Source organism: Pongo pygmaeus, chromosome 2 (genome assembly GCF_028885625.2).
Source record: "Pongo pygmaeus isolate AG05252 chromosome 2, NHGRI_mPonPyg2-v2.0_pri, whole genome shotgun sequence".
NCBI lineage: Eukaryota > Metazoa > Chordata > Mammalia > Primates > Hominidae > Pongo > Pongo pygmaeus.
In genome coordinates, this window is record NC_085930.1 from 160,688,077 (window position 1) to 161,122,140 (window position 434,064).

General features: G+C 36.8%; 2 protein-coding genes and 2 long non-coding RNA genes across 5 annotated transcripts; 3 read left to right on the plus strand and 1 right to left on the minus strand.

Annotated features, from left to right (window-relative positions):
- Positions 1–9,878: 9,878 nt before the first annotated feature.
- On the plus strand, positions 9,879–24,281 carry LOC129033809 (arylacetamide deacetylase). Its single transcript, XM_054482844.2, has 5 exons — positions 9,879–10,130; positions 13,199–13,421; positions 16,227–16,296; positions 20,495–20,666; positions 23,372–24,281. Exons 1-5 carry the CDS (start codon positions 9,993–9,995, stop codon positions 23,966–23,968), a joined length of 1,200 nt encoding a protein of 399 aa, XP_054338819.1. The 5' UTR covers positions 9,879–9,992; the 3' UTR covers positions 23,969–24,281.
- Positions 24,282–70,104: 45,823 nt separating this feature from the next.
- SUCNR1 (succinate receptor 1) lies at positions 70,105–78,304 on the plus strand. The gene is made up of 3 exons (XM_054482846.2): positions 70,105–70,172; positions 76,296–76,351; positions 77,006–78,304. Exons 2-3 carry the CDS (start codon positions 76,337–76,339, stop codon positions 77,957–77,959), a joined length of 969 nt encoding a protein of 322 aa, XP_054338821.1. The 5' UTR covers positions 70,105–70,172; positions 76,296–76,336; the 3' UTR covers positions 77,960–78,304.
- A 63,100-nt stretch (positions 78,305–141,404) lies between these two features.
- Positions 141,405–263,892, plus strand: LOC129033900 (uncharacterized). 2 transcript variants are annotated; one of them, XR_010125780.1, is made up of 8 exons: positions 141,405–141,540; positions 171,934–172,015; positions 173,099–173,285; positions 174,651–174,835; positions 183,962–184,098; positions 190,784–190,883; positions 241,333–241,451; positions 261,888–261,970. It is a non-coding gene; the product is annotated as an uncharacterized LOC129033900 (long non-coding RNA). The 2 variants fall into 2 exon arrangements; XR_008501703.2 differs by lacking the exons at positions 171,934–172,015; positions 173,099–173,285; positions 174,651–174,835 and having other exon boundaries at positions 261,888–263,892.
- LOC129033901 (uncharacterized) lies at positions 239,765–405,271 on the minus strand. Its single transcript, XR_008501704.1, has 5 exons — positions 405,208–405,271; positions 374,889–374,963; positions 266,843–267,176; positions 264,578–264,711; positions 239,765–239,780 (listed from the first exon to the last, which is right to left on the minus strand). It is a non-coding gene; the product is annotated as an uncharacterized LOC129033901 (long non-coding RNA).
- Between the last annotated feature and the right edge of the window lie 28,793 nt (positions 405,272–434,064).

The following is a 434,064-nucleotide window of genomic DNA, read 5'->3' on the forward strand; positions in this document are numbered from 1 at the left end:
AGTAGTAACGGTATCAACTGGTGGAAAATTTATTTAATACAATTTCAATGTTACTTTGACTACTCTTTTATCATAATCTACAAATTAAATATCATGTTCCTGCTTCCTAAATTTATTTCATTGAAGCAACATGAATTAATTGAATTTTTGAAATCTCAATCTAAATAAAAGTTTAGTAACAGTTGAACTTTGAAATATTTTAATATTTTTTTACCCTACCTAAGAGTTTCTGACCCTTCCATTCACTGACAGAAGTTACAAATTTCACAGATTTACCAAGCTCCTTTGTGAGCTTGCCAACATACTGTTGCATTGTGAGCTTGCCAACATACTGCTGGAAATGACTTATTTTTCCTTCACAGCTCAAATAAATAATTCTTTTCCAAATATGCTTTTCTCATGTCCCCAAATAGAGGTAGGAAAACTGCAGAGTTTCCATATACTAAAGTTAAACATTGGCTGGGTGTGATGGCTCATGTCTATAACCCCAGCACTTTGGGAGGCCAACGTGGGAGCATCACTTGAGGCCAGGAATTTGAGACCAATCTAGGTACAATAGTGAGACCCGGTCTATATAATAAATAAAAATAAACAATTGAATATTAAAGCATAGTTTGCTTTCTTTGAATTGTTTCCTGCCTAACATTATAGGATTAAATAATGGGTTGTATCTTCCTTTCAATTTTTTCTCCAACAAGATTATTATCCTTTCCAAGATTAAAATGTACTCCAGGAAAAATGCTTCAGTTTTCATGTTTAATAAAATAGGTAGTATTTTTTTTTCATGTGGAATATTTCAATGAACAAGACAATAGATTAAATGTAGAAATACTGTTCAAGGCTCAAGGTCCAGGGTGCTGGGAGTATGGCTTAGAAGGGAATGGACATGCCCCCTTGCTCTGCTAGTCTATGCCCTATAGTGAAGCCAACAATCAAAGGAAGGCCAGACAGTTCTTTTAAGTGTAGGGCTTGGGATGGAGGCCTCAATTGCCTAGATTTAAGGAGGGTTCTGATTGCCAGTGTTACAGGTTTGGGCTTAGAGAGTGCTGACGTGAAGCAACTTGCAAATGGTGAAGAGGGAGGGTACACTCTTAGGTGACTGAGAAGGGCTACAGATCTATGTGAAGCCAAGAGAGGAGAATATCAGGAAAGAGGATGGACTTATTAATTTTCCTTTTTGCATATAAATGTTTTATAATTTTATACAACAGAACATAAGATTTCAGTAATGTAAAATGAAAATGAAATGTTAACTTGAAAAACTATATAAAATTGCAAAAGTAATGAAATCAAGACAATCTTATAGTATTAAATTTAAACATCATTTTAAACTCATATTTTCAAAATCTATCTTTTCTAGCTCTGCAAACTAAAATGGCTTAGTACCAATGGGTACATATAATGCCAAGATTTTTTTCTCTAACATTTGCCACTAAAGGAAACCAGGACTCCTTGAAGAAATTATTTACTCTAGGATTCAGCCAGGAAAGATTTACATATGTATAAAAAAAGTTATGACAGTAAATATAGGAAGGTGTCAACATCAGTGAGCTCAGCAATGTAGGAATATGATTTATTATTATTGTTAGGGTTCACCCAACTGTACTGTTTCCCCCTCCCAAAGACCTAAGCCCCAAAGGCCAAAAGTAAAACCTCCTACCCCAAACCTGCCTGTAACTGTCTGACCAGTTCCCGGATGCAGTCAAGACGTCTACCTTACACAACAGAACTGGCAAGAAAAACATCCCCAGGAAGCGGTCAGACACCTGGCACAAAGGACCCCACAACTCTTTTCTTTTTCCTTCACCCTGACCCAGTTCTACACCCTATAAAACCTTGCTATAGCCTGTAAGCAGGGCTGCCTCCTCTGCTTTTGTCAGGAGGTAGCCCGGCAGGACTGACAATATATCAGCTTGCCTGAACTTAGGTCTATTGGCCTCATTCCTTTCTCGGCTGTCCTTCCAATTATCCCTTACATCTTGGTGCCGAAACCCAGGAAGATGGTAGAGCTCGGCCTCCCTTTCTCCCTCTCTCCTTCCCTCCCCCTTCCCCTGGCCAAACTCCCCCTTCCAGAACCTGCTGGAGACCCAGAGGATTTCCTACTCCTTTCCATTGCTGGCAGACACATCCAACACCAGGGCCACCTCAGGGGTGAGTAAAGGAGACTTCTGCCTTCTGTCCGGAACCCTTGTCCACTCTTTCCTTCCCAAAATATGCAGTGCTGGGCCAAGGGTTTTCTCCTCCCAGCCTCCAGGCCCTTGGTATCTGCCTTTCAGGGATGCTTGAATGGGGAATTATCGCACCTCTCCGACTTGAACCGTAGGACAGGAGATGCCTTCTCCTATCATTCTAGTCTCTGGCCACGTCTCCCATCTCCACCTGTTCCTCATTCATTCTACCATGGGAGCCTCTCAGTCCAGTCCCTCAAAGACATCTACCGTCTGATGTCTCCTCCGCAATCTTAATGCCCTTGGCCTCCATTCCGAAATTCGACCAAAAAGGCTCATCTTTTATTGTAACACAGCCTGGCCTCAGTATAAATTGGACAATGGCTCCCAATGGTCTGAAAATGGCACATTCGATTTTAACATCCTCAGGGACCTAGACAACTTTTGCCATCGCAATGGAAAGTGGTCTGAAATCCCTTATATTCAGACCTTTTTTGCCCTCCATAGCTGCCCCTCCCTTTATCAGTCCTGTTCCACTTTCCAAGTCCTCCTCGCCTATTCCAAGCCAGACTCACCCTCAGCTCCCCTGCCTTCTGGCAATTCCTCCTCCTTTGACCCTGCTGACATCTCCCCCCACTCCTCCCAGTCAACATCATAATGCTCCGCCCAATCACCACGACCCTCTGCCCTATGCTCCAGCTCCTGCCCTCCCTCTTTCCCCCTTCTCTCCAACCACCCAGCTTCTGACTCTGATTAATCCCCATCTCCACCTCATATCCGCTCTCAAACTCAGCATGCCCAACAACCAGCCCCCATACTTCCCCTCCGAGAGGTGGCTGGAGCTGAAGGCATCATTCGAGTACACGTTCCCTTCTCCCTCTCTGACCTCTCCCAAATTGCAAAACGTCTCGGGTCATTTTCCTCTGATCCCGACACTTATATCAAAGAATTTAAGTACCTTACCCAATCTTATGAACTCACTTGACATGATCTCTACATTATCCTCTCTTCTACCCTCCTTCCAGAAAAGAAGGAAAGAGTGTGGCTTGCAGCACAGGCACATGCCAACGATCTTCATCGGCAAGACCCTACTAAGCCCATAGGGGCTGCTGCAGTTCCCCTGGAGGAACCCCCCTGGAAGTACCAACCCACAGACCCTGGCCGGGCATCTCATAACCATATGATTACTTGCCTCATCGCAGGCCTTAACAAAGAAGCCCATAAGGCCGTAAATTTTGAAAAGCTCAAAGAAATCTCCCAAATAGCTGATGAAAATCCTGCTGAACTTCTTTCTCATCTTACAGAGGCCCTCCAAAAATATACTCGCGTAGACCCCACCTCCCGGGAAGAAACTATCATTCTTAATACCCATTTCATCTCTCAGTCTGCTCCTAACATACAGCACAAACTTAAAAAGGCTGAAGATGGCCCTCAAACTCCACAACAAGATCTCCTTAACCTGACTTTCAAAGTCTTCAATAACAGGGAGGAGCAGATTAAATTAGACAAGTCCCAAAGAGATTGTGCTAAATACCAGCTTCTGGCAGCAGCTATCCATCAACCTAGCCATAGTACCCAAGGGCACAAAAAACCCAATGGCAGTAACCCTCCTGGGCCTTGTTTTAAGTGCAGCAAAGAAGGTCACTGGGCGTGGGAATGTCCTAACCCAAGGACACCAAAAACTCCTTGCCCAGCCTGCCAACAGACCAGCCACTGGAAGTCTGATTGTCCTTTTAAAAACCAGGCTAACAGACCAACTCCTCAAAGCCCTGGCAAGGCAGAGAGTGAAAGATCACTCACCCTACCGCAGCTCCTTGGTCTGGCTGCTGAAGAATGACAGAGCCCAGGGCCCCCGGTCCCATCTGTCATCACTGCTTTGGAGCCCAGGGTAACTCTGCCAGTAACAGGTAAGCTGATCTCCTTTTTAATCGATACTGGGGCCACCTACGTGGCTTTGCCTGAATTTTCAGGACCCACTCATCCCTCTCAGGTCTCTGTCATGGGGGTTGATGGATTCATCTCTCATCCACACGCCACTGAGTCCCTTACTTGTTCCTTGTTTAATACTATTTTTTCACACTCCTTCCTTATCATGCCTCATTGTCCCACCCCCATTCTAGGCTGAGACCTTTTAGCTAAATTCAAAGATTCTATCACTTTCTCCTGTCTCTCTCAACCAGAGTCCTTTCTGCTCCTCTCCGCTAGTCCAGCCCCTGACCCTTCTCCCCAGTACCCACTTCTCTCCTCTCTCATTAACCCAGTGGTGTGGGATACCACCACCTCTTCTATTGCGGGATCTGGCCAGCAGCCCACAATGCAACGGGGCTCTTTCTTTGTTCCCAGGCAGATCAGCATGTCGAGAAATAATAGACACACACAAGATAGTGAAAGCCGGGTCTAGGGGGGTCACTGTCTTCTGGTCCTGCAGTGCCAACAATGCACTGGATATACCAGCATTTATTATTAAGTTTAGTGAGGGTGGGGGTAGGTTACTGAGGGATTTAGGGTCATTTGATTATGAGATGAGATGGTCACATGGGGATGAAGTAATTCTTTTAACATAACATCTGTATGCAGAAGTACAGTATGCAGAGATAAGAATTTACAATACAGTGTGTGCATCAGTAATTTCTAACAGAGCCTTGAAACAGAAACATAGTCTTTCCATAACCTATGATTAGCCAGATATTAATCAGCAGTAACAGTTGCAGCAAAAACTGGTTGCAAACAATCCATAGAAACAGGACATGAAGGTAGACAACCAGTTAGACCAGATATTCTCAGAAGGGAGTATGCCTTAACCCTAAAGAAGCCTAGAAGAGCTGTGGCAAGATAAGGGCAGTTATAGCCCTATCTTACCATATGGACAGGTGCCCCTCCTGCATCCGTTTATAGGCTCTCCACAAGGGTCACATTCCATTCGAGAGCTATGAACATCTGCTTTTCTGGGATAGGAATCTTGGTGATGTGAAACCTCCCTGACTGCAAGTCCATTCATAAGCTTTCTGCATGGGGAAGCACATCACGTGCTATTGGCTCATTCTGGCAGTCCAACCTGGCATTGTCTGTACACAATCCTACATGTAATTTTGTATTTACAATAATCAGGAGCATTTCATCTTTTATTCCATAGCAATAGTTTCAGGGGGTCTCCCTACACTCTTCCATAGCTGCACACCATAACCCCATCAAAATCCAGTTAAAGGACCCCTCCAAATTTCCTAACGTTCCCCAATACCCTATCTCCCTAACCCACCAAAAGGTCCTCCAACCCATTATAAACAAGCTGTACTCATGTGATCTTCTTAGACCAACACATTCTCCATATAACACCCTCTTCCTCCCTGTTAGAAAATCTGACAGCTCATACTGACTCGTTCAGGACCTCCGAGCCATCAATCAGGCTGTACTCCCTATTTACCCCTTGGTCCCTAACCCCTGTACACTTCTCTCCCTCATCCCTTCCAACACCACCCACTATACAGCAATCAACCTACAGGATGCTTTCTTCACCATTCCCTTACACCCTAATTCCCAAGACCTCTTCACCTTCACCTGGACAGACCCTGACACTCTTCAGTCACAACTCACATGGACTGTCCTCCCTCAAGGCTTCAGATACAGCCCTCACATCTTTGGACAAGCTCTAGCCCAAGACCTCACCACCTTAAACCCCTCCCCCAGCTGCCTCCTCCAATACATTGATGACCTCCTTCTTTGCAGCCCCTCCCTAGAGAACCCCAAACTCACACCATCACCCTTCTAAACTTTCTTTCTAGCAAAAGATATAGGGTCTCCCCCTCCAAAGCCCAGCTATCTGCCCCGACAGTAACATACTTAGGAGTCCAACTCTCCCCTGGGGCCCAAGCCATGACCCCGGCACAAGCAACCTTAATAAACAGCTTGCCTCTGCCTTCCTCAAAAAATGAAATTCTCTCTTTCTTAAGACTAGAAGGTTTCTTTAGAATATGGATTCCCAACTTTGCCCTCCTGGCTCAACCCCTCTACGAAGCAGCCAAAGGCCCCCTCAATGAACCCCTAAGCCCCATACACAACATACTTCCCAGTTTCTGTAAACTCCAAACTGCTCTCATCACTGCACCTGCCCTATCCTTACCCGACCTCTCCCAACCCTTCGTTCTCTATACCGCCAAAACCAAGGAATAGCTCCTGGGGTCTTAGGGCAACAAAAGGGAAATCCTCCTTCCTTTGACCCTGTAGCATATCTCTCTAAACAACTAGACAACACTGTCAAAGGGCAGCCAACCTGTCTTAAAGCATCATCAGCAGTGGCCGTTTTGCCTCTGGAAAGCAAAAAACTAACATTTGGCCAAAGCACCACCATTCACAGCCCTCACAACTTACAGGATCTCCTCTCCTCCTGGGCATTAAGCTCCCTCTCTCCTTCCCAAATTCAGTCACTCTATGCCCTCTTTATCAAAAATCCTGAATTCAGCCTTGCCAAAAGTGCCCCCCTCAACCTGGCATCCCTACTCCCCATATCCTCTTCCCCTCCTACTCATTCTTGCACTGACATTCTGGATCACTTGCAGCCACACTTCCCTAACATCTCCTCCAAGCCTCTCACTAATCCAGATGACCAACTATTCATAGATGACTCCTCTTCAAGAGCCCCCGGCTCTCCCAAAATTGTTGGGTATGCAGTAGTTACCTTAAACCATGTAATTGAGGCTAAACCCCTACCCCCAGAAACCTCCTCCCAGAAGGCAGAACTCAGCTCTCACAAGAGCCCTAACCCTCTCCAAGGACAAACAGGTCAACATATACACAGACTCCAAGTAGGCCTATCACCTTCTTCATTCCCATGCCACCATCTGGTAAGAGAAAAAATTCCTTACTGCTAAAGGAACCCTCATTACTAATGGCCCCCTTATTTACCAACTCCTTCAGGCTGCACACCTCCCAACTGAAGCAGGAGTCATATACTGTTGAGGACAGTAAGCAGGATCAGATGAAATCTCAAGAGGAAATAGGCTGATGAGGCACCAAAACAGGCCTCCCTTTCTCCTATCCCTGCCCCCATCCTCCTTGTCACCCCAGCAGTCCAACCCGGATACTCTCCCACCGAAAACTCTTTGCTACTACAGCAAGGAGGCTCCCTTCAAGGGGACTGGATAATCAAAAACCAAAAGCTCATTCTTCCCCAAGAGCAAACCAAGGAAATTCTAACATCTCTTCACCAATCCTTCCATATCGGTGGGCGCCCCCTGTACCTACTCCTTCACCCTTATTTCTCCTCCCCCCATCTATTCACCTCACTAAAGCACATAACCTCAAACTGTCATATATGCTCTGTTACTTCCTCCCAAGGGGCCCTCCACCCTCTCCTCATCCCTACACATCAGCTCAGAGGAACACTCCCAGGGGAGGACTGGCAACTAGACTTCACCCACATGCCTCCTGTCAAAAAAACTAAGTATCTTCTTACTCTCATAGACACTTTTTCAGGTAGGGTAGAAGCATTTCCTACCCCTTCAGAAAAAGCTGCAGAAATCTCTCAAATTCTCATAACCAAAATCATCCCTAGATTTGGTGTCCCTTGCTCCATACAATCAGATAATGGGCCTAGCTTCATCTCCCAAATTACCCAACAAGTCTCTCAATCCCTTGGTGTTCAGTGGTGCCTCCATATCCCATACCAGCCCCAGTCATCTGGAAAAGTCCAAAGGATAAATGGAATTCTCAAAACTCAGTTAACCAAACTCACACTTGAGGTCAAAAAACCTTAGACCTCCATTTTACCCACAGCACTGGCTCATATCAGAGCCAGTCCAAAGGCCCCCTCCTTCCTCAGTCCATTTGACTTAATGTATGGATGCCCTTTCCTCTTACAAAACAGACCCCCCCCCCGAGTCTCAATTAGAATACCTCCCAACACTCTCCCTCATCCATCATCTCCTCCGCGAACAAGCTGACCAGGCCCCCCCAAAACCCCACCAAGGCACCACTGACCAAACACTCCTTCCAGGAGAATATGTCTTCCTAAAAACCCTTACTCCAACAAGTCTCACACCAAAGTGCGAAATCCCTTTCCAAGTCCTTCTCGCTACCCCCACCACAGCCAAACTTTCAGGACGCAACTCTTGGTACCATCTTTCCAGGTTAAAAAGAGCACCTGCAGCTGACCCACCACCAACTAACCAACCAGCTGTTCCGTGTAAATACTCCAGCACTCTTCTTGGACCAGTTCAACTCTGCCTAATGCCCATCCCTGAAGACCCCACTCTTCCCTCATGAACCATAGCAGATAAGTTATCACCCCTTACCATTAAGTATCCAAACCCATATTAATGGAAATCATCCATTACGCTGCCCTTGCAGGAATCACCCTGCTTACTCTACTCTTTGCCATAGGAATATATACTGTCTCGCCTCCTGGGTGGAATTTCAGACAAAAAAATCTCAATATTCATAACCTCTTGCCTCATAATCCTCCTCATAGCAGGTATAATAGCCACCACTAACAGATAGTGGCCTCTCCTAAATGTCCTGTCTTTGCTCATCCTGCCATTTCACACTCTTCCTTCACTGCATCACAGAAAACCTTTCATGGTCCTGCCTAGAACATCCCACCCTCACAGCATTCCTTGATTGGATCACCAATCTTATATTTCAAGGGGATTTACAGGAATTCACTCCAGATGAAGCCGAATTCTTTACCTTTACACTCGCTCTCTATTTACTCCTTCTTCCCTCCTCCTCGTTACCGCTCCACCTACAGCGCACCATTCAACAGGCACATATGATACTCAGTCAAACTAACCCCTCCCTGGCCAAGGCCTGCTGGTACACCCCTCAGAAACCATACCAAAAGATGTCTTCCCAGTTCCCCTCAAAGACTGGGTTCTCAGCAATATGACCCTCCACCCCCCGATACCAAAGTTTTGGAGAAGTAAATGCACTCAAAAGTTACAAACTCAATCTTACCACACGTACTTCAGAACACAAGGTTATCTTAGGAACACTTACCTCAGACTCAGAACTCAGCCAACCAGCATCCCTACACATAAAACATGAACTTTCCTCAGGAGTGCCCCTAGGCACCCTCTCCTCTAGCTTATGCAACTATACCCTAACACTCACTCCCCTGACAGACATCCAAACAATAACAGAAAAAAAAACCCACACAAACTCTCAAAATCTCCAACCCCCGTCAGACCCAAGTCACGGGAGAAACATCAGGATTCTGCAATAACTGACACAGGCGCTGCATAGAAGTCGCAGGGTGCAGCACTTGCCTAAACCGTCCCCACTTCCCAATGCATGGAAATACCACTGCCTAACACACTCTCAAACAAACTACTTATTGACACAAAACGCTTCTTATTGACTCAGCCTGGGTGACAGAGGGAGATTCTGTATCAAAAAAATATATATATATATACACACACACATATATGTATATATATAATTTGTTTTTTCCATGATAAGCTATTTTAAAACAAAGATTCTGAATTCTGTGTGTTTTCTATGGATAATTTTGTTAGAGTTAAAGAATTTGTTCCCGAGTTATTACTCAATACATGCTGTTTATTGGAATACAGATAACAGTATGATCATTGACAAACTTTGCCCTAGTTTCCTATTACTCATTAAACCTTGAAGTTGCACTTAACACGACTGTATCTGGATAACAGATAAAATTTTGACCTTATTATGCCAACCCTTAAACTAACTGAGCAACTCTATTTTCAAAGCTTTTGGGTGGAGCTGAAGCACACTGCTTATTAAAGTACACTATTCAGGCATATTGTGTAAGTTTACTTTCTGTGTGTCTAGAGACCAAGAAGCAGGAAGTACATCATGGGAAGAAAATCGCTGTACCTTCTGATTGTGGGGATCCTCACAGCATATTATATTTATACACCTCTCCCAGATAACGTTGAGGAGCCGTGGAGAATGATGTGGATAAACGCACATCTGAAAACTATACAAAATTTGGTAAGTTTGGAATTTTATGAATTCAGATGTGCATACACCACCATTTGACCCAGAGAATTAAGTCTTTCAAGATTCTATTCTTTTGATTTATTGACTTATTCATCTTTTAAAATAACTGCTGTGGCCTCTGACAATGTATTACTTAGAAATGTTGTTCGTTTTCTGTCTTATGTATTGAAATCATGTTAAAAAAATATCAAGAAGAGCAAGCAAGGAGTCATTTGAATAGGTTTTGCTAAAAAGTACTTGGTTTAGGTAGCTTTAATGTCATGATAGTGGCTCTCCTTTGAAATTCTTATCTTAGGTATGGTTTGTTACTTAAATTTTATACTCAAATTAGAGATCATCTGATTATGCAGCACTGTGTTAGTTATAGATCTTTATGCACTTATCTTTGGGATTCAGAATATAGACTAAGGACACGTAAATAAGTTCTCAAGAAAAGATTCAATGGGCAGGCTGGTTGGCACATGCCTAGGGTTAACCACGAGAGGCACAATATGCACAACTGAGAGGGGGAGGGAGACCTGGGTGTTCTGGCAACTGGGCAGCTTGGATGCTGGCAAATTAAAAAGGTGTAGCTCTCTCTGGATCCTTGAGGATATTTTACTATTACTTCTTTGGTTATTTTATTATCTTCATTAAAACAAATCTCTTTTCAGAACTTAAACCAGATGAATGTTGTAACTCCTGGATTAATCTTTTATTTTGCATTTATTCAACAATTCAACTGTCTCAAATCCTATTAGGCAAACAAGTAGTCTGTCCCCACACAGTTGACATTCTAGTGGTGGAGAAAAAAATAAATTAGAATTAAAGAATAGATGATTTTAGTTCATGAGAAGTACCTTTAAGGAGGTAAGATGGAAGAAAAGAGAGTAATTTGGGTAGAAGGCAAGAGTGGGCTACTGTATGCATGGTGAGAAAAAGCCATTCTGAAGAGGAAACAGCTACTTAGGGACCAGAAGAATGAAAAGAAACCAACCATTCTAAGTGCTAAGAAAAATGTTTTCCAGCAGAGACAGCAACAAGTACAAACACCCCAGCTACAGAATATTGACAAGTCCAAGAAATCATATGAAACATTTGGGTTTAATGGGGAAATTGTTGCAATTAGTTTGGAGAGGTTAGAAGCCATATCATACAGTGCTTTGTAGGCACTGGTAGTAAGTTTTGATTTAATTCTGTGATGCAGAGCTATTAAAGAGCTTTAAGAAAGGGACACATTTTTTTCCCTCATATTTGCTGTCTGTGCTACAATATGTGAGAGGTCTTTGATTTTTTTCTTGGAGTCTTTATATTAATTTTTATTTATTTAAGCAATTATATATATATTCTTCTCTGGTAGCCTTTTAATTCATTCATTCATTCATTTACTTACATTCTGTCCACAATTTATGAAAGTAACGTATTTTCAGAGCTCTCAGTAGATATACCTTTTAAAAGTTGTTTTAATGCCCTTTCTTATTCCTGAATTATCTGCTTGTTTGTTTGCTTGCTTTTTTGTGATCGTTTATGCTTCTGGTTTGTCCCTTTTTTCCTGATTAGTTTTGCTGGCTTCTCTGAAATGTCTGGCAATCTTTGAGTGTTCATACCCTTTATTAAAGGATTATGTTATGAACATTACATCAAGAATCAAACTACTGGATTGAGAATCCTAGTAAATATCATTTACTAGCTGTGTAGGCATGAATGACATATTTAACCTTCCTGGGCTCACTTTCCTCATATCTGACATGGATAAGAAAATGTTATCTTCCTTCCATATAAGCAAGTTGTTAATATTACTGAGATGACTACAGTAGAGTGCTCAGAACACTGACTCATTCTACAGTGAAAGGATGGGCTGCAGGCAGGCAAGCTGCCCTCCCTTTTTCTCCCACTCATGCCTTCCCTCCCAACCCTGACTCCCAGCTCCCATGTGCAACCAGCTCCATAGCCACGCCTCACTGCACCTCCCTATTTCTAAACTAGACCAGTTTCTCGACCTGCCAGGGTTTTTCCTTTTCTTATTTGGTTAGCAAAAGACTTAGGAAAAGGTATTTATTTCAAGCCTCAGACAAAATTGCTTTTCCAGTTTCTACTCCCAAGTAGCTTTTTGTAATCACCTGCTGTTTGCTCCCAAAGTACCTTGTACAGAGCTCTGTAATAGTATTTACATTGTTTTGTAACCATTTATTTGTCTTTCACACTTAACTCTGAGATTCTTGAGAAGAGCATTTGTCTGGTTCATCTCTGAAACCCTAAAGCTTGGTAGACAGCCTGACACATTTTAGTGAAATAGGAACTAAATTAGTAGCAGGGGTCAAAATAAAACTTCATCTTTGCCCTCTGAAGGTTGCTGAAAGTCAACTGACAGGTCTGGTTAATAGGAGAAAAAGGCATATACATTTTTAGCATACATAATAGACTTACAAAATATAAAATCTCAAAGAAATGGCCAGATGGTTGACACTTTTTTTTTATTATTATCTTGAGGTTACAGAAAGAATGGTGGCTTGGCCAAAAAATGATATGGTGGCAAGACAGGTTATGGGAAGGAGAGAAGAGAAGACATAGGTAGCAAAAGTGGTCTTGTTATATAGATGGATCCTCACAGGTAGCAGCCCTCAGAGAGAACAGATGGTAAAAATTTCTCTCAGACTTTTAAAGGTGTCAGATTCTCAGTTGATTTTTCCTAGATCTGGACAAATGAAGGCTCTCAGAGAAAGCCTGCATCAATGCAGATTTTCTCTACAGATGCAAATCACCTCCACAAAAGAAAAGCTTTCCAGCTATTCTTGTATTTCCAGCTCTTCTGAAAAGCCACCTTGCAATATGTCAAGGAGATATATTTTGGGATGAAATATTTTTATTTCTTTCACAGTATATTCCCTCTTTTTTAAGAACCACCCTAGGCATAACCTTTGCATTTCTGGTTTCTTTTAAAAGGACCAAACAGGATTCATGCATGAAAATTTAGTTCATTCCATTTGAGTTTATTAAGGGTTAATGTCTATCTGTAAGTCCATAGATCTCTTTGCCATTTGATACTTGAATTTCAAGATGTTTGTGAATTTCATTTTTAGGCTACATTTGTGGAGCTGCTGGGACTTCACCATATTATGGATTCCTTTAAGGTTGTCGGGAGCTTTTATGAAGTCCCACCAACCTCAGATGAAAATGTCACTGTCACTGAGACAAAATTCAACAACATTCTTGTTCGGGTATATGTGCCAAAGAGAAAGTCTGAAGCACTAAGAAGGGGGTTGTTTTACATCCATGGTGGAGGCTGGTGCGTGGGAAGTGCTGGTAAGTGAATGCTTTGAAAAATCTCTGTCACTGAGGTAATTCGCAAACATTTTACTAAGTCTTCAGTGGGTACACATGCCCTTCGGCATGGACATTACTGCCTCTTTTATCTTCTCGTGCTTTGTTCTGCTGGCAAAGTTTTACTTTTCCTTGAAGCTTTATATCACTCTTTTCCACATATGCATTTCCTCATCAACCCAGGTAGAGGTGAGAAGAAACTTTTTTTTTCTATTTATCACAATTACTCTAAGAAAGCCTTGTTATTTCTATCATTCTCCACTTGATATTACAGAATCATTTAATATTTTCATCCATTTACTCATATTTACTATATGCCTGGTAATATTTTTATATCTTTGAATATATTTTTGAATAGACAAAATTTCCTCACGTCTGTAATCCCAGCACTTTGGGATGCCAAGGCGGGTGGATCACTTGAGGTCAGGAGTTTGAGACCAGCCTGGCCAACATGGTGAAACCCCATGTCTACTAAAAAAACACAAAAATTAGCCGGGTGTGGTGGCGGGCACACATTATCCCAGCTACTTGGGAGGCTGAGGCAGGATAATCGCTTGAACCCAGGAGGTGGAGGTCGCAGTGAGCCAAGATTGCACCGTTGCACTCCAGCCTGGGCAACAGAGCAAGACTCTGCCTCAAAAAAAAAAAAAAAAAAGAAAAAATTCCTGTCTTCCTGTGTTCTTGGAGCTTACATTCTAATGGAGACAATCTTTAATCAACTGATAAATAAGCAAATAATACAGTGTGTTTTAAAGTGATAAATGTAGGAAATAATAGGCCAGAATGTTAGAAGAAAAACCTTAGACAAATTAAATTTAACAGAGTATAATTGAGCAAGGAACTACTTGCGGATCAGGCACCCTCCCGAACCAGAATAGGTTCAGAGAGTCACCAGCACTGCCTCATGGTCGAAGAAGAGTTATGGGTAGAAAAAGGAAAGTGACATTCAGAAAACAGAAGTGAGGCACAGAAATAGGCAGATTGGTTACAGCTCAGCGTTTGTGTTATTTGAAACTGGTTCCACAAGTTGGTTACCTTTGGCTGAAACTCAGTGATTGGGACAAGAGTTACACATCCAACTAAGTTACAACTCACTGTGTATCAAGAAACCTTTAAAATATGGAAAGAGGCAGCTTTAGGCTAAACTTAGTTTATTTGGCAAGAGTAATCAAGATTGGGTGTGAAGGTTGTATATTTCTTGATGTACAGAATTACAGCAGAAAGAGAAAAACATTTAGAAGTGGAAACACTGGGATAAAAGTCCCAATTGTGTGAGAAAATCACCTAACCCACCTGAGTCCTAGGGCTCTTGATATTCATCTGTTTACCTCCAATGAATATAATATAGATTCAATGAAGGAGTCAAGATTGGACTGGGCCTACTAAGTTAAGAACTCTGAACTCTAGAGAGGAAGAATAAATTAGTCCTGAAAAGAAAATGTTACAGGCTTGAAATTAAGCAAATTTGTCCATTGATGTGGGAAGTTAGAGGAGAAAATGACAGAAAATTAAAAAAAGAGAGAGATCTGAATGAGTGCCTCATTTCTGACAGGATGACTGGGAGGGTGAGGACAGATTTCTGGGGAATGCAAACAAAATTGTTGAGTGAAGGAATAAGCAGACAGCAAAGCACTGAGGTGGTCAAAAATGTCAGAAAATGAAAAGAAAGCCAAAGAAGGTGAGAACCTCAAGAAAGAGGAAATAATAAAAGTCCTGGATGGTGTAGAGATGTCAAGTAAGCAGGATGGAAGTATGTCTCTTGGATGTTGAACTTTTTATGTTAATATTGTTGAGGAGAGACTTGCTGACATGATGGGATATTCACAGAGAAACACATTACAGCAAGCAAAAAGTGAGAGGAAAGAAAATAAAATGGTTAGAATAATTGCTGGCCTTAAAAGGACTTAGTTGTGAAATAAATAAGCAAGAAAATTATAGATTGAAATGAGAGTTAAGTAAGAGCATTTTTCTTTTATTTTTGTGCAGGAGAAATATAAACAAGTTGGTAGACTGAAATAAATGAAGGCAATAAGTAGAAATATGTTAGCCAAGTAATGGGCTGGGAGTGTTGACTGACAGATAAACATCCCAGAGGAAATGAAAGGGAAGAAGATTTAGAGCACTAGTAAAATAATTGGATATAGATAGGAAGGTTGGAAATGGAAAAAAAAGAGCATTACGTCTTCCTCTTAGACAAGAGAAAAGAGGCAAAGACAGGCCTCAGCTAGATACATTCTTAAAGTAGTAGTACAGATGCGAGCAGTAAGTTCCAGTGTTTGTTTAAGGGGACCTAGATCTATTCCACTTATATTCAGGTGCCTTTTCTAGTGTCCCATGCAGACTTAGGTGATCCTTCTATGTTGCTACAATTCTGTCTATAACTCCTTGGCTCACATATCTGACAACGTATTGCTCAAGTTAGCAACTTGTCTTTTTATCTTTGTATACCCATCAACTAAAACAGAGCCAAATCAATACCTCCTTCCAGTATACACAGCTGGGTTAATCTAGAGAATGAGTCTGACACAGAACGATCAATGGCAAAATGTGCAGGACAAAAGATAAAAGGGAGGAAGAGCATTAGGAGGTTCACTGGGAAACTTGAATTCCACTGAGTCGTGGATGGATGGCTTCTTATAAATACAGTGTTAAATTTGTCTCTCGTATTTTAAGGTAAAATAGAACTGCCAGAATGTGAAAGAAGTGCAGCAGGATTTTTGTGAAGGAAACAGCCTTGTCTTCATTTGTCTATTTTACTAATATGTTGCTTTTATCCTTTTATTTCAGCTCTAAGTGATTATGACTTGCTGTCAAGATGGACAGCAGACAGACTTGATGCTGTTGTCATATCAACCAAGTAAGAGCTGTGCTGTTTGGTTTTCTGGCCAGATGTCTGACATGCCAAGATTTTCTCAGCTTTCTTTTTTTTTTTTTGTGACGGAGTCTCACCCTGTCACCTAGGCTGGAGTGCAGTGGCAGGATCTCGGCTCCCTGCAACCTCCTCCTCCCAGGTTCAAGTGATTCTCATACTTCAGCATCCCGAGTAGCTGGGATTACAGGTGCGAATCACCACACCCGGCTAATTTTTTTATTTTCGGTAGAGATGGGGTTTCACCATGTTGGTCAGGCGTGTCTTAAACTCCTGACCTCAGGTGATCTGCCCTCCTTGGCCTCCCAAAGTGCTGGGATTACAGGCGTGAGCCACCGCGCTCAACCAATTCTCTCAGCTTTCTCAGCCGATGCATGATTATGCCAAAAATAAATGTTTCTCAGATGACACTAAGTAGGCAATTGCAAGTTAGTGCTAGGCCTAACCTGATTAGAGTTGAGAAAAAAAAATCTGTATATGTGTGTACATGTGTTATTTAGGCAAAAAGAAACAGCAAAAAGTAAAAATCTTTTTCACATAAATTCAAACTGTATCATTTATGGATATAATTACCTGGACGGTATTTCCTTTCAACCCTTAATTCACAGTCTTTAAAAATGAGTGCCCTGGAGTCACAGGATCATCCATAAAAGTGCATCATAAATAATTTCCATCTCAGATGGTTATTGTGAAGAGTAAATGATAACATCCTTGAAACGGAGTCCAGTGTATAGCACTTGGTGAGCCTAAAATACAGGCTATATAATTTTAAATATTTAAAATATAGCCTATAGTTTAGGCTCAACAAGTGTTATACACTGCACTAAGTATATTAAAAAATGTATTATCAAATTAAACAAAATAGATGAGTTCATATAAAATTATGCTAGATAAATAATCCACTTATGGAAAGAGCACTTAGCGACAGTAAAATTAGGGGTGGATTGTTGGGTAGACCCATGCCAGAGCAGTATATATTTAAATTGAAATTTCAGAAAGTAAATGAACAGTTAAAAAATAACATACTCATCACCATTTGTCAAGTTAAATCATTATTATAAAGTTGGGACACGATCAATATTTGGTTGTATGTGGTCACTCATAAATGTAGTGGCTAGAATAATATTTTGTAAAATGCAGTTAGAAAATCCAGGCTTATGCTATTTTGCATTCCAACTTTATACTCAAAGAGAATTTTCTTAAACATGGCAAGTCAAATTACAGTATACGACCTACACCTGTGTTTGATTCATTGACATGACTAATAAATCACAAGTACATGAAAGATAAAATATACTTTAAAATATTTATGCAAATACATGCCTTGCCTGCAAATATTCTCATTTTATTTATATTAAAGATGAAGAACTCCAGTATTCAAAGATAGATAATTTTGGTTATATTTAAATTAAAATGGCCAATGAGCACCTTTCATGTACTTAAAAGATAAAATATACTTTAAAATATTTATACAAATACATGCCTTGCCTTCAAATATTCTCATTTTATTTATATTAAAGATGAAGAACTCCAATATTAAAAGATAGATAATTTTGGTTATATTTAAATTAAAATGACCAATAAGCACATGAAAAGATGCTCAATATCATTAGTCATTAGAGAAATGCAAATCAAAACCACAATGAAATACCACTTCACACCCACTAGGATGGGTATAATACATATATTTAAAAAGATAATAACAAGTGTTAGTGGGGACATGGAAAAATCAGAATCCTCTATACTGCTGGTGGGAATAAACACTTTGGCAGCTCCTTAAAAGGTCAGAGTTACCATATTGACCCAGCATTTCCATTTCTAGGTGTATACACAAGAGAAATGAAAACATGCCCATATAAAAACTTGTATGTTTGTAGAAGCATTATTCATAAACCTTAAAAGTGGAAGCAACCCAGTGTTCATTAACTGATAAATGGATGAATAAAATCTGGTATATCTATACAATTGAATATTTAAAATTCAATTGAATATTTAAATAAAATGTGGCATATCTATACAGATATTCAGTTGTGTAAATATACCACATTTTATTCATCCATTTACCAGTTAATTATTCATTTATTAATAAAAGGACTGCTACAGTATGGACAAATCTTGAAAATATTATGCTAGATGAAACAAGCCAGTCATAAATGGCAAGTTTTGTGATTCCATTTATATAAAATGTCCAAAATAGGGCAATTGAATAGAGACAGAATGTAGATTAATGGTTGCCTATGATTGGGTTTGGAGGATGGGGAGAAATTAGAAGTGACTACTAATGGGTACAGGATTTGCTTTTGGCATGAGGAAAATTTTCCAAAACTGATTGTGGCAATGGTTGCACAACTCTGAATATATTGAAAATCACTGAATTGCATACTTATAATGTGTTAATTTCATGGGTTATGAATATCTCAGCAAAATGGTTATATTAAAAATTAAGGGCATACTTTTAATATGTTAGTTTTATAGGTTATGAATATCTCAGTAAAATGGTTATATTAAAAATTCAGGCCGGGTGCAGTGGCTCAAGCCTGTAATTCCAGCACTTTGGGAGACCGAGGCAGGTGGATCACAAGATCAGGAGCTCAAGACCAGCCTGGCCAACATAGTGAAACTCCATCTCTACTAAAAATACAAAAATTAGCCGGGTGTGGTGGTGGGCACCTGTAATCCAAGCTACTTGGGAGGCTGAGGTAGGAGAATTGCTTGAACCCAGGAGTTGGAGGTTGCAGTGAGCGAAGATCGTGCCACTGGACTCCAGCCTGGGCGACAGAGCTAGACTCTGACTAAAAAAAAAAAAAAAAAAAAAATTAAGAAATTATGTTCATTGAAAGACATTAATAGAAGTCTTAAAGTTTGTGTGTGTGTATATATATGTGGGTATAGACATATGTATACTATAAAAATTTTTAAATACATATATACTTTTTCAAATCCAAAATATAAAAACACCTACCAATTAATAGAAGTATAGGGGAAAGACTTAGAAAGACAATTTACAGAAAAGGATATCCAAATCATCAAACAATATATGAAAATGTACTGTATACATCAGGAAAATACAAATTGAGACTATTACAAGATACCTTTATATACTCGAGATTATAGGTAAAATGAGAAAGACATAAAATACCACGTGTTGATAAGGTTTTGAATCAACAGCACTTCCATTAGTTCTGGTTTGAGAATAACTTGGTAGACTACTTAGCAAAACTCTTTGACATTATTAAGTAAAGCTAAGCATATATGCGTACCTCTGTTACTATCAATAGCACAGGTATATATCAACAGGAATACAGCCATATGGTCACAAAAAAAACATGTACTAGAATATTCATAGCAGCACTGTTTGTGCCCAAGACTGCAAGCAACCTAAATCCCCATGACATTTTTTTACTTGGAAAAATATTTATTTAGTATTTATTGTTTGTTTGATTATTTATAAGAACATTTAATATGTGATCTACCCTCTTAATGAATTTTTAAATTTGTGTTATTTTTGACTATAGGTACAATGTTGTACAGCAGATCTGTAGCGCTTATTCAACTTGTTTGACTGAAACTTTATGCCAGCTGATCAGTAACTCCCCATTTCCTCCTCCCCACAGCCCTTGCGACCATCTTTTCACTCTGATTCTATGAATTTGACTATTTTAGACACCTTATATAAGTGGAAACATACAGTATTTGTTCTTCCATGACTGGCTTATTTCACTTAGCCCATCAACATGTTAATGGGTAAATGATTAGTGGTATATTCAAACAATACAGTACTATACAGGAAGATAGAAGCAATGTGAATGAGGCTCAAAAACATAATGTTGAACAACTGAAACCAGATACACAGGAGTATATGCTATATGATTTTATTTATTTAAAGGCCAAAACTAGGCAAAATTAATTTATGCTGTTACATCAAATTAGTGGATACTTCAGGAATTAAGAGAGTAAACAAAAGGTTTCTGGGATGCTGGCAATGTTATATTTCATGATCTGAGTGCCGGTTATATGGCTGCGTTTAGTTTGAAAATTAAAGAAATTATATACTTATGTGCACTTCCAGCATGTATTAGGTTGGTGCAAAAGTTATTGCGGTTTTGCCATTACTTTTGCACCAATAATATATTACGGTCTAATAAAAACAAACAAAAAATGTGTAAATTATGTTTTCTCTCTACAGCTACAGATTAGCACCTAAGTATCATTTCCCAATTCAATTTGAAGATGTGTACAGTGCCTTAAGGTGGTTCTTACGTAAAAAAGTTCTTGCAAAATATGGTGTGAACCCTGAGAGAATCGGTATTTCTGGAGATAGTGCAGGAGGGAATTTAGCTGCAGCAGTGACTCAACAGGTATGTCAATAATTTCTATGGTTTTTAAAAATAGTCTACTTATAAACATATTTAATGCATGTATTAAAATATAAATGCAAATAGGAGATATTAATTTTTTGAAACTATTAAAGAGAATATTGACAAGAAATGACTAAAACATTATAATGTCAACCTCTGCTTCTGTCATAGATTTTTTTCTTTCTTAAGGGAATGTTAATTCTTTGGATAAATCATTCATTTAAAATTATAGCCTGCATGTGGTAGCTCAGAACTGCAATCCCAGTGCTCTGGGAGGCCAAGGCAAAAGGATCACTTCAGACTAGGAGTTTGATAGCAGCCTGGGAAACACAGTGAGACCCTGTCTCCACAAAAAAAAAAAAAAAAAAAGAAAGAAAAAAAAAAAAAAGAAAAATTCGCCTGGCATAATAGTGTGACTTTGTAGTCCTAGCTACCTGGGAGGCTGAGGAGGCTGAGGCAGAAAGATCTCTTAAGCCCAGGAGTTCAAGGTTATAGTAAGCTGTAATCGTGCCACTGTACTCCAGCCTGGGTGACAGAGTAAGGCCCTGTCTCTTAAAAGCATAAAAAATAAAATAATATGTGTCAGTAAAATATTATACTAAGTAGGTGAATGAGATCAGATAATTGTGAGACTAATGACCCTATTACCCTATTAGAGGTTCAGATGAATTCATATAATCTTCAATGGCGTATTCCTTTATTACCATAATAATCATCCTATTTTAAGAAAATTATCAACACATTCAAAGATTCCCATGCTACTTACAAAGAAATATGAAGAATTCAAAAGATTTTTGTATGTAGATGTAAAATCAGATCTTTTTATCTGTCATTTAATAATGGCAATATAATAATCATAATAATAATAATAAATGGCATTTTTGCCCCAGATTGTATGTAGATTAGATTTTGTTTTTATGATGAAGGAGAAACACTGCTATTGATTGTTTAAACATCTATTGTTTACACATGTATTTTCCCATGGAGTAGCAGTCAGGAGAAGAAGCTACCTAAGACCTTCTCTCTAATGTTAATTCTTTGGATAAATCGTTCATTTAAAATTATAGGCTGCATCTGGTAGCTCAGAACTGCAATCCCAGCACTCTGGGATTATGTGGAAGTTATGTAGAACATATGTAGAAGGTTAGATTTTATTAGTTGACTTTAGTTACAAATGAGTGTTCTAAAGCCATTTTAAAACATTGCTGTTGTTTGTTAATTATATTTATTTATAATTTTTCACACTAAAAGCATTTTGACTGCTAGAATCTGTTGGACAATATTCTCAAAAGTAAAGAATTATAGTTGCACTTTGTTTCAACCACAATATAGAACAAGTATTTGAAACTTCACAGGTAGATTTCTAATCATTATTATGGATTTCATAATGTAGCAGCAAAAGCATTAGACTGGACATCAGGAAACTTGGAGATGCAGTAATTTCTAGATTTGATATTGGCTTAGTCTCTCTAAATAAACATTCATTTCCTCACCTGTAAGAAAAATGAACTTTTTCAACTTTAAAGAGTTGTTTGAGGGTCATATGAATAAATTTATATAAAAATACCTGGCAACTTGTAACAATCTTTACAAATAGGCTCCACAATGGTCTATTTTGATAATTATAGTTAAAATGTGGATAAATACCACAATTTGCAAAATATTTGAGGTTACATCTAATAATATCTGTACTTTTATGGAGAAGTTCTATACATCTTTTATAGTATATTATACACTTTGAAAACATAAAATTATTTTTTAACCTATATGTTTTCACAATTTAAAACATATTTTGTAATATTTCATTCTTATAAGTCTCCTTTTTTCCTACCTGGTATTGGTATATCCCTCTTTACAGACCACTGATTATTACAAATATTAGCACAACAGACTTGATATAAAAGATGATGTTAATAGACCATTTCACACAGAAGGCTTGCCCAAATCTCCTAAAGTAACATGTCGCTTTAGCATCAAAGCCATGTCAGAAACCTCTATTAAGTGATCCTTCTTCTTCATGGTAAAGCTTATTGATATACTGGTATATTTTAATAAAATTCTTTTTTGAGACAGTGTCTCACTCTGTCTCCCAGGCTGGAGTGCAGTGGTGTTTTCTCAGCTCACTGCAACCTCCACCTCACGAGTTCAAGCAATTCTTGTGTCTCAGCCGACTGCGTAGCTTCAATGACAGGTGTGTGCTACCATACCTGGATAATTTTTGTATTTTCGGTCGAGACAGGTTTTTGCCATGTTAGCCAGCTGGTCTCAAACTCCTGACCTCAAGCAATCCACACTTCAGCCTTCCAAAGTTCTGGGATTACAGGAATGAGCCACCATACCAGGCCTATTTTAATAAACTCTTACATGAACAGAAGATAATATTTATGCAATTCTTCTGGTTATCATTCCTAGCAGAAAGAACAGGAGATTAACTTTCTAATGATCACTTAGATTTTTTGCATTATCCATAAAGCATATATGACAGATGATTTTCCTTAAGTTGAAAATATTGATGAACATCTAGTTCTAGAAACCCATTCTGAATGTTAGAAAGTTTGTTGTGATGGTATGTTTCATTTATTACTTAAGTCCTTTTGAGATCATGAATAGATAAGAACAAGATAGATAGACAGATAGATAATCTTATTAGGGATATTTTATTGTTTTAAATGAAAATGATTTGTGCAAATCATCTTGTTTCTCAGCTCCTTGATGACCCAGATGTCAAGATCAAACTCAAGATCCAGTCTTTAATTTATCCTGCCCTTCAGCCTCTTGATGTAGATTTACCATCATATCAAGAAAATTCAAATTTTCTATTTCTATCCAAATCACTCATGGTCAGATTCTGGAGTGAATATTTTACCACTGATAGATCACTTGAAAAAGCCATGCTTTCCAGACAACATGTACCTGCGGAATCAAGTCATCTCTTCAAATTTGTTAATTGGAGTTCCCTGCTCCCTGAGAGGTTTATAAAAGGACATGTTTATAATAATCCAAATTATGGCAGTTCTGAGCTGGCTAAAAAATATCCAGGGTTCCTAGATGTGAGGGCAGCCCCTTTGTTGGCTGATGACAACAAATTACATGGTTTACCCCTGACCTATGTCATCACCTGTCAATATGATCTCTTAAGAGATGATGGACTCATGTATGTCACCCGACTTCGCAACGCTGGAGTTCAGGTGACTCATAACCATGTTGAGGATGGATTCCATGGAGCATTTTCGTACCTGGGACTTAAAATTAGTCACAGACTTATAAATCAGTATATTGAGTGGTTAAAGGAAAATCTATAGTAAAACATGTAGCTATAACATATTTTAAAAATAAAGTAAATCTCAAAACCTCAGAAAATTTGCATTAGAAATTGGTCTTTCTTAGAATGGTCTAGTTAAGTTCCACATGTAGCAAAATTCTTAAATAGTCACTTTTCTGTTTTTTTTCTTACTGTGGGATTTCATTTCAATTTTCTACATTGTCTATCTGCTTTTTCTGAGATTTTCCTTCTTACACTGTTACTTATTTTTAAAAATATTACATTCTTGTATACTTTATTTTTGTGAGTTGGCTACTACTTACAATGCAGGAGAATAAATGTGAGCAAATATTGCCTGTCTGAGTAATGTCAAGATTTTATTCAATGTTCATTTACAACGTGAAACATTCCCAATCACAGATATGAATTAAGTGCCAACTCTTTTCAAAAGCAGTTGCCTCAGTGAAATATCAATTTATTACCACTGTAAATTTCTTTATGAAACACTTTTAGAATTTAGGTACCAAGTGTTAAACTAACCAATGCTAAAAAAAAAAAATCACTGTGGTACTTTGGGGAATTAGCTGCTTTTTATTTGAGGAAAGGTAGAGAAACTGAAGTTTAGTAAAGACAGAAGAAATATTTGGGATGAACACTGACCTAACAGCCAAAGACTACAGATGTGGAAGTCACTGACCAATGATAGAAAAATCAGAGAAAATTTTAATCTCTGAAAAGCCCATCCCAATATTGCAGGGAGAAAAATAAATAAAATGGAATATCTTTAAGGCTGGGCAGAATTACCTGTATTAACTATGAACTATGTAGTGTATTCTCATTATAAAGAAGCCCAACTACAGGCCGTCTTCAGATGGTACAGAAGGTCCACACCATTATCAGGGACTAAAGCTTTTTCTATCTTTGTACTCACTGATATGGTTTGACTGTGTCCCCACCCAAATCTCATCTTGAACTGTAACTCCCATAATTCCCATGTGTCATGGGAGGAACCCAGTGGGAGGTAATTGAATCATGGGGGTGACTCTTTCCCATGCTGTTTTCATGATAGTGAATAAGTCTCACAAGAACTAATGGTTTTAAAAATGAGAGTTTCCCTGCACAAGCTCTCTCTCTCTTTGCCTGCTGCTATCCATGCAAGACATAACTTGCTCCTCCTTGCCTTCCACCATGATTGTGAGGCCTCCCCCGCCATGTGGAACTGTTAAGTCCATTAAACCCCTTTTGCTTCCCAGTCTCGGGTATGTCTTTATCAGCAGCATGAAAACAGACTAATATACTCACCATCCTCAGTGTCTGTTTGTGTGTGCATACTTATAATTCTATTTTTGAGTACCATCTAAATATTATATCTAGGCAGAGAAGGGATATGGCAGAAGAGCTGTATTTGAGGTAATTTTATTTTATCAGGAAAACAGTAGTAATCTCAGAATATCCAACAAAAAGACTTCTTGTATTTCATTTTCTAGGATGGTGTCACAAGGAATTTTGCAAAATAGAATTTTAGTAGTTGGGCAAATTGCAGTTTCTTATTTTAAGAAATAAGGCAATACCCTAGCCAGAGCAATCAGACAAGAGGAAGAAATAAAGGGCATCCAAATCAGTAAAGAGGAAGTCAAACTGTCACAGTTTGCCAGTGATATGATTATATGATTATATACCTAGAAAACCCTAAAGACTTATCAGATCATAGATCTGATAAATGAATTCAGTAAAGTTTCAGAATACAAAATAAAAGTACACAAATCAGTACCTCTGCTATACACCAACAGCGACCAAGCTGAGAATCAAATCAAGAACTCAACCCCTTTTACAACAGTTGCAAAAAGATAAAATTAAATGAGATACTTAGGAATATACCTAACCAAGTAGGTGAAAGATCTCTACAAGGAAAACTACAAAACACTACTGAAAGAAATCATAGATGACACAAACAAATGGAAATACATCCCATTCTCATGGATAGGTAGAATCAGTATTGTGAAAAGGACCATACTGCCAAAAGCAATCTATAAATTCAATACAATTCCCATCAAAATACCATCATTATTCTTCACAGAACTAGAAAAAAAATTCTAAAATTCATGTGGAGCCAAAAAAGAGCCCACATAGCCAAAGCAAGACTAAGCAAAACACAAACAAACAAACAAACAAAAAACAAATCCGGAGGCATCACATAACCTGACTTCAAACTATACTACAAGGCTATAGTTACCAAAACAGCATGGTACTGGTATAAAAACAGGCATGTAGACCAATGGAACAGAATAGAGAACCGAGAAATAAAGTCAAATACTTACAGCCAACAAAGCAAACAAAAACATAAAGTGCAGAAAGGACAACCTATTCAACAAATGACGCTGGGATAATTGACAAGCCACATGGAGAAGAATGAAACTGGATCCTTATCTCTCATCTTACACAAAAATCAACTCAAGTTGAATCAAAGACTTAAATCTAAGATCTGAAACCATAAAAATTCTAGAAGATAACATTGGAAAAAACCTCTTCTACCTATTGGCTTAGGCAAAGTGTTCATGATGAAGAACCCAAAAGCCAATGCAACAAAAACAAAAATAAATAGGTGGGACTTAATTAAGCTAACACACTTCTGCATAGCACAGCAAATGAAAAAATCAGCAGAATTAACAGACAACCCACAGAGTGGGAGAAAATCTTTGCAAATTATGCATCCAGCAAAGGACTAATATCCAGAATCCACAAGGAACTCAAACAAATCAGCAAGAAAAAAATAATCCAATCAAAAAATGGGCTAAGGACATGAATACACAATTCTCAATAGAAGATAAACAAATGTCCAAGAAACATGAAAAAATGCTCAGCATCACTAATTATCAGAGAATGCAAATCAAACCACAATGCAATACCACCTTACTCCTGCAAGAAGGCCATAATTTAAAAATCAAAAAATAATAGATGTTGGCATGGATGTGGACAAAAGTGTAAAAGAAAACACTTTTACACTGCTGGTGGAAATGTAAAGTAATACAACCACTATGGAAACAGTACGGAACTTTCTTAAAGAACTAAAAGTAGAACTACCATTTGATCCAGTAATCCTGCTACTGGGTGTCTTCCCAAAGGGAAAATAACTCATTATATGAAAAAGACACTTGCACACGCATGTTTATAGCAGCACAATTTGCAATTGCAAAAATATGGAATCAGCCTAAATGCCCATTAACCAATAAGTGGACAAAGAAAATGTTATACACACACACACACACACACACACACACACACACACACACCATGGAATACTACCCAGCCATAAAAAGAAATGAAATAATGGAATTTTCAGAAACCTGGATGGGTTTGGGGACCATCACTGTAAGTGAAATAACTCAGGAGTGGAAAACAAAATATCATATGTTCTCACTTATAAGTCAGAGCTAAGCCATGAGGACACAAAGGCATAAGAATGATATAATGAACATAGGGGACTTGGGGGGAAAGTTGAGAGGGCGGTGAGGGATAAAATACTACACATTGGGACAGTGTACACTGCTCAGGTGATGAGTGCAACAAAATCTCAGAAATTACCACTAAAGAACTTATCCATCTAACCAAATACCACCTGTTGCCCCAAAACTTTAAAAATAATGAAAAATGAAAAAAAAGTCCAGGGGATAAAAGTTGGAAAAAGATAAAAGCACTTAATCTGTAAAACAGGCAAAAAATAAAGAAAGAAAAGAAAAGAAAAGAAAGCAATAATATAGGCAACTAGTAGAATATGCCACACATATCTACAGCAGGAATTTGTTAAAAAGCAATTGTGGAATAATGATTTTCTGAGTAAATAAGGAGAGTTGTAGGTTAATATTAAAGGTAATGAATAGAAACATAAGTTGGATTATGGTCCCAAATTGACCGTTTCTGTACCACGTACAAATAAAAAATGTGTTGGCTGCTTTGAAATAATCTCTAGAACTCATCCATGCCTGGTGTGTGCTATTGTTTTATCTGATCCTTCTTCAAGGGTAGAAAGCAGTGACACTAACATGGATACTAACAAGCAAACACCTTCTTGGCCAGAAAGTTGGGTTTTTAACTGTTATCTGTGATATTTGTACATTAAGCAAATATTTTCTTTGACACTTTGATATTCTGCTTTTTGTCTTAAAGGCAAAAAGCAGACAGGAGAAGCAGGTCAGAGTGTCAGCCTACCAAGATCTGTGAAACTAACATCCTGAAAGTTGGAACTTTATCTTCATAAAGGTGATAATGTTTTTAGATTAGTTTAATTTTTAGTAAAATTGAGTGGCAGTGATACGATTTCAAAACAGGGGGATTACTTTGGGAGAAAATAAAAAAATTCCAATGATCTGGCAATTCTATTTCAGGTGTTTTTCTCAAAACAAATTGAAACATAGGTCTACAAGACAGACTGGTACACGTAAGTGTATTTTGGCTTTATTAGCATCAGCAAAAAATTAGGGGGGTGGTGGAATTCTCTAACATTTTCTATTTTCCTCCTCTTCAACTTCTAACAACTGAAATTTAGTACTTACTTGAGGACGCTGCTTTCTCTATATTACTTACATCACAAGGGCTAGGAGTGAGGTAGGGATTTGCCTTACTTACTGCTCCTTGAAGACCATTCCTTCTACCTCCAGTTTTGTTCAGGGGTTAGCAACCTACAGCCTACTGGCCAAATTCAACCTCTTGCCTGTTTTTGTACAACTCTAAGCTAAAAATGGTTTATACGTTATAAAGCACTGTGGAAAAAATAAGAAAAATAAGAAGCAGTGATGGTAGCAGTGGAGGAGGAGGAACAGGAGGAGCAACAGCAGGAGGAAGAAGAGCAGGAGGAGGGAGGAACAGGAGCAGGAAACAAAGACTATATGTGACTGGCAAAGCCTAAAATATTTATTATCTGACCCTTTAGAGAAAAAGCTTGCAATAGACCTTACCACCACTATGCAGTCCTTTTTGTAGTCATCTCCCGAGCCCTGAGTTACTCTCCCTCATATCTTTAAAGATTTTGAGCTCACTGACAATATCTCACAATTACATTGATAATCTCAGTATTTATCTAGATGATCCATTGAGCTACCTAGAATCTCAGCTGTTTGGCATTCTCTCCCCTAATAATCTTGTTCTTTTCGTGGATAAAAGACTCTCATGGTCAATCCTAGAATGTGTTATGATCAATTACTGTGCCCACTCTATAATATCAATACCAAACATTCCAGTTCACTCCAGTTGGGTCTCTGATTTTAATAACATTTAAGAAATAATAGAAGTTAAAATTCATTGACTATATCCAACACTTCACTCTTCCTCATTGCCCTAATGTAATTTTTTCTCTTCCTTACCCAGAATATGTTCTGTGGTCAGTTGGAGCAATGCCTCCCTTGCATAAGCCATCAACCGTCAACCCCCTTGGATCTCTACTAATGTACTTGTTTATCAAAACTCCAACCTTGAAGACATTCACCCACTGCCTACTCTTCACATGTACCTATGCAGCTACACACGGTTAAAGAAAACCAAAAAAGTGCTGAAATTTCCCACTTAAATGAAGTCTGTAAACATCGATTATGCCTTTAATAATGCCTAGCAATCATACTATAATTTTCCAGTCCCTTGAGTCTTCTGTCCCTAACTCTCATCAGGTCTCCAATACCTCCTCTGCCATCTTTTATCACAACTGATGACTGTGCTTCCTATTTCACCTAGGACACAGAAACAATTGAAGAAAATTTCCACAAGTTCTCACCCTATATCATCGACCCAAGCACCAATATCCTCACCTCTATAGTCTATTTCATCTTTTATTACTATAGATGAACTAAGCATTTGTGCTTCTGTGTAAGGATCGTTCCTCTCAATACACGCACATGTAAATGACTCTTGATTTTGATGTTTCTTCAAATTTGGTGTGTATTAAGAATCATCTCAAAGGGTTCTTTTAACAAATGAATTTTGAGATACCACTACCCAGAACTTTCCTTCATCAGGAAGCCCTTAGATGATTCCAAACAAAGAACATTTGAAATAAAACCAATCTGGTGACAGAGAAAGATAAATATATTAACCACTTCAATTGATAGAAATAAGAATTTTGTTCTTCAGACTGGAAAGAAGGAAGGAAGCATACTGCCAAGAAAACCTTGACACTCGCCCTGAATTTGGAGGAACAAACAGGAGTCCCCAGTGAAGAGGATAGCTATGGGAAAGCATTTGAAACAGGAGAAACAATGCTTTGGAGATCCTGGAGGCAGTAAACCACATAGTTCATTTCATCCTTTGACATCTTTCCTGGAGAGTAGAAGGCAGGGAAGCTGGCTGGAGAAGTGAGGTTCTGAAGAGCCTGGGCTGCTGAGCCAAATACACTGAAGGTTGCTCTGATTGATGTGCAGAGACACTGCAGAGACACTAAATGGAAACAGAATGAGGCCCTGGCTATACCTGCAGTGATTGTGTGGCCTGAGAAGCTGCAAAAAAAACTAGGGGAGTGTCTCTGAGGAATTTGTAGGGACATAAGAATTTCAAGAGGAAGGGGGTAATTGGTTCTGTCAATGCCAAAAATAAGATGTGAAAAAGTGTCAGATAGTCTCCTAACAACCTGTGGCTCATGCAGTTACTTTCTGTATCTTCCTTTTTCCTACCCTGAGCTTAAAATACAAGGGTGAAGTCAAGTAATTCCTTTATGACATAGGGCAGTGGTCTCATATTACTATCACACGAGAGTTTTAAAACATCATTTGCTGAAGCCACACCTTGAGCTATTATTATGTCTCAATCTCTGAAGGTATGGCCTAAGCATCAGTATTTTTTTGAAGCTCTTCACAAAATTTCAATGTACAGGAAGATCAAGAAACACTGACTTAGAGAGTGAGGAACATTTCTTTTCACGTACAGAGTTCCAACACCATTTAAGTGATTCAATTTCCCAGTAGTAATATTTATCACCCACCAGTAATATTCATCAGACTTTACTTTAGGAAATATATATCTTAGAAAATCCTACACATAGATAGATAGATAGATAGATAGATAGATAGATACAGATATACACATACATATATGTATATATGTATATATCATAGAACTAAATGAGTATATAAATATGTGTGTGCACACATTTAGTTTTCACAATTTCATTAGGTAAACAATATATGTAGTATATATAAAAACATACATATATTTTTTGACATATATATACACATATATAAAATATATATATAAGTATACATATATATGTATTTTTTTTTTTGAGATAGAGTCTTGCTCTGTTGCTCAGGCTGGAGTGCAGTGGCGCAATCTCGGCTCACTGTAACCTCCGCCTCCTGGGTTCAAGAGATTCTCCTGCCTCCGCTTCTGGAGCAGCTGGGATCACAGGCGCCCACCACCACACCCGTCTAATTTTTGTATTTTTTAGTAGAGACGGGGTTTCGCCATGTTGGCCAGGCTGGTCTTGAACTCCTCACCTCAGGTGATCCGCCCTCCTCAGCCTCCCAAAGTGCTGGGATTACAGGCGTGAGCCACCGCTCCCGGCTGACAACAATATTAATAGGTATTTTGCAGAGAAGGAAAAGGAAGACATTGAATTTACATGGGTTTCCAAGGTCCCATGTCTAATAAGTGGCAGAGCTGGAAGCCAACCCCCACAGGCCAGCTTCAAAGGCTTTGCCATCCATTGCTTAAGGATTTTGGAGACTACTTTTTGCTTTCTTAGAAAGGGTGGTAGGAAAACAAGGGAATCTGAATCATAGAAATACCAGATTAAGTATAAAACCACTAACTAGGTAACATCGGGAAAATCTCAAGATTCCTGAGACTGCCGCAAAGATCCACAGCTCTGTTGTTAATAGTGTGCAACGTGGATAATCAAGAGTTAATTATGCTTAGTTTCTTTACCATTTAAATAAATCAATACCACTTCTCATGTACCTCAATAGTGGAAAAAGCATTTAACATTTTGCAACGAATCACTGCAAATTGGTACGTTGCTTTGGCCCTAAGTGTATGTGTTGGGGAGCGGCAGGAGGGAATTTGAGCTGCACAAATACCCAGTAAACCAAAAAGGTGCTCAGGCATTTAGAAACTCACCAGATGCCAGAGGGGGCATGACACACAGGATCCAGGAGAAGATTTTGATTTCCTCTGTGCTCTGAGCTCTTTAACCTGGACCTGAGGAGTATCTGCCTAGCAACCCATCAAAAGGAAGCAGTGGGGAAAAAAGCACACAGCTGTGGCTGGTGACCATTTTAGCTCAAAAAAACCACAGCTGCTGTTTGTTACCAAATGCCAAAAAAATCACTAAACCTTGTTGATTGTTTCACATAACTTATGTCTAGCCTTCTAGCCTTTAATATTTTTCATTTACAGGAGGAGCAGGATTGAAAATAAAATTAAATTAAAAAATAAAATAAACTTTTCATAGCTTTCCCAGAGTTTTTCAAGTTTATTTTATATTATTGTTAAATGGGGTCTAATCTTGGTACCAGTACTTTAAATTATTCTCTTAGGATAAGTATTCACAATTTCTTTCTCTTGATGCCAAAAAGAGATTAATTAGGACTGGAATTATTTCCAATGGCATTTCAAAAATTCTTAGCTCCTCCCTCTCCCTAGGCTTGAGCATTGTTATAAAATTAAAAATAGCTCTTTTTGGAAAGTCCAAGATTCTTTAAAACTGAAGTCTCTTATAAAAAATCAAGAGGAGGCTGAGAGGAGGCTTCTCACTCATTTGCCAGTTTCTTTAAAACAAGAGGTACCGTTGTCAGTACTTTTAAAGTGCTGAAAAAGACTACATGCCTGCAAAAGAAGGCTGAGTGTTTCATTCTAGAGCTGTTTTTTCTCAGTGAACATCCATTGACTTCATTTGGAGTTTATATCTGAGTGAGACCTCTTTCTCACAAGTAAAGTAAAACACCAGTCAGCTGAACTCTTTGTCAGACGTACTCTTCATTTATCTCTTGATGACACAATGTCACTCTTCCCTTTCAAGCTGAGCCTTCAGATTCTCCAAAGGCTTCGACCTCCCACAAAGTCTTCACAAGGTGACTCGCTTTTCAAGGAGCCCTGCTATTATGCCATATGGTGTTATGACTCAGCAAACCTGCAGTCCCTTCTACTTCCGAGACCTGGAGAGACATGTTCTAACTGCTTCTGGATGAGCCAGGCATACCAGTATTAGTTCATGCCATCCAAAAAGAAACTTCATGTTCTTTTTAACTCTAAATTACTAAAGCTAAAAGTTATAGTCTTCTGATCTTCAAGAGTTCCCGGAATTATGCTCTCTGGTGATTAAATTCCCTTCCCTAAAAAGTGGCTCATCCTAATAGTGCAATGTTCACTATGTGTCAGCTTTAAAATTCTATGCCTGTAAAATATTCGAAGTTTAGAGAATGCATCTTTTTTCAAACACTTCTTCTTAACTTTCTGAGGGTGAGGACCAATTTAACAGGTTACATGTAAATTGGCCTTTCAGCTATGACCATTTCAAATCTTGGAAAATTTTTCTCCTGCATATGCTTTATCCTTAGGTAAAGATACATAGTATCTATTTAGAGATCTAATCACAACTTTATAACCTTTAAAATATTTATTCTATAAATTAAATACCAAATATGAACATATAGTGTGTATACATATACATATGTGTACATATGTATGTGTGTGTATATATAGGTATACACATATACGTAAAATCTCAAACAAAGAAATTGTCAGTAAGATTAAACTGTGGCTCCCTGGAGTATAGGAGAAGTTATACACATGAGCTAGAACTCAATCAGTAATTTGGAATTGAAGATTGGCTTAGGAAATAAGAAACTTCATACTTTATACTAATTTAAGTAAAACACTTCGCTTGAATATATTTAAGTATATAGACTGTTAGATGAATTCTATTTTTAATCTAATTAAATTAGAAGTAACATGCATTAATATATTAGCTAAATCTCACTTATTTACAGTGAATCGAAGTTGGACATATTCCTTGAAAATATTTTGAACATTATTTTAATGATTAAGAATTCAATTAAAAAGTGACTTTACTTTTTTTGCTAAAGAATGACTTTCAATAGTTTAGTCTCAAAATTGTTACACATGATTACCAGTGTGAAATATATGAGCAAACATAAAAATAATACCTCCCTGCCAAAAACAGCTCCTGTTAGAAAATATTTTATTAACTAATCAAATAATCTTCTGGTAAATATAGAGAGATGTTTAAAAGTTGCAATCAAATTATAAAGACACAATAAAACTAAAGGAAATGCAAGAATGCCTGAACCGTTTATTAATAAAATACTGATTTATACAATTGATATTAAAAAATGACAGCTATTTTGTCATTTTCTTTTGAAAATAAGCAAATTATGCCTGTAATCTCAGCACTTTGGGAAGCCGAGGTGGGTGGATCACGAGGTCAGGAGACTGAGACCATCCTGGCTAACATGGTGAAATCCTGTCTCTACTAAAAATACAAGAAATTAGCCAGGCATGATGGAACGCGCCTGTAGTCCAGGCTACTCGGGAGGCTGAGGCAGGAGAATCACTTGAACCCAGGAGGCAGAGGTTGCACTGAGCCGAGGTTGTGCTACTGCACTCCAGCCTGGGCAACAGAGCGAGACTCTGTCTCAAAATAAATAAATTAATTAAATAAACAAACAAACAAACCATTATTTACAAATTAAGTAATGGAAAATAATGGATAAGAAATTATTACAATTTACTCCTTCAGCATAATCATGTATGACTTCAGTACAGTTTTCTCTTAGAAGAAAATAAGACAGAAGATGGGTATCGTCAAATGAGTTTAGATTTTTAAGTGCTCAATTTTCAAGACGGTGCAAAGAAACTGAAATGGCTTTCAGTCAGAAGAAAATAAGATAAAATTCAGTAAAAAGGAAATAAAGCCAAATGCATTCAGTTGGAACAGAACTCCACCAGTTAGTGACTACAGCCTAAGGATTGTTTCCTTTCATACGTTCTTAGTCTGCCCCCTTGTGGGCGCCAGGAAGCTGTTACCCAGCATAAGCAAACGTGATAAAGTTAGATATCCAATAAAATCATGTTTTAATAATTCCTTTAATGTGGTTTAGAAAAATGTCTAAACTTGCTTTAGTTGATCAAACAAAAGCATTTAAAATTATAAATAAATATCTCAAAACTTACACCTCTAAATAAATTGAAAGAAGATATTTCTTTTAATTCCTAAAATTATTTTTAAGAATGGAATTATCCATCCTGGGCAACATAGCGAGAGTCTGTGTCTAAAACAATTAGCCAGGGATGGTGGCATAGTCCCAGCCTCTCAGCAGGCTGAGGTGGAAGGATCCTTTGAGTCAAGGAGTTTCAAGTTGCAGTGAACTGCCATCATTATTAATGCCACTGTGCTCCAGCCTGGGCTGAGAGAGGGAGGCTCCATCTCTCAAAAGAAAAGAAAAAGAAAATAAATTACTCTATAAGCCTCACAGAAATTGGAACTATAAAGCAATTGTCAAAAAATGCTATCTGAAACAATCAGCTGAGGTTTTTGTTTTTGTTTTTTTGCATTTATTTAATGTTCCATGTATAGAATGGAAAGCATTTATGACTTCTTTGTAAAAATAAACTGCATTACTATTATCGGAGAGACGAAGAGGCACATTAACTACAGTATCTTCTTGTAACTGAAAATTGCTCCGATGGAGATACTGCAGGTTTGAAGATCTGAACTTCATTGCCGATGTCATTGTCATTCCTTGATTTGCCTAAACTTAAAATTTCAACATTTGTAGATTAAAAGGTACCCTGTGATAACCATCTCCTGGCATATTTTATAACTAATAGGTAAATATTGTTGATGTGTTTTAAATTAAATTCTTAAATTTTTAGTATTTAAATAGGCAATCACTAGGTAACTATAATCAATATGCTTGATTTTGTTTTTTATTACATATTCCATATGTTTCATTTTATCTTCTGCATTACACACAGTTCTTCCATGAATTCAGGCATATGTTGTTTTTTCATTTTTGGCAGTACAATACACTTTTGGCTTTCCATGTTTAATTGGATGAGTAGATTCTTACACAAAATAAGACAAAGAATAAACATTAACATTTCGATTAATTATAATACCATTTTCTCTAGTAGTGTTCCAGGATTCAGTATGACCATAACCTTTAAGTAAAGTTCACTACATTGTTTCAAGATAGAAAGCAAAGTAAAACCAGGTGGTACAAACTATGTTACATGCTCATACAGTCCCACGTGTGTGCGCGCGCACACACACACACACACAATTTTCTTACCAACACATCTCCCTATAACCCTTTGGCGATCCTGGACAAGGTTCCCACACCTCTTTGGATTTAGTTTTCTCGCCTATGAAATGGTACTATATCAGCTGGTCAATATTTTTTTGAACTGAGGTCTACAGATCTGCTTCTGTGTCCACAAGCGGTCCAGGAGAATTTTAAAGTACAGTTTTCCCTCAGTATCTCTAGGGAATTGATTCCAGGACCTCTCACAAATACCAAAATCCATTGATGCTCAAGTTCCTGTCATAAAATGGCATAGTATTTGCATATAATCTAAGCAAATCCTCCTCTATAGATTACATGCAAATCCTCCTCTATTCAGTCATGCATCACTTAACCATAGGGATACATTCTGAGAAATGTTGTTAAGCAATTTGTTTGTTGCGTGAATTTCATAGAATGTACTTACACAAACCTAGATGATATAGCCGACTATACACCTAGGCTATATGGTATAGCCCTATCACTTCTAGGCTGCAAACCTGTACAGCATGTTAGGGTACTAAATACCACAGGCAATTGGAATACAATTGTATTTGTGTATCTAAACATATTTAAACATAGCAAAGGTAATGCCATGCACTATAACGTTAAAATGGCTGTGATATCACTAGGCAGTAGAAATTTTTCAGCTTCATTAGAATATTATGGGGCCACCATTGTATATGTGGTCCAAAACATCAATATGTAGCACATAGCTGTACTTTAAATCATCTCTAGGTTACTTATAATACCTCATCCGATGTAAATGTTATGTAAATAGTTATTATACCATGTTGTTTAAGGAACATGACAAGAAAAAATGTCTGCATATGTTTAGTGCAGATGCGATTCAAAAAAATGTATTTTTGATCCAGTATTGGTTGAATTTACAGATATATAACTCATGACTATGAAGGGATGACTGTGCTTTGTTTTTATAATTATAGTAATATAAACACATACACAAATGGTGGATAATTTAGATGACCACTTTATACCTGGGCACAGCCATGAAACCAAAACCTAAAGTTGAGGTTTTGAATTTTTAAAATTGAAAAATCTTTGTAGTCCTCATAGGTACTCTTGATAGTCCACAAGTGCCCAAATTTGAGAAACGTTTCTCAAATTCCTTTCAGCATTTAATATTGATTTAAAAATATGATGCTCACTTGCTTTAAATGAAGCTACCAGCAGAAAGCAGCACACTGAAAAAAAAAAAAAGACGAAATTGCTTTTCCTCTATTAGGTTTGTGTGCTCAACTCCTACAAGCATCTTGAAAGAAGTAGAGCAATTTAGACGATAATGCATGTGATGTCTAAAGCCAAGCAGTAACAATGTTTGTGAAGGAAAACCTCCAGGAAGAGCTTGCTAAAATTTCTAACAAAATGATGTTAATCTATAGTGCTCTTTGTCAGCATGTAACAGAAGAGATGTCATAAACTCTGAGAGAAAAGAAAAGTCAAAACATTAAAAGGATTTGTGACATCAATGATACAGAAGCAAAGAATGTTAAGCATTTCAAGGAAATACACTCCACAAACACAAAAGTCACTCCCTTGTAGTTTCAAAATAATTGAACCTATGCAAAAATGAAGTTATGAATGAATGGACTGAACATTATTAAGAGCAATTTATCAAAAGAAAGATAGATTGCTGATCAGTTGCAGAATGAACATACTCCAAAGGTAAAGATGGTTCAGAGTATTTGGACTAATCAATTGTAATAACTCAAAGCAGAAGGAAATAGATGGCAAGTAGAAAGACTAACATCTGTTGAGCTTCTAACGTGTGTTTACTTTAATCAAATAATTACTACGATCATCTACTAACAATAATCATGGGTTCAAACTCTGTCTCCACTAACAAATAGTTCAAAGCCGACAAATTTGTAAAGATAACTGAAAAAAAAAAGCAGAATTCAAAAATTGTCAAATACAGAATTCTTATTTTTAGGAGCCAATATAATTAGTTACCAGTATTTATTTTTTGTTTATTTTTGGGGTTTTTATTTCATTTTATTTTTTGTTTTTTGGGTTTGTTTTTGTTTTTGTTTTTGTTTTGAGACAGGGTCTCACTCTGTCACCCTGGCTAGAGTGCAGCAGTGCAATTATGGCTCAGCCTTATCCTCCCCAGGCTCAGGTGATTCTCCCGTATCAGCCTCTGGAGTGGCTGGGACTACAGGCGTGTGCCACCATGCCAGGCTAACTTTTCTATTTTCTGTAGAGACCAGGGTTTTGCCATGTTCCCAGGCTGGTCTTGAACTCCTGGGCTCAAGGAATCCTCCCACCTCTGCCTCCCAAAGTGGCGGGATTACAGGCTTGAGTCACCAGGCACAGCCAGTTACCAACACTTAATTACTATATTGATGCTATTTTTGTGATCTAATTATTTGAGTTTTATTTAATTTGATCTGATATGTTGAGTATAATACAGACAATCATGAATTTGTTACCAAAATATTTAATGATTATACTTTTTCATTAAAAAAACTAATTTAAAATTCATAACTGAATAAGCATTTGTCATAAAATACATCATTATCCTATAATTACTTCTTTCTTTTTAGCATAATGTGTTATTTCTAGACATGTAACAGAGGGGATATGTTTTAATATTAAAATTATAACTTTAATTTTTTTAAAAAATCATATTTCTTTATGAATCACTCTTTAAAAATTTTGGACTCTTTATGGCCCCATATATTCATTTCTGATCAAACACACCGAAAATAAAAACAAAAACCCAATAAACACCAAAACTGCCCATCTAAGTTAGATCTGCCCCTTTCTCTCTTGCCAATAATGGAAAAATCACCAGCTTTCACAACTTTGCAGAAAAGGTCAAAAATAAACAAAAGAACAGGCCATGTGTTTTATTATGATGTTAACACAAATAAAAGAGAAAGCAAACATTTCTCCCTCTGCTTTCATAGTACACAAGATTAAAAGCAACAGCTGGCTTTGCCTTCCTAAAACTATCTATCATGTTCACAATTGCCTAACACTGACTTAGAGATAAACTGAGCTGAAGGTATAAGGAGAGAAGGGTACTATCGTAATTGTGCCGCGACTTCTGGCTGACTGAATTCTGTGAAACCTACACACACCCTCTGATATTCTCCCTCACCTCAGAGCAGTGTCTCAACACTTTACTAATTAGTGTACTAGCCTTGTGATTTTGCCATATCTAGGTGTCATCCATACTATTAATTTTCTTAATGTTTTCTATTAATTATTATAAAATTAAATACATTTGTTCTTAAGAAGCCAACTTTATGTTATATCATAAATAGGAAAGCAGTGTCTCCTGTCATTAATGTAATAGAAACAAAATACTAGTACATACTATCTGAATACTCTTGCCTATCAAGACTCTGAGCCTAAGGCCTCATATGTCTTTTATAAAGGATAACAGCAAGTGTTACAGAATACTAAAAACTTGAAATAATCAAATAAGAGTTTCTTTCTGATGTATTTCACACTGGTTGAAAGGTAATTGTAAAAAGGAAATGCAAGATGAGTTTGGTAATAAAAAATCAGGACTGATAATGTTTTAGATTCTTACCTTTCCAGGCACTTCAGAAAAATATCAATTTTATGTCAAGCTCCAAGACAACCTAGAATATCCCATCAGGCTTCCCCAAGGTTGGAGTGAAGTCCGCTGGAGGCATAATAGGTTTCATCCTCCACAGACTCAGCTCTCCATCTGTCCGTATCATTCCTTTCTCCTGATATACAATTCTCTCACCATGTTTCCTTCAAGTTAATAGGCTGGTAAATGTATACTGGCTACTATATTAGAGTAAGAGCAACTTATTGGGTATAAATAAAACTATGAAATTTGACAAAAATATAGTTTGGAATTTGCTGTTGTTTTCAGGTTTACTTCCATCCAATACTACGCTGAGGTCAGTTATGTTTATTTTGTTTGCTTGTTTTCTCCCCAGTTGTATCAATTATTGAGCATTTAAGATCCAATTTTGTTTGCTTCCAAAGTTTGCCATTGATCAACATATAATTCAATTTCTACAAACAAGTGATAAAACTTAACCGAACCAACTATGCCCAAACCACATCAGTTAACACCACTTGTCTGAATATAATTCTTTTCATTCTCTAAAGCTCAACCCCAAAACATTTTCTCTTTACTTTCTCAATAAGAAATTTATTTCATTGTTGCAACTCTCAGTTTTTGTCCTTTTTAAAACAATTATTTTAAAAATTGTTTTTTTATTTCATATTTCTCTGTAGTACCTATTATAATGTTTTATATTAGAAACTAAATAATTGCTGAATTCATTTATGAATAAATAAATAGGAAGTGATTATATTTGAACCAAACACTATTAAAGACTTCCCAAACAATTATGTTGATTATATTAAAGAGAATATATATCTTGTTTTTTGCATAACAGTATAATGAATCTCTAATGAAAACAAGCTTTGAAAATATATTTAGGAGATTAACTTTACATTTTAAAATCCAATGTGTAGAATTTTTACAAAGATGACAGTATTTTGTATAGAAATGTGCTCCCTCCCTCAAAGGAAGAATGGAGAAAGTCATTGCTTTATCCTGATTCCATTTAATAAAATTTATATCGGTCCTCAGAGAATTTATTTATTTATTTACTTAATTTATTTATTTAATTTTATCTATTAAAACTAACATAACTATGTCATATAATAGCAACTTATAGTCAATGTAGAGACTAAAGCTTTTAGAGTTGTTTTATAAAAGCAGATCTAACAAATACTTTTAAAATGTTTATCTTTTTAACAGCTATAATTTATTACTGAGTAAGATATAAATCAAAGTTAATCATTCTCTGTATTTTTATTGCTTTAAAAGGTATGTCTGAAATGGTGAATTATTTTCTCATTAGAATTTTAATCAATTACTAAAGTTCCATTTTATAATTTATTTATTTTTGTAGTCAATATTTAATCTGCTATTATGTGTTAGGCACTTCAAGTGAATAATGATTAATCAGTTTTCGTCCTTTCTGTTTAGTTGGGACTCTTGTTTTTAAGTAAAAGAAACACGTTTAATCATCTAAATAATAAAGCAGTTCAGTGGGGATTTGAAGGAATATGGGAGAGCAATTTCTAAAATACGGAAAAACAGCTCATAGAAAACCAAAGGCAGAAACTGCCTAGAGCCACAGCTCATGGAAAAGTGAAGGAACAGCTATCAGGGACCCAAGCTCCAGTATCTCCTAGAGGGTGATTCCTCTACCTTGCTCTGGATTTCTGATTTAAAATGGAATAAATGACACAGCAACACCCTTTACCTCATAGAAATCTTGATACATGCTTTGACTTCTGCTCTTGATGATGCCTCATTTTCTCAGTTACACCGTTTGAAATTTCCAAAGAGAAATCTAATATCTAGGCTTACTTTTCCAAACCAGATTATTTAATTCAGAGGTCAAACCATGAGAGCTCACCCCTAAACATCCTGCACAATAAGGGCTTACTTGCTCAGCACACTCTGTGGGTTAGCAGGATCTCTTAAGTGTGACTGAGATTTCTTGAACATTTTCCCCCAAAAACTTTGGGTTTCTTGAGGTAGATAAGTACATCATCCAAAGTATTCTTTGCATATTCACAGGTAGAACCTAATTCCACTTTCTAGTTTTTCAAATAGTATGTTAACATAATCATATATGTTTTCTTATCTCACTTTACAAGTAAAATTCTTGTCAGATTACATACTAAATTCTATTCCTTAAGATATATTGCTTTTTTTCTTTTTTCTTTTACTTTAAGTTCTGGGATAAAAGTGCAGAACTTGCAGGTTTGTTACATGGGTATACATGTGCTAGAGTGGTTTGCTGCACCTATCAAGCCATCATCTAGGTTTTAAGCCCCACGTGCATTAGCTATTTGTCCTAATGTTCTCCCTCCCTTCGCCCCCAAGCCCCTGACTGGCCCAAGTGTGTGTTGTTACCTTCCCTGTGTCCATGTATTCTCATTGTTCGACTCCCACTTATGAGTGAGAACGTGTGGTGTTTGGTTTTCTGTTCCTGTGTTAGTTTGCTGAGGATGATGGCTTCCAGCTTCATCCTTGTCCCTGAAAAGGACATGAACTCATTCCTTTTTAGGGCTGCATAGTATTCCATGGTGTATATTACCACATTTTCTTTATCCAGTCTACCATTGATGCCATTTGGGTTGGTTCCATGTCTTTGTTATTGTAAATAGTGCCGCAATAAACATTCATGTGCATGTGTCTTTACAGTAGAATGATTTATAATCCTTTGGGTATATACCCAGTAATGGGATTGCCGGGTCAAATGGTATTTCTGGTTCTAGATCCTTGAGGAATCACCCCACTGTCTTCCACAATGGTTGAACTAATTTGCATCCCCACCAACAGTGTAAAAGTGTCTCTATTTCTCCACAGCATCACCAGCATCTATTGTTTCTTGACTTTTTTAATAATCATCATTCTGACTGGCATGAGATAGTATCTAATTGTGGTTTTGATTTGCACTTCTCTAATGATGAGTGATGTTGAGCTTTTTTTCATATGTTTGTTGGCTGCATAAATGTCTTCTTTTGAGAAGTGTCTATTCATATCCTTTGCCCATTTTTTGATGGGGTTGTTTGTTTTTTTTCTTGTAAATTTGTTTAAGTTCTTTGTAGATTCTGAATATTAGACCTTTGTCAGGTGGGTAGATTGCAAAAATTTTCTCCTATTCTTTAGGTTGTCGTTCACTCTGATGATAGTTTATTTTGCTGTGCAGAAGTTCTTTAGTTAGATCCCATTTGTCAATTTTGGCTTTTGTTGCCATTGCTTTTTGTCATGAAGTCTTTGCCCATGCATATGTCCTGAATGGTATTGCCTAGGTTTTCATCTAGGGCTTTCATGGTTTTGGGTTTTACATTTAAGTCTTTAATCCATCTTGAGTTAATTTTTGTATAAGGTCTAAGGAAGGGATCCAGTTTCAGTTTTCTGCATATGGCTAGCCAGGTTTCCCAGCACCATGTATTAAATAGGGAATCTTTTCCCCATTACTTGTTCTTGTCAGGTTTGTCGAAGATCAGACAGTTGTAGATGTGTGGTGTTATTTCTGAGGTCTCTGTTGTGTTCCATTGGTCTATATGTCTGTTTGGGTAGCAGTACCATGTTGTTTTGGTTACTGTAGCCTTGTAGTATAGTTTGAAGTCAGGTAGCATGAGGCCTTCAGCTTTGCTCTTTTTGCTTAGGATTGTCTGGGCCATACGGGCTCTTCTTCTTTTTTTTTGGTTCCATTTAAATTTTAAAGTAGTTTTTTCTAATTCTGTGAAGAATGTTAAGGGTAGCTTGAAGGGAATAGCATTCAATCTATAAATTACTTTGGGCACTATGGCCATTTTCATGATATTGATTCTTCCTATCCATGAGGATAGAATGTTTTTCCATTTGTTTGTGTCCTCTTATTTCCTTGAGCAGTAGTTTGTAGTTCTCATTGAAGAGGTCCTTCACATCCCTTGTTAGCTGTATTCCTAGGTATTTTATTCTCTTTGTAGCAACTGTGATAGCGAATTCATTTACGATTTGGCTCTCTGCTTGTCTATTGTTGGTGTATAGGAATGCTTGTGATTTATGCACATTGATTCTGTATCCTAAGACTTTGCCTAAACTGCTTATCAGCTTAAGTAGTTTTTGGGCTGAATCAATGAGGTTTTCTAACTATAGAATCATGTTGGCAAACAGAGAAAATTTGACTTCCTCTCTTCCTATTTGAATACGCTTTATTTCTTTCTCTGGCCTGATTGCCCTGGCTAGAACTTCCAATAATGTGTGGAATAGGAGTGGTGAGAGAGGGTCTCCTTTGTCTTGATCTGGTTTTCAAAAGGAGTGCTTCCAGCTTTGCCCATTTAGTATGATATTGGCTGTAGGTTTGTCATAAATGGTTCTTATTATTTTGAGATATGTTCCATCAATACCTAGTTTATTGAGAGTTTTTAACATGAAGGGATGTTGAATGTTATCGAAGGCCTTTTCGCATCTGTTGAGATAATGTGGTTTTTGTGATTGGTTCTAAGTGATGGATTATGTTTATTGATTTGTGTATGTTGAACTAGCCTTGCATCCCAGGGATGAAGCCAACTTGATCATGCTGGATAAGCTTTAGGATGTGCTGCTGGATTCGGTTTGCCAGTATTTTATTGAGGATTTGCATATCAATGTTCATCAGGTATATTGGACTGAAGTTTTATTTTTTTGTTGTGTCTCTGCCAGGTTTTGGTATCAGGATGATGCTGGCCTCATAAAATGAGTTAGGGAGGAGTCCTTTTCAATTGTTTGGAATAGTTTCAGAAGGAATGGTAGCAGCTTTTCTTTTTACCTCTAGTAGAATTCAGCTGTGAATCCATCTTGTCCTGGGCTTTTTTTGGTTGATAGGCTACTAATTACTGCCTCAATTTCAGAACTTATTATTGGTCTATTCATGGATTCAACTTCTTCCTGGTTTAGTCTTAGGAGGGTGTATGTGTCCAGGAATCTATCCATTTTCTAAATTTTCTAGTTTATTTGCATAGAAGTGTTTATAGTATTCTCTGATGGTAGTTTGTATTTCCGTAGGGTCAGTGGTGATATCCACTTTATTATTTTTTACTGTGTCTATTTGATTCTTCTCTCTTTTCTTCTTTATTAGTCTAGCTAGTGGTCTATCTGTTTTGTTTTTTGTTTTCATTAAAAACAGTTCCTGGATTCATTGATTTTTTTGAACTTTTTTTTGTGCGTGTGTGTCTGTATCTCTTTCAGTTCTGCTATGATCTTAGCTAATTCTTGTCTTCTGCTAGGTTTTGGATTTGTTTGATTTGATTCTCTAGCTCTTTTAATTGTGAGGTTAGGGTGTTGACTTGAGATTTTCTAGCTTTCTGATCCGGGTATTTAATGCTATAAATTTCCCTCTTAACACTGCTTTAGCTGTGTCCCACAGATTCTGGTACGTTGTGTCTTTGTTCTCATTGGTTTCAAAGAACTTCTTAATTTCTGCCTAAATTTCATTATTTACCCATGATTCATTCAGGAGCAGGTTGTTCCATTTCCATGTAGTTGTGTGGTTTTCAGTGAGTTTCTTAATCCTGAGTTCTAATTTGATTGCACTGTGGTCTGAGAGACTGTTTGTTATGATTTCCATTCTTTTGCATTTGCTGAGGAGTGTTTTACTTCCAAGTAAGTGGTTGATTTCAGAATCAGTGCCATGTCCACTGAGAAGAATGTATATTCTCTTGATCTGTGGTGGAGAATTCTGTAGATGTCTATTAGGTCCACTTGATCCAGAGCCTAGTTCAAGTCCTGAATATCCTTGTTAATTTTCTGTCTCGTTGTTCTGTCTAATATTGGCAGTGGGGTGTTGAAGTCTCCCACTATTATTGTGTGTGAGTCTAAGTCTCTTTTGTAGGTCTCTAAGAACATGTTTTATGAATCTGGGTACTCCCATATTGGGTGCATATATATTTAGGATAGTTACCTCTTCTTGCTGAATTGATCCCTTTACCATTATGTAATGTTCTTCTTTGTCTTTTTTGAACTTGGTTGGTTTAAAGTCTGTTTTGTCAGAGACTAGGATTGCAACCACTGTTTTTTGTTTTTTTGTTTGTTTGTTTGTTTTTTTTGCTTTCCATTTGCTTGGTAAATTTTCCTTCATCCCTTTATTTTAAGCCTATGTGTGTCTTTGCACATGAGATGGGTCTCCTGAATAAAGCACATCAATGGGTCTTGACGATCCAATTTGCCAGTCTGTGTCTTTTAATTTGGGTATTTAGCCCATTTACATTTAAGGTTAATATTTTATGTGTGAATTTGACCCTGTCATCAAGATGCTATCTGGTTATTTTGCACACTAGTTGATGCAGTTTCTTCATAGTGATATTGGTCTTTATATTTTGGTGTGTTTTTGCAGTAGCTGGTACTGGATTTTCTTTTCCAAATTTAGTGCTTCCTTCAGCAGCTCTTGTAAGGCAGGCCTGGTGGTGATGAAATCTCTCAGCATTTGCTTGTCTGTAAAGGATATTATTTCTTCTTCGCTTATGAAGCTTAGTTTGGCTGGATATGAAATTCTGGGTTGAAAATTCTTTCCTTTAACAATGTTGAATATTGGCCCTCACTCTCTTCTGGTTTGTAGGGTTTCTGCTGAGAGGTCCACTGTTAGTCTGATGGGCTTCCCTTTGTAGGTGACCTGGTCTTTCTCTCTGGCTGCCCTTAACATTTTTTCCTATATTTCAACTGTGGACAATCTGATGATTATGTGTTGTGCAGTTGACATTCTCATGGAGTATCTTAGTGGTGTTCTCTGTATTTCCTGAATTTGCATGTTGCCCTGTCTTGCTAGGTTGGGGAAGTTCTCTTGGACAATATCCTGAAGTGTGTTTTCCAACTTGGTTCCCTATCTCTTTCAGGTACTCCAATCGATCATAGGCTTGATCTTTTAACATAGTTCCATATTTCTCTGGGTTTTGTTCATTTGTTTTCATTCTTTTTTTCTCTAATCTTGTCTGCATGACTTATTTCAGCAAGATGGTCTTTAAACTCTGATATCCTTTCTTCTGCTTGGTCCATTCGACTGTTGATACTTGTGTATGCTTCATGAAGTTCTCATGCTGTGTTTTTCAGCTCCAATAGGTCATTTATGTTCCTCTCTAAATTGGTTATATTAGTTAGCAGCTCTTGTAACTTTTTATCAAGGTTCTTAGCTTCTTTGCATTGAGTTAGAACATGTAGAGCTTATTATTAGCTCAGTAGAGCTTATTATTACCCACCTTCTGAAGCCTACTTCTGTCAATTTCTCTATTTCATCCGCTGTTGAGTTCTGCACCATTGCTGGAGAGGCACTGAGATCATTTGGAAGAGAAGATGCACTCTGACCTTTTGGGTTTTCAGTGTTTTCTCGTAGATTCCTTCTCATCTTCATGAGTTTGTCTAATTTCAATCTTTGAGGCTGCTGACCCTTGGATGAGGTTTTTATGGGGACATTTTTTTTGTTGATGCTGTTGTTGTTGCTGTTTGTTTTTCTTTCAGTGGTCAGGTCCATCTTCTGTAGGGCTACTACAGTTTGCTGGGGTTCACTTCAGGCCCTATTCACCTGGTTTATTCTTGCGCCTGGAGATGCCACTTGAGGAGGCCGGAGAACAGCACAGATGGGTGCCCGCTCCTTCCTCTAGGATCTCTGATCTCAAGGGGCACTGACCTGATGCCAGTAGGAATGCTTCTGTAGAGGGTGTCTAACAACCCCTGTTGGAGGATCTCACCCAGTTGGGTGCCATGAGGAGAAGGACGCCTTTAACGAAGCACTTTGACTGTCCCTCGGTGGAGTGGGTGTGCTTCACTGGAGGAAAAACCATTCATCTGGGCTGCCCGGATTCCTCAGAACTAGTGGGAGGAAAGACTAAGTCTCCTGGTCTGTGGAGACTGTGGCCACCCCTAACCTAGGTGCTCAGGCCCAAGAAGATCAGGAGATCAGAGTTCTGTCCCAGAGCCCCTGGCTGGAGTTGTTGGAGTTCCTGCAGAGAGGCCCCACCCAGTGTGGAAGGAAGAGTCAGGGTAAGGCCCAAAGAAGCACTCTGGCCGCAGTCTGCCATAGCTGGTGTGTTGAGCTGTGGGGGATACTTCTTGGGACCAAGCCATCCAGCCCTCCCTGGCTCCACCAGGGGAAAAGCAAGGCCTGGAGCTATAGAGATGGCTGCTGCCCTTCCCTCACCCTGGGAGCTTAGTGTGTGAGGCAGCTATCAGTCCCAGTGTTGGCTGCTGCCCCTCCCACAAGGAGCACAAATGGCTTAGACATCAGGCAGCCGCAGCTGTGGTCCTGGCCGCCCCTCCCTCCAGGAATTCGACAGGCTTAGGCAGATTGTAGCTGACTGGCTGTTGAGAATCTGTGTGACTCTGTGGTTGGGACCCTAGGCCCCGGTGGCATGAGCTCACAAATTGGATCTTCTGATCCACAGGTTGCACAGTGCTGTGGAAAAAGCACAGTTTCCCAGGCTGGGTAGCATACTTACTCACCACCTCCCTTGGCTGGGGGATGGGGACTCCCCTGCCCTGTGTGGCTCTCAGGTGGGCCGCTGCACCACACTGCTCTTCCTTCCTCTTTGTGGGTTATGCCAGCGTCCTAGTCAGTTCTGATGACAGAGCCTGGATACCTCCATTGCCGTACAGGATTCGCACGCTGTTATGGTTCTTTTCGATAGGAGCCTCGATCATCACTGCTTCTAGTTGGCCATCTTGGCCTCGCCCCTCCTTAAGATATTTTTCTACACTTTGTTATAAAAAGGTTTAAACTGTTTTCTAAGATTTTATTTCAGTTTTATGTATCTACCTTTATGTATCTACCTTCATAATATACCAGTGCTAATGTTTTTCTTTCAGTTATGCTCTAGTTAAGACTGAGAGCTAAGACCAGACGGTTTTTTCTCAATAAAGAAAATCAAGCAATACACCCTGATTTTTATATTTTGGAGAAATACTTGTAACATAAAAGTTATTCATCCCTAGAAAGTTTAGAAAAATTCCATGCAGTTTATTTTTGAGGTTTCTTTTTTATTGTTCTTGTCACGTCCTCTCTTTGACGCTGTCATTTTTGCTATGTTGGGTTTTTTTAAACTAGTTTTCCATTTCTAGTTGGAAATAAACTTTGTATTTCTTAAGTATAGTATTTTGCCTGTCTATTGTATAACCTTTTTCTACCTCTTATTTAATGACATATCATATCCTATCTTTTATTAATTAGGTGATTTTTGTCTAGCCAGAGATTTAAATAACCTGATTTCATTAGCTTTCAAATTATGTTTACTTCTGCTCTTTTTTTATCGCCTCTTTCTGGGTTCCTTTTTTGCTCTTTATTATAGATAGAAATACATTGGCAGTGTTTACACTTCATCTGTTTTACAAATGGAAACACCTTGTCAATACACTACTCCTTAAGGAAGATTTGGTGAAAAGGCCTACCTTCTGTGTAAGGTTATGTTTTTATTTTTAGTTTTTGTCATTTCTTTTCCAACATTTAATATGACAATTTTCAAACACTCAGAAAAGACTTTGAAAGAATTTAAGATAAATACTCATATACCCACCACCTAGATTCAGCAATAAACATTTTATTGCACTTGCTTCATCAGCTCTCTGTTTGTCCATCTATTCTCTATCAAATCAATCAGTCCATCTTTTTTTTTTTTTTTTTGAGACGAGTCTTGCTCTGTCACCCAGGCTGGAGTGCAGCGGTGGGATCTTGGCTCACTGGAACCTCTGCCTCCTGGGTTCAAGTGATTTTCCTGCCTTAGCCTCCCAAGTAGCTGGGATTATAGGTACCCAGCACCACACCTGGCTAACTTTTCTGTTTTTAGTAGAGATGGGGTTTCACCATGTTGGCCAGGCTGGTCTAGAACTCCTGACCTCAGGTGATCCACCCGCCTCAGCCTCCCAAAGTGCTGGGATTATAGGCGTGAGCCACCATGCCCGGCCCCATCTTATTTTGTTTACATTGCAGACATCAGTACGTTTAATCCCTAAACATTTTAGCATGCATTTTAGTAACCAGAGTACGGTATTTATTTTTGCTCCTGCTCTTTTTGAGGTAAATTTATATACAATGAAAGACAAAAATATCATATATATAAGTATATATCATATATATAAATATATATCATATATAAGTATATATCATATATAAATATATATCATATATATCATATATATCATATATATCATATATAATATCATATATATATCATATATATGATATGATATATATCATATATATCATATATATCATATATATATCATATATATCATATAAATATATATCATATATATATCATATATATCATATATAAGTATATATGATATATATAAATGTATATATCATATATATATATATAAAGGGGAGTTTATAAAGTACTAACTCACATGATCACAAGGTCCCACAATAGGTCATCTGCAGGCTGAGGAGCAAGGAGGGCCAGTTTGAGGTCCAAAACTGAAGAACTTGAACTCCAATGTTCAAGGGCAGGAAACATCCAGCTCAGGAAAAAGATGTAGGCTGGGAGGCTAGGCCAGTCTCTCTTTTCACATTTTTCTGCCTGCTTATATTCTAGCCATGCTGGCAGCTGACTAGATTGTGCCCACCAGATTAAGGCCGTGTCTGCATTTCCCAGCCCACTGATTCAAATGTTAATCTCCTTTGGCAACACCCTCACAGACACACCCAGGATCAATACTTTGTATCCTTGAATCCAATCAAATTGACATTCAGTATTAAGCATCACACTTAGGCAACCCCAACCCTACCTCTATCAAGTTTCAGAACATTACTATCATCACCTCCCAAAAAGTTTTCTGCTGCCTCTTTCCAGTAAATCCCAGTCCCATGGCCACAGATCCAGCCTTTGCTCAAATGATTCCACAATAAATTTGTGTTTCTAGTAGTCAGTAATTAGAAATCTTTTAATTTGCCCTAGTTTTCATCACAAATCAAAGTGTTGTTTGATAAAATACTATTAAATTTCAATAATAGGAGCAATGTTATAGTAGTTTATAGCCTAAAGCATTTCAAATGTCGTAAACTATCTGATTTGATACTCCCCTACCCCCACCAAGCAAATTTATTTTACAGGTGAAGACCTGATTACAGATGAACATCTGAGGCTGGTAGAGGTGGAAAAACACATTTGAGTGCAGTCAGAACCTAATCCCAGATTTGAAGATTCTGAAGCCAATGCTCTTTTCTGTTATTTCATATAGTGTAGTGTTCTAATTTTATTTTATTATGAAATGAGAATGCACAGATTGGCTGTAAAATATAGAAACATAGATAAAGTTTCTTTTTTTTTAACAAAATGAACCTACTTATTTTTCTCCATAATGTGCCAAAAAAGAAATTTTACTCAGTAAAAATGTGACACATGATGTGAGGCAGCACATCGCAGACACATGTGCAGGTTTGATGGAAATGCTGTGTGGATGGACTGTCTTCACAGTGGTTTTGCACAGCACCTTGACCTATGCATTGCTAGTGAGGCATAACGCACAGGACATGTCACTAATGTTATGAAACATGTCACACATTACAAGGTGATATCAATAATTTATATATATATTTGAATCTAAGTTTCACAGAAACTCTATAGCATGTATACCTCTGACTATTAAGATTATATTAAGAGCAACTTTCCTTGCCATAATATAAATAATATTTATAAATAATTTTTATAAATAAAAAATGATTTTACTTTACAAGTATCAGCTATATTCCTGTGTCAACCCAAATAAACCTCTAGAGATGTCTACCAGTGGCTAAATTTTGTATCTTTTGTAGAGCCAGGGTTTCATCATGTTGCCGGGGCTGGTCTCCAACTCCCGGTCTCAAGCGATCCACCCACCTCTGCCTTCCAAAGTGCTGAGATTACAGGCATGAGCCACTGTGCCTGGCCCAATTTGATTAATACTGATTTTAGTTTAAAACATGGTAGAAATGAAGTATATAAATGTTGACTTTGGCTTACAAGTAAATTTAATAAGCTACTTCTCATTCAGCATATGATTGGAAAAGGTGATGTACCTTCCCCATAGATCTATGATTATTTTACTTTACACAGAGCATTGAGCAAATATAAATTTCTCTGCAACTTCAAGAAATACCAGTAGATGAGGATGAAGAAATTGCATCATATAAATCCCCAAGAGAAGGATAGCAGAAATGGAGAAAACAGAGTTCTACATGTTTTTGGAATATAGTAAGACTTGAGAAAGCTGAAACAGCACATGCCTATTAAAGGCTAGAAAACATGGCCATAGAAAAACCAGATTGTCTTAGGAGTTTGATATGCAAGGTTTTTTGAAATTCAGTGGCATTCAGACAGTGGGTAAGCTACTTAGGAAAAATCAATCAATGCTGTTAACTGTTGGCTTGGTTCCAATATTTTGCCAAAATGGGCATTTCTGATGCCATGGTATTTATAAGCAAGCAGTACAAGTAGCCTGGAGCTGTGGTGATTCAGCACATACATTCTCAGTTAATTTTCTGTTATCTGTCTTTCATGGGCCTGTTGTCACCAAGACTAGTGACTACTTATTTATTTTAATTTATCCTGAAAATTCATATCCAGTCTTCTGTAAATTTAATATCTTATGAATGTTTTCATCAAATCCCTATGTCTTTACACCCTGCCCCCTCCACCTAACCATTGTCTCTGTGTGTGTCAGTGTCCTGATCACCTCTTCTTATAAATACTACAGTCACATTGGATTAGGGCACAACCTAGTGACCTCATTTTAACTTAGTTTTTTCTTTAAATATTCGCTGTCCAAATGCATCACATTCTGATGTACTGGGGATTAAGAATTCAGCATGTGAATTTGGTGGTGGCGGTGAATTCAGCCCCTAACAGGAAGAAAAGATAATCAATTCACCAATGAAAGTAGGGGTATTTCCACACATAAAGGCCCTACTAAGTGCCCATCACATTCAATAAAAAATACTTACCCTAAGGTATATTAACACCAAACTTAAAACCAGTAGGGGAAGAGAAGCTAGATGCAAGGTGCAAAAATTATTGCTTGTAAAAGACCGAATGGTATTGAACTTTTTAATTATTATTAGAGATGAGGGTCTTACTATGTTGCCCAGGCTGTTGTCTTTTTTGTTTTGTTTTTTGACACAGAGTCTCCCTCTGACTCAAATTCCTAGGCTCAAGTGATACTACTGCCTCCCAAGTAGCTGAGACTACAGGCATGGACCACTGCACCCAACATGGCATTGAACTTAACAAAGGTTTGAGAGCTTAAATACAATGGAAGTTGCTTTTAAAATTCTGAAGTAGAATTATTTTCAATCAAACATTTACCTTCTGAGGTAAGTGTATATATATCTATATATATATAATATATATATACACACACACACACATTGGTAGTTAGTTACAATACATTGGTAGATACTGAATGGAGATCTAACAAAAATTGCAATCTAATTTTGTAGGGATGATGAAAGAAGATGTGTTTAAATATCTATAAAAGGGTATATACTTATCTTGAAAAGAAAGTCAAACAATAGCACCTAAAATTGAAAAATTAACCGAGGCAGGTGGATCACCTGAGGTCAGGAGTTCGAGACCAGCCTGACCAACATGGTGAAACCCCCGTCTCTACTAAAAATACAAAAGTTAGCCTGGCATGGTGGCGGGTGCCTGTAAGCCCAGCTACTTGGGAGGCTGAGGCGGGAGAATCGCTTGCAGAGGTTGCAGTGAGTTGAAATTGTGCCATCGTACTCCAGCCTGGGCAACAAGAGTGAAACTCTGTCTCAAAAAAAAAGAAAAAAAATTAATTTTCAAATTTAGAATTAGGGAAATACATACTAGTGTTTTCTTATCTACACATACTATATATATAATATATATATATAGTCCTATTCAAACACATTTTGAAATAGTATCTGTGCAAAGTACTCTTCTGGCCATGACCAGGGGCAGGGTACAATATAATATATGTGATATAATCCTTGGCATTAAAAATGTCTATTCACATATAGTTATCAATTGTCTTAAACCAAAAATTTTTGATTGTATAATTGTATTTAGATGTCTACATCAGTGTTACTAACATAAGTATTGGCATTTAGCAGCAGAAGATATTATCGCCAGCTAATATTCCAATGTAGGATTTGAAACTTGAAGAATAGACAGAATTTTGACTGGAAGTAAGGGAGAAAGAATTCCCCATTCGTGAGGGGAATTTTATCATGGATTAAAGAAAAAAAGAGTGTACCATCCAACATGTAGTTGAGACTAAGTATGCAAAAGAAGAAACATAGTTGGTTAGAAAGATGGAGTGTGATAGATTGGTTGGGCTTCTTGAAAGTTAAAGGATTTGTACTTAATCCTCATATAGTAGGTAGCTGCTGAAAGTTTTTAAATAGGAGGATATATGATAAAAGGGGTTGCTTTAAGTTTCTTAAAATTTATTTTGAGGATAATTTGAGCTAGAAATGATAATCTTACTAATTTTTCATTAATACATGATTGCCCATATTTGGGGATACATGTGATATTTTGATACATGCTTATAATGTGCAGTGATATGAGAAAATCTAAATCAAAATGTGAAAGTGGAAAAAAGGTGTGTGTGAGTGTATTTGTGTGTATTGAAAGACAGATTCTTTCAGAATGCAAATATCATTCTATCCCATTTTTACTTAAAACACTTCTATTGTTTCCTCTGCCTTCATAATATGAATATCTTTAACTGTTCCCACATGGTCTTGCACTAGGCAGCCCTGTATGTGAGAGCTCAGTCTCTCATAAACTGCTGTACTTTGAAGAGTGAATTTCAAAATGTTATTTCTAACCTATGTTATTTCTTATATTCAGCCAATAGAAAAGCAGCACCAACAGAAACAAATTTATTACTTGAGGAATTAAATAGTATATTTAATAAAGAGTTTAAATATATCGTTTTTTGACTGTAGAGTTGAGAGTTTAACATAAAAGTTGTTTGGAATGTTATGTTGCAGTTGATATAAAAACATTGGTCAAAGTTTTTATTTTTGTAAAATAAATAAAAATACACAATGCTTTAAATCAATATGATTTGCTGAAGTTTATCATATGTCCTTTGGAACTTCTAATTAATGTATCCAAGAGTTTAATTCTGAAACTTAAAGAACAAGGAAAAATGCTTTTAAAAATATGAAACAGAAAAGTAAACCTAAGATTCAGTTTAATAGCATTTCCATTTAATTCAAGTAACATTTATTGGGCTCTATATGCCCATAATATGAGAGGTGCTCTAGAACTTTAACAATGACAATATGAAACTTACTATATTCATACAGCAGAATGTGTTATTTGCCCTATTAAAAAGTGCTAAGAGAAGGCTAAGCTTTGAATTAGTTAAGAGGAGGAAAGGTTAAGAGTACAGTACAAAACAGTAGCCAATAAGACAATTATTAACACATTTCCTCTAGAAAATAAATAACAGAGTTCATAAATCAAGGTTCTGTAATGTTGAATGGAAAATAATTTGTATGTGCAATTCCGTCTGTGTGTGTAAATATATTGCTGCAAAATGAATCAGAAAAGTGGGACATTTTAAAACAGTTAATAGATTTCTCTATGAATCTGGCCAAGAATCAACATCAAATAAATTATATCTTGGGCCATCAATGTCTTAAGAACAAATATGCACGAATTATGCACTTGTTGCTCAAGCTGAGCTAACAGGAGCTCTGCTCTAGTTAACATCTTCCACACTTCCCCACCCACACACTCTGTATACAAACATATGCATGAAGACTTGGGCCACACAATTATCATGAACAAATATTTATAGAGAAAAAAAGACTTTTCTACTCTAGATATGGAGAAAGAGATTGCAATGATTAATCCAATTTGAAATAAGACCCAAGAGGGATAGGGAAAAATTGAGTTAACAGTATAAAACCAAAATTGTAAAAGAAAAAAAAATACAATGACCTGCCCCTACCTATAAAATATTTTTAAATATGGGAAAGATTAATCAGTTGTGCCTCTTTCTCTGTGTTTTATTTCTAGGTAGCAGTACTCATAAGTTTACTTTTTAAAAAGGTTAGATGTATTTAAATTCTCCTTTCAACAGCCCTTAAAGTATAGAGATCAAACAATGAAGACAGCCAGACATTCTGGGTGTCAGGGATGGTAAGAAATCCCGTCTGGAAAAAGGAATGGAGGCAGGAAATAACACAGACATAGAGTGGAGTAGGTGTTCATTTATCATTGTCCAGCTGGCTCCCTTGAAGTTAAGTAAGGTAAAATTAATCAGTAACTTGCCCATTAAAGAGTTAGCATTAGGAGTAAAATAACTACAGCAAGTCCAGATGTCCTGAATCTCCTGGTTATAAATACTCCAATTTCCTGTTAGGCTAGGCAGAAACTATGGTAGTGATATTTCTGGAAGCAGAGTGCCTAGAACAAAAACCCAGTTCTATCTTTTACTGTCTCGGTCACTTTGAGTAAGTTACTTAAGCATGCTAAGTCTCTGTTTCCTTATCTATAAAACATGGATACTCTATTAAATTTGAACTTATTTTCAGAAATTAAAATATTGTAAATAAAGTGAACGGCACTTAAGTCATAAAATGAAGGAATCATAACAATTTAAGAACTGATTGAATGTGCAGGGGAGATAGGGAAGAGAAATCAATAATGTCTGCTATCCTCTTAGATTAGATAACCAGATAAATGATGATGCCATTCATCAATATAAGGGAAACAAAGAGGACAAGTATGGTGTGCATGTGAGCTGAGGAAGGATGTGGAGAAGAGAAAGATGATTCTAGTTTTAGGCATATTGTGATTAAGGTGCCTGTTTATAAGGTATACTTTTAACTACCTACTTCATCCATATCCCTTTCTAAGGAAAACTACATTCATATACCATATTACTCTATGCCCTGCCTACAACTTACTCAGAGCCACAGAACTAGCTGTGAAATGTAAGCTTGAACAATTAGACCACTCATTCAAAAACTGGGAATTAAGTCATTTAAGCTAAGAAGTGCTGAAGGAACATGCAGTCCTATTGGCTAGGAGAACCATTTGAAGCCCTGCAGAAATGGGTAAGCTAAGAAAGCCACTAGAGAAAGAATAACGAAGTAAATATTGTGATGATAGATGAATGATAGATAGATAGATGGGGGGGGAATATACAGACAGGCAGGCTAGATAGATAGATAGACACTGGTTTCCATTCATTAATTGCCAGCTTTTAAAATTCTAGCTTTTCAATGAAGTCTAAATGTACTTACATTTATGTTTTCATTCTTACGATAAGCCTCTTTTGTGAATAGATATGTCCTGACTATAATACTGTGGGTGAATCTATCTATTTAGTTGGTATTTCTTATTTTCTATAATCCCAACACACTCTAATACAGTTATTACTACATATGGTCAACAAAAATCACAGATGATCAATTTTAGCAAGCTTGGAATGACGATATTGCAGAGAAGTTCATATCACAATTATGAACTTTGGGATGATGATATTGCAGAGAAGTTCATATCGCAATTATGAACTTTATACTTAGATATGTATGTTCCTCATATCAGAGTAGGCCTGACATGAAGGGCCATGTTTATTTCACAGATCAGAATTTTTTTTTTTTAGACAGGGTCTCATTCTGTCACCCAGGCTGGAGTGCAGTGGTGCAATCTTGGCTCACTGCCACCTCTGACTCCCAGGCTCAAGCGATCCTCCCACCTCAGTGTCCTGAGTAACTGGGACTACAGGCATATACTACCTGACTAATTTGTGTATTTTTAGTAAGGACAGGCTTTCATCATGTTGACCAGGCTGGTTTCAAACTCGTGACTTCAAGTGATCCACCTGCCTCAGCCTCCCAAAGTGCTGGGATTACAGGTGTGAGCCACCGTGACCAACCAACAGATTAGAAAATTATATGTCACTGAGTCTAATCCCCCTACAAGAAACCCAAGAAATTGCATCACTAAACAGACACTTTGCTTCTGAAAACACAATATAATGCTATATAAAGTTTAATTAAAAAAACACATCAAAGATATAAACTATAATGTTCTTGGAAACCAAGAGTCACAGAATGATTTTACATTATTATAAGTCCCATATTTAGTATTCCCATGTCAATTAGTCTTTGAGAAAAGGTGAGAGTCTTCTATTAAAAGTCTAACTACATTTACACCCTCAGTTCAATTCCTCTGTGGGTGGAAACTGAGAATTTCAGGTACATTATTAAGGAAATTTTTAAGGCAGAGACTTGTTTGACTTATCTATCTTTGCCTCACGACAACTGGCATAGTACTTAGCCATAACAAGGATAATTCAATGTATCAATAATTTTTTCATTAGTTATCAAATGCACACGAAAGGCAGTACCTTTCCATTTCCCAATTTACTGGAGGTGGTATGTAGTATGCTATAATTTACTAGAGAAATGTTAGTGTGTTTTGTAAATAGCACTCACTTTTAAGAACTTTGCTGGGCCCAGCACAGTGGCTCACGCCTGTAATCCCAGCACTTTGGGAGGCTGAGGCAGGTGGATCACAAGGTCAGGAGATCGAGACCATCCTGGCCAACATAGTTAAACCCCGTCTCTACTAATAATACTATATATATTAGTCTGGCATGGTGGCATACGCCTGTAATCCCAGCTACTAGCAAAGCTGAGGCAGGAGAATGGCTTGAACCCGGGAGGCGGAGGTTGCAGTGAGCCAAGATTGCACCATTGCACTCCAGTCTGGGCGACAGAGCGAGACTCCATCTCAACAACAACAACAACAACAACAAAAAGAACTTTGCCAATCAAATACACATAGTCTACAATATACATCTTTGGTTCACGTATTTAGGCAAGCCATTCCAACACTTGCCTTACTTGGAACTCAGATTTGTGAGAGTAACAGGAGTCCCAGCCTTCATGGCCTTGGAAGGAGAATATCACAGGGTGTGAGCTTGGGAATTTAAAGATATTAGAAGTTAGAGAACAGCCTCTCACAGGACATGAAGACATAGCAACTGTGAAGTACAGTAAGATAAACTTTGTTAAAGAAAAAAGATAGAAAGAACATGAAAATGCAAGTGAATAAAAGATCTTTGAAACTTTTATGCAAAATTTCAATTATTGGTTGATAATATTACTATCTGAATGCTATTATTAAGAAAAACTCAAAAGGCTATTCTACCAGTAACGATGGATCTTTATCTTGGTCATTAACAAGAGTTGCAATTTTTAGCCTGTAATATTATATCTCAGAGATTTTTAAATCTCAGAGGAAGTCTGCGGGTCCAAAAAGAAACATCATATTAATAATTAAGTTCATTCTATTTAGTATAATTAACTCTAATCCAGACTTGAAAAACATTATGCCCATGGGACTCCACCACATAAAGCTTGACCTCTGGTACATGAGAACTGTGTAATGGCCTCTGTGCATAGACATGTAGATATTGTTTTAGATAAAGGTTAATTAGCTATTTTGAAATATCTTGCTGATTTATTGTAGGTCTGATAACATCCTGTTTTATAACTAAATATGGCCTAATACAATTTTTGTAAGGAAAGGGCATTGAGAGGTTGGCTGGGTATGCAACCCATGTTCTTACCATTGGTCATTACATTACTGGCCTGAGCCACCCTGGCGAGAGGGCAGAAAAAAATCAAAGCATTTATCCCCTTTATGAATGAAAGAATGCCTGCAATATGACACAGAATAGTGGAATTTCTCTAGTTCAGGAAACACTTGGAATTAAACATAGGCTTAATTTAGTGCTTCAAGACAAAGACTACCAATTTTTCAAAATAAAACACCCAATAAGGCCACCATCATTTACTCCCTAAGATTTTGCCTGGACTTAGAGGAACAAAGAAGGATTTTTCTTTCTTACGTGGGCACATTTGTAAGCACAACAATGCAACATCCCTTTTCTAGTTTGAGTCAGCCCTATATAGCACTTATAAGGCATTTGTGGCCAGAGTTATCAGGCCAGCTCATTTTACATTTCATTTCTTTTTCCTCACAATACTCTCACAGTTTGAAATGAAACACATTAAACTGGCAGACATTTAAGAACACAGCCATATAAATGACAGTCTGTACATTAAACACTATTAAGATAATATTGTATTTGATATTATGATTACATCTAACAGCAATATGTAACTTTAAACTAAACTAAGGCAGGTGTGAATCTGGATGTACATAATTTTCCTTCCAAGGATGGTGCAGCAGTCATTTACATCATGACATAAACAATACTCTTAAATTTCATGATTCAAATAGGCAACACAATTTCAAGTCATTTATCATTTAGTTCCTAAAAGGCAACAATAAGGCACTGAAACAGAATTATCACTTTAAACTTAATGATCCCAATCATGAATCATGTTTTCTTATTTGACAGATATTTTATTATTCTATATTTAACTTATAAATGTGCAAAGGAAACAAGGAATAAAATAAATCAATACTCAACACTTATTTAATATAGCTTTTTCTCCCTTTAGGCCTAGATAGGCAGTTTAAGTCATCTGCATTCAGAAATTTAAAAATTCATTGCAGTCTGGGATGAGGGAAAGGGTTGTCTTTGAATTTAATGAGCCGAAGGATTAAATAGTATGATTTCCTTTGGTTTAAAAGGAAAGCCATTAAGAAGACTGAGGAGTGTGCTACGTTGAGGTACTGTAGAGAAGAGGAAGCAGGGTTCTCTTTAAAGATTCCCAAACCTTTAACATGACTCCTTCTAATGTCCACAGCCATAATTGCACAGATCCACCTGAATCCTCTATCCAAATAGGAAATATTCCTTATTCCTTGCTCATGAGTGCATACCTGTGAGAAAAAGAGGACTTCTAGATACTTTTAGAACATATGCTATAGGGCTTAATATCACTATTATTGTTTGTAATTTACTGCAGGGAGAGAACTTGAGTGAACTCACCAAAGGAACTAAAGAATTTTTCAGCAATCGTTTCTGCAAATACTTGCTTAATTACCAGTCATTCTCAAGAAATATTTGTTTCATGACTCACAGGAAAAAATGAGGCAAAGATAAGGGAAAAATTTCACAATATTGTTTTGTTATTTTTTTCCAACTAGATACTCCCTTGCAGATAAGGCAGGGTACTTCTTTAAGTCATGTTCGTGTCCCCTAATACTAGCACAGATTCTGCCAAAGAGTAGTTCTAAAATGCGCGCTTGTTGGAAAGGTAGTCTTTGTGTATGTGTGTGTGTGTGTGTGTGCGCGTGCAATGGATGTGTTTGTCTTATATACATATTTCCCATAGGCAGTAATAATGACAAATGCAAGGATTTATGGAGTGGTGTACTGATAAATGTTTAACGACCAAGTCTTTGTAAAAAGTAGGGTCTGAGGAGAGAATGGTGCTGTTTATAGGGTTTTAAAACAAATTTGCTTCATATATGAGAAAATCAAGGCTTAGATAATGACATGAATTTTCAAGACGTCATATTACATTTTATTTGATTTAGCAAATCAATAAAAAGGGGAGACTGTCAGCCAGGAATTATGGAAAGAAAAAGGAGATGTTTCATGTGGTAGGAGAACTTGTTGAGAATTGTTAAAAGTTTTTAGTATAAAAAGGTTGTAAGTTTTCTGAGGTCAGGTTTTATGCCTATTTATCCTTTTATTTCACGTGTTGCCTTGAACACAGCAGGTGATCAATATGTGTTTTTTTGGAATTGATTATTGAAAAGAAGGTAGGATGTGAGACAGATAATGAAATATTAACGTCTGAGTTAAAACTATGGAAGAGAAATTAGAAGAGAAATATCAGATATTGCTTTGTGAAGGGCTTTTTTAAAATTATACTTTAAGTTCTGGGGTACATGTGCAGAACATGCAGGTTTGTTACATAGGTATATATGTTCCATGGTGGTTTGCTGCACACATCAACCTGTCATCTACATTAGGTATTTCTCCTAATGCTATCCCTCCCTTTTCTCCCCACCCCACAACAGGCCCCAGAGTATGATGTTCCCCTCCCTGTGTCCACATGTTCTCATTGTTCAACTCCCACTTATGAGTGAGAACATGTGGTGTTTGGCTTTCTGTTCCTGTGTTAGTTTGCTGAGAATGATGGTTTCCAGCTTTATCCATGTCCCTGCAAAGGACATGAACTCATCCTTTTTTATGGCTGCATAGTATTCCATGGTGTATATGTGCCACATTTTCTTTATTCAGTCTAAAATTGATGCACATTTGGGTTGGTTCCAAGTCTTTGCTATTCTGAATAGTGCTGCAATAAACATACGTGTGCATGTGTCTTTATAGTAGAATAATTTATAATCCTTTGAGTATATACCCAATAATGGGATTGCTGGATCAAATGGTATTTCTGGTTCTAGATCCTTAAGGAATCGCCACACTGTCTTCCACAATGGTTGAACTAATTTACACTCCCACCAACAGTGTAAAAGCATTCCTATTTCTCCACATCCTCTCCAGCATCTGTTGTTTTCTGACTTTTAATGATTGCCATTCTAACTGGCATGAGATGGTATCTCATTGTGGTTTTGATTTGCATTTCTCTAATGACCAGTGATGATGAGATTTTTTTCATATTTGTTGGCTGCATAAATGTCTTCCTTTGAGAAGTCCCTGTTCATATCCTTCACCCACTTTTTGAGGGGTTGTTTATTTCTTGTAAATTTGTTTAAGTTCCTTGTAGATTCTGGATATTAGCCTGTGAAGGGCTTTTCTAATCACTGCTTCTCTTCCTCCTCTCATAATGCTTGGTATTTAACATTCCAGAATCTAGTGCTATTGGAAACAGTTTTGTTTTATTTTCCCTGTATTCTAATCTCTGCTATAAATTAGTATTTCACCAGTTCCTGATAGATAAACGTACACATCTTCGAAAAATGTTGAGCGAAAAGGGGGGAAATAGTAGAATAAAGGGAAGGGCCATTTTCACTCAAAAAGTATGCTTCAAGTTTGAGGATGACAGGCTTTTTCAGTGGCAAAACAAATTGATGCAGCTGTTGCATTTTACTGCCTTCACAGTGAACAAACACAGACTTTTGTTTAAAGTAAATGGTCTTTGGGCAAAAGTTTCTGTGTTTCGAGGTCCTTTGGCAGGGACAAGGCTTGTTATATCCCTTTCCCCAAGAAGGGTGCATGGTGGAAGGTCAAACTGCTGTATTCTCTCTCTCAAGCTTGCTATTGTTTTTCTTTCCCTCTTTTTTTTTTTTTTTTTCATGTTTTTTAGAATAGACATTGTTAGGTCCTAGCCTGGGGATGGGTAAGAGTGATTTTCTCCTTTAACATCAGGAAACAGTGTATACATACAGCTGTCAGGGAGGGTTCTCTGCCACTCTCTCTTCCCCTAGGGTGAGTCCTCGCATTTCCATTGTGCACAAGATATTCATTTTTCCCAGAGTCAGCCTTCCCAGCCATATCCCCTCTAACCACTCTGAGGCTGATGTCCTAGTTCTGATGATGAGGGATCTAGAGTGAATGATTTAGAAGCATTTTTCTAGATCTGACAGTCCACGCATGGCGTTTTAACTGGCAATAATTCTTTCAAGTAGTACAAATTATGTTAGGATTTAAAGTTAGATTAATGTGAAAAATACAACATATGGACATATAAATAATAAATATAGGATGGGAAGATTTTTTTTAAAGCAGAGAATGAGGTATTTCCTTAACGCTTTAGATTGCTTATAATTGTCAGACTGCTACATTCTGAAAATTCTTTATTTGCTTTATTACAATACTGACCTAATGGTGAAGCCAAATTTTATCAGCTTTACAGTAAACAAATCAGCATAAAATATAAGTTTAAACGTAATAAGTACATTAATATTATATTATAGCGATAAAGATACTAATACAAAGGAATCATACCACTAAGTGTGTTATTAACAGGGGCAGGTAATTTTCTTTAATTCATAACACAGTCACAAACCACTTAGCTCACTTAATGAACACGTACTCTTGTACTCTAGCGAATTTTGAAAACCTCTCAATTCAATTACTAGGATGCTCAATGAGATTCAATCAGACTGACTTCTTGTTCTTATTTCAAGGGCAAATAATATATTCAAGCAAGTAAGATGAAGAGTGGTTAATTAGTAGCCAATTGAAAAAGTACATCAAGACAATAAACTAGCTGCTTTTTTGTTTTTATAAATAATGTAAAATATTCCAGGAATCAAGCAAATTTGTACAAAATACAGTAAATGTGACTGGAAGAGACTGAGTAGTCGAGTAACCAATTAGCAAATTAATAAATTACTTTAACAGTTTAGGCAAACTCTTTTCTTTAAATGAAAAAGATGCCTTGATCAGCAACAGTTAAGAATGGAATCCAGCCTGGTGTGATGCCTCATGACTGGATAGCAAAGTGCTATCCAGTACTTTGGGAGGCTGAGGTGGAAGGATTGCCTGAGCTCAGGAGTTCGAGACCAGCCTGGGCAACCCTTTCTCTACAAAAAACTTTAAAAAATAAATTAACCAGGCGTGGTGGTGTGCACATGTAGTGCCAGTTACTCAGGAGGTTGAGGGTAGGAGGATCGCTTGAGCCCAGGAGATCGGGGCTGCAGTGAGTTATGGTCGCGCTACTGCACTCCAGCCTGGGTGACAGAACAAGACCCTGTCTCAAAAATAAATAAATAAGTAAACAAAGACAAAAAGATAAAGAAAGAGAGAGAGAGAGAGGAAATGAAATCTGTCTGTAATTGTACACAAATGCCTGAATTTCATATACTGCTATTTCTATTCAAGGAAACAAAACAACATTATTTGTATAGAGAAACACCTGTGATTAAGGTTCAGCACATATTATTAAAAATGAATTAGCTGTGGAATTTGAGTATAAACTGAAAGATAAAAGGTGAATTTGCTGTGTTTCTAGGTTAATTGTTAGTACTTCAAGGAACTTAGAATATTTTAGCTGTAGTCAGATGCTTTTAAAAAATAATGTGTTTTAATTTAGCAGAACAATTCCTTTGAGTTATGCCCAGTACCAACAGATATGACACATATTTTTCTTAACTGTATAACCAGAAAAAAGTCAGTAATGCAAAAATTTCCATTAATAATGTAGCTCTTAAATGACAAGGATTTTCATAGGAAAAGGAAGTAGATTGCTTGAGTGCCTATTTTGAATAGACCATTTTCCCTGGTAAAGTAAATTTGGTTAATATAATTTATTGATTTCTAGAAGCCGGAAGAATTTTGAGACATGCACAAATACCTTCTGCTGTGTTTTTCCTTTTGCTGTTTGTCCTTTATTATTTTGCTACATAAAACCATTCATTGCAAAAGGAAGTAACCATGTAATCTTGCTTATATCTATCCAGAAACGCCAAAATATCCTCCCCAATAATCTTGATTTGTCTCAACTTCTGGGGGTTGTTATTATTATTATTTCTCCTTACAGGTTTAGAGGAAAGTCCTCGAATTAGATTAATTGCCCTCCTCTTTCTCTGCTTGTGACCCTTGAAGATTAGCATGACCCTTAAACCAGTTTTGTTTTCCACACAGACTTTTTGGGCTGTTAAATGTGGCTTGTAAACATTCCCAGAGACGTTGCTAGGAGAATCTTTCTATACTTTAACTATTTATTTTTAACATGTTTGATTTCTTATCTAAAATGCTCTATTCTTTTTGGCAGTTGGAAGATTTAAATTATTAAATTTGATAATCAATAAGCTTTATAGCTAATAATTAAATTTAGTGTTAGTTTTAAATTTATTTTACTAAACTATATAAAATTGCCATATATAAGGTAAAAATGTTCCAATATCAATAATTTTATGTTTCAATCTAATATTTTCATCTTTACCATGAGTGACTCAGGAGAATAATGGAGAAGAGTTTGGATTCAGGAGTCAAACAGATAAGGCTTCAAATTATATAGCCAAATCATGTATTAGCTGTGTATTTGTGGATCATTTATTTAATCTTTGTTAGGCCTTGATTTCTTCAACTGAAAATTAGTGATATTAATAATATCTACTGCATTAAATTATTGTGAATATTAAAAGAATCATTGCATACACTGTGTTATTATAGAGTGAATGCTGAAAAAATGTTAGTAGAAGTTATTATTATTAATTTGTTTTAGACAGGATCCCACTCTGCCACCCAGGCTGGAGTAAAGTGATGCCATCATAATTCACTACGGTCTTGACATCCTGGGCTCAAGTGATCCTCCCACCTCAGCCACCTGAGTAGCTGGGACTACAGGTGTGTTCCACCACTCCCAGCTAATTTTTTCAATTTTTAGTAGAGGAGGTCCTGCTATGTTGCCCAGGTTGGTTTTGAATTCCTGAGCTCAAGTGAACCTCCTGCTTTGGCCTCCCAAAGTGCTGGGATTATAGGTGTGAGCCACCGGACCTAGCAGAAGTTATTATTAGCATTGGATTTAATTAATATTTATATTATATTTCCCACCATTTTCTCTTTCCTCTTGAATTTCCTGATTAGTTTGCCTGGTTTACATGAACTGCTCTTCAATTTCAAGCCCATTGCATTTTCAAACATTATATAATTTGATACTATGAACATTATGAGTTTGATGGGTAGGAATTATTATTCCCCTTTTCCAAACAAGGAAATCAGGTTATGTGATTTTTTTCAAAGATCATACAAACTAGTGAAAGGCAAAGCCAGGATGAGAACTCACTAATCTTTTTATCATGTTGGCTTTTATAAGGACCTTTTAAATGGATATTTCTGGGCAGCAAGTATTCTAACATCAATGGCATTGGATTACCATTATCATTTTAGAGAAAGTCTTCTCTCATTTGTTATAAATTTCTATAATAGCCAACAATTATTTAGCAACTAATATGTACCTCATATTATATAGCATATGTATATACTAGTACCTCACACTATATAGCATACGTACTTCTGCTATATACATAACAACTCATAAGATTGGTAACTCTCATTATCCTCGTTTTACAAACACAAAAACTAAAAGCTAGTAAGTAGTGAAGTCAATATTTGAAACAAAGCAGTTTGCCTCCAGGACCTATGCTCTTAAACACTGTGCTATACTACCTCTTAGTAAACAGTACTGCAAGCTTTTAAAATATATATATTTTAAAAAGTGTTCATTGTTGTACTTAACTTTTTTCTTTTTTTTTTGAGACAGGGTCTCACTCTGTCTCCCAGGTTGGAGGGCAGTGGCACAATCATGGCTCACTGCAGCCTCGGCATCCCCAGGTTCAGGCAATCCTCAAGCCTCCCGAGTAGCGGAAACTAAAGGCACGCACCACCATGCCCCAGCTAATTTTTGCATTTTTTGTAGAGACAGAGTTTTGCCATTTTGCCCAGGCTGGTCTCTAATTCTTGGACTCAAGTGATCCGCCTGCCTTGGTCTCCCAAAGTACTGAAATTACAGGTGTGAGTCACCATGCCCGGCCAGTACTGCAAACTTTCACTGCCTTTCAAACTTCCATTGATTCTCAAGCAGTGCATCTCAACATGTTATATGTAAAAAAAAAAAAAAAAAAAAAAAAAAAAGACAAAACAAAAACTTTGCCCCCTCAAAATGTGATGTGCTATACTGAATAGAAATAGTTTCTGAGGAGGTTTCTACTCTCACAGGCAGAACTGGCTACATGTTTAGTAGGGCCCAGTGCAAAAGAAATATATGGGGTCCCTTGTTAAGAAGTTATGAAACATTTTAATTAAGAATGTGACAGTATACCCAGTAATGGGATGGCTGGGTCAAATGGTATTTCTAGTTCTAGATCCCTGAGGAATCACCACACTGACTTCCACAATGGATACCCAAAGGACTATAAATCATGCTGCTATAAAGACACATGCACACGTATGTTTATTGCGGCACTATTCACAATAGCAAAGACTTGGAACGAAGCCAAATGTCCAATAATGATAGACTGGATTAAGAAAATGTGGCACATATACACCATGGAATACTATGCAGCCATAAAAATGATGAGTTCATGTCCTTTGTAGGGACATGGATGAAACTGGAAATCATCATTCTCAGTAAACTATCGCAAAGACAAAAAACCAAACACTGCATGTTCTCACTCATAGATGGGAATTGAACAATGAGAACACATGGACACAGGAAGGGGAACATCGCACTCTGGGGACTGTTGTGGGGTGGGGGGAGGGGAGAGGGATAGCATTAGGAGATATACCTAATGCTAAATGACGAGTTAATGGGTGCAGCACACCAGCATGGCACATGTATACATATGTAACTAACCTGCACATTGTGCACATGTACCCTAAAACTTAAAGTATTTAAAAAAAAAAAAAAAGAATGTGACAGTAGAGCATTAATTCAACTGTGTGATCTTTTTGAGTGTGAGGCACTGTGAGACTATACAGTAGCATACCATGAAACCCACCCTGCTCACAGGGTCATAATCCTGAAACCAGCCTTGTTCCCGTGCAGCTATCATTTTGCAGACCTTCATAAAGCTTTGTAGCAGAAATACTGGTGACCTTTTGGTAAGTCTCTCCCAGAAACACTGTAGTATCTCAACTGAGAGCATTCTGAGGAAACAGGAAGTAGGACTTGGGAGGGAAACAAGGCTACCAGGCTACAGTCTAGATGACTTGTACTATGAAAAAGGAGAAGCATAGACCAATTTTTGTCTTAGCAGCCAGAGTGAGATAGTAGTCAGGAAGTGGGAAGAAGAAAGAGGAAGCTCTCAGGAACTCCCACCACCCCACAAAGGGGGAATTACTCTTTTCTTCCATCAGAATGGTTGCAGAAACCTGTGAAATACATCCATTTGTTGTATTTCTTGGAAGGGGTTTCTTGGAAGGGGTTCATGTTAATTTATGTCTAAAATTAACAAGCCTGGCATTGGTTATTCAAATGCTTTTTGCCCTTTTAAAAATATAGAGAAAAATAATGTTTTAACCTTTCTTCCTTCTAAAAGTAGAAAAGAGTTGCATTACTGAAAAATACCTGTTATTAATTCTTAGACTTTGTTGTGCACAAGGGTATTGTCATTCAATTCTGTAGGCAGTCAAGAATCAGAGTTGGTGCTTTTAGAATCCAAGTACATAGGCTTAAGCTCTGGTCCCTCCCATTATTGATTCTGCAATCTTGAGAAAGTTAATTAACCTCTCTGAGCCTTAGCTTTTTAATTTGCAAAATGAGAAAAATCTTAAATCATAAGAACCTCAGAGGATTACTATATGCATTTGATGCATAAAGGTACTTAGTGTAATACCTGCCTGGCACATCACAAGAACTCAACAAATTATAGACATTTTTATTTCATGTAAATGCACGTTTGCATACATAAATATTCATACATGTATAAATATATTTTACACATGTATATACTTTAAAGTGTGTAATATAGACACATATGTATGTATATATGTATGTGTATATATACATACATATATTTTGAGTTTCTGAGTTTTTAAGCTGTCAGATATTGGTGAGGGGAAATGCTTAGTTAGGAGGATGCCTGTAACAGAGCTTCTTTTTGCGCTTCTGCCTGTCATTGCTAACTCAATATTCAACTTACATAGCATTTAAATTGAATTACTGCTGCCTGCACAATTATGGGCTTTCTTAGTATAATCCCTATGCTTCACATCAAGAAGACTGAGTGTTTACTTGAATCTAAACCTAATATAATGCTTGGAAAAAGCCAGGTGTGCTTCCTGTCTGAAATGGTGGTAATGTACTTCCAGATGTTTTTCAGAGCATTGATTGGGATATATAAATTGTCATCTATTAAGGTTATCTTACTTAGCATCTCTCTCCCTAATCCCTAGCTATCTGATGTATCTTTTACGTGTTTCTTGATTTTAAGCACAGAAAATAAAATGGAAAATAACTTGAAGCTCTAGTATCTTTTTGCTAGTACACCAACATAGCATATATCCAGGTTTCCCTTTAAAATTTCAGTTTTATAGTTCCCTCAAAGTTACTGAAAACAGAGGTTTCATTATTATATTCTCAATATAGAATTCACCAAGAAAATTAATTTTAAAAAAGAAGAAAAGCAGAGGCAACTGTATTCCCAATATAAGCAGTATTTACCACTTCTTATTGTGTAAATATGCAAATAAAATGAAAATAAGGAATGCTTCTCTGTTGCTTTGGTAGTGGATAAAATAATTTCAACAGTGTTTTTCTAAAAATCTATTTGGTAAATGTGTTTCCTGTGAAATGAGTTACTTGTTTTTTGTCATTCAATTGCAAAATTGCATGTGAAAATAAAATAAATGTGAATGTGAAAATAAAAGCCTCACAAAAATTCCTCTGCATGAACATCTCTGACTGGGAGGTTTGACTGAATAAATTATTACTGGGCTTTTGAATTATTAATCTTGGCTGCAGGATATGCAAATAGGATATGCAAATAGGACACTGTAACAACCATGTCCAGTGGCACAGCACTGGGTCAGAAGCTATATCCAGCTGCTGGCAGAGTTCCTGTCAAGGGATCAGGTCTTCCAACAGAATGGTAAGCTACATGGCAAATTGTGCCTCTCAGTGTATAAAGTAAGGCCAGATTTCCTTCTAAAGGTGACCTGTGAGCAATTAAGGTTTTCAGTATAAAGTGTTTAAATTAATTCTTTATAAATAGATGTAAAACAGCAAAAGAATTGAAAAAAAAAGTGATTTTTATCTCTACGTTTATTTTTCAACAAATTAACTGTCTTCTTTTAGTTGTCAAATACTAATTTTATTTTATGTAAAAGGATTTATTATATTTGCTAACATCTCAACAACTTATATTTCAACAAAATAGTAATTGGATTTACCTAAATAAATATAACTACTTATGGGGAAAAATTAAAGTTCCTAAATGATTTGAAACAATCATGTATTTTATACACACACACACATATATACATATATATATATATATTTATTTATTTATTTTTAAGACAGAGTTTCACTCTTGTCACCCAGGCTAGAGTGCCTGAGTGCTAGAGTGACACATTTACAGCATGTGTTGGCTCACTGCAACCTCCGCCTCTGGGGTTCAAGCAATTCTCCTGCCTCAGCCTGCAGAGTAGCTAGGATTACAGGCGCCCACCACCATGCCCGGCTATTTTTTTTGTATTTTTTTAATAGAGATGGAGTTTCACCATGTTGGTCAGGCTGGTCTCGAACTCCTGACCTCAGGTGATCCACCCACCTCGGCCTCTCCAAGTGTTGGGATTACAGGCATGAGCCACTGTGCTGGGGCATGATATTTTTATGTTTAGAAAATAATGTATTTGGGGGAATTTTCAGGCATCCTAAAAATTAAATTTAACATTTACGTGTGTAAAAATGATATTACCCAATAATTAATTTACTTAGGAAAAATGAAAAATTGCAGAAACCATTTCTAGTCTACCTTCCATAACTTTTCAAAATGTGTGTGATATTCTTAAAGAAATTAATACACAATTTGTGCCATACTATTACTTTTTAACATCTTAATTTCTGGTGTAATGTATGGAATACATAAAAATAAAGTTACAAATGTTAAATTATTATATCTTTTCAGTGTGAATATATATTTTTGCTCAAATTGTTTAGTAATCAAAAAAGTAATTTGTTAAAAAAATTCTCATGTTACCATGTAAATTTGCCTTAAGGTAGCACTTAAAAGTAAACATTTTACAAATGTTATTTGTTTAATTGTGATGACTATAAAAACAAACAATTAAAAAGCTAATAAACTATCACATATATATATTTTAAAGTAAATTTCAAAAATGCAGGTTTTCAAAAGGCTGAATATAAAGTAAAAAACATTTTCAAATTAAAAATAAGTATTATTGGTCTGCTTATGTGAGTAAATTAGATATTGCTTCTAGTTCAATAATTCTAACAGTTTTAGATATATTTTTGGACTGGAAACTAAAGATTTCACTATTATTTCTGCTCTTAAAAGAACCTGTTCAAAATAATTCATCCAAATCAGTTATAATTTATTTATCACTATTTCCATTTCCTAAAAATTAAGAATATAGTCACTAGATAGCAGAAGAGTGAATATGAATTTTTCATGAGGGAATTTTCTCTTTAATTGGGAGTTTTGCTTAAATGAGCACAGCAACTTACTTCATATGTTTATAGAATTGTGATGCCACACTAAAAATATACTCAACTATAAATATATCCAATTTGAAATATAGTATCTTCAAAATTTTGTATCCTAGTGAAGTTAAATTGGTCTGCAAATATTGGACAGCTCATATTTATAAAATCATAATCTATTAGAATTATGAACTTAGAAAAAATGAAACAAATGTATCAAAAAATTACAAAACATCATAAAAAAACATAATCTCATTTTTATGAATAAAAATTCAGGTAAATATTAAAATGTAAAAGGGTACCCAAATATTAGGAGTGGTCTGTTTACAGACCATTTTTATTTCTCATTTTTGCCTATTTGATTTTATGAGTGTTACACCTTAACAATAATTTTACACATACATTTTTAAAAAGTTGTCTCAAAAAAATGAAGAAACAACTCTATGAGAAGCAAGACAAACATGATAATTTAGTCATTCATTTTTCTTATTTCAGCTCTACTCCTTCCCTACTACTCCTTCAATCCCTGACCTTCTGGGCTACTATAAAGCAGAATGCTCCTTGACTTTCATGTGACCCGTCACTTGCCTGAGTGATAGTTGCAGGAAATCGGGCTCTAGTTGCACAAGTCTTTGTGGCTATCTTTTCCTTCCATTGCAGTCAAATCTTTCTGCTGTGCACAATACACAAATTATTAACATTACCAGTGGTGACTAGGCAGAAAGATAAACGTTATGACCAGAAAAAAAGGAAATGCAAAAGTGAAACAAATTTCTTGTGTCAAGGAAACTTTCTATACCTTAATTTTCATTGAATTTGTGCACCAGCTTTTTGAGTACCCCCAAAATAACAAGAGCTCAGCAATAAGGCCTGAGAAGGTCCAACATTTAAAACTTGGGCAAAGAAGGATTAAGCCACAAAAGAGCTTGAAAATGGAGAAAGGAGGAAAACAAGGAGATTGTTGTGTCATAGAAGATAGGAAGAGAGTGCTTCCAGAAAGTGTGGACTTAAAAGCTACTGAAAATAAATAATAATAGTAAAAACTGACCATTGAGCTAAAAAAATGAAGTTTGTTAATATGTTAAAGCCTATTGACATTTTTGCTATATTTCTAGAAATTTAAAGTTTTTAATATTATCAAATAGATGCCAATTTTGAGAGAAAAAATGATAGGAAATTTAGATAAAAGGAGAAAGGAAATAATAAAAACTACCTGAAATCTCATCATTAGAGATAAAACTATTAACATTTTGATGCACGTCTTTCTAGACTTCTTATGCTTATTAATTTCAGGTGTCATTTCTTAATTAAATGCTTCAGTATTAAAATTTATCCTGGAAGATAGATATTTAATTTTGCCTTATACAAATGTGTTTCTAAACTACAGCTACTACTACTACAATTACCAATTTTTAATACTTATCATATTATATTATATATAGTGTTGACTTTCACAGTGAAATAAGCAGTGAGCTTAATCTGATGGTCTTGCTGCTTATCTGTCCCTGGAGAAAATATTTATAAAAATGCTTGTAAACAGTCAGGTGTTTATATTCATCTCTTTACTCAACAAAGATTTATAGATCACCTACTATCTGCTGGTCACTGTGCCAGATGTGGACAATAAAAAATGAGTAAGACAAAGTTATACAAAATTCTAATAAGTTTAGTATACAATGAAAGCATAAATGGGAGGACCTAGTTTAGACTGAGGGTCAGACAGCCTACCTTGGGAAACCTACACTTGAACAGAGGCCTGAAAGAAGTATAGATATAAGACAAATATGTGATGGGCCAGGAATCGCAGGACAAAAACAGCAGTGAAAAGAGATTCAGACAGAGGGACTGCACGTTAAGAAGGCTCTCTGTGCATTCAAAGAGCAGGAAGAAAGAAAGATGAGTTAGGAGGAGAGTAATGCCAAGCAAAATTGAAGTGGGTGCAGGGGCCAGATCATGCAGACCTTGATGTCCCCATTAAAGATTTTAGACTATATTCCTTGGATAGTGGAAAGTTAATTAAGGGTTTTGATCAAGGAAAGCTATATGATCTGATTTTGAGTTGTAGTTTTTCAAGACTGTTTAGCTATAATGGTAAAGATGAATTGATGAGGGCCAGAGACAATAAAGATGAATTGTGAGGAGACAATAGGAGAATATGACATAGAGCAAGAGATGAGAGTAGCCTGGACAAGAATGATAATGAAAGCTACGGAGCAGTAATGATAGATTTGAGAAATATCCAGACATTACAGTAAACAGACTTGGTAGTTTATTCATTATTGGTGTTGAGTTTTAGATGACTGAGGATATTGCTTAGATTTTCGTGGTGAGCACCTGGATACATGGCAGAACCATTTACTGAAATAGGTGGATATGCTGCAGGCTTGGTAAGGAACTTGGAGAATTTGGTGTAGGATTTCTAGAGGCAGAGATACCTGAGAGAAATCAATCAATGGCAATAAAGAACTATAGTTTGTAAGGCAGATACAAGCTGGGCTGGAAATCTGGGAGTTGTTGATGTATAGTTGGTCATTAAACCTCAAAAGTGAATGAGATCATTTAGGCAGAATCTATAGAAAGATGGAGCCCAGAAATTAGCTTTGAGGAACTCAACATTTAATGCTTGAGCCAAGAAGACTTGAGCCCCAAAAGTGCCTGCAAAGAACAACCAGGGAGAAAGAAGAGAAACTAGGATATTGTCATGTCTCAGAAGGCAAAAGAAGAGTGTTTCCGGAAGATAGAGTATGAAAAACAACAGATAAATAAAATAAGATTAGTGAAAAATGATTATTTGAATGAGCAATGTGGAGGCTACTTGGAGGACTGGTAGGTCCGAAGCCAAATTGGAGTAAGTTGAAAGGGAATGGGGTGTCAAGATGTCAAAACACTTGAGATGGCTCTTTCCAGAAATCAAACTATGAAGAGGAGAGGAACATGTGAAATTAGGGAGAGTTGTTTATGTTGCTCCTTATTGTAAGACTGAAAAGATGAGAGTGTTTAAATTCTGATGGAAAAGAGGAGATGAAGACTGACAATGAGAAGAAGAATGCTGAAGAGTCAGAAAAGAAGAAATAATGGTACCATAGGAATACTGAGAATTTGGGAATGAGTTGGATCTAGAGTAAGCTCAACAAATGCTCTTTATCTCAATGAATTAGGAGGTAAAACCATTTGCTAATAATGAGTAAGGTAGAGTAAATGAAAAAAAGTTTTAAGAGATTAAAAAATATGATATTGAGAAATATAGGAATATGCTGGCAATATGAGAGAGCGGTAGAATTAGGTGACCTCAAAGACAGAGCAAAACCAATCTCCTTTATTCTTCAGCAGCATTCATGTGTCTGCTGCTTGAGAAAGTTCCCACTCAGCTTTGTCTGGAATTGGACTTAGTGGCAGGTTGCCATAGAAAGATTCGAGAGACTCCAAAAAATGTATAATGTTTTAAAGTAAGTGATTAAAAATAACTTTTCAAAATATTAAACTTATGATCTACAATTCTGTGACTTATTTTCATAAATAAAACACTCTCAAAATAACAATGTTCTTCAACTAAAGTAAACCACTTGAATTTGACAAAAATACATGAGTTTTCCAGATGCCTTATCATAGCAAATTCTACTGAATTTTGCATGCTTCTCATAAAAAGCAGTTTAGGTGCATTTATTCTTATTTTGTTCTATTTACCAAAATTCTATATTGAAAGAATTGTTTGTTTGCAACTAATACTCAGAAGCCTACTTGACAAAGAGGTTTTTAGAACATTTTGTTTTTAACCTTGGTTTTCCTCACTAGAAATAAGTAACATTTAATGTTTAACAATGGCAATCCAGTACATTTTTCAGATAATTAAAGTTCTTGAAATACCCTATCCAATCACAATCTGGCCTCATGACAAGAGGAAAAAACGGTAGGTTAGCAAGACTCTTGAGGTTAGAGTGAGTCAGGTTGCTTATTTCCATGGTACATATGCAGAAGGCATTACAATAAAGGTCTTTTACTAAGCATATGACCTAGGCAAGTGCCATGGTCTTAATATTGGTGTCTCCTCAAAATGTAAGTTGGAACCTAATAGTATTAAGAGGTGGGGCCTTTTGGAAAGTGATGAAGCCATGAAGACTCTGCCTTCATGAATGGGATTGGTACTCTTGTGAAAGAAGTTTAAGGGAGCTGCCTTGCCCCTTCTGACATTGTTGTGAGGACACAGCAGCCACCATCTTTGAAGCAGAAGGTGACTTTTCATCAGACACCAAATCTGCTGACACCTTGATGTTGGACTTTTCAGTCTATAGAACTGTGAGAAATAAATTTCTATTTTTTATAAATTACCCAGTCTGAGGCATGGCATCTTTCAATAAATCATGACCAATGTTAATATTACTAAGATTTTCAGTTTCATATTTTGAATTTTTAAAAATTAAGTTTTAAAACTGAAGTTGTATCATGGTTTATGAATTTAATACAATAAGCAGAATTCTTTGGCAATATGGAAACAAGTAAAAGCTTAAAATAGTGAGACTGAAGTTCTAAAAATTCTTATTTCCTCTTCTAGGTTATGGTTTAACTCAGCAGAATTTGTTGAACAACTACGATATGCTGGGGACCATGGTATGTTTAGAGGCACAAAAGTGAATTCAAAATCTTCTCTTCAATTATTTTATCACACGTTCCCTTTGTTTCTTTGCTATTTGTCAAGCCCTCTATTTGTGTTTCCACCTTAATGCCTTCGCATGTGCTCTTTCTTATGCCTGGAACACTTCCTGCAAATATACATATGTCTCTTTCACTTTCTTCATTGAGGTTTTTGTTTAAATGTCATCTTGTATAAAAGCCTCTCCCTTATCACCACATATCAAAAATAACTCACTGCCACCCTCCATCCCAAAACTTTCTAATATTTTTACCTTCCCATATGTTTTTATTCATAGCACTTATCATTATTGGTATCATTCATTGTTTACTTCCTCATTATTGTTCCCAAGAGAGTATAAATTGTTAGAGATTAGGAGCTTTGATTTATTCACTGCTGTTATCTCCCATACCTGAAATTATATTCAGCACATAGTTGAAAGGTATTCAAAAAATTTGTTAAAATAATACATTAATGACATATATATGTATATGTATGTATGCTTTCCTTACTCATGTAACCTACTTTCTATAGTTCACCATTCAAGTGTTTTTCATTATTATTATGTTCTGCACAGTTTTGTCATTAGTCACAGTCTAGTGTTTAATCCTTATATTTTCTCTCTTCTTTAGGCATGGAATGCAACTTGCAAAAACTGGCTGGCAGCAGAGGCTGCCCTGGAAAAGTACTACCTTTCCATTTTTTATGGGATTGAGTTCGTTGTGGGAATCCTTGGAAATACCATTGTTGTTTATGGCTACATCTTCTCTCTGAAGAATTGGAATAGCAGTAATATTTATCTCTTTAACCTCTCTATCTCTGACTTAGCTTTTCTGTGCACCCTCCCCATGCTGATAAGGAGTTATGCCAATGGAAACTGGATATATGGAGACGTGCTCTGCATAAGCAACCGATATGTGCTTCATGCCAACCTCTATACCAGCATTCTCTTTCTCACTTTTATCAGCATAGATCGATACTTGATAATTAAGCATCCTTTCCGAGAACACCTTCTGCAAAAGAAAGAGTTTGCTATTTTAATCTCCTTGGCCATTTGGGTTTTAGTAACCTTAGAGTTAATACCCATACTTCCCCTTATAAATCCTGTTATAACTGACAATGGCACCACCTGTAATGATTTTGCAAGTTCTGGAGACCCCAACTACAACCTCATTTACAGCATGTGTCTAACACTGTTGGGGTTCCTTATTCCTCTTTTTGTGATGTGTTTCTTTTATTACAAGATTGCTGTCTTCCTAAAGCAGAGGAATCGGCAGGTTGCTACTGCTCTGCCCCTTGAAAAGCCTCTCAACTTGGTCATCATGGCAGTGGTAATCTTCTCTGTGCTTTTTACACCCTATCATGTCATGCGGAATGTGAGGATCGCTTCACGCCTGGGGAGTTGGAAGCAGTATCAATGCACTCAGGTCGTCATCAACTCCTTTTACATTGTGACACGGCCTTTGGCTTTTCTGAACAGTGTCATCAACCCTGTCTTCTATTTTCTTTTGGGAGATCACTTCAGGGACATGCTGATGAATCAAATGAGACACAACTTCAAATCCCTTACATCCTTTAGCAGATGAGCTCATGAACTCCTACTTTCATTCAGAGAAAAGTGAGGTGCTTGTGAAACAGATTGTTCTACAGATGAATCTGTAAGCCAGTTACAGTTTGCTTTAACTCATAGACATCAATCAGAGAGTGTCACAGATTTAACCTTGATCTAAAGACAAGTTGTACCCAGAGTATGTGAAAAGAATGGGACGACAAGAATGTACTGGTTTCTTCCTCTAAGAATTGAAAGGACTTGGACTGCCTTATGTTTGGGCATGTAACTCCAAAATACTAGGTATTATAAGGCTTTCTCAATCAGTGCAAAAATGGAAGATATATAAAGCAACAAGTTGTCTGCATTTGATCATTGGTCAGATTGTAAAAAAAAAAAAAAAAAAAAACAAACATTGTTTTGGCAACATTCTCTATGTTATTCTTATTCACATGATCCTAGAACTTTATGTGAGAACTGAATAGCAGAAGATATATTATTAAATAGTTTTTAGAAGTTGTGCTATTAAGCAAATTTAAAGTCAACAGTAACAATGATTAAGGAAGGAATATAATGAGTTCAAGGATATCTATCTGATATATTTTTTATATTCATCATGAATTGGGGTAGTCTTGTAATTTATCTAACCTTTTTTGTTGTATGGTTTATAGTGGAAAGAATCTTAATTTAAATAAAAAGAACCTAAAGAGATAATTCAACAAAAGTAGAGAATATGTTTGAGCTCGTCAGAAAATTTAGATATCAAAATACTAGAGAGATACACCAAGGATATCTGAATAAAAAAAAAATTTGTACAACACAAAAAGCCTATCAGGAAACCCAAAGCAAAACAGAACAAAAGTGACTACATCGTTTTAAATGATGATTTTGCCATCTGGCATTTTATTATCATAATTTGACCACCAGTGCATGAAAATATATTAAAGTTCATTAGCCTTCTGCTCTTGATTTAATAGTGAACTTTAAAATATATTAATATCATAAACAAGCAAATAAGGAGAAATAAACTGATAATACTAGATTCATTGGGATAGTTTTCCCTTTTGGAGGGAAAGTCACAATTTTTCTCCATGATCCCCCATTTTTTGTAAACACTGGAATAATTTACAAGGATAACTTTATTGTAGCGAGAGCAAATCACATCTGGAGTGAGCCTTGTTTTCATGAAACATTACCGTCAGACCATTGGAGTAAATGTTTCAAACAAAATGTACTTCATGAAATTATAGAACATAAAAATATTTATGTGCATATTAACCTGTATTATCCCAGGAGGGTTAATGAGGCCCCATTTCCTGCACAGAACAAATGTAGGGGAAAAAATAGGTGCTGCATTAGCTTTTTAAAGTCAAACAACGATCACATAATAATTCCCTGATGTGCAACATAAAGTACCTATGGCCACATATCTAAGTTCCTTTCCTTGATGTCATTAGCTATAAGGAGTGAGTAATGTGAAGGATAAAATAAGCATTATGAATACAGAGACATAAAATTCCACTGTCCTTCCTTCTCTTAAATACTGTGGGAGGTATTCTGATATTTTTAAATCCCCCAATTTTCCCAGTTAATATCTCTAGACTTCAAGCAACCAAAATATTATAAAAATGCAATAGTCACAAAAGATTTATTTTCTTACATCACACTAGGCTTTAAGATATTTTCTGCCATGCCTTGCCTTTAGTATCAATATTTTAAAAATTTCACTGTAATTTTATAACTGCCTAATAACAAACTGAAAACAGAACTTCTGAGTTTCCTTATCAGAAAGGGCCACAGAAAAGGCCTTAGGAAAGAAAGATTCACTTACTTCTGCAAACTTGGCAATCTGCAATTTAACTTTAATTTGTATTTTATGCATGAATTTTACTTGTAAAAACAAAATTAAATTTGCTTCCCCTACATCCCAACTCCAAGAAGTCACAGGAATGGACTCTTTCTAATAGTGCAGTGAAATATGTTTTCAAACCATAAACTTATATGTGTGTATATATATATATATACCTTGTAAACAAGAGGTTAAGAAATTTTATAGCACATTTTAAAATTATTTTCTTCCTCAAATCTATCATGTGGTAACTTAATCTTTAACAGACTTTAGGGCCCTAAACTAAAATTATAAGAGCTATTTCATTTGCTTTTTGTACTGGGTAATTGTAAGAATCACAAACAATAAATCATGAAAATCCTTTCTGGGTTTGTGGTTTTTAAAGGAAATAATATTGAGCTTTTGTATTTTGTCTTTTAATTGGCTCCCTGGTATCTTCAGAATGATGTCTAAACTATTTGGTCCAGATTCTTCAATCTGTACTCACCTACTCTTCTTACATTATCTCCTATCACTGTTGTCACAAACCATACCCTACAGCTAAAGATTGCTACTTTAGTTTATTATATTCAGAACTTTCTTCACTTGGTTCACCTGTTGTCCATCTTTGTTCCATCATACCTGCATGGTATAATAATTCTAAAGATCTTTCAAGGTTCATCTCATCTGTCCTTCTTTGTTGAAGCTTGCCCTTATATCCTCTCTTCCCCAAATCTAAAAGTAAAACTTTCTACCACTAGGGCTTCAAATACTTTTAATACTATTTATTTGAATTTCATTATTTTTATTACAGTTTATTATTGTCTTCATTGCAGAGTACTTTTAAAATTACGGTTTATTATAAGTGAATGTCTTACAGAACAAACTCAAAGTCAATGCTTCTTTTGCATGTGCATAATCAAGCTATTTTTTGTCATCATTACTTTAATAAGTAACATTATTTTATATGAAGAATAGAGTGCATATACATAAACCCATGTGCCAGCTGCCATCGCACTGCCTCACATTTTCCTCTAGATGTTTGAGCACAGTTTTAATGACTGTTTGAAATCTCTGTCTCCTAGTTCCAAATCTGGGTCATCTTGGAGTTGGTCTTCATTGGTGCGTTTTCTCTTAAGTATGGGTCATAATTTTCCTGTTTCTCTATATGTCTGGTAAATTAGAATTTTATTTCAGATGATGAATAATGTGTGGCAGAGATTCTGGATTCTGTTACATTCCATCAAAGAGTATTGATATTCTGTATATACATTTACAAATGTACATGTACACAATAATAAAAATAATTTTTTTCTCAGACCTGCCTGCAATCATGAAGGGTTTCTTCTTTATGTGCTTATAACAATGTAGACAAAGGGACTCCCAAGCAAGATGGCCAAGTAAAAACGGCTCTGGTCTGCAGCTCCTAGCGAGACCAATGCAGAAGGCCAGTGATTTCTGCATTTCCAACTGAGGTACCCAGTTCATATAACTGGGACTGGTTAGACAGTGGGTGCAGCCCAGGGAGGGTGAGCAGAAGCAGGGTAGGGTGTCACCTCACCCTGGAAGTGCAAGGGGTTGGGAACTCCCTCCCCTAGCCAAGGAAAGCTGTGAGGGAACTTGCCATGAGGGACAGTGCTATCCGGCCCATATACTACACTTTTCCCAAGGTCTTTGAAACCAACAGAACAGGAGATTCCCTCAGGTGCCTACACCACAAGGGCCCTGGGTTTCATGCACAGAACTGGGCAGTCATTTGGGCAGACACTGAGCTAGCTGCAGGAGTTTTTTTTTTCATACCCCAGTGATGCCTGGGACACCAGTGAGGCAGAACTGTTCATGCCCCTGGAAAGGCAGCTGAAGCCAGAGAGCCAAGTGGTCTTGCTCAGCGGATCCCACCAGCACGGAGCCCAGCAAGCCAAGATCCACTGGCTTGAAATTCTCCCTGCCAGCACAGCAGTCAGATGTCAACCTGGGATGCTCAAGCTTAATGGGGGAGGGGCGTACACCATTAATGAGGCTTGAGTAGGCAGTTTTCCCCTCACAGTGTAAACAAAGCTGCCAGGAAGTTTGGACTGGGTGGAGCCCACCGCAGCACCACAAAGCCACTGTAGCCAGACTGCCTCTCTAGATTCCTCCTGTCTGGGCATGGTATCTCTGAATGAAAGGCAGCAGCCCCAATCAGGGGCTTGTAGATAAAACTCCCATCTCCTTGGGACAGACACCTGGGGGAAGGGGAAGCCGTGGGCACAGCTTCAGCAGACTTAAACGTTCCTGCCACCCGGCTCTGAAGACAGCAGTAGATCTCCCAGCACAGCGCTGGAGCTCTCCTAAGAGACAGACTACCTCTTCAGGTGGGTCCCTGACCCCGAGCCTCTGGAAGGCGTGAAACCTCCCAGCAGGGGTTGACAGATTCCTCATACAGGAGAGCTCCAGCTGGCATCTGGCAGGTGTCCCTCTGGGATGAAGCTTCCAGAGGAAGGAGCAGGCAGCAATCTTCACTGTTCTGCAGCCTCTGCTGGTGACACCCAGGCAAACAGGGTCTGGAGTGGACCTCTAGCAAACTCCAGCAGACCTGCAGTAGAGGGGCTTGATTGTTAGAAGGAAAACTAACAAACAGAAAGGAATATCACCAACATCAACAAAAAAGGACATCCACACAGAAATCCCATCCAAAGGTCACCAACATCAAAGACCAAAGGTAGATAAATCCACAAAAGGGAGGAAAAACCAGCACAAAAAGGCTGAAAATTCCAAAAACCAGAATGCCTCTTCTCCTCCAAAGGATCACAACTCCTTACCAGCAAGGGAACAAAACTAGACAGAGAATGAGTTTGACAAATTGACAGAAGTAGGCTTCAGAAGATGGGTAATAACAAATTCCTCCGAGCTAAAGGAGCATGTTCTAATCCAATGCAAGAAAGCTAAGAACCTTGATAAAAAAATCACAGGAACTGCTAACTAGAATAACCAGTTTAGAGAAGAACATAAATGACCCGATGGAGCTGAAAAACACAGCACGAGAACTTCATGAAGCATAAACTAGTATCAATAGCCGAATCGATCAAGTGGGAGAAAGGATATCAGAGATTGAAGATCAACTTAACGAAATAAAGCATGAAGACTAGATTAGAGAAAAAAGAGTGAAAAGGAATGAATAAAGCATCCAAGAAATATGGGACTATGTGAAAAGACGAAACCTACATTTGATTGGTGTACCCGAAAGTGACGGGGAAATGGAACCAAGTTGGAAAACAAACTTCAGGATATTAGCCAGGAAGGAGAACTTCCCCAACATAGCAAGACAGGCCAATATCCAAATTCAAGAAATACAGAGAACACCACAAAGATACTCTTCGAGGACAGCAACCCCAAAACACATAATCATCAGATTCACCAAGGTTGAAATGAAGAAAAAAAAATGTTAAGAGCAGTCAGAGAGAAAGGTTGAGTTACCCACAAAGAAAATCCCATCAGACTAACAGCAGATCTCTCTGCAGAAACCCTACAAGCCAGAAGAGAGTGGGGGCCAATATTTAACATTCTTAAAGAAAATAATTTTCAATCCAGAATTGCATGTCCAGCCAAACTAAGCTTCATAAGTGAAGGAGAAATAAAATCTTTTACAGACAAGAAAATGCTGAGGGATTTTGTCACCACAAGGCCTGCCTTAGAAGAGCTCCTGAAGGAAGCACAACGGAGCACTAAATATGGAATGGAAAAATCTGTACCAGCCACTGCAAAAACAAAGCAAAATGTAAAGACCATTCACACTATGAAGAAACTGCATCAATGAATGGGCAAAATAACCAGCTAGCATCATAATGACAAGATCAAATTCAGACATAACATTAAATGTAATGGGCTAGCAGAAAACCTAACACCACATATTTTCACTCATAAGTGGGAGTTGAACAATGAGAACATATGGGCACAGGGAGGGGAAAGTCACACACTGGGGCCTGTTGTGGGGTGGGAGGCAAGGGGAGGGATAGCATTAGGAGAAATACCTAATGTAGATGACAGGTTGATGTGTGCTGCAAACCACCACGGAACATGTCTACCTATGTAACAAACCTGCATGTTCTGCACATGTATCCCAGAACTTAAAGTATAATTTAACACAAATCTAACTAAATTTTTCCCAAAGTCAGCTTGGTCTATGCCCAGGAATGACCAAGGATAGCTTGGTGGTTAGAAGCAAGATGGAGTCAACTATGTCAGATTTCTCTTACTGTCATAATTCATCTATATCCCTACTTCACACCATTTTATTCCTCTGTTAAAAGCAGGTAGTGTTTGCCTTAGTATAGATATGAACCTAAGGGCATAGGGCAAAGAAAAGAGTCTTGAGCGCAGGAGCCAGGCTGTGGAGTGTGTGTGTGGGCCTGCATCTGGGTCTGGGTCTGAAGCTGGAGCTGGGGCTGGGTCTAAGGCTGGAACTGGGGCTTGTTCTGAAGCTGGATCTGGGTCTTGGCCTGGGGCTGAGGCTGAGTGAGACATGATCCAGGCCTGAATCTGGTCCTGGGTTTGGGACTGGGCCTGGGACTTAGGCTGGGTGAGCCTGGGGCTGAGCTGAGGCTGAAGTTGGGACTTGGGCTGAGCTGGGCTAAGTTTCCACTGTAAGAGGAAGTCAGGGCTGCTGCTGAGCTCCAGAGGCCTTGACCCTGATCAAAGCAGTAGATATCAGGAGTCCTATCTATACTTTCTCTAATAAGGTCACTGAACTATCAGTGACAGAGAATTCTGCTCCTTTCATATGCAAACTTTCCTTTAAATTCAGAAATCTTGATATCTGGATTAAAATAAAAAGGTTTATCAAGAGAAGAACAAAAGTGAAGATACAGCTTCAGTTTGGGCAGAATATTAACAATTAGTTTGTATGCAGAACACATTTAGGTTTTTTAGCTTTTTTGAATCGTGAAAACTTTCAGTTACTAGGTCTTACAAGTTTTAAAGTAATATTTTTAACTAAATATTCCTTTTGTTTGTTACCGATATTTTTGGAATCGAGGGATTATTTCGGTAAACTTTTGTTTCTAAAACTTTGTGGATCTATGATTCTATAAAAGTAGTTAATAGTTTTTAGTTATCTATGTTAGAGGCTGGGTAACATACGTTAAGAACAACTTCAATTCCAGCTCTGCCTTTAACTTGATTTTGAATGAATCAGTTAGCTCTCACAACCTCATTTTTGATATAATAGCATTGCCTCAGGGAATTGTGAGCAGTCCATCAGCTAATAAGAACAATATAGGAAATAGATAAGCTATAAAATATTCATTCCCTTCATAGGTCAAGGCATCCCCATCCTCCAGGTCTCACTATCAGAATTGTGTTCCCAGAAGACACGAGCTACTTTCAGCTGAGTTGCTTTCTGAGTTGAGTAAAAGTGGCTATGAGATTGTAAAATATCTCATGCTAAGTTGTTGAAGTATAAGTTACTATTCCAATGTGGACTCATTTTGCTTCTTTGGTTTGGTCTTGGTAAAAGAAAATAACCTTTATTTATTTATTTATTTATTTTTATTTATTTATTTTTTTTGAGACAAGAGTCTTGCTCTGTCGCCCAGGCTGGAGTGCAGTGGCACGATCTTGGCTCACTGCAAGCTCTGCCTCCTGGGTTCACACCACTCTCCTGCCTCAGCCTCCCAAGTAGCTGGGACTACAAGCGCCCATCACCGCGCCCAGCTAATTTTTTGTGTATTTAGTAGAGACGGGGTTTCACCATGGTCTCGATCTCCTGACCTTGCGATCCACCTGCCTCGGCCTCCCAAAGTGCTGGAATTACAGGTGTGAGCCACCGCACCCAGCTGAAAATATGTAAATTTTCAGAATAGAAATTTATCTAAATAATGCCCAGGTGTACTATGTTTATAGGAAGCTGGCTGCTTCAGTGATGCAATAATATATCTTATGGCACAGAACACTATATGTTACAGTAAGATTATCAGACAGAGACAATGAGTTTTGGTCATATTTTGTCTAAATATCAATAATATGGAGAATATTTTATTAGGAAATTTGCTCTTTCGTAACTTTCTATTGAAGTTAATAGTGTATTCAAATACAAACTTTGCTAGATTATTAATTCTAACTGTAAAAATAGTAATTTGATCAGATTTCTAAAGATACCAAATTATTGTCCTTTCCATGGCACATTTAAATCTATATAGACCAATACTTGAAAGATATAATGCTACATGGATATGTGTGTATAGTTCACATAAAGAAAAGGAAGAAGAAATGTGCTGTACAAAATTATTAGCTTTGTTACAGTAACTCAGGCCTGTCTCTTGGTTGTATTATTATTATCTCCAATGTACTGATGAGGAAACAAGCTTTATGAGATCTAGTAGTTGGGTGTACTGTCTCATGGCTGTAATCCAAGCACTTTGGGAGGCTGAGGCAGGAGGATCACTCAAGCCCAGGAGTTCAAGTCCAGCCTGGGCAAGAAAGCAAGACCCCATCTCTACAAAAAATACAATAAAAAGAGAGAGAGATGTAGTAAAGGAGTCCTCAAGGCAAGTGTCAGAGTTGGCTTTGAAATCTAGATCTATCTGGCTTTAAAGAAAAATGAACTCTCTGTAACAATCTCTTTTGAAATGAAATCCAAGTTATCATTCAAAAGTTTAAGCCACAGATATATAAACAAGAAAACTATTTATAAACCATAGAGGAGTATAATTTTCTTTTCTTTTTTTTTCTGAGACAGCCTTGCTCTGTCACCCAGGCTGGATGGAGTACAGTGGCACCATCTCTGCTCACAGCAGCCTCTGCCTCCGGGGTTCAAGGGATTCTCCTGTCTCAGCCTCCTGAGTAGCTGGGATTACAGGTGCTTGCCACCACTCCCAGCTAATTTTTGTATTTTTAGTAGAGACGGGGTTTCACCATGTTGATCAGGCTAGTCTTGAACTCCTGGCCTCAAGTGATTCTCCCACCTCAGCCTCCCAAAGTGCTGAGATTACACGTGTGAGCCACTGTGCTTGGCCTGAAGCATCATTTTCAGTGGCAAAACACTGATATGGGGAGGAGAAACGTTTTTCCTTCTGAAAATGTAGATTTTTTTCATTTAAGATTTAACTTTTTGACAATATAGAGAGTTTGAAATTAATTTAATGAATGCTAATTTCCGAGCTTTCCATTCAAAGTGTAGTAAGTCAAAATATATAAAAGTGCATATTTTAAAAATGCTCATTCCAGTTCATTTGTGGTAAACTTCAAAATTATTATCATAGGGTGAAAGAATGAGAGGGCAGGTGTTGAAACAGCTGATGTCTCAGCTTACATTGTGCACACTTCCTGTGGTTTTTTAACGGGTCAAAATAAGAAATAAATATGGTGTGTTTGAAAATTGGCACATCCTACCAGACTTATATGTGTACACAGTACACTATTACCTCAACTTTAATATTCATTGTGTCCACAGCTGGGATAAATACTTGTGTTGGGTGACCATGGGGCAGAGCAGCCTGTGCTTTGTGTATACGAAGAGTTTTCTAGAAGGTGAACTCATCCCAGTAAAAAACTGAGTCAAACAGGCAAGTTCAGCCTTATCTTATGTAAGAATAAAGCCTCAGATAGAGGAGATGGGCAATTCTGAGTGTAGCACAATGGAGCAAAGTGATTGTTCAAAATGTTTATCTTTGGCAATCTCAGGAAAATGCCATGGAAAAGAACCTGGAGCAGAAGAGGGGAAGGAAGCATGAGCATGTGATTGTAAATGAGACATATCCCAGTGGCCTTACATAAATATATACCTAGGTAGAACTGCAGACATGCTGAGGAGGTGGACTTGGAAAATTATTGACATACACAGAAAATTTGCTATTGTCTTTGTCCATGATCTATTACAACTGAACATCTGAGACAGGGTTAGTTATAAAAAAAATGAAGGCTTATTTAGTTCATGATTTTGAAGGCCAAGAAGTCTAGAATCATGGCACCAACATATGTTAAGGGCCTTCTTGTTCCATCATAACCCGGCAGAAGGCATCACAAAGCAAGAGAGCAAGAGCATGTGTGTCACGTATGTCAGCTCGGATCTCTCTTCCTTTTCTTATGAAGCTGCCAGTGCTAGCATGGGGGTTCTGCCTTGATGACTTTATGTAATGCTGACTGCTTCCCAAAGGTCCCACCTTCAATCAAGAATTTGGGGATTAAGTCTCCAAAGCATGATATTTAGAAAACATATTCAAACCAGAGCATTATGTATAGACAAATATGCACATATTCAGTACATTTTAAAAGAAAGTAAGGCTCACTACATCAATCATACAATCATTTAGTTCCTATGTCACATTTGCTCATTAGACTTTGTCTATAACCAAGACTAGTGAGAAGTAAATTAAGTTGCTGAGATGTCTTTTTGGTTCTAAACACAGTCAAGATAAAATGATTTTAAATAAGTAGAATTGCTTGGCAGCTTGCCACTTCTGCAACTATTCTACTTATTTAACAAATATTCTTTGGATGCTCAGTGTTTGCCAGAAATTTTGCTGTTGATTAAACTATAAATAGCAAATATTTTCCTCCATTAATTAACTCACGGTCTTTTAGGGAAATCAGGTGTGTAAATACACATACATAAAGTGGTCGGTGAAAAAATAGAGATGTGCCCAGGTTGCAAAAGAACAGGAAGAGAGGTTGCAATTCTTGCTCATTATGGCAGGGGATGATTTGGAGGTGATACTAATTCTACTAGGGCTGGCAATGGAGGGAGCGCAGCAACAGAGATGGAGCTGAAGCATAAAGGTGGAAGGTGGGCATTTGTAGGCAAACCAATGAGGGAGCAATTTTTGTGTCACTGTGCCTTTTCAGATGAGAAAATTGGTAGTTAGTAGAAAAGTAATACATATATGTAATACTGTTCAGTTTGCAATGGAGCATACCTGGAACCATTCAAGAGTTTCCAAACAAGGACTTTTTTTTTTTTCATAAGGAAGGCTTAAGCAAAGACAGAAAATAAAATCTGATAAACTTTTAAATAATTAATTTTACATAGTTTGTCCTGCCAGCTTTCTTTGAATGCCCTGCCAGCTCTGTCATCCTTATTCCAATTCCAGCCATCTCTTAAATATTAGCATTCTCAGCTCCATTTTCTTTTCACTCTTTTTTCCCTCAGAAAATTTTATTCTCATACATGGATTTACATCTTATCTCTGAGTTTGAATTGGTTTCTATGCTACCTGCACAGATTTTCACCTGCCTTTCTGTGCACCTCTACATGAAGATAAATTCATGGGTTCAAAAGAGGGAGCTCAGTGTCTCCCTCAACATATTTTGTGCCTTCTGCACATTCTCTTAGGAACAAAAATGCCATTTCTTTTGCTCCCTCTCCCTCATGTCTATATCCCCTTATTTGTCTAGCCTCTAATTTAGTTTTTATATTCTTACTTCAATCCCTCATCATGTTTCACCTGGATCATCTTTTTTTTAATCAAATAAACATTTATGTGCATTTATTTATCTAATATCTATCCATGGCTTGGGAATTGTGCTTAGAACTAGGGGAGCACATGAAAAAAAAAAAAGGAACAAATAAGTGATCCAAAAAGTCAAAAGAAACAAACAGAGAATTTAAAAAATATGAAAAATTATTGGATGGGGCATAAGAATGGCTTCTATAGCCCATATGATGTCTTTGTAAGAATTAGTAAAAACATACCCTATGGAGAATGTAACCCCATGATAGGTGCAAGGCTTGGCTTGCAGAGCACTGACCAGTTTCCAGGCCCACTCTCCCCTCAGTTGGGCATGGACTGCACAACCTCTGTGAACCTTCAAGCATAGGTTACGATGGCAGCCTAGTGAAGGGATACTTAATGTAACTTCAAGATATGCAGAAGTTTGATTTTATCTCTAAATCTCATTTCAACATTTTATAGATAGTAAAAATAAATATTTTTGAAATATTTTTTATCATTCAACTAGTGTACATTGTACCCAATAGGTAGCTTTTCATCCCTCCTACCCTGTCCCCAATGTTTATTATAACACTCTGTATGCCTTTGTGTATCCATAGCTTAGTTTCCAGTTATAAGGGAGTCATGCAGTATTTGGTTTTCGATTCCTGAGTGACTTCACTTAGAATAATGGCCTCTAGTTCCATCCAAGTTACTGCAAAAGACATTTCATTATTTTCATGGCTGAGTAGTATTCTACAGTATACATACATATATATATATCTGTATACACATACGTATATATCTGTATACACATATGTATATATCTGTATACACATACGTATATATCTGTATACACATACGTATATATGTGTATACACATACGTATATATGTATACACATACGTATATATGTATACACATACGTATATATGTATACACATACGTATATATGTATACACATACATATATAATCACATTTTCTTTATTCACTCATCAGTTGATGGGCACTCAGGCTGATTCCACATCTTTGCAACTGTGCAATATGCTGTGATAAACATATGCATGCAGGTGTCTTTTTGATATAAACACTAAACACCTCTATCAAAGAAGGCCCAAAATGGCAGGAGAAACATTTCATATAAAACAACAATTATCAGGATAGTCACTTGTTATTGAGTACCTATATTGCATCTGATGTTGTAAATATATTCAAATATTTAATCCCCAAAGCAACCTTTAAAGTTAAGCATTACCACTCTGAACTCCAGATGAGGCAGTGAAGTGTCCAAGGGATCTAATAAACTGTTCAAGTTACACACATGAAAATTTGATGTACACTTATTCTGATTCCAAAGGCCAGGCTCTTTTAGATCTTAGCACTGCTCTTATACGAGCAACAAATGAAAGAGGTTCAAGGAAAGAGAAATTTCACCCAATGTATTGAGGAAAAGGGTAAATATGGATGCTACTGCAATAAACTGAATGGTTATATCCTCTCAAAATTCATGTGCTGAAACCTAATCTCCAAGGTGATGGTATTAGAATGTGGAACATTTGGGAAGTGATTATGTCATGAGGGTGGGATGGGATTAGTGTCCTATAAAAGAGGCCCCAGAGAGTTCCATCATCCTTTCCATCATGTGACAATACAGTGAGAAAATGGCTGTCTGTGAACCAGGAAGTAGGCCCTCAGGCAGACAAGGAATCTCCCAGCACCTTGATCTTGGACTTCCCAGCCTCCAGAACTGTGAGAAATACATTTCTGTTGTTCATAAGCCACCAACTCTATGGTACTTTGTTATAGAAACCTGAATGGACTTATACGCTATTTAAAACTGTTTGAGAGATTTTTATAAAGAAGAAGAATTAGCTTTAGTCTGTGTTGCTTTACAGCTTAGCCAGTTGGTAGAAGGGAATTGATGTGATGTTCAGCTCCACACAATAACAAACTCTGTGTTCCTATGACTGTCTGAAAATTTCATGAGCTACCTTGAAAAGTAATGTACTCCCCATCATTTTCCATGTCCTGAATTGTTGAAAGTGCTGTAAAAAGAGTGCAAATCTTAGACTGGCCTGAATGACTTCTAGGTTCCCTTCTGCTTGAAGATTCTATGTCTGCAAGTACTGCTGGAAGCACAACAGAGGCTTGTACATAAATTAATTCCCAATTTTCATGCACCTGAGGTCAGTTTGAACCATTACTTTTTTAAAAAAAGGCCATGCGCGGTGGCTTATGCCTGTAATCTCAGCACTTTGGGAGGCCAAGGCAGGTGGATCTCAAGGTCAGGAGATCGAGACCATCCTGGCTAACACGGTGAAACCCAATCTCTACTAAAAATACAAAAAAACTAGCCGGGCGTGGTGGCATTTGCCTGTAGTCTCAGCGACTTGGGAGGCTGAGGCAGGAAAATCGCTTGAACTCAGGAGGCGGAGATTGCAGTAGTCTAGATGGCGTCACTGCACTGTAGCCTGGGAGACTGAGCAAGACTCTGTCTCAAAAAAAAAAAAAGCCTTCTCATTTCTGTTCAAATTGCCATCGATCTTCTATTCAAATTGCCTTAGCTATTTACACTACTTAAAATGCTACACATGGAATATTAACTAACATTTATTGAGTGCTTACTACTTGCAGGATCTAATGGTTTTAATAGCTCCACAAACATTAAACCTTTGTATCCTCTTAACAAATTCATGAGATAGGTATTATTATCTTCATTTGACAGATAAGAACAACAAGGCAATTTGATGGTAAATCTCCTGCTAAGAATTACAGAGTTAATAAATGAAGGAGAAACATAGTAGGAATGTAGATTTCGGCAATGTCATCCTCTCTCCCCTTCCTCTGTTAAATCAGCATACTTAGGCTCACTCACACTACCCTGCTGAGTTTCTCCTTTAAGCAACTTTTGTACCAGATACTTGTGCTGTATCTTGCAGGTTGAGTTATCTGCATTTGTTAGAGTTCAAAACTCTAACCTTAGGGAGAACAAAGATGGTGAGAGATTATAGGCAGGAGATAACTTTTTCTTTTACTTTCTCTACACCACAGAATTTATAACAGGTTAGCATTTAGACAATTTATTATATATAAATCTAGCTCTGACTGTCAAGTTCCTTTTTACTGCTATGTTCATAAGACTTGATGATATTTATTAAATCTCTCAAGTCATCTTTCCTTTTCATCATTCTTCAGCACTGTTTTTAATAGCCAATGCTTAGTCAAGTTAATTTAAAGATTTACTGTCCAGAAGTTACAGTAAATTTTATTTTATTTTATTTTTTTTTTACCAAAAATGGTGTGAGTAATGACCTATTGTTGACATATCTTTCCTCCAGATTTTCTTTGCTACATTAACTCTTCAAGGTCATAACTAATGACTTTCTCATGACCTTGAATTTCCTGGATTTGTTTACTCAGAGCAACTGAACAGGTCATTTTTATACATATCTTAGAATCTCAATAATTAAAACTGTCTCTATTGACAGTGCCAAAGAATAGGAATAAAATTGATAAAGAATATTGAAAAATGTGGAGATATAAACACATTTTACCATCTGTGCTACTACATGAAGCAATGCCACAGGCAATACTAATCAAAGTGAAATACAAATGCAAATTAAATAATGTGACATTTTAATAACACATTTCCCTTCCTTTAAAATGCCTTACCCCAATACTAAACTTAATTTGCATTCTTAAAAAAAAAAAAAAACAGACTGGTGGAGCCAGCAGCATAGACAATAGGAAATTGCCTCAGGATTTGTAATTTATCTTGAGTAGCACAAACACACCCACACACACACTCTCTCTCTCTCTCTCTCTCTCTCTCTCGTGAAAATCAAGAAAGAATGCTATATTTATTTTTCTTGGTTTATGTATCATATATCTTAATTTATTTATCATTACATAAGTCAAAACAATTTTTGTATGCATTAAAAACTCTAGCTTTAGGCACCATACCAAAAGAATGGTTGACAGTGACTCACAGGCATAAGGCTCCATTTAAGACAGAAAGAGCCAAGTCACAATACTGAAAAACAGCCAAGAGTCAGGGAATCTAGGAAATATCAGAAACCAGAAGATAGGTATGTGGTTATGACTCAGAGAGCAATCTACTGTTACCTATATAGGCACCACAGCAGTCAGAGAACTGGAAGAAATCAGGCAACATCCTATTGTAGGATCAAAGGGCAGTACCATGCTCTATATCAAATCAAGGCTCTCTCCAGTACAATTACATAACTGGGAGCAAGTTATTAAACCTCTTTCAAACCCATATTCCTCAGATATTAAATAGGGAAAATAATTCTCCTTTGAAGGTTGTTGTGAAGATTAAATGAGAAAATGAGTCTCAAGTGCTAGACACATCGTATAAACTTAATAATGGTTATATTCTGCCAGGTGCGCGAGAAAATGAGTCTCAAGTGCTAGACACATCGTATAAACTTAATAATGGTTATATTCTGCCGGGCGCGGTGGCTCACGCCTATAATCCCAGCACTTTGGGAGGCCGAGGCGGGCGGATCATGAGGTCAGGAGATCGAGACCATCCTGGCTAACACGGTGAAACCCCGTCTCCACTGAAAATACAAAAAAAAAAAAAAAAATTAGCCGGGCACAGCTGTAATCCCAGCTACTCAGGAGGCCGAGGCAGGAGAATGGCATGAACCCGGGAGGCAGAGCTTGCAGTGAGCCGAGGTCACACCACTGCACTGCAGCCTGGGCGATAGAGCGAGACTCTGTCTCAAAAAAAAATAATAATAAAATAAATACATAAATAAAGGTTATTTTCTTTTACCAAGACCAAACCAAAGAAGCAAAATGAGTCCACATTGGAATAGTAACTTATACTTCAACAACTTAGCATGAGATATTTTACAATCTCATAGCCACTTTTACTCAACTCAGAAAGCAACTCAGCTGAAAGTAGCTCGTGTCTTCTGGGAACACAATTCTGATAGTGAGACCTGGAGGATGGGGATGCCTTGACCTATGAAGGGAATGAATATTTTATAGCTTATCTATTTCCTATATTGTTCTTATTAGCTGATGGACTGCTCACAATTCCCTGAGGCAATGCTATTATATCAAAAATGAGGTTGTGAGAGCTAACTGATTCATTCAAAATCAAGTTAAAGGCAGAGCTGGAATTGAAGGAGTTGCTTTTAAGGTATGTTACCCAGCCTCTAACATGGATAACTAAAAACTATTAACTACTTTTATAGAATCATAGATCCACAAAGTTTTAGAAACAAAAGTTACCGAAATAATCCCTCGATTCCAAAAATATCGGTAACAAACAAAAGGGATATTTAGTTAAAAATATTACTTTAAAACTTGTAAGACCTAGTAACTGAAAGTTTTCACGGTTCAAAAAAACTAAAAAACCTAAATGTGTTCTGCATACAAACTAATTGTTAAGATTCTGCCCAAACTGAAGCTGTATCTTCGCTTTTGTTCTTCTCTTGATAAACCTTTATTTTAATCCAGATATCAAGATTTCTGAATTTAAAGGAAAGTCTGCATATGAAAGGAGCACAATTCTCTGTCACTGATAGTTCAGTGACCTTATTAGAGAAAGTATAGATAGGACTCCTGATATCTACTGCCTTGATCAGGGTCAAGGCCTCTGGAGCTCAGCAGCAGCCCTGACTTCCTCTTACAGTGGAAACTTACCACCACAGGCCCAGCTCAGCCCAAGTCCCAACTTCAGTCTCAGCTCAGCCCCAGGCTCACCCAGCCTAAGTCCCAGGCCCAGTCCCAAACCCAGGACCAGATTCAGGCCTGGATCATGTCTCACTCAGCCTCAGCCCCAGGCCAAGACCCAGATCCAGCTTCAGAACAAGCCCCAGTTCCAGCTTCAGAACAAGCCCCAGTTCCAGCCTTAGACCCAGCCCCAGCTCCAGCTTCAGACCCAGACCCAGATGCAGGCCCACACACACGCTCCACAGCCTGGCTCCTGCGCTCAAGACTCTTTTCTTTGCCCTATGCCCTTAGGATTCATATCTATACTAAGGCAAACACTACCTGCTTTTAACAGAGAAATAAAATGGTGTGAAGTAGGGATATAGATGAATTATGACAGTAAGAGAAATCTGACATAGTTGACTCCATCTTGCTTCTAACCACCAAGCTATCCTTGGTCATTCCTGGGCATAGACCAAGCTGACTTTGGGAGAAATTTAGTTTACAGTTTAACCTTAAAGCAAGGATGATAATAGCCCTTCGCAAAACTAAATCACCTTTGTAAAATGAATGAAAGGCCACAAGGTTAGGATTCTGAGAGAGGCCTGGACTCTGCTGAAATGTGGGCATAGTTTCTATAATCCCTAATGCTCAGGAGTCATGTGTCCAGAGGTTACAAGATTTGTGACTTCCCCAGTTACTCCTACAGATAAGATCACTGTTTTGGAACCTAAACCTGGTTTTTTGAGATGTCTCTCAGACTGACGCCACCCAGACTCCTGGCTCTTGACTCAACCAATCCTGTGGACTCAGCACACAAGGACTGTTTTCCATACCCCTACGATTTCATCCCCAATCAGTCAACATTCCCCATTCCCTAGTCCCCTGCCCACCAAACTATCCTTGAAAACACCTACCCTCTGAGCCTTCAGGGAGATTGATTTGAGTAATAACTCTGCCTCCTGCAAGGCATGGCTGGCCGCGCATCAACTAAACTCTTTCTTTACTGTTAGTACCATGCCATGGTCCCAGAGAATTTATTTTGTCTGTGCAGAAGGCAGGAAGAACTCATCTGGCAACTATAATTTTTAAAAACCTAGTAAAATTAGGTGAGTCTTTAATTTTCAGCAAATTGTGGTAGAGGGAACACCACTATCTTTTTGTTCTCTGTATTATTTTTCTTTTTTCTTTTTTTTTTTTTGAGATTGAGTCTCACTCTGTCTCCCAGGCTGAAGTACAGTGGCCCGATCTCAGCTCACTGTAACCTCCGCCTCCCAGGTTCAAGAGATTCTCCTACCTCAGTCTCTTGAGTGGCTGGGATTACAGGTGCACACCACCATGCCTGGCTAATTTTTGTATTTTTAGTAGAGACAGGGTCTCACCATGTTGGCCAAGCTGGTCTCAAAGTCTTGACCTCAAAAGATCCACCTGCCTTGGCCTCCCAAAGTGCTGGGATTACAGGTATGAGCCACTGAGCCCAGCCTTCTCTGTATTTCTTTTCTACATGTGAAAACTTCATGACTAAACTTTCCTCATGGATGTTACATTGTTTTTACTCAGCTTTCTACCTGACTCTCTACATAGGTGGTGGCCATTTTCATAAGCCTGGCCAACCAGACAGAATACGTAGTTTATACCACTCCAGAGGCACTAATTATTTTCTGCTTTATTTACTGCACAGTTTTGGGATCCACGCATGTGATGAGGGAGGCTGAAAGCTCCCATTTCCAGGCACACAAACCTTGAAGGTCCAGTCCTATGCTGTGTAAGTCTCCTCTTCCTTGCCTCTAGTAAAACTCCTCTCTTTTGACTGAGTAAACTACCCTTAAATCATCACGTGTTCTTTCTCCTCAGTTGTTAAACTCAAAGTTTGGTGATCTTTGCATTTAGAAATGTGTTATGTAAATATCTTTTATTTCTCATAACTCTGGCTCTTGCTCTAATAAACTTTCGCTTTCATTATTTATATATATGAATGAATTGACTTTTTTTTTCAACTCTATCAATTCCTCTCTTGAGGCAATTCATGCCCACACTACATGATGAGCATCAAGACCTTTTGGGAAGATGGTAGCAAACTTCAGATATCATCCCCCACATTTATTCTATCACATTTGTCCCTCAATTTCCCCTTTAAAGAACATTTATTTTAATCCATTTCTAACTGTTAGAATTTGGGATCTATTGTCTTTGTTTAGAGTTCATTTCTCTAAAACCTCTCCCATGACTGGCTAAGAATTTGTGGATAATTGAAGGTTTTCTCACCTCCCTCCACTGGAGTTCACTGTGTATTTATGCAAAAGGCTCTCTTTCCTCCCATTGCTATATACCCAAACTTTCCTAGTTTATCCCAACCTCAGGATGTTTAACCTGGGCTGGGCTTTGCAAAAAGGTTAAGATAATTTATTTTTTGTTTTTTAAGTCAGGAGTTCATTTGGGTTGATGGCTCAGCTCAACTCTCCCATTTTGTTTTGACAACACTTATGATTAGAGATATCACAGCCAGAATTGGCTTTCTTACACTTAAAAGAGGTTCAGTGTATCTAGCATGCAGATTCTACAATATAAACATTAAAATCAACTTCAGTCTCTCTCCTTTTGCCCAGGACATCTTTCACTTCCAAAGATAAGTTTGCTCTAAGCAAACTTACAAACTGCAAGCCATGTTACAGGTGTGTATGGTGTAGGGAATCTTTGTTATTCTGATTAGATCATCCAGGTAGAGTTTGAATTTTCAATCACAGTCAGTGGTGCAAAAGTGGACATTTTACAATTTCATCATCATCAGTAACCTTACTCTCCACTTCTCCACCCTTCCTCCTGCTCTCCAGTTTCTACTAAAGGTCCTGAATATAATCTGAACAATTAAAACTAAACTCAGTTGCTTATGAGATTTTCTGATTCTTATGAGTAAGTAGCCAATTCCAGACTGTTTTCATTCCCTTCACCTTTTTTCCTCTAGGAGATGACATAAATGATTTTGGGAGAGGGGGTTCAATTTCCATCAGTATACACTGAGAAGCAGGTGCTTCTCTTTCTTTTTCTCACTTTCTCTGGGTCCTGTAGTGGAGGTCTAATGCTATGTGTTCAGCCTCCAGCCTGCCTGCGCCCACTGCCACAGCATCCACATCCCCCTCTACTTTTCCTCTGTCGTGACTAAGCAGGCCACTCTACATCCTGCTTATTTTACCTATAAAGTCTGTCCAAACCACTAATCAGCTCTCTTGTGCCTCTCTCAAGGACACAGAAAACTTTCTGAAATTCTGTGCTAGTGCAAAATTGTGAGAAACTTGAAATAGGTTGTACTCTCCATCTCTGATTAAACATCTCTGACTCTACTCTTCAATTGCTAGACAATGATGACTTTGGTTGACTTTATACTGAGATTTACCTTCAAGGCTTGTGCTCCCTCAGGCTTCATAGAAAACTTGTATCCTTTGTTTCAAGATCTCTGCCAAATCTATCTGGGCTCTGCATTTTACACTATCCAGAGCTTGGCTGGGAGTGAGGGTAGGACATAATGTGCCCTCTCAGTTACTGACACTTTCTAAACTCTATCCTCTTCGCCTCTGCTAATGCTCTTCCCTCTCACTTATTAAACCTCATCGCCATTGGTGTGGGAAAATACTCTTATCTCAGCATGCATTTTTTTTCCCCTAACTTTATCCTCAGGACTCCATCTTCAGCAATCTCCAGAGGCTTAGCCTTTTGTAGCTCGAAAATCCTTTGTGTTCTCAAAAAGCTTGGCTCTTACAAGACTTGGCTTTCAAAATGCCTGGCTCACAAGATTTAACAGATTTCCTAGGAACTCAATTGATTTCCTCTTTCTCAGCTGCATTTGCCCTCCCTGGAGAGGATAAAAGCCATTTAACTTGAAGGGTGGAGATCTGAGCAACAACCTAAAAGTATAGAAAGAACAAAACAGTTATTATCTCCTCCAGGTTTTATCCCACAAGAAACACAGAGTGTCAGGTACTTGGTAGCTGCTCAAAAAAGTATAGTTTCCCCAAATTTTCCTCACACTATTAAATAAGACATCTGCATTATTCTTAAGATCTCTAATGCTTATAATAAGAGTCAAATGTCCATTCTTTCCTAAACATTCTCCCAGAAAACAGGGAATATCTTTTTCTACTAGATGGTCATGTATCCTACAACTCCTAAGCTTATAAACAAACAAATTAAAAGCAATAACAACACAGAAAAAGATAAAAATGCATATTCTAAATGTCACAACTGAAAACTTACAGTAAGTTCAAATCCTACTATGTCCAGTATATAGTTCGTGTGATCTATGGTTAGTTGATGGCTACAAAGGCTACAGTGCATAGATAATATGGTCTCTTTTGAGGTGTGGTCTACTTCCTTTTGTCTGTTATCCCCATGTATTGATCAGTTTTTATTACTCTTACTTACAGCATTCTAAACCAAGTGACAGTAGCTGTCTATCTCCTGTAGTGCTATGTATTTCCAGTCATCATCCAGAACAACAAAAACTGTATCTGGTTTGTATTAGTTAGGATTGAAGCTCAGTTGCAGTCACAAAGGGTTCAAACAATACTGTGGTTCAAAGGAGTTTGTTTCTTACACTACAGTCCAGCAAGAAACAGGCAGGGCACTACAGGTAGGTAACTCTGCTCCATGAGGATGCAGGGGAGAAGGGAAATCTTCTCCTTTGCCCTCTGAAGGTTCACTGAAAAATCAACTCACAAAAAGGCAGAATAATTGGAGAAAAGGCAAACAAATGTTATTAACATGTACACAGGGAGAACCACAGAGTGACTACCCATGCCGCCATCTATTTCAGAAGCTTATATACTGTCCTGGCAAATCAAGTTATGGAAGGCGGAAGAAGAGGAATGAGATTGAGAAGATTTCTAGGGAGAATGAATGAATCAGGGAGCAGACATTAATTTGCACATTATCTTATGAAAGGGTCTGTTCAAGCGTGGCTACATTCTTGGTCTTACAGAGAACAGGGGAGAAAATTGTTCCTTTTGGTGGGTCTGGATGTTACTTAGGCAGATAAAAGATTTGGGGAAACAATGGTGGGGGAAGGTCAGAGAGACCTTGAGGCTTCTTCAATTCAGCATGTCAAAGCGCCATACTTTGGGGTATGGTTTCTGACACACAACAAGGTCATTCAGGGACACAGCTTTCTTCTGAGAACTAAAAATAAAATCCTACATCCACCCCCTAACCCCTAACCAACTGATTAGGCTCACCCTCAGCCAAGGGGACTCCAGAGAAACCTTAAAAACTGAGTTCCTGGCCATAACTGGACAGGCGGTTGGATATGCCTATTTATAGCCCCTTCCTTTTGTGATTTAGACATACAACTGAGCAGCATTAATGTAAAAATAGAGATGATAAGACAGGCAGAATGGGCTCTTTCTGACAAAAAGACACCAAATTATAAACAAGACCTAAGGCCATTGCAGGCAAAAGTTACATCATGCACCCCTACACTTAAAGAATAAACTATGTACTCACTGCCACGAGGATTTTCTTTTTCTCTAGCAGCTAAATAAGCACTGGCCTTGAGATAAACAGTATTGAAACAATTGCAGCTCATCCACTTCCAGGCACCGACTCACTGATTCCCCTGCTCCACAAGCCAGAACTATAGCTTTGATGAGACCAGAGACTGATTTCAGTAACTTTCTCCTGATAAGAGACCACCCACAGGGACAGGTTCTGGCTTATTTACCGAGGCTTTGCACTGAATGCCTTCATGTCCCCGCTTCACATTTTGACATATAGGGCCTAATTGTCATGCATTTAAATGTTAAGTCTCTACCCCAAAGTGAACATGGGACAAATGTAACATATATGTTTGTTCAGTTTGCATGTGTTAAGACCCCCTTCATGAATATTCAGAGCTGTAACCTGTTGGATAGACTTGATCAAGGCATTCTATATAAATTACTATTTCATCCTTCCCTCCCTCAAAGTGCCTGCCAATGGCCTCTGCCAGGGGCTATGCTTTCCAGCCTATCAGAATGGCCATCTTGCAAGCTGTAACCCTTTATAAGAAATAAAGTCTCCTTTCCAAATTGATAGATATTGTGATTTATAGATTTTTTTTAGTTCATGCTTCTATCCGATTGCTTCACCAGCCTATGCAATTGTATCCACATCTTAAAGGACAAATATTATTTACATCCTTTGATAGTTTGGATACTTGTCCCCGCCCAAATCTTATGTTGAATTGTAAACCCTAATGCTGGAGATGGGGCCTGGTGGACATTGTTTGGATCATGAGAGTGGATCCCTCCAGGCTTGGTGCTGTCTTTGCTGTAGTGAGTGAGTTCTCCAGAGATCTGGTCATTGAAAGGTGTGTGGCACCTCCCACAACCCTACTCTCCCTCTTGGCCCTGCTTTTACCATGTGATGTGCCTGCTCCCCCTTCACCTTCCACCATCATTGTCAGCTTCCTAAGGCCTCCCTAGAAGTTGTGCAGATGCCAGCACCATGCTTCCTGTAAAGCCTGCAGAATTGTGAGCGAATTAAACCTCTTTTTTTTTTTTTTTGGTGGTGGTGGTGACGGGGAGCGTGGGTGTTTGTTTGCTTTTATTTTCCTGCCTTCTGCCTTTTGAAACCTCTTTTCTTTATAAATTTCCCAGTCTCAGGTATTTCATTATTGCAATGCAAGAATGGCCTAATACACCCTCCACATCCACATTATCAGTTTCAGGAAGGAGAGAAGGGAGAGTGCAAAAGGCCTCCTCTTTTAACCACATGAAGCACATGTCCATTCCACTCCTTTCCATTTGCTAGAATTTAGTCCCACCGTCAATCCTGACTGCAAGTGAAAATGAGACATATAGTCTCTAATTGGTAGCCAAGGCCCCAGCTAAAACTCAGGATGTTCTATAACTAAAAGAAATAAGAGGAAGATTTCTATAGCAGGACAAATAGAAGCCTCCGGCCCCAGCTGTTGGTGTTAACAACTGAAGTCCAGAGGTTTTCTTCCTGCTTCACTCAGCAAGAAAAGGTCTGAGCACAAAAAACTGTAGCTCAGTATTTGTCACCCTGGTACTATTGACACTGTAGGTCAGATAATTCTTTATTGGTGGGCTGGAGGATATTCTGGGCATTGTTACATATTTAGCAGCATCCCTGGCCTCTACCCACTACATGCTAGGAGCACCCCCTATTCCAGTTGTGACAACGAAAAATGTCTCCAGATATTGCCAAATTCCCCCTGGGATTAAACTGGTTCTAGTTGACAACCACTATTCTACCTATAAGATGCTATCTCAGGGAGTCTATTCTTTTAAGGAATCTCCCCTTTGTTTTTAAATATGATGTCCCTGAATGCTAGTATATTCCATAGGTGTCAAGTTAATCCTATTCCCCTAGCCTTTTGACTCACTCAACAAATAATCTATTAAACACATACTAAATAAAGACTTCATGCTGATTGATGAGAAGATATGGAGAGGAATTAGGAACCACATCCTTAGAGCTTCATAGTTTCATAAAGAAGATAATACATGCAAAGAATTATATGGGCTATAAAAAAATAGATATTGACATATAATAGCAATAATACATGACAGAAAGCCAGACATGCCCCTCACATTACTAACTTCTTTAGAATGTTCCTAAGTCCAGTGTGGGTCAATGCACAGTTTTTATTTTATTTGCTGTTGGGATGATTAACACATAAACTTTGTGTTTTTCCTATATTTGCATCTTAAGATGTTCATCTTTAACCCTCTGGAAACTGGTCTCATTAATCCAGGTATTCCCTCACTGCTGTTACATATTGATTAGTAAAATAAAAAGATGTGGTTGTCTGAAGATCTACTTAAGGCTATAATGCTTCATATTTTAGTCTGGGGTCATTGGTTGTAAGTAACAGAGACTCACATAGAGTATATTAGGTAAAATCCAAAAACCTATTAAAAGAGTATAGGGTCTATTTTTCACTATATATATAGATCTTTAAAATATAAAACAAAATCCTTTCATCTAGTATCAGGATTTTTTTTTTAACTAACAGTAAATGTTAATTACTGTAAGAAACTTCCATCTTTCATTTAATTTTTATCACTTTAGAAAATCTAATCAGTATCTTTACACTAATTTTACTTGTCTTGTTAGATGAGTTAGTAAGGCTGGTAAAGAATTTATAATAACCAGGTCTTATTAAAAATCTAATCCCTTTAGGTATCTAAATTTCTTGTTTTTTCTCTTCTACCCTGGATGTCTGTATTTTGAAGAATTCGACTTTGGAAGTACAGTGGACATGAAATCACTCTTTTCCACTCTGCCTCACTCAACCTTAACAAATCTGCCCATGCCCTGTAATTAGAGATTCTGTTCCCAGATAAACTCCTAAATGAACAAGGACCACATGCTATGTTCTGAATGTAGATTTTCTTTCAAAATTCTTATGTTGCAACCTAATACTCATTGTGGTACTATTAAGAAGTAGGGCCTTTATGAAGTGATTAGGATAAAATTGATGTTCTTATAAAAGAAGGTGGAGGAAGCCTCTAGCCTCTTCTGCCATTGGCATAATCTATAAAAAATGAGCCTTCACTGGACACAGAATCTTAATTTTGAGCTTCCCACACTCCACAACTATGAGCAATACATTTCTGTTGTTTATAAATTATTCTGTCTAAGGTATTTTGTTGTAGCAGCCTGAACAGACTAAGCTATCACACAATCCATCTCTTTAGCCACAGCAGATAGAATAGAATGAGGGTTTAATACCAGACCAATAATAGGGCAATTAATTAGTTTCTTTCACAAAGGAAGTTCTTGAAGATTAAATAAGGATGATCCCTTATTTTCTGCTATGTAATCAACAAAGAAGATGTCAATCTAAAGGACAGAGCAACATAAGAGACTTCTTAGGGGACCAGGCATACACTCCTGGAAGTTTGAATGTATATGTAAATGTAGTGACTCAAACTGTTTCTTACCCAGAAGACTGAGAAGACTAAAAGCTTGCTAGATTACTCCATATCAGCAAATATATAAGAAGCAAAAGCAATGTAACTTTTATTAGCCTGGCAAAGACATGCAAGTTTTTCATTGATCAAGTGGAATTAGGCTTGAACCATTTTACTAGTCCTCAGTCCAGAGACCCACCACCTAAGTAAGACGATCATAGAAGCAAGTTGGAGCTGCTGAGTGGCTCAAAAACATCTGCTTGAAAACACAAGACCCAGATAACTGCATCAAGGAGACTTCCTACAGGTCCTCCAAGGAACTCATACTTCTTGCCCATGCAGGCCACTGTAAGGAGACTTATTACCTACATGACGTCAAAGACCAGGGACTACAGCAACATGAGTTAAGTAAAAGATAATTGCTTCTTTCTTTTAATCCCATCTCTCCACAATCTGACTTTAGAGGAATCTGAGAGCAGAAGAGAAAGGAGGGTATAATCTTAAGGCAGAAAAGGCTTTGAATTAGAATTTTCAGTGAAGTTTTTCTAATAACTGAATATGACCACACTTAGAAGACTTACCCAAAGACGTAATTTCCAACATGTCCCAGCTAGTAATTTCAAATGGAAGCAGCCTGAAAGCTGAGTTTAGACAATTTTGACTTCAATAACTCCTTAGAATTGTGCATTAGAAGGAGAAAAAATAGGGATCTACCTGACAGGGATGCAATAGCCTCTAAGACTGGGATGGGTTGTTGGAAAAAAGAATAGTATTAAATACAATTATAAGACACTAGATCATTTATAAAGTATGGTTAAAAAATCATGATACCATATGAAAGACCTTGTAATCATCACAGAACTGACTTTTGGAGTCCAAATGACTCCTGGAAAATCTAGAAATAAAATAGATATTGACTATTATATACTAAACAAATGGTCTAAGTCTGACAAATATACCTTGTTGTTAGTATGCCCTGGGCTTTCTAGTAGAGACAGTAGTTATTGTTAGTTTTAAAGAATGGTTATTAGGAGGCCAGAACAGGTATGAAGAATTTAGTATTCATTTGTTCAGAATAATTTTTTCCTATCCTAAAACAATGGATTGGGGTTTCTCCAGATACCATTTACTACCAGTGACTGATTTACAAGTGTTAGAATATTTAGATAATGTGATTGTATTTGGGAAGACTTTGGAGGAAAAAAAAAAAACTAAATCCTTAGAGTGATAGACTATCTCAATGAGTCAGAATTGAATATGTTCCCTAAGAAGTAGGGTTCTGTTCTGTTGTGCCTGCGCCTATTCCTCTGTTACTTTTACAGTAGGTATAGTTTCTCATCAGAGCAACTGTTGTCCTTATCTGCTGGCCTCCTTTCAGGAGATTGAGAAGTAAAGATGCTTTGAAAGTTTAGCTGGTGTTTCATGCTGTCAGTGAAAGATTACACCTGGATCCTCATTCATTTGACTTGTAAGCATTTGATTAGCACAAAGCTCCCTCCCATGTGTTCAAAGATGCCCATAGTGGCTGTGGGAGAGAGAGGAGTGACCCTACCACCTCCAGGGAAGCTTGGAGGAGGTAGTCTAAACCCTCAACCAGGTGTTCTCCCCCTTAGCTGACTATTAGAACAACCCGGTGAGGTATTTTTTTTTTTTAATTCAGAAATTCCAATTCAAGTAATCGATTTTCCTTTTAAGGCTTCCCCAGGTGATTCTAATATTTAGTGAGATTAAGCATGCTTGTCTTAATCAAACATCTCAATTTAAATTCTGCTGACTTTAATAACCATTGCACATCACACACTGATGGTGGCTCAGAAGTTGAAAGAGCGGCAATATACTTTTAAAAATTTAATAATTGGAGAATGGAAACTCTGGCATTTGCTAGTCCTTGACTAAAAGCTCAACCTCTTATTCACAAAGTAGACTTTTTATCGAAGAGGTGGGCTACATGAATAAATTTAAGGTGTACGTGTTTGAAAGACCATTTTAAGAGTTGACCAGTAACAACACTCTTACTTCTTATTTATGTCCTAACTGTTCTAAATTGGGTGGGACAGTACTACAAGGTTCACTGGCTATGAGAGTTGTTGCTGGCCAAGGTTAAACCAGAGAAGGCAAATGCTCTGTTAGGCAGGTATCACCCTCAGACACTGATACCCTCTTTAGTGAAGTAGTAAAATCTATTTGGGATGATAACTGAATGAGCCTCACACAGTTGGGGTGGGCAGAGACATGATTGATAATCTAGTGCTTCCACCAGAGATTGTACCAACAGCAACTGAGAATTATGCAACTTGAAATCTGGCCTCCTTCTAGGTGGAAATGAAGGACTGATAATAGGGCCTTTGAGGCAGATTTGGAGGTATGGATCAGAGTGGAGTGAGAAAGGTAAGCATTCTAGCAAAGTGTATCTACATCTTCCTCAAAAGTATGAGAACCTTATTCTGAGCATGAGATAAATGATCATCAATTAATGGTATATGATATAGTGTCATCATGCCCAAGGCAATAGTTATGGAAGCAGTTGGTCTTGGCCAGAAATACTGCTCCATTGTGCAGAGAATGAGGCATAATAATTTCCTCTAGGGAGGAAACATGCCAGAATCAATAATAATGTAGGATACAGCAGCTAATGTTCACACAAAATGTGACTATTTTCTCAGAGAAAAATATTATCCAGCAAATCAGTGTATCTGGGAATGACTCAGCCATTACACTCTATAATCAGTATGCATTGACTTTACTGTGTTTAGAATCAGAGAGACAAAATCTGGACAACTTTCTCCAAGTTATGAATCAGTTTATAATTTCTATGCCCAGATAATTCCAACCTTAAATTTTCCACTTGTTTTCTTTCCAACCAAAGCAATTTTATTTTATTTTTAGTCAATCTGGAAATATTTTTATCAATTAATCTCCACCAAGTTTATACTTGGTGGAGATCAAAAGTTCCTATCATTCCATAGGAGGCCCATGCCAAAGAGACTTAACAAGTTTATTAATCATATGGGAACTCTCCTAGGAGGCAGAAAATACTATAGGTTTTCAAGTCAGGGCATCCAATGTCACTAAGAGTGTTGCTACTAGATTCCCTCTTTGTCTCTTAATGGAATTACCAGAGCCTTATGCCCCTCCATGGCTGTTTGTAGGCTGCTTCTCCTAAGTTGCAGGAGAAGCTATAAGGAGTTTGTCTACCATCTTTTATGTTGATTTATCACAGCAATTATATAGAAAAAAAATAAAAATGCCCTGTTACAAAGCCTGTAGAATTTAGTTTCAAATACGCATAAAATACTCAATAGGTAAAATGGAATCCCATGTCTGAAAGTATATCAGCTGGGTTTTCATCTTGCATATATGGTGGAGCCAGAGACCCAGAGACGAGGAATGGAGCTATCAAGCAGTTCTTAAAAACCATTTGTCAATCAGGAAGCTTCACAGAAGAAGCTCTGCAACCCCACTCCCCTGACTCCCTACCCACAAACTCCCAAAATTTACATAAAACTCACGACTCAATGGTCCAAATGAGGGCAAGAAGAGTTCCCATTTTCTTCTCCATTAGCAAGGAAGAGGAGAAAGAAGGTGTTGGCCTCTCCTTAAGAGTAGTTCCAGTGTATCCTCTACTTTGAGTAAAGGTGAGAAACATACTATCATAACACCAAGATGTCATGAATGCTCCTCCAAAGACCTTATTCTCCAAGCAGAAGAGTTGAAGCCCACTGGATCAACCCATTGCATGCAGGACAACAATGAGAAATGCATCACGAGAAAAAATTTGGCTTCTCATGTAGAAGGAATCTGGATATTCACCCAACATCATGGTGGCAGCAAGAGCTCTTTGTGTCATCTCATGTTTCCATGCTGCCTGGCATGCTATTCATGAGCACTGGTTCTGTGTAAGCAATGGTTGCAGACATTGGTGATGAGTAGATAAATACTTGTTAAGTCCCTGACTACTAGTGGATCACATTATAGAGAGGAAAGAAGTAAAAGTTATTATAAAATGTGCTATACCAGCTATAGCAGAGGTATTGAAAAGACACTAAAGAGAGCAGAGAAAAAGGGAGATTTAACTGTATATAGGAAAGAGGTAGAAAGGTTTTACAGGGAATGCCTCATGATGTAGCTGTCACTTGAACTGAGTCACAAAGGAACAATGAATATTTCCCAGATACACAAAGAGAATAATATTCTATGTCCAAAAACAAACAAGCAGGATTAATGTGCAGTAAAGAATTTGGCCTTGTCCTAAAACAGGCCTGGCTTTTGGGAGATAATCTATGTTGTAGCTGATAGGAGTGTTTTTCTTGAGGATAAAAGTTGATTTCCATAGTCTTACAGCAGAAGCTGGCTATGTCAGAACCAATCATTTGATTTAGGATAGGGACTTTGGGTTCATGTTATCAGTCAACCCAGAGACTGAGATCAACTACATAGGCAATTGACAAGCATGCCTGCAGAATGAAGCCCCAGTAAAAACTCTGGGCAGCAGAGCTCTGGTGAGCTTCCCTGGTTGGCAGTATTCCATGCATGCTATCAAAAATTGATAATGAAATATGCATCTTGAGTAAAACAAAAACTTGATGTTTGGAATTCTTCCAGACACTGCCCTATGCACCTCTTCCTTTGCTTGATTTTTATCTGTCCCCTTTCCCTGTAATAAACCATTAATGGCATAGCCTTCAGTGAGCTTTGTGAAAACTTCTAGTAACTTTTCAAAACTTAGAGTGGTTTGGAGAACCCCCAAAACTTGTATTTGGTGTCAGAAGTGAGGGTGGTCTTGTATGGACTCTTCACACTAACTCTGTAGTTGGACTCTAGCTCCTTTAAAACTGTGTCAGAAGTCTTGTGCATACATGGTGGTATGTGGACTGTGCCCTCAAATCTAACAGTTTGGCTCATTCTGAATAAATATCCATGGTAATTTTTGAAAATTCTGAATTATCTCAGTACTTCAATTTGGAAGGGAGGAGTGAGACATGTAGACTAATGATGACAGATGAGTCTGGAAAGGAAAGGAGTGATTATTTTATGAAAGGTCTGACTCACTGTAATAACTAGTTGGAATATATGAGTCCCGAATTTGAAGTCAAACTTAGGTCAAATCCTGACTTTAACACAGGATTAACCAAGGAAAATTATGTATCCCCTGTTATAAAGTGGTGATAAGGATGAAGGGGAAGGTATGGATTAGTCAGATAAAGAGCCAAAAGTATTTCTACAAATGGGATACTTGGATCTAGGACTAAGAATAAATCACCAATAAAGAGGAAAAATTAATATCCAAGAAATTGGTTAATCGTGATGTTTTAATAACAAGTATATACCTCTCCATTATGTCTCCTATGGACTTCTCATATTGCTAAAATTCATTTCAAATAAATGTTCCTGTTCTGGTGGATTGGGAGTAAGCTTTTAGAATAGTTTTGAAGGAAGATTCCCAGGAAGTTCTAGTTTTATAGCCTTTGTTAGAAAATCCAAGAAGTTTGCCACCCACTCTGACTATTATTATTATTAATTTTTTTTGAGATGGAACCTCACTCTGTAACTCAGGCTGGAGTGCAGTGGCACAATCTCGGCTCATGGAGACCTCCACCTCCCAGGTTCAAGCAATTCTCCTGCCTCAGCTTCCTGAGGAGCTAGGACTACAGGTGCATGCCACCACGCTGGGCTAATTTTTGTATTTTTAGTAGAGACAAGGTTTCACCATATTGGCCAGGCTGGTCTTGAACTCCTGACCTCATGATCCTCCCGCCTCGGCCTCCCAAAGTGCTGGGATTTCAGGCGTGAGCCACTGCACCCAGCCCACTCTGATTATTTAATCATGTTATTGATAAATTATTTTGCTAATCTGCATCTAGCCACTTTAAGATAGGTTAGATCTATGAAACGGACTGCATTTCCTAGTTTCAGAGATAATCATCTATTGTCGTTTTCACTCAGATTTATTTGCCTGTAAACAAATGCCGAAGTATTCTCTCTGTACATTTTCTATACAACATGCTCTTATTTTTTCATTGTTGTTCTATTCTATGATTGCCCTTCAGTATATGTTCAACTGTGAGCTTCCTGCTTGGCCAATTGATGATAGCAGAGCCCAGAAATACTTAAGTCTTTGCAATCAATAAAGCTTGGAGACCTCTTGGATGGGTAAAAGGAGTGGAAGTGTGTGGATAGAGAGTCTGATAATAGGCAAGTAAAGAAGCTTTCCTTGGTTCCAGCTTGTATGGTTGAGTAGATGGTGAAGCCATTAGCCAGCAGGGGTAATACAGGATGAAGTGCAATCCTGGGTGCTCCATAATATGTTCAACAGGCTACATGGAATTTGAGGCATCTAGGTGAAAATTTCAAAAAAGTGGTGACAGCACAGAACTCAGGTTCTATCAGAATTTGTTGGTAGATAGATTGAGCGCTCTCTCTCTGTCTTACTCACTCTCTCTACCTGCCTACTAATTATCTATTCATCTATCTCTCTACCTACATACCACATATCTTTAGTAGTATATTATGATTAACAATCATCATTACAGTTTCTCTTATAATTCTAATAATACCAAAAGCACTACTAGTAAATAGCCAATTTTTATTATTTTTAATGACGTATGACTTTACATATAGCAAAGTGTATACATGTGTACTATTATTTTTTTAAATATGTATATAATCCCTAACCACTTCTCAGAGAAAGATATGAACTACTTCTACCATCCCAGTTCCCTGATGCCCCTTCCAATTCTATACACAACCCCTAAAAAGAGGGAACTCTTAATCTTATTCTCTCCTCGTCATCTGTTTCAGGCAGATTCTAAGGTGGCCACCCATGATCGCCACTTTCTTGTATTCAAATTTGTGTAATAACCTCTACTGAAGTATAGGAGCAACCTGTGACTGCTTTTCAACCTAATACGGCAAAGTTGAGGAGACTTCTTCTCCAGTACAATATGCTATATTAAACTGTCTTGATAGCAGGCTTATTCTAAAGTCTTTCTTTACCGGCTTGATGAAGTAGGTGGCCAAAGTGAAAAAGCCAGCTTGGGAAGGAAATGCAGATAGCACTTAAAAACCGTGAGCAGGGGCTGAGTGCAGTAGCTCATGCCTGTAATCCCAGCACTTCGGGAGGCCGAGGTGGGTGGATCACGAGGTCAAGAGTTCGAGACCAGCCTGGCCAACATGATGAAACCCCATCTCTACTAAGAATACAAAAATTAGCTGGGCCTGGTGGCATGTGCCTGTAATCCCAGCTACTTGGGAGGTTGAGGCAGGAGAATCACTTGGACCCGGGAGGCAGAGGTTGCAGTAAGCCGAGATCGCGCCACTGCACTCCAGCCTGGGCGACAGAGCCAGACTCCGTCATGAAAAAAAAAAAAATGTGAGCAGGATCTAAGAACTGATGGTGGCCACTAGCCACTAGCCAACAAGAAGCCAGGGCCCTCATTTCTACAACCAAAGGAAATGAATTCTGCCAACACTCTGAAAGAGTTTGGAAGAGGATTCTGTCCTAATCAAGCCTGAATAAGAGAAAATATCCTGGCTGATATCTTGATTGCACTCATGTGAGATCCTAAGCAGAGGACCCAGGTAAGCTGTTGCCAGACTTCTAGTCCCTTTAAACTGTGAGACTATAAAACTGTTTTGTTTAAAATCACTACGTTTAATTTGTTACTACAGCAATAGAAAATCAATACATCATTTATTAGTGTTACTTGTTCTTGAACCTCATATTGAAGGTTCTGTTATATAGTCTTTGCTCTTTTGTGCCTAAATTTCATTCACACAACATAATATCTATGATGTTCATGTCCATGTTGTTACATGTAACAAGTTTGTTCACTTTTGTTGTTACATAGTATCCATTGTGGTATTGTTTGGCTCTGTGTCCCCACCCAAATCTCATCTCTAATTGTCATCCCCATGTGTCAGGTGGAGGAACCTGGTGTGAGGTAACTGGATCATGAGGGCTGTTTCCCTCATGATGTTCTCATGATAGTGAGTTCTCATGAGATCTGATGGTTTTAAAGTGTGTGGCAGTTCTCCACTTGCTCTCTCACCCTCTTGCTGCCATGGGAAGAAGGTGCTTGCTTCCCCTTTGCCTTCTGTCATGATGGTAAGTTTCCTGAGGCCTCCCAGTCGTGCCTCCTGTTAAGCCTCTGGAAACTGTGAGTCAATCAAACCTCTTCTCTTCATAAATTACCCAGTCTCAGGTAGTTTTTTATAGCAATGTGAGAACAGACTAATACACATTGTATGCTAACAAAACAATGCATTGTTCATGATCTGGTTTATTATCCAATCTAGTTTTTGGTTATTGTGAATAAAGCTTCAGTAAACACTCCGATCTTTTAGCAGATGTGTTCTCACTTCTCCTGAAATAGGATAAGTATATGTTTCTCTTTACTGAAAACTTCCCAAAAATCATTCAAAGTAGTTGCATCATTTACATTCCCACCAGCAACTCACACAGCATACAGTAAACATTTTTGAACTTAATTAAATTACTTTTGCACAAACTATACTGCAGTTTTGGACACAAAGTAGTTTCTTCGTTGGATTTTGCTAAAATCAACTTACCTGTCTACATGATGTTCCTGGAAATTTAAGCAATAAGATTTTGCAAAGAGAAGGATAGTTACCACATCCAACATTGGCTATATTATATAAAACAAATGCTCAATTTTAAAAAGCACACTTCTACTGTTTGATCATTGAATTAAAATGAATCAACATGTACTTATATACAAAAATGATACATTTTAATACACTATTATTTTTATATTTAATACTCCATCTTCTGCAAGATGGTATTTTGAGATTTTTTTTCCTAGAATTATTTTTCAGCTCCTTTTTCTTCCTCATTTAATAGGCCAATAATTTCTCTCATTTCTACCACCTACTTATGCTTCTTTTCTTTTTCCCCCAAGAGACCCTGATTTAGTTTAGGCCCTCATAACATTACTTGGATTATTGCAATAGCCTTTGAACAAATCACTGTCTCTAGCTTCGAAACTATTCTCCACATTCTGCCCACCATCTTCTTATCTTTTTATAATCCAAATCTAATTTTAGTTCTGGTGAAATGTTCTCTTTTTTCCAGAGTTGTATTTGCTCTCTTTCCTGTGATCTTATTGCATTTGTACATAACTTTATTATTACTCATCTTTAGAAAATTGTCTTTGTGTTTTCAGTTTCTAACTGTGAACTCCTCAAGAATGTGGAGGCTTTTGTTAATTTGCATATTAGCTCAACTTATTACTGATTCCTGCATAAAGGAGATGCTCAAAATATTTGTTGAATTGATTCCTTCTACTAATGAAGATATTAATATCTTAAGGGAATTGAGGATATTTAAAATGTTCTTCAAATAAATATTTAAATTTCAAAATATCTAATGCCAAGTAAAAGTTTTCCCTATAAATGATGTGGTTGGGCATTATATTGAGACTCTTTCTGTCTCCGTTTCTAGAGTTTCCTAAAGGCTGAGAACAAAACAAAGAGAGCAAGAACTTGCAACTTCCAAAGTGAGGCTAAACTCACTGTAGAGACCTAAAATAGGAGGGGCCCAAAATTGACGTTTTGACCATTAGCTTCTCACCCACCTTATGGGTACAAAAGAGTTAAGTCTGAAGATGCTAGGGATTTAGGGAAAGAATTGGTTTGTTGACAGTTATCTGGAGGAGGAAGATATGATGCTCCACCTCACTCAAGCCCAGTGAGAGGACTAAACTCCACTTAAGACTAAGTGGAGAGCCTACATGGGTCTGGTGTTGCTTAGGAACACAATCAAATTACCTGATTCATGTCTGAGAAGAAAGTAACTGAAGAGAATTGGCTGAGATGACTTCTGACTCTAGCAGAGAGAGTTTTATAATAGCCATGCTCCCAACAAGTGCTTGCTTTTCTGGAGCAAAAAACCTAAGCAGAGACATTGGTGTGTGATCTTTATTCATGGGACCCTGTCCAAGGGGGTTCCTGCTAGGGGCAAAATCTGACCCGAGAGGCAGAGGGAGATTATAAATTATCAGCTGAAAGAGAAGCACTGTCCTGCAGTAAAGCTGCTGTTGAAGGGGCTCAGTCAAAACCAGCTGTATTATTTCTGGGGCCCAATGAAAAATGAAAATGCAGGGTCTCTTGATCAAAAATTATTTAAAAAATGCAAAGAGGCAACAACAGAGCATTAAACCAAGCCTGGGACCCCTCTAAGCCTGTGGTCCTGAGTTTCTATATAGGGCTCACACCCATGAAGTTGGCCCTGACCTGGTTGTGCAGTCGCACAGCTCACAAAAGCCCTCAAAAATGACCACAAGAGAAATGGGCAGATTTGAACTACTGCTGCAGTGTTCCCCAACCCACCAAATGAATGTCAGATTGCAGAGGTATTGGTGAAAGACAACACCTTCTGCTCTTTACCTCTTTCCTCTTCTTCTCTTGAACCCTCAAGTCAGAGGCAGCCTGGTGGGAAGAAGAGTAGAAACTTGGTAGGGACATGGACCAGAATGCGTGTAACCACCTCACCACTTCTCCCCACTGCAGACTTCTGGTGGGAAGCAGACAAAATAAAGGGAAGAAGTTTAACTTTAGGTGAAGTTAGTAATTTTCAATATTACACAGAAATAGGTGATTTAATTATTGAAATGAAACAATTTAGGGGGGAAAGGTAACTAGAAAACCTTTCTTCTTTTAATTTCTGAGAATTTATGGGACTTGCCCAAGATTTTTTTCAAGGTGGTGATGAAGAAGATGCCAAGATAGTGGATTTGCAGGGCTGTGATGGGAAAGAGTAAAGTACCTTTATAAATGTGCCCAAAAGAGTTCTTCTTATTCACTGTAATGATAACAACTATTTTTATTTATATACTCAAATCTCTCTGGGTAAACACACACATATATACACACAAACATTCATGCTCACATACATGAATTGACGTTGAAATATACATACATCTGAGGTAAAGAAGTTGAACTTGTGACTTAATTGAGCCATGTCTCTAAAATACATCAATTATAAGCCACAGCAAAAATATTGCTGATGAAAGAAACCAAAAACAGAATGTGTGCTTTAAATTTTTGTTCTTGTTCTACTTACATTTGAGAAACTAGGAATATAAACCTGGCAGATGGGGGTGGGGGCATAACTCTAGACAAAGTTAGAAATGCAGATAAGGTATTCTGGCCAAGTCTTTAATTTTGGAGATTATAGTTAAATCATCTGCAATGTACAGTTAAGAAATGTGCTTTTACTGCCCTCAAGTGGTTTTAAAATTGTCACTGCAACATTTCTGACGACTTCAAAGTGAATGTTTCAAAACCCTAAGCAGTCTTCACATTTTCCAGGCTATCTGACAAGGGAATCTGAAATAATAATCTTTTATTCTGAAATAGTTTCTAAATAAGCAAATAATGAAATGGGTCAGGTAGGTTTATGTTGTTGTGTTGAAATATATGCACTAATACAGATTTGTAAAATTGTTTCTCTTCTTTTTTAAAAATGTAACTGTAGCTTATACATGAACTCTCAGTCAGCTGGTCAGGGTTTAAGTAGGAAGATAGTATGACAGTTACTTCTTCTTCTAAATTAAGCAGCTGAAAATTTATATAAATATTCATAGAGTGTAAGCTTCAACATCTTTGTAAGTGCTGTTTCTCTTCTTCCCTTTCTACCTCACAGGAGAACACCTGAGTAGAGCAGAAAGCTTGCTGGGCCAGCCCTGCCTGCTGGCTCTTTGCTAGACTGGGTGGGTGGCCCACCGTGTTGCTGCCTTGGCCCCTCCTTGTCGCTTTCGGATGCTGCCAACCCCTTGTGATATTGTTTGGCTGTAACTCCACCCAAATCTCACCTTGAATTGTAATAAACTCCACGTGTCAAAAGTGGCGCCAGATGGAGATAATTGAATCATGAGGGCAGTTTCACCCATACTGTTCTTGTGGTAGTGAATAAGTCTCACGAAATTTGATGGTTTTATAAATGGGAGATCCCCTGCACAAGCTCTTTTACCTGCCGCTATGTAAGGCATGCCTTTGCTTCTCCTTTGCCTTCCACCATGACTGTGAGGCTCCCCAGCTATGCTGAACTGTCAGTCCATTTAAGCTGTTTCCTTTATAAATTACCCAGTCTAAGGTATGTCTTTATTAGCAGTGTGAGAACAAACTAATACACCTTGAGTCTCAGTCATGCTCTCCTCCACCAGCCCGTAGTTTAAGTGATTACTTGCAGTTTCTGCTCTTGGCACATTTACTCCTCACCATTGTGGGCCATTCCAGGCCTGCTGGTTCTTGGCTGTCATCAGCCTTCTTCAGCACCCCCAGGGAAGCAAAAAACATGTCTATATATGTTCACACCAAAAGACAGCCCATGTTGGTGCAAGGTTTCTATCCTGAGCTTTCCTTTTGCTGAAACCTCCTACTGTTCACATGTTCGCTTATCAGAGTCCCCTGGAAGTCTTCTCAACACACGTTTCTGGGCCTATACCCAGAGTTTCTGATTCAGTAGCTCTGGGTGAGTTCCAATGACTTGATGTTCTAGCAGGTTCCCAGATGACAATGCTACTGGTTCTGGGACCACTTTTTAAGAACCACTGGCCTAAACCAGTACTTCCTCCAATTGTTCACACAGAGTTACATGTAAAATATAATAAAATAGCTCATATTTTTGGACCACAGTTGACCATGAGTAACTGAAACAATAAAAAGTGAAACAAGGAATAAGTGGGGACTACTGTAGATGGTTCAAATTTTTCTCATGTGTAGAAAAAAATATAGAGTAACGAGTTTCTCTTTCATAGACAACCATGCGCACATTTTTGAGTGCACATAAGTTTGTTCAAACAAGTTGGGTAAATACCTAGGAATGTGATTGCTGATTGTAGAGTAAGAAAATATATATGTGTTTTGTATATACATATAACACATCTTTCTCCATGTATTTAAGTCTTCTTTATTTTATTTGTTGATATTTTGTCATTTCCTACACACATTTTCTATACATATTATAGTAGATTTATATCTGTGTAGCTGAGCTACTGTAAATGGTATTGATTTTTTTTCTAATTTTAAGGTTTAGTAGTTTATTGCTGGTATATAAGAAATCAATTGACTTTCAACCTTCTATCCTGTGACCCTTTTATATACACTTATCAGTTACAGGAATTTATTGTCATTTCATTGGTATTTTAAAATAGAAAATTATATCATTTGTGAATATAGACAGTTTTATCTCTTTCCTTCTGATTGGTGTCCTTATAAGAAGAGGAAATTCAAACACACAGAGATACTAAGGATGCACACAGACAGAGGAAAAAATCACATGAGGACACAGCAAGAAGGTGGCCATCTGCAAATCATGGCGACAAGCCTAAGAAGAAGAAAAACCTGAAGGCACCTTGAGCCTGGACTTCTAACCTCCAGAGCGAAATAAAATTCCCTTGTTTAAACTATCCAGCCTATGGTACTATGTTATGGCAGCCCTAGCTAACAAATATAGAACCCTTAACATATTTATCACAGGTATTTTAAATTTTCTGTCTGAAATTCAAACATCTGTGTTAACATTTGAGTCTGGGTCTTATGATTGCTTTGTCTCTTCAGACTGTGTGTAAGTGTGTATGTGCACGCACATGCGGACATGCATATTTTGCCTTTTTGTATATCTTGTAGTTTTTGCTGAAAGCCAAACATGTTGCATTGGGTAATTATTTTACTGAAAGCCAAACATGTTGCATTGGGTAATTATAACTGAGATAAATTGTCCTTTACTGTCAGGATTTACATTAATCTGGCTGGAATCTAGGCTGTGTTTAATCTCAGCTGTAGCTGTGGGTGCCAGAGGCTTCATGTTCTTCTAGTCTCCTTGCTTTTGTCTTCTTTCTTGACTTTAGGATTCCCTAAGTACTCCTCCTCACAGAGAGCCTGCATCTTGCAGCTCTTTCCCATGTAATCCACTGTTACTATATTGTAGTCCTGCTGGTGTGGTGGTAAAGTGTCGGTGAGAGGATGTCTTCTATACACTTAGGATGAAAACGCACTCTTTTAGTCAGCCTGTGTCTGTGGGCTGTGACTTTTACAAGCATTTCTCCAGTTGTATAGTTTTTGTACCTTCTTAGTTGAGGCAGAAACACTAGAGGGAACTAAAGTGGGAGGAATGCTTTTTTCCAGTTTGGATAAGGCTCAGGTAAAGTCCTTTTCTCTGCAGAGTAGTCCATTATGGAGGAGGCTGTGGGTATGTTTTACATTGACTAGTTTTTCTTTCCCCTGCTAGTGCCGCAAGGGAAACTTTCATGAATATTTACCATGAGAAACTGGAGGGGTTCCCAGAGGTAAAAACCCATGAAATTGTTGAAGCCTCTATAAGATTGTAACCTCTAGGAGTTTTTTGCTCTCAAATAATCCATACTCAACCTCTAGGAATTTGTTAAAATTAATATTTTAGTTTTTCTGCCAGCTTATGGTGCTAATGGCTTCTGCTCCAGATAAGTTGCTCCACTGTGACTGTCTGGATTCACGTATGTATTATTTTTCTACTGACCACTATAGCAAATTACTACAAACTTGGTGTCTTAAAACAACACAAATATATTATCTTAAAGTTCTGGAAGTCAGAAGTCTGAAATCGTTTACACCAAGCTAAAATCAATTAGTCAGCAGGGCTATGTTCCTTCTGGATGCTCTAGGGGAGAATTCATTTTCTTGCGTTTTCCATGCATTAATATAAGGCCAAGGACTTTTCAAACTGGTATCACAATAGTTCTCTTCTGCTACCCTCTTCCAAATTTGAAGACCCTTATAATTATATTGGGTCCAACTAATATTGCATGATAATCTCCCTCTTTAAATATCAGTTGATTAGCAACCATAATTCCATCTACTACTTTAATTCCTCTTTTCTTTGTCATACAGCACATTCATAGAATCCAAGGATTACGATTTGGATTTCTCTTCAGCCATTATTTTGCCTACCACTGCCTGTCCAGATTTCAGTGGCAGGTTGCTCTGAAACCTTAGTTCTTTGATAGGTCTAAGAATAGTTGTTGATTCTCAGTTTCTTCAGCTTTTTGTTACTTAAGGATAGGAGTGATGACTTCTAAGCTTTTTTTTTTTTTTTTTTTTTTTTTGAGACAGAGTCTCGCTCTGTCACCCAGGCTGGAGTGCAGTGGCATGATCTCGGCTCACTGCAACCTCCACCTCTCAGGTTCAAGCAATTCTCCTGCCTCAGCCTCCTGAGTAGCTGGGACTACAGGTGCGTGCCACCACGCCGGGCTAATTTTTGTATTTTTATTAGAGATGGGGTTTCAGCATGTTGGCCAGGCTGGTCTTGAACTCCTGACTTCAGGGGATCTGCCCACCCTGGCCTCCCGACGTGCTAGGATTACAGGCATGAGCCACGACGCCTGGTCGACTTCTAAGCTTTTTAGATGGTGGGGCTAACACCAGAAGTAGTAAGTACTTTTTCATACTAAATCCAGAGTTCTTAAATAGCAGTAACTGAATCTCTCATCTTTTTGTCTCTGGCATTAGATGGATAAGTTTTGAGTGAGAGGATGTGGAAGGAAGGTAATCTCTCCATTAAAAACACTTTGCTTTAGATTTGAAGAACTTAGAGCAAAAGATGGAATATAATAGATTGACATTTCACAGAGGTGTCTAAGTAGTCCTTTGAAAATAAATGAGGACAATTACAGTAGATACAAAGAAGACTGTCACTGGATTATGATGTGAAAGCTGTGCCCTGTATCCAGTGAAGTTTCTCTTTAAAGACATTTTGTGCTTCATCAAAACCAAACCAAATCTAGTCAATCCTATTTCAATTAATTTGGTTAGCCATGAATTTTTTTTTAAATAATACCTGGAACACATTATTCTAGGGCTACTAAAATATACATGTACATCACTTAAACTACTTTCTTTCCATCATCAAAGAGTATGCTTAAATACAACTCCAAAGCCAAGGGTTTAATCCTAATCTTTTAGAAATTTTTTTTTAAAGTTTTGAAAATTACCTACATATTACGATTTCCTAGATATCATTGATGAAATGTAAATGATGGGGAGGACAACTGCAAAATGTCATACAAGTGTCCTGGAGGACTCCACATGACTTTATCCCAATATATGTATGCATTATTAATCACCAGGATCCACAATTTTGTGAACATAATGTTAAGACTTTTTTGAATCTTTCGGGCGAAAGTTGATATGCATTTTTTATTTCCCTCTAACAAAAAGTCTTAAAGTCTCCTCTCTCTTGTCTTTTTACAGTATAACCAGAGTAGAATGTGGACTTACGAAACATGATAAGTTGTGTACCATCTGGTTCTTTACCATAGACTATTTCCCATGCTATTATATCAGAGGGCAGAAACTGGCAGCCTCAGATAAAGTTTGTTCTGTAGATACATTGTTTGGGGGGTCAGATATTTTATTAGAAAAAATTAAATTAGCTTTTAACATTTAAAAATCAAAAGATTTTCAATTTTAAAAATCTACATTTTTGGCTTTTTTAACTGGGAACATATTTCCACCCATCAAGAGAAGACTGATCTTAAGAGAAATGTCTGTCTTGGGGAGGGGTGCAGGATGGCAGACCTCTTTATTTTGGCAAAATTCCTACCACACTCTATTGTATTACACCCCGTATATGCATGAATTTTCCCTATAGACATTTGAGTTTGCACTCCCTGACACTTTCCTCTGCTACTTCAGTTACTGGCTCTTATCACTGACATTTAAGAATCTCTTTATAATGGCCTAGAGAATAAAGTTGCATAGGATGCCTATCCATGGAAATTCCAATGTTCACACAGAGCTAAATCTGTTCATCAGTGTTTGTAATAATTGCTATGCTTTAAAATTTGTAAACCATAGTTGAAAGGAAGTCTTGTAGCCAGATGATATCTGACTCATTTTTGTAGTATGATTAATTGTGCTATAAAAAGTATTTTTTAATCTAGTCAATATTCTTTAGGCTCAAGAGACAAAGAATACTCAAGTACAGATGAATTTAAAACTAAAAGTTGAGTGTTATGGTTGGAATCTAGGAGACCTTTAAGAAACCGGTAGTGAGACTAGCAGAATTAAAAGATAGGCAGGGGCTGGCTGGGTACTCTGGGCTCTCTTACTAAGTGTCTCTGTTTCTTAGTGATTTTTTTTTTTTTTACAGTGTCTCTTCTTTTTCACTCACTCTTCTTTAAAATGCTTTTTTGCCTTCCAATTTTAACCTTCACAATGCCACACAATGTCCATCCCAGCCTATGACTTTTTTTGGCCACAATTGGTTGGTTTTTTGAGAGGATTCTGGCCTAGCTCATCTTTTGCAACCAGCCACAGGAATTGTAAGACAACATGCAGCTTCTGGATTGGTAGCCTTTGGATAAAAGCATTCCTTGTCCAGTCAGTCACAGCCAATGATGTGTTAATACCATCATAATCACCATCATGTCATCTCTTATCATTACTGTCAATATCATTGCTAACACTTCTTAGATGCTTACTATGTACCAGACAATCTCCTAAACACTCTAGACTTGATTCATTTAATCTTAATTACAATGTATGAGGCAGACACTCTTTTGACCGTATTTTATGGATAAGGATATTGAGTATGGTTGTGGTGCTCAGCAGGGACTTGAAGGCAAGGGCAGTTTCCCTTATTGCTAGCTGAGGGTGGGACAAGCAATAATAGATGTGTCTAGAAAAAACTATTTTCCCTTTGGACTTGCAAAATAGGAGGTTCACAGAGAATTACAGGGTAATGTCTTCATTGAGAAATTACTAAAACTAGTTTGCAATTTGCTTTGTTTGCACAGTTGTGCATCTCTCTAAATGTATTACAGGCTGGTACAGTCAGCACTCGCAACAGGACAAATCCAGGGTCAGACTTTAAAGTATATAGAGCTTTTTCACTCCCATTCCCTTTTCTGTGCTCCCAGATTCCACGAATCCTTTCTTTCCACTCTCTTCCCCTTTAGTCAGTCTCTGCTGTTGCTAGCTCCTCATGGGTGAATTCTTTAGTTCTTTCCTCTGAAGACTCAATCTCACCCACAGGTTTCAACAACATTGTGAACACGGGACTCGGCAAGGTCAAGCAGTGACCAGACTCGGGGAATACTTGAGAATAAATGTTTGCTGCCCAACGTGAAACACCTAGGTAGTCACAGATTTTGTGCAGACTTGGTGCTTAAAGGCCAGTTGCAGGCCCTGTGGTAAATTTCAGGAATAAAGGTAGGACCTCAGTTGAGAACCAGCAGCCAAATACAAGTCAAAGTGCAGCATAATGAGAGATGCAGAAATATCGAAGCAATCCAAGAAGGAGAAATTAAGTAGTGGCAGGTAAATTAAAAGTCAGAGAGAGCTTTGGAGAGAGTGAGCATGTTGGGATAAACTTTGTCAACCTAGAGGATGTGGCTTCGGTGATCTCATAACCATGTGCCGTTGGGGTGTTATGAATCTGTACACACCACAGGTGGAGGCTTAAAGACAGCTATGTGCTCATTGAACTACTGAAAGCCACACAACCCAGATTTTCTTCCCCCGGGGTGTCTCAATGGAACACCGTTCCTTCTCTGTTCCCTCCTTCCCTTTCTCCTTCCCTCTCTCCCTCCCTTTCTATAATTGCCCTTTTCAGTGCTTTTCAGGTACCAGGTACTTTTCAGGTTCTAGGGATCTAGTAGTGAATAACACCGTACCCTCGAGGAATTCACATACTAGAAGTAAAGAGAGACCATAAACAAAAGTCCTACTGGAATTTCTATTTGCCAAGATTTCCCCGATGTATTTTTTGGATGTCAACCTAAGCCTGACCAAGAAACCCTCATTAAAACAAAAGTTACGGCTCCAGCCTCTGTGTGGCTAGTGGATAAGCCTCAAGGCAGCTCACAGCTCCCTCCTGAAAGACTTGTTTCCCTCATGGTTTTTTATGGATGAATCATGCTTCCTGCCAGACTCCTGAGATTTTTTTTTTAAAACTCTTGTCTTAATGTTCTTTTCTTTTACCTCTTTTCTTTTTATCCTAACCCACCTTCAGAAAATAATAAGATACAAGTCATGTATAACTTTATGTAAAACTTTAGTTTAAATAAATGTACCATCTTTCAGGGACACAGCCATCTTACTTCATAGTTTGAAAAGTTGAATGAAAGTATTTTTTCCCTATTAGAAACATTTTAAAAGTAAGGATCTAAATGAAGTAACTACTAAGAATAAAGCCTGTCCAAATATACACCTTTTTTTATTATGTGGAAGGCTGGAATTTATTCAATGTTTCCTTTGGTTTTAACCAGAAACAAAAAGTACCTGATGCCTGCCAAAAATGCTCAAAGGTAACAAGGAATTACGCTGCCTCATCCTAATTCTCTCAAGCTTAAATTTCTTAATTACAGTTATTTGCCAGCAGTTCTTTATTAGTATAGAGTCAGCTTCCAACAAAGGAGGAATCATTAGTGCAGCAAGATAGCTGGCCTCTTCGGGAGGAAACAGACAGCTGGAAGTCCACGACCCATTCTCGGTAAAGGGACGCTGCATGGGTAGGAAAATGGTTGAAAGTAAACTTAGGTAGCTGAAAAGAGCCATGTCTGCCATGGCCTCCTGTTGAAGTTAGAGCAGAGCACACCTATTTATTCTGACAGTTTAAGACCTCATTAACTAGATACTGCTTAGGGCAAATTAATCGTGTTGAAAGAGAAACACCATCAATACATTTATTAAGTGTACCCTTATTATTAGAATCTTTATATTTTATATTCTGGGTAGGGTGGAGACAGCGAACTTGCTCTATAAATGATTAGTAAAGTGTTTTTTGTATATTTGAGTCAGACTAAAAAGTGTCCAAATATGTGCTAATGGTAACCCAGTCTCTAAAAATAAACTATGTGCCTGTTGCTTACAATGCTGGCTTCTTTGAGATCTATTTTACATGGTTTTTCCATGCCCAGAAAAAAAGAGGTGCGGCCCTTACTGCAAACACATTTGAAATCTATCTGATGATTTTGTAGGGCCCAGAAAGCACCTAAACATGACTCACATATTACCAGCTTCAGAGCAACTGAAGTGATCGTAGCGATTGTTTTTTAACTCCCCACAGATGTTGGAAAATTACAAGGCTTGTGCTTCATAAAAATATCACTCTACCTACGCCTAGCTTCTGCCTTTATTTTAATGAATGAGAATGTGTAAAAATTTGGAATTGTGCATGTTTGAATTCCACAGGCAGTGATTAAGATTAACTAATTGATTGTGCAAAGCTTCAGAAAATTGAAACCAACTTGCTGTATTTCATGGGCTTCTATCAAAACAAAATAAAGATTTGTTTGGCCTTTTTTTTTTTTTTCCTTTTCTGCTTTTATTCCCTCTTCCTTCTCCTTACATTTTATCAGAAGACAAATATTTTGGGGGCTTGAGGAGAAAAGGGCAAATTTTTCCATGTTCTAACATTTTCTTATAGAATCTGACTCTGCAAAGCAGAGAAGTGATTCAGCTAACCTCCCTCAGGTTTTCTTTCCTAAATTTTATGCATGAGAAACTGATGCTCAGAAAGATGTTCACTGGTTATTCCCAGACCCAGAAAGCGAAGTATATTTTCTTTATTCGAGCCATGTAACTACTACCAAAATTTTTCACTGAGTATAACCAAAACTAACTTCAGATGAGTTAAATCCAAAAGGAATTGTCAAAGTTTATTGTATACTCACAGAATTTCCGAAAAAGCTGGAATGTTAGACTCTGAAAATGACCAGGAACCACGAAAGGCTGAGTACCAGGAACACGACCAAAATTATTCCTCAGGAAACATTGGGATGGGCGTTATTGAGAGGTGACAGCGTGCCGGCAGTCCTCACAGCCCGCGCTCGCTCTCGGCGACTCCTCTGCCTGGGCTCCCACTTCCGTGGCACTTGAGGTGCCCTTCAGCCCACCGCTGCACTGTGGGAGCCCCTTTCTGGGCTGGCCAAGGCCGGAACCCACTCCCTCAGCTTGCAGGGCGGTGTGGACGGAGAGGCGCGAGCGGGAACCGGGGCTGCGCGGTGCGCTTGCGGGCCAGCTGGAGTTCCGAGTGGGCGTGGGCTTGGCGGGCCCCGCCCCCGGAGCAGCGGGCGGGCCCTGCCGCCCCGGGCAATAAGGGGCTTAGCACCCGGGCCAGCGGCTGCGGAGGATGTACTGGGTCACCCAGCAGTGCCAGCCCACCTGGCGCTGCGCTAGATTTCTCACCCGGCCTTAGCTGCCTTCCTGCGGGGCAGGGCTCGGGACCTGCAGCCCGCCATGCCTGAGCCTCCCACCCCCTCCATGGGCTCCTGTGCTGCCCGAGCTCCCAGACGAGTGCCACCCCCTGCTCCATGGCGCCCAGTCCCATCGACCACCCAAGGGCTGAGGAGTGCGAGCACACGGCGCGGGACTGGCAGGCAGCTCCACCTGCAGCCCCAGTGCGGGATCCACTGGGTGAAGCCAGCTGGACTCCTGAGTCTGGTGCGGAGGTGGAGAACCTTTATGACTAGCTCAGGGATTGTAAATACACCAATCGGCACTCTGTATCTAGCTCAAGGTTTGTGAACACACCAATCAGCACCCTGTGTCTAGCTCAGGGTTTGTGAATGCACCAATGGACATTCTGTATCTAGCTACTCCAGTGGGGCCTTGGAAAACCTTTGTGTGGACACTCTGTATCTAGCTAATCTGGTGGGGAGGTGGAGAACCTTTGTGTCTAGCTCAGGGATTGTAAACGCACCAGTCAGCGCCCTGTCAAAAGAGACCACTTGGCTCTACCAATCAGCAGGATGTGGGTGGGGCCAGATAAGAGAATAAAAGCAGGCTGCCAGAGCCAGCAGTGGCAACCCCCTGGGTCCCCTTCCACACTGTGGAAGCTTTGTTCTTTCACTCTTTGCAATAAATCTTGCTACTGCTCACTCTTTGGGTCCACACTGCCTTTATGAGCTGTAACACTCACTGTGAAAGTCTGCAGCTTCACTCCTGAAGCCAGCAAGACCACGAGCCCACTGGGAGGAACGAACAACCCCAGACGCGCCGCCTTAAGAGCTGTGACACTCACCGTGAAGGTCTGCAGCTTCACTCCTGAGCCAGCCAGACCACGAACCCACCTGAAGGAAGAAACTCCGAATACGTCGGAACATCAGAAGGAACAAACTCCAGACGCGCCACCTTAAGAGCTGTAACACTCACTGCGAGGGTCCGCAGCTTCATTCTTGAAGTCAGTGAGACCAAGAACTCACCAATTCCAGACACATTATGGCCACACTGCAGAATACCAGGTATTGCCCCTACCAACCCCGGACATTGCCTGTCATTAGCGCTGTCACCAGCACTGTTCAGACTCTGGAACTCTTGTCTCTGCTACCTGCACTGGGACAAAAATTTCCTTTGTCCCTGTATCTTTGCATCACTTGCTCCAGAGTGGATTTCCTGGCAGGTTATATGCCTTTATGCTAGGTACTGCAAAATCTGTAAAAGCAAGCGCCCGTCATTTCCTACTGTTGTGGACACTGAAAGTAATGAATAATTCCTTACCCCATTCCTTGCCCAAGAAAGGAAGAGAGTGCATGTGATAGGCAGCCAACACCACCAGTGATATCAGCCTAACATATCATGTTTATATTATTCAGTTAGAAAAGGAAAAAATGGCCACTTTTAAACAACATTTATATAATAAACGGTTAAAAAAAAGAAAGAAGCTGCACAACCCAAAGAATGTTGAAGAAAGAGCCCCTCTGCTACATCTAAACCAAACCTGTTACTACTTAACCATGTTACCTTGAACAGGACCCTTCACCTCTCTACTCCTGTTTCATTGTCTTACAAATGACGGGTTGGACCAAGTGATCTTAAGGTCCCTTCTTTTTTGATATTATCTAACTAAAACATGACAGTATCAAAGGGGGAGACTAGGTGGCTTAGTCTGTGGCTTTGCCAATCAGATCTCAAATGGAAGAAACAATCATGAGGCTGAAAGCAGGTTTGTGCAAACAGACAAGAAAGAAAACCAAGGTATTTTTTAAAAATTGTATCATTTGTGCTCTGATTCAGAAAGGGAAATTTTTTTTTTTTTTTTTTTTTGGAAATGGAGTCTCGCAATTCTCCTGTTTCAGCCTCCGGAGTAGCTGGCACTATCGGTGCACGCCGCCACGCCTGGCTAATTTTTTGTATTTTAATAGAAATGGAGTTTCACCGTGTTGCCCAGGCTGGTCTCAAGCTCCTGACCTCAGTCAATCTGCCCACCTCGGCCTCCCGAAGTGTTAGGATTACAGGCGTGAGCCACCGCACCTGGCCAAGGGAAAGATTTTAAAATTCATCTCAAGGGGTAAAATATTTGTCACCAACTAGAAAGCAGAATGTATCAGAAAAAAATCACTCTCACCTTTGTCCATATGCTGGAAGGCAACTGGAGTAGCCATCTGGATTCATTCATAAAAATTTGCTCTGTTAAAGCAAAGTGGATACAAGAGCACTTGGTAAGCCAGGACTGTATTGTTTCTACATCATTAAGGTTACTCCTGTTGTCATTTTCATTGAAATCATAGGCATCATCTGGCAGGCTTTTTTTGGTTTTTTTTTAATTAAGGGCTAGGGTTTTGTTGTGTCAACCAGGCTGGAGTGCAGTGGCATGACCATAGCTCACTGCAGCCTCAAAATCCTGAAACAATTATCCTACTTCAGCCTCCCGAGTAGCTAGCACTACAGGCGTGCACCACCACACCTGGAAATATTTTTTCATTTAATATTTTATAGATACAAGGTCTTGCTGTGTTGCCTAGGCTGGTCTCAAACTCCTGGCCTCAAGTGATCCTCTCACCTTCGCCCAAAGTGCTGGGATTACAGGTGTGAGCCGCCATGCCTGGTCTGGCACTGGCAGGCTTTGGTTTCTAATGCCTAACTTGCCAGCTACTTCCTCTAATCTAATTTTTTTCAAACCCAAGAAGCTCTGAAGATGAGACAAAATAATTTTTTGAAAAATTTTCTTTAGAAACACATACACACATATCAAAAACAGAGAGCCTGGTCATGACATAACATTGTATTGAAGGGGTTCTTTTTATTTTTCTCAGATCTTAGGTTTATTCATCTTTTATTTTTCACCATGGAAATCCTATGACTCATAAAAACACAGGGCCAGGAGTCCTGTGACTCTGTATTTTCATAGAGAGAACATGATTTGGAAGACCAGACTTAATAATTTTACTCTGTCTCAAATTTTGAATAGTGTTTGCTTTAAAAGGCATCTTATCACTGAAAGCAAAGTGAGAAAAATGAAGTCAACATTCAGTGACAATTCTTGCCACTCAACCCTTTAAAAAGATAACCAACCACATAGTTACTGAGGGGTCCTTCATTATTAGGGAGTAAGGGGAATAACTTTCACATCTCTATAGTATTTATGGATCTGACGTCTGGATAATAAGTTGTTTTGTAAGTAAATCTTTGGATAACATTCTTTTTTCTGAGAAAAACTCAATCTTATTATCAAAATGTATTTCACTTGACTATATTTTCCCCAAATATAAAATTTACCAATAGGAGCAATCAGTCAGTACATACTAGGTCTTACTCATTAGTATATTAATACCAGTTTCACAACACTGCATAAACAAATCAGCTTCATAGAATAAAATTCTAAAATATTCTGATGTAAATTAGTAAATATATGCAGGGAATTATTTATTTACATATTAACATTAAAACATTTGAAAAGATTACACATCAACTTGAAGTACAAACACTGCAGATCATCTTACATTTTCTCTTGTGCCTTCTCAGGCTAAATGTTCTTAATGAAAAATGACAAAAAAAGGTGTGAATAGTCAGCGTGTTAATGCTAATTTTTGAGGTAAAGGAGACAACTAGCTTCGAATAATATTTGAGTGAAAATGACTATTTCCTCAATCATTAGTCATAGGGAAAGGGGAATGAGAACACTAAAAAAAATTATTTAAATAGCACTTTATATTCAAATATTTTAATTAAAAATTCATTAAATATTTAAAACCAAAGAAGTAAAGCATTTGGAACCTAAGCTCCAGGCAACTAAAATTTGTTCAAAGTATTTCATGTACCTGTCAAATTGCAGATAAAAGTTGTAGTTTCTTTTTCTTTTTCTTTTTGTATTCATCTTTGGCATTTAAAGTAGATTAGCTAGTTGTTGGGTGTGGACATCTGTGCCTTGAGCTTTTCTCCTGGAAATCAATATTTATTTAATAAACCTTTTTTCTTTAAAGGCAAATTATCATCTGTTTTTTCAGGGTGGTCCCGGTACTTTCCAGTTATAAAATAAAATCGGCTGAGATTCAAGAAGTTCATTTGGCTTGAGGTTAAAAAGTAAATTTTGGTCCTTTTGAATTGAAACTTGGTTAGTCAGAACCTCTAATCATTTCCCCCTAAAAAAAACCTAGGGTTATTTTATTTTAGAAGGTGACGACTATTGAATCCATGAGTCACTCTAAGGCAAGTCTTAATATTAATCTTTAATTCTTTATATTAAATCTCAAAGGGCCGGTCACGGTGGCTAACGCCTATAATTTCAGCACTTTGGGAGGCCAAGGCGGGTGGATCACTTAAGATCAGGAGTTCAAGAGCAGCCTGGCCAATATGGTGAAACCCCGTCTCTACTAAAAATACAAAAATTAGCCAGGCATGGTGGCACGTACGTGTAATCCCTGCTATAGGGAGGCTGAGGCAGGATAATCACTTGAACATGGGAGGCAGAGGTTGCAGTGAGTCAAGATTGTGCCACTGCACTTCAGCCTGGGTGACAGAGCAAAATTTAAAAAAAAGAAAAAAAAAAACTCAAAGGGATACTCTGTTCTGTTCTGGGATCCCCAGTCTCCACTCTACACATAATATTGCGCATTTCAAACCAAGATTAAGAAGGTGAATGAACTCAGCATTGGCAGAAAAAATCCCTTGACTTTTGCAAAGTCAAGCCAATTCATTCTGAGCCCATATGAAGAATATATTATTGTTCTGATTCATTAAGCCAGGTTTTTTCAATTATTTTTAAAAGTACCCCTTTAATTAATTAGAAAAGCATAAAATTAAATTTTAAAGCATTTTGTTTTAGGCAATCAATTCATCTTTAGAAATGCATAAGAGAACGTGAGGATTGTCATCCTTCATTTTACAGAGGAAAGTGATAATAATCGTTTGCTGAGTCATCAACAGTACAAAATAAAGCCCTGGAGAAAAGGTTAGCATTTAGACAGTCTTTGCATCTGGGGTAAGTTTAGAAAACTAAAAAAGCTGTGTTAAAACAAAAAGAAAGAAAAAAATTTAAAAAACTAAAAACAGACCAGATGTTGACTGCTGAATGTCAATGGCAACAAGAGAAAAACAACACATGTGGATTTAATGTTCTTTTTGCAGATAGAATCTCAGAAAAACATATGCTCTAAGAGATCAGACCAATTCTGTTTGAATGTAAACCACTGCCTAACACACCCTACCACATTCCTATGCCTGGAGAAACAGGAAGGATGAAGATGAATAGGCCTAACATGAGCCCAAACTTCAAGAAGAGTCAGAAAATTGCCAGTGAATGAAATAAGTAAAAGCTCACACTTCATGGATATAACTGACCACTGCCATCATACCACATTTTCATCTGCCTGTAGAAAAATCAACTAGATATTGCATGATTTAGATATCAATTATTGGAATAGTCATGAAAAATATTAGTCTTGCTGTCATGTAATTTGCAGAGAATCACACAGTTGGAACATTAAAAATGGGTTCGGGCCTGGCACAGTGGCTCACGCCTGTAATTCCAACACTTTGGGAGGCTGAGGCAGGCGGATCACAAGGTCAGGAGATCAAGACCATCCTGGCTAACATGGTGAAACCAAATCTCTACTAAAAAAAATACAAAAAATTAACCAGGCATGGTGGCAAGTGCTTGTAGTCCCAGCTACTCGAGAGGCTGAGGCAGGAGAATTGCTTGAACCTGGGAGGTGGAGGTTGCAGTGAGCCGAGATCATGCCACTGCACTCCAGCCTGGGTGACAGAGTAAGACTCCATCTTAAAAAAAAAAAAAATTGTGTTCAATATTAGCTATGTTTATTTTCAGTCTCTGAGTCTCTGCAAACCTGTTCCCTCTTACGTGATCCCTGCCGTAAATAGGGTCATCCACAACCATCGAAATTCTAAAACCCTTTCAGAAGGTACAAAAGGAAAAGCCCAGAATAGATTTCTGAAGCTGAGACTCTTCATTATATATTATTTCTGCCATATAACTCTATGATGCTGAATTGAAATTCTCTGGCCCTTTTTCTCAACCATATTCCAATAACTGATAAGTTGAGTCACAGGGTAATGATACAATAAACAAGAGTGGAAACACAGAGTTCCTTCCTAGGAAGATTTCACAGTCTAATGCATGAAGACAGGAAGGTAATTCACGATGATAATACAGTATGGGGGAGTGCTGAGAAACAGGAATGCACAAGAAACTGAAAGCAGAGAGATGTGCACTTAACCCAGACTTGAGGGAGTACAATGGGGGTCACAGAAGTCTTCCTTAAAGATGTGACCATTTTGCTAAATCTTGAAGAACTAGTGCAAGTAAGCCATGTAAAGAAATAAAGGAAAAGGCATTCTGGGCAGAAGGAATGGCCCAAGCAAGAGCTTGTAGGCCCAAGAAAGCCTGAGAAGTTCCAGGACCTACAAGTTGTTGCAAGAGAAGAGGAACTTTGTTTTGTTCACGAATGTGCCTCTAGTGCCTCGAAAAGTGCTGGGCACAAAATAGGTTCAAGGCCTTGAATGCTTGGATAAATGAACCCAACCATTAATTAACATTGTTGGCTTTTGAATGGAGAGGCGATGTTAGAGGGGCAGAGGCAGATGGAAGGAGATTATTCAGGAGGCTTTGGCTCTAGTGCAATGTGATGGAGGACTAGACAAGAACAGTGGAGGCAGACATGGAGTGAAGCGGGAGAAGTGGAGGTGTATTTTGGAAGTATAGCAGACAAGACCTTGTATTTAGGAGAATGAAGGGATTGAGGACTACTCCATGGCTGAAGGCATCCAGGGAGTTGTGTTTTATTCAAATCTAACAGTGGGAGTGACGATGGAGATAAATCAAAATAAGCAATAGTTATGGAGCATTAGCATTTAAGTGTAAATTGCTTAACTGATGTCAGTATTTCTTCTAATCTTACTATAATTTTGTATCATAAGACAAGTATGTCAATATTTTGCTTAACTCTTTTAGCAAGTTTAAAAAAATTATTAGTGACAATAATTGTATCTCTTAGTGGCTTAGCAGAGGGTTTTTACCTCTGATCGTGTAATTACAAGTTGGTCACATTCACCACACTTTATGCAATATATACATCTCTGAAACTCTTGCATAATAAATACTTGCAAAATCCAAGACTTACTTCGTTAGAGCAGAGCCAGTATTTCTGTCTGACACTGATAGTGGTGCCACTGTGGGCAACAGTACAAACACAATTATAATTCACTATCATTTTCAAATTAACATTATTTTAACATTTATAAATAGACTTTTAAGTTATTTTGTAGTAACAAAAATTTATGCAAGTCAAATACCCATAAAAGGCAACTACACTGCACTTTTACAGGAAAAAATGTATTTGCTTTTTCTACAATTATATGTTTGAATAGAATATACCCTCATATCTTTGATTTATAATTTTTATTTGCACAGTTTAGATTCAATTCAGGCAAGGATGCCCTATCCAGGCATGGTAAGCCACCTATTGACTGATAACAAGTTGTAGGTGAATCACATAAGAGAAAAATAAAGCCCAAAATCTCCTTGACAAATCAAAATTCAAAGGGAGAGTAAATATGTACAACTATTATGTATTCATAATAATTAAAAATAAAATATTTTAAAAAGGGAGAGTAAGTGTTATATATATATATCTAAATTTCTATATATTAAGTAAAAAAACTATGACTACTTTTGTATAATCTTTAAACAATACACGGAATTTAAATGTTCATATTATCTCTGTAGTTTCTATCTCATCCAGTCTCTGAGAAACCGAAAAAATGGAGAGTCTTTAACTGAAAGATGCTAGAGTCACCTCAGTGGCCATTTGAAGACCCACTGTATCTTCTGTGCCTAGAAAAGAAACCCTGGGTGATCTGTTCTTTGTCCACCTTAGTTGTATACAGGGTGAGGGGGGTGAGAGATGGTTTGAACATTTTCATTTAGCTGCATTGGATATAACTGAAGAAATAAAAAAAAATTAGATACTGAATGAAACAAGAGGAACAGACATCCAGAAGTGAGGCACCTTATGACTGACCGCTACCTGACCTGACACATCACACGCCATACACACAATAACTGGTTTCCACTTCTACTTCCTCCTTTAATAGAACATAGAAGTCTTTTTTTCTTATCCTGGTTCACAATCATCAAAGTATTTTTTGGCTCTTTTTACTGGTAAAAAGTATCTGTAATCTCTCTGATAAACTAAAAGCACTTTCTTCTTCAAACAGAATGTTACTGATGTGGGGAACATCTTGAGAAAATGCTCTACTTTCTAAAGTAGCCTTGTGACTGGTCTCAAGACAGAAACACTTAAATAGAATCCTATGAAGAGCCACCATCCTCCACACACATATCTTTTCATGAAATGTGGGAAGTGGGAGGCAGGAGAGGGCTTCAGAAACATTTTTGTGAGATGGTTTATGGAATGGAGTTTAGGTACACATAAACCTAGACAGACATACAAATATATACTTGTTTACCCAGGTTGAAATTCTGAACCTTCTGAAGTCTGTCATTCATGAGAAGGTATTTAATTATTCATAGACTGGTTACAAAATTTGTACTATTTTCCAGGAAATGTAAGTAGAAAAAGACATGGCTCTGGTGTTAAATAAAACCCTATCTGTGCAGAAGACATTTGATTCATTGTTCAAAACAAATTCATGCCTACAAAAATATGACTCCTGTTGAAGTGCCAAAGCTGGTCAGAGGCTGGCTTACGTGCTGCATAAGTGTTTTTTGCTTCCACCCTGCTTGGATGTAGTCTGATAAATAACACTGCATGTCCATGGGCTTTAACTATATTGTTAATCATCATTTAGAAAATGTACATATTTGTGTACATTTATTTCCATAAGAAATTTCATTTTTCCCATTCATCTTCCTACATTTATTAAAACACTAAAATTTTAATATAATATGAAAAATGTACATTAAAAATATTAGATTGGGGCTCCTTGGTGCTTTCCCTCTGCTTACAATTAGTGCTTTAAAAAGAATAAATACTCATAATTACAAATTTCTGGATTTTCTGAAATGCTTGTCATTATTTTCATGCCACAATGTGATTTATAGCTTAAGTGAATAAGGTCCATTAAAGAGCTGAGACTGATCAAAAGCGGGAGATTTGAGTATCCAGAGGTTGTTTTCAACTTCACAAATGCCATACATTTGTTCTTTAAACCCCAAACTCCCTAATTTTCTTGCTATAGAATACAAAAAGAATAGAAATATTCAATAATTGGCCTCTTAATTATATAAAAATAGTGCTTCTCCAAAGAGGCATAACAAGAATTTTAACATAAACTTTCTCATAATCCCTCAACTTCTCTACTAATGTATTACCAAAAATAAAATTTCAGGGCAGCCTTTCTGACTACATTGTTTAAACCAATTCAACGTAGCATATGGTCTCCACACACAAAAGTTAGGAAATACAAGTTGTTAATAAGATGTTGTGTTATATGACAGGTTGCCAATGCTCATGCAATACCCACTGGATAACAGCTATCTAAATTTAAGATATTAGATTTGTTTTAAATCAAAAGAAACTTAGCCTAAAGTCATTTATGCTGACCTAGATGCAGCCACAGAAAATCAGCAAGTGAGAGATAAAGGAATGTTTGGTACAAAAAAGGATAATTACCTGCAAATTAAGAAGTAATCAGTTTTCAAAACAAAGAGCCAAAGGACTACTCTTATATTACTATCTCCACCATTCTCTCCCAGAATCCTAACTCCAAAACTACAGACCAAAAGTCTATGGAAAGTTGTTAATTTAAGGAGACAATAAACATTTCAGAACTATAATGACAGTAGTCTACCTCTTTGAAGGAAGATGTAAAAGGGTATTTTCTGTTACTGCTGAGATAATAATCATGTTTGAAGTCTATTGACTTCAAGGGATTTCTGGTAGGTGCTTAGCTAGCACCTACTACCAGAATTCCCAAGTAGACCAGGAGGGGCTTAAATATAAAGTATTTGATTGTTTTCTCATGTTAAGGCTACAATAGCAAGAAATAAAGAGTGTTGTTTTGAAGAAGTCAAGCAACTGAAAGCATTTCAGGTGTTTAATAAGTCATCAGAATTCATCTGTGTGATAGGCACCCAGTTTTACTCTTCTAATCAAGATGTTGATTTTCAAGAAGCTAATATAAAATACAGCATAATTTCATGCAGTTTTTAAGGTGCACGCCTCTATCTTAAATATCTAGATAAATGGTATGTCAGATATACTTTTGGCTGCAATTAAAGAAAGCTGTAACAATGGGGTTAAATTATAAGGAAATTTCTATTTTACTTAACAATAAGTCTAAAAATGTGTTCAGTATCACAATAGTATAATCAAAGTCTTTGATTACCATAACCTTTGGACTTGATCACTTTGATGTGTTACCTTTTCACTTCCATGCTCATTACTCCATGGTCCCAAAAGGGCTGCTGAAGCTCCAGGAATCATATCCAGCAGCAAGGCAGGAAGATGAGGTAAAGAATGTCATTAAGCTTCTCTCCTCTTATGCTACTGTCTTTGATAAAAAAAAAGGAAGGTTTTTCCAGAAATCCCCAGAAACTCCCTCTTAAATTTAACTGGTCAAAACTGTATCACATGGTTACTTTTAGTAGTAACATGATTGGAAATAATATATTTGGCCCTTTCAGCTTTTATAGAAGAAAGTGGAAAGGGGCAAAGGTGTTGTTAATGGCTTTTATGTTAGCCAATCGCCAAGGTCTGCTAAATTAGAATAAGGTAAATGCCGATAGCCTGATAATAGGGTTTTGCTAATTGAAATAAGAAATAAGGAGCTCCAGTTGCACAATTGGTTAGCATGTAGTACTTATATAAAATAAGGAATAAACAAATCTTTTCTACATAGGATGGAGGAGTTAGAAAAAAAAGCTATTAGCTTTCCTGTAGCTCCTTTGATCCCTTTTATGTCCTGTTACCACTGGGTTTGAACCAGTCTCCCTCAAATTGGTATTTTATTTTATTTTATTTTATTTTATATTTTTTGAGACAGAGTCTCACTCTGTCATCCAGGCTGGAGTGCAGTGCGCGATCCCAGCTCACTGCAACCTCTGCCTCCTGGGTTTCAAGCGATTCTTCTGCCTCAGCCTCCCGAGTGGCTGGGATTACAGGTGTGTGCCACCATGCCTGGCTAACTTTTTTATTTTTAGTAGAGACGGGGTTTCACCACGTTGGCCAGGCTAGTCTCAAACCCCTGACCTCGAGTGATCAACAGCCTCCATTTCCCAATGTGCTGGGATTACAGGAGCGAGCCACCATGCCCAGCCTAATTAGTATTTTAAATACTATGTTTTTAGCATAGTTTATATAGTCATAATAGATTATACCTCAAAATAATTATTTTATACAAAACAGTAATGTGAATGAGCAAAATACAAATATATAAAACAGCATAAATGAATCTCACATTCTTGAGCAGGAAAGAAAGACACAAACAAGTACATGTTATGATTTCATTTACATAAAGTTCAAAGGCAGGAAAAATTAATGTGTGGTAATAAAAGTCAGACAGCAGCTTTTTTTGTGGAGACAGAGTGTGACTGGAAGAGGATATGAGGGAGACTTCTAAGATACAGTATTATTCTGTCTCTGGATATGGGTCCTGGGGTTTTTTTGTTTTGTTAGTAACATCTGTTAAGCTATACATTAATGGTCTGTGCATATGTATATGTGCATATACAATATTTCAATATCATTTACTCAAAACAAACAAAAGTGTAATAACAAAATCATTTGCTTTGATTTATTATGGCTGAGTACTACTAAAATAATAAGATTTGGAAATTTTAATATTCAGGTATTTGGGGACCTATCTCCATATGTTGCCTGTATAAGATGAAAGCTAGTTATCTCTCAAATTTGGTGGATTGATTTCATCTCAATTGATTGTTCAAGGTGAATTATTTGGATGAAATAAAAATAAATCAATAAATATACACACATACGTTCACATGTATATGGATGTCTGTTTAGGAATTGTTAAAGTTCTGCTCTAAATGTTTTTCGTTCCCACAGAATATTCACAGAAAACTTGATCCAGTTGAGGTTGCAAGTTTTAAACTTTAGCTCCAAGAGGTCTGCAAACATACTTCCTTGTATAAATTTCTGTACACAGTAGTAGTATCTTCTACAGAAGGAATGGTGTTTTCTGCCAAGTTGAATTAAGTTCACAGAGCATGACTTTTCAGGGAACACTGTAACTATTGTATTACATGGTGAAAACACGGCTACTTATATTTTCACTGCAAAAATACAGTAGTCTTCAAATATATTCATGACTTACATAGAAAAGGGCTAGAATTCAGTAGCCCTAGCCAGTGTCAAAGTAAAAATTCATTTTATACCATTTTATGAAAAATAGTAATTAATTTAAATCTCCAGATAAATGTGCCTATTTATATGTAGACATAAACTAGCAAGGAAAAATATATATTACAAGATGTATGATAGCAAGGAAGCAACTCTTCTAAAAACTGGGTCTGATTCTGTAATCCACACAGAATCTTGTATGAATTAACTATTTATCCAGCAAGGAAAACTAAGAGCTACATTCTAGTTTTCAAAGATAGAAAAAAGTCTTAGGAATCATGGGGAAGAAGAAAATGCTGAGATGTGAAAATTCAGTGGGTTAAAGAGTATTCTGTAAAAGACAATGTGGTAGAAGATAAATAAGTAGTTTTATAATTTGTTCCTACGAACCTTCTCTACTTGCGACTTACTAAAAGTCATGTTTTAATTAACTGGACAGGGATCCCTTTCTTCTCAGCATAGCCCCAAATATGTCCTTGGCATATTTAAAACTGCATAAAATAAGCAATAATGCCCTGACAATTCTGGCTTCAAAAACTGGCCATTTTTTGCCTGAGTAGTTTTCCTAAAATGAAGAGCCAGCACTCTCAAGGCAGGCTTTTGACTCCTGTACCAAACTATAATTCACTTCTAACCTATAAACCCAGATAGAGAGTAGTGGAATGAAGGAGAGCTTTCTAATATTATATAAATCTATGAAATAGAGGGTCTTTGGTAGGAGCAAATACACATCACAAAATTATGTCCTCTACCTTTAGCAGCTGGAAAACATTACACACTACCACAATTCAATGGTGCCCTTTTAATTGCACATGCTTAAACAAAATACCACATTATAATTATATTTGGCATTTCAAAGAGTCAAGAGTTCAAAACTGGAATGTGTTAGAGTGAGAAAAATTATAACCAAATATCCCATATCAGGATACAGCTTTTTGGACAAGCACAGTAATTCAATTTCGGTATTTCATAAAAAGTAGTTTATATCACTTTGCAATTTTCCATTTGTTTTATTAGAAAATATCATTCATACAAAACAATATATAAATGCATATATTGACTTAAATAATTTTAGTAAATGATGCACCTATGTGTCCACTGCTGAGGTTAAGAAATAGAGACTGGCCGGTTTTTTCCAAATCCTCTATACATCTTCCCAATTATATCACCTTCCCACCTTACACCCAGAGGTTTTCATCATTTTGACTTTTATAATAATCATCCCACGTTCTTTTGGCTTTAAATGATTTTACCACTTATGGATATATTTGTCCTATTTTTGAACGTTATGAATATGAACTCCTACACTATAATGTCTATGTCTTACTTATTTCATTCAATATGAGGTTTGGGTAGATTCACTGGGCAAAGCTCACGTGTAACTGTCTCTCATTCAGTTTCCCTGCTGAACAGTGTTCCACCTTAAAACCAGTCTACAATGTATTTTCCATTCTACCATTGTCGGACATTTTGGTTATTTCCTGTAATATGTTATTAATTTTTATACATTTATTCCAGGAGTGAAATCCTTAGATCATACATTATGAGGATATTCAAACTTCCTATGAAATGTTGATCTATTTTTTTAAATGTTTGGGCCAATTTATACATCATACTACCAATATTCAGAAGTTCCTGTTGCTCCACATATATGCCAACATGATAGTGTCAGACTTAGTTTTTCACCTAAAAATTGGGTAAGACGTGGTAACTGTTGTGGTTTTAACTTGCTTTTTTATTGCTAGTGAAGTTAGGCATCTTCTCATATTCCATAGTTTGAATGTAAGTGAGTAGAGTACAATGAGATATTTTGAGAGAGAGAAAGAGACCACATTCACATAACTTGTATTACAGTATAACATTTATTCTATTTTATTATTAGTTATTGTTGTGAATATATTACCCTGCCTACTTTGTAAATTAAACTTTATCGTAGGTATGTATTTATGGGAAGAAAACATAGTGTACACACACACACACACACACACACACACACACACACACGGTTTAGTAGCATCCTCAGTTTCAGTCATCCACTAGGGATCTTGGAACATATCCCCTGAGGATAAGGGGGAGACCACTGTATTGAGAATTTTGTGTTTCTTTTGAATTGTTAAACATGTTAGTCTTTGTCTTGCTTTTTTGTTCTGGAGACTTCTTTTTTGGAAAGCTTTTAAGTATAAAATCAGCTTCTTTAATAGACAGAGGACTAGTTGAGTTGCCTATTTATCTTGAAATTCTCTGTTATTATTCTTCTGATATCTTTGGATTTTGTAACGAAATCCCCTCTCTCTTTCCTAGTATTGGTAATTTACATCCTCTTTTTTTTCTTTGTTAATCATTGTAGATATTTATTAAGTTTATTGGTCTTGGTTTTTTTTTTTTTTTTTTTAAAGCGCAATTTAAAAAATTTGTTTATTGGCCCGGCGCGGTGGCTCATGCCTCTAATCCCAGCACTTTGGGAGGCGGAGGCGGGCGGATCACCAGGTCAGGAGATCGAGACCACCCTGGCTAACACGGTGAAACCCCGTCTCTACTAAAAATACAAAAAATTAGCCAGGCGTGGTGGTGCCGCCTGTAGTCCCAGCTACTCAGGAGGCTGAGGCAGGAGAATGGCGTGAACCCCGGAGGCGGAGCTTGCAGTGAGTTGAGACCGGGCCACTGCTCTCCAGCCTGGGGGACAGAGAGAGACTCCGTCTCAAAAAAAAAAAAAAAGAAAAGAAAAAGAAAAATTTGTTTATTGTTTTCTGTTTTCAATTTTAACAATTTCTGTTCTTATCTGTATTACAAGATGCATTGCTTAACGACAGGGATATGCTCTGAGAAATGCATTGTTAGGCAATTTTTTTGTACAAACATCAGAGTGTATTTACACAAACCTAGATGGTATGACCTCCTGCACATCTGATATAGCGCTAGGCTATATGGTATGCCTATTGCTGCTAGGCTACAAACCTATATAGTATGTTGCTCTACTGAATACTACAGGCAACTGTAACAGAATGGCACTTGTGTATCTATGTTTAGATACACAGATATAACAAAGTTCATGCAATGCACTGGGACCTACAATGTCAACTAGGTGATAGGAATTTTCCTGTTCCATTATGATCTTTGGGACTACTGTCATACACGCAGTCCGTCATTGACCAAAATACCGTTGTGACACATAACTGTATTTCCTTCTGCTTCTTATTTTACTATTGTTTTTATAGTTTCTTATACCGGAAATTGAGATTACAGAGACTTTCCTCCTTTTATAATGTATGTATTTACTGTTACACATCTTCCCTTTGTGCATTGCTTTAACTAAATTTGACTTAATTTGTTATGTTGCATTTTCATTCAAAATATGTTCTAATTTCTCTTGAAACATTTTCTTTGACTCATATTATTTTGAATCATGAGCTTTAATTTTCAAATATTTGAAGGTTTTGTTTTTTTCTTTTGTTATTTATTTCTAGTATAATTCCACTATGGTCAGAGAACATACTTTGTATGATTTCAATTATGTTTGTTAATGTGTGACTATGAGTCAGAATATCATCTATCTCGATGAATATTCCATGTGTCCCCAAAATAATGTGTATTTTGCTATCTTTGGATAGAATTCTATAAAAATCAAGTAGATAAAATTGGTTGATGGCATTGTTTTGTTCTTCTATATCTTTGCTGACTCTGTTAACTAGTTCTTTCTATTACTGAGAAAGAAATGTTGACTGTCCAACTATATTTGCTGATATGTCTATTTTTTCTTTCAATGCTGTAGGTTTTTGCTTTGTGTGTTTTGAAGATCTGTTGCTTAGCTCATATAAATTGATAATTCTTATGTCTTCTTGGTAAATTAAGCCTTTTTATTATGTAATGTCCGTCTTTATTCCTGGTAATCTTTGCTCTGAGTCTGCTTTGTGATATTAACATATTCACTCCAGTTTTTGTTTGATTAGTGTTTGTGTGGTGATATGGTTTGGCTGTGTCCTCACCCAAATCTCATCTTGAATTCCCACATGTTGTAGGAGGGACCCAGTAGGAAGTAATTGAATCATGGGGGCAGGTCTTTCTCTTGCTGTTCTAGTGTTGGTGAATAAGTCTCACAAGATCTGATGGTTTTATAAGGGTAAGTTTCTTCATACAAGCTCTCTCTTTGCCTGCTGCCATCCACATAAGATGTGACTTGCTCCTCCTTGCCTTCTGCCATGATAGTGAGGCCTCCCCACCCATGTGCGACTGTAAGTCTATTAGACCTCTTTCTTTTGTAAATTGCCTAGTCTTGGGCTTGTCTTTATTAACAGTGTGAAAAGGGACTAATATATGTGGTATATTATTTTTCATCATTTTACTTTTAACCTATCTGTGTAACTATATTTTAAGTGGCTCTCTTTGCAGCATATAAGTAATTTTTAAAATCACTCCAACCATCTCTGTCTTTTAATTGGTGTGTCCAGTCCTTTTATGTTTAAATTAATTATTGATGGGTTTAGATTTAGGACTGTCATTTTATTTTCTGGTTTTCTACTTATTCCCCTTATTTTATATTACTCTGTTTCCTGTTTTAAGTCTTCTTTTGGATAAAAGCATTTAAGATAAGAAGACTAACTTATTACATTTGCTTTGGTCTGAATATTTGTTTCCCCTCAAAGTTCATATATTAAAATCCTAACCCCCAAGGTGATGGTTTTAAGAGGTAGGCTCTTTGGGACTTGATTAGATCACAAGGGTAGAGCCCTTATGAATGAGATTAGTGTACTCTTATTTAAAAAAAGGCTTAAGGGAGGTTGTTTCTCACTTCCATCATGTGAGGATACACTAAGAAGGTGCCATCTATGAGCCAGGAAACAAGCTCTTAGCAGACACTAAATCTGCTTTCCCTTGATCTTGGACTTCCCAGCCTTGAGAACTCTGAGAGATAAATTTCTGTTGTTTATAACTTACCCCGGTTTATAGTATTTCTTTAGAGAAGCCCAAATGAACTACGACAACTTTTCATTGAAATGTTGCTCTTTCTTTTCTTCTCCCTTAATTCCTGGAGTTTCAAGTGTTTTGTTTCAGAAACAATTTCCCTTCTATCTAAAAACCTTCCTTTAGAAATTCTTTTAAAGCATGACTGATAGATACAAGTTCTTTCAGTTTTCTTTCATCTGAGGTCATTTTTAATTTTATATCTAAATGAAATATCCTATCTAAATGAAATATCCTTCAGTAGTGAGACCTTCACTACTGAAGGATATTTCATTTAGATATAAAATTCTGGATTAAACATAATAAAACATTTTCTTAATTAGGAATTGACAGTTTTTTCTTTCAGCATTTCTTCTTGTCTGCCATGATTTCTGATGAGAAGTATTGAAGTTTTCTAAATCATTCTTCCCCTATAGTTAATGTGTCACTTTTCTTTGGCTGCTTTAAGCACTTTTTCTTCATCTTCAGTTTTCAGCAGTTTCATTATGATATGTCTGTGCATAGATTTCTTTGAGTTTATCCTATTTGGGATTTGCTTCACTTCTTGTATACGTTTTCTAAAAAATAAAGTTTGGAAGATTTCTGTCATTATTTCTTTATTTTTTTCATCATTACCCTATCTTTCTGAAACTCCAGTGGCATGGTTAGATCTTCAGGTATCATCCTATTGGTCCTTGAGATTTTGTTCTTTTGTAAGTTGTTTTCTTTGTCTTGTTTGGGTTAAATGATTTTTTTCTCCTGATCCATCTTCAAGTTCACTGACTCTTTGCTCCGTTATCTCCATCCTGCTGTTGAACTCAGTGAGATTTTGATTGGAGGATAGAAGAAGGTGTTTATTGTATTTTCCCATCCTAAAATTTCAGTTTGGTTCTTTATATCTTCAATTTCTTTACTAAAACTTTTTGTTTAACCTTTGTTGCAAGAGTGTTCACAATTGCTTCTGGAAACATTTGTATGATAGCTACTTTAAAGTCTTTGTCAGCTAATTCCAACATCTATGTCATCTCAGCTTTGCTGTCTGTTGATTGTCTTTTCTCATGTGAATCGAAATGTTTGTGCTTCTTTCTATGCTGAGTCATTTTCGACATTTTGTGAATTACTTCAAGAGACTTTGGAGTCTTGTTAAAATTCTATGCAGATTGTTAATATTTTGTTTCAGTAGGTTTGGGCCACAAGTTTTTGTTTGTTTGTTTGTTTGTTTTTTTGAGATGGAGTTTCACTCTTGTTGCCCAGGCTAGAGTGCAGTGGCATGATCTCGGTTCACTGCAACCTCTGCCTCCTGGGTTCAAGTGATTCTCCTGCCTCAGCCTCCCAAGTAGCTGGGATTACAGGTGTACACCACCATGCCAGGCTCATTTTGTATTTTTAGCAGAGATGGGGTTTCACCATGTTTGTGAGGCTAATCTTGAACTCCTGACCTCAAGTGATCCACCCTCCTCAGCCTCCCACAAGTTCTAACCCACCCTCTATAGTCTGTGGTTCCAGTGTTAGTTCAGTATTCAAAACCTTTGTTGTGCTGTTTGCTCTCTCCTGGGTATGCACTCCACAGTGTTCAGTCTGGGACCTAGATTATCTGTTAGTTCAGTGCTCATAAATCTTTGATGTGCTGTTTGGGGTCAGATCTATGCATATGCAGGTTACATGAAAGTTCTATCATTCCTAAAGGACTTTCTTGGGTCTCTTTTCTGAGCTCCTTTCTCTCCACAGTCTTCCCAGTACTTTGGCTTCCTGTGGCTTCATTTTTTGGGGGACTGTCTCATGAAATTACTCTTGTCAAACTCTGTAATGCATTTCTATGATGGAGCACACATTCTCGCTCTACTGGAGCAAGGACTGAAAGATATAAAAAGCAATGGCATTTGCCCCATCCTTTTGAAAATGCAGCTACACCTGATGGAATCAAAGGTGCTCCTCCCTGAGAGCTTTGGTTTTTGAGGTTTTCTGTAACTTCCATCTCCATGGTTTTCCATGACTGGGATTAAGGTAGATTCTTCCTGAGAGGATTTCTTTTCATTTCTGGAAGTTGTCTGAGTGCATTAACAATTTAAGGTCACTTAAAGTTAAATTCTTGAATTTGTTCATATCACATAAGTAATATGAATTCTAACTTCAAATTGATATAAGATTAGACTTGTACTTATAATACTTTAGGGTGTTAAAGAAAAAACTTATTCTGACACTTGTTAAAATTATAAGGAAGACTTTATCAGAGCTATTGTAATCAATGTCCTGAATATTGTAATAGGTGGTTGAAATTGGGTTCAACTCTGAATACAGCAAAAGCAACAAGGTATCTATAGCCAATGAGCAGAGTGAGGGGGTCATGAATGGAGAATTGCTAAGAGGAGACAGCAAAGGTAGGGAATTCTGGCTAAACAGTCTTAGCAGGATTATTACTGATAACAGGTCAGGGTGACCAGGTATCAAGAGTGAAGGATTCTCTCTAAATTGACTTGGCAGGACTAAAAACTGGACTCATGGAACAGGGAAAAAAGGAATGAAGAATTCTTGCTAAAACTGGATTCAAAGAACAAGAATCAAAGACAGGGTCCTAGGATGAGGCCTGGTTCAAAAGAGGATTCACAGGAGCATGTCTAAAGTTTGGTCAAAAAGAGGGTTTAGGGACTCGTTTTTAAGTCTTTCTTCTGTTTCAGTGCCTAGATTCAAGATAATCAATATATTTTGAAATTGAGAGAAGAAGGGTTTGTTAGTTTTATCTCCTTTCAGATTTCTCAACTTGCTGAAATAGAAGCTTTGTTTCCAGTCTCCAAGCCCTGAAGGCCATAAAAAGGAAAGTTCAATTTTTTCTTTATTTAAAAGCCACCTGCATTTATCAGCTTTCAAAGTTTCAGCCTTCAAATGGATTTTCGCTTGGGTATTTTTTACTTCTGCAAGTTCAACTCCACATTTAGGATTTTAAATTTTAATTTATCTGGCATTTGAGTTGTTATCATTGAAAGAGTCTATCTGAGAAACTAACTCACCACATAGTTGGAAACAGAATTTTCTATGTATGTTTCAATAGTGAATTCTTTTTATATTTCCAGAATAATTGCTTAGTTGGTAATATTTGGGTTCTAATTTTTCTTTCTTCTAAATGGTAAAAAACATTTTGACTTTTTATCACAAAGGACAAACATAAATTAATTTTGTTTGTCCTAGCCACAACCAAGGAAAACAATTTTGGCAAAATTTCTTTCTTTTTTACTGCACAAAACAATTTACAGATTTGATGCTATTTCTATCAAACTACCAATGATATTCTTCACAAAACTAAAGAAAATTATTTTGAAATTCATACGGAACAAAAAAGAGCCTGAATAGCAAAAGAAATCCTAAGCAAAAGGACAAAGTTGGGGGCATCATGCTACATGATTTCAAACTGTACTACAGGGCTGGAGTCACCAAAACAGCATGGTACTGGTACAAAAACAGACACATAGACCAATGGAACAGAATAGAGAGCCCAGAAATAAGGCTGTACACCGACAACCATATGATCTTCAACAAAGCTGACAAAAAAAAAAAAAAACCCAATAGGGAAAGGACTCCCAATTCTATAAATGATGTTGGGATGACTGGCCACTCATATGCAGAAGAATGAAATTGAACCCCTTCCTTATACTATATATAAAAATCAATTCAAGATGGATTAAAGACTTAAATGTAAAACTCAAAACTATAAAAACTCTGGAAGACAACCTAGACAGTACCTTTCTGGAGACAGGAATGAGCAAACATTTCATGAGAAAGACACCAAAAGCAATCAACAAAAGCAAAAACTTGACAAATGGGATCAAATTAAACTTAAGAGTGTCTGCACAGCAAAAGAAACTATCAACAGAATAAACAGACCACCTACAGGATGGGAGAAAAATATTTGCAAACTATGCGTCTGACAAAGGTCTAATAGCCAACATCTATAAGGAACTTAGACAAATTTGCAAGAAAAAGACAAACAACCCCATTAAAAAGTGGGCAGAGACCATGAACAGATATTTTCCAAAAGGAAACATGCATGCAGCCAGAAAGGTTATTTTAAAAAAAGTCAACATCACTGATCATTAGAGAAATGCCAATCAAAACCACAATGCGATATTATCTCACATTAGTCAGAATAGCTATCATTGGTCAAAAAATAACAGATGCTGGCAAGGTTGTAGAGAAAAAGGAACACTTATACACTGTTAGTGGCAGTCTAACTTAGTTTAACCATTATGGAAAGCAGTTTGATGATTCATGAAAGAGCTAAAAACAGAAATACCATAAACTCCAAGTATAAACCCCAGGAAACCGCAGGAAACCCCAGAAAATAAACCCCAGGTATAAACCCCAGGAAATACGAATCTTTCTACCATAAAGACACACGCACACATATGTCCATCACAGCAGTATTCGCAATGGCAAAGACATGGAATCACCCTAAATGCCCATCATTGGCAGATTGGATAAAGAAAAGGTGGCATATACACCATGGAATACTATGCAGCCATAAAAAGAATGAGACCATGTTCTTTGCAGGAACAGGATGGAGCTGGAGGCCATTATTGTTAAGAAACTAATACAGGAACAGAAAACCAAATACCTCATGTTCTCACTTATAAGTGGGAGCTAAATGATGAGAACACAAGGACACAAAGAGGGGAGCAACAAACACTGGGACCTATTTGAGGGTAGAGGTAGGGAGGAGGGAGAGGATCAGAAAAAAATAATTATTGGGTATTGGGCTTAGTACTTGGGTGACGAAATAATCTGTACAACAAACCCCTGTGACACAAGTTTACCTATGTAACAAACCTGCACATGTACCCCTAAATCAAAAATAAAAGCTAATAAATAAATAAATTTCTCTCTTTTTTATTTTTCTTTTTTAATCCTAATATAGAAATGGTATTCTAGCATCTAACTTAAAATTCCATCATTTCACAAGTGCTAAAACCATACTACATCAGATACTACTCAAAGCCAATTATTGAATAAGAAAGTATTGACATTATTTACCATATTAATATACTTAAACCTAATTTTAGATGTCAAAAACAAAGTTTGAGAGAAGCTTATCTTATTGCATAGTAATTAATTTCATGAACAAGTATATCCAATGTTCCAATTAGTAGCTAGAGACAATATAGTTTGAGTTGTTGTTTCTCAAATTAAATTATAAGCTTATTTGTCAAATCGCAAAAGGTATAAAACATCATTTTATGTTTCTGAGCATCTGATATTTCTTAAAATATAAATTATTCATTTTTATAGCTCTGTAAAGCTGTAAAACTGTAAATAATAGTTGTAAGGCTATTTCAGCTGTAAAACTGTTATAAAATAGAAGGATATGTTTTTAAGGCTCTATTTTTTTAAAATCTCATTTGTAACCTGTTGTTAATCTTTATGATATAATCTTTCTGTTTTAAATTCCTCGGTTGTTCATAGAAAACTACTTTTTAATAATGCAGAAAAGACTAAAGAGTGAGTTACCTATAAAACTTATAGGAAATTCCAATCAGTTTAAACATTGTAATATATGCTTGTGAATAGTTTGCTAGAATTTTTCACAGATTGGCACTCAAACATAAAATTACTTTTCATTTATATTTTGTTTATAGTATCATTAAAAATTCTCCCAATTTTGGTAACTTGCAGGCAGTTAATCGTGGGAATGCTTGAAAGTGTAGAACTGTAAGATGTTCTTCTATAATACATGATTTGTACTGATTTGAATAGGTGTATGTAATAAATGAAAATGTAATCCTTACCATGTATAACATTTCTCAACTCATATCATAGATATGATATAAATTATTCAACTAAATATTATAATGAAATACAAATCTTATGTCTAAACATATATAACAACATATTAACATTTAACAATTAGTGACAGAAATGTTAAAAGAAGGTTGAAATGAGTAATCTTGGTTTGAAAAGGCTAATGAATTTAAGACTTCAGTCTTTTTTAATGATAAAATGACATATAATTCATCAATCAAGTTTATGTAGCAAAAATTTTATGCCATATAGTATAATTGAAGATTTTGAAATATGGTTATTGGAATATGGAATAACTAGTAAGGTTATTCTGATCTTATTAATGGCAATGATTTGATATACATCTTTGTCTTTTCTCTCTTTTCTTACTATATAATTATTATACCAGATAACTTATTTCTTAACTACTTTCAGCTAAATATGGAAATCTAGGAGTAAGCTGGTGAAGGAAAAGTACTCACAAACCCTAGGGATCTAATATTTTAAGTGCATATAATCAATAATGGTAGCAAAATCCTCAGGATTTAGGGATTTAGTAATTTCTGTCATTTTTTAACCTTACTATGTAAGGTGACTTTAAACTTATGAAGGGTTTCAGTTAAATGCAGTAGAGTTTAAGCTGATGAGTATTAAAATCATTCCTTTATTTAACTATAGCACTTCTTCCAAAACAAGGAACTGTATTAGTGCACTAAAGGACACCAAAGGGATATATTCTGTTTAATGACTGTGAGTTCATAAGGTTTGCAGGAAAAACAAACAAACAAAAAACACAAACTTCTGAAAGATGGGAGAAATTTTAGGATTTCTGTGATTAGCTTCCATGTCATTGCTTAATACTTTCTAATATTTTTCTTTGTCTAAAAAATTAAATTTCATCAGGTTTGTCAAAGATCAGATAGTTGTAGATATGTGGCATTATTTCTGAGAGCTCTGTTCTGTTCCATTGGTCTATATCTCTGTTTTGGTACCAGTACCATGCTGTTTTGGTTACTGTAGCCTTGTAGTATAGTTTGAAGTCAGGTAGCTTGATGCCTCCAGCTTTGTTCTTTTGGGTTAGGATTGACTTGGCAATGCAGGCTCTTTTTTGGTTCCATATGAACTTTAAAGTAGTTTTTTCCAGTTCTGTGAAGAAAGTCATTGGTAGCTTGATTGGGATGGCATTGAATCTATAAATTACCTTGGGCAGTATGGCCATTTTCACAATACTGATTCTTCCTACCCATGAGCATGGAATGTTCTTCCATTTGTTTGTGTTCCCTTTTATTTCATTGAGCAGTGGTTTGTAGTTCTCCTTGAAGAGGTCCTTCACATCCCTTGTAAGTTGGATTCCTACATATTTTATTCTCTTTGAAGCAATTGTGAATGGGAGTTCACTCATGATTTGGCTCTCTGTTTGTCTGTTATTGGTGTATAAAAATGCTTGTGATTTTTGCACACTGATTTTATATCCTGAGACTTTGCTGAAGTTGCTTATCAGCTTAAGGAGATTTTTGGCTGAGATGGTAGGGTTTTCTAGCTATACAATCATGTCATCTGCAAAGAGGGACAATTTGACTTCCTCTTTTCCTAATTGAATACCCTTTATTTCTTTCTCCTGTCTGATTGCCCTGGCCAGAACTTCCAACACTATGTTGAATAGGAGTGGTGAGAGAGGGCATCCCTGTCTTGTGCCAGTTTTCAAAAGGAATGCTTCCAGTTTTTGCCCATTCAGTATGATATTGGCTGTGGGTTTGTCATAAATAGCTCTTATTATTTTGAGATACGTCCCATCAATACCTAATTTATTGAGGGTTTTTAGCATGAAGGGCTGTTGAATTTTGTCAAAGGCCTTTTCTGCATCTATTGAGATAATCATGTGGTTTTTGTCTTTGCTCTGTTTATATGCTGGATTACGTTTATTGATTTGCGTATGTTGAACCAGCCTTGCATCCCAGGGATGAAGCCCACTTGATCATGGTGGATAAGCTTTTTGATGTGCTGCTGGATTTGGTTTGCCAGTATTTTTTTGAGGATTTTTGCATCGATGTTCATCAGGGATATTAGTCTAAAATTCTCTTTTTTTTGTTGTGTCTCTGGCAGGCTTTGGTGTCAAGATGATGCTGGCCTGATACCAAATGAATTAGGGAGGATTCCCTCTTTTTCTATTGATCGGAATAGTTTCAGAAGGAATGGTACTAGTTCCTCCTTATACCTCTGGTAGATTCGGCTGTGAATCTGTCTGGTCCTGGACTTTTTCAGGTTGGTAAGCTATTAATTATTGCCTCAATTTCAGAACCTGTTATTGGTCTATTAAGAGATTCAACTTCTTCCTGGTTTAGTCTTGGGAGGGTGTATATGTCAAGGAATTTACCCATTTCTTCTAGATTTTCTAGTTTATTTGCGTAGAGGTGTTTATAGTATTCTCTGATGGTAGTTTGTATTTCTGTGGGATTGGTGGTGCTATCCCCTTTATCATTTTTTATTGTGTCCATTTGATTCTTCTCTCTTTTCTTCTTTACTAGTCTTGCTAGCCATCAGAGAAATGCAAATCAAAACCACAATGAGATATCATCTCACACCAGTTAGAATGGCAATCATTAAAAAGTCAGGAAACAACAGGTGCTGGAGAGGATGTGGAGAAATAGGAACACTTTTACACTGTTGGTGGGACTGTAAACTAGTTCAACCATTGTGGAAGTCAGTGTGGCGATTCCTCAGAGATCTAGAACTACAAATACCATTTGACCCAGCCATCCCATTACTGGGTATATACCCAAAGGAATATAAATCATGCTGCTATAAAGACACATGCACACGTATGTTTATGACGGCACTACCCAAAATAGCAAAGATTTGGAACCAGCCCAAATGTCCAACAATGATAGACTGGATTAAGAAAATGTGGCACATATACACCATGGAATACTATGCAGCCATAAAAAATGATGAGTTCATGTCCTTTGTAGGGACACAGATGAAGCTGGAAACCATCATTCTCAGCAAACTATCACAAAGACAAAAAACCAAATACCACATGTTCTCACTCATAGGTGGGAATTGAACAATGAGAACACTTGGATATAGGAAGGGGAACATCACACACCGGGGCCTGTTGTGGGGTGGGGGGAGGGGGAGAGACAGCATTAGGAGATATACCTAATGTAAATGACAAGTTAATGGGTGCAGCACACCCACATGGCACATGTATACATATGTAGCAAACCTGCAAGTTGTGCACATGTACCCTAGAACTTAAAGTATAATAAAAAATATATATATAAGAAAATTAAATTTCATCTATTCGGATAATATGTCTATGATGATCTATTTAAATTTTATGATAAAAATCAGAAAGTAGAGTTCATATCTTACTTCTAATTTAAATTCAAGTTTTATAGAGCATACATCTATAAAGCAAGACGTATATTTGCTTTGAGAGGTACAGAGTATTATACCAGATGTTTGAAAGATTTTTTTATTGCAGAAAAAGTGTTATTCACTTACAGTATGTTTCTCCATTTTCAATTATTTGCTCTCTGAAAAATGTCTTGTGAGCCAGTTAAGGCAAAAATTGAACCCAGACTTCTGTTTAATAGGTTTTTAATCTTTTGATTTTTTCAGACAATAAAATAAGAAAATCATTTTTGTAATCTCTGTAGTCTTTCCCTTGTCATGGTGAAACATTTCAGTTAGTAAATTAATACAGTCTGCCTATCTCAGGACATGTTTTCCAAATATTATTTGAATCAGCTGCATATGTATAAACAGTTGTTCTTGTCTGAAATCAAGTGTTTCTGTCTACCTAATATGAGAAGAAACATTTAAGTAAATGTGTATTTCTTTCATAGGATATATTGTATGTATACTTCAGAGAGATTTTTAACTGAAAGCTCAGAGAATTACTATATTTTAGCTGTACAAACCTTAAAATCAGTAAAACAAAAATATGACATCTCAAATTCATCTTCTAGTTTATTATAAGTAATTATTATAAGTAATTAACATTTAAATTCTCATTTACTCTTTTGCTGTGCTTCAGTTCCCACTTAAGTTATTATATATATTATGAAGTGCTGCCCGAACCACCAAATAACTTTTTTCTCTTTAAACTTGGCTTCGTTTCCCTTCATTGAAAATTTAGTGCTATCAACAAAAGATTGTAAATTACCCCTTCATTCCCAGATGGTAATTTGTTGTATCTTTTCATAATCCAAACCCTTCCAAAGATTCAGATGTGGATATTTATCAATTTCCTTCCAACGGGAACTGTTTTCAATATGACTAAGCTTTCACATCCCAAGAGTTAGTTTGCTGTTCAGCCTTATTTTAGTTTACTTTATGTAAAAAGATCTCTTTTCCTCCTCCTGTAACTATTGTCACCTCAGCAAATTCATCCTCACAGAAGCAATAACAGAACTAACTGTCTTTTATCTGCACTTTCAGGAGGTTCCTGTGTCGTAAGACAGCTCTCCAGGCCAATTAAGAAAACAGCTTCAGTTTCTATCATATCTCTTCTGGAGCAGTATTTTCTCCTACATGGTTCCTTCTGAATTCTTTAGAAATTGCCTTCCAAGTGTCTTCACTCAACTTACATTTCTTTTCTGCTTTCTGGAATTTAATTGCTAACACTGAATTGTAAGAGATGCAAAGGATGGGGAGAGCATAAAGTGAATCCAAGATGAGTTTTGAAATCTATTTCAAAACAGATTCCCTGCCTAGCAGATATTCCTAAATTGTGTACTGCAACATCAGCCTGCTGCATTTATCCCAAAGATTCACACTGTTGACTTATCCTCGCCATAACTCTGATATTTTCTTCATTTCAATGAAAAGAGTTGAGGATTCTTTTCAATTCCCCTTCCCCAGGTCTCCTTTTCTGTTATTCCAGAGATTTTACTTCCAAATCAGTGTCATCCTTATCAGTTCCCTTTTTACTCTCTGCTCTTGGTGCACAAACCTTGTTGATTATAAAAGGCGTTAGTTGGGTTTACCTGATCTAAGTTTATAAACCAAGTGTGAATCCTAGCATTCTGATAAACTGTTTGACCCTGAACAAACTGGCCTGGGTTGTAGAATGGAACACATCAGGACAGTTTATTCATGCTTGTCTTTCATCTCCAGATACTATCAAAAATGAAATATGATTTTCCATTTGAGCAGAGTTTGAAATCACTTTCACTACTTACTTTCCCTACCTCTTTCTGGTAAAGACTTTCTGATGACAGGAATTTAAGAATTTATTCTCATATGTTATGCTCTCTTTTCTAGCACTATAATCCTCAGCTTGGATATTCCCACTGAACCCCTGCAAAATAATATGGTCTAAGCAAGAACATCCACAACTGTATCTACCTCTATGTATGTTGCAAAAGGCCCTTTGGCATATGAGTGTTCTTTGGATGGTTGTGAGTCACCTGAGGGCGTATAGGGTAGCCCAGTACTGAGCTAGGTGAGTAGAAAGGAATTTTTTTAAAAAGCAGTTTGGGGAACTAAGTTTAAGGGATTTATTTTTTACTATCTATAGCCATATCGAGTTATAAAAATGGGATTCAATTTTCTAACAGGAATTTTTTTCTACATTAATATTTGTAGATTTGGGAGATTAAGAAAATAACAACCAGTAAAATTTGGATGGACTGAGTACAAGTGTTGTTTATTTATTGGCTGGCCAAAGTACCTATGGGTTGTAGAGTAAACACACTATTCTAACTTTTAAGTTACAATCATGAGTTTATTTTACTCACTCTCCCTCCCTCTTTGTCTCTCTCTCTCGATAAATAAAATTGCCAGAGAAGTCAAGGTGCAAGATCAGAACAGGACCTGAGAACCTCTGAGTAAAAAAAAATTTTTTCTTTTTTTTGTTTTTTTTTTTTTTGAGACATAGTCTCGCTCTGTCACTGAGGCTGGAGTGCAGTGGCGCGATCTCGGCTCACTGCAACCTCTGCCTCCCGGATTCAAGCAATTCTCCTGCCTCTCAGCCTCACGAATAGCTGGGTCTACAGGCGCGCGCCACCACGCCTGGCTAATTTTTGTATTTTTAGTAGACACAGGGTTTCACCATGTTGGTCAGCCTGGTCTCAAACCCCTGACCTCGTGATCCACCCGCCTCGGCCTCCCAAAGTGCTAGGATTACAGGCGTGAGCCACCGCGCCCGGCCGTACAATATTTTTTAGAAGAGTAGTATACCCATTTTTTCTGAGGGAAAGAGGGGCCCATCCCAAAAGCAGTCACTTATCAGATACTGAGGGAGAGAAGGGCTGTGGGTCTATGAGGGAATAAAAACTTGCTCTCAGAAAGCTAACATGGATAAGGAAGGGGAGAGCAGCTTGCTAAGGTCTGCAATACTTTGGACTCAGATCAGTAAGACGCTGGAGGGTCTATTCCCCCCCAAAAATTGCTGCTAAAGGCTTTACTTTTGTGCTTATACTGTCTGCCAAAATAAGAACTCAGCATTGGCCGTTGCTCCAGCTGTACCAAAGAGTCTAAACATAAAACACCAAACCTAGAACGTTCTGAAGAAAATATGACAATGTATTTTTATGATCTTGTGTTTTTAAGACTCTAAAGGAATATCCATGCAAGAAAAGATTTATAAACCAGATGATGCTTACATTAAGAAATTTTAGGCCGGGCGCGGTGGCTCACGCCTGTAATCCTAGCACTTTGAGAGGCCGAGGCGGGCGGATCACGAGGTCAGGAGATCGAGACCACCCTGGCTAACAAGGTGAAACCCCGTCTCTACTAAAAATACAAAAATTAGCCAGGCGTGGTGGCGGGCGCCTGTAGTCCCAGCTACTCAGGAGACTGAGGCAGGAGAATCACTTGAACCCAGAAGGCAGAGGTTGTAGTGAGCCGAGATTGCACCACTGCACTCCAGTCTGGGCAACCGACAGAGCGAGACTCCGTCTCAAAAAAAAAAAAAAAAAAAATTTTTTTTTCTTCAAAAACGTCAACAAAAAATGGATGTTGACAATGTATGTTGTGCGGGAACAGGGGATATGTGGAAAAGCTTTGTACCTTCCACTCAATCGTTCTCTGAAACTAAAACTGCTCTAAAAAATATAAAAAATACAGTTTATTTTCTTAAAAAGGGCCCCACAAGGAAAGGGAAAGATAAATGGGAAGTTATTTGAAATGCATATATCCCACATAGAATTATTATGCACAATTATAGTGAACTTCTACTAATCAGAAAATACACACAAACACACAAACCAAAGAAGAAATGGACAAAAGGTATGAATAGGAAATTTGTGAAATAGGGAAACCAAATGGCCAATAAACATAGCACAAAAGATGCTCAAAGAAACTCACTGAAATGTAGGAAAATGCTAATTAAAATTATAATTAGAAATTACACCAATAATGCTGATAAAAATTAAGCAGTCTTGCAATACCAAAATAACAAGGATCAGAATAATGCAAATTAATGGGAATTCTCATCACTTCAATGGAGCACAATTTGATGAAATCTAGTAAAGTTAAATATATAAACACCCTCTTATAATTCAGCAAATTTCAGTCCTTGGTATATGCCTCAAAAGACTTCTTATATATGAGGGCAAGGAGATTTGCACAAGAAAACTTATAGCAGCATTGTTTGTAATAAAAACCTGGAGGGGAAAAGTGAATACTATTTATCAATGAAAACGAAGAAGCCCCACATGGATACATTTACAAACATAATGTTTATGAAGACACTGCAGAAGGCTAGATAACTGTGTTTCCATTCAAATGAAGTTTAAAGATATGAACGTGATAAACATGTTGTTCAGGGATATGGACATATGAATTAAAGTCCACTAGAAATACATAGGGAGCTTGAACAAACATTTTAGGAAAGTTGTAGCTCTGGTGGGGATTGCAGGAGCAAGCAATCAGGGCAAAGTCTGTAAAGATGTTTCAACACTATCAATAATGTTTAATATTCGTGGCTTGAGGGTAGAAAACAAGTGTGTCTTAATTCTTCTTTTCAACTTTTTCTCTCTTACAGCTAAGTATAACTGAGCTTTTGTATTTATCCAAGCCGATAATCCTTACCTCTTAACTGATAAGTTTTCCATTATTTTTTTCTCTTTGCTTTCCTTTGTTCTTATTTCTGCTTCTAGGGTGTGTTTGTTTGCTTGTTTGTTTGTTTGTTTTGGAGTGACATGTTCTAAAGACAACGTTGTTTTATTTTTCTTTGCTTATTTAAGTTCTTAGCATTTATTAACTATATTTTTTCTGACTAAATCTTTGTTATTTAATATTTCAGTCTTCCTCCTAAACACGAAGAGGACCCTATCATATATTAACTACCAATTAAGCAGACCCTTGTTATTTCATTGTAAAGTAATTCAGTTGTTCATTTATGTATTCATTCATTCATATTTGTAAACAAACACTATAAAGTAGATTTTGTATAACAAAATATAAGGTTTAGCAGTACAATTTATCAGTGTCTTCATATGTTGTTTTTTCTTATATCTCACAACTTATTTTAGGTTCACTTTTCTTCTTGCTATATGTGTCAGCTCTTTATTATATACCCAACTGCCATTTCCCTGTTCCTTATATGCAACATAACCCTCATTTCCCAGAAAGTGACAGGAGATGGAGGGGAGGAAGCTAGGTACCTCTCCATATGGCAAATCATGATGGATCTAAACCAGTTGAGGTCATCTCATTACCCTTGCTGATTATCTAAAGCTGGGCATTTGCATTGACAATGGAGAGAGAAATGTGTCAGAATGTAATTTAAAGAGGCCTTCCCTTCCTGATTAAATTAGGTCTCTGAAAGAAAGGCTGTTGCCTCTTTCTACCTTTTTCCTGCCTTTGATGTGGAAATGATTCTAGAAATGCAACAGCCCTTTTGTGTCCATGAGGTGATATATATGAAATGGTAAAATGTATATATCATGCATGGTGTTACAGACACTAATAAGACCTTGGGTCCTGCTGACATTATGAGTACAAATGTATTCCCATCAGACATCTGTGTCAGCATTCTCATTATACTTATATGAGACTTTATCAGACAGTTCAATATTGTTTTACATGGAATAACTTTATACTATTGTATTTAATTTTCTATGTGATCTTTTTTCTTTGTTATTTTAGCAAAATATATACAATATAATATTTGCCCTTTCAACCATTTTTAAGTGTACAGTTCAGTGGCATTAAGTACATTCACACTGTTGAGCCACCATCATGGCTATGCATTTCCAGGACTTCAGTTTTCCTTCTCAAACTGAAATTCAGTATCCATTAAATACTAACTCCTTGTTCCTCCTTCCCCACCAGCCTCTGGTAACCACCATTCTACTTTCTGTCTCAATGGCTTGGACTACTCCAATAACTCATCTAAGTCTAATCACACAGTGTTTGTCCTTTTGTGACTGGATTATTTCACTCAGCACAATGACTTCATGGTTCTTCCATGTTGTAGCATGTGTCAGAATTGTCTTACTTTTAGGGCTGAATACTATTCTATTGTATGCATATTGTAGTAACATTTTGTCTATCTATTCGTTCATCAACAGACGCTTGGATTGCAGCTACAACATTTTACTTTCCTACCAGCAATGCAGAAAGGTTCCAGTTTCTCCGTATCTTGGTTAACACTTGTCATTTTCTATTTTTCTTATAGTAGCCACCCTAATGGCTATTATACTTTGTAGCCACGTATATTTGATTCTTATCATTAAATTTCTTTTTGTATTTGTAATATTTGCTTTGTAGGTTCATTTTGTTTGGGAAGGTATTTGGGTATTTTGTGTGTGTGGTTTTTTAAAAATATATTCTACCTCTACCCATCTGCACACCTATTGCTGGTTAACAGATTTGGTGTAGCTCAAGTCTGAGGGTTTGCAATCCAGAACCAGGTCTTAAAATAGTGGCTCAGGGCATGGCCCCATGATGAATTGTGGCCATTATTCACCCTTGCTTCAGTCACTGGTCATAAGGATGCCAGTTGTTCTCTCACCTCCCCAAGCTCTCAGTTCTCTAGAAATAGAGCTCTAAGCATACCTTCTGTTCTTCCCCCCACCCCTCCCTGCCATCTCCTGGCTTTTACAGTGACCTTGGTTCCATATAACCAACTTCTATGGTGCCTTTGTCACTATCGTCTTATGGGAGAGTCTCACTCCACCGCTATTACCTGTAGGATGTCTCCAAGTTAAGCAAGTCTATCCTTTTTCATCTCTACTTATTTTTTCCCTTATTTTTAAAAAAATTGTCATATATTTTTTGTTTTATCTACAGCCTAGTTGTGCTGTTTTCCTTGTCTACATTTATATTTTTGCTGCATGTTTGATGTAGTATAACCATTTGAGTATAATAAATTATGAAATTCTTGAACCACCTTAATGTGCAGTCTCAAGATAAAATGAAGCAATTCTTTTTCTCTCATTAAGGCTACTTTGAGTTCACCTTAATAAATGTATCTTTCTAGACAGTATACTTGCCTTAAGGCAGAAGAACATGAAGAGCTAGGTCAGTACCTTGTCATTAAATGCAAAGGTCTCTTGATTTTTGAAACCTCTTGATTTTTGAAACCTTACGTTTGTAGTATTCTTTAGTTTGTTCTTCCTTTTTGGTTCCCATGAATCATTCAATACCTTCATGCCTGTTAGGGCTTCATCTAACTTCCTTACTTTGTTTTACCCTCTCCCCTTTTTAAAATTATTTTCAAGCTGCCTTCTGGTTTCTAAATCCACTGCTTACCCTAAACATTAATACTCATATGCTCTTATTTCTTCCTTATCTTCTTGCTTGATTTGTGATAGGTTTTTAATACTTTTTCACTTTAGCATTTGGATTATATTTTTATTCAAAATTTAGGTTTCTCATCTGCTGATGGGTTTCCTAGCATCAGTTCCCTCAATTCTCTCTCTTGGTATTATAGAAGGGATCCAGAAAGAAGGTTCAATGACAGAAAGCTGCCCTGCAGGAATAGCCAGAATAAAAAGTATTTAATTTAAACAATTTTACAAAATATTCAATCATTTTGCCTCTTTCAACTTTCTTGATATATTTTGTTAATTGTACTTTAATAATTTCTCAATGAGTATTTGTGAAAACAATGAGTTATATCTATGCTACATTTATTTATGAGTGTATTATAAACAGCCAGAAAACACTTCGACAAAAAAGATTAAGGAAAATACATGTGAGAATTGTGGGGAATTTATTCATTCATCCGTATACATTTAGAGACACTTATTCCTCATGCTTTGGAAATACAAATATGAATAAAACAGAGTTTCACACTTCAAGGAACTCACAGTCTAGCCTAATGACAGACACACAAGCAGGTAATTTCGCATGTAGTGTGATAAATACATAACAGCAGGAGGCATGATGGAGGGATCTGCCAAACTTGCCCAGAAAGGGCTGGTAAAACATTACAGGTAAAGGCTTTGCTCAGCTGCATTTTATAAGGTGAGTGGACCTGAGCACACATGCAATGTAAGCAAAGGCATTCTAGGGAGAAAGGATCAGCAAAATATTTGAGGTTTATTTTCTGTTCAGAGGATGATTATAGGAATGATGTATCAAATACGTGGTGTCAACATTAAGAGATTAAACAGTAAGTGAGGACTTGGATGAGATTGTCAAAGGCCCTGTGTACCTTACTGAAAATTTTTAATTTTATTTTGAAGTCTGGAAAATTTGGCTATACACAATAAAATGCATATTTGAGGGCAATGTCGTCCTTTATATAAGAGTGGAGATTAGGAAGAGAGAGCTGCAGAGGAGGAGCCAGTGTAAATAACCTAGTCTTTAGTGAAGAAAATGGGCAGAATGGGATGGATTTGTGACTTGTGGCTGAGGTTGCACTGTTGGACTTTTTAGCTGACTGTGTAGTTGTGGTGAGTACAGCAGTGTCCTTTTAGAAGAATCAAGAATTAAAAAAAAAATGTTTTAAAGATAAGAAAAATACCAAGGCAGAAAGGAAATACTTACAGAACGGGATTGCCAGAAAAGGCCTTAAAAGATGAAATCAGTCTCCATTGAACAATTTGGTACCATCATCTCTAAAGTCTATGAGAATGGGCCCCCCTGTAATTGCAGGTGTGCAGCCTGCATGGCTAGATGCAGTCAAGAGCAGCAGCCCTGAGATGTGTGGGAGCTATAACAAATAGTTTTTGAGAGGACCACGTTTACAAAAACAATTTGATTTAAAATGTATTATAAAACTCAAGGGCCCATGTGGAATACCATAATTTATCAATGAAGAAGTAGTATAAAGAGTAGAAAGGAGGTAGTTACATATGTAGTTATTGTCCAGTCAGCTAACTTAAAGATTCTTTATAGTAGCCAGGTACTATCTCTTTCTGTTCTGATCTGGAGACCATCTCTTTATTATAACATGAATCTGTTATTATAAAATGTACCATTTACAGCTCATTTAATATCTCCCATAATAAAAAGAAAGACAGCAATGCTATTGCTACTCACAATGCCATGGTTCTTCCAAACATTTTATATTGAAATAATAGAGATTTCTTGCCTCTTTTGTTCCCTAATACCATATTTTAACGATCTTTGCTCATGGTACTACATTAATCATTGTGCCACCTATAAATATTGGTGTCTGTTAATTATTTCAAAAGTTGTGACTCTGCATCTTTGATGATGACTACAAATGTAAGTCTTACCCAGGGTATACTGAAATGTGAGTAATAATTAGTTTTCTAATTATGTAAATTCATCATTCAGAAGTTTATAGTATAAATACCGAACAACATCTCTTCCATTCATCTCTACTCTTGAAATCTTTTGGCTGTAAATTCTGTGTTTGTTATCTCTTTCATTGTTAACTGCACCTCTGACTTTCACACACTATCACCAGCAAAGAGGATAGGTGAGGGGTTCATGAGCAAATTGGGAAAAGTAGCCTGATTTGCACAGGGAATATCTATCCTTCCCAGTACATCTTAAGAGAGTGAACCAGGAGAGCACAATATTGCTACATACATTAGAGAAAAGATAGGACATTAATAAGAGTCTGCTGGCATTGCAGAAGACTGAGCTCAAAAGCCCCTGGAAGAGACAGGTGCAGCTAGCTACCCCAGAGGACTGTGGAGGAGATGACATGACCATCCTAGGTGCCAGAGATAGGGGATGCACATGGTAAAGAATTCCAGCCACCACCCCTCGAGTGTTGTAGACAAGAGGCAGGACTGCAGTGGGAATAAATATGGGTGAGAACCAACTTACAGACCTCCCGACACAGCTCAAGCTTAAAAATTAGAAAATGAACTACTGGAGCCCAGAGGTCTGAACAAATCTTATGTCCAAGATAATTGAGAGTCACCTCAAATCACCATTCTTGTATACCAATCTTGCATTATCTCATGAAAGAAATTCTTCACCGGCTAGTGGAAGAAATTTGCCAAGCAGGACACCTCCTGGCTTATAGGCATGAGTCTTGGTGTCCATTGGTATATTTTGTCAACCCCATAAGTGAGATAGAGGGCAAAGAATGTTTCAAACGGGAGAAATTGGAAAGCTGGCCCAGGCTTGGTGTACCCCGCCCAGACTGTCCTGTAGGCCCTGGCCAGTCCAAGCCACTCAAGAGAGACTTAGAACATTTCACATTTAGTACATCCAACAGTCAGACCCATGCATGACCAGATCTGGGCTCAGGAAATCCCACCCAGATGGCACTGCCAATTCTAGATGATCCCAAGAATAAGGCATTCAGAAGCATAGGCAGCCTGAGGCATAGGTTCTAGAGCAGCAACCTACTTACTCAGGTCTAATGGTGGCTCTAATTAGTGATTCTAATTCAGAACATACATATAGAAGTTTCCCTTAGAATTTTTTCTTGCGTTGTAGTTAAAAGCTTAACACTTAATAAAGTTAATAGCTATTAAACATTTTGCAAGTGCAAGCATTCTATTGTCAACCTTTAATGTATTTTCTCTTCAAATTCACTAATAATCTCATGATTATTATTATTGTTAGCTCTATGATATATAGGAGGAGAGTTACTTTAAAAATTGAATAATCTGTCAAAAATCACACAAGTAACAAATATCTGAACCAGGAATCAAACCCGAGTCTATGTAATATCAAAGCCCGTGCTCTTAATGATGCTTCTAAACTTCCTAATCTTTGAGGTAGAAAGTAAAAATAATGAGTAAGATATAATAAGCATGGCAAGAAAGGAAATCAAGCTAAATTTTCTCTATTTGCTCAAAAATGGAGTTGGGTTATCTGCCAAGAATAAGGAACAGATGGTACAGAGTGTTTGAAGATTTACTGCTGTGGAATAAACTAGGAAGAACGTTTGTTAAGCAGCACTGAGGAACCAAATGAGTCTGAAAAATCACAAATACAATACATATTGGCATGATCTAGATGTTTCTGTGGCTTTCTGCATCAAGAATTTAGTGCTATGAAGAACAATGAGAAAAACACAACTCTAAGAAAAGTGAATGGCAGGGTGCATATATTGGTTGGTGCAAAAGTAATTGCGGTTTTTGCCCTTGAAAGTAATGACAGAAACCACAAATACTTTTGCAGCAATCTAATAGTAGAAACACGTGTGGGAACTAAAAGCTCGCCTCCTTCTCTTCCAATCCATGTGGTGCCATATTCCATCTGGAACTGAGAGGGGTCTTACATACACAGGGATATCCTAACCTGCACATCCTTAAAATAAGCATCTCTTAGCAAACTCCTCTCACAACTTGAGCTAATACACACCAGTAGTGCTATCAGGTCTTCAGAGGAGAGATCTGTGGAAGAAGGCTACATAGGACCTTGAAGCAGGATTGAGGCTGTTTTGGCAAGAAATTCCAGGATCCTGGGTCCTGAAAAGCAATATAGAAGGGGCCTTTCCAAATTTCTCTCCCTGTGCACTTAAGTTGCTGTGATTGTCCGTGTTTTATGGCAGTACTCCTTAAGGATATATAAGTTAAGATACTATGAGTTGTAAATAACAGAAAACTCTATCCGTGATAAATTAAGCACAAACAAACCCAAAATTTATTGACTCAGGGACATGAGCAATTCAAGGTCAGATTTAGATGAGACTTTATTCAAAGTTCAAATGGGCTTCAGCTTTGTCATCTTGGTGCTGGTTTCATTCTCAGGTGAGGCTTTCATGGGGCTCATGTTTCCTCTTTTTAAAAGCCTTTGGAAAACAAGAGTTCATTTCCCTGATCTCTTGGCCAAAGAATGAAATTGTGTGGACAACTCTAACTGACCTGACTCCAGTCAGGTATCCTTTTTCAATCAACCTTTCTCTGGCATCAAAGATAGGCTGTTTGCCATAATCTTAACTACTCTTGGGAATGAGGGCGTGCTCAACCCCAACAAGCCACTAAACTGAGAACCTCAGTATCCTGTTAGAAAAATGGAATGTTATATATATATAATTGAGGCAGAGATTGCTTTTCACATTTGTTGTATTATGAACAATCACCTTACATGGTAATTTGTTGTTTTGTTATCCATGTAAGCAGAACACAGGGGTTTAAAATAATATAAAAAGACAACCTGCATAAAACTCAAAACTATTTTTTCAATGTTCTTTTAAAAACAAGAAGATTTTAGAGGTCAATTTTGGAAGTAAATCTTTTCTCCATGCATTTAGAATAGCATAGCATCTGGCCTTGATTAAGTAAGCCAGTTGTCTAGGGACAAAGCAGAGAGACAGGAAAACTCAGTGGTGGGAAAGAAAAAAGAGTGCCTCCAGCAATAATCCAAGATTCCTCCTTTTTCACTAGTCTCCATTGCTCTGGATTTGTAGTTTCTGTGGATTTAACTTTTTCAAGTGGTAAATAGTGTTTATGCATCTTCTATAATCTTTTCCTAGGTAGTTTTATTAATTTTTTAAACAAAGTTTTCTTTCTAGGCTTCTAGATCCTGATTCCTAAAGTGACTGAGCTCATTGTCCCTGTACCTTTCTAACGGCAGTATTGCTGAACTTGTCTATTAACATTAAAAACTGGGAAAGGGAGTACCAAGAAGTACCCAAGTGGATCATGCAGGTGACAAAAGTATTATTTCCTGTACCCACTGTAACAACAGCTCTGCCCCCACCTGTGATCAGAATCAATTACCCACAGCAAGATGTTGACTTCTCTTCTTCCCTGCTTCCTGCAAGGAAGCTCCTTGCTGTTATGCTTGAAGTGAATCTCTCACCATGTGCATTTAACCATCTTCTTAAACTCCTAAAAGTCAGACTCGTGTTGCTGCCACTCCATCATGGTAACTATTATTCATGCTATTCATCATGGTAACTACACTGGCCTGTATTCTGAAGGTTACACCTGCCACCTGACCTTTATTGTTTCCAATTGTTATCATCCCCCATTGCAATTGATGAGTCTATTTCTGCAAATGCTACTGACAGCCTTGGCTTAGAAAGGAGTGCCTCCACTGAACTTATTAATGCTGGAGCCCGCCCATCATCACCTTCCTTTGGGTCATTGTGTGGACCAGAGTCCTCTGGGGGCATTCATAGTCACACAAAACATATCTACTCTAAATTGCCTACCTCTCTGGGCCTTTCAACTCCTTCTTTCAACATCTGTCATGGCAATTCTGGCATTTCCATTTTTACATAATGTAGCCATCATTTTTCCATGCTTCCAAAAGCCATCTGGATATGTGTACCATATCTCAGGGTGTTAAACTCTGTATTTAAGAAGTGTGTAGAAGTGTGCATGTGTGTGTGTGTGTGTGCATGTGTATTATTTGTTCTAAATGTATTTTCTGCCCCAACTTAGACCAACAGCCTCAGAATCCATACCAATGAGTAGTCAGGGAAAGACCTCGTTTCTCCATTAGTAGTCATAGAATATCTTTGATTATACTAGAACAAAACCATAGTTATTAGCCTAGCAGACAGAAGAGGAGGTTGGGGAAGATACCATACTGGCAGGCTGGGGGAAGTGGGGAATGAAACATTGTCTATAAAGAGAAAGGCCCCGGCAGCATCTTTAAGTGGGGAGTGATAGCATTTCTATAGGCTCAGACTCCAGAGAAATTTGGGGGACTAAATATTTTCATATGTGTCAACACAGATGTCCTTATCCCATGTAGCGGATTTTCCATTATTTCCCAAACAGGACTCTTAAGTATAGTAGCATAGCCAACTAACCTTGGCTGTAACTTTTAAACTTTTTTTGGAATTTGGCTACTAAGAATAAAAAACTGGGCCTGGGCCTCAGCATTTTCTATTTTTTAGTACAGAGTTCGCAAGCCTTTTTATATGCTGCCAACAAGACCCTCTGCTTTCACACTAAAATTTAATTGTTAATTAACAACTCTCAACTCTTTTTGTTATCTTTTCCCAGAACTTCAACTGAGTTTGGCAATATCAATTTAATTTCATTGTCTTCATAGGTACTACTTTATTCACATTTATCAAATATCTGATATATCTACCAACTAATGTATTCTCCTCCATTGATAGAGCATCCCAGTTCACCCTGGTGAACAACTGCATTGCTACTTTGTCCCAGGGGATTATTTGTTCTTCCTGTGTGAATAATAGGTCAAGCTCCAAAATCTTAGTATCTGCTTTGTTATACTTTCTTAACATGGACCATCACCTGTCATAGGTAGAGTTTGCCAAGAACAGACATTAAAATGGATATTAAGAGGGGATTGAGATGGCAGATAGGAGGCTGGACTAGCTTGCAGTTCCTTCTTGGTCAGATAGAGCAGCATGTGGAGACTCACATTGTGAACTTTTGCTACAAGAACTACTGAAGGAACATGCCAGGAAAGCTGAGAGAATTCACAGACCCTTTGAAGGAACTGGATCACTGCTGCAGGCTCCCTGAGATGCCAAAAAACAGTGAGTGTGTTTGCATTCTCAATAGGGAAGCTCATGATCTGGGGTAAGTTCTCAGCCCTGATCACTGGCTGCCTGGAAATAGACTTGGTGCTGTTGGGGAGACACAGTGTGAGTGAGACTGGCCTTTAGGATTGTAGGCTGTGTGGGAGTAGGATGAGGCCTGTGACTGCCAGCTTTCCCCCACTTCCTTGGCGACCTCTATGACTCAGAAGAGGCAGCCATAATCCCTTTAGGAACATAACTCCCTTGGACTGGGAACCACACCACCATCCCCAACAGCAACTGTAGCAGCAAGCCCTGCCCCAAGAGAGGCTAAGCTCAGACATGCCTATCCCTGCCTCCATCTGGTGGTCTTTCTTTACCCACCCTGTTAGCCAAAAACTAAGGTCATAATCTCTTGGGAGCTTTATAGCCCTGCCCATCACCTGAGAAACCTGCATATTTAAACAGATATCTCTAGGGCAAGTTTGCATTCTCCCTATAGGACCAGAGCTAATGAACTCTTGAAAGTGCCACCTCCTGGCTCGAGGCCAACCAACACAAAACCAGCACACTAAACAAAAACACAACCAAGGATGCTTACAGAGTCCACTTCACTCCCCTGCTAACTTCACCAAGGCAGGTGCTGGTATCCATGGCCACAAGACCTGAAGATGGATCGTATCACAGGATTCTTTGCAGACACTCCCCATGACCAGCCCCAGAGCCCAGTAGCTCCACTGGGTGGCTAGAACTAGAAAAGCAAAAACAATCACTATAGTTAGGCTCTCAGGAAGCCCCATTCGTAGGAGAAAGGGGAGAACGCCACATCAAGGGAGCACCCCATGGGATGAAAGAATCTGAACAGCAGCCTTTGACTCCCAGATCTTCCCTCTAACATAGTCTACCCAAATGAGAAGGAACTAGAAAAACAATTCTGCTAATATGACACAACAAAGTTCTTTAACATCCCCAAACGATCATATCAGACACCAGCAATGGAGCCAAACCAAAATGAAATATCTGAATTGCCAGAAAAAGAATTCAAAATGTTGGTTATTAAGCTAATTGAGGAGGCACCAGAGAAAGGTGAAGTCCAACTTAAAGAAATAAAATCATGATATAGGATATGAAAGAAAAATTATTCAGTGAGATAGATAGCATAAATTTAAAAAATCACAACTTCTGGAAATCAAGGACACACTTAGAGAAGTGTAAAATGCACTGAAAAGTCTCAGTAATAGAATAAAACAAGCAAAAAAAAAAAAAAAGGAACCTCATAGTTTGAACATGAGGCTTTCAAATTAACCCAAATCATCAAAGACAAAGAAAAAAGAATTTTTTTTTAAATGAACAAAGCCTCCAAGAAGTCTGGGTGTATGTTAAATGTCCAAACCTAAGAATAATTGGAGTTCTCAAGGAAGAAGAGAAATTTAAAACTTTGGAAAACATATTTGAGGGAATAATTGAGGAAAACTTCCCTGACTTTGCTAAAGATCTAGACATCCAGATACAAGAAGTTCAAAGAACACCTGGGAAATTCATCGCATAAAGATCATTGCCTAGGCACATAGTCATCAGGTTATCAAAAGTCAAGACAAAGGAAAGAATCTTAAGAGCTGTGAGGCAAAATCACCTGGTAACTTATAAAGGAAAACCTATCAGATGAACAGCAGATTTCTCAACAGAAAACCTACAAGCTAGGAGGGATTGGGGTCCTATTTTTAGCCTCCTTAAAGAAAACAATTTTCAGCCAACTATTTTGCATCCAGTGAAACTAGGCTTCATAAATGAAGGAAAGATACAGTCTTTTCCAGACAAATAAATGCTGAGAGAATTCACCACTATCAAGCCAGCACTACAAGAACTGCTAAAAGTACCTCTAAATCTTGAAACAAATCCTCAAAATACACCAAAATGAACTTCCTTAAAGCATAAGTGTCACAGGACTTATATAATAATAACAATGAAAAAAAACAGATATTCAGGCAAAAAATAGTATGATGAATAGAATAGTGCCTCACATCTCAATACTAACATTGAATGTAAGTGGCCTAAATACTCCACTTAAAAGACACAGAATAGCAGAATGGATAAGAATTCACAAACTAAGTTTCTGCTGTCTTCAGCAGACTCACCTAACACACAAGAACTCAGATAAACTTAAGGTAGAGTCGGGGAAGAAGATATTCCATGCAAACGGATACCAAAAGCAAGCAGGAGTAGCTATTCTTATATCAGACAAGACAAACTTTAAAGCAACATCAGTTAAATAAGACAAAGAGGGACATTATATAATGACAAAAAGACTAGTTCAACAGGAAAATATCACAATTCTACATATATATGCACCTAATACTTGAGCTTCCAAATGTATAAAACAATTACTACTAGACCTAAGAAATGAGACAGATGGCAACACAATAATAATGGGGGTTTCTAATACTCCACTGACAGCACTAGACAGGTCATCAAGACAGAAAGTCAACAAAGGAAAAATGGACTTAAACTATACTCTGCAACAAATGGACTTCATAGATATTTACAGAGCATTCTACCCAACAACTGCAGAATATACATTCTGTTCATCAGCACATGGAACTTTCTCCAAGATAGACCATATGATTGGCCACAAAACAAGTCTCAGTAAGTTTAAGAAAATCGAAATTTTATCACGTTCTCTCTCTGACCACAGTGGAGTAAAATAGCATTTCCCCTGAGAACTGGAACAACACAAGGATGCCAACTTTCACCACTTCTATTCAACTCCAAAAGGACCCCTCAAAACCATGCAAATACATGAAAATTAAATAACCTGCTCCTGAATGATCGTTGGGTGAACAATAAAATCAAGATGGAAATTGTAAAATTCTTTGAACTGAAGGATAATAGTGCCAAAACCTATCAGAACCTCTGGGATACAGCAAAAGCAGTGCTGAGATGAAAGTTCATAGCAGTAAATGCCTACATCAAAAAGCCTGAAAAAGCACAAATAGACGATCTAAGGAGAATGGAACTGGACCCCCATCTCACACCTTATACAAAAGTCAACTCCAGATGGATTAAGGACTTAAATCTAAGACCCAAAACCGTAAAAATTTTAGAAGATAATATCTGAAAAACCCTTCTAGATATTGGCTTAGGCAAACACTTCATGACCAAGAACCCAAAAGTAAATGCAACGAAAACAAAGATAAATAGATGGGACTTAATTAAACTAAAAAGCTTCTGCACAGTAAAAGAAATAATCAGCAGAGTTAACAGACAACCCACAGAGTGGGAGAAAATCTTCACAACCTATACATCCATCCAACAAAGAACTAATATCCAGAATCTACAAATAAATCAAACAAATCAGCAGGAAAAAAAAAATCCCATAAAAAGTGGGCTAAGGACATGAATATGCAAATGGCCAATAAGCATATAGAAAAATACTCAGCATCACTAATTATCAGATAAATGCAAATTAAAACCACAATGCAATACCACCTCACTCCTGAAAGAATGACCATAATCAAAAAATCAAAAAAGAATAAATGTTGGTGTGGATGTGGTAAAAAGAGAACAATTTTACATTGTTGCTGGGAATGTAAACTAGTACAACCACTATGAAAAACAGTGTGCAGATTCCTTAAAGAACTAAAGGTAGATCTACTGTTTGATCCAGGAATCCCACTACTAGGTATCTACCCAGAGGAAAAGAAGTCATTATAAGAAAACGATACTTGCACATGCATGTTTATAGCAGCCCAATTCTCAATTGTAAAAATATGAAACCAGCCCAAATGCTCATCAATCAATGACTGGATAAAGAAAATGTGAGAGAGATATATATACATATATATATATATACACACACACACATATATATGTGTATACATACACACACATATATGTGTATACATACACACACATATATGTGTATACATACACACACACATATATGTGTATACATACACACACATATATACACACACATATATATATACATACACACACACATATGTATACACATATATATATACACACACATATATATACACACACATGCATACACACACACACACACACACACACACACCATGGAATACTACTCAGCCATAAAAAGGAATGAAACAATGGCATTTGCAGCAACCTGGATGGAATTGGAGACTATTATTCTAAATGAAGTAACTCAGGAATGGAATACCAAACATTGTATGTTCTCACTCACACATGGGAGCTAAGCTATGAGGATGCAAAGGCATAGGAATGATACTTGGACTTTGGGGACTCAGGGGAAAGGGTCAGGGGTCACAAGGGATAAAAGACTACACATTGGGTACGGTGTACACTGCTTGGGTGATGGGTGCACCAAAATCTCAGAAATCGCCACTAAAGAGCTTATTCATGTTACCAAACACCACCTGTTCCCCTAAAAAACTATTTAAATAAAAATAAGACATTAAAAAATAAAAAATAAAAAAGTTAAAAAAATTGAGATGACTTTCAAAATATGAAATCAAGATTTACCTTTAATAAAAACATTACACACACACACACACACACACACACACACACAAAGATGACTATTAGCACATAGCATATTAATTAAGGAGTACACTTAGGATCAATACCTGTGTAAGAGAAGGGAGGAAAGCTGGATTGGGCAGAGGGTTGAGCTCTGTCACAATCTCAATAAAGGCCTCAGTTGACTTCTTGGTGAGCATTTGAATGAGGATGGTTCTTCAGAATCATGCTGAGTTGGAGTGAGGGAGGCAAGCATTTATATCTTTCCATTGATGAGCTGTTGGATGCAGGCTATCCCTGGAAGGGAGTGTTGCTTTGGATGAGGTAGTTTTCTTCAGTCAAGAAAATTCCCAATAAGGGTGAATCACAAGGGACTATCTTTGAGTAGCACTCTCAGAGTTTAGGGAACTAAGTGCTTCATTCCTGAAAAGCAATTGCTGACACATCACATTGTGCAATACAAAGTCCAAATAAAATGTAACTGAACATTGAATTAGTTATATGATCTTTCCAATTATGTCCTGAGTGGTTGACATTTGGAAATAGATTATATAGCACTTCTAGTCCTGGTAACAAGAAATTGTTTAAATCCAGAAAAGGAAGATTTCAACAAGACTTTTTATGTCCTTTTTCCTTCCTGTAATAAATATTCCAGTGAACCATTGCCTCTATGGGATGTTAGGAGTGAGAGATATTCAAACTACACAAGATAAAATTTTTGCCTTAGAAAAAATCAACCATGGAAATATGCCCAGCTGGTGATGTCTTCTTTCCCCAGAAAGATCAATTAACATAAGGGAAATTTAGGAGCAAATTCACTACACATAAGTTATATAATAAGGTATTATTTTATTTGCTATGCTAACATATTTCAAAACTGATACAAGAAAATTTAAATAAATTAATATAATTTGGATCTCTCTTTAGATTATAATTCTAGCCAAAATATGAAAAAAATTAATGTATCAGCTCCTTTGTGGTTTTGGTATTTGCACCATGTAACTCATTATTTCTCTACGACCTCATGGTATTTAATCCTCCTACTTCATAGTCAGATTCTATAACAACTTAAATGATATTAAAAATAAAATATTAACACTAAAAAGAAACATCAGGATTGTATAGTACAAGAATTCTCATTTTTTAAATTAAAAAACAGAGATTTTGTTAGGCAAAGTCCCCGGAGTAAACAAAGATTTAGAGGCAGAATTTGGACTTTGGGAATAGAAAGAGTAAAAGATTTACCTCTGCAAATCATGGATATTTTTCTAATTCATGCTCTTCTTTTTTAATATAGTGTTGCACATGTTCTTTTCTGCTTATATAGTAACATTGTGAAAAATTATAATTTCACTTTTAAAAGATAAAATTCTTTTCTTAAATTCTTGATAACTGCCTAAACAAACAACAGCAAAAACAATAAATATAAAATCTAAGGGGATAATAAAATTGTTATAAAAGATTCATATTTGATCATATTTAATTTAATGACTGACTTCATAGACTGCATTTAAAAACTACAACACAACAAATTTAAAGATGGGACTCAGACTTGTTCTAAAATAGTTGTTTAATATTTTCTTATCTTCATCACTCTTCTCACCTTCTTCCTTATTAATAGCACATCAGGAAAACTACTTCAGATCAAAGAAGAGTCAGGGAACTCAGAAGACAACTTTCAAGATATCCACACAGTCGTCTAGGTAAAAGCAATCATAACAGTTAAATTTGTGAATTATCTAATGGAAAATCCTTTAAGCAACAACAACAACAAAAGGTTTCTACGTCAAGGCTAGAGTTGCTTTCTACCTTTAAAACAATGAGACCCAAACATTTCACACATATGTTTAATAAGAAATATTAAGTGTATAATATCTACAGTGGTGCTGATGTCTTTCAGAAATAAACATTGCTTAATTATTCAAAGGCTATAAATTTGGGGTGGCATATAGTACAAAGAGCAAAATGAATACCCAAGTTAATAAACTACCCAATAATCTCTTCAAACAAATACATTGCACCTGTTTTTACGTTTAATCTCCAGAGTATATGGAAATGGCAGGAAGTAATATAGGAACTTCTACCATAAAATCTCAATCTCTCTCTCTCCTCTGTCTGTCTGTGTGTGTCTCTCTCTCTCTATATATATACACACACACACATATATACATATATGTGTAAGATATATATATATATCTCACCCTAGTCAGACCCTGCCTATCTTCTAAGGCCTATTTTAAGTCTAAGCGGTTCCTTAGGCTTGACTTTCCACTGACCCTACTATTGCACTTCAAGTCTATTCCTTATCACTTTTTGATTGTCCTGTCAGACTTCCTCACAATTTTCAAGGTCCCTCTTGCATTAATTCAGTCTGTACTACACTATAAGTTCCTCGAGGGTTGTGACTATGCTTTAGGCCTGTCTTGGATTACTAATAATACCTTCTAATGTTACCTCACTTTTCTCCTGCAAGGTCAGAGACTATTTAAATTTTCTTAGTGTGACAACCTTGGTCATAGCTAACAGAAGGAAGTCAGGTGGGGGAGGGCTGCCTCAGAAGTCAATAAAACCTGGGTCACCTACAAAACACAAGCCTATGAAAAAGATATCTGTTCATTTTTAAACTACAAAGGTATATTGGGGATGATAAATTTATTCTAGCAAAATGTCTATTCTCTCTATGATATTGGGCATTGAATTTCATCTCATTCTGTTTCATTTGCCTTCAAATCATAAAACTCCAGTTTCCTTTCTGCTGATGTAATTTTCTCTCATTATTTACACAGGATGATTACGTATTTACTCTAGAGGAGAAAGAATATATATTGAAAGGCCTTTGTCATTGAACCAGCTATGAAGCTTTAATCTATTAAGAATAGACTTCGAGTGCTGTAAATGCTTTTTATCTTTGTGTGAATTACTGTTTGGCATGCCAAGAGCAGACATCAAAAGGACCCCTAAGTTCCCCAACACGTAAGTGGCCGAGCCTCTTTGGAGTTTTCTGGTAATTCGTTGACAAAAGCCTGTTCCAAAGGCAGTCATTATGATCGTTCTAACTATAGGAAACACTTTGCAGGTAGGAAGGCTTCGTGGAAAGCCCTCCCCTACTGCGGCAACACACTTCAAGTAGGAGTTGAATGACATATACTCCACACATTCCTGTTCCATAGTCTTCAACACTCACTAGCATCTATTTTCTTCTTCTTCTTCTTTTTTTTCTTTTTAAGGGACAGAGTCTGGCTTTCTCTCCTAGGCTGGAGTGTAGTGGTGTGATCATAGCTCACTACAGCCTCAAACTCTTGGACTCAAGCCCAGGCAATCCTGATGCCTCAGCCTCTGGAGGAGCTAGGCCTACAGGCACATGCCCATACCTGGCTAAGTTATTATTAATTATTATTATTGTTTTTGCTCTTTCTGACAAAATCCTTTCAGGCAATAATAAATAGGGGCTGGGATAATTTATGTTCATGGGTTCAGAAAAATGCTACCTAATTTATATTATCTGTTCTGAACATATCTGACAAGAAAGTTTTTCTCATGAGGATCTGTGCCTCTCTATTCCATGCCTCCCTTGACCTGTTCTTTACTTGTCTCGTGTCTTTTGCCTGAAAATCAAACCACCCGAGTCTACTCTGTTAATAACAATCATCATCATAGTAGCTCCTATGAGCCAATCTCTATATTAACTTTATCATAATAGGCATAAACTGGAAATAACCCAGGATGCAAAGTAAATGAAGCCTTACTCAAGGAGTATGTACCGTATGATTCTATTTATATCAAATTCTAGAATAGACAGAACTAATCTAGGTATAAAGAAATCAGGACAGTGCTTGCCTCAAAGAATGAAGGTAGAGATTAACTAGGAAAGGATGGTAATATTACAGATGTTAATAGGGTTATTGGTTATACAAGAATATTAATTTGTCATAGCTAAGCAAATATATACTTAAGATTTGCCCATTTTGTTGAAGGTTTTATATTAAAAGAAAATACGACAAACAGATGTCCAATTCTGGTTAATAGTGTATCTGAAGTCTGCAGAGGAAAGTGCCACTTGCTTTGAATTGCATCACAAAATAATATTTGTTAGGTGACAAATTTTAGAAGAATTGCTATATAGATATGAAATAAAGCTAATAAAATAAGATGTTAACAATAAACGGTGTAGATCTATGGGTGTTCACTGTAAAATACTTTCAACTTGTGGTATGTTTGAAATGTTTCATAAACTAATCATAGTGGGAAAGGGAGTGCTAGTTAATTGTTCTTGTCAGTTTATACCTAGTAAGCCTTATTAAATTTCTGAGAATTTTTGTGCAAATACTGTTGTTACAGGAAACGGATCCCGATCCAGACCGCAAGAGAGGGTTCTTGGATCTTGCATAAGAAAGAATTCAGGGAAAGTGTGCAGTGCAAAGCAAAAGCAAGTTCATTAAGAAAGTAAAGTGGTGAAAGGACAGCTGCTCCACAGACAGAGCAGGATGTACCTGAAAGTAAGAGGAGGAACGCATCCCCCCTAGGTACAATGATTGCATATATGGGGAGATGTGTTCTGCTACAAGGGTTTGTGATAAAGGATTAATTTCATTAAATACTGTATTTTGCAAGAATCAATATTATTTTCTTTAAAGCAAAATTAGGAATGCCTTTGTTATCCAGATATCAGGGTATCTGGACGCTCCCAAGTCTGAGTCTGTTTTAGTAAACATTATTAATTTGTTCCCTTAACCATAAACATCTAGAGGCTAGGAATGCCTAACATTCTGGGAATGCAGCCCAGCAAGTCTCAGCCTCATTTTCCTAGCTCTTAACTCAAAATGGGGTCGCTCTAGTTTGAATGCCTCTGACACTATTATTCTTTGGCTTATAGAAATTTTATGACCAAACAAGACTCCTAGTATCTCTCAGAAAAGCAAGGACACTAGGTATAAGAATGATAATTACATTATATGAATTATCTTTTACTACTACTTAGAATGACTTTATTATGTGTTATATGAAAAATTTAAACTTGACTATTAAATTTAAATCAAAATAACTTGGCCTATGAATTAAGTCTAATTTTTGTGATGAGTTAGAATTTACTAAATAACATGTACTAAGTGCAACCCTAAACTTTGTTTTTTTAACAGTTGTAACTCCTAATACAGAAGGTCCTGGCACCATCTGGAGTCATGGCTAATCTCATGCATTTTCCCTAGAGGACAGAATTAACACACTGATCATAATCTCTTTAGCCATAATCTCCTTTAATCTTTTACAATCTCATTAGAACTTCCCCCAAACTCTGTAATGGACCTATTGTCAACTTCATTTAATGTATCCTTTGGTAATTCGTTATCTTAAATGGAAAATTTTATCATTTTAGAAAATTGGAAAATGTAGAAAATAATGTGAGCAAATGATTTAGCTCATATTTTACCAAAGAAAGTATTTTATACTTTTTCTGTTTTTAAACATCTATTTTTACCTGGAGATCTTTTCTGGGTACACTTTTGCATCACTGTTTGATCTTTTCCCCTAAATGTTATCTGAGGATTTTCAACATGATCATACTTGTCATTATTTTTTATTATTATATAGTGTTTCTAGAAATAAAGGTTTTGTTATTATCCTTCTACCATTCATTTATTTTGTCACTCATTAAAAATATTTATGGACTGCTTCCATGTGCTACATACTGAGAAAACTCAGGCAGCAAGATAGAGATTATTTCTATCTTCATGGAACTTACAGCCTAACAGAGTTCACTGACATTTTAAAAAGCTATGCCAGTCAATAAATAAGCACAAATTGTGCTATGCACCATAAAAGGAAAAAAATTACAAAGTTGTTTGAGAAAGGATATTGGAGAGCCTAATATTTATTTGAGTTTTAGGATACATTACAACCAACCGAGTAACTTTTGGGTTTTATGTCTGCAGGTTTATTTCTCTTATCTTTCAATAGAATTATAAACTGGGAAGGTGAAGATATTTTTTGCCTATCATGTTTATACCTCCATGTGGCAGTAAATGTAGTATATTGAACACAGAACACTAAATAAATATGTATTAATGATTTTTCTACAGGTATTTGTCTCCTTTTGAGGTTTTCTTGGTTTTTTTTTGGTGCTTGGTTTTGGTTTTGTACTGTTTTTCATGTCTTTTATCACATAAAAATCATGGCGAACCCTAAATGGTTTGATTTATAAACATAACTTTTAAGCACAAGATAAATGTTCTAAAGAAAAAGAAATGCCCAAATGTGTTTTCTCATGAGTTTAATAGTCAAAGTTCAATTATATGTTGAAAGATATGTTTCTGTGGTTTAAACAGATTAAAATATTGGTTTATCTTTATTATAAAGGAATAATCCTATTAGATATAAACTCTTTGAAGCAAGAGGCTATGCTTTAAACTGGTTTCAATCAATATCCAGTGCCTTATAAAAAGAAGGTACGGCCGGGCGCGGTGTCTCACGCTTGTAATCCCAGCACTTTGGGAGGCCGAGGCAGGCGGATCACGAGGTCAGGAGATCGAGACTATCCTGGCTAACATGGTGAAACCCGGTCTCTACTAAAAATACAAAAAATTAGCCGGGCATGGTGGCGGGCACCTGTAGTCCCAGCTACTTGTGAGGCTGAGGCAGGAGAATGGCGTGAACCCGGGAGGCGGAGCTTGCAGTGAGCAGAGATCAAGCCACTGCACTCCAGCCTGGGCGACAGAGCGAGACTCCGTCTCAAAAAAAGAAAAAGAAGGTACCTGGTAATCAATGAATGGGTAAATGAGCAAATGAATGAATGCAAAATGGCCTTCTCTTTCATCAAACTTTATGTTCTCAAGCCATACACGTTTCATCTAGACTCCACAATGCTAGACGTTTTAGGGGGAGTTTTTCGTTTTTTGTTTTTTAATGATATTCCTAAGGTTTGAGCAGAACACCATAAAGATCATAACATTAAAATGAAATCAAAATTGGCCTTTTGCTTCCATTTTAGGATTAACAGAAACACTGCAAGTTAGACTGCAAATCATCTCCCAATCAAATAAAATTCTTTTTCTTCTTTAGTTGTTACGTTTTATCTACATCCTTCTGCTATTCAGATGTTTTTCTCAAGTGACTTGGAGATTGTAGTTCCCAGAAAGATCTATTTTTACCAATATGAATGAATTGTAGCTTAAGCTCCTTCCTGGTTGAAGAAGGTAGCTATTAAAACACTAACCAATAGAGGTTGGAATACGCCCAGTGGAAAGTGAGTGTACAGGAAAGCAAGCAAGCACACTGTCAGAAAAAGGAACATTTTAATGCATTCCAATAAGGCCAAAGATGCCACTAGGGTTTGAAAGGAAACCAGTTGTGATGAGCATCAATGACTCACGAAAACCACAATTTAGTTTACTTTACAGCTCCTGCTGCTGTTTCAGATGACTTAAGTCCTAAACTCATTAAGGAAAGTCGGAGATTTCAGTACGGCCAAAGATAGGCATTGACCTATTTCCATTGACTTTCATTTCAGTGACACGATCATTGCTGGAGGCAATCCAACTTCTGTGGGTTTGACCTTTGTCATCAGAAAAATGAAAAAAATTAGATTTAATGATTTACAGGCTCCAATGCAGAATGATTGCTCCAAATATAAGGTTTTCTAAAGAGAAAGAACTTAAGTGACATTCAAAATATTTCCAATTGACACACAGAAAAGTCTTGCTGTGCATTTAGAGCTATTTCCACACATATCAAGGAAGGTTCGTGATGCCAGAGTTGCATTGGAGGTTCCCAAAGACCTCCTGGTTTTCCATATGGTAGAACCAGAACAGAAAGTCGTTCTAAGCCCTGGGAAGCAGAGTAGCTTAAAAGTCAGCTAACTTCCATTCTAATAGCAGCTTCTGTGGAGTGCAGACATCACAATGTAAAAATGTAATCATATCTTTAAATTTTCCTTGTGGAAATAAGGTGTACAATATTGAGCAAATCATTAACAGTACATAAATGGTCCACTGACAGACTTTTTTTTTTTTTTTTTTTTTTGATTTGGAGTCTCACTCTGTCGCCCTGGCTGGAGTGCACTGGAAAGATCTCAGCTCACTGCAACCTCTGCCTCCTAGGTACAGGCAATTCTCATGCCTCAGCCTCCCGAGTAGCTGGGATTACAGGCACCCGCCACCACACTTGGGTAATTTGTGTATTTTTTGTAGAGACAGGGTTTCACAATGTTGGTCAGGCTGGTCTCGAACTCCTGACCTCAGGTGATCTGCCCACCTCAGCTTCCCAAAGTGCTGGGATTACAGGCGTGAGCCACCACGCCCAGCCCAGACTATTAATTTATTAGGAAAAATAACATTTATAACAGTCAACCTAAGAACTACAATATTACTAGCAACTTACATTCATCCTGTGCTAACCTAGATCCATGCTTATCCACTCATTCTTCTGTCAAAACTAATGACTTTCTTGAGAATTTTGTGGTTTTCATTTTCATTTATTTCTATATTATTTATGTCTTGCTCTAGCTATATATCATATATATCTATATCTAAAGAAAACATTGTGATTTTTTAAATTTTATTTTTATTTTTATTTTTTTGGAGACAGAGTCTCACTCAGTCCCCCAGGCTGGAGTGCAGTGGCGCGATCTCGGCTCACTGCAAGCTCCACCTCCTGGGCTCATGCCATTCTCCTGCCTCAGCTTCCCGAGTAGCTGGGACTACAGGCACCTGCCACCACGCCCAGCTAATTTTTTGTATTTTTAGTAGAGACGGGGTTTCACCGTATTAGCCAGGATAGTCTCGATCTCCTGACCTCCTGATATGCCCACCTCTGCCTCCCAAAGTGCTGGGATTACAGGCGTGAGCCACCACTCCCGGCGTGATTTCTGTGTATACTGTTTTTAGTTTCCTGGAAATGCTTTTTTAAATTCAAACATTGTGTACTAAGATCCCTACTTGTTGAATTTAGTTGTAGTTCATTAATTGTTCACTGCTGTATAATATTCTACTGTGTGAATACAGTGCACTTCATGTATTCATTTTCTCATGGAGAGCATTTGGAGTGTTTCCAGATCAGTTGTTTTCCTGTGGCAGAGAGAGTGCAGACAGTACTGCTATCAATATTTTTGTACAGGTATCCAAGTACCTACAGTTAAACTGTAAGTAGAATGGCTGAGTCATAGGGTACACAAATGTTGAACTTTATAGACAATACCAAGTTGTCTTCCAAAGAAGTTGTACCTATGTGTACTGCCACCAACATTGTAGAAGAGATTGTATTGATCACCACTCTCTCCAACTCTTAGCAATATAAGACAATTTTTTCCAATCACATATTGGATATACATGTTCTTCATGTTAATCTTCTTTGGGTCATTATGTATGTTACGAATATCTTCTAGTTTTATCTTTTTTTTTTTTTACTGTCTAAAAGGCATCTTTTGATGAACTATGCTTTATACTAATGTAATATAATTTACTAAGTCATTTTCTTTCCTGGTTATCGCTTTTTGTATCTTGTTTTCAAAAGTCTGCTCCATCCAAGATTAGAAATATTTTATACTAGAATTTCTTCCAAAATCTTTAATTTTGCTTTTGACCTTAATACACGCGGAGTTGATTTTGGTTATGTGGCATACCATGAACTGAAGCCATTTTTCCCCCTCCATATGGCTTATCGAGTATTTTCAGCTCGGTTTTTTTGTTGTGTTTTTTTTTGTTGAGACCACGTCTCACTGTGTTGCCCAGGGTGGAGTGCAGTGGCACAAGATCTCAGCTTACTACAACCTCCACCTCCTGGGTTCAAGTGATTCTCCTGCCTCAACCTCTGGAGTAGCCGGGACACTACAAGGCATGGGCCACAACGCCTGGACACTTTTTTTTTTTTTTTTTTTGTGGAGAGAAGGTTTCACCATGTTGACCAAACTGGTCTCAAAACTCCTGACCTAAGTGATTCACCTGCCTCAGCCTCCCAAAGTGCTGAGATTATAGGCATGACCACCATGCCTGGCCTCAGCTCTCTTTTTTAATAGTCCTTCCTTTTTCAATAATCTACTATGTCATCTCTGTTGTATACCAAAGTTCCGTATATGCTTGGATTGTTTCTAAGTTCTGTTGATTGATTTCTCTATCCCTGCATCTATACTGTATTCTTAATTGCTATAGCTACTTTGTAAGTATTTTTATCTAGTAAAACAAGTCTTCCTTTTTCATTTTTCTTCTCTAACAGCATTTTGGCAATTTAAATGGAAGATAAGAGGGCAATTATAAGTCCTCTCATCTTCATTTAAATTTTAGAATTATATTGTCAAGTTTTTAAGATAACCTTGATGGAATTTTTAATTGAATTTTAAAAAGTGGTTAAGTTAAAGTAAGGTCTTTAGGGTGGGCCCTAATCCAATATGACTGATGTCTTTATAGGGAGAAAATATTAGACACAGATCATATAAAGACACAACAAGAAGGTAGCCTCTGCAATCCGCAAGCCAAGGAAGAGAAGCCCAGATCAATTTTTAAAAATTACCATCTTTATAATATTGTGTTTTTTGTGCTAGACCATAGGATATCTGGCCAGTTATTTAGGTTTCTTTAAGGCCTTTCATTAAAGCTTTATATTTCTATACTTTTCTATGAATTATTCTTGTATATCTCTTGTTTGACTATACCTGTGTACTTTAAATTTTGTTACTATTGAAAATGATGTTTTTAGGTTACATTTTCTAACTATTTTAACTATATCTTCCTGTCTCTACTTTTTTCAATTTTAAACAGTCTAGTCTTAAACCACTCACTGTATTTTGAGCTATGAATTAATTTAGCAGCATTCAAATAAATACATTAGACTTTCCCAATCCTATGTACTTCCCTTTTTCACCACTCTATTACTCTTCTCTAACAAGGTAAAGTCTTTGATGCTCAGCAGGTTCTTGTTAAATGCTAGTCACCAAGCTAACATTGTCAATGTTTTTCCTAGGGTCACTCACAGAACACCAACATTTTCATTAAATAAGAAAAAAACAACATTTGCCTTTCTCATCTCTTTGGGGAGAAAAACAACATAAAGATGTTTTCAATTTCCTCATGGGCAAATTGCCCCATCCTCATCCATCCCAATATCAAATTTTACTGCATCCCAAAGGGACATTTTATAGTCCTGACATGATTAAATTAAAAAAATAAGGGCTAGAGGAGGAAAATAAATTTGAAATCTTCCATTTATTGTATCTTCTGCTTGGAGAGAAAACATACAAATTATTGCATAAGATGTCTGAGAAGCTCAGTCATAAATAAATGCTTAACAATGCTTATCTAATGTTTCCCAAATGTTACCTAACAGTATAATATTTTAACTATATTAAAATCCTTCAAGATATTCTTTAAGAAATGCAAGAATAAAGAATGAGTAGTTCATGTCTGGCAAAATGTCCAGTCTAATATTAGGTCCTTGTGGTCAAGCTATATATTAACTGTAATATATAATATGAAGAACACTGAATATATTTTACATTAAAATAACAGAAAGTAAAATTCTCCATTAGATGCAACTCTTACTGCAGAGGGAAAAATAACTTGCTTCCATTTTTTCATTACCTCAAGAATATTAATGACATTGTATCCAAGCAACAAGATGGGAACACTAATTATCTTATCATACTTGGATGATTAAATTTGCTGTCATATAAAAAAGAGGTATATTAATACCAAAAGACAGCTTTCTTACAACTAAATAGGAAATATATATATATATATATATATACTTCCCGTATTTCCAATATATATAAAATAGTCTTTAATCAACTGTTCAGTTTTTGATGCACAATAATGAAGGGTAGTGATAGGGACCCAATCTGACCAATTCTTTAAAATATCTCTTCTATTAAAATTCAAGGTTCTGGCTGAAGAAGTAAGATTTAGAAAGGAGAGAGGCAGATAGATGGGTCCTAGAAAGAAAGCAATGGAAAAAACTAAAATCTATCTTAGTGTTTATAGGAAGAAGTGGTAGTGTTTTCTAGGGGCCTGTTGTGTGCACAAATCTCTATGATATTTGTTTGGATTTTTAAAACCTATTTTAAATTTATTTTAATTGTGGAAAATAAATGTAGCATAAAATTTACCATCTTAGCCATTTTTAAATGTACATTTCAGTGGTATTAAGTGCATTCATATTGTTGTGCTACTATCACTACCATCTACCCATGAACTCTTTTCGTCTTACAAAATTAAAATTCTGTATCTATTAAATAATTATTTCATATATCCTCCTCTCCCAAACCTTGCAATCACAATTCTACTTTCAATCTCTATGAATTTACTACTTTAGGTACCTCATTTAGTGGAGTCATGCAATATTTGTCCTTTTGTAACTGGGTTATTTTATTTAGCATAATGTTTTCAAGGTTCATCTATGTTGTGAGAAATGTCAGAACCTTCTTCCTTTATATACCCTATTGTATTCATCCATTCATCTGTTATTGCACACTCATTTTACTTCCACAAGTTGATTATCATGAAGAATGCTAGTATGAACACTGGTGTGCAAATATCTTTGAGTCCCTCCTTTCAATTATTTTGAGTATATATACCCAGAAGTGAAATTGCTGGATCATAGTCTAATTCTATGTTTAAATTTTGAGAAATAACCACACTGTTTTCTAGTTTTCTACAGTGTCTGCAGCATTTAGTTTCCCTCCAACTGTGCACAGGTTTCCAGTTTCTCCCTGTCTTCACCAACACTTGTTATTTCCTGCTTCTTTAATAATAACCATTCTAGTACATAGGTGTCATCTCATTTACATTTGCCTAATAATTAGTGATGTTAAGTGTCTTGTTATCTGGTCATTGGTCATTTGTAGGTTTTCTTCGAGGAAATGTCTATTCAAGTCCTTTGCCTATTTTAAAATGTCTATTTTTTGTTGTTGATTTGTAGGAATTCTTCATATATCCTGTATATTAACCCCTTATCAGATCTATGATGTGAAATATTTTCTCCAATTCCAGGAGTTGTCTATTTGCTCTATTGATTGTGCCCTAAATGCAGGGCACAGACGTTTTAATTTCAAAATAGTCTAATTTATCTTTTATTGCCTGTGCTTTTGGTGTTATATGTAAGAAGTCATTGTCAAATCTAATGTCACAAAGCTTTTAGCCTATAGTTTCTGCTAAGACATTTATTGTTGTAGGTCTGTTATGGGCTGAACTGTATTTCCCTAAAATTCATATGTTAAAGCCCTACACTTCAGTAACTCGAAATAGAATCATATTTTAATATAAGATATTTTATTTTATTTATTTATTTTTACTGTTATTTTGTTCATTTTTCTTTTGAGACAGAGTCTTCTTCTGTCACCCAGGCTGGAGTGCAGTGGCATGATCTCAGCTCACTGCAACCTCCGCCTCCCAGGTTCAAGCAATTCTCCTGCCTCAGCCTCCTGAGTAGCTGGGATTACAAGTGCACGCCACCACTAATTTTTGTATTTTTAGTAGAGATGGGGTTTCACTATGTTGGTCAGGCTGTTCTCGAACTCCTGACCTCGTGATCCGCCCACCTCGGCCTCCAAAGTGCTAGGATTATGGCGTGAGCCACCACGCCCAGCCAATATAAGATATTTTAAAAGGTGGTTAAGTTAAAATAAGGTCTTCAGGGTGGGCCATAATGCAATATGACTGATGTCTTTATAGGGAGAAAATATTAGACAAAGATCATGTCAAGACATAACAAGAAGGCAGCCTCTGAAATCTGCAAGCCAAGGAAGAGAGGCCTCACCAGACACCAAACCTGCCGACAACATAATCTTGGAATTCTAGTCTCCAAAATTGTAAGAAAATAAGTTTCTGTTATTTAAGCCCACCCAGTCTATGGTATTCATTATGGCATCCCTAAAAACTAGTACAGGATGTATGGAGTTAGTTTTTTTAATTACATTTTTGTTTTGAGATAATACATATTTATATACAGTTGTGTATCCCTCACCCAGTTTCTTCTAATGGTAACAGGTTATAGAACTAGAGTATAAATATCACAAGCAGGATATTGACACTTAGACAAGACACGTTTTATTCAGATTTACCCAATTTTACTTTCACTTGTGCATATGTATGTGTGTGTGTATATATACAGTTCTATACAATTTTATCACATGTGTGTATTCATTTATCAACCACCACAGTCAAATACTGGATCCCTTGTGTTGCCCTTTTATAACACAAATTCTTAACATATGGCAATGGCTTAACTGTTCTCCACATTTATAATTTTGCCATTGTAAGGATTATATATAAACAAAATCATACATTATATAGGCATACCTTGAAGATACTGCAGGTTTGGTTCCAGACCACTACAATAAAGCAAATATCACAATAAATCAGTTCATGCAAATTCTTTGGTTTCCCAGTGCATATACAAGTTCTGTTTACATTATACTATAGCCTACTGAGTGTGCAAAAGCATTATGTCTAAAAAAAATATACATACCTTAATTAAAAATACTTTTTTTACTAAAAAAATGCTAATGATTATCTGAGCCTTCAGCAAGTCCTAATCTTTTTGGTGGTAGAGGGGCTTATCCCAGTGTTGACGGCTGCTGACAGATCAGGGTGGTGGTTGCTGATGTTTGAGATAGCTGTGGCGATTTTTTAAAATAAGGTAAAAATGAAGTGTGCTATGTCACGTGACTCTTCCTTCCATGAACGATTTCCCTGTAGCAGAATCCTGCTGCTGCTTTATCAACTCAGTTTATAGAATATTCTAAAACCTTTGTTGTTATTTCAACTGCATTCACAGTGTCTCCACCAGGAGTAGATTCCATCTCAAGAAATCACTTACTTTGCTCATTCATAAGAAGCAACTCCTCATTTGTTCAAGTTTTGCCATGAGACTGCAGCAATTCAGTCACATCTTCATGCTCCACTTTAGTTTTAGTTCTCTTAATGTTTCCATCACATCTGCAGTTACTTTCTCCACTGAAATATCAAACCCCTCAAAGTTATTCATGAGGGTTGGAAGCAACTTATTCCAAACGCCTGTGGATGTTGATATTTTGACCTCCTTCTATGAACCATGAATGTTCTTAATGGTATCTGGACTGGTAAGTCCTTCTCAATTTACTTCCTTCAGATTTATCAGAGGAATATGATCTACAACAGCTATAGGCTTACAAATGTATTTCTTTAATAATAAGACATGAAAGTCTAAATTACTCCTTGATCCATGGACTTCAGAATGGATATTTTGTTAGCAGACATTAAAACAATGTTAATCTCCTTGTTTGTCTTCATCAGAGTTCTTGGGTTACCAGGTCTATTACCAATAAGCAGGAATATTTTGAAAGAAATCTTTTTTTCCTAAGCAGTATGTCTCAACAGTGATCTTAAAATATTCAGTAAACGGCCAGGCATGGTGGCTCATGCCTCTAATCCCAGCACTTTGGGAGGCCGAGGCAGGCAGATCACGAGGTCAGGAGATTGAGACCATCCTGGCTAACACGGTGCAACCCCATCTCTACCAAAAATGCAAAAAAATTAGCCGGGCGTGGTGGTGGGCACCTGTAGTCCCAGCTACTTGGGAGGCTGAGGCAGGAGAATGGTGTGAACCCAGGAGGTGGAGCTTGCAGTGAGCCGAGATCATGCCACTGCACTCCAGCCTGGGTGACAGAGCGAGACTCTGTCTCAAAAAAAAAAAAAAAAAAAAATTCAGTAAACATGCCGTTAACAGATGTCTTGTTATTCAGGCTTTGTTGTTCCATTTGTAGAGCACAGGCAGAGTAGATTCAACGTTAGTCTTAAGGGCCCTAGGATTTTCAAAATGGTAAAAGAGCACTGGTTTCAACTTAAAGTTATCAGCTGCATTAACCCCTAATAAGAGAGTCAGCCTGTTTTTTGAAGCTTTGAAGCTAGACATTGATTTCTCCTCTATAGCTGTGTTAGTCTTCAATAGCCTCTTTTTCCAACAGAAGGCTATTTTGTCTACATTGAAAATCTTTTGTTTAATTTAACCTCCTTCTTCAATAATTTTTGTTAGATCTTCTGGATACTTGCTACAACTTCTCCATCAGCACTTGCTGCTTCACCTTGTACTTTTATGTTGTGGAGACGGCTCCTTTTTTCAAGTCTCATGAACCAATATTGCTGCCTTCTTCTGTGGCTTTCTCACCTCTCTCAGCCTTGACAGAATTGACAGTTATGGCCTGGCCCTAGATTAGGCTTTTTGGCTTAAGAGAATGTTATGGCTGGTTTGATCTTCCATCCAAACCACTAAGACTTTCTCCATTTCAGCAACAAGGCTTTTTCACTTTCTTATAGTTTGTTCATTCACTGGAGTAGCACTTTTGATTTCCTTCAAGATCTTTTCCTTTGCTTCCACAACTTGACCAGGTGTTTGGCATAAGAGGCCTAGTTTTCAGCCTGTCTCGGCTTTTGATATGCTTTCCTCACTAAATTTAAATATTTCTAGCTTTTGATTTAAACTGAGAGACATGCAACTCTTCCTTTCACTTGAATACATAAGAGGCCATTGTAGGTTAAAACTGGCCTAATTTCAATATTGTGTCTCAGGGAATAGGGAGGCCTGAGAAGAGGGAAAGAGATGGGAGAGTAGCCTTATCAATGGAGCCCTCAAAATGCATACATTTATCAATTAAGTTTGCTATATTATCTACAGAATTTATGGCACCCTGTAACAATTACAATAGTGACATCAAATATTACTCATTACAGATCACCATAACAGATATAATAATAATGAAAAAGTTTGAAATATTCAGAGAATTACCAAAGTGTGACACAGAGTCACAAAGTGAATACATGCCATTGGAAAAATGGTGCCACCAGACTTCCTTGATACAAGGTTGTCATAAACCTTCAAGTTGTAAAAAATATCTCAATCTCCAAAGTACAATAAAGCAAAGCACAATAAAACAAGGAATGACTGTATAACCGTTGGGAGTTTCTCTCAGTATAATTCCTTTGACATTCTTCCAGGTTGTCATTTGTATCAGTAGCTCATTCCTTCTAACTGTTGAGTAATAGTCTATGGTAGGCATGTAACAGCATTTAATTAGCCATTTACCTGTTAAATTTTATCTGGGTTACTTAGAGTTTTGGGCTATTATCCTTACATCAACTATTTTATTCTTTGCTTTTGTTTGTTGCCCTGTTCCTCTTTTCATGCCTTCCTGTGGGTTAATTGAACATTTTCTAGTTTTCCATTTTGATTTGCATATACTGTTTTGTGTTGTATCTTTCTGTATAGTTTTCTGAGTAGCTGCTCTGTATGGAGTTCTTAAAATCAATTTTCCTAATTGCCTCTTAAGTTAACTATTACTATTCCTATATCACAGATAAGAAAACTGAGGCTGAAACAGTATGTAGCATGTCCCAGATCACATAACTAGTAAGTGCAGAGCTGGAATCTGAACCTAAGCCTGTCTTACTTCAGAATCTACTGTCTTGCTACCATTGGCTGCAGGGCAAAGTGGGAAAGCCTCACTCATTATGAGCCATCTTTACTAGGGAGGAAATTGACAAGATTTGGAAGCACTGAGTAAGGATCCAAAATGTCGTATCTCAAGGCTTTTGCTCTTGTTCTTCCTTTAGTCTGTGATGCTTCTTCTTTAGTCTCTTTCTACCTATCTAAACCCAACTTACTGGAATGCAGCCACCTCTATTAATCCTTCCTCAATTGCCTTACCTCTCCACTGTAGAAAGTGATTGTTTTCCTTTGGTTTCTGCATAGCAGTTTATTTATACCTCTCTCCTGTCCTGGATTCTGGCTAGCTATTCATATACTCCTTGCTTCCTGTCTGATTGGAAAAACTTTGAGAAAATGAACTAAGACATAATTAATCTTTGTCATCTCTAGCTAGAACAGTATCCAGCATGCAGTAGTTGATCTAGCAAATATTTACTGAGCTCAGTGAAACTGAATTAGTACTTAGAAGTTCTGAGTAAATCTGCTAAGTTATTTGGAAGGAGAGTTAGTAAGAACCTTCCTAGATAATTAACAGATAATTACCTCCTTGATAGATTATATCTTTTACATGTGTCATGGAGAATTTTCAAGAGTTGATAAGTAGAAAGCAGATCAATTCGATTAATTAACAGGTGGGGAATTCCTCGCTCCTATTTAGAAAATTCTTCAGGTTATAAAAGTTTCGTTTAAAAAATTGTGTAAAGCTCAAATATCCTGGTACCCACAGAAAGAAAGTAAGTTTTTTATTTTTATTTTAATAATTGTTGATCAAACATGGTGAAATATCTCTTTCAGGATTATCTCTAAATTCAGAAAAAAGATAAGCTAGCAAATGTTTACCAAGATCACATATTTAAAACCTACTCTAGGAGAAAAAAAGTCATTTAGTTGACATAATGACCCTTTTATACGTTTAAGCAGTGCTTTGCTTTAAAAGCCATAAAAATATATGTACAGTAATACAGTAATATACTCATCTCTCATTCTAAAACAACTACTATAAACCATGATTTGTAAGAGTTTTAAACATAAACGCTTTACTAGGAGGACATGAATACGATTTATATTGCTGTACTGTTCCTTCCTAAGTGCTTCTTGAAGTCCATTTTCCTCATAAATTGTGGCTTCTCAAGTAGAATAGAAGTACTATTGAACGTTATTAATGCAACTCTATTTTTAAAAAATAAATTAAATTTGATTTTTTGAATATGACTAGTCAAAAGAGGAAGAATTGCATGAATCTTTAATTTTAATTTAATTAGGAATAAATATATGCACAGTGATTACTCATCTTTAAGATTAATAATCATAAATCTTCGAGTTAAAGAGATCTTGACCACAGCTTAGTGTTACCCAGATGAATTAGTCTGACTGTACACTGCAGATAATTATAAAATGATCCAAGATTCATAAGTATGCACAGTGCTTTACAGTTTATAAAATACATTTAAATGGTCATGATGGGAGAGCACAGATTTGGAGACTAAACTTAGGGAAGTTGTTTAGTCTGGCAATTTCATTTCATCTTTTCTAGTACCTAATCATCAATGGTTCATTATCTACAAGGTATGAACATACTATTTTACAACATATGTGCTCTTCTCTTGCTCCGGTGACCTTTGTCTGTCTCCCCTCATGTACCTTGTATTTCACTGCCCATTTTTCAATTCATGCCATGTTTCAAAGTGACTTCACTTTGCCCTCACTTTGCTTCTTTCCATCAAACTAAAGCCTGTTTGTGTCCTAAAGAGAAGCCTGAGTTTCATGTCTCTTACAAAATTATCTAAACTACTCCAAAATTTCACATGCTGTCTTTCTTCTACGTGCCACATATTCATTCATCAAGCATTTGAGTTCATAGGTACTTTGCTACCTATGGTAAGCTGTATTCTCTGCCTGCAGCATTTTCGACATTTTTTAGATGCATTGCTCATAGTAGGTGAAATGAAGCGAATAAACTCTGCATCCAACCAACATTATAGACATATGGATAGCCATAAAATTTCCGCATCCAACCAACATTATAGCCATGTATATAGTTAGGGAACATCCAGGAGGGACTCAACTTCTTATTTTTGGTTGTTCTTTGGGGTAACTATTTCTCAAAAACTCCTAGTTAGCATGAATCATATCACATCCTCCACTAGAATATAAATCCACAAAAATAAATACTCTTTTTTTCTTACTGTTGTACTCCAGATAACTAGAGCAGTACCTGGTCCATGTAGGCACTGAATTATATTGGTTGCATGCAGAAATCTTAGAGTTATTTGCTTCATTTTGCCTACTATGAGCAATGCATCTAAGAAATGTTCATGACATATTTGACAAATGAATTTTAATAAGAGAGATATATCTTGGTCCTAGATATTTCAATCTTCACTATTATCTATACTTTCACTAAGGAGCAAGACATAAGTAGGATTTAAAATGTGCAGAGAAGAAAATGTAGCAAAAGACAAAAGCATAGGTCTTGGATGGCTGTGCTCCTTTTAAATCCTCTATCTGAAAAAATTTTGATATGAAAATAAAAATTTAATTTAATTCTTCTTTTATTGATTATTTTTTATTTCATACATTGTTAGGTTAAATTGTTATCCTTAGCTTTAATATTTTTACTTTGAAAGATGCTATTGCCAAAAATAAAAGCTAAATATTTTTTCAAAGATAATTTTTCTTTTTATCACCATGAGACTTAAGACACTCCTCTTAGTTGAATAATCTCAATGTCGTTTTTCCTCTATGTGTCATGCAGGACATGAATGACAAGGGACCAGCAATAGAAGTCTTGCTAAATAGGAGGGGTTCTGACTGCATCCTTATCAGAAAGAGGGTGAGCTGGCAAAGTCAAGAAGCAAATTTAGGAAAATTAATTGAACAATAGCAAAAATGCAAGTTCATTAAAGTTTAGTAAAGGCAAAAGAGAAACTGGTAATTCCCATTAATAAACAATCAAGTTGTTGGGTTTGTTGGGTTTTGTTTTGTGTTTTTTTTTTACTTACTTTTTGTTTTTATTTTTGTTTTTGTTTTAGATGGAGTCTCACTAAGTTGTCCAAGCTCGACTAGATAGACTAGAACTCCTGGGCTCAAGTGACCCACCTGCCTCAGCCTCCCAAGTAGATGGGATCACAGGTGTGTATCTTTCCATCCAACTCATATAATCAAGTTCTGAGCAACTTATGCTCTCAAATATTATTAAATGATACTCCCAAAGGAACTCTTATATGCCAGACTTAGATTTCCATACATCTGCTCAAGATAGAACATTTGAATTTGACACATGGCTTGCTGTCTGACAGCCAAAAATTCAGTTTTGGCAGTATCAGTGTCTTTGTCAGTAGTAAAACAACATTTATACCATTATTTCAATATATTATTACAATGTCTTTTCAACATTGTTTCTTATAACCCCAAAACTTTTCAAAGGTGTTGCTTGTTTAGGAAGGTGGGAAAGTGGGGTAAGAATGATGAAGTAGGAAGTAGGGATTTTTAATTTTTAAAACATAAACTTTTAAATTTATGTTTAAGACAATACAAGATTTTGTTTTAAAAAGTTGTTGCTAGAAAAAGAGCTTGAAAATTACTGCTTTTTAAAACAAGAGTGAATATGGAAATAATGTGTTGATACTAATGATGAAAATCGTAGGTATCATACATTTAAAATTGTTGCAAATATAGAAAACAATAGGCCTGCCAACAGCAAAACATTTTTAGCCTGCAATACTCATTGCCTTTAAGCTGGGAGACTATCTATTCCTCGGCGGAAGAATGGGGAAATTAAAGAACATGAATAAAATGCCACGAATATACTGTGACTGCATCTAACAAGGGAGGTGTGATGAGGAATTTAAAAAAAATTTTTTTAGCTTTTTTTGGAAACAAAGTCCCATGGTTGAAACACACAAACATGTTCAAGTTTGTTGCACATTTTCAGGAATACAGTGTATTCGAAAGAAAGTGGCCTGCACTATAAATCACGCAGGTAGGAATTGTTCTGAGCCCAAGAAACTTCAACATCTCAGAACTGGCTAACAACTTTTAATTCCTATAAAAGAAAGTTTTGACTCAGGTATGTTTTATGACTGCCTCTGGGACCACGACACTGATATGCAGGATTTTTCAGCTTTGACACTACTGACACTTAGGGTAGGAAAATTCTTTATCATGAAAGGAGTTGTCTGAGCCTTGTAGTATGTTTCAAAGCATCCTTGACCTCTACCACTACATTCCAGTAGCATCCACCCTCTCCCACCCCATCTCCAACTTTCTCTCCACCCTGAAGAGTGACAAAATGTCTCCAAACAATGCCAAGTGTCCCATGGTGGTATATTGCCTCTCTAGAGAACTACTGATATAAACTATAGGACCAAGCCTGACAGAAGAGCATAACCACAAAGTGATGCTAGGATTACTTCACGTGTTTTCTGGACTAAAGAAATCCAAATGAAACAACATTATTGGTTAAAGTCATTGTGTTTCAGTACCTAACAATTTCTCAACTGTTATACTTTAGGTCTTGCTTTCCAAGCATTACTAAATGGGCAAATTCAGCTGAGACCATTATATTAATATTGTCGACTTTGTTAGTTTATAAGACATCATTCTACTGCTGTCTTGTACTTCAGTTTGGTGTTTTATGACCTGTAAATATAACATCTAGGTGAGAGGTTTATACTTTCGTGTAAGTGTCTTTGAATGTTCCTTATAGGTAAAATTAGTGCTATAAAATATGACCTCTTGAATTTCACTGGGTTTTAAATAAGAATTGTTGATAACTTGAAAACTCTTGTCTTTAATTTTTAATAAAAGTTCTAAGTATGTCAAATTAAAAATTGTGGTAGCTTAATTTTTATTCTATGAATAATTTACAACACAGATGGAACTAACTGACAGCTCTTAGGACCTTTTCAACAAATATTAAGTTAGCATCTACCAAATGTGAGGCATAAGAAATGAAGTGCTGAATGCTAATTTAATGCCTCTTAAAGACCTCTCTGTCTGAAGTTTGTGTGTTTACCATCTTTTTTTTTTTTTTACTATTTATTATGTATAATTTTTACTAACTCAGACTGTTGCTCTTTGTTGCTACAATCACTTGGAGATAAAACTTACTTTTGTATGTTTAAGAACTAAATCTCCGTATCTAATCAGGATCTCTTCTAGGCTCCAGAAGTTCACCTCCAACTCTTTACGAGGAAGTTCAGTTTAATATTTTTATTTGCACCTGAAATGCAACAAATAAAAATGATCTTTATTCACTCTTCATCCCCTGAGCTTCTATCAGATAGGTATCTCAGAATTTCTAGTCTGCCATACTGTGAGAAACAGAAATCTTGATGCTTTTTATTGCCACTCAACAGACCTGGTCTGGATCTGATCTATTGCAATAATTTTGTATTGTCTACCAGTGCCTATCAAAATAAACTATACTTTGGTTGTCATTCAAGACCCTTCTTAGACTATAAAAAGCCTACCTTTATATTTGGTTTGCCTTTTGACCCTTGACTCGAGCCAGGCTGACTTCCTATTGTCTGAATCCACCATGTCCATTCCTGCCTTTTCACTTCTCTCATGAACACATTCCAAAACGGTTGCTGACATGAAGTCATCCAGATTTTAGTTTATAGCAATTTAATCTGTTTTCTGAATTCAGTTATTCTATATCATTTAACGTAAAAAAGTTTATGTCGGTCCTGCTTAAAATCATCTAGTGCTTTCCACTGCAGTTAAAATATACTAAATAATATGGGTCATGACAGCTCCTTCAAATTTAACTGGGCATACTGTTTTTGTCTGCTAGGGCTGGAAGTTCTAAACTTGAACCATTCTCTCTTGAATCATTCTCAAATAAACTGACCACCTTTCCCAAAAGCATGTCTAAGTAATCAGCTTGTACTTCTCTTTCTGTGTAGACTATAATTCCACAGTTCATCATATGTTTCCTCTTTGTCATGCTTCAGTTCAAATTCCATCTTCTCATACAAGACTCTCCTGATTACCCAGTGTAAAATGTCCTGCCTTCGCCCTGTTTTACTTTCTCTATAGAATTTATTTCCATGCATAATTAATTTGTTGTTTTTTTTTTTCTCTTTAACACAGGGAAGTTATTTCTCTGGCTCACTCTTTTATCTCCAGAGGTTTGAACAAACTTACACACAGTGGTAGTTTAAAAAATATTTGTAGAATAATTGAATGAATAAGTTCATGTTAAAAGTAGACCAAAGGTTTCCGCTTCCATGAATAGCCAAGCTCTTATTATATCAGCTTTCTTGTAGATAACTATAAACTATAGACACACACACACACACACACACAGCATTGCTCTAGATTACACTGCAGTCCTTGCCATAAAATTGACTAAAACTCTGATAGGAACTTGCAGTCTTGCATGAAGTGCCAGATGATTCAACATGAAAAGCGAGGGAGAAAATTTTCAGAGAGAAGAAATCTATCAAGGAGGAACTTTAAATGCAGTGCCTAAACTCTGCCCAAATTTCTTGATGTGCCCTGAACCATGAATATGCAAGACATAGGCAAAGCAGTCTACCTAAGTCTGAAAGAAATGAACTGAAAAAGCTGCCACCCACCAGAGGGAAGACAAAATTGGCCAAGGCCTCTGTTGCAACTGAATCACAATTGACCTTCTCTCTACCCAACCTTGGTTCTCATACATCCTTATGGATTGTTCCCAAAAGCACTTTTGTCATGGATTTGTTCCCAAAAGCACTTCCTAGTAAATCACCTGCATGCTAATCTTTACCATAGAGTTTGTTTCCAGGGAATTGAATATAAGATAATAACAGAGATTTGAAGGCAGACCCCACCATTTACTATTGAAGCTACTTCTTTAATTCTTTGGGTAAGTTTGAAGCTTTCATGGATTTTATGAAGATTTAATGAGGAAGCAGACATGTGAGTAGTATTATATGTAACACTCTCCACAGAACTAAGCCTTATTTAAGATAAAAAACTTTACAAAGGTGTTACTTAACTGGTGTTTTCTATGTTGAGCAACTAAAACTCTATTTTTTAAACACACTTTTTAATCTGATGTAATTATACATTAATGTGAATTAAATGCAAAAATTATAAGTATCGGCTCAATGCATATGCACAGCTATGAAACTACCACTCAGAGCAATCTATGAAACATTTTTCAGCACCCGACTCCTCACTTAATACTGCCACCAGAGACAACAATTACTCTGATTTTTTTTTTCCTGTTCTTGAACCCATATGGGTGGAATTGTACAGTATATGCTATTTTATGTCTGGTTTTTCCCACTCAACATAACTGGGTTCATCTATGCTATTGTGGAAATTAGTAGTATGTTCTTTATTTACTTATTTATTCATTTATATTTTATTTATTTATTTTTTTTTTTTTGAGACAAAGTCTGGCTCTATCGCCCAGGCTGGGGTACAGTGGCATGATTTTAGCTCACTGAAAACTCCACCTCCTATGCTCAAGCCATCCTCCCACCTCAGCCTCTCAAGTAGCTAGGACTACAGGTGCATAGCACCATGCCCGGCTAATTTTTGTATTTTTTTGTAGAGACAGGGTTTTGCCATGTTGCCCAGGCTGGTCCCAAACTTGTGAGCTTAAGCGATCTGACCACCTCGGCCTCCCAAAGTGCTGGGATTACAGGGGTGAGCCACTGTGCCTGGCCTAGTAGTTTGTTCTTTTTTTAATCATAGTGATTCTTAAAAGAATATATCACAATTTACTCACCTATTTTACTCCTTATCACTTAAGTTGATTCTTGTGTTTGGCTACACAATAAAGCTGCTGTGAACACTTTTGTGCATGCCTTTTAGCAGATACATGAACTCATTTATCTTAAATAGATGCCTAGGCGTGCAATTGCTGAATTATAGGATAGGTTTATTGGTCAAATGTATCTTGATAAAACCTGCCCAATATTAGGATTTGAATCAATACACTCTGTTAAATAATATATATATATATATATATATGCTACTAGTTAAATTAAAATATACAAAAATTACAAAGATTATGAATGAAACCTGTGAATGCTCAACAAGACTGATAGTGAAAAGCAGAGAAAATAATCATCTAAAAAATGAATAGAAAACACAAGTTCATTTCTCCTGTTCAACGTAGCTACACAAACACTGGGAATCAGTCTAACCAGCATTTTGTTCTACAGTTCTTCCTCAGACCTGCACGTTTGCTTTTAATTTGCAGATAATACACAGAAAGACATTGAATATGACACCTCAGGTTGTCCTGAAAGTTGGATGAAGTAGTTGAAAACCCTGTCACTGATCTGCCTACAGTGGGCTGGGCAGTAATGATACAGCAAAAAGAAAAGAAATAAAAGTATAATAGAATTAGAAGACCCTCACAATAGTTGCACTGTGAGAATATTCCTTGTTGAACATGAAAACAACTTATTAAATATTAAAATGGCAGCATATTAAAATGGCATCATCTTGAAGAGGACATTTACAAAAATAGAAGCACGGTTAAGGGAAACCAATAAGCAGAAATGGAGCCATTACCAGGGTTAGGACTGCAATCAGCAAGCATAAGGAGTTTTGTTACCAGAATCTGGAGAAGCTAGCCCAATAAAAACTTGTCTTCAGTGGATGAAATCGGCCAAATGGTCGCATTGTGGCAAGGAGAGAGTTGGAGATGTAAATATCCTAACCTCATTCACTTTCTGCCTTCTGAACTGCTGGAGCCTCTCACTGGCAAATTGCATGTGTCACTTCCGAATTATTTTCATAGCCAATAATTTTAAAGCTAAAATTAATAGGTCATAGGGTATGGATTTTTAAATATCTTAATATGTTGTCAAATAGTCTTAAGGGATGGTTACACTGTTATATGCACTCAAAAGGATATTAGGAGAGTAGCATTTGTAATAACTGGACGGGTAGAACATTTTCTCTTATACTTTCATAGACCATTAGTTTTTCTCCTGTGAATATTTTCTCTGTATATTCTCTACTTCTTTTAACAGTAGAATGCTAGTGTTTTCCCTAATAATTTGCTAGGGCTCTCAATCTATTAAGAATATAAATATTTATTTATTTAAGCTAGATTTGCTACTCATTCAATCTTTTCTTTAAGATTTTTTTCCTACTGACAGTGCTTAGGGAGTTATTTCTCTTTCTGAAATCATTTAAAATTATGTGTTTCCTGGTTTACAGTATCATAGCGATTTTTCTGACTCAGAACTTCTTGATCTATCTGACACCTTTCAAATATTTATATAACAGTTGTACCATTTGGGAACATGATTTCTCTCTCATTAATTTCTTATATGTGGTATCAAAATACTGTTTTTTTCATCTTTCTGCCCTTCCTTTCTTCCTTCCTTTACTTCCTTCCTTTACTTCCTTCCTTCCTTCCTTCCTTCTCATACAGGTAGGATCCATTTTTTGTAGAGTAATTCCTAGGATTTTTTTTGTTTGTTTTCATTTGTTTTTTTCTGTAATAAAGAAAACTGTGGCCAGGAATGGTGGCTCATGCCTGTAATCCCAGCACTTTGGGAGGCGTAGGTGGGCGGATTACCTGAGGTCAGCAGTTCAAGACCAGCCTGGCCAACATAGCAAAACCCTGTCTCTACAGAAAAATACAAAAATTAGCTGAGAGTAGTAGTAAGCACCTGTATTCCCAGCTATTTGGGAGCATGAGACAAGAGAATCACTTGAAGCCAGGAGGCAGAGGTTGTAGTGAGCCAAGAAGATCAAGTACACTGCATTCTAGCCTAGGCAACAGAGCAAGACTCTGTCTCAAAAAAAGAAAAAAAAATTGTGACAAGCATGCTGTGAATTTTTTTTTTTTAAAGGTTAAGGTATGATAGGAAAATAGGAGCCAATTGGGTAAAGAAACTTCCAAGTAGAGGGAGTATTATATGTGATAGTCATCTAATGACAGATAGAATGGTACATTATTTTAAAGCTATAAAAAGGCCGGAATTGTTTAAACAAAATGACAGAAGAGCAATTAAAGTTGAACCTGAAGAGGTAGGCCAAGGCCAGGCCACAAAGGGCCTTTGGTCAATTTGTGGATATAGAGCTTTATTTCAGAAACAAAACAAAAGCATTTAGGAGTTAAATGATGAGTAAAGAATGATATAGTTCAATTTTTAATTTGAAAAGAATTTTTGTCTGCTGAGCCCCATAAAATTTTTGACAAACCTAGTTAGGAGGCAACTGCAGCAATTCAAGAGGAAGGTTTAGGAAGGTAACAGTGGAGAATAAAGTAAAATCAATAGAATTTCATGCTGAAGTGGATAGAGAGCATTAGAGAACAGAACCTTTGTTGAACTCTTAGAAATGCCCATGATCCTTTGTGTTCTTTCCTCCGTTATGTGATGTTCCATAAGAACTAGGTCCATTTTCGCATGCAGGTCCATTTTCCAGCCCTCTGCTTTCTTTTTTTTTTTTTTTAGTAGGAGCTGATCCTGCACACTGCATTCACTCAGCTCACTTTGACTGGTCAGCCAACAGAAGGCCTTAAGGAGATTGAAAGATGAGAGAAAAGAGAAATCAAGGAAACTTTTTCTTCCTTCTCTTCCTGGATTGGTATCTTCAGTCATGAATGTGTTTCCCTATGACTGTGATGTACATTAAACAGGTCTAATGTGTTTCTAGCTTCCCCAGGGACTTCAGCCCCTAGAGTTCCATAGCACGCCCTCCCTTGGACCTGCAGCCTAAGGTCAATAGTAGCTTTCTGCTACTGCTAACTTCTGGTTTGCCTACGTATATTCTACTTGACTTTTCAGCTACTTCATCAGTTATGTAACCAAATCGCCTCTATATTAAATACTTAGAGAGGTTTCTATTTTCCTGGTTGAACCTTTAGTGATACAAGCCTCGAAGCTCAAATCTAGAATTAAGAATTATAAGTGTCAAAGATCTACACCTCAGGCTTGACTCTCTCTGCCCATTTAGGTCAATGTAGAGGTGCACTGTACAGATTAGGAGAAGCAGTAGTGTAATAAATTAAGCACTTAAGCTCATTTGGTTCACCAGACAGCCCTCTAGTTCACAGTTCTTTCTTTATAAAACAGAAATGTTTTTAAAAAGTAAGAGTCATTTTTATATACCTAACCAGTAGGGAGGCCAGTTTTGATACGGAATTTAGATTTTGTAGCTTTATGCTTATCGTTTATAACATGCTAATTATGGACAGTAAACATTCTGAATCAGATGGTCAATTCTATCAATTTTGATCTCTTTCAAAATACTTTTTCAACTTACGCTTGAAAATTGTTAATAATCATATTAAATAATAATTTTATCAAAATTTATGTTAGTTCAACAGTCAAGCATTTATCAAGCACCTACTAAATTAGAGACACAGTAGCACATTTTTTACATGTATTTGATTTCATCTCCCTTGTTTGTTACAATAAAAAATTTAGAAACTGATACCCAGAGAGGTTGATCAAATTGCAGAAAGTCATTGCAATAGACCTTAAAGTCACTCTTGTGATGTGCTATAGCCAATCGGTTTTACTTTTGGCATGCTTTAGAACAAACATATCTTCTGGGTTTTGTTTGTTTGTATGTTTCAGTTGGTCCAGATACCAAATAGACATCAAAAGGAAATGACATATTAGATCATGCAACTTAATGAAAAACAGTAATATTATAATTAAAATATTTCAACATATGGAGGCAAAGTGGAATTGTCTAAGAGATTTTACATCACATTGAAAGACTAAATCTTTTTCTGTACTGAAGTCTAGCAGTTTGGGCAGATTGAAAAAGTTTCTGTATCGGACGGCTTTCTAAGTTTCATGCATAGAAACCAATTCTGGCTAAATTATTAAAATAAAAATTTGAAAGAAAATCATCTTCACACAATCTACAAAAGTTCAATTTTTAAAACCTTTTCAGCCAGACCAGGATAAACTTTATCAAATAGCCCTAGCCAGGAAATGTCACTTCTATGAAAAGAAACAGGACATGTTGTTTTGCCTTAACAACAAACTGTAGTTGAAGGGAGATTAATAGTTCAGAGTCCGTGAGTCAGGGGACACCAGGAGCCTGTTTCAATCCAGCCATCCTAGTGGTCACCTTGCCCCTTAGGTAAATGTTTATGTCAATGCATTTAAGGAACTGTAATAGTAGTGGAATGAATTTGTTATAGGTGATGATGATCGATCCTGAGGAATAATTGCCTACTATCATGGCACCATGAGGGACCATTGTGACATGATCAAATGATAAATTTAATAAAATAAAATCTTTTTAGACTGTTCAGGTTTCATCAGGAGCTTATATTGGAAACAGTGATTAGCAGAAATGACTAGTACAGAAGAGGCTGTTGCTCTGATAAGGCACATGTCTGGTTGTGTGGGGCTTATTTGGTGTCTCTGGTTGATGAAGACATTATCTTCAGTTCCTAGGAGGGCACTGGCATTCACTGGTCTCCAAATACGTCTTCGAAGATGGTTCTGAAGTAACACTAGGTCTCAGGCCTAGTGCAGATGGAAGAATATTGAGTACGTAAAGATATCTATGTCCTGATCTCTGAAACCTCTGAATATGTTACCTTATGTGGTGAAGGGGATTTTGCAGATGTGGTTAACTTAAGGTCATTGAGATAGGGAGATTATCTTGGGTTATCCAGGTGGGCCCAATCTAATCATGAGTCCTTAACATTGGAAAATCTTTCCTATCTGTGGTCAAGAACAGATGTGTTTAAAGAAAAGGGTCAGAGAGATGCAATGTCGCTGGCTTTAAAGACAGGGGAAGGAGGCCAAGAGCGAAAAAAAAAAAAAAAACACGGGCAGCTTCTAGAAAATGGAATCAGCAATGAAACGGATTCACTGCTAAAGCCTCCAGAAAGGAACAGGCCAACATCTTGATTTTAGCCCAGTGAAACTAGTCTCGGACTTCTCATATACACAACTGCAATACAATAAATTTGTATTGTTTTAAGCCATTAAGTTATAATTTGTTACAACAGTGTAGTGAGTTTAATGGTGGCCCCTCCAAAATACAGGTCCTCCTCCTAATTCCTGGAACCTATGCATGTGATCTTATTTGAAAAAAGAGCTTTGTGAGTGTAAGTAAGAATCTTGGTGCGTTAATCAGATGGGTCCTAAATTCAATAACACATGTCCTGATAAGAGACACACAAAGGAGAGGCACAGGAAGAAGAGCAGAAGGCCATGTGAAGACAAAGGCAGAGATTACGGTTCTACAGCCACAAGCCAAGGAATGACTGGAGCTACCATAATCTGAAAGATGCAAGGAAAATGTTTCCATAGAGCCTTCAGAGGGATGTGGCCCAGCTGACAGCTTGATTTTGACTTCTTGCCCGTAGAACTATAGTATGATACATTTTTGTGGCTTTAAGCCACTGATTTTGTGATACTTTCTTACATCATCCCTAGGAAACTAATACAGGCTGCAATAAAAATACACCTTGGTACAGCAATGCCAGGACTCATTCTGAAACAATCTGGAAGTGATGCAAATCCCTGGCCTTGGGAGGACACCTGAGCTGGCTCCAGTAGTGAGGCAGGCCCTTACTTGGTCTGGCCCATCGCACATAAGAAAGTACTGAGGTGATTCTTGGACCTCTCAGGAGACGGCATCATTAAGGCGGTAAAAGACAGGAGTTCTTGCCAACATGGAAAGGTGGTTACTGAAGCAGTGACAATAACAAAGCTAGACAATAATAGCTAGTGCTTACTCATGTGAGGCACTATTCTAAGCACTTTACGATATTAATACACCCATTCCCTACAACAAATTCCTTAAGTAGGTAGTAAAAATACTCCCCATTTTGTAGATAAGGGAACTGAGGCACAGAGAGATATAACTTTCCCTTTGCTGTTTTTCTGTATTGATTTATGAAAAGTTATATATATTAAAAACTTTATATATTGTATATAAACATGTTTTGCAAGCTTTTTTTAGTTTGTCTTTTGACTTTTCTCATGATATATATTTTTAATATCCTAAATATTATTTAGTTAAGTGTATTGGTCTTCTGTATTTTGTGTATTGCTTAGAAAGGGCTTTTTGTTTTTAAGCCTTAAAAAATAAATCACTTACTTTAAGAAAAATATTTACATTTTGGTTCATCCAAAATTGTTTTATAAAGATGGGAATAGGAATCCAACTCCCCTTGCCCCCTGCCCAATATTTGATCAGTTTATCCCTAATGATTCTTTGTCTAGCAATCTGGATGATTTCTGGAGATTCCTCAAATTCTAACACTTTATAATTCTAAAAGCTAAGGATTTTAATTAATCTCTGACAAATCATTGGGAATAGCAAAGACTAAGTTTTGGATTTTAAGCAGATATGAACACTGTATTAACAGGTTCATCATGTGGATGGGTTGGGAATATAGACTTTTTCTAGTAATGGCTGCATTCAAACCCAGGGAGTCCTAGCCACTAGGCTATAGTGCCCAAGAAAGTGAGCTACTTTGGGCTGGGCGCAGTGGCTCACGCCTGTAATCCCAGCACTTTGGGAGGCCGAGGCAGGCGAATCACGAGGTCAGGAGATCGAGACCATCCTGGCTAACAAGGTGAAACCCCGTCTCTACTAAAAATACAAAACATTTAGCCAGGCATGGTGGCTGGAGCCTATAGTCCCAGCTACTCGGGAGGCTGAGGCAGGGGAATGGCGTGAACCTGGGAGGCAGAGCTTGCAGTGAGCCCAGATCTGGCCACTGCACTCCAGCCTGGGCGACAGAGCGAGACTCTGTCTCAAAATAATAATAATAATAATAATGGTAATAATAATAATAATAATAATAATAAAATAAAGTGAGTTACTTTGAGCCCTCAATAATAACAATAGTAATAACAGCTAACATTTGCAGAGTACTTAGGGACCACACACTGTTCAAAGCATTTTACACATATTCATTCATTTTTATCTATATAATAGCTCTATAAGAGAGAGCCTATTGATATCTGCATTTTGCATAGGGACCAACTGAGGTATAGAGAGGTTAAGCAACTTGCTAATGCTCTCAGCAACAAATGCGAGAATTTCAGCCCTGACTTCCAAGCCATGGACTTAACCATTTAGCTATACTATTTGGGGAAGTTTTATTTGAACCCTAAATGAAAAGGAGGTGAAGTCTTTTTTTTTTCATTAAAAATTCAAATTCATCTTGACAAACTGTCAAGACAATCCCTGATGAGAATTCAAACTTAAAGAAAAAGCTGAAAGTCCTAGGGACCCAAGGATCCATTAGTGTCATTCAGTGCTCTGCAATGTTTAGGTGATGTTAACAAGAGATATCACAGAGTGGTTGCTGGCAAAAATTTTATTATCTAATAGATCTAGTGTTGAGTCAACAATTTACTACAAACCAACTGTATGTCTTAGGGCAAATTATTTTCCTTTTAAATATCAATGTTTTATTTGTAAAATGTGAATAATAATACCTATTTCCTGGATTTGTTTCAAGGTTAAGTAAGATAATTTATTATTTAACTACTTATATCACTACTCACAGTAAAATATAAAAAGACCTTAAGAAATGTCAACAACTATTTTTAATTGTTATTATTATTAGCTGTATCAGATAATTTTCAATAATTGGTCAGGTTGTGCATGAATTTTATAACATTTTTGTGCACCTATTATATATGTACCTGGAATTGTAGGAGAACTTGAGAATACAGGTGTAAATAAGAAAACATTCATATTTTCAATAAGCTCAGAGCTTACAAATTTAATTTTTTTATAAACGCTACAATATCAGACTTCAACAAAAACACTAAGTAGGCATTGATGAAATGCTTGGCAGTAGCCAGTATTTTCAGCTTTACTAATAATTTTACAAATTTATTCAAAAAATATTTGAGTTCCTTCCATGGGACCAGTTGCTGTGCTAAGAGGCCAGTGAAATGATACAAAAATGATAAAAACAGTATTTGTTGACAGAGGCAAGAGAGCAATTGGAAGATTGTGATAATTGCTAATAAAATAGGTACCTTACAAGAGGCAGAAGGAAATTTAGCCTACTTTTTGCATCGTAAGTGTTTCATTTGGAAAGTAGGTAAATTTTAACTTCTCTTGTGATAGTCCAATAATTTTAAGTGTAGTTGTTTGCTTTGTATGAGGAGGTGATGTAGATCCATGGTGATGCCACCAGAAAGTAGAGCCTGGAAGATGCATTGCCTATGCACTGCTTTGGGTTCTGGGACTAGAGCTCACTGCACTGCCCTCAATCCCCTGAAAAATGAAAACGACACGAATCCAGTGGCAGACATTTAACTATTAACTCTGTGAAGTTTTCTGGAAGGCAGTATTTATGCTTTGTTTTATATTTACATTTACTTATTGAAAAATCAATAGTTCATCTGTGACAGAACTACCAGCATCGCCACTCTCTTTTGTCTCCTTATAGGTTAGAGGCAGGAAGACACAGAATGGTTTTAGGCAGGTTTATTTCTTAGAAGAAATCATGGAATCATGGAATCATAGACACCCACCTATGAGCAAGACTGACCAACATGGCTGCAATGAGTGGAACAATTCATAAAATAGCCTGTTTGTTTTATAACTACTTTAGTAATAATAATGTAGTAATTTTTATAATAATAACTTTTATGTAGCAGTTACTCTCTGCCTGGAAATGTTTTAGATAATACTTGAACTCATATATTAACCCATTTAATTTCCAAGATGGTCTTATGATTTAGACGCTACTATTATCCTTGATTTACAGACGGAGAATCTGAGGCACAGAGAGGGTAACATGCCAAACATCACACGGCTAGTAAGTGGCAAATATGGAATTTGAACTTGATGGTCTCAAGAGTCTATATTCCCAGCCCATCCACATGATGAATTTGTTAATACAGTGTTCATATCTGCTTAAATCCAAAACTTAGTCTTTGCTATGCCCAGTGATTTGTCAGAGATTAATTATAATCCTTAGCTTTTAGAATTATAAACTGTTAAGACTTTGAGGAATCTCCAGAAATCATCCAGATTGCTAGACGAAGAATCATTAGGGATAAACTGATCAACTATTTGGCAGGGGGCAAGGGGAGTTGGATTCCTATCCCCATCTTTATAAAACAATTTTGGATGAACCAAAATGTAAATTTTTTTTAAAGTGATTTATTTTTAAGCCTTAAAAACAAAAATACCCTTTCTAAGCAATATACAAAATACAGAAGACCAATATACCTAACCAAATAATATTTGGGATATTAAAAATATATATCATGAGAAAAGTCAAAAGACAAACTAAAAAAGCTTGCAAAATATGTTTATATACAATATATAAAGTTTTTAATATATAACTTTTCATAAATCAATACAGAAAAACAGCAAATAAAAATAGGTAGACATAAACAGGCAGTTTGCAGAAATACTGTTGAAAACAGATGACAGATTTTAAAATGCCCAACCTAAATACAAAAACGAGGCGTGGTGGTACATGCCTGTAGTTTCAGCTACTCTGGAGGCTGAGGCATATGGATTGCTTGAGCTCAGGAGTTCTAGGCTGCAGGGAACCAGGATGATGCCATTGCAATCCAGCTTGGGCAACAGTGAGACCTGTCTCAATAAAAAATTAAAAAATAAGTAAAAATTTAAAATTCCCAACTTTAATTATAATTAAAGCAATTCAAATTAAAATAGCAACATGTAACCATTTTTCACAGATTGTAGAGGCAAAAATGTTTTAGATGGGATAAAGAAAGAAGCATTCTAATACTTTCATGGTAGTTGAAGATGGAACTTTTTGGAGGACATGTCAGCAGTATTTAGTGAAATTTTACTGCCTGTACACTATCTCCCAATACAATATTGAGTAGAAGCGGTAAGAGCAGAAAACCGCCTGTTGTACCTAATTTTAGGGGGAAAGCACCCAGTCTTTTAACACTGAATATGTTAGCTGTGGAATTTATTGTAGTTGCCCTTTATCAAATGGAGAATATTCCCTTCTCTTTATAGTTTATCGAATGTTTTTATCACGAAGTGGCATTGAATTTTGTCAAATGCTTTTTCTGCATCTATTACGATGACCATGTGGAGTTACTTAATTCTACTGAAGAGCTATATTACGTTAATTGATTTTCAGATGTTAAACATTATCAAAATTAAAAAAATTTATTCAAACACACTTACGTTCTTTGTGGAGAACTTCAGAGCTCTTTTCTCTTATAGACTTTCTCTCCCCATGGGCTAAATCTCTGAGTTGCTTTCTGCACAGTGAACAGGGTGGTAGCCTCTTGTTTTCCTGGCTTGACTGTCCCAGCTTGGAACCTCTGCACTGTGAGTGAGCTTGGGTGAAGGCAATTGGCTTCCAGTATTCTCAGGCAGCTGCACCTGGGGACCTACCTCGTACTAGCAGGGGCTGTGTGAAAAAAGGGAGTTCCTCACCTCCTGACCACACTCACCATGAATTTAGTCTCTCTCATTTAGAGCTGGAGGGGGTGAGACATGTTGGAGGCCTGCCCCTCTATTCAATAAGCAATCACAGTAACCCTTTATTGGAATCTGAGGGAAGAGGGAGCTCCATCTCTTTGGACACACTGGCCAGGAGAGGAGCATCATGCTAAGTAGGTGTGGGGAGGAAGGAGAAGAGAGGACTGTGACCCCTTACCTCAGAAAATGCCGTTATTTGTCACTCTGTTCTCTGTGCTCCACATTGTATTCACTGTCACCAAATCATTTTAGCTGTGAAACGTTGATATGTGTGACTCTTTCCCCACCTGATTGAGCTCCTTAGGGACTTGTTCACCTGGAAACCCCACTGGAGACTAACACATAGCAAATGAGGAAGAATGTTGATAAAAATGGCCAGAATTTCCAGGATTTTCACAGAATAAATATGGGTTTGATTGCCTTGAAAAGAATTCATTTACCTCCTACAAAGAAAATGAGTTTAAATAGATGAAATTTTTGAAGAGCATGTACAGAGGAGACCAGACTGTTACTATACAAAGCTGCAGAGAAATGGACTAAGGAAATTTAAAGGCAATGCAGGTAAATGGGGGGAAAGTCTGCCAGTAATGAAAAGAAATTACAAATATAGGGCCGGGCACGGTGGCTCACACTTGTAATCCTAGCACTTAGGGAGGCCGAGGCAGGCGGATCATGAGGTCAGGAGTTCGAGACCAGCCTGACCAACATGGTGAAACCCCATCTCCCGTCTCTACTAAAAATACAAAAATTAGCCAAGTGTGGTGGTGTGTGCCTGTAATCCCAGCTACTCAGGAGGCTGAGGCGGGAGAGTCACTTGAACCCGGGAGGCAGAGATTGCAGTGAGCAGAGGTTGCAATGAGCCGAGATCCCGCCACTGCACTCCAGCCTGGGTGACAGAGCAAGACTCCATCTCAAAAATAAAATAAAATAAAAAATAAAGAAAAGAAAAAGAAAAAGAAATTGCAAATACAAATTGTTTATCAGAACACAGCTGTCCTCATTCATAAAATCAGGAAATCTACTTCAATTGACTTTAAACCTAAAGAAGACTCATTAAATTTAGAGTCATTGCTAATATCTTTCAAAATAAGAACAATTACTCATTCAAAATTGTCAAAGAAGAAAGCTATTAAGGTCTGTCTAATCAAGTTTGCAGGTCCGCATGTATGAGGCTTAAAAAAAATGAAAAAGATACTCTTAACCCAGAAATAGGACCTTCACAAAGATTACAAAAGAGAATATGAAAAATTTTAGAAACAACTAGTCTTTCTATGAATTCCAATTGAGTAATAAACATTAAAATAAACAATAATCTTTATTGATAGAGAAAAGGGCTTGGCATAAAATCTTACAGTTCATCTAATCCAAACTTGTCCAACCTGCGGCCTGTGGGGTACATGTGGCCCAGCATGGCTTTGAATGCAGCTCAACACAACTTTGTAAACTTTCTTAAAACATTATGAGGGTTTTGTGTGTGTGTGATTTTTTTTTAAAGCTCAACAGCTATGTTAGTGTATTTTATATGTGGCCCAAGACAATTCTTATTTTTCCAATGTGGCCCAGGGAAGCCAAAACGTTGGACACCCCTAATTCTAATCCAAAGTTGTCAGAGGGAAATAAATGAAGGAAATTAAATTGGAAGATATTATAACTGAACCAAATGTCCAAAGCTAGTATTGGAGCACATAGAACTAGAAGACATAAATTTCCAGTTTAGTTGAGACTATTTTTCCTTGTGTTCATATGATGTTGTGATTGTTTATTATCTATTCACTAGTTTATTATCTATTCACTAGTTAATCATTTATGGAGTATCTAACTGGGGACTGGCTGTTAGTATCCAACTGTTATGGGTTGGGGCAGTATGTAAGGAACAAATAAAATTCTTACCTTCATGGAACTGATGTTCCAGGAGGAGGATACAGACAATGAACAAAGACAAATAAAGATATATCAGGTATAAATCCTACAGGCAAATAAAACAGGAAAGAGCAATAGAAAGTGCTCGAGATAGGCAATTACTATTTTAATCCAAATTACTATAACTCACAAAGAAAAATTACCCCTTTTGAAATTAATGAATCTCATATTCCAATCTATGTATGTCTTCCTATTCTCCCTTCCTCTTTCTTTCCTTTATTCTTTCTTCACCCAATCTTTCTTCATCATTCTCTCAAACAGCTCCATAACATAGTAGAGGATACAAATAATATATTTTATTTATTGTGTGTTTTTCTGGCTTCTTTTTTTAATTATACTTTAATTTTTAGGGTACATATGCACAACGTGCAGGTTTGTTACATATGTATACATGTGCCATGTTGGTATGCTGCACCCATTAACTCCTCATTTAGCATTAGGTATATCTCCTAATGCTATCCCTCCCCCCACCCCCCACCCCACAACAGGCCCCGGTGTGTGATGTTCCCCTTCCTGTGTCCATGTGTTCTCATTGTTCAATTCCCACCTATGAGTGAGAACATGCGGTTTTTGGTTTTTTGTTCCTTGCAATAGTTTGCTGAGAATGATGGCCTCCAGCTTCATCCATGTCCCTGCAAAGGACATGAACTCATCATTTTTTATGGCTGCATAGTATTCCATGGTATATATGTGCCACATTTTCTTAATCCAGTCTATCATTGTTGGACATTTGGGTTGGTTCCAAGTCTTTGCTATTGTGAATAGTGCCACAATAAACATACGTGTGCATGTGTCTTTATAGCAGCATGATTTATAATCCTTTGGGTATATACCCAGTAATGGGATGGCTGGGTCAAATGGTATTTCTAGTTCTAGATCCCTGAGGAATCACCACACTGACTTCCACAATGGTTGAACTAATTTACAGTCCCACCAACAGTGTAAAAGTGTTCCTATTTCTCCACATCCTCTCCAGCACCTGTTGTTTCCTGACTTTTTAATGATTGCCATTCTAACTGGTGTGAGATGGTATCTCATTGTGGTTTTGATTTGCATTTCTCTGATGGTCAGTGATGGTGAGCATTTTTTCATGTGTCTTTTGGCTGCATAAATGTCTTCTTTTGAGAAGTGTCTGTTCATATCCTTCGCCCACTTTTTGATGGGGTTGTTTGTTTTTTTCTTGTAAATTTGTTTGAGTTCATTGTAGATTCTGGATATTAGCCTTTTGTCAGATGAGTAGATTGCAAAAATTTTCTCCCATTCTGTAGGTTGCCTGTTCACTCTGATGGTGGTTTCTTTTGCTGTGCAGAAGCTCTTTAGTTTAATTAGATCCCATTTGTCAATTTTGGCTTTTGTTGCCATTGCTTTTGGTGTTTTAGACATGAAGTCCTTGCCCATGCCTATGTCCTGAATGGTATTGCCTAGGTTTTCTTCTAGGGTTTTTATGGTTTTAGGTCTAACATTTAAGTCTTTAATCCATCTTGATTTAATTTTTGTATAAGGTGTAAGGAAGGGATCCAGTTTCAGCTTTCTACATATGGCTGTTTTTCTGGCTTTTATCAAGAAGGACATTCTGATGTTTTTAAAATGAATATACTATCAGAAGATAAGCATTGTGAAGAAATTTACAATACGATAAAACAAAATGAAAGCATATGTGAAGTCCGGTACTTTTGCTAGAATTCCACGAATTTGGCTTTAGCTTTTCTAGTGAACAGAGAGGGGAGATAAATTAGCTATGCATTTCAAATGGCTACAAGGTGAAACAAATCAATTGCTTCGTGACACATGGCTACTTCTGATAAAATAGTGCCACTGCTGGCCCTCCTTAAAACATGTCGCAGTAAAGTTAACCTTGTTCCCAATGTCATCTTTCTTCATTTGGTAGTTTCTGATTGAAAGAATTTAAGTGTGAAATATCCTAAAATACTGGATCTCATTATCTTCTTGATGGTGTCTACTATATACCCAGGGAAATGTTACCTACTGTATTATAATAATCAACATGCACTATCACAAATTAAAATTATGGAGAAAACAGTGTTAACTGTGCACTGATATCATAGGCAATTTTTGTGGAAAGTATAATTTAAATTAATTTGCTAGAATTGGGAATGTGAGGAGAAAAAATACAAAGGTTATCCAGGATCCAGTTGAGGATGGCAGCAGTAGGTTGGTATCATGATTTGTTTTGGAGACAGTAAGGAAATCATATTGACTTGAGCAGAAGCTTCATTTTATGAAACAGTGGGAGAAAAGTTTGTGACAGATAGTAAGTGCTCTAGTTGTAGAGGGTAAGCTTGAACAGTAAAGACTTGGTGCTTTAAGCTTCAGATTTTAAATTTGATGTTCATTGGGTAGTTCAGGAGGCATGTAGACCTCCTAAAATTATTTATAATTGTGAATGAATATGTGGACTTATCCACATATGAATGATATGTATGCTTATCTTGAGAAAGTGCCTGTCTCATTCATCACTTTCTGAGAGGGACATAACCTGCTTATGCCAACAGCCAAACAACAAAAAGTATAGAAACATTGCCCCATAGTCACTGATTAACCATGGATGCTCATTAAGACTGCTGCTAGGCTTTGAAAACTTTGGGGCTACTAGCATAAAGTTATTTCCATTCCAAATTCGTGGAATTTTAGCAAAAGTACTGGACTTTTATGGCATGCTTTCATTTTGTTTTATCATATTGCAAATTTCCTCACAATGTTTATCTCCTGATAATATATTTATTTTAACAACATCAAAATGTCCTTAATAAAAGTCAGAAAAACACATGATAAATAAAACATGTTATTTGCATCCTCTACTTTGTTATGGAGCTGGAAATCTTGGAAATCTTCATTTGATGGGAAGCAATGAAAGCCCGTAGTTTTATTCATTTTGCTCATATAATATCAAAATTAGTAGTTCCAAAACTTTGGCAGATAGAATTTTCCACACCTTCACAGTCCTTCCTCCACTCAGTTTATTCTCCTAACTGGTTGATTCAAGACTTTGTAAAGTCAGTACCTGTTTAGGGATTGTGTGGTCACAGTAGAATGTCATTCTAGGGCTCAGGAACACATAACCAAAAATAATCATGAATTTCCAGTCCAATTAGATGATTTTTATTCTTATATTTGCCACAAAATGAAGCCATTGCAATATAATTTGAAAATTACCAACACCTTCTACCAAATAGAATTTAATTCTTCTTTTGTAAAGTCTAACGACCATAGAGAGATGCTAAGGCAGCTTTTTAAAGGCTTGGGATAGTTGAGATAGCAATAAAAAGCAATAAATCAATGTTAGGTAAACAGAATAAATAAAATGAACTAAAATTGTTTTAGGATTTTAGAAGTTTAGTTTTTTTCATACCAAAATCTCTAGGCATATAAAATCTCATGTAAATCAAAACTAATTTACTCTGCCAACTGGGTCTGTTTACTTTGGGGTATTTTACACATTCTCCTCATGTTTCCAATTACAAAAAAAAAAAGCTAATTATCTTTAAATTAAGGCTTATCTGACAGCTGATTTTGCAGTAAACTTACAACAACAAATTTATGTTTTCCCATGGCAATACCACAAGATATGGAAACATCATAATATTGTGTTAAGATACGACTGCATGTTCTTATAAGATGTAAAACTTTGTTCTTGACTATATATCACTGTATAAACTTAATTATAATCTTTAAAACCTAGAACTGGGATGAATACATTGTGTGTATTCAGTAAAGACTATTGGCTCATTTGAAATGTCCTGAGTTGTTCCTGTTTCCACGGAAGCTTGTGAAAGAAAAGTAATTGGATATATATGTCCATCTTCAGCCTTCTAAGTCCCTGCTCAGTCATTGAAAGAGCTCCTGGCCAGAAGGTTGTATATGGTACTAGAGCTGAATACTATATCCCTTGCTCCTAGTTCCTGGCACTGTCAATACATCAGCCAGGTGACCTTAAAATTATTCTATTCCCTCTTACTGTATCACCTTATACAACCCTTTTCTGATCCGCCTACATGATACTTTTCTGTCCAAAGCCATTATATTTTATGTTCAGTGGGCAGCATTACTAGTCAAGTCCTGTGATGGCTAACCTCTAGGGCATCTTCCTAACGAAATCTATTTCCTAATTGATTTATCCAGCCATATTCTTTCCTTCACCTCTTTACTTTCTTAGATTTATGTGTATTTTATCACAATTTTATTTAAAAAAATCTGTTTGCCAATCTGAATGACCAAATATTTTTTTTTTACAGAAATATTTCAGGCCAGGCATGGTGGCTCACACCTGTAATCCCTGAACTTTGGGAGGCCAATGTTAGCGGATCACTAGATCAGGAGATCAAGACCATCCTGACTAACATGGTGAAACCCCATCTCTACTAAAAATACAAAAATCTAGCTGGGCGTGGTGGTGGGCGCCTGTAATCCCAGCTACTTGGGAGGCTGAGGCAGGAGAATTGCTGGAACCTGGGAGGCAGAGGTTGCAGTGAGCCCATGGCACTCCAGCCTGGGCGACAGAGCAAGGCTGTCAAAAATAAATAAATAAATAATAAATAAATAAAATTATTTCAAATTTAAGCATTTTACAAATATTTCCAAAACCATTTAATGGTTCCCCGTGAAGAAAATAAAAATAATGTAAATGACTTAGCATTGTTTTCATGGCCTTCCATAGCATGATCTCATCTTATTTCTCTGAGATCTCCCAACTTGCTATTTCAACTCAGGCTATTTCAACTCTTTGTTTTCCGAATATGTCATTTACTTCCATACTACCAATCTTAGCTAACTCATACTCCTTCATTTTGAAAATCCCCTTCTCATCTTGTAGGATAGAGGTAAAATGTTCCTTCTGCCCTGAATCCTTGTAGAATTCAGAAAGCTGCAATTACATCAGACTTCTCGACAAGCCCAAGCTGCTGCACACAGACCATCACAACTAATTCAAATAATTTTCTTTTGCTATCTTTCATCAACCAATCAAAGTACATCTGGGCCCTCCCCTGCAAACAAATTTTTTGAAAAGCTTGATCTATCTATCTATCTATCTATCTATCTATCTATCTATAAAATTCATATATATATGAGAATGAGAATATATATATATATTCATTATATATATATAATGAGAATGACTGTGAAAATTTGACATTTGGTGTGATTTTCTGGCTTAATGTTAACTGAATTCTGTCCCGTTCTACTATTTCATGTGTATCACTTGTGATTAAAAATAATAATAATCACAGTATCCCTTCCTTTATTCCCTTCCCTTTGTGGCAATACGAATATTTTTTTAATTCGTCATATTATGACCTCTAGGTGAAAAAACTGAGGATAGAATCCCTTGGTCCTTCGTTATTGGTATGTAAGTCAGGTTGTCCTGCTTTTCCACCCATTAAGACATATCATAGGACTCCATTTCATCAGAAAATTTGGGTAGGATAATTTATTTAAAATTTTTAAATTGTAACTATTATAATAGTTGTAATGCATTTACTTAGTACAAGAATCTAAAGTTTGCAGAACTTGTACTGTAAGTTCTGTAATAGGAGGCCTTCCAATGAAAATTCTTTCCCCCATAAAATTGTCATCCAAACAACCACTTGTGGCTGGCAACTCAGTCAGCAGTTTTCTGCATAATTTCCCCAAAATGTTCAATACAAATAAGCAAAATGTGTATTTATTCTCATTTTATACTTTAGTTATACTAATCATAGCATCCTATACACATTTTGTTTGCCTTACTTTTTTTTCCACTAATTTATCCTGAAGGCTATTTCATTTCAACATATAAAAGTCATCTTTTTCTGTATTTTCTCCCTTTCCCATTTTAAACTAGGGATTGTGTCATGTGTATTTAAGTCAAGTTGCATGTATACATGTGTAGAGCATATGCATCTATATAGCTTATGAAACAACCACCTATGCAGCTACTTCTTGGATTAAGATATGATACTACCAATAAATTTAAAGCCCATTGTGCATCATTACTCTTCATATTTCCTTTTATTTACCATCCAGAGTTTTAAAAAACTTGAAGTTTTATATTGAATACTCTCTTGCTTTTCTTCAATCTTACACATGTATGTAGATAGTTACTTATTTTCATGTTACATGTGTTTAAGCAATAATAGAAATCATACCACATGTATTTTACTATGGCATATTTTTCATATTATGTGTGTGATTAATCTAAGTTAATGCACATAATAGTAATTCATTACTTTTCATAATTACAGAGAGGAGCCAGGTAAGATTATCCATGCTCCTATTGTAGAACAGTTAAATTTTTTTTTACAATATTTTGCTGTTGTAAAAAGAAATAGTACTATAAACTTTTTAGTGTGTACCTCCTGCATATGTAGTAGAGTTCCTCTACATGTACCTAATGGTGAAGTTGTTGAATCAAGGGGTATGAGCACCATCAACTTTTCTATATACCAAATCTTTTTCCAAAGTGTTTATGTGGATTTACACTCACCACCACCTTTCTCTACATTCGCACAATACTTTTTAGTTTTGCCAATCTAATGAGAGTAAAATTGCATCTCATTTAATTTTCTTTTTCATTATTATATGTTAAGTTAGGAATCTTTTTATGGGTTTGCTGGATGTTGATTTTTTTCTCTTCTTGGAATTACTCGTTCATGAGCTATACCCACAGAAGACAGCATAAGACATACATGCATAATTCAAAGAATAATTATAAAGCAGACTCTTGTGAAACTACAACTCAAGTAAAACTCAAAACATGTTCAGCATTCCAGAATCCTTTCATGTCCACTCCCCACTGCTCCTCATTTATCATCCCAGAGATAACCATTGTCCTGATTTTTATTGTTAGTTTTTTTTGCTACCGTTTGTCATTTTATCATTTATATATGTATTCCTAATCAATACAGCTTAGTTGTGTCTATGTATAAATATTACAAAAATGGCACTATACTATATGAATCTTTTGCATCTTGTTCATTCTTTCACATGCTTGGAAGATACATACACATTCTCACATGTAACTTCAGTTCATTCCTATTCAACGCTGCATAACATTCCATAGTAGAAACATAGCACACAATTTTTTCATTCCATTCTTTTAGAGACATTTCGATTGTGTCCACTTTTAGTTATTTCAATCCTATACAGATATTCTCATATGTATTTCCTAGAACAGACAAAAGAGATTTACTTCAGGAATATGTTAGGAGTGGAATTGCTGAGTAGTAGGGTATGACAATGTTCAGCTTATTTAGGTAGTGCCAAATTATCTTCCAAAGTGGTGGTATCAAAATTATATGTACTGTGGTAGTCTGTGCCATTCCTTGTTTCTCCAATTCTGTACTACTTCTTGGTCAAACTGTTTTCTCTCGTTTTTTCACCAATCTAATAGGTATCTAATGGCATCACTGTAGTTTCCATTTTCATGTTTCTTTTTAGCACTACTTCATATTTTTAGTTGCCATTTAAATTTCCTGTCTTGTAAAAGGCCCTTTTTATTGAGTTATCTTTTACTTAAGAAATTTAGAAACTGTTTATATAGTCTAGATATGAATCCTTTGTTAGTGTATCTGTCATAAATATCTTCTACCACTCAGTAGATTATCTTTCATTTTCATTATTATCTCTTTTGATTTAATTAATGCAGTAGAATTTGTCAATTGCTTTCTTTATATTTAATTTTATATTGTGTTTTATTTTTTAAAATACTTTCTTATTTTGAGGTAATACAGGAGTTGTCTTATACTACCATATAAAATTCCTATTAATCTTCTATCTGGAATTGATTTTTGTTTATAGATTGAGGTAGGGATCAAATTTTGTTCTTTTCCATTTGGATACCTAATTATATTTTTAGTAAATAACTCATCTGATCCCCAAGACTTGACATGTGATTTGCCATGTACTTCTCTCATACATCCAGTTTTCATAATCGTGTAGATCTATTTGGAAACTTTCTTTCCTATTCTGGTGGTTTATTTGTCTATCCTTTGCCTGTCTAGTTTTTAATGCTTAAAAAAAAAAAAACACCTGGACACCCTGAATTTATTAATGTAAATTCTCCCACTTTATTCTTCCTACAGTGTGTTATGACTGTCTTTGGTCTTTTTCATTTCCATAAATTAACTGAAACTTTCTTAATATTAAGCCATTTATACATGAACATATCTACTTATTCATTTAGGTTTAGTTTGCTTTAATAATTTTTAATAAAATATTTAATAAATTTATCTATAAAATGTTTCACATTTTTTGGTTTGGGTTTTTATTACATTTTTAATTTAATACTTTTAAATATTAAACATTTGCTGATGTTCAGAAAGGCAAATGACATTTCATATATTGATACTTTCTAAAGTAACTTCTTTAAATAATCTCATTATTCCAAATGATTTATTAGTACAGTATATTGATTTTCTTCATTGACAATTATGTTATCTGCAAATAATGACAGGGATTTTTTTCTTTCAAAATAATTCCTCCCTTTATTTATCTTATTGTACTGACTTGGATACTAAGATGTATGTTGAATATTAATGATAAAGTGAGAATCCTTTCCTTTTCCTGATTTTAAAGGGGATGTTTTTAATGTTTCATCATCAAATTTGAAGTTACTATAAACTTGAGAAATTACCTAACATCAACTTTTTAAAATTATCTTTTAATCCTGGTTTTCCACAAAAATTAATGTAATTTTTTACATGAATTAATTTTAAGTGTTATTTAATGGTTTTCCACATTGAGATGATCAAAAAGATTACATTGTTTTTCTTCTTCCATCTGTTAATGGAATGATGTTAAACCAATTTTCATTCCTGGAATATGTTCAACCTGCTCATAAGGTACACTGGGGAAGAAATCCTCTTTCACTCCTTTTTTTTCTTCCAGCGCCAAGGTACAGTATCAACCCAGCACTACATTAAAATAAATTATTTGCTTGAAGTATTTAAGACCTTACTGGGGTAGTTTAAACTTGGGTCACATACCTGAGGAACAGCTACCTTATAATTCCATTTTCTAAGGAGATATTTTATTCTTTGGTCTATAACTAAGGTCAATATAGCAATGTTGGCTATGTTTACAGGGTCTCCCACTCCCCATTCAACCTATTAACAGTTTTATTAAGGTTGTGGCCCATTTTTATGAGAAAGTCTGATTTAACTTCCCAAAATGCATGGTTCTGGCCTTTTTTTTCTATTTTACATGGTTCTTAACACTGATGCTCCAAGTCATTAAGGAATAGGAAGTTCTTTAGGCAACCACTAGTTTTAGCACTTGTTTATGTCTGAATTTGTGATTTAGCTTCAAGTTTGACTTCCAAAGAGTTCCTTTACTTTATTGCAAACTTAACCCTGCATCTAATATGCATTTGATATTAATTCGTCATGCTTACTTGCTTTATAGTGGATTTCTTGGATAAGCTTTCCTGGATATCTGGTGTACCATATTAAGGGAAATAAAAATTGCTTTTTATACAGACACATAGCATTCAATTGTATGCATGTAACAGCATCTATATAGCCATAGGCATATGTAGTCATTCTTTTATTTTTAATGTTTATAAATGATACTATAAAAGCAATTTCACAAAATAGAAGTATGTAAGTAAAAAGTAGGAGAATTACAGGAACAAAGAGTTATACACATTTGTCACTGTGACACATATCGCCAAATTACTCTCTTTAGAGATTGTGCTACATTATGTTCCCACCAGCAATGTATGAAAATATCTGTTTCTCTTCACCCTCAACAAGAATATCTATTATTACACTTTTGATTTTTACCAGTCTTACAGGGATAAAAAAATGGCATTTCAGTTTTGGCTTATTTGCAATTCTTATGTTCTAAGTAAAGGTGAAGTCTTTAAATATGTTTAAAAATCATTCAGAGCTCTTTTTCTATAAATTTCATGTTCATAATTGTTTCTGTACTCTCTGTTCATTTTCTTTTGAATTGCTGGTCATTTCATATTGATTTGTATTTTAGCTTATTGCTTGTGATGTGAGTTGCAAGCATTATTCTTCTGTTTTTGGTATTTTGAGCTTACCTGTTTTTTTTTTGTCATGGGGAATGATTTTAATAAAATAAAAATTTTGCCTCTGGGCCATGTATGACTATTGGAACAGTCTTCTAAACTGGGGTATTACAAATTGGCACTTTTATCATTACTTTTTTTTTTTTTATCAAGTTCAGTGTCACTTTTGCTCCCTCTTTAAAACTTATAAGGATACGGCTGCATAGTATTCCATGGGCACATGTACCCTAAAACTTAAAGTATTAAAAAAAAACTTATAAGAATACAAGTTCAGGATATATTTGGCTATTTATGTAATTTCTTATGTATCTCCTTTTTCTGACTACTAACGTGCATCCCAAATAGGAAACATTCTTATGCAATGGCTCCATTTCTTTGATATTTAAACACACTACAGTATTCCTGGAGCAACTGATAGTTCTTTCAATGGCCTGGTTCATATGAGTTAGAAGACGAAGATGATAAAGAGTCTAGGTATTGTCAATAAATATTCTGTAAGCTACAAGAATCTAGTTCAAAAAGCACCAAGTAGCAGGACAGTAATCCCCCTCTCATTCAACATGATTGGAGTAGGCAACTAACAAGTTAATCAAAAAAGTTAAAGAGAAATATCATTTTTAAAGACATATCACTTAAACTGGTAAAGCTAAAATATATATGAATGTAAAGTCATTGAACAACATTTTGACTCATTGCCAAGAACTTGAATTTGATCACAGCTTGCTTGATTAGAATTTCATCATCTTAATGCAGATACCAGAAGCCTAGAAGGCAGCATTGACATTTCCTTGTTTAGTCTATTTTAAAGTAAGTGTGTGTTTGTATATGTGTGTGTGCATGTGTGTTAAGCACTCTGGGTGCCAAACTCTTCCAGAATTTTCAGCTTTATTTCAATCATATGTTGCTCCCCATTCAACATTTATTTTATGCATATGTTAATATTAGAAAGTAATCCATTAGCTTTGAGATTGCAGAATTATGTGAACATCTATCAACTTATATAGTAGGAATGAAGAATGTTGGTTAATTGGGTGACTTTGTTAAGTGGGATTAAATTAAGTACACTTCAGTTGCATCTGTTATAGGGAGTAATGGCTAATTCAGTGAGTTGATCAAGTAGAGTTAGACAGATTAAATTATACCTTCCATTTTTATCTTTTTTAGGAATAATAGACATATTTTCAAATCTTTAGTCTCCAGATTTTTAGCTTTTTGAGAAAGAAGGAGATTGTAGTAATGTTAAGTTATTGATATAATCATATTCTGGAAAACAGATCTAAAGCAATGTTGGCCAAAAAATATGAAACAAATGACAAAAATACTTTCCCCTTGCAGAACTGGCACTAGTTGATTTAGGATGAGTTTTTCTAAAATCTTTTCTTGCATTTAGCAGAACTTTGGCTACAGTCAGTTAACAGAAGTTGTCAAAATGGTTCAGGTTCTTAATTAGAAACATCATACACTTCACTTGGCTTTGCTCTCACCTGGAAATCAGAGAAAACATAACCTCATGGACAGCTGTAAGCCACTAGTTCAACTGGAAAAATATATCAGACAAGTGCCATTTGATATCTGTCAACATCCATCAACATCATCCTCATTACCATCATCAGAAATATCATTTACTGAGTATATGCCATATGTCTGGCACTGTACTCTGTGCTTTATTTGTTTTACTGTTTAAAAATTGCAAGGACAATGAAAGGCACAGACTATTGTTCACATTTTCCAGATGGGCAGAAACTCAATAAGGTATAAGGTATAATTTTCCAAAAGGCAGCCACTTAACATGTGGGAGAACAGGACTAATAACTGTCTAACTCTTTCCCAATTGGTAAAAATGTTTTCACCAACATAATTCTGTTAAAAGGTATGCTTTAAAGCAACAAAATGGACTTAAGTAAGCTTAATTAAAAATTGGTCTTAATCAAAAGGATATTATCTCATGAATCAGCTAGACTAACTGGTCATAATTTTGAAAGAGATTAGGATCAGCAACTGGAAAGTCAACAGAAATTCAATCTCTGTCTCATGTCCTTTTTTGCATTGTTTTGCTTCATTCTCATCCCACCCTCACTCTCTCTCCTGCTTGTGATATGTTAGAAGCTTGTGACATGTCAGATATTCACCACTGATAAGTCAATGAGGGTGAAGAGAGGGTGACACATCACTAATAAAATAGGAAGGAACATAGAAAAGGCTGCTAGCAGCTCACCAAAATCTACATTCTCTTTTAAGAGTACAGTTGGACTAAGTGTCCCAGCTATTTTACAGTTAGGTATAGCAAAGTTATTAAGTTTCCATCATAGAATGTGAATAAAAATGATATGTGCCAATTCCAGTCCTAGATCCTATAACACTCATTTATTTTCAACCCTTTTAGGCCTGACCAGAATGGATAAAACCCAAACAAAGCATGACCTTGGAAGGCATATTTTAAAGTTGACAGAACATCGGCAGCTTGGATCTCTAAGCGACTAGGTGGAGCAGAGCTCCCTTGTCAAATTTTCAGCCTTTTCATTACTGTTATTTCGGAGAAATAAAGTTTCAGCATATTTGAGTAATACACTTTGGGGTCTAAATTTTATGCCAGTAAGTAGATCTCTCTGTTTATGCCCGAGAGAGGGCACATAGGCTGAGAAGTTTTACCACAAAACTCTAAAGAGTAAAGTAGAAATTACAGGGGAACTATAAATAAGCCACAATAAAAAAAATTATTTGAACTTACCTATTTAATCTCAAATAGTTATTTTATCATGTCAATATAACTTTGTATGCACATCACCTTCTCTAATCATGGTTATAGCTGAAAGCCTGATATCCTCTGCTTGGACTCATTTTGCTTGGTTGGCTCTCACTCATATTGAGGGGATAGATTCTATGGTTGTTTTCTTTGTCTCTTATAGGACATACTTTCCAAAGTCAGCCTATTTGGAAAATTTATATGATATTATTCCAAAATATTGAGGATATATTTTTGTACATAATTCTGAAGTTCAAAAGAAATTAAAAATTAATTTAGCTCAGTGTTTTTCCCAAAAGAGCTTACTTACTATCCAATTGAGCAAAAGACACACATAGCATTACAAGGTTAGTTAGCATTATGAAATATCTTACGTGCTATTTTCTTGATGTATTCCATTAAAGATTTCAAAAGCATGTATTCTGTATCGCACTTTATTAAAACAAATAACTTTTTGAGGAGTAGAGCAAGATGGTCAAATAGAAGTTTCCGCCAATCATCCTGCCTGCAAAGACACCAATTTAACAACCGTCTAGACAGAAAAACACCTTCATAAGAACCAAAAATTGGGTGAGCACTCACAGTACCTGGTTTTAACTTCATATCACTGAAAGAGGCACTGGGATCAGGTAGAAAAGAGTGTTGAATTGCCAGCACCACTCCTCCCTCATCCCCCAGCAGTTGTTGCATGGCACAGAGAGAATCTGTGCACTTGGGAAAGGGTGAATGTAGTAGTTGTGAGACATTGCATTGAGCTCAGTATTGCCCTGTCATAGCAGAAAGCAAAACTGGGCTGAACTCAGCTGTGGCCTGCCCACAGAGGGAGTATTTAAACTAACTCTAGCCAAAAGGGAATCACTCATCCCAGCGGCTGGAACTTGGTTCTGGCAAGCCTCATCGCCGTAGGCTAAAGCATTCCAGGGCCCTAAACAAACTTGAAAACACTCTATGCCATAAGGACTGCAACTCCTAGGTAAGTCCTAGGGCTGAACTGGGCTCAGAACAAGTGAGACACCAGCCAGGGTGGCTAAGGGAGTGCTTGCTATACCTCTGCCCAAACTGCAGGCTGCACAGCTCATGGCTTAAAAAGAGACTCCTTCCTTCTGCTTGAAGAGAGGAGAGGGAAGAGTAAAGAAGACTTTGTCTTGTATCTTGCATACCAGCTCAGCCACAGTAGGATAGAGCACTAGCCAGAGCTGTGAGGCCCCCTTTCCAGGCCCTAGCTCCCAGATGACATTTCTAGACATACCCTGTGCCAAAAGGGAACCTGCTGCCTTCAAGTGAAAAAGCCCAGTACTGTCAGGATCCATTACCTGCTTAATAAAGAGCACTTGGGCCCTGATTAACCAGCAGCAATACCCAGGTAGGACACTATGGGCCCTGAGAGAGAATCTGAGACTTGCTGGCTTCACATGAAACTTCTTTGCGTGAGAAAAGCAGAAGATAAAGTAAAGAAGACTTTGTCTTGCACCTTAGGTACCAGTTCAGCCACAGGGGTGTAAAGCACCAAGTGGGCTCTTGGGATCCTCAATTCCAGGCCTTGGCTTTTCTGGACCTATCCTAGGCCAGAGGGGATCCCACTGCTCTGAATGTTGAGTTCTGGGCCAGGCAGCATTCACCATATGCTGACTAAAAAGCCCCTAGGCCTTAATGGAACATCTGCAGTAGCCTGGCAGTATTCTGTTGGGTCTGTGGGGGTGGTAACCATGGGGTGAGGCCTCCCTGCCAGGGGAAAAGGGAGGAAAGCGTGGGAAGGACTGTGACTCATGGTTTGAGTGCCAGCTCTGCTGCAGTACAACAGAACCAGGTAGACTTCTAAGGTTTTTGACTTCAGTTTCTGGCTCCTGGACGGCACCTCTGAATCCACCCTAGGGAAACTTGCTGCCTTGAAGGGAAAGACGCAAGCCTGGCTGGCTTTGCCACCTGCTGACTGTAAAGCCCCAGGGCCTTGAGAAAACAGGCAGTTGCCAGGTTGTTGTTACATCAGGCCTTGGGTGAGACCCAGTGATGTGCTGGCTTCAGGTCTGACCAAGTGCAGTCCCAGTGGTGGTGGCCACAGGGGTGCTTGTGTCACACCACTCCCAGATCTAGGTGGCTCAGAACAGAGGAATAGAGAGACTCTGAAAGTAAGAAAAGAACAAGAGTCTTTGCTTGGTAATCCAGAGAATTCATCCAGATTTTATCCAAGACCACCAAAGTAGTACCTCTACAAGTCTACAAGAACCACAGCATTACGGGGCTTGGGGTGCCACCTAAGGTAGATACAGCTTAGATCACAAAACCCAAGTCCTTTTAAATATCTGGAAATCCTTCCCAAAAAGAATGGGTACAAGCAAGCCCAGACTGCAAAGACTACAATAAATAACCTAAATCTTTAACTCCCAGACACAGACAAACATCCATAAGCATCAAGACCATCCAGGAAAACATGGTCTCACCAAATAAACTAAATAAGACACCAGGGGCCAATCTTGGAGGATGAGAAATATGTGACTTTTTAGACAGATAATTCAAAATAGCTCTTTTGAGGAAACTCAGAGAAATTCAAGATAACATAGAGAAAGAATTCATAAGTCTTTCAAATATATTTAATGAAGAGATTGAAATATTTAAAAGAAGACATACACTGGGTTATTGGCCATTTGGGTTGATTCCAAGTCTATGTGGCACATATACACCATAGAATACTATGCAGCCATAAGAAAGGATGAGTTCATGTCCTTTGCAGGGACATGGATGAAGCTGGAAACCATCATTCTCAGCAAACTAACACAGAAACAGAAAACCAAACACTGCATGTTCTCACTCATAAGTGGGAGTTGAACAATGAGAACACATGGACACAGGGAGGGGAACATCACACACTGGGGCCTGTCAGGGAGTCGGGGGCTAGGGGAGGGATAGCATTATGAGAAATACCTAATGTAGATGACGGGCTGTTGGGTGCAGCAAACCACCATGGCACGTGTATACTATGTAACAAACCTGCATGTTCTGCACATGTATCACAGAACTTAAAGTATAATTAAAAAAAAAAAAGAGAGGAGACAAAGTTAAAGTGTAGAGTTGTTATTAGTTTTTTTTGTCTGTTTGTTCATGCAAACAGTATTGAGATGTTATCAGCTTAAAATAATGGGTTTTAAGATATTGCAAGCCTCATCATAACTACAAATTTTAAAAAATGCAATGGATACACAAAAAACTAAAATGCAAGAAACTAAATCATACCACCAGAGAAAATCATCTTTACTAAGATGAAGATAGGAAGGAAAGGAGAGGAAGACCATAAAACAACCAGAAAACAAATAACAAAATGGTAGGAGTAAGTCCTTACTTATCAATACTAATATTGAATGTAAATAGACTAAACTCTTCAATCAAAAGACGTAGAGTGACAAAATAGATTTAAAAACAAAACAAGAAAACAAGATTCAGTGAGCTGTTGCCTATAAGAAACACATTTCACCAATAGGCCGGGCGCAGTGGCTCACACCTGTAATCCCAGCACTTTGGGAGGCCGAGGCAGGCAGATCAAGAGGTCAGGAGTTCGAGACCAGCCTGGCCAATATGGTGAAACCCCGTCTCTACTAAAAATACAAAAAAAATTAGCTGGGCATGGTGGTGCACACCTGTAGTTCCAGCTACTTGGGAGGCTGAGGCAGAAGAATCACTTGAACCTGGGAGGTGGAGGCTGCAGTGAGCCGAGATTGCACTACTGCACTACAGCCTGGGTGACAGAGTGAGACTCTGTCTCAAAAGAAAAAAAAAAAGAAAAAGAAACACATTTACACATTTCACCTATAAAGACACAAAAAGACTGAAAATAAGGGGATGAAAAGATATTACATGTCAATGGAAACCAAAAAGAGTAGGAGTTATGATACTTATATCAGGCAAAATTGATTTCAAAACAAAAATTATAAGAGACAAAGAAGGTCCCTATAAATGATGAAGGGATTATTTCAGCAGGAGGATGTAACGATTGTAAATATATATGCATCCAACACTGGAACACCCAGATATATAAAGAAAATATTATTAGAGCTAAAGAAAGAGATAGACCCCAATACAATAATAGCTGGAGACTTCAACACCCCATTTTCAGTATTGGACAGATATTTCAGACAGAAAATCAACAAAGAAGCATTGAACTTAATCTGCACTGTAGACCAAGTCTACCAAACAGATACTTACAAAACATTTCATCCAACAACTGCAGAATACACATTCTTTTCCTCAGCACATGGATCATTTTTGTCAATAGATCATATGTTAGGACAGAAAACAAGTGTTGAAACATTCAAAAAATGAAATAATATTAAGCATCTGCTCCAATCACAGTAGTATAAAACTAGAAATCACCAACAAGAAGAATTTTGGAAAATGTACAGACACATGGAAATTAAACAGTATGTTCCTGAATGACCAGTAGGTAAATGAAGAAATTAAGGAGGAAATTTAACAATTTCTTGAAACAAATGATAATGGAAACACAACATACCAGAACCCATGGAATACAGCAAAAGCAATACTAAGAGGGAAGTTTATAGATACAAGTGCCTACATAAAAAGGAAGAAAACTTCAAATAAACAACCTTATATAGTTTGAATATATGTCCCCAGCAAATCTCATGCTAAATTGTAATCCCCAGTGTTGGAGATGGGGCCTGGTGGAAGGTGTTTGGCTCTTGGAGATGGATCTCTCATGAATGGCTTGAGCCTTCCCCTTGGTGATAAGTGAGTTCTCACTGTAAGTTCACATGAGATCTGGTTGTTTAAAAGTGTGTAACTTTTAAACACTATGCTCTCTACCCTGGATTTTCTCTCTTGCTCCTGCTCTGGCCATGTGACATGCCTGCCAAAATATAGAATCAATCTAACTGTCCATCAACAGATGAATGGATAAAGAAAATGTGGTACATACACACAATGGAGCTCTATTCAACCATGTAAAAGAACGAGATCTTTTGCAAAAACATGTCATTTGCAACAACATAAATGGAACTGGGGGTCATTAAGTTAAGTGAAATAAGCGAGGCACAGAAAGACAAACTTTGCATGTTCTCACTTGTTTATGGGATCTAAAAATCATAACAATTGAACTCATAGAGAGTAGAAGAATGGTTACCAGAGGCTGGGAAGGGTAAAGGGTGGGTGCAGAGGAACTGGGGAGGGTTAATGGGTATTAAAAAATAGTTGGAAAGAATGAATAAGTCCTAGTATTTGCTAACCCAACAAAGTGACTGTAGTGAAAAGTAATTTAATTGTATATTTTTAAATAACTAAAAAATGTGATCAGATTGTTTGTAAAGCAAGGATAAATGCTTGAGGGCACGGATACCCCATTTACCTTGATGTAATTATTACCCATTGCATGTATGTATCATAATGTCTCATGTACCCCATAAATATATCCAACTACTATGTACCCATAAAAATTAAACATAAAAAATAAAATAAAATAAGTACCTTTCTGGAGTTAATATATTACGATATATATAAAATATCTGGAATATTAGTCTCCCAAATATTAATGGTGTTTATACCATTGTGATGTGATTACAAGTAATTTTTCATGGTTTGTTTATTTCTATTTTCTAACATTCTTCTTTAATACATTTGTATTACATGTATTATGAAAACATTTTTAATGTAAAAATATGTGGGCAAAAATGCGAGTTCTGTTCATTGCCTATGACTCACATCTAATGTATGTTTAAAAGATGGGTCAGGGAAAATGTCAAGTGCCAAGCTGTGTTTATTTTGCAATAAAATAAAGGGACATAAGTAGGAAATGAACAGAACAACTACACCTAAGAACTCCTCAAATATTTGAAAAAGGGCTACAATCTGTGAGAAATTACCACACTCATGAATACCTATTAAGATTTTAATACCAAGTTAACTTACAAGATACTTTATTGTTTCGGAGATGAATTTCTTTTTACAAGTCAAACAGATTTTTTTGTATATGACTCTGGCCCAGGAGAGGGCAGACCATCACACATAAAGAATTTTAACTTAAGCTTTTAAAGAAATAATGTTTATGGCATGACTAAGTCCTTAAAAAAGGAAGTGGCAATTCATCCTCAAAATATGTTGTTTTTTTCTCTCAGTATTTCCATTTCCATTTGTAGTCATCTTCAAACACAAATACTCCTTTCTAAGTAAATTGTTACTGTGGTAACTTTGGTGTCATGATTATTCTTCCTTAAAAAGTTTACATTTATTCTGAGATTACACCTTTTCACTGAGTAGTGAATGCCTTTTAAGATTAAAGTTTGCTGCTACTTATAAGGGAAACAAACAAAAAGAAAAATACTATGGAAATGAACTGATCTTGTACTTTTTAAAGTTTTATTTTGTTTTTAATTGATGCATAATGATTGTACACATTTGGGGGTAAAGTACGATGTTTTGATATATGTATACATTGTGTAATAATAAAATCAGGAAAATCAGCATAGCTATCACCTTAAATATTTATCATTGTTTTGTAGCAAAAGCATTCAAAACCCTCTCTTCTAGCTATTTGGAAAAATAAATACATTATTTTTAACCATGTTAACTATAATCATCAATAGAATACTAGAAATTATTCCACCTAACTATAACTTTATACTCATTAACTAATCACTCTTCCTCCCTCCATTCTCCCCAGCCTCTGATAATCACTATCCTACTCTCTGTTTAAAATCAGATAAAGACACATCAGCAACAACTACAAAAAAACCCAGAGGCCAATATCCCTGATGAACATAGATACAAATATCCTCAGTAAAATATTAGCAAACTGAATTATAGAACACATTAAAAATACCATTCACCATGAGCAAGCGGGATCTATTCCAGGGATGCAAGGATGGTTCAACATACATAAATTAATAAACATGATGTATAACGTTAATGGAATCAAAGACAGAAACCACATAATCATTGCAATAGATGCAGAAAAAGCATTTGATAAAATAATAATAATTAATATAATAAAATATATAATAAATAAAAACTCAAAATAAAAGCCCTCAACAAACTGGTTATAAAGGGGATGTACCTCAACATAATAAAGGCCATATATGGAAACCCACAGCTAATATCATACTGAGTTGAGAAAAGTTAAAACCTTTTTCTCTAAGATCTACAACTAGACAAAGATGCCCACTTTCACCACTTCTAGTCAACATTGTACTGAAATTCCTAGCCAGAGCAATTAGGCAAAGAAAGAAAACAAAAGGGCATCCAAATTGGAAAACAGAAAGCCAATTATTTCTGTTTGCAGATGACATGATCTTACACAGAGAAAATTTTAAATACTCCACATACAAAAAACCTCTTAAAACTGATAAATTCAGTAAAGTTGCAGAATACAAAAATCAACCTACAAAAGCAAGCAGCATTTCTATATGTCAACAGCAAACTGTCTTTTAAAAAATCAAAAAATACCTAGGAATAAATTTAACCAAGGAAATGGGTAAAGACCTCCACAATGAAAACTATAAAACATTGATAAAAAAAATTGAAGAGGACAAAAATCAATGGAAAGACATCTTGTATTCATGGACTGGAAAAATTCATATTATTGAAATTCAACTTAAGTGTCCCGGAACAGTGGATTGGCTAAAGAAAATGTGGCATATGTGTGTGTGTGTGTGTGTGTATTTACCATGGAATACTACTCAGCCATAAAAAAATTACATATCATCTTTTGCAGCAACTTGGATAGAACTGGAGGCCATTATCCTAGGTGAAGTAATTCAGGAATAGAAATCCAAATACCACATGTTCTCACTTTTAAGTGGGAGCTAAGCTATGTGTACGCAAAGGTGTACAGAGTGCTAATGCACATCAGAGACTCAGAGGGAGAGACGGAAGGAGGGAGGGATGAAAAATACCTGCTGGGTACAATGTATACTATTCAGGTGACAGGAACACTAAAAACCCAGACTTCACCATTATACAATTCATCCATGTAACCAAAACCACTTGTACCCCTGAAGTTCTTGAAATTAAAAAAAAAAAAACTTAAAAAATAGACATAAAAATAAAAAATTTCAAAGTTGGTCCAATACTTCTAAGTCAGCAAAGAAATGAATGCCAAACTAATTTATTTAAAAGAGAGAGAGACTGATGATATAAAGTTGAATAATCCAGTGAAATTAAACTCCTTAGAGTGACAAGTTAAACCCATTCACAACACACACTTTGTCTATAGAACAAACCTGCACATGTACCCCTGTAACTAAAATAAAAGTTAAAGAAACAGAACCTTGAAGACTTTATCTTGACTTACTGTATTCCTGGAACTAGCACAGAAAAGGTCTTCACAAATGTTATATGAATGAATCAACAAGCCTAGAAAAATAAACCCCTTGCATGAACTTTAAAAAAAAATTAAGCCCATTTCCATTTCCATTTCCAAACTACTTAATAATTTAAAATTATTAAATAAGTTTTAAGATTTGAGAGACAATTTCTTTCTTCTAGACATTTAAAATATAAATTCTCACCATGTTAATATATTTTTAAGTATCAAATGACTTTATTAAGCATACTAAAGAAGAGAACAGGAATATATGTTAAACTGGCTAAATAACTATATTATATTATATTTGAGGTATTCCACTAAGATGGTCTACCAAGAATTCATTATAATCTTTTGTGCCCTTTTGCCATCTGGTTTAAAGTACGTTTGAGGCCAAATCCCAAAGTACAAAATGTCAGGTTGATATTTAAAATAAGTTCAAGATTTTAAAAGTTATCCAAAAACTTATTTGCCTTTGCTTTTTCCATTCTTTGTTTAATGAGCTGATATTAAAATGACCTGCCATTATTAAGATAAGGGTTTAAAAATTGTAAACATATGTGCTAATTAGCATAAAATTAAAGCCTGAAATTAATGGAAATCCAAGGAAGACTGGCTGCCAGGACATTTATTTTTCTGAAGTTTTATTTTCTTTCCTACGCTTCTGCCAGAGAACACTTACCAGTAACTGAATAAATTGCTCTAACGATTTCAGGTTTTGTTATGATACATAATTTTCAAAATTCAAAGAAAAACTTATGGGAACAAAATAATAATCTCCTAAACTCCAAAGAGATTAAGATGTGTTTACATATTTCATTAGGTCAATACAATTTTTGTCAGTAATTACATGGAATGAAACTATTTTTCTCCAAAGTTTGAATAAAAATTAGTCTCACTCATTATATCTAGGATCATTATCTATAGCTCTATTGTTTTATATTATACTAGACAAATTTTTAAAATCTCATGTCCACATAATCTCACCCTGGAGAAACAAAGATTTCTAATTCTGAAATGGAAATTTTAAAAATAAACAGGATTAACTTTGAACTCCAAATAGGAAAATAAGCCTCAGTTCAGCTATTTTCCAAGTCTGGATGTGGTTCAAAAGTCACAAGAAAAGTACAGCTAACTTAGACCCTTGATTTTATGATCCATTTGATTGGTTTTCGGTGACTTATTTAAAGGCATAACAACAAATCCTTTCATTATCTTTTCATGTAGTTTGAGAACTTTAGCAATAAAAAGGGAGACATGGTGTACTGTTCAGGCTCTCTGAACACTTTCAATAGTGAAAAACAAAGAAAGCTAAATATGTGGTTACAAAAGACTTACAACTTATGAATTTAGCTCATATAAAATATTTGGCTTGTTATATTTATTCATATATTTGGGAGCTAGATGGCTTTTCCTTGCCCTGCCTCCACGGACTATAAAATGTGTCAATTGTTCTAGTTTTTTAATCTTCCTGCAATTATTGGTTAGCAAACAATCATCCAGTTTTAAATCTTGAAGCACTCCTAATGGTAAACTTGTCCCCTCCCTCAGCTTGTAGATAGAAACTAATGTCCTAAAAGAATGTGCAATTTCATTCTGTGGTCTGAATCAAAAATTTATCACACTAAAATCAGACACACTAACTCATAATCATTTGTTCAATAATAAAGACTTCAAGAATTCTCTGTGAGCACTGTCACAAGGATGGACATTCAGGCTGAGGAGAAGCAGACATGGTTAGCCACTCTGTTAGCCATCTGGTTACCACGGTCCCCACCAATGTGCAGCTACATTCCCTGAGGTTTAGACATGTCTTTTTTCATAACGAAATTGGGGCTGAGATTCGCATTATTTAGTGCATTCTGGAGAAGGGCTCTGCTCAACTACCTGTATTGGAAGCTCCACACAAGTGTTATGCAATAGAAATATAAAGTGAGTCACAAATAGAATTTTAAATTTCCTATTAGCCTAATTAAGAAAAAAGTAAATATAAATAGGTAAAAATATGTTTTCAAATATAATTTATTTGCCCAATATATCCAAAATATATTTTCATTGATTTCAACCTGCAATCACTATAACATTTTTTGAATGAAATATACACATTATTTTTTATCATACTATTTTCTAAATCCAGTGTGTATTTTACACTTACACCTCATCTCAATTCAGACTAGTCATATCCCAAGTGCTCAGTGTCCCCTGTGGGTAGTGGCGAGACTATTAGACAGTGCAGTTCAACATTACTGCTCTTCCACTTACCTACACAACCTCTAAAAATAAATGATTAAATAGTTATAAACATTAAGAATAGCTTAACATGATAAATACAAATAAGCTGATGGCCAGTTTTTATATTAGATCACCAGGGTGTAGTATTAATAGTTAAGCGTGTACTCATTAATTACACAACCTTGGGCATATTGCTTAACCTCCTTGTGCTTCAGTTTCCTCACCTACAATATAATAGAAATATAATATTACCTACTTCTTAGGGTTGTTGGAGGATTAAGTAAATCAATATGCTTAAAGCACATAGAACAATACTGGGAGAGGCAAGTTCTGTTGGAGGATTATGTAAATCAATATGCTTAAAGCACATAGAACAATCCCGAGAGAGGAAAGTGCTCTGTAATTGATGGCAGTTATTATTAGTAGTAGTATTACTTCTATAGAACAGTGATTCTCAAAATATGTTTTTAAATAGTACCAGCATTACCTGTGATCTTTCTACAAATTACCATTCATGACATGCCTGAACTTTCTGGTTTGTCCTGAACATCCCTCCTTCTTAAACAGCCAGGCATTTTATTCTAGGACTAAATTTACCGTACAAGATTCTTTCTCATTTAAAATTATTTCTCTTTAAGCTTTCTTACCAAAAAATATCTCTTTATTTCTATAACTTTCTTTACGTCTCTTATTTCCTGGCTCCTTTTACATTGTTTTAGTCATAACCTTTGAATAAGCTTTGAATTAGACAAAAATTGTTCACCTTTTTAAAAAGGGCACTTGGTTTTTAAAAAGAATGTTATCCTACAATATATTTTTATTGGAAAATACCCAGATAATGAAATATCTATTATATAATTTAATATAACGTTCAATTCTAAATTACGACAAGTTTCTCTACAAGTATCCCATTACATTTACCTAATTATTTTATTTTAATCATTTACCTAGATTATTTATGAAAACTGCAGTAGTCATTGTTTAAAGTTATGAAATTCACCATTGCAAAATTCTAACTGAGACAGTGAAAAAGATAAGAACTAACTGACTCTGTCTTGCTTGTAACCTCCAAGCTGTCCTAATTCATGCCTGGACTTTGGAAGGAACTTAGTTTTTAGTTTAGCTTTGAAACAGAGATGATAACAGTCCTTTCCCAAAACAAACCTCCTTACTCTCTGTGGGCTAGGCTGTCTAAAGCCACAAGAAATAATTCAAGATGTAGCTATTTTCATTAAACATATATCGATGTCTTATTTATTAAAAATTACACAAGCAAGGATCATTCTGTTTGGGGCTGTGTTTATAGTTTTATAACCCCTACACCAAATTTTGACATCTTATAGTATTTGGCAGGGATAAGTATGAAATTGCTTGATAGATAAATGCAAACAAAAATGTATGCTGGCAATTCTTAAGACATTTCTGATTTATTTATTAAAGATTTTACTTAAGTTACATAAACTTGAAGAAGCATTTGATGAGTGCTTTCTTTTTTCCTGATAAAGTATTCGATTCAAGCATTTTATTTTTCTTAAGCCAATTAATTAGAGCTCTGTTATATATTTTCAGTACTGAAACATTGAGTACACAACACATAAATATATAGACATATGAGGTGTACCCTTAGAAATACATTTTATAAATTCATAAAGACATTTTGTTTCCCATCTTAGACTTTCAAATTCTTGATAACCTGTTTCAATAGGTAACCTGTATCAATTATTGATCACCATAGGCAGTTGTCAGCTAAATAGTCTTAAATTTGCTTATTAAAGGAAACAACTCAGGTGAAAATCAACTAGCAAAATTCACATTACAGGTTATGGAAAGAAAAAGTCTAGTGTGATAGAAGGAAATTAAAATGAATTTAATTGCCCACTAAACATAAAATTATAGAAATTATAAAGGCCTTTTAAATATATACACACACACATATGCAAACACACAAAGATCCTTTAGCTTTTACTTCAGAACTTTAGCCATGAGATAAATACAAATTCACTGGCTTGCAAATAAAAAACCTGTTGGATCAAAACTGGTTTTTTTATCTTAATGGAAAAATAACAGCAGATTTAAAGCAGGCAAAAAATAAAATAGAGGAAAAGAGAACTTAGGAACTCTGTAGCTTGCAGCAATCTTAGGGCTCTTTTTCCTTAATGTAAATGGGCACAAAGACCATATTACTTCAATTTTACATAATCTCTGGCAAGTAGAGGTGCCATAAAACCTACACTGTGCTTGCAAGGCAGTCATTCTCCTCGTTTTCTCCTCATTCTTAGATTATTTGTTTCCCACTATTTTTTTTTTCTTAAAAGGAGGAACTGAGCTGTGGCCTAGAGTTTTTGTGTGGTGTATTGATGTGTGCTGCTTGTGGGCAGGACTCCACAGTGTGTCACCACTGAGTCATTTCCACCCTCTTACAGGTCTCAGTTTCTCTCTCTCAGAAGTCTGTGACCTCTGAGAGGGCTCAAAACGCCAGGTGATCAGCCCTTATATGTGTTTTTTGGAGGAACCCTTTTTTTAAATTAATTTTTTTGGGGATTTCTCTTCAGGGTCACTGCACATTGCAAAGGGTCAACCACCAAGGGGCAACTTTCGGCTCCCTTTCTCTTCGGAACTGAGAAAACTCAGTTTCTCACTTACCTATTAACACAACAATTCAATTCCTCACATAAATGTGCACAGACAAGCTGAATCAAGATTAATTTTAGGATAAAAAGCAATAGAGAAGACCTTTTAGAATGCATCTCCCGACTAGAATTAGGATCCTTAAACAATAACTTCCTAGGACAGAAAAAAGGGAAAAAAACCAGCATATACCACTTCGTGCAAACTGTTCTCAGCCACCCCTACTTTGTAGCTCTCATCCGCCATTACATATGCCAAGGTGAAGTCTTCTCACAGTACAAGGTGATTTCTGGTACCCCCAAAGCCAAAGAGATCAGGTCATGCAATACAGGAAAACAGAGCTTTAGACCTAAGAAGAATCTGCCCATGACTCTTCAGACTTCACAAAGAAGACAAAACACCCCAAAAGGGGTGAGTGGCACCTTTGTTCTGAATTCTTTAAAGGAGTTCAAGTCATTAGAAGCCTTCTCTAGTTTTTGTTTCTTTGTTTGTTTGTTTGTTTTTGTACTGCAGATGGCACAAAGGGAAGGAGGTAGAGTGGAAGAAAAGTAAACAAAAGAATATTTTTTTTTTTTTTAAAGACAGGAAGCAAACACAGAAACCAAGTGCACGGGATTTTTTGTTTTTTGTTTTTGTTTTCCTTGTTTGCAACTGCAAGGAATTTTGGCCAAATTAGAGAGGTTTTGTTACCCATAATTTGGAATTCTCACTTAGATCTGACCAAGTCAGTTAGAGTTGGTCAAATCTGATGAGAAAAAGGCTGGAACAAACAACAACAACAACGGAAACCCACAATATGATCACTGAGTGCCATAATGGTAAGGAGAAATTAAGACCACCTGGTTGTTAAACTTCAGCCAAGATAAAACCCCAGTTCAGCTACTTACCTAGGGATGGGTCTCAGGCTAAAGACTGCTTTCTACCATCCCAGAAGGAGGGAAAAAAACCCTCAAACTCATCTTCCTTGCTGGGAGCGAGTTCAAACTCCACAAAGGAGTTACCGGCCTTCCATCACCATGGAAACAAGAAATCTTGCCTTCTTTGTTGGAACCAAGTAAAACTCCAAAAACAAAAAAGTCAGGGGGTGGGGGAGTTGTACAGCAAAATAAACTTTAGATCTTGACCGAATTTTGGGAGATCAAGGATTCTCTGGAGGGGGTACTTCCAGACCTCAGCAATCGTCATATTTGTTTGAGCCATAAAGTTAGCTCTTGCTGGTACCAAGCACCGATAGATTTGTCAAAGGTCAGGAGCATCTCTACTCAGAGTCCCTTTGTGGTTACCAAAATGTGAACCCCAAAAATCTGAGACAGGTCTCAATTCATTTAAAAAGTTTATTTTCCCATGGTTGAGGACACGCACCTGTGACACAGCTTCAGGAGGTCCCAGTGACATGTGTCCAAGGTGGTCAGGGCACAGCTTGGTTTTATATATTTTAAGGAGACATGAGACATCAATTAATATATGTAAGATGTACACTGGTTCTATCTGGAAAGGCGGAACAACTCAAGCAGGGAGGGGGCTTCCAGGTGACAGGCAGGTGAAAGACAAACGGTTGCATTATTTTGAGTTTCTGGTTAGCCTTTCCAAAAAAGGCAATCAGATATACATTTATCTCAATGAGCAGAGAGGTGACTGGATAGAATGGGAGGCAGGTTTGCCCTAAACAGTTCCCAGCTTGATTTTTCCCTTTAGTTTAGTGATTTTGGGGGCCCCAAGATTTCCAAGATTTATTTTCCTTTCACAAGCTCTACTCATGAATGATTCTGGAGGGACTCCACTGGGGCTCCCCGGATACATTTGATGTTACAAGTATCTTCTTCCCCCTCCACCCCACAGGCTTGCTGCTAGGTTATTCTCACTGTTCCTGTGGACAGCTCTCTTGAGGTATCAGCAAGATGCCTCAAGCCCCAGCTGCCTTGGGCACCCTCCATCCACAGGATCTCACGAATTCATGCCATTTCAATCCATGGCTATGCACACTGGCTACAGGAGCTCTGCTACCTTTTCCCTACTTCTCATCCTGGTAACATCAGCACTAACTTGTGGTTTGGAGCTGAGATTTTTTTCAGATAAGAAAAAGTCATTCATTCCACATCTCTTGATGGAACAGATTCTGCACCACAATTGTGTAGAAACTAGAGAAACAAATTAACTGTCCACATTACTATATTCCATGAGTAAAGGAGAAAGAAAGGGCTAGTAATGCCCTCTTGAGCTCTGCCCAAACTTTTGCTTTTCCTCTCCTGGTATTTCTCCTTTTTGGTATAGTTGCTATATTTGAGTGGATTGTTAAATTATTCTGGTATTCAAAGCCTTTTGTTCTCAGCCTTGTGCTATCTTCAGAGAAAGCCCATAATAGAGTCAGCATGAACCCAAGCATTCAGGAAAAAAAACTAATAACAACTCTACACTTTTTCCCATTATCATAGTAAATGCCCAAATGATGAAGAATTAAAAATCTAGAAATGTAAATATAAATTAAGAAAAAAATGTGTACTTTTCAATAATATATACTGAATTAATAGATATAAATACTGATAAATGAAGATTAACACTATTTCAAGTACAAAATACTTTATTCAACAGATTAGAATTCCTATAATAACATTCAATAAATTAAACTAACACTTCAATTGCTCTAATTTCCTTTTTCACAAGGATTTGGAAAGAGACTGTGAAAGAAGTTCTAGGCTGGGCGCAGTGGCTCATGCCTGTTATCCCACCACTTTGGGAGGCCAAAGTGGGCAGATCACCTGAGGTCAGGAGTTTGAGACCAGCTTGGCCAACATGGTGAAACCCTATCTCTACTAAAATTACAAAAATTAGCAGGGCGTGGTGGCGGGCGCCTGTAATCCCAGCTACTTGGGAGGCTGAGGCAGGAGAATCTCTTGAACCCGAGAGGCAGTGGCTGCAGTGAGCTGAGATCATGCCACTGCACTCCAGCCTGAGCAACAGAGCAAGACTCCATCTCAAAGAAAAAAAAAAGGAAAGAAAGAAGTTATAAAGCCAACCAGCCACTTTCATCATTAACTTTAGAGATTATTGTTATTATTATCCCCATTTTATATCTAAGAAATATGATGTTTGGAAATAATGTTCTTGCTCAAGGTTCTATGAAAGCCAGAATCTCTCAAATTATGACAGTAATTGAAGGTATCTTGATATTGGCTCATATTAGAGATGTCCATTGTATATGTATAATCTCAATTTCATATAAAAAGATATGAGTTTTCAGCGCATTTACCAAAATTAGGTGACAATTGCTTCAAAGTAGCAATAGATTCAACTACTCGTGTGTGTCTAAGGTCAGAAATTGTCAAAGGTCAATGCCATAGAAAATGAATTCCAAATTAAACTGAGAGAAAGCCAAGTTGAATAAGCTCCATGAAGGAAATCAAGCAGAATTCTTTGGTGCCAAGATATTTGGCAGCCTTCTCAGGCATAACAGCTTCTCTTTCCTATTTCTCTCAATTTATTCCACATCATGTAACTTTATAAATGCGTGAGCAAATGTCCCCTTGCCGAGGTGCAACATTGCTCTGGGAAGTATAATTGGCACAATTCACTAAACCCTAAGACCTTGGCAAGATGCATGCCACTGGCCACTGCTATGTTACTTTGGTTCAACTCTCTATTGGAAAATATTGTAACTATTTATTATGAAAGAAATAGTTACTCATCTCACATTCTTAGAGCAAACATAGGCCAACTAGATATTATAATGCAGTTGTATGGGATGTGTCCCAAAGTAAGAATACTGATTTGCTGTGGGTAGGGAGAAATGTTAGTTATGAAAGTATCACAGAACAATACAGAGGCCAAACTATATATATTCTAATTTAGTGGTGTTACCCTTGTGTACAGACCCTTGCTACTCAAAGTATCAGCCATTAGCACCAGCATTACCTGGAGCTTATTTGAAACGCAGAATCTCAGCCCCAACCCAGAGCTACTAAATGAGAATCTGCATGTGAGCAATATCCCCAGGTGATTCAAAGGCATATTCATTTGAGAAGCGCTGGTCTAGATGACTGTACTGTGTATACCATTCACCTTCTTGCTACAGTCTTAATACTACGGTCAGAAGTTTTATCCTCTAAAAATGGCTGGTTCTCTAGGCACCAAGTTTTAAAAAGACTATTAAATGTAATCAAAATACAAATATTTTCTGAAATTCGCTTTTCCAATTTTTATTAAAATTGAGTAAATATTTTTACATTGTCAAATTTTATATTATAAAGAATGAGAGAAATACTTTTAAAACATATTTTTACATTCATCCTAAGGCAGAGATATATGATATATATATCACAGATATATGATATGTGATATCTTTTATCTGATCTTTTATCAGATATATGATATCTCATATCTCTGTGATATATATTACATATATATTATATATCTGATAAAAGATTATATGGTATCAAAGTTTGAGATACTTAAAATGAAAAAATTATCCTTTAAGTATTATTTGTGCCTAGAAATAAGATAGTTAGTGGGGGGCACAATAATGAGGCTGTACCCCATATCTTGGAAATACTATAACCCTCTGAGTGGTATATATATTAGACATCAGCTCATCAGATCTGAGCAGAGATACAAAAATTATGGAATGGCATCCGGGCCTTTGAAGGCTTGGCTGTAGTCTATACCCTGAATCTTCCAGAATAAGTATTGGTCAGCCTCAGAGGTAGAGAAGAAAGAGAAGGGGAAGAGATGGAGAAGAGGAATAGAAAGAGGAAGGGAGATGGGAGGCAGTTACTGGTCTTGTCTATTCAAACATGATCTAAGGGAAAAGGTATTTTCCAGACCAACTGAACTATGGAGTCTATGTAACAGCAATATCTCTTGTGAAGACTGGTTTCTTAGCAACAAATGTGTTGATAATCTGACTTCTGTAATTTGCTTAAATGGAGAGAACAGGCAAATAGGAAAATGTTCTGCTCTAAAATTATCCTATCTACTGTCTTGACGTAGTGCTATTTAAATTAGTTAATTTTATTCTGGTTAATATACCTCAGATTATTATAAATCAGCTAGAGTGAGTAATCAATTCTTCTAATCTTGCTAAATCTAGGACAGTGGTAAGAATATATAGCACAACCAGCAAGTATCAGAGCTGAAATCTGGACCACTGTTAAGTTCTCCCCTTTCCTAAATTACGTTATTCCTTCACTAGAGGTTCCTAGATTTTTTTTTAAAGGACTTCTTTGAAAATATGATAAAAACTAGAGATGAGATGCACCTATGCATAGACAACAACTAAAAAAGGTCATCATTTCAGGGGATTCATATTGCTTGAAACTTATCTACAGAACCTGTCATCTTCAAGAGACTTGTTCTCTGATTCAATAAAAGACATTCACAGAATTATCAGTAGAATAATTACCGAATGCTCTATTGCTTACAGATACATATGTGTACACACAAACAGAAAGAGAGATCCGTTCTAAGGAGGCCCCTTTTGTTTAGATAAGCATAATGATGGTTTTATGTGTGCAAGTCTGGAGATAACGATTAGAGTAGCACTGGGGCAGAGAGGACGATCTGTAATGGAGACATGTCCTAGACAGGATAAGCAAAGTTAGGCTGGGCAGTGTACAACCCTCACAGCTCGGTGCTTTAGCTGTCTTAACATAATGAGGGCTTCTTTTTCCACAAATCACCTTTGGAGTTTGAGCAGCTGTCTAACTCAGCAGTCCAGGCCACTTCTGTCCTATGTCTCTACTGTCAAAGCCCAAGGTCTTCTCATGATTGCCATAGCTGTAGAAGAGAGAATAAAGGGTCTCATATATGCAATAAAATGCTTCCACCTGGAAGTAATGCATTTCACTTCTGTCACAGTCCTTTGACCAAAACTAGTACCATAATTCCACCCAATCCAAAGGAGCTGAGAAGTAAGGGTTACCAAATATCCAGAATGATAAGAAAACCTGACAATGATGCGTTCCAAAAATGTTTACTAGAAGACATGTCAAATAGAAGAGTCTCTATTGGTTTACTTGAGGTGTTCAATATTAAACTTCTCATTTTCCTACCCCATGTAATCTTTGATAAAATATATACACTTCTCATTCTTTACAAGCTCTTGAAAAGTTGCTGAGCTCTGCCTATCAGTGGGGCATAGACTAGGTACAGAAAGCTCCACCCTAGAGGGCAGAGATAGAGAACAGTGAGCAAAAGACTGACATTCAATGACAGAATGCTATTAAAGAGGCAGCTTCCTACAGTGGAAAAAAACTGTCAGAGACATGCCTTCCAGGCTGTAGTTTACTATTCTGAAAAAGTTAAATGACTTGCCCATCTGTAAAATGAATAAGCGGGATTTAATAACTTTAGTGTTAAATTGTACAGCACTAGCAATAGATGCAAAAGCAATTAAAGAAGAGAGAAATCAATTAAACAAGTAACATTATTTTTAGCAAGTAACCTCATTTTTTAGCCTATCTGACCAATCTGTTACTACCTCTGTTGATCACTTCTATTAAAGAGATTTTATTAGGTAAGATATATCAAGAAAATTTAATTTTGCTTTTCCTTAAAATATAACACTAAGTATGAAAAACAGTCTTTAGACAAATAAAATAGGATCTTGACTTTCAGTGATTTTTATTTTTTTTAGAGATGGGTTCTCTCACTGTTACCCATGCTGGAGTGCAGAGGGGCAATCATAGTTCACTGCAGCTTCAAACTCCTGGGCTCAAGTGATTATCACACCTGAGCCTCCTGAGTAGCTGGGACTACAAGAAAATGCCACTGTACTTGGTTAATTTTTCAATCTTTTGTAGAGACGAGGTCTCTCTTTGTTGTCCAGACTGGTCTTGAACTCCTGGCTTCAAGTGATTCTCCTTCCTCACCCTCCTCAAATGGTGCGATTACAGAAGTGAGCCACCACACGTGGCCTCTTTTTATGCATTTCATTTTCATTTTATTTTCTGAAAAATACACTAAAATAAGTAATATTTGGTGCCATATATTTATTCCACTATTTAGTAGATTTATTTAGGATAATTGCATATATAAACATGATTATATGTTAGAGTTTGGTCAGAGTTTACCTAATTCACAGCATAATTATGAACAGCACTCCATTTCATTCTCAAAAGTGTCTCAGTTTGGACAGTAAGTTGTATGTCACCCAATGTATGTGCTATATGATTTTCAACAACTGGTTTTTGAGAACACTCAACATCAAGGCTTTTATCTATTGCTGTTATTATTATCAGCCCTCAAATTAACTGAAATCTAACACTGGAGACAATTAGAATTCGTGCAAAATATCAATATATTTGTAATCTTTGTATTGTTCCCTCAGGGTACGAGGTTTTCTATGTTCACATCACCAACTACAGCAATCAACATGAATTGTTTTCTCTTGGGTCATTTACAAGAGGAAATCCTCTGAGGTGAACAATCACTCCTGATTTCACAAGGGTAAGTAGAAGCCAGTAATAACAAACATTATCCTGTGACATTTCAACAGTGGTCTGAATAAAATACCTGATACACAGAACACTGAGAAACACAAACACAGTCTATGGATTTCTTTGCCTTTGTCATGGAGGAGTTCTTACTTCCTCTAGAATAACTCTTCTCTAACTCAAAGTGAAAAATAAAAATAAAATTAAAAAGGTTACATGACTCTCAATTCAAGCCTAATGTGGCTCTCCTAAATGACCTTCTTTATAACTACTATTAAAAAGAGCAAGTTTAAATTTGCTTTCAAAGAGTGATCACCTCCTTTTTTGGTTTAAAAATTCAATACATTTTAAACATTTCTTTAGTGTTGACTATTTTTTCCCTGGTGCTAATTATCTTATGGTCCTCTAACTCATTATGCTCTTTGATGGTCAACAATTAAATCAAGTTAAGACTACCAAAAGTTAGTAATAACAAGTCAAAAATCAATGCCAAACTAGTATGACCAAAAATCAAACTTTGGGCCATGCATGGTGGCTTATGCCTGTAATCCCAGCATTTTGGAAGGCTGAGGCAGGTGGATTGCCTGAGCTAAGGAGTTTGAGACCAGCCTGCAACATGCTGAAACGTCGTCTCTACCAAAAAATACAAAAAATTAGCTGGCCACGGTGGTGCACGCTTGTAGTTCCAGCTACTCGGGAGGCTGAAGAAGGGGGATGGCTTGAGCTTGGGAGGTGAAGGTTGCAGTGAGTGAGATCACACCATTGCACTCCAGCCTGGGTGATAGAGTGAGACCCCATTTCAAAAAAAAAAAAAAATGACACTTTGCATCACCATCCTGTTTTGCTCCACTAACTCTCATGAGTTACTCTGTGTGAGATTCTACAGAGATAGAAATCTGTTAACATTCCTTTACAGAGAAGTTGCTCTATTTGGGGAACATAGGTTAGTTATGTTAGCATGAGCCTGATATCACAGTCAGAAAAGGCAGTGATGTTTTGATTACACCATTGAAATCACATTAATTCAACTAAAATCTAGAAGGAGGAACTATCCACCACTCAGTAAATTTTACAAATATTTTAATAGCAATATTGTCATATTTGGTTTATTTTAATATCCGTACATTGCTGATAATTTCTGGGCAATACAGAAAGGCCTTTTTCACAGATCCTTGGTGTAGAGTTTGACATCTTTCTGCTAATACTGAATTTTGTTCTACCTATACTGAAAATATTTCTAAGATAATTATCACTGAATTCAGGAGAAGGTACCAAATGAATCCAGGAGGGAAGCCATGAATAGTTTCCCATGATTACAAAAGAACTTGTGTTTCTTTCTTCACTGCCTCCGGAGTAAACGAATACCAAAACCAGAAGCGGACCTGAGATATTTGTAGTTAACTGGGCAGTTAGTGGTAGGTTGTATTATTTTGAAGCAAATCGCAGCTAATACTCTATCTGTAAACATTTGTTTGTATCTCCAAAAAAATAAGGACTCCTTTAAATGTAACCACAGTTCCATAATTATACCTTCAAAATGGCAATAATTTGTTAATTCTATCAAACTTCCTAATTAGCTCATTAAAACTTTTAACTTTTAGTTTGCTTTTCTCAGACCCAAATAAGGACCAAAAATTACAATATATGTCTAATAAGTCTCTTTTAAACTCTCTTTTCTCTCTCTCTCTCTCCTCTTTTCTCTCTCTCTCTCTCTCTCCCTACCCATCTTGCTAATTATTTATTGATAAAAAGCAAAATGTTCACATTCTGTAGAGCATCTTACAGTCTGGATTTTGTCAATTGCATCCTGTGATGTAATTGGTGTGCTTATAAACTCCTAATATTTAACCTTCATTAACCCTTTGGTTAAAATTAAGTAAAATTTATGTAAAAAATGACTAAGTGCTTGTTTTTGTCCCTTTTTTTATTCATCTTTTCTTGTCATGCATTAGGTACTGGGAATTGATCCCAAAATTCTTTATTTTCAATCCAGGTTTCTTTCCAATACACCTGCTGGTGCCCATTAGCTTATATTTATTTTTTTATTTATTGTCTGGGTGTGAGCCACAGAGAGTGGCTCTGGAAGGTATCTGGAAGAATATAGTTTAAGAGAGAAGACAGAACTGTAGGCTTAACCATCATAAAATGGTTCCTCATATTGGGAAATATAATGAATCAATGGTGAGGAGCTCTTGGTGACCATGTCAATATTTTTTCATCATCTTATAGTAAAATACGGAGGCCACGCCACATAGTGGACTAGAGAATTTCTCTTTTAAAAGTGTTCACAGTAATATTAGCTGTTTAACTTTGGTGAATTTTTTTCCAGACATTATTTTGCAAAATATGGCCTCCCTAATTAATGAGGTTTTTTGTTGTTGTTGTTCTGGCAATTTCTTTCTAATATATACACATATGAGACAAAATTTTTTTTAAAAATTGAAAAAAGGCTTGGAATTTATACAATTAATATAATGTTGGCCTGGGCACAGTGGTTCACACCTGTAATCCCAGCACTTTGGGAAGCCAAGGAAGGCAGATTACTTGAGCCTAGGAGTTCAAGACCAGCCTGGGCAACATGGTAAAATTCCATCTCTACAATAAATACACACAAAAAATTTTAGCCTGGCATGGTGGCATGTGCCTACAGTCCCAGCTACCCAGAAAACTGAGGTGGGAGGATTGCTTGAGTGGGAGGTTGAGGCTGTAATGCTCTATGATTGTGTCACTGTACTACAGCCTGGGCTACAGAGTGAGACCCTGTCTTGTGCTCTCTCTCTCTTTCTCTCTCTCTACGTATCATATATAACTATATTTATAGTATTTATATATATAATTTATATATAATTCATACATATATTTGTACATATATACTTTTAATATATAATTTTATATATAATTATAATAAATATAATATATAATGCTTATTACAGGATATGACTAACCACAGTGATATTAAAACTTAAAAAATATATTTTAGAAAGGCTTTACATGACCTTAGTAGTATTAATCAATGAAACTGAACTATTAATATTATCCCGTTTCTTTTCTGTTCCTGTTTCACTCAAAGAAATTACTGGATCATGTTCCAAATGACCTGCATTCTCATCTTCTATTTACTAACCCTGGAAACAGAAGGTCACCTTAATTCTTGATACTTCTGGAACACAATTCTGATAGGTTTCCTGAGTTTCTGCATGTCCTACAGCAGAAGCACCTATGGTCTTTGTCGAGCCTTAAAAGATTATCTTTTCAAGGACATTTGTATAGTGAACAACCTTGGAGGTTAAAGTCTCCTTCCAGAACAGAGGGAAGGTTTGTTTACTCTCCAGTATAATAAAGATAATGATTTACTCTGTGCAAAACTTGGGAAGGTTGCTTGTGCAACCCATTATAAAACATTAGGGTCCCCCTAAGTTTTGGGCTTCTCAGCTGTGAAGCAATAGGTCACTCCAGTAGGAGAAGGGAATTTGATGCAAACATAAAACTCATGTTTCTTGCTGTGTTGTGAGTAATGAAGTGCTTTGTTTCTGATCCAAGAGTCTTGTGACTTCTGCCTGTTTTCATAAAACTATGGTGGGTTAACTTGCCAACTTGCAGGTCAAGTAAAACCACAGTCCTTAAGAGATGCTACAGTTTGCTGTATTTAGAATTAAGGTACTGGCCTATGTGTTGGTTTAAATTTACTTTTTAGTTCTGATTCAATGCAGAGAAATAAGATGCTTGGTTCATGCCCTCAAGGACTTATAAACTTCTGAGGCTGAAAAATGTATAAAGAAATGTTGCAGGCACTGCTCCTTCAGCCGAAGTGAGAGTCAATCATCTCTGACCATGTCTATGACCTGGTTGGAGAGCTGAATGGGTTGGAATGTGACTGCACAGAGTAAGTACATGAGGGCATGTTTGTCTCTTGTTTGGGCTGAAAAGAAGAGATTGAACATTGTCATCTGACATAACTGGGAGGACAAGAGAATGAAGATAACCCCCATGGAATGTAATCTGATCCCAGTGGTGAAATAGGTTTCCATACTTATTTTCATGTAAAACCACTGAGGTATGGGAACACAGCAGAACTGTTCATATACAGTGACAAAGTGTAAAACAGAGCAGTGAAGATGAGAATTCTTTCTCCTTGTGTACAGCACTTGCTTCTCCTAGATACCATGAAAACTCAGTCTGGTACATCTTGATACAGTCTGAAGTAGCTGCACCAGAGCAACAGCAGAGACCCTGGTGCTCAGCAGGAGATGGTACATTCCCAGTGGACACAGCAGTATCCAGGGTCAGCCTGGTGGGAGACAGTAAATGTCCCTTGTGAAGCCAGCTTGTAGGTACATGTGGATCAACACTGTCTACTACTAGAAATGTTCGAAAGACAATTCCCAGGGCACTGAGTTACTACTTGAGCAGGTTGGGTCAACATTAAAGCAATTTTGGTCATTTTCATATATGTGACCCATTTATTTCCATGGTTAGTGAGGCATGAGGAAACTCAAGTTACATTATAAATAGAGTGAAATAGAGTGAGTGTCATAACAGAACTTAGTGTTATGGAAACCGAAAATATTTGAGCTAGATCTTGAGGGATGAATAGGCTTTTGCTAAGTGGGTAATAAAATTAAAAGAATCTTTTACAAAGAAAACAATTGCACAAGTCTAAACTCTGGATTATATATTTCAAGTTGAATTTTGAATTGTAAGAGCCAAGTTATCAACGTTTTCAAGATTAAATTGTAAGTACCCAAATAACAGAACAAATACATTCAAAAGAAACATTTTACATACACAAGCCTGGACTTCTCACCTCAATAAATTATGTACAGTGATAGGGTTTGATGCCTTACAAACTCAAATTTAGTTTAAAAAGATTCTTCAGTTATGTATTTTGTTAGTGCCTCTCCTCATAGCCTGTATACATATGAGAGTTCATTCTGTGCATATGTGCCAATAAATTTAATCTTCCATTTTTTTCCAAAAATGTTATATTATGTATCATCATACTTTATTTTTCAACTAATATTTAGCCAATCAATTAATTTTATAAATCAAATAAAATACATACATATTCAAGGATATAGTTTCTTACCTATAAATTATTCACCTCTATTATCGATGTTTGATCATCAAGCAAAGCAAGATAGGAGAGCTTGAAGGAATGAATAGCTGAGGTTCTTCATGTTTAGGCAGACATACAAAAGCAATAGCGGAAATGTCCCTGAACAGATTCTACATCACATTTGATGAGGAATATGGTGTGAATTATACTTTGGTTAGTCTTAATTGCTTGATGTCCTAAAACTTTTTGTCTCATAATAATTTAAAAAGTACCATATGACCTATAGAAGTGAGGCATTGTCAAGTCTGGCAAGCTCTAAAGAGTTTCCTATTGATTTCTCATCTCTTCTTTGATCTTTTATGTGGTGGTTTGTAGTCTTTCATTTTTTTACCATAAGCTATCACAAGCATTATCTGGTAAGTAATATGATAAATTATACCTTATATTATGTTATTGAAAATTACCCTTGCTATATTAAATGACTCTGTTCCATTGAAATAAGGCATTTTTATTTTTTTAAGTGGCAAGGCTTTAAAACTAGCTGATACAAAATATCCAACAGCATAAATATTTATCTTCTGGGTGAGACCAAGTGATCTATTATACTTTGTTTCATCTTTGACACTGACACCTGTAGGTGTTTTGCAGCCAACTGCTGTGGTGCTTTTCATGACACCATAATTGAAGGTAATATACATGTGGAAGTTAGTGGCAACAACATCTCCCATATCACATGCTGTTCTTACATTGCAGCTTTGACACTCCTGCTATTAACAGGTGAGGTCTATGTTTATTTCCCTTGAATCTGGGCAGACTTGTAAATACAGTGGAAATAATGTTATGTGACTTCTGTGTCTACATTTTTAAAAGGCTGTGTACCTTCCGCCTGTTTCTATTGAGATGTTCTCTCTTGGAATGCAGTTACCATATTGTAAGGAAGCCAGCCATATTGAAAGGTCCAGTTGAGTTTCCATCTGACAGCATCAACACATCAATCATAAGAGTAAATGATCCTTCAGGTGATTTTAATCTTACCACTCTCAAGTCATTCCTAGTCCTTGAGACTTCCTAGCTGAGAACCCAGATATGAGGAAAAGTCATCTCCACCGAACCCTTTTAAAATTCCTGACCCATAGAAACCATGAGCATAACAAAATGGTTGTTGTTTTATGCCACTAAATTCAGGATTGTTTATTGTGCAATTATAGTAACCGGATCAATATATTGTCCCTAACATCCTAATAACTCTTGACCAAACAGTGTATGTATTTGGGGCTTGTATGACATATACTAAAATATATTTTTCTTTAGACCTGGTGCAGTGACTCACACCTGTAATCCCAGCACTTTGGGAGGCTGAACTGGAGGAACACCTAAAGCCAGGAGTTCCAGAGGAGCCTAAGCAACATAGCAAGATCCTATCTCAAACAAATAAAAAATTAGCCAGGCATAGGGATGTGCACCTATTCCTAGCTACTTGGGAGGCTAAGGTGGGAGGATTGCTTGAACCCAGGAGTTCAGGGCTGCAGTGAGTTGATTGTGCCATTGCACTCCAGCCTGGGCAAGAGAGCAAGACATAATCTCTTTTTTTTTTTTTTGGAAAAAAAGAGATAATTTTCTTTGATTTGAACTAAATTATCTTTCATGGTCATAATCAAATTGCATAATACTTTTTAGTACGAATATTCCAAGCAGAAACAACTGCAAGTACAGAAGCCCTAGAATCGAAGCAAGACTGGAGAGTTTAAGGAACTGAAAAAGGCCAGTGCGGCTGCAGTGTAATGAGAGAAAGGGAGAATGGTAAAAGTGTATGAGAGACGTCTCATCATGTTTGACCTTACAGGCCATGGTGAGGTATTGGGATTTTATTCTAAAAATTCTAGATGATTTGATGCAGCACTGCCATGTGCACTGATTCCCATTTTATAAGACCATTACAGTATGGAGAATGGCCTACAGTCTTCAGGGGGAGCAGCATAACCAATTAGAGAGCCAATGCCAGATTACAGGTGAGAAAAAAGGGGGCTTGAGAAAGGATTGCAGTAGCATAGCTGTAGCAAAGTAGGTCTATTTGGTAGTATGTTTGGACTATAGAGATTACAAGAATATGACATATTTCATGAGCAAGTTTGAGGAAAGGAAATTAATTAAGGATCATACTTAGATTCATGGCTGCAATAACTGAATATGAGGGAAGTAACAAAATTGGGGAAAGGCTAGGCAAAAGAAAAGATTTGAAGTAGATGTAATCAAGAGTTAAATTTGAAGTATATTTGGCAATTCTGTTTTTAAATTCTAATGAAAAGAAATAGGCAAATAGACTCACAAATATTATAATACAAGCTACTAGGTTGACCTGGTCAGAGTCCAGTTCATACAAAATGAAGAAAATATACTTTTGATGTCGTAATCGTTTTAGGACCAACTACGATTTTCTACATAGGCTATATATCTTGTTCTAGTTCCTCTCTCTAAAACGTATTGACTTGATGAATAGACTGAATTCATTTAAACTGTAGTTATTTTATTGTTTTTATTTGTTTGGTACATCAGTTTTTTTTCATCGACTGGATTTCCTTTTCCTCTACCACACAGTGATAGGATGAAAAAAATAAGATGTTTATAGTGCACAATAATCTTAGATAAAAATATAAGTAAAAAGTGTCAAAACTAATTAACTATCATAAGCTTTTGGCATATTTGAAACACTATTGAGAGGAAGCATTTGAAGTTCCTAAGGTCAGGCCCTGGCCAGATGATAAAAATATAGATAGGAGCGATTTTCCCATATATATGAGTAGAATATGAATAACTCATAAACAGGAGCCTCTCCTTTAAAGAATTTTATTATTGGCATTCTTTTATTAAAAAAGTAGACACTTAGGGGTGTGCCCTTAAAAGTACTAAAATCTTCCATCTGTGGAAAGTTTAGTAGTACTATTTGGAAATATTTTTTCTTAACTAAAGAAATTAAGTGTATATATATATATATATATATATTTCTCATTGCTGTTTTAAAAAATAAACAAAAAAAATACTAGTGTAATTAACTGAATGTTTCCTTCTCATTCTACAAACACAATCACCCCAGTTTGTCTGAGTGGGGGATGTTTAAGGCTACCCATTCCTTGCATTGTTTCAGTTGTCATGTAAGAGAAATAATTCACTCTTAAGCTGCAGATAAGTGAACAGTGTCCCAGCTTGATTTTCATACTATGCATTAGAACTGGTCTGGGTAGTTAGCTTGCACATCCAAACAAGTGGTTATAGTATCAATTCCTTTAAACAAACTAGTTATTTCAGCTTAGACTGTATGTGTTTTGTATGAGTGTGATTTACATGTGTGCTCATACACATGAGCAAGCAGGCAAATGCACAGGCATACAAAATTGACATGTTTTTTAGACATCAAGTTTTTTATGATCACATACCTATGGAGGAGTTAAAGATGTCTTTCTTTAGTCCTGACTCTCTCATCACCTTTGTTTATGAGTTTTCATCACTGGACTATAAATTGTTTCTGGCAGAAACTGTATCTACTTTAGCACTTAGCTTTGTTTAGTACCTGGCGCATAGTAAGAACTAAATATTTGTCAAACAAAACATTCGTTGAAAGTAACACAATTGCTTCCTCTAACCATTGTCTCTTTCTTTTCCACCCCTTCACACATCTTGCAAGATCAATCTTCGCTCATTCATTATTTATCCATTTTTAGGCAACATCCTTCTCATTCTATTGAAACTGTTTACATCTAACAAAAGTGAACAATAATCATTTGTTTGGCTAATTCAATAGCTTCTTATTAGCCCTCATTCTGTTTGACCTCTTCGCAATATTTAGCAGAGTTATTATCCACACATCATATTTGAAATTCCTTTGTCTTTTATGGCTTCTGTCAACCTATTTCACCTGTCTTCTCTGCCTATGGATAAACACCTCTTCCTCTTTGTCTATCATGACATTAGGTAGTTACTAAGGTACTAAGGTTTTGCTCTCAGGCCTGTTCTCTTTACACTCTGCTTGCTCTTTCCTGACATTTTCGTCCACTCCTAGAGCTTCAGCACCTGAAACTATATTGATGCTGTCTAACTCTATACTCAAGTTTTGATATTATATCCTGAATATTGTTCTTTGCAAAATGAACATCTGCATTCAGAAGGGGCTTGAAACCACTTTAGTTTTAAAAACAAACAAAAAGAAAAAAACAGAAATGAAGTTTAGCTAGCTTAGGCAAAATCAAAGAGAAAAAGAAAGATTTACTGGGGCTGTTACTGGAGAATGCCAAAAAGCCTACGGTATGGGATGTATGGCCACCACAAGAGGCCACAGTCCTGAGAGAAACTCAGGAAATCTTTCATCTCTCATTTTCTCTCTCAGAGCATCTGTTTACACTTTTTTTGTACACTGGCAGTTAGCTTTTTGTACTCGTTAGCCCACATGTAATGTAACCAATAATGGTCCCCAAGTTTGCAGAGCCTGTTTCAGAACCCAGAGAAAGACCTACATTGTTTTCTCTGTTCCACTTTAATAATATAAGGCATTGACTCCTTAGGATGTCACATCCTAGGATGGGCAACATCCTAGGAAGATATTACCCTACCCCATCCATTCTGGATATATAAAGGGATCCTTGCGCAAATGACAGCTTCTTCAAAACCATGTGAATTGAGAAGAGACATGTTTTAAGAACAGGAGGTGGTAAAGAGATAAGATTTTTCATGGCTAGACTAAATAATAGGTTTCCATTACCATGTCCCATATGCACATGAAAGTCATGTGCCAAACTCATGAGTGTCCACCAACTCAGCCCCACCCCCTAAAAGAGAGAGGGAGAGAGAGACAGAGAGATCCAGATCCCTTCAGTAAGGAGATAATCCTGCCCAGTAATTCAAGGTGGGAATTGCTGAATTGTCTGAGACTCCTTCCTAACTACCTATATTCAAACATTTTACAGTCTGTCAGCTTTAGCACTGAAATGTTTCATGTCTCCATGTTGCCCAATGCCCCACAGTAATCTTCCTTTCACAATAACTTTCTGACTGGTCTCTTCAACCTCATTATTTCTTTTTCCAACTTTGGCCTACATTAGACCACCACATTGCTTCTTTTTTTTATTTTTTATTTTTTGTTTTTGTGGGTTTTTTCTTTTTTCAACTTTCTTTTTTTTTTTTTTTTTTTTCCTTTTTTAAAGAGATAGGGTCTCCCTCTGCTGTTCAGCTGGAATGCAGTGGTATAATCATAGCTCACTTCAGCCTTGTCCTCTTGGGCTCAAGTGATCCTCTTGCCTCAGCCTCCCACCTCAGCTGGGACTAGAGGCATGCACCACCACACCCAGCTAATTTTTAAATTTTTCTGTAGAGACAGGGTCTTGCTGTGTTGCCCAGGCTGGTCTCAAACTCTTGGCCTCAAGCAGTCTTCCCACCTTGGCCTCCCAAAGTGATAGGACTCCACCACATCCAGCCCTCAACCTGTATTTTAGATTGAGGGGGTACAAGTGCAGTTTTGTTACGTAACTATATTGCATAATGCTGAGCTTTGGGGTACAATTGAACCTGTTACCCAGGTAGTGAGCATGTTACCCAACAGGTGGTGTTTCAACCCTTGCCCCCTTCTGTTCCCACTGTTGTAGTCCCCCGTGTCTATTGTTCCCATCCTTATATCCATGTGTACCCAGTGGTTAGCTCCCACGTATAAGTGAGAACATGAAGTATTTCGTTATCTGTTTCTGCATGAATTTGCCTAGGATAAAGGCCTCCAGCTCCATTCATTTTGCTGCAAAGGACAAGATTTTATTCCTTTTTATGGCTATGTAGTATTCCACGGTGTATATGTGCCACATTTTCTTTATGCAATATGTGATTGATGGGTGCTTATGTTGATTCCACATCTTTGCTACTGTGAATAGTGCTGCAACAAACATATGGGGGGGTATGTGTGTATTTTTGGTAGAATAATTTATTGTCCTTTGGATATATATTGAATAATAGGATGGCTGCGTCAAAGGTTGTTCTATTTTTAGTTCTTTGAGAAATCTCCACAACTGCTTTCCACAGTGGTCGAACTAATTTACATTCCCACCAATAATGTATGAGCATTCTCTTTTCTTCACAGCCCTGCCAACATCTGTTACTTTTTTAGTTTTTAATAATAGTCTTTCTGACTGGTGTGAGATGATATGTCATCGTGGTTTTGATTTGCATTTCTCTGATGATTAGAGATGATGAGCATTCTTTCATATGTTTCTTGGCCACTAGTATGACTTTTAAGAAGTGTCTGTTCACGTCTTTTGCCCACTTTTTAATGGGGTTATTTGGTTTTTTGCTTGTTGATTTAAGTTTCTTATAGATTCTGCATATTAGTCATTTGTCAGATGCAGTTTGCTAATATCTTCTCCTATTCTGTAGGTTGTCTGTTTACTCTGTGGATAAGTTTCTTTTGCTATGCAGAAGTTATTTCCTTTAGTTAGGTCCCACTTGTCAATTTTTGTTTTTGTTGCAATTGCTTTTGAGGACTTAGTCATGAATTATTTGCCACAGTCAATGTAAAACAGAAAAAAAAAGGTATTTCCTAGGATTTCTTCAGGATTTTTATACTTCGAGGTGTTACATTTAAGTCTTTAAGCCACCTTGATTAATTTTTTATATGGTAATAGGTAGGAGCCTAGTTTCACTCTTCAGTATGTGGATACCCAGTTATCCCAGCACCACAGGAAGGAGAAATCATTTCCCCATTGCTTATTTTTGTCAGTCTTGTCAAAGATCAGATGGTTGTAGTTGTGTGGCTTTATATTTGGGTTATCTATTCTATTCCATTACACCACCACATCACTTCTTTCTTTAAAAACTATCACACGTTAATTCCTTGATGGTAACAATAGACACTGGAGACTACTGGAAGCGGGAGAGAGGGAAGGAGCAAAGGCTGAAAAAGTGCTTGTTGGGTACTATGCTCATTACCTGGATGACAAGTTCAATCATACATCAAACCTCAGCATCATGCAATATATCCATTTAACAAACCTGCACTTGTATGCCTTAAATCTAAAATAAAAGTTGAAATTATTTTTTAAAAATCACAGCCTATAGAATAAAATACAAATAGTTCAGCTTTATGTCTAGATTGTCTTTATCCAGAGAATTCTAGTATTTTCTTTAGGCATTTCTTATCTATCTCATGAACTGTAGTTTATTTGGCCACCTAGCCTTTTGTATGTGCCCATTTAAAACCATGAAATGCCCTTATTCCCTTGCTTATTTAACAAAATCTTTCTCAACCTTCCGGACTTACCTCAAGATCCAATTCAAATATCATCCTCTCTGAGAAGCCTGCTTTGACACTTTATATCACCAAGGGAATTCATTTTACCTACATTTCTTTAACCTAGTACAAAACCTTTAGCATTTATTTTCTACATTTTGTTATTTGCTTTGCATATTAGCATCTTGGAAATATGATGCATTTTATATTTTCCCCATCCTTTAGAACCTCATATAGGGTCTGAAGCAGAGAATGAATACATAAACATTTGTGAATGAAAAAATACGATTTTTATTATCAACCATGAATTTAAAATGGGCTCCTTTTTGGTAAATGGACTTCTGAATTGTGAGGAATCTATTTTCAGTAGGTTGTCTTATACAAAATTGTTCAACTTAAATATTGTTGAATTCTTCCTATGTGATCTATAACACTGCTGAAATAGCACCATCACCAAGCATTTTACTCTGTAGTGCTGAGAATGACATATAAACAATTAATAGTATGCAAGTCAGATTACAAATTCTAGAGGTACAAGAAAATGCTTATGGGATACAAGAGAAAGAAACAACTAATTTTGGCTGGTACCCAGCATTACAAATAAAACCACATAAAACAGACGGGGACACAATCTCAAATGGCACTCAAAATGGTCAACTAAATGAACACTGTGGGTTTTTAAAATTCTGCATAAATGTGGTACATGGTGAACAAATTCTGTCCTCTAACTACTAAATTACTTTTTAAATTTAAAAATTGCAGTCATGATTTATAAAGCATTCACAAACACTCACACATGCAAGACTGCCAAAGGCAGTAATTTCATTGGCTGAGCATTCAGCCCTACTTTTAAATTAAAGGCAAAGATTAACATGTGTTAAAGTGAGGGTTTGCTAAGGCTTAACTATGGGTATCAGATTGCCTAAATAAAGCAGTAAGTCAAATACTGGGCCAAGCCAAAAGTGTTTGTTCTTCACTTAGGCTTCCAATCCCAGGCATCATGTATTTAAGAGCAAGCTCAAAGGCAAGCTTTTGGAAAATAGAGCATAATGTTGGCATGCAAGGCATTCCCAATTAAACAAACTAATTCCCAAGAACAAAACTACAATAAATTGTCTGAGAATTCCAGAGAACAAAGCCCAGCGTGGGATGACATTTTGTTTTTCTCATTTCATTACTTTTCTTTCCTATCCCTCTCATTAAGAACTGGCATTAAATGCTCTGTGGAGTTTGATTAGAAATACACAGAGAATTTAGACTTGCTGTAAAAGCACTTGTTTTGCAGCCTCCTTAGGTGTGGTAGTAGCTGTCTGAATGAGCAGTCTTGGTGATTCTAAGGAAAGTATAGTGGGACTTTGCTATATGTCCCCCTAAAATTCATATGTTAAAAATCTAGCCCCCAAGGTAATGGTATTAGAAGGTAGGGCCTTTGGGGAGGTGATTAGGCTCCACCTGTATGAATGAGCTTAGTATCTTTATAATAGAGGCCCAAGGGAGTTTGTTTGCTCTATCCACTAAGTGAGGGCACAGCAATGAATCATCTATGAACCAAATAGCAGCCCTTTAGCAGATTCTGAATTGGCTGGCACCTTGATATTGAAGTGCTCAAACTCCAGAACTATGAGAAAATAAGTTTCTAAATTTGCCATCTTCAAAGAAAATCCAAGTGCCAGTAAGCTGTAGGGAAAGTGGTATGTTATTTATTTAATTCATCTAGTAAACAGTGCTTCAGAGAACAGAGAGAGACATTTTCACATTTCTCCCACCAAAGTGAAGTTGGTTGGCTGGACTTGAAAAATTTTTAGTTTTACTTTAAAAGAAAAAAAAATACATCTTTTCAGGCTGTCAAAATTAGCTACCAAAACATATAATTTCATTAGATTGATTTTGCTATCAAACATTTAGTAAAAGATGGTTTTTTATTCAAATTATCCATTGTTGGACTGTATTATTTTCATTTGTATTATTTTGAAAATGCATTTATAGTTCATGCATAATGAATGAGTGACTAATAATACACAGATATATTCCTAAGTGCTTTCATTCTTGATTATTTATGACATTTATTTTTTATACATCTGGCAGGGTAAAGAGCTCTAGAGAGCAAGATGACCTTTTCATACATGACCAATAAGAGATGAAAATGCATTTTATGTGAATAATCTCTCTATTGATCAGGATAATATCAAGGATTATTTCAAATACATCATTGTTATTCAGCCAGTATATATCAGTATGGCACAGTGGCCAGCATCAATTTTCATTGGTCAGTACCCTGCTAAATAGTTATAATAATCGGAATGGACATACATATACACACATGACAGTTATTTAGCTCACATTATATTGTGCCTTTTCATTTTTTAAAATAAACTCATTTTCAAGAACAATTTGAAAGTAAGATTCATATTACCATGAACACTAATAGCTTTCACTTTCTGTGTCTATTCCTTTACCTCCACCCTCATGGTAACACCCATCCTATCATTGTGACATTCTGTGTTCTCCCCCTATCAATTCTCGGAAGCAAATTTCACAGTCTTTTATATTTTTACTTAATCTGTTAAAAATCCCAGTATATTTTTCATATGTCATAACATTTTTTAAACTATACATTTGCCACTTTCAAAGAAGATCCAAATGCCAGTAAGCATAGGGAAGGTGGTATGTTTTATTATTTACTCAATCAACATATGCTGAGCATCTACTATGAGCCAGGCACAACGAGAAGTGTGATGGCTGGTTGGAAGAAACAGATTGGAGCTATCAGTTGGGTTATGGTGGAATGTCTGGTTATTGAGTCAACTCATGTACTTTAATAGGATCTCTGATTGGCCCATTTTGGGAAACCAGAAAATGTTGAGTGTAATCCTGCCATCATGATTTTCAAATTAACACATTTTTTCCATCTCTTTTATACCTCTTCATAGGATGGTAAGTCTGACAGCAGCCTGTTATGTCATTCCTCAGAGCAATACTTTTTCTGATGTTGACTCTTAGTTAGGCCCATATCATATACAATTCATTAATAACAAGCACCTAGAATATAAATTATCATAGCAAAAACATCAATGTCCTCTCTACTTTACAGATGAAGTCACTCACAATCCAGAGACCTGATAACCTTCCCAGAGTCACACATCTATTAGCAGCAGGCTTGATATTCTTACCCTGATTCATCAGAGACTTCACTAGAATGAGCTCAGAATTAATATCCAAAGGATCATTTTTTTAATTTAGTTCATATTAGTTAAGCTATTACTAATTAATTGATTAAACTAATATTGATATCCTTTTTATTTTTAACATAAATTTTCACTAATTTGTTTTCATTTATCCATTTCCTAAGATTGCATGGCCACCATGCTCTAATTTTCAAGGGAATGATATATACTTCCTATGTGTACTTCATAATACTTCTTAACTAGATGTGAGAAAATAAGTATACCTTTATGATGGCACTCAGAGAAGACAAGATGGAATGAAAACTTGCTAACAAAAAATTGTTTATCTTATTTTCCAAAAATATTGATCTTAATAATTCATATTTTAAACACTAGAAAGTAAAATGACCTCTATAAAATTATTCCTGCAGAACTAATATTTTTTTTAACTCAGGGCTATTTCAGAATGAACGCTGGTTCCAATTGCTTTCCTTATAATATATAATCTGTTTTATTAATGGCTTACCATCTTTTTGCCAGAAAGTATAGTACTTTATGTTAGAATAACAAACAGAAGAGGAACTGGTTTCAACAACCATTAATTATTGCTCAAAACATTATAATTAACCATACTCCATTTGTTCTCGTATATAAACATAATAGAAGGGACAGCTAATGACATCTCAAAGGAACAAATAATTCAAAACTGCACCTAATAATTTATTGGCGTACGTGGCTCAACTACAAGGGAAATTGCATCCAGTGCTTGCTTAAAAACATTAGCCTCTGGGCTGTAGAGAAAGAACACTAAAGGAGAGGTAACCATGAACATATAATATTGTTTGGACTCTGATTTTTTTTTTTTTTTTTTCTTGAGAGGGAGTCTTGCTCTGTCGCCCAGGCTGGAGTGCAATGGCTCGATCTTGGCTCACTGCAAACTCCGCCTCCCGGGTTCACGCCATTCTCCTGCCTCAGCCTCCTGAGTAGCTGGGACTACAGGCGCCCGCCACCAAGCCCGGCTAATTTTTTGTGTTTTTTAGTAGAGACGGGGTTTCACCGTGTTAGCCAGGATGGTCTCGATCTCCTGACCTCGTGATCCGCCTGTCTCGGCCTCCCAAAGTGCTGGGATTACAGGCGTGAGCCACCAAGCCAGGCCCTGGACTCTGATTTTTAACTAATGGGATTTACATGACCAGTGGGAGAGAGACTCATAGTTTAGGGAAACTTCATTGTTTCCACAAAATTTCTTAAAAAAACAAAAAAAACCTTGTCTCTTAATCCCTAAACTGTCTGTCTGAAATTCATAAGTACTATTTGTAGCTGATCCTACCCGCCAGAAATTTAACATCTGCCATTTTTCTACAGAGCTCTGCACATGAAGTATTTTTCTTATTTTGACAAATCAGTACTTCTTATGTGGCACTCCCTGATGACTCCACCTATCCAGGACTACATGTGGCCTTTTCTCTTTCCCATATCACTTACTTTTGTGTACAATGAGACCAAAGTAATTTTAAGAAAAACGTGTGCTTTTACAATCACTAGAGCTATTAGAAATTTAGCTAATAAGAGTTATTTTTCAACATTAATGGAGCTCTAATAATAATAGAGTTACTCTCCAACACTATTATCACCATTTTTAAACCACTAATGGTATTATTTTAATTTGTATTTTAAAGATGGAACAATAAAATTGTTCCCTGCCAAAAATATTAATTTGTATACTTTTTATTTCATCATAAATAAAAAAAAGTCAAATGTTTGCACTAAATGGTTTATATATAAAATGTGGCTTTTCGTATCTATAGGATTCATCATATTTAATAGAATAATTAATAATGAATGCAGCAGAAAATTTGAAGAATCACTTCTCTAGGACATTAGATGATTACGTTTATTTTTTAAATTCAAGATATAATTTAGACATGAATTAGAGGGTATAAAAGAAGAAGAGAAGTAAAAAAAGGTTTTTACATAGTAAACACTTGTAACAAAGAACACTTTTATGAACTGTTACTGTTTAAAATTTATAAAAATAAATTTTGATGGAAATCCCTATGAATTTCACAGGTTGGTATGCTGATAGGTCAAAGTGCTAATCCATATTAAAGTTACGTGATTCAAAGACTTTGTTATTCGCAGTGAATTCATGAAAATGGCTCAATAGAATTTCAGGCCAGCAAAACTTATACCTTTATTAATTCATCAGTCTTTTATTTCAATGAATTTTATTGAACTTCACTACTATGGGTGAGGCACAGAGATTGCCGCTCTAAAGATAATGTCAGTTAGGACTCTCCTCTGCACTCTTGCAACATACCCCTGACTAGATCCCCTGCTTCCACCCCTGCTCACCATAATTTATTTTTCACACTGAAGCCAAGCTGATTTTTCTAAAATATGATTCTAATCGTTTTACTCACACCTGCAACCAGTTGAACACAAAATACAATGTAAACTCCTTCACTGCGTTTTCCAGCTTCTTTATGATCTGACCCCTGCTTCCCTGTAGCCTCGCCACTATAGGCCCTCTGCCTCCCTGCTCACTACACCACAGCGTTTTGCCTTTTAGATTTTCATGGACATCAAGCTCTTTCTATCTTTAAGCTTTTTTTTTTTTTTTTTTTTGTCTGAAATGCTCAAATGTTCACCTCCACATTATTGGCCTGGGCAACTCCTACTCATTCTCAATCCTCAACAGAAAGACACCATGAGAGCAACATTCCCTGAACTGTCAATCTGAATTAGATCGTTCTGATTTGTAATCGATATATGTGTCTCTCTAGTTATTTAATAGAAGTCTCTGTCAGGAGACCATACACTCCATGAGTGTACAAGTCTTGTCTACCATATTGACCATTGTGCACACAGCATTGAGCATAATGCGTGACATATAGGACACATTGTTGAAAATTAATTATTACATGTTTGATCAAATGAGTGTGTGAATGCTCTAATGGTGCCTGGATACATGCAAGCTCTTCTTTTAAAGGAATTAAAATTAATCCACCAATCTTTAATCTTTGTGTCAAATTTCTAAATTGAGATATGTGAATATGACAAAAAGGGGGGCCTTTTTAGAAAGACTGGCATAAACTGGAAAATTTTAGAAAATTAGAAAATTTGACTAAATTAGAAAATGTGACTAAAAAATTGAAGGAGGGAAAAAACAAGGAAATTACTAAAGAAACAAGTTAAAATAAGGTTAAGTGGACTTCTAATTTTATTATAACCGGTGTACTTGTAAGACTGAGTTCATTTAAAATTGTTTACTGATAGATAAAAACAAGCCCTTATTGTTTTAATTTCATTTATTGCTGAAAGACATTGAACATATTTTCATGTGCATTAACTATTTGTAATTTTGTTTCTGTTGACTGCTTTCCTTCGTTTACTTTTTTCTCATTGTTCGAAGTGATTTTATATGTTACAGAAATTAGCTCTTTATGTGTTTATAGTGTTTCAAATTTTTTCCTACTCTGTGTTTTGACTTCATTTGTGATGTTTTTGTCATACAATTTTATGTATGTAGTTTAATTGTTAATTTGTTTCCATTATGAATTCTGGGCTTTACCCACTTAAAGATTATAAAAAATCTTCCTGGCCAGGTGCGGTGGCTCACATCTGTAATCCCAGAACTTTGGGAGGCCGAGGCAGGTGGATCACGAGGTCAGGAGATGAGGACCATCCTGGCCAACAGAGTGAAACCCCGTCTGTACTAAAAATACAAAAATTAGCCAGGCGTAGCAGTGTGCACCTGTAGTCCCAGCTACTTGGGAGGCTGAGGCAGGAGAATTGCTTGAACCTGGGAGGGGGAGGCTGTGGTGAGCTGAGATTGAGCCACTGCAATCCAGCCTGGGCAACAGAGTGAGACTCCGTCTCAAAAAAAAAAAAAAAAAAAAATCCCCACATTCTCTCCTAGTATGGTTTAAAATCCTCATATCTTCAGACAATATGTTTATTAAATTCACTGGTTTATTTTATATACAGAAAACTGCATTTATTTTAATTGTGCATTTTGAGTTTTGATTGTTTTGTACACCCATGAAACCACTCCCACAGCAAAGGTACATAACAATGCCATCATCCCCTACAGATACTTTGTGCCTGTTTAAGTCAATCCTTTCTTATGCCTCCATACTAAGCAACTACTGGTCTGCTTTTTGTCACTTAATTTAGTTTGCATTTTCCTGAATTTTATATAAATTAAATCATATAGTATGCATTCTTTTGTGCTGACTTCTTCTAATAGCAAAATGATTTTGAGATTTATCCAAATTGTTGTATGTATCCATAGTTTATTCCTTTTTATTGTTGAATACTATTCAGTGTGGTATATGAATACCACATTTGTTTATCCATCCACCTACTAATTAATATTTGGGATGTTTCTACTTCATAGCTATTTTTAATATGGCTGCTATGAGTATGAATGTGCAAGTCTTTGCATGGATGTGTGCTTTCATTTATCTCAGGTAGGTAACTGTCAGTGAAATATATTTTTAAAAACTTTTAAGTTAACTTCTTAATAGACTGCTAAACCAATTGTACAATTCTCCATTTCCACCAACAGTAATGAGAATTTTACTAGTACTTTTATGGTTTGATTTTATTTTCCTTTTAAATCTTTGACATATCAATAATTTATCTTGATAAAAATGAAGAGGTAAAAACATTACACGAGTCCAACAATCCAGGCAATTTGTCCCAATACCATTAGCTGAATAACTATAGTTTTTCTCTACTCCTTTGAAATGGGGCAATTTCTGTATTTGTTATTCTGTTTCTTCCTCTTCACATACCATTTCTATATTATTTTAATGGTAGATTTATTTTACAGGGGTGCTCTGGCTGCAAAAATAATAAAGGCTAGAATAAAGCTAGCTTAAGCAGAAAAAAAATTCATACTATCATATAACGGCACTTTCAGAGTCTTATGAACCTAGACTTTTTTTTTTTTTTTTTTGGCAGTATTTTACCCAATGATGTCATCAGAGACCCAGTTCTTTCCATTTCTCAGTTTGGACATGCCCATGGTTGCCTTCATCTTCAAGCAGAAAGTGAGGTGGTTACAGCGGTTTCCAAAATCGAACTGACACCAATTAATACCCTGAAGAAGAATGAAGCTGTCTTCTTTTCCCCGCTAAAAAACAGTCAAGGCTCTCCTCCCATGTCATTTGTCCTAACTGGCTAACATTTGTCATTCCCTGAATCAATCATAGACAAATAAAATGGAGATACCATTATTGGCTTAAATTAAGGATCTTCAGACAGAATGGATGTTGAAAAAAGCCACTAAATCTGCCATATTTATAAAAAAATTAACATTTCAGGACAATTTCCACCTCAACTCTTCACTAGCTTTCTTAGCTATTCTCATGTTTATATTTCCCTATACACTTTAGGATCAGATTCTTAAATTTTTAAAAGATCTTATTTTGCTTTTGTATGGAATACTACTACATGTACTATAACATACAGACAGTTGACATCTTTAAAATATTGAGACATTCAATCCAGGAAGAAAATAGGCTTTATCCTTTATTCTGGTTTTATAATTTATCTTTTACTAGAATTTTAATATTTTCTTTATATAGACTGTTAATTTTCATGTTACAAAGGTTTTAATATTTTTGTTATTATTATAAACAGGGTATTCCTCCATCACATAATGTTATTTACTATTTGTATATATAACAACTATTGCTTTTTTTTTTTTTTTGAGGTGGAGTCTCACTCTTTTGCCCAGGCTGGAGTGCAATGGCATGATCTCAGCTCACTGCAACCTCCGCCTCCCAGGTTCAAACAATTCTCCTGCCTTGGCCTTCTGAGTAGTTGGGATTTTAACCGCATGCCACCACGCCCGGCTAATTTTTGTATTTTTAGTAGAGATGGAATTTCACCATGTTGGCCAGGCTGGACACGAACTCCTGACCTCAAGTGATCCACCTGCCTCGACTTCCCAAAGTGCTTGGATTACAGGCATTAGCCACCATGCCCAGACGTCTATTGTTTTTTAAAAATTAATTTTGAAATCAGCTATTTTATTCCATTATCTTATTTTGTCTTTTATAGTTTCTCAGACATTTCTTTTAAATTTTCTGGGTATAAAATCGTATTATTTGCAAATAATTTTAATTATATCATCGCATTTTTACCTTTCATATTATCCTTCTCTTTTCTAATTAAATTTAACATTCTACCAGAGCAACATTAAATCTACTAGTAATATTTATTGGATGCTTCTGGTATTTTACAGTTAAACACATGATTTCATATTTGTTAGAAATACATGTTTTTCCATGTGAAGAAATATTCTTCTTGGTCAATTACCAAGAATAAAGTTGAATTCTATTAAATGCATTTTCATTTGCAATTTTTGCTGGAATATAATGAAGAAAATTAATAGATTTTCAAATATGAACTATCCTTGCATTCCTGAGATTGAATACAATTGACTGTTCTAGATAACTCAATTAATATGCTACCGCATTCTCTCTGAGATTAATTCCTTTAACATTTGTATTATTTTATGTAAGTAGAATTACTTTGAAATTTTTTTCTTACAGAATGTTAAAATTAATGTTTTTGATGAAACACCAAGATAAAATATAATGTACTAGACATTCCTCTATTCCAAAGTTGGTGTTTGTTTCTCATGCAAAAATTTATAATGAAAATATCCATAGACTCGCTACACAACTCTTTAAACCCTGGATCATCTTTAACATTTTCAGCAGTCGAGAGTTGGTAATAAAGAGAAAGTTTTGTAGAAGAAAATTTTGAGAGCATCATCAGGTTTCTAGGAATCCTAATGTCACAGTGGGGAAGACTTGGGTAGTATCTGGTTGTCACCTCAAGGGCACTGAGAGAGGTTTTGAAGAGGCCACCCTGTAAAGCTTTATTGGTATCTCCCAAAGTTTGTGACTCATGCCTTGTAAAGCTCAGGTGATACTTGGCAACAAAATAAAAGGCTAAAACTGAGAAGTTACTTCCTTTCTCTCTGAAAGTGGGTCAAATATGGGTTAATCATGGCACTAACATATAGATTCCAAGTAGAAATGTCAGCCTGGGGTTATTTCAAGTGGGATCCACTTCAGGAGGGTTGCCTTTTAGGGTGAGAAACAACAAATGGAAAAGGATGTGGACTGTAAATCCAAGAGGAAATTCTATGTCATGGGGCTACGCCTGACAAAGGAAAAACACTGCCTATGCTCCAGGAGCTTTTCAAAAGGTACTCTTGGAGAGAAATCATCAAAGAACATACACAGGTACCCTAAAAGTGAAAAACATTGTTTGCTTTAAATATCTGTAATGCCCAGAAGTCATGAAGATATCTGTAAAATATGAGATTTCTTACCTGCCTTACCTCTTCTATCATCCTTAACACCTACCTTAATCCCACCCCCCAACTTTGACTCTGAGAGTGTTAAATTAAGAGATACTAGATAGGACAAAAATAAATGAGAAGGAGAAAAAGAAATTTCAGCTCAAAAGGAACCCTAGCTGGAAGGGAAAGGAAAATATTTAAGTCAACTTCAAAGCTTTGGTCATTACACAGGACTGGAAGTTTCAAAAATCTGCAACTTAAAGGAATGGTCAGGAAGTTTTCTTTTTTTAACTTATGAGCAGAGACAATATCCTAAAACTAAGAAACATACCTTTCCCTTTACTTAGAGTTTATTCTTCTTACAAAAAGAGAATTTGATTGAGTTAGTTCTCTTCATTGCATCCATTAAGGGCCTCAACTGGGCAAAGTTCTTGCAAATCTTCTCAGGCGTTGTTGTTTCCCTCTCTTCCCAGCACAGCCCATAAATAACCATGAGGATAAAATGATGGAAAAGAAAAAAGAGTAAAAAATAAAATAGTCTATCAAAAGTACATAAAATGAGCTCCTTAAATCATAAAATCAAAATCACAATTTCATGTGTTATTAAATAAAACAAAAATTACAAACCTCATCAAGATGGAAACAGAAAGTTACCACTACTAAGTCTATCATGTAAACTGTAACCTCTCATAATTTGGTCACACCAAACCTATGGCTAATGTCGCTGCCTCAGATCCAGACATCTGTGGCCAGGAGAGCCAGGTTGCTTTCATCTACAGTAGTCAAAGCTAGAACCATAACATTTTAGTAGTAAAGAACTAGTTGGGATAACATTCTACAGAAAGGATTGTACACTTTTTGAAGGAATTCGTGCATCTATTCTAGAAAGCAAAATCTGCTGTTCTGGAAATTTGCCATAAGGTGTATACAATTGTACTTCAGCCACAGAATCTGAATGGAGAGATACATAACTTGACACTCTGAGGCTGAATTCTGCCCCAAACTCTGTAATTAACTATGCAGAATAGTGAGCATACATTCATAAAAATATATGTAATTATTTATTTAAACCACATTAATAAACATTAATTTACCATTTGTTATAAATGTTACTTAAAGCCATTAGAGGCATAATTTTAAAGTGCAATTTAACATTAATTTCATATCCTTTTTATCTTTTCCTTAATCATTTCACCCTGAATCATAAGTGATATTACAAAGATATAGTGATATTTTTATTCATTCATCTAGCACAGAATTTTGCAATAGCAGCATTGCTGACACTCTGAGCTGGATAATTACTTGTTGTGGGGACTCTCCTGTGATTGTAGGATGTTTAGCAGTCCACTAGATGTCAGGAGTAACTGCCCTTCAACTACCACCAGTTGTGACAACCCAAAATTTCTCCAGATAATTGTTGAATATACACCCCACTCCCAGTTGAGACCACTGCTTTAGCAGAACGTTAAGGCTTCCCAGTTTACACATCTTGCAGTAGCTGCTATCCTAATCCTAGGGAGCTCATTGATTATCATTGATTAAAACGTAAGACTAAGCTAACTTGTTCTTAGTTTACTTTTATAACCTCTTCCATACTCAAACACACATAGCAAGAAAGAAACAGGAGATTGAGATGCCTCTAGGAGCATCCTTGTACAGTTGACGCTCTTTATGCGGGAGAACAGATAGGTTCCTGGACTCCCCGTGTGTGCCAAAATCCCGCACATACTCAAATCCCAGTCAGTCTTGTGGAAATTGCGTATACGAAAAGTCAGCCTTCCATATACTGGGTTTCCGGTCCAGCCTTTGGTTGAAAAGAAATCAGTGTATAAGCGGACCCGTGCATTTCAAACCCGTGTTCAAGGGTCAACTGTATTTGCACAATTCCAAAGTAGTATAAGGCAGGAAAATGTCTCAGCTTGCTTACCCCTCATCCCCAAAGCAGAACCTGATACTAAAGCTTTTATGAAAATGGATTATTCAGAAAAAGATCCCAAAGATAACAACTATGTTTTTTTCTTCAACTGGAAGGTGTCATTTTCTTGCCAGCGGACTTAACCTGATACTTTCTCTCTTCCTTTAAAGAGCTCAGTTATGGGCTCTGCATTATATATGTAGCTCCATGTTAACTCCCAATAATCAGATCCAACTAACCAACTCTTAACTATTTGCATAAAATGCTGTTTTCGGTGACAAATTTCATCAGTTCAGTAAACAGTGTCTCATGCAAAACAAACCGTTTTGAATGCAATAAAGCATTATTATTATTTCTATTTTTATTTTTTATAAAAGAGTCTCGCTCTCATCGCCCAGGCTGGAGTGCAATGGTGTGATGTCAGCTCACTGCAAACTCCACCTCAAGGGTTCAAGCGATTCTCTTGCCTCAGCCTCCCTAGTAGCTTGGATGACAGTCGCCCGCCACCACGCCCAGCTAATTTTTGTATTTTTAGTGGAGATGTGGTTTCACCATCTTGGCCAGGCTGGTCTCGAAATCCCAACCTCAGGTGATTCACCCTCCTTGGCCTCCCAAAGTGCTGGGATTATAGGCGCGAGCCACCTTACGCGGCCAAAGCATTATTTTTGAATTGAGATTTACCTTGGTTTAGTAACAGGCTGTTATTGGAAAATCATGACCGCAGTTCACTCTAGATGGAACTGTTAGCCAGAGTGTCACCAATATTCCATTTCTCATTCTCGAAATGCTTCGTTCATTCCCAGGGGGGTGATTTTATGCAGTGGCAGAGTCAGTCTGATTTTCCTCTTGCTTCCCTTTCAAATTGCAGCATGAATAATATTATCTGATCTTTAGTGGTGGTGGTTCATGAAAATCACACTTAGATTCTTAATCCAGGAAGATCTTTTATTGAAACGTTTTGCTTTTCAAACAAATCTTTGCATGACTTTCACATTTTCAGCTTATTTACTGATTCCTGTGTATGGAAGAAAGAAGACAAGAATTGAAGGGGAGGATAAAGGGTTAGATTCATTTCTGTTCACTACTAAAAAATAAAAGTCTACCTTATAATTCCCTTGATACATATTTGACATAAATAAGTGCAGTGTGATGAAGAGTAATTGTGACAGACCTGTGAGAAATCTGGCTTCATTGCCCTTTGAAAACATTTAATGTCTCCTTGTTTTCTTTTTTCATAAATAAGGGTCAATAATTTTCATTACTTTATTCAATAAAATTTATTGAGCCCTTGACATATGCCAAACATTATGTTTTGTGCTGAAAACACAAGGGTAAATGTGAAAGACTTTATTATTTAATCAGAGAAGTTATGTTAATACTAATGTATTAATATTCAAAAAGAACTCATCTGATAAGCAAAATATCATGTAAACAAGTTTAAAACTCAAAATATAAATCAAAATATGAGAATTTAGCGAATAAGAAAATATTCTAGGATTACAGATTGAATAATATTATGTAAATTTATGTGCAATAAGACTTGTCAAAAACACATGAAAGACAGCCTGAATGAGTGGTCAGAGATATTATGTCCTTGAATGAGAAGGCTTAATATTTTATAGACCCACATCAATTTATACAATTTAAACATATAAACTCAAATTTTCTAAAAAATAAGAAAAGAAAGTTTCTACTGGTTTGGTTATATTCAATATAATGTTAATTCAAGAATATTTTTGAAATATTCATTAAGTCTAAAATGATGTATCATACATCCTTTGATACAGCATCCTTCTAGATAATTGTCTTCAATAAATAAATTTCAAAGTATGGCAACTGTATTAGTTTGTCCTCACCCTGCAGATAAAGACACACCTGAGACTGGGTAATTTATAAAGGAAAGAGGTTTAATCGACCCACAGTTCCACATGGCTGGGGAGACCTCACAATCACGGTGGAAGGTGAATAAGGAGCAAAGTCATGTCTTACATGGCAGCAGGCAAGAGAGAGTTTGTGCAGGGGAACGCTCATTTATAAAACCATCAGATCTCGTGAGACTTATTCACTACTATGAGAACAGTATGGGGGAAACTGCCTCCATAAGTAAATTATCTCCAGCTGGCCCCACCCCTGACATGTGAGGATTATTACAATTCAAGGCGAATTTGGGTGGGGATACAGCCAAACCATATCAGCAACATATATGTACAAGAATATTCCCTTCTGCTTTGTTTTGACAGATAAAAACTCAAAATTTCATCATTAAGGGAAAACAATGACAGACCCATTTAATGGAGTAGCATGCAGCCATTAAACATAAAAAGATAGAACTAAATGTAGCAGCATGAAAATATGTTAAGATACACTGTTAAATGTAAAAAATCAAATTTCAAACATTATGTTTTGCATGATACCTTTCTATAAAAATAAGACAGTAACAGTATAAGCATTGTGTATAGAAAAATAGCTGAAGGACTATACAGCCAGCAACAAAGGAGATGGCATTATGAAGGATTTTTACTTCCTACATTACTTCTTTCCATAATATCTGAATTTAACTTTTTCTAACTTTTATAATTAGAAAAAATAATGGCAAGATGAAGATTCATGTCATTATTAACATTGTCTTTATTGGGATTTGACCCTAGAAAAATTATGGATCAATTTTGCTAATCCTGTTTTTTCATCAGTTAGAACTTCTAAGTCGAGTTGGACTGGTGCTGTTAAATACTGCTATCTCAAATAGTTTCTTAAATCGTTTTTAATCCTCTTTCCTTAAGGAAAACATGAGCAGCTATAGATAGAGTGAATTGGTCTAAACAAAAATGATTCAAGAACCCACATTATGAGACTTACACTCATGGAGTATTTGACATCTTTCTCAACAAATTTACCAAGACTTTAACATTTTTCAGTTTCACTTTTTAATGACAGTATTTGTGTATAATTGCATTGTAAAGGACTATGATGAATTACTAGAAATTTTTTCTGTGCTGCTTCTGTGAATTTTTCACATTGGATTTTGATCTTTCATTAACTAATTATGTTGAAATAAGAAATGCAAGTTAGTAGCTCTGCTTAACCTATGAAATTCCATTCTAATTGGGGAACTGTTACAACAATCACAGGGTGAAAAATGTGATTATCACTTCACCTCAGATTCAACTGAAAATGTGAGAGCCATTAATCAGGCTATGACCCTTCATACAGGCTAAAACAACTGATTTGGAGATCTCACTTTCTTTTCTATGTATTCAACTATACTTTTTTTTTTAAGTCGTGGTCAGAGTTTACTGTCATATCTACTATCATATATTGGGAAAATGCTTAAGTTATCTAAGTCTGTCATTTTATCTAAATAAGAAATTTGTTCAGTGTTGAACACCAATAATTCAAGAATATCTATATGGAAGAGACTTATGAGTGCATTCTGGCTTGAATGGAGAATCTTGTTTAGACTGTATGACCTGCACACTGCTTGCTTCTTCCTTTAGAGTACATATTATATATCAATAAAAATAGAAAATTTTAATGATTTTATTCATACTTTAATAATATTTAGAAACTTTCCATAAAGACATCAAGGCAGGGATGGGGAGAATGGAAGTAAATGGAGCTAACTATACCTTAAGACACCACGTGATGCCTCCACTCACTATCATGTGCCAAGAAATAAGGCTAACACTTCAAAGAGCATACAGAACAGAATTGCAACCTGCTCTCCAGAGAAACTTAAGAAGCAGTATTTGATATCAATGAATTATAAATAGTATGCTTCGACTTGATGGAAAAGAACATTAGCAAAATAATTGACTGAGGGATAAAAGTTTACGCAGTGCTAGATAATAATAATGAAACTCTGAATTTATACAAATTTATAATGTGTATCCTTTGAGCTCAAAACAAAAGACTATTTCTAATTTTGTTTTTATAAATCATTTACCAAAGGACCAAGCACCTGGGTTGCTTAATAGTGTGTCCACAGTGCCACTTTCCGATAACTGAGAGCTACTTAAGAGGATAAATAAATAAATGGAAAAAGCAAAAGGCAGGTCAAAAAAACCATAATGGTAAACTTTCCTAAACGGAGAAAACTAAAGAATTATTAAAATTACTCAGTTAGAAAATTGGCCAGGCACAGTGGCTCACACCTGTAACCCCAGCACTTTGGGAGGCAGAGGTGGGTGAATCACCTGAGATCAGGAGTTTGAGACCAGCCTGGCCTACATGGTGAAATCCCATCTCTACTAAAAACACAAAAATTAGCCAGTCTTGGTGTAGACACCTGTAATCCCTGCTACTCAGGAGGCTGAGGCAGGAGAATCACTTGAACCTGGGAGGTGGAGTTTGCAGTGAGCCAAAATCACGCCATTGCACTCCAGCCTGGGTGACAGAGTGAAACTCAGCCTCAAAAATAAATAGAAAAAAAAAGAAAAGAAAATTGGTTACATATAATCTTTCTGTAGTGGGTGATATAACTGAAATTTGAAATGGTGTTTGGAGATGTCAGGAAACAAAGCAAACCTGCAGGCCGTTCTCCATGTCTGTTTCTATACCACAGGGCTTCTTGGATTCCCTTATTCTTTATTCTTAGATCCAGATTGCTCAAGGATAATGAAGGACTAAGTAGAACTACGCAGTGGACAGTGACTAACATTTCAGTGCACCTCAAAGCACTATACAACTTTCTTTCAATATACCTAGAATAAGCTGTATCCTCTCTTTTCAAAGACTGTCTTATGCTAAACAAGGTGATTTTTTTCTCTAGTTTTTGTTCATATGTACTAAGATTTCATGGTTTTTCTTACAGCCCTTTTTAGCTTGGCAGTGAATTCTTTCTGGAACAAACCTTCCCCAATCTGCAACTTCTTGATTATTCACTGTGACATGCCCACCTAGAGATCACACACCCACTTCTAGATCATGATGCAGATCCCAGGTCCTAAGAATTCCATGTTTATGTGCTCCTGAGTTTTCTTTCATGCTCCATTCTCCCTAAGGCAGACTTATTTGTGAATCCTTATGTGTGTATCCCTAGATCCAAGGAGATAGAACTTGGATGGAGATTACACAGGCATTCACAGTACAAGACAAAGTGAGGTGGCATTCTGGTGTAATACAAATAAAAGGGAGGTAGACGGCATGCCAAGTTCTGGCTCTCTCCATGCCACCATGTTCTGGTCTGGAACTCCAACCACAGAATTCTAAGTTCAACCTGGCCTTCCAGGTCATTATGAAGATATATTAATCCAGGAAGAAAGAAAATACATATTTTATTTAGCATTTTATTAGGATGAATTATTACTTTAAATATTTAGACACATAGTATAAGGACATGCTAATAGTGGGTTATTTTTTGTTTTTTGTTTTTTGGGTATTTTTGCTCTGGGCCATATGAATATATGAGGCCGAGCCACTAAACACCCCCCATAGCTAAGATGGCCACAACACCAATATCACCAGGGATCTTGAATATCACACAAGATCTTGAGCTTTCAGAAGATTCAAATACATACCCTAATAACTGAAGTGCAAAGCAAAGTTTGCTAGGTGGAGATTTAAGCACAATGCCAAAGTAGTATAAGGTAGGAAAATGTCTCAGCTTGCTTATGCCTCACCCCCAAAGCAGAATCTTAGACTAAAGCTTTAATGAAACCGGATTATTCAGAAAAAGATCTCAAAAAGTAGAGAAGTTAAAAAAAGAAAAACAAAAAAACCAGAAAGAAAGAAAAGTCAAGCTAAAGCTGTCTTGGTGAGCTGGTTCCCTGTGGGTCATTCAGGCTCAATCCTACTGGGAACTTGCTGGCTACTGTGTAAAATGTGCCTCAGATTTGTCCATCTAAGGAACATTTCAGAGGAGTATTTATCCACTAGCTCCCATCCTACCAGTATTCCCTTGGGTGTTAACTCTTTTGCTCTTTCAGATTTGTGTACGTGTCAGTATGACTGAGTAGTCTCAATAGTCTGCAGAAGTCCTAATTGGTAGAAGCAGAGAAGGCTAGAGTAAAAAGCAACAGATATGTACTGCATTTGATGTGAAGTGCTGTCAAGTTGCATCTGTGAACAGCTGGTGGCCATGGCAATATCTAGAGTGAAAAGATGGGCTGAGAGAACGTGAGGTAAGCACAAAAGTACCTGATATAAGAGGCAACAATTTCTTCAGGGAGGGATCAGCAAAAATTGTGAATATGTTTAAATCTGACTCCAGAGAATGACTAGATGCCAACTGTTGGAAATGGAGGCTATGTCAATTTACTATGGCTGTGTATTAGTGTGTTTTCACACTGCTATAAAGAACCACTGGAGACTGGGTAATTTATAAAGAAAAGAAGTTTAATTGACTCACAATTCCACATGGCTGGGGAGGCCTCAGGAAATTTACAATCACGGCAGAAGGCAAAGGGAAAGCAAGACATGTCTTACGTAGTGGCAGGAGAGAGAGAGTGAGGGGCAAGTGCCAAACACTTTTAAACCATCAGATATTGTGAGAACTCACTCAGTATCATGAGAACAGCATGGAGGAAACTGCCCCTATGATCCAATCACCTCCCACCAGATCCTTCCTTTGACAAATGGGGATTATAATTCAAGATGAGATTTGGGTTAGGACACAATCAAACCATATTATTCTACCATTGGTCCTTCCCAAATCTCATGTCCTTCTCACATTTCAAAATGCAATGATACCTTCCCAATAGTCCCTCAAAGTCTTCACTCCATTCTAGCATAAACTAAAAAATCTGAGTTCAAAGTCTCATCTGGGACAAGGCCAGCCCCTTCCACCTATGAGCCTGTAAAACCAAAAACAAGATTAGTTGCTTCCAAGACACAATGAGGATACAGGCATTGGGTAAATGCTGCTGTTCCAAACGGGAGAATTTGGCCAAAACAAATGGGCTATGGGCCCCATGTAAGTCTGAAACCCAACAGGGCAGCCATTAAATCTTAAAGCTCCAAAATGATCTCCTTTGACTTCATGTCTCATCTCCAAGGCATGCTGATGCGAGGGGTGGGCTCCCACAGCACTGGACAGCTTTGACCCTGTAGCTCTTCAGGGTACAGCCATGCTTTCGTGGGCTGGCATTGAGTGCCTATGGCTTTTCCAGGCACATGGTACAAGCTGTCAGTGTACCTACCATTCTGGGGCCTGGAGGACAGTGGCGCTCTTCTCACAGCTCCATTAGGCAGTGCCCCAGTGGGAACTCTGTGTGGGAGTTCCAACCCCACATTTCCCCTTTGTACTGCCCAAGTAGAGGTTCTCCAGGAGGACTCTGACCTTGCAGCAGACTTCTGCCTGGACATCTAAGCATTTCCATACATCATCTGAAATCTAGATGGAGATTCCCAAAGCTCAACTCTTGGCTTCTGCATACCCTCAGGCCCAAAACCGTGTGGACGCCACTAAGGCTTGTAGCTTGCACACTCTTAAGCCACAGCCCAAGCTGTACCTTGGCCTCTTTAAGCCATGGCTGGAGCTGGAGCAGCTGGGACACAAGACATCATGTCCTGAAGCTGTACAGAGCACTGGGCCCCACCCAAAAAAACATTTTTCCCTCCTAGGCTTCTAGGCCTGTGATAAGAGGAGCTGCTGTGAAGATCTCTAAAATGCCCTGGAGACATTTTCCCCATTGTCTTGGCTATTAACATTTGGCTCTTCATTACTTATGCAAATTTCTGCAGCCCTCCTTAGAAAATGGGTTTTTCTTTTCTACCACAAAGTCAGGTTGCAAATTTTCCACAATTTTGTGCTCTGTTTTCCTTTTAAACATAAGTTCCAATTTCATATCTTACTTTCAGAAAAAGCCACGTCATATCTGGAATGCTTTGCTCCTTAGAAATTTCTTCTGTCAGATACCCTAAATCATCTCTCTCAAGTTCAAAGTTCCACAGATCTCTAGGGCAGGGGCAAATGCTCTCAGTCTCTTTACTAAAGTATAGCAAGAGTGACCTTTGCTACAGTTCCCAATAAGTTCTTCATCTCCGTTTGAGACCACCTCAGCCTAGACTTTATTGTCCATATCACTATCAGCATTTTGGTCAAAACCATTTAACGAGTCTCTCGGAACTTTCTCACATCTTCCTATATTCTTCCAAGCCCTCCAATCTGTTCCACCCTCCGCCTGTTACCCAGTTCCAAAGTCACTTCCATATTTTCAGGTTATCTTTAGAGCAGTACCCCATTCTCCCAGTACCAATTTTCTGTATTAGTCTGTTCTCACACTGCTGTAAAGAACTACCTGAAACTGAGTAATTTATAAAGAATAGAGATTTAATTGATTCACAGTTCCATATGGCTGGGGAGGCCTCAGGAAACTTACAATCATGGTTGAAGGCAAAGGGAAAGCAAGGCATGTCTTACATGGTGGCAGGGGAGAGAGAGAATGAGGAGTAAACTGCCAAACACTTTTAAACCATCAGATCTTGTGAGAACTCACTCACTATCATGATAGCAGCATGGGGGAAATCATGCCCATGATCCAATCACCCACTACTAGGACCCTCCCTCAACACATAGGGATTACAATTCAAGATGATATTTGGGTGGGGACACAGCCAAACCATATCAGGCTGCCATAACACAGTGCTACAAAATAGGTGGTTTAAAACAACAGAAACTTATTCCCTCACATTATTGTAGGCTAGAAGTCCAAAATCAACCTGTGAGCAACATTAGTGTCTTCAGACATAACTATAAGGGACAATCTGTTCCATGCCTCTCTCCTAGCTTTTGATGATGGTTGACAGTTCTTGTAGGTGCATCACTTCAACCTCTGTCTCGATCTTCATATGGTGTTCTCCACCTATGTTTGTGCCTTTACATGGCTCTGTTCTTGTAAACATACTGATCAAATTAGATTAAGGGCCCACCCTATGCTACTATGATCTCATCTTAACCAATCATATCTGCAACTACCCTATTTTCAAATAAGGGGTCCTGGGGCTTGTGACTTCAACATAACCGTGTTGGGGCACATGATTCGACCCGTAACAGAGGATGATCTCTATACACTGAGAGATTTCAGAAAACAATGCTGCATATTTTGAAACTATTCAGGAAATTGCGGTAAAATGCTGTAACCGAAACTTAGGGTAGTAAAGTGGGAATGGAAAGGTTAATAAGGCCTGGATCAAACCATCAGGGTTTAGAATGTAACAGTGAGAAGTGGGAGCTTGGTCCCACAGGAGCCATCAAAATTTCCTGTCTGCAAAAGGAAATGTGGTCTATGTTTACTTCAGCAGCCTTAAACTTTGGGGATAGGGAATGGAGAAGATTCAATTAATATTTTTTAAAATGTTTCATGTCTTTTTAAAATTAAGGACTTTCTACAATCCTCTATAACTTTTTTAAGTTCTGCAATTTATTTCCAATGGTATCAATGTTTAAAAATAAACTCCTCCTGAGTACTCCTGTTGCAGAATACTAGATACCCTTTTATAAAAGAATAACACAAGGTCAGGTGCAGTGACTAATGCTTGTAATCGCAGCACTTTGGGAGGCAGAGGCAGGAGGATCATTTGACCTTAGGAGTTTAAGATGAGCTTCGGCAACATAGTGAGACCTCATTTGTACAAAAAAAATTTCAAAATTAGCTGGGTGTGGTGGCACATGCCTGTAGTCCCAGCTAATTGGGAGGCTGAGGTGGGACGATCATTTGAGCCTGGGAGATCATGGCTGCAGTGAGCCATGACTGCCACTGCACTCCAGCCTGGGTAACAGAGTGTGACCCCGTCTCAAAAAAAAAAAAAAAAAAAAAAAAAGAAATCATAAAGCAATAATACAGAACAGCAGTGTTGTTTCCACATCTTTCTGTTTCTTAAACATCAAGGTCATTAACAGAGAAAAAAATAAAAGTATTAAAGCTTTTTAATAAAACTCAGTATCTTTTCTCAAATATCATTGGTCAGATAGAAAAGCTGCACTTAAAGCCTTAAAATTATAATTATAATATGTCAACAAATTAAAATTACACAGCAAAGGTAATAGGTAATTAGTATTATATTAAATTAGTATTATAGCATTATATTCATGTTCAAAACTATTAGAGTTTTAATATGTACACTTCATGATTTGTGGGAAAACTGACTTTAAAAAAACAAGAAATATCCATAGAACATATTGTTAATCTAAATTAATTCCAGTGGATAGACATATGGTGATTGACTCTAGGTGCTTTGAGTGTCCATATAGTAATAATTTGGGCTCAGCAACTTGCTGGAAACTGAAGTCTGTTAGTTAAAAGGCAGGAAAACACGATCAAGCTTGACTTGATTGGCATCTTCAAGGGGACCTGACTCTCATGAGCTTTAATGTCTCCCCTCTTAGGGTCTTCTAAGTCGGTCTTCTTGGTTGGAAACAAGAGTGTCTATGCTCTACCCAGGGTCTGGTTTACAACTATTAACAATAAAAGCAAAGAAATGGGCTTGATGTCAAAGGACTAATCCACATGTGAGCTTGGCTTGCACAGTAAAAAGGGGGCCATTTCCATATTATCACAGGCAGGAACAGTTAGGCTTTGACGAGGCATTGAAAATTTGAGGCCTCTTGCTGCTCGCTATTCTACTCTTGTCACAGACATTGAAGCAAGTGAGGTTGGATAAATGCAAAGCCGGGCCTCATGTGGTGCTCTTCCATTACACACATGTCAATATGTGAAGATTTCTGCTTGAGAGAAAACCATGAAAAATGGAAATTCAACATATGGCCAATGAGGGCTACAAAAATCATGGAGAGGAATAGTTGCACTCAAGGCTTTCAGTGGCACTCTTAGGTAATTGCTTAATTGAAATTTTATTCCTGTCATTGAACCTCACAGCAGGAGTGAATCTACAATTACAATGCAAGTTTTGATATTTCATTCCTGCTCTTTATACCAATGGGGGAAGAAAGGGCATTAATTAAGGGATAGCTACAAAACAAATTGCCCTTGAGAGGAAAAAAAGGGAGGGCTGTGAAAGTGGGTATGAATGTAAATAAAAGGGAGAGGAGAAGAAGCAATATAGAAGGATTTTCTTTGTCCTTTATATTGCCAACAGCAAGATTAAAAAATAATTTTAACTGAAAGAGTTTATCCTTTATGGGTAGTTATGAGGAGCAATGACTAGAGTAAAATTTTTAAAAATCATTCATAATCCAAATTTTCTTATTGGCAAAACAAGTGCCTTGAGCAAGTCACTCCACTACTCAAAGCCTAAGTTGTCTATAACACAGAGATAATTGCAAATTGTCTACTTTGTAGGATGGTTGTGATAATAAAAGTGAGATACTACATGGTAAGGCACGTTGCAAACTGTAAAGCTTCTGTACCAGAAAACTGATAGTATAAAGAATTAACTATTAATTTATTTTCAAATAGTGTGGGGGAGGGAAGAAGGAGCTGAGAAGCAATCAATGCACTCTTTATTAGCATTCTAACAGAACTTTAGTTTACAAAACGAGTATGTAAAAGAGAAACTTAGTCTTTCTGTTACCAATAATAAACCACAAGAAAAAATAATAATGGTGTTTAACTTTAAGGTGTGAAACTTTAAGACGCTTTTGGAGCGTAGATAGGTCTCTAATGTAAATAACTAGAAATAGAGTTGGATTAACAGTGTCTCATCCTAACTCTCTGAATCTGATACTATTAAAAATATAGATTTATTGTTTTTATTTGGGTATAACGTCATATTGTTGTGCAGCTCTTATTAGTCTTAAATTCCTAAAGTCAACATCTTCAAAAAAGGTCTGCAAATAAGTCAAATTTAGGGTTTAAATAATTTTCCCAGTCTATTTAAAATTCCTCTTAGGGAATGGACAAGAATAAAAGTAGATTTAGATGAATAATTACATATAGTCAAGCCAACTAGGAAAAAACAGATCTCAGCCAACCTAAGTGTCTTTATTTTTTCTTATTATAATAAATATATCCATGGCCTGAAGAACATAAGAAGCAAATAGTTATAAAATAAAAAACACAGTTCATACTGAGCTCATTATAATTCTACTGGCATATGATATTGAGTAATACCTTATTTAAATAACCATGTTCATATGTTTCTACCCAAGACAGAATCAACTGGATCCCTACATAATATCCATTCTCCCCTTCCTGCTTTAGGAAAAACTCAATATTGTTTGAAGCAGTAAGATACCTGACAAAAATATTTTATTTCCCAACCTTTCTTGTGGTTACTAGTTTACATATGACTAAGTTCTGGCCAATGAGTTATAAGTGGAAGTTTTAGGGAAGTGCTACTAGAAAGGTTCCTTGGGGGATAATAGTTTCCTTCTGTTGTTTTCTTCTCCTTCTAACTGTCTGGTAATGGATGTGAAGGTTGTTGCCCCAGCAGCTGTTTCCAGCAATAAATTACCTTGAGGAAGGAAGCCATTTAGTATTTGATGGTAGAGAAAAAAATGTAGGTTAAGAATGAATGTGGTGATTTATAGGATCACCATACCAGCACTGGGATATTTGGTTTGATGTTGGAGAAAAATTATCTTTTTTTCTTTTTTAAAAAAAATCTTTAACATTTTTAAATGCAACCAACTTAATCTTAACTAATATTCCACAACTAGAGTAGATGTTCCCTGAAGTCAGAGGCCTTTGCCATTTTATTCAGAGCCCAGTACACAGGAAGGCCCATAGCAGAGGCTCAAAAATATCTGCTGAATCTGAATGCATAAATCTGGTCCTTTCCCTCTGACCTACAATGCTTTCTTCTTGTTCTCTACCTCTTCTTCTCTTTTCCACTTTTCTTATCATAATGTTCCAAATTACTTCCTCTATTGCCTTTTTATCTTCTACCAATTCTTGTTCTTCAAATAGGCCATTCTAGTAACCTTGGCCATTCTAGTGTCCCTTCTTATATAATGGATGTCTACCCCAATGAAAAATGAGCAAAATATAAATCCAAAGAAAATGAAAATTATTTGCTATTCTCTTTTAAATTGGGCTTTAAAAAATACACTAAGATGACGGGCCTGTATCATTGTTTAAGGATGTTATTCCTTTTAAAAACTATAGTTCTGTCTTCCCAAGTGTAAAATAATTATTTACTGCATCATTATAAATATTTTCTAATGGAACTATAATCTAAAAACAAAGATCTAAATTTTATAAGATTCCAATTCATGTAAATTTGAAATTGTCAGGCTTTGTATTTTGGTTGGGTCAGTGGAGGATCGATTTGCAAGAGGGTGTGAAATGCTTATGAGAGCATTACAAATCCAGTTGGGGTACAGAGGTGATCCAAAAGATTAAAATTCTCTATCAATTAAGATACAGAAGTCATCCCCTAATTTCTAAAGTAAAATTACAAATGGGAAAAGATTTCATCCTCGAAAAGGGGAAACAAATTAGGTGTGTTCAAGCTATTTTTTAAAGAAAGATGATTCTTTGTCATTCAAATTGTCTAAACCCAGGCATTTTTTGTTGTCGGAAATTTTTACAAGTTCCTAGGATGAGGCATGATAGAATAAGCTGAATAACTGAGTTAAATTAGAGAATATGTCACTATAAGGATGTAAAAAAAAAATGAAAGAATGAGAATCTTTTGCTGCTAGTCTGAAAAGCCAAAGAATGTCTTTTTTTTTTTAACTCTCACTGCTTTTAAAAAATTTCCCTCATTTTTACTTTTTAACAGTTTTCATGCAATATGCCTACGTGTGCTATTTCAGTATTTATAATTATGGATAGTAGTTCTTTGAAAATCTGTATCTTGATGTCTTTCTTCAGCTTTGGAAAATGTTTGCCAGTGTCTCTTCAACTACTACTTCAGCCCCATTCTCCTCCTCTCCTTGTCTTCTAAACATATGTACACCATTTTCAATAATCTTATGTCTCTAGTCCCTTTTCTGTATTTTCCTTCTTTTTTGGTCTCACTATTTCAGTATAGTTATTTTCTACAGATCTATTTTCCAGGTCTACAAACTTCAGATTTTTTTGTATCTAATTTGCTGTTAGCAGTGCCCATTGAGTACTAAATTTCAGTTATTTTGTCCCTCAATTCTAGAACTTCCATTCAATTATTTTATATATGTTCTCACACTTTTCTAAAACTCTTTTTGTCATCTGTTTTGTTCAATGTATTAAATACAGTTACTTTAAAGTCTATTTTATAATTCCAATATCTTGATTATCTTTGGGTCAGTTTCTAGTACCTATTTCTTCTCTAGATTTTTGGTTATTTGCTACTGTTCCCTTGTAGACTTAAAAAGATTTTTATTGAATGCCAAATATTAAGAACTCAGAAGGTAAGAGTCCTGGATGTTATTATCTTCCTCAAAGAAGATTTAATTATTTGGGCCAGTAGTTAGAGTACAGACAGATTCCCTTGGTCTAATTGGGGATGGATATGGTATGAGAATAGGATCCAGATATTTTAAGGGCTGTAATATTTTTACCTTGCCCTTATTCCTGTAACTGTGGAATGTCACCATAACCTCTCTTCCTTGGCAGGCTCTGATTTCCAACTTGTGTTTCTCCAACCTTTTTAACCTGCTTTCTTCTTAGTTTATCAGCATCTTATGCCCTGGCAGTTTAATGTTTGTCAAATGCCTTAAGACAAGAACTTTGGCCTCATTTCTCTACAAGTCTATTTTCTCTAGAATCTTTGTCCTTTAAGTGTAGCCTGCCTTGGTGGTTATTACATTTTTATCTCTTAATCCCAAGGGTGAGACAAAAGTTCTGGCAAGCTACTTTCTGGTTGGACTGTGCCCCACACCATGACATGGCAAATAATGGCCAATGCTTCAATGGAAAAAGGCTGCTAAGAAACTACAGCTCCCATTGACATATTTTCCTTCTTTTGGGGATCTGTATCTCCAATCCTGGCTGTCTTCATTGCTCTCTATGCCTAAATCAGCTAAAATTTTTAAATGGAGATTTGTAGTAGGTTTTTACTGAAGGTTTTGTGTGATACAAGCTATTCTATCAGAAGTGGAGGATTTTTAAAATCAGTTCTTTAATCTTTCATTTTCCCTCCAGGCCTGACTTTTTGTTATTGAATTATATTATATCAAGTTGGAATTTTTCTCAGTAATACTAGTGAACATTTTCTTCTGTAAACTTTAGAAATATTGGCAAATTTACATAAAAAAATGAACTTAGTTGCATTTATCCTAGTGGGTTAAATTGTTTTTATTATTTATGTGCCCAGAGAAGAATATAGAAGAGAACTGGTGAAACCTGAGCATTTTTGTTTTGTTTTCTTTAAATAGAAATCCCAAAAGAATTAAATTACATTTTAGCCAGTCTCTTACATCTATTTGCCAATGGACAAGTCCAAATATGGAGGAGTTTTCTTTTTATTTGGACTGATATAATTAGCCTATCTATAATAGGTTAATAAATAACATAGATTATTTATATTTCTATATTTTAGCTGATGGCTTCACTTACATTTATTGAATACTCATCTATAGGAGACAAATTCACATTTAAAAAGATGTCTATGTCAAGTGTCGAAGAGAAGACAAGATCCACGGGAAAGAAAATTTGTCCCTGCTAATGTAATGTGCCTCCTGTACCAGGAAAAACAGCAGGATGGGGGTGGGGGTGGAATGCATATACATACAGTGGCATCTCAAAACTGCTATGCATTACAAAATAAGTAACCATGAAACATGCATTACAAGAAAAACTATTTAAAGATATAAGAAAACTATGGGAGACAAAATGTTTAAAAAGATAGAAAATTGTTCATGCAGTTTTAGGGGTAAAAGTTTTATGGATGTTTCTTGCATGACTTTAACTTAGATACAAGAATATAGTTTCATAATGTTTCTTGGTATATTTAATGCTTTACTCCTACACAATTCACTGAAATGACATATCTGGCATTTTGTGGCTTAATTTGAGAACATAATGCCCATTCTAGTTCTTGCTGCAGAAATGCTTTAATATTTTATGTTGTGCTGACAATATTAAGGTGCTTGTCTCAAAGAACTATATTTTGCTGTGTTTATTGACCTTTCTTTTCAACAATTCTAAATGGAAGATACAGAATGGAAGTTCCTTGTTCTCATGTGATAACTGTTAAGGTTAGACTGAAAGAGAGATGTATTGTTAACCTACCTGAAGATAACTGGGAGTTGATGTGCAGACAGTCACACACAAAGTCAGGAATATGGCTTAATTTTTAAATTTATAGCTCACCATCTTCCTTTTGAATTCCACAGAGCTTATTTATCAGAAATAGAAAATAATCGAACAAAACAGATTTTATTTTTAATATGCTCACTGACTTAGACTTATTCTGGAATGGAAAGATTAACAAGAATTGAAGGTTTTCTCTTACTCATCTTCTAGTAATGAGTTATTAGTATAATTTCTGATCAATAAGAATATTTATTCTCTTTTTGCTTTATTTGCTGTTGGAGCAAATGAGTGATTATCTACTGTTACAGCAGTGTTCAATCTAATACAGCTATAGATGTATATCTACATGTTCTTCAAAGACTGCCAGAAAGATATATACACCTAAACTGGTAAGGACTATTTAAGGATTATTAAAAGAGAAACCGTAAACAACTATAAAATGGAAAATGAAAAGATACAACAAAAGTGGACATGAAAAAATACAGCAGAGAAGAGTTTTCCAGTTCATTTTAGCCAGTCAGAAAACCTACCACAATATGACATTTTGTACAGAAGAAAATTAACTTTTTGATCATCTGGCAAAGAAGAGGCACTCTAAAAGCAATTTTGATTTATTTGTAGATGTTCTAATTTTAGGCTCTCTTTGTATTCTTTAATTTGCTGCTAAAGCATAATTAGAAACTAATGTACGTTTTCTCTTCTGCTTTAAGAAGCTTGACATTTAGCACTTAATTTTAACATACAGTGTCACTTCCTTTTATAATCATTATACTTAAAAAAATTCTGCTTTCACAGAATAAAAATAAACACAGTATTGTTACTGCTAACAACTCAAAGGCAACAAAAGATTCCCAAGTCGTAGATATACATACATGAAAGAAAAGTTGCATACAGCTCTTAAGAAAAATTTATTGCTGAAAATGTACAAATGGCTCAATATATATTATTTTGCTGATCCAGCAGCTTGTTGCTATAAAAATACTGACAATTATTAATACATTGCTTTCCCTTCTGCTAGTGGAGCTATTATATCTTTCTATGAAAGTCACAAGTGAGAGATGAATTTGACATCCTTGGTAGGAAATTGAATAGAAGCAAGAAATCAAGTAGTAATTTAAATCTTTCCCCTGACTCTCACAGGAACACATGAAAATGACTTTTATAATGGCAAGATTTTCTTAGAATATTTAATTATTATTTTCAAAACATGTTTATTTCAAATTGATATGACTCAAGAGATTTTTAAAATTCACGCCTTTTGAGAATAATGCACATTGTCATTCTGAATAGGCAAGCCATGCTTAAAAAATATCCTAAAGAACAAAGAGTAGAACAAGGGGAAATATTACAATTTGTGTTTAATTACAAAATCTTCCCAGAATTTAAGTAATTTAAAATTAAAATGACTTTATTTTCATTATTTTAATAATCATTGCCAAGTATTTACCAAATGTCTACCAAGTACAAAACAGTGAAGTGAGTGTTACCAGCCTGAGGAGATATGATATAGTCTACCTACAGGGGCACATCATTTTGTTGGAAAAGATAAAGTAAGTTTAAAAGGATAGACATTCCCATTACCTATATGCTTCTCTTGTCCTCTCTAAAACCATACAACTCATAACTCTTTGAGCTTTAATTTAATGTATTTTTGGATTTCTTCTTCTTGATACAAGGTAAGACAATGGAAGAGGTGGGAAAACCTACCGCAAATCTCAGTGCATCAAATCTCATTAGAGAAAAATGATGAAACACTTTGAACAAACTAGCTTCTAATTTTTTACAGCTATATCATTTGCAGAATGCGAATCACACTGTCACGTAGCAACTATTTATTTGTTCTAAAATTTTTTACCTAAAATAGACACTTTTCCTACAATTAAACTCTATTTTAAGTCTATCACACCTAATTCATTTTCCCATGGATGTCCCAATAGGAGCCAAAATAACTTAAAGTAGAACAGACATGTGACAGAATTGCTTACAGTGGGGTCTCAAGCACCAGATGCTGGGTGGTACTCGCTAACTCAACATGTTATAAATGTTATTTTACAGCCCACGTTCATAATTTGAAGAAAATCAATAGGGAAATATTACTGGATTAAAATTCATCATGGTAGGAGCCTAACAAAGAGGAAACCTTGGTAGGTCCTTCTTTGTCGTTTGCTCTTCTGGGCTTCCCTGAAAAACACTTTTCACATTTTATTGTAATACTCTGCTTATGTTTCTTTCTTCCCAACTAAGTTTTATGCTACTTAAATAAATAGAGCCTATCTTGCTTACCAAGAGGTAGGCAAAATGCTAATGTTGGAGAAGTTTTTTTAAACGCTTAAACAAATGAATGGATTAAGGATCTAGGATTGTGTGCTATCTATCAGAGAGGTAATGAGCAAGTAGTAAATAGTGTCACAGGATCTTGAGGGCCATGATTTTATATGGCTTGCTACAATCAGGGAACAAGGAGTGTAGAGACTGGTGTTCACGTGGAGATGGACAATCACCAGCTACAACCTTGTGATTGGTTGAAAAAAGTTTTTATTAGTGCTGAAACTCAGAATGAACAATTTGCAAGCAACCCTGGCATTCATAACTTGCAATTGCTTGAAGTTTTGCTTCATCACAAATTTGAATCTCATGTACTATCAGTAAGCTGGTGAGTCTCAGCTAGTAATGGAGCCTAGCCTTCAACTTCCTAGCCAATGTTTTGTCACAGTTGTGAGCACTAGGACTTTGTAAGTGGAGTATTTTATGAATTCTCATCCCACATCCATTGTTGTTAAGGAGTCCAAAATAGGAAACATTGTAATTATGGCTATGGGGGCCCCTTCAGCATCTGAACTGTAATTCTTTTATACCCCCGCATGAGTAATAACTGAGGCTGTGATTCTTTGATTTTGGAAAAAGTAGTATAGGACTTTCAACTATTATAGATCACATATATGCATTACATTAGCTCTAATAACCTCTGCTGTTTTCAAATAAATATGATTATACTGGTTCTTTCTATAACTCCCTGAGATTTTTGTTCTCCAGTGTCCTTTATAAAAAACAATGTGCAATATACTGTACATATTTAAAGTATACAATTTGATTAGTTTTGACATCTGTACACACCATGAACCATCACCACAATCAAGATAATGAATATATTCATAAACCACAAAGTGTTCTTTAGTCACTCCCACCCAACTTTTCCTGTCCCTCTCCCATCTCCAGGCAACCACTAATATGTTTTCTGTCACTGTAGACTAGTTTACATGTTCTAGAATTTTATATAACTGGAACTATACAGTATGTATTATTTCCTGTATGAATTAATCACTCAGAATACCTGTAGTAGCATATATCAATAGTTTTTTATTGCTGAGAACTATTTTATTATATGGACATACCACAGTTTGCTAATCCATTCACCTGTTGATGCATATTTGGGTTTTTTTCTAGTTTTTGATACTACAAATAAAATTGCTATGGCTATTTGTATGCGAAAATACTAAAGAGTGTAACAACTGGATAATACTGTGTATATATGTTCAACAGTTTAAGAAACTGGCAAACTCTCAAAGTAGTTGTATCATTTTATATTCCCACCAGGTTTATGATATTTCCAGTTCTTCATTGCCAACATTTGGTATAGTAAATCTTTATAATTTTAACTATTTTAACAGGTGTCTCATTGTGGTTTTCATTTCATTTCTCTATTGATTAATAATGTTGAGCATCATTTCTCTATTGATTAATAATGTTAAGCATCATGTTGAAGACGTATTTGTCATAAGTATACCTTCTTTATGTATTTGTCATAAGTATACCTTCTTTATTTATTTGTCATAAGTATACCTTCTTTGATGAAGTGTCTGTTCAAATATTTTGCCTAAATTTTATGTTTATTGCTATTTTTCTCTTACTATTGAATTTTGAGAGTTCTTAATGAATCCAGGATACAAATTCTTTATTATATATATAATTTGCAAGCATTATATCAATTTCATGACTTATTTTTACACTCTCTTTACTATGTCATTGAACAGATTTTAATTTTGATGAAGTCCAGTTTACTTATGGAACATATTTTTGATGCCATATCTAACAATCATAGATTATTGCTTGACCTAAGATCATAATGTTTCCTTTTACATTTACTTCTAGAAGTTTTATAATTTTAGTATAATTTTATACTTTGGACCATGATCCACTGTGTGCCAATTTTTATATGGGCAAGATTGAGATTGAAGTACAGTTTTTTTGCATATGAATATCCAATTATTTCAGCAATGGTTGTTTAAAACACTATCCTTTCTGCACTGAATTACCTCTTAACCATTGCCAAAATAAGTGGCATGTATCGATCTATTTCTACACCATCTAATATATTCCATTGACCTATTTATTTATATTTATACCAATACCAACTTTTTTATTACTGTGGCTTTATAGTAAGTTTTAAAATCAGGTAGTGTTAGTTCTCAAAGTTTGTTTTGTTTTGTTTTTTAAGTCATTTTGGGTGTTTTTGCTTCTTTGAATTTCACTATAAATTTTAGAAACAGCTTGTCAGTTTAAAAAAAAAAACCTTACAGTTTTGATTGGGATTACATTGATTGACTATATATGCATGTATATTTGTCTGATATATATAAAAAGAGAGAGAGAGAGGGAGAACGTCTTTTAACCCATGGATATGGTTTATCTTCATTTATTTAGGCATTCTTCAATTTTCCTCATTAAATATTTTGCTTTTGGAAAAAGTAGAACAAGAATTTAAAGTATTATAGATCACATATATGTATTACACTAGCTCTAATATCCTATATTGTTTTCAAATACATATGACTTTATCAGTTATAAAACTATAAAAACAATGTTATACAGTTTTCTGTGTAGAAGTTTTGAATGTCTTTTGTTATGTTTATACCTAAGTATTATATATTTTTGATGTTATTGTAAATACATTATTTTCATTTTATTTTCTGGATGTTTATTGCTAATGTAGAAAAATAATTTTTGTATATTGATTTTGTATTCTTCAAGCTTGCTAAATTTATTTAACACTCAGTTAGCTTTTTTAAGATTCTATCAGATACATATTTTTATATTTGTTTAAGTCAACTATTTTGTCATTATGAAATGAACATTTTGATGTCTGGTAATATGTTACTCAGAAATCTACTTTATCTGATATTCATAAACACTCTAAGCTTTCTTTCAATCTATGTTAGCATGGTATATCCATTTCAATCCCTAAAAGAATTATGTTAAAACATATTTGTCTTTATTATTTAACTGTACTTCCTGTAATCAGTATATAGGATCATCTTGCTTTTCTATTCATTCTTAAATTTATCATTTAGTCTGAGTATATAGGCCATTTACATTTAATGTGTTTATTGATATGGTTATGTTTAAATTTACCATCTTGCTATTAGTTTTCAATTTTTTCCATCTATTTATTTCCTTTGCTACTTTTTCTGCTTTTATATTAATTAAAAGTTATTTTATAGTTTTCTTTTTATTTCCTACCTTTCTTATTAGCTATGCCTGTTTTGACATTTCATTGGTTTCTTGGGGATTGAGTAAATATTTTTACATTATCACCATCTAATTTTAAGTGATATTATATCCATTCCTTTTACCTGTAACATAAGAACCTTGCAATACTTTGTCACGCATTTTACTTTTACATCTTATAAAGCCTACAATGCATTGCTATTATTTTTAAAGTCAATTATATTATTTAAAGCTTTAAATAAGAAATACAAGGCATATAGATTTATCCATGAAGTTAATATTCCCGTGCTTTTCTTTCATTGTATTGATTCATATTTCCATCTGGTATCAATTTCCTTCTGTTTGAAGCACTGCCTTTAATATTTCTTGTATTGCACATCTGCTTGTCATGATTTATTTCATCTTGGATATGTTAAACAAAGTCTTCATTTCACCTTGCTTTTTGAAAGATATTTCCTGGGCATAGAATTATAGTTTGAAAGTATTTTGTTCTTTCAGTATTGAAAGATGTTGTTCCACTGTCTTCTCACTTCCATTGTTTTTATTATTGTTACTTTAGAGAAATCTGTTATACTTATCTTTGTTTTTCTGTATGTAATGTTTTTCTCTGGTGTCTTTTAAGACTTTTTTCTTTTAACACCAGTCTTGAATAATTTGATTATAATACACTTTGGTATAGTTTTCTTTATATTTCTCGTACTTGGGGCTCACTGAACTTTTCATATGTGAGGATTCTGGAAATTTTTCAGTCACTTTTTTCTTCAAATAATAGAATATGCTTCCGAGACTCTAATTACATATTAGTAGACTTCCATAAATTGTCCCAAAGATCACTGATCTTCTCTATTTATTATTATTCTTTTTTCTTCAGAGTTCCATTTTTGATAGTTTCTACTGCTGTTTCTTCAAGTTCACTAATATTCCCTTCTACAATTTCTAAATTGCCTCATTCCATCCAGCGTATTTTTATTCTCACAAATCAGTTGTTATATTTAAAAGTTCAAATTGGGTAGTTTTAAAAACCAAATAGAAGCACTATTTGTCTACCAAATAGAGACATCTTTCATGTCTCTATTTAACTTTTGAACATATGTAAACTAGCTATAATAAGAGTATTAGTGCCCTTGTTTGCTATTTTAACATTTGTATTAGTTCTGGACCCATTTCAATTTATTGCGTTTTGTCCTCAATGTGGCTTGCATTTTCTTACTTCTTTACAAGCCCATAATATTTGAAACATTTTTTTGCTAGTCATTGTGAATTTTACTTCAATGAGTGTTGGATATTTTTGTTTTCATGGAAATATTCCTTAGCCTTGTTCCATGATGCAGTTAGGTTACTTGGAAATGATTTATTCCCTTTGGATCTTACTTTTATGATTTGTTAGACAGAGTCAGAGCAGTGCTTAATCTAGTACTAAATAATCTCACTACGCAGGCAAGTCTGTTTTGTGTACTCTACCAAATTACCTTTAAATTGTGGGTTTTTAAAATCTGACTGGTGGTACACTGTTACTTCTAATACTAGCAGGTGATTCCTCAACCTTGGACAGCCTCTTTGCATACATTTGTTAGTCAGTATTCAGCTGCATAATTCAAAGGGTATCTTTTACAGATTTGTGGAGTTTTCTGTTTGTTGCTCTCTTCTGTCTGGTACTCAGTCCTTCAAACTCTAGCTGCCTCAGTCTACCCATACTCTCAGCTCTATCTTCCTACACAGGAAATCTACTGGTATTCTACTAGTTTTCTCCCCATTGGCCTAGAAACTCTCTTAAGGAAGTAAGTGTTGGCATGCATTGGGCTCACCTTTTTTTTTGCCTACAAACTCTCAGATACCCCTGTCCTTCCGGGGGGATTGTTTCAGATAAGAGGGTAAAACATGTCCCTGTTAGTCCATTTTAACTGTAAGTAGAAATATCTCTTCACAGTTTTAGTCACATTTGGAATAAATGGTCTTTAAAGGTCAGTGCAGCCATATAAATCAGTGATTCTTTCACAGGTCAGAATATCCATAGCTGTGTGAGTTCAGCAGTCCCAAATTATGTGCTACTCAATAGGCTACTCTCAACTCCCTGTGCTTGTTCTTGCCCTGAAGAGCCCTAGCTTTAGCTCACACAATTTCTTGGGTGATAAAGTCCAGCTACTACCATCACCACTACAGATCCATAAGGCTCTACGCAGCAAGTAGAAACCACTGTTCCTAACCTCTGAGGTCAGAGCTTTGATGACTGTGGCTTCTCTATTGCCTGTGAGGAAGAGTGGAAGAGCTGGGCAATGCAACCCAGGAACTTGGGTAAGCTCATACCCCTGGAGTGGACTCTGACCAGTGAAAGACAGCTGAACCATCAGATAAATTACCTGTGCTTCTTCTACCTCATGCCCATCCCCAACCAAGAGCTCCCACACATAGTGATTTCATCAGGCTTTTCCAGAGATATCCTATATGATTGAACAACGTATTGCATTTTCCTGTGAAATTACTGACTGCTGGATTCATGCCCACCCCGTTTCTTGCCTCATTTCCCTTTTTACTTCATTTTTATTGCCCTTGAACATAGCTACAATACCCCCACCAAAGAACATTTCTGCATAAGTTTTGGTTTACACTCTGTATTCCAGGGTGCTCAGGCTAAGAGAGGGGAAAATTAAAGAATATTAGAAAGACAATAATCATTCCATTAGGTAATATGACTTGTTCCTTTTTTATACAAATTTAAAATGTCTGGTTTGGCATTGTAAAGGAACAAACAAAAATATTTTAAGTTAATATGTTGAACATTTATCTCAAATTTCCAGCTCTAGGAGAAACATTATAAGAAACTATTGGTCTTGCTGAAGGAAAAACAACAAAACCCAAATCCTCAGTTCCAGACCAGCTGCCAAACAAGGGCAGGCAAGGAATTTCATATGTAGGTACAATGTCATTGTGGAGGCTGGAATTTTACGGCTTTTATCCAGAATATGATTTGGAAGGTCTGTGCGAGAATAATGACCTAACACGTAAAACAACCTGTAGTTTGCCTGCAGTTGTAAACACCATCATGACTTTAAATGGAAGAAACTGAAAATGTTTTTGCCTCAGTGCTCTGCCCTGTGTCATAGCTTTGTGACTTGTTTAAACAAGTTTCCTCGGCACAGTGGAGTGATATTAAACATGTAACACCTAGACCAAGTTACAGGCTGTGCAATGGTAGGAAAAAAAGATCATTTGGTAAGTATGAATTAGAAAGCGAGTAAATAAATTTTAACAGTTTATGTTGACAGCACATTTCTAATAAGAAACTCCTGATAATGTGAGATTTATTCATAAAATGCTGTATTAGCACAGTGGAAGTCATCATTAAATAATTATTTTTAAACTTCCTTTTATAAATTATTCTTATTTATTCATAAGAATCAATAAAGTGAAATGTTGGGAGCTGGAAGAAAATGCTACCTAGTGTTAACACGATTTTTTTTTGAAGAAACTTAAAGTATTGTGGGTTGAATTACATTTCCCAGTAAGACATAAGTCATAACTTCAGTATCTGTGAATGTGATCTTATTTGAAAAAAGGGTCTTTGCAGATATAATCACATTAACATGAGCTCATACTGGATTGGGGTGGTCCCTAATCCACTGATTGGTGTCCTTAAAAGTAGTGCAGAGATATACAGAGACACAAGCAGGGAAGAGGGCAATGCGATGATGGAGGCAGAGATTGGAGTGATGCAACTTGAAGCCAAGGAATGCCAAGGATGGCGGCAACCACCAGCAGCAGGGAGAGATGTCTGTAACAATTTCCTCCAGACCCTGCAGAAGAAACCAAGCCTGCAAAACTCTGACTTTGCACTTCTGGCCTGCTGAACTGTGAGAGAATACATTTCTGTTGTTTTATTTCATTCAGTTTGGGGTAATTTCTTACTGAACACAACAGAATTTTATGTAGAACAGAAAAATATTATTCTAATCATCAAGTCCAATGGGCTATAATTATTAAAACCAAAATTTTAACTGTACTTTTCTGCATAGTATTAAAAGGTTGCTGAAACATATAGACAGCTGTTTTATTATGTGTATTAGTCTGCTTGGGATGCCATAACAAAATATCCCAGGCTGAGTGACAACAGAAATTTACTTTCTCACAGTTCTGGAGGCTAGAAGTTCATGATCGAGGGGTTGGCAATTAAAGTTTCTGGTGAGGGCTCTCTTCCTAGCATGCAGATGGCTGCCTCCCTGTTGTGTCCTCACATGTCCCTTCCTTTGTGTGTGTGCTGAGAGACAGACAGCACTCCAGTGTCTCTTCCTCACCTGTGCTGGATTGGAGACCCACCTTTATTACTTCATGTAAACTTAATTGCCTCCACAAAGGCCCTGTCTCTAGGTATAGTCACATTGAGGACTGAAGCTTCAACATATGAATTTGAGAGGTACACAATTCAGCCCGTAACACTGTGGTTATTTTTTATTTACTTGTTTCTTTATTTTTATTTTTGTTTACTCATAATAAAATCCCTTCTTCCTGTAACTTTTTTTTTTTGGAGTCAAATCTCCCTACAAGACTGGTTTATATGATTGTTGTAGGAGTAAACAAACCCCCACACCAGTGATGGAATATTACATAGTCCTAGCCACTGAAAGGACTTTATCTTTCTATCCAGAAATGAGCATGAGGTTTAATGAAAGTGTTGGTTGGGACTCTTTACAAAGACATAGTGACCACTACAAATCATATTCCCTGGGGTTGCTAAAGTTAGACTTTACATGATGTGGAGTGAGCCTGCCAGAAGATAAAGCCACATAGAAGAAAGTAAAACCAACGAGAGGAGTGACAGATGACATCCTACTAATATTCATTCAATGTAGTCAGTCAGAAGGTAGTCCCATTATATAGACTTTTGAGTTACCTGAGTCAATAAATTTTCATTTTTGTTTAAACCATAATAAGCTGACATTCTGTTTATTCATACTAGTGTCCTGACTATAACAATTCTGAATTTTCAGAAAACTTGTGAATATACAACAATCCTCTATTTTCAGAACAATGATGTTAAATCATGTGATAGGCAGTTTCTAAAATAATCTCCAGTGATCCCCACTTTCTGTTACGTATTTCTCTATACAATCTACTCCTTTTAAGAATAATCCAAGCTGGGTGCAGTGGCTGAGGCCCATAATCCCAGCACTTTGGGAGGCCGAGGCTAGTGGATCACCTGAGGTCAGGAGTTTGAGACCAGCCTGGCCAACATGGTGAAACCTTGACTCTACGAAAAATACAAAAATTACCTGGGCATGGTGGCATGCACCTGTAATCCCAGCTACTCCAGAGGCTGAGGGAGGAGAATCACTTGAACCTGGGAGGCAGAAGTTGTGGTGAGCAGAGACCGCAACACTACACTCCAGCTTCTGCGACCAAGCAAGACTCTATCAAAAAAAAAAAAAAGAATAATCTGAACTTGTTGATTCACTTTTAATGTTTTAATGAACAGAATCAGCATAAGAAATGAGAATCTCACTTAGGTTACGTTATAAAAGACCGTATCTTCCCCCAAATAGTTGAGCCTTCAGATAAGACACAGATAAGCCAACCTGATTCTTAGCTACAACTTTATGAGCCAGAGGCACCCAGCTAAGCCACATTTAGATTTCTCCTGCACAGAAATTGTAAAAATACAAATGTTTCAAGCTTCTGTGTTAGGGGTTAATTTGTTACACAGAAATAGATGACTAAGACAAATCACTTTGAATAACAAATTATCAAAGCTACTGGAAAGAAATAATATGCTATAATATATTATTCACAAACAGAGATAGAGCCATTGACCATTTATTAGTTGCTTTCTAGACAGGACACTGATTTTCATTAACACTGAGGATCTCACCTTATAATTACTCATAGGAACAAAGCATCAAAGTATAGAGTTAGGAGAACAGTTTGTGCTTGAAAAACTCAAGTGTGAATGCTGGGTCAGCCACTGCTAACTAAATGGTCCTGAAAATCATTTAAAATCTCTGTGCCTTGGTTTTCCTCATCTATATAATGGAGAAAAGAAAACTTAAAGAATTTTCTGGTGATTATAAATTATGTATGTAGGGCACTGAATCCATGACTGGACATACAGGACAGAGCTCAGTAATTAGATGATTATTATTTCATTGACTATCGGAATTTGTCTTCAAGGTGAAAGATCAAGTTAGCAATAGGAATGCATGCCTGGATGTGGTCCCAAGTTGCGACCTCTAGCTTGTTAGCATTGTTTTCTAATCAATTTGCTTGCCCAGACCACAGACCTTATAAGGGCTCACAGACAGCAAGCATAGGAAGTTGTGACAGGCTATTGCGCAATTCAGTTTCTCACAGATGAGGTTCCTTGTAGCCCTCCTTTGAAACTGACAGAGGAAATATAGGTTAAAGAAAACATCTATTCAATGTGTGAACTGAGTTAGTTTTTCCCCATAACGAGACTTTTCTGATGGTAATATTTAATCAAATGTCCCCAGCACCATTTGATATGCCCCTTTTGGTAAAGGTGTTAAGGTAATTGTCAGCTTCATTTATCTGCTTATACCACAGTTGACTGTGATATTTTCTATCAGTCTAAATTACAGTAATCTTTATATCCCTAGAGGCCAGTTAGGCAGGCTTACAAATCATCAGTCAAATGGGAAAATCAGTACATCTAGAGGTTAAAGCCATTTATAGTCTGAAAAAATCAAACCCTATTATTGATTTAGAAAAACCCTGGAGAGTCCTATATATTTTTTGAGTTTGTGAAATCGGAATTATACATTATATCAACAGAATTATTGACTGTAGCAAACATGAGGTTATTTCTCAATATATTCAAGGCTGATCAGATCCTCCTTAGAAGCATGGTGCCCACTTTAAAAATCCATAACTATAGAGAATCTCTCAAAAGGTACCTGTATTGAGTAATAATAAAAAATTAATAATTATTACTATGAGGCATAGCTATAGAGTTGCCATGAAGATGATAGCTGAGTACATTAGGTGTAGGATATAACAAAGGATTTTGTTGTTTATAAACCCAGTGTTTGGTGTTTATTTTATAACACAACCTACAACTCTCTATATGTATTTGTGTGTATTTAAAGCATGTAAGAAATAACACAGAATCCAAGGCACCCAAAACTCATTAAAAAATGGAACCAAGGATTCATATGCCATTATGAAATTAGGCAATCCTAATCCTATTTTAACAGATCAGAGATAGGAGCATTAAAATTATAATTGTCATTTTTTTCTGATTTCAGCAATATGTTCTCATCTTAGAAAAAATGGAAAATACTCAAAAAGAATTATTTAAATCACTTATAATTCCAATATCCAGGGATAACTTATTGTAATTTGGCATATATCTCTATAATCTTTCTAAATGAATACTATATTTATATATTTATAGAAATATGTAACACGTATTTCAGATTATACTAAAAACATAGTTTTGTGTGCATGCTGCATTTTTACTTAACAGTAATATAATGCCAAACTTGGTTTAATGTTTAATATGTCATTAGGCCAGTATATTGGACACACAAATATAGGCTAGATACTGCATGATTGTAAAGGACATCTTTCAAATAGAATATAACATGCCTCCTGGAGTTGTGTAATATGACAGCCTGTCTTAAACATTCTTAGGAAACACTTGAAATGACCATATGATTGCTCATTACATGACTATGCCATTCTTTATTAACTATTGGTCTACTCTTAGATGCTTAATTTGTGTTCATTTTTGTTGTTGTAAATAATGCTATGTGAAGTTATCTCTGCAGAAACATTTCTATTCTCCATTCATTCATCCAAGGGTGCCCACGGAAGTAGAATACGTAAGTCGAAGGATATGTACATTTTAAAGATTCTCTATAGATACTGAAATATATAACAAATGCTTCAAATAACTTCTATGGTCAGTTTTCTCGCTCTTAAACCTCTATGTACATCACAGTTCTCCTGGTTTCACTTCAAACTAGAAGAAAAATGTACATCTATGACATGGTTTGGGTGTTTTGTTCCTTCCAAATCTCATGCTGAAATATAATCCCCGATGTTGGACGTGAGGCCTAGTGGGAAGTGTCTGGATCATGGGAGTTGTGCATCCCTCATGAATGGCTTGATGCTGTCCTTGCGATAATGAGTGAGTTCTCACTCTGAGTTCATGGGGAATCTGTTTGTTTAAAAGAGTGTGGCACCTCCCCCTTCTCTCTTGCTCTTGCCATGTGACATGCTGGCTCCTCGTCACCTCCCACCATGATTGTCAGCTGCCGAGCCCTCACTAGAAGCAGATACCACCCCACCACCATGTTTCCTTTAAAGCCTGCAGAACTGTGAACCAATTAAACCTCTTTTCTTTATAAATTATCCAGCCTCAAGTATTTCTTTATAGCAACACAATAATGGCCTAACACAACCTACAACTCTCTATATGTATTTGTGTGTATTTAAAACATGCAGGAAATAACACAGAATCCAAGGTATCCAAAACTCATTAAAAAATGGAACCAAGGATTCATATGCCATTATGAAATTAGCCAGTCCTAAAATCTAACCTCTGCATTTTCACATTATTCTCCTCTCTCTATCCCTGCCTTCCTCCCTCCCTTCCTCCAACTGTCAGAATTGTCCTGTAATCAAACATGTTCACATCACAGCTTTTCATTTTATATTTCCAATCAATTGACCAGTCTAGACCAAGTAGCATCTTGGATCCGTATTACATATTCCTAGACAGTAAGCCAGATTTTTTTTTCACACTAGTTGTTTCTTCTCACTTAATTGATAACGATGAAGAACTTCAGATGCCATGACAGGGAGAGAGTAAATGGAAACTGGATAAATTGAACCTGGGTCTGGGACTTTTACTTCAATGAGAGCTGCCTATTTGTATATGTTTTATGTATAGGAATTTCTTGTACACTTCCAGAGAAAGAGAGAGGGCATAACAGAGAGTGTGAGGGAGAGAAAAGGTAAATAAAATAGAAGAGAGGAGGCTAGAGGGGAAAAAAAAGAGAAAAGAAGGGAAGGGATGGGAAGGAAAAGAAATTGATGAAAAAGGAAAGGAAAGAGAAAAGGATGAGAAAGAGAAAGGAAGGGGAGAGAAAGGGGAAGGGAGAATTCTGTGGCTAAAAAAATCACTTGAAATCACTATGTACTACGCCTTTTTTGTTGTATCCCGATGGAGAAACAGAACTTTTTTGTATCCTGATGGAGAAACAGAACTTTTTTCTTAAAAAAGAAAGTAAACCTAAAATATGGATGTATGGATACCCAGTATCACATTCATTTCTTTATAGAATACTACCTTTGATAGCTTTTCAAATTCCCATTGAACTCACATTAAGATCTCTCTCTGTAAAGGGTTCCTTTAAGGAACATCTTGGTTGTTGCTTCCAGAGACCAATACTTATCTTTGAAGTCCCAAAGAATAATAATATGCAACCACCCAAATATCTAAAGAGTAATACTTTTGCTGTGTCAGCCAACTTAGGAATTATGGGACTTTAAAAATATTAGCAACACTGAGATTTTCATGAATTATATAGATAACTTCATGATCATAGAAACATGTTAAAAGCCAAAAATAGTCCAAGAAGCTATTATGTCTCCTGGGCCACAAATCTGGCTGGTATTAGGGATGACAGTAGAGACCAGTAAATTGGATTTAAATTAGATATACAAATAAATGTTTATACTTGAAATATTTTTAAGAAACAGAAGTAACTGAAATATTATGAAGTGTGCCTGAGATAGTGTCACAATAGAGAACAAGGAAGCTTAGCAGTGCAAGGTTGAATGTAGTGAATGGAAAAAAATAAAATAAAACCATTTCATGTCTTTATTTCATCAAGCTCAAACTGCTTGCTAAACTTGTTACACCATCAATACACAGACCTACCCAGTGTTACTTTCAATGTAATGGCAATAAACTTTCAGTGACATTTGGTGAACTCCGTAAAGAAGAGTTTGTTGGTCTTTACCTACTTACTTCATATTTACATGATGGAGAACTAGAGCCAAAAGCAACAACAATAAGCAAATAAAAATGTTATTTGTGTTTTGACATATGGTTTAGTTGTCATTAAAGTTTTAGGGTGGCCGGGCACGGTGGCTCACTCCTGTCAGCACTTTGGGAGGCCAAGGCGTGCGGATCAAGAGGTCAGGAGATCGAGACCATCCTGGCTAACACGGTGAAACCCCTTCTCCACTAAAAATACAAAAAATTAGCCATGTGTGGTGGTGGCCTGGGTGACAGAGCGAGACTCTGTCTTTAAAAAAAAAAAAAAAAAAAAGAAAGAAAGAAAAGAAAAAAAAAGCTTTGGGGCTTAAAACTTTTAAGGGTGTTGGATTTTGTCTTGACATACTTTGCTCATAGAAATAAAAGTGTTATTGATGTTTGACATTGCCCTTTTGGTCAGCATGACTGAGAGTTCTCAAGACTGCCCCAGACCCTTCCACTGAGATGATTCCTTTTCTCCTTTTGTATGTACTCATATGAAAAGCAGCTCCTCTTACTCCCTTTTCCTTCCTCTTTTCCATTCTCATCCCCTTCTGCCAGAGTGCATCTCTAAATACTGTTGGAGGAAGGGAAATTAGAAGTTCCACCCGGCTGCTTCTCCAGCTATGAACAAAAGGACTTCCCACCCAGTCATCTCTCAGGAGGGTGCAGCTGCCACTTCTCCATTACCAAGGTGGAGGGAAGAACACAAGGTCTACTCACTCAGAGCACCTCTATACTTAGCCCAGAAGATTTAGGCAATTATTCATTGAAAGTGTTTGAGTAATTGTGACCAAACTATAAAGAGCTGGGTGGTGGCAGTAGGAGAGGAGTGAGTGATTGAGTTTTGAACCCCTGATCAAGTTATTTTGTCCCTTTATATCACACAAGTGGCCATCACTGCCCAGACCTTTCTTGTTACTCTTGGAGACACCTATTGAGAGTATACCATAGATAGCACATGTATTAAATTGTTCTTATTTCTCCCTGAACTGCTGCAGTCCTTTCTTTTAGTAATAGGGCCCATCCTCTCTTTTCCTCTCTCCCTGAAGAAACAACTTTGTAACTAGTCACCATCAATCCCTTTGATGTCTTGCACATTCCACAGCTCAGGCATGGAACAGCACTGGCTTATCTCCCCTCCACGTGAGACAAGGGTGGGACTCTGTGTCATGGTCCTACGTTTTTCCTCAGAAAATTGTGGAATAAGTGCTGGTTGCCTGGATGGATGGAAGGAGAGTAGAAAAACAACAGGGTTTTTCATTCTGAGCTTCATTTAGTACTCTCTAAAATCAAATACAAAATTTCTTTTGACTCCATCCTTTCTCAAAAGAAATTTATACTTCTTATTACTTTAATATTATCTCTTCTATGTAAACAAATACCCCAAGCTTATTATGTAAAAGCAAGCCATGAGTTATTTAAGAAAGTATCCTCTATTAACTTGACAATGAAAACCATTATCAAATAAATTATTTCTCTCTAATCTGGGAGGCTAAAAATATTTTCCTTCCTCACCTGGGGATAATTAATATATTTAATATAGGGAGAAAGGCACTGAAATAAATCAGATTATTAAATTGAGACCAAAATTTCATTTTCACAATAAAGGAAAAGATTTTGATTAAAACTTTATCTTGAAAAATAAAACCAAAATTATAAAAATGTGATAAAATATAATCTGATATTTAATCAAACTTTGTTTATAACTGCAAACATAGTTCAATTCTTGGAAAAGACAAATATATTTGTTTTTTTGCTGACAAATCTATACTATTGCATGATACCACATTCTACACCAAACATTTGATTATTTTCAATACAATTAAGTGGATTATTTTTGCAAATATATATATGTATGTATATATGCTCAATCAATTTTTGCAAGGACCTCTCTTAGATCATCTTAAATTCTTGATTTTTTAAGTCATCCTCTTTTGCAACTTCAGTCCTGTCCACATCCTTGTTTTTTTTTTTTTTTTTTTTTTTCAATTGTTTGCTCATTTGCCAATGGCATTGAATGAGATCTAAGTATTTTTCTAACAATCCTTTCCTGGACTTCACGGAATTCTGTATCTTTTGCAAAACATTAAGTCTCATTTGGCAATAAATTTGCAATATATTTACCTTGCAAACATCCAGGAATAGAGGTAAAGTAAGCCACAAAGAGAAAGTTGCATGCAGGAGATGTCTATACATATTCTACTGTTAAAGCAAGATAGTTAAAGGGTATTCGAGAGGGAAAGATAGTTAAAGGGTATTTGAGAGGGAACTGAAGTTTCATGTGGTTAGTTCATTCATGAATTTCCTTTTTGATTCTCTATGCAACCTTATAATACAGGTCCCTAGAAAATAACTACACAGATAAACAGGGACCCTGTATATAAGAAAATGAGGTATAACTCAATTGACTTCCCAAGATCCCTTAGAGAATTAAACAGAAAAGGAAAAACTACTCTATGTTTCTTAATTTGTTCTTATTTGACAAATCTTGATAAAGTCATGCATATTAAGCAGTTAAAATTCCTATGGAATCATTTGTAAAAGTAATAGTGCAGGCAATTAAATATGTCTGGATTTTACTCTGGGTACTAATAGGACTGGTTCCAGGCAAAGCTGTGATGTGAAAGGAAGAGATATTCGTGTTTACCCTCCTCCAAGTTTGTGTTAGGTAAATTTTCTTAGATGCTTTGGTACTTGTACTCTTTCTTTTCTGAATTTCCAACACTGTTCTCCTGGTTATCTATGATCACATGACGAACTATACCACAACTTAGTGACTTAAAATAATATTGCATTATTATTTCTCATGATTCTGTGAGTTTATGAGTCTAGTTATGTGGTTCTCACTTGAAGTCTTATATGTGATAACAGGCAGATGTTAGTTGGGGCTACAATCATCTGGAGTCATCCATAATGATTCACTCATACGGTTGGTAATTAATGCTGCTACCAGCTGGTAGCTCAACTGGGACTGTTAAGCAGAGTACCTACCCTTAGCCCCTCTGGTTTAAAATCCTCTCAGAATAACAGCTTCCCTGCAGGAGCATCCCAGAAGTAAACACTCCAAGAGACTCAGGCAGAAGCTGTAAGACTCATCATAGTGACAGCATCAGAAGACACAGAATGTCTCTTTTGCTACATTCTATTGGCCAACCAAGTCACCAAGGCCAGCTCAGATTCAACAGGATGAGGAGGAAATTAGCCTACAACCTGTGATGCGAGAGTGTCGCATTAGGAAAGGCATGTGGAACTGGGGATGCTATTGTGGTCATCTTTGGAAAATATTATCTTCCAGGCCCTCCAAGTTGCCTCCAGAAACCAAGGTTATCCAGAGTGTGAACTTGTTCCAGATCCTGCTTCCCCTAAGTGTACCCCATTATGAAAGCCTGTTTTCATCTTCTCTTCACTCAAAATGAACTTTTTCTATGTTTATGGCCTATAACCATGCTTTCTTCTAGGAAACTGAAAAATAATGTAGATTAATGTGTTAATGACTACTGAGCTATTGCCTAACACTGGTAACATATTTGTCTTCAAGCCATAATTTTGTCATGGTAAATGACTTAACTCAACATAAATAATTAAGAACAATTTTTGAATATTTTCAAAATGTATGACAAATAACAAATAGCTTCTTATGGGCCATGTAGTAAACTCAGTGATATATGTATATAGTAACTCATTTACTATTCATTGCAATCCTGTGAGTTAGATATGATTTGCATGTTCATTTAGCAGGTAAGGAAATTAAGGCTTAGAGAAAGTAGAAGGCTTCACAAGTATTTCATCACCAGTAAAGGACAGGGTTTGAATTTCTTCCCAGATGTGTATGAGACCCAATTGTTACTCCAACCACTAAGAATATTGCCTCCCATGCTAACAAAATCTGTCTCCAGTCCCAAGAATATAAAACCTTTTTGAACTTCCTTTTCTTCTAGTGTTTTACAAGCCATCAAATTTTCATCTTTTTATGGGATTTTCAAATAAGATAAAAAATATATATAATTGTCCTTAACTTTTAATTCATCTTGCCCCTTATCACACACACAGTATAATACATAACAGCTGAATGAGAAAAAAGTAAAGAAGGTTGATTCTGTTTATTATTTGGTCAAAATAATAAACATATATACATGTACACACACAAAGTAGAGTCTAAATTTGGAGGGTTTTCCAAAATATCTTACTTCAGTCAGAGTAGGAATATTTTCCTTTTACTTGAATCACACCTAGGATTTAAATTTGGTTCAAGTTAAAATATGAAGTGATCCTATTCATGATATTTCTTTATTAGAAAGTATAAGGGACGAATACAAGAAATGCCAAAAAATGAGCTTCTCTCTCAACTTATAGGAACTTCTCAGTTCTATTGCTATTGCATATATTTATTATTTTCTGGCAGCATCTCTTGGAGTTTGTTCTCTCCTTGTTCTTAGTTCCTATGGTTTATGTGCAGCTGACCTACCCTACAGTTCTAGGGTTGAAACATAACATAGAGCCTTCCAAAAGAGTGACCATTTCCATGGCTACAACAATCAATTTAGGGGTAGGTATGTGAAAAAACAAAAACAAAATTTAGAGTCCTTACAAATATTTTTGCAAGTACTCTTAGGTAAAAGACTCCCCTTTGCTCTGAGAAAGCTAATGATGTGGATGATGTAAGCCCAGCATTACACTGGGTGACCTCTAGGCTGTGGCAGGTAATCTGCATTAACTCCTTCTTATCTTTGCATGCATGCCCTTTGCATTGTGACTTTGCTACTTGTGTCAAGAGATGAAGTCCTTAGAAACCATACAGAAAGAGTCTGCCATAAATAAATTATTCAAGAGAAAAGTAAAAAGAGATAAATAGAAAGAAATTTTAAAGCTGCAGGGACCTTAAGATTTCATTTAAGCTTCTAGATCTAGTGATACATGAAGTCCATCCTGGACTTTGTAGATACATAAGTAAATAAAATCTATTTTTACATAAGCTATTTGAAATGGGGTTTCTGTCACTTGTGCCAAAATTGATCTGGCTTACATTTCAAATTATATGTCCTTACGAATTTCAACTTAAAAATTGTAAAATTCGGGGGAGGAGCCAAGATGGCCGAATAGGAACAGCTCCGGTCTACAGCTCCCAGCGCGAGCGACGCAGAAGACGGGTGATTTCTGCATTTCCATCTGAGGTACCGTGTTCATCTCACTAGGGAGTGCCAGACAGTGGGCGCAGGTCAGTGGGTGAGCGCACCGTGCGCCAGCCGAAGCAGGGGCGAGGCATTGCCTCGCTCGGGAAGCGCAAGGGGTCAGGGAGTTCCCCTTCCAGGGGTGACAGACGGCACCTGGAAAATCGGGCCACTCCCACCTGAATACTGTGCTTTTCCGACGGGCTTAGGAAACGGTGCCCCAGGAGAGTATAGCCCGCACCTGGCTCAGAGGGTCCTACGCCCACGGAGTCTCGCTGATTGCTAGCACAGCAGTCTGAGATCAAACAGCAAGTCGGCAGCGAGGCTGGGGGAGGGGCGCCCGCCATTGCCCGGGCTCGCTTAGGTAAACAAAGCAGCCTGGAAGCTTGAACTGGGTGGAGCCCACCACAGCTCAAGGAGGCCTGCCTGCCTCTGTAGGCTCCACCTCTGGGGGCAGGGCACAGACAAACAAAAAGACAGCAGTAACCTCTGCAGACTTAAATGTCCCTGTCTGACAGCTGTGAGGAGAGCAGTGGTTCTCTCAGCACGCAGCTGGAGATCTGAGAACGGGCTGACTGCCTCCTCAAGTGGGTCCCTGACCCCTGACCCCCGAGCAGCCTAACTGGGAGGCACCCCCCAGCAGGGGCAGACTGACACCTCACACGGCCGGCCAGGTACTCCAACAGACCTGCAGCTGAGGGTTCTGTCTGTTAGAAGGAAAACTAACAGAAAGGACATCCACACCAAAAACCCATCTGTACATCACCATCATCAAAGACCAAAAGTAGATAAAACCACAAAGATGGGGAAAAAACAGAGCAGAAAAACTGGAAACTCTAAAAACCAGAGTACCTCTCCTCCTCCAAAGGAACGCAGTTCCTCACCAGCAACGGAACAAAGCTGGACAGAGAATGACTTTGACGAGCTGAGAGAAGAAGGCTTCAGACGATCAAATTACTCCGAGCTACGGGAGGATATTCAAACCAAAGGCAAAGAAGTTGAAAACTTTGAAAAAAATTTAGAAGAATGTATAACTAGAATAACCAATACAGAGAAGTGCTTAAAGGAGCTGATGGAGCTGAAAACCAAGGCTCGAGAACTACGTGAAGAATGCAGAAGCCTCAGGAGCCGATGCGATCAAATGGAAGAAAGGGTATCAGCCCTGGAAGATGAAATGAATGAAATGAAGCGAGAAGGGAAGTTTAGAGAAAAAAGAATAAAAAGAAACGAGCAAAGCCTCCAAGAAATGTGGGACTATGTGAAAAGACCAAATCTACGTCTGATTGGTGTACCTGAAAGTGACGGGGAGAATGGAAACAAGTTGGAAAACACTCTGCAGGATATTATCCAGGAGAACTTCCCCTATCTAGCAAGGCAGGCCAACATTCAGATTCAGGAAATACAGAGAACGCCACAAAGATACTCCTCGAGAAGAGCAACTCCAAGACACATAATTGTCAGATTCACTAAAGTTGAAATGAAGGAAAAAATGTTAAGGGCAGCCAGAGAGAAAGGTCGGGTTACCATCAAAGGGAAGCCCATCAGACTAACAGCGGATCTCTCGGCAGAAACCCTACAAGCCAGAAGAGAGTGGGGGCCAATATTCAACATTCTTAAAGAAAAGAATTTTCAACCCAGAATTTCATATCCTGCCAAACTAAGCTTCATAAGTGAAGGAGAAATAAAATACTTTACAGACAAGCAAATGCTGAGAGATTTTGTCACCACCAGGCCTGCCCTAAAAGAGCTCCTGAAGGAAGCGCTAAACATGGAAAGGCACAACCGGTACCAGCCACTGCAAAATCATACCGAAATGTAAAGAACATCGAGACTAGGAAGAGACTGCATCAACTAACGAGCAAAATATCCAGCTAACATCATAATGACAGGATCAAATTCACACATAACAATATTAACTTTAAATGTAAATGGACTAAATGCTCCAATTAAAAGACACAGACTGGCAAACTGGATAAAGACTCAAGACCCATCAGTGTGCTGTATTCAGGAAACCCATCTCACGTGCAGAGACACACATAGGCTCAAAATAAAAGGATGGAGGAAGATCTACCAAGCAAATGGAAAACAAAAAAAGGCAGGGGTTGCAATCCTAGTCTCTGATAAAACAGACTTTAAACCAACAAAGATCAAAAGAGACAAAGAAGGCCATTACATAATGGTAAAGGGATTAATTCAACAAGAAGAGCTAACTATCCTAAATATATATGCACCCAATACAGGAGCACCCAGATTCATAAAGCAAGTCCTGAGTGACCTACAAAGAGACTTAGACTCCCACACATTAATAATGGGAGACTTTAACACCCCACTATCAACATTAGACAGATCAACGAGACAGAAAGTCAACAAGGATACCCAGGAATTGAACTCAGCTCTGCACCAAGCGGACCTAATAGACATCTACAGAACTCTCCACCCCAAATCAACAGACTATACATTTTTTTCAGCACCACACCACACCTATTCCAAAATTGACCATATACTTGGAAGTAAAGCTCTCCTCAATAAATGTAAAAGAACAGAAATTGTAACAAACTGTCTCTCAGATCACAGTGCAATCAAGCTAGAACTCAGGATTAAGAATCTCACTCAAAACCGCTCAACTACGTGGAAACTGAACAACCTGCTCCTGAATGACTACTGGGTACATAACGAAATGAAGGCAGAAATAAAGATGTTCTTTGAAACCAACGAGAACCAAGACACAACATACCAGAATCTCTGGGATGCATTCAAAGCAGTGTGTAGAGGGAAATTTATAGCACTAAATGCCCACAAGAGAAAGCAGGAAAGATCCAAAATTGACACCCTAACATCACAATTAAAAGAACTAGAAAAGCAAGAGCAAACACATTCAAAAGCTAGCAGAAGGCAAGAAATAACTAAAATCAGAGCAGAACTGAAGGAAATAGAGACACAAAAAACCCTTCAAAAAATAAATGAATCCAGGAGCTGGTTTTTTGAAAGGATCAACAAAATTGATAGACCGCTAGCAAGATTAATAAAGAAAAAAAGAGAGAAGAATCAAATAGATGCAATAAAAAATGATAAAGGGGATATCACCACCAATCCCACAGAAATACAAACTACCATCAGAGAATATTACAAACACCTCTATGCAAATAAACTAGAAAATCTAGAAGAAATGGATAAATTCCTCGACACATACACCCTCCCAAGACTAAACCAGGAAGAAGTTGAATCTCTGAATAGACCAATAACAGGAGCTGAAATTGTGGCAATAATCAATAGCTTACCAACCAAAAAAAGTCCAGGTCCAGATGGATTCACAGCCGAATTCTACCAGAGGTACAAGGAGGAGCTGGTACCATTCCTTCTGAAACTATTCCAATCAATAGAAAAAGAGGGAATCCTCCCTAACTCATTTTATGAGGCCAGCATCATCCTGATACCAAAGCCTGGCAGAGACACAACAAAAAAAGAGAATTTTAGACCAATATCCTTGATGAACATTGATGCAAAAATCCTCAATAAAATCCTGGCAAACAGAATCCAGCAGCACATCAAAAAGCTTATCCACCATGATCAAGTGGGCTTCATCCCTGGGATGCAAGGCTGGTTCAATATACGCAAATCAATAAATGTAATCCAGCATATAAACAGAACGAAAGACAAAAACCACATGATTATCTCAATAGATGCAGAAAAGGCCTTTGACAAAATTCAACAACCCTTCATGCTAAAAACTCTCAATAAATTAGGAATTGATGGGACGTATCTCAAAATAATAAGAGCTATTTATGACAAACCCACAGCCAATATCATACTGAATGGGCAAAAACTGGAAGCATTCCCTTTGAAAACTGGCACAAGACAGGGATGCCCTCTCTCACCACTTCTATTCAACATAGTGTTGGAAGTTCTGGCCAGGGCAATTAGGCAGGAGAAGGAAATCAAGGGTATTCAATTAGGAAAAGAGGAAATCAAATTGTCCCTGTTTGCAGATGACATGATAGTATATCTAGAAAACCCCATTGTCTCAGCCCAAAATCTCCTTAAGCTGATAAGCAACTTCAGCAAAGTCTCAGGATACAAAATCAACGTGCAAAAATCACAAGCATTCTTATACATCAATAACAGACAAACAGAGAGCCAAATCATGAGTGAACTCCCATTCACAATTGCTTCAAAGAGAATAAAATACCTAGGAATCCAACTTACAAGGGATGTGAAAGACCTCTTCAAGGAGAACTACAAACCACTGCTCAAGGAAATAAAAGAGGATACAAACAAATGGAAGAACATTCCATGCTCATGGGTAGGAAGAATCAATATCATGAAAATGGCCATCCTTCCCAAGGTAATTTACAGATTCAATGCCATCCCCATCAAGCTACCAATGACTTTCTTCTCAGAATTGGAAAAAACTACTTTAAAGTTCATATGGAACCAAAAAAGAGCCCGCATCGCCAAGTCAATCCTAAGCCAAAAGAACAAAGCTGGAGGCATCACACTACCTGACTTCAAACTATACTACAAGGCTACAGTAACCAAAACAGCATGGTACTGGTACCAAAACAGAGATATAGATCAATGGAACAGAACAGAGCCGTCAGAAATAATGCCACATATCTACAAGTATCTGATCTTTGACAAACCTGACAAAAACAAGAAATGGGGAAAGGATTCCCTATTTAATAAATGGTGCTGGGAAAACTGGCTAGCCATATGTAGAAAGCTGAAACTGGATCCCTTCCTTACACCTTATACAAAAATCAATTCAAGATGGATTAAAGACTTAAATGTTAGACCTAAAACCATAAAAACCCTAGAAGAAAACCTAGGCATTACCATTCAGGACATAGGCATGGGCAAGGACTTCATGTCTAAAACACCAAAAGCAATGGCAACAAAAGCCAAAATTGACAAATGGGATCTAATTAAACTCAAGAGCTTCTGCAGAGCAAAAGAAACCACCATCAGAGTGAACAGGCAACCTACAAAATGGGAGAAAATTTTCGCAACCTACTCATCTGACAAAGGGCTAATATCCAGAATCTACAATGAACTCCAACAAATTTACAAGAAAAAAACAAACAACCCCATCAAAAAGTGGGCGAAGGACATGAACAGACACTTCTCAAAAGAAGACATTTATGCAGCCAAAAAACACATGAAAAAATGCTCACCATCACTGGCCATCAGAGAAATGCAAATCAAAACCACAATGAGATACCATCTCACACCAGTTAGAATGGCAATCATTAAAAAGTCAGGAAACAACAGGTGCTGGAGAGGATGTGGAGAAATAGGAACACTTTTACACTGTTGGTGGGACTGTAAACTAGTTCAACCCTTGTGGAAGTCAGTGTGGCGATTCCTCAGGGATCTAGAACTAGAAATTCCATTCGACCCAGCCATCCCATTACTGGGTATATACCCAAAGGACTAGAAATCACGCTGCTATAAAGACACATGCACACGTATGTTTATTGCGGCATTATTCACAATAGCAAAGACTTGGAACCAACCCAAATGTCCAACAATGATAGACTGGATTAAGAAAATGTGGCACATATACACCATGGAATACTATGCAGCCATAAAAAATGATGAGTTCACGTCCTTTGTAGGGACATGGATGAAATTGGAAATCATCATTCTCAGTAAACTATCGCAAGAACAAAAAACCAAACACCGCATATTCTCACTCATAGGTGGGAATTGAACAATGAGAACACATGGACACAGGAAGGGGAACATCACACTCTGGGGACTGTTGTGGGGTGGGGGGAGGGGGGAGGGATAGCATTGGGAGATATACCTAATGCTAGATGACGAGTTGGTGGGTGCAGCGCACCAGCATGGCACATGTATACATATGTAACTTACCTGCACATTGCGCACATGTACCATAAAACCTAAAGTATAATAATAATAATAATAATAATAAAAAAATAAATACAAAAAAAAAAAAAAAAAAAAATTGTAAAATTCGAGATATAGAAATAATAAAATATTTGAAATAAGATTCAAGTAGTAGTTACTATTTCTACTCCTTAACTATTAAATATAATAGCTAATATTTATAAAAATACATGGATATTATTTAAAATTTGTTATATATAATTATTACTTTTTATTAATATTAGCAGATCTAATAAACTATGTAGCAAGTATCTAAAATTCCAATCTCATATTATTTGTAGTTACTATATGCTCAACTTCTTGACCCATTATCAACTATTAAAATACTCCTAAATTATGATAATTCATACTTTTCCTATTTAATATATATTAAATACGGCTGTTTTCTTTTTTAAAATTTTTCAATGTCTTAACACATTTTATCATTCAACAAACATTTATTGAGTATATTTTAAAAATGTTTACTGATTATATATCATGTGCTAAACACAACTGAAGATATTGGAAACTTCTCAATGAATAAGATATATAAAGCCTACGTTCTTACAGAGTGTATGTATTGGGGATGAGAACAATAAGCAAATAAGTAATTAAATAATATAATTTATTTTGACAGGTGTTAGAAAAACAAGGGAAGAAAATGACAGAAAGAGAGGTGATATTTTGTGTGGCCAAAAAGTCCTCTCTGAAGTGGTGACATTTTAGTAACATAAACTTGAATTATGGGAAGGAGGTAGCTACGGAAATTTCTGGCTAAAATGTTTTAGGCAGACAAAATAGCAAGTTATTTAAAATTAAAATAGAAAAAATAAGTACATAGATAAATTCAGCATACAGAAATACACAAAATGTTCATCACTTTTATCTTTTTTGAAATTACTATTTTTAAAAAATATAAAATGTGGGGTATAATATGATTAATATGATTAGATTACACTCCAAGATATTACAACTAGGTTGATGTTTAATAAGATTACATAAAAAATATATAAGAATATTAAGGAGAGCATCTGCCCAGGGATATGGGGTGGCAGCCTAATGAGACATGTTGGAGCCTGAATGGGGTGAGCAGAGTATCTTCACGAGGAAAAGGTCAGTGACAGCAACATCCCTGCACAGTGTATCAGAGCCCAGCATGAGTGAGGAAAACATGTAAGTTTGGTGTGGCAGTGGTAGCACTAGGAAGTTGGATACACAAGAAGCAATGATCAAAAAAATACATTAAGCATAATAAGAGCCTAGTTTCTCAAATGTCAGACAAAAGGGTTACAGACAGGAAAAAAGAAAAAGCAAGAATGAACTCTGTGGTGTTGGATTTTGTAAACAATGGCATTATTGTGAACTATTAATTAGATAGATGATAGCTAGCTAGATAGATGATAGATAGATGATGGATAGATAGATAGATAGATAGATGATAGATGCTCCATGTAAATGTAAGTGTGTGTGTGGGTGTGTGTGTGTGTGTGTGTGTGTATATTCCCTACCTCTTGCAGCTTGGGATTGTTAATCTCCAATAGTAATGAGCACACCTCACACTCAGATTCTGATTTCTAAATAGCATGGTCCACTCAAGGGAAGCAGAACTCCTTGGAGAAATGATTCATTTAGGGTTGGGAAAAAGAAGTTGTAATATGAGCGTGGAATATCTTGTCAAAAAGAAATAAATTCTTAGAAAATGATGGAGAAATGTCAAAGGGACACTACAGAAGTTACCTTGAAAGGAAACCCACTGACCAAATCTGGGAAAATTTTAACATCAAAGTAAATAATGAGAATATTGGAGTGTGACCCATTACATAAAATGAGGATCCATTAATCCATGCAGATATAAATTAGTTAATTAAAATTTTGATGAGAAATTGAATATTGGCATAGCCTCAAAATACCTCCCCACAGAAAATATTTATTAACTATAAAAAGAAAGAAAGTATGGTGAGAAGCCTGGAAGATACCACCTAAATCAGGTAATCAAAGTTAACTTCACCAGTAATGGAATAAATCAAACTTATGTGCCACCCAATGGGATGAATGCATTCAGAGTCACTTTGTGATATTCATGCCCAACTTGCATAACTTTAATCTTCTAATCATGAGGAAACGTGATAAACCCAGCGGAGAAACATTCTACCAAATGACAGTCCTATAATATCTTTAAGAATGTCATGGTTCTGAAGTCAAGGAAAGACTAAAGAACTGTTCCAGAATGAAGGAGTTCAAAATAAGACGACAACTAAATGTTGTACATAATTCTGTACTGGTTCTTTTCTTATAAAGTACCATATTGAAATAAAGTAGCATATTGAAACTACTGGAAAAACATGAATGGAATCTAGGGCTTAGATGGTAGTAATGTATTAATATAAATTTCCTAAATGTGGTTATGTAATAGAAAGTCTTTGATCTATGCTAAAGTATTTAGGGGTGATGAGGCACTAAGATGTTCCTTCACTCTCACATGTCTCAGGAAAGTGTTATTTAAATTATTCTTGCAATTTTTATAAGGTTGAGATTTTTTTCTAAATAAGAGCATTTTTTAAAACTTAAGTGACAAGGACAGAATAATTGAGCAACACTCAGTGATAACAAGATAAGAGTAAGTATTACAATGAGAAACTGAAGGACCTAAAGTAGAGCCGCTTACTCTGCTAGTATTATTATATTATCAATACTAGTTTAGGTCGTCCCCAGGCAGGTCTTTAATTCTCAGTGTCAATAAATTAGAAATTAATATAAGACCCTAACATCTAGAATATGGAATACACACACACATATTTAAAATAAATCTTATGTTTTGTACTTTCTACCTAAAATATGTGGTGTAGTGATTCTAAGTCAACCATATTTTGTCTTTAAAAATCCTGAGCCCTCCATGAAATACCTAGGTATACATACTAACAGATTATGTGTAAATGTGTATTCTAATATAAATTCCTGGACATACAGAAGTCCCAAGTAGGTAAAAATTAGGTAAGTGGTTCTCCATACAGAATTCCCTCGTATACATAATAGTTCTCCTAGATGTTCTACCTGTGAGACTGTATTTTAAAATGCTGAGCTAAATGGAATGTGATATAAATATTTACATAATGAAATTCTCAAATTAGGTCTACAAAACTTAATTATAAGTGAAGATCTAATATAAACATTCTTTGGATTTTAGTTCCAGAGTAATTCTTTGAAGCATAGTTAAGAATAAAAGGAAAGTAATTAATAATAAATCACTCCACCCTCAAGAGTCATAAATCTATTTGCACTTTAAAATCTTCATTCTTACATAAAGATTATAATCTTAATGTTTCTTTGGAAAGTGACAAAATTTACATAAAATCAAAAGATTAAGTCTTCTTAACTGACTTTGCTGTCCTTGGAAATGGGAGGTATCAGTTTTAATGGGAGGAAAGACTAATCGATGGATTAATTTCTGTTTGTCTAGTCCTTTGAAGATTAAGTGTTACCCAAACGCAATAATATTAAGATTTATTCATCACTATCAAGAGCAAAGCCTATCATAGATACAAATTCCCCATAATCAATCTTTCACTTATAAACAGAATCAGATTAATTCTGTTAACAAAAATTAAAATAAAATGTAAGATTCCAATACCTCCCCCAAAGGACAGCAGCAATTAAGCCCAGTAATTGTGACAAGTATAAATAGTGCTATTGTCTTATTTTATTTTCTGTTGCTTAGAGCAGAACATCTGAAACTAGGTAATCTATAAAGAAAAGGAATTTATTTCCTACAGTTATGGAGGCTCAGAAGTCCAAGATTGAGAAGCTGCATTCGGTGAGGTCCTTCTTGCTGGTGGGAATTCTCTGCAGAGCCCAGAGGCAGCTCAGGGCATCACAAGATAAGGGGTCTAAACGTAGCAGCTCAGGTCTTTCTTCTTTTTATGAAGCCACCAGTCTCACACCTATGATAACCCATTGATCCATTAATTCATGAGTGGATCAACTCATTCATGAGAGCCCTCATGACTCAATCACCTCTTAAAGGCCCCACATCTCAACACTGCCACAAAAAAACTCTCAACATAAGTTTCAGAGGGAACAAACATTCCAATCATAGCAGCTATGTTCCTTAGTGAATTGTTTTATCTGCAGATATTATAAGCATTACAGAATACATCAAAATGTATCAGATTTGCTGCCTCCTTATTTTACACTTACATTATACTGTGTCATTTTGCTAACTCATAAATGCAGATTGATGCTTGGTCTGAACACAACTTCTGAAAGCATTCAAAGCGTATATTAATTAATAAAACATTCCTTTTAAATTAAATCTTTATACTACTTTAATTTCTTAGAATTGATTTGGAGACATTGGAGGAAAATATATACATATTCCATGGAGCTTCCAAAAATAATATCTAAGTATTACTCCCAGATAGCATTTTTCTTGGTTTACCATGACAATGAATAAAATTCCAAACTGAGTCACAGATTATAATGTGCTCTTGGAATAGTGCTAACAAATTTATAAAAATTAAAAAAAAAACAGGCCAACACTATTTAAAGTAGCCATGTGATACCTCTTATTTTACTTTAGATGTTTATAGGACTATGTAAACTAAATGACAAATTATTTTATCTAAGACCAAACTGAATTCTTGGCTCCTTTCAGTGGAACTTTATGTGATATCTGAATATATTTTCTGTCACCCAGACCAATCAGAACTGTTTATTGAACGTCTTTCATAATCTCAATGTACTGCTAGATGTTGGGCAGGATATAAGAGAATTTTAAGCACACCACCCTGTTCCAGAAAACTTTCAAAATACTTTACAAAGATAAATTTTAAAAACAAGTTAGTATAAATTAAAAATAAATTTAAAAGAAGACAAATTAACAAAGGTAGAGATACAAGATGTTACACAATCACATGCAAAAATGTAAACTTCCTCCCCAACCTAATTCCATACAGCCATTCCCTTATTCACTCACTCCAGTCATACCAGCCTCATATCTGATTTGCCAACATGCAAACTCTTGGGAACTTGCTTTTCCTCTACTATGTTCCTCCCACTTGGAATGCTGACCACCTCAGTTATAACAGCACTCTACATTTACTCTATGTATTGCCTACCTTTACTGCCTTCAAAGCATTTACTACCTTGGAAAATTATTATTTATTTGATAGTTTGTGTGTCCATTGTCTTCTGAACCTATTAGAAGGTCATCTCCATAATGACAAGGACTCCCTCTTTACATTTGCATCCTCAGTACCTAGTACGATATCTAGGATATAGTAGGTGCTTAATAAATATTTGTTAAATGAATACATTAAATATAGAAATGCATTATTATTTTTCTGAGCTTGCAATAAATTAAAATTAAAACATTTTTGTGGGCTCCTAAAGGTATGGTGGGTTCTTAGACTCTATGTCTACTGTGCTTATAGAATAAGTTTATTCTTTTTCCAACGGTAATTTAGATGTCACTTCGTCCCCCCAAACACTTCTCTGATCCCAATAATTGTAGAAATGAACACACACACAACATGCATTACTCTTTTCTCTTCTCCATTTTGATAGCACTTTCTATGAGCCCCAATAAACTTCATAATAGACTAGAAGCAAAGTCTGTATCTAATTCATCTTTCTACTCCTCAAAGCTTCCACCATAAAGCTTGACTTTTTTTTTTTTTTTTTTTTTGAGACGGAGTCTCGCTCTGTCGCCCAGGCTGGAGTGCAGGGGCGCAATCTCGGCTCACTGCAAGCTCCACCTCCCAGGTTCACGCCATTCTCCTGCCTCAGCCTCCAGAGTAGCTGGGACTACAGGCGCCCACCACCACGCCAGGCTAATTTTTTGTATTTTTGGTAGAGACACGGGTTCACCATGTTAGCCAGGATGGTCTCAATCTCCTGACCTCGTGATCCACCTGCCTTGGCCTCCCAAAGTGCTGGGATTACAGGCATAAGCCACCATGCCCAGCGGCAAAGCTTGACATTTTCTAATTAACAATAAATGTATTTTGATTTCATATTGGATTCCTATACTAATAATATCAGTTCTAACAGTTAAGGAAATTTCACGAAACAAAAACTACTTTAGATGGCCCTAGAGGCATTGACGATTCATGTCATAAGTGATAAAATGTTGAACACCTTTGGTAGAAACACTTCGTTGGTCACACTTCCTAAAATAATAGATAAATTGGGACCAGATGACAAAGAACCATCAATTTCTTTTTTTTATTATTATGCTTTAAGTTCTAGAGTACATGTGCAGAATGTGAAGTTTTTTTACCTAGGTATACATGTGCCATGGTGGTTTGCTGCAACCATCAACCCATCACCTACATTAGGTATTTCTCCTATGCTATTCCTCCCCTAGTCCCCCATCCCCCTGACAGGCCCCAGTGTGTAATGTTCCCCTCCCTGTGTCCATGTGTTCTCATTGTTCAACTCCCACTTATGAGTGAAAAAATGTGGTGTTAGGTTTTCTGTTCTTGTGACAGTTTGCTGAGAATTACGATTTCCAGCTTAATCCATGTCCCTGCAAAGACATGAACTCATCCATTTTGATGGCTACATAGTATTTATGGTGTATATGTGCTGCATTTTCTTTATCCAGTCTATTATTGATGGACATTTGGGTTAGTTCCAAGTCTTTGCTATTGTGAATAGTGCTGCAGTAAACATACATGTGCATGTGTCTTTATAGTAGAATAATTTATAATTCTTTGGGTATATATCCAGTAATAGGATTGCTGGATCAAATGGTATTTCTAGTTCCAGATCCTTGAGGAATCGCCACACTGTCTTCCACAATGGTCTAACTAATTTACACTTACACCAACAGTATAAAAGCATTCCTATTTCTCCACATCCTCATCAGAATCTGTTGTTTCCTGACTTTTTAATGATCGCCATTGTAACTGGTGTGAGATGGTATCTCATTGTGGTTTTGATTTGCATTTCTCTAATGACCAGTGATGACGAGCATTTTTTCATATGTTTGTTGGCTGCATAAATGTCTTCTTTTGAGAAGTGTCTGTTCATATCCTTTGCCTACTTTTCCAGGGGGTTGTTTGTTTTTTTCTTGTAAATTTGTTTAAATTCTTTATAGATTCTGGATATTAGCCCTTTGTAAGACAGATAGATTGCAAAATTTTTCTCCCATTCTGTAGGTTGCCTGTTCACTCTGATGATAATTCCTTTTGCTGTGCAGAAGCTTTTTAGTTTAATTAGATCCCATTTGTCAATTTTGGCTTTTGTTGCCATTGCTTTTGGTGTTTTAGACATGAAGTCTTTGCCCATGCCTATGTCCTGAATGGTACTGCCCAAGTTTTCTTCTAGGATTTTTAAGGTTTTAGGTCTTACATTTAAGTCTTTAATCCATCTTGAGTTGATTTTTGTATAAGGTGTAAGGAAGGGGTCCAGTTTCAGTTTTCTGCATATGGCTAGCCAGTTTTCCCAACACCAATCTTTTCCTCATTGCTTGTTTGTGTCAGGTTTGTCAAAGATCAGATGGTTGTAGATGTGTGACATTATTTCTGAGGTCTCTGTTCTGTTCTATTGGTCTATATATCTGTTTTGGTAACAGTACCATGCTGTTTTGGTTACTGTAGCCTTGTAGTATAGTTTGAAGTCAGGTAGCATGATGCCTCCAGCTTTGTTCTTTTTGCTTAGGATTGTCTCGGCTATGCAGACTCTTTTTTGGTTCCATATGAAGTTTAAAGTAGTTTTTTCCAATTCTGTGAAGAAAGTCAATGGTAGCTTGATGGGGATAGCATTGAATATATAAATTACTTTGGGCAGTATGGCCATTTTCATGATATTGATTCTTCCTATCCATGAGCATGGAATGTTTTTCCATTTGTTTATGTCCTCTCTTATGTCCTTGAACAGGTTTGTAGTTCTCCTTGAAGAGGTCCTTCACATCCCTTGTAAGTTGGATTCCTGGGTATTTTATTCTCTAAGTAGCAATTGTGAATGGGAGTTCACTCATGATTTGGCTGTTTGTCTGTTATTGGTGTATTGGAATGCTTGTGATTTTTGCACATTGATTTTATACCTGAGAATTTACTGAAGTTGCTTATCGCTTAAGGAGATTTTGTGCTGAGACAATGGGGTTTTCTAAATATACAATCATGTCATCTCGAACAGAGACAATTTGACTTCCTCTCTTCCTATTTGAATACCCTTTCTTTCTTTCTCTCACCTGATTGCCCTGGCCAGAACTTCCAATACTATGCTGAATAGGAGTGGTGAGAGAGGGCATCCTTGTCTTGTGCCAGTTTTCAAAGGGAATGCTTCCAGTTTTTGCCCATTCAGTATAATATTGGCTGTGGGTTTGTCATAAATAGCTCTTATTATTTTGAGATAGGTACCACTGATACCTAGTTTATTGAGAGTTTTTAGCACGAAGGGGTGTTGAATTTTGTCAAAGGCTTTTTCTGCATCTATTGAGATAATCATGTGTTTTTGTCATTGGTTCTGTGTATGTGATGGATCACATTTATTGATTTGCATATGTTGAACCAGCCTTGCATCCCAGGTATGAAGCTGACTTGGTCGTGGTGGATAAGCTTTTTGATGTGCTGCTGGATTCAGTTTGCCAGTATTTTATTGAGGATTCTCGCATCGATGTTCATCAGGGATATTGGCCTGAAATTTTCTTTTTTTGTTGTTTCTCTGCCAGAACCGTGAATTTCAAGTAGAGAATTTGAGTGTTTTTGTTTTTTGTTTGTTTGTTGGTTTGTTTGACAGAGTCTTTCACTCTATCACTTGGGCTGGAGTGTAGTGATGCAATTTCAGCTCACTGCAACCTCAACCTCCTGGGCTCAAGTGATCCTCCTGCCTCAGCCTCCGAGTAGCTGAACTACAGGCATGCACCACCACACCTGGCCAATTTTCCTTTTTTTTTTTTTTTGGTAGAGATGGGGTTTTGCCATGTTGCCCAGACTGTTCTTGAACTCCCTGGGCTCAAGCTATGCACCCACCTCAACCTGTCAAAGTGCTAGGATTACAGGCATGAGTCATCATGCCCAGCTGAGAACTGGGATCTTGATGCAGTAATCTATGAGGAGAGCCTGTAGGTTCTTGACCAGGAAAGCAACATGGTGAGAATGATATTTTAGGAAGATTTATCTCTGAGTTGGGCATTGAAGAGATTAAAGCAGGAAAAGTCTGGAGGCAAGGAAATAAGAAAAATTGTAGAAATGAATTAGTGTGACTAGACTATGCACCAAGATATAGTTTCATCCTAGTTTTTGTTTTACTTTTTACTTCATTTAATGGTAAATACAAGGCATTGTATTCAGGATATTCATTTTCTAAGCTACTTCTTTTTCAAAAATTTATTATCTTGGCCAGATGTGGTGGCTCACACCCGTAACCCCAGCACTTTGTCAGGCTGAGGCAAGAGGTTTGCTTGAGCCCAAAAGTTTGAGACAATCCTGGGCAACATAGTGAGACTCTATCTCTACAAAAAAACAAAAAATAATTAGCCAAGCATTGTGGCATGTGCCTGTAGTTCTACTCGGGGGTCTAAGGCTGGAGGGTTACCTGAGCCTTGTAGTTCAAGGCTGCAGTGAGCTATGGTCATGCCACTGCACTCTTGCCTGGGTTATAAAGTGAGATCATGTTTGGAAAAAAAAAAAAAGTCATGATCTTAAATGTCTTGATACATGTTTCATCAGAAACATTGCCTATTTCCTTCACACATGAAGCAAGAATGTATTCTTAAATTTTCAGTCCAATTAGTCAACAAAAAAGCAATTTTTGAACAATCTTGGTAACTTTTTTTGATTGAGGCCACATCAGATTCAAATGCAAAAGCATAATAAAAATAACTGTTCTATATGTGGTACTTTCTAATAAAAAGTTTAAATTATGCTATTTTATGTATTACTATATCAACAAATTATTGGTAGTACATAAAACCCATTTTATTGAAGACGAAACTGGTAAGTTATGAAGCTAAGAAATGAACCTAGTGCATCTGACACAGAGCCCATTTGCCTTCTGTCGACCTTCTCAAGGAAGGTAAACATATACATAAGACCATCATACTAGAAAGTAAGAGAGCAGATGCCACAAGGCCTAAACCGCTGCCCAAAATAAGATCTCATGAAAACATTGAACATGGAAACATGAAAACTTTAACTGGACCTTGAAATTGTAGCTTGTTCAGAGAACATTCTGAATAGAGTAAACAGCAGGAATGAAGAGTGGACGTAAGAATCATCTTGTCCTGTATCTAGAAAGGCTGTGTAAATGATAACACCAGATGAAAGGTTTCATGTTGCGTCATAGAGTGAATTGAACTGGATCAGCAAGATATGGTAAGAAAGAAAAATGAGACATGAAGAATGCTTCAAAGATGTCTAATTTAAAAAACAGGCTGGGAGCGATGGCTCATGCCTATAATCCCCACACTTTGGGAGGCGAAGGTGGGAGGATCACCTGAGGTCAGGAGTTTGAGACCAGCCTCGCCAACATGGCAAAACCCTGTCTCTACTAAAAGTACAAAAATTAGCCGGGTGTGGCGGTGGGCGCCTGTAATCCCAGATACTCAGGAGGCTGAGGCATGAGACTCGCTTGAACCCAGGAGGTGGAGGTTGCAGTGAGCCGAGATCATGCCACTGCACTCCAGCCTGGGTGCCAAGAGCAAGACTCTGAAAAAAAAAAAACCAAAAAAAACAAAACACCTCAGTGTGTGGGACAATCACCACCCGGGAAGAGGAATATGGACGGAAGAACACAAAGAAAGGAGGGCTGACAAGAGAAAGGATAATGACTTTAGTTTTTAATATGCTATATCCACATGCAGTTATTTGTCATATAAAGTTCCTCAGTAGACAACTGGGGATGGCAAAATTCAACTGAATTGTAAACAGAGAGACTAGAAGCTCTTAGAGTAACCCGTTACTAAAGAGAGTGCAGACTGAGCCATGTTGGCATCTATCAAGGAAGGCTGAAAAAATATGGTTACATCTTCAAAAACACAATACTTAGAGAAAAAATGAAAATGTGAATTATGTGGGGCATAGATAGTCATGTATATAAGGTCAAAAAATTGTAGGGCAGGTTAAAATAGGGATTAAATACACTTGTGTAAAGGTATGATTTCCCTGAACTTAAAATAAAAGTTGGAAATTTTTAAAAAGGTATGATTTTCCTGTATTATTCCCCATTTACTTTGCGTACAAAAAAAAAGAAAGTGAGATTTTAAATTTTGCTCATTGTAGTATATACCAGTGTACAACAACCACTTGCACCACAGGAATTTCTGTGTGTGAATGGAGGAAGGGGTCACTGGACAAGCCTACAATGTGCAAGAAGTAGAAATAGGCCTTTGCTATGTGCTACTAAATTTAATTCTCTCAAAAGCTTGTGATCTGGCTACTATCATTATTTTCAAGTTGGAGAGGCAAGTGTGGAGCTCACACTACTTGTTTACTGGATTGGAGAGCCACTATTCAAGCCCAGATTTACCTGACTCTAGAACAGGGCTTTTGTCTACTATATTGTAAATTTCACTAAAATTAATGGCCTGAGTGAAGTCTGGATGCTGGAATACAAATGAGTAATTGAATGTGTTCAAAATTATAGGTCACATTTCATCACCATGCAGCAAAGGTGGGTTCCTCACCAACTCTCATCACTATTGCTCAATAACAGGAAATTAAAGATATTTAGCACATTTTTAAATAAATAAACTCAGCTTAATTCCACTTATCTTTTTCCTCCCAAACCTTTGAGGTATATATCTACAATGTGCAAGGCTCTAGGCCTTCTCTTGAATTCATTTCATAAGCAAGTGCAAGTCAGATGTAAGTTGCAAACAAATAAAAATAAGTAAGAGATTTTATTTTTCTCTGACTTTCATCAGCCTCTGGTGAAATCTTATTTAAGTATTTTGTGGTAAACTCATTCCTTTCCTATCTTGAAGATGACGAGCTTTTTAGTCATCATTTTAAGAAGCCAACTCATTCTTTAACAAGAACAGTTATAGAGAGGCCAAGAGCAATAACTCTTATCATTTTATTGTGAGTGAATGTATTTTATACCATCTTTGGACACAATGTAAATCTCAGAATCAGGAGCTAGACTGTTTGTTTAAATGAATTAACTTCATACTCAAGTAACTATGATACCTTGAACCATAAGTTAAGCTGATTTAAAAGAACTCAGCAGAACATTCCAAAACTGGTTATAGAACCAAAGAAGAGACTGACATCTTTTACTTTTAAAGGAAGTTATTTTAACAGGATCTAATATAGTTCCTCTTCATTTTTGGTACAATGTACTTTGGGACTTGGGAATTGGAAGAAAACTATATGACCATTACTAGAATGCTGTATCAATCCTCCTTACTAACAGCACATTAAAAACTTTTTCCCTTCAAAGTTTATGTAAGAAAAACTGAGTATGATATTTTCTCCTGAAATAAAGAAATAAAAAAAGAATACTTTTATATTAGAGAAAACAATAATTATATATGTAGATTTGAACTATCTCTTATAATTGAGATTGTATTATTAAGGTCCATTAGTAAAGGTTTTCTTGTTATCTCCAATTTGTCTGTACAGAGAAGATGAAGGTATGTCCTCATGGCCCTCCCCCATATGCTTTACATGCATTGTCATGTTTCCTTAATACAGCTACTAGGGAATAGATATTACTGTTAATTCCAGGTGATAAAGAAACTGAAGTGTAGAGGGTTGTCACTTGCCCACTCAACTTGTAAGGGCCCCAGCAGGAATTCAAACCTAAGAAAACATACCTCCTTGATGGGTTGGCAAAATTACTATGTTTACAACATTCTTTTTCTTTTTCAATCAACTTTATTGAGGTAGACTTTACATAGGACAAACTATATTCATTTTAAGTGTCCGGTTCAATGAGTTTTGGCAAATGGATGTGGCCATGTAATCATCATTACAAGAAAGACACAGAACATTTCCACCACTCCCAAGAGTTCTCTCCCACCCATTTGGTGTCAGTACCTCTTGTCTTCTTCCTTTCTGGCAACCAATGATTTGCATCACTAGCTACATTTTTCATTTTATTGCATGTATGTTTTGTTTGAAACAAGGTCATTTTACATAAAATGCCAAATGCATTTTTCTTCCTATTTAACAGTAGAGTTTGAAATGATAGGGTCCTTATATTAATATTTGTAAATATTGCCAAATAAAACTCCTAACCAGATACATAGCAATTAGTTTAGGGTTTAAAGGCTTGACGGCAATAAGGAGGGGAACAAAAGACTATATAAGTTTATTTTACAAAACTTGACTGAATGAAAAATAAATCAAGTAGTAAATAATTTTTAAATAAAATAAATAGAAATAAATTTAATATGGTCTTATGTACCCCAAAGTGATAGTACCCAACTTGGAGAGCGATCAATATGTCCAAATAATCTGAATCTCAGTCATGTAATCACCAGTCTTCTTTCTGCCTGACATCGTACTTCCTGCCTCCTTTACTCTCCTGGTGTCTCTCAACTTCCCTGCTTCCTTCTTCATACGTAACCTGAGGCTCTCCAGCTACCTTCCTTCTTGGACCTATGAGTCACTTGTTCTCACCTGTGACCCAGGCAACAATTGAGAGCAGCAAATTGCTACAGGGCTTGACTAGCCCGAATGATGTCTTCTTAGTCCTTTACTATCTGATTGTTGTGGTATAATTAAAAGAAGTAAATAATTAGTTACAAACAGATGAACCACTTCAAGAGGTAAAGAAATTACAAACAATGTTCAGATATGCAAAGCACATGGCATTTTTTTGCCCTATAACTCATCGATTTTCCTTTGAAATTCCTACTTCTTTCAATAGTAGAAGAGAAAACAAAACACTCTTCAAATAACCTGGGCTACAGTATTTTTTTTTTTCCTTGTTAACTTGTCTTTTCTAATTGATTTTGTCTTTCTCAAGTAGGTCTTTCAGATGCTTTCTCCTTCATCCTTTTTGGAGAGATGGTGTCTGGATAACAATGGGCTTTCTTAGCCATGTGGAGGTAGCAGAGAAGGATGCTCAAGGCCACCAAGTTTTAGAAAAGTGTCTATCTGCACTAGATGTTCTTTTCTATTTTGATTACACTTGTCTTTTTTTTTCACAGCCAGATAGAGCACATAGGTTGAGCGCTCTACTGCCTCTTCTGCATATCATCTCTCACTTCTTCTCTAGAGGATTAAGCTTTAAAAGAGTGTCCACTCCACACTGGTGAAGGAACACTACAATAGAGTCAGATAACTGGCACCAGATCTCTCAGTGAAGCTATAGAAAATTAGAAAATCCTCTTATATTGTAGCAACACTAAAATATTAAGGCTGTTGTTTTGCAAAGAACACAGAAACAGAATTTTACAATTCAAAATTAGTACTGATGTTCTTTGTCTTCTGTCTCTCTCATTATTGTTTTAGTCTCTGATGTAGCAATGCCGATCTTCCTTGAGATAAAGTGAGGCTACCTGAAGGACTGTACCGCAAAAAATTACAGAAAGAAAATCATATTAATAGACATATTTAAATGTATTGCCATGATTTCAACTATAAATGGGGGAAAAAAACAATTCAAAACATACACATTTTTGTTTAATATTGTTTCACAGTGCCCTTCCTTATAATATCAAAACTTCCCAGCCAGGCATTCAGAATTTTCCAGAAAATTATCCATTTTTTCTTGCACTATTTTGCTGTAAAATACATGTTCTAAACACAACAACCCTTGTTTTCCTAAATGATGTCTACTCTTTTGTTTCTATGTCTTTGCTCATACTATCCCCACTATCTAGAATGTCCTCCCTTGACAGACATCTTTGGAAGCCTATTCACTTAGGCCTAACTCAAATCCCATCTCTCCCGTGAAGCCAAGCAATATTGTTAAGTCTCTATCTTGTTCTACTTCACATTTCTATTATATGTTTTATCCCTGGTATAACAATTTATCTTTTTCTATATGTATTAGAAATTTCTCAGTGGCTCACGTCTATAATCCCAGCACTTTGGGAGGCCGAGGCGGGTGGATCACGAGGTCAGGAGATGGAGACTATCCTGGCTAACATGGTGAAACTCCGTCTCTACTAAAAATACAAAAAATTAGCCAGGCGTGGTGGCGGGCGCCTGTAGTCCCAGCTACTCAGGAGGCTGAGGCAGGAGAATGGCGTGAACCTGGGAGGCAGAGCTTGCAGTGAGCAGAGATTGCGCCACTGCACTCCAGCCTGGCCAACAGAGCGAGACTCCATCTCAAAAAAAAAAAAAAAAAAAGAAATTTATTCATCCTTCTGTCTTTCACACTAAAGTGAGTAGTTGCAGGGTGGGAACTACAGCTGGTGACAATTCACCCTGGCCTCACTGATAATATTCAGCACAATGCCTTACATAGTGCTTGGCATGTGGTATGTAATCAAATCTGTGATGTTGGTTGAATGACAATTAAAACAAAATGTTATTTCTAGGTGGGCCCAGTGGCTCACGCCTATAATCCCAGCACTTTGAGAGGCCGAGGTGGGCAGATCACCTGAGGACAGGAGTTCGAGACCAGCCTGGCCAACATGGCGAAACCCTGTCTCTACTAAAAATACAAAAAAATTAGCTGGGCATGGTGGCAGATGCCTTTAACCTCAGCTACTCAGGAGGCTGAGGCAGGAGAATCCCTTGATCCCAGGAGGTGGAGGCTGCAGTGACCCGAGATCGTGCCATTGCACTTTAGCCTGGGAAACAAGAGGGAAACTCTGTCTCAAAAAAAAGAAAAAATGTTATTTCTGATAAAATTCAGAAGAATTGTGCCTGGCCTTTTGGGATCAAACAATATCTTATATATAAATCCCATACACAATCTGTATAATACAAAGAACTTTACAAAACACAGATTTTTTAAAAATGTACTTTTCTAGTAACCAAAAGAGATTAAGAAGGTCTATGTTCTAGTAACTAAATGAGATTAAGGAGGTCTTCGTGTTTAAATTGCTACATTTTTAAAAAATAAAAAATGCATTTTTATACTACTTGGAAAATTGCATGAAATTAGGTTTTTAGAACTTGATACCTAAATAGTGAATCAATTTAGATTATTTATATTGCAATTTCAGAAGAGCAACTACAATGATCAAAGAGTCAAGGATAGTAATTCAAATTAAAAGCCAAAAAATTAGCACAGACTAATTTATATCTTAAAAGCACAGCTCAAGCTGAGCATGGTAACATGTGCCTATAGTCCTAGCTACTTGAAAGGCTGAGGTGGAAGGATCACTTGAGACCAGGAGTTCGAGACCAACCTGGGCAACATAATGGGACCAAGCATATCTTTTTAAAAAGTGCAACTCAAGGTATCTTAACATACTTGAAGAGTAGGAAGGCAAGAGGAGACAATATTTTTATAAGAACATAATTAGGAATAATTTAAATAGCCAAACATGGTATGATGTATTATTTGGTAGAAAGTGATGGCAACAAATTTTAGTGCAATGGGTAAAATGAAGGTAAAAAAAATTAACGTATCTGAATAGAGCATATCGTTATTCAGAAATACATTGACATTAACATTGGCATAGTGATAGCCAGGATGACTGAATGAGCCCAGTGCCTCCCAACCACAGATCCATGGATAAAAGATAAGAAAGTAAGACCAGAATCATGAGAAATTTAAAGGGGGAACTAAAAATAGCTCAGGAGTTGTAAAAGTGTTCAGAACAAATCACAAATAAATAGCAAAAAACAATTTTGTTATCAAAGATAGACTTTTTAAAGCTGTGGTGCGCGCTTACCATATTACCCATGAATATTGTCAGTAGCCATTACTTTACATGTCTCTCTAAAGCTGCATTGAAAAAGCTGTTCTGAGTCAGAACATTTAGCAAGAAATGTTCTCTCTGACAGCAGTGCCAAGGGACATCTTGTTGATGGATATAATCAATCACAAAGTCCTCTATTCCCACTGTCATGCTTCATCCAATCACTAAATATTATCTGTACTTTTGCTACGTGCAAGACATTGTTCTAATTTTAGTACACCGTAAGAATGAATCATAGCATCTGCTCTTAGGAACCATCTACTCCAGAGGACATATAGATACCTCTATTATAGGAGCAGAAGAAGTATGTGCCACCAAAATTTCTTTCAGGAGTTTGTAGAGGAAAGATTACAAAATATTCTAATCCAGTGCCTTATATACGATCAATATTTGTCAAACTGGTTAATGAATTCGTGAATTCAGTAATTTTCCTGAGCTCCATATAAATCTATTTGAGATTTTCATCCTGTATTATGTTTGTGGCACAAGATTTAGAATTACCTCTCTATATAATATGTGTGTATATATGTGAATAAAATGACATCATTCAAGCTTCTGTGAATAACACCTTTTTTATGAATCTTGGTCTATTACTAAATGTCTACACATGATTTTATGCACTTTGATTATATACATCTTTAGCTTTAATTACTCAGAATTTTAGATTTCATAATTTCCCATATTCTCTTGAAAAATCTTTCTATCTCCTGGTTGCCCTCCCATCCTACTGGCTTCAGTTTCTCAGTCTCCTTTGTGGCCTGTGTTTCTTCCCTATCTTCCTTATAATTTGGTCTTGCCAGGTTTCTGTCCTGAGCCTCTATTGTGTTCACTATGCATTTTTCTCTAAGTGACAACATTTGGTCTTGTGGTTTCAATGACCCACTAGTCGCACACTATTACCACATCTAATCCCCTAGCTTAGATATATCTTTTAAGCAGAGACTCAAACACTCAACTCTGTACTGAAAAGCGACATCTGGATGACGTGACACACAGGGATCTGAAACTGAACAAGTCCTATTAATTCTATCACCTAAATATTTCCATAAGCCACACATCCTGCTCATTGCTACACCTTTAGTTGAGTCCCTTATTAGTTCTCAGAAACATTAATTCAACATCCCTTCTCTGACTTTTCTATCTCATGCTTGCTCCCCTACCAGCACACCAGGATGTATTCGCCACACCACTGACAGACGATCTTTAGAAAGCTAATCTTATTTTTTTACTTCCCAATTAAAAATACTTTAGTGATATTACATAAATTTTAAAATAATTAGCATGGTATATGCCAACATTGATGACCTGGCCAACAACTACCTTTCTACTTTTACCATTGATCATTCCTATTATTCTCTATAAACCAACTAATAGTAAACTTGCAGGCTTTCAAGATGTCATCTCTTCATTCTGTGCCATTAGAAATGTTTCTTTCTCTGCCCTTTCTCTCTCCTTTATCTGGTTTTAACACCAACTCAAGCATTTCTCCTAATACATTTCTCCTAATACATCTTCAAAAAGCAGTCTTTAATCATTAAAAATTTTTATATATTGCACCAAATGTATTAGGCAGGTTGCAGTCTTTGATGTAGGTATGAGTGCTTCTCTAAGATCATTTTAAGAGTTTAAAGTCTTTTTCTTGCTACTAGGAAATCTGAATGAAAAGATAATACAGATTAAAATTGCCATAGCTGTCTATATTGATGGCTAAGAGTTACTGATCTAAAGACATAAGTTTGAATCCTGTCTCTCTCAAGTACCAGTTTGGTAACCTCAGGCAAACACTTATTTTAATCTCTCAGTTTTCTACTGTCTAAAGTGGATATAGTTAACTGCTTCACAGGGTTTTTATGATACTAAATAAAATGTCATATATGAAGCATTTACATGAACATAATTATCCCAGAAAAGCCCTACACATCATCTACTATATACGTTATATAATCTTTTATATTTAAAAGTGTATATCTGATATATTTATGAACAAAATTATATCGTGTCTGGGAACTGCTTCAAAACAATCCGGTGAAGAGAATAATCAAAGATGTGGAGGTATAGAGGAAACATGATTGTTTCTGAGTTGCTAACTCTAAAGCTTGTTGATGGTATGAGGAGGGTCCATTACACTAACCTCTCTGCAAGAGTATGTGTTTGAAATTTTTTAGAAGTACTTTTTAAAAGTATGAAGATTTGTGGTTTCTTTTATTAGGGCCAGATGAAGTGTTGGCTTGCATGCAGAGATCTCATCATATAAAAAGTATGTATCTTTGACTAAAATCACCCTCTGTAAAATGAGAAGCTATGCTTTGAGAGGTATGAGAGAACCGAGATGATTTAGGGAACAGAAAATTCAGAACTCCAATCTCATGCTTAGTCCAAGGACATGCACCATAATGTGCTCTGGCTGGCAGATATACCCAGAATACTTAAATTCTCTCTCTCTCTCTCCACACACCACCCTCCCCCGCCCCACCGGCTTCCTCCCCTCTCTCTCTCCCATCCCCAGAATAAACTGTTACATTTATTTAATATAAACACATGTATAATATTACATCAACATATGCAGTTTTATATTTTTTCTTTCAACTTTTATTTTAGTTATGGGGGTACACGTGTAGTTTTGTTACATTGATTTATCCTATCCACGAGCATAAAATGTTTTTTCATTTGCTGTGTCATCTCTGATATTTTCCAGCCGTGTTTTCTAATTCTGGTTGTAGACATCTTTCACTTCCATAGTTAGTTGTATTCCTAAGTATTTTAGTCTTTTTATGGTTATTGATGTGTCTCTCAGCTTGAACATTATTGGTGCACAGAAAGGCTACTGATTTTTGCATGTTGGCTTTGTATCTTGAAACTTTACTGAAATTGTTTATCAGTTCTAGGAGGCTTTAGACAGAAATCATGGGTTTTTCTACTTATAGAATCATATTGTCTGTGAAGAGAGATAGTTCGATTTTCTTTCTTCCTATTTAGATGCCTATTATTTCTTTCTCTTGCCTTATTGCTCTGGCTAGGACTTCCAGAATGTATTGAATAGGAGTGGTGAGAGTGGGCATCCTTGTCTTGTTCCAATTCTCAAAAACAAGGCTTCCAGATTTTGCTCATTCAATATGTCAGCATACATAGTTTTAGATAGCAGAATTGTATTGTATTCTCATTGGATTTGCAAGTGCCCTAAATTTATACATTGTGGACCCTTAAGTAATTAATATAGAATTCATGTACACTTTATAATAATTAAGGCCGGGTGCGGTGGCTCATGCCTTTTGGGAGGCCGAGGTGGGTGGATCACGAGGTCAGGAGATCAAGACCATCCTGGCTAACACAGTGAAACCCCGTCTCTACTAAAAATACAAAAAAATTAGCCGGGCGTGGTGGTGGGCGCCTGTAGTCCCAGCTACTAGGGAAACTGAGGCAGGAGAATGGCGTGAACCCACGGGGTGGAGCTTGCAGTGAGCCAAGATCGCGCCACTGCACTCCAGCCTGGGCGACACAGCAAGATTCAGTCTCAAAAAAAATAAATAAATAAAATAAAATAAAATAATAATTAAAGAGTACCTTTCTAACAATAAATATGTGAGTAGTGTTATATAAAAGAAGAAGAATTTAATTGGGTGTCAGTACACTAGGATTTTAAGCTTGGTTTCAAATTCTCCTACCTGCATAACTATGACTACATCACTCAAACTCTCTGAGCCTCAGTTTCTTCAACTGTCAAGTTGATACCTTATTTTAAATGTTGCTTTGAAGAGTAAATGCAAGAGGGTGGGAAGAAATATTTTGTGCCCTTACAATGTGCTAAGTATTTTAACATTAAAAAAAAAAATTAAGCCTTCACAGGTATTTTGGCTGGGTGCAGTGACTCAGGCCTATACTCCCAGCACTTTGGGAGGCCAAGGTGGGCGGATCATTTGCAACCAGGAGTTCAAGACGAGCTGGCCAACATGGCAAACCCCATCTCTACTAAAAATAAAATAAATAAATAAATTATCTGGGAAAGGTGATGCATGCCTGTTATCCCACCTACTCAGAAAGCCAAGGCATGAGAATTGCTTGAACCCGTGAGGTGGAGGTTGCAGTGAGCTAAGATTGCACCACTGCACTCCAGCCTGGATGACAAAGCAAGACTCTGTCTCAAAGAAAAAAAAAAGAAAAAAAGGAAAAAATAAACCACCTTCACATGTATATTGTCCTCTTTTAAAACAAAATTGGGGTTCAGGGAGATTAAATAATGCGATAACATGGGTATACAGAGTGAGCAAATAGTACATAGCAGATGCCTACTGAAGACTTGTTCTTGTCATATTGTCCCAGTTCTCTGTTTATAATGTGTATTCAAAACTGTTTTAGAGTAAATTAATTTTAACAGCCAAACCTAAAGAATTTTATGACAGGTCTTTCATCAGATAATATTCTTCTGATGCTTTTTGTTTTTTGTAGATTCTCTTCTTTCAGTGGTTTCTAATATTACATTGTGACAAAACTATGAACTGACCACATAAAAAGTTAAATTCTCATTCCTTAAAGAACAAAAAGTAGATCTACCATTTGATTCAGCAATCCCACTACTGGGTATCTACCCAAAGGAAAAGAAGTCATTATATAAAAAAGACACATGCACACATACGTTTATTGTAGCGCAATTCACAATTGCAAAGATACAGAAGCTACCTAAGTGTCCATTGACAAATAAAAGGATTTTTAAAATGTGGTATATGTACAACATAGAATATTACTCAGCCATAAAAAGGAATGATACAATTTCTTTTGCAGCAACTTGGATGGAGCTGAAGGCCATTATTCTAAGTGAAGTAACTCAGGAATAGAAAACCAAATACTGTATGTTCTCACTTATAAGTGAGAGCTAAGCCATGAGTACACAAAGGCATACAGTGTGATGCAATGGACTTTGGAAACTCAAAACGGGGAAATTGGGAGGGAGACAGGGATTAAAAAAACTATATATTGGGTACAACATACACTATTTGGGTAACTGGTGCACTATAATCTCAGAATTCACCATTATATAATTCATTCATGTAACCACAGACCACTTGTACCCCCAAAAGCTATTGAAATATGAAACTACATTTTAAAAATAAAGTTAAATTCTCATAGGAAAATTTAAATATAGATTTTACAATTACATACAATAAAAGTGAATATTGGAGATAAGTAGGAAAACTAATATATATGATTGACAATGTTATCTGTAAAATAAATAAGTTAAGTAATGAATGCTTTACTGAATATACAAATAAACAGTCTGTGATGTCTCTGTGTCTTGAGTATATACACCTTTATTAAAAATAAATGGCTTATTTTCTAGAGTCAAACTTCTTTTTAAAGAAAAAAGTTTATGATTCATGTAGTCTGCTTTTGTAAAATTTAGGAGGTCTTCATGCTCGGGAATTTTAGTTGGAAATGGGACATGAATTTTTTGAGTGAGGTATCCATTGGAATGTGACAATTCACATTTAATATCTCTATTTATTTACATTTGATGGCCCAATTCATGTAGAGTTTGGTCTTTATTGGGAGTTCTGGAGATTTTGGCTTTAAGAATGACTTTGTTTGCAAACTGGAAGTCATATTATACAGGCCAAAATAAATGAAATTACTCCCCAGGACTTTTGGAAATCGCTAAAAATTTAAGGATGCTTTTCTTTGTGTTTATGAAATCATGAACATGAAAACGGTAAAAATAAAATTTTACATACTTTAGATTTTTCAAAAGGTTTTTCTGTTTTACTTTGCTCAATCTTGGAACTTAAAACTTTTAAAGAACTTACACATATACACCATAGCAAGGAATAATACATAAATAAGGATAAATATGTTCAATAGAGGTTCATGTTTACATGAACATTTCCTAGATCATTTTTGACCTCAGACATTTTCTTCTACTGACTTTATACATGGATTCCTTTGAATACAAATTCCTCCTGTTTGTTCAGTTATCAATCTGCCCTCACCAGTGTATATGCTCTGCTAACCTCTCTCTTTTTTTTTTCTTTTTTTTTGAGACGAAGTCTCACTCTGTCGCCTAGGGTGGAGTACAGTGGTGCGATCTCCGCTCACTGCAACCTTCACCTCCCAGGTTCAAGCAATTTCCTGCCTCAGCCTCCCGAGTAGCTAGGATTACAGGCACCCCGGCCACTGCACCTGGCTAATTTTTGTATTTTTAGTAGAGACAGAGTTTCACCATGTTGGCCAGGCTGGTCTTGAACTCCTGACCTCGTGATCCACCCACCTCGGCCTCCCAAAATGCTAGGATTACAGGCATGAGCCACCATGCCCAGCCATCCTCTGCTAACCTATGTCCCTTGACTCAAGCATTGATGCAAGTTATTCTACTTCATCAGGCAAAGCATCTCAAATGAATTTTTGCAAAAGATTTAGGGGGAAAATGACCTTAAAACTGAATATCAGACATCACTTCTAAATTTTCTCAACTATGAATCTTAATTTGTAGTTTAAAAAATATGAACACAATGATGAGTGAGTAAACCCAACGAGAGAGAAAAGGATATATGAAATGAAAGCTGTGAGAGCTCTGACTTCATTAGGAAAAGGGGCAATGTAATTAAAGATACAATATAAATAACATTACAGATGATCAATGTGCTATTTATCCATAAATTATATGTTTCTTATTCCTCCCATGCCCTAAGTCTAGTCTTTTCTATAATGCTAATAATAGGGTTGCACTATTACATAACATTTAGGATAAAGACAAAATGTAATTACTTGTTATCCTATTCCACTAGTCCTCTTCCTTTTCTTATTCTTCCTCCTTTTTCTTATCCTCCTTTTCTTTCCAAAACAGTTCAATTCTAAAGCCATTCTATGTCGCTGATAAAGACAGGTGCCTGCAGAGGTCAGGGGAGGAGTTCCCTGCAGAAAAGTATTCCGGTGCTTATGTAGAGGAAGGTAAGGGGAGGATCCTTCAGTGAGAAGAGCCAAGCATAAGGTATCATAACCCAAGAATGTGAAAGATGGTTCCACACTGAAAAACAGCCTGGGATGAGAGTTCTATCAAGGTGAAGAAGGCAGCTTTTAAAATTTATTATTACTTATAGAAATTTACAGGATACAAGTGCAATTTTGTTACCTGCATAGTGGTCAAGTCAAGGAAATTTTCTTTAATGCAAAGCACAATAATTATTGACTACATTTGAAAAATGTTCGATCCTCTACAATATTTTCTTCAAAACTGTGAAGAGAATTTTTATCTAGAATATAGAAAGCACTTCTTACTACTTAATAAAAAGAAGATAAACCCAAATTAGCAATAAGAAAAAAAGTGAACAGCTCCTTCACCAAAAAACATGTGGGTAGTAAATGAGCACATGCAAAGATACTCAGCATGATTGTCAATAAGAAAATACAAATTAAAACCACAATGAGATACGGCTCACTACACACTCACCAGAAAGGTGAAAATTTCAAAGACTGATCATATTCAAGTATCACTGAGGATGTGGAGCCTTCAAAACTCTTATATACTTCTGATGGGAATGAAAAATGGTACAGTTACTTTGGAAATGAGTTTGGCAGATTTTAGAAGTTAATAGGACTCAGTCATTTCACTCCTAGGTATTCACCCAAGAAAAATGGAAGGATATGTCTATACAAAGACTTGTACACAAATGTTCATAGCCGCTTTATTTGTAATAGGCTAAAACTGGCAACAACTTGAATATCCATCAGCAAGTGGATTGATTAATAATAGTATAGCCATATAATGGAGTATTGCTCAACAGTAAAAATAATGAACTATTAATATAGGCAACAAAATGGATACAAAATTATTATGGTGAGTGAAAGATACTAGATACAAAAAATATACATATGTATAATACCATTCATATGAAATTCTAGAAAATACAAACTAATATCATAGGATGCAATGAGAACACAGAATCACTTCAGTGATGTTTCTACTAGAGATGCATAGTCTGAATCCAATCATGAGAAACTACCAAACCCAAATTGAGAAAAATTCTGTAAAACAATGGCCTGTAATCTTCAAAAGTTCCATGAAAAGCCAAGGAACTGTTCAAAGAATATAAAGAAACATGACACTTAGATGCAAAGACAGACATTCTACTGGATATGTTTGCTATAAAGGCATTCTTGGGACAATCAGGAAGTTGAATGGGATGTAAGGATTAGATTAGACTGAACTAATTGTTCAGTCTTTATTGGAACTATTGATAATACTTGAATGACATCTGATTCAGTGGTAGTAAGGTATCAAAATATATTGCCTGATTTTATTTATGTCATAGATATATTTAAAGACTAGCCCAGTTTGAAGAAAATGCTAAAATATTAGAGGAAGGATGGGGCATCAGGTTGGCAACTTACTCTCAAATGCCCTAGGAAAAATGAAATTGTTCTTTGTAATATTATGGCTAATTTTTTCTAAATCTAAATTGATAGATATTATTATTGTTTGTTATGTCAGCCCATCCCAATCATTTTAATCTTATACAGTATTCAGAGTCCTTCTATATAATAATTTTTAGATTCCTTTAATGAAAATTTCAGATTTTTGCCCTACTGCCCCTACTTGCTCCTCTCTAAGATTGTATCTAAATGTGTAGAAGTAGGAAGGCTTAGGTAGGGCAACCACCAAATTAATAATTGTGTGTAGACAACAGACACAACTCAGGGCCATCCTGGGAAAACCAAGAGGGATGGTCAATTTAGACTTGTAATGTTGGGAATTAGACATTCTCAGTTTCATTCCAGATCCTCGGCATCTTTTGTACTCAACGTCAATGACACTCTTGTGCTGCTTGCCCTGTTGGCAGTAACAACCTGGGCAATCCATGATCTGATCTCTCTGAGTCCTGTCGGGTTCTTGTTGTTTTGCCTCTACTTGGCACCTGCCCTACTTTGGCCTTAACAGGTACTAAAGAAATCTCTGAGATCTGCTTGGCTGCAATCTCTCATTTGGACCAGACCCAAAAGATTTCTTTTAGAAACTCTGCAGCCCTGTCAAGCTTCCCAGCCAGAAGTCCTACAACCTAGGAGTCCTGTCTGTGCCATAAGCAAACATGGCGTGGCTCCAGAAAGCGAAATGCTGGGCATTTCTCTCTTTTCTTTTTTTCCTAACATCTCTGGACCTCTTTGTTACATTATCTAACACATATTCTCTTTTTTTGGACTTCAACCTCGTGGCTAAAATTTAATATCATATGTGGGTACCTTCTCAGAGCTAAGGGAGAAGATCTAAAATCTGATTATTAGGCATGACCCATGATATTGTTAAATATGAACGAAAAGAATTTGGAAATTACTTCCTAGCTCTAAAAAAACCTATCTTTTAAGCCTTTTGTAATGCTGCAAAATCCCATTTTAAATGCCAGATGTTGAATGTTAGCCCTTGGTTTCTTATGACAATCTTTCTGTAACAGTTCCAACATGACTCTTTCTTGTGGCAGGCTTGGGAAAAGGTCATCGTGGAAAGAAAAAAGAAAAAGAATATATATATATATACACATATATATACACACACACATATATATATATATATATATATTTTTTTTTTTTTGATACGGAGTCTCCCTTAGTCACCCAGGCGGCTGGAGTGCAGTGGCACGATCTCGGCTCACTGCAAGCTCCGCCTCCCGGGTTCACGCCATTCTCCTGCCTCAGCCTCCCGAGTAGCTGGGACTACAGGTGCCTGCCACCACGCCCGGCTAATTTTTTGTATTTTTAGTAGAAACGGGGTTTCACCATGTTAGCCAGGATGGTCTCGATCTCCCGACCTCGTGATCCGCCCACCTCAGCCTCCCAAAGTGTCGGGATTACAGGAGTGAGCCACCGCGCCTGGCCAAATACAATATTTTTCTAATGTTACATAATACATTTACATTAAATGCTAAAGTCTTGTTTCACGTAAATATTGCAAGTCCAGTAACTTTTCTTAAATTTCTGAGGATCCTGGAGGTATTTGAGGGGTAGATATAAGCTTTTGATATTCATCTCATGCCACTGAGTACACACTTCTGGTACCGGCTTAATTATCCATCTCCTTTTACTCTCTTGACTTTTAGATGCTGTTATTTCTCTACAATCCACCTCAACCAGGGGCCCTGAAAATTCTCCAACATTCTGCACAACATTGCATAAGGTTGTTGTAGGTAATAGACTTTCTGAACTTTCAAAGTGAAAAACTTGAAGTTCAATAAAAGCATCCCTGTTTCTACACTTTCCTGTTCCTGCATATTGTGTCTAGCCATCATTCCTGTCCTTGGGAAATGCTCAGTAACTGTTGGGAAATGCCCAGTCCTTTAAATGTCAATCCCAGCATCCAAGAATTCAAAACCTTTTTTAAAATTTAGATGGGCTGCTTGTTTATTACTCAAAGCAATTCCTTCCTTTTTTTTTGCCTCAAAATCTCCCAATCATGAAGGCTCTTTGGCCTTCTCTTACATCCCCAAAATGACTCATTAATTTCTCTTCACCCCCACAAGATGTACAAATCTCTCTCTGGATGAACTCTGCTGGAGGTCTACAATAGAGAAACCCAAAGCTATAATCTAGCCTAGAGACATACTTTGCTGGTCTGCAGAATTTGCTTGTTTTCAATTCCTATCTTTGATAGGATATTCCAAAGATAGTTTTCAATTCAAAACTATCTTTGGAAGCAGATAGTTTATTTTATAGTTTCATGGGTCCACAGAGAAATTTTGTCACAATATGTATCATGCTGAATCTCATTCATATCTGACTTAAATAATTTAGATGATAATATTTGGGGCTTTTGAGCTGACAAGATTTAGATGAGAGTTTGGACTTGAGCTGATGCTGTAATTAGTTGACACTTTTGGGGATGTCAGGATGGGGTGCATGTATTTTCCATGTGGGATGGATATTAATCTTTGGGGCCTCTGGTGGACTACGGTAGGCCAAAAAACACCTGTCCCTCCCCCCCCAAAAAAAGATATTTATTTAAAATCCTTGGAAAGCCATTAAAAAAATGAAATCATGTCTTTTGCAGCAATAGGGATGGAACTGAAGGCCCTTATACTAAATGAAATAACTCAGAAACAGAAAATCAAATACTACATGTTCACGTTTATAAGGAGGAGCTAAACAATGGGTACACATGGACACACAGAGTGGAATAATAGACACTAGAGACTCCAGAGGGGAATCAGCAGTGAAAATTTACCTATTGGGTACAATGTTTATTATTTGGGTGATGGGTTCACTGAAAGCCCAGACTTCCCCACAGTGCAATATATCCATTTAAGAAATCTACACTTGGGCCAGGCGTGGTGGCTCATGGCTGTAATCCCTGCACTTTGGGAGGCCAAGGCAGGTAGATCATCCAAGGTCAGGAGTTCGAGACCAGCGTGGCCAACATGATGAAAACTCATCTCTACTAAAAATACAAAAATTAGCCGGGTGTGGTGGCAGGTGCCTGTAATCCCAGCTACTCAGGTGGCTGAGGCAGAAGAATCGCTTGAACCTGGGAGACAGAGGTTACAGTGAGCCAAGATCGTGCCATTGCACTTCAACCTGGACAACAAAAGCAAAAACTCCATCTCAAATTAAAAAAAAGAGAGACAGAAATCTACACTTGTACCCCCTAAATACATAAAAATAAAAAAGAGTCTTTTCACATGTGATTAAGTTAAAGATTATGAAATGAATTGATAAACCTGAATTATCTTGGTGAACCCTAGATCTCATGGCAAGTGTCCTTATCAGAGAAAGACAGAGGGACATTTGGGGCATACAGAAGAGCAGAATATACAGACACAATGCAGAGAATATGATGTGAAAGAGACTCAGAGATTGGAGTGATGTAGCCACAAGCCCAGGAATGCTGGGACAGCCACCAGGAGCTGAAAAGGCAAGGAAAAGATTATCTCCTAGAACCCCAGGGGAAGAACAGCCCTGGAAATTTCAGACTTCTAGTCTCCAGAACTGGAGGATAGTAAATTTCTGTGGTTGAAAGCCACCAAGTTTGTAGTAATTTGTTACAGCAGCCTCAGAATACAAATACAGTGTCTTTGTGTGTGTGTGTGTGTGTGTGTATGTGGGTGTGTGTGTGTGTATGTGGGTGGTTTTATTTATTTATCCAGAAACAGGGTCTGGTTCTGTTGCCAAGGCTGGAGTGCAATGGCACAATCATAATGCCTTATTCTCCATGGGAGCTGTGCCCACTCAATTACCAGGAGCTACAATATAGCCAGCTACAGGAGTATAACTTATCAATATTTGCTTTTGCTTAAAAAAAAAGATTCAAATATGAAAACTGTATACATCAATTTTTATAAAAAGACTGATATAAAAACTAAATATTGGAGGAAATATCATTATAATATTCTTTGAGGAGAGTGAAAATAATTATTAGAAAATAAATTATCCTGAACTCCATTAGATTATACACAAGATAAAAGCATCTCACATAAAGCATCTCTTAAATACAAACATGGTTGCACTTATACAGATAGCCAAAAATTCATTTTCTACGGTCATGTGTATCCTAGTGTATTATTAGAGACTTGGGGACATTTGAAGGACATAACAGATTATTCATTCATTCATTCTTCATTCAACTCTCATTCAGTGATTACTGACAAAAGGCACTGTTAAAGGCCATGGATTTACATGGTGAGCAAAACTAACAATGTCTCTACAACAAGGCACCTATATTCTGGTAGAGGAGTCAGACAAGAAATAGATACATGTAATTATGAAAATAAAGCAGGATGAGCAATGTTTAGACAGGGGATACCATTTTCAGTCAAGACTTTTAATTACCCTCAATGTCCATTTCCCTGAATGTTAGCAGGGGATGGGTAGCAACTGTATTTCTTAGCTTCTTTATAGCTAAGATTGGCCATTTCACTGCATCTTAGCCAATAGAACATGAAGACACATGCTTAATAAAAGTTACTCTTCTTCCTCTTTTCTCCCATGGCCTCCATGGAATGGCAGAGCCTCCACATAGAATGGATCTGTATCCCTGAGAGATGTCTTGAAGAAGGTGCCTCCCTGTCATAGATCACCTGTCTATTTCTCGAATGTTATATGAGAGAGAGAAAAACGCATTTCTTTTTTGAAACTCTCACTATTGGGTTGCTTTTTAATAACAGCTAAGCCTGTACCTTATCAAATAAATATTTTAATTAACATGAGCATGGAAGGGCTTTCTGAGCAGAGACCAAATGAACTAAGGAGAAAAAAGACTGTGGAGAGGCAGCATGGTACATTAAGGGCACAGCATCTGTCCTAATTTATGTTGCTTCAAAAACAAGTCCTGACATAGGGGACAGGTACTTTTATGAGAGGTGACGCCAGGAAGCACAGATGAAAGAGTGAGGAATGAAAGAGAATAAAAGAGACAAAAGTGTGCCAATAAGTGGGTTACCCCTGAGAGCAACAGGAGCTCCATCCCATTCGGAGCCCTCTGAGAAACTCTGTAGAGCATACCTCACAATAGTTCCCCTGGAAGATGAGGGACCAGGGTACTTATCCACCATACCCATCCCCCATACAGAGTTTCCTCTGAGGCATTAAAGATTTGGCAATTCTGAGCTTCCCTGCATGAGAGCTGAGCAAGCCGCTAAACAATAGTGAGAGAAAGTTCTCAGGCCAACTAGTATAGATATCTAAGTGCCTATGGTGGGAAGTTATAAGCATTCTGGAATTTACCACCTCCACTGCAGATAAAATCAGAGGTAGGCCAAAGGACAATGTGGCAGGACATTAATGATGTCTGATACAATATCTGAAGCCAGACAGCTAAGATTCCTGTGTGAACAAGGACATATTGTTTAACCTCTCTATGTCTGTTTCCTCTACCTGTGAAGTGAAGATAATTATAGTAACCACCTCCTTATAGGCTTGTTTTATTATATATTAAAAGAGTTATTATGTATAGTAGTTAGAATAGTGCTTATCACATAGTAAGCATTACTTAAATATTAGATTATTATCTGAGGTCAGAGCTCAATATATTTATTAAGCCTAAAACCATAATCTGTTTACTGTTGAATACTCAGTGCTTATCACAACCAGTATCCTCAAAGGGCTACCCAGAAGAATTGTTTAAGATTGTCCAACGATGAAGTTTACTACGGGGACAGTGATTGAATTTGATTCATGAATGGCCTAAGATATAATTTAAAAGAGTTTCACCAGCCTATTTTCTCGGGTAAGTAACTTCCACATTTTCTTAGGTAATTTTCACATTTCATAGAAAGCTCAGCTATAAATAAAATTCACAGAGTTTATTGGTAAATAGAAGAAAATCAAGGACTTAAGCAGCTAGTTTTTAAAGAAGCCATAAGTGCCAAGAGATTCTGCTAGCAGTTACAAATGGTGTCATTTGAGGCAGGACATGGTGGCTCATGTCTATAATCCCAGCTCTTGGAGTCTAAGGTGGGAGGATTGCTTGATGGCAGGAGTTGGAGACCAGCCTGAACAACAGAGTGAGATTCTGTCTGTATAAAAAAATTATAAAAATTAACCAGGCATGCTGGTATGCACCTGTAGTCCTACTTACTTGGGAGGCTGAGGCAGGAAGACCACTTGAGCCCAGGAGTTCGAGGTTACAATGAGCTATGATCACTATGGCACTCCAGCCTGCATAACAGAATGAGACTCTGTCTCTAATACATTAAAATTTTTTTAAATGGTATCCCTTGAATTCAAGAATTGAGGCTGAATTTGAAGATCTTCAGAATACTCCCCAGAGAATGTAAATGTAAAGAAAGACCAGGGAACTTTTGCTATGCCTATGGGAAAGGTAGAGTACTAGAAATAACAAATGGGAGAAGAAAAAGTCAGTACTCCATACCAAGCAATTAGAGACATCAATGGACCATAGAGAAAAGAATACACTGAAATGAGAAGGGGAATAAATTGAATGTTTATTGAATATAGGTCTCAAAGCCTTGCATTTAGATTTACAGAAGCACTTTTACTTAATCCTTACAATAATGTATTTAATAACTATTACTATCCACTAAGTCATGATAGTCAATCTCACTCCAAAATCCATTCTCTTATCAGACAATGTAAAGAGAGAGAAGGTATCATAAAGTCCCTAATCATGAGCTGTGTACTACATCCAGACTATCAGGACAAACCCTTGAAGAAGAGCATCAGGACAAGAAAGATCTAGCCCCAGGGCTGCCAGCTCTAGAAATTTCAATTGTTTGAAGCAAGGAAGGAAATATCAATTGCCTTAGTCCCTCTATAAATAACATGATTAAGATAAGACTTTATAGTATTCTACAAGACAGAGAAAATAATATTATCCTACCAGATTACCAAGTAGATTTCATGTTCCAGAAACCCATTATGAGATGTCCTGCCAAGTGACAAAATTAGAACCCAGGTTCTCAAAGAAAGATGAGGTGGTGAAAACTTTGAAACTATGACTAATTTCAAAGAAAATAATGATGAGGATAATATGCTGCACTTTGGCCTGGTTTGGTTTTACATTTAACTTACTTCAACAAAGTATCGGGTTTGAACCACAAAGGAAGCCTTAATTTTTAAATTTAAGTAGACTGCATAATATGGATAAGCATCTTGGCTTTTTGCTTTGTTTTATTTTGCTTTTGCTTTTCAGTCAAAGGAATGCTGCTGACATTTACAAATAAATTTACAAATACACATATTTGACTGATGTGTTTGATTATTCAGAAGTTCAAAGGTAACTGTTTACTTTGTTTATACTTTTTATTGTTACTGAGGTTTTTTTAAATTTAATTTTACTATTTTCCATCAGTGGGAAAAACATACACATAAATGAGTGAAATCAAGGTCTAAACATCTCTGGTAAAATATCTTCAAAGATGCTAGAGTAGAGTGAAGCTCCAGTGTTTTATGTGTAACGGTAACCAATAGCAATATGGATTATCTCAACAAGCACAAAGTACAAAAAGGAAGTAATTTCCTTTCATACACTACCTCTGGGAAATTTCTCTGGATGGTTTGTGTGTATGTTTTAATTTGGCAATAAATTTCCTGTTGGCATAATTCTCATCATCTTAATTCATTTTGTAGAGGGCCTAGCCCAACCTAATATATATAGTGAATTTATTTAAAAAATAGTATTACCTGGGTTTCTATTAACAACAACAAAAGATTTATTGAGTTGAACTATATAAAATCACTGATATTGAACTACTTTTGTTTCAAAATTACATTTTCATATGCTTCAGCCTAACATACTCCTGGTACTTTTACTGGTATAAGAATAAGTGATGGCCAGGTGTGGTGGCTCACAACTGTAATCCCAGCACTTTGGGAGGCTGAGGCAGGTGGATCATTTGAAGTCACGAGTTCGAGACCAGTCCGGCCAACATGGTGAAACCCCATCTCTACTAAAAATACAAAAATTAGTCAGGCAGTGGTGGCACACGCCATAATCCCAGCTACTTGGGGGGCTGAGGAAAGGAAATCACTTGAACCCAGGAGGCAGAGGTTGTGGTGAGCTGAGATCGCACCACTGCACTCCAGTCTGGGCAACAGAGCAAGACACTGTTTCAAACACACACACACACACACACAACAAATGATGCCCCCATTAACATCTCTACAACCTTTTAACACTTTGAAGTATATTCTTGATTATAAAAGATAAAACACAAATATAATGTGAGATATCATTATCTAAAATTTTTGGACTCGGTAATAATGTTATTATGAATATACCTCACATTTGGAGGAGCCGTTATGGGGTAAGGATAGGTTTAAAGAAACAACTGGTTTGTCCTATAAAGTCATTACAACATTTTTATATTTTTATCCTTTGATTTACCATTATTTGTACTTTGTGATAAACTTCTACAGAATTATCTAGCATAGAAATTAGCTGATGATTGGCTGAATTCATCAATTCAGATCAGTCATTTTCCATCAATATTACATCCTGATGAGGGTTAAATTCAATTTCTCAATTTGACCATCCATATCAGTTCTATAATCTTACCAAAAATACGACTGTTATATTCATAGTAGGGCAGTAGATATAACTTGCGAAATAAGAGTCAAAAGATACTGGCTCATTACTAGAGTTTCACTCAGTCATTAACAATTAGTCCAGTCCACCATCATATTGTAGGACCAAAGTGACCTACAGTGATGCCACTCAGGTTTGCAGGCTTCCATTCAACCTTGCCAGGTCCCAAAAGCAATTTTACCATCATCTGGTGTAACTGAGCTAATAGACAGTATCAGTTCTTTTACTGAACCTCCCTCAAGGTAGTAATGTAATATTTGATTTATCTCATTGCATAATATATCCACTCATTCCCTTACTCAGCTACTGTTACTCCCTAGCTCTATTAACTGTTTAGTTTTGTCCAAACTTTTTCACTTTTGGAAGAGGCATGAGATTTGGCCACTGTGCAGGTCCATATTGCTAACAGCAATAGTAGTCTAGCAAGTGTTTCCCCCATCCCAGCCCTCTACCATCCTCTCTTATTTATTTAGGGTGGGATTACAAAGTCACATAACTAGTAGGTTATCTCAAACACTAGGCAATACAGCTACATTTTTTACTGACCCTAATCTTACTCAATAGGATAAAGGTACAGCCCACCCCATTAGGACCTTAGGAATTGTGACAAAGGCGTAAAGGTATAGTTACAGTCTTTTGTTTGGGGATCTTTCCCACTTCTGGCACTCATAGTCCCAGGTCTGTATCAGGTAGGAAAAAGGAAAGTTGGAGTAATGGTGGGGAGGTTGGGGCAGGGTCGGAAATAGTGTAGTCGCACCAGCATCCTCTCTCATATCTTTCTTCCCAAATTCCCCAGAAAAGTAGAATTTATCTAGTGGAAACCCTCTCTTGGACCTCCTCATGTTGAGTGTGAAAACACATTCATGAAGATGTGTAAACCACCTTTCTTGCTTTTACCTACTCCATTTTAGCAACAAATTGTCCAACTGCCTATTCTAATTCCCTATTAAACTGCTACTCAGAAGATTATATCTCTCGGCCTATTGTTGGACATTATGAGCTGTAAAATGTGTTCCTTGGTCTGAAGAAATGTAACTTAGCAGTCCAAATTGGTGCAGTATCTTCTGTTCAGTCCTTTTATAGTATTTTGAGCATTTGCACCCACCACTGAGTATGCAAAGCCTAGCCAGAGTGTCTATTCCTGTCAGGGCTCATTTGTAGTCTCCAGGGGCTACCAGCATCAGTCCTACTTGCCAGCTATGTGCAGGGCCTTCCCCCTGGGGACTCTGGCCCAAAGCTGTTAACAGCCTCTGTCTTTCTTGTTGGCCGACTGGACAGTTCTTATTGTCAATTTCTTCCTCAGAGTGTATAAAAGGAATATGTCTAAGATTTGGCAGATCTCTGCATTGCTGCAGCTCCACTGTCCACACATTTCATGGATCCAGGTGGCCTCCTTGAGCAAGTATACCAGGATATCTATTTGCCAGTTCCAATCACCTTCTGATCCTGGTGGGGTCTTCAGATTGGCATCAGCATATCCCACTATAACACACCCCTCAAATTCCCATGGTGGTTTCCCTAGGGCTATGCTCCATATGTGTATCCCTTTAATAGGCTAGTTTTCTATTGCTTCTATGCCTAACTCTATGGCCAGGATATTGGCCATCACATATGACTCAGTAAAAACTCAAATATAGAGACAAATAGCATGCAATTCTGCCTGCCAGCCTAAGTTATGTTTAACTCTTTCAACTAGAATATCAGCCTTCCAAATAAAGTGTTGTCCACTCACATTGGAACTGCCAACTATAAACCCAGGGGCTCTTTGTTGATCAATCAAGAGCTGTGAATAGGCACCATCTAAGTGGCAATAGGATTTGGCAGGTCTTCAGGTGGTTTCAAAGTCAGCTCTAGGGGGAAAGATATTCATGGCACCTCCTCGAATTCCCCCACTAGTAGCATGTTCCCGTATATACCATTTTCATTTTATTATGGAATTTTTCTGGGCATTGTCTTCTCTATCAGAATGTTTCTTTGACATTACTAAAGACATATGGGTATTTCAGGTTACAAGATTATTTTTTGCTTTTCAGACATAGGAGGCTTTCATTCAATTTCCCAATTTGACCATCAGTATAGGGCTGTCTTAAATGGCACACAAGAGCAAGATAGTTGTCTCTCAGTGGATATTTTTCAGGTCCAAAATCTCAGAGGTCATTACTAGGAGGCACTTACAGTCTTTTGCCATAAGCCCCTATCTGTATTTCACACAGGCTTATTATACTGAGAATGTATCCATACCAGCACTCCAGTTTCTGGTCTATATTTCAAATTAACCATTTTTCTGGGTTCCCGCAAACTTATTGCTCCTATTTGGCATGTCCAATCAATATAGGAAAATGGGCAGATTGATATACCTTCTGTTTTACAATAAGTAAGAGAAATATTCCCCAGTTATACAGAATATCCATCTTTAATAATACATTCAGATAAAGGAGATGCAATCGCTCCACCTAAAGTCCATTCAAACATTTCAATTCTTATAAAACTTTCCATCTTTAGTTTATTTATTTATTTATTTTGAGACAGAATCTTGCTCCGTCACCCAGGCTGGAGTGCAGCAGCTCGATCTCTGCCCACTGCAACCTCTGCCTCCCAAGTTCAAGAGATTCTCCTGTGTCAGCCTCCCGAGTAGCTGGGATTACAGGCGTGCCCCATCATGCCTGGCTAATTTTTGTATATTTTATTTTCTTGTGGCTTTCCATACTACTCTAAACTAGGGTGAACAAAGCAAATTTATTTATGGTCCTTCAGTGTTGGGGACCAGTAGGGGTTCCCACTGGTCTATCCTACTTCCAAGAGTGTTGCATTAAGACTTTTATCTTCATCCTATCAATGTCTGATTTATTTATCTAATTTCTTAATAACTATTTAAATATTTCTTTTCTTTTCTTTTTTGACACAGAGTCTAGCTCTATCACCCAGGCTGGAGTACAATGGCACAATCTCCACTCACTGCAACCTCCACCTCCAGAGTTGAAGTGATTCTCCTGCCTCAGCTTCCTGATTAGCGGGGACTACAGGCGCGTGCCACCACACCCAGCTAATTTTTGTATTTTTGGTAGAGATGGGGTTTCATCACATTGGTCAGGCTGGTCTCAAACTCCTGACCTCAAGTGATCCACCCGTCTTGGCCTCCCAAAGGGCTGGGATTACAGGCCTGAGCCACAGTGCCTGGCCTATTTAAAGATTCAACCATCATTCTCAGCAAACTAACACAGGAACAAAACCAAACACCGCATGTTCTCACTCATAAGTGGGAGTTGGAACAATGAGTACACATGGACACAGGGAGGGGAACATCACACACTGGGGCCTGTCGGGAGGTTGGGGGCTAGGGGAGGGATAGCATTAGGAGAAATACCTAATGTAGATGATGGGATGATGGGTGAAGCAAACCACCATGGCAAGTGTATGCCTATGTAACAAACCTGCACGTTCTGCACATGTATCCCAGAACTTAAAGTATAATTAAAAAAAAAAAAAAAAAAAAAGATTTCTACCTAGCTGGAATGAGTCCCTTGTCTCTTACCCCTTTGTTTTGCTCATTCTCTTAAAAATCATTCTAATCTTCTTTGTTATCTGTTGTTTCAGCATAATTATTTTCCTTTGAAAGTAGCTCTGAGGTTATTGGCTGTAGGTTAGACCAGCCAGAATCTAAGCATAAGGATCTGCCCTAACATGTTCCTTCACTTTTATTTTTATTTTTTCCTATTAGTAGGGGCTCTGCAGCCAGAGACTGTAATTTGGGTCAGCCAGAATCTAAGTTTGGCCCAGTGTCAGGACCCACTTCAAACATTCTCCCTCACTTTTGTTTTCACTATTACTGATAGTCATGACCAGGGGATGGTATAGTTGTTTTTTTTTTTTTTTCTACTTTGAATTTCCTTATGTATGCAGTGAACCAACTGTCTGGGAGTTGGAGCTATTATTTCAAATTTCCATTAATAAGTTTTGTCTCCAATAATGAACTGAAGTACATCAGTAGTTTCATACCATAGCTGACCCTGTAGTCATCCAAGAATCAAAAGTTCGTTATCATTTGCCCTTTCATTCTTTCTCTTCCCAAACTACATATTTCAGTGACTCAGGATTATTCTAGTGAATTTCACTTCTTCTGACACCAAATATCTATATTGAGCCAAACTTCAAGTTTTGAGGACACAGTTCTCTAGACTGCCAATTGTATGTAAGACTTCTGACACAAGCTACAAGTTCAGGAGTTTCCCAAAACCACCACCAGTTTTGATAATTTACTAGAAGAACACATATGACTCACTGAGAGCTATTATGCATACAGTTATGGTTTGAAACTGGAAAGGGATGTATTAAGATCAAGCAAGGGAAGAGACACACACAGAGCACAGTCTAGAGAGTTCCAAACACAAGACTTCCATTGCCCTGAGGAAAAATTACCCTCCTGGTATCAGTGTGTGACAATATGCTTAGAGAATTGACAACCCAGAAAGCCCACCTGCACTTCAATGCCCAGACTCTTCACTGGAGTTTCATGACTTGGGCATGATTGATTGATTAATTGGTTGCCCACATGGTTGCTCTCAGTCTCTATCCTCCTACTTCTCAGAGCTCAGGCTGATATCACATGGCCCAAGAGGCCCACTATGGGTCACCTCATTAGCCTAAGCTAACAGGTGTGGTCAGAAGTATCCACCAGGAGTCATCTTGTTAGCATAAACTAGCAGATGTGGTTTACAAGGCTCCCATGAATAACAAAGACACTCCTATCACTGGGGACATTCCTAAGAGTTTAGAGATTATTTTCCAAGGGCCAGTGCCAGAACAAATTCTTTACTAAAAAACATACAATTTTAAAATAGATAATCTACTGAATTTCACCTTTGAAATTGTGTTTTTATGAAATTTTTGCTTTTCTTTAGCCCTCTAGGGTACATGAATGCAGTTTCCAATTGGGTGTGAGACACACTGCTAGTTGACCATGCAATATCCGTTCAACCTTTCATCCTTATGAACAGAAGAGAAAATGGAGAAATTAACACAGAAAAGAAAAATGCATAGAAAGAATCAACAAAGCCAAAAACATATTACTACTTTTTTGGGAAAACTATGTCAACTTTAACAAAGAAGAAAGAGAAAGAAAAGGAGGAGAAGGAAAGGGAGATCGAGGAGGTAGTGAGAAAGAGAGGTAGGGAAGCTTAAATAATTAACTTTAACAACAAAAGAGAGACATAACGGATGCAGAAATTTTTAAAGATAATATAAAGATGTTATGAAGAGCTTTATGCCAGTAAATTTGAAAACTTACATAAATTGGTCAAATTCCTGGGAACTGAATTAAAAAAGAAAGAAAATACCATAGTCCCATAACCATTAAAGTGTTTGAATCCCTAGTGAAAAATCTTCTGACAAAACTAAAACAAATTCAGATATGGCTTTTCCAGCAAGTTCTACCAAACACTTAAAAAAAAAGAATGAAAGAAAGAAAACCTACAATCTTAGACACACTGTGTCAAAGTATATAGAAAAGAAGGAAACATTTCAGTAAGGCCAGCCCCGGTTCAAGGAGACAGGAATTTAGCTCCACCTCTTGTGCAAGGAATAGTAAAAAATCTGTAGTTCATCTTTAATCTACCACAAAGTGGTTTTCTAAAGCATTGTTACAAGAAGGAGAGTGTTACTGGATCCTTTCACCTCTAAGAAAAGAGCAAAATAGAAGTATGCTTACATACAGCAGTAGAAATTTAAACTTATGGTGTAATTTATTTTATTAATGGTGTTCTAAAATGAAATATTCAAACAATGAAATGGCTAACATATAGATTATGCAGGGTAAGGGGCCAAACTACACATATATTGGAGGGAATTCACTCTCATTCTACATGTCTTAACTTGTACTGTCGTCATAATGGATTCTTTCTGTGCTTTGCAATCTTTGCCTTTGCTAAGTTAGCAAATTCTTTTTAGGAAAAAAATGTGTGCATTTCCACATAAGAATACTTTTTATGTAAGTCTTTAACACATTTACATAGGTTTTTATTTTCTGTTTTAGACATTGTTTTACACACAATAGACATTCAGTATTTGTTGAAATTAATGAAAGAATAGAGAAACATGAAAAGGGTCTGAGAAGACAATAATCTGCTTTGTAATTTATAGACAGCAATTAGGTCAAACAATTATAATAATGATGATGACAAAGAACAATATCTGAGGTACACGCAAAACCTTATGAGGGTTATTTGCCAGTTTTCCTGGCTATTTCTACACCCCTTGATCTCTAGTGAATGTCTCTACTTACAACTACACATTCTGTAAGCTTCACCTGCTGTATTTCAATCAACACTGTAAAAAAGGAGGAGAGTCTTCTTGCTTCAAATTTGGTTTTTAGTTAATTACGTGATGTGTATATGATTTTTGTTATCTTTTCTGTATAGAAATCAGGAGAATCGAAAATATGTTGATGGTGGAATTTTGGTATGACATTTTTACTGACTACTACTCATAAAAGTTTTATCTATGAGCTCTATGGGTTGTTCCTGGCTTTTGAAAATTTATTTTAAGGAAGTGTTTTTGGAAATGAATTATAAGTATACAGTGTGCAATCTTATGTATTTGCAACTGTCTAAAATGTTATGATACTTTCCTTCCTCCTTGCAATCTGGCATTCATCCATTCAAGACATTTTAATTGAACTCTTACAATATTCTTAATACTATGATAAGCCCTGAAGGTAAACTGTGACTAAAAATGTTGCCAGATAAAATACAGGATTCCCAGTTAAATTTGAATTTTAGATAAACAGCATTCTTGTACTAAAAATTATTCTATGTTTATCTGAAATTCAAATTTAGCTGAGTGTCCTGTAATTTTTTATTTGTTTACTTGTTTGTGATACATACGGCAGCCCTAGTAAAAATAAATATAGCCCCTGATTTACTCTAACTTACTCTCCAGTTGGCAAGGAAGGCACTAATCAAATAATCCTCCAGATAAATGAAAAATTGCAACTGAGATAAGTATGAACAAGAATAAATTCAAAGCTGAAGAAGAAGAAAATAATTGGGAGAGAAACCTAGTCACAAAGGGGACTTCAAAGGAGACTTCTCTGTGGAAGGGTCAATGGATCCCAAATACAGCCGGGAAGGAAAGAGATGCTCTAGCACTTTTTCTTTAAATGACAGTTTTATATTCAACTTTAATGGTACCAGCAGTAGAAAGCCTAGCTGCTCACAAAGACGCAGAAAACATTCAAAGCCTTGTTTCAGGACCCACCCACTGTCTTTCCCATTTGCCATCTGACTCATAATGAAGCCAGAGGCTGCAAGTTTTAGATGTATTCAAAAGTGGTACATTTCAATATCCAATTCCAATTAATGTGGATATTTTCTGGGGTCGGAGAAGGAAAGGTTATTTGTCCTATTAGGCCTCTGGCCTTTGCGCCTACCAGAAGTGGGAGGAACCATGCCTGTTTTTAAATAGCAGGGAAAACTTTCTTAGCACAGGCTGGTGGGAAAGAGGCAAATCTCTGCTTACCTGGGAGTTGTCAGACAGGAGTGTTGCAAGTGACTACACCCTGCAGTGCCTCTGGCAGGATTAGGGCTCTCAAACTTTCCCAGTGGCCCAGCTTGTGATTCCTTCTTGCTTTCCAAGTTTCCATATGCATGCAATATTTAAAAATGGTCTTGGACAGTTTGTATTAATTACTTAGCTTTTGAATATGCTCATTGTTTATCACCATTATAATAATAGTCCTACCTCAGGTTTATATGTTTATGCCCATATATTTGGGTTCCTTTAATTATCTTATTTATCTTTATGATGTCTGCAAAATAAAAGGGGAATGAGTGTTATTATATCAATTTTTATGGACACGGGAACCTGAGCATAGTCTCTACATGAGTTGCCAAAGTCATTTTTCTGACACAATCTGCAACTGGACTGACTGTTTACCTAGACTCTTAGCTTTGTCTGGAGCTGTATCAAGTTAGTTAGAAGTGCAAAGTCCAAGTTTACCGACTGAAACAAAAACAAAAACAAAAACAAACCTTGAAAAGATAGCACTGACTGGCCAAGGTGGCTCACGCTTGTAATCCCAGTGAGAGGTGACAGCGTGCTGGCAGTCCTCACAGCCCTCACTCGCTCTCGGCGACTCCTCTGCTTGGGCTCCCACTTTGGCGGCACTTGAGGAGCCCTTCAGCCCACCACTGCACTGTGGGAGCCCCTTTCTGGGCTGGCCAAGGCCAGAGCCGGCTCCCTCAGCTTGCAGGGAGGTGTGGAGGGAGAGGCGCTAGCGGGAACTTGGGCTGCGCGCCGCGCTTGCGGGCCAGCTGGAGTTCCGGGTGGGCGTGGGCTTAGCAGGCCCCGCAGTTGGAGCAGCCGGCCGGCAGGCCCTGCCGCCCCCGGCAATGAGGGGCTTAGCACCCGGGCCAGCGGCTGCAGAGGGTGTACTGGGTCCCCCAGCAGTGCCAGCCCACCTGGCGCTGTGCTCGATTTCTCACCGGGCCTTAGCTGCCTTCCCGCGGGGCAGGGCTCAGGACCTGCAGCCCGCCATGCCTGACCCTCCCACCCCCTCCATGGGCTCCTGTGCGGCCCCAGCCTCCGGGACAAGCGCCACCCCCGCTCCACGGTGCCCAGTCCCATCGACCACCCAAGGGCTGAGGAGTGCGGGCACACAGCACCGGGACTGGCAGGCAGCTCCACCTGCAGCCCCAGTGCGGGATACACTGGGTGAAGCCAGCTGGGCTCCTGAGTCTGGTGGGGACTTGCAGAACATTTATGTCCAGCTCAGGGATTGTAAATACACCAATCAGCACCTTGTGTCTAGCTCAGGGTTTGTGAATGCACCAATGGACGCTCTGTATCTAGCTACTCTGGTGGGACCTTGGAGAACCTTTATGTCTAGCTCAGGGATTGTAAATTACCAATCGGCACTCTGTATCTAGCTCAAGGTTTGTAAACACACCAATCAGCACCCTGTGTCTAGCTCAGGGTTTGTGAATGCACCTATCCACACTCTGTATCTAGCTACTCTGGTGGGGCCTTGGAGAACCTTTGTGTCCACACTCTGTATCTAGTTAATCTAGTGGGGAGGTGGAGAACCTTTGTGTCTAGCTCAGGGATTGTAAACACACCAATCAGCGCTCTGTCAAAACAGACCACTAGGCTCTACCAATCAGCAGGATGTGGGTGGGGCCAGATAAGAGAATAAAAGCAGTCTGCCCGGACCCAGCAGTGGCAACCGGCTCCGTCCCCTTCCACACTGTGGAAGCTTTGTTGTTTCGCTCTTTGCAGTAAATCTTGCTACTGCTCACTTTGTGGGTCCACAGTGCTTTTATGAGCTGTAACACTCACCGCAAAGGTCTGCAGCTTCACTCCTGAAGCCAGTGAGACCACGAGCCCACTGGGAGGAAAGAACAACTCCAGACGCGCCAATTTAAGAGCTGTAACACTCACCGCAAAGGTCTGCAGCTTCACTCCTGAGCCAGCGAGACCTCGAACCCACCAGAAGGAAGAAACTCTGAACACATCCAAACATCAGAAGGAGCAAACTCCAGACACACCACTTAAGAGCTGTAACGCTCACTGCGAGGGTCCACGGCTTCATTCTTGAAGTCAGTGAGACCAAGAAGCCACCAATTCCAGACACACCAGCACTTTGGGAGGCCGAAGCAGGCGCATCACGAGGTTAGGAGTGCGAGACCAGCCTGGCCAACACAGTGAAACCCTGTGTCTACTAAAAATACACAAATTAGCTGGGCGTGGTGATGAGTGCCCGTAATCCCTGCTACTCAGGAGGCAGAGGCAGGAGAATTGCCTAAACCTGGGAGACAGAGGTTGCAGTGAGCCGAGATCGCATCACCACACTCCAGCCTGGGCGACAGGGTGAGACTCCAGCTCAAAAAAAAAAAAGTAAAAGGAAGGAAAAGATAGTACTAAATATAGATAAAGAAGTCACAAAATATGCAACCAATTAGATTAAACTCATCAAAAATAAACTGACGCATAAAACTATTTTTTAAATCCCACCTATTAAATTGTGAAGTTATGTGCTTGCCATTATCATGGTAAACAGAATTATTATTAACTGCAACACTTTAGATCCCAAAAGGTGGCATATGCTCTCAATTTTACCAATAAAAAAATCTGCAAGTGTGGAAATAAGTAGGTTTTTTTCCTCCAAAGATTATTAAGTATTTTTGAATTATAATAGAACAGTGTATACCTTCACATTAACCCATGCCTGAGGAGATAGAAAATGAAAATAAGGTGTATCTTTAATATCTCAGCCTGTTTTTATAGCACTTTATTTCTGAATAACATTATTTTTTATAATTATACATATTTTATTTTATGGTGGTTTAATTTATGTGCATTTGGCTCAGAACTGATATACATATCAAGTGTATAAAAGATCTATGGATTTCATAGTTATATAATGCTGTATTTTTTTAAGCAAAGGCTTTATTTTTTCTAGGAAAATTTAGAAACAGTAATACATGTGGTCTTTCAAAAGAGCAAGATTTAATTTATTCTGTTTTTTGAAAGGCTAGAGAATTTCCTCCTTATTACTGGAAATTCTACTATTGAAAGCTCCTCTTTGTATGTAGGTTTCTATCTCGTTTCTGAGGAAAATAAACAGGTAATTTCAAAAAAGAATGATTATTTGCAGGGCACTGGACCTCAAAAATGATTTTACGCTTTTTAAAACTACCTGTGTTTTTCAGTACTGCCCCAGACACTGGAGCAGAAGGAGCTCCAGGGCCTCCTCTGCAGTCAAAGCGACCCCACTTTTATCTGTACCAAGAAAGGTTTCAAATAAAAAGTGTTCCCCTAAAAGAAGCACCATTAAAAATTTCAGGGCAGAAGTATATCTCCCAGGTGTTATCAGATCACATGTGTGGCTTTTTCAATCTGCTCATGAGACAGGCCTACCAGACTTTGAAATTACTTCAAACTTGAGGATCCTTTTGATAATGAACACATCTGTGATTTATGAGAATGTGGCTGTACTTCAGATGGACTGCGATTTTTTTTAAGCATAGTATAGAGCTACTACCTACCATCTCTGCAGATTTTACAGATTATCTGTGGCAGGATGCGGAAGATGCAGAGCACCTCAGCCTTAACTTTGTGACCAGCTAAAAGGGTTCCAGAAACTTTACATAAGCAATTCCAGTCGATCCTTACTGTTATCCTGTAACATATTTTGGTAATAATCCTATTACTATTTTCATACCCTTCTAGAATTAAACCACTTCTGTGACTGGATGGTCATGGAATCTGTGATATTTAACACTACCTCTCTCTTCCTACCACTTAAACTCATTGCAAATAACAGAGAAAGTGACTCAATTCTGAATAATTAGTTCTTTATAAGATATGCTGTCACTTAGGAAGAATAATATTTTAGATGTTTTTACTAATTCATAAGACATTTCTAATAGGCAGCACTGGGGTAATATGCTTACTAAGTTCCAGTTTTGTTTGACCTGCCAGAAGTAAATTGTTCCTGTAAAGTTTTAATAATCCATGACATGTAACTCAGGATTTTTTCTAAAGGTTGTCATTATTAGCACTTATATAAATCCAGAAAACATTTTAATGTAAGTTAAGAGCCATTAGGACGTAGGAGGAAAAACGACTCTTAGGGCATTCCTGACATTCAACGAGGATATTTTCAAACAATAATCCCTCCAGACTAACAGGCAGAACCCACTGCAGCCCTATGCTGTGGTGTCTGGAAAAATTCTTTTCATTAGTTCTGCAGATCACAACAGAAGAGGCCTTTCTCACACAGAGACAACTACTCAGCTTGCTTAGTTTTTGATCTCCTTTCTTCAATTCAGATGGATTTTGTAGGAATTTGCCATGTGTCACACTTTACCTTATAAACAGTAATGTATCTTTGGAACAACTCCAAAGAAACTATGAGAACGTGAAATAGACTAGAGTTTATTTCAAGAAAGGTGCTTTGTAATTATGAAGTATTATGATATGTTGTATGCTATAAACATCTGAACACATTCTGAAGTTGTAGATGTTGGTTTCTTTGGAGTGTGAGACTGCCATACTCACCTTAATAACTCATAATAATCCTGTATATATTAATATTTACCCTATTCCACTGACTATTATCTTCATTGAAGGTGTGTTTTCAGTCTGAGAAAAAAATTAAAATGACAAACCATACATTCCCATTTTACATAAAATCATAGTGTTAAAATGAATCAACCATAGAAAGATATTATTTATAAAACCTCTGAATTGTTCTAGATAGAGAGATCCAAAAAGAAAAATTGGACAAGTCATGAAAATAACACTCAACTAATATTCTGAGGCTCATAGAGAATTGACTTGGGTGATTTAGGGTGCTCTATATTACATTTCTGTACCTGTTGGATTTAGGTTTTTTGCCAAAAGTATCTATTAGAGGCAACTCTTGTGATTTCTTAGTTTTAGTGACTTGGGAATAGGAAAGCAGTAGAAGTAGTGGGAGATAATGTCAGCCTTGGTTAGAAATTCTAAAATCTAATAAATGGAAACAAAGCAGTTTTTGAAAATTATGGCTAAGGCCAATTTTTTTATTATGAATGAAATAAGTAACTTCAGTGAAAGTTTTGTAAAGTATTCAAAATGATTTCTTGATGTAGTTAGCTTCTTGAGAATTTATGTATTTATTGTTGTTGTTATTTTACTCTATTTTTTGATTGCTGGTTTTTTTGTTTCCTTTGAATCAAGATTATATGCTGAATCTCAATGATGGTAAGCCATGAGATTTAGAGAGCTATACCACGAGCAATCTGATTTACCCAATTTCCAGAATGTTTGCTTGTTTCCAGCAGTCTGCCTCAATACTGAAGTTTAGCATACTTGAAAATTGCAAACCTTTAGCTAAAAATAACCATGACACATTCTCATGTTGAAAGGTAAGCCTAGGTATTGGAACAGTCATTAGTGTAGAGAAGGAGTGCCTCAAAAATACTCAAACAGCCCTTTCAAACAGTCCATTATTTCTAACTTTTCTATTCCTGTCATCACTACCAGTATCTCCCAGATGGCAGAGCTTATAATGCAAAGGGTTAATTCCCTACGTTGCTTGGTCTCCTAAGCAATCAGTTACTTTTCTTTTTTAGTTGTTTCCAAATTAGCCTAATCTTTATCACTTCTTTTTCATAATATTGTAATAGGCTAATTGTGTTCCCTGTCTATCCCTTTTGACCAAAGGGAAAAGTTTTGCTTGCTGATGTTACAGTGATAAGAAAGGAAAGAAAGAAAGAAAGAGAGGAAAGGAAGAAAGAAAGAAAGAAAAAGAAGGAAGAAAGAAAAGGAAGGAAGGAAGAAAGAAAAAAGAAAAGAAAGAGAAAATGTTGTTTGAGGTCCTAATAAAGTCCTCAGTCTAGTATTCATACATTTCATCTCTCCAAGCCTGACTCTGTGATCTTTACAGCTGTCATACCTCCTCATCTTACACTCATTTCTGTTTTTTCTTGCTTTCGTTCTTACCTTCTACACCATTGAATGTTCAGCTTCTCTCTATAATCAAAATTCTAAAATGCTAAGGTTCAAGTAGAGTTAAACTTCTCCCTGAAGCCTTCTTCAAAAATTTACAATCAAGAATCTTTCCTGTACTATTTCTAGGACATTTTATGACATGGATAGTGTCAATATACCTGATATTTACTAGTTTTCTGTATTTAAGTTAAATTAGGGGTAAGCTGATTCTTCGATGTTTTTCTATTCCACAAATTAGTTTTCTAAATTACAGTTTATGACTCATTTATAAAATCAGTTTAGTTCACCGAGAAGTTTATTTTTTCCAATGAAATAGATATGAATAGAAAATACCAGAGAGTGGTACATGGAGTAAAGATGAATATTGATTTGTAACTCTTTTGTTTTTGTTTTTTTCTTGTGTGTGTATGCACACTCTTCTGTTTTGCATCCCAATGTACAAATGTATTTTTTTACCATGAATCATGGTCATAAATATTTTTTAAACTTTAAGAAAATTATGTCTATACTCATTCATATGTACAGTTATTCATGCATTCAACATGTTGAGTATGCTGGAAAAATAAAACATAATAAAATAGTCTCTATCTTGGAGAACCTAGGATTCTCTTAGGATAGATTGATAGGTACACAAACAATTGGAGATGATGTGCCTAAATTCTGATGTGCAGAAAATGGATAATTCTCTGGGAAGATGAAAGAAGTAATAGCAGTTTCTTAAGTGTCTCCTGTTGGCACTTATTCTTCATTTTCCTAGTCAGAAATCAGCATGCTATATTTTAATTAAAATACTGTAAAGATATTTGTTTAATGCCTAGTTTCTTCTCCTCTTTTAAATGAATTATATGGTTATTGACAAGTAATGAAGTTTAAATGAATTATATAGTTATTGATAAGTAACAAAGCTATAATATAAAATTCTGTTTGGGCAGGTTGTAAAAATAATAAAGCCTCTTCAACAGGCTTGAACTATTTTTTTTAAATGATAGATTCATACTTCAGACAAGCTGTACCTACTTAAAGGAAGAAGTTTCTGTGGAAAAAAATTGGCCTTCATAAAGTTCCTCTTTACACAAAATAAGAAAACTAACTCATAGTAAATCACCTGTCTTATTCTTTCCCCACATTATTAAAATAATATGCAAATATGTTGTAATATAATATAAAATTTCAACAGTGGTATACATGTGAAATGCCATATTGATGCCTAAAAATAATATAAATGAATAAAAAATATTTGATAAGCACAACAGATTTAAGATAATTTAGACTGACATTCTATTTTAATTTTTTCTTTCCCAAAATTCAGTGCTCTTTCATTTGATTGGGTCTACATTAAGAGCCAAATAAAGAAACGTTTGCATAAAAGGATTTTTAAAACACTTGAGAGTCTCTTTGACATAGCAAACATTAGAATCACAATCAAATTAAAAAAGAAAAAAGTGGATTGTCATTCTGCAAATGTAACCAAAACATGCTACTGATTTCTAAATAGAGTGCTTTCTTGAAACCTGAAGAAATAACACCTCAAATGTGTAACCTATCTGCTCCTCTGAATTCTTAGTACATGCATTTTAAATAAGTGGTATTTTATTCTTTATCCAGCCCTAATTAATTTATGTCATTATTCTTCATTTGAAGTCCATTAGAAGTTTTTATATATCCTAGTTTCAATACGTGATTTTAAAGTTAAGGAGCTTCTCCAAACAGTTACGTGCATATCCACACTGTCTTTCTCCACATGTTACATTAACTGGAGCTCTTTTCTATGTTGTGCTGCATGAAGCTTTTTGTGCAATGCATTTCCAATGGCTTAATCACTCTATAAAGTCATGGGGAACTGTTTGCTTTATTTTGAGGAATCATGGTTCAGAGTCCAAGCCACTGGAGTTTATGCCCATATTAGGAGGTTGATTGAATAACCTTAAAAAAAAAAAAAAGAATTCTCCATTTTATTTAGCTTTCTGAAACAGCTTGAAATTTTATTAAATTTTCAGTACATCATGTTTAAGCTAATAATAGGTATAAGCTCCAGGAATGAAACTCCAGTTCATTAGTTTTTCTTTCAAACAATCTCGTTTTATTTTCTAAGAAGTCCTGAGTTTCTCATAATTAATATTATCTGTGTGTGAGTGTGTGTGCTACAGAATTATGAGAATTTTTATATGATTGACATAAACTGATTTTACAGATTGAAAATATTTACTTCCTTGAGAATTACTTCCTTGGAGATTGTGTAGCATTTTTAAATGTAATTGATCTGTCTTAATTCTTATATCTCCTCTGGCATACAATATATTGTTAGTTCATCCAGATCAAGACATGATAGCTAACAACTGTACAGGGTTTTACACTTTCTTTTTTTCTTTTTTATTTATTTATTTTATTTATTTTTTATTATTGGGTTTTATACTTTCAAAGGCTTATCTCATACACTAATAGATTTTTTGATGTCCTATTAACCACATGAAGAACACAAAGCATGAAATATTTTTGTTGCCAATTTATAGATGAGAAAACTGAGGCCCAAAGAGGTCTTCTGAATCCAAATTCCATATTCTGCATATAATCTGAGTATATAAAATAGTGAAAAGTCAGGATTCTTAGAATTGCCCATGATTACTGTCAATATGTTGAGTTTCCTCTTTTGAAAGTTTCATAAACTCAATCTGTGCCTTTAGAGCTAACCCCTCTCTTCTCCTTTACCTCTCCACTCCTGCTTAGGCTGCCTGTCTTCGTGCTGCTTGGCCCTGAATCCTGTTTCAGTAGACTTTGGGAATTCAGAGTAGGGAAAAACTCTGCAAAACTCAGTGTCAATCTAAAACCCGGAGTGAAAATTTAGTCAGGGAATGAATTATCTAGAAACTAAAAATTCTAGGGACTGCACTAGGTGCTTTCCATCTGGTAATTCTTTTATTACATATAACAATCTCTGACAGGTATTTTCAGCCCCACTTTAGGATGAGCTTAGATATAGAAATGTTAAATGACCTGTCAAAATTCCCTTGATATACAAGGTGGATTCTAGGATTCACCTCAAGGTCCATGTGAGGTAAAACTTAGGATCATTTCACTACATCATTCTCTCAGAACATGCATGCAAGAGTGCTTGTTCTCACAAGTAGGGTTTCTGAAGATGGCTTAGCCTTTTGTTAAGTTGTTGTTTTGTTGACCTTTGTTCAAAAGCATAAAAACATTCAGCCTTTTTTTTAAAGCAAAAAGTTTACATCTACTATTATTTTCACTTACCTAACTGGAAGACCTGACATATACAATGAGCTTTAGAAATTTATCACTCAGATCATAAGAAAGGATTTGCTCTGAGAAACTGTGCAAACTGTGGTTATCAAAGAGGATTGGATTGAAATCAAAAGCAATTTGTATTACAACTGTCAAGAAAAGTTAAGGTTAAGCTGCATTACATGATATTGGCTTATAGATTAGCTATACTCCATAGATGACATATTTAATTCATGACAGTGTTTGTAGCCCCTAAAATAAGAAAAGAGCATGCAAAACATAAACTCGTGGATAAGGACAATCAGGGAAATGAGAAAGCAGAGTAGAAAATGCTTGTTAAAAATTTCAGTAGGTATCTGTCTTTTGAAAAAGTTTTTCAAAATTTCACACAATTAAAGCCACCTGAATTATTATTTAATTATATTTAATTTTTAATGCCCTAAATATATAATTCATCTTTTTTTAAAGCAAATTATCTCATCAATCTAAGAACACTCTTTAATTCCTATGTTTGTTTGGTTTTCAGTCAGATATGTTCAATTCTAAAACAATTCAGAGTAATTTTGATATAGACGAGTGTAAGGTCAAGTAGATGGACTTGTCTATAACTAGTTGTGTTCACAAAATAAATCAACATTCCCAAGTTTACAGAGACACATATACAAGTAATTCTTACCTTAAGAAAATCAAATATATAAATGTTTGATTTATAAAACAGACAAATCATGCCTTATGTTCACTATAGAAGGATCTATTGCTACTCTTTGTAACACAGATAACACAGATTTCAGTTATCAAGACAACAGATACTTACAATGAAAATTCCCAGGTTCTAGTGAATTTTTTTTGAAGAACGTATATTCTTGATTATTGACCGCATTTTCTAGTTGTTTTAAATGAATCCTCTTCTATCCTTCTCCCCCAAAAAGTCATACTCCTACCTAAAGTTCTAAGTAAATTTGGAAGGTAGCTTTGCATATGTGGCATTAAAATATGCACTGATTCTTCAAACTTAAAGTATCAGAGAAAATGTTCTTTTCCACAGAACAATAAAACCAAAGAACGGGCTACTTTGGGTGCCAATCTTTAAAATGCATGGAACTTTTATAGGAGCCAAGAGGAATTTCCCTGGGTCAGGCTGTTCCTCTCAGTTAATTGCCTTGGAATTATGAGCCTTCTTTTCCCTGCAGTGTAGAAATATTAACCCTTGCAATGACATGCTCATAAGCCAATTAATAACAACATCTTGACTCTTTGTGTTTTGTGATTAACCTTCACAAACCTAAAGGGGTTGAAAAATCTTTCAGATAAAGTAGTTTCCAACAAACATCTTAATCTACTGACAAATGGGGACTACAAATAACTCTGGCATAAAAGTTTTGGGGGGAAAGCCAAATAGAGTCATGTTCACTAACTACTACAGATCCCCTCCAAAAGACAATACACTTCCATACAGGACACAACCAGACCATTAAAATTACTGGTAAGGACTGGGTGTTGTGGCTCAGCCTATAATCCCGGCACTTTGAGAGGCCGAAGTGGGTGTATCACCTGAGGTCAGGAGTTCAGGCCCAGCCTGGCCAAAATGGCAAATCCCTGTCTCTGCTAAAAATACAAAATTAGCCAGGTGTGGTGGCAGGCGCCTGTAATCCCAGCTACTGGGGAGGCTGAGGCAGGAGAATTGCTTGAACTCGGGAGGCAGATATTGCAGTGAGCTGAGATCACCCCATTGCACTCCAGCCTCAGTGACAAAGCGAGATTCTGTCTCAAAAAAAAAAAAAAAAAGAAACTTAAAAAATTTTGCCATAAACTGAGAAAATCATTTAAATATTCTAATTATAAAACTATCAAAGCATTTTTTCTATCTTTAGGTTTATTTGTAGATAAAATATGATTATAATGGTTTGGTGCCAAAAATCTTATAGCAAAAGATTATAAAGAATTTCTATGCAGACAAAAAAACATAATGATCATTTTTTTCATTATTTTTGAATTGACAATTTCAAAAACAATGTTGAGAAAATCAGTGTAAGATTTGTTAAAAAAAAAAGTTAAACTCCTGCCTCACACAAGATGTATTTTTTAAATCCAAATGGATAAAAGAGTTAAATGTTAAAACAAAATAAAAGATACATGCTATCAACTATAAGAGTATTAAAATGAACTATAGGTACACATATCTATAACTATGACTGAAGAAGGCTTGAAAACATAAATACCAGAATTCATCATAAATATTTATCATAAATTCATCATAAACTATAAAAAGTTTGCTTTGAATAATGATTCCTTAAGCAAAATTAAGACAAATTATAAATTGGGAAACAATATGTAAAACAAACATAAGAAAGGATAAATACTCATAATATATGAAGAGCTCCTATGAATCAATATTATATAAAATAACAAAAAATAGAAAAATTTCAAAAGAACAAAAAAATGCAAATTGCCAATAAATGTATGAAAAGATGTTTAACCTCTTTGATAATAATGGGGATAAAAATTAAAATAATTTCATATCTTTTTTGTTCCCACTAGATTAGCAACATTTAAAGTTGATAATATCCAACATTGGAGAGAAAAATGGACACTCTTATAAACTGTTGGTGGGAGTATCATTTGGTAACACCTTTTTAGAAGGCAATTTAGGCCAGGTGTGGTGGCTCAGGCCTTCAATCCCAACACTTCGGGAGGCGAAGGTGGGAGGATAGCTTGAGCCTAGGAATTTGAGACCAACCTGGGCAACATAGTGAGACCTCATGTCTATATAAAAAAAAGGTTTTTTTAAAAAATTTAGCCACAAATGGTGGCATCTGCCTGTAGTCCCAGCCGCTTGGGAGGCTGAGGTGGGAGGACCTCTTGAGCCCAGGAGTTCAAGAGACCTTGTCTCCAAAAATAAAAAATAAAAATTTAAAAATAATGTAACTTACCTAGAACATTGGACTTAAATTAAATTTAAGACCTGAAACTATGCACTTCAAAGAAAACATAGAGAAATATTTGCCTTTATATATTTGGCAATGTATTTTTAAATATAACACAAAGACAAGTAACAAAAGGAAAAATAAATTGTACTTGATGAAAATTTAAAACTTTTGTTCATCGAAGGACACTATTGGCCAGGTGTGGTGGCTCGCGCCTGTAATCCTAGCACTGGGAGGCCGAGGTGGGTGAATCACTTGAAGCCAGGGGTTCGAGACCAGTCTGGCCAACATAGCGAAAACCCATCTCTACTAAAAATATGAAATATTCGCCAGGCGTGATGACATGCACCTGTAATCCCAGCTACTCAGGAGGCTGAGGCAGGAATATCTCTTGAACCTGGGAGACGAAGGTTGCAGTGAGCTGAGATTGCACCACTGCACTCCAGCCTGTGTGACAGAGCAAGACTATATCTCAAAAAATAAAAATAAAAAAAGGACACTATTAAGAAAGTGAAAAGACAACCCACCCACAGAATAGGAAAAAATATTTGTAAATCACATCTAATGCAGTATTGTTGTCCAGAAGATATGAATTCCTATAACTCAACAACAAAGTGACAAAAAAATTTAACAGGCAAAGGATTTGAATAGACATTTTCCAAAGAAGATATACAAATGTGCAAATGGCCAATAAGCACATGAAAAGATGTTCAATACCATTAATCTTTAGGGAAAGGCAAATCAAAACCACAATAAGTTTCCATTTCACACTTACTAGGATGACTATAATTAAAAAATGAAAAATAACTATCACTTGGCAAGGATTTGGAAAAATTGGAAACCTTGTGCATTGCTGGTAGAATTGTACATGACTAGTGCAACCACTGTAAAAAAAAAAATAGTACAGTAACTCCTAAAAAAGTTAAACACAGAATTACCATATGACCAAGCAATTTCATCCCCAGGTAAAGAGCCAAAAGAAATACTTGTATGTCAATGTTCACAGCAGAATTATTCACAATAGTCAAAAGATGGAAACAATCCTATGTCCCTTAACAGACGAATGTATGAACAAAATGTGGTACATAGATACAATGAAATATTACTCAACCATAAAGAGGAATTTTTTGATACATGTGAAAAAATAAATAAATCTTGAAAATATTATGCTAAGTGAAATAGGTCAAACATGAAAGGACAAATACTATATTATTTCACTTATATAAAATATATGAAATAGGTAAATTCATAGAGACAGAAAATACAATATAATTGACCAGAGATTGAGAGAGAACAGAATGGGCTGTTATTATTTAATGGTTACAAATTTTCTGTTTGGGGTGATAAAAACCTTGGAAATTGAGAGTGATGATGCTTGCACAATATTGAGGATGTAATTAGTGTCACTGAATTATACACTTAAAGGGGACTAAAATCAGAAATTTTATATTATATATACCTTAGCATAATAAAAATAGTAAAAACTGTTTCACAAAAGACACTTAAAAGAATGGAAAATCAAACTACAAAACCGGGAGAAAATGTTTGCATAACATATATCTGATAAAAGATGAGTGTGCAAAATATAAAAATAACTCTTAAAACTCAACCAAAAGAAAACAAATAACCCAATTTAGAAATAGGCAAAAAATCTGAATAGATACATCACCAAATAATATATGAAGATAGAAAATAAACATATGAAAAGGTGCTCAGCATTGTTTATCATTAGGGAATTACAAATTAAGAAAACAATGAGGCCAGGCGCGTTGGCTCACGCCTGTAATCTCAGCACTTTGGGAGGCCGAGGTGGGTGGATCACGAGGTCAGGAGATCAAGACCATCCTGGCTAACACGGTGAAACCCTGTCTCTACTAAAAAATACAAAAAATTAGCCGAGCATGGTGGCAGGCGCCTGTAGTACCAGCTACTCGGTAGGCTGAGGCAGGAGAATGGCGTGAACTCAGGAGGCGGAGCTTGCAGTGAGCCGAGATCGTACCACTGCACTCCAGCCTGGGTGACAGAGCAAGACTCTGTCTCAAAAAAAAGAAAACAATGAGCTATCACTAGACACATATTAGAATGATGAAAATCCAAAACCCTGACAAGACCAAATGTTTGCAAGGATGTGGAGCAACAGGAACTCTTATTGATTGCTGATGGGAATGCAAAATGGTACAACTACTTTGGAAGACATTTTGAGAGGTTTTTACAAAACTGAACATAGGCTTAACATAAAATCCAGCAATTGCACTCCTAGGTATTTACAAAAATGAGTTGAAAACTTCACAGAAAACTGTATGCAAACTTTTATAGGAATTTTATTCACCAAAAGCAGAGCAAAACCAAGTGTTTCTTGAATAGATGATTAAACAAACTTGACATACTATACAATGAAATATTATTCAGAAATGAAAAGCAATGAGCTATCAAGCCATGAAAAGATATAAATGAAACTTAAATGCATATTGCATATTATTATTCCAATTACATGAAAGTCTAAAAAAAAGCAAAACTATAGCAGTGGTAATCAGATCAGTGGTTACCAGATGTTCAGTGGGTGGTGGGGAAGGACTAGCTGAATATATAAAACACAGGAGAATTTTTAGGGTGGTGAAAATATTTTGTATAATACAATAGTGGTGAATGCAAGATATTAAGCATTATCAAAATCCATAGGATTTTATGGCAAAATATAAACCTTAACAGGTACAAATTTTTAAAAAATTTAGTTTGGAGAATACAAGGATGGAATGCAGAAAGTGACAAAAGATCCTAAGTATATGACAAATTTATAAAACAACTTCACTGAAGGTGGTTAGGGAATAAGGTGCTGACCCACTTAACATTGGGAATGAGTGTAATATGTAAAGTTAAAGGGAAATAAATTGTATGTACTCTGTATTGTAGCTGACAAAGTTGTTTCCCTTAATGGTACAGATTAGCAATTTTGAAGCCACTAAACATGCATACTAGAATTGAACAATTAGGCAAATTGATGGCAAATGGTTGGAATCAGACTTCTCGCTGCTAAAATGAAAGGCTCAAATAAGCAAGGGAAGAAGACTAGAAGGTTCCATATGGTAATGGATTAGAGTTGGATACATCAATAAGAACTTATATTTAGTTTGCTATATCTGCTGATGTTTACCTGTAGAAATATTTATAGATCGATAGATAGAATTTTTTTTTTTTGAGACGGAGTCTCACTCTGTCGCCCAGGCTGGAGTGCAGTGGTGTGATCTCAGCTCTATAGATGGATTCATATATATACATATTTCTCCTTGATCTGTCTGCTGAAAGAACCTGGAAACAATGGCACTTTAATAGCAAAGAGCACACGTAATGCTCAGATCTTGGTTTTTAATACCATTAGAAAAGTGTAAAAGAAACCAAGGCTCCTTGGAGAAATGGCTGAATCTAGGAACAGTGCATGACATAGACAAGATAGGTCCATACTGATATACATAAATGATTAAATAAATAAATAAATGGGGGAAAAGGGACAGGTCTCCTATGGTGAAGAATTTTTAATACCTTACAGATACACCACCTTAAGAAGGCAGAGCGTAACTTCCCACTCCTTTAGTGTGAACTATATACATGGTGGCTATAAAGAGGGTTATATAAAAAGAGAAAAAGGAATAACTTTATAGTGGAGAAACCTGACGGACCTCAAGCCCAGTGATAAAGGTTAACATCAAGAGTGGCAAGTCATACTGATAGTATGCATGCTTAAAGTATATCGTGAGAATGACATTACATCTTGGTGGGATTCCTCTCAAAAATAATTACGATAATTTAATTATGAGAAAAACATCAGACAAATCCCAAGTGGGAGACAGTCTATGAAATACCTGACCAATAATTAGCAACACTGTGAAAGCCACCTAAAGCAAAAAAAAAAGTCTAAGAAACTGAAAGCCAAAGGAGCCTAAGGAGAAATGATTATTAAATTTAATGTGATATCCTGATGGTATCCTGGAACAAAAAAAAAAAAAAAAAAAGAGGCATATTAGGGCACAGTTAAAAAAGAAAAGAAAAGGCAAACCACAGACTGAGAGAAAATAGCTGCAAAACATATGTCTGGTAAGGGACTAGTATCTAAAATATATATACAAATAACTCTTAAAAGACAGTGATAAAAGCAAAAACTGGATGTGGGATACACTGGAACTCTCTTTACTATCTTTGTAATAATTCTATAAATCTAAAATTCTCATTAGTTGATGCAGTTTCTTCCTAGCCTCGATGGTCTTTACAATTTGGCATGTTTTTGCAGTGGCTGGTACCGGTTGTTCCTTTCCATGTTTAGTGATTCCCTCAGGAGCTCTTTTAGGGCAGGCCTGGTGGTGACAAAATCTCTTAGCATTTGCTTGTCTGTAAAGGATTTTATTTCTCCTTCACTTATGAAGCTTAGTTTGGCTGGATATGAAATTGTGGGTTGAAAATTCTTTTCTTTAAGAATGTTGAATATTGGCCCCCACTCTCTTTTGGCTTGTAGAATTTCTGCCGAGAGATCAGCTGTTAGTGTGATGGGCTTCCCTTTGTGGGTAACACGACCTTTCTCTTTGGCTGCCCTTAACATTTTTTCCTTCATTTCAACTTTGGTGAATCTGGCAATTACATGTCTTGGAGTTGCTCTTCTCGAGGAGTATCTTTGTGGCGTTCTCTGTATTTCCTGAATTTGAATGTTGACCTGCCTTGCTAGATTGAGGAAGTTCTCCTGGATAATATCCTGCAGAGTGTTTTCCAACTTGGTTCCATTCTCCCCGTCACTTTCAGGTAGATGACTTGATTTGTATATCTAGAAAACCCCATCGTCTCAGCCCAAAATCTCCTTAAGCTGATAGGCAACTTCAGCAAAGTCTCAGCATACAAAATCAATGAGGAAAAATCACAAGCATTCTTATACACCAATAACAGACAAACAGAGAGCCAAATCATGAGTGAACTCCCATTCACAATTGCAACAAAGATAATAAAATACCTAGGAATCCAACTTACAAGGGATGTGAAGGACCTCTTCAAGGAGAACTACAAACCACTGCTCAATGAAATAAGAGGATACAAACAAATGGAAGAACATTCCATGCTCATGGGTAGGAAGAATCAATATCGAGAAAATGGCCATCCTTCCCAAGGTAATTTACAGATTCAATGCCATCCCCATCAAGCTACCAATGACTTTCTTCACAGAATTGGAAAAAACTAATTTAAAGTTCATATGGAACCAAAAAAGAGCCTGCATTGCCAAGACAATCCTAAGCCAAAAGAACAAAGCTGGAGGCATCACGCTACCTGACTTCAAACTATACTACAAGGCTACAGTAACCAAAACAGCATGGTACTGGTACCAAAACAGAGATATAGACCAATGGAATAGAACAGAGCCCTCAGAAATAATACCACACATCTACAGCCATCTGATCTTTGACAAACCTGACAAAAACAAGAAATGGGGAAAGGATTCCCTATTTAATAAATGGTGCTGGGAAAACTGGCTAGCCATATGTAGAAAGCTGAAACTGGATCCCTTCCTTACACCTTATACAAAAATTAATTCAAGATGGATTAAAGACTTAAATGTTGGACCTGAAACCATAAAAACCCTAGAAGAAAACCTAGGCAATACCATTGAGGACATAGGCATGGGCAAGGACTTCATGTCTAAAACACCAAAAGCAATGGCAACAAAAGCCAAAATTGACAAATGGGATCTAATTAAACTAAAGAGCTCCTGCACAACAAAAGAAACTACCATCGGAGTGAACAGGCAACCTACAGAATGGGAGAAAATTTTTGCAATCTACTCATCTGACAAACGGCTAATATCCAGAATCTACAATGAACTCAAACAAATTTACAAGAAAAAAACAACCCCATCAAAAAGTGGGCGAAGGATATGAACAGACACTTCTCAAAAGAAGACATTTATGCAGCCAAAAGACACATGAGAAAATGCTCATCATCACTGGCCATCAGAGAAATGCAAATCAAAGCCACAATGAGATACCACCTCACACCAGTTAGAATGGTGATCATTAAAAAGTCAGGGAACAACAGGTGCTGGAGAGGATGTGGAGAAATAGGAACACTTTTACACTGTTGGTGGGACTGGAAACTAGTTCAACCATTGTGGAAGTCAGTGTGGAAATTCCTCAGGGATCTAGAACTAGAAATACGATTTGACCCAGCCATCCCATTACTGGGTATATACCCAAAGGATTATAAATCATGCTGCTATAAAGACACATAAACACATGTTTATTGCGGCACTATTCACAATAGCAAAGACTTGGAACCAACCCAAGTGTCCAACAATGATAGACTGGATTAAGAAAATGTGGCACATATACACCACGGAATACTATGCATCCATAAAACATGATGAGTTCATATCCTTTCTAGGGACATGGATGAAGCTGGATACCATCATTCTCAGCAAACTATCACAAGGACAAAAAACCAAACATTGCATGTTCTCACTCGTAGGTGGGAATTGAACAATGAGAGCACATGGACACAGGGAGGGGAACATCACACACTGGGGCCTGTTGTGGGGTGGGGGGAGGGGGGAGGGATAGCATTAGGAGCTATATCTAATGTTAAATGACGAGTTAATGGGTGCAGCACACCAACATGGCACATGTATACATATGTAACTAACCCGCACATTGTGCACATGTACTCTAAAACTTAAAGTATAATAAAAAAAATCTAAAATTCTCCCAAGATAAAAGTTCATTTTGAATGCAGTTAAAAATCATATCCATTTTGAAACAATTTAAAATTTTACCTCAGAATAGACAAGCTGGAACAAAGCAGTGAAGTTCATTTATGCTGCATTATTCCTGAAGAATTCATAAAGGTTCTGGCTTATTTTACTTTTCACCTAAAGCCAAGGTATGTGTGTGTGTGTGTTGGGGGTGAGTGGGGTGGGCAGAGGAGATGACGATATAAAACATTTCTTCCATTCTATGATATAGCTTTTTCCCTTTTTAAATTTCTAAAGTCAGGATACAGTCCAGAATTTACGGGAATATTGAATATCCTAGGGATTTTTGATTTTGTTAAGTTCACTTTGGTTTCTTCTCTGAAAAGCTGTTATCAAATCTGCTGTGCATCTTACAATCTATAGTGTTTTATGATTGAAGAAAAATGGTATATGAACTCCATATACGTGTAGAGAACAACAGTGTTCTTCCCAAAAGAATCATTCAGTTCTTTCAGTTCATACGACAAAATAACTCTCCCCAAGGAAAAAGTTGTATTTGTTTACTTTTATATTCATAATTCAACTTTGTGAATATATAGGTCAAGGTTTACTGAGTTCAGTTTTAAACATTACCTTTAAATACTATCTTATATACATATACCAAGGCCTTCTGACTGTCACCAACCAAGTTAAAAAATACTTCAGGATGGGGTAGTTGAATGCTATTCCATTTTTTTTTGTTTCATATTAAATTTCTAGAGAATTGAGTGTTATACTTGGATAATCTCAATACTGAAATCTGTCCCAAATCACAGCAACAGTGCAAAACAGGTAAAATTTCCTGTGTTGGTTGGCACACTCTCTGTCTTAGTCAGTTGGGCTGCTAGAAAAAATTACCATAGACTAGGTGGCTAAAACAACAAACACTTATTTCTCAAAGATCTGGAGGCTGGGAATTCCAAGTTCAAGGTGCTGGAAGACCCCATGTCTGGTGAGGACCCTAGTGTTCATTTGCAGATGACCATCTTCTCATTGTATCCTCACATGGTAGAGAACGGAGAGAGATAGCAAGCTTTCTCATTATTTTTCATGAGGTCACTAATCCCATTTGTGAGGCTTCCCCTTCATGTCCTAATCACCTCCCCAATAGCCCCATTTTCTAATATCATTATATTGGGGTTTAAGATTTTAACATATGAATTTTGGGGGACACAAATATTGAGTCCATTGCATTCCCTTACGGCATATTACCATCCAGTCTCTCTTCCTTAAAGGCCTTCAGCTGTGCATGGTGACTTTTTGAAGATAGTCACCATAATTCTCCTCAAGGAAAGATTTTAATCTCCAAATTCCCTCCCTGAGTTTTTCTATCCATAGTTCCCATTCTTGTACAGACTTCTTCATCCTTTCAGATGTTATAGATATATGATAACTGACAATGTATTAATGATAGTATATTAACACAAGGGTCAGCAAACTATTGCATGGCCCAAATCCAGCCTGTACCTTTCTGTGAATAAAGTTTTCTTGGAGTCCAGCCACACCCACTTGTTTAAGTATTGTCTATCACTGCTTTTGCTCTATAATGGCCACGTTAAATAGTTGGGACGGAGAACATACAGCCCGCAAAGTCTAAAATATTTATTATCTAGCTCTTTATATAAAAAGTTTTCTGACCCATATTTTAATACAGTTGACTTGAGCAACACACGTTTGAAGTGCACAGGTCCACCTATATGTGGATTTTTTCCAATAAATATACTGGAAGATTTTTTGAAGACGTGTGACAAGTTGAAAAAAATATACATATAAACCTGTAGTCTAGAATATTTTTAAAAAGTTAAAAAAAAAGGTCAGGTAGATGCAAAAATATATGTACATACTATTCATCATTTGCTATAATAAAATGTATACAAATCTATTATAAAAAGTGAAAATTTATCAAAACTTATGCACAAACACAGACTAGACATGGAACTATTTACAATTGAGAAAAATATAAACAAAGTAAAGGTGTAGCATTAAATCACAACTGCATAAAGTTAACTTTAGTATATACTATATTACTGTAATAATTTCATAGCCAGCTCCCATTGCTATTGCAGTGAGCTCAAGTGTTGTATCTGCTTAAAACACCATTTCACACTAATCATCTCTGCATGAGCAGTTTGTCTCTCCAGTAAATTGCATATTGTAGTAAAAGGTGATCTCTTGCAGTTCTTAAAGTGTTAGTGTCTCATGCAATACCATAAACCTTGAATAACACTATGGGACCAATACAAAGTGCCACTGGTGAGGAAGGAAGTGCTTCCAAAAAGCTGAGACTAGTCATGACATTACAAAAAAAAGTTAAATTACTTGATATGTATCATAGGTTAAGGTCTGCAGCTGCAGTTGCCTACCATTTCAAGATAAATGAATCCACTGTCAGGACCACTGCAAAAAAAGAAAGGGAAATATATAAAGCCATCACTGCAGCTATACCAGCAAGTGACACAACCTTACGGTTTTTGCAAAATATCTTTTTACTCATAATGAAGATGCAGGTTTTATGTGGGTTCAGGATTGATATAAGAAAGGCATACCTACAGACACTACTATAATTCAAGAAAAAGTAGTCATTGTATGACAACTTAAAGCAAAAGAAAATTATAGGTTCTAGAGCTAGAGGATTTAATGCCAGCAAAGGATGGTTTGATAATTTTAGAATGAGATTTGGCTTTAAAAATGTCAAGATAACAGGAAAGCATCTTCTGCTGAACTAGAGGTAACAGACAAGTTCCCAGACACCATTAAGAAAATAATTGAGGAGAAATAATATCTGCCTAAACAGGTTTTTAATGCACACACAAGTTTCCTATTCTGGGCTGGGTGTAGTTGCTCATGCCTGTAATCCCAGCACTTTGGGAGGCTGAGGTGAGTGGATCACTTGAGGTCACGAGTTCAAGACCAGCCCGGAAAACATGGTGAAACCCCATCTCTACTAAAAATACAAAAATTGGCTAGGCATGGTAACACATGCCTGTATTCCCAGCTACTAAGGAGGCTGAGGCAGGAGAATCACTTAAACCCAGGAGGTGGAGGTTACAGTGAGCTGAGATCGCACCCCTGCACTCCAGCCTGGGTGACAGAGTGAGACTCTGTCTCAAAAAAGGAAAAAAAAGTTTCCCATTCTGAAAAAACAAAGCCACAGTAAATGTATTATTAAGGAAAAGAAGTGAGCACCAGAAATTAAGAGAAGAAGAGACAGGCTAACTCTACTAAATTTTTGCAAATACAGTTGAGTTTATGATCAAGACTGCCCTTATCTAAAAGCTGCTAAACTCTGAGCCTGAAGGAAAAAAATAAACACCAGCTTTCAGTCTTTTGGTTGTACACCAAACCGACCTGGTTAATGAGAACCCCTGTTCTGGATCAGTTCCATCAATGCTTTGTCCCTGAAACCAGAAGGGACATTAAATCAGAAGCACATTACCAGTAAGGAGCTGCCCTATTAAAATTATTTTGATATTGAACAATGCCCCTGGTCACAGAACCTCATGAATTTAACACTAAAGGCATCAAAATGGTCTACTTGCCTCCAAACACATCTCTAAGTCAGCTTCTGATAAGGGGGTCATAAAGACATTTAAGGCTCATTGCACATGGTATATGAAAAGGATTGTCAATGCTATGGAAGAGAACCCCAAAGGAGAGAACATAACCAATGTGTGGAAGGATTACATCATTGAAAATGCCATTGTTGTCACAGAAAAGGCTGTGCAAGCTGTCAAGGCAAAAATGAGAAATTCCTACTGGAGAAAATTGTGTCCAGATGTTATGCATGACTTCACAGAACTTATGACAGCCAATCAAGAAAATAATGAAAGAGATTGTAGATAACGGTCTTTAAAAAAGGAGGACAGGAGGTGAAGGGTTTCAAGATTTGGATCTTGGAGAAATTCAAGAGCTATTAGACACTGTACCGGAGGAAGTAACAGAAAATGACTTGATAGAGATGACTGCTTCCAAATGTGCTGGACAATGAGAAAGAAGACATAGAAGAAGCAGTGCCAAAAAAAAAATTGATATTAGACAATCTGGCCAGAAGGGTTTCAGTTATTCAAGACTGCTCTTGACTTCTGTTGTGACATGGACCCTTCTATCATATAGGCATTGCAACGAAAGCACATGGTGGGAAAAAGATTAGTAACATATATAGAAATATTTTTAGAGAAATGAAAAAGCAAAAAGTCAGACAGAAATTAAAACGTATTTGCATAAAGTTACACCAAGTGTGCCTTCTACTCCCGCCTCCCCTTCCACCTCCTCTACCTCTTCTGCCTCTGCCACAGCTGACACAGCAAGACCAACCCCTCCTGATCTTCTTCAGCATATTGAACATCAGGATAAAAATATTTATGATGATCCATTTCTACTCAATGAATAATCAATATGTTTTCTCTTTCTTATAAAATTTTCTTAATAATATTTTCTTTTGTTTACTTAATTGTAAGAATACAGTATATGATACATATAACATACAAAATGTGTGTTAACTGACTGTTCATGTTATCGTAAGGCTTCTGGTCAACAGTAGGCTATTAGTAGATAAGTTTTGGGGGATTGAAAAGTTATATGTGAATTTTCAGCTGCAAGGGGGATCAGTGCCCCGAATGCCCACACTGTTCAAAGGTCAACTGTTTATTATTTGCATTGAGATACAGAGATAATTCAGCAGGTAATTGATTTGAAAGGGTCCTGCTGCATAATAAGAGATGGCCGCTATATTCTACTTCACTTTTGCTTTACAAAGGTATTGTAGAAACAACTTATTAAGTAAAAGTTGTGGTAATAATGTTGAGATAAAGCTTATGAGACATAGAATGCCGTAAGCACAGGCATTCAGTATTTTATCAAGATATCTGACAAATACATTATGCTCTACTTATGATCAAGATTGAGAAATGTTGACCAAATTGCAGTAAGGTCAAGCAAATTTCACAACTAATTTTTTCTAAATAGTTAATATGAATTTGAATAGTCATCTAGGAATGTACTTCAGATTCCGGCCTTATTCAACAATTTTATTAATGCCTATTATAAGGTCATTTGGCGCATGCTGATCAAACCTGTATATAAACAATTTGGGAGTAACAGATAATATGTTAACTGAAAGAATAGCAATATCAACAGATTAAAACAAGAGACTAATTATACCCAGATGTTATTTAACAGGGATGTAATGAAAAGTTCTAACTGTGGTACACAAAACCATTTACACAACTGTAAAATATGGGTCTGATGCCTTAGTAGCCTGGTGGGAAACATTTAAGTTTAGTTGACAGTAAACTCAATATGATTTCCCTTTGTATAGTAATTGCTAAGAAAAGTTAATTATGTTATTATGTATTAATTGAAATATATGTCCAGAAGGGAGGAAAAATAGTCATACAATATCCAGTTAATATGTTGTGTTGTGTTTAGTGTTGAACTTACAGAGAAACTTTCACAAATTGGAATTTGTCTAAAGCAGACCACCTAGAATAATGAGGGACTTGACATTAAGTTACAAGAATAAAAGCAATAAGAAAGGGACAATTTAAGCTGTTGTCTTCAAATTTGAAGGGAGGACTGGAAGTTTTAAACTTGCCTGTAGCACTAATCTTTGGATCAACATTAAATAAATAAACAAGTAGAGTTGACTCAAAAGATAATCAGCTTAGTTAGCTGTATACCCATTATCAGTGGGGCCATAAAAACAGATGATGAAGGTAATTCAGGAATCAGAAGTTAAACTAAGTTTTTCCTAAGACACTTAGAAGATTCTAAGATTTATGATTCTTTAGGTTTTAGTTGCTATGTTGTTGATGATGTTTAAATGAAATGCCTCACTCCAAGTACCTTGCCACGACATTCTCAATTTTTTCATTATCTGTTACCTACCCATATATCCACCTTTGTCTTCTACTATGCCAGTCTTGAGTCTTGTGCACTTGGTGATATTTGACCATTTCTTACCTATAAGAACAGCAATTTCATATGGTTAAATCCAATAATCTAAATTTTCTCCAAAGATGCCTTAAACTTTCCAGCCTCTAGGTATATATGATTCCATTTCTGTAATGTAACAGTCCAGAACACTCTCCACCTCCACTTATTCAAATACTACTTTGTGTTTAAAGCTCAGTTTGTCCACTCATCCATGAAGACTTCTTTAGTCATTTCAACAGTCTGATTGTCTACCTCTGCACATCTTTAGGACTTCTCACCCAGGACAAATGATATTGCTTTATATGGTTATTTGCCTTCTTCTATTAAGCCCTGGCTCTCACAAGTGCCATACCCAGTGTACATCGAGCTACAGTATGACTTTCCAAACAGTAGGGGCTCAATATCTAGTTGCTGATGATACAGTTGCAAAGTTCAGAAGTGGCCAACCACTCTGCATCTGAATAGAACTGATCCTGAATGAAAGCCTATCATAATTTCTCACAGGGTCTCTGACCCATCATTCACTGTAAAATGTAATTATCATACAGTTCTCATACTTTGTAGTTAGCAGAGACAAAACTGAACATTTGTAGGTACATGCATATTAGGAAGGCTTTGGGCAGTGCAGTTACCAGAGTTGTTTGTGTAGAACTATGAATTAAAGAGTTTTGCAAAACCAGATCTAACATTCTTTTCTGCACAATGAGGTAAATCTTCCATTTGTACATTCACTCCCATTTTCATCTCTTTCTCTCCTTGAAATTTGTTTTGCAAGAACATTTTAATGCATTTATCTCCTTCCCTCAGCTTGTGAAATTACTCATGCCTGGGATGCATAATTGAGAGGTGTCCTGTTACACCCATGGGATTTCAGGCTTTATGAATCATTCCAACATCAGAAGAATGTTTGTATAAGAAGAAATAGATTTATATGAAAAAATGTATAAAGAAGTTTTAACAACCCTGGCTCTTGGTTTGGGCAGGCTTACAAGGGAGAATTTCTATGTATGCAGGCAGCAAATACATATAGTTAGCAACATTTAAATATTAAAATAGCTTCATGAAGGCAGGTGCTTTTTCACTGGGAATTTGCAGTGTGCATTTTCATCAATTTATCCTCCTCATTTTTACACATTGGAAAGGAATGTCTTTAATCCTCAGATTAGCACATGGCAGTCCTTTAAAACTGGAATTACAATTTCTCCAAGCACACGGACATATCTGGTACGGAAAAGGGATAATTATCTTTACAGAAAAGCTACTAGGATGATTTGCCTGAGGGTGGATATGAAATCCTCTGGACATATTTCAGAGAAACAGCAATTTTTAAAAACATGGTAGTTAGCTACTCTCTACTTGAAATAATGAGGCTTGTTTTTATTAATGAGAAGTTCTGGACTTCTGTGTTCATAATAGTTGAGACATTGTGTGTGTGTGCGTGTGTGTGTGATCTCTAAAATTTTATTTATACTTATTAAAATTGGGTTTTAGGCTACCAAGAATTTTTGAGAACACTAGAGGCTCCTTGTCACAGTAGGAATCATCGGAATTTCAGTAAATGTTATTTAGTCTAGGGAAGCCCTTTCAAATGAAATGGCTAACACTGGAAATAATGCTGGGCATAGGAAGAGTGTGGTTTGTGGTTAGAAAGCCTGCAACTTCTAGTTCTCCAAAAGATCCTTTTTGCTGTATTCCTGTTCTCCTCATTTTTTGAAGTTTCCTAGCATATTTGATTTTCAGAAACTTTTCACAAAAATACCTGAAATTCTTTCACATAGATGAAAATGAATCATTAAATGTAAAACAAAATATTTGAGCTGTAATGGAGACCTGGGTCCCATCAAATCCAACTCCTTTATAATTCTATAGAAACGAAGCACGCTTTACAGAAGTTAAGTGTACAACTGAATTGTTGAAAAGCTGGACATGCAGACAGTGTGTTCATTCCTTTTCATCATTGCCCTTTTAAGTCTGTTTTATCAAATACTCCTTTCCTGCCCTGGGATAAAATCTTGGGCTTTTCCAGCTACTCTCAGGTATTAATGAATGGTGTGAATGAATAGTCTAATTTTCCAAGCATTGAAAAGTTTAATATCTGTATCAGTTAGCTCTGGGGGCCATAACAAAATACCACAGACTAAATGGCTTAAAAATTATTTATCTACAATTCTGGAGGCTGGGAATTCCATGATCAGAGTGACAGCTGATTTGGTTCTTGATGGGTTATCTCTTCCTGACTTACAGATGGCCACCTTCTTGATGGTGGGGAAAGAGAGGGAGAGATCTTTCTCTCTCTTCCCCTTCTTATAAGGCCACTTATCAGATTAGCACTCTCTCCCCTCCATGACCTCATTCAGCCTTTACTGCCTCCTAAAAGCCCTATCTCCAAATATAGTCACATTGGTGGTTAGGGCTTCAACATCAAAATCTGGGGAAAGGGGACACAATTCCAACAATAACAATATCAAAGCTTCTGTCTCTCCTCTAATTCATAGCTGAGGCCTAACTAAGCCAGTTTTGGAAAGTGGTCACCTTTTTCCAGTTTTATGCTATTATTCATCCTAGCTTTTGTACTCCTCCCTGGTCACAAAGCTGCTTCTTTCTTATGTGATGTGGAAGAAAGATGGGGAAAGAAAGAAGGGGAATTGGTATCATGTAGTTCTCCTTTCTCTATTCGTGCACTTGAGCAGATCTCAAAAAGTTTGTACTTTTAGGGTGTCCTTGGGGGCTTTTCAAACAAACCCATCATTATCCAGGGTCCTCTTCTGCTGAAGACTGCAATGCTACAGGGTGTCTCCTCTAGTTGACTGTGTATGACACCTTCCTCAGTCCCTGCTTCTGAGTTTCCTACAGAGACTTTCCTAGCTGTGTTGCCATGTTCCTCTAGTGACCTTCATAGTCAGGCTCCCCTTCCAGATAACTCAAATCCAGCTACCTTCTGGGAGCCATGCAAATGTCTACTTTAACTTGTCAGGAAGAAATAACAATCAAAGCTAGCACTCACTATGTGCCAAACCCAGTGTCAAGCACTCACCATACTTCAACTCATTTCATTCTCACAACAGTCATTTGAATTATTTCTACAAAGCCACAGAAAAATTAGTTACACAACCATGAACACTTAGTTAATGAGTTGTGGATGTGAAATATGGACTTAACCAGTAGAGACACAGAAACTACACTTTGAACCACTGCACCACACCGAGAGAATGACCAAGAGTGTTTCTTTTCCTCCAAATCTGTCTCATCACTCTGTCATAGGTAGCTCCAGCCTCAGTTTCTAGATGTAAGTCAGGGACTCTTCCTCATTTTCATCCAACGCAAGGAGCACAAACTAAGTCCTTCAAGGGTTTCATGGAAGTCTGCCTCATTCGATTTATCTGGAAAGCACCACCTGCTCTCCTCTATAATGAGAAGGAGAATAATCAAAACCATAATGTCTTTGGACAAGCTCACTGGATCCTTTTAATGAGCTCACATTGTATTGTTCGGCTAAAGATGGAAGATCCAATTTTAAGGCCCCACTCAGATGGCCTAGAACCTCCCACTAGAACATAGGGGTATTTCATACCTGGTGCTTTAATCTTTGAGGCCCCACTGAAATTTGCCAAGGGAGGGAGCATACCATTTTGACATTCTATTTAATGAATTGCTCTCTATCACACAATTATCTAGTTGCTAAGCCAGAAAGAAAGTAGTCACATAGCTACTAACAAAGTTAACAAATCTCTAGGAAAACTTGAATTTTCTCAGGAATCAAAGCCAAAGGATAAAATGGCAATATATGTGGGTATATTTCTGGGATATGTGTGTGTGTGTGTGTGTTTAATCTGCTATCCATTCTGTCTTCTAACAATAGCAACCATATTTTCTTCTAATGAAGCACTCCACTTATGCCTCAGGCTATGTGATCCAGGCAAAGTTGACTCAGCTCCCATAGTTCTAGGGATACGTATCTGAACTCAGTGCAGCCAAATTTCATAGCCAAAATAACCAGTTAAGGGATGTACAAGGGACCCAGTTTAGTACAATGAGAGTTTCCTTAGACTTATTCTGGAACTACTATAAAACAGATACCTTATTTCTTCTGGACTTGCTAAAACTGGTAGCCAATTTTTCTACCAATGGAGATGACCTACCTAGGTATGAAGCCCAAATACAGGAAAACAGCCTGAAAAGAAAGTGAGAGAATCATGATGGCATATCAGAAACTCTGGATCCAGTCATATCTGAAGCTAAATACCTAAAATCTTCAATTATACGGAATAAATACATCCATTTATCATTCAACTTGAAAATAAAATATCACAATAGAGTATTAATGGATGGTAAAGAGTTTTTACAGGGCCCATCATGGGGTGTGGACTGATCCTGTTGACACTCCTGAAATTATATTTCATATGTAGTTGATTTTCCTGCTTCTCTACCCCAGTCATTGTCAATGTCCTATCTGCATCACTTTGCAGTCACCTTTGTGCAGAGTCACGGGATTTTAAATTCAAACGCCTGAGACTCTTCTTGAAGGCTTCTGGCCATGAAAGACCTTTCTGCTTATGCATTGGTAGGCCAGAATTTCTGAGAAGTTTATGCATCCTTGAAGTAGGCTTCACAATATGACCATAAAAATATTGGTAGATAAATACCCTAGTTCCCTCACACCTTATTTGAGATGACACACAGCCTACCCAGAGGTCCCTAACAGAACTGAGCCACTATTTCTACAGAGATAGCCTGCTCAGTTATACATTTAATTGGCTTTCTTCCCTTACTCTAACTCATCACTTTCCACTTCCCTAGTGACTTCTTGAGATCACCTCCTAAGTAAACTATTTGCATTCAGAGTTTGCTTGTAGGGAAACTCAATCAAGACACCTTGCACTGGTTACGTGTCCTCTGACACACTTATAGGTGTAGTGGTGATGATTAGCACTGTCATTGTACATAAAATCTCTTGGACAAGGGAGTTTTTGGACAAGGAAGAATTTCTATATATGCAGGCAGCAAATACATATAGTTGGCAACATTTAAATATTAAAATAGCTTAATGCAATCAGGTGCTTTTTCACTGGGAATTTACAGTGTATATTTTCATCAATTTTGCCTGCTCATTTCTACACATTGGAAAGAAATGTCTTTAATCCTTAGATTAGCACATGGCAGACCTTTAAAACTGGAATTACAATTTCTCCAAGCATAGGGACATACCTGGTATGGAAAAGGGATAATTATCACTACCCCTGAGCTTTCAAAAACACTTCAACTACCACTTCACCCAGGATCTAGCTCACTGGGGCAAGTGAAAGGCAGCATTGTATCCTTTTTCAATTCTGAGGTTTTCAACCATTCAATGCATAGGAGAAACTTGTCCCAAGACAACACATTGTCCCATTTCCCACAAACACACCCCAACTTTTCAGAAGCACCTAGATAGAGGAGTGAGCTCTCCTATATAAAAGGATCACAGGGTTACCTTGAATTTCTGAACAGGAGAGGCCCCTTCCTTCTTATCTAAAGGAAGAGAAATGGTATAAGAATTGATTTTCCATAAAACGTATTATGCATTCTGGGACAATTTGCAGTGTAAAATAATTACTCCAGGACAACTGGTGTGAACCGAGACTGTCACATGCAACCTGGGACATATAGAGTTATCCTAGGTAAGACCCAAGGTAAAAAACAAAGCAGAACTCTCTTAAGTGAAAAGATTTCACAAGTTTCTCCCAAATACCTCTGCTAAGCAGGACTTTAATACTTTCAAAGTGGCCTGTCCCTTTTTGTCAAATCTTATGTCTTAAAATTACTTTTCTATGAGCCAACATGCTGCCAATACTACCATCTATTTTAACTTTCCTCAAACAAAATTTATGCTCCCTGAGAATATAACCACTTCATCCACTTTCCAGGAACATTTACATTTTAAAAGGTAATTTTGTTAAATTATGGAATGTACTATTCAGAAGAAACAGAATAATGTGGTAAGTAATTTTTTTTTTAGTTTTCAAGTATAAAAAAGGATATTTGGAAACAGGGAAACTTTCATATATTCTGCCAGAAAGAAAGTAAGCTTTTAGCACTAGATTTATTGTGTAGAGATTTTCAGTGGAGTGTCAAAATAGTTTCCCGTCTCATGTGGACTTCTTATTCCAAGCCCTACTATGTGAAGGGTGCACCCTGGAGATTACCAGGGAGAAGGCCCTACCTTGGCTCTTGTCTCCAAGATTCAGAGGGCAAGTATGGGTGGAGTATATCTACACAGTTTTTGCATTGGGATTTCAGTACCACCCTTCCCCAAACATCAATTAATATTATTATAATATGGTCAGATTACAAAGAGTCATGGAGTTCCTTTATTTACTCTTGATCAGAGTGCCAATACCTCTGCAGTTTTTCATAAACTACATGCAGCAATTCTATCTTTGTATCCACCATATTGCCATAATATCTTCCAGGTGTTGCTTTTCTTTACACTTTATTGGACCAAAACAACAGAAACATGTTTGTATTAGCATACATACACATGTGAGCACATGAACACACATACTCTATGTCATTTAAGTGTAGGTTTTCAAAAAACTATGCAGTTTACTTTGACTTTCGGCCATACACAATTGCTCAGGTAATGTTTTGAAAATTTCTAATGTGTTCTTTTGCATCTCTGAAAAGAATAACCTTTGCCTTGAGTACATAACATGTGTATAGGGGGAAATTATAAATTCTTAACTGAAGAAATTCAGAGAAAAAAACACACTGTATCACTTAGGAATTGACTCTGGCTGCTAGGAACAGAGAACTGACTATAGTGACTAAAAATGTGGGCATTTTATTCTTTCATTAATGGAAGTCCAGAAGTAGGCCCTCCAGGATTGGTATGGTGGCCCCAGAAAGTCACTGAGGGCCTAGGCTCCTATTATTTTTGCTCCACCATCTTTAATATATGGCTTAAATTTTCAAAGTCAAAAGAAGGCTCATAAAATGTTACCATCACAGTGGCATTCCAAGAAGAAAAAAAAAAGGTAGAGACCTCTTTTGAGTTTAGTGTTCCTCTGATAGAAAGAGTGTGATATGACCAATCTCTCTTAAATCCTTGTCTAATATGGCTATTTGCTAAACAATCCCTTTAGTTAACGCTCAGCCTTGTCTTGGGGAAAAATTGCTTAGTTTCTACTGTAATTTATCTCTCCCTTGTCTTCTACCTCTGAAGTGATATGTAATATCTGGAGGAAGAAGTATGTGGCTTGGGAGACTTGGTGTCTTTAGCAAGAGAGTGCAATCACCTGGCTTCACAATGGGCCTTCGATGACATCCATGGGTCTCCAGTGTCCAGTCTTTGACTTCCTACTACCTAAGTGTCTTGCTGGCCTCCAGGACAAAAGTTTGTAATTTTTTGGCTACAGTGAAACATGCTATTTCTTTACCTGCTTGATTCAGTTTTCTTCTTGATTCAGTTTCCTCTTTATTCAGCTTTTCCTGTATATAGACCCATCTACTATTTCTACCTCCTAAAATAGCCTCCTACATGGCAACCCACCCATCTCATTTGCTCTCAACACAATGTCCACAGTACATAGGAAATGAAAGAGCCTCTGGGATGACCCTACAAATTCTGTATGCATGACCATGCCACTGTGCCCTCATAATTGCACTAAGGCTCCCCTGCATTGGTCTAGGATACCCTACACAGCAATTTCTTCCTTAGGTACCCACAAAGGAAATAGAACAGGAGTGTACTGACTTGGTATTGTTATCATTTATCAAACATGTTGCTTCTCTGGATCAAAGCTGGAAAAGAGAAGTCTAGATATAGCACCTGATCTCTTGGAAATATTAACAAGACAAATATTAATTTGTCTTCCTAAATACATGAACTCATCAGCTTTGCACTAACAGACCTAAACTACCCATCTGCTGAAGGAAGACTAAAATGTATTACAAAAAGAAACCATTTATTGCGGTGGGAATGAAAAGAGATATTTCACTGCTGATATGCAAATAAGATAATGCAGTAAGAAAAGTGTCTTGCAAGCCACTACATTGTCTTGAAAAATGATCCAATAAACTTTTTTAAAAATCTGTTTTTCTTACCGTTTTGTATTTCAATAACCAAGCCTGGAAGATCAGTATCAGAGTTTTCTCCAGTGTAGAGAAAATGTCCCTGTCTCCATAAGGTTTGAGAGGAGATCAGAGTGATAAAAGAGTTTGGAACAGAGGGAGAAATTCCTAGAAGATGGCACAAAGAAGGGGAGATAGGAAGATAGAAGAGGAGAGAAAAAATATGTTGATTAACAGGAGAGCAAGACTATCAGATATGTTTCCAAATCTTGAGCCTTTGATTATCCATACCAATCTGTGATCTTATCAGGTGGAAGGAAGTCTTAAGATTTACCTTTCCTAGTCACCTTTGGTTTCCATACAACTTAAACAGGTTGTATAGAAAACATCTCTTAAAGTCGTTGAGAATCAGGTGTGGACTTTGGCAGATGGGATGGTTTTGGCAGGGACAAGGTGGCTTTATGGAAAGCGCAACAGAGTAGACCACCAGATGGAGCCCAAGTGAGCATTACAACTTGACATCGAGGGGCCTATAGCAGCATCAGCAAATGAACTGGGTTATCCATTTCTTTATCCATCCACTAGATTCTTACCAAGCTGTCAGAGAGACTAGAGTGTGCACCACTCCACCACAGTGACAAATCCATACAAAGTGCCGAATGAACACGTAGTGACAACGCAGAAAGAAGACACTGCTCCGTAGATACATTTAGGAAGAAAAGCTGATCAAACTAAGCTTTCTCTTTTTCTAGAGAAACAGTATTAATGATGTAGAGAAATCATATGAATTATCCAATTGAGCTAAGTTTTAAATTCGGCTTGGTATTTAGTAGTCTCTTCCCAATTCCTGGTGAGTATTGGTTGTCTTCGTCTCTCTGAGTTACAGTAAAGTTTTTGACTCCCGTTGTATTAGGATTCCCTCTCCTCAATTAGACTCAAAATCCCATCCTATCACCTGCTTCCCACATTGCAATGTCCTGGAAAAATAAATTAAAAGGACATTTTTACAGTAAACCTACTTTGCTTCCTAATTTTTGAAATAATCAAATCTGCTTCCAAATCCTCATTAGCTGTATTGATGAGCTGAACCAAACAATGAGGAAACCTTCACAGCTATACCTGAACTTTCAGCGTGGGCCCCACTAGGAGAAACCTTTTTGCTTCTATGTCCTTACAGCCTCATGTTCTTTTGCTCTATTCGTACCTTCTAAGTGGTGGGTTATATAATCTTTTAAAATACACATGTAGAACAATCCAACCTCTATATTAGAGGAAAGTAAAATGATGTCCTCACAAAGGTCTAGTTATATCCTCTTCATTCTTCCTACTAAAGACTCAATCTATTTAGACCTCTGAGTTCGTCTAATGGAGTGAGGGTATTACTGTATACACCAGATAGGAGTGGCCTCACTCTACTGCCCTCCTCCTTCCACCTTTTTTTAACACATAACCAAGAGCCCTTCCTGCAGATTTTGTTTGTTAGGGCAGGTTGGTAATATGTTGACCGCCTAATAACATTGGCAAGAAAATTGCATAAAAGTTGAGTCCTGCATATGATTTTACTTTATAGTCATGAAAGACTTTCCATGAAGTCAATTCTCACTGCCGCTGACTCTTTTCCATGCTTTTTAAATGGGATATGAGTACTCACATAAGTGGGAGAGGGTCAGCGATTTTAAGAAACAGCCGAGTAACATTTTCCCAAAGAATCAATTATACTTAAAGACTTGGATAAAAACTATTCTCAAAATCTTATGCCTAAGCAAGACTTTTAAAGCAAGTTCATCTTTGAAACACAAGACTTTGAGCTATAGTCCCAAACCATCCCATACCCTCCCCGTCCCCTCAAGACACATGCTGTCTCCATCCACTGCCAAACTTCCTCATTTCATACAGATAAGAAGCTTTGGATTTTTTTTTTTGCATAAGTCCATGTAAAATTCAAGAATTATCATATTTAAGAGTGAAATTGCCCTAAGGAAACTTTCTACTATTATAGTTTAGTAGTGAAGTAAGGAAAGTAGGGAAGTAAGGAAAGTCCGAATTTGGGGCAGCGTATAACTGTATATTTAAGATAATCTGGCATACAGGTTCTTGACACAAATTCTCAAAGGCAATCAGAGTTTTTGACTATTTAGATATGAATTATCAATATTAAATAAGCTAAGAAATACCAATTGGGTTTTGAAAGAAGTAAAATTGGGAGATTATATTCATATAAATTATGCTATTATTTGGCCCTGATTTTCTGTGTGTGCATGGTGTGAGTGCATAAGTGTGTGTGAGTGTATGCACATGTGCTTGTGTGCGTGTATGCATGCCTGGGTGTGTGCATGTACACGTGTGCATGTGCGTGTGTGTGCATGTATGTGTGTGTGTGCGTGTGTGTTCTACACTAAAGTGAAGTTTGTTCTGCAAGCTACTGGCTTGGTTAAAAAGCTTTGGAAACATGAGTGCAGTTCCAGTCATAACATTTAGACCTTCATTTCAATCCCATAATAGTTAGCTTAAGTAATGTCTAAATATTTCTTTAAGCCACAATATCCTATTTTCAGCAACGGACTCTAAATCATAATGCAGTGTATTTGCCTCTTTCTGACTTGGAATAAGTTCCCATGTGGAACAGTTGTAAGCTCCTTTGAGATTTATCAACTGCACCAAGCTATAAAGTAAGACTGGCAAAAGGAAATATGTTTGAATCCCTGCTCTGATGAAATAATTCAGAAAAATTTTATCTATATGCTCTGCATCTGATTTAGTTCTGTGTTGGCATCTGCTTCTCATTGAGCAGAATCACCTCCGTTACTATTAAAAGGCCAAGAGCTGTCTTTGAAATTACAATGATGTGCAATTAAGAAGTTATTTCAGTTATCAGCATACGGTAACTCAACTAGCCATAGTTAAGAAAGTGTATAAATTCCAAAGACATTCAAAACATCTGGATTTGGATGCTTCTCCCTTTCCATAATTGATGTGTTAGCTGCTCATGGGTGAAAGAACATACAGCACATTTTAGGGACATCTGTTTCAAGTTAGGGTTAATTGATTTCCATTCATGTCTTTCTCTTTTTTTGCCCAAAATATATCAGAAAATACAGATCAGGAAAAAAAAATGCATTTCAAACAAGCTTTTGTATTTAAATGCACATATTAAGAGAGAAATATACAATTAATATAAAACTTTCTGGAATCTTTCACTACACTATGACTCAATTGTGATAATTGTCCTTAAAATCATAACTAAGACGTTGAGTAATTAGTATGTCGTCATCACTGTGTTTAGTAATTTACAATCATTATCTTTCTTTTTTTTTTCTTCTTTCTTTTTTATTTTAGACATAGTCTCACTCGATCACCCAGACTGGAATGCAGTGGCGATCTCGGCTCACTGCAATCTCTGCCTCCTTGGTTCACAAGATTCTCGTGCCTTGGCCTCCTGAGTAGCTGGAATCACAGGTGCACCCCACCACGCCCGGCTAATTTTTGTATTTTTTGTAGAGACAGGGTTTCTCCATGTTGGCCAGGCTGGTCTCAAACTCCCGACCTCAATTGATATGATTTTCCAAATGAAGAAAGGTAGTCAGAGATGGAAAGTAATTTGCCCAAGGGCACAACTCTAGCAAAAGGAACAGCTGGAATTCTCACCCAAATGGTTTGATACCAAGGCCCACATTGTATAATTGCACTAATGGGTTATAAAATGCAATAGTGACAAAACCATTATATGGGACCAATCCTGCTGTGTGCAAAGTCTTAGATGAAGTACTTTCAAAAATTTTTAAACTTACAGAACTGACCACTTCACAGTCTGCAAGCCATTTCATGGCAAATTTTAACAAGGTACTGGGACTGAATTTTTTCCCAGTAGTGTACATGACTTGGTAAATCTGTAAACCTCTCTGAATCTGGGTTTCCTAAGGTAAGCTGGCTATATCTATAATAGTAGGATTGCTATGAAGATACAAGTTATTAATCTGTATTAAAATGTTTTACATACACAAAAGAATAATTTCCTGAAGTGTTAAGTCAAAAACTTACTTCCCCAGAAATCGTAACAGATGTTTTGAGTGAAAAGAGTTCCAGGTCAAATTTGTTTGGGAAACCCTGCGTTTTGCTGTAACTATTTACTCCTACTACCTACCCACCCACCCCACATAGAAGACATGTGTTACCTTGTTTAAAACCTCTGCCATCCTTTTCTGGTAATGGGATTCGTGCTATTGGGATATTGCTCCTCCTCTGACTCCGCAGGCTGCTGGTGAAGCTGCTACTCACCCAGGAACTACAGCAGAGCAAATGACCTTATGCCCTGGAACATTTTACCTTGCTACAAGAATTGTGGCATACATCCAGGAGCAGTAGCTCACACCTGTAATCCCAGCACTTTAGGAGGCCAAGGCAGGCAGATTACTTGAGCCTAGGAATTCAAGACCATGCTGGGCAACATGGGGAAAACCCATCTCTACTAAAAAATACAAAAAATTAACCGAACATGGTGGCAAGCATCTTTAGTCCCAGCGACTCAGGAGGCTAAGGTGGGAGGATCGCTGGAGGAGGAGGCAGAGGTTCAGGAGGCAGACGTTGCAGTGAGCTGAGATTGCACCACTGCACTGCAGCCTAGGCAACAAAGTGAGACTGTGCCTCAAAAGAAAAAAAAAGGAAAAAGAATTGAAGTCTAAGACTGTGAACCCAGACCTGTTGGTGGCCATGCTCTGTCACTGCTGTAGAAATAAATTCATCTAACTTGCTTTTTGGCTTAAGCTTCTTTGACTTTGAGGTATGTTGAATATACTCTTTGTAGAGATTCACTATGAGAAACACTAGAAAATATTAGCAGATTTCAACAAAGTGTGGGTTTGAAAAATCAGACATCTGTCTCTGGGGTATGTTATAAAAGAAGAAAAGAAAAATCAGACATACGAAGTGGAAATAAAGTATTATTAATAATAAGGAAATTGACAAAGTATTCTATAATAATCTTTTTAAAAAATTTTTATTGATACGTAACATTTGTACATTTGTATGGGGTACATGTGATATGTTGTTACATGTATAGAATGTGTATAGAATCAAGTCAAGGTATTTAGGGTACCCATCACCCCAAGCATTTATCATTTCTGTATGTTGGGATCATCAAGTCCTCTCATCTAGCTATTTGAAATATACAATACATTGTTTTTAACTATAGTCACCCTACTCTGCTACCAAACATTAGAACTTATTTCTTCTAACTCAATATTTGTACCCATTTACCAGCCTTTCTTCATCTCCCCTGCTCTCCCTACCTCATCTCAACACACATCCTTCCCAGCCTCTAGTAACTATTGTTTTACTTGCTACCTCCATGAGATTAAACTTAGTGAGGAAGGCATGTTAAAAGCTGACATAGGCCAAAAGCGAGGCCTCTTACACCAAGCAATTAGCCAAGTTGTGAATGCAAAAAAAGTTCTTGAAGAAAATTAAAAGTGCTACTCCAGTGAACCCACAAATTATAAGAAAGTGAAACAGCCCTTTATGCTGGTAGAGAGAAAGTTTTAGTGGTCTGGATAAAAGATCAAAGCAGCCACAACATTCCCTTAAACCCAAATCTAATCCAGAAGAAGATCCTAATCGCTTCAATTCTATCAAGGCTGAAAGAGGTAAGGAAGCCGCAGAAGAAAAGCTTAAGCCTAGCAGAAATTCATTCATGAAGCTTAAGGAAAGAAGCCATCTCCACAACATAAAAGTGCAAGGTGAAGCAGTGAATGCTGATGTAGAAGCTTCAGCAAGTTATACAGAATATCTAGCTAAAATAATTGATGAAGGTGGCAACAATAAATAACAGATTTTCAATGTGGATGAAACAGCTTTAAATTGAAAGAAGACACCATCTAAAACTTTCATAGCTAGAGACAAGTCAATGCCTGGTTTCAAAGCTTCAAAAGACAGGTTGACCCTACTTTTAGGTGCTAACTTTAAGTTGAAGCCAATGCCCATGTATCATTCCAAAAATCCTACAACCCATAAGAATTATGCTAAATGTACTCTGCCTGAAAAACAAGGCCTAGATGAGAGCAATTCTGTTTTATAGTATAGTTTACTGGACATTTTAAGCCCACTATGGAGACCTACTGCTCAGAAAAAAAAGATTCCTTATAAAACATTACTGTTTATTGACAATGTACTTGGTGATCCAAGAGCTCTGATGGAGATGTATAAGGAGATTAATGTTTCCATCCCTACTAATGCAATATACATTCTGTAACCCATGGATCAAGGAGTAATTTGAAGCCTTATTGTTAAGAAATACATTTTGAAAGCCTATAGCTGCCATAGGTCATTATTCCCTTGGTGGATCTGGGCAAAGTAAATCAAAAACCTTCTGGAAAGGATCCACCATTTTAGATGTCATTAATAAAATGTGTGATTCATGGCAGGAGGTCAAAATAGTAACATTAACAGGAGTTTGGACAAAGTTGATTCCAATTTTCATGGATGACTTTGAAGGGTCCAATATTTCTATGGAGAAAGTAACTGCAGGCATGATAAAAATAGCAAGAGAACTAGAATTAGATGTGGAGCCTGAAGATGTCACTGAATTGCTGTAATCTCATTATAAAACTTGAACAGATAAAGTAGTTGCTTCTAATGAATGGGCAAAGGAAGTATTTTCTTGAGATGCAATCTACTCCCGATGATTCTGTGAACATTATTGAAATGACAACAAATGATTTAGAATATTCCAAAATCTTAGTTGATAAAGCAGCAAGGTTTGAGAGGATTGACTCCAATTTTGAAAAAAGTGCTATGGGTAAAATGCTGTCAAACAATATCATATGCTACAGAGAAATCTTTCATGAAAGGAAGAGTTAACCAATGCAGCAAATTTCATTGTTGTCTTCTTTTTAAAAATTGCTGCAGCCACCCCAAACTTCAGCAACCACCACTCTGATCAGTTAGCAGCCATCAACATTGAGGCAAGATCCTCCATTAGCAAAAAAGATTATGGCTCACTAAAGGTTCAGATGAATGCTAGCATTTTCCAGCAATGAAGCATTTTAAATTAATGTGTGTATATTGCTTTTTAGATATAATGTTATTGAATGCTTAATAGACTACAGCATAATGTACACATAATTTTTATTTGCACTGCAAAACCAAAAAACTTGTGTGACTTGTTTTATTGTGATATTTACTTTATTGCAGTGGTCTGGAACTGAATCCACAATATCTCTGAGATATGCCTGTATATAATCTTAAACATTAAAATAATTCCAAAAATATGGATATTTGGAATGATAGCATTTCATCCTAAGCCCAACTTGGTCTTCATCTAATATCCCGTGTATCAAATTACAAAGCTTAATTGGTAGAGTCTGCACATTTAATAAGGAATACTAAACTGAATGGCATCTTCTGGTATTAACTCACATCCCCATTCTCAGTAGGAGCCATGAGTTTCTAGAATTGGTGATGTCTGTTAACATGCTTTCAATGAAAGCAACAGAGGATGCTACTCAAAATAGCTCTAAACATTAGACAATGTATAACCTTGCATATCCAGAGGATTTTATCATTGACCCAGGAACTATTCAACTTTTCTTTCTAATTCCTCAGCTTTGCCCTCAGGCTTATCTCTTCCACCTAATTGCAAGTGGCTGTAGCAGCTCCAATTATTACATTCTCATCCCTCAAAAAGACTACAAAACTCTGTATCTTTCCCTTGTCCCTCTTATTAAGTAATAACAGTTTTTCCAGGTGCCTCCCAACAGGCTTTCCTTTGTGTCTCATCAGCTGAGTTACATCATGTGACCATTTCCATTTCTATTACTGGAAACTGGTTTAAACTAACCAATATTTACCCTCCTATGGTGAGAGAAGCCAGACTTAAAGCAAATGGTCTCCCATTACTTCAACAACTCACAATTCTGTGTATACATGGAAGGAGCAGAAATAGGGGAGAGCAATGTCTATCACAAGTACCTAAAAAATAAATGTTTTGGGTGCACAATTACAAAAAGAAAAAAAATTCAAAAAAAGAAAATGTAAGTTTAAAATAATCTCAGAGGAAAATTAAAATAAAATAGAAACTACTTTAAAATTGTCAATAAATAAATATATGGCATTTTATATTGTCGTTGGAAATTATGTTAAGGGAAAACTGGTGCAGCTAAAAAGAAAATTTTTTTTGAAAAAATATCTTACAACAGCTAAATTAGGAGAAATGAGAGCTATATAAATTATCACAATTTAGTTAATATTCTTCTATCCTGCCCATTAAAATGGGCCTCCAATTGACATTTAAACAATATGCTTAATTAGATTCACAGATTAAAGTTTTCTACTGCAGTTAATTTAACTACTTTCTATGTAGATTTTATATATATATATATACACACACATATACATATGCGTGTATATGCCTGCATGTATATGCATATATATGTATGTGTATATATACACTTTTATTAAGAACTGATCCTGGTTCTATAGAAGGAGAGAAGCAGAGTCCAGTATAGATTGATTTTGTTTATAAAAAGAATTTTTTACAAGATGTCTTTTATACACACCTGTGAAATATTTATTGCTCTGTAAATGAATGTGTTGGCACTCTGCCCCACAGAGTTTTATATATTTTAAAACTAAAATGTCTTCCTAATTTTTTTCATTAGATAAAATGTTTCCATGCTATAACAACAACAAAATAATTGTCAGGGGTCTAATTGTGCTTCTCCATCCCCACTCCTAAAGTCTATATTTTGGGAGCACAAATTTAAAAAATGAGTGCCTCCTTCCCGATGTCAGAGCAAAAGCCAGACATCTCAGAGAGCAACTCCCACAAAGGTGAGGATGTGGTTCACTGTGTGTACAGTGCATCAAGGCAATTTCTGTGCTGTTTGCTTTCTTCTCAAACCCTGCCTCTCTCTGCTCCTCAATCTAGATACTCATGCCCCCCAGAATTAGAAAACACACTGCTTTCCAGCAGTCTCTCCACCATCACATATGGGCACACTCTCATGTGTGCATAAAACTTTTCATAGACTTGATAGCTACGTAGGCATCAGGACTAAGAAGATCACGTGTATCAGGACTAAGAAGATACACATAACCATGGTATGATGTAAAAGAATGATCCAAGCACCCTTTCATTATTATTTAATATTATCTGCCAGGAACTATGGATAAAGATATTAAGATATTAAGAACAGGTGTTCTTAATTTGCCAGGCATGGTGGCATGTGCCTGTAATCCCAGCTACTCGGGAGGCTGAGGTGGGAGAATTGCTTGAACCTGGAGGCGGAGGTGGCAGGGAGCGGAGATCGTGCCACTGCACTCTAGCTTGGGCAACTCCATCTCAAAATAAATAAATAAATAAATAAGTAAATAAATAAATAAAGTGGACTTTATACTCAAGGAGCATTTGGCTAGAGAGAAAGAGAGAAAATGAAAAAAATAATTAAGTACAGGAAGATAATGAGGTGTCATGAAAGATGTACAATGTATAAGTAGGCCACCAAGGAGGAATTCTCCCTGAGGACTTCAGAAAAAAAGATTGAGGGATGATATTTTGTTCATTAATGATATAGGTTTACTATATCCCATCATTACAAAATGAAGGCACTCTCTTAACAAAATCATAATTCCACATCTCTAAATAATCACCAAATAGACTTAATGCTGGATTTACTCAGTCCTGCTTGGTTGCGTAAGTTTGAAATTCACCTTCTTTCAAAGCAGTGTTTTTAGTCACTAATTTCACAATCTGTTAATAGTTTATCTGAAAGATAATAATGTTCCGCAATTGTTATTAATGAAAAGAGTTTTCTGTCACTGTTTGTTGAACAGGGAGAGATGACCCAAACCCAGGTTCAGTATATGCATGAGGTAGTCCACTGAGATCCATAGAAGGCTTTCATGAAATAGACTTGGAATCTGTACACTTTGCCAACAGGCAATGAATTGAAAGGTATGTCGTTTAAAGTCCTATTTACTCTGCAGGCACCTTTTTGACTCACTGCTAAAAGTACCCATAAAAACTCCTCTTGAGCTAGAACAGTTTAAGTTGTCAACTGAACTAAGGAGGCCATAATCCATGGATCACGATCCAAACAGATAGTGAGAGCTCAGCCTGTCATATTGAAGCTTAGTAAGAGAATTTTGATTGTAGCGTGGTGAACTAATTAATGAACTAAAAAAAATTCTTCTGAATTCTTAAAGGGGCTTCTCATACTCTGAAAAGATTGAGTCAGTCAATAATTTTCAATATTTACCCCAGCTTCTCATAAATATTTCTTAGCACTCTTCGTATCTGGACTAAAAACTAAACTAGTTCTTCCAGGCACCCAAAGCCACAAAGCTTCAGCTGTAGAAGGTCCAATTCAGTCATTCATTACCAGGCGCACATATAATGTGGTTAATCCATCCTAATTGAAGGTTTTTACTGCTTTTGCTTTTTCTGCAAACTTCCATGGACTCATCAGCATGGTCCTGAATGAAATATATTTCTCCACATTGATATCTCTCATTCATACTTGCGATATGCGACAGGTGGCAAATAATTTACAAAATGCAAAGAGATCTGTTGCCTAGTAAACAATGCCTGGGACTTTAATTTACTCATTTCCTAGTGTTGGGGATGTAGATTTGAGAAGTAATTACACACAAAAAAATTCTGCTTCAATTGAGAGGGTTCCAGTAATATCTGAATAAGTCACAAGTGACCACATCAATATAAAGCTCAATGTGTTATTTAAGAAATAGTACACTTGAGAGGCCAGGTGCAGTGGCTCACGCCTATAATTCCAGCACTTTGGAAAGCCGAGGCGGGCGGAACTCAAGGTCAGGAGATCGAGACCATCCTGGCTAACACGGCGAAACCCCATCTCTACTAAAAATACAAAAAATATATATACATATATATTAGCCGAGATTGGCGGCATGTGTCTGTAGCCCCAGCTACTCTGGAGGCTGAGGCAGGAGAATGGCGTGAATCCGGGAGGCAGAGCTTGCAGTGAGCCGAGATCGCGCCACTGCACTCCAGCCTGGGCGACAGAGTGAGATTCTGTCAGGAAAGAAAGGAAGAAAGGAAGAAAGAAAGGAAGGAAGGAAGGAACGAAGTAAGGAAGGAAGGACAGGAAGAAAGAGAGAGAGAGAAAGAGAGGAGAGAAAGGAGAGAAGGAAGGAAGGAGTACACTTGAGAACTGAAGACGTTTCCTAAAGGAGAACTTTGCTCATTTCTAAGCCATCCATCACATAACTCATATAAGACTCATACGGTATGCCTGGAGTATAATAGACCCTGACCCTAGTAAAAAAATGACCTGCAGAACTATTCCAATTAGATCCTGTTGGCCCTTGAATCATTAATTCACTCAGCAAGTTTACATTCATTGAAGATTGGCTACATAATTTTGGGGGGCTCAATTCAAAATGAAAATTCAGGGTCCTTTTTAAAAAAGTTTTAAGAAATTCAGAACAATGACATCTGAGCATTAAAGCAAGAGTATGCCCTTCTAAGTGCAGGATCCTGTAATTAATTACACAAGTCCCACTCAGAAACCCAGTCTTATATTCATTACCTATTGTGCATTGTGTTAAACAATGCATGGAACAAAAACATGAATAAGAAATAGTCAGTGGCCAAGCATGGTGGCTCACACCTGTAATTCCAACATTTTGGGAGGCTGAGGCAGGAGGATCACCTGAGCCCAGGAGTCTGAGACCAGCCTGGGCAACATGGTGAGACCCCATTTCTACAAAAGATGAATAAGTTATCTTTATTAACAAAAATAAACATTTAAAAAATTAAAAATAAATAGGTCTTGCCTCCAAGCAGTTTACAATCTAGGGTCATACCTAAAATCTGTAAGTGTTGTTAATTACATTAAAAACATTCATTACTCAGGTTAGAAGAAATGAAGGAGTATATCCACTTTGGCTACCTGGGAAGTGTATTCTCTCTATGGGCAATTCCCTCACACTATGTAATGGACACGCTTGTGTTTTTTATAAACTTCTTCAGTGCATTTGAAAATGCTGTTCTTTATGACTGATTTCCATTGAATCTTTGCTTGGCTAATCCTGCCCATGCTTCAGGTCTCACAGTTTTACCAACTGAGAGATTAAATTAGATCGCCAGTTTCACTCTCATAGCTCTCCAGATCTTGCCTTCCAAGTGTCTACCATAAGTTTTTAGTTTTATATTTAAGTTGGCGTTTTTTGTTTTGTTTTGTTTTGAGACGGAGCCTCACTCTGTTGCCCAGGCTGGAGTGCAGTGGAGATCTCAGCTCACTGCAGCCTCCGCCTCCTGGGTTCAAGTGATTCCCCTGCCTCAGCTTCCTGAGTAGCTGGGACTACAGGCACCCGCCACCACGCCCAGCTAATTTTTTGTATTTTTAGTAAAGACGGGGTTTCACCGTATTAGCCAGGAAGGTCTCAATCCCCTGATCTGGTAATCCACCCACCTCGGCCTCCCAAAATGCTGGGATTACAGGCGTGAGCCACTGTGCCCGGCCGGTGTTTTGTTTTCATTTACTAAAAACTCCATGAATGCAGGGAAGCATCCTTCCTTGTTGTTCACTGGCATCTCCCCACTTCCTATTTTAGGACTAGGCCCAGGGTGGCACTTAATAGGTATTTGTTAAATAAATAACATTAAATGAAAATCCTAATGGAAGTGGACATAAGCAATAAGAAGTTAAAAGGGAGTAAGTGTAAATAAAAAGACTGAACAAACCTGTAAGTTATTAGAAAATAGTTGGCCCGGCATGGTGGCTCACGCCTGTAATCCCAGCACTTTGGGAGGCCGAGGTGGGCGGATCACGACATCAGGAAATCGAGACCATCCTGGCGAACACGGTGAAACTCTGTCTCTACTAAAAATACAAAAAATTAGCTGGGCGTGGTGGTGGGCGCCTGTAGTCCCAGCTACTCGGGAGGCTGAGGCAGGAGAATGGCGTGAACCCGGGAGGCAGAGCTTGCGGTGAGCTGAGATCGCACCACTGCGCTCCGGAGTGGGCGAAAGAGGGAGACTCTGTCTCAAAAAAAAAAAAAAAAAAAAAAAAAAAAAAAAAAAAAAAAAAAAAAAAAAAAGCAAAGAGCCCAGTTTGGCTGGAAAGTGGGTTTTGACTTATACTAGGAAATAGAAGGAATTGAAGTGCTTAATGGGGAAGCCATATTGTAGAAGGAATTAAATAGAAGGAATTAAAGTGCTTGATGAAGGAAGCCATATTGTAGAAATACTTGAGACCCTAATTGGGGAGTTTCTATGTCATTTAGTAAGTAATGAATGGGGAAGGTTGTTGTTAGACTTTTCTAACCGAGTAACTGTTTAAAAAATATATATAAGAAAATACAAAATTGTATTTTGAACAGAAATGCTTCTAAGCAACTTATGGGCTTGATGGAAGCGCTTTATGGGAGAGATGATTGTCTAGGCAGTATATTTAAAGAAAGTTAAGGCACGAATTTGAATTGAGAGAGAGGATTTGGGGAGGAGATATAGGAACAAAGATGAAGACAAGAAAAATACTTGAAATTTTGTTAATAGAGTGATTTAATTTAGTCATCTAACTTGTCAGTTTTGGGGAAAATTTTAAAAAAAACAACTCTTCCCCTTTTTTCTAATCTTCTGTTGAATTAATAAACTATTAACTACAGTACATTTGCCTAAAACAGGAACTTAAAAGTTGAGAAACATGCTTAAGTTCAGTCTACACTAACCACATGCCAAGTTTCATTTTCAGTCATGTTAGCTAACAGAACTGCAAAGAGAGACTAAATCTTTGATAATGTGTTTTTTGGAGTGATTTTTTAAATGGATTATAAAAACATTACCATTCACTAGAATTCATATTACTTAGAGGCATCTGAGCACATTTTGAAATGAAGTGTTTCAGTAGAAAAAGAAAATCCTCACCCCCACCAAAAAGAAAAAATTGGGGATTTAAAAAAAATATACAAAAATAAAATATGTCCATCCTTGGAAAAGGCTTTTTTTAAAATAAATTAGATGTATGAAACAGAAACAAATGAAACAAATTTTTTTTGTATTTAATCAACATGTAACAGGTTTATTAAATTGCCTTCTAATGTTGATATAAGGCAAAAGTGCAACCACTACTTCCATTAAAGGGAGAAAAAAATGCTAGAATAATGTAGAAAAGAAATTATTTCTGTGCACTCTCTATGATAGGCTGATCATTTCACATCCTGGCATATTGCTATTGAATGTGGCATGTGAAGTTGGACGATAGATCGCCAGTTTCACTCTCATAGCTCTACAGATCTTGCCTTCCAAGTGTCTACCATAAGTTTTCAGTTTTATATTTAAGTTGGTGTTTTTTGTTTTGTTTTGTTTTGAGACAGAGCCTCACTCTGTTGCCCAGGCTGGAGTGCAGTGGAGATCTCAGCTCACTGCAGTAAAAAGATTGTTGAAACTCAACGATTACAGCACATGCTTTAAAACTCAAGGGTTTCTATTGCTGGGTTTGTGACTCAGATGTCATTCCTAATAGGGTTATTTTGTGTTGCTGCTCAGTTTTTAAACTCTTACTACTTAATCTCTGAAGATGAATAATAGTCTACTTCAGATCCTTCATCCATTTTGAGACTTTCTTTCAAAGAAACTACACAAATTATAAATCAAACTAATGTATATTAGCAATCATATATGATTTCAACATGCATGCTATAACTGTACTGAGTGCTGATGATGAAAATAATAAAAAAATATACCTGTCACAAGACAAAATTACCACAAATTTAATTAAGATCTTAATTAGCTTTTACTTGTGATTCTAGCATCAGGCAACACGTTGTTTTATAAAATAGAATGGATGTTTTGATGAGCCAAGCAGAGAAATTTGGCTTTATAGACAGAAAAGGGCTGAGGAAAGAAGAAACAGAACAAAAAAAAAAATGGATTGGTTGCTTCAAAGTTAAAGGTTAAAGTGAAGGGGACTTCCTTGTCATGCCCACTAAAACTGGCCTGTTTGGGGATTTGAATATTATCTCTCTCTCTCCTGATTGCTTGGAAGGTTAGATAAACAACTTGGTTTCAGCTTGGTAGTATGGAGCTTTAACGTGAATAATTCCATTTTGGTTTGATCTCTTGGGCCTAGTACAGGAGCTCAGTTCAAACCAATGGCCTCCCATAAATTGTATTTGACAAGCCCCAAAAATAACTTTTAGTGCTCTATCCTCTACTTTGATAATTATTCAGAAGAATATTGAATGCATGAACCTAACTATGTAAAGCAGCAGTGATACAAAAATATTTCTCGTGCCAAGCATATTATAGACACTATTCCTGAGATTTGAAAAAAGAAACATATGTGCCACAGGTAATGTAAACAATATTCCTAGATATTCTTTGTTATCTCTTGGTGGAAAAAAAAAATGGCTTTGCTGCAAGCTGATTAGGAGATGAAGAATAAATATTATTTTGCAAAGAAATTCTGTTTATCTATCACAGTAATTGCATTACATTCACTTCTTTTTGTATTAAACTTTTGTTCCTTATATTAAAAAATCTCTTTGCAAAATGTTCCTAACTATTCCCTTGTCTCCACATAAATAATTGAGACACAGAAGGTATATGGTCTGATTGACTTTAGGAAAAATATCTACCCTTAATAAATGAGAAAATTCATTGAAACGGCTCCTCACATTGAGTAGGATGAGTAAGCAGTCAACAAACACATTTTAGCTAGTGCTAGCATCAGTGAGGGCACCATCAAGCTTTGGACAAGGTAACACAATTTAGATTCTGACTGCCTGGCCCACAGTTTCCCATGTCTTGAAGAAGAAAACAGGACTTTCAATCAGTAATGTTAACAGCTTCTTTGACTTGGAAAAAAAAAAAAAACTGTAGAAGAGAATATCAAGTGAAACAGAGCAACATTTATAAATGTGAATCTAAAGAAAATTTTGCTCTCTTTTATTTCCTATTGTTTTACAAGCATATTTACTTTATTTCACATTGACTAGTCACATTAAAAATTGAAGAAGCTCATCACTTTGTGTTTATGTTGATGTTAGAAAAAGACAAGACAAAAACTCAGTTCCATAAGCCAAAAAGTTGCTGATATCAAATATGCCTGTGTAATATAGGCATCCTCCTTAATATGATCTTAAACAATTAGGTACCGTTTAAATCTCTGTTACCTTGAGAACTTGGTTTTGGGGGTTTTTTGTTTTGGTTGGTTGGTTTTGATTGTTTTGGTTGAGTTTTTGTTTTTATTTTTTAATCTGTAAAATGAGTCACAGCTTCCTGACAAAAGAGAAGGAAAGACTAATGTGTTAATATTTAAAAAGAACACTCAGGTAAGTACTCTGCTTACCTCCCTGTAAGTCTTATGGGTATTGTAAACAGTAAATGGATTAAGAAGACTAGAAAGGCATAAAGACATGATTTGCATGTGATTTTATAAGATTATTGCAAAAATGAACTCTCCATACACAGGCTAATCGGAGACATTACGGGGCCACTGAAAATGCTCTGAAGAAAGCAATCATGTCACATGGTGCAGTAAATAAATGCTGGACTTGTGGAGGTTTGGGGGTTGGGTTATTGTCAAGAAAGCAGAGTGCTTGCTGGCATTGATGTAACTGTAATTATTTATAATAGAGCTTCTCAAAAATTAGCTAGTATTCCTGGATGATAAAACATAGACTGTTGGGCCCTATGTACAAAGTTTCTGATTCACTAGGTATGGGGTTAGGTCCTAGAATTTCTAATACGTCTCTAAGTGATGCTGGTGTTTCTCTAAGTGATGCTAGTGTTGCTGATGAGACCATTGAAAGAGGAGTTTAAACTAAATCAAGAGCAGGTAAGGAATGTAAATATGAGAAGCTGTCGCAGCAGAATGTAGTGAAGCTTTGAGGAGAGAGAAGTATGCCCTGCCTAAAGTATTCAAGTTGAAAATGAAATGATAATACCAACAACAATTATAATAAATGCAGTTTTAAACAAAATTAAAGGATATGAGCCTGATTCATCCTGCTTCTTGAATTTCAAGATTTTTTAGGGTCCCTCTCTAAATTTTTATATACTCCAAGTACAAACCTGATCATGACTTTATTGAATTTGGTCTCTATATTTTCATAGCGGAAAACTGAGGCTCATGGAGAAAATTAGAAAATTTAATGAGAAAGCCACAGTGAAAAATCTCAAAAACAGGGACTTTTCAAAAATAATTACAGACACCTAGGAATTTAAGAGGTAGGCTGCCACTTGCTGCAGGAAGCTCAGGAGAAACTGATAAAAGTCCTGGACAACAAGTATTAATAGCTTGTTGTAAAAATTATCCAAGGGCTGGCACTTAAGGAAAAGAAAGCCAACATTTATTGGAGGTCTATGATGTGCTGTAATTTCTTCTAGGCATCTTTTGAATGTTTTTCTCATTTATCTTCACAATTATTCTATAAGATGGTATTGTTAGTACATTTTACAGATAGGAATCTAAAACTCAGAAACACTAAGAAGCTTGCCTGATGTCATATATCTAGTAAATGTGAGATCTGGGAGCTGAACAGAGGCCTGTCTTTCTCCAATGACCATTTGGTTTTTGTTATGTCACTGGCTTTTGCTCAGCCGCAAAGCTGAGAACATCAGAGAACTGTCTCTACATGAAACCCCTCCCTAAGTCTACTTTTGAATATGAAAAAAAAAATTAGCAAATTCTTTTCAGCTAGTCAAATAACAGAACCATTATCATCCTGGAAGACAGACAGTACTTTTAATTATTTTATCAAAATACTCTGGAGAAAGGAAAGTAAAATGCAAAGAGCATAAGTTTTAGCAGCCAACTAAACTAAATTTAAATCATGGTTTCATTACTTCTTGTCATTCTGCTTTTCTCAGTAACATACCAGGGTGAGGTAAATTATATTTAAGTAATATGAGAATAAACAGACCTATATGACCCAACTTAAATTTAAATGATATAAATAAAATGTTCAAGCATAATCGCTGCCATATTACAGATGTTATAGAAATATTATTTCCTTCTACCTTTGTCTAAGTTAAAATGATAAGCCAAAACACTCAGAAAATGCTCTTACTACTTGTTAGCAACTCACTTTTGTTTTTCTCAGCAGTCCCTTATCTGAACTCTTTTACTTTTGTTTCCTGTTCCATTGGTCTCTTCCGCTTTGCAATGCTTCTAATGCTTCTAATCTTTTACTGAGCAAAAATGCCTTTGTCTCATACTCTCTTATAAAATACATACTAGCCCAGATCCTAACATTCTCTAAAGAAAAGATGCCACTGAATGCAATGTTTAAGTAGCCTGAAGTTGCACCTGCATTATCATATTTCATACTTTCATATTTTTGCTTATATTTCTTTGAAATTAGTTTTAGTCTTTCCTGTGTATAAAAATAAATATGCTCATTGTAGAAAATACTAAAAATGCAGAATTTTTTTAAAGTCCTCCAAAATTCTGCAACTCAGAAAAACCTCCACGTTGTTAGTATTCTCAAAAAATTTTTTTTTTTTGCAGGCTTCCTTTCACTGGCTTCCTTTCACTGTGTATGTGTGTGTGTATGTGTGTGTGATCATAATTGGATTCTAAATGGGTTATTTCACTTGAAATAATATCATATTCTTTTTCTTTTGTCATTAGAAAATAATTTAATAACAGTTTTTAATGGCTGCATAATATTTCATCATATAACTATCCCTGCTTTATTTGTTTATAATCTCTCCTAGGAAAAGCGTTGCAATACAAATATCTATTTAAATTGCCATTGCTTGAAAAATAGAACTAATGAGAAAAGACACAATAACAATGCATATTCAGTCTCATAATTACAGAGTGTGTACAGTTGTGGCTTTGGCAACAGAAGAATTAATTAAAATATCAAAAATTCACTATCATTCACTAAGTGACTCATGAATAGTTTTACAAGTTTATATTGTATATTGTTCTCATGAAAATGTTCGTTGATATACCATTTTGTTATTATTAGGAAGGAAATAATTTTCTATAAATATTTGTTGAGTAAACAGAAATAAAAAAGACTTTTGTATCTTTATATTCCTATGGTACTAAACATATTTTCCAAGAAGGGAAATACCATTTCCTAACATTACACAAAATACATATGATATATGGGTAGAGGTTTATATAGTCATTGAAAGAATATTTCAGATTTTAAATTTTAATTACTTTGTTCATATTCAAATTCCTCTATCAATTCTTTATTCACAGCTGCTATGTGAATCCAAGCAAATATTTCATCTAGTGAGCCTCTCCTGCAAAATCTTTTAAAGACAGTTGAACTAAACAATTCTTATGTCCATGTCAGCCCTAAAATCCTACATTTCTGTGTTCTAAAAAGTTAATTAATATGGTTTCTAAATCAAAGCATAATAAAATTATATTAGGTACCTTGTTTTTGAGGATGAAAGAGAATATGCTCAAAAAGCTTTATTAATATTTTTCAGGTATACTGCTATATGTCAGCTAAAACTTTGGAAATTAAATAATTACATAAAGTATTATGATTATAACTGCTGATTATATAGAACACGTGTAGGCACAAAACATGCATCTAAAAAAGATCTTGCTTAGTTAAAAAAAATCCTGTTTTTAGAGCACTATTTGTTTTGATAAGATAAACCATTTGTGTAAGGCACAATGAATGGAAAAATTCTTTTATCTTATCAAATAGAGGGTTACATAGGAAAGGATGCATTCTCCAGAATTTTGATAGTGTAAAATATTTAATACTGTAAGAGTTCTTAGTGGATCAGTAAAGACATACCACGAAAAGTTATTTTTGAGGAGTACTTAAGCAGTTACAGTGTTATCATATGAAGGCAAATTATAATGTTCCTTCTTACTAGCCAGGCCTCTGTGTACTTTTTGATCTTTTGCCTAAATGCATTTCATATTCCTTGGTTATATCTAAAGAAAGCCAATATCTGTAGTCCAAACATAGGAGAAAAGTAATCGGGGCTTTCACTGGAATCCAGTAGATGAATACATTATTTATTGATAAGCTTTGTTACGTGTACACAGCTGAGGATGGAGGTGTGGTCAAAGCGTTAATGCAGATCACCAGAGGACACTTCAGACACCACTAGGACTGGAATGGCTTTCTGCTCTTCACTCCTGTTTTAAAGATTGCTCAGACTTTTTCAAGAAATGTGTAGAAATAAGTTTGAGGCTCAGCGTGCTTCTCTTATTTTGCTGATAAAGAGTCTCTGGCATTAGCCAGACTTCTTGGAATAGTAATCTTTTCTAATAGCAAACTAACATGTCCTCTAACAAAAACCTTCCCTTCCCACTTTTTTTTAACCGGTTTGCTGAGTTCCATGTTAGTATTCACTTTTTTCTTCATAAGAGACTAAAATGCCTTGCATTTTGGCAAAGTGAATTTATTTTATTTTTCAGCTTCTACATTATTTAAAACAAAAAGTGTCGACTGCTTGAACTTTCATTTTTATATCAATCAATATTTCCTGGTCTCCTTTTCAAACGAGCTAACTTTTCTGAAGATTTTTAAGAGGCCACCTGATTTCAGGAGTAAAAATAAATAAATGAGAAGAAAGTATTTACTATTTTCAACTACATCTGTGGCAAAGAATCAAAATGTGCATATATCCCAACTGCGAAGTACCTCTAGTTAAAATATAAGCTGTTTAACATTAACTTTAATGTTAGCAACCTCACAAATGCCTTCTCTACAAGTCAGGGCCTCACAGAAAGCCGTAAAAGGAAAGGAATATAATTTCGCTTGCTGGCACTTACTGAAAAGCTAAAATAGAATAGTAACAGAAATCATATTTGCCAGCCCTAACCGAAGGAGTTGTGAAACATCTCAGAAGATTGTAAGTTATTATAAAAATGTTGTAATTACCATGCTATTAACTATGCCTTATAGGAGTTGAAACTTTTGTTTAACCAAAAATTATTTCAGGAACAGACAGCTAATTACTTACATTTAGAAAATATATTGCATACAAAGATATGGAGCATTTTAAAACGTAGCTTTAGGTTGAAATGCAGTAGTCCATTTTTTACTCCCTAATAAGAACTGGGATTTTTGAAATGATATTTTCAAGTATAGTAATAATATCTTTGAAATACTTCACTTATTTTTCCAGTTGTTGGATTCAAAAGATTTTTAAAAACTGTGTCATTTATTTCATAAATTCTGAATTCTTTAAAGCAAACATGAGTGTGTGAAAGTTAGTTAAAGCACACCTACAATAAGAAATTATGTGATTCTTACAGTGAGTTATTGCTCTTTTTAAAAGTGATTCATTGACTATGGCTTGGGTAGCTTAACCCTTTGAAGTATGCGTATCTGCGTATACAGATTACACATGTTTTGAAAAATGCATAAGTTTTGAATTACAGTTATGTATGTGGAATTGTGAGGTCAATACAGAAAGTTTGGATAAAATGCCACTTTGGCAGAATGCTAAAGATTAGTGTCAGCTATGGGATCTTTTTGCGATGTAATAATGCACACTTCAGTTCACCTTAAACAATGACTATCTTGACTACTGCATTATGTCATTATATACTGCATTTATGGCTTTTTCAGGAATAACTGTGAAAGCTTTACTGAATTATTTTTCATTTCTTTTCTAATTACAATTTTCAATTTATGTCATATCCAAGGGAACATAACAAGAAACTAAATCAATTTATTTCTCTGTGTTTCTTTTTTAATAAAAAGAAAACTAAGCTTTTCTGATTTTTTTCTGAAATTGCTTTTTTATGCTTTCTTAAAAACAAATTTATCTTTAAATTTAAATTCAAATATGAAACCCCTTGCCAAGATACATGTTTAGCTTTTTTTTTTCCTTCAGAGAATTTTTTTTCTGGTAAGAATAATTTATATGGCTGAGGCTCTAGTCCCAAAACAGTTTTAAATCGAAAAAAAGTGGCTTTTAAGAAACCGAAATGCCCATTTTTTGTCTTAAATGAATCTACCAATGCCTCCTTTCTCCTTTTCTCTACTATCCTCACTCACACACACTTCAACAAGTCTACCCCCACCCTATTTTTCACACTGTTTCTTCCCTAGAGTAAGTCCTTTTCAGGCTGCCTGGTGGTTTGTCCACAGCCTAGGCAATGCAAATATCACCCAAATGAGTCCCTGAGATACGTGTTAATAGAAGCTATACAATGTAATGTTAGAACCAGTTGGCTTCTCTGTCTCCAAATACTGATCTAATACATGTTTGCAGATTAGATTTACAATGGATGAATTTACATACAGTTCTGTGCTCTGTAGAGAAATGTAGTTGCTTTAGAGTCGGAACGGCAAAATGTGGCTCTTCTGAACCTAGAAGAGAAAATTCTGACCCCTCCTCCTTCCCCATTTTAATGGTTTGACTAACCACAGACAAATACCCTTAGCATATTTGGGGAAGTAAGTTGTTATTTTATCGGTTTGAGGACTTCTCTAAACTTATCTTTTATATGCTCTCCAGCCCTAGGCTGTGATGTTTTCTGGTTGTCTTCAAATATCTGAAGAGGCAAAAGCTCTTGCTCTCAGTTCTTATTAACTTCTTGTCACAACAGGAATAGCCTGTTAATCTCATTTGCCTATAAACTTATTTATTTCTTTCCTTGGTTTTCTACCCATAACATTCCCCAACTTAATTTACTGCTTGGAACTTCTATATTGAAGACCACCCATTTCCTTATCTATTCCCTGCTCATTCTTCACTGTGTCTATGGATATATCTGATGCTCTGTATTCTTAAAAGGATGAGAAAATAAGAAATAGGAAGAAACTGAGGGGTTGTTTTAAATCTCAACCAATAAAATTATTGACATTACACCTAGCTGATATGAATCTATACACTCATGGGTTCAAGAAATTTCATTTTCTTTTACGATCACGATTTAAAAGTTTAATTCTAACTCTGAGACATCTTCCCATTGGGATGACAGGAAATTCAATCCCAGGTGCTCTCGGTACTCCCCATCTTCTCTCCCTCCTCTTCCCCCAGGCCCAGAGTGTTAAGGAATAGAAGTCAAATGTGATGCGGAAACAGTAAAAGGTGGCACCTTTTCAAGATTGTGCCCCTCCTCTACATAAGCCCATCTGATTTCTGATCTTGCTTGGACAGATCTTCTGTATTTTCAACAGAAGGCATAAATGTTAATTTTTATGTGAATTCTTTCAAATTATAAATATTTATTTAAATGATGCCATTTAAAAATATATAGCTTTAAGCCAATTCAGCCCATTGGCCACCATTTTACAAAGTCTGTCTTGGACATGGTAAGTGCCATAAGGGCACTTGCCATCAGGCTGCTTCGGCCTTTCTGCCCTGCGTGAAGGCAAGGGTCGGATAACTTTTCAGAGCCCAGGGGCTCAGGGGAGATGCTCACTTAGATAGCCTCTACCCCAGCATTTGGTGATTATCATTTATTACAGAGTACTTTGTGCTTCAGGAGTTCTCTAGTTCTAAAGGTTATTTGCACAAGCAAAACAATAAAAAATTAATTACACCAAATAGTAGGCATTGCATGGTTCTTATCAGGTGAAACTAGAGGAAGTATTTGGCATGTTGCTTTATTCTTTGCAGAGATTCCATAATTCCAACACTATGAGGAATATATTGGTAAAAGGAGAGATGCTGGTGTCTGGCCCCCTAATACATGATGTGCTTCAAAAGTCCAGGCATGAGCAAATAGAAGATGTGTGAATCTGGACATGGATAAGGGAAAGAATGGAAAACAAAATTGCAAGAGATGATGTAGAGTAAACTGGATAGGATTAGGTAACAAAGATATAGACAGTGACTGGAGGAGGGCAGAGTAGACACAGATGTCCACAGTTTAAGGACTCTATGGATAAGAGGATGAATTTTCCCTTCAACAAAATATTGACTAATGACAAATGAGTTTCAGATGATCTATAATCAGTTCTATTTTCAACAAATCAGATCATGACACTCCGCATCTTAAAAGTTTCCATTGGCTCTCTGATACAAATGGGACATATTTTAGCCTCTTCTACTTGGTCTAAAAAGTCCTTTAACATACAACCTCAAACTGCCTCTCTAGTCCTTACATAGCACCCTGAATGCTCAATATTCTACATCTGCTCAAACACACTATTTTTTTTCTTTGCTGTTTCTAAAACATGCCAGGCAAATGTTACAAGTATGTTGTATTCTCTGTTAAATTGGCAGAATAAGTTTATTTAAATCAGTTTGTGCCTAAAACAGCTCTCATTTTAGCTCTTGCCTATCTTCCCCCTACCCAGATCCTTTGAAAACAACTTGAGATAGTGTACAGAATTATGGTTGTTCAATAGGTTTTTACTTTCTTAAGACTGATTATTTCAGTGAAAATAAGAATTCCCTACCATTCTTACTAATTAAGTCACTTTGAGCAAGTGACTGAACTGTTTTTTTTTAAGTTTGGGGTGCTACTTATGAACATTAAATTAGACCATGTTTGTACATTAGATAGTCAAAAAATGTTATATTCCAATTAACTGATCAGCAATTTGGCCAAAAGGAAATTGAGGCCACAAAAATACAGGAAATGGGAAAAGGGAGTGAAGGGTAGAAGGAAAAAAGAGGAAATATAGATAGTTGTGTCCCTCCAACAAAGTCCCTTTAGATACTGTTTACTGGTAGACAGTAAATAGGCTCTTCCTAGAAAATTTAAAACATATATTTGTTAATTTATCAAGTGCTAGAAGTATAAATTTACTTAGTAAAATACTACTTCTATTTAAAAATTGGATAGCTTTGTAGATAACTTATAAAAATACTTGATTCTCATTATCTATTGTGTCAACAAATCTTTAAAATGAGTACCATTCCCTGTCAAAATCACACTAATGCCATATTTTTGCATAAAGTAAACATTCCTGATGACAGATGGAGGGCAATAAATATGTTTGAGAAAATACCTTATATTTCAGCCGGCCGCAGTGGCTCACGCCTGTAATCCCAATACTTTAGGAGGTCGAGGCGGGCAGATCATGAGGTCAGGAGATGGAAACCATCCTGGCCAACATGGTGAAACACCATCTCTACTGAGAACACAAAAATTAGCTGGGTGTGGTGGCACATGCCTGTAATACCAACTACTCCAGAGGTTGAGGCACGAGAATTGCTTGAACTTGAGAAGTGGAGGTTGCAGTAAGCCGAGATCATGCCACTGCACTCCAGCTTGGTGACAGAGGGAGACGGTCTCAAAAAAAAAAATTATATCTCTATTCTTCCCAAAAGACATCTCAAAGGTGAACTGTGAATGAAAATCATTTTCTACAGCAGGGATATGGTCTGGCTCTGTGACCCCACCCAAATCTCATCTCCAATAGTAACCCCCAAGTGTGGAGGGAAGGACCTGGTGGGAGGTGATTGGCTCATGGGGATGGTCTCCCCCATGCTATTCTTGTGATAGTGAATGAGTTCTCATAAGATCTGATGGTTTAAAAATGTGGAACTTGTCTCTTTCTCTCTTTTCTGCTGCCATGTAAGACCTGCTTTGCTTCCCCTTTGCCTTCTGACATGATTGTAAGTTTCTTGAGGCCTCCAGAGACATGTGGAACTGTGAGCCAGTTAAACTTTTTTTCTTTATAAATTATCCAGTCTCAAGTAGTCTTTCATAGCAGTGTGAATGTGGACTAATATAAGCAGTAAGCTGGATTTTGAGATAACTGACAGGAAGAAGTTTGACTGGTAAAATGAACACCGTACTTCTGATACCCTTGGTTGTTTTCAGCTACCATCAGTTACAAGAGTTCAGACAGGTCTTGTTTGTGCCTGTCTTCAGAAAAAATAAAGAAAAGAAAGGAGGGAAAGAAGGGCAGGAAGGAGGAAGATAGGCTATATTGCCTTTGGTCTGGAATTTCAGCCACAATTCCAGCCTTGTATTTGCTAAACACCTGTTTCTGGCCCTCTAGTTTAATTTTCCTGCTGTCCTAACCACTTAGTGCTAGATCCATCTTTGTTCTCCCATCTCTGACATTGAACTTGACTAAAATTTGTCATACTCTATTCTCTTTCCCATAAAGGTAGTCTGTGTTCATTCCTAGCAAATGACTGTCTTGTGCCAAAGGTCATCCACCATTTAGTCAAGCTTCCCCACCTCAACAGTCTAGAGAATTAGATTCACAAATCCTCCCACTTATACCTCTATCGCTACTGTGCAACTCCCCATTCTATTCATAAAACTGGCTACTCATAAGAAGAATATCTTTAGGAAATGGTTTGTGGCTGTGGAAAGCTCAGAGATAGCCCTCTGGCTCAAAGGAAGAGTTAATTTAAGTCACTCCAAACAGATTACATATCTGTTTTTTCCCTCTCTGTGTCTCCCCAATCCATTTTCTATGATTAGAAAATAATGTTTAAAAGTGATTTGTGATTCAGCTCTTGCTGCAAAGTGGGTATTTGTAGTTACAACTACAAATTGGCTTAACCAATTAAATTCTTTGTGCAAAAAACCTTGGGATGAGAAGGTGCTTACACTGACAAACCAGTCAAGATAAAGCTTTTCAAAGCATCTGTCAGGAGGAGGCATATGGAGTGAAGACTGCAAATGAGGACAGCTAACTTGTCCTTGTCCTTCTCCTGTCTTTTCACTTTTCGGAAAGGTTCAGAGAAAGAAGGTACACAACTTTCACTATAATTCATTCCAGTGATTCTCCTAACATTGCGGCTAGGAAGTTTAGTTCTTTTAAGCATGCATCTCCTTTTTTCCTATAGCCATTTAGATCCATTTACCTTTCTACTGAATTCAATGGCAGCTGTTCGGTCCTCCAGTGTACCTGTTTCATAGTCTTTGCTAGTGTTTGATATACTTATTATGTCTGGTTTATATCAACTCGTCCCTTTTGACTCATTTCCTTAGGTACAGTCTCAAAGTTTTCATCACTGTTCAGTTTTTAAGATATTCATTGTAGTGATCTGTGTCCTTGTCTGTATCAATGTAGGATTTAGTTTGCATACATTAACACAGGCTTAGAAAAACAATAAACACATTTTTCTTTTCTAATGTAATAAGGAATCTGGAAATAGTAACTGCTGCTGGTTCATCAGCTCATCAGCTCAAAAAATGTGAGGACTTGGCTCCCTCATGTCCCCTAGATACTTGTGATTACATGATATCTGCACTATCTTCAGTCATCAGTCCAAATTCAAGGCAAGAGAAAGAAGGACAGGGAAAAGGTCAAGAGGCCCTACACCTGGTCAGGGCAGCTGAATCTGCTAGCCCCTTTAAAGAGCTTTCCCAGAACTGTATCCAATGACTTCACTTACAGTTCTCTGGCCAACTGTAATGGTGAAGAAGACAAGAAAGTTTCATATTTTAGGTAGGCTCCTTGACCTTCATACAAAAATTTTATATTTTGTTAGGAAGGGAAAGGAGAGAATTAATATTAGGTAAACAGTGAACAGCCCATATTATAATGTCTTTCTCTTCTACAGGATCATAAATCCTTATTCATAATAGAAAAAGCACAAGATTTTAGATTAAGGACTCGTGGTGTAATGGTTAATTTTATGTGTCAACTTGACTAGGCCACAGTAACCTAATATTTGGCCAAACATTAGCCTAGATGTCATTTTGACGGTACTGTTTAGATGTGATTAACATTTAAATTAGTAGACTTTGAATAAAGCAGATAATTGTTCATAATGTGGGTAGGTATCATCTAGTCAGTTGAAGGCCTTAATAGAAAAAGACTGAGATTCCCAAAGGAAGAGAGAATTCTGCCTCCAAACTACCTTCAGACTCAAACTGCAGCATCAGCTCTTTCCTGGCTTTCAGCCTGCTAATCTGCCTTAGATTTCAGACTTCCCAGCCTCCACAATCAATTCCTTAAAATCTCTCTCTCTCTCTCTCTCTCATTCTCTCTCTCTGTATGTTTGCAGAAAACATACACCCACATACATATTCACGTGGTTCTGCTTCTCTAGAGAACTTTAATATACTGAGTTTGAATTTGGGATTCCAGACCAACTAGTTAGGTAAATTTGGACGGGTACCTAAGATTCAGAATCAGTTGATATAAACCAGGAATACCAGGGATGTAAAGGCTGTGCTCTAAAACCTTGAATAGGTATGTGGATGGTGGGTGGGAAGTATGTGGGAGGAATCTTGGGTCTTCTCATTTCATTGCTGTACTCTTGTTTCAACTGCACCTTCATTTCTATTTATTGGGATTTTAAAATTTGAGCTTCCCCATTAAATTTTATATGAAGAAGTTGATCTGATTAAAATAACACAGCAACTGATCTTTAAGTTTCAGTTTAGTTCTGACAAATAAGTTTTTTAATTAAATGAATTTAGCTCAAGATATTCTGGGATCTCCAACTGGTAAGGCCAGTTGGGATTTTAAGCGTAGGAGCTGATCCAAAGTAGATGAGATCCCCTAAAATATTCAATACCCCAAATGAGTGTCCTAAGAGATGTTGCTAACCTAGACTCAATTAGTATAAATATATGGGGGATTCAGTCTAGTGTGTAAAGAACAACAGTGGGAGTTGTCTGACAGTGAAGAAAGTTGAAGTCAGTGTGTTGTGGTGCCATCGGTTGAAGTCATTGTTTAGTTTGGTCTGAGGCTGCACAGGTAATTCTCTGCCCTCATTCTGGAAGTGGGGGAGGTGGTCCTGATATACTCACTCACTCTTAATCAGATTTCCTCAGGAGCAGAGACTACTGTTGACACCCAAGTCTGTTAACACAGTGAGTCTAGCGAGGACAAATAAGATCTGACACTAAGATCACACAGGGCCTTTTTATTACATGAAACTTTTTGCCCACAAGAGATATTCAATAAAAACATGTTAAATAAATAAATCCACTGTAACACTGTAACTTAAACATTGAGTCTAAAGGTCAGCACACTGTTTAACGTAGAAGTATATGTGTGTTTTAAGGAGATGTCCTCATTAGGTAGGGATTTGTCAAAGTTTCAGAGATTATTTCTTCTTGGAAGGAAATTCTTGTTTTTCAAGCTCTAAGAACAGTTCTAGAGAAAGATGTTAAATTAACAAGAAAATCAATATATGGTGTTTTAGACCATCTGACCACGTATTTTTCTCTTTTTTATTGGGCTACATGAGAACATCTCTACAAGGAGAAAAAATCATATTTATCATAATATTAAGAAATACAATACAAATAGAGTTTACTGTTGGAACTAACTCTATAATTGACCCAAATTAGTTCTCTGTGAAATTTGACCAATAGATTTTTTTTCTATCATTCAGTTTATTTTGTAATAGCTTTAGGAGAGCTTATATTGACCAAAATGACTATCAAGATGTAGCTTTAATTTTATAACTAAAGTCTGTAGCAGTATAAATAATTAAGAGCTGTTGTTGTTGACATTGTTGTTAGTAGGCTCTAATTCCTGAGAATTCTGAGTACAATTCTGCAGCCTTGGACAAGTTACTTGGTTTCTATAAATTTCAACAGTTCCCTCATGTGTTAAATAGAGATAATAATGGTAGCACCTATTCCCTGATGTGTACTGATTTTGGAGATTAAATGAAAAAGTGCATATAAAATGCTTAGCCGAGTGTCTGACACCTAATGTTTGAAAATTAGATGTTTTGGTCATAATTTTTACATTTTGATGGCTAGGTTTAATAGGTATAAATTGTTTTTCATTTTTAAATATAAGTGAAATTTTGTTAAGTGGTTAGCGATTACAATCCTCTCCTACGCGCAAAACGTCTTATTCCTACATGAAAAATATTATCTAAACAGTATTATAGTCTTAAACAGCTCTTCTTACTTTGTCTTAGGGGAAATGGTCTCATGAAATGAAAAGTCCATCTTCAGATCAATAAGTGTAAGATCAGAGAGGCAACGGGTCAGGAAAATCAGTATGAAAGATGAAAAGTGGGGAGGGAGACACTGAGGGACAGAGGAAAGGCAAAAAGACCAAACTGCTAAAAGTTTAGGGCAATGGCTTCTGGGTAACTGGAACTGAACTCTCAACACTGGGGCTGATTAACAATTGTATCACTGCTCTCCCCTCCCCAAAGACTACCCCACTGGGCATCTCTATTATTAGAGCTCTTCAGACTAGTATTCTCAGCATTATCTCAAGGTGATTTTCACATGAGCTACTTTCAAAGTGCCTGAAGTATGTTGCAACTTCTGTTATTTACTACTTATAATGTAGGAACGCAAACTCTATAGGATCACAATTAAGGAAGAAATGGGGGCAGTGAGATTAGGAAAGACATGAAACTTAGAAACTACCAAAGGGAAAATTTAGCTCAGTGGCCTAAGAATGTTTTGAATTGCTAAATACTGTAGGACGAGGCAACTGTTTTTTAGCCAGAGTCAAAGGGCTTAAAGTAGGCCTGAAAGCAGGGAGACTGCCAACCAGGAGAAGAAGGCAAAAACAGGACTGGCAGATAGAACTGAGGCTAGCTGGTTGTATTAGTGAAGAGGCAGTAGTTCTCTCAAGGAAACTGGCACTGTTGGTGTTGGTTCAGGTTGAGAAGCAAGCCAGAATCTGAGCTGGAAATCTGAAACTCTCATAGACTTGAAGAGCATTTTTATCAATATCTCTCCTCTATTCTGCTATTATAGGAAGTCTGTCTCTGTTGGTTTGATTATTTAGCTTTCATCACCACCCAAATAGCAATACCAGAATTGCTCACGAATCTATATTTAACTAACATTTTCTGTGTATTTTTTCTCTTTATTCTTATTTGACTATATTCTTCTATCAGTAGTAACACAATTTTTCAGTTCATATCTCCAAGTATATAACATTTCTATTTTTCGATTCTTTCCTTTTTGTTTTCACCTATCCTGGTAGAAATCTTCTCAGCCAGGAAGAGTGAAATTGCTCACTAACTGGGGAAGGCAGCTTTCTGCCCAAGTGTGTGTTTTGTTTTGAGATACCCTCAAGCAAGAATTTTGTAACAGACACGAAGAAGTCTCAAGGCAGATCTATTGAATAGTAACATTCAAACCTTCCTCCAGGAGGAATTCATACACATGCTACTATTGTTTTCATTTTGAGTGACAGCATGATAAACTGGAAAGAACAAAAACTCTTCTGCCACACAGAGCCAAGATTGAATCCTGACTCTCCTATTTTTACACTCGTAAACTTGAGCAAATGATTTCACCTCTGGAGTATCAATTTTTTCTTCCGTAAAAGTGAGATGTTGTTCATTTTGGAGAACCGTTAGCATGAGGTAAGAAATTATAGGGGGAGATACAGCATATGGTAAGCACTCAATAAATTGTCATTTTCATTATCTTTGTCATTACTAATCATATTTCCCATATTGTCAAGTCATTGTAAAATACTGATAATTTTATATATGCTCTATGAAATTATCGTACTTTCCATACTTGGCTAATTAGCAAACATCTTTTATCATTGGATAAAAGGTAAGGCTCTTCAAGCATAGAATTTATAGAATGTATGTGGTGGTGATGCTGATTTTCACTTTCAGAAATCTTGGTGCTCAATTCCTTTCTTTAAAATTCTGATAGTTAAATAAGTGCAAAGTAAGACATAATTTTGGCCAGGCGCAGTGGCTCACGCCTGTAATCCCAGCACTTTGGGAGGCCGAGGCAGGCAGATCACCTGAGATCGGGAGCTTGAGGCCAGCCTGACCAACATGGAGAAACCTCGTCTCTACTAAAAACACAAAATTAGCCAGGCGTGGTGGTACATACCTGTAATCCCAGCTACTCAGGAGGATGAAGCGGGAGAATCACTTGAACCCGGGAGATGGAGCTTGCGGTGAGCCAAGATCGTGCCACTGCACTCTAGCCTGGGCCACAAGAGCAAAACTCCATCAAAAAAAAAAAAAAAAAAGACATAATGTTTGCCCCCAGGCAAAATTAACCCAGGATGGAATATGGAGAAAACATAGGAAAGAAAAATTCAATGGGTGCTATATATATACGAAACAAAGTTAAGAGAAAGTTGGGTAGGTGGATCAGCAAAGGCTATGATAGCCTTTGAAAGATTTAACATAGAGACATGGGGAACAGAATGAGGAGAAGGAGATTTTGGGTGGAGGAACCAGCATGATAGTAGACACAAGTCCAGGCAGGGTGTCTCATAGATGATATCTCAACACTTTGGGAGGCCAAGGCAGGAGGATTGCTTGAGGCCAGGTGTTCAAGACTAAACTAGGCAACATAGCAAGATCCTATCTCTACAAAAACATTCTAAAATTAGACAAGTGTGATGGCAGTCACCTGTAGTCTTAGCCGCTCAGGAGGCTGAGGTGAGAGCATTGCTCAGAATTCCCAGGAGTCCCTTGAGCGCAGGAGTTCCAGGTTTTAGTGAGCTATGATCGCACCACGGCACTCCAGCCTCGGCCGTATCGCAAGACTGTCCCTAAAACCACAACAACAACAAAAAGATAGTAGATACAGGATACAATAATTTGTGGCAATTTTGGTGATAAAACTGTTGGCACGTTGCAGAACAACTCTTTTCAAACTCTTAATAGATCAACCACCTTTCCAAATAAAATGTTATGTAGAACTCTAATGTAAAAGATTTCAAGGTTATAATTAGAATACAGTTACTTTATAGGTTCAAATCTAGCACAATTACTCTACAATGTTCTGGCCTAATGACATCTAGACATTTGAACCCCAGGTTAATAAACAGCGATTACAGTCTCAGCATCCACTGTACTTGTAACAAAACTTTGTAAAACTTCTAATGAACTACAGATTATTAGGTTTCCAGATAATTCATTGGAAAAACCACTATGGTAGAGGATCTGAAGTACAAACTGACAGATTTGCCCTTAACTCAGTTAAAAATTTGAAGGTTTTTTAGTGTGGGAATGATATAGGATAACACTGCTCTGGAAAGGCTAATTTTATAAAAGGAACAGGATGAACTAGACGAAATAAAGATCAGAGACAAGGAGACCTCATTATTAGAAGGCTGTTGAAATAGTGCAAAAGGGATTGAACCATGGGGGAATAAGAATGAGGTATTCATTAGCATTCTAGTTCAAATTAGAGCTTGATTTTAATTTTACAATCTTAATGATACTATAGCTATTATTACTTCTACATTTAACACATATAATTTTGTTGGTTTTAATCAAATTTTAGTTCTCTGAAAATTAACTGTATTTGGTTGAAAATGCTAATCTGAAAGAGTTTTTTTGTTGTTGTTTGTTTTTGTTTTTCTTTAGAGTTTTAGGTCTTTAGCTCTTGGCTTAGGTCAACCTTTCCAGCATGAGACACATTGGATGTAAATCACATGCCACTATTTAAATGTATAAAAGTATTAATAACTTGGTTTAAGTCCAGACCCTTTATTTTAAATTTCTATTTTCTATTACATGACTTAATATAGACAGGATTGTATTTTTTCATAAAATCTTTTCTAAAGAGTAGGCTTTCATCTGATACTGAAACCAGAGTTTAGAGAGAAAAGTTTATAATAGCTTTGTTGCAAGCTCTAAAAATCAAAGGCAAGTATTTTGAATACATAAATAGCTACGTCTAAAGATTCTATCATACTTTATTATCAATCATCACCAAGCAAAGTGATATTCCATGTAAGTAAAAATTCCAAAATAATGAATTTTTATCACTTTAGATGCCTTGTTTTTCCATTTCAGTCACTTTGAAAATCTTCTAAAATGCATTCCACACTGCCTTGCTGTTGGAACAACATTATCATTACAAAATTTTCTTAATACTCTTTTTCAAAATTCAGATTCCTTTCTGGGTACTATATAGTCATTTCTGTTTCCAAAGCACCTAATTTCTTCAGATTTCTCATTGGTAACCATTAGTTAGCCTTCACAGAACATTGAAACAATAAACATACAGGAAAGGTTGTTACAATTGCATATAAAGTAAAATTCTCATGCCTGTAATCCCAGCACTCTGGGAGGCCAAGGCTGGTGGATTACTTCAGGTCAGGAGCTGGAGACCTGCCTGGCCAGCATGGCAAAACCCTATTGAGAGGTGACAACGTGCTGGCAGCCCTTGCAGCCCTCGCTTGCTCTGGGCGCCTCCTCTGCCTGGGCTCCCATTGGCGGCACTTGAGGAGCCCTTCAGCCCACCGCTGCACTGTGGGAGCCCTTGTCTGGGCTGGCCAAGGCCGGAGCGCACTCCCTCAGCTTCCAGGGAGGTGTGGAGGGAGAGGCGCCAGCGGGAACTGGGGCTGCGCCACGCTTGCCAGACAGCTGGAGTTCCAGGTGGGCGTGGGCTTGGCGGGCCCCACACTCGGAGCAGCCGGCCCTGCCACCCCGGGCAATGAGGGGCTCAGCACCCGGGCCAGCGGCTGCGGGGGTGTATTGGGTCCCCCAAGCAGTGCCGACCCACCGGCGCTGCGCTCGATGTCTCTCTGGGCCTTAGCTGCCTCCCTGCGGGGCAGGTCTCTGGACCTGCAGCCCCTCCATGCCTGAGCCTCCCCGACTCCGTGGGCTCCTGTGCCAGCCCGAGCCTCCCCAACCAGCACCGCCTCCTGCTGCACAGCGCCCAGTCCCATCGACCACCCAAGGGCTGAGGAGTGCCGGCGCACAGCGCAGGACTGGCAGGCAGCTCCACATGCGGCCCCGTGTGGGATCCACTGGGTGAAGCCAGCGGGGCTCCTGAGCCTGGTGGGGACTTGCAGAACCTTTATGTCTAGCTAAGAGATTGTAAATGCACCAATCAGCACCCTGTGTCTAGCTCAGGGTTTGTGACTGCACCAATCGACACTGTAACTAGCTACTCTGGTGGGAACTTGGAGGACCTTTATGTCTAGCTACGGGATTGTAAATACACCAGTGGGCATTCTGTGTATCTAGGGCAAGGTTTGTAAACACACCAATCAGCACCCTGTGTCTAGCTCAGGGTTTGTGAATGCACCTATTGACACTCTGTATCTAGCTACTCTGGTGGGGACTTGGAGAACCTTTGTGTTGACACTCTATATCTAGCTAATCTAGTGGGGAGGTGGAGAACCTTTGTGTCTAGCTCAGGGATTGTAAATGCACCAATCAGCGCCCTGTCAAAACAGACCACTGGGCTTGCTGTAAAATGGACCAATCAGCAGGATGTAGGTGGGGCCAGATAAGAGAATAAAAGCAGGCTGCCGGAACCAGCAGTGGCAACCCGCTCGGGTCACCCTCCACACTGTGGGAGCTTTGTTCTTTTGCTGTTTGTGATAAATCTTGCTGCTGCTCACTCTTTGGGTACACACTGCCTTTATGAGCTGTAACACTCATTGCGAAGGCGTGAAGCTTTACTCCTGAAGCCAGCGAGAGCACAAACCCACCAGGAGGAATGAACAACTCCAGATGTGCCGCCTTAAGAGCTGTAACACTCACCATGAAGGTCCGCAGCTTCACTCCTGAGCCAGCGAGATCACGAACCCCACCAGAAGGAAGAAACTCCGAACACATCTGAACATCAGAAGGAACAAACTCCGAACACGCCGCCTTTAAGAACTACAACACAACGCAAGGGTCTGCGGCTTCATCCTTGAAGTCAGTGAGACCAAGAACCCACCAATTCCGGACACACTATCTGTACTAAAAATACAAAAAAAATTAGCCTGTTGTGGTGGCGCACACCTCTGGTCCCAGCTACTCAGGAGGCTGAGGCAAAAGAATTGTCAGAACCCAGAAGGCAGAAGTTGCAGTGAGCTGAGATGACTCCATTGCACTTCAGTCTGGGCAACAAAGTGAGGCTCTATCTCAAATTAAAAAAAAAAAAAAGACCCCTTTGTGGCAGCCATGTAGCAATCAGAGGTATTTTACTAGTATCCTTCGTATTGACTCCAAATGATTAAAGTTATTGGATAATGATTTCTTATTAGGTGGAATATGATTAATTTTCTGTGACAGTTGATTTTAGGTGATTTATAAGACATAATACAGAGGACATTGGGAAAGTATTCCACTCAAATAAATTAACCATTGTTTTGAGAGGCATGGTTGCATGGAAAGACATCCACTCCATGTTGGGTATTATAATAGCTGTTACAAGGAAAGTTTACTTTCTGACCAGACATCTCTTTGCTCCCATTGCATTTTACACCATCCCATATCACGATTATTGGCTTGTTTTCTTATAGCTGTTCTGCTTAAAATCTTTCTGCCCCTTTAGACTAAACAAACAAACAAAAATCCTAAGGGGAAGGATATGCCTGATTTATAGACACAAAGTAGTTACCCAATATGCACTTATTTGTTGTTTCTAATTAAAATTTTAGGGTCAGTTTAAAACTAGACAGATGCAAGAAATTGAAAATGAAGAATAACTCATAACTCATTCTCTCTGGTTCTAGTCCTTGAGGGAATCTGCTAGATTACACACACACACACACACACACACAAAACACCATTCCTGCCAACCCCTACATACTATTGAGAGGTGACAGCATGCTGGCAGCCCTCACAGCCCTCGCTCGCTCTTGGCACCTTTTCTGCCTGAGCTCCCACTTTGGCAGCACTTGAGGAGCCCTTTAGCCCGCCGCTGCATTGTGGGAGCCCCTTCCTGGGCTGGCCGAGACTGGAGCCGGCTCCCTCAGCTTGCAGGGAGGTATGGAGGGAGAGGCGCAGGCAGGAACTGGGGCGCGCTGGGTGCTTGGGGGCCAGCGTGGGTACCGGGTGGGCGTGGGCTTGGCGGCCCCACACTCCAAGTGGCAGCTGGCCCCGCCGGCCCCAGGCAGTGAGGGGCTTAGCACCTGGGCCAGCAGCTGCTGTGCTCGACTTCTTGCCCACCTTAGCTGCCTCCCCGTGGGGTAGGGCTGGGGACCTGCAGCCAGCCATGCCTGAGCCTCTCCCCCTGCTCTGGGCTCCTGCGCAGCTGGAGCCTCCCCGACGAGCGCCACCCCCAGCTCCACGGCGCCCAGTCCCGTTGACCACCCAAGGGCTGAGGAGTGTGGGTGCACAGAACGGGACGGGCAAGCAGCTCCACCTGCGGCCCTGGTGCGGGATCCACTGGGTGAAGCCAGCTGGGCTCCTGAGTCTGGTGGGCACTTGGAGAACCTTTATGTCTAGCTAAGGGATTGTAAATACACCAATCGGCACTGTGTATCTAGCTCAAGGTTTGTAAACACACCAATCAGCACCCTGTGTCTTCTAGCTGAGGGTTTGTGAATGCACCAATTGACACCCTGTATCTAGCTAATCTAGTGGGGATGTGGACAACGTTTGTGTCCACACTCTGTATCTAGCTAATGTAGTGGGGAGGTGGAGAACTTTTGTGTCTAGCTCAGGGATTGTAAACGCACCAATCAGCACCCTGTCAAAATGGACCAATCAGCTCTCTGTAAAACAGACCAATCAGCTCTCTGTAAAATGAACCAATCAGCAGGATGAGGGTGGGGCCAGATAAGAGAATAAAAGCAGACTGCCAGAGCCAGCAGTGGCAACCCGCTGGGATCACCCTCCCCACTGTGGAAGTTTTGTTCTTTTGCTCTTTGCAATAAATCTTGCTGCTGCTCACTCTTTGGGTCCACACTGCCTTTATGAGCTGTAACACTCACCGCAAAGGTCTGTAGCTTCACTCCTGAAGCCAGTGAGACCACGAACCCACTGGGAGGAACAAACAACTCCAGATGCGCCGCCTTAAGAGCTGTAACACTCACTGTGAGGGTCCGCGGCTTCATTCTTGAAGTCAGTGAGACCAAGAACCCACCAATTCTGGACACACTATCTCTACATCTCTACATCTCTATCCTAACTTTCTAATCTTCTTTCCACCACTATTGGGTAATGGTCTTCTGCTCCAGCTAAACCAATTCTTGATGGTCTCATTTCACCATGGAAACTATCATCTGTATTTTGTTTCAAATTATTTGGAATCAATCCCCAACTCTCAAGTCCTGGAGCAGAGAGAAAAGAACACTGAATATGTTCATCATTTTGATTTTGAAACCAAAAGTTTATTAAAAGTGACAAAGAGGCTGAAGGAAATCCCTATAATGCTTTCTTTCATCATTTCCCAGTGTGTGATCAGTACAAAGCTAGGCCTTCTGTATATATCCTTTATTATCCTGATAAGAAGTTATTTTTATGCCCATTTTTAAGGACAAAAAAACAGAAGTTTAGAAACACTAAGTAGTAAAGTTGTCTCTCAGTCTCCATGGGGGCACTGGTTCCAAGACCCCCACGGATATCAAAATCCACACTAGCTGAATTACTTTACATAAAATGGTGTAGTATATGGATATAACCTATGCACAGGTTTCCACCTATGTACATATTCCCATATATTTTAAACAACCTTTGATTACTTATGATACCTAATACAATACCTGTACATCACTTCATTCTTGTGGGTTCAACATAGTTCAGTGCATGACAAATTTAAGTTTTGCTGTTTGATACTTTGTGGAATTTTTTTTCCTATATATTTTTCACTCACAGTTGAGTTGAATCTATGGATATGAAACGCAGAAATACAGAGGGCTAAATGTTGTCCAGAGACACGAAAGAGAACATTAAAAATACGGGATGAAAGCCAGGTTTGCTCAATCTCATGGTCGTGCGTCTTAGAGCACATAGCATTCTCATGTTTCCTGGTCTCACTTTTCATTGCAAAAGAGTCTCCATTTTCAGAAGCAACCTGGCATTTTCATGAAAGCTACCCTGATGTGCTCTGTCCTCCCCAGTTGCCAAAACCTTTTTTCTCCAGGTTTTGTAAGCCTGAGAGCATTAACTTGTTAAATTACAAAGAGCTACATAGGGAACCAAATTAATACACAGCAGCCAGATTCATACACAGCAGCATTTTAGTAATGAACTTGAGAAAAACTAAAAATTTTCAGGAACATGCTGCAATGTCAGGCACTGTGACCAGATTCTTGGAAGGTATTTGGGGGCAAGGATATTTACTGGAAACCCATCAAAGGCAGAAAAAGCTGCTCTTTGAAATGTGTATAATCTGATCTTTTCTAGTGACAGAATGACAATTTACATCCAATGTTTGTGGTAGTAGAAGAATTGCTTTATTTAGCAGAAAAGAGGGATATGGCTGGTAATGGTTGATGTCTCTGTGTTTAACATGTAGATTGAACCAGGAAGGGTGAACTATTAGAAGTAGAAGGCAGACGGAAGGACACAACAATTGAATGAAGTGTCAGAAAGAAAATAAATGCACTAGATTTTCTTTTCACAGAGTAACAGTTTCCTTTCCATGACAAGAGACAGAGGGACATGCTTATAGATGACAAAGCAATTTTCTTCAATTTACGGTACTTCTTTAGTGCAGGGCGGTCCAATAGAATATCTGTAATAATGGAACATTTTTATATCTCAGCTGTCTAATAAAATACCCACTAGCTACATATGGCTATTAAGAACTTGAAATGTAGCAAGTGCTATTAAGCAGCTAATGCTTTTAAATTTTTAATTAATTTAAATTTAAATAGCCTCATATTGGACAGTGCAGCAGACAAAATAGGCATTGAAGCCATTTCTCCAACTTTCCTGCCAAATTTAATAAGATGAGTTTTGGTTACGTTTTATTTTTTTCTAAGTATTATCAAGAATTTGAAGCTATAGCTAGCTTACTCAGGTGAGAAGTCTAAAGTAAGTGATATGGATCAGCCTTTCAAGCCTTGATCCATAATGTGTGCTATCACAAATAATGTTATTGAAATAAAAGTAATTTCACAAATATGTATTAATAGTATCTGTCCAAATATACAAATGAAAATCATTTATATAAAATAGCATGGGATGTTAACGAGTTAAAGTAAAAATTAGTTAAGATGATGGTTCCCTTTGTGCCATAGAAGAATGCGCTATCTGGAAAAAACATCAGCCAGTGACGTGAACCTCCTGCCTTAGTGGTTACATATTGAGAGGAAAGGAGGAACAATAAAAAGAATGAGAGAATATAATTCAGGCTTTTCAAACTCAAATATCTACAGGGCCTAGGCAAAGTGTTAGTATGGGATTTATGAATCCGTGGTAAGTGTGCCCCTCCCTCCCCCAAACCCCCACCCCCACCACTCCAATGTATTCTAGTCTTCTGGTTACACCAGGGGACCATCTGCTCAGTCAATCTGCCCTCACTACCACTACCACCGCCCAAGTCCACCTGAGGTAGCCATCTGGCCTCTTTCATGTATGTTTCAACACCACTGTACTAAATGATTTCTATAGTCATCTTTAGTCCTGGCACCTTTTGGTTCTAGGATTATATATTCAATATCCTCAATGGAGGAAAAAGGAGTCCTGCTTGAATCAAAATGCTAAATCTTGGAGTTTTGATGTATAAGGATAATTTTACAACTGCTATAACCATTTATGAATAGAGGCTTTAGAGGTTGTTATATGTGTTTTTTTCCTATGTAAAGTACTATTCACTGTTTATTTGCACACCAAGTTAGAATCTCTAAATTAGGGGAACTAACTAGTAGTATGTTTACCTTATTTATTTTGCATATTACCACAAAATATCTACCTACCTCCAGTCTAGGAACAAAATAGGTGCTCCATAAATATTTAATAAGTGAATGGTACAGAGATTCCTGTAATAAACACAATCAAACGTATTTGTCTGCACAGTAAAGAGTTACTACTGAAAAACTTCTAAATCCTTTAACTGTGACAGTGTCTGACAGCATAGCGGTCATTTCATTTTGTACTTTTGTTCACTTTTAATGTCAGGCCCAAAAAAACATGGCGATAGTTAAAGTCAATGATGAGAATTTTACCTGCTGGTTATGAATCCTCAGAGAGTGGCCATGGAATGTTTCACTTATCTTGGGCTTAATCTCACCCACAAACCTAACTCTGTCTCCTTCCCTCAACTCTCAAAACTTGGTAATTTTCAGCCATTAGTTTATGATATGTGCTGAGATGATTTCTTTCTGTTTATTCTGCTTAGGAACTATGAGATTTATGGATCTGTAGATTTACAGTTTTCAACAAATATGGAAATTTTGTCTATCCTTTCTGTCCTCTGTTCTCTTTTTCATTCTGGGTCTCCAGTTACCTATATTATCCCACAGAGTATTGAAGCTTTGTTTCTGTTTTTTAGTTATTATTTTCTCTGTGCTTCATTTTAGATAGCTTCTGTTGCTATAGCTTTAAATCTACTGATCTTTTCTTCTAAAATAATTACTTACCACTGTTAATTTTAACCAGTGAATTCCTCATTTCAGATATTTAATTTTCATCTCTAGAAGTTCCATTTGTTTCTCTTTTACATTTTCTATTTGTGTCTCATAATTTTTATGTTTTCTTTTATATCCTTGAGGATATGGAGCATATTCATAACAGATATTTTAAAGTTCTTGTCACCAATTTTATCATCTCATTCATTCCTAGGATTGTTTGTCTCTATTGAGTGACTTTTCCCAGTGCCAAACATTGTGAATTTTAATTTGCTGAGAGCCAGATTTTGTTGATTCCCTTTAAAGATTGTTAAGCTTTGGCCACATTTTAGAACTTTGGTCTTTTGAAGCTTCTTTCTAAGTTATTTTAGGAAAGGTCTAGAATAAAACTTACTCTTGGCTACTTTGGCTCCATTTCTAAGATATGGGCCCTTCTGTGAAATTTACTGGATGTTTTTTGTATTCAATAAGGCATCTCTAGTCTGGCTAATCGGAATTCAAAAAACTACCAGTTCTGTGCGAGTTCTGTGAAGTGTTCATCTTACATAATTTTTCTCTTCCTGGAAGATATTTCTAGTTTTGACTCATGGGACTTCACAGTACTCATGCATATTTGGTGTTCAGCCAAAGAATTATAAGGATCTCTAGCCAGATTTTGGAAGTCTTTCTCCACTTAGTTCCTTTATCTCAGGTGCTTTGCCCCACAAATTCTAACTGCTGCAGCCTCCCCAAATTGGGATATTTGTCCCCCCAGTTCAATGAGATTCCCAGGCTTATTCTGGTTTCCTCATTCCTTTGCTGCAGCTTGAAAAGTACCTTCAAACAAAATGCTCCTCATTTGTTTCTTTTTTCAGAGACCATTATCTGCACTGCCTATGGTCCACGGTCTGTCTTTTGTTTTTTCCTTCCAACTTTTATTTTAGGTTCAGGGGGTACATGTGCAGGTTTGTTACATGGGAGAATTATGTGTTACTGGGGTTTGGTGTACAAATGATTTAATCACCCAGATACTGAGCATAGTCTCCAACAAGTAGTTTTTTAGTCCTGACCCTTCTCCCACTTTCTACCCTCAAGTAAGCTCTGGTGTCTGTTGTTCCCCTCTTATAAGTTTCCAACTTATAAGTGAGAAGTGCAGTATTTTGTTCCCTTTCCCTGCATTAATTGACTTAGGTTGATGGCACCCAGCTGCATCCGTGTTGCTGCAAAGGACATAATCTGATTCCGTTTCATGGCTGCATAGTATTCCATGGTGTATTGCACTGCAGTTTCTTTTCTTTTTTTTTTTTTTTTGAGACGGAGTCTCGCTCTGTTGCCCAGGCTGGAGTGCAGTGGCAAGATCTGGGCTCACTGCAAGCTCCGCCTCCCGGGTTCACGCCATTCTCCTGCCTCAGCCTCCCGAGTAGCTGGGACCACAGGCGCCCGCCACCATGCCTGGCTAATTTTTTTGGTATTTTTAGTAGAGACGGGGTTTCACAGTGTTAGCCAGGATGGTCTCGATCTCCTGCCCTCGTGATCCACCCGCCTCGGCCTCCCAAAGTGCTGGGATTACAGGTGTGAGCCACTGCGCCCGGCCTGTACTGCGTTTTCTTTATCCAGTATACCATTGATGGCCATCTAGATTGATTCCATGTTTCTGCTATTGTAAAATGTGCTGCAATGAACATACCTGTGCATATGTCTTTATGGTAAAACGATTTATATTCCTTTAGGTATATAACCAGTAATGGGATTGCTGGGTCAGAAGGGTAGTTCTGTTTTAAGTTCTTTGAGGACTCTCCAAACTGCTTTCCACTGTGGCTGAACTAATCCAGTTTCTAAAAATAAATATTTTCTATATTTACTCAGTTTTCTAGTTGTTTATGAGTGAAAGTTAATTCTACACTCTGTCACTCTCCCAGGGCCAGAAGAAGAAGTCTCCTAGTTTTCAAGCATGACTTCCTATTGTGCTTATGGTTTCACTTCAGTTGCTTTTAACACACAAGATCCTGTCTTACCACTGTGCTTATATGTATACAAAATTGAAACATTCCTGAATAAGTGATTGTTTTTGCTTAGGTTATTGCTTTTCCTATTCTCAAGAGAATCTAAAATATTTTTTGATCTAGATTTTTGACTGGCATATCAAACCACTTTTGAGACAAGAGGCTTTTGTATTTGAGATGGAGAATCAGGTGGAGGCAGAATTAGAACTGTTCACTCACAGTTCCAATTATTAGTGGTGGTATCTGCAGATTCAGGCTGCCATAAGAATAACTCAAATCTCAGTGAAAATGAAAGTATGATATTCTATAGATTTTTTATTATAATTAGTTAATTATAAGATAAGAGAGAAAATTTTCTCTTGTTGGTTGCTTTCTCTTCTAGTTGTTATCTATTACTCTGTTTTCAGTGAAACCCAGGATTACGTGACAGAAAGTTTTTGTGTGAAAACTCCTTGAAAATCAGTTTTAAATGTAGCTACAAAGTTAGGCAGTTACTACCATTCCAAATTAGGAAGAAGATGTAGCTGCAGATCTAGTTAGGCAGAAATTATTACTTTTTTTACCTTTGAAGATGAGAAATATAGAACTATTACCAAAGTTGATCTTAATGTAATAATCATCATGAAGCATTAGTGGACATATAAGTTAATAGCTTTGTTCCATTTGAATCAGAAAATTCATAGATTCTATGTAGTGCCAGCGGAGCCAAGATTATGTTATATCATTGTTTTAAAATTATTATCCATATCTCTATAATACAATTCAACCAGAAGAAATGATTATTTTTTTAGAGTCAGGGTCTTGTTCTGTCATCCAAACTGGAGTGCAATAGCACAATCAAAGCTCAATGCAGTCTCAAACTCCTGGCCTCAAGTGAGCCTCCCACCTCAGTCTCCCAAGTAGCTGGAATTACAGGCGCACGCCACCAAGCTCGGTTAAATTTTTTTATTTTTATTTTAGTAAAAATGGGGCTTTACTATGTTGCCCAGGCTGGAAAAAAAATGATTTTTATGTGCAGAATTAAGATATGCTGTGTGCCCTAGAGGAAGAAGAATACCCAAGTGATTTTTGGTGTTGACCTAAATCTTTATTCAAGAACACTCACCGTTTAATAATAATGTTTTACTGTATACATTTGTATATATAAACCACGTTTTAAAAAATGCTCATCTGTTCCTAAAAATCATCCTAAGTAAAGTTACTAATTGAATCAGGTAAACAGCAAAGACCTTTTTGTGACATATTTCAGAGTGAAATACCCATGACTTTTAACTTTAAACATTTAGCAGCATAAACAGTGGTAAGTTTGCCTTAGACCATTTAGAAAATTGCCTGGAAAGAGTTTGGGTCTTAGAAAGAATTTTGCTTCAACATGAGATCTGTGAATTGGAGAGCTGTGAAACACTGTGCAGAGAGGCACCAACACCTTCCCGCCCCCTTTATAGTTAGTTGTAGGACTCCCTTGTAACAATACCCCTTTTGAAAACACTATTACAATGGATGATAGTACATTGATTCAGTCACATTTCTAGTCTTTTGTAGTACAGTTAAAGATTGTATTGTTTTCTTGACCAAGCTAAAATAAACAGATGCAAGTAAATCAGACAAAGATGTGAATTTGGCATATGAGTGGACACGGTAGATTTATTCCTTATTGTTTAGTTAAGCGGTGTTAAACATATTCAGTTAATATGAACAAGGGGGTAATGCTTTCATAGTAAAAACTGCTAAATTTTGTAAGTTTTGAAATTTAATAACTTAAACATTCGAAAAAGAGAGTAATGGGCAGAAACATGATACTAAAATCTGGAACATCTACTAAAGAGTAGAATAGTTCATACACTGAATCACTCATTCAACAAATACTTGTGAATGCTCTGAGTGTGTGTGTGTGTAATTATAAATATTGTGCTAAGTGATATGGGGAATGCAAATTATATTAGGTCAAAGTATAGCCATCACCAGTCTAATATTCACTGTGAGGGGAAAATAAGACACTATTAGTGCACAACAAAGTGGAATTTTGTTTTTTTTATTTTTAAATTTGTACAGATTCAGGAGGTACATGTGCAGGTTTGTTACTTGGATATATTTTGCAGTGGTGGGCTTTGAGCTCAGTCTCCTGCCTTTTGGAGTTGGAAGTGTTTAAATGTTAAACTCTTCTGGAAACACCCTCACAGGCACGCCCTGAAATAATGTTTTACCAGCTATCTGAGCATCCCTTAGCCCACTCAAGTTGACACATAAAATTAACCATCACAAATGTTTTCAAAGGAGAAAAAACTAAGTTTTAGCTGAAGAAAGACAAAAAGACGAAATTGGTGCTTAGGTCTACGGATTGTGATGATCTCGCTTTGCAAAAACATCTGGATATACTATGAGATCATGCTGGAAGATGCTCAGATTAGTTCCCAAGAATCTATGAGAGTTTAAATAGGAAGCAAATACTATTTTCATTTTAAGAAGGTATTTATTTTTCTTTTTAAAAAATATATTCTGGATAAATTTTTTAATATTGATGTCATAACCAAAATTTTACCAGGGTATATCATATTCTATTTTGTCAGTTGTGCTTTTATTTTTAACTAGATACTAAAATGTGAGTAAACAAAATCTCAACTAAAGTTGATTTCTTCAGTTTTTTTTTCTATTTCAAAACAATTTTAAACAGAAAATTATGATAAATTTAGAGATATATTAATGTTAATAAAATTACCCAATATAAAGCCAGATGCAGTGGCTCACGCCTGTAATCCCAGCACTTTGGGAGGCCGAAGCGGGTGGATTACTTGAAGTCAGGAGTTCGAGACCACCCTGGCCAAGATGGAAAAACTCCGTCTCTAGTAAAAATACAAAAATTAGCTTGGCGTGGTGGCACATGCCTTAATCCCAGTTACTCAGGAGGCTGAGGCAGGAGAATCATTTGAACCCAGGAGGCAGAGGTTGCAGCGAGCCGAGATTCTGCCATGCACTCCAGCCTGGGCGATGGAGTGAGGCTCTGTCTCAAAAAACAACAACAATAATATAAATAAACCAATAAAGGAATACGGGATGTAAAATTATTTATTCATAAAATAATTAATTAATATTTGCAATAAAGGCAGGAAATCATTTAAGAAATATATCTTGATTTGTTTTACTAACTGATGGAGAATGTTCTTTCTTATTATCTTTTCCAAACAATACTTTATGTCACCATGAGAAAGAGCATGATTCACCAACAATTCAGTACGGTTTTTTTCAGGTTCTCTGTGTAATAGTTTTGGACCCTTTCAATCAAAACAGTTGAAATTCTTGCATGTAAAGTGCACTTTAAAATATTTATCTTTCTCAATCTTGCTACCTAATAGCAAATGTAACTTTATAAGATATAATTTTAATCAATGCTCACCAATCAGGAATTGTTAATTTTTCCAATTTGCTATATATGCTGAAGAACCAGGGAATTTGGTCTTTTGAATGAAAAAAATTGCTTTCTTAAGAAGTCAGAGTATATAATATTCTGTTTACTACATGAATAATACGTATACAAATATGATAAAATAAAATAAATATGACAAATATTATTTCATAAATAATATGAAAATTGTGATAAAATAATATAATATAAAATATAAAATATGTGTGGTAAATGATAGATCATATGTACAAATTGTCTATAGTTTTGAAAGGTGTTTATTATATTTGACTTTTATAAATTTTTATTTTTTTCAATAATATGCTATGAATTTGAAATGAATAAGCCTCTTTGTATGTGCCAATCATGTATGTAACTATTATTTCTAAAGTGGAAATAATTTGGGTTTCTAGTTATATTTAAGGAGTTTTTACAAAATTTTGAAAGAATCCCCAAGTGTTTTACTGAACTTTATCAAGAAACAGTAATCCAAAGTTAATTATGTGCAAGGCAAAGAACTATGTTCCAGTTTACATGCAATCAAATAATCAATAACTTAGAGGTGATTTATTTTAAATCCCCTCATTTTACAAATGTAAAGCTAAAGTCAAGAAAGGTTTGGTAATTTTTTTTTGTATTTAAAAGTTTAAACCTATAGAAGAGTTGAAGTAATAGTATAATGAACAACCATATAAACTTCACCGTTTGATAACATTTTGACAAATTTCTTTGTTCTCTTTTCCTCACACACACACATGCATATGTATGTATGTTGAATTTTTTGTTTAATTACTTGCTGTTAAACATCATGATAATTTACCTCTAAATGTTTTAAAATATACCTGCTAAGTAGGACATTCTCCTACAAAAGCACATTACTATTATTACCTCCAAAATTACTTAGTGTAACTCGGTTATAACATCTAATGTATCATTCATGTTCAGATTTTTGTCTCCAACATGTCTTTTGTAATGTTTTTCTCTTTATACTGGGTTTCAATCAAAGTTCATTCATTACATTTGGTTAAGAATCCTTGGAATCTTCTAATTTAAAACAATTCCTATGCTTTTTAGTTTTTGTTTTTAATGATACTGAATTTTGTGACAGTCCAAGCCAGTTGTCTTATACAATGCCCCCATTTGGATTTGCTTGATTGTTTCTTTATGATCAGATGCAAGTTAACATTTTTGGCACAAATATTAGGCAATTAGTTGACACTAGATAGTTCTTATTGCATCAATGAAGAATCACATAAAGTTGTATTGTCTTACTTTTGGTGATCCTAAATTATATCACTCAATTAATGGAGTGATCTCAAGATCTCTTCATTATAAGGTTTATTTTCCCTCTGTAATTTAAAAAAGTTATCTGTGATATGATATTTTTAGACTGTGTGAACATTCTGTTCTCTAATAAACTTTCACCAATTGGTTTGCCAAGGATCACTTCAGCACAACTGTCTCCTTTCCTAGAGAGCCTTTTCTCACTCCTCACCTTTAATATGGCAAATGCTCTAGTCTTCATCCATGCACCAACATCTACCATCCTGGCCATTTCAGACATGCCTTGAAAGCCACTCGGTCCCATTGGTTCTGAAGGGCTCTCATGGCTTCATGGCTCCCAGGTCCTCGTGGCTCTGAAGGACTGAGGAATGACTGGACGCGAGAGGTCCAGAAGAAAGGGTTTAGACTCAACCAAGACACAGTTTAGTGAAACCAAAGTTTGGATAGTAGGATTAAGGCTGACGGACAGATTATTTATTTACACTTTTAGTGAACAATTTCAAAAATAAGAAAAGCAGTAAAATAGTAAAATAAACCCTCAAATACCCATCATTCAATTTCAACAACTTTTAATATTTTGCCAATTTTATTGGATCTATTTTTCACTCTATTTTTTGTTGTCTAATGAAAATCCTATGCATGATGTCTTTCTATTCTTATATATGTCAGTATTTATTAAACTGATAGGGTTTGTGTTATGCAGAATTCCGAGATCGTCCCCCTAGATTCCTGGACCCTAGAGTACACACATTTTATCCCAGTCATTCAGTCAAACAGTAATCTAGGCACTGCTCTAAAGAATTTTGCAAAAGTAATTAAGAACCTCAATCAATTGACCTTAACGTAGGAAGATAATCTGGGTGGGCTTGGCCTAATCATATGAGCCCTTTAAATCTCAGTCTAGAGGTCAGAGACAGAGGAAGTCAGAGATTTAATACATGAGGGGGATTCAACATGCAAGACATTCTCCATTACTATTAATAGCTTGAAGATAGAGGGGGCCAAGTGGCAAAGAATGAGTCCTCTAGGAGCTGAGAGCTGCTCTGGTCAACAGCAAGTAAGAAAATGAGAACTTCAGTCCTAAAAGCATAGAGAACTGAATTTTGTCCACACCCTATATGAAATTGGAACCTAATCCTCAGACAGGAGTAGCAACCCCTAATGTTGCCTTGTTTTCAGCAGTTTAAGATCCTGATAAGAGAACTCAGCCAAGATTCCTGATCCATAGAAAGTGGAGATAATAAATTTGAATTTTTTCAAGTTCCTAAATTTATGGTATTTTCAAAACTATAGAAAACTAACAGAATTATAATAAAACTACATATTTGTATATAAAATAAAATAAAACTGTAGCAAACTAATTTTTAAGAAATATTACCACCATACCATTATCACATCTAACAAAATTAACAATCATTACTGGGGAAAAGACAGTCTTTTCAATAAATGGTACTGGGACAACTGGATATCCATATGCAGAGAATGAAACTAGACCCCATATCTGTTGCCACATACAAAAATCAAATCAAAGTGGATTAAAGTGGATTAAGGATGTCAAACTGTGAAACTAGAAGAAAACATTGGGGAAACCCTACAGGACATTGGTCTGAGCAAAGATTTATTGAGCAATACTCCACAAGCACAGGCAATCAGAGCAAAAATGGACAAATGAGATCACATCAAGTGTAAAAGCTGCACAGCAAAGGATACAATCAACAAAATGAAGAGACAACCCACAGAATGGGAGGAAATATTTGCAAACTACCCATCTGACGATGGATAAATAACCAGAATATATAAGGAGCTCAAACAACTCCATGGGAAAAAATCTGATTACCTGATCAAAAAATAGTCAAAAGATTTGAATAGACATTTCTCAAAAGAAGACATAGATTGATGGGCATTTCAGTTGGTTCCAAGTCTATGCGGTACATATACACCATGGAATACTCTGCAGCCATCAAAAGGGATGAGTTCATGTCCTTTGCAGGGACATGGATGAAGCTGGAAATAATTCTCAGCAAACTAACACAGGAACAGAAAACCAAGCACCACATGTCTTCACTCATAGTGGGAGTTGAACAATGAGAACACATGGACACAGGAAAGGGAATATCACACACCAGGGCCTGTCAGGGAGTTGGGGGGGTAGGGGAGGGATAGCATTAGGAGAAATACCTAATGTAGATGACGGGTTGATGGGTGCAGCAAACCACCACGGCACGTGTATACCTATGTAACAAACCAGCATGTTCTGCACATGTATCCCAGAACTTAAAGGAAAAAAAAAAAAAAGCTGAGATACAACCTTGGAAAAAAAAAAGAAGACATACAAATGGCAAATAGACATATGAAAAGGTGTTCAACATCACTGATCATCGGAGAAATGCAAATCAAAACCACAATGAAATATTATCTCAGTCCAGTTAAAATGGCTTACATACAAAAGACAGGCAATAACAAATGCTCCAGAGGATGCAAAGAAAAGGGAACCCTTGTACACTGTTGGTGGAAATGTAATTAGCACAACCACTATGGGGAACAGTGTGGAAGTTGGGCTAGAAATTGAGCTACAATGTGATCCAGCAATCCCACTGCTGGGTATATACCCCAAAGAAAGGAAATCAGTATATCAAAGAGATATCTGCACTCCCATGTTTGTTGCAGCACTGTGTACAATAGCTAAACTTTGGAAGCACCTAAGTGTCCATCAGCAGATGAATGGATAAAGAAAATGTGGTGCATATACACAATAGAGTATTATTCAGCCATAAAAAGAATGAGATCATTCAATTAATGGAGTGATCTCAAGATCTCTTCATTATAAAGGTCTATTTTCTCTTTCTAATTTAAAAAAGTTATCTTTAATATGATATTTTAAAGCTGTGTGAATATACTGTTCTCTAATAAACTTTCACTAATTGATTTGCAAATCTCTGATATTCTTGTCTAAGTTACATATTACTTTGGGGGTTGTATAATGATGATGTTTTAACTCTGTAATTCTATATTTATTGTTAACATTCCTCTCTATGAAAGACAGCTCCTCTTTTTCAGGCATCTTTATTTCCTTGTCCTTTCCCATCATTATGTTCCTTCCCATCATAACATTATGTTAACATTATGTTAAGTAAATAAGCCAGGCATAGAAAGACAAACATCACATGTTCTCACTTATTTGTGGGATCTAAAAACCAAAACAATTGAACTTACGGAAATAGAGAATAGGATTGTTCCAGGGGCAGGGAATCGTAGTAAAGGGCTGGAGGGGAAGTGGGGATGGTTAATGGGTACCAAAAAAATAGAAAGAATGAATAAGACCTGCCATTTGATACCACAATAGGGTTACTGAAGTCAATAATAACTTAATTGTACATTTTAAAATAACTTACAGAGTGTAATT

Excerpts from the sequence above, each read along its gene's own strand:
- LOC129033809 (XM_054482844.2), top strand. The coding sequence starts at position 9,993 with ATGGGAAGAAAATCGCTGTACCTTCTGATTGTGGGGATCCTCACAGCA. Across the intron at positions 10,131-13,198 it reads TGAAAACTATACAAAATTTG|GCTACATTTGTGGAGCTGCT; the intron begins GTAAGTTTGGAA and ends TTTCATTTTTAG. Across the intron at positions 16,297-20,494 it reads GCTGTTGTCATATCAACCAA|CTACAGATTAGCACCTAAGT; the intron begins GTAAGAGCTGTG and ends TTCTCTCTACAG.